The sequence below is a fragment of the Castor canadensis genome, chromosome 3 (assembly GCF_047511655.1).
Source record: "Castor canadensis chromosome 3, mCasCan1.hap1v2, whole genome shotgun sequence".
Classification (NCBI taxonomy): Eukaryota; Metazoa; Chordata; class Mammalia; order Rodentia; family Castoridae; genus Castor; species Castor canadensis.
Window position 1 is genome coordinate 120,983,837 of NC_133388.1, and position 423,343 is coordinate 121,407,179.

At 36.9% G+C, this 423,343-nt stretch overlaps 6 protein-coding genes, 2 long non-coding RNA genes, 1 other non-coding gene and 7 pseudogenes across 24 annotated transcripts; 12 read left to right on the plus strand and 4 right to left on the minus strand.

Moving 5' to 3' along the window:
- The first annotated feature begins 2,359 nt into the window (after positions 1-2,359).
- Positions 2,360-138,632, plus strand: Arfgef1 (ARF guanine nucleotide exchange factor 1). Of its 3 annotated transcripts, none has more exons than XM_020183903.2 (39): positions 2,360-2,673; positions 45,397-45,427; positions 46,167-46,323; positions 47,736-47,882; positions 49,260-49,439; positions 55,680-55,983; positions 59,364-59,474; positions 68,273-68,448; positions 69,384-69,517; positions 72,338-72,572; positions 77,025-77,124; positions 77,233-77,372; positions 77,474-77,582; positions 78,866-79,067; positions 84,173-84,284; positions 84,656-84,861; positions 85,107-85,191; positions 88,678-88,849; positions 91,664-91,815; positions 95,369-95,497; positions 96,388-96,546; positions 96,779-96,929; positions 102,237-102,327; positions 108,071-108,111; positions 108,207-108,376; positions 108,843-108,994; positions 109,101-109,273; positions 110,164-110,324; positions 111,196-111,326; positions 114,712-114,841; positions 116,293-116,428; positions 116,512-116,650; positions 117,902-117,974; positions 129,078-129,210; positions 130,517-130,656; positions 132,014-132,182; positions 133,513-133,651; positions 134,724-134,841; positions 137,216-138,632. In XM_020183903.2, exons 1-39 carry the CDS (start codon positions 2,550-2,552, stop codon positions 137,378-137,380), a joined length of 5,577 nt encoding a protein of 1,858 aa, XP_020039492.1. In that variant the 5' UTR covers positions 2,360-2,549; the 3' UTR covers positions 137,381-138,632. The 3 variants fall into 3 exon arrangements, with proteins under 3 accessions (XP_020039492.1, XP_020039493.1, XP_073924664.1); XM_020183904.2 differs by having other exon boundaries at positions 55,680-55,956; XM_074068563.1 differs by lacking the exons at positions 129,078-129,210; positions 130,517-130,656; positions 132,014-132,182; ... (1 more) ...; positions 134,724-134,841; positions 137,216-138,632 and adding an exon at positions 125,155-125,493.
- Positions 138,633-139,913: 1,281 nt separating this feature from the next.
- On the minus strand, positions 139,914-276,777 carry Cspp1 (centrosome and spindle pole associated protein 1). Of its 12 annotated transcripts, none has more exons than XM_074068570.1 (33): positions 275,041-275,175; positions 272,360-272,426; positions 259,688-259,796; positions 257,764-257,863; positions 229,148-229,251; positions 227,954-227,977; positions 223,842-223,922; positions 223,090-223,188; positions 221,706-222,145; positions 214,418-214,516; positions 213,002-213,072; positions 209,675-209,768; positions 208,701-208,758; positions 208,159-208,200; positions 206,683-206,891; positions 203,804-203,925; positions 202,893-202,971; positions 187,473-187,602; positions 185,534-185,681; positions 177,124-177,276; positions 172,931-173,043; positions 170,727-170,876; positions 170,105-170,251; positions 168,321-168,425; positions 166,982-167,048; positions 166,293-166,410; positions 163,829-163,968; positions 160,207-160,347; positions 155,690-155,736; positions 154,264-154,327; positions 146,150-146,259; positions 142,554-142,692; positions 139,914-140,757 (listed from the first exon to the last, which is right to left on the minus strand). In XM_074068570.1, exons 3-33 carry the CDS (start codon positions 259,784-259,786, stop codon positions 140,546-140,548), a joined length of 3,705 nt encoding a protein of 1,234 aa, XP_073924671.1. In that variant the 5' UTR covers positions 259,787-259,796; positions 272,360-272,426; positions 275,041-275,175; the 3' UTR covers positions 139,914-140,545. The 12 variants fall into 12 exon arrangements, with proteins under 12 accessions (XP_073924671.1, XP_073924670.1, XP_073924668.1 ...); XM_074068569.1 differs by lacking the exon at positions 272,360-272,426 and adding an exon at positions 274,355-274,592; XM_074068567.1 differs by lacking the exons at positions 272,360-272,426; positions 275,041-275,175 and adding an exon at positions 276,694-276,777.
- Positions 252,534-253,532, plus strand: LOC141421253 (RNA-binding protein 39 pseudogene; annotated as a pseudogene).
- LOC141421656 (nonsense-mediated mRNA decay factor SMG5-like) lies at positions 265,119-266,797 on the plus strand (annotated as a pseudogene).
- Positions 266,222-267,721, plus strand: LOC141421254 (nonsense-mediated mRNA decay factor SMG5-like; annotated as a pseudogene).
- LOC141421929 (5S ribosomal RNA) lies at positions 272,317-272,435 on the plus strand (annotated as a pseudogene).
- Positions 276,778-277,041: 264 nt separating the features above from the next.
- Positions 277,042-295,631, plus strand: Cops5 (COP9 signalosome subunit 5). Of its 3 annotated transcripts, XM_074068577.1 has the most exons (9): positions 277,042-277,358; positions 279,693-279,927; positions 280,846-280,974; positions 281,619-281,702; positions 282,134-282,199; positions 282,929-283,014; positions 289,568-289,679; positions 293,831-293,979; positions 295,389-295,631. In XM_074068577.1, the coding sequence occupies exons 1-9, from the start codon at positions 277,216-277,218 to the stop codon at positions 295,471-295,473; spliced, it is 1,089 nt and encodes a 362-aa protein (XP_073924678.1). In that variant the 5' UTR covers positions 277,042-277,215; the 3' UTR covers positions 295,474-295,631. The 3 variants fall into 3 exon arrangements, with proteins under 3 accessions (XP_073924678.1, XP_073924680.1, XP_073924679.1); XM_074068578.1 differs by lacking the exon at positions 281,619-281,702 and having other exon boundaries at positions 277,050-277,358; XM_074068579.1 differs by lacking the exons at positions 280,846-280,974; positions 281,619-281,702 and having other exon boundaries at positions 277,045-277,358.
- A 12,535-nt stretch (positions 295,632-308,166) lies between these two features.
- On the plus strand, positions 308,167-355,091 carry Ppp1r42 (protein phosphatase 1 regulatory subunit 42). Its single transcript, XM_074068580.1, has 10 exons — positions 308,167-308,468; positions 313,396-313,610; positions 317,107-317,273; positions 318,643-318,781; positions 321,229-321,345; positions 341,805-341,922; positions 345,867-345,998; positions 347,844-347,991; positions 354,050-354,204; positions 354,295-355,091. Exons 2-9 carry the CDS (start codon positions 313,482-313,484, stop codon positions 354,159-354,161), a joined length of 1,062 nt encoding a protein of 353 aa, XP_073924681.1. The 5' UTR covers positions 308,167-308,468; positions 313,396-313,481; the 3' UTR covers positions 354,162-354,204; positions 354,295-355,091.
- LOC141421657 (uncharacterized) lies at positions 340,554-355,184 on the minus strand. The gene is made up of 3 exons (XR_012446318.1): positions 355,045-355,184; positions 348,614-348,746; positions 340,554-341,061 (listed from the first exon to the last, which is right to left on the minus strand). It is a non-coding gene; the product is annotated as an uncharacterized lncRNA (long non-coding RNA).
- LOC141421933 (U1 spliceosomal RNA) lies at positions 348,606-348,749 on the plus strand (annotated as a pseudogene).
- A 904-nt stretch (positions 355,185-356,088) lies between the features above and the next one.
- On the plus strand, positions 356,089-366,074 carry Tcf24 (transcription factor 24). Its single transcript, XM_020158790.2, has 2 exons — positions 356,089-356,463; positions 362,293-366,074. Exons 1-2 carry the CDS (start codon positions 356,089-356,091, stop codon positions 362,404-362,406), a joined length of 489 nt encoding a protein of 162 aa, XP_020014379.1. The 3' UTR covers positions 362,407-366,074.
- LOC141422080 (U6 spliceosomal RNA) lies at positions 361,537-361,612 on the minus strand (annotated as a pseudogene).
- Positions 366,075-375,228: 9,154 nt separating the features above from the next.
- LOC109683114 (metallothionein-1 pseudogene) lies at positions 375,229-375,410 on the plus strand (annotated as a pseudogene).
- A 4,428-nt stretch (positions 375,411-379,838) lies between these two features.
- On the plus strand, positions 379,839-379,923 carry LOC141421802 (small nucleolar RNA SNORD87). Its single transcript, XR_012446496.1, has one exon. It is a non-coding gene; the product is annotated as a small nucleolar RNA SNORD87 (small nucleolar RNA).
- Positions 379,924-381,251: 1,328 nt separating this feature from the next.
- Positions 381,252-413,220, minus strand: Mcmdc2 (minichromosome maintenance domain containing 2). Its single transcript, XM_020158788.2, has 14 exons — positions 413,124-413,220; positions 412,895-413,025; positions 412,766-412,825; positions 409,312-409,507; positions 408,470-408,592; positions 408,247-408,351; positions 404,596-404,721; positions 402,340-402,577; positions 395,525-395,730; positions 391,401-391,567; positions 390,146-390,325; positions 387,545-387,687; positions 383,717-383,826; positions 381,252-382,417 (listed from the first exon to the last, which is right to left on the minus strand). Exons 1-14 carry the CDS (start codon positions 413,215-413,217, stop codon positions 382,251-382,253), a joined length of 2,046 nt encoding a protein of 681 aa, XP_020014377.1. The 5' UTR covers positions 413,218-413,220; the 3' UTR covers positions 381,252-382,250.
- Positions 405,924-409,317, plus strand: LOC141421658 (uncharacterized). Its single transcript, XR_012446319.1, has 3 exons — positions 405,924-406,023; positions 408,551-408,608; positions 408,766-409,317. It is a non-coding gene; the product is annotated as an uncharacterized lncRNA (long non-coding RNA).
- Positions 413,221-423,343: the final 10,123 nt, after the last annotated feature.

A 423,343-nucleotide genomic window follows, 5' to 3' on the forward strand; every position in this document is an offset into this window, starting at 1 on the left:
GCCAAGCTTTTCCATCCCAAGACTTTGTCTGGGAAGGTCGTCACTGACTTTTGAGTTTGGCTAATTTCTCCTCTTCAGGTTTCAGTTTAAATATGACTTCTGAGAAGCCACCCCTGAATCCATAATCTAAAGTAGACTGTACTCAATACTTTTATACATTTGCAATCAGATATTCACTAGTGATATTCTTGCTTAATATCTTTCCCTACTACATACCGTAAGCTCCAGGAGGGCAGCTATTGTGCCTGACTTTGCCTAGTGTGTTTCATTTATCCAAGTTTCTAGTTAACAAGTTTCTATCAAAGGCCTTCCCTATGCCAGCAATATAGTAGATGCCAGGCATATAAGACTGCAGACAAGTGAAGTCCCTGCTCTTATGAGAGAAACAGCCAACCAATAAACAAGCAAGCAAGACAACAACCTGACAACAGATTGCAATGAGTAAACTGTGAGTTCCTCAAGGGCAAGGATCTCTGTACTGTGATCCCCAAGTATGTTGTTAGGACAAAGCCAGCTGCTACACATAGCTGAAGAATTTTTTTTGTTCATGTAAAGTTCAAAACAGGTATTCCTAATGTTCTGTTCCAAGGGTAAGTCAGAGATCCAGACTCTAAATTGTGGTTCTGTCACCTTTAAGATGTGGCCACTGAGAATGAAAAATAGCTTGGGAAAGTTTTTGTTTTGTTTGGACACACCTAACTGCAGGGGAGGCCGGTCAACATAAAGCACCTTTCTACTGAGGCAGAACAACAAATGGATTTGGCGACCAGGCAGTACTTTGAACAGTACCTGGTTCAACAATGGCATTATGAAGAAACAAAGACAACTTAGAAATGGAGTCTAATCTATGACTGTACATAGAAATCAATATTATGTTTGATACAGGAGTACAAAGAACCTCTAATTTCCCAAGAACCTAGTTTTTAAAATGAAATTAATGAATTTATGGATTTGTTTCTCAGAACCATTAAGCTTTAAAAATTAATCTATTCACTTTAATTCTGGGTCTCCTTCAAATTTTCCATTTTTATTTCCTATGGCGTTTTGCGTGTTTCAATTCTTCACCAGTTTACATCCTTGGGCTTGGATAGCTACATTAGGATAAGCCTATACTGGAAAAGAATAGTGAAAGGCATATCTTAACAATTAAGAACCTGTGTTAACGGAGCCTTACAGTAGCTTGGAACTTGGAGATGTGCCTCTAAATCACCACGTAAATTGTCTGTATATATTTCGAGATATCCTTCGTAATTTATTGCTCAGGAGGAAACACTGCAGAAATCTGAATCCTTTGGTACTAAGGCTGACACACGATGACGTGTGTTAATCTGTTTGTACTTAGAGCAGCTCCATTCTGAAACTGGATTTCACGACCTGAGCTGAATGCTAGTCCTATAGGCCCGGGGCTCTCTAAGAGACCTCAGTCCGGGGCACTCACATTAACTTCAGGTGCAATTCAGCAGAGACCTGAAATCTGGAGTTCACTGACTTACCCTACAGAGAGATGAAAAACGGAAACGAAACACTTCTGAGTCCTTGTCAATTGATTTTTAGCTTACTTTCCCCCAAAGAGAATCCTCCGTGAGGGTGTCAGTCGGTGGGCTCGGCCCTGCACAGCAGTTTTTTGTGCACCTGGGAAGGCAATTTAAACCCGGGCGCGGCAGGTGGAAACCCAGTGCAGCCGCGAGGGAGCGATGCGGAACTCCCCGTGACCGTGCCAGGAACGGATTCGCCAGAAAGTTGGAGAAGCTCCAGGAGTCCTGTCCCTCCCGCGGGAGTTAGGCGCCAGGGGTCCCCAAGGGCCGCAGCGCAGCGGCGGGAAGAAACCCCCGCCCCGTGCCGGGCTCGGCGCCGCCGGACGCCGCCCGCCACGCCCCACGCCGCGCGGCAGGCGAACGCGGACCACGGCGAGACCCCGCCGGGCCGCCGTAGCGCTGCGGCTCGGGCCGCTCCTTCCGCGCCGCCCTCCTCCCCTCGCCTCCCGGCGCCGCGGCAGCTCTGGGCAGACAGCACCGCCGCCACCGCCGCCGCCGCCACCACCACCGCCGCTTCCTCCTCTGCAGCCGTTCGGACGCTGCGTGACGCGTCGTTTCCTCCCAACATGGCGGCCGGGGCAGGTCGGCGGTGATGGAGGCCAGTCCGCGGCCGCGGCGGGTGCTAATCCCCACAGTAGCCAGGGCAGCCTTGCTCTCGCCGGGCCTCTGAGCTGCCGCCGCCGCCTCGGCCCCTGGACCGCCGGAAGACGGCCGCCCGGGTCGGAGGGGCGAGTGAAGGGGGGCGGCCGGGAAGCGACCCCCGGGCCGAGAGAAGCGGAGGCCCTACTGGTGCGGCGGCCCTGAGGGGCGGTGTTTCGGGGACAGCGGGGATCCCGACGCCCCTCGCCGGCCCCGCCCGCTCGCCCCTTCCTGCTCCTGCCGCTGCCCTCCACGCCTGCTCTCCCCACCTCCGCCGCCTCTCCTTTCTCTGCGCTCGGCCTCCCCCTCTTTCTCCTCCCCTTGAGCCTCCGGGAGCCGCGGGTCGGACGCGCCGCCGCCTCCTCCTCCGCGTACATGTATGAGGGGAAGAAGACCAAGAACATGTTCCTAACCCGGGCCCTGGAGAAGATTCTGGCCGACAAGGAAGTGAAGAAGGCGCATCACTCCCAGCTGCGCAAAGCTTGCGAGGTGGCCTTAGGTGAGCGGGAGGCGGCGCGGGATGGGGGCTGGGCGCTGAACCCCGGTTGTCCCCTGGAGTTGACCGCAAGTCACTTTCCGGGCGCAGGGGAAGGAGAAGGGCCGCCAGTTGGGTGTGGGGTGCGGGAGGCTCGCTCGGGGGGCGCTCGCTGGAGAGAGGGGATTGATTGTGTGAGCACTGCGGTGCGGACCGGGTACCCGCCTTTGTGATGAAGCAGACGAGGTGTGTGTGAGTGTGTGTGTGTGTGTGTGTTGCGGGGGGACTGGAGAGCCCCAATGTGTGTGTGTGTGTGTTGGGGGGGACGGGAGAGCCCCAACGTGTGTGTGTGTGTTGGGGGGACGGGAGAGTCCCCCAACGTGGGGGCCCGGGTGTCAGGATCGCGCGTGGGAAGGGCGCTACGGCGTAATGACAATAACTTTGTCGTTTGGCGTGGTACTTTGGGAAGACAGGTTGAAGTTGTTCCCTAGTTGACAGTCTCGAGAAGGGGCTGGCAAGAGGCGAAGCCAGCCGGTTCTGACATCTCTCCGCCCCCGCCACCGGGAAAACCAGAGTTAGGTTGTAGCTGGCTGGGCTGACCTGGAAGAACAAGACCAGAGGTTAAGGGGTGGGGGCCGCGTGAAAACGGGGAAGGAAAGAATCTTCAGATAAACCGGCTTTAGGTAACACGGGAAGGGAGGGGTTGAGATGGGGGAAATGAAAAAGACAATGACACCCACCGGCCACATGTCTGGACAGTGCAGCTGCTCTCAAGCTGCAATTGTGATTTATAGTTGAGATGGAGGAGATGTAATGTAAAGAAGACAGTAGTAGGGAAAATCCAAACAATACTTAATAGCCAGGGAAGGCGGATCAGAAATTGCTGATGGTGTGGAGAGGCATACTGGTAAATCTATTTTATCCATCAAAGATGAAACCATTAGGGAGAGACCAGGACATTTAACACACGGATAAATTCCTGATGCTTACATTTTATTTTATAGTACAGGTGCTACTGTAGGTCAAATTAGCAAGAAATGAAGCTTGTTAAATGGGTTTTGGGGGGAAAAAAGCGTTCTTGAAAGGGTAGTACCCATAAAAACTTAAATGTACGCTGAAGTTAGGGCTCAAGACAGCTGAAAAGCAACTTTGCCTTTTAATTTTTAAAGTAGATTTTCATATAACTTGCTATAATATGCTATACATTAAAAAAAAATTTCTGGATGCCTAAGATTGGCGACGTGAAAAACATTGAGGAGATTTCACTTATTTTTTTAAAAAGAAAGCCAGATGTGGTGCATTTGGGAGGCTGAGGTAGGAGGATTATGAGTTCAAGGCCAGCCTGGACTGTATAGCAACACCTTGCCTCAAAAACAAAAAAATTCAACTTGTAGTATAGTGAGCTTAAGTTCAGAGGTTTTGGTTTTGTTTTTTTTTTTTTAACTTCCTCGTAGGTCATAAGTTCCCATTTTGTTATTCTTGGTTCTAAAAAAAAATGTTTTAGGTGTTTAAGAAGACAGTTTTATAGGGGCAAATACTGAATTTATATCTGGGCCCTGAAAAGAATAATTATTAAATAGGAGTAACATAAGGAAGGGAGTGATTTTTAAAAGAATTGTTATGAGTAAGTTTATGAATAATTTGGCAGGGTAAAGAACATAAGAATTTCAAATTAAAGTTTTAGTGTTTGAGAACTCAGATTTTCCATTTTAGAATATATATTTAATATAATATCTTACTAATGAAATGGACTCTGTTGTGTATCTCTTTTTTTTTTTTTTCTTTCTCTCCAAAATGCTGACATAAGCATGTTTCAGTTGAATGCTCACAGGAGTTTGGGCTCAAGTCCCAATTCTATTATATGTTAGTATTCTTAGGCAAGTCCCTAGGTCTTAACCTCCTTCTCTGTAAAATTAGAGTATTGAAATTAATGATTGTATGGTCACATCTCCTCTAATGTGCCAGGAATGTGAATGCACTCTTCCTTTAACTTGAGCACTTAGTATTCCTTCAGCTCTTTTTTTTTTTCTTCTTCTTTTGTGGCACTGAGGTTTGAACTCCGGGTCTTGTGCTTGCTAGGCAGGCACTGTACCAGCCCCAGTATTCCTGCAACTCTTGATTGAAGTCTGTAGAGGGTCCTGCAGGTCTCTAAGTGGGTCTTTGCCATTTCTAGACTTAAAACTTACTTGGTCCTGTGTGTGCCAGCTGTACCAGGGTTGTCTTTCCAGATTTTGCCAGTTTGCTGACACCAGGGTACTTTCTTTACTTGAAATGTATAATGCATTTTTCTCATATTTCCTAAAAGTAACATTTAGCCTGCTACAAAATAAAATTTCAGCAGGCAGTCTCATGGTAGCTAATCCCTGATGAATTTTGTTTCTTCTTTTCCAGTTATCCATCTACATTATCATTCAAACATAAATTGGTAGGGATAACCCATTTCATCGTTGGAGAAAGTATAGTGTCTTGCAATGAGATGGCATCCACAGATGTGTATTGTCCCCGAACACTGTTACAGACTTCTCTTTGCTGTTAGCGCCTGGCCCAGGCCCATTTTGGTCTCTTAATAATCTGTGTGACCCTGAAGCAGGATGGGAAAGCAAACTGGAGTGGCCGACTGTGTTTATCCCTGAACTATAGATTGTCATTGGGCTGGGATGATGGAGGTATAGAGGTGGTCATTTTGTGGGGGTTATAACACTTCTAAATATTCTTGCCTGTATTCATTCTCCCTTCAGATATTAATCAGCACTTACCTGGAGCTGAAGGGACAATAAACAGGAAAATATATGATATTTTAACTCATTTTTGGTTTTTGTTTGAAAATCATCTTATTGGTATGTGAATAGATTTCAGATCACTGGTATTTAAAATTAATTCAGCTACCTTTTAACATAATGAATAATTAAAATGGGTTTTCTGTAAATAATATGAAATTACATGATATTAAGAATAATTATCATTATTAATGAATGCTGTATTTTTTGGCTAAAAAGTATAACTTTTAGAAACATGTAGAATAGAGGAAAGTTTTCTTCAAAATCCATTCTCAAAGGCACTACGTAAAGGAACTTTTATTTTCAAACACAAAAAAAAACCTTTAAAGGATTTGTAGAGTTATTTAAAACTTATTTCAAATTTTCTTGTCAGATTTTATTTTGAAGAATGGTTAAAGAAAGAATTCCCCTTCTCCCCCCTTTAGTATTACAATTTATATGAAGTCCACAGGCCTAGGAACAGCTCCAGGTTGCCCTCTCTTGGTACCTGCCCTATTACAGTTCTCTGCAGTGAACATTGAGCTCTGCAGAGTCGGGGCATCTAGGTTGCTCTAGCTTAGTCTGATCCACTCCTGCTCTTGAGAATCCTGAATTAAAAATAGTCTGGCCATCTGCTGGCAGATGAGACAACAGCTGAGCTATTATTAGTTTCAAAGAATTTAGGATTGTTTCGGGATTGGACTTGAAGGTAAGCATTGTTTATCTCTTGGGGAGGGTGCATGTTCCAATTAGGCTTCTTAAGTTTCAGGAGTTTCTTTGACGTTAGGGCTGTGACTAGTTCTGTCTTCTGACTTTGAATATCTATAAGAAAGAGTTCACGGTTGGAAACTGGCACTGATGGGAGAAAAAGAGGTGATGAGAAGAAGGTTTTAAAGGAGAGCATGTAGAAGCAGTGACTGGAGGCCAGGCCGATTCTTACAAGCATGGGAGAGACTGCTGTAGAAAGGGAAGAATCCTTAGAGAAGTGATTTTTGCCTCAGAGAGGTATGAACTTACGTTGTTTGCCATATTGTCAAGTGATCCTTCTGACTTAACTTTCCTATAGTGCGGCTCTATTACCTATCGTTACAGTTTCCCCAGAAATATAAATTTAATATGGAGACTCAGACGTTACAGAATTTCCTTCTTCCTCACTAATCCCACTCTTTTTTTAGTGATTTTAAAAAAAAGGAATATATGAGTGGAGAGGAAATTACTTGAGTGCTTTGACTGTGGTTTTAAACTACTCTTGGAAACCTTATTAACTCTGTACTTCTTCAGTATTTACAAAAAAATGACATTTCCAAACAATATCCTGTAGACAGTGAACACTTTAATTATAATTTAAATCAATTAGCAAGCCTCCTTTTAAGTCTTCCTTGATCTGAAGTAAAAGACGTTTTGAGTAAGCCAGGCCGCCTGAATTCTTGAGATGGCTAGGAAAGAAGAATATAATGAATGAAATGACTAAAAGAAAGATCCTGTTTACATTTGTTCTTTCCTTTTGCATTTCAGTAAGGACCCTTGCTTCAGAATAGCATTGAGTAATGTCGTAGAGATTAAGTTCTTAGAAAAACTCTTTGAAAAAAGTAACGTCGGGTTGAAAAGATATGTTCAGGTTGCAATGTATAATGTTTTCAGTTTGGAAATTGAAAATGTACATAAACAATGTTAAGATTCTGAAAGTCCTCCAAAGGAGAAACCTCAATTTTCTTTAGTTTTTTTTCCCTAAATTTATTTGGCCCTTTTTCAGTCTGTTAACACAGCTAATGCCTAAGGACACATTGTTCCTTGAAAATTACTTTGGAACATTCTTTAAAAGGAAAAAAAAAGTAGGTAATGCTGTAATTGTAACTACCTATGAGACCATCCTTAAGAGCAGTCATAGGTTTTGGGAGAGCAGTAGTCCTGTTCACAGTTTGGGAAGGAGGAAAGTTGGAAAGAAATAAGGAGCAGCTGGGATGATCAAGATCAGAAGGTTGGTTTTCTGACTAGCTCTTTTTTCTTTACTCCATCTAGTGGCAGGTAACTAGTTTGTCTCTCTTGGTAAGGTTTAATTTACAGAGAAAATTACGAATGGGAAATAATTTGGGGAACTATTTGTTATAATATTCCTCATATAATGGAGGAGGGTTATTTGGAAAGGAAAAATACTTGAGTAAATTATAATTGCCATTTTAAACAAGGTATATATTTGTCTGGTGTGGTCTATAGTCCCAGGTATTTGGGAGGCTGAGGCAGGAGGCAGCTTAAGGAGATGTGGTTCAAAAACAAAAGGGCTGAGGGCATGGCTCAAGTGGTAGAGCACTTGCCTAGTAAGTGTGAGGCCCCCAGTTCAAACCACAGTATCACAAAACCAAACCAAATAAACAATACAAGCTAGGTATAACTAGCTCACTCAGATATGTGGAATTCCTCATGTGTTTCAGGTGCTGCCCCAGTGTTGTTTGTTTTATTAAGATAGGGTCTCCTATGTAGCCCAGGCTAGCCTCAAATTGATTATTCTCCTGCTTCAGCCTCCTGAAAACTGGGATTACATGCATGTACAACCACACCCAGCAGTGAACCAAACATGCTTTCATGGTGGGGTGAGGATAGTAGAAACTACGAATTAATATATATTATCAGATTGTTATCTGAAGAAGTAGTTTAGAAGGGTAAAGGAAAAAAGGTCAGGAGTGCTGCTTTAGATGGGGTTGTCAGCAAAGGCCTTTCACTAACAGTGAGGGATTCAATCTTAAAGATGCCTGTATGAAACAGAGGGAGCAGTAAGCTGAATGGGTGTATGCTTGGTGTGTTTCAGGATGCAAGGAGCTTGTGTGACTGAGGGAGGGCCAGAAGGGGGAAAGAAGAATAGATTTGGGGTTTTATTATAACAAAACTTAAGAGTTTTGAACAGGAGAGTGACAATGCAGTTACTTTTTTTTTTTTTTTTGCCAGTACTGGAATTTGAACTCAGGGCCTACACCTTGAGCCACTTCACTGGCCCTTTTTTGTGATTTTTTTTTTTTTTTTTTCTTTTTTGAGATAGGCTCTCACTAACTGTTTGCGCATGCTGGCTATGAACTTTGATCCTCCGGATCTCTGCCTCCTGGGTAGCTAGTATTATAGGCATTTACATTTTTAAAGGTTCACTCTGGCCAGAAATGGAAAGGGAGAGAATTTTTTATATTTGGAATATATTTTGAAAGGTCCCATGCAATTTACTGATGGCCTAGTGATAGGGTGATACCCAGTTTGTTGCCAGAGCTCCAGGGTGGTTGGAGATGGTATACCTTAACACGTTCTTTATTCTTTTAAACAGGCCTGGGCTGGCCTAAAACTCAAGATCCCCCTGCCTCAGCCTCCTTAATGCTAAGATTATAGCTATATGTCACCATACCTGGCAGAAATAGGTTCTCATATAGTAGGTCATTTTCATCCTGCCTTTTTTGTAGAATTTTTTGTTTGTTTTATTAAGGTAGGGTCTCCTGTGTAGTGCAGGCTGCCCTCAAATTGATCTTTCTCCTACCTCAGCCTCCTGAAAGCTGGGATTACATGCATGTACAACCACATCCAGCATTAGAATTTTTTTTGTTTGTGTGTGATGATGGTATTGAACCTAGGACCTTGCACATGCTAGGCAAGTGCTCTACCACTGAGCTACATCCTAGCTTTAGAATTTTTAAATGATAGAGTTTGCCGATGGCTATATCCTGATAGGATATTTTTTACTAAAAATGTGACACAACTTTAAAACAAGGTATTTTCTGCTGAGAATGATAGAAAACAACTTCAAATTTGAGTTGTCACTTTTTTTTCAGTGAGAGCTTTTTTCTTTTTTTTTCTCTTTCTGAAGAGAATGAACCTTTCACTCATCTGATTCCTTTTTGGAACTTTGAAGATGCATCTTAATATGAAATCATCTTGGATTTAGGATAGGCCCTAAAAATCTTACGACTTTTGTCCTTATACAATTAGGAGGGGACACAAGTACACAAAGTAAGAAGACTGTGAAAATGGAGGGGGGGATTGGAGTTATGCTGCCATAAGCTACGGAATGCTAGAAGCTAGGAAGAGGCAAGGGATGGTTGTTGCTTAAAGTCTTCAGAATTGACATGGATCACTTTTGGTCACCAGAACTGAGAATAAATTTCTGTTACTTTAAACCATCTTTTGTTCATCTTTGATTGTTTCATGAAGTCTAGAAAGCAGTGAGTCTGAGGCTTTATACTATGTATCCTGGACCCAAGTATTTAAAAGTTTTGGGCACTGCATTTTTTTTTTTTTAATATATGCTGCTTTTGATTTTTTTGTTTTGCTTAGATTTAGACTTGATATAACTAAATTGGTCTAAATAGCCTATGTTATCTTTTCAGAAAAGGCCATGAAAAACAATTTAAAAAATATTTCATAGCACAATATTACCCCTAGCAGTATCTTTAGGAAACTATGTGAGTACATTAATTTTTCTCTCCATTTTGAGTCTAAACTTCATTTAATCAGCTTTTTAATAGCCCTTGTTTATCCAGAGCTTTTTTAGAAATGAGATAATACAAGCAGTCTAATATGAAGCCCAAACACTTCTTCTGTTTATTTTGTTGCTGGAGATTGAACCCAGGTCCATATGATTGTTAATCAGTCTATTTACTTTTATAATTCCAGTAAAATTTATCATTTTGTTTATTTTTCATAAAAAATATTTTTCTTAAAACTGTTTTCAAAAGTATTGGTGTCTCTCTTTTTTTTTTTTTGTCAGTACTGGGATTTGAACTCAAGGCCTCATGCTTGCTAGGCAGATGCTGTAGCACTTGAGCTACTCTGCTAGCTCCATTTCCAAAAGTAAAACTAGGAAAATATCACCATGAGAATCCTAACTCCCCCCGCCCCGCCGCCAGGGGCTAGGGATTCAAACCTGGGCCTCTTGCAGAGTAAACAAGTGTTCTACCACTGAACTATACCCCAGCCACTGCTAACTTTTTCAAAAACATTTTTATTGGAAAATAATTTCTGTGCTATAAAACTGACCTATTTAAATGTAATGTTTTTTAGTACATTTACTGAGTTTGCAGTCCTCACCAGAATCTAGTTATAGAATATTTTCATCACTCCAGTAAGATCGCTAGTGGCCGTTTATAGTTAATCCTTGTTTCCTTGTTGCCACTTCCAGCTTCAGGCAGCTTTATGCCTCTAGATGTGCCTTTACTGGACACTACATACAAATGCAGTCTACACAGATGGTGTTTGTGTGTCTTTTTTTCACTCACTGTGTTTTTGAGACTCATTCATGTTGTAGCATGTATCATACTTCATTTCTTCATATTAATGAATAATGTTTCATTGTTTGGGCATACCAGTTGCTTGTCCCTTACCTGAAATACTTGGGATCAAAAATGTTTCAGGTTTCAGAGTTTTTCAGATTTTAGAATATTTGTACAGATTGAACTTTTATATCCCTAATCCAAACATCTGAAATTTGAAATGCTTCCAAGTCCAAAACTTTGTTAGGCAGGTGCTCTATCATTTGAGCCATGCCTCCAGCCCTTTTCTCTGGTTATTTTTGAGAAATGGTCTCACTTTTTGCCTAGGCTGGCCTGGACCACGTTCCTTCTTTTTATGCTTCCCTCAGAAGCTGGGGTGACAGGTGTGTATTACCAGGCCCAGCTTTTTCTGTTGAGATGGGGGGGTCTCATGAATTTTTGTGCCTATGCTGGCCTTTAACCACAACCTTCCTGATCTCAGCCTCCTGTGTATCTGGGATGGGATGACAGGCATGTGCCACTGCCCCCAGCTATTCGTTGAGATGGGGTCTCATGAACTTTTTGTTTAGGCTGGCCTCAAATTGCTGTCCTCCTAATCTCAGCCTCCCAACTATCTAGGATTATAGGCATGAGCTGCTGGTGCCTGACATGACACTCAAGAAGTTCTGGATTTTGGATCATTTTGGATTTTCAGATTATGGATGCTCAGTTTGTGCCATATTTTGCCTACCTGTTCACCAGTGATATACATTTGGATTAAAATAAAGGTGCTCCCATGATTACTTGTGTGTAAGTCTTTGTGTAGACATAAATTTTTATTTTCCTTGGGAAGTTAACCTAGGAGTGGAATTGCTGGGTTGTGTGGTTAAATTTTTCTGTGAAGTGTTGCTTCATTAAAACACTTAAAACCAGGTGTGGTGCGATAAGTCTGTAATCCCCTACTCAGAGACAGAAACAGGAGGATCTTGAGTTCCAGGTCAGCAAGAGCAGTTCAGTCCCCAGTACTGGATGGTAAAAAACAACCTATTTAACATTTTGAGGTATTTTTTCCAGACCTTATTCTACATCCTCATATAATGTAGTGTGGGCACACATGCACAAATGTTTTGTTCAAAAACTTGTGCTATTTAATTTCTAAGGAAATTGTAGAAGAAAAAACAGCTGACATTTATTGTTTACTGTATGCCTGGTTCCATTCTGGTTGAATACTTTGGTTTTGTCTTTATTGATCCTCAAAACAACAGAGTGCTTAAGCATTAGTGTTACCTACATTTTGCAAAAGAAAAACCTGAGTTTGGAGTTCGTGTTTGGTATAGTTGAAATATGATCCTGTACAGAGCCTATAAAGAGCTATTTTAGGACTTGTGAAGTGCCTTTTTGTCTTAATATGACAGGCTTGACCTGCACCCTTAACCACCACCACAGTTTGTTTAAAAGTTACAGCCTAATAAATACATGAAGAAGTGCTCAACTTCCCTGGCCATAAGAGAAATGCAAATCAAAACTACACTAAGATTTCATCTCACCCAGTTAGAATGGTCATCATCAAGAACATAACAAATGTTGGCGAGGATGCCATGAAACAGGAACCTTTATACACTGTTAGTGGGAATGTTAATTAATACAACCATTATGGAAAGCATATGGAGATTCCTTAAAAAACTGAAACTAGAACCACCATATGATCCAGTGATACCACTCCTGGGCATATACCTTAGAATGTAAGTCTGGATACAGTAGAGACAGTTGCACACTAATGTTTATCGCAGCACTGTTCACAATAGCTAAGCTATGGAAACAGTCAAGATGCCCCACAACTGATGAATGGATTAAGAAAAGCTGAAACCTGTTGAACAATGGGGGGTGGGAGGGAAGGAATATGGAAGAGTAACAAAGGGGTTGAACTGACCAAAGTACAGTATATTCCCAGGTGGGATACATCGAGAACCATTTGAACATTGACTTTGGAATTAAAAATGAAAGATAGGACTGTAAAGTAGGTACAGTGTGTGTGGGGGAGGTACTTGTGGAAGGGGGAAGGGCAAATGGAGATGAAGGTAAAGGAATATGATTGATAGGTTTTTTACATACATGAAATAGAACTATGAAACTTCTTGCAATTGCTTTAAGTGGGGCGGAGAGGAGTGGAAAGGGGGTTACAGGGAGTGAGAGATGGAGAGGGTGATCTAGCCAAGGTACAATGTAAGGCTGTTCAGAATTGGCACAATGAATCCTCCCTGTACAATGAATATATGCTAATAAAAATGAAAATAATTAAATGAAATTTAAAAAAGTAACAGGCTATGAAAGAGAATAGAATGGCTGCTGTTGAAAGAGGGTCTGTCAATAAAAGAAAAGGACAAAACATGTAACAGGCAAAGAAACAATTGCAACACAGGAAAAGTATTGCTGTATACATTTCAGTGAATCTCCAGGTTATTTGTGTTCAGTGTGTTCATTACAGCATCTGCTTAGGAAGTTAGGCAAATTCATATGCATTTCCATGTATGTGTGAAAATTTTAAACAAAATGTAAAGTTTTGGTAATTTAAGCCATTTGGAAATTAGAACAGTGTTGAAACTTCCCAAGTATTTCGGATAGGCTAGTTTTTATTTTACTGCTGTTCCTTACTCTTAAAAAAATATTTTTACTTGCTTTTTATCTAAATACCTTGTATCACTTAAAATTATTTTAAGAACTGAAGTAAAAACACAATCTTATTAAAATGTCATCTTATATGAAGTTAAAAATAAGACTTTATACCTAAAAATAATATATATTGCATATCTCAGTGATTCTATCAGTATATAAATGTAATTATTGTGTAATTGTCATGATTTTCTGTTTTCTGTTCTCTTATCAATATTTCATAAGTATTTTCCATATGTCTGTGTTGTGCTCCTACCTTGAATTTTAATACTGTGTCATTTAAATTTTTTTTAGTACTGGGGACATTTACATATATATTCTGCACTGATTCTTTTTTTTTTTTTTAACATGCCAAAGACATTTATATGTATAGATTTTAAATTAATTAAATTTATACATGACTTTTTAAAAAGGGTTAGGTACCTTGGGAAATATTCTCATGTAATCAGCTCTAACTGTAGCCCTTCACAGCTGTATTATAACTTTATTTAACAACTTAGTAAAAGCTAAAATTGATGGTTCTTAACATAGAATGTACAGAACAAATTAAAGAATACAAAGTGCCCCCTAAAAGCATTCTCCTTAATTCTGACTCCTTCATTGCCACCAAGCTTCTATAAAAGAAACCTTGTAATTAACTGCAACATGGAAGATGATTGGGAAAAAAAAAGCTTTATTTACCAATTTTGACAATCTAGAAAAAAAGGTATGATTATAACACCTAATTACAGATATCATGTTTTGTAGAAACCACAAGAATTTAAAAAGGAATTACCACTGAAAATACTGCACAGCTTCAGCTGTTTCCTCCAACTTTGCTTTATATAATAAGGTGGATATAAGTTAATGTGGTTAAAATTAGGTATGTTTCATGTAACAATTTGACAGAAGTTGATAATCTAATTTCTTTGAATTTTTCTCAAATTCATTTTTAAGTCTATGAGCTCAAGGAAATGAGTCAACATATAGATATCACAATTGAGTGTCAGATTAAGTAATCACAATTGAGTGTCAGATTAAGTACTTATGACATACTAAATTCAATAATGCGAACCTTCAAGAAACTTGTGTTTTGTATGTAGAAAACTGTTAAGAGTCAAATATTCAGCTCAGTATAAAATAATAAGAAATATTTCTTACTTCTTTGTTGGGTGGAGATTGCTCCTTTTGCTAATAATGAATGACTTTTTGCTGTATATCACCGAGCTGAACAAATAAGTCACCTTTGAAAACATAAGGAAAAATAAACATTTATTAAATGGATAAAACACTGTTTCATCTTTAGTAGGCCATACCTACCTCTAACACTGAAGAAACTTAAGAGATTTAGAGTATTTTTACATTCCAAGAAAAAATTCAAGAAGTTTATTTTTTGAGATCACGGCTATGAAATCATGTGGTTATATAGTCTGCATAGATTTTTTAAAAAAAGCAATTCCTGCAGAATTAATTTTGAGTGTTAGGTATGCAGAACTATTTAAAATAGACTCTTAAGGCTGCGGCCATTGGGTTAGAACACGGTCACTTGTGGCTTTTATTATTTATGGCCAAGTTGTCATAAACATAATGCCTGTGCTAGGTACAGATTTACAGCGAAATACTAAGAGAAGAGATGATATTTTCTCTCTTCAGATTTAATGTGTTTTTTTTTTTAATCTTTTCATCTTTGCTTTCCCTTGCACCCCACTCCTGCTTCTAAAAGTTAAAAAGAAAAGAAAAAAACGGGCTGGTGGTGGGGGCGGCATGTGACTCAGGTGGTAGAGTGGCTAAAGTCTAGCATCCAGCATTAGGCCCTGAGTTCAAACTCCAGTACCACCAATAAGTAAAAGTAAAATAGACAAAAAAAAAAAGCTCAAAAAACAAAACTTCCTCTTTGTATTTATGATGGTTGTATTTTTACTTTCCATAAATTTTGTTTTTCATCATTTTTTCCTTCAGATTTATTAGGATGTGTCTTAATCTGTTCAGGCAGCTATAACAAAATTCCATAAACTGAATGACTTAGAAACAACAAATACTTACTTGGCTGAGAAGTCAAAGATCCCTGGCTCATGACATAGGTAACACCTTCTACTTGTGTTCTTACATGGTAAAAGTAGCAGACAAGTTAACTGAGGCCTCTTTTATAAGGGTCCTTAATCCCATTTGTGAAGACTCCACTCACAACCTAGACACTTTCCAGAGGTCCTGCCTCTTAATACCATTACATTGAGGAGTAGGTTTCAATATATGAATTTTGGGAGTCCATATTCACAGCATAGCAGGGTATAATATGAGGTATGTATTTAATAAATTCGTTTTTTTCCTCTGAATTTATAGGTCTATTAACAGCAATCATTAAATTTTGTCACATCTTATTCCATTAGTTACTATTTTCAACTTACTTAGGCATAGTACCTAACATGATACCTAGTAGCACTGATGAGTCTTCATTGTCCCTTATTTTTTAAATACTGCTTGCTGTTTTGTCTAAATAATTTTAGGATTAAAAAAAATTCTCTAATGCTCACACTTCACATTCTATTAGCATGTTAATCAGTGTTTTTTGACTTTTGTTTTTATATATTAGATTACAAGTATTATAATTGAGTTGGTTATTTCGTTTCACTTATTTTAGTGGGTCCTCATGCTTCCTGTCCCTAAGTTTTAATACCTACCTGATAATTGAGAATGTATCATTGCAGTGACAAGCAGAAGCTTATGTGTAATATCTAATGTGAATTCTTGAAGTAAGAATGAAATGGTGTGCGTCTTCTGGTAATGTGAAGAATAGAAATAAGGTATAGATTAATATTAGAAGTTAATTAAGTTTTTAAAATACACACCAGTGTCCAAAAATAAGTTTTACAGTTACCAGATAGTGAATACTAACTCTGTAGAACTCTACTTCTAGAGCTGTGTTCCTAGCAGGTATAAGGACAGAAATTAGAGTTGTAGTATCAGTCCCTTTTTTCTTTTTTTGCAGCACTGGGGTTTGAACTCAGGGCCTACATTTGAGCCACTCCACCAGCCCTTTTTTCTTTTTTTTTTTGAGATAGGGTCTTGTGGAACTATTTGCCTGGGCTGGCATCAAACCATGATCATCTTGATCTCTGTTTCCTGAGTAACTAGGGTTATAGGAATGAGCCACCAGCTCCAGGCTCTTTTCTTTTTTTAACTATTTTCTTTTATGTTCATTTCCTCCTGAGTGTGCTTATCTCTCTTCTTCCTTTGTAAACTCTCAGAATCTGTGTCAGTTTTGATAAATGAAACTGTTCTTGGTTCATAAAGACAAATTTTAAAGTAATTGAGACAACTTAAAAATAGAGGGTAACTTGAAATACAAGTTAACATGTAGTTAGCTCTTGATGTGACCTCCCCAATAACCATTAAGTTGTAGAATGGGAGAAAATTTAATATCGTAGAATAAACTGCTGACAAGCTATTGCTAGTCCCCAGGAGGGATGCAAGGAACTAAAAGAATAAGAGAAGAGTTAGGTATAGAGGAGAGAGGGGACATAAAGCTATGTAACATCTATAGAAAACCCAATAGTGTTTACCAGTGTAGATTTATTCATGCAAATTCTTGGATCTGCATCCTTTCTAGAGTTAGATATCAAATTCTTTTCAATTATATAGAACCTGTGAATTACTAGGTATTTTCCTATATATCTCATTTAAATCACAATACTGAGTTGTAAATATTCTTATTCTCATATTTCATATTGATAAATGCTTTCTTGAAATCAGTGAGCCAAACTTTATGTTTATTTTGTTATAACTTGATTATAACTTGTTTATTCTTGAGAGGATAAACTTATGTCTTCCTCTTCCTTTGGGAAATTTCTCAAAAATCTCTCATATTACATTAATCCAGTATTTATTTGCATTTATTGCTACTTTTAAAATGCAGATAATCTTTGGCAGTATTATTTTAATATTTAATATTTGGGAATAATATTTAATATTCAGGAATATTTGGGAATAATATCTTTAAAATGGAGATAATCTTTGGGGATACTAAACTTTGGGTATATTAGTTATGCATATGTTGATGCTATCCTTAGATTTCTGGAGAGTGCTTTCTTAACTTCAACATCTGAGGTTTGCCCCAATGAGAGAATGAGAAATTTGATTGAATGAAATGATTAGAGAGGATGGAGTAATTTTGAAACATGGGACATTATAGGACATGGCAGGACTGGGGCAGGTCTGAGAGAAACTCCTTTATTTAATGTTGGGTAGGGTGAGGTTGTAGGTAAGAAAGAATAGGTTAAAAAGCACTGAATGATGAGATGAGAAAGTATTAAAATAACTCTTTTTTAACTTTTCACTTAAGAACAATGCATTGTTTAAAAGTTGTAAGCACTCATCATAACTTGATGATAGTTTATTTTGTATATGTGGAAGATTATAACCATTAATTAGCTGTTTTCTATTTAGAAAGCAGTAGATTTTGCTCCTAGGTGGCTATTTGAAACAGCATAGTGCTTTTATTTTAAATTTTGTTACTGTAAGCTCTAGGTTTACCATAGGGTTGTAAATTGATACAAAGACCTAATTAGCCTTCAGTATTTTATCTAGCATTTATTGAATGCCTAACTGTGTCTTACAGTTTTATTAGATACTAGGGAAACTAGGAAACATAACACTGTTCCTGTCTTTAAGGTTTCCTGCTTATAGTTTCCTAGGTTGAGGAGATAGATTTACAATAAATTGAAGTTACAGGTAATAAGTAGGTGATCAGGTAGACATGAAATTTATGGAAACCCAAAAGAAGTAGTGATTGGTTCTTTCCAGGAGTGGTAGTGGGGTGGAGTCATTGATGAGGAGCAGCTTTGTAAAGGAATAACCCTAGACCTAAGTCTTGGAAGATTACCAACAGCATGCTGTAAAACATTACAGGCAGAACTACTTAGCTTGAGCACAGAAGTATGAGAGATCATGGCTGCATTTTGGGAACTGCATGAAGTTCAGTATGACTTGATATAGACTGGGGAACAAGCAGGAGCCAGATCATTAAAGATCTTTTATGCATGCTAAGGAGTTTTGACACTTTTTCTTATAGATAGTGTGCTAAGCAAAGGAGCAAAATTAATAACTGTTGCATTATGAAAGATAGATTGCTAGGATTCAGAACTATAAGCAGAAATGTAGTACATTGTTGCCATGGCTCAAGTTGGAAGAAGCAAGGTTGTGAGTTTGAGGCATTGAATATGCAAAGCTTAGATCTCAACAAATCAACAGGACTTCATAACTCTTTAAGTGTGAGAAATGAGGGAAAGGAAGACATTTAGGATGATTCTGAGACTTCTAATGAAGTGATTTGGGGCTCTTGAATCTGTTCACTAAAAATAGCAATACAAGGCTAGGTGAGGTGATGGAGCTCCCAGCATTTGGGAGGCTGAGGTAGGAGGATTTTGAGTTCAAGGCCAGCCTAGAGTACATAGTTCCAGGCCAGTCTGGGTTACAAAGCAAGATCCTGTCTCAAAAACAAACAAAACAAAAATAGCAGTACAAGAAAAGAAAGTAAAGCACATTTGAGATAAAAGAGTTGAGAAAGAAAAGGGATTGTAAATTTAAGTTGAGTTTGAGATTCATGGCGGACATACAATTGAAGATGTGGACATGTAAGTAAAGATGGTTAGTTAACAGTAGTTTATAGCATGAAAAGGCTTACGAAAGTGAACTGAACTATATAGCTCAGGTAGGGGTTTAGGTGTTGTCTACATAAAAAATGGGCATAATACTTAATGTCCTAGATATTAAGTTACTGTTAAGTTTACTGTCTCATTTATTGCTTTTTTTAAGAAACATATGTACCCACTTGTTCCAGACTTTATGCTAAGTGAGGAATATAAAATATGGTCTTTGCTGTAAAGGAGCAGACTGAAGGGGATGAACACATACATTCAATATAATAAAGTAAGTATTGTGATTATAATAACCAGAGGAAGCTGTGGGTAGGAAAGTCTAATTACATTGGTTTGTAAGTGCAGGAGAAAAACTTTTTCAACAACTATTTATTCCAGAAGGATGCATGAGTTTTATCCAGGAAAATAAGGGTGGAAAAAGTATTCAGGGGAATAGGCTGTATCATTAATTAAGGCATGAATAGTTGAAAAACATTGAAAACATAGGAAAGAGTTACCTAGGTCAGCATTTTAAGAGTTTTAAGAGTATAGCAGAAATGGTAAGAGATGAGGCTTATGTGAGATGTTACAGGTATTAGAAAACCACTGCAAGATTTGTAGTTGGGGCCAGCAACCCTGGCTCACGCCTGTAATCCTACCTACTCAGGAAGCAGAGATCTGGAGGATTGCAGTTCGACACCAGCCCTGGGCAAATAATTTGTGAGTCCCTATCTTGAAAAAACCCATCACAACAACAAGGGCTGGCTTTCAAGGCTAGTAAGGGTGCTTGCCCAGCAAGCATGAGGTTCTGAGTTCAAACCCCAGTGCTGCAAAAAGTTTTTTTTTTTTATTTTTTTTTTAGTTCAGGAGTGACATAGAAAATATGGCAGGAGGAGTCTTGAGAGGTACTTGGTAGGCAAATTGATGGTGAGGTGGCATACCTCTATAGGACACAGTTTGAGCAAAAGCCTAGAGTATGAAATAGCAGATCTTTTTAGGGGCTATGCAATGTTCCTTTATTATTGGAGTGAGGCATACAGCAAAGGTGAGGATGATAGACCAGCCAAATAATGGAGGGTCTTGAGTATCATGCTGAAGAGTTTGAACTTTATGCTGTCAAAGATCACTCTTAATGCTAAGTATAAGGTGAATTAGAGCCAATAGGCCTGATAAGGGTGAGGGCCTGATCTAAAGAAGCAGCAGAAAGGATATAGAAATCAGTTTTAAGGAGTTAAAACAGAAGTACTCATCCTTGACTATACATCAAGATCACCCATGGAGCTTCTTAAAAAATGTAACCGACTGCATTGCAGTATTGGAGATCCTGGTTCACTTAGTCTGGGCGTGGCCTGGGCATCTTGTTTCTGCTTTTTAGTTTTTTTTAATACGAACACGCTATAAAATTGACTTTGTTTTTGGTGCATAGTTTCATGAATTTTAATACACACAAAGGTTTACCATAATCAGGATACACTACAGAAGATTACTTTGTGCTAACTCTTTGTAGTTATAGCCCTCATACAACTAATTAAACACTGGAAACCACTGTTATGTTCTCTGTCAATATTGTTGTTAATTTGAGAATGTTGTATGGGTAAAATTATATTGTATGTAAAGTTTTGAGACTGGCTTCTTTTACTCAGCATGCCTTTGAGAATCATCCAAGTTGTTCCATGCATTAGTAGTCTGTTTCCTTCTTTATAACTGAGTAATATTCCATTATATGAATGTCCTACAGTTTGCTTATCCTTCCCTCATGGAAGGACATTTAAATTGTTTTCAGTTTGGGGGAGTATGACTAGAGGTGCTGTAAACATTGATGTGCATATTTTTATGTGAACTTAAGTTTTTATTTCACTAGGATAGGGCACCCTGAAGTGGGATTGCTAGGTGATGTGGTAAATATAATGTTTAATTTTTAAGAAAACTCCAAACCATTTTCTAAAGAGATGGTACCATTTTACATTCCAACCAGCAATGTATGTGAGTTCCAGTTGCTGCACCTCTTCAGCAGCTTTTGATGGTATCAGTATTTTTAGATTCTGACTATTTTAATAGACAGATAGTAATGGTACCTCATTGTGGTTTTTGTTGCCTTTCCTTGGTTAATGATGTTGAGCATCTTTTCTTAGGTCTGTTAGCTACCACCTGTATATTTTCTTTGGGGAACGTCTAAATCTTTTGCCCGTTTTTAAATTTGGTTGTTTTCTTACTGTTAAGTTTTTAGAGTTTTTAAAAAACGTAATCTAGATATAAACCTTTTGTCAGATACATGATTTACAAACATTTTCTGTAGTTTACCTTTTTATTCTAACCGTCCCTTTCACAGAGCAAAAGGTTTAAATCTTGATAAAGTCAGACTTGTTTAAAACCTCTCTGCCCACTCTAACTCACAGAATTTCTCCTGTTTTCTTCTGAAAGTTTTACAGTTTTGCATCTTACATTTAGATCTGTGATCCATTTGGGTTAATTTTTTGTAAAGTGTTTTAGGTCAAGAAATTTTTTTTTCCCTGCATAGCGATGTCTACTTCTGGCACTGTTTATTTAAAAGATTATCCCTTCTCCATTCAGTTGCCGTTGCACCTTTGTAAAAATCAGTCAGCTTAAAAAAAAATCTATCAGCTATACTTCTGTGGGTCAAAATCTGGTCTCTGTTCTCTTGGTCTTTGTGTTTAGTCTTTCATACCACATTGCTTTGAATATTGTAACTAAAACCTTAAAATTAGATGTAACAATTTTTCCCAAGTTGTCATTTTTCATTAGAATTATTTTGACTATTCTAGTTATTTTGCCTTTTCCTATACATTCTAAAATCTGTTCATCTATATGCAGAAAATCTTGCTGGAATTTTTAGTTTATTTTTTAATTTTATTTAGAGAGGATCTCACTAAGTTGGTCTGAAACTAGCAATCCTCTTGCCTCTACCTCCCAAGTGCTGAGATTATAGGTGTGCACCACCACACCCGGCAGGAATTTGATTTTAAATCTGTAGATTGTTTTGGGAAGAATTGATAGCTTTACTGTTTTGAGTTTTCCAATCCACGAACATGGTATGTTTCTCCTTTAGTTTTTTCTTTGATTTCTTTCATTAGCATTTCTTTCAGTATTATATTCTGTACTGGTTACATTTTTCTTAAGAACTTCATTTTGGGAGGAGCTATTATAAATAGTATTTTTTAACTTTTGGCTGCTAATTATTCATTGCTATTATATAGACATGTGATTGATTTTTGTGTTGCGACTTTGACAAACTCACTTGTCAGTTCTAAGGGATTTTTTTTTTTTTTTGATGGTACTGGGGTTTGAACTCAGGGCCTCACGCTTGCTAGGCAGCTGGGTGCTGTACCACTTGATCCACTCCACCAGCCCTTTTTTATGGTGGGCATTTTCTGAGACAGCATCTGTAGAACCGTTTCTGGGCTGGCCTTGAACTGTTATCCTCCTGATTTCTGTCTGCCGAGATCTCCTAGACTGAAGAAGCTATGATTACTGGTGTGAGCTTGTGCCTAGTGTATAAGTTGTAAGAGATTTTTTTGTTCTTCAAGATTGTTTTTACTTAGACGACCATCTCATCTTTGAATAAGAAGAGTTTTATTTTTCCTTTCCAAGCTGCATGCCTTTGTTTCCCTTCTTCCTTCTTTCCCTCCCTTCCTCCTTCCTCCCTCTCTGGGATATTCAGTACAAAGTTGAATAGATGCCTTATTCCAGATCTTCAGAGAAAGCATTAAGCTTTTCATCAAGTTGGTATTGGCTGTTGGTTTTTCATACCTACTCTTTATCAAATTAAAGAAAGTGCCAACCAATGTAGCAGTTTGGTTTTATGGGCTCATAAAAAGAGTTGAGAAGTTTTCTGTCGTCTATAGGATTGATGTTAATTTTTTAAAATAAATATTTGATTTCGCTAATGAAATTATCTGGTGTAGGAGATTTCATTTTTGATATTTCTTCAGCTATGAATTTGATGTCTTTAATAGTTATAGAACTATTCAAATTATTTATTTTATATAGGGGTGGTAGTTTGTCCTTTTAGGGGCATTGGTCTCTTCATCTCAGTTGACAAATTGATGTATATGGAGTTGTTTAAACACCTTATCTTTTTGTGTCCACATTGTATGCAGTGATACAGCCTGTTTCATTCCTAATTCTTTTTCATTTGTCAACCTGATTAGAATTAATCAACTTTATTGATCTTTTTAAAAGAACTTTTGTTTTCATTGTTTTTTTCTTTCTTAAAAAAGTTTTTCATATCATTGGGTTTTGCTCTTTATTCTTTCTTTCTTTGTGCTTATTTGATGTTTATTCTGCACTTCCTCCCCTGCTGCCCCAGTTTCTTAAGGCGGGAAGCTTTAGATTTGAGACCCTCCTGCTTTCCTAATGAAGCATATAGTGCTATAAGTCTCTCCCTCAGCATGCTTTAGTTGTATCACACAAAATTTGTTAAATTTCATGTTTATTTGGTTCCATGTATTTTTTAAAAATTTCCCTTGGGACTTCTAAATAGTCCATGGATTGTTGGTTTAATTTCCAAGTGTTCTACAATGTTACTGTTATTCCCCTTGATTCCTATTTCTAATGATCAGAGAACACTCTTCGTGATCTCTTTTAAATTTGTGGTTTGTTTTGTTTTTTAATGGCCTAGAGTATGGGCTGTCTTAGTGAATGCTTCATAGTATTGGAAAAGAATATGTACTCCATGTTGCCGAGTGATGTGTTTTATAAATTTAAATCCTGTTGACTGATGGTGTTGTTCAGTTCAGTATCCTTGGTGACTTTTTTTTTTTTTTGGGTCTAATAGTTCTATTAATTGTAAAGGGGGATGTTGATATCTTCAGCTATAACTGCAGATTTGTCTGTTTCTTCTTTCTGTTCTATATTTTTCAGTGTCATGTATTTTGAAGCTTTTTGTTTATTGCATGCGTATTTAGGATTGCTATGTGTTGGTGTATTGACTTTTTAAACAAAAGATATGATATCTTTTGTGCAGTCATTTTACTGTGTTCAATTTGTCTTTTCAGATGTTAGTATAGCCACTTCTGTCTTTGGTTATCTTTTCCCATCGACTTTCAACCTCCCTGGTAGAGGAATTGGAAAATTTTATCTTCTTTTTTTTTTTTTAGAATTTTTCACTGAAAAAATATATACATGTATATGACTGTGGGTAGCAGTTCTTTTTTTCAGCTTTTAGAAATGTTGTGCCTTTACCCACAAATGCATGCTCTGTAATAGTTTATGAGAAATCCACTGTCATTCTATTAATTTCCCTATACCTAATGTGTCATTTCTTTGTATCTGCTTTCGAGATTTTTTTCATTGTCTTTAGTTTCCTGAAGTTTAGTTCTGATATGTCTTAGCATGTATTTCCTTAGATTTCTGTCTTATTATGGTTTGTTCAGCTTCTTGAATCTATAGGTTTGTGTATAGTACTAGCATATTTTGTATTAATAGTTATGAAGCCACTGTTAGTTATAAAGTCAGTTTTGTGGCCAATGGCTAGTATTGTTGTTATTAACAGGAAGTGAGAGTATGTCCCAAGCAATAATCATGTTTTTTTTCTTGTGATACTGGGTTTTGAACTCATGGCCTTTTTGCTTGCTAGGCAGGTGCTCTCCCACTTGAACCACACCTTTTTTGATTGGTTATTTTTCAGGTAGGGTCTGGTGTTTTTGCCCAGGCTAGCATCGGGCCTCCCATGTAGCTGTGCTGTTACCGTAGCACAGCTGTGGACCTGTGGGGCACCACTCCTGGCTAACTGATTGAGATGAGGTCTTACAACACCCCCTCCCTGCTGCTGGCCTTGAAAACCATCCTCTGGATATCCACCTCTTGACTAGCTAGGGTTACAGGTGTTAGCCACTGTGCCTGGCCCCCACAATAAAAAAATCTTGAAAAATGTTGATTGAAACCATTCACATTTTGTTTTATTTGAAGAGAAGAATGAGTTAGCATCCCTGAATTTGAGACACTGATGATGATCAAAAATAGCTTTTTCCCCCAAATCACCTAGGTTCCACATGTTTCTTCTAACCCATTAAATTACTTAAAATCTCATGAGTCTTAGCAGCTAAGCACTGAATAAATTAAAAACAGGGCTTTAGTAATACTCAGCATCACATTCTGCAATGGAAGAGCCATAAGTAGGGAGGGTATGAAGAAAAGGAGAAAGAAATATTAAAGAAAACCAAGAAAATTTTTATTTTTTCACCTGTCATAGCTCTCCATAATATGGTAACATTTATTGAATGTCTACTTACCCTGCTTGGTCCTAGGAGTGCAAAAAAAAAAAATTCCTATTTTGTGCAATAGATCACTAAAGCTTATTCCTTTTGTCTAACTGAAATTTTATATCCTTTGTTCAGCATCTTTCTCTGTCAGACTCTGGTATCCATCATTTATACCCTTATTTCTTTGGGTTCTACTTTTTAAAATGACTTATATAAATAAGATTCTATGGTATTTGTCTTTCTGTGTTTATCTTATTTTAATTCACCCATGTTGTCACTAATGACAAGATTTCCCTCATTTTTAAGGCTGAACACTGTTCTCTTGTGTATATATACCACATTTTCTTCATTCATTCATTGAGTTATGAATACCTAGGTTGTTCCCAAATATTAGCTATTGTGAATATAATAAATAATCATTGTCTACTTCATGATTACTATTTAGATTTTAAATGTTTTCATTACAAAAATAACTATGTGAGATGATAGATTTGGTAGTTTGATTTAATCATTCCGCAGTGTCAACACATATAAAATATTGCCTTGTACCACATAAATAATGGGTATAATTAATATTTACAAAAACTAAAAATTTTAAATTAGATGTTTAAAAAGAAAGAAGAAAGAAAAACAATATTCATGCTTTCAAGTAACTCAGAATTAAGGGTAAGCAAATAATCACAGTGCTTTTATAAGTAAATGCTTTATACAGATATGTCCTTAGTTCTATAGTAGCAGGAAGGGTGAGTGAGAATGGAGGGGAGGCTGAGGCTGGTTGTGGAATATTTCACCTGGGAGGTGAAGATTAAGAGTTGTCTTGATGGGAGGAGTTAGAGTTTGCCTGGTCAGTTCTAGATTATCCAGATTCTAGGAAGCTGATATAGGAGTATATTGTAAGGAGGTTAGTCTAGAGAACAAAGCAGTAGGTTCGCTATATTTATTAACCATCTGATTTCCTTATCCAAATCCTTAGAAACATTAAAAGAACTTCCCACGTTCCTGCCAGTCCTTCTGTGCTTATCAGTTACTTCTCTTATTTGTGAAGAAGTTATTTGAAATCCCAGTCTCCTTAAGACTTTATTTTTCAGTACTGGCGTTTGAACTCAGGGCATTGTAATTGCTAGGCAAGTGTTTTACCGCTTGGGCCATATCCCCAGCTTTTTTTGCTTTAACTATGTTTCCAAATAGGGTCTTACTTTTATGCCTGGGCTGTTCTGGACCGTGACCCTCCTATTTATGCTTCCTGTACCGCTGGGATGACAGGCATACACCAGCATGCCCAGCTTTTATTGATTGAGATGGGGCCTTGCAAACTCTCTGCCCTCCCCCTGTGGTTGGGCTCAAACTACAGTCCTCCTACCCTCCATGAGCCGCAGACTGCTGAATAATAAGGCATCTCAAAACTTCGTAGTGTAACACAGTGACTGCATGTTAGGAATTAAGATGGGACGTGTTATTCTTTGGTGTCTGGGACCTCAGCTGGGAAGACTTAAATGACTGGGGGAGATAGGAACAGCAGGAAACTAGAATCCTCCAGAATCTTTTTCATTCACCTGTTTGACCCCAGGGCTGTGATGACAAAGAGCTGGGCTCTGCTTTTATGTGACTTGGGCCTCTAGGTCTGAGGGAGAGTGTCTGGAGAGCCAGTATTCCAAGATAATAAGGCAAAAACTGTTTGGCCTTTTCTAACCTAACCTTGGCAGTTGTCCACTGTCAGTTGCACTGCATTCTGTTGGTTATTAAATGACTCTAAGTCTAGCCCAGATTCAAGGGGAAGGGAATTGGACTGTCTTGTTGTGATTATGTCAAGAATACTTTGTGGAAGAGTATATATGCAGAGTTAGGTGATTTTTTTGTTTGTTTTGTTTTTGGTGGTATTGGGATTTGAATTCAGGGCCTTGTGCTTGCTAAGCAAGTGCTCTGTCACTTCAACAATGCCTCTAGCCCATACTCTTTTCTTAGACTAGTGCTGCTTCACGAACATTTTAAGATGGATCGAAAGTAAAGAACTTTTGTTTCATACTTACATTCTCTCTCTCTCTCTCTCTCTCTCTCCCTCTCTCTGTCAGCACTGGAGTTTGATCTCTGCCTCATGTTTGCTAGGCAGGTGCTCTTACAGTTTGAGGCACTCTGCCAGGCCTGCCCTTCCGCCCACCCCCCCACCCCCCGGCCTTTTAGTGATGGGCTTTCTCAAGGTAGGGTCTTGAGAACTATTTGCCCTGGGCTGGCTTTGAACCATGATCCTCCTGATCTTTGCCTCCTCCGTAACTAGGATTACAGGTGTGAGCCACCAGTGCCCAGCTACATATCATTCTTTGGATTTGGTCTAAGCCACTTGTGATTAATTGATGGTTAATGTGATTCCCTTTCTAGACACTTTCTCCTGTAAGGTTATTTAAAAGGAGGCAGGCAGGAAAGAACTACAAATGATAAGTTCTACAAATATTTTGAAATACTAGTAGCATTATGATAATTAATGCATAGACTCTCAGTTAATTGTTTGAAAGAAACAGCATTTTGGATATGTAAGTTCTGATATCTTTAAGAAGCCATCATTTGTCTTTGAGGTCTTTCCTTAGATTAGTTGGCATTGAGTAGCTGCTGCTGTTCTGTAAACTACTCTGTATAGAAGACAAAATTATGTCATAAGAGGTAGATACAAATCACAGTGTTTTTGTAAAATCCATGAAAGTATTGTGTTGAAGATCATATTTGCATTGTCAATGGGGGAAGAAGAGCCGCTAAGGAAGTTAATAATAAAAATAATATGAGAGGTAGCATTTAGTGTATTTAGCTATAGCTTACTCAGTTATTTTTTAAAAACAGATCATTCTTTCCAGTTCATTGACTTGTGTCTTATCAACAGTGTTGACTTGGTTTCAATTATTGAATGTACTTGAAAGGAATAAAACTCCATTTCTTTCAAAAAACACTTTAAAACCTATTATTTTTAAGCTAATTCACAATGACCCATTTCTTCCAGTTTTAGTCTTTCCTTCTGTTATATAATGTAATACTTGTGTTTCTCAGAGGTTATTTAAAAATCCTATAAAAGTATTTTTTTTTTTAAGGTATAGGAGAGTTAAGCACTAAAATTTTGAGGGTTTTTTTTCTTTTTTGCTTTTAAGGACTGTGGTTCTACAGCTAACAGCAACAAACCTGATTTTTATCTTATTTCTCCTCAAAAAGTGATAACTTTTTGGTTTTTGAGGCAGAATTTCACTGTATATACCCTTGGCTAACCTTGAACTCACAGTGTAGCCCAGGCTGGCCTTGAACTTGGATATTCCTGCCTAAGCCTCATGAGTTCTGGGATTACAGACATGCTCCCCATACCTGGCTTAAAGTGATAACTTGCCATATCTAATACCACGTATTTGCATTGTGTATTGTTTTTAAAGCATAATTAGAAGTATTTAACAGGTTGTTATAATTGTGTTAGTAATCTTTACATTACTGTAACACAGTACCTGAGAGAGTTAACTTATAAAAAGAAAAGGTGTTCTTTTGGTTCACAGTTTTGGAGGTTCTAGTTCATGACTGATTGGTCCAATTGTTTTAGGCCTTTGGCAAAGCACCACATCATGGCAGGAGCTCATAGTAGAACAAAACCATTCACCTGTTGGCGAGAACATAATGAAGAGTGAGAAGGGGTCTGAGGTCCCCCTGTCTCTTTCAAGGACATGTACACATGTCCGCTTAACAGGCCCAGCTTTTTAAATTCCATTACCTCTCAATAATGCCACCCTGGAAACCAAACCTTTAACATATTGACCTTTAGGGGACATTCAGTATCCAAACTATAGCAGAAGTTAACCTTGTTTCTGATTTTATGGGGAAATTGTTCTAAGTTAAACATCTTATGGTTCAATTGGTAGTGAGTTTATTTCTTCATTCTGCTTTTGAAAGCTAAGGAAGTAAACTGTTTCCAAGCTCTAGTTCATTAAAATACAGACTTAGTGTCCCCCCTGTAGGGATTGAAGGTAGAGCCTAGCACTTGCTAGGCAAGTAAGCACTCTACCACTTAAGCCACACCCCCTGGCCCTAGACATTTTTCTTTTCTTTTTTCTCTTGTGCTAGAGATCAAACCCAGGTCCTTGCATGCTAGACAGTTGTTCTCCCACTGAGCTACATTCCCAGGTCCAAATACTGTGTTTCCTCAAAGACTGACTTTGGACATTCAATATAAGAAAACAAAGGGCTGGGATGTAGCTCAATGGTAGAATGCTTGTTTAGTATGCATGATCTGGGTTTGATCCCCAGCTCCCTACTCCCCCAGCCCCCCAAAAAAAAGTAAAAGAAAGGAAAGAAAATGAAAAGGAATTGCTTTTTAGCATAGACTCAAAGGCTCTAGTCTTAGAAATCTCACAGGTACAATAAATGGATGTGATAGTGGATGAAATCCAACTGTCTTCTACTTGTTTCTTTCAACCATTTTATAGCAATAATTGTTAAAGTTGTTTATTAGAATCCCCTTGAGATTGTGGGACTTTATCTTCAGAGTTTCTGAATCAGTAGGCTTGGTGTGGGGTCTAAGGTTTTACTTTTTTTTTTTTCCAGTACAGGCTGGGGTGTTGAACTCAGGGCCTTGCATTCCCTAGGCAACCATTCCACCAATGAGCCATGTCTCCAGCCCTTTATTTTTATTCTTTATTTTTTGGATAAGGTCTAACATTTTTGCTGTGGCTTGGCCTTGAACTGTGATCCTCCTCCTTAAGGCTTCTTGTTTTGCTGAGATTACAGATGTGTATCACCATGTCCAAAACCACTTGTTTTTGAGATGGGGATGTCTAACTTTTTTTGCCTGGGCTAGTCTTGAAGCAGAATTCTTCCACCATCTTCCTCTCAAACACTTGGGAATGCAAGTGTGAACCACTGCACCACACCAAGATTTGCATTTCTGACAAACTTTCAATTGATGTTGCTGGTCCTGGGACCTACTTTGAGATCCATTGCTTTATAATAAGTTTACCCTGGTAGTTATAGAATGACTTTTTCAATTAGTTGTACTAGTTTATAAGAGTTTGCTTAAATATAGCACAGTATAGTAGGTACTGCATTTTTTTAGAGAAACTACCTACCTGCTCTCTGACCATAGCCATTTTTAATCCCACTCTTGGTTTCCTCATGTTATAAAATGAGGACTTGTCCTGTGAGAATAAAATTAGGTAATATATGAAAAAGTGTTTTAAGCTGTACGTTGCTGTACAAATATAAGTTATTCTGTATTCTTTAAATTTTTCAGCTTATTTAAAATATTGTGCGTTATAATAATTGCTACTTTCAGTATTTTGATAAATTTTATTCTCCCTTTTTTGCCCTGTCCTTTTAATCTTGTTTCCTTTTTTAATGATAATGTCTTTCAGTTCAAGTGGCCTTGAGTGTCTTTTAAAGGAAATTTATCAAGATGAATACAGGCAGTGTTTGTGGGACTGAAAAGGCATAGCTATTTTGCAAGACCATAAAGATTACCATGCACTGGCTGGTGGAGTGGCTCAAGTGTTGGAGCACCTGCCTAGCAAGCGCAAGGGCTGAATTCAAACTCCAGTACTGCCAAAAAAAGATAACCATGCGAGATCAAAACACTCAAGCTGTCTTAATAGTCAGTAGGAATAATTGTGATTGCTCTGTGACCTAAATTTTTTTTTGTCAAAACATGAGAAACTCTTACTGTGAGTTATAGATGCATGGGGAAATGAAGAAAAGTAGTAAAACTAATACGTAGAACACTGTAATTTAAAACACTAGAAACATTGACAGTTAAAGCATTTTGTTTCTTTTTAAAAATCTTACCAAATTGGGTACCAGTGGTTCATGCCTGTAATCCTAGCTACTCAGGAGGCAGAGAACAGGAGGATCATGATCTGAGGCCAACACCAGCAAATAGTTCATGAGATCCTGTCTCAAAAATAACCAGAGCAAAATGGGCTGGAGGTGTGGCTCAAACGGTAGATGGAGTGCCTGCTTTGCAAGTACAAAGCCCCATGTTCAAATCCCAGTCCCACTAAAACAAACAAAAATCACTTTAGCAGAGAAAAATGTGACTCTCTGCAAAGGGCTTTTCAGGCCAACAGGAAAGATCCAAGGATATTATGAAGATACTTAGATAAGAGAAAACACATTCACACATTTTATGGATGAGATTTAAAGTGAGTAATTAAAATGACCTTTATAATCCTAGTCTTCTAATAAGAATGGAATTCTTATATGGCAGATAACTCTTCTCTTCATTGGGGTTCATTTTCCTGCAATCAAGACAATGATAAATGTTCAACGGTAAAAGCCGTTAATATCATGGGCATACCAAACAGTTGGAGAACTGTTATCCACTCGTGTTTAGAATATGAAGGATCTTTGCAGTCATCTAAGTACTTAAGTCAGCATTGTGCTTATGGCCACACAGTTACTTAATGGCATGCTGTGAAGGAGTGTCTGGTATATGTAAAGTAGTCATTAAATGGTGCTCTACCACTTGAACCACTCTGCAAAACAGTTCTCTTCATGTAAAATTTATTTAACCAGAATACCCTATTCCCTATTTGTTTTGTAAATTAAAAGTCACCTTATAAGAAAAGTGACACCACTTTTCCTTGCTTCACATCTTTTTTCTGCCATACCTAGAGTTTAGTTATATCTCGATTCTTGAATAATATTTTAAATGAGAAGTGCTGTTTTAAAATTATTTTATAAAGATTTACTTACAGCAGGGCTGGGTAAATCTAGGTATGGTGGTGCATACCTATAATCTCACCCTCTCAGGAGATGACATTGGGAAGGTTGTAGCTGGAGCCCAGCCCATGCAAAAATTTAGTGACACTCCATTGCAACAAATAAGCCAAGTGTGGTGGTGTTCTTCTGTAATTCCAGCACGATTATCATTGTCCCAGGTCAGCTCCAGACAAAAAATGTGAGACCCTATTTGAAAAGTAAACAAAGCAAAAAAGGATGAGGTATGTGTCTCAAGTGGTAGAGTGCCTGCCTAGCAAGCTCTAGGCCCTGAGTTCAAACTCCAATATTATAAAAAAAAAAGATTTAGGTGTGCATTTTTCCCCTTAGTCATACTTTTTTTGGCTATAGGGGATTGAACTACAGGGCCTTGAGCATCCTGGGCAAGCACTCTACTACTTTAAGCCACACCTCATCTCTACATATTTTTTAAGATACTGAATTGTGTATACGGGTGATATGTGCAGTTTTAGTAACTGATATACAGATCTTAAATTGTGAACCTTCGTTTTGTCCAGTGTCACTGTCTCTGTGTCCTTAGTGGCTGTCCAGCCTTGAGCAGATAAAGGTCTCCCTTTGGGTCAGCGTCACAGAGTACAGATGTACCTGTCCCCTCACTGTTCATCTCTTAGTTCAGAGGCAGTGTTCTTATGTGGCCCCCTGGAAGCTTCAGCCCAAAAGATAGGCTGCAATCACTCTGTTGGTCCCAAGTCCTGGACTTGGGAAGAGATGTCCCTTCCTGATTTTTTTCCTCCAGTCCTACCTGTTGTGAACCATTATCAGGATTTGGGCTCACTAGAGTGTTTTCACTTACTAGAGGATAAAATGGCTTCTTCACAGGTCTATTGGACTGTGATCTAGAAGGCATCACACAAAGCTTTCTGGCACGAATCACATTTTGTGAAAGTGACTACTCAGGTTTGTATGTTAGTCTCAATAAAGAAATTGCACAGGGTTGAATAAGAAAAATGTATTCTATAGATTTACAGTTTGAATTTAGGTATATTTCAGTATAAATAGTTTTTATTCACTTTATGTGAATCATAGTTTAATCAGTCATGGTGATTTAAGATAGCTATCAAGTTTATGTTCTTGGAAATCATTTGTCATATCTGTGACAGGAAACAGTTTTGCAGTATTAAATTTATTATGGATTTAGAAGTGAATTACACTGGATTCTTCCTGTTTAGCATTCTGTATTTTATTTTAGCTGAGATGTCACCAAAGTTAGGATCCATGTTTAAACTTTTGAATATACCACAAAGAAAGAATAAACTAAGGAAAACGTCCTGAAATTATAGGTCTTTGTAAAGAGTAGCATATTTCGAAGCATGCTTTTGGGGTAGTAGAAAAGTCTCCATAAAATACTAATTTGCCCAAGTTCCTTATAAATGTAACTGTGGGCATGGTCAGTAGGACATTTTCTGTCCAGTTCCAGCATCCTTAACAAATGTTGAACTGGTAACTACAGCATGGTGGTGCACCACTGTAATCCCAGAACATGGGAGGCTGAGGCAGGAGTGAGTTGGAGGCCATCTTTAAAAAAAAACTAAACCAACAAATATGGCACTGTTGTGTTTAGTCTGTTAAATGTCCAATCAGAGGGGAAGGAAACAGATTGGAAATATCCAGGTTATAGAAAAGGATCCCAAAACACAAGTTCTCCCATATATTGGAAACTCGTACCAGGAATTAAATACTTACTAACCTGGTGGTGTTGCCAAGGACCCAGGCAGAGTTAAGAGGGCAGGGAACATAGGGTCTTCCTATGGTGCATAAAAACATAAGAGTTTTCTCCAGTAGTCTTTCATTTTAAATTTGGTATGTTTGCACACCAGTAGAGTCATGAGACTGAGTCCTCATTTGATCCTAAATCTTGTCAGAAACTTATCACTGGCATAGTGTGGTTTAGAAGGATAGCGGGTCTGCTCTTTAGCTAGTGTGCACTAACATTGTGGTTGGAGGAGGAAGCAGCTGGTTAGATCTGGTTTCGGCTCAAGGCATTCTACCCCAGATAGTGAGAGATCTCCTAACTTTTTCCCTCTCCCATGGTGCTAATCTGTAAAGATTGCATGCACACTGCTCACTCTGGCTCCCCCCCACCACCTACCTTTTGCTACAGAGATGCTGTGAACAGTATAGGGCAAAATCATTAATCTCCTTTTTTTTTTTTTTTTTTTTTTGGTATATAGGCAAATGAGAAAACATTAACGAAAAGCAATAGGAAATTGAACTACTACTACTGTATTAAGTTTTAACACTGTGAGCAAGAGCAATAGCAAAATGGTCAGCCTTGTAGCATACTTTGTGGGAATTTGGTCATACATTACAGGGCCTAGTGCTTCATCCCCCAGCTGGTCTTTGAAATACAGATCTGCTAAAAACTGCCTGGAGCTGCCAGAATGCAGGTCCACACATGACCTTGAACTGCTGTGAACCCCTCATCCATTCACTCCTAAGCAGGATCTTTCGTTCTCACCTGTGTTCCTCCTCTAGCACTTCTCTTTCCAAGTGTCTTAAGCAGATGCAAATGCATTTGCCACCTTATCCAGTAGGGAAATGATGGTTATGAGATATGTAATAATTAGAAAGTAGTATATAAAGATGTCTTCAGAGGTTTGCTTTCAGGCTAGAAGGGAAGGCTACTTCATCCTGTAGGTCACTGTCATTTTGCCAGCATACTGGCTGTCAGTGGTCTCCAGGACAATATAGCTAATATTGAAATAATTGGAAGCACCCTCCTTGCTATTTGATTTAACATTCAAATCTTACCTTTATTAGGCTTGTTAATAACTTAAAAAATTTCTCCAAGGCCCTAAGAGAAATAAAAATCCAGAAAGAAAAGTAGAACCTTTTAGGAGGTTTCTGAGTTTGTTTGTTTGTTTCCCCCCTTCCTCTTAAGTCTGTTCATTATAAAAGTAGCAACCAGACACTGGCTCATGCCTGAAATCCTAGCTACTTGGGAGGCTGAGGTGGGAAGAATTGTGGTTCAAGGCAGCCCTGGCAGATGGTTCAAGAGACCCCATCTCTAAAATAACCAGAGCAAAATAGTCTGGAGGTGTGGCTCAAGGACAGAATACACAGGATTCTTATTAATTTGACTTTTTCTATTACTATTATTATTCTTAAAACTAAAGCTGCTTTATTCTGGTAGTGCACATGAGCTTATTTATCAGGACTTGTATTCTAACCTCGTCCAGCCCAGGCTGCTCTCAAAAGGCAAACTCTCATACTCATGCTCATCCTTATTAAACTGTGGAAAACCTTAAGGCCTTTGATTTGGTCTCTGCCCCTCAGTTCAGTCAAACTTGGCTTTTAAAGTAGCCTTCCCTATGAAAGTGCTTATCTGGACTAACAGTATGGTGTCCTTGTCCTGGGGTATTTATCTGATGTATGGTTATTATTTAAGCTGATTCCTACCAGCATCGAAGGGTGTGCTAAATGCTAGCCCCAGCGCACAATCCCAGTGTCCCATCACCACAGTTGCTACAAACAAGCCTTCAAGTCATACCATTCAGATGGACTTTTTCTTTTCTAATGGAAGTTAAAATCTACAAATAATGTACTGCTTTTAAGACATAATTTGAGATTTCATAGGAAGGCTTGTCCCAAGGCAAGGACATGCTCTGGACAACTTCAGTTGGTTTTCCAGCATTTACCTGGCTCTGTCAGTTCACCCTAGCCAGGTTCTTCATGGACGTCAGTTGTGGAATGGGCCTCATACATCAGTGAATCACATGGTGTTAGATGTGGCATCTCTGCAGGTGGCTCCTTTTGCATCACAACTTCAGCTTTGGCAGGCATTTGGTTAGAGCGTGCAGAGGTGTTCATTCCTGGGCTCATTTCACTGTCTTGGAGCTAGGAATGATGGGGACTTTAGGGTGAGAAGACTCTGAGGTCCTTTTTCTGATGGGTTGGGCCCTACCATGCAGCTTTAGGCCCAGACTTGAGCCTTGCTTTCTTCCCTTAGGAAGGTAGAGTTGGGTTGAGCTTTGTTGCATCCCAGCTCTCACAAGCTTTGTCTCAGGGCTAAGTACCCAACCCTCTGTTCTAACTAGACACGTGTACAGGAGCTGTCCCAGGTGTGGGTCAAACTTTTTACCTAGACTCTCAGTGTCTCTCTTGGTCATTCTGACTTAACTCTAAGGTAGAAATGCCTGGTAACCAGGTGATTGTCCTGCATGTGGTTCTGGAAAGGTTGGGTGAGGTGGGATAACAAGAGTGTGAATATTGATTAAAGTAATTGAAATGCTGGCCCCTGGTTTATAATCTCTGTGGCCCCTTTTCCAGGGAGGGGGGTACCTCACTCACCTGCCTTATATATAGCTCTTGGGAGCCCCCGCCAGGCTCCGTCCGGCTGCACACACACAGCATGTGGCACTTGGCCCCTGCTGCAAAAGCCCTGTGAACTTTCCTGGCCAGTAATGGAAAGGGGAATGCTATTTGTTTTTACATTGTGTATATTTTGTCTTGGTCTGCTGATTCCCTGTTTCACCGAAAGCGACACTTACCTCAATAGTTAGTTCAATATTGAAAAAAAAAAAAAGTGTGAACCTTTATTAAGTAGTATTTTATTTATTTATTTATTTATTTATTTATTTATTCATATGTGCATACAAGGCTTGGGTCATTTCTCCCCCCTGCCCCCACCCCCTCCCTTACCACCCACTCCGCCCCCTCCCTCTCCCCCCCACCCCATCAATACCCAGCAGAAACTATTTTGCCCTTATTTCTAATTTTGTTGTAGAGAGAGTATAAGCCATAATAGGAAGGAACAAGGGTTTTTGCTGGTTGAGATAAGGATAGCTATACAGGGAGTTGACTCACATTAATTTCCTGTGTGTGTGTGTTACCTTCTAGGTTAATTCTTTTTGATCTCACCTTTTCTCTAGTTCCTGGTACCCTTTTCCTATTGGCCTCAGTTGCTTTTAAGGTGTCTGCTTTAGTTTCTCTGCGTTAAGGGCAACAAATGCTAGCTAATTTTTTAGGTGTCTTACCTATCCTCACACCCTCCTTGTGTGCTCTGGCTTTTATCATGTGCTCAAAGTCCAATCCCCTTGTTGTGTTTGCCCTTGATCTAATGTCCACATATGAGGGAGAACATATGATTTTTGGTCTTTTGGGCCAGGCTAATCTCACTCAGAATGATGTTCTCCAATTCCATCCATTTACCAGCGAATGATAACATTTCGTTCTTCTTCATGGCTGCATAAAATTGCATTGTGTATAGATACCACATTTTCTTAATCCATTCGTCAGTGGTGGGGCATCTTGGCTGTTTCCATAACTTGGCTATTGTGAATAGTGCCGCAATAAATATGGGTGTGCAGGTGCCTCTGGAGTAACCTGTGTCACAGTCTTTTGGGTATATCCCCAAGAGCAGTATTGCTGGATCAAATGGTAGATCAATGTGTAGCTTTTTAAGTAGCCTCCAAATTTTTTTCCAGAGTGGTTGTACTAGTTTACATTCCCACCAACAGTGTTAAGAGGGTTCCTTTTTCCCCAAATCTTCGCCAACACCTGTTGTTGGTGGTGTTGCTAATGATGGCTATTCTAACGGGTGAGGTGGAATCTTAGTGTGGTTTTAATTTGCATTTCCTTTATTGCTAGAGATGGTGAGCATTTTTTCATGTGCTTTTTGGCCATTTGAATTTCTTCTTTTGAAAAGAAGAAATTTTTGGTTCATTAGTTTTGGGAGAATTTAGTTTTTTAAATTCCCTATATATTCTGGTTATTAGTCCTTTGTCTGATGTATAGCTGGCAAATAATTTCTCCCACTCTATGGGTGTTCTCTTCAGTTTAGAGACCATTTCTTTTGATGAACATAGCCTTTTAGTTTTATGAGGTCCCATTTATCTATGCTATTTCTTAGTTGCTGTGCTGCTGGGGTTTCGTTGAGAAAGTTCTTAACTATATCTACTAACTCCAGAGTATTTCCTACTCTTTCCTGTATCAGCTTTAGAGTTTGTGGTCGATATTAAGATCCTTGATCCATTTTGAGTTAATCTTCGTATAGGGTGATATACATGGATCTAGTTTCAGTTTTTTGCAGACTGCTAACCTGTTTTCCCAGCAGTTTTTGTTGAAGAGGCTGCTATTTCTCCATCATATATTTTTAGCTCCTTTGTCAAAGACAAGTTGGTTATAGTTGTGTGGCTTCATATCTGGGTCCTCTGTTCTGTTCCACTGGTCTTCATGTCTGTTTTTGTGCCAGTACCATGCTGTTTTTATTGTTATTGCTTTGTAATATAGTTTGAAGTCAGGTATCGTGATACCTCCTGCATTGTTCTTTTGACTGAGTATTGCCTTGGCTATTCGTGGCTTCCTGTGTTTCCATATAAATTTCATGGTAGATTTTTCGATCTCTTTAATGAATGTCATTGGAATTTTGATGGGAATTGCATTAAACATGTAGATTACTTTGGGGAGTATCGACATTTTTACTATGTTGATTCTACCAATCCATGAGCATGGGAGTTCTCTCCACTTTCTATAGTCTTCCTCAGTATCTTTCTTCAGAAGTATATAGTTTTCCTTGTAGAGGTCTTTCACATCTTTTGTTAGGTTTACACCTAGGTACTTGATTATTTTTGAGGCTATTGTAAATGGAGTTGTTTTCATACATTCTTTTTCTGTTTGCTCATTGTTAGTGTATAGAAATGCTAGTGATTTTTCTATATTGATTTTATATCCTGCTACCTTGCTATAGCTGTTGATGATGTCTAGAAGCTGATATTTTGACAGTTTCTTTACCTATTTGTATGCCTTTTCTTCCTTCTTCTTGCCTAATTGCTCTGGCTAGGAATTCCAGTACTATGTTGAATAGGAGTGGAGATAGTGGGCATCCTTTTCTGGTTCCTGATTTTAGAGGGAATGGTTTCAGTTTTTCTCTGTTAAGTATAATGTTGGCTGTAGGTTTGTCATATATAGCTTTTATAATGTTGAGGTACTTTCCTTCTATTCCTAGTTTTCTTAGAGCTTTTATCAAGAAATGGTGTTGGATCTTATCAAAGGCTTTTTCTGCATCTATTGAGATGATCAAGTAGTTTTTCTCTTTGTTTCTGTTAATGTGGTTTATTACGTTTATTGATTTTCATATGTTGAACCACCCCTGCATCCCTGGGATGAAGCCTACTTGGTCGTGGTGAATAATCTTTTTGATGTGTTGTTGAATTTGGTTTGCCATTATTTTGTTCAGGATTTTTGTGTCAATGTTCATTAAGGAGATTGGTCTATAGTTCTCCTTTTTGGAGGTGTCTTTGCCTGGTTTTGGGATAAGTGTAATACTGGCTTCATAAAATGTGTTTGGCAGTTTTCCTTCCCTTTCTATTTCGTGGAACAGTTTAAGGAGGGTTGGTATCAGTTCTTCTTTAAAGGTCTGATAGAATTCAGCAGAGAATCCATCAGGTCCTGGACTTTTCCTTTTGGGGAGACTCTTGATTGCTGCTTCAATTTCATTTTGTGTTATAGATCTATTCAGGTGATTAATTTTCTCTTAGTTCAGTTTTGGATGGTCATATGTATCTAGAAATCTGTCCATTTCTTTAAGATTTTCAAATTTCTTTGAATATAGGTTCTCAAAGTAGTCTCTGATGATTTCCTGGACTTCCATGGTGTTTGTTGTTATCTCCCCTTTTGCATTCCTGATTCTACTAATTTGGGTTTTTTCTCTCCTCATTTTAGTCAGGTTTGCCAGGGGTCTATCTATCTTGTTTATTTTTTCAAAGAACCAACTTTTTGTTTCATTAATTCTTTGTATGGTTTTTTTGGTTTCTATTTCATTGATTTCAGCTCTTATTTTTATTATTTCTCTCCTTCTATTTGTTTTGGGATTTGCTTGTTCTTGTTTTTCTAGGAGTTTGAGATGTATCATTAGGTCATTGATTTGGGATCTTTCAGTCTTATTAATATTTGCAGTCATGGCTATAAACTTTCCTCTCAGGACTGCCTTAGCTGTGTCCCATAGGTTCCGGTAGGTTGTGTTTTCATTTTCATTGACTTCCAGGAACTTTTTAATTTCCCCTTTTATTTCATCGATGATCCATTCTTCATTAAGTAATGAGTTATTTAGTTTCCAGCTGTTTGCATGTTTTTTGTCTTTACTTTTGTTGAGTTCTACTTTTACTGCATTGTGATCAGATAGTATGCATGGTATAATTTCTGTTTTCTTATATTTGCTGAGGCTTGCTTTGTGCCCTAGGATATGATCTATTTTGGAGAAGGTTCCATGGGCTGCTGAGAAGAATGTATATTGTGTAGAAGTTGGATGAAATGTTCTGTAGACATCAACTAGGTCCATTTGATCTATTGTATATTTTAGATCTTGGATTTCTTTATTGAGTTTTTTGTTTGGATGACCTATCTATTGATGATAATGGGGTGTTAAAGTCTCCCACAACCACTGTGTTGGTGGTCTTTCAGGGTATGTTTGATGAAATTGGGTGCGTTGACATTGGGTGCATACAGGTTGATAATTATTATTTCCTTTTGGTCTATTTCCCCTTTTAGTAGTATGGAATGTCCTTTTTTACCTTGTTTGATCAATGTAGGTTTGAAGTCTGCTTTGTCAGAGATAAGTATTGCTACTCCTGCCTGTTTTCAGGGGCCATTGGCTTGGTAAATCTTCTTCCAGCCTTTCATCCTTAGCCTATGCTTATTTCTGTCGGTGAGATGGGTCTCCTGTAAACAACAAATTGTTGGATCTTCCTTTTTAATCCATTTCATCAAGTGGTGCCTTTTGATGGGTGAATTAAGTCCGTTAACATTAAGCGTTAGTACTGATAGGTATGTGGTGATTCCTGTCATTTAGTTGTCTTAGTTGTTTGAAGGTTTGATTGTGTGTACCTAAGTTGAGGTTACTCTCTACTGTCTTGCTTTTTCTTTTCCTGTGGTTTGGTGCTGCCTGTCTTTTCATGGTTAAGTTGGGTTTCACTTTCTGTGTGCAGAATCCCTTGAAGAATCCTTTGTAGTGGTGGCTTTGTGGTCGCATATTGTTTTAGTTTCCGCTTATCATGGAAGACTTTTATTGCTCCATCTATTTTGAATGATAGCTTTGCTGGGTAGAGTATCCTGGGGTTGAAGTTATTTTCATTCAGTGCCCGGAAGATCTCACCCCATGCTCTTCTTGCTTTTAATGTTTCTGTTGAGAAGTCTGCTGTGATTTTGATGGGTTTACCTTTGTATGTTACTTGTTTTTTCTCTCTTACAGCCTTCAATATTCTTTCCTTAGTTTCTGAACTTGTTGTTTTAATGATATGTCGTGGGGTAGTTCTATTTTCATCTGATCTGTTTGGTGTCCTGGAGGCCTCTTGCATCTGTATGGGAATATCTTTCTCTAGATTTGGGAAATTTTCTGTTATTATTTTGTTAAATATATTACGCATTCCCTTCGCTTGCACCTCTTCTCCTTCTTCGATGTCCATGATTCTCAAGTTTGGTCTTTTGATGGAGTCAGTGAGTTCTTGAATTTTCCTTTCACAGGTCTTGAGTTGTTTAATTAATAGATCTTCAGTTTTTCCTTTAATTACCATTTCATCTTCAAGTTCTGAGATTCTGTCTTCTGTTTGTTCTATTCTGCTGGATTGGCCTTCCGTTTTGTTTTGCAGTTCTGTTTCGTTCTTTTTTCTGAGGTTTTCCATATCCTGGCTGGTTACCTCTTTAATGTTGTCTATTTTTGTCCTGAGTTCATTTATCTGTTTATTCATCGTATTCTCTGTTTCACTTTGGTGTTTATACAGTGCTTCTATGGTTTCCTTTATTTCTTCTTTTGCTTTTTCAAATTCTCTATTTTTGTTGTCTTGGAATTTCTTGAGTGTCTCCTGTACATTTTGGTTGACGCTATCCAGTATCATCTCTATAAAATTCTCATGAGTACCTGTAGTATGTCTTCTTTTAAATTATTCTTGTGGGCTTCATTGGGTCCTTTGGCATAGTTTATCTTCATTTTGTTGGAGTCTGGATCTTAGTACAGTTTTCTTCATTCCCCTCTGGTTCCTGTACTAATGTTTTGCTGTGGGGAAACTGGTTTCTCCGTTTTTTCTGTCTTCCCATCATTGTCTTTGGTGTTGTTACTGTCCCTGTACTGTGTGCAATTAAGTATTTTCTAGCTTGTAATAATAACAATGGTAATATTTAGAATGGAAGCTGAGATGGAAAGGAAGAAGTTAAAGAAATGGGAAAATCAAATGCACAGACTGGAAGGAGAGAACAGAACAATGTATCAGACAAGAAGGTTTCAAAGGTTTAAACGGAGCTTTAGTGTACTAATCGACAGTAAGCTGAACAGGCATTAGAGAGACAGAGGATTGAAAATCAAAAATAAAAAGATAAAGATAAGAATAAAAATAAGTAAATGAAAGAAAAATCTATATATAAAAATGTATTAAAATAAAATGAAAAAATAGAAAATTTAAAAAAACCAAAAAACCTCCAAGTTCAAATGCAATGAAGTTTCAGTGTTAATAATTTGGGTGTCCGTCTCAATCTCTAATCCTGGAGATGGTGCCTCAGATGTTGTTCTGTAGTGGTCTCATCAAAGGGGACGCATAAAGTAGAACAAAACTACACACACACACGCACAAAAAAAAACCCCACCAAATGTCCCAAGTTCAAATGCAATGCAGTTTCAGTAAGTTTTTCAGCTTGCAAGTGTAATTCGGTTGTTCTCTCATCAAAGGTAGGGAGACAAAGAAAAAAAAAAAGAGTCTGGAGACAGTTCTGAGGATGGTATCTGCAGGTGTGGCTTGCCTGTCTGCTGCTGTCAGCCTGCTGTTGCTGGCGGCATTATTTATGCAGATCTCTGGGGTGAGCTTAGCACTCACCTGGCCCCCCAGGCTTTGTTTGCTCAGAGTTCTCCTGTGTGGGAGCCTCTGCTACAAGCTTTCCCCTTTCCAAGCACACTGGGAAAGGTGACACTGCACCCACGTTGTCAGGCCTGCGTGTTTATATACAGTTTATTTTGGAGTTGGGTCTTCCCCCCTCTCCTGTGCAGTTCTCCCACCACCACTTTCACAAGCTTTCCTGCTCCTGATTACTGGGTGGTGCTGCTGCTCCTGCCAGCCGCCATGTTTGTTTACAGTTCACGTGGGAAGTGGGTCTTCCCTCCTCTCCTGTGGAGTTTTCCTCCCTCTGCCACTCTCACCAGCTTTCCGGCTCCTGGTTGCTGGGCATGCCCCTGCTCCTGCCAGAGGCTCTCCGGCCAGGCCAGCTTGTTTATTTACAGTCCTGGGAAGGACTCAGTGTGCCCCACCCTCTTTCCCGTATGTCTTTATTGCCCTTACTGCTTATTACTCAGTTTGTCTTTTTTCCCTGGGTGGTGTTCGGTCTGTGCAGGGGGCTCTGCTGCTTGGGCCCAGGCTTGTTTGTTAGAGTCCCGCGGTACCGAGAAGCTCACCTGGTCCGTGTTTTCCCAAGCCTTCTGGGCGTCGGCAACTGGCGGCCCAGGTGCCCTCCTGGTTTCTCCGTTTAACGTGAAGTGGAGATTCTCTGCGCTGGCTGGATGTGTGGAGGGGTCAAAGTTATGCCTCTTCTCAATGATTATGCCTGCAAAGTGTGTCTCCAGTGTCTCTCCCAAGATTTCACTATAGGAGGGTAGCTTTCTGCTTCCTACCTCTAGCCGCCATCTTGGAATGCTCCTTAAGTAGTATTTTAAATAGCTGCAAATACTTTTCCATTGTCTCTCCTTCACTCCTACCACTGATAAGTGGAAACTGCTTTGGTTCACAGAGAATCAGACTGAAAAACTGAACATCAGATGCCTGGCACACAGTAGGTAATAAGTTGTATTTTATAAATATATAGCAAGGTGATTTGGAAGAGTTGCTTTATAGTACTCATTTTATATATATATATATATGCTCCTGGTGTTTGAACTCAGGATCTTGCTCTTGCTAGGTAGGCACTCTACCACTTGAGCCACTCCACAATTCCCTTTTGGTGTTGGGTATTTTCGAGATAGGGTCTTGTGAAGTATTTGCCCGGGCTAGCCTTGTACTGCGATCCTCCTGATCTCTGCCTCCTGTGTAGCTAGATTTATAGGAGTGAACCACTGGCACCTGGCTTAAATGGTATTTTTTAATTCAATAATTGTTAAATTTATAGATCAGTGGTTGTTTATAATGCACATGGTTTGCTCAATATTCTGTTTAATAGGGTAGCTAATAAGCCAGGATCTCCAATTTGATTACCTAGTATTGAAGTCTGGTGAAACTTCATTAGCCGTATACCCAAACCCATGTAGCTTTTGGACAGTAATTCAACCTTTGTACTTTCATATCCTAATCTGTAAAATGATCTGTATATGGGAGCACATACCTAATAGGATTGTTATAAGACTTAAATATCTTCATGCATGTGAAATGTAATGGTTCCTGTAAAGTTAGTGCATGTCTAATATAGCATGCTATATTTGGATGCTTTTCTTCTAAATTCTAAGTGGGTTTAAAAGCTAGAGCACACAAGGGAGATATGAGGATAGGTAAGACACCTAAAAAACTAGATAACATTTGTTGCCCTCAACACAGAGAATCTAAAGCAGATACCTTAAAAGCAACTGAGGCCAATAGGAGAAGGGGACCAGGAGCTAGAGAAAAGGTTAGATCAAAAAGAATTAACCTAGAAGGTAACACACATGCACAGGAAATCAATGTGAGTCAACTCCCTGTATGGCTATCCTTATCTCAACTAGCAAAAACCCTTGTTCCTTCCTATTATTGCTTATACTCTCTCTTCAACAAAATTAGAGATAAGGGGAAAATAGTTTCTGCAGGGTATCGAGGGGAAGGGAGGGATGGGGGTGGGTGAGTGGGAAGGCAGGGGGTGTGGGAAGGGGGGAGAAATGACCCAAACGTATGCACATCTGAATTAAAAACAAATAAATAAATAAAATTTAAGTGGGTTTAGTCAGTTAACCAGAGTGCCCCTCCACATGCTGTATTAATTGAATTTAAGGGTCTGTTATTACAAGTATGAGTTACCTAATTCAGCTTATCCCTTAGAACACATATAGCAAAGGGGAAATTCTCCATTTAATTGGTCTGGGTATGCATATGTTTTAGTACCTTGTATAGTCATAAATAGAAAAATTGGTTAAATATCAAGTATAAACATACCTAAGAAGTTATTGTTCTAGCCTAATAATATCTCTGAGATGCACAGGAGTGGTGCATTAAGGGTTCCCCCCCAATTTAGCATGTGCCTTATTTTTTGTGACTTCAGTATAACATATATAATAATGTGTTACTAATACTTTGGCTAATGTGGTTACTTGGCAAAAAGGAAATGCTCTAAGAAAAGGAAATGATTTGGAAATTGGAAATCTATAGTTGTTAATATCCAGTCTTTGAATAGCCTTATATTATTTGTACAAATTAATACATTTAGGTGAAACAGAATTTTAACATCTCATTTTCCTTTGAATTTTCATTCTTTCCAACTTTTTTGTAGAAGTTCCAAATGAGGTTATAAAGATTATAATCAAATTACTTAATGATCTTTCTGCTATGAAGTTTTCTAATGTATGCTTCTTTCCCCTCCTCCCCACCAGATGAAATAAAAGCTGAAACTGAAAAACAGAGGTTTGTGAGATTTCTTTTCTTTAGTAAAAATAATTTATAAACCTGTCAGGTTTGACCAAAGTAATAATACAGTCATCTGTATCGAGTGATAAATCTTTTGCATGTGATCTTTATAGTAAAGTCATTTGAAAAAAAAATTAAAATACTGTCAGTCACACTTACACATAAAAATAGTCACATAAGTAAGTATAGAAAGGTATTTCTGAAATATTGTGAGTTCTACTTTCATGTTTTTTCTTAAAGACTTTGATTTATAGTTAAGAAAATTACTAGGTTTCTTTGATCATGTTAGTCTCTTTAAAACAGAGTGAAAGTAACTCCAAAGTGCACTTTTAACTTCTTAAAGGAATTTAGAAAGCCCATTGCTTTTTAAGGTATTATGCCCCATTTAGGTGGCAATGAAATATTTATAAACAATAGATCTTGGGATCTTTGGGAAAATATTAAACAAGAATCCTGTCTTGTGTTTAGTTACAGCTCTGGTAACCTTTTGACATTGTGGCAGATCATTTGACTTCTCTAGGCTTTGGTTTCTTGATGAAATGTGGGAAAGCTAGAAGACTGATTTAGCACGGTTCCTTTTAGAACTAAAATTCTGTTTCTATATGAGTTTATCATCAATAAGATAAATGTGATATTCTAATCAGACTCTTTCATTTATGAACCTTGCTAAATTCTGTTTTATGTTTATCATTGAAAAATAAATGTCGTGTTTTAATCCGACTTGTTTTTCATTTAGTCCTCCCCATGGAGAAACAAAAGTTGGATCAAGCACCCTTCCACCAGTGAAATCAAAGACCAATTTTATTGAAGCAGACAAGTACTTCTTACCCTTTGAGTTGGCATGCCAGTCCAAATGTCCCCGCATAGTCAGCACATCTTTAGACTGTTTGCAGGTGTGTATAAAAAGGTATCTCAAAACTGTTTTTAGCTGGTGGAGTGGCTCAAGTGATAAGAGTACCTGCCTAGCAAGCATGAGGCCCTGGGTTCAAACCCCAGTGCTGCAAAAAAAAAAAAAATGTCAAAAATTTTTTTAATGTTTTAAGAACACTGCTAACAGTTAATGATTCAGACATTTCCATGAAAGCCTTGTATATTCTTTTTTGAGGTAAGAAACCAAATACTTGCTTATATTCAAGATACACAATAATCGTTAAAAGATGTTTTTAGTTTAATAAGAACAAAAACCATTAGGTTAGCAAAACCCAAGGTCTTTACTAATGTTATCAATAATGAAAATATTGATTTGGTCTCTTTCCATTAGTGAAATGCAAAAAACATAATAGTTCATGGGGTTTTTTGTTTGTTTGTTTGTTTTTGAGATGGGGTCTTAGTATATTGCCGAGGCTAGTTTTGATCTCCTGGGTTCAGTGTCCTGAGTAGCTGGAACTATAGGCTTACACCACTGCATCCAGCTACATACTACCTTAAGCCACTGTCAACTTTACATATATTATTTGGAAATAATTTTACTGACTCCCTGCTGTTTTATGTAAGGCAACAGGTTAATATCAACATTACTATTTAATTGCTAGACCTCAGCTTTGATGCTCATTTGTGTCAGAAAATTTGTTCAGTGCTTTCATCCTGTTTTGTGAGTTGGCACACACAGACACACATGATCCTCTTAGATATTTTGTAACAAAAACTTCCAGATGATGGAGTTCTTTTATGTTCAGGTGTTGTCACTGTTTGGAGATTACATACCTCCAACTAACAACTGAGTGACTAGGAAGAGATCATATGATTTGTCTTTATGACAGTTTAAAGATAAGTTCATCTGATTTCTGATCTTGTTTTCCCTGGAAAACTAATACATTCTTTCCAGGCTTTAAGATGATGATGAATGAACAAATCTGTGATTTATTGCAGCAATGAGTGGAAACTGTGTTTTCTGCAAATTGATCTAATTTGGAAAGGATTGGATTGTCATTTAAAAGTGTTCAGATATAAGTTTCCATGAAAGCAATACCAATAAAACCTTGTTTAGCTAGAAAGCAGTAAACAGTTCTAGCTGAATCAGCTACAAGTTCTGCTTTCTCACAGCATTGCCTGATGGATGGTCTTGTTTGGGTCATTGTTCTGTTTTTGTAGTTTGTTACAAATGTAAGTAATTTCCTATGCTTATAGTTAGTAAATTCTACAGAAAAAGTTGATACAGCCTTTGTTTTCATTATACCTTGATTTGTGTAAAACTTTTAATGTATGTTCCGTCCTATATTTTAATTTGTATTCCCTTAGTATATTAATGTTATATTAGTAACCTAATTGGTTAGTTTAATTAGGAGCTTTCTTTTGTCTATTTCAGAAACTTATTGCTTATGGGCATTTGACTGGCAATGCTCCAGATAGCACAACACCAGGTAAAAAACTAATTGATAGGATTATTGAAACAATATGTGGCTGCTTCCAAGGTCCTCAAACAGATGAAGGAGTTCAGTTACAGATAATAAAGGTAATTAAGTGTATAAATTAAGTTTCTTATTTATAGTCTAAATCTTTTTAAAATCAGAAACATTTCAACTTTAGAATGTTAGGAAAGATGATTTTTACATGCATTCCAACTATATAATAGAGGCCTGTGAGTGCTTTGTGGACTCTGTATCAAAAGATTTTGTTGTTCAATGCCAAGAGTTGATTAGAAGAAAGCCTCATTCCTCTATCTCTTTTGAGTGTTCCTCTTAAGACTTAGGCCCCTACAGCCTTGTAGATTTTCTATTTCTGGCATGTTTTTCGTATATCCTCCATTCTTTGAGCTTTAGGGTGATCATTAAAGATCTGACACTTTATTCTTCTCGCTAATTTCTTCTGTACTGTTAAGACCCATCACTTGCCCTCTCAACCATAGATCAACATGTGTGCTAATTTTCTATCGGCTTTCAGGATTCCCTTGCATCTTTCCATCTACTGAACCTGCTTAGCAGACCCTGTTCCAGATTTGTGCTATAATGAACCTGGATGGTTGAACTCTTTTAGAGAAAAACTAGTTATGTTTTCAGTCTGTTACAAATATATTTCTTAATGTTACTGCTATAGTAGGAGTGGTATGTTTATATATTAGTAATTTTCATGTGCTGAAAATCTGAAATTATTCACATGTGTAAAATGTTCCTTCAAGTGTGAATATGGCCTCTTCTGAGCCTTTTGATTTCATAGATGTATTTACTTCATGTCATATTTATTCTAAGAAAACTGTCCAAGCATTTATACTTTCAGGTATTTAGGATTTAATCAGGACATACATTGTTTTCTCTGCATAGCAAATTTTACATTATAAAGAGGACAACAGATAGGAGTGTTTGCACTTCAGAAATTCCAACTAATCTTAATTTCACATAAATTAAAGTTCACTTTATTGGAAGTTTTACCTCAGATTATTTTAAATGCTTTATTCTAAAAATTTATAAATGTCTTTGACAATAACAACAACAGCACATTTTTTGAGTTCTGTCAGTAAAAAAGATCTCAGAAACATTTGGAGGTAAATAAAACACAGTAGTTATCCTCCAAAGTTGAAATCTAATTGAATAGATACAACATATGAGACACATCTGTGCTCAGCTGTGACAAAGTGTAAATGCTATGCATTTTAAACAAATAATATTCATAATGAAACATAGGCTGGGACATACTAGCTAAATAGTGTTCTGGGCTTGAGAGCATTGTATTGAAATTACTGCCAAAATGAGGAAAACATTAAATATTTTCACAGTTGGTGATTTTCAAGGCAAGTAAAAATTATGTGCACGCTACTTGAAAGTGATGATTGTTTTTGAAAATTTTAATTCTCATGAAAAATTCATATATTTTTGTGCTGATACTTTTTTTTAAGGCTTTACTTACTGCAGTAACATCACAACACATAGAAATTCATGAAGGAACTGTACTGCAAGCTGTGAGAACATGTTACAATATCTATCTAGCAAGCAAAAATCTCATCAATCAGACAACAGCCAAAGCTACTCTTACTCAGATGCTAAATGTTATCTTTGCACGCATGGAAAACCAAGCAGTAAGTATTGGGGAAAAAAGAGATTGTATGCCACAGGCATTAACAATAGAAAGGAATTTACGGTTATTACAGTGAAATCTTTGTTCTTGTAGAGAGAACATCTTTTTGTTTACAACTCGTCTTACTGGAGATTTTGTTGTATTATGTTTTGTTTTAGCATTTACTGACTTGTTTGACTTTGGAAAAAATGTGTTTTAGTTGTTCACAAATAGAATGTGAAGATACTAGTTGTCATCTTCCTCATTGAAGTGTTTTTGAATTGTTATTTTAAATTAACTTAAGCTTAGGTGAGCGTAATGTAGATATAAAACTAATTTGATCTATTCTGGTATAAAATTATTCATTGAATGAAAAACTACATTTCTGTATTGATGAAATATATTTTTTCTTCCATATGTTATAGGGCTATCATATTTTCTTGTACTTAAAACTGCTTCAGGTTGGTTGGAGATCAACAACTATGAAATTTACTTGGGCTTTTTTATTTGTATTTTATTGCTTAGGTCTTCATAACTAAAAACTAATTTCTAACTTTACATTTTGAACTGTGATAAAAGAGAAAAGTTGCAAAAATATTTCATTGAGATTGCCTTTATCTTTCACCCCACTTTCCTTAATGCTAGCACTTTACCTTACTTTAGCATCATGATCAAACGCCATATTAACACTGGTACAGTACAGATAAACTACCAGCCTTATTTGAATTTCATCAATTTTCCCACTAATGTGCTTTTTCTGTTTCTAGATCTAACCTAGAATTCCACATTGCATTTTGTTGTTTTGTGTTAGTCTTTTTCCAGTCCATGACTGTGCCTCATCCTTTCCTTACTTTTTTGAAGAGTATTAAGTAGTTATTTTGTTTCCTGTTTTCTCACAGTTACAATGAGGTTGCACAGTTTTGCTAGAATACCTCTGAAATAATGTACTCTTTTTCAGTGTATCATGTCAGAAATTCATGGTGTTGATATGCCTTTTTGCTAACAAGGTTGACCTTAATCACCTTGTATCTGGGAAGTTACTAGTTCCTTCCTCCCTCCCTCCCTCCCTCCCTCTGTTTTTTTCCTTCCCTCTCTTCTTTCCTTCCTCCCTCCCTCCTCACTCTCTCTCCTTTTCTTTTTTTCTTCCTTTCTCTTTCTTTCCCTCTCTCTTTCTCTCACTCCTTCCTTCCCTTCCTCCCTACCCCCTTTTCTTTTTTCTTGCTAGGTAGGTGCTTTACTACTTGAGCCATATCCCCTGCCCACTCATTTTTCTGTAGCACTTACTACATAATGTGTGGGAGATATTTTAAGATTATGTAAATATCTTGCTGCTTCTCAAATCCCCTTACTCCGCAATTTTAGCACTGGCAATAGTTATTACTTTGGTGTTTCCATATTGGTGATTTTTTTGTGCATTTCTTTGTATATTTAAATGAAATTCTTCTTCCTTCCCAGTTTGCTTATTCAGTTGCTTACTTAGGTCAGTGTGTATTTATGGATATTTATTCTGTGGGTTGTAGTCTGGTACTGTGACTGTTTTATTGCCCCAGTATTTTAACTTTTCCTTGTCCTTTTCATATGGTCCCATCCTGTTCTGAATACCTCTATACTTTTCTGGGATCCCACGATGTTCTGTGCTCATTTTCCCTGCTTTAGTCTTGGAATCAATCATTTCAGTAAGGAACCATGGTCCTTCAACTGGAGAATGGTATGCTCATTGCCTCTCAGGTGTTACTGCTTTTGTCCTGTCAGCAGATATACAAAATATATGTCTATATGTTAAACTCTCCCTCATCCCATCTCCACGCCTATATGTGACTTTCTTTCTGAATATATTAAAAACTAAGTGTTTATTTATACTGAGAGCTGGTGCATGGTAGTACATACTTGTAATGCTGGCACTTGGGAGGCAGAAGAATTGTGATTTCAAGGCCAGTTGGATACATAGTAAGACTCTGTCTCCAAAAAAAAAAAAAAACCAAAAATGTACCTATACTCATATTTCTGATTTCATTGCAGCATCATAAGATTCATTTCAGTCTTCTCCCTTATTTATAACTCCTTTTTCTAAACAATAAGAAAATTGGCTTTAATTTCTATGCTATATTGTTCAATTTTGTTACATATATTAGTTTTAGAGATGCCAGTCCTTACCACTATGAAAAACAAATTTACTAAGTAGACTAGCATTACTCAGTTCCTTTTGTCTTCAGCCTTATATTATCCCTTCAAAATACTGTTTGCCAAAGTTACCTAGGAGTCATATTAAAATACGACCTTTAAAATATATTTTGGATCCTTTAAAATATGTTTAGGTTCATTTGTTACTTTTTCACTTTCAGTAGGGCTCTCATCCTACATGGTTTTAACTATGTATTTTTTTTTTTTTGGAGCAGTATGTAAAACATTACTATGATTTAAGAACGTATATGAAGGGTACAGTCAGAGAAGCACCATTCTGTTCTAATTCCTACCACCCCATTCTCCTCTTCCCGTCTTTCTACCCATTAAATGTAGATAATCTCTTTAGTTTCTAGTTTATCCTTCCTATATATCTTTAGTATAAATGAGCAGATACATCTATAGCTTTATATGTCACTTACTTTCTTATGTGAAAGGTAGAATATTCTTACTAATTATCTATCATTGCATAGCAAATCACTCCAAATTTTAGCAGCTTGAAACATTTATATCTCTCATAATTTCTGAGGGTCAATTCATGAGTGTAACTGGGTGATTCTAGCTTGGTTTTCACATGCAGTTACTGTTGGCCACATGGATCAGGGTATCATTTAAGACAGTAGCCATTTAAAGACCTCATTAGGCAAGAGATTATGCTTCCAGGTGTACTCATATGCCTGTTCACAGAGGTCTCAGTTCTTCACTGTGCTGCTTCTGACATTGCATCTGACTTCTCCCAGAGTGAATGATGAGAGAGAGAGAAAGACAGATAAGCAGACACAGGGGAAGAAGGGAGGGAGGAGAGGGGAAAGAAGAGAGAAGGAAAGGGAGTAAAGGAAACACTTCTGTTTCACAGAGCAGACAGAACATCTGATGTGCATAATGAGCTTCAGAGCTGGAAGATCAAGCTCTGATTTCACCTTCATTTCTTCTTTTCTCTGAGAGTACAAGTTCTATAAATCCTTTCCTTTTGTGTCAGTAAGACTAATCTGTCCCCTCACAGGATTGGAAAGATAAGTTAAAAATGCTGGAGAAAAAAATATGCCTGGTACACAATACAACACAAAGTGTGTTACTCTCCTTTCATTTGAAGGCCCTTTGTTAAAGACTTTCTCATCAGCTCAGCACTGTCCATGCACACTCCAGGATTGCAGATGTGTGAGTCAAGAGGAGTGACAGCTCACTCTCACCTGTCCCACCTGCATATTCCCAAATCTTTCTGCTTTTTATACCATAGTAGAAACTCTTTTGTACTTTGCTTTTTCACCTGGCAATGTGTCCATGTCAGTCCTTAGAAATTTTTCCTCATTCTTTTTTATAGATGGGCAGTTCTCCAGAGTGTACCATAATCTACTCAGTTACTCTCCTATGTATTGGCATTAGGTAGTTCTAATATTTGCAACCACAATGAATGATTTTGCTGCTTTTTTGAGGCTATGAATGCAAATAATTTCATCTTTTTTTAATTGTTTTTGTTTTTGAGACAGGGTCTCCCTGTCTCAAACTTGAACTGAGATGTTTCTTGCCTTAGCCTCACGGGGGCTGTGATTATAGGCATGTGCTGTCATGCCTGGCTAACTTTTATCATTTTTTTTTAACAACAGAAGTGTAAATTTGATTTATTCAACTTTTTACTGAATTTCTTTTATTCCCAGCACTATGTTAGTAATGAGTAAAACTAACTTGACTCCAACTACAAAAATCTTGCAAACTGGAACAAAGTGGGAAAAGATAAACCTTAAGCAGATAATCATACAAATGTATAAGTGAATTGTGATTAAGATGTATATTTCATGTCATGAATGATATTCTGTGCTATGGATAAGTACTTTAAAAAGTGGAGAAAGGAGGTAGAGACAAAATACGGGGAAAGGGGACAGATGATTTAAATTCCAATTCGCTAAAATCTTCTAAGCTAGAAATCTTACTCATTGTTATATACCATTGGTAAACTTACTTTTCACTCTTCCCCCTTGATGAAACAAATCTTTCCAGACTTTATTATAAAAAGTTCATCCCTAAAATTATTTCAAAGGAGAAAAGTACTAACTTCCTTGTAGAAAAGTGGCTGTCAGTGGGAGGATTTTACCTGCAAGGCATGTCTAAGACAGTTTGGATAACCATGATGCTGCTGGCATGTTGTACGTAAGGCTCCAGAGATGCTGCTGAGCACTTTGCAGTGGACAGAAGCCATAGTCAGTCCAGACTGTCGGCAGTGCTGGTGCTGAGAAGTGTCTAGACAACGTTACTTTCATACAGTGACATTTTCCTCTTCTTTTCAAGAATACTGCTAGAATTTCTGCAACTTTGGAATAGATGGAAAAAGACAGGATTCTTGTCTGTGATTTCAAAGCATATGTTTTCTCCCACTTAATCTTGGTTTGAATAGGTCAAAGATAAGCCGAGGGTGAAGTTTGATTGCAAGTCATAAATTTCTCACTGATAGTCTGAAAATTAACTTTTCCATCCATGCACTAACGTGTTGGTCTGAGGATTCTGTTTTCATTCTAGGCAGGCACTCTACCACTTGAGCCAGTCCGCCAGCCCTAGGTTTTCATTCTTACTGCACAACTAGTCATGCCCATCAGTTTCCTTATCTGTCAAATAAGAAATTTGAACCGTGAAGATTATAAGACTCTTACACCTTTTTGAGGCATTAGAAATCTTTAGTTCAGAATTATTTTTATAAATTCTTATAATTCCATGTAATTCAGGATATTACTGGAGAATATGAAATGTTCATATTTAATACTTAAAATATTTATCTTTGTGAAAATTAATTCTGTGAGAATCATTTTTATGTCACGAGGACTGAAAGAGATGTGTGAAAAGCAGTAAAGTGCTAAAACATGAAACCTTATGATCCTGATTGATGATGTTTTTTGCATCGTGTAAGTGAGCCAGTTTTACAGATAGTATTATATGCATAATAATGACAGGTCTTCTAAAATAAAATTCAGACATTTATAGACATATAATTTTTCAGATTTATTAGATGACTGGGCAAATGATTTAAGCCCTCATTGTAACTTTACTTACTGAATATAAATTAATATTTTAAATTAAGATGTTTTGGCATGGTACTGTAAGAAGATTCTACAAAGAGATATATACTGAAAAGCTCCACCTATATTTTGCTTCTCATTTGGTCATTTTCTAGCCACCAACCTGTATAAATAATACCATTTTGATGCAATACTGTTTTTATTTACTATTTTGTCCAGAAGGTCACTTTCAGAGGCTTCTACATTGGCTTTCCCTGTATGCTAGCTCTTACCTACAGACCAGGGGTCCAATGTGAGGATTATGCCAAATACCAAGTATAGGTGTCCCTGGGACCTGTGCACAGAAAGCCAGATTTGCCGTGGGGACATTTTGGGTTTCTGAGTGACAGTGTCAACTCAGACACTGCATCTAATACTTCTTGAAATATCTTGCTAATTCTCTTTCCCAATATATAGTCACCCAAGTAAATGGCCATAAGAAGAACTTGAGGTACTTACTTAGTAAATATTTGCTATAGTGATGCTATTAACTAGTTTCTTGTATATCTTTCTAGACTTTATTTCTATATGTATAAGCAAAAGTGAATGTGTGTATACATGTTTCCTTCCTTAGTAGAATTTTAATTTGATTTTAGGTAAATCTATTGTTGGCAACAATCCAGTTATTACATTGAGGTTTTAAAAAAAATTGTTTTAGCCAGACTTGGTGGTACACATGTGTAATCCTAGCCCATGGGAGGCTGAGGCAGGAGGATTATGAGTTTGAGGCCAGCTTAGACTACATAGTGAGAACTTGTCTCAAAAACAAACAACTGTTTAAAAAATAGAAAAGAACTAGTTTTGTTTAGATAACACATTTCATGACATTAAACACCAGTTTCCAGCCACTTATGGAGTGACTTTGTTCTTTGATTTTAGCGTATTTTAAACTTTCTGTTTCTGATGGATTATAATTTCCAAGCCTAGAGACAAGATGATACCTTATATATTGGATTTATAACTGGATGAAATCTCATTCTTCTAGATTTTAAGCTACTTATTTTGCTAATATTGGAAATTATTTTGTTTCTTTACAGTTGCAGGAGGCCAAACAAATGGAGAAAGAAAGGCATCGGCAGCATCATCATCTGTTACAGTCTCCAGTAAGCCATCATGAGCCTGAATCACCTCAGCTTAGATATTTGCCACCTCAGGCTGGTGACCACATATCCCAAGAACATGATGGGGACCTTGACCCCCATACAAATGATGCAGATAAAAGTCTCCAGGATGATACAGAGCCTGAAAATGGATCTGATATTTCCAGTGCAGAAAATGAACAAACTGAAGCTGATCAGGCCACTGCAGCTGAAAGTAATCTTCTTGAGAAGGGGATGCTGGGTGTGTGTGTGCACTAAGGGAAATGGGGAGGAATGAGTTTTTTATGAAAAAATGAGGAGAACATAAGATGATATAATAAATATCAGATTCAGTATGGTAATTGTGGCCATTTTCCATCCTTGAAGGTAAAGTTAGTTTGACATCAACCACAAAACATCTATTGAGTATACTCTGCATAATAGTAGCATCTCACAGATAGTATGATTTACAGATTTTTTTTGGTCTAGAAGATATGTCTTTCTAAAGGATTGTAAATATCTGTTAGTATAGTCTTAAGGTCACTTTTATAGCAAACTAGTGATCTACTTAGTAAGATTTTCTGGAAAATTTTCAAAATCACTATTGGTTTAAAAAATACCATGTTCAAAAAAGTACTGAAGCTGGGTATAATGGCATATGCTTATAATCTCAGCACTCTGAAAGCTTAGGCAGGAGAATTGAGAGTTTGAGGCCAGTCTGGGCTATATAGTGAAACCCTGTCTGAAACAATAAAGCAGCCAGACTTAGTGGCTCACTATGTAATCCTAGCTACTTGGGAGGATCATTATTCAGGGTCAGCCTAGGCAAAAAGTTAGTAAGACTCCCATCTTAACCAACAGGGTAGGTGTGGTGTTGTGTGTCTGTAATCCAGTTATGTTACAGAGATAGGTAGGAGGTTTATGGTCTGAATCTGGCCTGGGGCAAAAACACAAGACCCTATCTGAAAAATAATGTAATAGCTGACTGGGAGCATGTGATCACTCTCAAGTGATCGAGTGCCTGAATTCGAACCCTAGTACCACCAAAACAACAACAGAAAGCACTAAAATTAAATATGAAAGCTAATTGAGTAACATACTGACATGCATAAAATAACATTTTTATAAACTGTTGTATGGTAATCACTAAAACTGACATGTTCTCTTACAGTTTTTTTTCTAAACAAATGTATGAATAAGAAAAAATTGCAAAAAGTTGCATGATTGCCAAACTTCATTTATTTCCCAGATTTGTTTTGTCATAAAAATAATCACATGAAGCTATTTTCTCCCCAAGCATTATTTTTAACTTTAACCGTTCTATGAATCTACTGGGGAGTTTGAGTTTTTCCTTTGACCCCTTAACTTGATGTCAAAAAAAAGATTGAAATTGTGTGTTGCTGTTGATTGTGGTTGTGAAGAACTAGCTAAGATAGTTAGGGCTTAGTTACAGTTAACCTGAAATCTGTTTTTACTTCACTTTTGAGGAAAGAATTCTATAATACATTCTTAGCTCTTATTTTTTAAATCATATTTTCTGTAATGACACAAGTGGGTGATTTTTTTGTCTTTTAAATAGTACTCTACTAACTTATTTTGAAATGAATTTTGATGAAGTAACCATTCACAGTAGTGAAACTACTAGTAAACCCATCTGCTTATGATTTACATTTGTCTAGCTGTTTTTGTCAAAATTGTTCCAACTTTTCACTGCACAGTTAAACTGATACAAAGAGCTAATCTCTGATAAAGCTGGGATTTCATTTATCTAAACATTCAGTAAACATTTGTTGAGCACTCTGTGTTTTAGGTACTGTGTAATAGGACTCAGTGAAGATGATATTTTTAGTGTGTTTCTAGCCTGGCTGGAGGATCGGGTGAGCATAATAAGGTGTATGTGATAAGTTTCCTGAAAGTGCCATGCACAAAGTAATTGTGCTGAGGAGAGTTAGGAAAATACCTGCATAATGAAAGGATAATGTTTTAGTTGAATTGTAGGACTAAGAATTGGTTAGCTAGAAAATTTGAGAAGTTTTTCAACAGAGGAAATAAATGAGTGAGTTAAAACAAAGAAGTAGGAGAAACACTATTGTAGGTGTTTACAGAACTCAGTTATAAAAACATGTAATTTCCTGTGACATGATTGTGATTATTTTGACAGTTAAGGGTGTTTTCTCCCAAAGCTGATAGAAATGAAAACTCTGCATGAGAGCTATCAGTTCAGAGTACATGATCTAAAGTATATGCCTGTCACTGACTAACTGTATGACTTTGGATAAAATAGGTAGTTTTTCTAAATATGTATACTGTCTCTGTCTCTGTCTGTCTATTTCTCTCTCTCTCTCTCTCTCTCTCTCTCTCTCTCTCTCTCTCTCTCTCTGTGTATGTATATATATAAAACTAAGATTTGTTATTGCTTATAGTTACTGTATCTGTCAGCTAATGTATGTGAGAATTATAATTCACCTGTTATTTTATATGCACTTTTAGGTAGTCCTCTATATATTTAGTTGCATTGGAACTCTTAATTTTCAGACTCAAGGTAATTTTAGCCAACTAGAGCACAGAAATAAAAAGCTTAAAAATACTGGAGAAATTACCTTTCAAGACATTTCATGTTTGTTCCCCAGAAGAATCTCAATGCTCTTTTTACTTAGTTATAAAATAACTTGGTTATTTTATAAAATAAGTTTAGTAATGTGACATGCTTATTTATCAGGTCTCCTCTTATGTTGTTCATTATTTTGTAGTATGTGACAGATGGAGATTAGGAAAGTGCAGTTACAGGGACCACAGATTTGAGGAAACAAGCATTATAAGTAGTGGGGAAGAAAAGCAGTGGGAACAGAATTACTACCCACTTATGTACACTCCAGTGTCATTTGGCTCTCAGGACAGGAACCTAGATCCAAAAGCACTCTAAAGTACTAGTTGAACTACCTTGAGATATTGTCAGCATTTCAAAACACAGATACTTACTGTGATTTACTACAGATAAATCAGGATTTATACAAACTATCTGAAATACCAGGTTTCATCAGTTTCTCTCAGACTGTTCAGAAATTCAGATATGTGTTCTGTTATTCATTAAATTGAAAATAAATTCTCTTTTACTTCTTAAATTTAGTTTTACATTTGAAATGTAGATTCTGTGGGGAGAAATAGTTAGGAAAGCACTTGGTAGACCAAAATGACTACCTTTGCCTCTTCAAGGACCTCACTGCAGAGGTCCTCGTACAGTGTTGATCTTTTAATAATCAAACATTAATAACATTTAATGTTATTTGATAAGGTATAGTATAGAAGGGTGCATACTAAAGTATAAATAAATGTGTACACAACACAAAATTTTTTCTTTTAAAAATTTGGTTCTTAAAGGAATAATCTCGAAAATCCAATTATGTTGAATAATCATTTAATAGCCTGGCAAATGGATCATTGTTTAAATTGGCTTGAATTTGAAAAATACCTAAGTTTTGGCCTGTCTATAAATTTCGAATGTTTAGTATGTAGTTGCTTCGAGTTTAATATATTTATTTGATTTTTTTCTTCATTTTCAAAAAGCATTTTTCCTATACATGCTTAGTAAAAGTTTCTAAAAAAAAATGAAATAATGTTCTCTTGAATTTTTCTCTTCTAAAGCATTAACTAAAAATGATGTGTTATGTGATGGAGAAAACCACGACTGTGAGGAAAAGCCCCAAGACATTGTGCAGAGCATTGTAGAAGAAATGGTGAACATCGTTGTTGGAGGTAGCACACTTCGTTTGAAATCAGTTTATTCTGTTGTGGGACTCCATCTGACCATGGAAACCATGTAATAAGTGGACCCAAAAAGACAAAATTACAAGCTCTTTCTCAAATTACAGTATATGTGCATGTCTGCAAAAATGTAGGAGATACCTTCAAAGACCCCACCAGTGGGTGCCTAAAATCACCAGATAGTTCCAAACCCTACATATACTATGTTTTTCCTGTCCATATATACACAAATTTAATGCCTTTTCCATCTTAACTGATCACTTACCATGTACTGTGGCCATAACTTTTGATTTCGATAGATAACAGCAAAACTAGTATGCATTTCTCTTTTCTTCTTCACAGTTTTAGGACTGGAAGATTCATTCTTACCACAGATCTTAACAACCTTAGCATATGATTTTTTTTTTTTCCCTCGCTTCATTAAGTCTGGCGCATTTACCCTTTTACAGCATATCCAAACTGCCAGCATCTTCACTGTTGTATTTTTGGGCCATTATTAAGTAAGAGAAGGGTCACTTGAACACAAACTGTATGAGTTGCTAGAGTGGATCTGTGATGACTGAGACAGCTATTAAGTGATTAATAGGTTGGTGGCATATGTACTGTAGATACACTGGACAAAGGGATGGTTCTCATCCCAGGTGGGGTGGAGTAGAATGGCAAGAAATTTTCATCATGCTACTCAGACAGCATACAATTTACAATTCATGAAATGTTCTGGAATTTTCTACTTAATATTTTCAGACTGCAGTTGGCTGTGGGTAACTAAAATACGGAAAGCAAAGTCACACATGAAGGGAGACTACTGTATTTAAGTATTTTTGATAATAGAAGAGCACTCCTGTCTTTCTCTAGCTTCAGTTTTAATCTTTTATAATTATCCACCCTTCTCCATCCCACTAAAAAAAGTTTAATTTTTTTTTTTTTTTGGTGGTAGAGAGGCCAGGGGTATATTTTCCATCATCTTAAGAGTGCAAAGTTTATAAAAATATGTAAGTTGTTTTGTTTTGAATATATCTATTGAAGAAAAACATAATTTCTTACAACTTTATTATCCCATACCAACTTACAGTTAATATAAGGTCAGTACCTCCCAAAATGATTGTATTATAAAAATGTGCTGGTGGCTCATGCCTATAATCCTCCAGAGGCGGGGATTGAATGGATCATGATTTGAGGCCAGCTCAGGCAAACTGTCTGCAAAGATGCCATCTCAACCAGTAAAAAAATCTAGGCATGGTTACTTATATCTGTCAACCCAGCTATGTAGGAATGGGAGGATTGTGGTATAGTCAGTCCAAACATAAAAGCAAGACCCTATTCAAAACATAAGGAAAGCAAAAAGGGTTGGGGATGTAGCACTTGCCTAGCAAACATGAGACCCTGAGTTCAAACCCCAGTCTTCCCTTCTCCCTCCAGAAAAGTTGTAAAGTTTGTTAGTAATTTCACTTATGTTTTTTATAAATATTATTATTGTAGCAAGGGTTAACCAGTCACTGAAGTTTCTCCAATTCATGATACCTTGCATAGGAATAAGCATAGTACCTTACACATATGTATAGTATGGATCTTGCAATAAGAATATTACTATTTCAGCTATACTTAATTCCCATTTAAAATATTTCTAAGAGTTTATTTCTTCCCTGCATACACCAACAGAAGCAGGCATGCATCTGATTGCCTTCTCATTTTTTTCATTCAGATTTTTATCTAGCAAATTAATCCAGGATAGGTATGCTCTGGAGGAGAGGGATTATGGAATATGTGTATATAAGACTAGTAAAAAAAAGTGGTAAGTTCCATTAACAATAGTTAAGATCCTTTTAAAAATTCAGGACAAAAGTGATTTTTTTCTAGCTAAAATGATCTGGGAGGGCTTTATATAGGAGGTGACAGAGGAGATGTATCCATCCATGCAGGGATAGGGGAGTAGTATTTCATGTATTGCTAACTATATAGCAGGAGTCTAGAGGGATAGTGGTTAGTTTTGGGAGCTGGCAAGTAGTAATTTGGCTGAGGTACAGTGTATGTGATGTGATATAATAGAAAAGATTGTATAAGTAGTTTGAAGCCAACCAACAGAGAGTTGTAAATTTCAGGTTTAGGATCTTGGGCTTTTCTAAGGCTGAATTGGAGATTTTAGAACTGAGAAATGAAATGATCAGAACGGTTCATTAAGAAACTTAAGTCTTAAAAAAGAAAAGAAATTCCATAGGAGACCAGCACAGTAATCTTAAATTTGAATACGACATTAACAGTAGAAGTGGGGAAAACATGAATGGTAAGTGAGATAATGGGTACTGAATCAAGAAGACATTGTAACTGTTTGAATAGGTAAAGCAGTGAAAACAAGTGTGTCAGAGGTCCCCAACATTACCTCAAGATTTAGTGATAAACTGAGAGGGCCCACAGGAATCAACATGTAGTGTACTCACTTCTATTATTTATTACAGCAAAAAAGCAAAATCATCAACAGGAGGAGGTATGCAAGGACAAGATCTGGAGGAAATCAGTTGCACACTCTCAGGAACCCTTTCTCATTGCTGTCATGCAGGATGGTCCTAATCCCTCCAGCATTATATTGTGAAATATCAAAAAAATTGTTTTATATCTGTACTAGAAAAGCTTAGTAGAGACTTCAGGACCAGTAATTTTTTTGGGGGCTGTCATGTTTGAACCCTCTGCGTAGCATGTACTTTCAGAAGGAAAGCTGGGTAAGCATAATTCACATTATTTGTATAAACATTTTAGGTACAGTGAGCCACTTTAATCAGTTCTGGTTTGGAATCCTCCCAAAATGTAAGATCCTGTATGTCAGCTAGATGCAACCATTTAAAGTACGCTTTCTAGAACAGGCCTGCTGTGTTATCTCTTGTCTTTATAGATGTTCTCCCTGTTTTTGAGCCTAAATGGATTAGGTGATTGGTGATAGTATTGGTAGAATTAAGCAATGTTGGAGAAGTTTCTTGGAAAAAAACAGCACTAACATTTAGTTTTGACCTATTGAATTTGATCTTCAAGTTGTCCATTCATATGGAAATGTTTACAGTATTTCAATATGTAATGGGAAACAGAACACTGGCCTAAGATATTAAGGCAGGTGCTACAGATAGGAGTTGTGTTAGATTTTTGTTGCTGTGGCAAATACTTGAAAACAGTTTAATGAGAGGAATGATTTATTTCGGCTCATGATTTTGGAGATTCCAGTTCATAGTCACTTGGCCTGGTTTGCTTCAGGGTTGCGTTGAGGCAGAACATCCTAGTGGGAAGCATGTGATAGAGCAGAGGTGCTCACTTCATGGTGAATTGGAAGCACAGGACAGACAGGAATAGATCAAGAACAAGGGGCATAGCCTTCAGGACGTACCCAAGTGGTCTTCCTCTAAACAGGTCCCACCAACCGAAATTTCTGTCACTTTTCCAAATAGTCCCACAACCTGGGTACCAGGCCTTCAGCACATGAGCCTGTGGAGAGCATTTTATATTCAAACAATAACATTCTGCCCCTGGTCACCTAAGGCTCATGCCTATCTCATAGTGCGAAGTGCATTTAGTCCATCTCCAAAAATCACCTCAAAGTCTTAACATTTCCAACATTGTTCAAAAGTCCAAGTCAATAGGAATTAATAATGAAAGACAGGACTGTAAAATAGGTACGGTACGGGTGTGTGTGTGGGCTACTTGTGGGAGAGAGGAAGGTGAAGGAAGGAGACGAAGGTGAAAGAATATGATTGATAGACTTTACATAATGTATGAAATAGAACTACGAAACCTCTGCAATTCTTTAAGTAGGGCGGGGAGGGGTCAAGGGGGAGAGATAGTGGGGGCGATCTAACCAATGTACAATATAAACCTATTCAGAATTGTCACAATGAATCCCTCCTGTACAATGAATATATTCTAATAATAATAATATAATAATAATAATAATAATAATAAAGCCTAAGCCCAAAGTCTTTTCTGAATCTCAATGGAAACTCTTAGCTGTGAGTCCCTATAAAATTCAAAAAGCAAGTCAGATACTTTCAATATGCAATGACACAGAGTAAACATTCCCATTTCAAAAGTCAGAAGTGGGGACAACAGAGAGGAGGAATAAGACCAAAGCAAGACAGAAACCTAGCAAAATAAACATTAAATCCTTGTAGTGCCATGTTTGGCATCTGCGGCACACTGTGGTGTGATGTGAGTCGCTTCTGTTCCTTGCCTATGGCCTTCCTCAATACATGTCCTACATTCTTGGCATCTCTCACTTCCTGGGATTTTGATTGCAGCTTTGATTTGACGCTTTATCTTCTCAGGGACTGCCTACAGGGAATCAAACACCACTGCACTTTGCCTAGTCTCCCAGGTTTTTCTTTGAAATCTCAGTGGAAGTTTCCATGATCCCAAAATTCTCGCATTCTTCATGACTGCAAAACCAGCATCACATGGACAACACCAAGTCTGCTTCCAACTCTAGCAGTAGATGGGCCCTTGTGGACCATGGCTCCAGTGACTTCTAAGTACCTGGAGGGCTGAACATGGTCAAACACTTTTCTCTGCAACCTCTGCCAGGGGGGCTCCCCCAAACCCTTCTTAAAGCACAGTTTTTCAAATGAATTTACTCATTTACAACTTGAGCCTGTAATCAGTAAAGCTAGGCTAACTCCTGAGATGCCCACAAGGCACCCATCCTACAGTCCTAGTGCAAACTATATGGCTTCTTTTTATTTGAACTACCCTCTTAAGCTATAGTAACTTCTTTGGCCTCAACTTTACAAGTGTTTCTTTTCTGCCAAGCTCTGAGTTTTTAAACCCTTATACTCTTGCTTTTTTTTTTTTTTTGCTCCCAATTCCCACTATAAATCTGACTAAAAGGAGCCAGTAGTATCCATGTGACAGCCTGAGCACGAGGCTGCCTTGAAATTTCTTTTACCAGATTAATTCCTTTGTCACCTTTAATTCAGCCTCTGACAAAGTCTCAGGGCCAGGACAAAAGTTCTTTGCCACAGTGTAACGTGAATGGGCCTCTAGTCCTCTGAAGTTCTTGTTTTCTTCTGATACTTTAGCATAGTCTTTACTGTCTGCATTCTTACTGGCATTCTCCCATCTCCTGAGTTCCCTGCAGAATCAAGCATAAGCTGTGCTTACAGCATTCTAAGCTTTCTCTAGCTACTTCTCCAAACCTTTCCATACTCCTCCCAAAAACTAGTTCAGTGGTTTCTGAACCATACTCTCCCAAAGGCCCTATGTCCACTAGCCAAGTTAACCAACTAAAGATTCTAGCACCTCCCCAAAATAGTGCCACTAAGTGAGGTCCAAGCCTTTAGTACATGCATGAGTTTGTGGGGATATTTCATCTTCAAATCATGACAGGTATCATTTTGTTAAAATTAATAGTTTGAAGCAGTAAGATTATCAAGTGGGAAAATGTAGGGACTAAAGAAACCATGATCTTGGTGGTATGAATTGAAATACAAAAAAATTAAAAACTTTACAATCATGGAAGAAAAAGAGATGTTACATTCCATGCATTCTTTAAAAACATAGATAAGGGGGTGGCAAATTGAGGTCTGTTTGCCTATTTTGTTTCTTCGTGGTGTTGTAGATTGAACCTAGGACCTCGAGCATGTTAGGCAAATACTCTGTTATCTGAGCTACATTGCTAGCCCCACCTGTTTTTGTAAATAAAGTACTTTTGTAACACAGGCATGTTCATTTGTTTCCATATTGCCTGTGGTAGCTATAGTTATACCTCAAACAAAGGTAGAGTTGAATAGTTGGTGAGACATACGACTTATAAAACCTGAGATGTTTGCTATCTGGCTATTTACCAAAAAAAATATTTGCCAGTACCTAATACAGATGAATATAGACTACGAAGTGATTCTTTCAGGGCCTCATGCTTGCTAGGGAGGCACTCTACCACTTTAGCCATTCCACCAACCCAGTTCTTTCATATTCTGCAACATTTGACTTAGAAAAAATTCAAACCTAGAGAAAGAACAAGGAACAACATAATGAATATCTTTGTATTCTTTAGTTTCACTGTTCGGCTACTTTTGCTTTTTTGTGACATTTATTTATTTTTACTTTTTGGTTTTCTCCAGATAGGGTCTCAGCTAAGGCTAACCTAGAACTCACTGTGTAGTCCAGGCTGATCTCAAATTCATGATCCTTCTGCCTCAGCCTCCTGAGAGCTGCTATCACTGGCATAGACCACCATGCCCGACTACTTTTTATGTTTTTAAATGTGGGTATAAGGACAAGGTGTGGTAGCTTATGACTATAATTGCAGCTATTTGAAAGGTGTAGAATGGGAAGATCTCTGTTCTTGGCTAGCCTGGGCAAAGAGTTAGCGAAACCCTCATCTCAACCAGAATCTAAGTGTGTTGGTACATACCTGTCATCCCAGCTATGCCGGAGGTATAAGTAGAAAGATCACAGTTCAGGCCAGCCCAGGCAAAGAGTGAAAGACCCTACCTGAAAAATAAGTAAAGCCAAAAAGGCTGGGGACATGGCTAGGCATGCCTGCTAGCAAATGTGAGGCTCTTGAGTTCAGACCCCAGTACTACCAAATAAACACACATACACCAAAAATGTGTATGTGTTTTTGTTGAACCATTTGAAAATTCATTGTGTACTGACACAACATTTCACCCTTAGTTCAGCATATATTTTCTACAAAATGGTAATATCATATATAACCACAATTTCATTTTCACACCTAAACACACTATTTCAAAATTACCTAGTATACATATTAAAAAATTTTCTAAATTGGCCCGAAATGTGTTTCTTACATTATGTTTTTCCTTTTCTTTTTAAAGTCCAGAACCCAATCTAGATACACTGTCATTTGCTTAAGTCTTTTTGATCTCTTCAGCTTAGAACAAGTCTTCTCATGTTTATCAAGAATAATTTTTTTGAGTATTCCATTGAGAAATTTCATGAAAAGAGAAGGGACATGGGTAATAGTTGGGGTATAATAAGAGTTGAAGAAAGATTTTTTTAGAATGAGAAAATTTGAATATTTTTATTGATTAACGTGGAAGATCTAATTTTGGATCTAATGTTCATTTCTAATGTTAAGATATTCAGTGAAGGAAGATACTTGAGAAATCAAAATGAGGTAGATTTAAGGCTAATGAATGGTTCACCTTAGAAAGGCAAAGAACTATTTCCCTTAAATGAGAGGGAAGGAAAAGATTTTTGGAACTGTGAAGGAACTTTGTGGTGATACAAAATAGAATGAAAGAACCTGTGTTAAATTACCTAATTCTTTGCTAAGTAGATGGTGGAAGTCATTTTTAAGAGGAGGTGAGGAGAAGGCTGTAGGAAGAGATTAATTGGATGCAGAGAGAAAAGGCTTTAGAATAAGTACTTTGGGGAATGAGATAGGAATTTAGCTTCCAATAATTTTGAATTTTTGTGATTCCTGTCACAATTCTTTGTATATATAAGCATTCTGTATATGAGTGATATACACATAATCTTATAAAACCTATAATTATATTTAGCATGTTAAACAGGATAATAAAGCTCTACAAGGTCCTCTGAGAATGCAACTGTTTCATTTTATGTCTGATGCTGTTTCTCACATGTATTTTATTTGTTGAATATCTCCTGCCTAATACTTGTTAATTGCAAAATATGCTTTGGAATTATCCATGTTTATCAAGTTCATGACTTGTAATTTGAAGGACAGAAAGCAGCTTGGGGATAGGGAAACCGAAGCTGCTGCTGTTCCTTTCATATTACTTGAATCACTCAAAAGTTGATGACATGTTGTCAGTTAATAACAATTAGTAATAACCACCATTTATTTAGCACCATTTGGTATGCGTGTTTATGCATCATGTGTGTGTGTTTTGGTGATTCCTCATAGACTTTATTTTCTTCGTTACTGATAAATAAACTAAGGAAAAGAAAGATAGATGATGTAAGATGTGGTAGAAACACAAGTCTTTGGTATTCCAGAATCTTTGCTCCTTACAGTTCCTTACAGTTCAGCATGTTTTTCTCATGCTATTTTACAGTTTTTTTTTTTTTTTCAGGTAATAGCATGAAATAGTCCTGCCAGGTAGCTATCTGTGGTCATAAGCATATATATATAATTTTTTTTCCTTTGGAAAATTAATTTACATTATATAGAGAGTAGTTCTAGAACTTGGTATTATTTTCATTATCTATGTTTGTTTTACTAGAAGTTATTTGTTTCTGTTTATATTAATTACAAATGTAGTTACTTGGAGTGACATAATGAAAAACAATTCTGTGGTATAGGCCATCTTTACCCTAGGTGTATTCCAGAGTCTAGGTATTCTAAAAATGGTAGGGTGCACATGATAAAATAAATTTTGGGAACACTACATATTATAGATCCCCTTTGGAGAGCTCAGTGCATATTAGCATATTAGGCTATAATAAAGAAATCTATTTCCCAGCATTTCCTAAACTTATTCCCAAACACTGGTATATTTTTTCAGGGAATTTTTTTTTAACATCTTAAGGTATTCATCAGAACCCTGTTTATTAAGCATTAATATAAATTAAAAAGCAAATTTCTGCTTTGGCATATCCTGGCCTTTCATTAGCTGAGTGTGTTTATTGCCAGAACAAAAGAAAGATGATTGAAAGTGTGCCAAATGCATATTTCTTAAATATGCTAACCTTTAAGTGGTGCCAGTATATATTTTAATTCACTTTGCTTTTCTGCCACTATTTCATTTAACTACTCTATGCTTTTTAAATACACTTTGGTTAAGTTAGATATATTTGCATGTTTTTTGTTCTTATCATTTTAGATATGGGAGAAAGGACTACTATAAATACAATTGCAGATGGCAACACTGGAACTATAGAGGATGGTAGTGACAGTGAAAATATTCAAGCAAATGGAATACCAGGAACTCCAATTTCTGTTGCATATACACCATCCTTACCTGATGACAGATTGTCTGTCTCTTCCAATGATACTCAGGTATAAGTGGGATGAGAGGAAGGGAGATGAGTTTATAGTTTACTGATACTTTGTAGTAAATCATCCCAGTTTATGATGCTGGCTGGTTTCAGTTTTGGGAAAAAGAAAGCATGGGTTATTTTTTTTTCCTCATTGATATTAATAGAGCAGTTTACTCCCTTCACATATTAATAGATACATTTCCAACTCCAAGGTGTGTCTCATCTATGTTCACTTCTCCCACACCAACTGAAATTACATTTTAAAAGAACATTCTTTGTACATATTCACAGGGTAACTACAGTATCATAGGGCAAGAAAGAACTTTTAGAAATCTGGGGAACTTCATCTTAACCTTTGTTCAGGAATTCAGAGAAATTAATACCATGTTAGTGACAGGGCTTTCTCATCCTTCCTCTATACTTTGTGTATTTTTATCTTTATCTGTTTAGATAAAGGGAATCTGCCCTGAATCAGTGCACTATACTCAGGAGTAGATTTTCTTGACCTGTTGACCTTCATCATTTAAAGAGTTTTACACATTGCCCTAACCCCCTCTACTGCCTTATGTCTACAGAGAAACAAAACATAGAACAGGGAAAAAGCATAAAGCACTCAGTGACAGATTGTAGAAAGCATAATTTAGGCTTTTGGGTAGGTATTTTGTCAGGGCATGACATGCTATTTATTTGTCAGTAATAGTATGGACTGGGTAGATTTTAAGAGTTACTTGGTGCCAGAGAAGGAATATCTTAAAATACTGTGTTTTTAAAGGTATTTATTGTTAGGTATTAGAATAGCATAGCAAAGGAAAGCAGTGTGTCAAATTCCTCATCTGGTTCCCCTTCTAATAGGTAGGAATCCTACCTGATAGTGAATTGAATAAAACATTCTAGAAGGCTGAATGATTTCATCCTGTTAAATGTCTTTACTTTCATGTATATTAACTTGTTTAGGAATCTGGAAATTCTTCAGGACCTTCACCTGGTGCTAAGTTTTCCCACATTTTACAAAAGGATGCCTTTCTAGTATTCAGGTCATTGTGTAAACTGTCAATGAAACCACTGTCAGATGGACCACCAGATCCAAAGTAAGTCATTAGCTATTTTGCTTGACAAATAGAAGTTTTTAAGGTTGAAATTTACTGTTAAGGTAGTGTTTGGATATTCTTTTGTCCTTGTCCTATGGAACCTTAGAAATTTTGGGTAGGGGATATTTACTTTTAAAAAATATACTGAAAAAAACCCCAAAAAACAGTAAGTTCCAAAACCACTAGAGCAGATAGCTTACACTGTTTCACAAAGGGTAAAGAAACAATAGATTTGTAGCATATGCTTAATAAATATTATCAAGTGAATTCTTATTGTCACAATTTAACTTCCGAGCCAGTGTAGCTCTTTCCTAGCTTCATGCCAGTCTTCTGGAAACTGCAAGTCAAAATGCAACAAACAAAAGAAATTAATCTTATAAGTCCTAATGGAAGACATTAGGACTGACATTGAGGTCTGACAAATGTGTAGGATGATTCCTTTCTCAAGAGGGAGGAAGTACTTTGATACAGGATTCATTTGTCTAGTGTCCATCAAATACATTAGTCTAAACCCTAGGCAAGTGCCATTTTCGTTTCATATGATTCAAATGCAACTAGTTGAGGTTAGAAGTGCACATGACAATTTTAGGAAAGCTTTCTGGAAAAAGAATTCTTGGAGAAGGGTCAGGCATGGTGGTGCATGCTTATAATCCTAGCTACTTGGGAGGCAGAGATAGGAGGATCATGGTTCCAGGCCAGTTCAAGCAAAAGTTAGTGAGATCCTATCTCAGAAAACAAGCTGGGTGGGTGTGTGTGTAACCCTAGCTGCTTGGGAGGTGAATCACAGTCCAAGGCTGGGAAGGCAAAAGCTTCAGGCCCCACATGAAAAACAAACTAAAATAAGAAGACTGGGGGCATGATTCAAGTGGTAGAGCACTTACCTAATATGTGCAAGGTCCTGAGTTCAATCTCTGGTACTGCAGAAAACAAACAACAACAACAACAAAACCGTTGGGGAAGCAAAGGATAAAGGGTTAAAGGATATCCTATATAAGAAAGAGGTACTGAAATAGGGAGAAATGTCAGCAATGCTATTTCAATTAAAAAAATAAAAACACAGTCTGGAGTATTTGAATTTTTAAGTTTTAAAGAAAGTATAAAAACTTTACATTTGTTATATTTTCTATAGCTTTATTTTGTCACATTGTTCTGCTTTAGAGAAAACGTCTTTTAGGTCTAAATGCATAAAATCCTGAAATCTTTTTAGGTTCAAATCAGAGTCAGAAACATAAGTTACTGATTCTTCTCTATTTTTAAAATATAAGTTTTACAGAAAAAGAATTAGGGTTATTAATTACACCCTTATATACGTGATAAGAACATAATATATATAACACTTATTTAATATATGTTAATATATTAATTATAATTATATATATATACTCTTATTTAAAAATAAGAGTATATTTTAAAATTTTTAGTTTCTTATTAGGGAAAAAACTTTCTCATTCAAAAATTGATAATTTTAGCCTGGTATGGTGGCACATGCTTATAATTCCAGCCCTCAGGAGATGGAGGCAGGTGGATCATGAGTTCTATACCAGCCTGGACTGCATAGTGAGACTCTGTCTCCAAAAAAAAAGACAATTTTTGACATTTCATTCTGAATTGATGAAGATCTTCTTAAGGAAATGACTTAATTTGGTATTATTGCCAAAGGTTATTTCTGTCATGGTTTTAAAAAGTGTTATTTACCTTAAACACCTTAGATATTTAGTTTTCAGAAGTCAAATATAAAAATACTAGAACAGAAAAAAGAATGGAGAAAATGACAAGAATACAAAAGAAAACATACGAATTCTGAAAAGTGCTATGATAGTCCTGAAAATATGATAGTCTAGTTTTGGAAAGTTGCAGTGTTTATATTACAAAGGATTTTTATGAGTAATAATGTAGATTAATCCTCATACTTGGTGGGTTTAATGTAAATATTAACAAATTTGTTTGAACATCAGGGTCCGTAAACATTGCAGTGGAGTACTGAAAGAGGTCAAACTTCTACGACAATAGGAACTGTTTTTACCTCCTAAAGAGAATATATAGTTTTTTGTCTTGAATGATTTTTTTGACCAAAATTCAGTGAGCTCTTATAGTTACCTAGTTTTTATTTTATCTGATTCTCTTTATGCTTTCTGGCTTTGCTAAGATTATGATATAAGAAGTGTTCTTTAAGTTTGAATCATAATTTGAAACTATCCCATGAAAAATGTGAGACATGAAAATTCCATCCTTGTTTGCTTATGAGAAGTACAAATTTTCATGTCACAAGACAATCCATTTGTTAATGCCTCATACATAGCAGGGACTTGATAAGTGGATGAACACAAGAATAAATCCATTTTTTTCAGCAAATACTGTATAGATGCTAGAGATAAAGCTGTTACAAGAGAGTTTTAAAAGCCTCTGTTTACTTTAAAAGAGAAAATACCTTTAAATTGTTACCGAAAAAAAGTAAGTTTGAAATAATCCTATAACTTGTTAATGCAATGAAAAAATTTTTTATCAGTGTTTAGGAGTTTTGAGTGGCATAACTAGGAAATATACATTGGAACTATTATATCCTTGGCATGGCACTCAGTCCAGGAAAGTTTATGGTGATTTCTAAGAAGTGTGGTTGAAAAAGAAAAGAACAGGCATAAATCTTAAATTAGTTTTTCTTTCCCAGGGGAACAGTAGGGTGATATTAAGTATTTGTGAGTGATTTTATTTTTCATTTGAAAAGTCTGAAATTATGTGGTACCAGGAAATGTATTTGGATCAATCTAATCTGTTATTACCATAATGCTGCTAAACTTGTGTGTCTTTTTTCTTATATTTCAGATCTCATGAGTTACGATCCAAGATTCTTTCATTGCAGTTACTTCTATCCATTCTGCAAAATGCAGGGCCTGTTTTCAGAACAAATGAGATGTTTATTAATGCTATTAAGCAATACCTTTGTGTTGCACTCTCAAAAAATGGAGTCTCATCTGTTCCAGAAGTTTTTGAGCTTTCTCTTTCCATATTTCTTACTTTGTTGTCAAACTTCAAGACACATCTGAAGATGCAAATTGAGGTATGTTCCTTCTGCATTTAGAGATTAAAGTTTAAGATTATTGCTGCATATTTCATTTGTTTCATGTTAAATTAACAAGCTATTGGAAAGTTTTCCAGAATGTGAAATAATATTTGCGTGTTGTTACATGCTTCTTTTTGTCCATTCACCCATTCAGTTGATGTGCTTATGAAGTAGTAGGCACTGGGTAAGTACTAAGAATGCCACATGAAGTAAGATACAGCCTTTGCCTTCAAGGGATAATTGAAGAAATGGTTCTGGTGCTCTTAAATTAATTTAGTCTTCACAATAGCTTTGCCATTTTATATATGCTCTGTAATAATGAATTTGACTATCTTAAAAGTAAGTCCCAAATCTACTCTGAGTTTTAAAGTTATTTAAGTTATTAGGTCTTCAAAAGAGGTGATCAAGGGGTATCATATTTTTTCCAGTTATGTTTTAGGACATTTGAAAAAGTAATTTTTACTTTGTACTTTTTTTCTAATATATATTTGTGCATATTATATTCCTAAATTTCCTCCCAAGATCCTTGAAAATAGAACAACATTCATGTGGTTTTAAAATATTTTCAGAGGTTTAACAAAGCTGAATTAGAGAATCTTCCAGCCATGTCTCTACATGTTATGCAGGCACATTAAATTTCTAGTGTCTTTTGTTTTCATCTTCAAATTCAGCCTTTGAAAGTAGTACTTTACTTTTTCAGAATTAATGAATCTTTTCCAAAGTTGTTGTTTCTTAAAATACTCTTTTGATTGAGAAATTATATATTTTAGAAATAATTCTTTTGTGTGTGTGTGTGTGTGTGGTACTGGGTTTAAACTCAGAGCCTCACACTTCCTACACAGGTGCTCTACCACTTGAGCCAGTCCACCAGCCCTGAACTGTTGGCCTGGGCTGGCTTTGAACCGAGATCCTCCTGATCTCTGCCTCCTGAGTAGTTAGGATTATAGGCCTGAGCCACCACGGTCTGGCAAAATATTCATTTTTATTCGTCAGTTTTCACTTTCATATTTATTAAGTTTGATATGATACACTGATTATATTTTAATTTTGTTAATTTTATATTTAATAATTCATTAGCTCAGTAGAAAAGATCATTATTTTCTCAGAATTTTGAGATGATTAAAATAATATTAGCTGTTAAAAATGGATGTTCAATAATATCTATGAAAATTCATTTAGAACATTGTTAGGACTATAAAAAATAATGACTTCATATTTTAAGAAATAAATTCTAAATTTGTGCCGTGGTTTTAGACAGGAAATAAATTCTAGTATCTATATGTTGTCAAGATTTGAACTTTACCATATGTCTATGAAAATAATACAAAACATTTAGGAACAGCTGTTAATTTTCAGTAGTTTTTTACCATTATGTTCAGGAACTATAAATGAAAGACTTTACAGTGCAGTTGTAGGACTTTTACTTCTGTAATAAGCGAGAAATCTTTTATTTGATGAGGCATTCAAATTGACATTAGAGAAATTTGGAGGCCTTTGTGCTGCCACTTACTTACAGGTATTTGAACACTGATACTCCCATAGGTATTACTCCGTAGGCTGTGTGAAATATAAATTCTTATAGAACTAGATGTAAAAATAATTTGTGATTACTACTTTTCTTAAAAAGGAATTTAAAAGGAAATACTCTTAAATATTTCCTGATGATAGATTCTCATGAAATTATTATAATATTTTAATTTTTTTAAGAGATCACAGATACATTTCACTCTCCGTTATCCTTCAAAGGGAAGTTATGAAAACACATGATATATGCAAATATACTTTAAAAAAATCTTAAACATACTCAAATTAGGATAAGTTGTGTTCCACTTGGAGAAAATCCAACAGATGAAAACTAAAATTTGCAAAACAAAATTAAGATTGTGTTACATGAAGATTTATTTTAGGAGACTATTCACTTCACAGTTTCTGTAACGGGATTTTTCCATAGACACTAAGAAAATAGTTCATATACAAACTTTCAGAAAACATCTACTATATGAAGACAGTGTGCTTATGGTAGAGCTGTAATTCCTCAAACATATATTCTAGGTGCTCAAGAAATCATTAAAAGTTTGATTTTTTTAAGAGGCCCTATTTTAGGGATGATATATTAAATTGATAGACTTTTGCTTATTAGTGCAATTTGATAAGCCATAGATAGTAGCTACACAGTACACCCTTGGTGTCCTCAGGTATATGGTTCCAAAGAGACCGCCATGTGGGAAAAATTACTCCTGAATGCTCAGGAGGCATGGAGTTCCAAACTGTACTTCAGATGCTTGATTCATTTTTCCCATAATGCTAACTTCTGCTAAAGATATGCCACCTTTCAACAAGTCTAAAATTTTCACTTTATCACTTAAATTAAGCACAATCATTCTAACCTTTTTGGGTACCATTTGCTTTGGGAGGGCATATTTTCAAAAAATTAAGGGCAGGGGAACATTTAACAGATGTAAACACACTGAGTAGGACGTGGGACTGAGAGCTTCCTCGTAGCAGCTGAGCTATGTAACACACGTGAGAACTGACAATTTTTTTTTTGAAACTGCTTTTGTTTTTTTTATTATTTTTGACTGTAGTTTCTCAAAACTGCATGTAATAAATTTGTGAATGAGGTAGTTTATTGTAGTTCCCTGCTACCCCACCTCTCTAGATCTGTTACTTATTTATTCTCTAGACCAGAAAGTTCAAGATTTCTTGTTTCACAGAATCGTTAGTCTCTCTAGTTTTTTCATGGTGTACTTAGAAAGAAATACCTAACAGTTTTCTTTTATTAAGTAGTTTAGCTAAATAATAAATATTTGTTTTAACCTAATGTCCATTTCAAAAAAAATAGCTCTCATAAATTGAAAGAAAATAGTGTTTTCATTTCATTTTTAACCATAATTCTTTTGTAGTGGGATGTGCGTGTCTACTGGACACTGCACAACTTCTTAGACCTTTGAATTTGATTGAAAAAGGCCACCTGCATTCTGTTTTTCATGTGGTACTTGCTTTCTATCATAGCAGCTACTAAAACCAAGGTTTGCAAAGATAATGATGTCATTGAGAGGATGTAGTAGGAGCTAATTGATACTGAACAATCTGCTAGGCATGGTGGCTTATGCCTGTAATCCTGGCTACTTAGGAGGTGGAAATCTGGATTCAAGGTCAATATGGGGAAGAAGTTCTCAAGACCCCCATCTCAACCAATAGCTGGGTGTGGTGGCATAACCTGTCATCTCAGCAATTCCAGTGGCATAAATAGGAGGATCATAGTCCAGGTCGGCCTGGGCAAAATGGGGTCCTAGCCTCAAAATAACTAATGCCAAAAGGGCAGGGTACATGATTCAAGTGGTAGAGTGTTTGCCTGGCAAGCACACGTTCCTGAGTTCAACCCCTGGTACAATAAAAAAAAAGAAAGAAAAAGAAAAGAACTAGGTATCCAACAGGGTCTTTCCCTCTGAGTTTTTCATGGCATTCCTATGGGTTTGCTATAGTATTCTGGGTGACTTGATGCAGTGTTTGTTGGGAATTGTGGCTATGTGGTGGCAATATATGTAAATATTTATTGAATATCTATTTGTGTGACATGCAGTGGGAACACAATGCTTAGCAAGAAAGACCTGGTTTTCCCTATCCTTGTAGAGCCTACAGTTCATAGGACGTACTTACATAAAGCAAGTAAATAGAAATGTTTTGAATTCTGTGAAAGAAAAACAGATTATAGGGACACCTGACCTTTAGGGGAGAAGATGTCAGGCATGTTATAAATGTGAGTATTATGAGACTTATATAATTTCTAGAAATGCTAATATTTGTTTGTTTTTTAGTTATCACTTTTTAAGTTATTTTTCAAAATAATTTGAATGTGAAAATTCCTAGCTGTTAAATTGAAATCTACTTCATTAGGTTAATTGTTTTGTGCTTGATAGTTGGTATAAAGAATAGTCAGAAATAGTTTGTATATAAATTTCAGGTAGTAGAAATTTCACTTTTGAGAGTAATTAGTAAAGTAAAATAGTATATATAAATTAGATCCTTTTTTAGTGTATCAATTACATTTAAATCCAGAAGCTGTTATGCCTACACAATACCGAAAAATATAACTGATGAACAGAGTATAAATTAAACTCTTTGAGGAAGTTAAAAAATGAACCATGAGTTACATTAGTTTTGTAATTATGTACCCAGGGAAACTTCATATCTTTGCATATTTCATCTGTAGCAGCTGTGTGATGGCAAAGCAAAGCACAGTGAGTACAGTGCTAGTATTAGAAGGGCAAGTTTAACTCACCCACCCAAGTAATTTTAGTCCTGAGAGTTAAGTGATAGAACTTCAGTAGAGTTGAGAACCAGAGGATCCTAGGTCCTATCTACTCTACAGCTTTGGGGCATTTAAAAAGTGATCGTGTATCTGAATTCTAAGTAGTATTTTAAACAGAAGTTTCCTCCTAATCACAGGTGTTCTTTAAAGAAATTTTCCTATACATTTTGGAAACTTCTACCAGCTCATTTGATCACAAATGGATGGTTATTCAGACACTGACACGGATTTGTGCAGGTATTTGAAATTAAACTTCATTATCTCTTTCTTACAATGAGATATTTAAAAGGCCAAAATGTACTCAGGTTCTAGATTCGTATTGTTAAAATCAATGTATTGTTACAGATGCTCAGAGTGTAGTGGACATTTATGTTAACTATGACTGTGACTTAAATGCAGCAAATATATTTGAAAGACTAGTAAATGATCTATCAAAAATTGCCCAAGGAAGGGGCAGTCAAGAACTTGGTATGAGTAATATTCAGGTAAGAACTTTAAAAATATTTTCAAATTTAAACTTTGCCAAGGAAGAGACATGCCTTTTCCTTAAAAGATCTTTTTATTTTATTTATGAATTATTTTACAGGAATTGAGCCTGAGGAAAAAAGGTTTAGAATGTTTAGTGTCAATCTTGAAATGTATGGTTGAATGGAGTAAGGATCAGTATGTGAACCCCAACTCTCAGACAACTCTTGGTAAGGTGAAATTGTGAGTTCTAATCCTCATCATTTCTAAGTAAATGATCCTTTGGAGGATAGTTGCAGATGCCGTTAATTAGTTTATGACTTACTTAACTGAAGAAGAACATTCTTTATGATTCAAATAACAATTTAGTTATCCTAGCAGTGTTCTGAATATTATATAAAGTGAAGTGTACTTATATACCTTTAATATAACTATAGAAGAACCATAAAAGCCAGTCTATTTTAAGAAGGTTGAGCTGTTTCTCTATGCTTGATGTTTACTGTCACTCAGAAAAACTCAAAGCTGCAGGACTTCAGTAGGGTTATTTTAGTTACGAGTCCTGTAAGGGAAAACTATTGGTCATGAGGCATGAGCTGAGAGCAGAAATCCAGTGGATTCAAAGCACTGCAACTGCAAAAGGACCCTCTCCTAGTGGTACAAACTGTACAGGTACCAATTATCCTGTGTTTTATTATCAAAGTATATCATTTATTACAACACCAGTCCTTTATTTGTATTAGATGTCTAAGTAACACTGAAATACCTTGCCTTATTCAAGAATTTGTTTTCCCTTTCACATTTCTTTCTTTGATAGACTGCAATAGTGTCCTCCCTTATCCATGGTTTCATTTTGCCTAATTTCCGTTACCTGTGGTTAACCATGACCTGAAAATATTAAATAAAAATCCCAGAAATCAACAATTCATGAATTTTAAATTGTTTGCCAGTTTGAGTGGTGTGATGAAATCTCACACCATCCTTCTGTATCCCACCTGGAAAATGAATAATCCCTTTGTCCACCATATCCAGATGTGTATATGCTACCTGCCCATTAGTCACTTAGTAGCTTTCTCAATTATCAGATCAAATATCATGATATTAAAATGCTTGTGTTAAAGCATTCCTTGTTTTATTTAATAATGGCCCCAAAGTCCAAGAGTAGTAATGCTGGCAGTAGTGATATTCCAAAGAGCAGCCTGAAGTGCTTCCTTTAAGTGAAAAAGCCAAAGTTGCTGAAGTCTGTAGTACCATAAGATATTTTGAGAATGGGAGACCACAGCCTCATAAATAATTACTGTATTTTTATTAATTGTTGTTAATCTCTTAGTGCACCTAATTTATATAAGTTAAGTTTTATCATAGGCATGTATGTATAGGAACAAATATGGTAAATATAGAATTAAGTACTGTTTGTGGTCTTAGGCACCCACTGGAGGTTTAAGAATGTAACCCCTCTCCTCACACAGATAAGGAGGGGACTACTGTCGTATACTATCAGTTTTTCTTCTTACAGGTCAGGAAAAACCCTCAGAGCAAGAGATGAATGAAATGAAACACCCTGAGACAATAAACAGATACGGAAGTTTAAACTCCTTGGAGTCCACATCATCATCAGGAATTGGCAGCTATAGTACACAGATGTCTGGCACTGATAATCCAGAACAATTTGAAGTCTTGAAGCAACAAAAAGAAATAATAGAACAAGGGATAGATTTGTAAGTGTAAAATTTTAAGGAAAAATGTTACTGATGATCCCTCTGCTAGAAATGTGCTACCTCTCCCCTGGATTTCTTTACATCTTCTCATTATTTTTATTCCTTTCTCATTTCTATTTTTTCAGTGTATAAAATGGGGGTGGGGATATATCTAACAATTCTAATGGTTTCTTATTCAGCTCCCCTTATTCATTGTACTCTAGCCCAAACAGGCTTTTACAGTGTCTAGTCCCTATTGTCATATAGATTGATTTTGCTCCATATAGTATGTGCAGCTGAACATCATCTGTACAGTTTTGCATTGTTTATTTAGCTCAGTTATGAAATCTCCCATTTTATTTCATAGCCAGGTGACAGCTCAAAAGTAAAAGTATGAAACTTTCTAGTAGTTAACATTTGCTCCTTTATAGGTTTTATATTTCCTCCAGTTGGGTTACAAGTGTATTACTTGCTAGTGATATACTCTTGTTATAGATTTTATTTTTATATGTTAATAAGATGACCCTCTCCTTTCTCAATCTTTACTATACCAGATCCTGATCTGGTATAGTAAATTGTGAAGTCAATTTTCCTTCTAAGTTTTGCTGTATCAGGCTGCTCCTGGACTATTTCCTTTGTCAGTAACACTGTTTTGCCTTCCTCTTATTGCCCTCTTTTCTTTCAAAAGATGCAATAAAGAAAAATGAAAATTTCTGGCCTTTTATCATGAATCTGGCTACTGTAAACTGTTTAAATATCTCCTTCTAAATTAACTTGTTTTGAAAGCATTTCTTCCTGATACTTAAGCATTGCCTTTTGGTGAATGTTCAAGTATCTTTTCAGTGTTAATATGAAAAAAAATTGACAAAAATATGCACATATTCTGTGTTATAAAATTATAAAGACTTGCAAAATTGCCTCAGGAAGTAGCCATCAATACTTCATTCATTCTGATTGTTTAGTCTGTATTTGTCCAAGTTCCATCTGTCCCAGATATTATGTAAGGTCCTAGGTAAGATAGATGAATGAGTTAACCCTTCTTTGTAAGGGATTTGCTGTCTAGTATGTGTAAACAGTTACACATTTTGAAATCATGCTGGTCACTCAGCAAACACCTATTTGGTACTTGGGACTATGTGCCAAGCACTGTGAAGGCACTAGTCCCTATATTTAATACTGTAGTCTAAATAAAATAGTACTGAGTAAGGTCTAGAGTATAGTGTTGTACAAAGTGCTGCCCAAGTATGATAGCTCCATTTGAAGTACTAGAGGAGTGGCTTCAAAGTGGAGTCTCTCCCTAGCTTCCAGTACTTCTTTCTGCCACAGTATTTGCTTTCTACTTCATACAGCCATTAATGAAAATGCTTTCATGGAGCTAGCTGCATTACTGGTATACTCTGCCATGACTGTTCCTTTCATGACACCATTATATCTACCTTCATACTTGCCTTTCTGACCATGTCATTTCAGTCTTCTTATGGGCTTAATTTCCTCCTGATATATTTTTAGCATTTCCAGGGTTCTGTCCATCTGGTCCTTTTTCTATTTTGCATCTTTTGTTAAATGATCATGTTCTTTTTATGACTTTAGCTATCATCTGTCTGCTAATATCGCACAACCTCCCAAGTGTTATTTTTAATGTAACCACCGACCCTCAGCATACTGATAACTAGTTTCTCACCCTCAGCATGTTCATAACTAAATTTATCAGTCTCTGTTCTCACCATAATCAACCCCTCAGTACTTTTACCAAAAACAGTAGACTAACAAAAAATCCTATTGTTTCTATATTTGTTATGTAGGCAGTGAGTGACCCCAGCAAATTTATAGACTAGAATATTGGGAGTTAATTTAGGATTTTCCCCCCTCACTCTGGGATCTAATCTCTCACTGTGTCAAACTTCCTTTACTTTGGTCTTCCTCATTCTCCAGGTTTTTTTTTTTTTTTTATACTTAACTAGAATATTTCTGTGTATTTATCTATTATTGGTGGCAATGCAGTTTGAACTTGGGGCCTTCCATTAACTATCAGGTGCTCTACCATTTGAGGCAGGCTCCCCAGGCATTTTTTGCTTCAGTTATTTTTCAGATTGGGTCTCATACTTTTTTGCCTGTGTTGACCTCAGTCCTGCTATTTATACCTCCTGTATACATCTGCCACCATGCCTGGCTTATTTGTTTTTTTTTTTTTTTTTAATTTTATTATTCATATGTGCATACAAGGCTTGGGTCATTTCTCCCCCCTGCCCCCACCCCCTCCCTTACCACCCACTCCGCCCCCTCCCTCTCCCCCCCACCCCATCAATACCCAGCAGAAACTATTTTGCCCTTATTTCTAATTTTGTTGTAGAGAGAGTATAAGCAATAATAGGAAGGAACAAGGGTTTTTGCTGGTTGAGATAAGGATAGCTATACAGGGCATTGACTCACATTGATTTCCTGTGCGTGGGTGTTACCTTCTAGGTTAATTCTTTTTGATCTAACCTTTTCTCTAGTCCTGGTACCCTTTTCGCATTGGCCTCAGTTGCTTTTAAGGTATCTGCTTTAGTTTCTCTGTGTTAAGGGCAACAAATGCTAGCTAGTTTTTTAGGTGTCTTACCTATCCTCACCCCTTCCTTGTGTGCTCTCGCTTTTATCATGTGCTCAAAGTCCAATCCCCTTGTTGTGTTTGCCCTTGATCTAATGTCCACATATGAGGGAGAACATACGATTTTTGGTCTTTTGGGCCAGGCTAACCTCACTCAGAATGATGTTCTCCAATTCCATCCATTTACCAGCGAATGATAACATTTCGTTCTTCTTCATGGCTGCATAAAATTCCATTTTGTATAGATACATTTTCTTAATCCATTCGTCAGTGGTGGGGCATCTTGGCTGTTTCCATAACTTGGCTATTGTGAATAGTGCCTGGCTTATTTGTTGAGAGGGGATCTTGCTAACTTTTTTTCTGAGCTGTCCTTAAACTGTGATCCTCCCAATCTCTGCTTCCTGAGTAACTAGGATTATAGGTACTCACTACCACACCCTGTCTACTAAGGGAATAGTTCTTGAATGAAAATCTGCTTCTAGGGCTGGAGGTGTAGTTCAGTGATAAGAGTGCTTGCCGAGCTGTGTGAGGCCCTGTGTTTGATCCCCAGCACCATGTTTAAAAAAAAAAAGAAAGTCTGTTTCTAGTTTTCTCTTCTCTTCCTCTTAGAGAATAAAACTAAAGCTTCTTGCAGTAGCACATAGTACCTTCGGAATTTGGATCTCCTGGAGTAATTGCTCCACCAATGCAGAGCTCTTTATTGTCACTTGTTTTATGGTTTTGTGTGTCTTCTTTCTCTCTGTCTGGGGTCTTTTTTCTTATTCCTTATAAAACATATAATTATTCTTCAAAACTCAGTTCCAGAATCACCTTCCTCAGGAAATGTATTTTGACCATGTCAGTTTTTAGTCTCATCCTATGTTGTGTTGTTCTTATTTTGTGAATACATCTTTTTGTTGCATTTTAAAATTGTGCTTGTAGCTAGACATGATGATGCACACGTAGTTCTCAGGTACTCAGAAGACTGTGGTGGGAGGATCATTTGAGCCCAGGAGTTTCAGACCAACTATGGCAACATAGTGAGATAGCATACCAATCAATCAATCAATCAATAATAAAAAGAAAGAAGAAAGAAGGGGTGGGGGGAAGTGGTATATAAACAGGAATAAGTACTTTGAAACAGTTTTTCTTAAAAAATAAAATTTTTTTTTCTTCCATTAGAGTGAGAGTGTCTAGAGAGTGGAGATGTTGTTTAACTTGGTGAAAAGTGTTTGATTTTAATTAATTTATGTGGCTGTGGTTGAATTAGAATTTAACAGGGGACCCATTAGGACAGAATAGGAAACAACATTCTAAACAAAGAGAATGGCATGTGCTGTAGCGCAAGAGAAGAGGGAGGACATTTGAGGACACTCTTAATTTTCCATGGCAAGGCAAAGTGGAGTAAGAGAAGTAGGAGGAGGTGAGATGAAAGCATTGAGTTGGATTTGTATGTTGAAGGCCTCATTCTCCATGTAAAGGAATTTTTGACTTGTTCCTCTTGGCACTGGCAGTGCTGTTGAAGGTTTTTAAGCAGAGGAATGGCACCATTGATTCCTGTTTTGGAAAAATGACTTGTCAGCAGCCTGATGGGTAGGTTAGAATATGGGCAAAATGAGATAGGGAGACTGTTATTAAGAACTCTTGCAATAGCTCAGGTGATAGGTGATAAGGCATCAAAGTAATAAAAGTAGGATGTGACATTTGACTTGGCTCTTTAATAATAAGGGAGAGTTCCCCTGTGAATGGAGCCTGTAAAGGGCATGCAGAGGAATAGTCTTCAAACTCGTTGTTTAGAGAGTTCAGTAAGGATTAAGGAGAATATATATTCAAAGTATGAGATATTTAATGCTCACATACTTAGCACTCATAGTTCACGTACTATGTGGCATTGTCTCCAGTCATCCAATTAACCACTGTTGATAAGGATCAGAAAATATTTCATACTATATTCCTAAACAGTTTTTTCTGAGACTTGGAACTTATGAAAAACTTTTAAGTGGCTAGAGCTCATGACAGAATTGTCTTTTAGATATTATGCAATAAAAAAATGAGGGCATTCTTCAGTCTCTTTTCTCCAGCCTCCCACTCTTTGTTAGGTTTATTTTCACATTTTCCAGGTAGAATACTAATGTTTAGTTAAAAGACCACAAGTCACACTGTTCCGTGTTGCTTGTGGGAAATTGTGAAGCCAGCCTGCCTTTTCCAATTCATTATTTGCCTATTCTTCGTGTATAACTTAATGCTTTTTTATGCTTACAATGTAATATATTAAACCAAGACAGAGTTCTTGTGTTGAAAAAAAAAAGAAAAGAAAATATTCTGTACTATAGCAAAAAGTCTAAAATGATCCATATCAGCGATAACAGTGACCCTTCATTTGCTGCTCTCCTAAGAAGAAAACAAGAATGAAAACTTTGTACCATATTTTTGTATACTCATGTATTGGTTATATTAAATCAGCTCTTGTTTTTAACTTACTGTAGTTTGAGATCTTCTTTTGAAGGAATACAAATGGTATTCTGTTTTTAATGTTTGCATTAACTTTAACATCATCTAGATTTAATAAGAAACCAAAGCGAGGAATACAGTATCTCCAAGAACAAGGGATGCTTGGCACTACACCTGAAGATATTGCTCAATTCTTACATCAGGAGGAAAGATTAGACTCTGTAAGTGTACCATTTCATTTCATTCTAACCTGTTCTATGAAATTCCTTTTTAAATTAATAATACATACTATTTACGTTCTTTAAAATGGTTTGTTGATGATGTAGATGAGTAAAACCTAAAAAATAACTTAGGTTATATGTAATATGTATTTGTATATGTATAAAGTTTGGTCTTTAAGCATCCTAAAGTCATATCTTGATTTTTAAAAAATAAACACATTTATATATTTAACTTTTAGTTTCATGTTTGAAATTGTTTTACCCTGTTCTCTAAAACCTGTGGATCTTAAATTTTTCCACTTTTTAAATGCTGTGTGGCAAATGTAACCTGCCATTAGAATATTGATTTCTATCTTTCCTTTATACTTTAGACTCAAGTGGGTGAGTTCCTAGGAGATAATGACAAATTTAACAAAGAAGTCATGTATGCATATGTAGACCAACATGACTTTTCAGGAAAGGACTTCGTTTCAGCCCTTCGCTTGTTCCTGGAAGGATTCCGTCTTCCAGGAGAAGCTCAAAAAATTGATCGATTAATGGAAAAATTTGCTGCAAGATACCTAGAATGCAACCAAGGGTAAGTAGGATTCAGATGCTTCTTGGTTGTCAACTGTGTCCATGACACTGCACTAGGGAATCTCAGGGTATCAGAGATAATAGGACATAATCCCCTTCAGAGGATTTACATTGTATACTATCTGGAAATAATAAATCCATCAAAAATTGGATTACAAGACAGAACATAAATCTCAAGAGAAATTTAAAACAAATGAAACTGTAAAACAATAGATGTTTGTAACATGATATATTTATTTTTTCCAGACAAACTCTTTTTGCTAGTGCAGATACTGCTTATGTTTTGGCTTACTCAATTATCATGTTAACCACAGATCTTCACAGTCCACAGGTATGTTTTCTTCTATGTCAGTTTTACAATAAATAGTAAAAATTAAATACATTCTTTTGAATCCAGTAAGTGCTACTTGAAATTTTAATCTTGTATAAGCTAAGCCAGTTACCAAATTGATATATTTAATTAAGAGTTGAGATATGGGAGGAGGATTCAAGTATGATATATGGTAAGGACTTTTGTAAATGTACCCCTACCTACCACTACAATATAAAAAAACTATCAGTGCTAAAAAAAAAAAAAAAAGATGAGATACATTTTATAAAAGTAACTTTTGATAGTAATTCTAATAAGAATTTTATTATTTTTTTGGTGGTGATGGGGATTGAATCCAATGTAACTTATAGCCCTAGTTAATTAGACTTCTAAGCCTTTGTAAAATAATGTCTGTATTTGTCAGCCTCATGATTGACAGTTGTGTAAAGCAAAATATAAATTTTAATCTAAAAAGATGCTTTAAACCATCCTTTAAAAAAAAAATTTCAGCCTTAAACAGTAGATTTACTGTTTAAGATTTACTGGGTGATTTGTACCAATCACCCAGCTCCCACAGTTACCAATTTATGGCCAATTTGTTCTGTTTACATCCTTTCAAATCTCCCTTAGGTAATTTTGAAGCAAATCCCAGATATCATTTATTATTTCATCTGTATTTATCTCAGTGTACATCTCTAAAAGAGATCACAATACCATCACACTTAAAACATTAACAAAATTTTAAAAATACCAGGTATGTAGGAATTGTCAAATTTCATTCACCTTATAAAATTCATAATTCCTTCTCAAATGTTAAAGAACTGTTGCTCAATATCTGATGTCTACTTCACAGAGGTTGTTTTTAAAGTCTTAGATATTTTTTGCTTAGTTTCTAAAAACATACTTAGATAACGTTAACTAAAACTTTTATAAATGATTTGCAAGAATATCTTAGTACTTCTAGAGGTAGGCATCTAATGATATTTGCTATTCTTAGACTATAAATTAAGTAATATACATGTTAATCTGTGATGTATTGGAACAATTAAAATTTATTTGCAGTTTGAGATTAAACTGCAATATAGGGATTTTTGTTTGTTTCTTTTGAGATGGTTAAGGTGGAGTTAATATAGAAATTATATAAAAGGTAGATGCATTATATTTGAAGTTACTCATATATTTCAAACACCAGAATTAAACAACTGTAAATGTACTGCAGGTTTACTTGATTTTATATGGGCCTTTTTTTTCAAAATTAATATTTTTAGTCATTTAGTTTTGTCTTTGACAGATTATTAGCATTATACTCAAAGCAGCTCATCTTCAGGGTTTTCATTATCCAGCATGATCACTTTTTTCCATGGTTTTGTAAGGCATTGCACAGATAATTTATTTAGATATCTTTACATCAGAGTTTTCAGTCTGATTTTTTCAGTCTCAACTGTAGAGTTTATAACCTGGACTTTCATATCTTTGTTTTTAGAAGGTTATACTTTTGATGACATTTGGTTTTATAAACAAATAAGCAACATCCTATGCAGCTGTGCCATATCTTCTTATACATATGTGGGTATACTTGTGTTATTTTGAAAAAAAATGTTAAAAGCTCCTTTTTTATATTTTCATTAATATGTGAGATTGTTAAAAGTTTCTGAACACATGCATTTAAGGGAGTATTATCTTGAGAACAGTGTTTTGTCTTCAGGACAGGCGTTCCTGTCCATGAAACATGTACTTGGGTGGTTAAAATTTTGAGGTCTATTTAAAACACATTTTTGTGTGTATGTACATTAATCTTCATTAGTAGTAGCAACCAGATTGACATGATTAAAAAATCACACCGAGGCACAGCTTAATTTAAGCATATGCCAATCAAACTCAAGAGTGGGGTATTCCATAAAAGATACCAGGAAAAGAAAAGTATAATTGTTTTATACTGGTTCTAGAATCCACCTTTTGAGAATTCATGCCTAGATGCACAGGTGCTTAACTGCTACTGCAGATTTTCTCTGAGGACTTGGCTCTGCCTCTGATTTGCATGATGTGAAAACATTAAGCCATCTTTAAAATTTCCAGGTGATTTTAATCTTCTTTTACTTCTTACTAGCAGCACTTCTGTAGGATTTTTTCCCCCTAGGTTCTAACCTCCCCCCCCACATAAGCATCTGTCAAAGCTTTAGGTAAAAAGGTCCACTTTCATATTTTTATTATGCTCTGTACCACTTGAGTCACTCCCCCCCAGTCCTTTTTGTGTTGGTATTTTTGAGAGTCTCTTCAACTGTTTTTTTTGTTTTTTTGCCCAAGCTGGCTTCAAACCTTGATCCTCCTGATCTCTGCCTTCTGAGTGGGTAGGATTACAGGCGTGAGCCATTGGTGCCCAGAACTTTCATACTTTTTAGAGCCATGACTCAAAAGATAAAAATTTAAAGTTATAAGGTAGCCCTTGATTGTCTTAAATAGTAAATTCCATTTGAAAAGTGTCATGATAATATTTTTATATTTTTTGTAGGAAAAGCACTTCTACTACCTTTTCTAAGACTTTAAAAAGATTGTGATTGCAAAGTAATGTGAACTTAAAGAAGTATTTGTGTCCTAATTGTATTGTCAAAGCATTACAAAGCATCTCCATAATTACTTTTACAAGCTTCTGATGACTTCCTTGATTTTTGCTCTGTGTACTTTCATGCACATTTACAAGCTTCTTCTCTTTAGTGGTATTTTAAAGTCTTTATGAATAAGAATATTTTTTAAATTAGTTAAGTATCTCTTCAGAGACATTGTAAGATTTTTGTCTATCTGAATTTCTGGAAATAGAGAATATTTTGAAGATACGGCAGTGGATGGAACATTTTTCTGTGCTAATTGTGAAATTTGGTAATGGGGTTGCCATCTTACAAATGACAGATTTGTTGCCCATGGCTTTATTAAGTAGAACATTCCTGTTGATACTCTTAAAGAAGACAAAACATTCTGATGATACTTGGCCCAGATCACCTAATATCATTCAGTTGCCATGATAACACACTCAGAAAGATTGTTACCTGGTTTTAAATAAATTTCAACTATTATTATTTTCATATCCACTGTTCTAGGAAATTTGCTTTTAATTCATTAGCAACATGTTTATGTTTTTCTGAATTATATTTGAATCTTTTTGATTTTATGTTTCCAATCATTGTTGTGGCCCTTTTTAAGAGACTATGAGTACTCTTAAACCTTGGGAAAAAACAACTTCCTTACCAACCTTTCTCCTTTCTTATTGCAAATTACTCATTTCCATTTCAGTGCAAGGTGAATTAGTGTAGTGAATTAGAATATGCCAAAATGGGTGTTTTCTATATTGCTTTCATTTTCCATCACTTCCTTTTTCATCTTTGTGTATGTTTTGTTAAACATTTTCCACTTCTAGTCTGCAAACTGCTTATAAAATTTCTTAAGTATTAAGTCTTTAAATGAGTGAAAATTTTGTATTAATTTTTAGAAATTATAATGGTTTTTCATATTTAGGTTAAAAACAAAATGACAAAGGAACAGTACATTAAAATGAACAGAGGTATTAATGATAGTAAAGACCTTCCTGAAGAGTATCTGTCAGCCATCTATAATGAAATAGCTGGGAAGAAGATATCCATGAAGGAAACAAAAGAACTAACAATTCCTACAAAATCAAGTAAACAAAGTGAGTATCCAAATGAGTCAAAACCTGATTGTTCAAGGGGAAAAGCACAGGGTTTTTTGTTTGTTTAGTTTCAGTTTTGGGGAGTTGGGGGGACATTTTGTGTCCATTGTTTGTTTCTGAGACACGGTCTTGCTATGTAGCCCATGCTTGCTTGGAACCTTGCAATCCTCCTGCCTTAGCCTCCTGAGTACTTGGATTATAGGTCTGTGCCACCATCTCTGGTTTAAAACATAGGTTCTTGAAAGAGTGTTTTTTTAACCTTGATTTAAAATAAAGTAACCCTATATATGTATGGCTTTAGAACCATGTTTTAATGAGAATTATTATAATATACAATTTAGTGATATAATTGTATTTTTTTCCCACATCTTGAAGAAAGGTAGCACTGACCAGATTAGTGGAAAATGCTGAATAATTTGCATGTGTTAGTGTATGTTTAAATATGTACTTGTCTGTGTATCAGTTCATCTCACCAAAGGTCAAAAGACTGGTTATAGATACCTCCATCAGTGAGACTTCAACTCTTTTTTTTTTTTCCTCCCTACCTCCTCCTCATCTACAACCAACATAATTCGATCTTTTTTACCTGGAAAAAGGAGGCTGGAAGCAGAGGTGACTGCAAGAGCTGGGGAAGGTTAGGATCATTGGAGTTGGGAATGACTATTCCAGACAGACTATAAATTCTAACATTATTGAGTCCCTAAATCTAAGCAGCACTAGAAGTCTACTGTGGATCCAGCTCCATTCTAGACACTGCAAATGTGTAGACAATGGAGATTAAATCAGAGCTAAAAATCTGACTCCAGGACATTTCTGGTCCTGTGAGGGTAATGTCTCAAGAATGTAACTGGTGCTCATGCCTGTAATCCTAATTACAAGGGAGGCAGAGATAAGAAGGATTGTGGTTCAGAGCCAGCCTGGGCAAGTAGTTAACGAGATTCTACCTCAAAGAAACCCAACACAAAATAGGGCTGATGGAGTGGCTCAAGTGGTAGAGTATCTGCCCAGTAAGTGTGAGGTTCTGAGTTCAAACCCCAATACCACCAAACAAATAAAAAAGAATGTAATTAATATAAAAGAGAACTCCCTTCTTTCTGAGCACTTCTACTTGGAGGTGAGATTTCAAGCTTGAACAGATTGCAGCAGCAAAACACCTTTTTTTGGGGGCAGACAGGGGATTGGTTCTGGGATTTGAACTGAGGACCTCACACTTGCTAGGCAGGTGTTCTACCACTTGAGCCACACCCCTAGCCCCACCTTTATTATTTTTGCTATCGTCATTTTTCAGAAAGGATCTCACATTTTTGCTTGGGGCCAGCCTCACACCACAATCCTCACTATGCTTCCCCTCAGAGCTGGATTATAAATATGAACCATCATGCTTGGTTCGATGGTTGAGATGGGTCTCTGTAACTTTTTTGCCTGGACTGGTCTCTCTAACCATGATTCTCTTAATCTCTGCCTTCTGAGTAGCTGGAATTACAGCATGTACCACTATGCCCAGCAAAAAAAATTTTTGGTAGGAGAGCACAGTAGTCTGTGTGAGATACCTGTTTCTAAAAGTTGAAGAATTATGAGTCAGAAAGGTAGGGAGGTAATGTCAGAAAGAATAATAGTGAATAGCTGACCTTAGGCCTTGTCTTTTGGAATACTGTAGAGAATTATATTCTAGAAAATTTTAGCAAATTCTCCCTCACTTTATATATGAGGAAATTCAAGACAGATGAGGAAAGAGAATCAGAGCCTTTGAGTTGACTATAGTGTAAAACCTTTTATTCAGTCCCCTACTGCCCCTAAACCCCAGAGGAATTAAGTATTAAAACCAAGTTTTAAATAAGCATCCTTGGCTCTTGTTCTAGTTTATTTGCTCCAGTTTATTTAGTTTATTTTGGAGTGCAATTTTAGCTCTGCTTATAATATTAAGTGTATTAATCAAGCCTTCATTTTTACATCTAAGTAAATGCTTATTCTCAATTTAATTGTCTTCCTCTTGCCTATATTATAATGTCCTTATATCTCTTTTTCTCTAGGCTCTTTTAGTATAGGGTATTAGGAAATCAATGAGAACTTGGAGATGGGAAGATGATGGAGTGCTGGGATCACTACATTTACCTGGGAGTGTTAGGGCCAGTACTTTGCTAATTCAGGAGAAGTTGTTTAAGCATGTGTTCATTTAAGCATTGTTTTTAACCTATCTTTTACTATTCTGTCCTATGTTTAGATGGTTTGTCTAACTTTCACTGTGATAGTTACACCTACTGTCTTCCTTTTTTCATGAATTTTCACTTACTCCTGACTCCTAGTCCAGTTTTTTTTTTTTTTTTTTTTTTTTGAGGTTAAAGTCACCATTTTAAAGTAAATAATCCAGCTAGGGATGTAGCTCGGTGGTAGAGTACTTGCCAAGCATGTGCAGTGCCCAAGTTTGACCTCCAGCACCACAAATAAATATGTAAAGAAATGAACAAACTGAACAGTCCTGTTGGCATCTAGTATATTCTTAGTGTCATGTAACCACCACATGTCTGGTCCAAAAGGTTTTGTTACCCCAAAATAAAACCCTGAACCATTAAGCAATTACTTCCCCATTCCCTCTCCCTCTAAACCCTGACAAACACTAGTCTACTTTATATTTCTATGGATTCACCTATTCTGGACACTTCACATAAGTGGAATTGTACAGTAAGTCACCTTTTCTGTCTGACTTCTTAAGACTTTTAATTAGTGTTAATTACTGGTGTTTTTTCGATAGTAAAACATGAAAGTAACATTTTTAAGTGCTTTATATTTTAAATTCTAATAATTTTGTTATTTCAGATGTAGCCAGTGAAAAACAAAGAAGACTTCTTTATAACTTAGAAATGGAACAGATGGCCAAGACAGCTAAAGCACTCATGGAGGCTGTGAGCCACGTGCAGGCGCCTTTTACAAGTGCAACACATCTGGAGCATGTGAGGCCTATGTTTAAGGTAGAATTACTAATGACTTTTGCTGCATATATATTTATATATCATTTTGATCAGTGTATATTTAAGTTAAGGAAGTATAATGATACAGCACATTTAGGGTAGAAGATCTAGCCATATTGATTCATTGCTTAGTTGATACAAATTTTCTCTTCATTAAAGAAAATGAGAAGGAGGTATACACTGTATTTAAGTAATAGCAGTGTAATCTTAGGAATTAAAATGGAAAGGTCTTGGAGAATGATCATTAGTCCTTGGTTTGTTTTCCTTCTTTATCAATTAGTTATACCTAAATCTTTGGAGTAAACTCAGATTTCAAAGTGATCCTGAGTCTTGGGCACTTTCAGAGCTTCTAGCTCAGAAACTGCTATGGGGTTCTGAGTGTGCCTGGAACCCAGAAAGCACAGTAAGGAACAAATGGGAACATTATTTGTATTTGTGGGCTGATTTAGTAAACATGATACTTAACTGGTTCTTTGAAATTTGTTTACCATTACTTCCTCAGTGTGTTCCTTTTTTTTCTGTCCTTTCTCCAAATTCCAAAATGAGTAAGGAGAGCATCATCAGAGTTATAGAGAAGTATAGGGGAGTCTAGTCAAAGTTGAGAATGGAAAGTAGGTGAAGTATATTCATACATGAACAGTAGTATGCTCATGAGACAGTGTAGTAAGATGAGCTGTGGAAGCTAAAGATTGAAACTCAAGATCACTCCCATATGTGTGGGGAGGGAGGAATGACTACAAGACTTCTGTGCTTCCTTTCAGCTCTAAAATTTTATAATTTATCCCTCTTTCAAGGTCTGTGTGTTTCAGTATTTCTAAAAAGTTAATGAAGAATTGTGGAATAAAGCAAGAGAGCTAGGGAGCAATGTTAAAAGGAATAGTAGACTGTAGCTGGCTTTATCATTTGGAATGATTAAATGATGTTAAAATAGAAGAAACGTATCTTCATTATAGAATTAAATTTTATGAAGCAACTTTATTTTTGTTTTAATTTTGTCTTGTACCTTTATTTTGCTTTTCATATAAGTTTTGTTTGGGGGAATTGTTGTTTTGTTAGAAAAATAAGAAATAAGAAACCAACCATAATTCTGCTCAGAAAAAAATTCTGTTATTCTGTGCACGTGCTCCTTTTCTATCTTCAATAGTTGTGAACATTCCAAGTATACAATTTGGTATATTACTATTTCTCACATAAGTATTTCCCCATTCACTAAAAATTCTTCATAGATAGCTTTTATGATCTAGATTTCCATTTGATGCCATTTCTACTGGCTATACCCTACTTTAGACACCCTTATTACCTCTGACTACGGTAGCCTCCTCGTAACTGCCATCCTCTGATCTGCTTTTACGCTCCTCTTATCCATTCACGGAGGCTAGGGTGATCTTTTTAAAATTCAAAATGAAATGCCACCTTCTTTCTTAAAGCTCTTCATTGACTTTGAGTGTGCTCTGAAACCCACTATACCACAGAGGCTATAGAACTTCTGTAGTTTGGCTCTACCTGCCTTCCTAAGTGTCATTGCTGGACCTCTTCTGTCTCTTACTATGCTGCAGTCACACTGGCATTCTTCCAGTTTCTACAATGTCTTACATTCTTTTTCTCTTCAGGGCATTCATACAAGGTATGTCCTTTGTCTAGAAGGCCCTTTTCCTTCTTTGCCTGTTTCCAGTTTAAATGTGAATTCAGAGTTATGCCCCTCACTCCTGAGTCTAATTAGGTTCATTTTCATAACACGCTGTGCTTTTCCTTCATTCAAATATTTGTACTAGTTTATTTATATATATATATACACAATTTTTCTCTTTTTTAATACAGATGTATATATTTATGAGGCAAGGGTATATGTTCACTTTTCCCAAAATGTAACATAGTTTCTGGCTTGTACTTTCTCAATAAATAAGAATTGGTTGGGGCAAAGACTGATAAATTCCTAGAATGTGGCTCATAATATTAAAGAATATAAGCTTTTTTTTTTTTTGTGGTGGTACTGGTGTTTGAGCTCAGGGCCGCACTTGCTGAATAGATGGCTCTGCCACTTGAGCCACACCTCCAGCCTGATATAAACATTTCAAAGAACTGTTGCCAAATTTCACAAAGGCTTATATAGTTAGGAGTGGACAGTTTTATTCTCCCCGAATATTGTTTAGGTATAATTTGATAAGAGAAATTTTGTTGATTCCTAATTAAGATAAACCTTTTTTTTCTCATTGATACAACCATTTGTATTTCTTTTGGTTAAAGTATAACACAGGTTCCGAAATTGAAGTGCTGTTTAATTTATTGCTTTCCTGTACAGTAATAAGGACTGTACTGTGTATGTTTCTCACAGCCTCTCTCTAAATTGGCATTTTAAAGTATTATAGGTAAAGAAAAATGAGTTTCAGAGAGATGAAATAAGTGGTAGACCAAAGAGTAGGAAGAATGTAGGTACTGTGGATTACATTCCTTTGTAAAGTGAGTGTAGGCTTTCTGAAGTTTAAAGGTAAAGCTCTTGAGTAATTCTGTTTCCCTTAGAAATGCTAAAAGCTTTATAGACCTTTAAAATATTAGGTTGTTATTTCTATACTACACTAGTAAAAACACTTTTCATCATATGGCTATATGGATACACAGTTCACTTCTTGATGACTTACTAAAAGCATTGAATACTCTGACATCAGACATTTCAAAGTTATGTATTTTAATATTAGGATTTTTAATAGTCACAACTTAAAAGTTACAACTTCTTTAGGTATTCAGAGTTTTGAGAGTAAAAAAAGGTTTTGTTTTGATTTTTTGTTTGTTTGATTTTTGGGGCAGGGTCTTTCTATATATATCTGAGGCTATACTTAAACTTGCCATCTTCCTGCCTCAGCCTCCTGAGTATTGGGATTACTGGTGTGCACTACCCCTCCCCCAGCTGAGAGTAAAATTTTAATAAGTATTTGTTGTCTTCCATAATTTGTAATGCAGAAAGATAAAACTTTTTTTAATGTTCAAGTAGGAACCAGATATCACTGTCTCAATGTAAATATTTATTTTAAAAAACCAATCATGTCATGATATTTAGGGAGCAGCTTTAAAAAGAGGATAATGTAGTTTGTTGTAAGTAGGAAAATGATTAAAATGATTCTGTTGTAAATAAAGAGACTGTGAATTATTACAAGGGTCAAAGCTTGCAAAGAGATGAATTCTGAAGTCGGGTAAAACTAATCATTTTTTTGAATGCTTTCTATTCACATATCTTTATTGATGTAAATAATTTTTATGTTTTGTCTAATTTTTACGATGAACATAATTTTTATGTTTTTACAATATGCATAGGGTCACCTACTGAATTTATGATCTTGCTTTCCAACTTATGTAAGCCCAGACAGCATTATACAGTTTCCACTCTGTTTCTTGAAGAAAGTGTTCCAGATAACTATGCCAACACCTCATTTCTTTTTTTTTCAGAACTTTCTCAATCTTGTATTGTCAGAAATCTTTGAGAAATACTAATGTAGTTTTATCATAACATTTAATTATCACTTGATACCCATGATATATTTTAAATTTCATATTTCTCTAGTTGGCTTGGACACCTTTTCTGGCTGCATTCAGTGTGGGTCTACAAGATTGTGATGATACTGAAGTAGCATCTCTTTGCCTGGAAGGGATAAGATGTGCAATCAGAATTGCATGTATTTTCAGCATCCAGGTAACAAAGCTTTTTACCTTTTAGCCAGTCTGGAAAACATTATTTATGCCATTTACAATACATTTTACATCTGACTTACTGAAGACAAATTTGAAATATATGATGGAATTTAAATATTAATGTTTAAGTTGTAGAGAAGCTGTGATGGAAAGGGTACCTCTGTACTGGTATTTTCAAATTCATATCTTTGGTTATGGTTTCTTTTCCTCTATAGAATATTAGCTATATAAAAAGTTCTCAGACTTTAAATTTCTATATGTTAATTTTGCATACCTTATTGAGCAGATTGTTCATCCATACTTATTGAATCATATTTTGTACAAACCTGTATTTATTTTATATGATTTTATAACCTAAGCCTAAGACTAGTTCTTGAACTGGGCTCCCTCTTCAAGAGAACCAGGTATCTAGTACATACTTTTCATGATAACAGTCTTTTCTAGGGTTTGCATACTTTGAGGATAAATTTTAATCAAATTTTTTTTCTTTTTAAAACCTGTTTCACATTTAATTATGAATATTATGGCTTAGTATGTAGCAAAGTACAGCCTAGCTGTAGGAAAAAAATGGGCAAATTTATAAATCAGCTTTTTGCTATATGTCATGGTAATTGAAATAAATGTAAGTGAAATTTTTTTACCTTATATATTTGTCTGTTACTACAAAAATCTTAGCTTGAATTGATACCTCTGTTGCTTTGGGATTTTAAAATTTTATAACTTTTTTGCTTTTATCATTTTAAAATTAAAAATGTGTTTTGTGGTTTTGCATGTATTCCATAATATGTCAGTTGAAAATTTACTGAACAAGTAAATAGAATTTGTCAGTAAGGGATAGAGATCAACCTCTTGTATTTAAACTATGTAAATTCAATTTTCTTTTCTTTATAGCTGGAAAGAGATGCTTATGTGCAAGCACTAGCAAGATTTACCTTACTTACAGTGAGTTCTGGTATTACTGAAATGAAACAGAAGAATATTGACACAATAAAAACACTTATTACGGTGGCTCATACAGATGGAAATTATTTAGGAAATTCATGGCATGAGGTATAATGTTTTTAACTGAAATTTGGTTTATAAAATGAACTAAGGCTGAATATTCTGTCACTGGCATGCATAAGTGGGAAGAAAATAAAATACATTTAAAATAAGTGTTTTTGGCTTTCTTATAATGATTTATAATGCAATCTATGTTTAAATCCTAGCCTCATAGTATTTAAGCACTTTTGAGGATATTTTTAACATGGAATTAACTTTTTTTTCCCTTTTCATAATTAAGATTCTGAAGTGCATCAGTCAGTTGGAGCTGGCACAACTTATAGGAACTGGAGTGAAACCTCGATACATTTCAGGAACAGTGAGAGGCAGAGAGGGATCTCTTACTGGAACAAAAGATCAGGCTCCTGATGAATTTGTGGGTCTGGGGCTAGGTAAGAAATTTTTAATTCTTTTTGGAAAATATCAAAAATTGTTTTTAGTTTCTTCATTATAAGTCACTGTCATATAGAAATGAAATACAATTAGAGAAATTAGATTAAATGTCTTTCAGATAAGGCTTAGATAACCATATAAAGAAAAGCAGAATCGCTAAGTAGGGAACTAAGTCTTTTTTGCCTGGTCTGGTGTGCAATATTAAATGACTTAATTTCAATCTCCTTATTGGAACTGGGAAAACAGTACAGGTAAGTCACTTGCTTTAAAAACTGACCAGGTAACTTAAATATGTTAAGGCTGGTATAAAATACTAGATAGGCAGGCAACTGGTGAAAGCATTCACATTCCAAAATTTTTAAAGACCCTCTACAGACCTCACCAAACTCTTCTGCCAGTATGGAACCTGTGCGCATGGAGTCTGCATGTAGAGTGCTTCGATTGACCAGGGACATCCAGATTTAACCCATAGAACAATGGAACACGTAGCAAAAAATGGATAAAAAAAAATCAAAGGTGATACATTTTTAGTTATAAATAGAGGGAGTTCCACAAAGGAAGAAGCAAAGTTTAGACTTTGATTTTTAATGATGAATTTCTAGTTTTGAATTTCTCTGTCTTTCTTACTTACTATATGCAAGTTACTTTAACTCCCTGAGATTTGAGAGATACTTCTACTTGAAGTATTGTTAGGGTTAAATAAGAGATGTATGAATGGACTTCACACAATGCATGGTATATTAGAGATTTGGAAACATTCTATGTCCATCCACTCAACCCACCTTCAAACAAGAAATCTGGAGGCATGACTTAAAAGAGCAGGAAGGGATACACCTGAGACCCAGTAATAATTTACCTTTTAAGGCTTGTACTGTAACATTTCATTTCTGGCTAGTTTCTGTCTTTTTATCTTTAGTGATTTTTCTATTGTTGCTAATAATAAAAGTTCATAGGAAATCCAAAAAGCTTTTAGACCTGGAAAAGGTTCCATGGAGAAAGTTCAAGATCAAGTTAGATTAAGGAAAATTTAGTACCTGGTGGCAATCCAACTAAAGCAGCTAGCAACATAGTCTTTCAGTGATATCATAGATGCTAAGGTAATGTGAGGTCTGGATAATGCAGGTGCAGACCTGATACCTTGATGATCCAGCAGCAGGATTTAGAATGGCCAGAGCCGCCTGTATGTGTTGATCTATGTAATCTGAAAGTCCAGTTCTAAACATCAGAACTATAATTACTGGATGAAGTACCACAAGATAAGATGAAAACCATTTACAAATGAGTGAAGTGAAAGTTCACTGATGGATTGAATAGCTCTGAAAAGACATAGAGTATGTGGGAACTCCAAAATAATGATAGATGTTAATTGTTGGGGTCCATTTTTTTGGCAAGTAGGACTACAGAATTAAGTTATACTAAAAGTAGAACACCAGTGGAATATTTTAATCTTTAAAAGCTTTAGTCAAACTAGAGACTTGTTTAGTCAAACAAGTATACTTGTTATAGTGTACTTGAAAATGAATTAAAATTAATTTGTTCATTGTGCTATTGTGCTACTTAAATTTGAAGGATATGAGATAACATTTTTTTACTTCAAGAAAACAAAGGAATTTACAAAGATACACACATTTCAAAACTCTGAATGAAAACAGTTCAGGCTTCCAGGCTTCTACAAAGACTAGTAACTTTCTCTAACTCTTCATACTCTCTTTTACCTTTATATAGTTCCCTTTTGGCCTGCTCCAGTCTCCACACACCTCTGATTTATCAGACTATTATTTCTGAGTCTGCATGATGACATGGGCCTTTTTGTGAAGAGCCCACCTTTTGGGCTGTCGCATTGTTTTCCAGCCATCCCAAGTGGTAGATGTCCATCCCTGTTTCTTTGGGCCCACCTACTCAACAGATGCTTTGTCGAACAGGATGCTTAAGTCAGAATTTAAGCTAGAAGAAGCTATGGTACAGACAATTGAGCCAGTTTCAACTCATATTCTTTTGTATTAATTCCATCCAAGCACCAACTATTCAACAGACTTGAATATAGTTGTTATTCAATATCTGTGGGGTATTGGTACCAAGGGCCCTGAGGATACCAAAATTCATGGACACCCAAGTCTTTTATAAAATAGTGTAGTGTTTGCTTATAACCAGTGCATATCCTCCTGTATACTTTTAAATCATCTCTAGATTATAATACCCAATACAATGTAAAAAAGTATGCAAATTGTTGTTACACCATACTATTTAGGAAACAATGACAAGAAAAATGTCTACATATTTAGCAATTTTTCCTCAAGTAATTTTGATCCTCAGTTGACTAAATCCAGGGATGCAAAACCCAGGAATATGGGGGGATTGACTCATACATTTATTGATGTTAAAAGTCTCTACTTTGACTTTTTGAAAACATGAGCCTTTTAATTATTAAGAATACCTACGTATCTAGAATTGTGGTTCCACTGCTAGAGTACCTGCTTACCATGTGTGAGGCCCTGATTCAATCCCTAGCACCACCACAAAAAAAAAAAGGTTTAGCCAGGTGTGGTGGTGTAGTGCTAGTAATCCCAGCACTCAGGGAAACTGAGGCAAGAAGATCCCAAGATTGAGGCCAGCCTGGGCTATATAGTAAGACTGTCTAGAACAAAGAGGAATGAAAATAATACATATATAATTTTAAAATTTGAATTATATGCATTGAATTCTTTTAAGATGCATATTAGTATTTGATAATTCACTGAGTTATTCACACAAATGTTTAAAGAATACATACAACACATCTTTGCTAACCTAAATATATTGGCTTTTGAGTAGTTTAGCAAAACTGGAACTGTTAAACTATTGTGTTATGCTGTCATGGTGTTCTTTGAAAGTTTTCATTTATTTATGAAATGGGCTCTTTGAATTCCTAGACATTTTATATATTCTTTTGATTCTTTTAGGTATTTTATTAATGATAATAAATTGTATTAAGAATAAAAGATACAAGCTCTGTAGAAAGAAAATTTCTGTTAATACACATAGCAAATTGTGTGATGACTGGCATTATTTTCTCATAGATTTTCTCTTCATTAAATTCCTATAACGTGCTGTCCACTTCAACTGTTCCTTAACACTATTTGCCTATGACCCCAATACTGTTATTAATGCTTTCACCCTTGCTCTCCTATATTCTAGAAATAGACTCTTAAATTTCCTCCATAATTGCACTATCTCTTCTTTTTTCAAAATGTTCCCAGAATTGTATTTTGGGAGATAGATTGTAGCGTTTCAGTGTTCTAAAAGGTCTAATGATTCTCTGTTTTCAAAAGTAATACAGTGAACTGGCATGTGGCTCAGTAGCAGAGCACTTGCCTCTAGCATGCATGAGGCCCTCTGTTTGATCTTCAGCACCAAAAAGGAAAAGACAAAAAAAAAAAAGTACTACATTGCCAGTTGTGGTGTATGTCTGTGATCCAAGTACTGAGGAGGCTGAGGCATGAGGATCATGAGCTTGAGGTTGAGGCTGACCTAGACTACATGGGGAGACCTTGTCTCAAAAACCAACAAACAAATAAATAAATAAATAAGAAAGAAGAAGAAAAGGTAGTACATTAAATGTTATAATTATTTGAGGCTGTAGCTCAGTGGTAGATTGCTTGGATAGCATTTATGAGGACATGGGTTTGATCCCCAGCACTATAAACAAATGTGACAATGAAGGCTCTTCACATTCTATATCTAGTTTATTTTTATACTTTTCATCTCCTACTTTTCTCTCCCTTCTCTGTCTCCCACCGAATCTTCCACTATGGCTACACCCAAGTATGTTAAAACATAACATGGACTTGTATGTTTCCATTACTTTATGTAGTAGCTCCCCTTGTCTGATTGTTTTTCCTTCTGCTTCCTTTTCTATATAGTCATCATTCTAGGTCTAGCTTGAATTAGTATTTCATTGTATGTGAAAACTTTCCATAAATCAACACTTCTGTTTTCCCTTTCACTGTCAAAATTTAACAAACTTACATGTAATTAATTCATTTAAACCATGAAGTTTAAACTTCATGGTTTAAACAATGAATTAACCGTTGTATTGTATTAAAGTTTGTTATAAACATGTCTGACTCTCATAGTAAATTAACTTAGTGAGGAGAAGAGTCACATCTTTTTCACATTGTTCCTAGAGTAGAATTTGAGTTCACTGGTTTAAATAACATCTCATCTGTTATGTTTACATTCAGAAGAGCATTTATTGTTTAATCAATAAATGAAATGTTTAATCAAGGTAAATGAATGTGTTTGTTGAGCACCTGCTGTGGACTTAGTATTGAGTAAAGTAGAATAGAACAGTACAAAAATTGTGCATGACTTAATTCCTTAATTTGGATGAGAAGGCAACATTAACCTAAAATAATTTGTATGAAACTGTATGGAAATAATTATGACTTGTGTAGTATGTTGGTTGTTAAGTTTTAAGTAGTTGACATGAATAGAGAATGACACATTGGTTAAAATTTTGAAGAGAATCACTTTAAATGGTAGGCTAAAGAGTTTATACCTTATCCTATAAGTAACAGTAAGTTCAGTAAAGGTGGTGATTTAGGAGTATTAATCTGGTAGGAGATTAAAGAGAGGAACAACAGGGAAATAAATCTGGTAACTGTTTCAGTAATCCAGAACTGGAGTTATGAGGACCTAAACTAAGTAGGAATGGAAATGAATAGATGATATGAAAACCAGATCAAGGGAAAGGTTTAGTGACTAGTTGAATATGGATGGTGGAGGAGAAGAAAGATAACTGAAATTAAGAGTTTGAAAACTGGGGATATTGTTCCACTGTCTAACATACAGAACCAGGGAAAATGTAAGTGATCCTTTTGAATAAGAGGATGTTAGAACATATGGGTAGTGTTTGTGAGAAGAATTTATAATAAAGGAGTGAAGATTAAATGACAGGGGAATTCTAATTGTATGGAATTGGAATCATCCACAGAGGGTATCATTGAAACTGGGGGTAGTGCTGCATTTCTTAAAGATTAAGGGTAATTTTGTCTGATATCAGTAATTTTGTGATCTGATTTTGCAGTGCTCCTAGTTTTTGTGATCTTTGCAAATACACCTTATAACCATGTCTTGTATACTACTTAGTCTTGATCAATAAGCACATTTGTCCTTGTTACATCACAGATAACAAAAAAATTGATCACCCAAAGCCTTGCTTTTATCAGGAAAATAGATGATTTTAGAAATGTATCCTAGAACTCTTATTAAGTGCATGCATGCTTCCATTATTTCAAACTAAAATGACTCTCTCTTATGTGTGATAGTTGGAGGAAATGTGGACTGGAAGCAGATAGCGAGTATTCAGGAATCCATTGGAGAAACGAGTTCTCAAAGTGTTGTTGTTGCTGTAGATAGGTAAGGTGTTCATTTTCTTCCCTTTTCAATTCTGTAGCATTTAGCTGTATTTTTCTTAAAGAAAAAAGTTATTGCCAAAATAATGTTCCTAAAGTAATGTAAGACTATATTGTTATATACTCTGATTTAGATGATGAAGTACCTGTAATCGTTTCTCAATCATAGAATAGGAATGAAGTAAATGATATGAAAATTTAAGTTAAAACAGATACTAGTTACTATTGGAGAAATGGTAATCTTGATGAAGAGCAACACAAATCTTTTATTCCTTTATAGAAACTTATTATCAGTCCTTGAAATACATTGTGATTTATCTTTCTGTAAAACTGCATTATGAAAAAAATGAAAGGATTTTGCTGGAAATTCTCATTATAAGCTTCTTTTGAAGGATCCAGTGGCTCACATCTGTAATCCTAGCTACTTGGGAGGCTGAGATTGCAGTCCAAGGCCAGCATGGGCAAATGGTTTGTAAGACCCCCATCTCCACAATAACCAGAGGAAAAAAACAGACTGAAGGCATGGCTAAAGCAGTAGAGTGCCTACTTTGCAAGTGTGAAGTCCTGAGTTCCAAGCCTAGTCCCGTCAAAATTTATGTATTATACATGTATTTAACTATTCCCCACTTGTTTTCTAAAAGAAACCACACACTGTGATTTATTTTTACTATGTAATCTTTCAGATTTCAAAAAACCTGGCATGTAGAATTGTGTCTGTTATTAGCTTTTTCCAGGTAAATGCCCACCCCCCCAAAATTGAAACTACCATTTTATAACACTGAAATTTAAAAAAATTATTCATTTATTCGCATGTGCATACATTTCTTCCCCCTGTCCCCCTCTCCTATCTTTTCCCCCCTCCCCCCCTCAGTTCCAGGCAGGTCCCATTCTGCACTTATCACTAATTTTGTTGAAGAAAAAACGCAAGCATAGTAATGAAGACAAAGCATTTTTGCTAGTTGAGTTAAGGATAGCTATACAGAAATATTCCTAGCATTGCTTTCATGTACACATGTGTTATGACCCATGTTGATTCATCTCTAACTGATCTTTACACTGGTTCCTGATCCTCTTCTCATGTTGACCTCTGTCACTTTAAGTTTCTGTATTAGTTCTCTGGAGTGGGGACATCAAACGCTTTCATGTTTTGGGTTTTCTACCTATTCCTATATCTCCCGTATGTGCTGTCCCCTTGTCATGTGATCCAAGTCCAACCACATTGCTGCATTTGCCCTAGAACTAAAGTCTGAATCTGAGGGAGAACATACGATTTTTGGTCTTCTGAGCCTGGCTGACCTTACTCAGAATGATGTTCTCCAGTTCCATCCATTTGCCTGCAAATGATAAGATTTCAGTCTTCTTCATGGCTGAGTAAAATTCCATTGTGTACAAGTACAACATTTTCTTGATCCATTCATCAATAGTGGGGCATCTTGGTTGTTTCCATAACTTGGCTATTGTGAATAGTGCTGCAATAAACATGGGTGTGCAGGTGCCTTTAGAGTAACCTGTGTTGCATTCCTTTGGGTATATCCCCAGGAGTGGGATTGCTGGATCATATGGTAGATCTGTGTTTAGATTTTTAAGAAGCCTCCAAATTTTTTTCCAGAGTGGTTGCACTAGTTTGCATTCCCACCAGCAGTGTACATGGGTTCCTTTTTCCCCACATCTTCACCATCACCTGTTGTTGGTGGTGTTTTTGATGATGGCTATTCTAATGGGTGAGGTGGAATCTTAGTATAACACTGAAATTTAATTATTTTTTTAACCACTTGTGGTGGAAACTTTAAAAAATACATAATCTTTTCTTAATGGCCTGAAGACCCATGCTGATTCATTATTTACCTTGCTTCCAATAAAACTTTGCACTAAGTCAAGATAGAACTAGAATTTTCAGTAGCTGTGAACCCTGAAAGTATACCCTAGAATGTTTTCCTTGAAATAATTCTTAATGTTCACTCGCTTTCCTTTTTTTATTTTAAGGGGAGGGATCAATTATGTTTTTCTTGTGAAGACTGAAGAAAAATTTTATATCATCACATACCTGCTATGTAACATGAAGACTTGCAACATATGGGGCCCTTTACTTGTATTACTTCATTTAATCCTTTCAGTAGCCTTATGACATAAGTGTTATTGATATCTTCAGTTCACAAATGAGGAAACTGGGGCAGAGGGGTTTTAATAACTTTCTCATTCCCACAATCAGATTTGCTTTATCTTGGTTATTGTGATAACAGTTTCATTTTTTCATTCATAGAGAATTTTGAGGGGCTAACTAGCCTTTCTTTACCTATCAGGCAGCCTGTCTCTGTGTGGGCACTCTTAGTTCTCTGCCTTTTTGCCTATGTACATGTACAGCTCCAGAGCTATGTACTAACTGCTGTTTTTTGCTACCAGCATAGCTTTCCTCCAAAAAAAGATGCTATTTATTCCATTCTGGCATAATGAGTATGTATTTAGGCATTATGAAAATCTGTTCAGTCAAGGTTCAACATTGTACCTTCTTCTGTTTGCATTATATACTTTATATAACTAGTTCTAATTTGGCCTCCTATGCACTGTTTGTTACAGGGGAACCTGTCACTAATTTGAACAAATTACATGCCTTGCTGTTTTAAGAATTTATGCTCTTTCAAGGAAGACTTGGCACAAATTCTGTTAGTATATTGTCACCTCTAGATATTTCTATAAACATAAATCTCATGTCCAATATTATACAGAACATCAGTGTTTAAGTTGTAGCTGATAGTGAAAAAAGCAAATGTTACATCTTTGATTTAATATAAGATTATTTTTGTGTGGTGTATTTTACTTTCCCATTACGTTTCTTTTGAAATTTCTTTCTGAATACATCATTTGGTGTTTTGTTTTTTTTTTTTTACTATTGTTATATTCTAACTCTGCACTATCACTAACTCTGAATAACAGTGGTCAAGACAGCATATTGTCAGGCATCATCCTGGTGAGTTCTGTACTTTCCAGCAAACAATTTTTTTCCTATCCTTAGACTTCTGGTCCTAAATACTATAGTCAGTTACTACAAATATGGGAGCTGAACAAGAATTACAATAATTCTTCTATGTTTAATTACTTAACAGCTTTTTTATTAACCAGCAAAAAGTAATGATTCCGCTAAAAACTTTAGATGATAAAATTTTCTAATTATCTCCACTTTTGTGTTAGAAATCTTGTGCCATGAGAATTTAGGAGAATATTAGATACTTTAATTAGATACCCAGCATTTGCTAGGGTAGAATTTCCTAAGCATTGTTAAACTAGACCTATTTCATAATTATTGCTAAACTATGTAGGGAACAGATTTTATCCAGGTTGTAGCTCTTTCTAAAAGCTACAAAAATTATTTAGCATCATCATTTTTGTTTTTATTGTTTTAAAATATACCAGATCTAGCTTTATTCTGGCCCATCTCACACTTTGGATCATCCTGTTATCTATCTGAAAATATGTACAGCTCATCCCAACTATGTTTGCTCATAAGTGTGTTTCAGTTAAGTTTAAGAAATAAATGTTACCTCTGATAACATTTTATAGATACAGGAATTTAGACTGCTTTATGTGTTACATGCAATTTAAGTTTATTTCTGCACAAATTTACCAAACCTTTTCTTTGTTTTCTTTTGGTACGATATGAATGAAGTAGTGTTTCAATCCATTTTACCTCCACTTTTTTAGAGTATGTCTTTTAATATTAGCAAATGATTCTTACCTATTGCTCTTACAGTGTCCACTGCTTTTCATATAGGGAATGTAGAATACATTTTGTGAAACCCAGTTCTTTTCTCCTCACTTAGTATATTAAGACTTAACTTGTCTCCACAGACTGTATCTTTAGTGGAGCATTACTAGAAGTGGAGTGACTGCCAGGTTACCAAATGAGTGGGAGTTTGAATGCCCCTATCCAAGATGCAGTTCACTGTCTTCTATCAACTTGAGTCTACAGAATCTGTCTGATTGCTAAGTCTTGTTCTCCACCATTTCACCTCCTTCAGAGTTTGTTGCTTTCTTTTCCTGTGGTTGCCTATATTCTCTATCTCTGCTTCTGTTTGTTAGTTATCTATACTTTGCCATTTGCTTTCTTAGTTAAAAACAAATCCTTCCTTATTTCTTTTTCTGTTGTTTCTCCTGTACTATTTAACTTTATTTATGCTGTAGTTTGTTTATAGCTTTGCTTTCTTGAGAATGTCTCCAGTTTGAGAACTTTGAGAACTCATCACAATTTTAAAGTACAGTCTAACAATTTTCACTTATGTTCATATGAGAGCGTTTAAGCTTTGTATATTTTTAATAGCTAGGTCAAGTCAAACCATTGAATTACACAGGACCTAATTACTCTTGACTTTTTTCCCCACATTGTGTATACTGCCAGTTTTAAATTATTGTGTCATTCTACCCATAAGAACAATCTTCATTCTACCCACAAGAATAATCTTAAGACACTTCTTTAGCAAAAGCTCAGATTTTGAATTTCTTGTCTTGTTTTTGTTACTTATTGCCAGGATACATTAACAGACATTCAGGAGCATTAAGGTTAAAAGAAATCATGATATATGAGAACATTAAGATTGTGATAATAGGAAAATACTTCTTATTTAAAATGTTTAATGCGTGTTTTGTTCAGGTAAGTATTAGGCAGTGTAGGAAAGCATTTAAAAAGGTAGACTCTGGAGCCAGCCTGATTTGGTTTGATTCTTGGCTCTGGCACTTAACAGTTCTGTAGCTTTGAGGAAGTTATTAAATATCTTTGTCTCTGTTTCTGTATTTACAAAATTGGGTTAGTACATACTGAAGGGTATTTTGGATTGTTAACTAAGTGAATATATGTAAAGCACTAGAATAGTACCCACCTTGTGATTGGTAACTGTTACTGATATTACTATTGCTTTTAAGTTTAACATAGTTAAATTTTTATTTTTAAGTTTTACCTGCTCTTGGTTTTGAGACTTCCTTTTTTATTATGTAAATCCTATTGCATGCATTTGAAATTGAGGAATATCATCCGATCTGTGAAAGTTTATTCATATACTCTTGCTTACAAGCCCAGAACGTGAGTAAAAATGCGGCTTTAAAAAGAGAAAATGAATATATTTAGGCTGAAATCTTTTATGAAACTGGAACACAGAAAATATGGTCAGTAAAGAAGATCAGACAAAACTAAGTGGCATAGCTTAGCCCTAAGCATTTGAGTACACTAAGGAAAGTAATTTAGCCACTTTTTGGTTAAACTGATACCATTTGTAAGTTTATATGCAACCATTTTTAATTTACCATAAATGAATTTTTTAGCAAATGTACATTACTTATAAAAATGAAGTATAACTTTTATATCTTGCTTAATGCTAGTAGATAATCAGGAGACACTGAAGTCTTTCATTTCATAGTGTACCAATTCATTGGTTTTACAAAAATCAATCTTTTTCTTATTCTTAGAATCCCATAGATATATATCGGGCATTTGTAAGTTTAGTAACAAAGTTACAACAATATTCACTATCTGTAGTAATACTGACTATACAATGATATGTAGGAGGGAGAAACATTCAAACTATAATTTTTACTGAACTGTGTGAAGAAAATATACCCACTTAACTCCCTGATTTTTTTTTGTTGTTGTTGTTCCCTTAAGACAGATAAAGGTGGCTAATAGCCCAAGCCACTTAATTTTAAATTGACCTAAGAGAAGTAAGACTTCATAAGTTTTCACAACATGTTTTTATTTTTCCCAGAATATTCACAGGATCTACAAGACTAGATGGAAATGCTATTGGTAAGTATATGTATTTATTCTACTTACAAACTGACCTTTTGGCTAAAAAAAAACATTCTAACTTGAACTAAAAAAAAAAAATGTACTTGTTACAGTGGATTTTGTTCGTTGGCTCTGTGCTGTGTCTATGGATGAATTACTTTCCACTACACACCCAAGAATGTTTAGTCTACAAAAAATAGTAGAAATATCATACTACAATATGGGAAGAATAAGATTGCAGTGGTCTCGGATTTGGGAAGTTATTGGAGATCATTTTAATAAGGTATTTGAATAATTATAATACTTTGTTTACATTAGTAATATTTTTCTTCATTTTAAGATTTCCTAATCATAACTAATTCAGGCTTTTTTCCTTCCAAGCAGTTGTTTATTACTTTTTAGGTTTTAAAAACCTTCTGGGAATGTTGGCTCATGCCCATAATCCCAGCACTCAGGAGGCTGAGGCAGGAGAATCTGGAATTCAATAAGGCCAGAGGGGCTACACATCAGGACCCTGTTTCAAAAAAACAAAAAACCCTTTGAGTCCTGTTCTTCTTTTGGAAATGATTACTCAAGGTTTTAACAATTACATTAAAAGACCTGGTTTTCTTTTGGGGTAATATTTTGGCCAGAATCTTGGGATTTACCTTTCTATGCTACTCATTTTATATTTTTTTATAAGGCAAAAATAAAGAGTAGCAGATATCCACTATTGACATTGGCATCTCATTTTGTTATTCTCATTATAGGTTGGCTGTAATCCTAATGAAGATGTAGCTATTTTTGCAGTAGACTCTTTGAGGCAATTGTCAATGAAATTTTTAGAGAAAGGGGAGCTTGCAAATTTCCGATTCCAAAAGGATTTCTTAAGACCTTTTGAACATATAATGAAACGGAACAGGTATTATGTTTGTTGACTTGAATAATATCAGAAAAACCTTATTTTCAACAAAAAAAATAGAAGGGGGAAAACTATGCATATCTAAACGATTATATTAATATTTTAGGTCTCCAACAATTCGAGATATGGTTGTACGGTGTATAGCACAAATGGTTAATTCTCAAGCTGCTAACATCCGGTCTGGGTGGAAGAATATTTTCTCTGTGTTTCATTTAGCTGCATCTGATCAAGATGAAAGCATAGTGGAACTTGCATTTCAAACAACAGGGCACATTGTCAGTGAGTATTCTTTTAACTGTATTCAAGTTTAAAAAAAAAAAAAGAAAAATTCAGTAAGATTATGTGTCTATTACAGGGTTTAAGTTTATCAAATTTACAGGACCAGAATAAAAAGTGATAGTTATATTATTACAGTTAACATTTTTGTGAGTTTACTGTGTGACATGCACTATGATTACTTTTCATGTGCTTCTATAATCTCCACTTTGTAAGTATTTCTTCTCCCCCTCCCCCTCTGTTTTTTGTTGGGTTTTTTTTTTTTAAGAGATTAGGGAATTCAGCCATGGCGAGGGTAAGTAATCTGTTTAAGGTCACAGAACTAGTAAGTGATGAAGCTGATATTCCAAGTCATGAAGTCTTAAGGCAAAGCCTTTGTTTTTGACCACTACATTGTTCAGCCTCCTTTGACTTAGAGAGAAACTAAAATTCTAAGGATATAAATTAAGCCTGTTACAGAAGTTAATCATGACAATTGTCAGTATCAACAATCATGATCTCATCCTAGCTACTATCTATTGAGTGTTTGCTTGAGCACTTAATATTTTATGTAGTGCTTACAACTCACCTGTGGGTATTATTATCCCCATTTCATAAATCAACACACAAAGAGGGCTTAAATAATTTTATATATTTACTCAACAAAAATATTGTGTGCCACTTTGTTAGGTACTGGGTTTATAATGTAGATAAGTTAGATATGTTTCGCTTGCCTCACTATCCAGGACAGACAAGAAGAGAGACAGAATTGTTGGTCATCTTTGTTGGATGTCAAAGCCCTTAACATATAAGAAGTAGAAGTATATATTACATCAAAAGGTTGACATATTTTGGGTACAATTGAGAATAATTTAAAAATTGTAGTTACTTTGATTTATCTTTCTCTGTTTTAGCCCTTGTTTTTGAAAAACACTTTCCAGCAACCATTGATTCTTTCCAGGATGCAGTGAAGTGTTTGTCTGAATTTGCTTGCAATGCGGCTTTCCCAGACACAAGTATGGAAGCAATTCGACTTATTCGCCATTGTGCAAAATATGTGTCTGATAGACCTCAGGTATAGCATCATTTAGTAAACAAAATTTTGCTAAGCACTTATTTCCAATCTGAAATCTAAATGTGTTTGAGAATTGAAGCATTTATTATTTAGTGAATCCAAAAATAGTCTGAGCTTGATTCTGAGCCAAAATGGTTAGTGATTATAGCTAATCATTAATGAAGGAGTCAGGTATTTTTCTGAGGATTTCACATGTACTCATGGTTAAATCCCCATAACACTTTCCTTATGTAGATAAGGAAACTGAGGCACAGAGAAGTTTTACTAGCTTATAGTTGGGGAGCTAGCAAGAGAGCTAGCTAGGGTTTGTGTTTTTAATCATTCCCTATAGTGCTGCTTGTCTGTTCTGTAGCATTAAAGTTGACAGACTGGATGAGTGTGTATGTTTATGCTCTGAAGTAAATTGAGTTGACAACCTGTCTTCTAATTTTAAAATGCATATCAGAATATATCTTTGTAAGTACCATAAAAAAGGTGATGCATCATAGATTTGGGGGTAAAATTTTATCATATACTAGCATTGACCTATGAAGTGCTCAGTACTTTTTGCATACATTGCTTTCACTTGACCCTCATGCCTTCCTTCTGTGGTTAATACAGCTGTGTGGTATCCTATTGAATGATGAAAATGGGGACCTGAATTACCATAGCTAATAGTGCAGAGAACTGGTGACTATTAAAGGTAACGCCAGTTTTTAGGTTCTAGTCCAGTAGTCTTTGTAGCCAGTTAACGGTCTTCACTTTTTGGTAAATTATTTATTAAATTGCCCACTTTTGATCGGTAAAACATTTAAATTTTTTCTTGAAAATAGCACACTGAATATACAAGTATTTTGTTCTGCCTTTCATAATCTAACTTTTCTTCTTGAAGGCTTTCAAAGAATACACAAGTGATGATATGAATGTGGCACCTGAAGATCGGGTGTGGGTGAGAGGATGGTTCCCGATTCTCTTTGAGTTATCCTGTATCATCAACAGATGCAAATTAGATGTAAGAACCAGGTAACAATCAGTATTTGAATTCAAGTTTTGAAGAGTGTGTTTTGACTTTAATTAAAAGTTTTTTTAATATGCACAGAAGTACACAGTTAAAGGCTATAAAATCTTTTTTTACCAAAATATAGTAATTAGCTATCCAGATTTTAAAATATATTAATATGATTTTAAAATATGCTAAATAGAGCAAAAATAAAAAGGAAGTACGTTACTTTCCTTAAATTTTGATTGTAGTATACTTTTAATTTTGGCTTCTAAGTTAGTTTAATGCTCTGAACATTTCTATCTTTTCATAATTTGTTTTCAGAAATTGAGGTTAGTAGCAAAATTTATTTCCTGGTACATGAGGGAAGAATTTTTAAATGCACACACTTCAGTATTTTATTTAAAGCACCATTTCTAATTAGCACATATTAAACGTACACGGGTTTTATTGTGATGTTTCCATACGTGCATATACTTTAATCATATTCATCCCCCTATTACTTTTTTTTTTCTATTACTCTTTCTTATCCCTACTCATACTCATACTTGGTGCATTTTAAAAAACCATTTAAGTCAGGCCAGTAACGTAATTTTGATTAATACAGAGCTGTTCAAGTAGAACTCTTTCAAAAATATATTCCCAGCCAGAGATCTGTATATAAACATGAGTAGTTTGTGAAGGAACTATTGTGGATATTATGTAACTGCTCAGTATATTCTTCACATCATGCAACTAGTTTTTCTTACACTATACTTTTTTTTTGACTGCCAAATTTAGATGGTTGACTTGCGTGTCCTAATATCTGTCAACAAACATTTAAGGAAGGCATTTAATTTTATATTACGTAAAATACCATACAGGTATCTCACCATTTTAGAAGAATCATTAGTTATTTGGATGTGTAAGTTTTTCAGTTTTTTTAAATTATAAAGGTAACACAGAATTGTACAAAACCAATGATAGAAATTTAGTGAAAGGATGAATCTCTCCTTCAGAATCATACCCACCAAGCTTAAATTCAAGTTATAGGCTCAGTTTTACAGTATTATAGGTAAGTAATCCAAAAATAGGACTCAGACTTTATAGAGGTTTGTCTTAAGACTTAGCATATCACAAGAACATTATAAAACATTTTATTTTGTATTTAGACACGGTGGATTGTTTAGCAGTGGACCTGTTGTTAGCAGCTTGATAAAATTCAAGATAGCGCCCAATTCAGATGTCCAGCCACCTCAGTGGAGGAACTAACAGATTATAATAATAAAAAGTCATGAAAGTCAGTACTCCCATGGTGGCATACGCTGTTATTCTGAGGCAGGAAGACGGCAAGTTCAAGACCCGCCTGGGCTGTACACTGAGTTTTTTCTCAAAAAAAACAAAACTAAAAACCCTCAGTACTCTCTTCTGACCATTTATTTAGCAATGTATTCAATAGGGACATACCTGCTTCCCTAGCTTTTCCTTGCCTGGGACCATGATACCTTGCTTCTCATCCTATTGCTTGTTTAGATTATGGTTGGGTTTCTAGTTCTTAAAGAAGCAGAAATATCAGTAATGGAGAGGGAAATCATCCATGAACTTTCTGCAGTGATGGCCTTTAATTTTCCTTTAATGTAAATCCTAGGATTTGTATAGACTGTTATTTAAGATTGTATTTAAAACTGCATCACTGGGCTAGGTACGGTGGTTCAAGCCTATAATCCTGTCTACTTAGGAGGCAGAGATCAGGAGGATCATGGTTCAAGGCCAGCCTGGGCAAAATGTTCTCGAGGCCCTATCTCAACCAATGTTTGGATGTTGGTGATGTGCACCTGTTTTTCCACCTACATGTACAAGCACAAATAGGATTATTATCCAGACTGGTCTGGGCATAAAGCTGAACCTTACCTCAAAATTACCAAGGGCAAAAGGACTGGTGGAGTTGCTTATGCTTTAAAAAAAAAAAAAAAAAAAAAAAAGCAGTGCTGTGATGTGTATAACTACAGAAAAATCTTTTACATGTATTCTTACTTGATTCTCCATAAATTCTGCAGATTTAGGGTTAAATAATTAACCTGGAGTCTCATATTTTTTTTCCTATACTAGCTTATTTATTTTTGAAAAGTAACTCTTACTCTTAAGTATTACTTTTTTTGGGAAAAAAAGACACCTTCAGTAGTACAATCCTTGGAAACTATTGATTTCTATGTTTGCTTTGGAGCTCCGGGGTGGGGGAAAAAGGATTACCCACATCTCCTTACCTACCTTCAGTCATGAGACTGGGATTGGGAGAGGATGAACTTCAAAGTCAGCAGATGGAGAAGAGAGAGCCTTGTTGAGTGTAATAAAAGAACTGTGAGTCTAGCATCCTGTGGCAGAACTCTGATGGGTTCTCAAATGTCTTTACTTCAGTGTGTACCACTGCCCATATCAGATACTAGGGGTTATAGGATCAAGGGGACTGTTGTAAATTTGCTGTAGGAATAAACACACTGTAATGTTATTTTCCATGTTCATATAACAAATATTTGTTGAGAGCGTACTATATACCGGGCATACCTAGGGTTAACAGCACAGCAGCAAGTAAGGGTAGGCTATTTACCAATCCTTGTAAAGTCTTTCAGAAAAATTTTTGTTCTGAACTTTTGTTCAGACTTCAGTAAATAAAAACTTTTTCTAAATTGAAGAAATCCTATATCTTACCAGAAAAAAATGACATAGAGAAAAGATCAAACTTTTTAATGGTTGCATGAAAATATTTCAAGAAAGAATCAGGGAAGTGATTTTAATTTTCGGTTTTCATACCTAAAATGTAGTTATTGTGATTCTAAACAATTTACTTTTTCAACAAATACTGACTGCTTTCCTCCTAGATTATGAACAATACCCTTAGGCTTAGAATATAACAGGAAACAAAACAGATGAAGACCCCTGCCTTCATGGGTCTTACTTATACTTAGAGTGGATAGATTTATACATCTTTTTGCGTTTTAGGTATTGTGTGAACAAGCTTTACAGTGGTAACTAAAACAATCTCCACAGCTATTTTTAAAAGATTTTTAAAAATCTTGATTTTTTTTTACACTGCTTATGTATATACCCTTTCCTTCTTGGCTGTAGTTGAAATTAATATTTACTCATAATCTTTTTCAATCTGTAACTCCATTTATAGCGTTTAAAATGCTACAGTGGTGGTGGGGGGGAAGTAAAATAAATAAACTTAACACCAGGGCCTTTGAAGTTTTTTTCCTGAATGATGAGTCCTAAGGAAACCTCTTGTTTTACAACTTAAATTTCTTAAAACTCATTATATTAAAGACTGGTTTTAAACTTTGTTTTTAGTAGCTTTGTGAGCAATAAAAGCTATCTTAGGAAGGGGTTGCTTTTTTATATTACAGCTTTCCTAATTATATTTTGTCATTTTAGGGGTTTAACAGTGATGTTTGAAATAATGAAAACATACGGCCACACTTACGAAAAACACTGGTGGCAGGATTTATTTAGAATTGTTTTCAGAATTTTTGACAATATGAAATTGCCAGAACAGCAGACAGAGGTAAGAACACGAAATTTCACTTAACATAGCCAAATTAGAAGGTTAATATTTTTATTCAGTACATTTTAGTCTTTCAAATTAAACACACTGAGCAGAAAAGACTTCTTAGAAAATTTTTCTTTAATGTATAAGAAAAAATAGGGTTTTTTTTTTTTTCTTTTTTTTATAAACGAACACTATTTGGAAATACAAGTGAGTTTGGGTTTTTTTTTTGTTTGTTTTCGTTGCTTTTGTTTAACATTTAGCTGCTTTTCCACAGTTGATGTTGTTGCAACTCTAATACACCACTAACTTTACTTAAGATTTCATAGTGAATTCTTATTTTGAATTGAATAAAGAATGCAAAGTAAAATTTGTCTTATTCAGTGCATTTTACAAACCAGTTATAGTATGTAAGTTTAGGCACTGTGGGTTTTCCCATTTTGTCCTATAAATCAGTATTAAATGTATACTTCTGCAATTATTTTGTAAGTGTTCAAAAAAAACACTAAATTACTCATACTTATTTTGTATAACTCTTCTTCCTTATATGTGTGTTTGAGGTAACTATACTAAAGGAAAGTTAATTTTATTTTAAATCTGTGCTAATCCCACTTGGATACATTCTTCTTTTTTCCCCTGCTCTGTCATACTCTAGAGCAAGTAGAGCAAAGCCAGCTGTTACTATTCATGCACATTGATTTAGAAGCCATAGTCTTAATATCAAAGTGCTGCATTGAGCCTTGCACAGTAGTTCACGCCTGTAATACTAGCTACTCAGGAGGCAAAGACTGAGGAATTGCAGTCTAGATTTACCCAGGCAAAAACTTGAGATCCTATTCAAAAAATAACTAAAACAAAAAGGATTGGCAATATGGCTCAGTAGTTGAAGTGCTTACCTAGCAAACATAAGGCCCTGAGTTCAAACCCCAGTATTGTCAAAAAGAAAAAGAAAAAGTAGCCAAGCCCAGTGGTTTATCTCTTTAATTCCAGATTCTCAGGAGGATCCCTGTTTGAGGCCAGCCTGGGCAAAAAAGTGACTGAGATCCCATAGTGTTCAGTTAGCCACAAGTGACTATGCCGGAGACCATAGGTAGGAGACTGGCCTGGGCAAAAATGTGAGATCCTGCATGAAAAATAACTTAAAAAAGCAGAAGCCTGGAGGCACGGCTCAAGCCGCAGAGTGCTTACCCAGTAAGCGCAAGGCCTGGAGTAAAACCCAAGCACCACCCCCACCCTCTAAAAATATCTGGTGATGGTTTTCTTTTAATAGTTAAAACAGTGCAGAAAATAGCTAAATTATTTTCATGTCTAGTTTAAATTGAGGTAATGAGTACAATGTTCTAGAGGAAATTTGGTAGTCTGAAAGCAGCATTAAACAGCTGAAATGTTTTAAATATGTAAACATATTTGCTTTTAATTCTAGTAGTTGATGATTGGTGTGACCTTACTTAATGATTTTTTTTCCCCAGAAAGCCGAATGGATGACAACTACTTGCAATCATGCACTTTACGCAATCTGTGATGTATTCACCCAGTATTTAGAAGTACTCAGTGATGTACTGTTGGATGATATTTTTGCCCAGCTCTACTGGTGTGTGCAGCAAGGTAGGTCTGTACCAGCTATGTGACACAAAATGTTGCATGTAGTCTTGGTAATGTGTAAAATGAGTTGCTCTTTCCTCTTTTAGACAATGAGCAGTTAGCACGATCTGGTACAAACTGCTTAGAGAATGTTGTTATCCTGAACGGTGAAAAATTTACCCTAGAAATCTGGGATAAAACTTGTAACTGCACACTGGATATCTTCAAAACCACAATCCCACATGCGTAAGATTTTATACAACTTTACACTTATGTTTATATATTAAATGAGCTTAATAGTAACAAGTCATTAAAAGTTTGATAGTGACTACTGATTTCTGATAATGGAAATTTTATAAAGCATGCTCAGTGTTACAGGGATTCAGATTGATTACAAATCAAAATCTTGTAAACCAATGCAAAGACATGAATTAAATTCTTTGTAAATCTAAATCTTTAATCTGATTGTCCATAATGTGAGTCATAATGGAATGACTACTGACTTAAGATTTTATTGGTATCAGAAAATTATCAGTTCACATTTTAAATAAAGACAACTTTTTTCTTGACACAAATTAAATGTTTCTGCTCTTGTATTTCCCTTTTAAATATCATAATAGTAAATAGGAATCAAAAAGAAGTAGTGGACCCCTGGAGAAGCAGTCTGTAGGTAGGACTGCACTAAAATGGCCCACAGTGATCTCTTTGGCTTATTTCCAACTATTGGATAATTTTTAAAATTTTTCTGATGCACTTTTTGTTGAAGCAATGTGAGTAACTGACAAATGAAACATATCTGTCAGTTTATCTGTGACCCTCATGTCAAAGATGGTGCAAATTTTTGCCTAGCAGCTATCCTAGATCTTTACAAAAATTAACTAGTTGTACCTATTAAAAAAAAAAACTGCATCTGTTTTAATTTATTGAGTTACATACTCATGATAATGTATATGACTGTAAATATCATCTAATAAGCATCTCTTAATAAAAAAAAAATCTGTGCTACAACACACTTCATATTGAATTGGAATTAAGCTACTGCTTCTCTGAAACAAAAATTTGTCCTTAATCATCTTTTTGTCCTGAGTACCTAATTTACGGGTAGCAAGTTTCTCTTTGGGACCAAAATTTATTTTTACACATTTTTTAGAAAGTAGACTATAAAGAGTTCTATAAATATTGATTTTTAGTTTAATTCTGTGACTTTTTTAAAAGCCTTAAACTTTTTTTAAAAACTTACTTTGGATAATACTTGAAGGCACTCAGAAAATGTAGTTTTCTTAAAGTTTTTGAAACTTTCCAGAAAGTGTATTTTATTGTAAAACTGATGAACAGATTATGCTTTTACTGGATGTTTTTCACTAAGTTGCTTTTAGCACCAAAGGCAGTGTATGTTTTCAATGCAGTTTTTTTACCTTTTTGTGCTTACTTCAAAATATGTTGACTATGGCATGTGGCATACACTGAAGTGACTAGTGTGACTTTGGTGTCTTAAAGGCTCCTGACTTGGCGTCCTACTTCTGGAGAAGCTGCTCCCCCACCTCCATCTCCTGTGAGTGAAAAACAGTTGGTAAGTAAATAAAGCATATTTTAAATTACTTATGGCTAGTAATATTACCGTGTGATCAGATTCTTACACATGAATGCTCTAGCCTATTCCCACTGTTATAACAAAATACCTGAGCCTGGGTAACTTAGAAATAATAGAAATTATTTTCTCATAGTCTAGAGGATGGAAAGGTGCCCAGCAGGTCTGGTGTCTGGTGAGGGCTGCTCTCTGCTTCCAAGATGGCACTTTGTTGCTACATATTTACATGGTAGAAGGCAATGGGCAGAGCAGGGCCTAGTTAGTTCATCTACCCTTTTAATAAGGCACTAATCCTATTAATGAGGGCACTGCCTTCATGGCCAAATCACCTCCTGAAGGCCCTGCCCATCTCTTAATGGAATTCATTGGGGATTAAGTTTCAGCATGGATTTTGACAGGAACATAAACTATAGCACTGCACCCAACTCTCTTACAAAGATTATATAAATTTTGCTGTTTGGAATTCTCAGGTTAAATATCCTGCTGATAAATTTCACAGATAACCACAATTTAACTCAGTGTGTGCCATGGAGGGGCTATTTAAAATCATTTTCAACATAGAACGTGAAGTAAAATGATCTCACTATCAATGGCAGATACCAGAGTACAGAGGGATTTTTGCCAATCTGAAGATATTATTGGATCTTCCTTTATTCAAACTTTATGTTTTTATATAATTTCACCCTGTAGAAAAGTTGTCAAAACAGAACCAGGAATCCCAATAACCTTTCACCCAATGTAGTTGTGCTGCTACATCAAACTATCACAGACTTGTTGAGTTAAATATAAAGGTCACAGGTCTAAAATTAAGGAGTCAGCAGGGCTATCATGTTCCTTCTGAGGGCTCTAAGGAAATAGCCTTCCCTGCATCTTTCAGTCCTGGTGGCTGCTGGCAACCTTTGGCATTCCTTGGCTTGTACACACATCACTCCAATCTCTGTCTCTAAACATGGTTCCCCTGTCACTCACTTCTATGAGAACATTAGTTATTTAGTTGTTAGTTCTTTAGGACAACCCTTAAATAAATGATTCTTGAGATCCTTTATCTTCTTTTTTGGTGGCACTGGGTTTTCATCACTAGGAGATGCTTTACCACTTGAGCTGTTCCACCAACCTCAAGATCCTTGACTTAACTACATCTGTTAAGACCTGATTTCCAAGTCAGGTCACATTCACAGGGACCAGGAGTTAGGACTTACTTTTTAGGGGCCACTGTTAGACTCTGGCACCCAAAAATTCATGTTTATTGTATGGACAAAAGACATTTGCCCCAGTCTAAGCTCCCCAAAAGTCTCAACTTATTATACCATTGACATTATGTCCACATTTCATCTAAATATCATAATTCCCAAAATCTCATTATTTTAGTCATCTAGATTAAGGAACATGGGTCACTGATTTGGGGACAAAATACATCTCCATCTGTGGATCTGTGAACCTAGGGGGAAAAAAAGTACCCTGATTCCAAAGTATAATGGAGGTATAGGTACAGGATACAGGCACTCATTCCAAAAGAGAGAATTTGGAATAAAAGGGTGACCAGACTTCAGCAAGTTCAAAATCCAGCAGGGAAAATACATTAAGTTTTAAGGTCTGAGAAATGCTCTGTGACTTGATGCTCCTCCCTCAGACTGCAGCTCTGCCCTCTGGGTAAGTAGTTCTATTAGCCCATTTTCTACCTGTAAAAATCCTAGAAATCTGTCAACTTTCCTTTATTTCATCCCATTCCTATCCCTTTTAGTCCAGGCTGGGTTTTTGTGTGTTTCTTCCTGCTGATTTATCTTTCTCAGTCCTTGTAGAGGTCTTTGTGTCAAGAGAATCCATACTTCCTGATATGGTCAATTGGACCATCAGGACCATTAGTCACAGTTTTCCAGCCCTATCACTGGCCCAGCCTTCTGTCCAAAGTATGCTTTCCTAACTTTGAATTTCCTAATTTTAATTTATAATCTGCATAGGCTGAGGACTTCCCACACAATAAGTACTAGCTCCTTCTTGAATAACAATTCTTTCTTCAACTTATCTCTTGTTGCATTTTACCATAAATAGCAAGGAGAAATTAGGCCACACCTTTAACATTGCTTGGAAATCTCAGCTAAATATCCACAGTTACCTAACTTATTTATAAATTATGTCTTCCACTCCACAGTACAACACAGTTCAGCCAGGTTTTCTATTTTTTTTTTTTTCTTTTATTATTCATATGTGCATACAAGGCTTGGTTCATTTCTCCCCCCTGCCCCCACCCCCTCCCTTACCACCCACTCCACCCCCTCCTGCTCCCCCCCCTCAATACCCAGCAGAAACTATTTTCCCCTTATCTCTAATTTTGTTGTAGAGACAGTATAAGCATTAATAGGAAGGAACAAGGGGTTTTGCTGGTTGAGATAAGGATAGCTATACAGGGCATTGACTCACATTGATTTCCTGTGCGTGGGTGTTACCTTCTAGGTTAATTCTTTTTGATCTAACCTTTTCTCTAGTTCCTGGTCCCCTTTTCCTATTGGCCTCAGTTGCTTTTAAGGTATCTGCTTTAGTTTCTCTGCATTAAGGGCAACAAATGCTAGCTAGTTTTTTAGGTGTCTTACCTATCCTCACCCCTCCCTTGTGTGCTCTCGCGTTTATCATGTGCTCATAGTCCAATTCCCTTGTTGTGTTTGCCCTTGATCTAATGTCCACATATGAGGGAGAACATACGATTTTTGGTCTTTTGGGCCAGGCTAACCTCACTCAGAATGATGTTCTCCAATTCCATCCATTTACCAGCGAATGATAACATTTCGTTCTTCTTCATGGCTGCATAGAATTCCATTGTGTATAGATACCACATTTTCTTAATCCATTCGTCTGTGCTGGGGCATCTTGGCTGTTTCCATAACTTGGCTATTGTGAATAGTGCCGCAATAAACATGGATGTGCAGGTGCCTCTGGAGTAACAGTCTTTTGGGTATATCCCCAAGAGTGGTATTGCTGGATCAAATGGTAGATCGATGTCCAGCTTTTTAAGTAGCCTCCAAATTTTTTTCCAGAGTGGTTGTACTAGTTTACATTCCCACCAACAGTGTAAGAGGGTTCCTTTTTCCCCGTGTTGGCGGTGTTGCTGATGATGGCTATTCTAACAGGGGTGAGGTGGAATCTTAGTGTGGTTTTAATTTGCATTTCCTTTATTGCTAGAGATGGTGAGCATTTTTTCATGTGTTTTCTGGCCATTTGAATTTCTTCTTTTGAGAAAGTTCTGTTTAGTTCACATGCCCATTTCTTTATTGGTTCATTAGTTTTGGGAGAATTTAGTTTTTTAAGTTCCCTGTATATTCTGGTTATCAGTCCTTTGTCTGATGTATAATTGGCAAATATTTTCTCCCACTCTGTGGGTGTTCTCTTCAGTTTAGAGACCATTTCTTTTGATGAACAGAAGCTTTTTAGTTTTATGAGGTCCCATTTATCTATGCTATCTCTTAGTTGCTGTGCTGCTGGGGTTTCATTGAGAAAGTTCTTACCTATACCTACTAACTCCAGAGTATTTCCTATTCTTTCTTGTATCAACTTAAGAGTTTGGGGTCTGATATTAAGATCCTTGATCCATTTTGAGTTAATCTTGGTATAGGGTGATATACATGGATCTAGTTTCAGTTTTTTGCAGACTGCTAACCAGTTTTCCCAGCAGTTTTTGTTGAAGAGGCTGCTATTTCTCCATCGTATATTTTTAGCTCCTTTGTCAAAGATAAGTTGCTCATAGTTGTGTGGCTTCATATCTGGATCCTCTATTCTGTTCCACTGGTCTTCATGTCTGTTTTTGTGCCAGTACCATGCTGTTTTTATTGTTATTGCTTTGTAATATAGTTTGAAGTCAGGTATTGTGATACCTCCTGCATTGTTCTTTTGACTGAGTATTGCCTTGGCTATTCGTGGCCTCTTGTGTTTCCATATAAATTTCACAGTAGATTTTTCAATCTCTTTAATGAATGTCATTGGAATTTTGATGGGAATTGCATTAAACATGTAGATTACTTTGGGGAGTATCGACATTTTTACTATGTTGATTCTACCAATCCATGAGCATGGGAGATCTCTCCACTTTCTATAGTCTTCCTCAATCTCTTTCTTCAGAAGTGTATAGTTTTCCTTGTAGAGGTCTTTCACATCTTTTGTTAGGTTTACACCTAGGTATTTGATTTTGTTTGAGGCTATTGTAAATGGAATTGTTTTCATACATTCTTTTTCCGTTTGCTCATTGTTAGTGTATAGAAATGCTAATGATTTTTCTATGTTGATTTTATATCCTGCTACCTTGCTATAGCTATTGATGATGTCCAGAAGCTTCTGAGTAGAGTTTTTTGGGTCTTTAAGGTATAGGATCATGTCGTCTGCAAATAGGGATATTTTGACAGTTTCTTTACCTATTTGTATTCCTTTTATTCCTTCTTCTTGCCTAATTGCTCTGGCTAGGAATTCCAGTACTATGTTGAATAGGAGTGGAGATAGTGGGCATCCTTGTCTGGTTCCTGATTTTAGAGGGAATGGTTTTAATTTTTCTCCGTTAAGTATAATGCTGGCTGTAGGTTTGTCATATATAGCTTTTATAATGTTGAGGAACTTTCCTTCTATTCCTAGTTTTCTTAGAGCTTTTATCATGAAATGATGTTGGATCTTATCAAAGGCTTTTTCTGCATCTGTTGAGATGATCAAGTGGTTTTTGTCTTTGCTTCTGTTAATGTGGTTTATTACGTTTATTGATTTTCGTATGTTGAACCACCCCTGCATCCCTGGGATGAAGCCTACCTGGTCGTGGTGAATAATCTTTTTGATGTGTTGCTGAATTCGATTTGCCATTATTTTGTTGAGGATTTTTGCATCAATGTTCATTAGGGAGATTGGCCTATAGTTCTCCTTTTTGGAGGTGTCTTTGCCTGGTTTTGGGATAAGTGTAATACTGGCTTCATAAAATGTGTTTGGCAGTTTTCCTTCCCTTTCTATTTCATGGAACAGTTTAAGGAGTGTTGGTATCAGTTCTTCTTTAAAGGTCTGATAGAATTCAGCAGAGAATCCATCAGGTCCTGGACTTTTCTTTTTGGGGAGACTCTTGATTGCTACTTCAATTTCATTTTGTGTTACAGGTCTATTCAGGTGATTAATTTCCTCTTGGTTCAGTTTTGGATGATCATATGTATCTAGAAATCTGTCCATTTCTTTAAGATTTTCAAATTTATTTGAATATAGGTTCTCAAAGTAGTCTCTGATGATTTCCTGGACTTCCATGGTGTTTGTTGTTATCTCCCCTTTTGCATTCCTGATTCTACTAATTTGGGTTTTTTCTCTCCTCATTTTAGTCAGGTTTGCCAGGGGTCTATCGATCTTGTTTATTTTTTCAAAGAACCAACTTTTTGTTTCATTAATTCTTTGTATGGTTTTTTTGGTTTCTATTTCGTTGATTTCAGCTCTTATTTTTATTATTTCTCTCCTTCTATTTGTTTTGGGATTTGCTTGTTCTTGTTTTTCTAGGAGTTTGAGATGTATCATTAGGTCATTGATTTGGGATCTTTCAATCTTTTTAATATATGCACTCATGGCTATAAACTTTCCTCTCAAGACTGCCTTAGCTGTGTCCCATAGGTTCCGGTAGGTTGTGTTTTCATTTTCATTGACTTCCAGGAACATTTTAATTTCCTCTTTTATTGCATCGATGATCCATTCTTCATTAAGTAATGAGTTATTTAGTTTCCAGCTGTTTGCATGTTTTTTGTCTTTACTTTTGTTGTTGAGTTCTACTTTTACTGCATTGTGCTCAGATAGTATGCATGGTATTATTTCTATTTTCTTATATTTGCTGAGGCTTGCTTTGTGCCCTAGGATATGATCTATTTTGGAGAAGGTTCCATGGGCTGCTGAGAAGAATGTATATTGTGTAGAGGTTGGATGAAATGTTCTGTAGACATCTACTAGGTCCACTTGATCTATTGCATATTTTAGATCTTGGATTTCTTTATTGAGTTTTTGTTTGGATGACCTATCTATTGATGATAATGGAGTGTTAAAGTCTCCCACAACCACTGTGTTGGCGTTTATATATGCTTTTAGGTCTTTCAGGGTATGTTTGATGAAATTGGGTGCGTTGACATTGGGTGCATACAGATTGATGATTGTTATTTCCTTTTGGTCTATTTCCCCTTTTATTAGTATGGAATGTCCTTCTTTATCTCGTTTGATCAATGTAGGTTTGAAGTCTACTTTGTCAGAGATAAGTATTGCTACTCCTGCTTGTTTTCGGGGGCCATTTCAGCCAGGTTTTCTAAAAGCAACTTTATGAGAAGGATCAGCTTTCCTTCAGTATCCAATAACATGTTTCTGATTTCCTTGATTCTTACCAGAAGTACCTATCGACATATTTCTTTCAACATCCTATTCTTAACATGCATTCTCTGAGTAAAAGCTTTCTCTACCATGTATTCTATCTTCTTTCTGAATCCTCACCAGAATTTCCTTTAATGCCCATATTTCTGCCAACAGTCTCTTTAAGGCAGTCTCTGGTTTTTCTGTTATATTCCTCAAAAACTCTTCCAGCCTTTACCATTACCCATTGCAAAGCCACTTCTGCATTTATTACATATTTGTTGTATAGCGACAAAGTGTATATCTTACCTCATGGTAACAATATATACACAATATACACACAAAATACATATACAGTAATCCCACCTTATTCATGGATTTAATATAACACATGGTTTTTGACTAAGTAAGCACAGTCCAAAAGGAAAAATTTCAAAACCCAAAATTTTAAATTGTCATGCATGCGTTTTGCAGCTCAGTTGTTACAAAGAAGCTCTCATTCAGTCCTGTGTTATGGTCAGTGGTGTTTAAATGGTTGTATGATCTGCTGAATGTTTCCTTACCCATAATTTTGTGAAAATATGCCTCCCAAAAAAGTAAATGGTGCCCAAAAATGAAAGTAAAAGTTATGGTAAGCCTCCCAAGCCAAAAAAAAAGCATGTACTGTGTTTAATTTAAGTGATACAGTAAAAATTTTAGATTTATTGAAAGGTGGCATGTCCTTAGTGAAAGTTGGGTGGTGGTGGGAAAAAATGAATCATCACATACAGTGCAGCACTGAGCTCTATGCATCCTGAATATTTGTGGTTTTTCTTCACTGGCACTGTCCTTACAGACGCAGAGGTGTGTTCAAGGATTGGGGGACTGTGGGACTGGCAACTTTGAGATTTGTACAGCAGGCTGCAATTTGTTAACTTGCGCAGAAGCTAAAGCTGCAGTGCACAAGCAAGATTTCTTCTTCAGGAAAAATGAGGTCCTGCCAAATTATAGAGAACATCTCCTTAATTTAAATCAACTGACTGCATGTTAATCACATCTGTAAAACACTTTTACAGCAATACCTGGACTAGTGTTTAATTGAGTTAATTGTTAGTCTTTGGCTTAAGTACATAAGACATTGGTACTATATCCTAGTCAAGTTGACAAATAAATCTGACCACTATAACCATGTTTTACCTATGTTATCATTTTATTTTCTCCCTTTTCCTCCCACTGTCCTGCCCCTTGCCATGGTTTTCTGAATTCTTTAGCTTTTTTTTTTTTTTACAGCTGTCTTTTTTTTTCTCTTTATTCATGTATTCATGTATGCATACATTGTTTGGGCCATTTTTCCCCCCTCCCTCCTGCCCCTTCTTTCTCCCCCCCACGTCCTCACTTTTAGGCAGAACCTGTTCTGCCCTTTTCTCCAATTTTGTTGATTTCTGAATTCTTTGAAAGAAATTTGCAAATACCATGCCTTTTGTTCCTTAAAAATTTTTAGTGTGTGTTTCCTTGAGGAAAACGAAAAGATATATAATCATAATCTAATTAGCAATCAGGAAGTTCTCATTGAAACAATACTGTTATCTAATCCATAAACCTTACTCAGATTTCTACTGCTTTCTCCATGGAGCCTTTGAATTTTAAACCCAGGAGGCCATACACAGCATAGTAGTGTCCCTTGACCTGACCATCTCCCACAACTTTTAAATTTCTTTTTTTTATTTTACCATTTTTACATTTATTCACACTTTTAAATTTCTTAACTTGTTAACAGTTAAAACCTAGATTTCACAGAAATACAACATTTGAATTCCTCTTGAGAACTGTAACTTCTGGGATAGGGGGCCCACACTGCTCTATGACTGATCTGAAGGTACCCAGTCACCACAGACCCTACCACTTACAGGGCATTCTTTTCACAAGCCCAGGATGAGCTGGTTGCATTCTGGTTTGTTCCTGCTACTATATAGTATAGAGAGGGCTTGCAGCCCTCATGAAATTCTGGCTGTGCATCCAGCTCTTTCTTACCTCTTCAGCGTGTCACTTAACCCTCCGTGTGAAGTGAGGCTCATGACTAGGATTAAATCAGGCAGTGTAGGGTAAAGTATACCATGACGGCACCTAGTCCTGGATCTAGAGTACCGAACGCAGAGAGCCCAGAGTCCTGCTCAGAGAGTCTTCAGTGCTGCAGCTCCATCTTGCTTTCTGCTCTCCTAAACTCCTCCTGTTGCTGCTGCCACCATTTTTCATGTCCACCTGTTCTTCCCGCACTCTGCTTTCTTTCTCTCTCTGCACTACTCAGATTTTGCCAATAAACTGTGGTATTTTTTAACTGCCATTCTCAGCTGAATTATCTCTTGGTATGCACTTAAGAACTACTTTTTAAAAAAAATACAAAAAGCACCTAAGACTGTAAACACACACATATAAGCATAAATAAATATTTGAACACTGTGAAAGAATATGGGATAAAAAAATGCCAGTCTCCTTTTACACTACCCTGCACCCTGAGTCCAGTATTGAATACTGTGTATAGATCCTTCCATCTGTTCTCTATGCAGTTACATATATTTAGTATTATATGTAGTTTTAAAAATATTATTTTTGAATTACCATACATTAATAAAAGGGATTTCATTGTCCTAATTCCATACATGAGTACAGTATGCCTGAACAAGTTTACCCCCTCCATTGTATTTCCATCCTTCCGCTCCCTCTTCCCCCCTTTTTCAAACAGTCTTCATATGTATGTATGTAGTATACTATACGTAGTTTTAAAAAAAACTTGAAAATTTTTTAGAGACTCTTGTAGTCAGGTTATATAGGAAATGTCTCCATATCAGCATGTAGAGATTTCAGGAACATATTAGTCCTGATGCAGAACTGTTCTTTGAAAGCCAAAGATTACCAAAAAACTTGTTCTTACTTACATTTGATAACCAGAAAAATGGAAAAAGCAGTATATCTAACAGAAATTTCTCAAATACAGAGAACAGTTTTTAAGCTGTTACTATGATGACCTAGTTTTTGTGCATGTTGAATTTTCTGGGGAGAAGCTTTTTTTTTTTTTTTATAAATTTTTTTATTAGGGTATATTCATTTTACAAGTGGGAGATTCACAGTAACAATTGTGATTAGACTTATAGTGCACATTATTTACATTGTCCCCATCGTCTCTCCCCCTCAACCCCCTCCCCACCCCACCTAAAGCAATTGCAAAGAGGTTTTTTAGTCTGTTTCATATAGGTATATGAAGTCCATCTACCCTATACTGTCACCTTAGTCTCTTTAATTCACTCTCCCCCTTCTACTAGAAACACGCCCTGCCCCCCCTGCACAAATGTGCCTATTTTATAGTCCTGGTTTTCATTGTTAATATTTGAGCTGATATACTACCCTGAACGCACCCGATCTCATCTGATCTTGGAAGCTAATAAGCAGGGTAGAGCCTGGTTAGTACTTGGATGGGATTAGCTTTTTAGAAATCATCAGAATGTTCAAGAAGGCCAAGTGAACAAAAAGGTTTAAAAACCAATCCTTTTATTTATCTCCAGTAAGATAATAATATGTTTAGTTCTAACATCTGATTAATTTCTCCCTTAAAATATCTTTAATTAAAATTATGTTACAGAGGGACATTTCTTTTTATAGTTATTTTGAAGCAATAAACATTCCCTTAAGGGACTGTAATTTTTAAGTGTTTCTATAAGTATATTTACATGTGAATTTTTCTTTTAAGATATATTTTAAACTACCTAAGACAAATACTCTGATGGGTCCATGTAATTTTTACTCAAAGTGTGTTAAATGCTTAGAAAGATGGGTAAGAACTGTAGTAATAATAATACGGCTTTAGAATTTGTGTAGTGCTTTACTGTTTAAAATGTTTTCACATTTGACAGTTTGAGGATCGGGTTTGGTATGTGTTAACCCCATTTTATCCAGAACTGGAAATCACAGATCATAAGCTATGATATTTTAATCTCCAGTTAAAATACTGTTTTAACACTATTTCTGGGAACACAGTCCACCTTCCTTTCATAAACCCAGGTAAGGCTGGTTCAGGCTGGACTCTTTAAAAAATAGGAGTTAGGTGATTCTCCTGAAACCAAGTTTTCTTCTGAGTATGCTATACTGTTGTCACTAAACAAAGACTGAAGAAGAGTTCAGCTACCATTTACTTTCTGACATTGTACTAGTGCTGTGTATCTGTTCTCTCTAATTTGATGTAACTGGCAGAGAGAGTCACCTGTTTGCAGATCAGAAAACCTTAGGTTGAAGATTCATCATTTTTTGTGTGGTTCTGTTAATAATGCTGGAGCCAAATTCTTACTTAGGTCTATTGAATTCCATTGTCCAGTGTCTTGTCATAACACCATACTCAAGTTGGTCATCCTCAAACTCATCTTTCTGGTCCCTGTTTTTTGGGTGACAAATGATCATTCCCCAATCTACACAAATATGTGTTCTCTCTAAAGTTTGTGAATACTTGTGGGCATTGCTGACTAGTTTTTCCATGTATTGTTGCTGAGCATTTTTGCCTGTTGATCTTGGGTGGTTATCAGGCTTGAGGCCACTGAGGATCAGAAAGAAAGCTTTTCTCCTAAAGACAGCTTTTATCCATGTATAGATAACTTAAAATAATGTTTTATTTTGTATAATCACATTATTTAGGACTTCATTTTTCAAAAGGGAAGTAATATAATTTTAAATAGTGTAATAGAAAATATTTTCATCCTTTCAGTGTGCTTAACAGTGTATTTTTTATTTTATTAGGATACAATATCACAGAAATCTGTAGATATACATGATTCTATTCAACCAAGATCTGCAGATAATAGACAGCAAGCACCATTGGTTTCTGTCTCAGCTATGAATGAAGAAGTTAGCAAAATTAAGTCTACAGCAAGTGAGTTATTTCTCTAAATAAAAATAAATTGTATATTTTATATAGACAAGGAGTAACACTTCTGGTTTTACCTTTATTATTAATAGTATATGCTATAATTGAATGTGTAGTCACTTCTTCACTATGTCTACCCCAACTTGGACATGACTGACAGATGCTATCTTCCAAGAACTCCTCTGGCACCTGCAATATCTTGTTTTTTCCACAGAGCATTTGGCTAATGTTTGTATTGAGTGCATGGGTCTTCCATCTCTATCCATTCTGTGTGTTGGCCCCACTTTCTGTCTGCAAAGTTGGGGCCCAACATGCCTTTCTCCTCTCATCTGCAAGAGGACTTAGGAAGGGACCACTTGCCCTCTAGTCAGGAGCTTCCAGGTCAAAGGATCAAGCCTTACCACACTGCTTTATATCCACGGAGGGATATAAAGTCCTCCACTCATCTTTACCCAAAAAAGGGGAAACCCTTAAATTTTTTTTACTAAATTGGTGCAGTTTCATTTGCTGAAGGAAGACAACACCTAGAAAAGACTACTACCTCCTTAAAGAGAACAGGATGGCTTTAAATACTTTAAATACTTTTTTAAATTGGGGTTAAATTTACATGGCACTAGTAACTGTTTGGAAATGAACAGTTCAGTGGCATTAGTACATTCAGAATGTTGTGCAGCCACCACCTCAATCTAGTTCTACAACACTCCCACAAGAAATCCCTATAACTATTGCGCAGTATTCCCCATTCTCTCGCTCCCCAACCCTTGGCAACTGCCCCTATGCTTTCTGTGTCTGTAGATAGCCTATTCTGTGCATTTCATATAAATGGAATCAAAATGCATGACCTTTTGTATCTGGCTTCTTTCATTTGCATGTTTTTAAGACTGATTTCATGGATCAGTAATTTATACCTTTTTATGTTTTTTGACTCAAATGAAGGACTGAGTGAGTGCACCATGTTGGCTGTGACTATAGTAAAGGACTGTGGAGATGACACTTGAAGAAAAAACCATGGGTCCTATGGGTTCCTTTGTTTTGTTTTGAGATCTAGAAGTAAGAACCAAATAGTAAATAGAATAGCATTATTGGAAAATATCTGAATATATTCAATAAGAATAAATTTAACTTCCACAAATTGGTACCAAAGAAGAGAATTTGTAATAAAATGCTTTCTATACTAAAAAGAAACTCAATGTGATACGTGCAGATTGCCTGCAAACATATTAGTGTTTCCTTAGCATTGTAATGTCATAGAAATTACAAAGGATTCAAAATAATGTTTTGTTTGCATGTGCATTGGGGGGTTTCCTCACAGAATTTCCAGAACAAAAATTGTTTGCTGCCCTGTTGATTAAATGTGTTGTGCAGCTGGAACTCATCCAGACCATCGACAACATTGTGTTCTTCCCAGCCACAAGTAAGAAGGAAGATGCAGAAAATCTAGCTGCAGCCCAGGTAAGGAGCTGTGAAGACAGTTGCATTTCTGTGGGAGTAGTAAGTCATCTGCAATGTCTGGGCCTCAGATACAAGGGCAGACTAGGTTTCATTTTGCGATCCTTCAACCACATAGCTGCCATTTTAGATCCTGAAACTGGATAATGTCACAGAGTAGTGGGTATTACAGTCATAGTAAAGATGAGGGTTAGAGACTGAGTACTGGGGCCTCTATAGCTCCTAGAGATGAGGCACCTGGTAGAGACTGAGACTAAGAATCAGGCCAGGGAAGAAGCAAGGGTTGGTGCATCCTGGAAGTCAATAAAGAAAATGTCTCAAGAAGAATGTGGTCAAATTCTCTGAATAGGCCATGTAACATTGCACCTGTAAATTGCCCTCTAGCAATTTGGAGGACTTGGCAAGCTTTGACAGTATCAGATTTTAACATCGAGGGGAAAAAAACCATAGTTGTAATGGGTACAAGAGAAGAGAGGAATAAGAGGCAGGAACTAGTGTTAACTCTTGTCAAGATGTTTTGCTATAAAGGAGTTCAGAGAAATAGGATGATAGCTGGAAGAGCACGAGGGATCATAAGAGGGTCTTGATGTGTTCTAATTCTGCTGTTTTAAGTCAGCAGTATGGCAGCACATTCACTGCTAAGAGCATTCTTGGTTCAGTAGAGAGGAACTGAGTGTGTTTGGGGGCGGGGGGAGGGGAGTTGCTAGAGCAGTGTTTCTGAGTGACTGAGAATGGTACCTCATGCAGAGTGGGGACCCATGCAATTGTGTAGGGTCACCACCAGACAGTGCACTCATGGTAAAGGGGGAGGACAAAGGGTGGGGCATTTGGGAAGGTTGGTGCCCTTGGGGATAGGAGTTTGTGGGAGATCTCTTCCAACAGCTTCTGGCTTCTCAGTAAGATGGAAAAAAAAGCCATCTACCATGTGAGGTTGAGAAGAATGTTTTAGATACTTGAGAAGTGAACAGTGAGCTGGCCATTGAGAAACAGGGACCGAGAATCATGGAAGGATGCTGGGAGTGCCCACAGCTGTTGAGTTTAAAGAGAAGCCAGTCTGTTTGTCTCAGTCCTATTGGTTCTCAGTTTTGGAGTGGGCTGTTTTGCCAGGTACTAAGAGGTGAAGAATTATGCAAGGGAATAATTAAAATCACAGTTCAAGCAGCCTTGAGTGGCCGGAGAGCACAGAAGCCCTGGGGTCTTGAGTTTGGTGCTTGGTGACCAGGAGGCAGACATTCCCTCCTTTGTTAAGAAAGAACAGATCAGTTCTGTGGCTTGTTTGTAAAAGTGGTCTTTGGGGAGTATTGAGTTCTGAATTTACAACAGTTATGGTGACTGTGCTGTGGTGGTTTGTCTTCCAAAGAGAGATTCAGTGGACTTCGATGTTCGAGTTGATTCTCAAGACCAAGGGATGTACCGCTTTTTAACATCACAACAGCTTTTTAAGCTACTGGACTGCTTGTTGGAGTCACATAGATTTGCAAAAGCATTTAATTCTAACAATGAACAAAGAACTGCTCTGTGGAAAGCAGGTAAGCTGCTTGGGTCTCACATATGTCATGTAGTTATTGTGAATGGATGCACCACAGATAAGAGCATTTGTCAGAATTCATTGTACACTCAGGTTTAGTAATAGTGTATTCTTAGAGCCAGGTCCTTTTCTGGTCAACAATAAGCCAAATAACTACATGGGTGGATTTGTTTAATTTGTTTAGTTCATCTGATGATGATCATTTATCTTGTTTACGGAGGCTGGGCCTTCCTATTAACACTCATTTGCATAATAGAAACTGTCCTTTTATGAGGGAAAAAAATGAACTGCATGTGAATACTGGTATAAAACTTCTGTTTGCTTGGGAATGGCCATACCTTTGAATAATAGTGGGGAGGTACATTTGTTTTAGAATAAGTTAGCAAGTTTAAATAAAAAGTAAGCTTTCTAGGGGCCAGGTGTGGTGGCCCCAGCTACTCAGGAGGCATTAGAGGCCAGCTCAGGCCAAAAAAAGTAAACAAGACCTCATCTCAACAAAAAAGCCAGACATGGTGATTGGTGCCTGTAATCTTAGCCACTCAGAGGCACAAGTACAAGGATCATGTTCTGAGGACAGCCTTAGGGGGAGGGGAGTAAAAACACGAGCCCCTAATTAAAAAAATAACTAAAGCAAAAGGGCTGAGGGTTCAAGTGGTAGAGCACCTGCGTAGCAAGCACGAGACCCTGAGTTTAAATCCCAGTAGTGGAAAAAAAAGAAAAAGAAAGAAAACTTGTATACATTACCCTAAATTGTTAGTTTTTCTTTTATTTAAGAAATAGTTGTTCAGTACCTATTACCTGCAGAACAGTGCTGGGAGAGTGAGAGGCAGCAGAGTGTGGCAGGAAAAATAACGAAGGGGAGCTAATATTTACTTGACATCAGTCTTTACCCTTTATAACCTATCTTCAGCAAAGAACAGAAGTAGTTACTGTTTTCCTCTTTCTTCAGCTTGTTGTCACCATTTGACTGGACTGCTTCTGAGGCAGTGACCAGGCCACTTATTTCCACATGCAGTGTACCCTTCACATCTCTGCATTGAAGCAGCTTCTCCTCCCTCCCCCACTGCTCCTTCATCCGGGATCCCTGCCGGGAGCACAGCTCACCACACCTACAGCTTTGTCTGCCAGGCTTCAGGTGTGATGCATATGAAGGGTTCTGCTTTTCCAGAAAGGTCTTACATAAGGGTACAGCCTACTGTGGCTTAGGGCAGCTCTGCTTTGTAGGCAGCTGATGCCAATGGCTGAACGCACTTGTGTGCCTCCCACCAGCTGGTGTTCCTTTATGTAAGATTCCTCCCCAGACTCATCCCAGAAACTTCCCCTTTCTGCAGGCTTCAAAGGCAAGTCCAAGCCCAACCTTCTGAAGCAGGAGACGAGCAGCCTTGCCTGTGGCCTTCGCATTCTCTTCCGGATGTACATGGACGAGAGCCGGGTCAGTGCCTGGGAAGAGGTCCAGCAGAGGCTTTTAAAGTAAGACTCTTGATTCATTTCTGCCTTTGACCCATGTGGCTGTGTAGTGCAGAGCAGGAAAGGGACAATGGCAGGATCAAGGTGAGCTTTTGGACCCTGGAAGCCCTTATCTCATAGATCAGTTATGAAAATGTAATAATTGAAGGCAGTCTTACAGATGGATGTGCTTTTTTTGTTTGTTTCCTTTTCAAATGAGATGGGGGTCTCACTGTGTTTCCCAGGGCTGGCCTTGAAATCCTAGAATCAAGCAGTCATCCTGCCTCAGCCTCCTGAGTAGCTGGGAATACAGAAGTCCGCCACCTGTGGTCCTTTGTACACGTGGTAACATCCAACCAGATTATGTGTACAATACAGGACAAAGGAGAAGACTTTATCTCTAACATTCAGAAACCTTAAGATAGTGGAGGTTTTAAGATACGGGTTTTAGGTCTTTCTGATGCCATAAGGTAGCCCATTTTTACAGAGCAGTCATTCATAAAAATGAGAGCTTGTCTGACTGCCTTTAATTAAAAAAAAATTTGGATATGTATTAGTATTACTTTTTTCATTTTGTTTTTGCTTAATGACAACTAAAATTAAATTCATGCTAAGAATGAAACATGCTATTTAGAAAGGCATCTGTATTGTAATTCATTTTTGTACTTGGGAATAGATGTTCTCAGAGACCAGCTAAATACATTTTAGAATTTTAAATCACTTGGTCTCCAGTCCCCTATTTTTATGGGCAAGACTATTGAGGTGCAGGGAAGAGCCACCCTGTATTTCAACCCAGGTGTCTTGACATCAGACTTGTGTGTGTGCTCTCCTCCCACTGTAGCTTTAAATTCAGCGAGACTTAGAAAATTAAGGAAGTGTCGTTTCCTGATAAGTTGCAATGGATTCTTTCAATGTTTGGTTTTCTTTCTGATTTGAAAAACATAAATGTAAATATTGACACTGCAATTTTCACATTTAAACAGACAGGATCTAGCACTTTCATTCATAGTTAATATTTACTACCTTCTGTTAATTGTTCTTTCTCAGTGCACACACACACTGGCAGGTGTGTAAGAGTAAACCTTCTCTTTTCCAGTGTCTGCAGTGAAGCACTAAGTTACTTTCTCACTCTGACGTCAGAAAGTCATCGAGAAGCCTGGACTAATTTACTGTTATTGTTCCTAACTAAAGTTCTGAAGATCAGTGATAATCGGGTAAGTAGGAGGCTCTCCAAGCTCACATTTGTAGCCTACTCTGTAATCCAGAGCCCTGTGGCCTAACTGGCTCCTGCTTATTTGTTCTTAGTGTGTTCCATCTTCACTCAACTTTGATACCTAATCTAAACAGCAGTGCTATAGAAGATTCTGGATTTTTTGGGGGGGATGGGGTTTGAACTCAGGGCTTCACACTTGCTAGGCAGGTGCTCTACTTCTTGAGCCATACCTCCAACCCACAGGAGAGGAATCAGAATCTCACAGGACACCAGGACAAGCTCCTGGGTCCCCCAGCATTGAAATTCTTATTCTTATCCCTGTAGGCATTGAAATTCTCTGTTTTGAAACAGCTGTCCAGCCTGCCTCATGGCATTGTACTCCACCCCTACCCAAGGCCACATCTGGTCCCTGAGCCTGTGCAACCAGCCTGTGACATATTTAGTGACAACACCTGACCAGAATCTCTAGTGAACAGTCTATGAACTCATTTAACATCATTCTGAGTGAGGTTAGCCTGGCCCAAAAGACCAAAAGTCGTATGTTCTCCCTCATATGTGGACATTAGATCAAGGGCAAACACAACAAGGGGATTGGACTTTGAGCACATGATAAAAGCGAGAGCACACAAGGGAGGGGTGAGGATAGGTAAGACACCTAAAAAACTAGCTAGCATTTGTTGCCCTTAACGCAGAGAAACTAAAGCAGATACCTTAAAGCAACTGAGGCCAATAGGAAAAGGGGACCAGGAACTAAAGAAAAGGTGAGATCAAAAAGAATTAACCTAGAAGGTAACACACACGCACAGGAAATCAATGCGAGTCAACACCCTGTATAGCTATCCTTATCTCAACCAGCAAAAACCCTTGTTCCTTCCTATTATTGCTTATACTCTCTCTACAACAAAATTAGAAATAAGGGCAAAATAGTTTCTGCTGGGTATTGAGGGGGGGAGCGGGAGGGGGTGGAGTGGGTGGTAAGGGAGGGGGTGGGGGCAGGGGGGAGAAATGAACCAAGCCTTGTATGCACATATGAATAATAAAAGAAAAATGAAAAAAAATAAAATAAAATGAACAAAGATCAAGAGGACAATCTAAAAAATATTTTGAAAATGCAAATGTTTAAACCTGATACCACTTAAAATGGCATCACAAAAATAAAACACAAGGGAAAAGAGATGTTACATTTAACAGAAGTGGCCCACCAGCATTGGCCCAGAATTGAAACCAAAAATTAACTTGCAACATAGTTCCAAATTCTTTCAGCTGCTGCATCAGGACAACCATATGCATAAAAGAACCTAGGGGTACTGACTCACCTGCAAAAAAAAAAACTTCAAATAAAGATAAAACACACCTGTAAAACAATTGGAAATACAAATGTATAGTTAAGATTTTCAAAAATATACATTTCACTAAAAAAAAAAGTAGCAACTGTCAACAGCTTACATACAAGGAAATGAGTAGGTGTGACCCCTGATTATATTTAATTACGTCTAGTCAGATGGCCTGATGCCTGACACTTTACATCCTAGCAGCCCATGGAACTGTGGAGGCAGGGTGGTACCATGGGGTGCTATTGGTTTTCATCCCAAGCCAAGCCCTGTGTCCAGGTGCATTTCCACCTGTTCTGGGTAAGGCTTGGAAGACTCCAAACCCCAGTGTCTTCCCTCACCACTTGCTTTCTTGCCACAGTGTGTCCTACTGCTTCCCTATCTGGTGGGATGCAGAGAACCAGAAAATGAAAGAAAAGAGACCAAACTTGTGGTCTGAGTGAGGGAACTGCAGTGAAGCTGGAGTCCAAGTCTATAAGTTGAACTGTATAGATAGAATGTATAAAGCTTTTTGCCTAGAGGATGTTTTTATATTTTATATTTCAATGTTAGGTCAGATTTTTCCTAAAACTTAGAAATTGTATTTAGCACTCAAAAGATAGAATTTTTAGTAACCTGTGCTAGAAATACTCATCTTTCTTCCTACTCAGCTTCATTTTATTATCTAGGAAACACAATGCTAATTTATTAAAAGATGATCAGAGGTATGTAATAGAAACTTTTTAAAAAACAATGATAAATTAATTGTGTTTGAGTCTTTTGAATTCTTCACAATCTTTCCTTTTCTTTTTGGTGGTGCTGGGGTTTGAACTCAGGGCCTGGCACTTGCTAGGCAGGCACTCTACCACTTGAGCCACAACCCCAGCCCTCAGTCTCTCAGTCTTCCATTTCCACAATCCAGGGGCAGTCACTACTTGATGAGACTCAGTCTTTCATCTCCTGTGATCGTTGCATGTCCCAAAGTGCTCAGGTTCTAAGTGCAGTTTTAGGCTCAGTGGTTTATAATGCAAGCACTACTAATGGAGAAATTCATTCTTCCCTCAGTTTAAAGCTCATGCATCATTCTACTACCCACTCTTATGTGAAATCATGCAGTTTGACTTGATTCCTGAACTTCGTGCTGTTCTTAGAAGATTTTTTCTGCGAATTGGAATAGTTTTTCAGATATCACAACCACCTGAACAGGAACTTGGAATAAACAAGCAATGATGGGAACTTAATGTTTTTCTGTTGGTGTTTACATCTCTCCGCTCTGTAAAAGGACCCTGGAGCTGAGGTTTCCTACAAATTGCAGTGTCTTGAGTTCTGATAGAGATGCTTACAAGTATAACTCAAACCTGGATCACTCTATCTGGTCCCCTTAGTAATGTGGTGGATTCTGTGTCATGTTGGGCTCATGGTGAACAGAAAGCTTTTTTAAAGTGTCAGCTGTGCTTAGGGGTCCTTTCCTGTCCTCAGAGGCAGACAATGCCTACACATTTTTGGCAGGTGTAGAAGTGAAATTTACCCAAAGAACTATAGATGTAAAGATTGAACTTCTGCAAGAAGTACAACTCAGGAGAGCTGTATTTTGAAGGATAAAATGTTTATAATTGGGGGATGGGGGAGAAAAATTATTGCTCATGGTAAAAGAATTTAACAACTATGGTATTCTTATTCTGAAGATATTTGCACACTCAAGCTATCCAAGATACTGGTAATAATCCTTCTGTGAAAAATGTACAGAGATGCAGGTCTGTAATATAAAAATCTTAACATTATAAAGTTCTTCCTGCACTGTTTTATTTTATTTCTTTATTTTCTTATCCACTTGCTAAAATACCCATAATATTTTGTCAAATGCACTAAACATTTGGGTTGAACTTTGTCTTTATTTTGTGGGGATTTTAGTTTTGCCCTGTTTTAGGGGGTGGTGATTTTGAGGGGTTGTTTGCCCAGAAGATGTTGTGGCTGACACTCGTCAAGAACAACAATGGGGGGTGGGGGCAAAGGTAGACAATACCCCTATTGACAGTAACTACCTGTAATATACTTCTCTTGGGGCTTTTAAAGATGATCCATTAAAATAGAATCATCCTTCATGGACTGAAACTTGAATCACTGCAAAATGAATCTTGCTGTCACTTTCTTTTCTTTTGGGTGGCGGGGCTTGATGTAGATTTTACTCTTATGTACAGAATTTAATGTTGAATATATTAAAATAAATCTGGCATGGTTTGGAGAGGTTAATTTACTGGAAATGTATTCATACTGTGAATTGTGCGCTGATGGTTAAAAGACAAGATTGTCAAGCATTCCGTATTAACAGTGGATGTAGAAAATTTTTTCAGATGGGTAAAATGTATATGGTACAGATGTAAAGTTTTCTATGTAAAAAATTCTGTACAACTTTCTGTACAATGATTCTCATCCGGCATATTCTAATCAGGTTATATAGATCAATAAAGTTTTTGAATTATTTCATCAGTGCAAGCAAAACCTGTGTAACCAGCAGCCCCATGTTTCATTGATTCTTTTCTTTTAGTTTTTTTGGTTGTTGTTTTTTAATTAAAAGCTAAACTGCAGACAGAGTACTTCCAGCCAGAATAACTTACTTTCCACCTTCTGGCATTAGCTTCTCCCCCTCACCCACCCTCTGCTTTCTTAACCATAGAGTATTCATAATTTTTTTTGTGTATTAATAACCCAGAGTAAGACTATGTATTACTTGAATACTGAGAGAAAAAGCTAAATTTCTCTTTGGGGCAGTTTGAGGTGCGGTATGGTGGTGGTATGTGGGCTAGGAGTCAAGTTACGTGGTACACAGCATTAAAAAAGAAAATGGAGGGATGTGAGGGCAATCTGGCTGCAACATCTGTCATCCCAATGACCACCAGGGTTGGTGTGGCTGATCTGACTAGCTAGGCAGGTATCTCCCTCCCTCAACATTCCATGTGCGTCCCTCCGGAAGCTGTGTGCTCAGAGAGGACACCATCCCCAATAAAGGAGGGCAGTTCTTCAGTCAAGGATATACGAGTAGCTGTGCTTTCCTGCTACAACCTCCAAACAAGCTCTCAAGAAAGAAAATGGAGTTTGTCAGTTAATTTAAGAGGATTGTGTTTAAAAACCAGGATGTGTATTCAGTTTTTGCTTCCACTCCTTAGATAATAGTTACTGAACAGTAACTGGTAAGACGGCTCTGATCAAACCCATCTGGATGTTAGAGCTAAAGGTCACCCAGCCTCAATGGCTAGAAAGCACCAGGACCTTCCACTCTGAGGGATAAGTGCTTGGCACAGCCTGGCCCATCTGTAGTCTCAGGATACTCCTCAGGGCAGACAAAAGCTTTCTTCTTTAAGATACTAGCAGCAGAAGAAAAGCCTTTAATAATAATAAATAGTAAGGTAGAAAATTGAATACAAAACTTACATGTTGCCAAAACTTGAAATACAGAGAAATTTCTCAGAAGTGACAAACCCTTCTAATCTTCCATTGATTTTGTCCCTGGAAACACTGGAGAAGCAGTGCCTAGGGGTTGGTATTGGCTGTCACGGTGCATGCTGAAGGCTCTAATCCAAGTAAGAATTAGTTTCTAAAGTTTGAATGTATCTTCTTTCAGCAGTACCACTTAGTGATTAGAAAAACTGACTCACTTATCCATGAGTCTGCGGTGGTGGAGTAAAGATTCCAGTGTCCTTTACCTCGGCGTGTTCCTCAGCCTCTAGAAACTTCAGTTCCAGTTAAAATAAGAAACAGACACTGATGATAATAAAAATACAACAATTTATTTCTAATAGAAGTAGTTAAATCATATAAATTAGTAACTGAGGCTGTGCCCTTTCATTGCCATAAAAATAAAATGGAGGCAAAAAGATGTAACATTTAGTGCATGGCTCACAGGAATGAAATAATTAACAGGTCCCTTAATTTCTACTGAATCAATAGCTACAAAATTACATGAAAATAACTAGCTCATTTGAGTCCCTCATCACACAGCAACTGAATAGTCACAGCTACGGGAGATTTACTAAATTCTTTTGAACAGAGATAACAATGGCAAATGTGCAAAGAATATTCTGGTTTTACAGTACTGTTAAAGACACTTCATTCATCTTGACAGTAGAATTTAAGATAATGCACATATGGTAGTTTGAATACAAGAGTTATTATTCACCCTTAATGTACAGCAAAATTGTGCAAAAACAATTCTATACAGTTCTATATAAACCAGTCATGGCCATATATACATCATCATGGAAAAATACTTACATGTACAGATGGAACATAAGTAACTAACTTTCTAGTAGGGGCCCAAAGTAGGACCTGTTAGTAAAGATACAGATTTAACATTCCTTTCACTAGAAAAGGCACTGCTGGGTCCAGTGGAGATTTATTTTAACCATGTGCAGTAGACAGGCCCTGCCAAGTGAAAGTGCCTGGTTTTCCAGGAACCTGTTGCTGCTCCTGGTTCAGCTGCTCTGCCATGAAGCGTTTCAGCGTTTCCGAGGTACCAGGGCGGAGCCAGGGCTCAGTTGCTACAGAGTTTGACCCATCATCACCCATGTGTTTCAAGATTTCATCGGGGTCAACCAGTGAACTCTCGTCATCTACCAGAGGCAAGAGACAGAAGTCAAGTAACATAGGTGGCAGGTGACGAACATGTCTGTAGTCCAGCCCATTACAGCTCTGCATTTCCCCGCAATATTATGTTCTGGATTGTACTGTTCAGATGGTCTCTTGTCCCCACCCCTTTAGAGGTAGGAGAGGAGGCCCAGGAAGGGGCCAGATTTGTGAGGGGGGAACAAATGATCAACTAAGTTGACTCCATGGCAATAGCACCCAGAGGGACTCTAAACATATCAGAGGAGAGTCTACCAAACATTGCCTAGAAGTATTAACCTTTAGGAAAAAAACAACAGATATATGAAACAAAATTTTTATCTAATTTCATGAGGTTTCAGGAATACTCATCTAATGACACTGCTATATGCAAATTAAGTCATTTGGGGAAAGGTCTAGTTGGGATAAAATTACTTACAAATTCCTAATCTAAAAAGGTAACTTGGGCTAGGGGCACAGCTCAAGTGGTAGAGAGCCTGCCTAGCAAGTGCAAGGTATAGAGTCCAAACCCTAGTACCATCAAAAAGGGGGGGGGGGAACCCATAAAAAAGATAGCTCTTAATTTGTCTCATCAATTGTATTTGGCTGTACTCAACTTTATATTTGTATTTGACTTATTAGGTATAGTAATAGAAAAATCTGTCTTCCTACCCTGTGATGTCAATTTCTTTAAAAAAAAAAAAAAATTACATCTCCTGGTCTGTGAAGGATTAGCCCAGAAAAGGGATATGTGCAATCAGTGAATGAGCAATCAATCCATATCGTACCAAAAAGCTCCTGTTTGAAAGGACAGTGTTAACAGTTTAGACATCAAAAACCTTGTGAAAGTGGAGAATCTTAAAATGCTCTATCTTTGCTCAAATATTTATATTAAGTATTGGTTCAGTTTATTCTAAAGGAAACTAAAGAAAAAGAGTTCTCAGTACACATTGAAAGAAAAATGGCTTTTAGCTAAAATATTCCACATTCTTCCAGATATGATATGAAATGAAAAATACTATTAACTCAATTTGCCACATCTGTTAGTATTCTGTGTGAAATTATCACGATCAGAATACATAACCTCACCTTTGACTTACAGAGAATATATGAATACAGTAGGATCTAAAAATACTTTATTGCTACTAGGAAAATACTACAATCAGTTCAACAGACCACAGTGTTCAAATATACCACTTAACTACTTGCTAAAGTTAATAATACTAATATAAAATTGTCCCATTATCCCAGTGACTAATAGCATCACATATAAAAAGAGTACGGTACAGGCTGGCCAGAGGGGTTTAGTACCTGTCATGCCTTACATACTCCATGACCAAGGTTCAACCTGCAAGTCACTGAAGGCCACTCATAAGGAGAAGACCAGCTGTGACTTACAAAAGTAAGTATCAACATGCTATTTTGCTTTGTCCATGGTGCAGGAAGCCAAACAGGTAAAAATTTTCTTTTTAACACTAAATTACAATTGATTTATTTTAAAAAGACAAGTCTTAAAGTTAATTTCATTTCAGTAGGTAATTACTATGCCATACTAATCAGCATTTGCCCTGCTGAAAACAAAGCCTGAATATATTTCATACGCAAAAATGAGTTTACGTGCTTAGAATCCACTCTAAATGGGTACCCTCTCTGTTGAAAGAATCTGGTTTTGCAGAACTGTTACAGTGTCTTAAACCATACAACTCTAAGGACTTAAGAAATCTCATTCCCTAGTGAAACTTCATGTGAGCCAGTTTAAAAGTTCTAGAAAATTTGCTACAAGCCAGTAAGTTTTGCCATTTACCTGTATTAATAGGTTTATTCTGGAGCTCATTTAGTTTTCGCATTCGTTCCTCATTTCTCATTCTAAGATGAGCAACATTTACACTGGAGACAGATTTTAAAGAGAGACCATCTGGTGGTACATTAGGATGACTGTTGTCCTGTAGTTAAAAGGAAGAACTTTAGAAATACTAACACAAAGAATGAATCAGTGAATCAAAGATATGTTCTTGGCCTTGATAAATGTACATTGTGAAGAACAAAATAAAATGAAAATACTCATGTATATTCTGACTCCCAGGAGTATCAGTGCAGGCTCAGATAACTTTCAATCAAGAATAAAGTACAGCATTTGTGATGACACAAATGCTGCCAGACTAGATATGGCTTGGGAATTACAAGACACACAAGGAAAAAAACTGAAAGAGCAGGGCCTAAGTGATCAGATCATGTGGTACTGGAAAAGGATAGACACTGAACAACAGAAGAGAAGAATCCAGAAATGAATCCTTGTATTTTTCAGTGAGGTGCCAACAAAATGCAATGGGGGGTGGATAGGAGGGAGTCTTTTACACAAATGGTATCAGAACAACTGGATGTCCACATGCAAAGAATGATCTTTGGTCCCTACACCTCCCGTCACATGCAAAATTAACAAAGTATATCACAAGTCTAACATGAACAAAAACTGTAAGGGAAAACAAGTGAATCTTCACGATTTTGGGTTAGGCAATGGTTTCTTAGGCAAAACATCAAAAGTCTAAGTGATAAAAAAGATTGATACGTTGCACCTCATCAAACTTTTAGAACTATGCTTCAGAGGATACCATTAAGAAGGTTTAAAAAAAAGATAACTCATCAAATGGAAGAAAACATTTGTAAATCATACATTTAATTTATAGCCAGAATGCATCAAAGAATTTTCCTGCTGGGTGCCAGTGGCTCACATCTGTAATCCTAGCTACTCAGGAGGCAGAGATCAGGAGGATCACCGTTCAAGGCCAACCCAGGCAAAAAGCAAGGTTCTATCTCAAAAATACCCAACACAAAAAAAAGGACTTGTCTCAAGTGATAGAGCACCTGCCTAGTAAGCATGAAGCCCTGACCCTGAGTTCAAATGCCAAAAAAAAGGGACAACATTAAGAACATAACACCCAATTTGAAAATGAACCGGGCAGAATCCCAGACATAGAGTCACTGCCTGGCCTGCTGAATTTAAGAGTGCCCTGCCCACGCGATTCAGATCTGAATCCTTTCCCTACACACTCATCAGGATGAGCATCCGGGCCCCACCCACACTCGGGGAGCTGACAAGGCAGAGCCTAGTGAAGGATGAGGCCATGAGGCCTAATGACCCCCACAGAGGTCCTCTGTGCTTGCAATCAGACCTGAACCACTTGTCTCATTGCCCAAGCATCCATCGCCTGAAACATCTGTACCTTAGTGGCATCAGAATGACCCATTTAAGGCCTAAGCCTCTATGAGTTCTGCTGGTGAAAGCTGCAGACACTCCAGATCCTGGACTTCAAACATTGTGGGATCAGGGACTCTCAGCTCACCACATTCACTGCTATGGAAAAGGCATCTCCACATCTACCTTGGAAAACCTGCTGCACCACACTGCTAGGATAAGCCAGTTAAGCATGGAGCTACCCTGCTTCTCTGGCAAGCAGGTTTACTCTGTATGAGGGAAGGTTTGCCCTGGTAGAGATCCTGTAGTCCTGAAGACCCCCTAAGAAAATCTGGAGCTTTACCTTCACCTGCATTTACTGTGGTAAGCAAGCATCCTATAACCTGGAGCCCAGTTGCTATGGGGCAATCTATAACCCAGATGGTTATCAGAGCAGAATTCTGCCGCTATTGTGTACTTGCCTAGTTGAACCTGTATGTCATGTGCTTTCCTCTGGACCCTTGGAAATGAAACCAGAAACCATGGTTTCAGTGTGGATGCAAAAAGAAATGGAGCAGAGATGCCCCATGGGACAGCTGTGGAGAGGAAATATGACCTGGGGAGTTGAACTTAGGGGACATGTGTCCTATGGACTCACAAATAGGAATCAGTTTCTATACCAGCATTCAGCCTTGGCACTTAAATGAGGGAACCAGCCTGTATGGATGGTTGTAAAGAAATGAAAATAACCCTCTGGTTTCCTGCACAATCATCAACATGGTTTCTAGTTTTACTCTCAGAAATTCCCACTGACCAGTTAAGGCACTTCAGGCATCTGTGGCCAATAAGGAACTCAAGTATCAAAATAAAACAGTACAGTTTTAAAAGCTGGCAAAGAATTTGAATGGACATATTTCTAAAGAAGATCTACAACTGGCTAAAAAGGATATCATCAGAGAAAAGCAATTCAAAACCACACTCATTAGATGGCTATAGTCAACCACAGCCATCAATAAGTGCTGGCCAGGATGTGGAGAAACTAGAAATGGAACCTTCTTACACTGCTAGAAATGTAAAATGTTTGTGAAAAGGGATATATAGTATAAGGTAAAATGATGCAGCTATTTTGGAAAAGTCTGGTAATTCCTCAAAATGCTAAATACACAGTGACCACTTAACAATTCTAGGTATATATTCAGATGAGAAGAAAAAAAAATTTATACATGAATATTAATGGCAGTATTAATCATTAATACACCCCAAGTGTCTACCACATGTTGAATGGGTAAATGAAATGTGGACTATACATAAAGTGTATGCAATATTATATTTATATTTAACAATATTATTATATTTATATTTAACAGTAAAGAGAAATCAGCATGCTACACGACACATGCCGTAACATGACCAGTCACTAATGATCACATATCATATGATCTCATTTATATGAACTGTCCAGAAAAGCAAATCTATAGACAAATTAAACCAAAGCAGATGAGTGGTTGAGTCAGGCAACGAGTTTCTGCCACCTGGTAAAACAGTACTTGCAATAATACTAATTAACAGCGGCCTCTTTATTTGTTGGGAACTTCCTGCAGACTTTGCTCAGTGCTACATGCTTCACACACATAATCTAACTATATGTCATCTAGAAAGATATACAGAGTTTAAGGAACCGCCCAAAGTTGTTTGCCCAATGAGGAAGTGACACTGGTGCTGAATGCCCCAATGCCTGTACTTTGCATTGGCTATACTATAAACCTGTGGAGTGAAGAGAACATGGGCTTGAATCTCAGTCTTGCCTATTTGGCTGTGGGTGAGTCACTTGGCCAAAATGGAGTGGATGTCATATATCATAGGTTGTTATGAGTATGTAACAGTTGCTTCTTGTACCTTCTCTGAAACCCACCTATTTCGTAGGGGAAGCACGAAGATGAGGCTGATGAATTAACATTTATAGGGCAGAGACTTCTATGCCAGTTACAGGGCTTCTACATCCACCCCAAGAGGTAAGAGAACAGTAACTTGAAGACAAGGCAGCAAAGTTCAATGAGCTACAAGGTGATCAAGATAACTGGTGGTAGAATGCAGACTGAGCTCATGTTCACTTCATTTTCAAATCAAGTGCTCTTTCTTTATCGGATCATGTAAGTTTAGCATGGGTTGGAACCCAGACCCCTCAACTCTTCCAAACCAGAAAGGGAAAAAAGACACCTCATACATACAATGTCCAGTCCTTTCAATTTGTTCCTCCTGCGCTCCCTTGCAGAGGGCAGCTGTGATGACAGAGGGAGGACATCATCTTCAATGGCAGGATACGTCTCACCATAAGCACCTAAACAGGCCACACAAGAAAGAAGTCTTACACCATTTCAAATACCGACCAGAGCTAAAAAGAGCCTATTTTTAAATCATTTTATGATGATGTTATTTACATATCATAAAGTATCCCACTACACACATACACAATTCAATGATTTTTTAGCAAATTTACAGAGTTGTATAATCACTAATTCAATCTAGAACACTCCCATCACTGCGAACAGCTCCCTCATGCCTAATGGTAACTACTTCCCAGCAGCAGGCCAGTCCTCCCTATTCGCAAGATTTACCTTACCTAACATTTCATATAAATGGTATTCTACAGCATAATCCTGTGTCTTTCACTGAGCAGTATGTGTTTGAGATTCATCTACCCTGTACAATGAATTAGCAATTCCATTTTGTTGCTGAATAGCACTTTCTCGTATGGCGACATCACATTCCAGCTACGCATTTACCAGTTGATGGACATTGTAAATGTTGGTGCTTATGAATAAAACCCCCAACAGCATCAAGAACAAGTCTTTGTGGACATATGGTTTCATGGGGACTATATCTAGGAATGAAATTGCTGGATAGGAATAGTAACTTTGTTCAGCATTTTGAGTAACTAACCAAATCACTTTTAAAAATGGCTGTACCACCAGCCGCCAGTCGCTCACGCCTATAACCCTATCTACTCAGGAGGCAGAGATCAGGGGGATCACAGTTCAAAGCCAGCCCAAGTGAACAGCTCAAGAGCCCCTATCTTGAAAATTCCCAACACATACACACACACATGGCTGGCAGAGTGGCTCAAATAATAGAATGCCTGCTTAGCAAGATTTAGGCCCTGAGTTCAACTTCAGTACCACCACCAAAAAAAAAATACTATTGTAGATTGTAAAAATGTCCCAGTTCCCTCCAACCCACCAACACTTGGTATTTAGTGGGGTTTTTTAAAAACTTATTATGACCATTCAATTGGGTTAAATAACTTATTTGACTATAATTTGACTTAGAATTTCCCCCTTAATTCTTCTGTTTGAAAAAAATTAAACCTAGAGCAAAGTTGCAATAATAAAATGAATACCTAGAATCACGACTTGTTATTCTATCAACCTCTTTGGATATTTGGGAGATGGTGTTGCTTCTTTCCTTCTGTTAAGCTACTTTGCTAAACCAGAATGGCGCAAACAGCATGGCGCTTCCTCCCTGAATACTGTAGCCTGCACCTGAAGAGTGGGGACTGACTCCTACGTTACCATCGACTGTACGTTCTTCAAAATTTGTACTGTATAGCTCACAACAACAACACCACCCAGGAATAACTACATTTTATTTACTGAGACATGGGGCTTTCTACAATTCCAAAATAAGTTTTGTGAGTTCTTTACATGTGCCATCACTGATTCATTTTTAAAGTAGCATTTATCCATGTAGAGTAGTTTTAAGTTCACAGCAAAACTAAGTACAAGGTACAGTGTTCCCTGCCCCTGGGCTAGCACAGCCTCCTCAGTACCAACATCCCTCACCAGAATGGCACATCTCTGTAATCCATGGACCTACACTGACACATCACTATCATCCGAAGTCCACAGTCTACGTTAGGGCTTCAATGAATGTAGAATGGCATGTATTTACCACTCTTGTATTACACAAAATAGTTCTCATTGCCCTGAAACTCCTCTGAGCTCATCCCTCCCTCTCTCCGAACACTTGGCAACCACTAACCCTTTTACTCTCTTCAGTTTTGCCTCTTCCAGAATATAAAATAGTTGGATTTGTACACTATACAGCCATTTCAGATTGACTTCTTCCACTTATAAGCATTTAAAGTTCTTCCATGTTATAACTTAATACCTCATTTCCTTTTAGCACTGGATAATATTCCAGCATCTGGGTCTTCCATGGTTTATCCAGTTACCTATTGAAGGGCATTATGGTTGCTTCCGAGTCTTGGCAATTATGAATAAGGCTGCTATAAACATCCATGTACAGGTTTCTGATGGATGTAAGTTTTCAACTCCCTTCAGTAAATACCAAGAACACAATCCTGAACAGAAGGGTAAAAATGTCTATTTTTATAACAAACTGTCTTCCAAAGTGTCTGTACCATTCTGCATTCCCACCAGTAATTAGAGTTCCTGCTGCTTCCTCTCCTCATCAGCATGTGGTATTGTCAGTGCCCTGAATGCTGCCTATGCAAGTAGGTGTACAGCAGTATCTCATTTTAATTTACAAATCATAGTGACATACAATGATAAGCACCTTTTCATATGCTTATTTGTCAGTTGTGTATCTTCCTTGTTTTTACTGATTTCCTCTATGTATGTGGAGATGATGTTATTTACTTCCTTTTGTTGAGCCAGTATGGCGTACATTTCATGGCACTTCCTCCCTAAATACTTTAGCACGTACCTTCTAAGAACAAGGACTGGCTTTGCCTTATCGCCTTTGGTGTGTGAATCTTTTACCAATCTTTAATTAGGTTGCTTTCTTCTTATTGCTGAGTTCTTTGTATAGTCTCTATAGCAGCTTTTTATTAGACATGTCTTTTGCAAATATTTCCTTACTCTGTGTCCTGTCTTCTCATTCCCTTGAAAGTACCTTGCAGAGCACAAGTTTTTAATTTAACCTAATTTTTTACATGGTGCAGGGGACTGAACCCAAGGCTTATGCGTGGTAAGAAAATACTCTACTATCAAGCCACATCCCCAGAAATGCTTTTCATTCACATATAATCCTAGCTTATTGATTATTTCTTTCAATGACAGTGCCTTTGGTGACATACCTGGATAAGTTATCAACAAACTTAAGGTCATACAGATTTTCTCTTGTGTTATGTTCGAGGAGTTTTATAGTTTTGCATTTTACATTTAGATCTATTCTGTCTGGATTTATGGGTTTTTTTACATGTTGCTGTCCAGTTGTTCTAGCACTGTTTGTTGGAAAAGAAAATCTTGTCTCCATTGTATTGCCTCTGATCATTTGTCAAAGATCAGCTGACTATATATACACACACATATATATCATATACATATATAAACATACATACATATAGATAGATACAATATAGGGGTGTGTGTACTTTTTGTGTGTGGCACTGGGGATTAAACTAACATGGCCTAATCCTTGCTAAACAGGCGCTCTACCACTTGACCACTTGGACCATGGTCCCCAATCCATTTGCTTTGTTTTTCAGGTAAGGTCTTGTGGTAATTTTGCCCAGGTTGGCCTTGAACTTTGATCCTTCTACCTTTGCCTCCCAAGTAACTGGGATTATAGGTGTTAAACACCATGCCTGGCTTGTTTTTGAGATAGGGCTTCTAACTTTTGCCCAGGTTGGCTTCAAACTGCAATATTCTGGTCTCTGCCTCCCAAATAGCTGGGAATATAGATGTGAACAACCATGTCCAGCCAGCTGAGTATATTTATGTAGGTGTCTGGGCTGTCTATGCTGTTACAATGATCTATATGTCTATTTTTTCACCAATATCATGCTTATCTTCTCTTTTGCATTTCAGTCATGATGTGCTGCCTCCACCCCAAACGCCTAAAAGCAATGTGGCCACCTGATCATGAACTGGAACCTCCAAAACTGTGAGCCAAAATAAACTTTTTTACATAGATTTACTTCCAGCATTTGTTACAGTGCCAGAAAGCTGCCCAACACAGTTGGACAGTATACCAACTTTGCTCTCTTTCAACACTATATATTTGACTTTTATGGCTCTTTGCCTCTTCATATTAACTTTAGAATCAGTTCATCAATATCCACACAATATTTTTGATTAGAATTTACTTTTAATATAGAGATTAAATTGGCAAGAAGTGATAACAACACTGGGTGTTTTCCTATCCATGAACAAGACTGCCTCTCTTTTTATTCAGTTCTTCAGTTTCTTTCATCAGAATTCTTTAGTTTTCCTTATATAAATCTTGCTTGTTAGCTTTATAGCCCAGTGATCTTTTGGGGGGTAATGTAAATAATACTGCATTATTAATATCAAATTCACTTTGTTCATTGATGGCACATATAAAAATGACTATGTATACTATCCTTCCTCTAACTGTGTTTTCCAGGAGTTTTTTATGTTGATTCCTTTAGATTTTCTACAGAAAATTACATCGTCAATGAACAGAAAGGACAATTATATTTCTTGCTTCTCAATCTTAGCAGGAAAGCTTATCAAGTTGATAAGAGACATCTGCAAAACTAAAAAAAAGACTAAAGCTAACATCATACTTAACGATGAGAAAACAAAAGCTTTCCTGCTAAGATCAGGAACAAGGCAAGAATGTCCTTCACTTTATGACATTGTATTAGAAATCCTAGCTAGTACAATATAGCAAGAAGGAAAGAAAATTAAAGGTATACTGACTGATTAAGAAAGAAGAACTATAACTATCTTCTCTGTTTACGGACAGCATTCTTTCAATATCCAGAGGAGCTATACTGTCTTTTACTTCTGATATTAGTAACTCATATCTTTTTTACTTAATTGTATCTTCTCTCTTTTTCTAGGTTGGGTAAAGGCTTGTCGATTTTACTGTTTCTCTCACAGAAAGAGCTCTTGGATTCATTGATTTTTCTATATTGATTTCCTGTTTTAAAATTCATTGATTTCTGCTCTTTTATTATTTCCTCTGTTCTGCTTACTTTGCATTTAACTTGCTCTTCTTTCTCTGAGGTTTCCTGATATGGATGGTCAGATTATAGATTTTAGATCTTTATATTTTTCTAAAATATGCTTCAGTGTTAAAATTTCCCTTTAAGCATTACTTCCTCTGCATCTCACAAATTTTGGTTAAGTTGTATTTTCATTTTCATTCAGCTCAAAATATTTTTTAATTCATCATGAGATTTTTGTTTTGCTTTGATTCATGTATTATTTAGAAGTACTGTATGCAAGTATTTGGGGGTTTTCCAGCTATCTTTCTGTTAACTGATTTCTCAGTTTTTTCCATGGTGGCCTGAGAATGGACACTGGATTATTTCTGTCCTTTTAAATGTGTTAAGGCATGATTTATGGCTCAGAATGTAGTCACATGTTGGTGAGTATTCAATGTGTGCCTGAGAAGAGTGCATGTTTTGCTGATGACTGAAGTAGTCTACAGATGTCCATTATATCCAGATGATTGATGAGATCCTCAAGTTTATATTCTTACTAACTTTCTATCAGCTTGGGCGTGTTTAGGCCTCCAAACATAATGGGTGGACTCATCTGTTTCTCCCTGTATTTCCATCAGTTTCTGCCTCATGTATTTTTATACTCAGATGTTAGGGACCTAAAAGTAAAAGGCTTAAAACCATAAAACTCTTAGAAGAAAACATAATAGGAAAGCTTTATGACTTTGGATTTGGCAATGACTTCTTAAAAAATGATAACAAAAGCATAGGAAAAGGAAGACATTAATTGGACTGTGTTATATAATTAAGGACTTCCATTCATCAAAGTACACAATCTATAGAATAAAAGGGCAATCCACTATGGAAAAAATATTTCCAAATAATGTGTCTAATAGAAGGTTAATACCCAGAATATATTATAAAGAATTCCTATAGGTCAATAACAAAACAAAATGATTAAAAATTGGCCAAAGACTTGAATAGCTATTTCTCCAAAGACGATGTGTAAATTTTCAACAAACACATGAGAAGACATTCAACATCACTAATACAGAAGTGCACAAAACATGATGGATACCACCTCACACCTATAAGGATCATTAGTATAAAAAAGAAGAAGAAGAAGAAGAAGGGTGGGGGGAATGGAGAACTGAGAAGGAGAAAGGAACAAGTGTTGGTGAAGATGTGAAGAAATCAGAACTCTTTTTTGTGGGGGGAGGTGTAGGTTGTGGGATTAGGGTTTGAACTCAGGGCCTCATGCTCACTAGTCAGGCTCTCTACCACTTGCGCCACTCCACCAGCCCAAGTTAGAACTCTTGTGCAGCACTTTGGCAGGAATGTAAAATGTTACAACTACTACAGAAAACAATATACTTGCCGGGCACCGGTGGCAAATACCTGTAATCCTAGCTACTCAGGAGACCAACAACAGGAGGATTACAGTTTCGAAGTCAGCCTAGGCAAATAGTTCACAAGACCCTATCTTGAAAATACTTAAGTCAAAAAGGGCTGGTGGAGTGGCTCAAGATGCAGGCTCTGAGTTCAAGCCCATAAGAATTGAAAGCAATGATTCAAATAGATACCTATACACCCATGTTCATAGTAGCATTATTCACAACAGCTAAAGAGTAGAAGCATTTCAAGTGTCTCTTAATAGATGAGTGGATAACTAAAATGTGGTACATATGTACAGTCTTTAAAAAGAGGGAGAGAAGGAATCTGACACATGCTACACATGATTGAACCTTCAACATTATGCTAAGTGGAATAAACCAGATGCAAAAGGACAAAGACTGATTCTACTTAAATGAGGTCCTAGAGTTGTCAAATGCATGAAGATGGAAAGTAGAATGGTAGGTGCCAGGGCCAGGGGGACAGAGGAATGGGGAATTATTGTTTCATATGAAGAGCCCCAATTTTGAGGATGAAGAGTTATGGAGATGGATGGCAGAAATGACTGCATGACAATGTGGATGTACTCAATGCTACTGAACTGATACTTTAATTGAAAAATATGTTTCATGTATATTTTATCACAATGTAAAAAATTATTTTAAAAAAGTAGTTACCAGAGCAATGATAACACAGCCAAGAGTATGGGACATTTAGTGACCATCAACCAAAAAGACCGACTGCTGTACTTTGGTCTCTAGTATAAGGTCCAGTGTGATGAAATATTCCAACACGCCATTCTGAGTGACCTAGGCTATGTTCATTGTTAGGAAGAACAGGTCCCATTTCCCTGTTGCCTCCATAGATGAGCTATCTTCCCATCTCTCTCCTCTTGTTTTATCTTTATATACGCTCTTCAATTTAACTTCCTTAGAAAGGAAAATCTCATTTAAAGTAGTAAAACACTAAGACAGAAATAGAACCTAATCTGGCATTTCTGTGACATGAAAATTTAATTGGAATGAAATTAACTTATATATATTAGAGATGATTTCCTAATGGTTCTAGGATGGCAATAATGCGTGTGATCAGAGTTCACAAATTATAAGAGTACTTAAGAAAAAGAATCCCCAGGTACCTTCGTATTGTCTACTATATATCTATCTAAATATTCCTATGACTTTTTTAAACTGAAATATTAAGATAATTATAGATGCATAGGCATAATAGCCCTTATACACTTGGCCTAATTTCCCCCAATGGTAACATTTTATAAAAACTACAGTACAATCTTACAACCAGGACATTGACACTAATACAATCCACTGATATTATTCAAGTGTCTCTAGTTTTACTTGCACTTATTTGTGTGTCTGTAAGCTCTACATAATTGTATCATCTGTTTTACATTTGTTATTAATTCCCATAATCAAGGTATTAAACAGTTCCAAAACCACAGGAATCCCTCACACTGCCCTTTTTAACTATACACTCCTCACCCTAACACATGGCAACCTCTAGAATGTTCTCAATTTCTGAATGTTATCTTTTACAAAATAAAGTGGACTCATACAGCGTATAATTTATTAGAGTAGGCTTTTTTGCTCAGCCTAAAGAGTCATCCAAGTTACTGAGTATTTCAATAGGTGGTTCCTTATTATTGCTGAGCAGTATTTCATGGTATGTACATATCAGAGTTTCTTTAGCCATTTTACCTGTGGAAGGACATCTGGGCTGATTCTAGTTTCTGGCTGTTACAAATAAAGCTGTTATGAACATTCATATACAGGTTTTTATGTGGACTATTCCTATGACTTTTAAAATTCACTTTTGTAATTCTTATTTTGAAAAGTTTATTAGCTATATTTGATGATTACTCATTAAGATAATAAAGCAGTATTTTTATCATCTTTCACAATATAGTACAAATTTTGTAAATATAAAGGCACTTAAATATAAATATTGTTTAATAATTAATAATGTAACTAGTAACTTAAAATAAACAGTACTTACCAATAAAAGCACTATCAGATTCCAATAATGAATTTTTGAAGAAATCATTAGTGTCATCTCTGGGCTAAAAGAAACATCATACATTAATGGCTATTTTTATTAGTTCTGTATAGAAAAACAAAGTTACACTAAGAGACAGTATAAGTTTCTATAATTGGTCCCCAAAAAAGCAAAAGAAGATGGGGAGAGATAAAACTGTTTCCTCCTAACACTACATTCCAGTACCCAGAAAAATTGGAAAGCCTTGCTATGTACAACCCTCACCAAGATACTGAAGGCAACAGAACAACTTGAGCTCTCTAGGCTTGAAATTATGGTAAGCAGAAATTTACTCAACTCCACTCTTTACTGCCCTCTTACAGTTAAGTCAAACAAAAGGATCTCATTATTGCTGATGAAATATAAATATGAGGCAATGAATTTAAACATTAAGTCTTTAAAGCATTGCTGAAATTCACTCATCTTTTCAGTAAATTTGTGTATTACATTTACTAATTGCTCTGTGCCAGAAACTGAGGATAGATACAAAAGTGAATTATATCCCATGGGGAAGGGAAGCCATGCCTTAGATAATGATAGCCCTATGCACAGTAATTGCCAAGATGACACAGAACAGATATGGTGAGACATATAGTAGTGAAAAAATAATGCCAGCATTTGCCTTATTATACTGCATTTCCAAATGAGAGGCAACTCATATTTCCCATGGCCACCCCACCCTCCTTATTTAAAGGTTACCTCTTTGATGAGGATCCACTGTATTTCAAACTTTAAGCCCTCCCACCCCAGTACTTTCCAATCCACAGGAAGTATTCGACAAATATTTATTGAATGAATATGGCTCACTGCTTCCCTTTATGCTCAAATATCCTCTCCTAGGGATAAGAGTGATAGTTATTAGTCTCTATCCCCTTATTTTCTTTCACCATACTTACATTAGACTCCTACTACTGCTAATAGTAATAACAGAAAACCCTCTACTCAATATGGGCCAGGCCCTACTTTAAAGACTTTTTAAATGCAAGTACAATACAAATGTTAACTTAATCTTTGTAGCGATCCTCAGAGATACGTACTATCATTTTCATTTTACAGATATTAGGAACTGTGGCAAAGAGATTAAATAACATGCCCCTCCCCGCCAAAAAAAAAATCACACAGCTAAAAAGAGACTAACTCAAACAGCCTAGCACTGGAGCCTTATTCTTACAATGTTTTCTCTTACCGCTTGAGCTACTCCATCAGTGCCTTACAATGTTTTCTCTACATATCATACTAATACTTTTCTAGATACTCACAGCACTGATGAGACAAAACTTAAATTTTCTTAACAGTAATCCTGGAGAATTCAAATTTTAGAATACTCATTTATCAATTTCTACAAATTTTTGTTCCCCAAAATCTAAAATTAGAACTGGCTGCTTACCTTTCTGTACTCTCGTATTTTAGCACTTGGGATGGCGTCTAAGTAAACTGTAGTAAAATGGAGAACAAAAGCAAGGTTAAAAGTTTAGGAAATGTTTAATAATTAAAAATAAATTCTAGAACTGGAGGTATGGCTCAAGTGGTGAAGCAACCTGCATTAAAAGCATGAAGACCTGAGTTCAAACCCCAGTTCCACCAAAAAAAACAAAACAAAACAAAAATAAATTCCAGAATATCTTTTATGACTAGCTCTCTACTGGAAATTACTTTTCATCTACTGTACTTCACAGTATTCTTAGAATACTACTTGCTTATTAAAATATAACCCTGAATATATTCTAGTTGGATAAAAATTTTCCATTCACATTAATAAATATATAAATAAAATTCATCATGAAATTTAAAATGACAAAGAAAGAAAAACTTGTCAATGCAGGATTCTTTACTATCTTCTGCCATACTTCTGTAGCACGTGTAGAAAGCTACTGAGTGGAGTTAAACAGGGAACTGAAGTGAGTTAAATTCTAGGCACCTAGAATTTCTTTGCCTGGTACCAGGGGCAATGATTATGGGTCAGGTATCCCATGGCCTCTCCAATTTGACCAGGCTTCCTATGTGTTCATCCAAAGAGTACATTTTTTCCTTTTTAGATACTGAATAAAGACGCTGCCAATGATGCCCATATTCTTTCTCAAAACATTTTACAGTTATCTTTATGACTATTTATATAGATATTTTTATAAATTACATCATCATAGTGTTACTGAAAGTTGGGGGGTTTTATGGGGGATTGATACCCTCAGTGTTAAAATGTACCTGTATCCACCTGGGAACTACTTTTGTCCTTATCAGCCTAAATTGCCACGGTCTTACAAGATCAGATCATCATTTGAGACTTCTTAAAAAAATGCCACCACACTATGTATAAAAGTTAAAAATGCTTGTATCTCTTTGCCCTCCAGATGATATGCTGTTTAATTATATCATTTGGATAATTCTGCAATCACAGGGTGATATATAGAGCTGTTACTAAAAATTCTGTACCAGGGCTGGGATGTAGCTCAGTGGTACAGCGCTTGCCTAGCATGCGTGAGGACCTGGGTTCGATCCCAGCACCAAAAAAGAAAAGACAAAAAAACCAAAACCTCTTCTCAAACCCCAGTACCCCCAAAATAAATAAAAAGCAATCCAATTTACAAAAAAAACTTCAAAAATAATGGACTGGAGGAATAGCTGAACTGGTAGAGCGCCTGCTTTGCAAGCATGAAGCTCTGAGTTCAAACCCCTGACCCACCAAAATAAATAAGTAAATAAATTTAAAAGTAGGTGTATAAAAGGAACAGACATATTTTGAAAATTCTGTACCGGATGGAGAGAAGATGTACACTATAAAAATGTTTATCCAAATCTTGATCCGTGATCTGGGCCTACAGTGTTATACCATTTACTCATGTAATACTGCCTTATGAGGTCAAAAAAAAAATTGCTCAAATTCTATAAGCCAGAATGGCTTGCAAAGGTGTGGTCTTAAACTTTCATAAAAGTAACTAGCAGGACCATCTCTCCTGTTCTTATCTGATTGTTATGTGCCTATGACTCATTTTCTTTGGTCACCCTCAATGGCCAGAAGGCTGACAAAATGGGTGAGATATACGTGTGGGGTCATGCATACATGGATGTGACCACAGTTGTCCTCTGACTAACTCCATTATTCTAGATACCTACCCACCCCAATGCCTATCCCAGCTACACATTCCAGGGAACCCTACATTTAGATTTCCCTTTTTCAGCATTCATCATACTTATACTTATTTGGCATCTAAGTTCTCCAACAGAGTAAAAGCTCCTTGAGAACAGTCGCCATTTTGGTTCATCACCATATCCTGCAGATAAAGGTCAGCATATTTACTCCATAAGTATATGTTCACTGGATGATTATGTAAAAATATTTAGCCCAGTCTGATGATTTACAGAATTTATGTCATATCAAAACTTAAACAAAAACAAAAAAAAAAGAGGGGCAAGATCATGGCCAGGAAGCTTTCTCCAACTGACTCCATGAATGAGAAGAGTGGGAGAAACAAAGGAAAGATTATATTCAGAAGAGACAGGGAAAGAGTGCACTGGGAACCACAGAAAGGGACAGGACAGCTGAAAAGTACAGAGAAACACAAAGGTAACAGAAAAAATTAGGAAATAAATGTCAGCTCCAGGCCCCCAGATCCCCCAGCAGGAGGGGAAGCCAAAACCTCCACCAAAGGTAAGTGAGGTGGCCTTGGTGGCAGACTGGCAGAACTAGTGGTGGGACAATCCCATACCTCCTGCAAACTTTAAACCTAAATGCAGGGAATTTGGTGGGACAGTGACTCCCCTGGCATGACATGTTAGTGTTGGAAAAGAAAGCATTCTTTCACTCCCCAAATCTCTGAGAGCTGTGGTGAGGTGTCATCTTGAGAGAGGATCCACTGTCCAAAACTGAGTTTCTTGGAAACCTGAAAACCAGCAATAGCAGCTCAGGGAGTCTTGGGACACCAGATTGCCATGTCTGGAACAGAGATGGTCAGGTCACAAGAAGACGGTGGTAGCTGAGAAGTTCAATCAACCAAGAGCTCAGGAAGTGAACGGTACAGTGGTCAGTGGCATTGCACTCCCTGGTGAGACCAAGTTTCATTGCCTGAGGATCATTTTTGGAAACAGCATAGAACCTATGGCTGGCTGACAGAGTGCTCAGGTTCCAGGAGCTGCCTATTGGCAGGAAGTTTCTGAGGCCAGGTGTCTGAGACTGAGCAATTCAGTCTCAAAACAATGAGCAATCACAGCTCAAGCAGTCTTGGAACACCAGGCTCTGATGTCAGAAAAGAGATGGCTACAAGAGGTAGTTGTGGAGAGGGAGATGGGCGGATGAAGATTAAGCATCCAGGAGCTTGGGGAGTGAAGAACACAATGGTTGGTGGCTCTGCCCTCCCTGCCCAGAGCAAACCCCATTGCCTACGGATTCACCACAGAAACAGAACACAGAGGCCCATGGTTGGCAAGATGCTCAGGTTCCAGGAGCTATCAGGTGGCTTTGGGAGTTTGCTGCCAAGTGGAGTTAGAGACTGAGCTACTCTGATGACTTAAAAACCAAGGAACAACTGTACCACAGGAAGTCTTGAGACACCAGCCCACAGTGTCTGGCTAATAGATGGCCAGAGGAGGTGGTCATAGAGAAGGAGAGGGTCTGACATGTGCCCACTGAAAAGTTTAAGCAGCTGGTAGCTTGGGCAGTGAAGGATATAGCCACTGGTGGCCCTGTCCTCCCTGGAGAGAACAAGTAAGTCCCACTGACTGAGGATCACCTGCAAAAACAGCACCAAGCCTGGGGATGGTGGAATGCTCACTTCTAGGCAAGACCAAAATCTCTAAGCATAGGACTGGGGATCATTCAGTATCCCTAGCCTCCACCCTCCCACAGGGTAATGAACTTCTGGGGAAAGGTCTGAAAGCACTGAGTCCTGCAGGCAGATACCTAAGTTCCTAAGTTCTCCACCACCAGGACAGAAACCCAGTGTTCTGTTTGTTTCCCCCATTATCGGACACATTTGGGGGACACCCCTAGGCTTGCACACATGCTGCCCTGCCCCTAGGGGCACAAACTAGGGGCCCATGCAGGAAATGGGAAACTGCCTGACCCACAGACTACAAAGTTCCATGTGGCCAGCAATGGCTTCCAGTACACAAAGAAGGAAAGCTTCTAAGAAGTGACTGAATCCACATGTAATACCAACACAAGAACTACAAGAGACTCCAGTAGCTTTCCTCTATCTGAGTGGTGCTGGGGATTAGCCCTGGTGCCCTGAGCAAGCACACAAGTTTGTCTACTGAACTATCCGAACTATCCCCCCAGTCCAGTGGTGAAAATCTATACCACAGTCCTGCCATCACATAGTCCTGCCTTAACAATGAGAACTAAAACTTACATGGGCAAATCCCAATGCAGAAACAAAAGAAAAAAAACAAGGCAACATGATACTGCCAAAAGTCAACAACCTGACAATAACAAACACTAAGGATAGTGAGGAGGATGAATGTTCAAAGACCTCAAAAGAATGATTGCAAAAATGATGAACAAAACTAAAGAGAACATGTATAAACACCTGAATGAATTCAAAGAAAGAAACTTAAATACACCTCCCACACAAAGAAAAATGCCCCACAGGACACTAACACATTTGCTCAGCATTCCTTTGGTTCCTAGTTCTTGGTATAGATGTCATCTGGCCTGATCAAAGTACTCAATCTTCCTGGCTACAATGAATGGCTGAGCCCCTCTCATACAAGGATATACCCCTACAATCAGAACATTCTCTAGGACTTGTTCTTTTCTGGGACTATTTGACAAAAGAGCCACAAGAGCATGAAGCTGCCAGTGGACAGGAACTGACTGGGATTGAAATCAATACAAGAGACTGAGACAGAAAGCTTACAAAAGAAAACCCCAATGATAACTATTTGAAACGGCAGTGATTAATTCCTTACCTTCAGTACCTTCCTGCATTTTTATTCTATTCAGTCTCTTCTGCTGCTCTCTTAGCAGGGCCTGCTGCTGGATCTCTAAGGTGTGATGATCTCTTGGAGAATCAGGGTACATAAACTTCAGATCAACTCGTGTTTCTGAATCTGGTGCAAAAAACACATTACATTACATCACATCACTAAGTTAAATCTTGTTTTCAATTGAGATTTTAGCTACAAAGACCTGCACAAAAATGTTTATATAGCTTTATTCATAATAGTCAAAACATGGAGGCAACCAAGATGTCTGTCAGGAGACAAATGGATAAACTGTGATGTATTATTAAGCAATGGAATATTATTCAGTACTAAAAAATAATGCTACCAAGCCATGAAAAAGCACAGAGGAATACATATTGAATGCATATTACTAAGTGAAAGAAGCCAATCTGCAAATCCTAAATATAGTATGATTCTGGAAAAAGCCAACTATGGAAACAGCAAAGATATTAATGATTGCCAGGGATTAAGGGGAAGGAGGAATGAATAGGTAGAGTATAGAGGACTTTTAGGGCTGTGAAATTATTCTGCGTGACACTACAGTAGTAGAGATATGTTATTATACATTTGTCTAAAGTGACAGAATGCACATTAAGAATGAACCTTAATATAAACTAGGCATTGTGAATAATAATACACCAATGCAGGTTCACTGCTTATAATAAAATGTACCACTGTAATGCAGGATGTCCATAATGGAGGAAACTGTGCATGTGCAGGGGCAGAAAATATATGGAAACTCTGTTCAATGTTGCTGTGAACCTAAAACTGCTTTTAAAAACAAAGTTTATGTATTTTTAAAGTTTATACAAAGCTTTTCTTTAAAAAAACTTAATATATTTTACTATAGGTAACAACATAAGTACTGGGGCATTGCCAAAGTTGGAAGATGTTAAAATAGCCATAAAACTAAAGAATATGAAATTAATATTCTTCAATAAATGCCTTTTCACAAATATTATAAGAAAGCCCACAGAACAAGCAGCAGCTTATGATGTATTCCCTATCTGCCCCTCTTTCCCAAGATGCTACCCAGAACTGCAGCAGGGCAACCATGTGCAGGCATATCCAAGGGATTAGTCACATGGCAGGAAGCCATGAGATACTATAATTATACTGATCCTTAAAATCTACTGAAAAAAATTGTTATTGGCCAACTAATATTTTATCCCTTGCAAATATCATGTAGAAAAAGCAAGATAATAAATGCAGATTGCCTAGACCTTTCGAAACAATATCATTACTGAAAGAAATGATGGTCTACAAACTCAATTCTGCCAAAACTGTAAGAATTATCAATTGATCAGAATTAAAATTATAAATATTAAGCCTTAAATCTTGAGAATAAAAACATAGTTCATATACGTAAAACGCCTTGAAGATACTATTTGGTCAACTAATTATACTGTTGGGATAAAATTAAAAGAAATCACCCCAAAATACATAAAAAGTTTATAACTGGAAACTATCAAAAAATATAGTATTGAAAATGAGAAACACCTTGAATGTCTAAGAATTAGAAAATAGTTAAGAGCCGAATTAACAGAGGTGGTGCTGGACACAAACTTGGATGAAACCCTGGCTTCACCACTTCCAGACAGTCTCCTCTCTACAGAAAAAAAAAAAAAAGCAAACAAACAACCAAGTCACAGGCTGAATGAGGACCAAATACAGCAACATAAGGAAATGAATGAGTCAATTCTCTGGTTTAAACCTTTTCAGTCTCAAGTCCTTTTTTATGCTCTTAAAAATTACGGACTGCAAAGAGCTCTAATTTATGTATATATTACATGCACCTACACTTATATATCTGCCATACTTGAAATTAAAACTGGTAAGTTTTTATAACATGAGAATACACAAGCACACATTTTACTAACTTCAGAGAGAGATAGAGTCATCATATGTCATGTATTCTCTGGAAAACCCGTATAATACTACACAGGAGGGAAAAAATTTTTTAAAATAATGTCTTAGAGTTTGTAGTAAAAATAGTTTTGACCTTATGGGTCCCAGGTTTAATACAATGCCTAGCAGATAGTAAGTAATCAATCATAAAATAATTACTATAGCATATGTAAATGATGATATATGTAAATCTAAGTGAGAAGAAAATTATATAAATAGCATATCTTTTTATACTTTTTTTGTTTTAAATATGCTCAGAAAGAAGACTAGAAAACATCCAAAATGTTAAGGGTGCTTGCATATAGGTGACTTGACAAACATGATTTTCCTCTCTTTCTGTACTTAAACAATTGGCTTTAATATTAGATATTACTTAAAAATGAAAAAGAAGTTTAAATTCTAGTTTATCTGCCTTGTTGGATGACCACATATCAACAATATGCCTTCCCTGCTCCAGCAACTGCTCTGTTGAATGCGCCTCAAAAAAAAAAAAAAAAAAATCACACATAACACACATCTTGCTTCCTCACACACTTTCAGTCTCCACTGACTCCCGTACTCTCCTTTCCCCTAGGAGGTTCTATCAAATCTGTCAGTTCTTGTGCATACTATCTGGGAGATTTTTTCCTGCCTCTTCAGGAATGTTGCTCTTTTCCACAGTCATTCCTTCCCTTTCCTGTATCCTAAGGCTTTTCTTCCTAAAAGCTCTTCACACTACATCCTATCAAGTTCCTGGCTCATGGAGTTTCTGCTCTGCTTCCCAGTCACATACTTCCCAGGCAATCTTAGTCCTACTCCCTCCTAGTAGGCACTCACTGGAAGTTAACTGGCTTCTGATACCATCATTCCTTTAAAAAAGATCTAGCTGAGGTCACCTCTGACTCAACTGACACTTTCTGATACTCATCTCACAGGATTTCTTCTTCCTTTTTATTTTCCCCTGTAGAACTCAGGGCCTTGTGCTTGCTAGGCAGGTGCTTTGCCACTTGAGCCACACCCCTATCCCTCTTTGCTTTATTTTTAAAATAGGGTCTTGCATTTAAGCCCAGGCTGCCTGGACTTCGATCTTCCTGTTTATGCTTTCCACGTGTTATGCTTCTCACACGGCTGGAATGACAGATGCATGCTAACAAGCCCAACTTTTACTGTTAGATGGGCTCTCATGAATTTTTGTGCCCAGGCTGGCCTCAAACCATGATCTCCTAATCTCTGCCCCCTGAGTAGCTAGGATTATAGCTACTCAGGTATGATCCACCTACCATGTCCACCTACTTAATCCCTTCTTGATGCTCTCATTCTTTCCCTTACCTTTCAGGATCCCACATTCCCCTGATTTTCTTCCAATTTCTTTGGGTCTTCTCCTCAATCTTTCTCATAAGCTCATCTTCCTCTACTATCCTCCATTAAACACCAACTTCCAATTCTTCACACTAGTCTATGCAATCTTGTCCATACCAAGGCTTGAACAGCTATCTGCTCTCCAAAAGAAAATTTTTAGCCAAACTAAACTGTCATCTGACAGACTGGTAAATTGATGTAGAGTGCATGTAATGTTTTAGTCAAAATTTAAAACATTATAAATGAAATTACATTAGAAAAAGACTATAAACATCTTTAAAGATTCTTGCATATGGTAGAGCACTCTGACTATACCTTTTAAGTAATACTATGTACTCACCTCTACCTTTCAGCTCATTAAAATCATGAATATTCTGAAAAGTGGTAGCATCTAAGCCCTTAGGTGACTGTCTTCTGACAGGGGCTTGTACCCGATGTCTGGCCATGTCAAATATATCCAAAGGATTTCTTTCTCTTTTCCTATAGATAAATGAAAAATAATGATAAGTGTGCTTTATTGGGAAGAAAATCTGAGTTCACATTTAATTCACTGTAAAAGATATTTGGCATCTTTCAACACAGTATATTTACTAAAAAAATCATTCTAACAGCTATTAAGTCCCTTTTATTAAAAAAATAAGTTATTTATAGTGCTCAGATACAAGGTAGAATTAGAAGAGTAGAATGATTCAGCTTTACCATAAAATGTTCATGTGGTAGAAAGATTACAGTATTTGAGGTCAGAGAAACTGAGAGTCACAGACCAGCTTTGTTACTTATTAACAGCTTGACCTTGTTTCATAACCTGCAAAAATGCAGGTAATGTCTATCCATTATAGTCATTTGTGAGCAAGAAAATTAAGAGAAATCGTGTAAAGTACCTAGCACAGCACATGACATGAATGAGGTAATCAGTAAATGTTACCTTCCCCTCAGCCTGAAGTAGAAATTACACAGAGAACTATGGTAGTAATGTGTTCCTTGATATTAAAGGGTATTGTGCATAGTCTCCAGCAGTGATTTCTTACAAAAAGCTTCCAGGGAACTTGATAGCTAAATAGTTAATTGTGCTATATTCATGTGGTGCCTAGGAAATTAACATCATTGGCAGGCAGCTTAGAAAGTGAGTTTTCTGCTAGAACTTTTAAGGAGTGATATAAAATAGGGATAGGCAATGGGAATGCTTATTCTGAAAATAAAAGAAAACCAAGTATCTCTTGTTGCTTCCCTTAGCACTAGGTAGGTCCACTTCTTTTTGAAAATGCAGCTCTAAGCTATGGTCAGGTAAGGTTTGGTCAGATTGCTTCCTTCATTTCTTTATAATTAAATGTTTCCTAAGCTTCTACACAGGAATGACTGGGGTCTCCACTGTTCTCCTACAGTTTCCTTGCTGGTAGGAAACATTAACAAGGGCAGTTTTGATAGGGTTGTTCCTATCAAAGTTCTGTAGGTTGTTCCTACAGACTTCTAAGAATTGGCTCAGAGTAACAGCAACTCTAGGGAGATCCATTAAAACAAATACCAGAAAACCTTCCAGGAGTCTTTTAAACTGGACTCCTGTCTAGTTTCTGCAGCGCAATTAAACAAGCTGAAAAATGTGGATTTGGTTATTTGATCTTATTTGCTTGTGAGCTGCATCATATTTGTCTTGTGCCTATCACATAAGAAGTTGGTAACATGATAAATTAAAGATTCTTTTGTGAAGATATTTATGAAATTAGAATAAAGCCCCAACCTTGAGATGTCTCTAATCATGATATATATTAAAAGCTATACCAAAGTAAAGTATTTAATCAATTCTTGTTTAAATTATGGCAATTCTAACATATTAAGTTAGAAATTATAGTTCACAAAGTACTTAATTTCCAGCCTCTCCTTGCTCTTGCAAGAGACCATGCTAGACTTAGTGATTTGTAATGAAACAACAACAGCTTTTCTTGGAGAAACCTGGCAGACAGGTGATGAAGGTTAGCATCACCAGAGATGTTAAGTGACACTGTGTACCCTGATAGGGTATGATGGGAGAATTAGTACCCTGAGCTCTTCTTTTCAAATACACTTCACACAGTCTAATCATCAGAGAATACCAAACAAATCCAGACAGGAAGACACTTTACAGGATCTCTGGACAGTACTCCTGTAGACTTTAATAGTCATGAAAAACAAACACAACTAAATACAATGTGGTACCCTGTACTGAACACTGGAACAGAAGCAGAACATTAATGGGGAAACTGGAGAAATGCAAAAAGTGGAATTTGATTAACAGTAATGTTTCAGGTGTTACCTTGTTAGTTGTGACAAACATACCCTGGTAATGTTAAGAGGTTAACAACAGGGAAAACTAGATGAAGGGTATATAGAAACTCTTTGTACTATATTTGCACCTTTTCTATAATTTATTATTATCCTAAAAGAGCTACCCACAATGCTGATTTTACAGTATTTTACAAGATTGTAACCTACAGTTTGAAGAACACCCATTCAGAAAATGAGTCCTGACAAAAATTATCACAGCTGTTTGATAACCTGTATGTAATTTTGCTAGAAAATAAGTATTCCACAAAGCATTAAATACATTACTGAAGGAAAATGCAATTGTCTGTGATTATTCCAATCCTGAAATGTTCTGTTTCTGAATCAATTATTTTCTTCAAGAACTAAATTTCTTTATCTAATTTTATAAAAGACTGAGAGAAGGAATGTGAGAAGATTATAAGATGAATTAATTATGTTCCAAAATTATAGAATTACTAGATAGGTGACAAGAAAAAAACTCAAGAAAAAACACAATTCAAACTTACTTTATATGAATTTCCTCATCACTGTCCATGTGTAGCAACCGCCCTTGTAAACGCCTCTCTTCACTTCGAAGCTGTTTTCTCATTTCTGATAATTCCATAATTACATTTTTTTTCTCTTCTGCACATTCACATTGATAAGTAAAAAACAAAATAAGCATAAGAACAAAAGATTAAACATTAAGACCTGACCTGTCATAAAACTAAAATGCTCAAAGAGAAATTTTATGATTCTTTTATTTTTAGCAAAGATATTTTTATGTGTGATTGATATGTACACACATATATACAGATCATATTAATGAACATCATTAAGATCTGCAAACATAATTTTGATAACAGTTATGTCAAAAGCTAGGAGATATTTTTGGAGGTGGGCAGTGCAACTATCAAGGGGCAACACAAGCGAGTTCGACTGTGGTACTGGAACAGTTCTGCCACCTGAATGCTAGCCCACAAATACAAAAAGACTGGTGAACTCTCTTGAAGATCTGCCTGCAGAGAATATCAACATCAGCTTCCTAGCTGTGATACTGTAGTACCTAAGATGTCACCACTGGGGGAATCTAGAGGAAGGATATGTAGCACTTCTCTCTATGCTTTTTACAACTTCCTGCAACTCTATAATTATTTCAAAATAAAAAGTGAAAAGATGAAATACTCTAAATTGTAAGGTTGATAATTAACTCTACCTTCTGCACGAAGCTGATTTTTCCTTGCAGGTACTGGAGGAGATTGAGCTCTGGACATCAAACTTTCCTGTGTAACAATAATGACAAAGATATGCTCAATACTCACAACCTTGAAAGGAATAATTTTACCTATATGTAAAGGAAACCAAACTTTACACTATCTTGCCTATAAAACTTGTCCACATCTGTATCTAATCTTCCTTCCTAGCACAATGAAAGCATCATTGCCTCTAACCAAAGATAATCCCTTCACCTTACTCTATATCTGACAAGTGACTATTGCCTACTCCAGTTATACTTTTCTCCAACATTCACTTGGCACATCATGACCTATGCTGTTGTTCAGAGAAACATGTAACTCCTATTACAAACCCAACCCTATATAACCCTCACTAGAAACTTCAAAGTTATCCTTGACTCTTATTTACCACACACTCAAGTCGACAAATACCACAACTATGTCCCGTAATTATTTCATGAAATTGTCACCCCTTCCAGCTCTTAGTCACTGTCTCTTTTTTTTTTTTTTAAGTTCTCAAAGTCTAACATCTAGACTTCTGCAAAAGCATCTTAAATTACCTCAATGTTTCGTCTTTATGGCCTAAGAGAACACTACAAAAAAATGTAAGTGGCCATGTCTTAAATGGTACTTACTGAAATGCTACAGTGAATTTCCATGCATTTACTACCACAGAACAACTGAATCAAACTCTCAGAGGGTGGGTTCAAACAAAGCTTTTCTAACACATCTTTTTGTCAATTACAGTAATTAGCTTGCTTGGAATCCACAAGCCTATGGAATAAAGTCAAAGATGCCCTTCAAGACCCTACACATGTTGTTCACCTCTGCTGCCAGATCAAACCACAGGGGATTTTCAATGTGTCTTATCCTGCCCTCCACGATTTTGCACATGCTGAAAGTCGTTCACCCGCCTTCTCCTTGTATCAAATTCCTACTGACTCTTCAAGCATCAACTCAGGAATCAGCTTTTCTGGAACATTTTCCTGCCTATCTTTTATTGTAACTCAGACTAAAATATAAGGGACTTCATAAACAGTAACAATAGCTAGATGTAAGACAGATTTTCAAAGGACTTTCTTGAAGAGCCTGGACAAGAACCACTTGCTAGATTATAATTTGTCAAGAATTAAATCTTAGGGGACTCCAAGTAATATTAGTTACAACTGCACCAACAGGCATATTAATGTAGGTATTACCTATATTTCAAATCTAAAAAAAATTTAACATCCAAATATGAAGAATACGAAAATCTCAGTTAGTACCCCAAATCCAAAACAACTAAACAAAGACTAACAAAACAAAATGAAAAGTATATACATTAATAAAGGAACTTATGATGCTGTCAACTGATGGAGGTCTTTGGAGTTTGCTTGCAATTTTGTTCTGAAGAGCAGGAACTACAGGAGAAGGCTGTCTTAAACGCTGAAAAATTAAAAAATACATACATGTATATACACATAAACACATATATACATAAATATAAACTATATATATTAGTTATATACAAGATGACTTTAAAAAAATTTTTTTTTTTCTCTTCTGAGGCTTGAACTCAGGGCCTACACCTTGAGCCACTCTACTAGCCCCTTTTTTGTGGTGGGTTTTTTGAGATAGGGTTTCCTGAACTATTTGCATGGGCTGGCTTCAAACTCCTGATCTCTGCAATCCTCCTGATCTCTGCCTCCTGAGTAGCTAGGATTACAGGCATGAGACACTGGTGTCCAGCTAGAGATTTTGTGTTTTTATATCGTACTGTCTCTTTTTTATTATTATGATGATATTTTTATTTGGTTAGGTCTTTTCATTTTGGTTGTTTTCCTAGTATTTGAAATGCTGTTGGTTTCTTTAAGTTTGTTGATTTTTTTTAAAATCCTAATCTAAGGGTCATATTCTTTTAATTAGGATATCTAAATCCATTTATGTTTATCATAAATGCTATATTTAATATAAGATTGATTCAATTTCTCATTTTTGTAAAAAATATTTTATTAAAAATAATAACAATAGCCAGGATCTGGTGGCCCATACCTGTAATCCTAGCTAATCAGGTGGCAGAGATCAGGAGGATCATGGTTCAAAACCAGCCAGGGCAAACAGTTTGCAAGACCCTATCTTGAAAAAACCCATCATAAAAAAGGGCTGGTGCAGTGGCTCAAGGTTGTAGGCCTTGAGTTCAAACCCCAGTATCACACATAAATAAATAAATAAATAAGAAAGAAAAAGAAAAACTCAAACTATAACATATAAGTAGCTGATAAAGTCTTCATTTTGCATGGTAGAAAAACCATGTTAGTTCCACTGCTGACTTTGATAAAATTAGAACTATATGTGAAAGCTGGGAACAATAGTACATGCCTGCAATTCCAGCTACTTAGAATGCAGAAGCTGGGGGATGGCCAGTTTGAGGCTAGCATGGGCAACAAAACAAGACTCTGCCGGGAAAAAAAAAAAAAAAATATATATATATATATATATATATACATACACACATATACATGTATACACACACACACACACACACTATGGGTGAGAGAGAGAATGTGTTTAAAACCTGTAGGTAAGCATAAGCCAAATTAAAAATTCAGCTTATTAGAGATAAGGGCAAAATAGTTTCTGTCTGGTAGCAAGGGGGTAGGAAGGGAGAGGGAGGATATGGGGGAAAGGGAGGGGGTGGGGGGAAGCGGGGAGAAATGACCCAAAGATTGTATACACAGATGAATAAAAGAAATAAAAAAAAAAAAAACACTGTGGGAAAAATGCAGCTTATATATTTATATATTCAAGTTCTTGGCATGAACCAGAACAAAGAGTTCACAGGGTGCTGGTGTACAGACCACCCTCTCAGGCTGCTCCACTGAAGACCACAGTAACAAGACCAGAGATGGCTAAGGCAAGGAAAGTCATTATATTCACAGGGTAGAATGTACCAACACAGTACAGGGAGAGACTTCACACAGGAAGTTCAGTACACTGTCCCCAGACTTAGTAGTAAAACAGAACACAGGAACACACAGCAGCTCCTCCTCTTCCCCTTTTTTCTAACAACGCCACAATTCTCTCAGTGAATATGAGTTTGACTGACATTTTTGTCTGAAATTTACCTTTGTCTCATCCCCAATCATATTTTCTCTTTCATAGTAGTGCTGAAGTTGCAAGTTATGTTTTTCTTCCTCTTCTTTCTTCTTTCTTTCTGCTTCTTTTCGTCTTTCCTCAGCTAATCTAATGAGCTCTTCATTTTTTAGCCTTTGCTTTAAAATTAAGAAAAAATATGCACTTCATACATACATACATTCTGGAGTACATTTTAAAAAAAAATTGCAAGGCTGAAGGTGTAGCTCAGTGGTAGAGCACATGCCTAGCCTAAGACCTGGGTTTGAGCCCCAGAACTAAAATAAAAAAACCTCCCTTATTTGTCTAAAATAAAGAGGTAAAACTGAAGGTATAGATGATATAGTGTTCTTTCAAATAAACAAGCTGTCTGCTTAACAAAATAATGGATATCTTTTATAATATCTTCAGTCAGCTTATCACTGTTTTTTGACTAAAAAAAACATTTTTCTGTTCCTAAATTAGTTTTCACCTCAATGAAATAATATCCAATGAATGGATATCAATCTGTTATTTTCTGAATGTACTTCAAGACTGTTCTCCCTAATATCTTTTCAAGTCAAAATAAAGATTTCACTTTCAGACAAAGCAGTAAACTAGAGTAGGAAAATGCACCTCCTCTTCCTTCTCCCTCTTTTTCTCCTGTTCCTCTTCATACTCTTGCTGAATTCGTGCTCTCTGTTCTGCAAGCCGTTTTTCTTCTTTTTCTTCTGCAATTCTCAGTCTCTCTCGCTCTGCTTCCTCTCTTTGTTTCTTTTCCTCAATCTAAAGAATTAAGTGTAGTTATTATTTAGTAAAGCTAATAAAAGGAAAAAACTAATAAAAATGAATACCACTTCCTTTTTCCAGGTATCCTACAAATTGAACATTTATACCCACTGTTTGATATTTCCTAAAAATATGTTCCTATTTTTTTCAGTTTCCTGTATTTTATTAGGGAGGCACTAAAAAAAAGGCATTATTAAAAGCTTTCAGTTACAGCTAGGTGCAGGCGGCTCATGCCTATAATCCTAGCTACTCAGGAGGCAGAGATCAGGAGGACTGCAGTTTGAAGCCAGCCCAGGCAAACAGTTTGCCAGGCCCTAAGTAGAAAATACTCAAATGCCAAAAAAAGGGCTGATGGAATAGCTCAAGTAGTACAATGTCTGCCTAGCAAACATGAGGCTGTGAGTTCAAACCCCAGTAGTGCCAAAAAAAAAGCTGTGGATTAAATAAATTCCACCTCCACCAAATACATACTGATTGCATGACATTAAGAAACTTTGCCCTCAGTTTTCTTGTTTGATAAAAAGTTATTGATGTCTACATCTCAAAGGAGGACTCGAAGAATTAAAGTGAAGCAATGTCTTTAAAGAACATAAAAGTTCCTCCTATACTGAAAATACTCAGTAAATATTCATGATTATAATACTCAATAATAAAATACATATAACATATCACAGCTTAATGCCAACAGGTTGATACTCTACCATTATGAAAAGTCTGTTAGTCTGTGTTTTTATTGCATGTTATAAAATAGAAGTAATAAAACCTTCTCTGGAGAGTTTTGAAGTTTAATATAAGGATATTGTATAAACAATAAATAGGTATACAAATATATATGGACTAAATTGTACCTTAGACCATAGTGAGACTTGAACTTGACTTGCTAATAACATGGCAGTATTAACCACAGGGCACTTTAAGTTCAACAGAGAATTCTGTATCCTCCTCAACCTGCTGCTACTGACTTCAGTGGCCAGTGTCCCTGGGATCTCTCATGTCACTCTCTCACATTTGATACCCATAGAAAGGAATTTCTATGTTTGACAGTCAATACTTTAGGAAAATACCTCTGCTTCTAGTCTTTTCAACCCTCAAGTAACATATTCTAAACATGACTGGGCATGCTAATCTCAGCTACATGGAAAGCAGGGATGAAAGGACCATGGTTTGAGGCTAGCCTGGGCAAAAAAGTTATAGAGATCCCATTAAAACAAATAACCCAGATATGGTAGAGCACACCAGTAATACCAGCTATGTGGGAGTTCGAGTTGGTATGATCACAGTATGAGAATGGCCCTAAGAAAAGTAAGGCCGTATCTGAAAAATAAACTGAAGCAAAAACAGCTGGCTTAAGTGGTAATGTACCTGCCTATTAAGTGTGAGGCCCTAAGTTCAAACTATAGTGTCAAAAAAAATATATTGTACCAAAGGAAGATCAACCAAGCTTCAAGACTAATATGATGCTGGGATGCAAATGTAGGTGTGTGGAGGTAGGTAAGAAAAAACAAACTACCTTCTGGGCAGGTATCTCATTCATCTCAGGCTCCATTCCTAGTGCTGAACAGCACAAGAGTGGATGCAGTGTGAAGTTCAGTGAGTCTACTTGCTTAATAAACACTGGATGCTTAACTTTCTTCCTCTGGTAATCACCTATGAGCATTTCTACCATTTTAAGTGCTATTGGCATATATATATAAAATGGGGCATACAATTACAAAATGTAATTTTTGTTTTATTTGTTTTTTGAGGCAGGGTCTTTTGATATAGTCCAGACTGGCCTTGAACTCATTATCCTCCCACCTCAGCCTCCCAAATGCTGGGATTACAGGACTGTACCACCATGTAATTTTATGTATTTACAATCTGCACTAATGAGTCAAGAATATCAGAGCACTGGGGAAAAAACTACCGATTTTCTACTAACTTAGAAATATACAGAAAATTTCACTCCATGCATTTTAGAACTTAATATGTATGCTATGGATAAAATATGCATGTCTAGTTTATTAGAATTCTTATAGGAGAATGAAACTATGATCAAATAAGCCTTATACCTGAAAACGAAGAAAATTCTTGTATAATTCTTGTTGTTTTATCTGAAGTTCAGTTGGAGGCTCACTGAATATATTTCCCCGAGCAAAAGGAGAACTCTGTGTTTGTATATGACCTTGTAAAAGACATTTTATAAAAACATACCATTAGACAATATAATGGTTAAAGAATGAAGAATTTGCTAATAAACCTGTATGTTGAAAAAAATGTGCTAATTACAGAAACCCAGAGGTTAAAATCAGAAAAGATAGGCTGAGATAAGAATCTGAAGATCTCATAAAAATTAGCAAGAGAAAGAAAAATGGTAGGACTAAAATAAAATTGTTAAAAATCACACTATAATAGCTAAAAAAAAACACTAAGGGAACATAAGTTCTAATAGCCTAAAGAACTTTCATCACAGCAAAGGCTGTAAAAGTACATTTTAAGTTCTTATATATATATGAATATCATCCACTTAAGAATAGTTCTAGTTGGTATGGTAGGTAGCTCATTTGGGAGGTAGAGGCAAAAGATTGAGTTACAGCCCAGACTGAGCTTTACAGCAAAACCTTCTCATAAAACAGAAAGTTCTGAATAACACATTAAAATATATTACATATATCAAAAAAAGATTATTTTTTAAAGTCAGTAATTCTAAAATACTTCCCATGCATAGTTTAAATTTAGGTTAGAGAGGTAGCTATAAAAAGTTTTCACAAGACAGGCATGGATGGCTCACACCTGTAATCCTAACTACTTGTGAGGTTGAGAGGATCATGGTTTGAAGCCATCCATGACAAAAAGTTAGCAAAACCCCATCTCAACCAATAGCTTGTTGGCTTGGTGGTGCACATCTGTCATCCTATGTACACAAGAGGCTGGGATTCAGAGGATCATAGTTTCAGGCCAGCGATGGCCCAAAAAAAAAAATTGTGAGATCCCCATCTCAAAGGCAAAAAAGAAAATGCTGGATGGGGTGGCATGTGCCTGTCATCCCAACTATGGTGGGAAGCATAAAACCAGAGGGCCTAGGTGAAAATTGAGACCGTATCTCCAGAATAACCACAGCAAAAAGGGCTGGAGGAGCTAATGCCTAGCAAATGTAAAACCCTGAGTTCAAACCCTAGTACCGTGGAGAAAAAAAAAAAATGCTATCAAATTATGCACAATTAAATATTGTATCATGTTACCTACAAATTGTACTCTTTATTGTTGAATGAAAAATTATTTCAGAAAAGCACTTTGACAAGCAATTATTCCCTAGGAGATTCATTGAATGCAGAAAGAAAAAAAATAGCATTTAAGTTTAAGCCTCATAAAACTTTTTATATTACATTTAAGTTACTGACTCATTCTTAATACTATCAATCCAAAGCATGTACTTCTCATACTTGTGTTATTTGTGTTGATAAATAGCTTTCCAGTATGGTTGCTTTTCTATTTAACTTTATTAATGCTTACTTAAATAGTTTGGCAGAAAACCAAATCAAGGCTTAAAATATCAAGAATACTTTTTTCCAGTAGAACACTCTCTTAATGAAAACAAACTAAACATAAATATTGAAGGTTCTTTTAAATCTTATACAATGGCAAAACACTGATTAGAAAAACAAAATTGGATGCTAGCTTTCACCTTGATCACTCACATTCTAAACCTTTGGGGAAATTAAAGAAGAAATATTAGAAACAGACAAAATAAGTCCTTTTAGAAATAAACTTTAAAAATAAAACCACAGGGAAACATTAGCTCCATTATAAATAAAAACAAAATGTAAGCCAAAAAATAAACTTAAGCCAAATTAGTATTCAATTTTATAAGTAGCATCTCATCAAAAAATTACAAAATAAAATAAAAAAATAAACATTGTGAGCCAGGCAGGGTAGTGCACAGCTGTAGTACCAGCACTCAGGAGGCTAAGGCAGGATGATAGTGAGTTCAAGGGTACCCTGGGCTACACAGTGAGACCCTGTCTCAACACCACCCCCAAAAAAGAACATTATGAAGGACCTCTAAAATAGGCCTAATAGAGATGAGACATCAGAGGACAATGAACCTTAACAGCACACTTTAGAACACACAACTTTCAGATATATTTGCATTCCCTAATGCCTTTAAAAATGTTAAATGGTACGTATGTACGTGTATGTGTACATATACATACATATATACATGAACACTCATACACACATATATATGGCATAGAACAAATTAAGTGGCTTCAGTTATTCCCTTGCATTTAGAAAGTTTATTTTAGGTTATTCCCAGGGAAAGAAAGTCTAATTTAGGGAATTTAAACACACAAAAAGGGAAATTTTAAATATTTTGTGAGTTTTAAAAGTAATTTCTTAAAATAGAGCATTCTAGCAACACCACCAGCACACAAAGCTGGTGGTAATACAGAGGGCTACAGACAACAAATTAGCTGTGCATATCCAATCATCAGGCTGCTGCTCTTGGGAAGCAGTCATGGAAATTGCTTATTTCCCATTGTTTTTGCTTGGTAAGCAGAGCCAGATGCTTAAAAGTGTTCATCCTAAGAAAGAGTAAGTTCTAAGTTAAGTTAGAGTTATAAGCAATACTGGGTATGAAAGGAAAGGGCAGAGTAGAGGTCCTTAGGCATTCAGATCTCAATACAGATTAATAGGAAAAGGCAGAAAATGAAGAGAAAAAGAACCAGTAAAAGCCAAAATTCTCACTTAGCAATATGAAAAAGTGGACCACATGTGGTAGTGCACACCTGTAGTCTCAGCTACTCAAGAGGTGGAGATTGAGAGGATCGTGGTTTGAGGCCAACTTGGGCAAAAAATTTGCAAGACCCCTTCTCAATCAATGAGCTGGGCATGAAGGCACACACTGCAAGCACCTACATGAGTCTGTATGTAAGAAGACCGAAATCTTGGCAAAAACATGAGATTCTACCTGAAAAGTAACTAAAGCAAAAATGGATTGGAAGTGTGGCTCAAGTCGTAAAGAACACCCCCAGCAAATCCTAGTACTGCCAACAAAAAGAGGAAAGTATGTTGGTTTTCCATCTATCTACACACTGAATTATGCAAACTAAGAATAAAATTAATAATTTCATCAAAACTAAAAGTTCCAATTTTAGTGTTCCACAAATCAAAACTGGACCCAAACTATAAAAGTCTATTATGAATCAAAGTAAGAATATATTTTCTCATAATTAGAGATTAAACAATGGAACAAGCAAAAATAGTCAACAACCCATCTTCTTTGTTTTTCTTTTTTTTGTTTTTATTTTGTAATTTTTTTCTATATTCTTCTTATTACAACTCATCTTCTGACGTACTCTAAAAGGCTGCAGAGATTGGTGCTACCATCGAGGGCTTAAAAGATGCAGAACTAGTAACTCTAATCACAGTTCCCCGTCTAACCTGTATAGTTAGCCAGTAAGTCATATGGGTTTAAAGAAAAAAAAAAAGACTACATGAACAGTCAGGAGAATTTTGGAAGAACTTCCTAATGTAAAGTTCTTTTCTGATCTATAACCAAAACTTCTGTGAAAGTACAAAAGCAGAATTTTGTAGTAATATGTTTACTTTTATAGGTATCAAAATATAGCACAAAGTGGTTTATTCTTTAAATTTCCTTTCATTTTTAAATATGTAATATACTTTCACAGATGATGACACTTTTCCTGGTAAGTCATAAAAAAAGATACTGAATCATTTTGACTTATAGAATCTTTGATTAAGGGATGTTAATACCAAACCAGATACTCAACATTTAATGACTTCATTGCTTTGTATACTATGATTTTACAAGGGAGGGTAAATCATCACTAAAACAAGCAAAAAATTGAATTTTCTTATACAATTTATCACAGCACATCAAATACATACTATTTCCATCATAGGTGTAAAAACCAAATGGGTATGTGTAAAAAGAATGTTTAATTTTAAGAAATGTGCCCCAACTAGCAAAATAAAAATGTTAGCAGCAGCTAAAGTATACAGAGCAAGTTACAAAGCTGAAAGGTACATAATACTATGAAGCAGCCTTTCCCTATTCAACTATTTTTCAAAATAACTATGAAGAAAATATATTATAAATAGCATAAATAATGTGCTATGCTTCCCAGCTCAGAGTAACCAAATTTTCAAAATAACAGTAAGAACTTTGCCAAAGAAGAAAACAGAAATGTTATTGAAGTTTAGAAATGTTTAAAAAAAAACATAGAATGTGATTATAAACCTGAATTTTTATTTGCAGAGTCTTCTAGGTTCTCAGCATTTGAAGTGGCTAAATTTTGGTCTAGAGCTACAACAGCCCTTTTATCTTCATATGTTCTTGCATCTGGGTTATGGTAGGCATCTATGTTTTGTCTGTGCATCCTATTCAAATCAGCTGAGAGGGAAAAATAAGCCATTTATTTCAATAAACACATTTTTGTAACTTACTGGTAAGCTTAATACATTTTCTTAAAATAGGGAATCAAAACAGAACAACAATAGGACAAAGTTGGGAATAATTCAATAGTATGTTGGTGCCCTGAAACAGAAACAAAATTATCAGTAATTTAGCTTTTTCAAAAAACAACTCTGTAAAATAACTCAAAAGTAGTTGGGAAATTAAAGATACATAAACCTTTGATACTCCATAAAAGCTATATTAATAGTACCTGTATTATTCTAGAACCTAAGAATTTCTTTAATATGAAGAGCAGCAATTCAATACAAGTTATAGTGAAATTTACCCCAAATCATCAGCTCTCCTACAGAAAACATACATTCATGTGGAGAAGAGTTTTAAAATATATTCCAAATTTCTTTGACAATCCTCCCTCAAATAGTGGAGCTCAACTGTCATCCCCTTCAGTGTGGTCCAGTTAGTAACACATATTTAATGATAGAATATTGGAGAAACTACTTTGTAAAAGACATGGTTTCCACCTAGCTTGAACTATAGACCACTCACTCCAAAGAAAGCCAACTGTCACATCATAATGAGACTGAAGGAGCCCTAGGGAAAGAGAGGCCTTCTGAGCCATGCAAGAGAGCGACATGGGAAATGGATACTCCAGTGCCCATCAGCCGTCAGCTGCCTGCAGCCCTGGCCAGCATCTTCAACTACAACCTCAGGTGAGACCCTGACACAAAACCAACCAACAAAACCCCTCACAAATTATGGACCCACAGCACTGCAAGTCAATGTTTTTTATCTTTAAACCTATGTTTTGAGGTAGTTTAGTACTTAACAAAAGTCTGGGAACCCAGAGCTGAGCCAACCACCGACAATTTGAGAAACAGAACTGAATGCAGAACTCAAAAGCCTTACACAAGTAAAAAGTAACTCTTCCCTCCCCCAATAGAAAGGTCAGAGAGTGTAGTAGCCATGAAAGTGAACTTAAACCTGGATATAAGAAGTATTCATGGGAGAAAACCTTTGCCAGCTATATACCAGACAAGGGACTGATAACCAGAATATACAAGAAACTCAAACAAACCAAACTCCCAAAAAATCAATGACCCAACAGAGAAATGGGCAAATGAACTGAATAGAGCCTTTTCAAAGGAAGAATTCCAAATGGTTAAAAAACACTGAAAAAATGCTCACCATCCCTGGCCATAAAATAAATACAAATCAAAACCACATTAAGATTCCGCCTCGCTGGTGCAGTGGCTCAAGAAGTAGCGCTCCTGCCTTGCAAGCATGAGGACCTGAGTTTAAACCCCAGTGCCACCAAAAAAAAAAAAAAAAAAAATTCTACCTCATTCCTGTTAGAATAGCTACTATCAAGAACACAAACAACAAATGGTGAGGATGTGGGAAAAAGGAACCCTCATACACTGCTATAGGGAATGTAAGCTAGTACAACCAGTACGGAAAACAGTATGAAGGCCCCTTAAAAAAACTAAAAATACACCTGGCATACAATCCAGCAGTACAACTCCTAGGCATATACCCGAAGGCTTGTGAATCAGCTTACAACAATGGAACCTGAACACCCATGTTTATTGCGGCACTAATCACAATAGCTAAGCTATGGAACAGCCAAGATGCCCCACTACTGATGAATGGATTAAAGTGTGGTATTTACATATAATGGAATTTTACTCAGCCACAAAGAAGAATGAAATTCTGTCACTTCCAGGTAAATGGATGGAACTGCAGAACATCATCTTCTTAAATGAAGTTAACCAGGCTCAAAAGCCAAAAGCCACATGTTCTCTCTCATGTGGAATACAGACCTAGTACAAATGTAGCAAATAATGAAAGACTGGCCACACTAAGGGGAGGTCATGCACGGGAGCCATAGGAAAACTAAGAATTTAAATATGGTTGATATACTCTCTATACAAGAATGAATATAGAACTATTAAACCAACTGCAACTACCATAAGAAAGGGACTGAGGTAGAATGAAGAAAATTAGAGGAGATAAACTAATCGTGGTTACAATACATACATACATGGAAATATCATAAGGAAACTCCCTGTGTAGCTACCTTTATCTCAAACAAGCTAAAATGTCATTTTTTTTGTTTTATCTTTCCTCTTTTTTGTTCTACAAAATCAGAGAACAGGAGAACAGAACAAGTCCTTCCTTGGCGGGGAAGCTGGCACCAACAAGAGAGAGGAGGTGATGGGGAAAGAGGGTAGAAGGGGGAATACGATGCAAAACCTGTGTACACAGTAAATGCAAAAAAGACAACTTGCCAGGCACTGGTGGCTCACGTTTATAACCCTAGCTACTCAGGAGACAGAGGTCAGGAGGATCACGGTTCAAAGCCAGCCTGAGCAAATAGTTAGAGAGACCCTATCTTGAAAAACACCCATCAGAAAAAAAGGACTGGTGGACTGGTTCAAGGTGTAGGCCCTGAGTTCAAACTCCAGTACCACAAAAAAAAAAAAAAAAAACCTGCTCAAACTACTCCAGGAATGGGAACAAAATAAAGGACAACAGTAGAGGGGGTAAATTCATGTAAGATATATTTGAAACATTGTTAAGAGCTTATATAAATGCACAATGTACCCCCACCCAGCACAACAATAAAGATAAAACATAAAAAAAAGAAGTATTCACAAAGCGCATTAAGTTTAAAGATGGATTTTGAACTTGAGTAACAATTAGAATACCAGACATAGCAAATAGCATGAATGTTACAAAAGAGAGTGGGAGTTCAGAACCATGAAAGTTCACATCCTGCTACAACATTTAGGCCAACTTGACTTAGAAAATGAATAGAAGCTTCAAAGGTAAAGATGAGTAGAAAAGAATAAAGAAATAGAACAATGGCAACATTAAAGTAGCTCAGCTTAAGTAGAGTACAAAGTACATGTAACAGAAGCCGGGCACTGGTGGCTCACTCCTGTAACACTAGCTACTATGGAGGCAGCGATCAGGAGGATGATGGTTTGAAGCCAGCCCGGCAAATACTTCACAAGACCCTATCTTGAAAAAACTCATCACAAAAAAGGGCTGGTGGAGTGGCTCAAGGTGTAGGATCTGAGTGCAAGCCCTAGTACTGCAAAAAAGAAAAAAAAAAAAACAACTACATTTAACAGAGCAATGAGAGGTAAGATAGGAATCTGTACATTAGATGCCTATTCTAGAATCTCCTAAAATGTTTGTTGATGGTTCTCAGTTTTGTTGTATAGGTGCTAATGGACACAGTTTTGATCATTAATTGAAGTAGAATTAAATACTAATTATAACAAACAACATAATGTTCACTATTTTTATATAAGAAAAAAATAACTGGCTATTTTCAGTCTAGTAATTATATAATTCAACTAAATGAATTGCCTCATAGATCATAAAGCAAGTAAACAATAGATGAAGAATGTAAACGTGGGCAACATGAGTACAGAATAAACATAATTGGTCAGATTTTTGATGGCTTGGATGTGAAGCTAAAGGAAGACAATGAAGAAATAACATAGAGATGGTAACAGCCCAAATAAATATGTGAGGTCATGCACTAACAGCTATAGTAGCTGAGAAGTCACAAAGTAAAAACAATGTAACTTATACTCAAGTGAGAAATCAATTTCATTGTTATCCAGTTCACTGTAACAGCCTAAAATTGGTCTATGTAAATGAGACGTTAGCTATAGCTATAAATAATATCATACACAGTGTTCTATTTTTTGTATTACTAGACTACAATATCACAAGTTCACTCCTTGCAGGATGACACCCAAAGCTATGCTGCCAAACTAGTGAGTGCTTAGGAAATGAAATCTTATTTTGGTAATTACCTACATAAACCATACATTAAGAAGTAGCCTAAAGTAAACACTGCAATAAACTTCAAAATCAATCATATGTTTAAATTTACTGTTGTGATTACAAATGGATCTCTCAGAATAACACTCAAAGTACATATAAAAAGAAAACTTCATTAGATATAGCATTATTTGAAATTGAAAACAGTAAGATTTAGCAGTCAAGTCAAATTTATATTGTTTTATTAGAAAAAAAGTTTTGTCAGTGAATCCATCTTTCTGTGCAGTGGTAAAATTAACAGTGGGAAATTAGGTGAAAATTAAAACAGGATGAGTGGTTTAAGCAATAGAACACCTGCTTTGTAAGCAAAAAAGCACTGACTTCAAGCCCCAATCCTCACCTCAAAAAAAAGAAAAAGAAAACAAAACAAAAAGGTACTTTGGTCAAGAGTACAATTTGGCTATTGTAAAGATGGGATCTTATGTTAAATATCATGTAATAAAAAATATCATGTAATGCAAAATTTCTAGCATTACAAGAATAATTTTAAAACAAACAAAAACAATAACAACAAAAGATTGGATTCACAAGTGGGAAAAAATTTTCCACATTGGGGCTCACTTGTATGACACAGGTAAACAACACATAAACAATATTTAATTTTTTCATTCCTTATTTTATTTTATAGTATTTTTCTATGAACCTAAATGAATACTGCAAAATGAAAATTAACTTCGCAAGTTAGGTGCTCTTCTTTGTACCTTGGAGGAAAATACAAACTAAAACATTTAAAGATAATAGCCAACAATATCCAACCACCTATAACTGACATCCAAACACCTTCATAAAGTGTTAATTCAAAGGGTTAAGCAAAAATTTAAGCCCTGACACTATTAGCAATACATAACTAACCTAATTTACAGTATATATATTTACAGAAAAAAATATATATATATTTATAGAGATCAGTCTCTAAGATGAAGAGGGAGGTGAATGGCATTGATGCCACTTCATCCATCTTATAGTGGAAGGGCTAAAAAGGGCTAAAGATAAACCTCTAAACTATTCCCAGGTGATTGTAGTACAACAAGGCCCTGATGAAAGCCCCCTGAGCTTTCTACAACCGTCTTAAGGACGCTATCCGAAAGCATACCACAGTGGACCCAGAGTCACAGGTGGGAGAGATTCTCTGTATAGGTAATTTCTAACACATTCAGCCCCAGATATCTGTAGTAAACTCCAAAAGTCTGTGGCTGACGGGAAAAAGTCACTGAGCCAACTAATGCAAATAGCCATGTCTGCATACTGTAACTGGGACCTCACTAAAAAGAGAGAAAAGGATAAAAAAAATCATGACCTAATTGCAGCTCTCAGGAAATGCCCCACACGATGGGGGCCTACATCCAAAGCTTGCTACCATTGTGGAGAGCAGGGGCACTTCCACAGGGAATTCCCAAAATGGAGACAGCCCAGCCCCACTGGGACTTTGCCTCTTCTGCAAAGATAACCCATAGAGGTCTAAGTGCCCCTATCTCCAGGCAGAAGGCAGGGTGCCACCTCCTATGGATTGATGGGTCCTGGGGCCTCCTGTCTAGGCTCCACTTCTTAACTTCAATGTTGAAGACCCTTAGGAAGCCATAATAGTAGAGAAGCAAAAGATCACTAGACAGTGGAGCCCATTTCTCTGTCTTACCATTCTCTCCTCGTCCCCAGTCCAATAACAAGGTTATCGTTCAGGGCATATCTGGCCAGCCCCAAGACTGCTATTTTACGCAGCCTCTAGCCTGCTCTTGGGAAGACCTCCACTTCTGTCACTCTTTTCTCACAGCCTCTGAGACTGCAGAACCCCTGCTGGGTTGGGATTTACAATCTCAACTAAAGGCTCAAATTCTACTTTCACCTCCCCACCAGGGGACTGTTTCTGTTGCCCCCTTCTTCAGGAACAAGTAGATCCCACAGTGTGGACTGATGAAATGACTGTAGGGCAAACAAAAATGGCCCTCCCAATTCAAATAAGACTTAAAGATCCCTCACAGTTTCCACAGCAAAAGCAGTATCCCTAAAACCTGAGGGATAATGAGGCCTCTTACACCTATCAGAAATTACTTAAAAAAAAAAAAAATTCTACTAATCAGTTGTTCCAGCCCCTACAATTCTATTCTTGCTGTCTAAAAAGGACCAGATAAATAAAAACTCGTTCAAAATCTCCAGCTCATTAGTAAAAGAATCATTCCCCTCCACCCAATTGTTCCCAATTCCTATACTCTATTGGCTCAAATACCCTCAAAAGCCCAACATTACTCTGCACTAGACTCAAAGGATACTTACTTTTACATTTCTGTACATCCTCACAGTCAGCCTCTGTTTGCTTTTGAAGACCCCACTAGCCCCTCAGAACAGCGAGCTACCCAATTCGTGGTCCATCTGGAACAACATATGGAGCTGGGCTCCATGGACACTGCCTCTGGCTGGCCCCCTTTTTATGCTCCTACTAATATTCTGATTTGGGCCTTGTATAATTAATAAATGCCCTCTCCAGATTCCTATCTCAACAGGTCCAATGGATCAAACTCCACCTCTTAGTCAAGGAATACTCACCTCTGCCTACACATGGGCCCTCCATCCAGTTCTATTGGGGGCCTCTGGAGACTACACAGGTCAACCCCTAAGACAAGTACCACCACACTTACCCCCCTAACCGCCCCCTTCTGCCCCATTGTCAGCAAGAAGCAGCTAGACAAGTCATTGCCCCTCTCCCCAACAGCAGCTGGGTACCTGTCTCGGAGGGGGGACTTGTTGGGTCTGGGAACCTAAAGGGATAGATAAGTGAGTTGATACCATTCCCCATGGAGAGCACTATGAGCCCTGCACTCTGAGAAGGAGATACATGGCTTCATAAATCTGCCATGGGCAGATAAACAGATAAACAGATAAACATTCAGATAAACAGAATGCTCTCAAGGTTGTTTACACCCTCCCCCGATAAGGGGCAAACAGACCAGCTCATTGAAGAGAGCCCACGCAAGTAAATCCACAATGAAGGGAAAGAACCCACCTAACCCTTACCCTAACCCAGAGTTAAAGCATCAATAAAAAGCCCCAGCCTTCACCTCAGTGGCTGTGAATAAAAGTTACAGAACTTTTTATGAACTGTCTTTGATTACTATCTTTAAGTAATACCTTTACATTAAAAGAAAATTTTATAGCACTACCCATAAATTTTCTTACATATACTCAAATAAACATTCAACTATCGAAAAGAAATGTTCATCTATGCATCACCTAAAATCATCTCATACATAAAATATGCATATATATACACATATTATAAAACAAATACAGTAGATACATAAAACCAAGAAAGTTCTAGTCTTCTAAAACTATAAGGAAAAGCATTCACGAAGTGAAGATAAAAAGAGATATCTTATTAATTTAACTGTGCCTCAAATATATCTTTAAAAGCATATTTTACAAAGAGTAAAGGTATAAGAACTCTAATAACTCAATATCAATTAATCTTTTGATTTCATCACTCACCTTTCCCTACAAAAACATATAACACATGATAAAAAACATGAAACCTTCATTTTTAATAGTTTAAAAAATGCTTTTCTATTATCCTTTATTGTTAATTAAACAATTTTCAAAAACACATTATCTTTATCCCCCTTTTACGCAGCTACAAGCTAGTCAGAAACTATGTAACTAGTTGAATAAAGGACCTTTTTCAAGTGTTTATTATGTGATTACTAGATGAAAAAAACTTTGAGAATGCATAACTAAAAGATAAGTAAGCATATCTGCAACTTGCAGAAAGTTTTTGAGATCAAGCCTTTTTTCTCAAGATCTTGCATTGAGCAGGTACACTCTGTATATAAATTAAACATAAGATCCTTTCTCACAACTGTCCCAAATGTTTACTTTTAAGATGTGTTATTAATATAAAATAAGTAACATGAGTTTTATTACTTTTACTAAAAAATAAAGATATTTATTCTAAGTACTAGTTTGGGTAAATACCAACTAACACGAACTCTTCTCTGCAGTTGGGTTACTATCATCAGAAGATGGGAAACTTGTAGTAACAAATGAATAGTACTCTGCAGAAAAAAGGCTTTCTAACTTCTATTATATTTATAATCAAAACACCTCTTTTGCATTAAGCAAAAGAAACCTTGCAGACTGGAGTCATGGCTCAAGTCATGGTAGAAGGCCCACCTTGCAAGCAGAAAGCCCTGAGTTCAAACCCCAGAATCACCAAAAAAAAAGTTTATAGATGTGCAAGTCATTAAAAAAACTAAAAAAAGAATTAAGAAACCTTGCTTTACTGCTTTACAGGCTAAGAGTCCCACCTCTTTCTACCTTTCAGTCTTTTAAAAAGTTAAAGAACAATTGTGTTTGTTTTAAAAGCCAGCCCATAGAAACAGCATACTTATCAGGTTTCCTTTTGCATCCCTGAGAGGAGCGCCACCTCCACCTTTCCCCCAAGGGTTGTAAATTCTCATTTCAGTTTCCAATTTAGCTTCATATTCTTCTTTTTCTTCACGTTCTCTCTTCCTTCTTTCTTCTCTTTCCCGAATCTTGACAACATAAGATATATTTACAGTAAGTACTGACACATATACTGATGTAAGAGGGTAGCAATAATAGATGCTTTTATTTTTCTGGTTAGAAAAAAAATCTCTGCAGATGTTTTGTTTCAGTACACTTCACTATAAAGTTTAAAATCACAAAGAACACTCAACTTAAAAACATACTTTAATGGCTGGAATAACCAGCTGCTGTTTCCCCCAGATCCCGCCAGCAGAAACCTCTCCATCCACTAGAGACACCTGAGACTCAACCAACTCCTCCCTCACTCCCCCAACTTCTAACCAAGCCATTCCCTCCCTAACTTCTCCAATTCCATGGGACCATTAGGGTACATCTATCCTTTCACTAGAACTGCCCAGACGCAAAGTCTACCCTACCTCACCAGACCTTCTCTCCTTGGGCAAAGTTTGTTGCCAGAATTCACAGAGATTGAAGGTTCAAAGCTTTGAGGGAAATGCTAGGCTACTTTAAGTACAATTGATGAAAGAATGCAAAATAAACACATTCTTATCACCAAGTATAAGCACAGGATTGTTCTCTAGAGATATATGGATAGGGAATGAAAAGAATCTACATTTTATAAAGTCATTTCTAAATTCAAAACTACATGCATGGAAAATTTAGGCACCCTATCACTCTAATATAGCCAAAGAAACACACACATATCAAATAAGACTTCCAGGGCTAAGGATATGCTCAGTGACACAGTGCATGGCTAGCATGGACAAGGTTCTGAGTTTAATTCCCAGCACCTTAAAAAATAAAATAAAAGTTCTAGAATTAGAAAATCTAGTGTGTCAGTGGTGTTTTTAATGTTCTCATTCAAAAACAGATCCTAAATTTCAAAAATCAGTCTTTTATTTGTCAAGTTCTCACAAACAAAAGACAATGGTGGTAATTCTGTATTTTTAAAATGTCTTCCTAGAAGGTTTCCCCATGTAAAATTTGAATAAAAGTACTTTATGAAGAAATACAAGAGGAACATTAAAGAAACCATACTTCAATTTAGATGTGTATTTCTACCAAGAGTCCCAAGATTTTTCTCCCAGAAGAAACTCATATTTTTGCTAAGTTACTCTGAAAAAACAAAAAAAAAACCCTCTCTTCAAACATTACAAACTACAACAGAACCCATGTTCTTCTACACATGTTCTACTATGTGTACTCCCTATTGATTTGCAGCCTTATTACGCTCTTGGACTAGAACACTTCAAACCCTCTGTTCTTTCTCATTCCCTTTATCTAAGTCCTGTCAGTGTTACCTCAGAAATGTCTTTTGGATGAACTCCCTGCTTCTACATCTGGTTCAGGGCCTCATTACTTCCTGGCTAGACTATTTCAGTAGTTCGTGTCAAGATTTCTCTGCCATATTCTCTTTCACACTTGTCAAAACACAGCCAGATATCTTCCTAAAAGCCATAACTACTCGCACTGACTATCTTTTCACTTTTCTTGGCTTACAAGTTTCTTCCCTTGGCTATCTATAATAGGATGTAATTGAAAGCCCCCTATTAGCCAATCCTTCTCTTCTCCTACACCAATTCCATTCCCTGAATATATCAGAAATATCTAACCTAATCATTACCCAACATGTTGGAGCTCCAATACCAACTACCATGTGAAGCCCTTCCAATTACCATAGGCAATTACTCTTCCTGTTCTATTCTTCCAATGCGTCCACCTCAATTTTTATTTTTTTCCTTTCCTGCCACACTGAGTTCTAAGGGACCACTGTGCTATAAATAAGATGTTTGATATTAAAGGAATGAGTAAAATACCTGCTGCTGCAAAGCCTCTTGATAAGACTGAAGGGACTGTTTGGAAGGTTTTGGTTTGTCTTCAAAAATCAGTCCTGGATTCATCACTCGATCACTGGTACTTTTCAGTTCACTCTGTCCAACTGCATTCCTAATATCAAATAATTAAATTGAATCTATCTATTATTCAAGAATAATAAAACTCAACAAGAAAATCCAACAGATTTTTCTAAGGAAAAAGCATGACATATAAAAACATCTTAAAATAGAGAAGTATATTTCTTTATAGCTCAAAGAAGAATCTTTAAGCAAGTGTCCTCTTTGTAAAGCTGTCCCTCTGGACTGATTGTCAGCTTTGACAATCCATGGAACTTTCAAATTTACTGGATCTATTTCTTGACCCAGCTGGCAGTTACATAGAGTGAAAACACCTTGTAATACGTCATCAAGCAGTACACAGGATTTAGGTAATTTCCTGAATATACAGAAATATTAACACATTAGAAGTACCTCAAGCACTACCATAATAAATGATTTACTTAATAAAATTACTTTTTTGGCCATCTCAAAAATAAAATATAGAGTAAAAGGTATAACTATCTCAAATAAGTTAAAATTTAAAAGGTTACCAAATACAGCACCATCATTCTAAATAATTAACTTCCTTTGTGTATTTAGTGTACCAACATATTTATAATCTTTCATTAGGCTAAACAAGTATATTTGTGTTTACTGCCACACTGAATTTTGAGTAAGTAAGTGGGAAGATGAGGGAAGCCAGAGCAAATAGTTCCCAACTGACATTATGCTTTTCAGAGTTAGGGAACTCTGTTTGTAAATGAACAAAGATTAAAAAGTTTTATCTGAGTAAACTCAATGTTTCCAAATGCAGTCACTGTAAATTGCAGTGTACAGATTTTCACAGTGCCTATTTCACCCATTATCTTTCCTACCTCCAACCCCTCGCTATGGGCTCTATTTTTCTTATTAAGATTGAGAGTAGCATATGATTTCATCAGTATTTTCAGCCAGCCTTCAGATATATTTATCTCTGATATTGGTTTTTTCATCATTAAATTTTCATTACTTAGTATTCTGTTTTACATATTTAAAACTTAAGTGTTTTTTCTCTTTGCCTTCTGTCTAAACATACATAATAAAATCTCTTATTTTTACTCCATCAGTGTTCAGAAAATAGCACTGATTTATTTCTCTTCTCCCCTGTTGTCCAGTTGGACCCAAACTTTTTACCTTATGTATCAACTCATCCCTGGCACAAAGAAAAAAGAATTGAAGGATGTATATAATCAAATCAGGATGGAAAGAAGGGAGGAAATGATAGGGGTATTAAGTACTTTTAATACAAGAGTTTTTAGCATATTTACAATAGTTGTGCAACAATTACCACAATCTAGTTTTAGAACATTTCCACAACCAAAAAAATTACTTAGACCCATTCCAAACCAATCTTTACTCCCATACCTAGCCCCAGACAATCAAAAAGTAATTAGCATGATTTCTGTCTCCATAGATTTGCTCTTTCTGGACATTTTATATAAATGGAATCAAGCACTATGAATGAATTCCTTCACTGAGCATATTTTTGAGGTTGATTTATGTTGTATCAGCAGTTCATTCCTTTTTACTGCTAAATAGTACTGTATTGCATAGATATAAAACATTTTGTCTATCCATTCACAAGCTGATGGACATTTGAATTCTTTTCACTTTTGGCTATTATGAATAATGCTATGAATAATTACAAACAAGGCTTTGTATGTAGATATATTTTTATATTTTGTGGGTGTGTGAGAGGGTCTCACTGTGTAGCCCCGGCTAGCTTGAACACATGATCCTCCTGTCTCAGCCTCCCAAGTGCTGGAATTACAGGCATGACCACCATACTCACTATTTTTATTTATCTGGACTATATGCTTAGAAGTGGAATTGCAGTGTTATATGGTAAGTTTATGTTCAGTTTTTTAAAGAAACTCCCATTTCCTGCAACTATTTTTATATTGATTTTTGTATTCACTAATTAGACTACAACTCTTATTAATTCTAATATTTTTATTTTCTTTTACAAATAATATTAGTGCTATCGCTTTGCTCCTTTCTTTCATTTATGGCCTTGCTGAAATTATCAGGCCCTAAAAAGAAGTGGTGGGCAGTAAGAACAATCTCAAAAACAATGTTTTAAAAGTATCACCATTAAAACAGTTTTTCGTGTTCTCCAACCTACGTTAAGTTTGTAATCATTAATGGATACTGAACTTTATTAATGGTTTTTCTGTATCAATTGAAATGATCATATAGCTTTCGTGTTTACTGTTAATATATTACTATAATTAACTTTAGAATAACATTGACTATATCTAACACCAATTAGTATATACCAGACACTATTCTAGACAATTTAGATATTTTAGTTCATTCAATTCTCATAATGCTCCTATGAGTTGATACCATTTTTATGACAACTGATTGATAAGGAACAGAAGTAAAGAAATACACTTCAAGTAAATGAGTACTAAAACCAGGATACAAATCAAGGCAATCTGAGATGGGTGGTGGTGTATGACTATAATCCCAACTACTCATAGGGATGGGAGGATCATAGTTCAAGTCCAGACCAAACAAAAAAGTTACTGAGCCCTATCTCAACAAGTCAGATAAGTAATGGTGCCTCCATAATCCCTGCAACTGTGAGGCAGAGATAGTAGGAGGATCAAGGTCTGAGGCCAACTCCAGACAAAAGCCAGACTCTACCTGAAAACTAAATTAAACTAAACTAAAAGGGGAAAAAAAAAAGGACTAACAGTATTAACAGTATTGCTTAGCACAAGATCCTACAATCAAACCCCAGTACCATCAAACAAAAAAAAACCCAAAAAACAAAACTAGGCAATCTGGCTTCAAGGTCCATACTCTTGATATGCTCTACTATATTAATCATCCTACATTCCAAAGTAATTCCATTTTGAATAGTTTAATCCCTTCTTATATTAAAAGGTATAGTTTTATGATTCTGTTTTTCAAGTGATACTGACTTGTAATTTCCCATTTCACACAGCTTTGTCAAGGTTCGAGTATCAAAATTATGACAATCTCTTAATAGTTCTGTATTTGTTTGTGTAATACTTGATTTAATTTTTCCTTAAATGAGTGATAGAATTCATCAGTCGTATAGACCTGATATTCATTTTGTGGCAAGATCTGAAACTTCTGACTCAATTTTTTTAAGTTTGGTTATTATTTAGGTTTTCTATATCTCTTTGAATCAGTATTGTTAAGTTACATTTTTCAGAGAAATTTTTCTTCTACATTTTCAAATTCTTTGGCATAAAATTGTCATAATATATCTCTATTATCTTGTTAAGGTTTACTACATCTATAGTGATGGTTCCTTTTTCATTCCTAATATTTCTTATTTATACCTTTTTCTCATTTTTTTTCTAGATCAACCTCAGTAGAGAACTATTTATTAGCCTTTCAATGAACACATTTTAGACCTTCTGATCTTTTAATTATATATCTAAATTTATATTTAATTAATTTCTATCTTTTACCTTGCTTCTCTGGGTTTCACTGGTTTTTTTCTCACCCTTTAGCTTCATGATCATTACTTAATCTTCAGCTCATGTACGCATTTTCTAATTTCTTCTGTTTTCTAATTTCTAACATATGAAAAAAATTATTTTTTAAATAGCTTTCTAGTTTAAATGGTTCATAGTGGAGCCAACTACTGAAATTTATTGACTTACTTGAAAAACTATAGTGTGTTTAATTTTAGAAATATCCCTATGAGGCTTAAAAAACAGATATTCTGAAGTTTGCAGTATCTTTCTGTACATTTCCACTGGAATAATCTTGTTAATTATGTTAAATGAATTTTCTATTACCTTACTTTTTGTCTGTTTCATCTATCACCTATAGAAGAAGTGATAACACTTTACATTACAATTTTGTACTTGTCTACAAACTCCCTATAGTCCTTTTAAATTTTGCTGTATATATTTTGAGATCATGTGACTACATTTTTGTAGTTCATCCTGCTAAAAAAATGAGCCTCTGCTCTTTAAAAAGGACACTTTTTAACTTCAAACAAAGCTGTATGCCTAAAAAATAATTTCATTTGATCACATACTAAAAACAAACTTCATTTGAACTCCTATGTTCCTAGTATGTCTCCACCCCTTCACTTTCAACTTTTCTATATCATTTAAATATGTCTTACAAGTAACATGTAGTTGCACTGTGTTTTTCTACTGAGCATAACAAACTTTCTCTTTGAACCAGACACTTAAGCATTTACTGACGTCAAATATAAATTTGTCATTTTAGTTTGGATAGTCAGGTTAAGTAGGTACCTTAGACCTCTCTATGTTTCTCTTTTCCTCTCCTTTTTTAGTTAAGCAAGTTCTTTAGCCATTCCATCTCCAAAACTGAAAAAGATCAGACAGTTACTAAAAGAAACAATTTCTCAATTTTGCTATAGTTCCTTCTTCCTTTCTGAAATTTTTTCCTCAATTACTTTGGTAATTTATACTTTCCATTCTTCTACTATTAGTGGTTACTCTAAAAATATATTATACCCATACTTATCAAAGACTAAAATATAATCAAAATCTTTACCATCCTTCCAAATAATAAAGATTAAATTATGCTAAAATACTAAAGCATATATAAAGAAGATATTTTGAGAACAAAAGTACCTAACAGGATTCCAGGTTCCTTCTACCACTAACTAGGCTAAAATGTTCAGAAACAAATAGGCTCATTTAAAAGTAACTGGTTAATAACAAAATTTAGCTGGTTACTCAGTTATTTGACTTATAAATTCAGACTTCTAGCATTCCAAGGAATTTAATTAAAAAGTACTTAAACAATGATGCTGGCAATGGGATTCAAGATTAACTGCAAACAGGCATGAAGGGAATGAAAACATTCTAAAACTCACTTACAGAAAGCACCTTGTGTGCAAGAACCTTGAAAGGAAAGCTAGAACCTTGAAATTTTGTTACTCCATTAAAGCAAAGAGAGTATCATTTAAAAAAGTCAAAATACTTATAGTTTTCAAATTCTGATGCTGTGGGTCTAAACTGTGTCCCCTTAACAATCCACACATTAAAGTTATAATCACCAATGTGATAGTATTTGGAGATGGACTTCTGGTACGTAATGAGCTTTAAATGGGATTACTGCATGCGTAAGAAGAGACCAGAAAGCTCACTGTCTTTATGTGCCTGCTTACAGCAGGAAGACAGAGCTGTCTGCAAGTCAGACAGAGGATCGCCTCAAGAACCAAACCTGAACCACCTAGATCTTGGACTTATAAGACTACAAAACTGTAAGAAATAAATTTCTGTTGTTCAAGCCACCTACACTATGATATTTTGTTATATCAGCCCAAACTGATTAAAACATCTGGAAATTAATGAAAGACCTGCAATAATTCCTTTTTAATTCTTTAGAAAGGGGTATGGGGAGCTGATTTTCAGTAATAGCAGTAAACTTTTTTGTATATGAACTTGCCTTTCCCTCTTCAACTTCTCCCAAGCTCTACTGTAGCACTAAATTCCAACAGTGCCAAAGATGGTTGCTGTGAAAACTAATACCTTAGCATCCACAGAGGTACAATAGGTTTGGAGCATCCCATAAAGCCCAAACGCTAGAAAAATGTCACTGTTTGACCCACCTGGAAGCTCCCTGGAAATGCCTGACTTTATTCATCCATACTTAAAACTCACTATCCCAAGGAGTTTCTAGAAAGCAATCAGCAACAAGTGTTTAACATCACAGCTGTCCAGGGCAATGTTATACTTCAAACAACCAAAAAGCTGACTGGTTAAATTAAAAGAAAAATCTGGGAGGTGGAGTCTCTATAGGAGTTTAAAAAGCTTTAGCATATTTCTGGGAAACTAGAAAGCCACATGAAAGTGCTCTTATGCAATGCTCAGGAGAGCTCTAAGAATACTCTAACCTCTCCTCTGGCTGGAACTGAGGCTCTGTGCAGATAGAAAATGAAGACTCAAGCAAAGATGTAAACTGCTTGAATACTGAAAGCATGCGCCAACACACACACCCAGATCCCCTTGACAAAGACTGACAATTTTTTTGGCTGAGACCTTTAAAAAAGTCTCAGTCCACCTAACAGAGACTTAAAGACCACATATGATACAGACTTTATAGAATTAGTCACAGAAGGACTTAAAAAACACCACCACCAACAACAACAACAAAAAACCCAGCAATAACAATAGGTCAAGGGGAGGGAAAAGAATGTGATTTTCTTAGTTGCCATGCTGTGCTTTCTAAGTGTCCAGTTTTCCATAAGAAAATCATGAGGCTTGCAAAAAAACAAGGAAGAATGGGCCATACATAGGGGAAAAAGCAGTCAATTCCTGAAAAATTCCAGGCATTGGGCTCACTCAACAAAGATGTTTAAATAGCTATTAGAAATCTGTTGAAAGAACTAAAGAAAATGATGTATAAAGAATTAAATTATGAGAACAATATTCATGAAATAAAAAATATCAAGGAGAATTTTTTTGAGACAAGACTTGGCTATGTAGACCAGACTAACCTTGAACTCACAGTCCTACTTCAGTTGAGATTACAGGCGTGTGCCACCACATCTAGTTGACTTTTGTTTTTTTTTTAAAGAACCAAACAGGAGGAGGGTAAGGGGGAGAAATGGCCCAATCAATGTATGCACATATGAATAACCGAATTTAAAAAAAAAAAAAGAACTAAACAGGAATGATAAGAGTTTAAAATAATCCTAGCTACATGGGAGACTAGGATCGGAAAGATTGTGGTTTGAAGCCATCCAAAGCAAAAATACCCAAAATAACAAAAGCAAATGGACTGGAGGTGTGGCTCAAGCAATAAATAGAGCACCTGCTTTGCAAGTGCTAAGTCCTAAGTTCAAACCTCAATTCCACCAAAAAAAAAAAATGTGTAACAGAAAAGAAAAATTCTCTGGAGGGGCTCAATAGCAGATTTGAGCAGGCAGAAGACTCAATCAGTAAACCTGAAGACAGGTCAATTGAGCCAGTGCCAGTGGCTCACAGCTGTAATCCTAGCTATTCAGGAGACAGAGATCAGAAGGATCATGGTTCAAAGCCAGCCCCGGGCAAATAGCTCATGTGACCCTATCCTGAAAATACCCACACAAAACAGGGCTGGCAGAGTAGATCAAGTGATAGAGCTTGCTGCCTAGCAAGCGTAAGGCCCTGAGTTCAAACTCCAGTACCAAAAAAAAAAAAAAAAAACACAGGTCAACTGAGACTACCCACTCTAAAACAGAAAGAAAAAGACTGAAGAAAAATGAACAGAGCCTCAGATACCTTGTGGGACGCCATCTAATGTACTAATATATAGTCTCAGAAAGAAAGAAAACATAAAAAGTAACATAAAGAATAATGATGGACAAAAATTTCCCAAATTTAACAAAAAATATTAATCTGCATCTCTGATAAACTCATCAAAATCCAAGCAAGAAAACTTGGAGATCCACATTTCACAATCAAACTTATAAACAATAAAAACAAGCAAAAATTTTGGAAACAGCAAATAAAAGGAATCATCAGTAAGATCAACAGTTTATCAGAAACCATGAAGGCCAGAAGACAGAAGGATGACATGTTCACAGTGCTGTGGCCACCAAAACTACCCTTCAAAAATGACAGAGAAAAAGAACCAAAAAAATTTAAAAATAAAATGACAGAGAAATTGAGACATGGTTAAATCAAAGCATAGAGAAGTCCTCAACCTGTTCTAAAACAAATATCATAAAGAGCCCTTCAGATTGAAATAACGAAGAAATAAAAAAGCAGTAAAGGTAACTATATAGGTAAATATAAAATATATTATAAATATATTCATGTTTGTAACTCCATCAGTTTTTACTTTTTGATGCTGGGATCAAACTCAGGGCCTCACACATCTTGGCAACCAATGAGCTACAACCCCAGCCCCTCTATTCTTCTTTATTTGATTTAAAAGACAACATATAAGGCAAAAATTATAAAACTATCTTGATAAGGATTAAATACATGAAGATATAATTTGTAAGACAATAATAGTATCAATGAAAGGAAAAGGAATGGCATACTGGAGAAAAAGACTACACATTAATTTGTTACTAATCTAAACAAATATTTTAAATTAAGATATTAATTTTAATCTTCAGGAATCCACAAAAAAACTGTAAATTATACCGAAAGAAACAAGAGCATTATAGCTTAATGCTATTAAATATTTAACATGAAACAATGGGAAGATTAGGAAAACAAAAATGAGTTGGGTGTGGTGATGTGCACCTGTTAACGCCAGCACTTAGGAGGCTAAGGCAGGAGGACTATTGTGATGTTGAGGCCAGCCTGAATTGCACAGGGACACCCTATCCTATACAGAAAAAATAATGGCAAGCATAAACCCTGCCTTAACAGGAATTACAAAAGACTGGTAGAATGGGAAAAAAAATTAAGCAAAAATAAAAACCAGAATGCAATTATATATAGTTTATAAAGAGACACCCTTTAGATTCAAAGACACAGACAAATGAAGGAAAAATTATATGCCATACAAGCAATAAATAAAAAAGAGCCAGAGGAGCAATATTTACAGAAGAAAAAAAATACATTTTAAGGTAAAAATTATTACTAGAGACAAAAAAAAGAATATTTTATATTGACAAAAGGGTCATCATCAGGAAGACATAATACTTATAAATACTTACATGTACGACAATAGAATCCAAAAATAGAGGAAGCAAAAACTAGCAGAACTGAAGAGAGAAACAGATATTTCAAAAATAATAGTCTCTGTTGCTGTTTTGTTGCAACTAGGGTCTGAACTCAGAGCTTACACTGCTACTTGAGCCACAACCCAGTCTAAAAATAATAGTTCCAGAGTGTTTGCCTAGCATGTGCAAGTCCAAGATTTGATCCCCAACACCGCAAATAAACAAACAAATGGTGGAGATTTCATTAGCTCACTTCTAATAGACATATCAACAACACAGAAGATCAGCAAGGAAATAACCAACAGTATACACCAACTAGGTCTGAGAGGTACTGACAGAACAATTTACTCAACAAGAGGAAAATACTCAGTCTTCTCAAGTGCATACCAAACATTCTGCAAAACAGATCGTGTTAGGTCACAAAATAAGCCTCAATAAATCAAAAAGGACTGTTTGAAAACATACAAAGCATGGTCTCCAACTGCAATGGAATTTTATTAGACATGAGTAACATAAGGAAATATGGGGAATTCATAATTATGTGGCAATTAAACAGCATATTCCAAAATAATCAATAAGTCAATGAAGAAATTAAAGAAACTGGGCATGGTGCCTTATGTCTGTAATCCCAGATACTTGGGAGGTGGAGATGGGGAGATTAAGGTTCAAAGCTAACCCAGGAAAAATATTACCAAGATCCCATCTCAACCAAAATCTGGGTGTGGTGGCATGTGCCTGTCATCCTAAATTACACATGATACTGAGATCAGGAGGATTGTGGTTCCAGCCCAGTCCAGGCAAAAAAGTTTGTGAGACCCCCATCTCAAAGGAAAAAAAAACCCGGGTGTAGTGGCATGTGCCTGTCACTATGCCAAGAAGCTATGGCAAGAAGCATAAAATAGGAGGATCATGGTTCAGGCAGCCTGGGCAAAAATCAAGACCCTATCTCCAAAATATCCAGAGCAAAAAGGGCTAGCAGCATGGCTCAAGTGATACAGTTTCTGCCTAGCAAGCACGAAGCCCTGAGTTTAAACCCCAGTATCACAAAATAAAGTCAATCACCTGCCTAATAAACATGAACCCTGATTTGAAACCCCTGTACTGCGAAGAAAAGAAGAAAAGAAAGAAAGAAAGAAGCAAACAAATTTAATTTAATTTAATTAAGCAAACAAAAATTTTTTTTTTTAATTTAAAAAGGAAAGGAAAAGAAAAACAAGCTGGACCTGCTGGCTCATACCTATAATCCCATCTACGCAGGAGGCAGAGATGGGAGGACTGAGGTCCAAGCCTGGTCTGTGGCAAAAGTTAGAAACCCTATCTGAAAAAACTAAACCAAAAGGGCTAGAAGCATGGCTCAAGGGGAAAGAGTAATTGCCTAGCAACAATGCGGCTTTGAATTCAAACCCCAGTACCACCATAAAAAATAAAGAAAAAAAAAAAAAAAAACTAGGAAGTACTTTCAGATGAATTAAAAATGAAAAGACACCATACCAAAATTTAAAGGATGGTGCAAAAGTACTCCTGATAGGAAAATGTATAGTTGTAAAAGCATACATTTAAAAAAGAAAGAAAGAAAATGAAACAATAATCTATTTCTCTACCTCCAGAAATTAGAAAAATAAAAGCAAACTGAACCTAGCAGAAAGTAGAGGGATAAAAGATAGGCAGAAATCAATGAAATGAAAACTAGAAAAACAACAGAGAAGATCATTGAAACTAATAGTCTGATCTTTACAAAGATCTACAAGGTTGACAAATGATTAATTAGATGGACCAGATGCTAAGGTTGCAGCTCAGTGGTAAAGCATTTACTAACATGTAGGAAGTCCTGGGTTTGATTTCCAGCATAAAGAAAGAAACAAATAAACAGACTAATCTGAGCCTCTGTGGCACAATCAGTTAGCACTTTTGGCTGTTAACCGAAAGGTTGGTGGTTCAAGCCCATCCAGGGACACATGGTGTAACTTTCAATCCTTCCTGCTCACATTGTGAAAAATGTCTTCTAGCTCATAAACAGACTGATCAAAGAGAGACTCTCAGTCTTCTTCTATTAAAATAAAAAATAAAAGAAAGGGTACAACTACTAATGTTATAAAAGTAGAAAGGATTGAAAGGTAATACCATGGATAATCAAATGACATAAATTGAACACTGCATGAACTACATAAAATGGACAAATTACTAGAAACACAAAACCTGCACAAACTAAACCACAAAGAAAAAGAAAATCTGAATAGACCTGCAACTACATAGTAAACTGAATTAGAAATCAAGTCTCTGGACAGCAGTAGTAGCAAATGACTATATTCCCTGCACTCTGGAGGCTAAAGAAAGATTCCAAGTTTGAGGCACCTGGGCTACAGTAGCAAAATACTTTTTTACTAGGGGCAAAACACATAGATAGACAGATAGATAGATAGATAGACAGATAGACAGAAAGACAGACAGATAGATAAGACAGACAAACACAGAAATATAGCTATATAGATATGAACAGGGTTGGGGATGAAGCTCAGTGGCAGACAGAATGTTTAGCATGTACAATCACTGGCAACAAGAAAAAACTGAACAAAAAAAAAACCTCAGAGGTGTGTTTTGGGGGGGGGCTGGTGTCTGACGTTAATTTCTCAGGTTGAAGGCTTCTAGCCTATGTAGGCAGGGTTTAAATTCAAACACAAAATGGAGACCCAGCACTAGGGGCTTCACATTATCAGTGGAAACTTTTTTTATGCAAGGAGTATAAATGAACTTCCCTGCCATCCTCTATTGATAGATGATCTTTTTTTTTTTTTGTGGTACTGAGGTTTGAACTCAGGGCCTACACCTTGTTTGTGATGGGCTTTGAACAGCAATCCTCCTGATCTCTGCCTCCTGAGTAGCTAGGATTACAGGCATCAGCCACCAGTGCCTGGCTGGATGACCATTCTAATCCATCCTTTCACTGAGGACCAATCCTCAAAATACTGGGTTTAAATAGATCAACCTAAAATATTTAAAGAACTAACATCAATCCTCCTCAAACTTTCCAAAAAATTGAAAGGAGGAAACATTCAATGAGGACAGCATTACCCTGACACCAAAGCCAGACAAAGACACCAAGAAAAGAGAAACATACAACAATAACCCTTATTTAAAAAATGACATAAAATTCTTCCACAAAATACTGGGAAATCAAATTCAGCAGCATATTAAAATGATTATACATCACAACCAAGAGAGATTTATTCCTAGGACACAAAAACTGATGATATAAAAGTAAATCAGTGTATGTATCACATTAACAGAATGAAGGAAAAACACTATTATGACCATTTCGATTGATGCAGAGAAATTGCCTGACAAAATTTAACAAACTGGAAATAGAAACTACCTCAACATAATTATAGCCATATATGAAAGAAACCATAGCAAATATAACATTCAATGATGAAAAACTGTCCTCTAAGCAAACAAGGCCAAGAATGCCTGCTTTTGCCACTTCTGTTCAAAACAATACTAGAATTTCAAGTCAAAGTAATTCAACAAGAAAAATAAAAGCATCCAAACTGGAAAGGAAGAAGTCAAATCATCTCTGTTCATAGATGAATGATCTTATATGTAGACAACCCTAAGATCTATCCCCTCGACCCCATACACACAAAAATGAATTCAGCAAAAGCAGCAGGTACAAGTCAATACACAAAAGTCAGCTGCACGTCTATACACTAACAATGGATGATTTAAAAATAATTCCATTTACAAATCATCAAAAAGAACAAAACCATTTAAAAATTAGCCAAAGAAGTTAAAGACCAGTACAATGAAAACTACAAAACACTGCATAAAGAAATTAGGGAAGATATAAAATATTGCAGAAAGAAATTAAAGACATGAAAAACTGGAGCCTCAGCTCATGTTAATGGATCAGAAGGCAGTAATCATTAAACTGTCAATACTATTCAAAGCAATCTACAGATTCAATACAAGTCCCTATCAAGATCCCAATGACCTTTTTCACAGAAATAGAAAAACGCATCCTAAAATTCATATGGAGTCTCAAGGGATGCCAAATAGCCAAATTTGGAGTCCCAAATTTTACAATATTGTAAAAGAAAACCAAAGCTGGAAGACACATAGTTCCTGATTTCAAAACTGTGAAAGCTACAGTAATGAAAAACAAATGTACTGGAATGAAAACAGACATATAGACCAAGAGAAAAGAATAGAGAGCCCAGAAATAAACCTTCATATACATAGTCAAATAATTTTCACAAGGGGGCTATAACCACTCAACAGGGCAAAGAATGGTCTCGTCAACAAATGCTACTGTGAAAACTAGATAGCTACATATAAAAGAATGAACTTGAACACTTACTAAAGATAAGATACAATATTTCTAAACTTGGATTTCAGAAGTAGAAATAATTAATGACTGAACAGAAACCCTTCTTTCCCTAACTTCATTCAATGTTAGTAAGCTTGGCAGCAAAGAGCAAAACAGTAAAGGAGAAGCAGCTGAGCCAGGCATGTACAATCAGCACTGATGTCTCCCTTAAGAGCCAGCAGTTCTTCCGGACCATTCACAAAACCATTAAAGACTGCAAATGGCAAGAAAAATTTAAAAATATTATAGTCATGGAAGAAGTTGTTATTATACCCCTGTAAAGGCAAAGAGGGGAGTGTACTGAGCCATGTTTGCAAAACAGCTGAAAAACATTTTAGAGATATTCCACATAAACAATCCCAACAATCACAAAATGAGGCTGTCCTGTCATGCTGAGTCTGTACACACAGAGGATTCTTCTAGCATCCAGTCAGGAAGGTGGTGGAGGTAGCTTCAGTGGAGGCAGGCCAGGGAAGGAAAGGATCCTGTATTTCCTGTTGACTCTTATTAACAAAGGGTCAACATTTCCAAATTAGACTTAACAACCCCCCCACCCACCCATACCCCTAAAAAAGAATAAGAGAATAACTTAAAAATTGAATCATTACTTGACAAAAAGATTTCAGTCCACCATATCCTTTTCACAGTCCCTTTCTGGAACAGTAATATTGTTAATTTTAGTTGTGAAGTCATTTCCCTCTCAGCCTTTTCATCTCTTTCCTTCCCTACTCTATTCCTGCCATTCTGTTGTTATAAGTGGCTACACTTGCCTTTTGAAGGTTGAAAGAAACGTTTACATCTTTTCTTCCAAAATAAAAGTTATAATAAGCTGACTGTGATTCTAGAGACCAGAACAGAAGTGGTCTCACTTTAAATTCTTCCTTTTTCTTCTTTTGCCCGAACATGGCTTGAATTAATTTTTAATTTTAAATATATATCTGAAAATATATATTAAAATGTTCTCTAAATAATATAAAAACCATATACAAAAAACTCAAAATTAGTAAAAGAATATAAAGTAAGAACTAAAATAAAAACATGTAGAAGAAAACACAGGGAAAATCTTCCCAACATTGGATTTGGCAATGATTTCTTAGATATGACACCAACAACAGGCACAGACAAAAGCAATAAAAAAAGGACAAACTGAACTTCAAAATTTTTTTTTAATTTTGTGCATTATAATATCTTGAAAGGGATGGTGGAATGTCTCAAGTGGTAGAGCACCTGCCTAGCAAGTGTGAGGCCCTGAGTCAAACCCCAGTACCAGAAAAAAAAAAAAAGCACATTCAAAAGACAAAACATCAACATAGTAAAACAAAGTGATCCACAAAGTATAAGAAAATATTTGCAAATCATATACCTAAGAAAGTCTTAATATCCAGAGTATAAAATAAAGAACTACAATTTAACAACAAAAAAACCCACAAATACTCTGATTAAAAATTAGCAAAGGATGTGAATAAACATTTCTTCAAAGAAGATACATAAATAGCCAATAAGCATGAAAAGATGTTCAATATCATTAATCATAACACAAATGCAAATCAAACTAAAATGAGAGCTGGAGCTGTGCTTGCTTAGCATTTGAGAGGACCTAGATCCAATCCCAAAATAACAGAAAAATATCAAGTGCTGGCAAGGCTGTGAAGACAATGGAATCCCTGTGGCCTGTCAGCAGAATGCAAAATGGTACAGCCACTGTAGAAAACAGAATAGCAGTTCCTCAAAAAATGTTTTTAAAAAAATTACCAAATGAACCTAGCAATTTCATTTGTGGATATACACAAAGTACTGAAAACAGCACCTTAGAGAGATATCTGCACACTCATGCTAATACAGCATTATTCATAACAGCTAAAATGTTGAAGCAACTCAAGTGTCTATCAGTGGATGAATGAATAAGCATAATTTATAGTATTTACATAAAATACATATATAATTCATTTTTAAAGAAATCCTGAAGCATGTTATAACACAGTTGAAAAATTAAGATACTATGCTAAGTAAAGTAAGCCAGTCACAGAAAGACAAAAACTGTCTGCTTACTCTGTAAGGTATTTATAGAATAGTCAAAATCACAGAGACAGAACATGAGGGAAGGGAAATGGGGGAGTTATACCACTAGAGCTTAATAAGAAGAGTTTCAGATTACAAGATGAAAAGAGTTTGGGAAATGGCTATATAACATTATGAATGCATTAAATACCCCTAGAACAGTACACTTAAAAATTATTATGGTAGAAAATTTTGTTACACATATTTTAACACAATTTAAAAAGTAGGTTATAAAACTTTTTAAAAATCTTTTTAACTAATGACTTACACACTAGGTTGTGCTGGATGGTGGCTGAGAGGGGCACTAACATAAGCTGCAGGCTGTACTCCCATCATTCCTGAACCATCTTAAAAGGAAAAAAAAACTTATTTCAGCATACCCATTTAATGACACTTTATTCTAAAGAAAAACAGCACAGGATGAAAATGTTTCCTCAAGAAAAGCATCAATATAAACTTCTAGGATAACAGTTAGCAAAGAACATCACAAGAATATACAAAATAGTTGTTTCTTAACTCTAAATGAAAAGGAAATACAATGAAATATAACCTCTGTGATTTTGTTTCATTTTAGCAGGGTCTCTTTATGTAGTCCAGGCTGGCCAAGAACTTGCTATGTAGCCCATGTTGACCTCAAATTCGTGATCCTTCTGCCTCACCCTATAGCTGGGTTTTGCTATGGTTTAAATATGGTTTGTTCCCCAGAACTTACACAGGAGTTAAACACACAAAGTCTTACATTAACAGATTTAAGAGAACAAACTTATTCTGACTACAGAATTTAGAGATGGAGCCTTTAAGAAGTGATTACAGTAAATTATGTTTATTAAGATTCAAGCCCAATGATTACATTCTGATGGCTTTATAAGGAGAGTGACAGAGATTACACAGAGGTACACACAGGCTCTAGCCATGATGTCATGCAGCCCAGAGCCTATATATGTTAGTTGGGCTGTAGGCTTCCAAAACTGTGACCTAAGAAAATTCTGCATTCTTTATAGAATAGGTATTGTTATTGTAACAAAAACACACTGATACCGTACTGAGTTTATTAAATCATTAAGTATATAATACTTAAATAAAACTTTTTAAATATATTGAAAACATATTTTTGCTAGTATGAAACCAAGTGTTCATATTAAACCACTAGAAAAAGGTGATTACCCTACAGATACTTACAATAAGCAAGACTGGGATCCAAAGTGTTTCTGGTACCATAAAAGTAGTATGCATCATCATAAGGAGTTCGATAGTTAGTAGCCAAAGGTGGTAGTAGGGGAGGTGGAGGCAGAGGTGCAACCCTATATCAAAGGAAAAATAGAAAATTCTTGTAGTATTTCATTATAAACTGTTTAATCAAGATATTCTGAAAAAATATTACTAAAACTCTAATTGCTAGTTTAGAAAAAGCCACAATCTTATTCTAATTGTTGTTCAAAAATTATAAATCAAAAAGCAAATACAGCATAAAACTTCACAGTTTGGGGTATAACACATACAAAATAAGTAAACATTCAATCAATTAATATTCAATAGTTATCGTGTGCCAGTATCAAACAAAAATAGATGTGGTCCCTCTCCCTAAGGAATAGATCAGAAATAAGCAATTACAACCAAGAATAGTAAATGAAATAAAACAAGAACATGCAGAGTACTATAGGAATACAGGGCAGCCAACATTTAAATCTCATAAGAGAAAGGATGAAAGCTTGAAGACTTTCCAGAGGAAGAAATACTTGAGCCAAATTATTAGTGTGAACTAGTAACAGACAAAGGAAGGACAGTCCAGGAAGAAAAGCAAAAACCTATAAAACTGCATGATTATAAATGATTCACTGTGGGGAAAAGGTTGTATTTTTTAATCTGTAAAATGTATTGCTCTTTCACAGGAAATTAACCATAATGGGAAATAAAAATTACTTAAAGTCAACAGTACCCAGATGCCTGTGGCTGTAATCCTGGCTACTGAAGAGGTAGAGAATATGAGGATTGTAGTTTGAGGCCAGCCAGGGCAAAAAGTTTTTAATAGCTGGGTGCAATGCTATGTGCCTGTCATCCTAGCTACTTCAAGAAGCATAAATAGGAGGATGGTGGTCCAGGCCAGCTAGGGCAAAAAGTGAGACCCTATCTCAAAAATAACTAAAGCAAAAAAGGGCTGGGCATGGCTCAAGTGGTAGGGTGCCTGCCTACCAAGCACAAAGCCCTAAGTTCAAACCCGAATATCACCAAAAAAAAAAAAAAAAACAGTATAGTCTTCACGTTTAATATTTTTTAAATTTTGAAACTTATAAAAACTCCTACTTCAGCATTTCATTACTGATTAGAACATAGCTCTGCATTTCCACCAATACAGTATTTTCCAATAACAAAACTGGCAAACTACTTTAAATAAACAAAAGGAGACAAGAGCATTCTAGGATATTTTCACGTTTGACTGTGTCTTAACAGATACTCACTCCCTTATTGTAAACTCTAAATTAGATTCTGAAAAGCTAAGAAGGCAATAGAGTTCCCTTCAGTAGTGAATATTTTTTCACATTTATGAGTCACTTAGTATGCATATTCTTACTATCCTCACTTCAAAGATACACCAAGAAAAACAACAAGAAGTAGAGCACAGTGGCTCATGTCTGTAATCCTAGCTACTTGGGAGGCAGAAATCAGGAGGATCACGGTTCAAAACAGCCCAGGCAAATAGTTCATGAGACCTATCTCAAAAAAACCCACCACAAAAAAAGGGCCGGTGGAGTGGCTTAGGTGTAGGCCCTGAGTTCAAGCCCCAAAACCACAAAAAAAAGAACAACAAAAACCCAACTAGAAGAATGTAAAGTTTCCATTTATATGCAATGATAAATGTTTGGGGGAAATTAAAATTACCCTGATCAGTACACATTGTGTGTATATCCTAAACTGCCATACTCTTCACTACATCGAATATACAAATATTGTATCAATTAAAAATTTTGAAGAAAAAAACGATGTATCAACAAAGAAGTTGAAAAGCAGTCATCCTTAAATCCTAAATTTTATAGATTTGTATAATATTTAAACTTCAAAACAACCCTGTAATTACAAACAAGAAAAATATTACTATTCCATTGTGAAGTTCAACAAAGGCACAGAGAACCCAAATTCCAGACAGCAAAACCAACCATTTCAATCCCTAATCTAATATTACAATTACAATAAATCCCATGTAATTCCAGTCCCTCCCAATCTTTTGAGTAGGGAAGCCATTACAGAAATCAAACAAAGCACCTGAGAAATACAATAAACAACACTACAATATGTTAATAGTAAATAAAGGACCAAGTCCTATTGAAAGAAAGGCAGCCCAGAAATATCAATGTTTTTAAAAGTTAAGTAAAACATTTATAGATTAAAATACATTCTTATAATGAATACATTAATAATAAGCAAAAAATAAGTTCAAGTCCTACAAAAACAAAGTATAGATTGAGAAAATATCAGTGTTAACAGGATTTTCTTTATGTATAGTCTAGTATAACAGGTTGCCTTTTACCTATAGAAATCATATCTTTAATATCTAAGTTACAGGTTTTATAATCTCAATGCTTCTTATTCCAGGCTTTTGAGTTGCTTAGTCCCTGTGTAATCAGAGAAAAAGAATAAACAGAAACAGAAGCTGAAATAAAATCATATGAAAATATAATATTAGTAACTTTTTATGCATAAGTTGAAGGAAGAATTCAATGTTTGCCAAGTGGAAATAACAAAATTGGAAACAATGCATAACTTTTATGTTAAAAGATATTGAAATTTTGATCTAAAAATAAATACTGAAATTTACTTAGTAATTTATTCAAAAAACATAAATTATATTTAAACAGTAAAAGAATGTTAAAAGAATTTCTCTTGCTTTTATAACAGCAATGAAAAGACTAACAATGAAAATAAATTTCAAGAGAAATTATTTGTTAAAGCTATTATGCAAAATCTCTGAAGGACAGTAGCTTCTGCTTCAGGATACCTTTCTAAACATAAAATATAATAATACTTTACCTAATTCCCAAACACAAAACATTTTAAACATGCACCTGGGAAGCACCATTTCACCAAGCGTGCTGTTGAGTCCACTGTGCAAATCTTCATTTTGAGAAGGGGCGGAGTGAACTGATGGGATGGGTGGGACAGATGGGGCAGATAAAGGAGGGAGAGGTGTCTGGAAAGCTACTCTGGGTCTTTCAGGTGGTATCATCTCTTCACAGTGTCTTGGTGCCATACTAAACTGCTTTAGTCTATCAGGCTAAAATAAAGAAAAAAAAATCTGTTTGTTACATAAAATAAGCTTAAAGGTGGAAGGGCCCTTAAAAGACCTTTTATCCCATCAGGTATTTAACATAAAGGCATAGAAAAATAGAATTTTATAGCTATAAAGGGTTTGAAAGCTCTAATTTTTATTTTATAAATGTATAGCTGAGGCTCCTGGAGAAGTACATAAGCCACCTAAAGTTTTACCATTAACAAATAATCAAGCAACAACTAGGGCCAGGTATTAATTTTAAATATAGTACTCTTTCTACTCTAGTACAACACTATACTACTCTTCTACTCAATTATCATTTCTAATATCAAAATATTCTGTTGAACAGAGTAAGCAAACATTTTCTGTAAAGAGATAGTAAATATAGTAGCCTTTGAAGGCCATATAGCCTCTTTCCAACTACGACTCAGTCATAGTGCTAAAGCAGCCATAAACAATATATAAAGAATGAGGATAGCTATATTGCAACAAAAATCTATTTACAAAAACAAGTAGCAGGTGGATTTGGCCACAGGCCAGTTTGCTTATCCTTACTCTAAAACATAATTTATATATCCTTTACTAAGATTCAAACATCAAAAGTAAGCTTAAAAATAATGTTTATTGTTTTTACCGATTTATTTTCATAAATGAGCTTGACACTTTTTTAGGAATTTCAACTCAAAGATAAATAAAAAGCTCTGTGACACTTTACAAAATTTAACATGCCAAAATACTACATTAAAAAGCTCGAGTTTATAAAAGGAAGTTTCTGATTGTGAAAGCTACTTCAAAGGTATTTCACTGATAGAAGAAAAAATATTTAGCTTTGGAATTTATCTTTTTTCTGCCTAAAGTATTTTATCAAGAATTATCCTAAAGTTCATCTAAAAGTTTTATTCTATGAACAGTCAGAAGCAAATAGGGAGCGATACTAATGCACCACTTAACTTTTTTTTGGAGGTGGGGTGGTACTAGAGATTGAACCCAGGACCTCGTACATGTTAAGCACACATTCCATCACTGAGCTAAAACCCCAGTCCTAGTATTAAACTTTTTAAGACAGATAACCCAAAAGTTACTAACAGGTGAATAATAAAGTTAAAAATAAGTGTAATTTTAAGAATTTTCTGTATCCTTTTTTAAAGACTGAACTTTTTAATGAAATTCAAGATAATAACCATCATTGAAAATGAAACAAAAACTTAATAAATACTACAGAGCCAACTACCAAAAAATGTATACTATGGTAAGAGCAATAAATTGTTACCTCCTCCTTACTTAACTGCAATGATGTGAGTAATTCATTCCACTTAATGATGAGAATTGCAAAATTAAAGTAAAAACAAGATAATTATCTCTCCAGTTGTACATTAAATGACAATTACTAAAATACAAGACTAGAATCAAAGTTTTCAGTTTCTGTGGAAATCATTCTCATGTAAGAAAAATTATTAAGACATAATGAAGAAATATATTAACATCAATTGTAAATTAAAGTGAGATAACTTTCCTAAGGCAAAGTACATGTGATCAAAGTAAAGGACAAATTTAAAACAAACTAAAAAGTTACATACAAATGAAAAAGGAAAAATTTATCTTAGGAAAATAAACAATAGGTAACAGCTAAAATTTGTACATGATGAAAATTGAATTTAGTTCATTTTATTATTTCAAACTAATTATTATTTTATTATTTTATTATTATTATTATTATTATTATTATTATTATTTCAAAGTAGATTTATAGTTCCACATTTGAGGCTTATTTGAATGAAAGCTTAAATATTAAAAGATGCCAGAAACCCTTACCGATTTCTCAGGGTCTTGTACTCCAGAAGCGGCAACTGTGAGTTCCAAGTCTTTTTCTCTAAACAAAATTAAAGTTTAAGGTATTAAACAGTTATAGGAAACTCTATCAAAAGTATAACTCTTGTTGGAAAAACCTGCACAAGTCTATGCAATTCATCTCCAAATATAAACAGTTCCTTAAACTGACAATGAAGCCTTAAACAATATTAAATACCAAATTTTCTGACAGTGCACAGCAAACTAAAACTTCATATAGGTGAGCTAGAATAAGTATCTCAAAACCACTATGAAGGGTACTTCAAAGACCACACAGAATAAAATATAAAACTAAAATCTTTTATGAAACAACTTCGTTTAGGATACATATATTTTTTTAGTTCACAAAAAGGTTAAAATTTTTAAATATAACTACCATACTTTTAATAAGAATTTTTAAGAAAAATGATAGCTAATATCAAATAGGAAATAGTAGGTTCTTCTTAGGTGTGGAAAAGTAAAACAAAAAGATACGTATCAAATTCCCTACAATCAAGATCTCTATACTTAATTTCAAACTGTAACATTTCACAGATATTTCTGTAAGAAAGATCATAAACACTGCGAGGTATAGACAATGTGATACCATGTGATTCTATCATACCACACATACATGTGTATGCCTATCACTTCAGCTTGAGGAAGATAAAGATGTTCTTAGACTTGTTATAAGGAATAGTCTAATGGGCATTTGGGCAACTTTGCTACTCTAAACCAAAACCCAAGCAAGTTAATGAAGGAACTAGAAAACCTAGTGTAGAACGTATACATTATTGATTTCCTTGCTGATTGACAACTTGCTGATTAGCAACTGAAATATGATTTACAAATCAAAAATATCTTATTAGGAAAAGCATCCTTATATTTCCTCATCATGTCACTTTATATAAGTGTATTTCAAATCAAAACATTTGTGTTAAATGCAAACCTTTCATTACCGTCTCTTGTTTTTCTGCTGCTCAGCCATTTGTTCCAATAGCTCTAGTCTGTATTTCTCTTTCCTTTTCTGAATAAGTTCTCGATCTTCACCTCCTGGAGAACAGTAAGAAACAAATGCAGTCTTAAACTCTTATGCAGCACATACAACTAATACTCAAGTTTTAAAACTTCACTTTAATTATATCAGAATAATTATTGAACATGCAAGAAATATAGAAGGTTCCTATCATGTGTCGAAAGTAATACACATTAGTAATTCCGCAGTCTACCTTTAATCAAAAGCTTTCCTAAATCACAGAATGTTCTAATCCCCATCCCCATTTTTCCAAGAATCTGGTTAATATTTTCACTTAATACGTTCTATAAACTTCTTAAATTTAATAAGTGTCCATCCAAAATGGACCTCTCGAAACCAACCACCTCTTTGTTTTCTTCCAATGGCCCCCATAATGGAGTCTCAACACCTCACTATAACTGCTTATTTATCTGCCATTGTTCACTTATATGAGGACCCACCTATCTGAGAATCAGTAACCTTGAATACATCATTTCTGCATTTCACTTGGATTGTAGCAATAACATCCTAACTACTCTCCCCAATTCCCTTCACCCTATTTCAGTACACCCAAGCACACTTAAGATTAACTGTCTTAAAATACAACACAAATCACACTGGCAGCCTATGAAAAATATGTCAATAGCTACCTCAATAATGCAGAAAAAATATATATATAAACCTCTCACCCTGGTATCACTTATGTCAAAATCCAATTGAGTAAAGCTTTTGGATCCAGGCAAGATTATTATTATTGCATAAGTTAGTGCCAAAAATAAGCTCTAAATCTAGAAATGCACAATCTAAACAGTACATAAATCATAGGATATCAAAATGCAACTGAACCAGTAATTTGTCCTTTGTCTTAATTATTGGTCTCCCAACTGTTAGTTGGGTACAAAGCATCTCAGTTTTCTCAGTAAGCATAAATGTCACTAACAATGAAGCCCCCAGAGGAGGAACATGAATTATATTATAGCTAATAGCAATGTTTATAACCAACATAGACTTCCATTCTACTTCTGACCATGATGGAAAAACAAAAATAGGACTTAACTCCCACTGAGCAAGATACTTAAAATAACTAGACTCCAGACAACAGGTAGCCCAAGATTGTAATGCCTGAAAGAAGACAAATAAATTAGGTAAGCACTATAATCATCCCAGTTTCTGCCCAAACTGGGATTTCTAGAATATGTGCACAGGGAAAGAAACCCCAAACAGAGCCAGGAAACTGAGTAAAGCCAGGAGGTAAGTAAAGAGGGGCTACATGTGTAGCTCAGTGCTAAATCGCTTGCTTAGCATTTGCAAGGCGCTGTCAATTCCCAGCAACACACACACACACACACACACTAAAGTAAGGAAAGATCAAAACTTTAGAAGGCTAAAATTGAATTGCTCAAAGCTGTGGAACAAAGATCCAAAAGTAAGCATATACTTTCAACTTTGCTGTGTCCTAGTATGTACACTCACAAACTGAAATTCCATTCAGTTGTGGATACATAAAAAGGATACATAAACTGAACAGACCTGAAACAAAGAAGAGAAATTCAAGTTCTGGCCAGCCAGTATAGTTTTTGGTGATCTGCAGGGTTTTCAGGGAAAACCATCCCCAGAAAGGTCACTGTACAATATTAAGGCTAAACTATCCCCAGTAATTAAGACTTTACATGTTCCTAGCTAAGCTTTAAAAACAGGCCTAAAGCCGGGCATGGTGTTACACTTACTTCCAGCACTCAGGAGGCTGAGGCAGGAGGATCACAAGTTCAAGGCCATTCTGGGCTAAAGGGCAAGTTTGAGGCCAGTCTAGGCTACACGGCAAGATCCTGTCTCAAAAAAAGAGACCCCAAGTTCTTATGCTATCTGCCCCTTGTGTTGACTCCTTGCATAATTCCCTACCCTTGAATGTGGTGGGTGGCACCTGTGACTTGCTTCTATACAGTATACTATGGAAATAAATTTGCAGATATAATTAAGATGCCAAATCACTGAAGTTTGGAATAATCAAAGAGGAGATTATCTTGGGTGGGTCTGCTATAGCCAGGTGGAAGCTCTTAAAGGAGGAAATGGGCCTTCCTTGAGTTGAGAAATTATCCTTGCTAGCATTATAAGGGAAGCAGCCATGGTGAGGGAACAGCAGATGACCTAACTGTGGGCAGCCTTCAGTGGGCATCCAGTGGGGGGAGGGGAAGTGAGGACTTCAGAGTCAAAAGAAACAAATTCTGCTACAAACCTGAATGAGCTATGGAAGCAGATTCTTCCCCACTGAACACTTCAAATGAAAAACAGGCTGACACCTGAATTATGGCTCTTTGAAGCTATGAGCTAATTAAGCCATGCCCAGTCTCCTGACGCAAAGAAACTGAAATGATTGTTTTGAGTCACCCACTTTCAAAACAAAACTAACACAGCAACTAACCCATAACCAGTAGAAAGTTAATCAATAGGGCTGAAAAAAGCACATAAATAACAGAAGATGGAACAGACAAGGATGTTAACACAGCTATTATATATATACCTAAGTACTTAACTGAAAATAGGAATGTAATGAGGAAGAAAATGGAAGTCATTTTGAAGAACCAAAAGAAAATTTTGCTTCTGCTTAGAAGATAGAAAGCCACAAAAGAACACTGTCTGACCACATAATGAGAAAAGGCTCAATCACCTACAAAATCACAACTTCTTAAAAGCTCATCAAAGAGCCAGAATTGTAAGTACCCGGATGAACTGAACACCAAAGGGTAAAAAAATAATCCATGCAGAGTTGGAACAATATGAGTATTCTGAGATTAGCAGAGTATGGAGAAAGAGGCAGTCACCCTAAAATCAGGTAAGAAGAAAATGGCTGAAACTTCACTGAATTTTTAAAGGCCATGTGTGGACTAAAGTAAGATATAGAGTTTCTACAAGTCCCAAACTAAAATGCAAGGCAATTTTGCGATAGAAGAAACGAGAATGTACGAAATAAAACATGACATATAAAATACAATAAAAACAATCATCCACATTATACCAAGTGCTAATAAAATAAATTAAAATCCTACTACTAAAACTAATATTTCATTTATCGTCTGTAAAGAGCACGTCACTAAGCTAATTAGCTTTAAAATTGAACTATACAATGCTTGTCAAATGCTTAGCAGTTACCAATCATAAAGCACTCAATAAATGTTTTCTATTATTAGTAAATACAGTAGTAGTATTTATAACAATGAGTTCTCTCTATACAACACTCTGCAGAAATCTAATCAATTGCAAATCTTATACACACCAAAGATCATCCCTGCAAAAGGACTACAGGTATCTCGATTAGTAGATTTGGATGCCTCATTGCCTCGAACACTAAAAGAGAAAGAGAATATTAAAATGCAGATAGTTTTCGGAAGCAAAAATTCAGAGGAAAATGTAGATATGAGTTATTGGCCCTTCAAAGTGCTACGTCACTATAAAATTTATATATTTCTAAAGTTAAGGTGAAATCATGGCATTTCATTTTTTTGTATAGTAGGACTCTAATATATTCAGGCTATATAAAATATAACTTTTCTCTTTAGCTTGCTTCACTGGTTCCACAGGTTCAATAAATTTATCTTTTTTATAAGATACCCAGGAAGGAAAATGACAATAAGGGCACACAAATCCTAAAGAGAGAAAGAGAGAGAAAGTATAACCCATATATACACTTGGAAAAAAAATAAGATTAACCCTAAAACCTTTCCTTGAAAGATAGGAACAAGATAAAAAAAAGAAAACTTAATTAGAATCCAACAGCAAACTCATTATAAGCATTGTTTATACATTATATTTCTTTACATAGATACTGTTTTTGACCTATGACCATATTATGTTCATTATAAACTATAGGACTATTTATTCTTTTTAGTGTATGTTAATTGTACAAAATGAGTTTCACTATGAAATTTTCATACATATAACATATAACACACTTTAATCATATTCAACCCCATAAGCTCTTCCTCTTCCCTAATAGTTCATTTCTACTTTCATGTCCTTTTTTTAGAACCATTTATTCTTATATATGACACAAGGAAAGACACCAAAACAATGAAAACTATAAACAGTTATTTCCTGTCTATTCTATAGACAGAAACATATGCACACTAATTATACAAAGTAAGCACATAATCTAACTACTAGATAAGGTTAAATTCAAAGTAATGTTTTGAAAGAAAAATTTACACTGCAGGAACATTCTCTATGCAGCTTAACTCCAAGATATTTTAAATTGATTATCAGTCCATTAAATAATGTGTTATTTCTGCTATCATTATTTCAAACAACCTGATGTACTTTATAATGGTAGAGACTTATTCAGAATACCTTGGCAAGGTTTATAACCAAAAACTTGTTCTTCAAAAGAATAATGTAAGGCTGGAGGTGTAAGCAAGTGATAGAGTACTTGTTGTCTAGCATGTGCAAGGCCCTGGCTTCTATCCCCAACACCAAGAAAAATAAAAAATTTTTAAAAAGAATTCTGTAAAGGACTATAAATTTTCATTTACTACTATCTCCTCACCTCTTTTTTCCCCCTTTTAATTCATTTCTTCCTAGGCAAGGGAGGCTATTAATACACTATACCTTTCTACTTTTTCAGTAAGCCAATTTTAGGTATGTGCTATTTCACAGTGCAGTGACTCAAGGGCAGAATTTACATCACATACTATACCTTTTATTTGTAGCAGATGAAATTCGTATGTTTGACTGTTCTGTGACATCACCATCATTCTCCATAGGAGGCACGTACCCTCGTCTGTTTCCATGCATCCTTAAAAACACATTAGCTTACAAAGCATGTTCCACATAGTGGACCTTCTTATTGCTCTTTGGGTTTTAACATTTGGTGTTGGAAACATTGAAGAGAACAAAGTGTTACAATGACATCTGACTGTAAACACATTCTAAAATTAATTCAAATGAGGTATTTTTAAGTATGATCTGCTGGTTGATAATAGATACTGAAAGTTTAGATTTAATATTTTCCAGCGTTAGGGAAAAAATCCAAGGCCTTACACATACTTGCCCCAGCCCCCTCCCAGTCTTATGTTTTTTAAAGGAGGTTATTGTAAGTTATTTCAATATAACTTTTTTAAATTTCTCATTTCAAAAATACAAAGTTTAAATATATTTTTAAGAATGGGCATGGTGATGTATGCCTGCAATCCCAGAACTCAGGAGACTAAGGGAAGAAGGACCTTGAGTTCAAGGCCAGCCTGGACTGCATAACAAGACCCTGTCTTAAAACAAAAACAAAACCAAAAGAAAACAAATATACATATTCATTACATTATGCATTATTCATGTACACTAAAATTAAGTTAATATACTAAGACATTTTACTATTCACTTAATAAGTCAATAGTAGAGCATGCCAAGTATTATTCTAAGCACCGGATATGTATAGCTCCTGCACTTATGAAGATTATCATCACAATTCAAAATTGGATTGCTTTTTAGGTCAAAATTCATAGATTCTGGGAAGTATTTCACTGCATACAAAGCATTTTAACATAAATATGTAACAGCAGTCTTTACCATTAAACATTGAAGCCATGACATTTGCTAACACTATAAATCACGTGAAAGAATAAATGTTACTAAAAGCTCAATGGAAAACATAATAGGCTGATACATGGGTAGAAAACAATGAACTCATTTTATTTACAAGGTCATAAGAAAAAATAAGAAAGATGAAAAGGGTCTTTTTCTTCCTTTAGAAAATAATGAAAAATGTTTTTGATTAAATTTTTTTCCATTTGGCAAACACTGATTTTTTGGGGGGTGAGGGGTGGAAGATCTCTATTTTATTTTATTTTTGTTGTTGTTCACTTATTCACATGTGCATACATTGTTTGGTTCATTTCTCCACCCTGCTCCCCTCTCCCACCCTTCCCCAACGGATAAAGGAGAATGATGGAGAAGGTTAATTCAACTATACTGTATTATAAGAACTTTGGTAAATGTCACAATATACCCCCAGTACAACAATTAGAAAAAAGAGATAAATAAAATTTTAAAAATTTCTCACACCAGAGAAACCAACATGAATTTTTACATAATTTGTCAGCATCCATGAAGTCATATTTCAATGTAACTGCTAAAAATATATTGTCTTTTTCAAGAGGACTAATAGAAAAAAATGTGGTTGTTAAAGTATTACTAAATATTTAAGATGAATTTCATTATCAGATTAATAAGACTGGTAATTTTTAGTTTGAAAAGAAAGGAACTTCTCATTCTCCATAAAACCAGCATTAAGATTCTTTCTTCACTTGTTTTCATCACACAAGCTATGGCCAATAATCTGTAGAGAAAAAAACCTGTTTGAATTTCAATCTTAAGAACTATGACTTGGTATGATTTGTTGATGGCTTCCATTTTTTATCCGTATCTAACACAGAACCTTCCACAGGCCCTTTTAAATTTTACTTCAATTTATCAAAAAAAAAAAAAAAAAAAAGAAGAAAGAAAAAAACTGATTTACCTAACCTAAAGCCTAGATGCTCAAACCTCTTTTAAACTGACAAATCAATTTAGAGTTATTTTCTATTTCTACCATTTAAATGCTTACATTCAAATGTGTAGTTGACAATACCAGGCAACCAAATTTGGTTACGCTGGATCTATACAAATCTACCTATGCCGAATATTTAACAGGGTAGGCCTAAGAATGCCTATCCTTACAAAGGGATGCTCATACAAGCAGCCCTGGCTGGCACTTTCAAGAACACAGGTTTTAGGAAGGTTCCCACCCTTCCCAGAACTAGTAACTCCAGACTCACTGTTCCTAAACTATTTGCACAAATAATATAGTCCATACTGAAATACCTGCTTTATTTTAGGGATTCTGGAATTTTCGTACAAGCTAGGAAAGGGGTGTCTACATTATCAGCCCTCAATAAAAACCTTGGGACTCAGTAATGAGCTTTCTGGTAGACATTTCCCCATTTTGTCACAATTAAATGCTAGAGAAATTAAGCATCTCCTGTACATCTTTACTGGACTCTTGAAAACTAGTGTCTGGCTTCCTTCTGACTATGTCCCATCCAGCTTTTCCCTTCACTGACTTTCCTTTGTATCTTTTTGCTGCAATACATCACAGCTATACATAAAGTCCTGTGAGTCTTCCTAGATAATTACCAAACATGGGAGTCACCTTGAGAACCCATGACACAACACACAAAAGTAAATTAACTGATGTAGTAAAGAGGTATCTTTACCAGGGAAAATTTTTAAACACTGAGAAAAAATTTAGTTGCAAGTTATTTAAAGCATAACTGGGATCCCAGAATTAAAGGCCATTAAGACATATAAAAATTTGTTCTAAAACTTATCCAAGAACATGTGGCTTCCTGTTTCAGTTGAGTTGTCTAAAGGCAACATTTAGGTTTACAATTCTAGCTTTCTCTATTCAGCTATTTCCAAAGTATACACAGTAAAATGTTTCACAGGTTCTTGAGCATATATAGATACCTTGAAAAAGCAAGCACCATATGCTCAAGTGATCATTTTCAAAGTTCATACTAAACTCAAAAAATCTAACAAATCACATTCCAATTGGATGCCTTTTCAATAATAAAACTATTCTCTTTCTCTTTAAAAAGAATTTAACAAATAATTTTATTTATGTACCAGATTAAGGTCTCTGCTAAAATCTATAGTAAAACTACAAAGATTTCCCAGTGAACAGTCCATATGAAAGATGGTGTAAGGTGTGCCTTCCAGTGAACTCAAGAAACTCATTAACAAGATTTTAATTCAATTCTATCATTGATAATTATAATAAAACCAATAATGAGAAAATGTTTTCAGAGGCCAAGAAAAAAAGAACAGAAATATGTATTTTACTAAAAAAAAAATCTTAAGGCATTCTATTCAATTTTATGAAACACTAACATGATTGTGTTTTCTTTTTTAAATTAAGGAAGAAATACTATTTACAAATAGATTCCAAAATTTTTTAAAGTTACTAATAAGACCTTTTCAAAAAAATACTACAAGAGACTTTAAGCTGTAAAACCAAATAATAGTTTGGAAAGTTAGTCACCTTTTCTTTTTTTAAATGAACATAGGGTTAGGCTAGTTAGACCTTACTAGTTATGTTGAATTTATATACATACATACATACAAACACTTATGTATGTATGTATGTACAGTGGTACTGGGATGAAACCCAGGGCCTCATTCATGCGAGGTAAGCACTGTTGCACTGAAATTCACCTCTAGCCCTAGCCACCTAATTCTCTATAAAAAATAATCCATACAAGTTTACGTATGGAGTTTGCTCCATTTACTAAATAAACTTTAATAAACAAACTTTCCCCAAGCTTCCATCTAATAAATTTAGAATTTAGTCACTCTTAATTATCCCTGTTAGTTTACATTAATAACTTCCATGGTGGCTTTACAACTTATTTTAGAAACCTTTTCTGAGGCAAATATAAAGCTCTCTGAAAAAAGGAATCAATGAGATTTAGCAGTGGTTTTACCATTGCTATTTCTCTGGTCAATCCTCTCAACCCAAAGGGTCAGTCCTTAATGATAACGTCCAAGAGTAATGCATTTACGAAACGTCTAAGAACAACCAGATTCTAATCAAAGTTCAGGATCTTGGCATGGGTTCTGTTTGTCCCTGAGCTATAGCTTTAGAGCTAGTATCAAATTAAGACTATCCAGACGTCACCTGTAACCTAAATATTCTAGGGTTTTAAATGCATAAATTCACTTATCACACCTCAACCTACTGGGGTTTGTCAGAAAGGGAGACAAACCCCAATAAATATAAATATCTTTTTATAAAAGATATTTGCTTGCTTTTATATGCAAATCGGAATATGATTTAAGAAATGAGATAACTGCAAAATGGTTTTACCATCCTACTAACACACACACACACACACACACACACACACACACACACACACTTTCTTCCTCTCTAATGTTTCCTTTAAGATATGGATCAACAACTCTAGTAAATGAGGTAAAAATCTTAATGCCCAAAGAATCCTGGCATAAACTAGAAACCAAATTTAAGATAATAAAAATTAACTACTAAAGAAAAATCCAAACTAAGTAATATTGTAATAAGGCATTTCTCCCCATTTATCTTACAACACATTAAGCTCAGAAGAGTGTTCTACACTAAGTAAGCACTAAATCTCTGTGGCTAACACAAATTCCAATTTCAGATGAAGTGTTATTTCAGAATTTTATTAAATGACTACTAAACTACCAAGTAGCAACATATAAACTGAAATGCTAACCACATTAATACAGTAGAAACTAAAAAAAATTTTAATGCTACAATCTTCTTTTACTCATTAACATTAAAGTAAAACATAATAAGGTAATATATTAACTTCTACAGATCAAGATAATAAAGACCAGGATGACAACAGTCTGTAAATTTCAAAGTATCATAAGATACACTACTGCATTTGACTTTAGAAAGCTCCTAAAACAGCATAAATTTTACCCAAATTAGTAAATATGTATAAGTGATACACATACACACACAGAATACAATTGTCAATCACAGTGCTAACCACCAAGTTAATTATTTAAGAACACTGCCAGTGATTTTTATGTGAGCTTGGAAAGTAACATTTCTTGAAATTTTTTCATTTTCTCGTCTTTCAAATGGGAAAAATATTTCATTCATAATACATTATGGTGTACATAAAGTTTATAGAGTAGAGAGAAACTGAGAACAAAACTATAAAAATAAAACATCAGTATAAAAGTAAAATTTGTATCACAGACTGACTTTAGGAAGAGGAAAAAAAGAACAAGGAAAACTTAATTTTGTACTTTAGTCTCAAAATTTCCTACCTATTCTGCCTATTAAATATAAACTACTGAATGACTGGTGTAAAATCTTTTTTTATAAAAGGAGCCTAGAAATAACCTCAATTACCATCAAGACACTTGTAAAATGCCTTAGCATTTGGCGAAATAAGAGTTGATACATTAACAAAATGGAAGCAACATGATTTAAATTTCAAAGAAATACTCTAAAGTGGTTATACGTAAGTTCTCGAGTAAACCTCATGTTTACTCTAGTCTCAAAATACTATTTGTGGAAGTTGACATAAGTTCCCTTAATTTCTTGGATACATGAAAAATAAGATGGTTCTAAAATTATTAGGCTGGAATTCATTTGTTAGATCATATATAAAATTATCACAGGGTATAATTATTTAAAAAATTAAAACATACAAAAAATAGCCATGATCATGTTTCTTAAAATCCCAGACTTAAAAACGCATGTTTACATTATACTCTAAAGGTAAGCAGTGTCATGTACAAATAAGGGAAAAAGTTATCATATACAGAGAAGACATCACCAAGATTCCAAGATTACCTGCAGTTCCTCAATTGAGAGTTCTTTTAGTTAAGACTGGGTTTGACTACCTTTACACATAAGTATTTTCAATGTAAAACATTATAGGCTTTGAAGCATTTCCTTAAGTGCAAACAATTAGATTCAGATCAAAGAAACTACGAGGATTCCAAATTTCTAATCTGTCACTCAAATTACCTAAATTAGGATGAATATTAAAAATATTGTGTGAGCAGGAAGTAACAGCTGCAAAGTAAAGAGTAGAAGAAAAAAACTGTAAAAGCTTTGTATTGGTATAAGTAATAATAATAATACTGAATATGCAGTATTACCCCTGAGAAAATTTTCTAAAATACGAAAAAAGTAAACTATTTGGGTTTGCTGTTCAAAATTTAGATTTAACCCTTTCAAGTCAGCCAAATAATGACAAATAGGGGACCCTGTGATATTTCTATCTCTAAAGCAAAAGTTAAGTAAACATATGGCAAGCTTACAGATAAATGACAGTAAGACCTTTTGTAGTAGTTAAGAAATTACAAATAGTGTCACAAAAGTAATCATTCGAAAGAACTGAAACGCATCTGAAAATCTTCTAAAAAAAAAAAAAAAAGAAGTAATGTCAGCTTGGTGGCCTTGGCTCACACCTGTAAATCCTACCTACTTGGGAGTCTGAGATCTGGAGGATCACGGTTTCAGATCAGCCTGGGCAAAAAGTTCGCAAGACTTCATTTCAATGGGAAAATGTTAGGTATGGTGGAATGTACCTTTTAACCCTGCTATGACAGGAAGGATAAAATAGGATTGCTGTCCAGGCCCATCTGGGCAAAAAGTGAGTGAGACCCTATGTCCAAAATAACCATAGTAAAAAAGGGCTGGAGGCATGGTTCAAGCAGCAGAGCACCGACCTAGCAAACATGAAGCCCTAAGTTCAAACTCCAGTACTACCAAAAAAAAAAAAGTAATGCCATTTCACTTAAATAAATATTCAATAAGTAAGTTTAAAACAAATATATTGCTAAAGATACTGAAGAGTATATGAACATTAGAGGATAAACTGTAGTTTTATCTATGTTAAGGTGTTCTTTTTCCCTGTCTTAACATCTGTGAGATGGCCATTGACCTGGTTTTAAGTCAAGTTACTGCAGAGTGGAGTTATTTTATCCCAGCCAGTCATATTGGGATACTATGAATCAAGACAACTCTGAGTTCTTGTCTTGGGAGTTTTATGGACACTACTTACTGGCAGCATAAATTCAAAATGAATATGAATCAATACTGCTTTACACTTCAAATTCCCGGAGAATATTTTGGGTTTTCTACTCAATGCCAAGGTTAAGACATGGAATTTTTCTTTCTGTGTAATGTTTATTTCCCATTTACTTTTACATTAACAGTATTGGCTTCAGTTTTCCAGCTTTACAGTGGGGTCTCCCTCTTGTATGTTTTCTTTTTTCCCCTCAGTGGCACATAAAATGGTGCTTCAGAAAACTAATAGTAACTTAAAATTAACCAAACAGGGTAAACCAAATGAAACTGCTTCCTCCTAATACAATCATGAAAAGTAACAACAGCAATATTAAGTAAATAAAGAAAATAAAAATGAAGTTGTAAATACCTGTCATTTGTATATACTCTCAAAAGTCTTCTATCAAAATCACTTTCATATCTAAACCTCTCGTCCATTTCTTCACTTACTTCAGGATCTTGGTCTGTTCTACAATGCTGTCTGTCAAAAACAGGATCCTCATCAAACCTGCGAAATCTTCTTTCTGGAACACCAGCCTTGTTGGCAAACCTTTGGTGTTTTGTATTGGATAGTCCTACTTCTTCATTCGTTTTATTAGCAATTCTTCTGTTCCTTAATTCAATTTCATCATCTAGTTGTCGGTATCTGTCCTCCTCCAGCCGTCTTTGGTTTAAAAGCTCTTCATATGCCTCTGAAGGAGTTAGAACATCTCTCCTATGGCCCTCTGACTTTGCGCAAGATGTTTGTATTTGTGAAGATAAGTCAGGTTTAGCTTGACTAACAGGATTCTTATTTCTTTGACTCCTAGGCTGTTCAATGAAAAAGGAAACAAATCTTAATAAGATACTATCACTTAAAAGGTAATTAAAGCCTGAACTCATACTTAGTCTATTTATCTCAACTCTGACATTTAACCACCCATAAGAAATATGTTTTCTTTAGAAAAAAAAAATCAAGAAAACTTTGGCTTGAGATAAAACTTATTAAATATAGTAGACAGGCAACAGTAAAATGGGTAAAGAGTCTATAAAAACAGAAAATAGATTAAATGCATATTCCTTTCCCAGGACATATCAGATACATTTTAGCACTCACACAATCAAAATATTTCAAATTACATTGTTCCTTAACACAAAGATTGAAGACAGTGGTAAACTTCTGACCCTAGTAACATCAATAATATATCTATATATATACACACACATATATATATATACACATATATGTGATATATATGCATTATATATATCACATATATGTGATATATATGCATATTATATATATCACATACACATATATAAATTGTTAATATTAAAAATATACAAAAATCACTTAAATTGTTAATATTAAAAATATACAAAAATCACTTGATCTCTAAAATTAAATCTCCCAAGTGAGGTTAAATTTTAAAAGGTAGGACAAGTTCTTCAATATGAGATAAAACAATTTTCAAAACTAAGTATTTAACTGTCCTATGGTTGGTTTAACTTGGCTTACTTTTTCAAATGTTTACATAAAAACCAAGTAGAATGCCTGGCATGGTGGTGCAGGCCTTCAGTCCTGGCACTATGGAGACTGAGGTAGTGAGTTTTAGGCCAGTCTGAACCACAGTCTCAAAAAAATAAATAAATAAATAGAGTAAAATAAAACAAAAAACAAACCAAAAAATAGTGAAACACATAAATATAAAAAGCTTCGTAAGTACAAAATATTCAGCCTGTGGTATTAAAATTGCTTTAAAAGTGAAACCTACCTCAGTACTCTTTTCTACCTGCCTGACTTTTTCAGTGGATTCTTCCTTACCCTTGAGAAACTGATTGTATTCTTTGTTGCGTTCAAGTTTTAACCTTTCCTTAAAATAGAAATCAAAAAGCAATGTTAACTTCAGTTTACATTAAAGTACCTTAATGTCAAATCAGAAGAATCTAAATCAAAGCTCTTACTCAGATTCAAGCTTCACTAATAGTTTCAAGGATAGAAGTCACGGCAATGAACAGGAAAAGATCTGACAACCAATGCAGTTCCCCAGGTTTCTCTTGCCACATGAGAACGTGCATGGTTGTGTGCTTTGGCCCATTAACACATGAGGTCTCTAACAGAAGGGAGCTGCTCCAGCAATGAAACAGCTCCACTTTATATTTCAGTGAAGATGGTATTTTCCAAAAAGCTATGCCCCATAAACCCATAGATTCCAGATTTGTTTACAAACACCAATCCAAAACAAACCAGTTGAATTTGGCCAAAAGCATTCATAGATAAATCTCTCTAGCTAGTAAACACGATAAATGTGTTTGCCAGGGGTCTATCATTAGCATGATTCCAAGGAAGTATGATCCAGCTGCCTCCCTTTATTCCTTTTCAGGGATATCTCCCTGCCCTAATCCCCCAACTCACTCCACCTGCTTCTGACCATTTCCTTCCCCAGGTTAAAGAAGGGAATCCCAGACTCCAGACTGATTTTGATGCCTCAGGAAACTGATATAATAACTAATACTATTCACATACCTTGGCAGATAACCTCTCACCAATAGGAAGAGAAACTCCCAGAGTAGATGGGTCAATTTCACCCGTGGATAGAAAATTTTTCTGTATATATACACATTTTAAAAAATTAGCTAAATGCCTTTATAAAATATTTCAGAAAAGTTTTCACATTCTATATTTAAAACCATTACACTTTACAGAACAAAAAATGAAACAGAGAAGAAGACAGAAATTGCAAGCCTAGAGAACATGACAAAAGTTACTAGAAAAAAAAAGAGCGAGAGAAAGAGAATTTTCTTCCAATTCACAATTCCCTGAAAGGGAAACTCAGGCATTAATTTTCATTTTTTAAAACATTATATATCTACTGATTTGTGATGGTTAAAAAAGCAAACTTTTCCAATTTATATTCCTCTTCTAAACATACATCCTTCATTCTCAGTACTCCAGTGTTCTTTATACTTAAAGCAAAATTTTAGCTACACAAATAACATTATGCCCACAATGGTTTTCTTCTGTTTTTCCTACAATTATATACGCAAATATCTACTCAAATGCCAAAAGACATAAACAACAAATGCTGTTTCTTTATATGTCACTCCATTCACATTCATTAAGCATTTAAGTGAGGTAATATAGTACAGCATTAGACTGGGAGTCAAAAGAGTTAGGCTCTACAGCTAACCCCTTCTCTGATACACTTTCTATCATAAAATGAGAACGATACCTGCTTTGCCTACCTACCAAAGCTGGCATAAGAATCAAGAGAATAAAAATGTAAAATCTCTTTGAGCACTATAAAGTAAATACAATGGATAGTAAAAACTATATGCATTCCCAAGTACTTTCTGGTACTTCTACCTAGTAGTTAAAACAGCTGAAACAAGTTGCTTGACTTCTCTGCCTCAGCATCTTCATCTGTAAAATTGGAACACTATCATTGGTATCACTAAATTATGAAGATCAAATTAATCAATACTTCACTTGTCTAGATCCCTGCTTTTATTCATTAACCAATGAATTATCAACCATCTAATACCTTCCAGATACTTTTTAAAGTGATAGGGAGACAATAAGCCTCTGTTCCGTCTATTCAAGAGATTTATAATCCAGTTAGCAAAACAGATATATAAACAAGTAACTACATACAATGTACTATCTGCTACGATAACACTATATTCAAAACATCAAATATATGAGAACAGAGTGATTAATAAAACAAAGTTTCATTAAATCCAAATTTCCAAATTAGTTGTGCTATACAAAAGCTAATTTGAAAGTTGGTTGTATAAAACTTTAGTAAGCTTGTTTGCCAAAGGAAACAAGATACACAACTAGATCCTTAAGGCTGTTTACCCCCTATATATCAAAGCACACTAAAAATCTAATCACTTTATAGAATTATAAATGAAACAGAAAGATTGTTCAGAATTCCAACTCTCAGAAGATAACTATAAATCCTTATTTGTCATTGAGCAATTCCTCACTTCCAAAACAGGTCTAGGATACTTTGAAATTTTCAAAAATGAAAAAATAAACAATAAGGACAACATAGCCTTATTAAAACTTGAATTTTAGTTAATTCCCTTATTCATTCAGTAAATATTGAGTACCTATCATATGCCCAATCCATTTGGGACTCAATATGTTAGCAGGCCATAATTGCAGTGATCAAAAAATAATAAAAAGAACAAGCTACAGACAGGTCAGGCTTCTTAGAGATGAGAGTGGGAAGAATGGAAATCAGAAGTTCCCTTTTGGACATGTTATAAGATTTCTTAACATGTAAAATACTAGTAAGATTTCTAAGTGAAAACATCAAGCAGGGAGCCAGACAGAAAAGTCTGAGGTTTCAGACAGAAATTCTGGGCTAGTGATATTAATTTAATGATTCAATTTAAAAAAAAAAAACACTCCTCTGAGAATATGCTCTTTCTACACTGTTAGACAGTCAAGAATCCTTTATTCTAGAACACAGAAAGAAGACAGAATTTGTCCTAGTGACTTTTCTTGGCAAACTTAAAAGATTCAATCTTTTAAATTTTAAGTATTCATGTCATCTAAAAGTTAAAATGCCACAAATGATTCAGGAATGGACTGGGAAACTACATATACTCCAGGGGTCCAGGAAGCTATAGCTTCATATTCTATATAATTTTCTTGTTTGCCTTTCAATTCCCACTTCTCAGCTACCATCCAAAGAATGTCTATTTCACTTTAAGGAAATACCACTCCTCTACCATAACCATATTGTCAATAATTCATCACACACACACACACACACACATACAAACTCCTTCACTTTCCTTTAAATGTAAAGACTTGTGCTCCAGTGACCTCTTTCACGTTAATAAAGGCATATCTTTTTATGCCTACTGTAGGGAGCCAGCTTGACATGACTGCAGCCATCTTGGTTTTAACCGCCATTTTGCCCATCAGGTGACCCTAACATACATCCCAAGCTGAACAGAACAAAGTTATTAAAGTAGCAAGCCAAATGTGCTATGCTGGCCACCAATGCCACACTGTATATCTGACATTGGACATTTTAATCATTTTTAAGAAAGGTTAGGTACACTTTGGTTGGTCATAATCCACCTGTGTCTAGCTTAGCATATAAACTCTCCTCTTGCCCTAGAGTACAGTGGTCCTATCTTGCTACTGCCCAAGACACATTTCTATGTTTAATACATTTGCACTTTGTGCAATTCTAGATCTAAATCAATTAGAGACAGGATCATTCTTTAAGGTGGCATGAAAAATAAACTGAGAATTAGTGCAATGAGATTAGTTAAGAAGGTATAGCAGTAATTTAAGACAGTAAGATGAGAGCACTGTTCTAAAACAGTTATCAGGCTCTTCACAAGCTACTTAAGGAAGTATACTGTTCCACCACTGCCTATCACACATAAATTAAAAATTGACTGTCTTCTAATCTGATCCGATCTATCTACATCATAATTTCCCAGTACTCTCAGAAGAATCATATTTGATCAGCTGGTAAACCTAAAATATATTATCTCCCCAACTAGATTCTAAACCTCTTGAAGCCAAGATCCATAACTGATTTATCTCCCTGATGTTTTCCAATATAAACTTACAAATGTAATTGGGATGAACAGACACCTAAACAACGAAGAACAAGAATGAAAAACAGATCACACTAAAGAGAAGGGTACTCATGGGAAGGGCAGGGTAAAAGAACGAAGTAAAGAAAGTGAATATGGTTGATGTACTTTCTATACAAGAATAAATACAGAATTTTTAAACCTGTTGAAATCACTGTAAGAAAAGGACTAAGAAAGGAGAAAATTAGAGAAGAACCAATATATGTATGGAAATCTCATAATGAAACTCTATATAGATATCTTAAACAACAATGTCTTTTTTCAAAAATGGAGGTCAGGAAGATAAAAGAGGTCCTGTCTGGGAGTTGGTACCAGTAGGAGAGAGGAGGATACAAGGAAAGGGTATAGGAAGACGAATAGGGTGGAAATTTTATGTACTCATTTATGAAAATGGAAAAATGAGACCTGTTGAAACTATTCTAAGAATGGGGGAAAGAGAATGATGGGGGAGTGAATTTAACTAAGATACATTGTAAGCACTTTTTTAAATGCTACAATGTATCCCCAGCACAACAATAATAACAAAAAATAAAATGAAAAAGAAAACAAAGCAAACAAACAAAACCAAATGCAATTGGGAGATGTGGGTGCAAACTATCAAGTAATCCTAACCATATATAGTGCAAAACATTTTCAAATATCTTGACTATTCTAATTATTCCATTAATCTGATTATGATTTGCATAATTTAGGGAACAAAAATAAGCATGCTGAATGAAAACAGATGGACTTACAACAGTTGCAGAATATTTATAAAGGAGGCATAAGAAAGCAACAAATACAAAGCAGGAATCATAAGCAATGACTGGATTAATAGAAAATTATAATGCATAGATTATCATCTTGCTAAAGGCAAGGATACAAAATGATACTACTCAAAAGTCTCAAAAACACAAATGAACTTACTTTTCTAATTGGTTTGAATCACATAAATGCAAAAGATAGCAGGCTACAGTAGCTTTTAAAAAGTACAATTAAAAGAGAACATTATGAAGGCAATCCTACCTTTCTTTTTGCTTGTGTAATGCCCTAAAGTCAAAAAAAAACAAACAACATCAATAAAGTGTATCAAAGTCCATTCTCTCCATGTGTAAATTATAATAAATAAGAGATCATTTGTACATTTAGAACAAACGTGATAAAGCAGTGAGAAAACTAAAGAATGTCTTGGATGACTAGAAACATCATGATAGTTTAAAATACTTTTTTATAATCTAAAAAATAAACTGCATTCTAAAATTTACAATGAATATTTAGCTTCAATATTATACAATTTAACAAAATGACCTAAAATAAGTGTTCTGCTAGATAAAACATTAAAGCAAAGACTTATAAAGTTGCTACAGTTTGAATATGAGACATTTCCTATAGACTCATGCATGGAAGCCTTGGGTCCCATAGTTGCAACCATTGGGGGAGGTGCTGAAAATTTAGTTGGTGGAGCCTTGCTACAGTAGGTCACTAGGGGAGTATCCTTGGTGAATATACCTTGTTCTCTGCTCCCTTTCTGTCTACCTCTGCTTCCTGGCTGCCATGAAATAAGCAACTTTGAATTGCTACACTGTTTGGCTATGATGTTTCACCCTCACCACATGCCCAGGACAATGGAGCCAGCTGACCATTGACTGAAACTGTGAGCCAAAATAAATCTTTCCCCCCTTAAACTGTTTCTTTCAGGTATCTATCACAGCAACAAAAAGCTGACTAAGACAGTAGCCAATAAACATATTAGATGAAATTTTTAAGCTTTATTCATAAGAAAATAATTAGCAACTAGAATTCCACATAACCAAGTAGAAGACTGGGAAATCATAAGTAGGCTCCTTTAAACCATGGTAACTCTATGGAAAACATGAACAATCAGAATTTAACAATCTTATTTAAAATTAGAACTTACTTCCCTAGTCCAAACATCAAGAATTTCCCACCCCTCCCCCCCATGTTGGGGATCAAACCCAAGCTTTACACACTCTATCACTCATTCCATCACTGAGCTATATCCCCAGGAAAAGTCTGTGTATTTCATGACACAAGTTCTCAGTACCACTTTTTTCTATCAATGTTATATATGACACATACTTTGACATATTATTTTGTTAGATATCAGAGAAAATTAACATATGACTAACACTTTACAAACCCAAATTTAGGAGATAAATTCTGAAGCATAAGACACAGGTCATTAATAGAACTTCCTACCTGAGTAAGATAACGTCTATAATCTTGCCGTAATTCCTCTTTTAATTTATGTTTCTTCCTCTCATAGTCTTCCCCAAGTGGTAAACTCAATCCATAATCAATTCCTAGAAAGAAAATAAACTCTTAAGAAATATAGTTCACTTTCAAATCAATTTCAAAGCAAAGCAAAGTAGAAAGAAGCATAGTTAGACTGATTCTGAGACTGGGATCAGGAAAAGTTTCTTATTTACAATGTTTTAATTGGTAATACATAGACAAAGTGGCAAATATCATTCCCACCCATGAACCCAAGCCAAACTTTACTATGCTTCTTATATCTCCTCTTGGAGATTTTTCGATGCATCTATAAGCAACTTTATATTACTAATATGCATTGATATGTGTGTATTATATTTATTTTTCCTATTTAGACAAGTGGTTCTGCAGTGTTTAGCATCTTGTTTTTTCCAAGAGGACAGCAAAATTAAAGGAAAAAACCTGACTGCTTTCACTTTTCACTTAAGTTTACTTTAATTTCTACAAAAATTAATATATGCAATAATTTTCATGTTCATTTTTCAGGCTGAAAAGATTAATGACTTTTAGCAAACAAGATTATCTTTCCTATACCATTTTTCAGAGAAAAAAATTATAATTATGTGTGCTTCAGATGAAATTTCCAAAAAAAATTGAAAGTTCAGCCACCAATTCTGATTTCACACAATGGTTGTTAATTTTTTTATTGTGGCAAAATATATTTAATATGAAATTTCAATTTTAATCATCTTTAAAGGATGCAATTCAGTGTCACTTAAATACTTAATATTCACAATTCAATGCCAGAATTTTTTTCATCCCCAACAGAAACTCTGTAAATGGATGTTAGTTTTTTAAGAAAAAAAAACTTCAATTTTGAGTATTGTTTCCTTACAAAGAAGTAAAAAATTAATTACATTTTGGGATGATGATGATGATGATGATGTAAATATATTAAAATGTACTGAACTATACACTTTGTGGTAAAGTTTATTATATGTAATTATAACTCAATAGTTGATACAAATCAAATTACATACCTTTCAAACAGTTAATAGTAAAACATTATCTCAAGAACCACAGATATAAATATGTATTCTTGTTGCTAAAGTCCCTCTCCCTTTCTTAGTCTTACTATGTATATACTACTATAGTTATTAAAAAATTATTATTTCTATACACAATAAAAATTCTATAGTTACTATATGCACTATAGATGAGGTAATTTATTAGTTTATAAACTGCCCTGAAAATCACCATTTTTTTGCCTAATAATGCAACAAATCATGGGATCTTAACATACATGTATCACACCACTGCTTTATTGCATCACTGAAATACTTCAGGGGGAAAGGGCCAAAGTAGTATAAACAAAAATGGATGCCTACTGATTTACAGAACACTAAATTCTACTTTTCACAATAAATACTGTGGAATTCTCTTGATAAATACTTCTGGCCTATTTAACTCCTTGGTGACAAATGGTGTAACACATAGGGACACCTTTCACCCGTTTCCAATTCACTTCAAAAGACTCAAAACCATTCATATGCTTAGAATTTTATATCATCCTAGAAAGGAACTCTTCCCTCACAAAGGAATCTAAGCCTTACTTCTAAAAACATAGAATTTAAACCTCAGGAGAGAAACAGTTTTGTTGTTTTTGTTGTTGTTTTGTGGGACTGAGGTTTGAATTCAAGGCTTTGCACTTGCAAAGCAGGCGCTCTGTCATGTGAACCATGCCTCCAGTCTGGGAAATAGTTTTGACTTTCACTTTCAAAGTGAACTACCACATATGCAATTAAAGTGTAAGATCCATGGAAGCAAGACCCATGTTTTATTCAAATTTATAGTTTGGCATACAACTTGTACACAAGAAATGCTTATTAAATAAATGTGCAAATGAATATCTGTATCTAGCTAGCTAGCTGAATGCCTGAGCAAGAGAAAGGAATGAGAAAGGGCAAAGAAAGACCACACAATTGGCATTTCATTTCTGCTTATAGAGAATATGAAATTTCTGATTGCATAGAGAAACATATTATCTAGTAACCAGAGTTACATATCTAGTCACATAATGTCACAATGGGTATTCTATTGTGTCAAGGAGAAAAAGACATGGATGCAAGGATGACACCTCCCAATGGGCTCAGCTTTCTTAGGCTGAAAAGTAGCAATTTACAGTTTTATGAAAAGTCATGTGTTTAAGGTGGTTTTTATTACTGATCTTCAGTTCTACTTTGTGGGTTTATGTGGAAGAATGGGAAGAAAATCGTGATTCCTTTTCATTTACAAGTTACTGGTCATATTAAATTCAATTTTAGTGATTAAAAGTATTAATTTAAGTAGTATCTGTAATAATTGTCTTAGATAAGACACAGACGTATGCGCATATATGAATATACAAAAATTCTTCCTAAATTATTCGTAATCCTATAAATTTAAGGTTTATCCACATAAAATACCTTTTATTTCTTATTTTTGTCAGCTGACATCAAAATTTTATAGCATTAGAGGTAAGTCAAAAAAAATAAAATTAAGACTTATGGGGGACAATTTAAACATTCTACTCATTTTTTACTATGTATTAACAATGATATTTTAATTGACTTACTGAGCTAAGAAAGGTTAAACTTACTCAGCTGTTTTCTTATGATGGTCCTAGCAGCAAGTAAACCATTAGTGTCATTTTAGGGTCATTTGAAGTGATGTCACTTCATCAAGTAAACATCAGTGAAGCAAAGATAGTTAACATTATGATTCAGGACTGTAACAATTAGAAGTATTTGATATCTATAAAAGTTCTGAGTTAAGTAAAATATTTAAAGCATAAAAATCTTTAAAATTAATTTACCTTCTAACAAAGCTCACATAGGAAACTCCTTAAGATAAATTACCATAGAACATTTACTTGCTCCTTTTCATATATTACCAGGAGAAAGCATTATGTAAAAACAATCAAAAGAGAAATTACAGAAATATTATAGTAGGCCCTTATATAAATAATGATTTATGACTACTTGAAGGAGAACATTATATATTCCTAAACTTTAGCTGTAAAGGTATTACTACAAGGATCCACTTGACTCAAACTGAACAAAAAAACAATGAGAAAAATAAAAATAAACCAGAAGAATATCAAGGATATTATTTGTAATAAGATAAAGCTAATAAGACCAAATATGCTAAAAGGAATGATAAAAGTGCAACGAAAAATTAGTGAAAACATCAATAACTTATATGTATTTTCTAAAATCTTTCACTGCAATTTTTGCCTTAATTGAAACTTAAGGACTGGAGCATGGCTCAACTGGTAGAACACCTGCCTAGCAAGCACACAGCCCTGGGTTCAAAGTCCACTACCAAAAATCTCTATATTTAAGAGCTCTGTAATATAAAATTCTAGTGCTCCTTCCTTTCTGATATTATTTTTAAATTATGACAACGTAATTTTTTCTTCCTGATAATTATTTTCCAAATTTCCATGAGTTAATTATGTTAAAAATAAGCTTTCTGGGTTTTTCAGGGTTGGGGGTTGTTTGTTTCATTTTGACAGTACTGGCCTTTTGAACTCAGCACCTCACACTTGCTAGGTAAGCACTCTACCACTTGAGTCACACCTCCAGCTCTTTTTGCTTTAGTTATTTTTCAGATAGGGTCTCACTTTTAGCTGAGGCTGGCCTAAGCCTGTGATCCTCCTATCTGTGCCTCCCACATAACTGGGATTACAGACATGCACCTCCACATACTACTTTTTTGTTGAGATGGGTTCTCAATAACTTTTTGCCTGGGCTGTCTTTGAACCATAATCCTTCCAATCTCCATCTCCCAAGTAGCTGGGATTATAGGCATAAGCCACCATACATCCAGCCCTAAAATGAGTTCTTAAAATCAACTAGCCATGATAGTGCACAACTGTAATCCCAAGAGGCTGAGGGAAGATGGTGGCAAATTTGAAGCCACCCAGGACTACATAGTAAGACCTTGTCACGAAAAAAAAAAAAAAAATCCGAAGGGCTGGAGGTGTGGCTCAAGTGGTAGAGCACCTCCTTTGTAAGCGTGAAGCCCTGAGTTCAAATCCCAGTTCCACCAAAAACAAAAGAAAAAGCTAGTAGAATGGGTGTATGAGTGAGGAAAAGTGAAGGACAATGTGACAGGAGGTCAAACAACTGAGAAAGTACTAAAACTGTTAAGGAATTAACGATCCTTAAACAATTTGGTAAATGGGCAAAAGAGTTGGATGGGCATTTTAGAAAAGAAGAAAGGGGAAATGGCTTTGTAAACTTGAATAACTGCAACAAAAATAAGTGAAGTTATGAACTTCTAAATTGTTGGATTATGAGGAAAGGCACTAAAATCTAGAAATCACAAAGAGGAATAGATCCATCCCTAGATTAAGTGCGAATATAGCACAGCATCTGGCACATAGTAAGCACTTAATATGTTAGTTGATTGTAACAGCAAGAAAAAGAGTAGCAACAGAAATAATATAATGGAACAGTGAGCATTTTATTGACTTGTCAAATATTAGAATTCTTAATTTAAAGTATCCTGATGGTTTCTCTTGTCATGAACATAAGGCATCAGTAAATTAAGTTTTCAGGCCATTTTGAGTAGTTTCCATGGTGAAAAGAAAAAAAAGGGGTACCTCACAATTTCAATTTTTTTTCAACTGATCAACACACACAAAGAGCATAATTTCACACATGGTGTTCAATGAAGTTAACTACAATCGAGATGGAGGTTTTTACCACCCCAGAAGGTACATTTATGCCTCTTCTCATAGCATCTCCTCCCATGGTTAGAAAGTACTCAGACTTCTATCAATGTGAATATGCTGTACTTCCTCTTGAACCTCAAAAAAAAATCAAAGGTGGTACTGTTTCACACCTTGCATCTTTCACTTACTATGTCTGTGAGTCAGCCGTGTGGTATATTCAACAGGGTTTCACTCTTTTTAATTTCTGCACAGTATTCCAGGAGTGTGAATATACAATTTTTCTCTGTTCTACAGCTGTCAAATACAGGAGTTGTTCCGTTCTGCTGAGGGGGTACTGTCATAAACAAAGCTCTAGTGACACTTTAATACATGTCTTTTGGTGGGCGTGTGCATGTATATATACACCTAGGAGTAAAGATTTATACCATTGGGGCTAGGGGTGTGGCTCAAGCAGTAAAGCTCCTGCCTAGCAAGTGTGAAGCCCTGGGTGTAAACCCAGTACCACAAAAAAAAAAAAAAAAAAAAAAAAAAGGCCATACCATTAGAGACTCCCACCAGCAATGAACAAGTTTCAGTTAATTCAAAAACTTTCTGCGGTTGGCATCATTAAGTTCTTCAAATCTCAGCATTCTACTAGTGGCAGTGGTGTCTCTCTATAGTTTTAATCAGCATTTCTCTAATGACTATCGATGATGAACACCTTTTCAAATTAATTGGATCTTCTCATTTGTAAAATGCCTATCCAAGTCTTTTGCCCAATTTTTAAACTGAACTTTTTTTTATTGATTCACAGAATATACACACACACATCCTTCAAACATACTAACTACATATATATTTTCCTGTCCGATGGTTGCCTTTTTCACCCTCGTCTTTTAGGTAAGTTTTTAATTAAAGGAAGTCTATTTAATCAAACCTCTTTATACTTAGACTTTTCAAGTCCTGTTTATGCAAAGTTCAGGGGTTTTTTGTTTGTTTGTGGTGCTGGGGACTGAACCCAGGAACTCCACTCTACCACTTGTGCAATGCCCCCAACCCTCTTGTTTATATTGTTTGTGAGACAGGGTCTTGATAACCTTGCCTGGGCTGTCCTCAAACTTGAAATCCTTCTGCCTCTGCCTATAGAATAGCTGCAACAGGTTACCATGCCCCTACATACTACAAGGCCTTGAAGACATTCATCTAGGTTTTCTCTAAAAACTTTGTAATTGGGCCAGAGGCATGGCTCAAGCAGTAGAGTGTCTGCCTCACAGCATGTGTCCCTGGGTTCAAACCCCAGTATGGCCCCAAGCCCAAAAAAGACACATAAAAACGTTATACTATTAGGTTTACATTTAGGTCAATGATTCCACTTGAATTAATTCTTACATGAGGCCCAAGTTAAGATATCTCTCTTTTTTACAAGTAATGTTTAAGAAATGTAAACTATTGAACACTTGCCACCAAATATTGTCAAATACATTACCTTGCAGGATATCACTTTCAATTAAAATGTCATTCTTTTAGGGAATGTTATATTAGGGCACTAAATTAAGGTGTAAGTTCTCTCAACTCTGATTGCTCAATCATACACTCTTTTATACCATTAGCTGCCATACAAAGAAGGGACTCTAGGAAGTTAAATTCTATACTATTTTCTCTAAAATATTCATAATGTCTTATGTGAGACCTGGATTTTCTTTTACAGCCTTACTGAAAACAGCTCTCACTGTCTGAGCTGCAGACAGATTTACTCATTCTGGCTCACTAAACACATGACTGCATAGAGGGGCACAAAAACCATAAAAGTGGTCTCAGCTTCATTCTTCCATTTTCATCCTCATTCAAAGGCCAATTACAGTAGAAAAGGTAGTGATAAACAGAGGAATCTTCATTCGCTGCAATATTTTTTGTGTGTGTACGGTAAGGAATGATGCACAAAACATACACTGGCCAGCAACTAAGGCACTGACTTCACTTCCCACCTTTGGAGCCTTCTTTAACTCCTGCATCAATTCACCCTGCCAACCCAAAGGGACCAGGCATTGTCTGGAATCTTCAAGATTTCTTTTTCCATTTTGGTATAATGGCTATCTAATCCAGCACTAATTGAAAAGACCGTCCATTTCCCACCGAACTGCACAGTGACCGATATCAAATGCAGATGTATAAGCGGGTTTCTTTCTGTGCCTGCTAAGCTATTCCTATAGTCTATATATCTAACCTTTTGCCCAAACTATCTTGCTACTACTACTACTATGTAAATGCTGACACCTAACATTGTAAATCCTCGAAATTCTTCATTTTCTCCAAGTGTCATGGCTATACAAGTTCTTTTTAGCCCCTTAAAAATCAGCCAATCAAGAAGCTTGCTGGGCCATGCACAGTGGCTCACCTGTAATCCCAGCTACTCGGGAAGCAGATAGCTGGAGGATCATAGTTTGAGGACAGAAAAATTATTGGGACCCCCATCTCAACAAGCCCAGTGTGATGGTTCATTTTTATAATCCCAGCTATGAAGGAGGCCACAGGTAGGAGAATCACAGACCAGGCTTGGACAAAAATACTAGACCTTTCCTGAAAAGTAACCAAAGCAGAAAAAGGGCTGGTGGGGATGACTGAAATGCACGCCTACAAAGTGCAAGATCTTGAGGTAAAAACCCCATACTGGGTTAAAGTCTAACAATCATCCCAAGATGGCAATTAGAGGGAGGAAGCAGAAAGCATGCCTTCTAATGTAAAATCTTTGAGAGACGCTGGAGATACAGTGAGATACCAGTGAGAAGAGACAAAACTTTGACTACTCCACACCTCCAGCCTGCGCATCGCATCTCCACTTCACGTTAAAGGGAGAACCAACAGGAGGACTCCCGCACTGCCACCAGACAGCAGTGCCCAGACGGCTTGGGAACACACAGACCACAAGGTGAGCTAAGCGGCACTCGGTACTCCCACAGACAATCCTGGGCCAGATCAGGATAGCCCCCCGGACAGACCGACTCCCACCCAGGGAAAAAAAGAGAAAAAAAAAACTGAATAATAAGCAATAACAAAAAAGATATGCAGCAAAGAGGGCGGGGCGCCCCAAGAGCTGATAAGCAGGGGAGGGGAAATCCCTCAAAACAAGCCACCTGGAGAGGGCAGGAGCGGAGGCACGTGCCCACCAACCAGAAGTGGAAAAGCTTGTAAAAGTGGAGATGCGAGGAAAACTCCCCAGGAGAGGGGTAAATCTCTTACGCAGGCCTGAGAAAGCAAGTGCAGTGTCACCTCCCCCAGTGTGCTTGGAAAGGGGAAAGCTTGTAGCAGAGGCTGGTGCACAGGAGAACTCTGAGTAAACAAAGCCTGCAGGGCCAAGTGAGTGTTAAGCTCACTCCTGAGATCTGCATAAATAAAGCCTCCAAAAACAGCAGGCTGACAGCAGTGGGCAGGCGAGCCACAGCCGCAGATAGCCACTCACAGAACTGTCTCCAGACTCTTTTTTTTGTTACTCTCTCTTCCTTTGATGAGACAACAAACAAACTACACCTGCATGCTGACAAACTTACTGAAACTGTATTGCATTTGAACTTGGGACACTTTGTGATCTTTTTTGTTTTGTGTTGTTTTGTTTTGTTTGGCTTGCTTTTTTTCCCCTTTGAAGAGACAACGACAGAACTACTTTTGAGAAACCACCTCCAGGACAGGAGGCTGAGGGACGAACACCAAAATTATTAAGACTGAAACTTTACTGCATTTGTACTTGGAGATTTTTCTTTTTTGTTTGTTTTATTATTTTTTATTCATTTTTTATTTTTATTTATTTTTTTTGAATTCTCTTTCTGTCTCTCTAATGACTGTTCAGCTTACTGTTGATTAGTACACTATCTCTCCCTGTTTATATCTTTGAAACTTTTTTGTTTGTTTCTTTGGTTTTTCTCTACTTGTTTACTTGTTTTTCCCTTTTTCTTTAACTTCTTTGCTTTCCATCTCCTCTCACAATTCCATTCTCAATATCACCAGTGTTATTATTACAAGCTAGAAAATACTTAATTTCACACATTACACGGACAATAACAACAGCAAGGGCAATGACGGGAAGACAGAAAAAACAGGGAAACCAGTTTCCCCACAGCAAAAAATTAGTACAGGAGCCAGAAGGAAATGAAGAAAACAGATACTAAGACCCAGACTCCAGCAAAATGAAGATAAACTATGCCAAAGAACCCAATGAAGCCCTCAAGAATAATCTAAAAGAAGAAATACTACAGGTACTCAATGAGAATTTTATAGAGATGATACTGGATATGGTCAACCAAAATGTACAGAAAACACTCAAGTAATTCCAAGACAACAAAAATAGATAATTTGAAAAAGCAAGAGAAGAAATAAAAGAAACCATAAAAGCACTGTATAAACACCAAAGTGAAACAAAGAATAGGATTAATAAAGAGATGAATGAACTCAGAACAAAAATAGACAACATTAAAAAGGAAACAACTCAGGATATGGAAAACCTCAGAAAAAAGAATGAAACAGAACTGCAAAACAAAATGGAAGGCCAATCGAGCAGAACAGAACAAACAGAAGACAGAATTTCAGAACTCGGAGATGAAATGGTAATTAAAGGAAAAACTGAAGAACTATTAATTACACAACTCAGGAGTAGCAACACTTATCTCTGACAAAGTAGACTTCAAACCTACATTGATCAAATGAGATAAAGAAGGACATTCCATACTAATAAAAGGGGAAACAGACCAAATGGATATAACAATTATCAACCTATATGCAACCCAATGTCAACACACCCAATTTCATCAAACATACACTGAAAGACCTAAAAGCATATAACTACAACACAGTGATTGTGGGAGACTTTAACACCCTATTATCATCAATAGATAGGTCATCCAAACAAAAAAATCAATAGAGAAATCCTAGATCTAAAATATACAATAGAGCAAATGGACCTACTTGATGTCTACAGAACATTTCATCCAACTTCTACACAATACACATTCTTCTCAGCAGCCCATGGAACCTTCTCCAAAATAGATCATATCCTAGGGCACAAAGTAAGCCTCAGCAAATATAAGAAAACAGAAATTATACCATGCATTCTATCTGATAACAATGCAATAAAACTAGAACTCAACAACAAAAGTGAAGGCAAAAAACATGCAAACAGCTAGAAACTGAATAACTCATTGCTTAATGAACAATGGGTCATTGATGAAATAAAAGATGAAAGTAAAAAGTTCCCAGAAGTCAATGAAAATGAAAGCACAACCTACCGGAACCTATGGGACACAGCAAAGGCAGTCCTGAGAGGAAAGTTTATAGCCATGAGTGCATATATTAAAAAGATTGAAAGATCCCAAATCAATGACCTAATGATACATCTCAAACTCCTAGAAAAACAAGAACAAGCAAATCCCAAAACAAATAGAAGGAGAGAAATAATAAAAATAAGAGCTGAAATCAACGAAATAGAAACCAAAAAAACCATACAAAGAATTAAACAAAAAGTTGGTTCTTTGAAAAAATAAACAAGATCGACAGACCCCTGGCAAACCTGACTAAAATGAGGAGAGAAAAACCCCAAATTAGTAGAATCAGGAATGCAAAAGGGGAGATAACAACAAACACCATGGAACTCCAGGAAATCATCAGCGACTACTTCGAGAATCTATATTCAAATAAATTCGAAAATCTTAAAAGAAATGGACAGATTTCTAGATTCATACGATCATTCAAAACTGAACCAAGAGGAAATTAATCACCTGAATAGATCTATAACACAAAATGAAATTGAAGCAGCAATCAAGAGTCTCCCCAAAAAGAAAAGTCCAACACCTGATGGATTCTCAGCTGAATTTTATCAGACCTTTAAAGAACTGATACCAACCCTCCTTAAACTGTTCCACGAAATAGAAAGGGAAGAAAAACTGCCTAACACATTTTATGAAACCAGTATTACACTTATCCCAAAACCAGACAAAGACACCTCCAAAAAGGAGAACTATAGGCAATCTCCTTAATGAACATTGGTGCAAAAATCCTCAACAAAATAATGGCAAACCGAATTCAACAACACATCAAAAAGTTCATTCACCATGACCAAGTAGGCTTCATCCCAGGAATACAGGGGTGGTTCAACATACGAAAATCAATAAACGTAATAAACTACATTAACAGAAGCAAAGACAAAAAACACTTGATCATCTCAATAGATGCAGAAAAAGCCTCTGATAAGATCCAACACCATTTCATGATAAAAGCTCTAAGAAAACTAGGAATAGAAGGAAAGTACCTCAACATTATAAAAGCTATATATGACAAACCTACAGCCAACATTATACTTAACAAAGAAAAACTGAAACCATTCCCTCTAAAATCAGGAATGAGACAAGGATGCCCACTATCTCCACTCCTATTCAATATAGTACTGGAATTCCTAGCCAGAGCAATTAGGCAAGAAGAAGGAATAAAAGGAATACAAATAGGTAAAGAAACTGTCAAAATATCCCTATTTGCAGATGACATGATCCTATACCTTAAAGACCCAAAAAACTCTACTCAAAAGCTCCTAGACACCATCAATAGCTATAGCAAGGTAGCAGGATATAAAATCAACATAGAAAAATCATTAGCATTTCTGTACACTAATAATGAACAAACTGAAAAAGAATTAAACAATTCCATTTACAACAGCCTCAAAAAAAAATCAAATACCTAGGTATAAACCTAACAAAGGATGTGAATGACCTCTAACAAGGAAAACTATAAATTTCTGAAAAAAGAGATTGAGAAAGACTATAGAAAGTGGAGAGATCTCCCATGCTCATGGATTGGTAGAATCAACATAGTAAAAATGTCTATACTCCCTAAAGTAATCTACATGTTTAATGCAATTCCCATCAAAATTCCAAAGACATTCATTAAAGAGATTGAAAAATCTACCCTTAAATGTATATGGTAACAGAAGAGGCCACGAATAGCCAAGGCAATACTCAGACAAAACAACAATGCTGGAGGTATCACGATACCTGACTTCAAACTATATTACAAAGCAATAACAATAAAAACAGCATGGTACTGGCACAAAAACAGACATGAAGACCAGTGGAACAGAATAGAGGACCCAGAGATGAAGCCACACAACTATAACCATCTTGTCTTTGAAAAAGGCGTTAAAAATATACGATGGAGAAAAGACAGCCTCTTCAACAAAAACTGCTGGGAAAACTGGTTAGCAGTCTGCAAAAAACTGAAACTAGATCCATGTATATCACCCTATACCAATATTAACTCAAAATGGATCAAGGATCTTAATATCAGACCACAAACTCTAAAGTTGATACAGAAAAGAGTAGGAAATACTCTGGAGTTAATAGGTATAGGCAAGAACTTTCTCAATGGAACCCCAGCAGCACAGCATCTAAGAGATAGCATAGATAAATGGGACTTCATAAAACTAAAAAGCTTCTGCTCAACAAAAGCAGAAGAGAACACCCACAGAGTGGGAGAAAATATTTGCCAGCTACACATCAGACAAAGGACTGATAATCAGAATATATAGGGAACTTAAAAAACTAAATTCTCCCAAAACTAATGAACCAGTAAAGAAATGGGCAAGTGAACTAAACAGAACTTTCTCAAAAGAAGAAATTCAAATGGCCAAAAGACACATGAAAAAATGCTCACGATCTCTAGCAATAAAGGAAATGCAAAATAAAACCACATTAAGATTCCACCTCACCCCTGTTAGAATAGCCATCATTAGCAACACCACCAGCAACAGGTGTTGGTGAGGATGCAGGGGAAAAAGGAACCCTCTTACACTGCTGGTGGGAATGTAAACTAGTACAACCACTCTGGAAAAAAATTTGGAGGCTACTTAAAGAGCTAAACATTGATCTACCATATGATCCAGCAATACCACTCTTGGTGATATACCCAAAAGACTGTGACACAGGTTACTCCAGAGGCACCTGCACACCCACGTTTATTGCGGCACTATTCACAATAGCCATGTTATGGAAACACCCAAGATGCCCCACTACTGACGACTGGATCAAGAAAACGTGGTATCTATACACAATGGAATTTTATGCAGCCATGAAGAAGAACGAAATGTTATCATTCGCTGGTAAATGGATGGAATTGGAGAACATCATTCTGAGTGAGGTTAGCCTGGCCCAAAAGACCAAAAATCGTATGTTCTCCCTCATATGCGGACATTAGATCAAGGGCAAACACAACAAGGGGATTGGACTTTGAACACATGATATAGTGAGAACACACAAGGGAGGTATGAGGATAGGTAAGACACCTAAAAAACTAGATAGCATTTGTTGCCCTCAACGTAGAGAAACTAAAGCAGATACTTTAAAGCAACTGAGGCCAATAGGAGAAGGGGACCAGGAACTAGAGAAAAGGTGAGATCAAGAAGAATTGACCTAGAAGGTAACACAGATTCCCAGGAAATCAATGCGAGTCAACTCCCTGTATAGCTATCCTTATCTCAACTAGCAAAAACCCTTGTTCCTTCCTATTATTGCTTATATTCTCTCTTCAACAAGATTAGAGATAACGGCCAAAATAGTTTCTGCCGGGTAGTGAGGGGGTGGAGAGGAGAGGGAGGGGGCCAAGGGGGGGGGTAAGGCAGGGGCTGGGGGAAGGGGGGAGAAATGACCCAAACATTGTATGCATATATGAATAAAAAACTATAAATAAAAAAAGTAACCCATACTGCAAAAAATAAAAAAAAATAAAGTCTACTGGTACTGCACTGTACACATATGTATTTGAGAAAAACTGGCATCACAATGATATTCTTATTTGTTAAGGCTTCTTTAAATGTTCTCAGGAGAGTTTTGTACATGGATAAATTTTTACTTCATCTTTCAAATTTTCAAACTGAAGAATTTTTTAAATTTTTGTTCCTACATTCTGGTGCTTCCAATACAGCTAAATTTTTTAGCAGGGTGTTTGGTTTGGTTTTTTGGCAGCACAGGGGTTTGAACTCAGGGGCTCACACTTGCTAGGCAGGTGCTCTACCACTTGAGCCACTCCACCAGGCCTAAATTTTTTCATTTCATTTTCTGTGTTTATTGCTGGTATACAGAAATGAAATTGAGCTGGTGGATTGGCTCAAGTAATAGAGTGCTTAGCAGCAAACATGAGGTCCTGAGTTCAAGCCCCAGTACTGCCAAAAAAACCAATTTGTGCATTCTTGTATCTTGCAAACTTGTGAAACTACTAATTCTAGTATTTTGTAGACTGATTCCCAACAATCATGTAATTTGTAAATGATAATCTTACTCCTCCTCTCCAAATTTTTCCTTAATGTACTGATTAGACTTTCCTGTATTAAAAAAAAAAGTGGCAAAAAATAGCCTTGCATTGTTCCTAAACTCAGTGAAAAGTCATCGCTATCTTACTACTATGTATATTAAAATATAGGGCTTTGTAGCTATACTTTATCAGTTTAAGGAGTCTGCCTTCTATTCCTAGATTGCTGAGAATTTTCATAATATTGCTAAATTATATCAAAAGCATCTTCTACATTTTAATAATTATAAAATTTTTGCCTTTATTTTGTTAAGATGTTAATCTACACTGATTTTCATATAGTAGATGAATATTGCACTAATGGACTAAAGCCCATTTGAACATGATGCACATTACTTCTTACTTTGCATGGTACTACAGGACCATAAAAATGATCATGCAAGCTGAAATCACGTACAATATTAAAAAATCAATGGGAAAGCTACTACTGATCTGTCCCCTTCACAAGTTATCAAAACACTTAAAACTCTTACTGTCGATTATATGTAATTTTAAAACAGTAAAACTAATAATTACTTAGTACTTTGAAACTGACATTAGAAACACCAAGAATTAAATATTTTAAACACAAAAACATGGTGTAGAAGTATGCCACGTGGGCTGTGTGGAGCGGGTTGAGACCTGTGCAGCGCTGCTGGCCCATGTGTACTTCTGCATGGTCGGCTCTGGGGATGGAGACCGACTTCCTGAGCCTGGCAGCTGCTGTGGGGTCAGCACTGTGTTGGGCCCACTAGGGCAGGTACTCAGTGCCACCCAGCCATGGTGCAGACCTCTTGCTGGCATCCACAACTGCTCGGGGTGGTGGGTGGCAGGGGGTGTGGGGTCCAGCATCGCCCCATGCTGCTCCTTCGGACACAAGGACTGGACATCCTCAGAACCTGCCCTACTTTTGCCAGCACCAAGGGCTGCAGGGTTTCCACCATGGCCCCAAGTGGCTCAGCAGCCCCATAGTTATTTGCCTAAACAAGTAGTAGATAGTCCTCCAGCTAATGTGTACACCGGCAGGTGTTGGAAGAACAGGCTCAAAAGACGGTGGTAAGCACAGGATGGAACCCACACTACAAGAACACGAAAAGTCCCTGGAAACAACTCATGTTTAATTTCATAGAGTACTTGACAGGGAAATCCTCAGGATAGCCACTGGTGGCTACCTCAGACCAGAAAAAGAACTTTGATTCTTTAGAGTAACTTATTTCAGCAGGTCAATGTGATACTGAAGAAATTACAAAAGGACTAGAGCTGCCAGAACATTTGAAATTCAAAGCGGACAATTTCTTCCAGGTTTCTGAGTAGTTACTGATGAAATTTACCTTATTTATTCATTTGCTGTTCATAGCTATTCAGTCTCATCTCAGTTGTATTTTAAAAGTCAAACATTCTGCTATATCTGTGAATGAGTTTAAACAGTGCAATGTAGTTACCCTATTATTCCTCAACTATTAAACTCATCATGCTATAGTACTAAAGATTCATTTAAAAATCAAGATCCTCTTTTATGTAATATATTGATTTAAATGAACCACTAGACAAATATAAAGTGTCTTATAATGGAAATAGAATGCATCTAAGTATGGGTAAAAAAGCAAGTCATGAATTTGAAATGAGGATAATTCTCACAGTAAAGTGCTGTACCACATGAGCTACACCCCCAGATGTCTTTCTTTTTTAAGAGCAGGAATTCTTGCTAATCTTTTTCTTGGCTTTGATTCTTTTTTCCTTTAAACTATTGTCTTCATTAGTTCTTCCCATTTGGAGTACCTTACAACCAGCTATACACATAAGAGATTGTATCTGTTTATACACCCTTCCATTCCATCATTATACGAACAGTGATTAAGTGCATATCTGTACTGCATTTTCAGCAAAACCAAACTTTTTTATCTTTATTTTTGTGGTGGGGTGGTACTAGGGTTTGAACTCTGGCTCTTGTGCTTGCTAGGCAGGTACTCTATCAAATGAGCCATGACCCCCCAGACCTTTTTGCTGTGTTTACTTTTGAGACAGGATCACTCTTTATGCTGGGGCAACCTGGACCACAATCATCCTCCTCTTTATGTTTGCCATGTAACTGAGATGACCAGCACTTGCCACCACCACACACAGTTTATTGACTGAAATGGGGGTCTTTCAAACTTTTTCCCTGGGGTTGGCTGTGAACTGAGATCCTCCCAATCTCCACCTCCCAAGTATCTAGGATTACCTTGCTAAGCCAACAAACTTCATCTTTAGGCTCCCTCTGATTTAAAGGAATACCCAGTTTCAGTTGTATGCGCCAGTTTCTTAACACAAAATGCTTGTTTTCCTCCCTGAAGAAACTATTTAATAACCAAATGAAGTATGGAATAGTTAGGTTATTTTTATGATTATATGTTCTAGAGCAAATCTAATCTGTTGTAGCTGCGTATACACAATATTATTAAGGTAATCTAAAGAATACCTTTAGCTTGAAGGAAAGGTATAAAGCTAAATAATATTTGTATCTTGCATTTTTCCTCTTATAATTTCTGGCCACTTGAGTCCTTTTATTTATATTGGCAGAAGTTTGAAATTTTGGTATTTGGGAAATTACATCGTGAATTGCTCTGTGCCCCAACAGATAGTACTCTGTATCATTATTCCATTATTCAATTTCTCAGCAGATTTGTCGAGGGGAGGCAGGTGAGAAGGTTGAGGCTGAAGTATGTAGAAGATAATTTTAAAGGAACTCATTACAATCATTTTTCCTAATTAGCATAAATGAATTATAATAAACATTTATAAGTAAACAGAAAAAAATTAAAGCTTTTATAGAAAAAGTGAAAAAAAAAAACTTATCAAGAGTAATCTAAGGGTTGGAGATGTGGCTCAAGTGACAAGAACAAAGCCCTGAGTTCAAACCCCAATTGTGCCAAAAAAAAAAAAAAGCAATTTGAATGGTGTATGTGGTGACTCAAGCCTATAATCATAGCTACTTGGGAGGCAGAGAACGGGAGGATGGAGGTTCCGATGGGCTGGGGGAGCTCTCAAGACCCCATGTCAACCAATGTAATCGCCGGGCACACTGGTGTATTACCTGTGTCATTCCAGCTACACAGGGAAGTACAAATAGGATTGCAGTCCACTCTGGCCTGAGCATAATGTGAGATGCTATCTCAAAAAGGGTTGGCAGAGTGGCTCAAGTAGTAGAACACCTGCATAGAAGTGTGAGGCCCTGAGTTCAAGCCCCAGTACCGCAAAAAAATAACAATAATAATAACTTGAACATACATGGCTTCCAATATGGTATGCACATCTTTTCTAAGCTTTAGCAATCCCAATGCTGAGAATTCTACTCCATGAACACAGAATGTCTCTACATTTACTTAGACATCCTTTAATTTCTCTCAGCCATGTTTTAGTTTTCTATGTGTATGTAAAGTCTTGCACATTTTTATTAAAGTCTTAGCATTTTATTCTATTTGATGCTGTTATTAATGGGATTGTTTGATATTTTCAGAATATTCATTCATATAATAGAAATATAATGAGCAAGTAGGCTAGGCAATTAGCTAAAATTAATACAGCTTAGACAAAAGGGCCCCTGGAAAGCTCCATTGTATCTTAAAGGGCAAAACAGAAAAGCAGGATGGACCAGAATGAGGACCAGTAGGAATTTCAAACCCCCATGGTTTAAAGGGCACAATCAATCAGAACGTTGAGGGCACAGCAAACCAGAATGCTGCTTTCTGCACAACTAGTTAGCATACAGATTGAGCAACACTCTGGGATAAAGGGATAAAAACCTTAGACCATGTCACTTCTCTAGCAGCCCTCTCTTGGGACACCCTGCCAGCTCTGGTAGCTCTACTCTTTGCTATTTTCCTATCTCAATAAACTCTCTTGATTTACTTACTCTTATTGTCCATGATTGTCATTCTTCAGAATTGCAAGACAAAGACCCTGGGCTCAGACAGAGCACATCGGTAACAATAACATATAGACATACAATTCATTCTTGTACATTGATCTCATATCCCATGAATTTGGTGAATTCTTTTATTATTCCAGTAAATTCTTTGTGAATTCCTTAAGATTTTCTACAAGCAGAATCATGACTTCTTTCTAGCATTAATGACTTTTCTTTTTCTTCCCTCATTATGCTAGATAAAACTGTCAATACAATGGGGAACAGAAGTGGTGAAAGCAGACATTCTTGTCTTGTTCCTGCTTAGGAAGAAAGCACACAGTCATAAACAATTAGGCACAATGCTGGCTGGCAGTATATTACAGAAGTCCTTTCAGGGGGAATAAAAAATGTCTTCTAGGGCTGTGAATATAATTCAGTGGTAGAGTACTTGCCTGGTATGCACAAGGCTCTGAGTTCAATCCCCAGAATTGGAAAAGAAAAATGCTTCTATTCCTACTTTATCGATAGTTTTTATCCAGAATGAGTACTGGATTTTGTCAAATGCTATTTTCTGGACCTATAGAGATGACTATGCCCTTAACTCTATTAATTTGGCACATCAAATTTTATATGTTGCTAGATTCAATTTGCTAATATTTTGTTGAAGATTCTAGCATCTATATTCATGACGAACATTTGTCTGTGGTATCAGTGTTACTCATGTTGGGTCCCTCAGGGCACACCTAATAGTTTATATAAGGTAAGTCATAGTAAGCCCCTAGAGAATATACAATAAAGATTTGATGTCTGGGAGCATGGCTCACATGGTAGAGCACCTACCTAGCAAGGGTGAAGTCATGAATTTAAACCCCAGCACCACAAAAAATTACAGAAAAAGAAAAACAGAGTTGACACAGATGGAGGAGCTTGTCAACCATGGGCCTTTGAGCCAATGGGCAAAGATTCAATTATGCCTATGCAATGAGACCCCAATATGGACTGGACTGGAAGCACGGCTCAACCAGTAGAGTGCCTGCTTTGCAAGTGTGAAGCCTTGAGTTCAAACACCAGTCCCACAAAAAAAAAAAAAAAAAAAAAAAAAAACTTCTGGACACAGAAGCTCAGGTTAGCCTGGTTGACAACAGTCAATAAACATTGTCACATACTGATGTGCAAGGAGGGTGATGTATCCCTAAGGCCAACATAAAATTCCCATTTGGACCCTCCCACATCTTGCCTTATGTGTGTCTCTCTGGCTGGTTCTAATCTGTACTATTTTATGAGAATAAACCTTTGATCCTAAGTACAGTGATTTCCTGACTTCTGTGAGTGAGGAAACTGCGGCAAAGAATTACTGAACCCAAGGGGGTAACAGGTACCCCCAAATTTATACCTACCTGGCAAGAACTGAGGAGGCCTATGAATCTCTGAACTTGTACCTGGTGTCTGAAGGAAGGACAATCTTGTGGAGGATTGCATCCTTAAACTGTGAAGTTTAGTGCAACTCTAGGCAGCTGGTATCAAAAGAATTGTATAATCCTACCTCAAATCCTTGGAAGGGAGGTAAAACAGTGGAAGAATGAACCACACAAATGGCATTAGCCATGTATATTATTAATATCTAGCAGAAATTACTTATAAGCTCATAAAAACATAATGTTGTTGTACTGTAAGCTATATTGTTTTCATTGGCCAAAATGGTATTTCTGGTATATATTACTGACTAATACTATGTTTTAATACTCACTGAACTATGGAGTCACAAAGCTTTAAGTCAATACATAATATCCAAATTGACTTATATGAGTTTTTCATGATCCCTAGATGAAACCACTTAAGATAATTCTTAGTCACTAAATTACATTTTTTCCAAAAAACCCTACATATTTGGCCTAATTTTAAGGACATATCAGCTTGTAAGTTAAAAGTTAGTTAATATGTATATTATTCTTCAATAATATTCAGTGAACATAAGAAATAACAAATCAATGTTTCAGTTGGCAATTAGAAAAAAAGATTCCATGAAAATTAAACTCCCAAGAGAAGTGATTTCATTTTTGCAATGAGAACATTAATTATTCAGAACAACTTTTCCAAGCACCTAAATGCCAGGCTCTGTGCCAGGTGGTTAAATATAATGGCAGGCAAGCTGGCCTGACACTGTACAACAGAAAACTTAACAAATTCAAATCTATTCTTCAAGAGGAAGACCAAGCACAAGCAGGAATAGCCAACCTAATCTAGGGGAAATAATAGGTTAAAATTATAGGTTAAAACAAGGAGCACTGAAGGATCTGAAACAGACTAACATGATCAGTTCACTTTATTGAAAAGATCAAAAATAATGCAGAAGAAACTGAAACTAGATCCATGTCTATCACCCTGTACTAGTATCAACTCAAAATGGATCAAAGACCTTAACATCAGAACCGAAACTCTGAAGTTAGTAAAGAGCAGGGAATACTCTGGAAGCAATAGGTATAGGCAAGGACTTTCTCAATAGAACCCTATCAGCTCAGCAACTAAGAAAAAGGATAGACAAATAGGACTGCTCAACAAAAGAAATGGTCTCTAAACTGAAGAGACCACTCACAGAGTGGGAGAAAATATTTGCCAGCTATACATCAGATAAAGGACTGATAGCCGGAATATACAGGGAACTTAAGAAACTAAACTCTCCCAAAATCAATGAACTTTCTCAAAAGAAGAAATGCAAATGGCCAAAAAACACATGAAAAAATGCTCACCATTTCTAGTCATAAAGGAAATGCAAATCAAAACCACACTAAGATTCTACCTCACCCCTGTTAGAATAGCCATCATCAAAAACACCACCAACAACAGGTGTTGGCGAGGATGTGGGGAAAAAGGAACCCTCATACACTGCTGGTGGGAATGCAAGGTGGCGCAACCACTCTGGAAAAAAATTTGGAGGCTTGTTAAAAATCTAAACATAGATCTGCTATATGATCCAGCAATCCCACTCTTGGGGATATACTCAAAGGAATGCAACACAGGTTACTCCAGAGGCACCTGCACACCCACATTTATTGCATCGCTATTCATAATAGCCAAGTTATGGAAACAACCAAGATGTCCCACTACTGACGAATGGATCAAGAAAATGTGGTATTCATACACAATGGAATTTTACTCAGTCATGAAGAAGAATGAAATCTTATCATTCACAAGTAAATGTATGGAACTGGAGAACATCATCCTGAGCAAGGTTAGCCAGGCTCAGAAGACCAAAAATCATGTTATCCTTCACCTGCGGACTTTAGATCTAGGGCAAATACAGCAATGTGGTTGGACTTGGGTCACATGACAAGGGGAGCACACATACGGGAAGTATGGGGATAGGTAGAAAACCCAAAACATGAAAGTGTTTGATGTCCCCACTCCAGAGAAACTAATACAGAAACCTTAAAGCAACCGAGGTCAACATGAGAAGGGGATCAGAAACCAGTGTAAAGATCAGTTAGAAATGAATCAACTTGGGTTATAACACATTTGTACGTGGAAGCAATGCTAGGAATCTCCCTCTATAGCTATCCTTAACTCAACTAGCAAAATCGCTTTGTCTTTCTTACTATGCTTATGTCTTCTCTTCAACAAAATTAGGGATAAGGGCAGAACAGGTTCTACCTAGAAGTGAGGGGCGTTGGGGGGAGAGGGTGAGGTCAGGGGGGAGAAATGACCCAAACAATGTATGCATATGTGAATAAATGAATTTAAAAAAATAATGCAGAGATCTAGCAGAAGGGGTTAAACTATAAAACAAAAGAATAATAGGAGTCTACCACAAAAATCTAAATGAAAGACAATGGAATCTTGCATAAAAATGTCAGTGGGGTTAGAGAAAAGTGAACTGATTTGAGATTTAGACACTAGAATAGATTTAGAACTATTTAGACTTGTCTAAATAGTTAATGTGAAGGCAGAAGAAGGGAGGGGAATCAAATATGACTAGCAGAGCTAGAGGTGTGGCTCAAGTGGTAGAGCACCTGTCTAGCAAGTGGGAAGTCCTGAGTTCAAACCCCAGTAGAGAAAGAAAACAAACACAAAACAAAACAAAAGAAATGACTACCAGCTAGCTTACTAAGGTGGGGAGCAGCAGAAAGTTGGAGGACTGTGAGTTAATTTTACATATGTTGTTTGTAAGAGCACAACATCACAGGAGAGACATCTGCTAGGAAATTTGACATTTCTATCTAAAGTTCATAAAAGAAACTGGGGCCTAGATGGGCACTGGCAGCTCATGCCTGTAATTCTAGCTACTTTAAAGGGTAAGAAGGTAGGACTGCAGTTTGAGGCCAGCCTGGGAAAATAGTTTAAGAGAACCCATCTCCAAAATAACCAGAGCAAAAATGGGCTAGAGATGTGGTTCAAGCAGCAGAGTGACTGCCTTGCAAGTGCAAAGCCCAAGTCAAACCGATTCCCACCAAAAAAAAAAAGGTTAAAGAAATTGAGGACCTTAAAGATGAAGGAAACTATACCAAAAATATAATGTTTTTTAAAATTAAAGCTACGTATGACTTGATAATTTGTAAGAAAATCAAAACTGAGTTATCTATATATCTGATACTGATCTCACTTTAAGGTATTTTTCTAATAAAGAGACAAAAAGCCCATTAACTAGTCAAGCACCATCCTAGCTACTCCTAGGTTGGAAGCCATCCTAGACAAGTAGTTTGCCAGACCCTATCTCAAAAATATGCAACACAGAAAAGGGCTAGTGGAGTGGCTCAAGCGGTAGAGCACCTGCCTAGCAAGTGTGAGACCCTGAGTTTAAAAAAAAAAAAAAAGCTCATTAACTATTTAGTCTCTTAGACAACATCCCTTTTCATCCAGTAACAAACAAAAGCAAAGTGGTGAACAATTTAGGAATATACCTCTTGCCATTAAAATAGTACATTTGAGGGTGAATTCCTGAGTGTGGGGAAGCAGCAGCCACCATTTATTTCAGGGCACAGTGGTGGATATCCTGAGAAACTATGCATGGTCCAGGAGCACCAGCTCCTCTACTCCCATTGTTTCTTTTAGATTTGCTGAGCCTAGCTGCCCTAGGAGCCCAACAGTCGGGTGGAGCTATACTGTGGCCTAGGCCTACCGGCTTAACAACAGCAACATCTGTGGAGGCAGCCTTGGCAGAAGCAGATTTTTTCCAAATCTAGGATGGGTGATTTAGAGAAAATGGCAGACAGTATTGATATTGAAGGAATTCTTGAGGCTCCTTATAAGCCTTGCCTAACAATATCTCACTTCTACTCCCATGAATTCACCTTTGATTCTACTGAGAACTGTCAATCATAGGGATAAAAATAAGTTAACCATACTAACTAACAGCCTTGAAGAACATAGCAAAAATAGGAAAAAAGCAAGAGCAGAAGTGTAGTAATGAGCTAAAGAGAAGCAAAAGTAAGGAACAGAAGCAAAGTGGAGACAGAAAAGGAAAAAGAAGAAAAGCCATGAACAGAGGCAAAGTAGAAGCAAAGAAAGGAGACAGAGGCGCTCACCAAGTCAAGACTGCAGATCCTGAGTTCACTGCAAAAGTCCCAGCTCCAGGCCAAAATGGAACAGTGCCATCCAAGGAAAGACTGGGTTACCTCATACCATCAAATTAAACAAAGGACATTCCCAAAGCAAAAGTACAGATTCAGACAAGAGCCCTGTGAGGGAACCTACTGAGGAAAGTGATGTAAAGGCATTTCAAAAATACCCAACACAGCCGGGTGCCAGTGGCTCACACCTATAATCCTAGCTACTCTGAAGGCAGAGATCAGGAGGATCAAAGTTCAAACAGTTCTCAAGACCCTTTCTCAAAAAAAAAACTATCACAAAAAAAGTGCTGGTAGAGTGGCTCAAGGGAAGAAAGGGAGGGAGGGGAGAAGGGAGGGAGGAAGGGAAGAAGGAAAGAAATGAAGGAGGAAGGGAGGGAGGGAAGAAGGAAGGAAATGAATTGGGAAGGACTGGAATTGACTTGGGAATAACTGGTCATCTCCAACTAATGGTGAGACTCGCAAGGTTACAGGTTTGCAGATTCCACCAGAAGCACAACAAGCTTTACAAATGAGTGGCTCTTTGGCTGTGGGATAATTCTTTTGTTATAGATTTGCAAGTGCAACTTTCCCAACAGACTGAAGCTTCTGCTTTAGCTGCAATTGCCTCTGTTCAACCACCTGCAACACAGTGTTTCCAACTGTCTAACATGTTTAGCTCTCAAACAGAAGTTGGAAGGTATACAGAGATGAAGGATGATATGACTAAAGCATGTAATAAACATGGAGGAGTTTACAACTTGGGGCAATGTGTACGTGAAGTGCCTGCCAATTGCTGCAGGTACTGCTGCTCTCAATGCATTGCACGGCAGGTGGTTTGCAGGTGAAATGATATCTCTTCTAACTTACCACAACCTGTTTCCTGATTCTATGACAGCAACACAACTACTGGTTCCAAGTACACGATGAAAGATCTTATGTACATACCTTTTTTTTTTCCTTTAAAATTCACCTTTAGTTATCTTTTATTTAGATAAAAATAAAGAATCAGGGTCTGTCATTTGTATACAATTCCTGTTACTTTGAAAAACTAAAAATGTTAACAGGAAAGAAAAATAGTCCAGATTAGAACAATGCTTGAACCAACTGAATATTTAACTTACTTTTTGTGAAAAAGTTTCAGTCACCATCAAGGATTCACAAAATTTATATTAAAACATTCATACATTTTCCTTAAAAAAAAAAATATATCTACCAACAAGCCAAAAGTAAAACGTTTCCAAGACCAACCTCATAATAAACCATAATCAAAAAATCAGTATGATTGTACTTTTTTTTTTTTTTTTTGGATGTATTGGGTTTGAACTCAGGGCCTCTACCACTTCAACCATATCCCCAGCCCCTTTTTGCTTTAGTTATTTTTCAGATAGGGTCTTTCAATTTTTTGCCCAGGCCAATCTGGATTGAGAAAGGAGTAAATGTAAAACTATCATTTTTACAAAAAAAAACTGTCTTAAAAAAACGTTTTTGTTTTGTTAAGATAACTGTCAGGGATTTTTGGTGCTACAGGTTAATCCAAAGATTTATCAAGACAACAAGAGTTTATTAAAACACAGAAAGGCAATTGGCAGCTGAGCACAGGATGTGCTGCTGTACTAAAATGAAGGTTGGGGCAGATTTACTTATGTAAAGCAAAGTTTTAAAAAAAAATGCTAAAGTGCACACTCCAAGTATGATAAAGGGAAAACTCCAAAAGGCGCACTACATTGGAGGTCTTGAATCCTTCAGTTTTTATTGTAATCAACAGAAGAGGTATTAGTCCTACTCCTTCCACATGTCGGGCAAAGGGAATTTTATCAAGACAACAAGAGTTTGACAAGTACTGACTTTGGTGAAAAATAAAGCACTTTAGGCAAAATGCAAGAAACCTCCAGTACGTGGTGGGGGAGGGGAGCCCTGATCTTTTCCTGGGGAAATAGACACAATCAAGGTTAAGGGATGGCCAGATTGGGCCTGTTATTTTAGGGGGGGGCTCCACTGACTAAAGATTGGTGGGATGTTGCTGTATGTCATGAGCCATCTGTTAATGTTAACTATCTATGTTATCCCTTAACATCTGAGCCATGACTCTTGGCCATTAGGTTTCCTAACTCCATACTTAGTCTCCATAAATATTTACTTGCTCACTGTTAGTTTTTGTCAAGGTTTTGACTACTGAGGTAACTGAGTCATACCTAAATAAAAGTTCATTTAAGAGTTGGTTTATGTAAAATATTCTAGATGACCTCATAATTATAATTAAACAACTATTGTCTTAGATGATTCTAATGTAGTCAGTACCCTGTATGTGTCTGTGACTGGGCTGTTTGGGGTCACTGACACTGTAACCCAGCCCAAATTGATGGGAAAATCTAAGGTTTCACTTTAAGAGTAACAACTAAACTAATATGTATACATAATCTCTATAGAGCTGCGATGCTGTTGCTGGCTCCTATATATTTATTTGGGTTTTCCAAGTATATCAAGCCTTCTAAAATAGTAAGTTTATATAAACACTGTAACAAGAAGTTAATGGTACTGATATACCGTTCTGTTAGTTACTAAATTATCCATCAAAATTTTGCTGGGCACCAGTGGCTCATGCCTATAATCCTAGCTACTCAGGAGACAGAGGTCAGGAGGACTGCAGTTCAAAGCCAGCCCAGGCAAATAGTTTCCAAGACCCTATCTTGAAAACTCCTTCACAAAAATAGGATTGGTGGAATGGTTCAAGGTGAAGGCCCTGAGTTCAAGCCCCAATAGTGCAAAAAAAGAAAAAAAAATTAACCATGGCACTTTTAAGTTTTTGTCATTACAGTTCTAATCCCTCTGAGGCATTTATAATCGAGTCCATGGAAAATGACTCTAATAAGTACTTATGTGTCAACCAGGTGAGCTTTTTGGATGTCTGCTTTTATTGGATTTCATTTTGTACTGTCCTTGTGAAGAAGTCCATTGCCTAAGAGCCACTCCTTCTAAACCTCTTTGTAGCTTAAATTTGGCTAAAAGGGTCTAGTTGGCACTGACTTCCACCTGATTTGCTTGTTACCCCCCCACCCCTTCACACACAAGACTCAAAAAAAAAAAATCCTCACGAAGAGGGTGGGAGAAAGATCTTCAGAGGAGACTGCTCAGAGACAAGCAGTTTGGAGACAAGGGAGGAATGCCATCAAAGTTCAAATGGAGTCACTGGTGCCAGACCTCTCAAAAATAACCAAAGCCAAGAAGACTGAAGAAATGGTTCTTATGCATGTGTGGCTATCTGGCATTAAAGCCCTTCCAGGCACAAACTCCTATTTTTAGCCCGGGTCTTCTACTTAAACAGAGACAAAATATTTTTACTGGCTCTAGACATGTCCTTTGACACGTAAAGATGGTATTTTTAGCTTTTTTTTTTTTAAACAATGGGTTTTTCTTGGACATATACTCTGATAATATGTTGTTGCCACGGTAATTCTGTAGACAAGAAAAACCGCAGGTTCAAATATTTTTTTACAAATGTATTATAGCCAACACCTCCTGCTAGAAGTACAAAAACAAAAAAAATTAAATCTTGACTACCATCTCTAACCTAGTTCTTCCCTCTACTTGGCCTCTGGTCTCTTAATCTGCTTGTCAAGTTTGTTTCATCAAGGTTGGACACAAGTTCCAGATGGTGATAGAGACAAAGCCACACATGCTGGAGACCTCCTTCGGATACCATGGACTCCTTGACAGACCTCCTTCAACATCCTGGAAGACACTGACTGACTGTTCAGGGACCCCTTGAGTCAATACCCCCTTTCCTGACAGAATTCAGGGTTACCTCTGGAGATGGGGGGAATATAAGGAGACAAATGTAAAAAAAAATGAACGACAAAAATGTCCCTGGGGATGTAAATGTAGCAGGAAAAAGAACAAAAGTTAACTTTGTTTTAGATAAAGGAGACAAAAAAGACATACTTAAAAGCAAAACATTTAAAAAGGACATGAAAAACCAGCTTCGCACACAGGTGCTGAGGCACAACAAACTCTCCCAAAATAAAAGAAAATTGGCCTCACCAAAATAATAAGCAGTAGTCAAAAATACAGATAACAAGCCTGAAGGACAGGATGGACTAATGAGGCCCTCTTAAAATGTCCACTATGATAAGAATAGGGACAACTAGATGGTTGAGCTTAATCAAAAGTCAATTAATACTAAGTCTGAAGAAAAGAACTGTAAATTTTAAAAGGGGGGAGGGAGAATTATGAGAATCAACTGAAAATAAGGTCTTTTTTCCTGTCAAAGGAGTTAATGTAAAACTATCACTGTGTGGATGCCAGCTAACCTCCCCAAATTGCTGCCAACATGTTTTGTAAAACATTGCTTGAGTTTGCAAGGTTCTTGCAGTTAAAGAGCTGTTTATCGCCAGATAGCCTAATCTCAAGCTGTTCACTTAAAGATGAATATTACCCAAAAGAATTTTCTTGTTCTCCCTACTTCAAGGTCCCCCTTACTCCATGTGCCCCCTTTTTTAAGTAACCAATCACAAAGATTATGAACCGAAACCAGTCCATCAAGGTGAGGGGCAGAGATGTAAAAACTGAGCTGACTCCACACTCAGTATGTTCTGCCTATCAGACTCTGGTGTGTGGCTGCACCCTTCTGCAGAAGTAAAACTTTTCTTTTTGCCTTGCTGAGCAAATCCTGAGTATTTCTTTGATCATCAATTGAGAACAGCATTTCCAACACTACCTAAGCCTCCCATATAGCTGAATTACAGGCATTTGCACCATGCCAGCTTCTTTCTTGAGATGCGATCTTTGCTAACATTTTTTTTTTTTTGGCCAAGCTGGCCTCAAATCACAATCCTACCATTTTTATTCAACAAGCACCTCAACTTCTCTCTCACACACACATACATACAAACATACACACAAATTCCATTGTGTTTTTTCCAATTAATTTTTAGGTATGTTATACATACTTACTACTATGATTTCCATACATCAATAAAATAGGTACAAGGTTATCAGTATAGGTTATATTTCATATGCAACCTATATTGTCAAATGTAAGATTCCAGAAAGTAAAGTCACTAGAATTTCAAAGAAACCTTTTCTTCTGACAAGACAAACTTCATTCACAACGGCCTGCTAAAGATATCTTAATAGCAGTTTAGTACATCTAATAACATACCTAAAGAACCCTTGGTCTGTTGACTGTTTGGTGGTATGTTTTCCTTAGCCATGGAAATTAGTATTTTACTATTTTCAGAAAGCTTCCCTGATGCTTCTCCCTGAAAGAGACATAATATTTACAAACTGGGAGAGGAAAAAAAAAAAACCTCACAAAATATGCAACTCATCTCAAAACTTTTACTAAACAGCCTGACAAAATTACATATAATAGAAGAGATTTAAATGTAAGGTTTGAGAAAGTAACCAAAGATACTTAAATATTGTATTATGTATTCCAATATTTAACTCACTCACTTATCAGCAAGTGAGTTCCTATAAAATGCAAGTAAAAAAGTACTTAAATTTCTGTCATCATAGGGTTTATGAACCGCTGGAGAGACACATAATAAACAATATTACTTAGATTATATAATATGTAAAGAGTGACAGGGAGGGGCTACACAAAGAAAAAAAATAGAGCAAGATTAGGGAGCCCAGAAATGCTGGATGAAAGACTGTAAAGCCTCAATGAGCAAGTTATTATTGAACTGACATTTAAGATATTATTTATACACTATTTAACATGAGAGATTATAACAAATCAGTATTTAAAGCTATTACGTATTTTAACTATGAACTCCAAAGACTATATACTACCCCTCAGTACTAGAAAGTAAGAGCATAGTCTTTGGAACTACATAAAGGTTCCAATACTTAATCCACCTGTGTCTACCTGGACAAATTATTTAACCCATTTGAGCCTTACTTTCCTGATCTGTAAAACAAACAAAAAGCCCTCTACTTCACATGGATATTATGACTAAATGAAACAATACACATAAAGTTCTTGGCATAACTCCTTGTACCTGGCAGATTACTACAAAAGGAAGACAACCTAGTGTGATGGCCTAAGAGAACAAGCACTGGAGTCAGGATGAGAAGGATCAAAGCCTAGTTCTACCAGCTCTATCACCTTCATCTCAGTATTTAGCCTCCCTATCTCTCACCTTACTCATCTGGAAAAATCACAGTAACAGTACTTATAGATTACAGTGAAATATACCCTTTTAAGACTGTCCATAATTACTCAACAAACATTAATTATGGAAGTAAAATTACTTTATAATTAGTGTCCAAATTATCATCTCAACTTAGACGTCTTTGCCCCGGAGAAATGCTAAGCCAGATAAGACACTGAAATAACAGGTAAGCCAGAAATGACTTAAGCAAACCAATATATATGATTATTTCATATAGACTGAACATTGAACATATGGTACAGTTGTTCGGTACAGACCAATCTACATGCTATATCTTATTACATGCAATGAGCCCATGAGATGATGACACATCTGTTAGACTGGTGCAGTATTCTCAGAGCCTAGCACAATCTCAGTATTTGCTAAATGGATCACTCTTTTACCAAAATGAAAAAAACTTTAAGAAAACTTTCTAGACACTGCTTTCAGAAACAATTGTTTTAACAAATCTATGTTCTAAAAAGCAAGTAGTATAAAATAAACTACCCTAATTAATTTACTAATGTAGATATCAAAAAAGTTTGATCCATTTATAATCTAACTTTACACATGGAATAGGAGAACCTGCTTTTATATGTGTTCAGTTTATATTCTGGAAGTTGTTTATGTAAGAACTGCTTCCTAATCATCTTATGAAGCACATAATTGATTATTCATTGAAACTCCAACAAGAGAGAAGAGTATTGTGAGATACACATCACCACAAAAGAAAAACTGTGCTGAAAAAATCACTAACATCTTATCTGGAATCAGACTCCTTCAAGAGTCAGAATGACAGCATAACCAAACTAAAGTGTATGAAACAGAAGATGCTCACTCGTAGAAGATGTTTTACATTTACACAGGTGGAATCCTCAGAAACACTTTTAATTAAACATGTTGGAAGGAAATTATTAACTTGACCTTCATTTCCATGTAAGGTGGATCACTTTCCAATTCTGCTTTGTCTTTGGCCAGTTTGGCTTTTTGCTCTTTGATAAATTCATCCAAATTATCTCCCATTTTGTAGATCCTGAAAAAAAGAAACAAATCCTTCAATGAGCAAAACTACATCATTGTATTTTTATTATAATTATTAAGATGAAGGCTTATTCCACTTTTAGTATTCAGTCTCATCAAACTGAGAACCTCAAACTTAAACCTGACCATAAATATGCATGCATGCCTCTCCTCTCTCAACTTGGTGAAAAGCTTACATCATTTCAAAAAATCTGAAAAAAACATATGCATGAATGAAAATGTCACAATGAAACTCATTATGTTGTACAGGTAATATCTGCTAATAAAAAAGAAAAAAAGTAACTGAAAACCAAAATGAATAACCATCATCATTAGCCACATACAAACTAGAAAATAAAAACAGAAAACTTTAATCCTTAAGATGAGCACTTATTTTCCCAAAGAAATTGTTAACTATTTGGAGATAATTTCTAACTTACCAAAAAGTTACAAAAATAATACCAAGCACACTCTATAGTATTTACCTGTTCCCTATTGTTTGGATTTTGCCCTACTGGCTTTATCCTTTTCTTGTGTACAGAGGGCCATTTTCTCTATACATATGAATATAAATTCTTCTAAAATTAAAGGATGAATTATATATATCATAGCTCTTTGTCCCTAAACTCTCCAATGTGTATTTCTTTTTCTTTTCTTTCTTTTGACAGTACTAGTTTGAACTCAGGACTCTGTGCTTGCTAGGAAAGTGCTTTACTGCTTGAACCATGTCTCCAGCCCTTTTTGTCCTGTTTTTTTCAAATAGGGTATCACTTTTTGCCTAGGCGAAACTGGACCCCATCCCCCTATTTTACACTACCTCACAGTCTATGAAATGACAGACATGTGCCATTATAACCAGCTTCTTTCTGTTAAAATAGGGTCTTACTAACTTTTTGGACCAGGCTGGCCTCGAACCTTAATCCTTCCAATCTCAGCCTCCAAAGTACCTAGGATTACAGGGATGAGCCAACAGCACCTGCCTCTAGTATATATTTCTTAAGAATTGGGCTAGCTCAGAGCCAGTGGCTCATACCTATAATCCTAGCTTCTCAGGAAGATCACAGATCGAAGCCAGCCCTGGGCAAATAGTTCCCAAGACTCTATCTTGAAAAAACCCATCACAAAAAAAAGGGCTGGAGGAGTGTCTCAAGCAGCAAGAGTGCCTGCCTTGCAAGCGTGAGGCCCTGAGTTCAAACTCCAGTGCCACAAAAAAAAAAAAAAAGTTTGAGGCTGGGAATGTAGCTCAGTGGTAAAACACTTGCCTAGCATGTGTGAGGCTCTGGGTTCAATCCCCAATACTAAGAATTGGGTTTGGGCAGGGGTCTAGTTGCTCATGCCTATAATCCTAGCTACTCAAAAGGCAATGTACAGGGGTATCACAGTTCAAAGCCAGCCCGGGCAAATACTTTGTAAGACCCTATCTCAAAAAATATCCAACACAAAACAGGGCTGGTGATGTGGTTCAAGTGGTAGCTGTCTAGCAAGTATGAAGTCCTGAGTTCAAACCTTGGTACCACCAAAAAAAATTGTTTTGTTTTGTTGTTTTGGTTTGGGTTTTTATGGGGAGGTGTTTTGGGAGGTTTTTTGGTGGTACTGGGGTTTGAACTCAGAGCCTTGTGCTTGGTAGACAGGTACTCTACCACTTGAGCTATACCCCCAGTCCTTTGAGTTATTTTCTTACATAAGTTTAACTATAAACTTTGAAATTTTTTTTAATCTATTGTACTCATTCCAGTTTTGTCAAGTGACCAATAGTGGCCTTTACAGCTTATTTTTCTCTCTCTTCAGTTCAGGATCCAGACTAGGTTAGGTATATTTCGATGTTCTGTCTCTTTGGAACATCTCTACAACTCTTGTCTCTTATTATATTAATATTTTTAATACAACCATCTACTATCTACCTTTTTTATCACCTAGATTTTGACTGATGTTTTTTCATGGCTTAATTAGGTTATACAGGTATCTTTCTCAAGATGAAGTGCCACCAGTAGAGACACATGATATCCACTCAACCCTCATTAGTGAGGTTTTTTTCATCACCTGATCAAGAAGATGTCTGATTTCTCTACTATTGCTCCTTGTAACAGCAAGCATTCTGTGCAGGAATACTTTTAGACTATGTAAATATCCTACTCCGGATCAAAATTTCTATCTAGATTTAACATCAATTAGTGATTCTTGATTCATCCAACCTTTGAGTCTAGATGGCTACAAAATGCTAATTTTCTAATTCCACCAACCCTTATACAGTTATTTCCTTATCATTCTATCATAAGAAAGAACCCATGTAATTTTTAGATTATCATGTAGAATCACGAATTTTTTTAATAAGCTCTGGAATTATTTTTAAATTCCTAAGTTATAGTTTTAAATGAAAAATAACATATATATCATAAAATTCACTCATTTTAGTGAACTGTCCCGATAAGCCTTAGTAAATTCATACAGTTGTTCAAAGTATTACCACAATCACATTTTATAATGCTTCCTTCGCCGCCAATCCCAATGAGACTGCTAGAATAGCCATCTGGGCTCTGGGAGTCAAAAAACTGCCACAAAGGATGGGTAGAAAGAGAATCAGTTCAATTGTCAAAGATTATGTGGTCTTTTTTCAGAATACTGAAAAACCAAAAGCTGAGAAAAACCAAGGTCATTAAGTAAACTATTACTCAACCTTCCTTTGGCACCCTAAAACTAACTACAAATCATACACAAACTTAAATAGCTTAGCTTGCCTTAAAATATTAGTGGCATTCACCATATGGTAAGGGCACATGCATGCTAAAATGGCTACTAGAATATCCTATAGTAACCTTTGCCTAATTAGCATAGTAAAAATCACACCCTCAGGTGGAGACTTAACTTAATAAAACACTGTTCCACAAAGACCCATGATGAAGGTGAGCAAGAGTGCAACTGAGACTCCATCTCTACATTCAGTAACATCAAGACTAGGTCCATGCTTACCACACAGAAGCCATAAAGCTGTGGACCTTTTTCCTTTGAGTCAGCTTGGAAATTTCTCTCTCCACACATGCCTTCCTTATGTTTAGGCATAAGAATAAAAAGCCTTGTTCCCAAGATGCTGTGCCTGATTCTTCTGCTAAGAACCCACAGGGCTGGCAACACCAAGAAGTCTGTAGATGTCATTTCCACCCTCAACTCAGCAAACTGTTTTTCTCCTCTCTCTATATATAGTTTTGCCTAACCTGGAAATTTCCCATAAGTGGATCACATATAATATATAGTGTTTTGTGTGTGACTTCTTCCACTTAGCATTTCTGAGGTTCATCTATATAGTTGTATCTTTCAGCAGGTAATCATTTTCTCTTTTTACTGCTAAGCCACAGTCCTGTGTATGGAAATACATTTTGTTTACCTATTCACCTGCTGGTGGACACTTAGGTTGTTTCCATTTTTCTGATATTTGTGAATAATGCAGCTATAAACACTCATATACAGGTTTTTGTGTAGACATACGTTTTATATTCTATGTCTATTTAGCTCTAACAATTTAACAGTTCTTCAAAGTGTAGTGCTTATAATCATTTTACGTTCCAATCAGCAATACATGAGGGCTGCAATTGTTTTGGTTTTTTTATTGTGTCCACAATATTTTATTGCACTCCAGGGAAAGAACTAGTTTGTCTTACTCATAGCTATTCCTAATAGCGTCAGTCCAGTCAATCACTAAGTCTAGTTGGCTCAAAAACTATCTCATGTACTTGATACATACCTGTGGAGTGAATGACTAGATGCTCTCACTAAAGCAGCACGTCCGAAAATAACTTGGGGAGGATTAGGGTTCAATGGCCAGTGAAATATCAAACCAACATTTCTCCCCTTAAGAGGGAAGGATATCAAAATGAGGACTACTGGGCCTCATCAAGTAAGCTGAGGGAAAGGCACAAAGAAGGAAAGCTTGAGATTAGCTTTTCTTAAAGAGAGCACTTCAGATGATTAATTCTGGGTAAAGTTTGTAGAATACTATTCTCAAGAAATCTGGCAGAAAGAGTATACTTAATCTCACCAGCAAAGTTAGAAAACCCTTTAATAAACTTTTCCCATGAGAGTCTTTTAAATATCTATCTCCTGGTGCTTTAGCACAGTACTTGGCGTAGAGTAGGTACTCAAATTTTACTTTTTGAATATACACATAACACAAAAGATACCTTTTAAGTAATATTCCTGTAGACATACACTGTTGCAACATGGAGCATAAGGAGTAATGTAAGAAGATGCCTGAACAAAAAAAAGGATGGAAGCCCAGGGAACTAAAGATCAAAACAAGATTCCACTTCTGGGTAAGGCAGAACCCCAAGACGGAAATGGGGGTTGTGATTTCTACCCATCTTCATCAGGGTTTGAAATGTTCAGTCTTTTTGATCTTAGTCATTCTGTTGGGTATGTATCGCTATGTGGTTCTAATTTGCACTCCTCTAATGAACATGTTATTGAGGATATTTTCATGTTCTTATTTGCCATTCACATATTCAAACATAGTACCACTGGCAAAGTACCACTATTCAAATCTTCTACCCATTTTTATAATTGGATGTTTTTATATACTGTACACAAGTACACTACTGAACATGTCTGTAAATATTTTCTGCCAGTAGTTTGTAAGTTTTCCTAATAGTGTCTTCTTAATAGTAAAAGTGTTTAATTTTTGTCAAGTCCAATTTATGAATTTTCTCATCAATTTTAATCTACTTGTGTTTCTGTGTCATATCTAAGAAATTTTTGCCTATCTCAAGATCACAAATGTTTTTCTACATTTTCTTTTAGAACTTTTCTTACAATTTTCTCTCTTACATTGAATCTATGAGCCATTTAATTTTTGCAAATCGTAAGGCAAAAGTCAAGGTTCAATTTTTTACATATGAATACAGATTATCCCAGTATCATTTTTTGAAAAGACTACTTTCTTCATTAAAACTAGATTTTTTTTAAAATGTTTTCCAAAAACACATCTAGTTTAGTGACTAACTTAATACAAGACAAGAAAGAAAGTGCTACTAATGACTAAAATATTAAGACCTGGAAAGGAAATGTGAATGGAACCCTGAAACAAAAACAAATCAGAACAAGCTGGCTGGTTTGAAAAGATTTGGCTTACATATGTTAAGTTGAAGCTAATAAGACATATGGAAATTAGCAACAGATAGTTAGAAATACAAGACTCAAATTCAAGGAAATGAACCACATTTGAGATGCTTAGTTAAGAGTTAACTATTTTAGGAGGCTAGTGAAACTCAAGGCTGGGAGTCAGAAGGCTGAGAAGGAGTAAACTCTCTAGGGGCTCTGGCTTACTGGTTCAAGCTGATCTGTTTTCTACTTTATATGGACATGTTGAATAAAGGTAATTTCTAAAATTAAATGATCCGTAAGAAAAGACACAACAGAAACATCACTGGAAAATAGTTCAGCCCCATGAAGAGAAGCCAAGCAGAAGACCTGAAGGTCAAACTCTTCTACCAGATTTGTTTGGCAGCTTAGCATCACGACCTTTTCTTTCCAGAAAGGAAACACACACAAATAGGTGTTCAAACCACACATCCTAGCCCTCAAATATATGGTTCAGCAAGCCAGCATTAAACTCATGTTCCTATACCCATGAGTGACTTATGGAAAAAAGCAGAAAAGCCTATGACATTGTCATTCTGCTCATGAAGACCAAGAGAAAACACATGGAAACTTTCAAGCCCTGGAAAGACCCCTTGTGGGCTCACATGAAGAGTGGCCTCAAATTCTATGAAAATCTCTTCCTTCAGGATCACTATGAGTTGATGTTACAGAACCACACTGATGGCCTCAGTGTGCACTCTACTTGACTGGCTATAAGTAAGGACTCACATCAAAGAAAGAAACTGGGCTCATAGTGCTTGTCATCACTGCCTGCTCTATCTGGGAGATGTGTCCCACTTTGAGTTCCTAGACCTGGCCACCAAGAACCTGGCCAAGAGATGCTATTACAGAGCCCTGTCAGTGGCCCCAACGTGGGAATGCCCTTCATCAAGTTGGGAGCTTTCACAGGGAGCAAATTGAAACCACATACTTCTATCCACTAAGTGCCTTTTAAAGGGGTAACTTGAAAACTCAAATGGTACTATGATCACACAAGGAAAAGATACCAGGGAAAGAAACTGTCTTGCAGCCAAAGGCAGTGTTGGGTTTACAAGACTTCTGGTTAGCTTCCACTACCTTCAGAAGGCCTCCTGAAGCCTCTTAGAGGAAATTCAAAGCAGACGACTGTCTTTCTTATCAACCATGTCCATCTGACTTTTGCCAGGCTTCCACAGAAGGGAAGCCCCCCAATATGCTATTTGGTTCTCCCATACTGCTCATCTTCCACATGGTGGTTCTTTGCTTCATAAGTAAGTGTAAAAACACAACCCAGCAGTCATCTTCTCATTTTTCTCCCACCTAATTCAACATATGAAAGCACAAGACCCTGAGTATATACCCCAGTACTGCCAAAAAAACAAAAAAGAAAAAAAAACCACCAAACACAATAGTTAACAAAGAAATAAATGAACAAATAAATAATAATTCAGCATGTGAATACATGAATCCAGACTAGACTCCAGAAAGGGAAGATGACTCCATGGGTGGCAGCCTCCAGCAATGGAAGCCAGGAGAAAGAGACTGGAGGGGGACAATAAGACTTTCTAGTCCCCAGGCCCCATCATAACAAATCCCAGAAAAGCCACAGCTGGTGCTGTGTTTGTAGTGAGAGTTGCAACTGAGAGGCCATTTTCATTCCTGCTGTGATTCATATGTGACATGGAAAAGGAAAACATATCCTTAAGTTCACAGGCCCAGTCAGAAACAAGGAGTCAAACTTCAATTCAGAGACAACTGATGAAAAAGGGAATGGCTTGCTGGAATCAGAAGCAATGCAGAAAAATGGCACCACATCCAAATTTAAAGCTGTCCATCCCAGGAATAAACCGAAAGCTCAAACCTCTCAATTGTCTCTTAGATCTCTTGAGAACAACTAACTGTTAACCAGCCAGCTCCACTGAGCCAAAAGTTCCAAGGAAAACATGACTTGCACTTGATTCCTGTCTTCAGCCACCGTATTCTGATCTGAGCCCTGCCTCCAGCCATACCCTGGCACTGAAGGCAACAGAAGCAGCTTTTCTGAGTTAGAGTTTCACACTGGTACCTGGTTGGGGCAGAAAGCCTCCATTAGCTTATTGTGAGACAATCTCCAAGCCATTCAAAAGAAATTGAAGATCCTCTCTGCAGAGGGGCTACTGCCCACCATCAAGGCGATCCTGGGCTGGCTCAACACCAACTATAGTCTCCTCTCCTCATTCTGGCAGAGTTCATTTAGCCTATGGAGTCACCTTGTGTGTGCTGCTGAACCTGCTGCCCTCAGAGGGAGACCTTTAGCCAACCAGGCCTGCCCATCCCACCATTTCCATGACCAGTTACAGAGATGAAAAGCACACATGCACACAGGTGCCTGCAGCTACCTGAGGACTTGTCCTGCTCTAGCATTCTCCACAACAGGTTTGAGAAGAGGTGGGCTTAGAGCAGGACCAACCTCCATTCAGCCCCAGGATGAAGCTGCCTTGTGCATCTGTTTCCTCAGAAGTTTTGGCCATTTTGTAACTGGACTCCCTGGACAGTTTGAGGCTCAACTCTAAGGTGGGTGACTTTTATAAGCAGTACACTTGAGAGACTAGAAGCCAGGCATAATGGTGCATGTCTGTAATCCCAGCTACTTGAGAGGTAAAGATAGGAGCAACTTGATTTGAGGCCATCCCAGGCAAAAAATTAGACATCCTAACTCAACAAATGAGCCAGGAGCAGTGGTTCATACCTGTAATCCCAGCAACTCAGGGGGCAACTCAGAGGCCACCTGGGCAAAAGCAAACTAAAGTACAAAAGGGATTGGGACATCACTCAAGTGTTAAAGTGCTTATGTAGCAAGTGTGAGGCCCTGAGTTCAAACCCCAGTACTGCTGGAAGGAAGGAGGGAAGAACAAAGGGAGGGAAGGAATGGAGAAAATCCATCTCAGCAGCTTCCAACAGGAACTTCAAGGATCAGGTTTTTCTCTGACTTCAGAATGAAGTAGCACTGTGAGAGATGATCTTTAGGGGCCCCAAATTTGATCATCCTTGATTCTTAACCTGTTCCCTGTCTCCAGGGCACTCTATATCTTCTAGTCCTCCACCAACTCACCATCCGGGTAGGTTTGACACAATGTATACATCTCCTGATGGTAATGTGGCAGTAGCAGCCACATTACCTTGCTATCAGATGAGCTGAGGAGAGGCAAGTAAAACATTCTCTGCCAGAACTTTGTGTCCAAAAGGTTGGTGAGACCCAGGATGACCAAGCCAGACTCTGATGCCTGAGACCTCTGTTCTATCCTTCACTTCTGCAAAGGTCTTCCAGACTCATCCATGCCAAGAACACCAGATCCCAGCATGTTAACTGTCTGCTGGATGACCCTAAGGATTTCTAACAGATGGTGCTAGAGATTGCAGCTGAGGCTGGTATGGAAACCAAGAACATCCTGAGTTTCCACAAAGAGTGGAGGGAGATCAGCTGACATCATCACATCTCTACCAACCAAACTCAGAACGTTCCTCTCTTTTACAAGCACACAACACAACGCTAAGGCAGGCACTGTAAATGAGGATTTGTGTCTACCTACAGACAGAGCTTTAGTGTGACCGCTTCCAGCCTTCTTGTTTCCTTTTCTGCCATCTTGGCATGAAACCATGCTCTCCCTCTGAAAAATCTTAAGACTGACTCAGTGCTTAGTGTTCTTATAGTAAAGCAGCAACTTCAAGAAACACTATCATGGGCAAGTCTAGCTATGTGGCTATTTGCTTAACTCTGTTTTTGACATGAAACTTTTACTTATTTTGCTTTATTATGAGGGAGCCATGCTTACTATAGAAGGTGGGTCTCTGCCATCTGTGAAACTCAATAAATACAAAGCTTAAAAAAAATGAGCCAACTATTTTAAAGATAATAGTGAAAATCCTAGTAAATTAGAACAGGCAGGGAAAATGGGAGATAATCTAGAACTAAATGCTGGGCATTGTTCATCTGAACGACAAAAGAATTGAAGAACTGAATTGTATTTTGATTTAAAAACTACAGAGGAAATAATTAAAAGGCTGAGGCAGAAATATGGCAAATTTGAAGCCAGCTACATAGTGAGACTGTTAAAAAATAAAATAATTGAAAGAGGGAAATAAAGTAAACCCTGTTAACATAATTAGTGGAGGAAAAGAGGCCAGAATTGTTAAGCAATATCAAATGCACAAGAATTTAAAATAAAAATAAAAAAAAAACAGGGCCAGGCACAGTGTCTCACATCTGTAATCCCTGCTACTCAGTAAGTGGAGATCAGGAGGATCACAATGAGAGGTCAGTTTAGGCAAAAAAAAAAAAAAAAAAAAAGTAGTGAAACCCCATCTCAATCAATAAGTCAGGCATGAAGGCATACACCAGTAATCACAGTTAAGCAGGAAGCTGGAAGTAAGAGAATCTTAGTCTGAGGTCAAATGCAGGCAAAATCCAAACACTCTACCCGAACAATAACTAAAACCAGAAAAGGGCTGGGAGTGTGGCTCAAGAGATACAGCACCTACTTAGCAAGTGCCAGGCCCTTAATTCAAACCTCAGTACCACCAAAAAAGATTTTCTTTTTAAAGCAACCAATTAATTGAATGTTTGGGAGAAATTATAATTTGGAAAAATATTTAAAAAGGAAGCTTTATGTAAAAAAAAAAAAAAAGTTGAAACTTTTACCAATAAAGCAGTGTTTACTTTCAAAAAGAAAAAGAGCACTAATTTTAAAATACAGCTTTACTAAAATATATTCCAAGTCAATAAAAGTTAACATATCTCAGTCACTATTAACTTGCTGTCACAAAAGATTTTTATTCCTAGTAAATATTCAGAATACCTCAACAGCAAAAGTTTTCATGTCAAAAACTCACTTTTCTGTTGTTGGGGGGGGTTGTTTTGTTTGAGACCGGGTTTTACTATGTAGCCCAAACTGGCCTCAAACTTGCTATCTTCCTGCCTCGGCCTCCTGAGTGCTGGGATAGTAACCAGATGCCACTACACCCAGCTAAAAAAAAAATTACTTCTTAAAATCCTAATTGTCTTCAGTATTTGATGTCTGAAAGAAATAAGAGATAATGCATATAGTTTGCTACAGGATTTTATACAAAAGTTAAGCAAAAAATGATATTGAGCTAAAAAAAAAAAAAAAAGAAAGTAACAAGCCTCTTTTATAATGAATTAAGTTTTTCCATACAATCCTACCAGGGATTATTAATTAGCATGTTCATTTAAGTGTTGCTTAACCAGAATTTGAAAGGGTTCCCTCTTGAATTTATACTTACATTTCCCTTTACTATGAAACTTAGCAAATTACTACAAATTCTAAAACAAATTTTAAGTACCAGTAACTATGGTAATAGACCACATTTTTAACCAATGGTAGTGAATACAGGATAATCCAAACTAAAACACAGGACTTATCAGAGATATAAGTATACATTTAGTCATTTCTAGTTTTGTTTTACTGTCTATCTGAATAGATTATAACATTTTTAATATAAAATGGAAAAAATCAAAGAGTGGAGCATAGTGATGTATGGCTATAATCTCAGATAATCGGCAGGCAGAGATGGGAGGACTACAGTTCCAGGTCAGCCCAGGCAAAAAAAGTTAGCAGGACCCTATCTCAGAAAATATGCTGGGAGCTGGTGGCTCACACTTCTAATCTTAGCTACTGGGGAGGCTGAGCTCAGGAGCACTGAGATTCAAGACCAGCCCAGGTAAAAATAAAGTTCAAGAGACCCCCATCTCATTGGGCGTGGTGGGCAAGCCTGTCATCCCAAGCTACTTGGGAGGCTGAGATCAAGAAGATTGGTTCCAAGGAAGTCAAAAAAGTTTGCAGAGACCCCATTTCAATGAAAAAAAAAGCTGGACATGGTTGCACACACTTATCATCCCAGTTATGGTAGGAAACATAAATAACAGGATCACAGTCTAGTCTAGTCTAGGCAAAAAGCAAGACCCTATCTCCAAAATAACCAGAACAAAAAGGACTGGAGGTGTGGCTCAAGCAGTAGAATGCCAGCCTAGCAAGCATGAAGCCCTGAGTTTAAACTCCAAAAATAAGTTGTACATGGTGGCACAAACCTGTACTTCCAGCTACACAGGAGTTGGAGGCCAGAGGATCTCAGTCCTAGGCCAGCCCTGGACAAAATAAACCTGAAAAATAAACTAAAGCAAAAAAGGATGGGGGTGTGGCTGAAGTGGTAGAGCTAGCAGGTATGAGGCCCTGAGTTCAAATACAAGTACCACCAAAAAAGTCAAAGATACTAATAAGCTTTGTCCAGGTGGTAACCTCCAGCCAAAGACCACCAAGAATACTACAATAGTTGAACAAATTAGATTACTCATTGCATTCAGGGATGCATCAAGAACATACACTACGGGCAACCACTGGATGTCTTAGTGGAAAACCACTAGAAGAAACATGATTGGAGCTTGTGTTGGGCAACGTGCAGGAAGGTTTAAGGAAGCAGAGTTTTGCTGTCATAAGTGGACTGGACATTGTTATAAATCTTATCTGTAGTGTAAGACTAAAGCTATTAGCTGGTAAAGAAGCAATAGTCATTCCTGTAAGCAGGGACTATTTGTTTTTGTCTTGATCCATCAGAGTGGTCTTATCTGATGTTGGTGTTCTATACAATTGTTTATCTTCAACAGGACACAGCGAGGAGTGCCAGGCCAGTTCTTAGCAGCACAAGGCAATAAAACTTTCCAGTTTCTAGCTTAGCCACTTTTCTCTTTCTCACCCCTAAAAGCATGTGACATATTACATAAAGCTATTTTGACTACAAAATTATTCACAAATTACTTGGTAATTTGTGATTTGTAATTGACTGGGTTGAAGGGCACAGCCTACATACAAAATACAATCAGAATGTGTATAACTTAAGGATTAAATTGCCAAAAAAAAAAAAAAAATCAGCTGAAAAACACCTAAATGGAATTTTGTATGTTCTTGACACTTTACAATGCAATTACAACTTCTTTTGGGATACTATTACTGAGTATTTTTTCCGTTAGCTGTGTACATAGTATACAAATAAGAAAGTTTTCAGGAAAACAGTTTTACTAGAAATGAAACCCACTTTCCATCACTTATTGACTCCATGTGATTGATATAAAAAGTATGTTCCTTAAGCTAGTTCTCAGATTCCTCATCTATAAAATGGAAATACTACCTACTCCAGAGTTACAAAGAAAAAAAACAATAACACATTAAAATGTATGACAGAAGGCAGGACACGTGGCTAAAATAAGAGTGCTTTTCTAGCAAGCAGGAGACCCTGAGTTCAAACACAGTACCATAAAAAAAAAAATATAACAGAGAATCTAATGCTTAGAAATCAATGAGTTATTTTATTAAATATTGCTGTATTTTCAAAGTCTTTGCATATATAAACATTCACCTTTTAAAAAGAAAGCATCTGTCTACAGCCATACCACCCTGAACATGCCCAATCTTGTCTGACCTTGGAATCTAAGCAGGGTCAGGCTTGGTTGGTACTTGGATGGGAGGCCACCTGGGAATATCGGGTGCTGTATGAGTTAAAAGAAAAAAAAAATTCAGGCTGGAGGTGTAACTCAGTGGTAGAGCATGTACTTAACAGGCATGAGGCTCTCAGTTCAATCCCCAGCACAAAAAAAAAGGGGAGGGGCATACTCCTTTGAAGTGTGCTGAGATTTAAATCACTAATAATTGATCATTGATTATCAAAATCCAAACCAATACTTCTAAATCTTAAATTTATAAGCAGATCCATACTTACCCATTCTGCTAAGCCTAGCACAATCCAAAATACAGAAGCATACATTCTCATTGTGATTCATTAATCACAATGAGAAAGGAAGATGTTATTTCTATTCTTTTCCCTCTCAACAAGGGTAAATTTTTCCCAATTATGGAAGCATGAGAAATAGAAAATGACCCCCCCCCTTCTAAATCAAGACATTGTGCTAGATGCAGGGGGGTGGATATAAGAACAAAAGAAGATCCTTGCCCTCAAATTTAGATAAACTAATATTCCCTGTCACAGTCATTCACAGTCTTGCCAGACTGGGATTTAGGGATTACTGTGAGATACCCCTAAAAGATCAAGAAAATAATTTGAATGTATCTGGAACTCATAATAGAACACAGGCTGAGTATAAAGATTTAGCAATGTTTAAAGTAATTACTGATGATGGGGATGTAACTTGCCTGGCATGAGGCCCTGGCTTTGATACTTACCATTGGGGAAAAAATTTTGCTGATTCTTTGTCAGTGTGGTAGTACACACCTGCAACCTCACCACTTAGGAGGCTGAAGCAGGAAGATCTCAAGTTCCAAGCCAGGCTTAGGCTACCCTGCCTCAAAACAAACAAACAAAAAACTGTGCAAGAAGAGATTTCCTGACATTAAAGACCCTAGGGTAGAAGAAAAGAACCAAGGGCAGAGTCTCAAGGAGTGATAACATGTAAGTATGGTGTGGGAAGTATGTAGGTATGTGGGATGGTGCCTGTGAAAGAGTCCTAGAGGACAGAAAGGTGAGGTGATCAGGAGAGGGTTTCCCACTTATTCACTCAGCTGTCTTTTCACCAAATGAAAGGGTCTCAGTCTTTCTCCTGTCAGATAGTTTCCACATGAGCAGCATACTCCTATAGGTGTATACTATATTACACCTATACTATACTATGTTGCCTGGGGTGGGAGCAACTGGAAGGGTGGAGGACAGGACACAAAGAGAGTGAATAAATAAAACCACTTTGAAGTCTTTTAGCAGATATTAGTAGACCAGTAACGGTAACTTAGGGCAGTAGCATACATTAGACAGCCTTTGGGATACAGATTGCTAAAACACTTGCTCAAACAATTTTGTCTATCACTCAGGAAAGCACATCACAGTAAGTCAGAATGACAATAAAAAGATGTTAAATTTGCTTAATTTTCTAAAAGTTAAATAATATTTGGGTGAAAACTGCCTTGAATGCATCTGGTTTCAATTTATCTAGTCTGAACCTACCTGCTCCCTACCGGAAGATCATCCACATTACAGGAAGTCCAAAACAGCCTCCCTGTGGAGCACTTCAGCATTTCACCAGAAACTCAAGAGAACGATGTGGAGAAAAGAAAGCATCTTACTGGTTTCCTTCTTGCTTTTCAATATGACAAGCCATTCTTCCCAATACAATAAACCTCTCAGGATAATCCGCTTAAAACTCATAATAGTTGCTTTTAGGTCCTTACATTTTATAGTGTTTTTCATCTCTCAAAAGATGAGCCGCACTGTTAACATTTCATGAAAACTAGATTCAAATTCCAAACGAGAAACCTAAACATCAAGGCCGTCCGTTAGTTGGGCTCCACACAACTTCAGAGAGAAAAAGGATAGCAGCAATGACCTCAAAGGGATACGAAGAACAGTAAGTAAACTTCATTTGCAAAGCAAAACGCCCGGGCACACAGCGCTCAAACATCAAACATTAACCTCCAGTGGCGGAGAGCAGGCGCCCGGAGGCCCGAGGCGCGGCAGTCTCCAGACACTCCAGCGGCGGACTCTTCAGAAAGCGTCAGCGCGTTGTCTGGCAACCGGCTCTCGACACCCGAGGCGACGGCCACAGCGCTGCCCGCGAGTCCGAACCGCGTAACCGGGGCAGCTGGGGAGCTACACCCACAGGAAGCCCCACTCCTGTAACCTCGGCATCTCCTCCGGACCGACTGACCGGCTGCAGAGACACAGACCCGGACCCCATAACTCGGACACCGGCCCCGCGGCAGAGCCGGGAGACACCCCCACACACACTGGCAGTGAACCCCCACCCCCCGTAACCAGGGAGTCGTCGCCCGACCCGCAGCAACGAGACCCCACGGTCAAGGAACTCCCGCTTCCAACCCTATAACCCCATCACTGCCGCCCGATGACGGCCTCGAGACCCTAAACCTCCCCCTCCGTAACTCAGGCCCTCCCCGCCTCGCCTGGCCCAGCAGGTACAAAACGTACGTCTCGCCAGGACCCCAACCCCCAGCCTCTACCTCGCGCTCCGCCGCCGGCCGGACGCCGCGCGCGACCTCCTCCCCAGGCGCTGGGAACCCCGCCCTGGAACGCCCTCACCCCGCCCCCCTCAGGCCACATCCCGGGGCTCTGCTCCCCACCCGCGGCCGGCCGACTCTTACCCAGGAGAGCGGGCTCGGGTCCGAGGAGACGCACAGCGCTCCAGCAAGGATCTTTGCCGTTAGAGGGCGTGACGGCGGCCGCCCGGCGCGGAAACAGCGTGACAGACCGCCGGTAGGCGCTCCGCCTCTCAGGCCCAGCCCTCCGTGCGCCCAGCGCCAACGGCCGGGGGCGGCCCCGCCCCTCTGGGGGAGGCCGCGCGGCGGAGGGCGCCCCCTGCCGTTCCGGAGGCCGCCCCCGCTGCTAGCAAAGCGATCCCACATCTAGGCTGCGGACTGGCCACCTATCTCCCCTGCAGCACCCAAGGGCCGTTAAGCCATGGGAGCCATATCCCAGGTCAAATCGACTCCAGCCCTTCCAGCCCTCTCCGCGCGCCGGCGGATCTGGGAACAGTGTCAGAGCCTGGAAAGAAAACGAGGGTGGTGACAGAGAGGGGAACTCTTGGCCTGTGTCTCTGAGGCATTATTCCCAGCCCAGGAATCTGGGCAACGTCCTACGCTTTTTCATTACCATTTCAACAAGTTATCAATTCCCTCAATCCTGAGCGGCCACATGCTAGCGCTAGAAAGAGATCACCAACTTCCCAGGAGAATGTAACTGACGATACTAATGTATCCCAAGGGCCCTAATTTATCTGAACTTATATTCTAAGATGGTTTTAAAGGCAAGTTTTCGCCATTTGAAGTCAATGTCAAAACCGCAGCTGTGGTGTAGAGCGAACAGTTTTGTTTTTACCTACTTAACTATCTGCCAAGTACCTTACACTAGGAGTGGAGGCTACAACGCAAAGCCTACAGTGAAAAGAAAAACTTCCACAGAAACAAATACATTCTTACCGAGCAGTTAACTCTTGTAGAAGCAGCTACAGATCCTTAGAGACACCATGAAGGAATGGTTATTGGACAGAGTCAAGAAAGAGCTCACGGTAGAGATCTCTGACCTGTGTTTTTAGAGATTCATGTGAGCTCCGAGGCAGAAAAGTCAGGGAAGATCACTTCAAGCAATGCTGAACACATGTATTGCTAAGCCAAAGTAAAAGCAAAGGCATTGCTAGAATGTAAAGCTTCAGGGAGGACTAAAAACCGGGGAAGTGCATAGGAAACAGGTTGTGAAGAGCTGTGATGCTTTTTTCCTAGCAAAAAGAAATTATTGACTACTTATTCTAGGTGTTTGGGATACAATATGGCACACACCTGGTCCATGTTTTGAAATTAAGGACCTAATGCGAGTGTTGGGATGGGACGGAGAGGGAGAAATACCTAAAACAAGCAAACAAATTAAACAAATATAGTAGTAACTGTTGGAAGAAACCAAAAAGTTGCCGACATTAGTTCTGCCCCGGGCCAAAAGCAGTTCATAGCAGTGCTAAAGACAAAACTTAACCTATTATAAAAAGTGAGGGCTAAACATTTTCAGAACACTAACAATTCCTAATACATATATAGATGTTAACTTTTGCAAACACATCAAAACGTCTGGCCGCAGCAATCCGTTTTCATTATCTCCTCCGAGCATTAGCGAAAGTCCAACCAAAAGCGAAGTGTCAAGCAACCACGAACCTTTGGGGTTTTACTCAAGTGCACTGAATTATCTTAAAGTAAAATAGGATTCCGTGTTTATCTTCCTCTCCAGAACCAGTATCCAGAGCTACTTACATCTCGGTTTTTCCAAGGACATTATTTTCTAGTCTTCCAAGGAACTTCCCTAAGGTACCTACACACCCATGCCTACTTAAGGCTCCACCTACAGCTAACATGGCGGAGGCGGAGCCTGCGCAGAACTAACAGAGAAGGCCAACCCGTTTCTGGCATAACGTTAACATGCCCTTCTTCCGGTGCGGAAGGCTATACCATTCCCACTCCGAGTCTTTATGTTTGTCCTACTTTATGCATACAATTTTCCAAGACAGTATGTCCTCATTTCACACACAAGACGATTAATGTCTCCCTAACTGTTAAATTAATTGCTTTTTATATCGCCGCCTCCCTGAAGAGCTCCTGCTTTCCCCGAATGGTCTCTACCAACTTCACGTCCGGTTCTAGGTGTCATGGCGGCCTCGCGAGTCTAGTGAGAGTTTGCACCTGTGGTGGGGAAGGTCGGAAGCTCACACCCGAAGTCCTAGCGAGGGAAAGTTGCATCCTGGTCTTGGAGGCGACAGCTTCCCCGATTCCTCGGCGATGGCGGCGTCCGGGAGCGGTATGGCTCAGAAAACCTGGGAATTGGCCAACAACATGCAGGAAGCCCAAAGTATCGATGAAATCTACAAATACGACAAAAAACAGCAGCAAGAAATCCTGGCGGCGAAGCCCTGGACTAAGGAGTGAGGAGGTCCCTGGCGACACGAAGGGGAGGGGAGGGATGGCGGGAATTTAACAAACCCGGGGGGACTGGGCGTCAAAGGAGGTGAAGGGAGAGAATATGCGCCTGAGAAATTTTGCTCTGCTTTTGTCCTGGTCCGTGGAGCTTAAGCCCTTCCACTGGGGAAAGCTTTGACTTCCCGTTCCATGTCTTCAACCCATTTGTTTCCGGAGGTTGTAAAAGGAGAACAAGCGGTGGCTTAGAGTTGTCATTTCTCAGCATCATTATTGTCATATGTGTCACACATCTGCCTTGAACTCGGTGCCGACGTGCACCTTGTTGGGGGCCTTCAGCTGATCCCAAACTGGGAATTGCAGCTGTTTTCAGAAATCGAGTCCGCAGACCAAGGGTCTTGAAAATAGCCTTGATATGTCTCTCAAAGATATCTAATAGCCTTTTTGATTGATGGTAATTATTTCAGAGGTACACAGAGGCTCTGTCCAGACTCAGATGTTATTCCACCAGTTCACATAAGCCGGAAGTTGTAAAAATAAAACTTAAGACTTAGGAAAATCTGTGTATCCCTGAAAGTGATGACAGGTTCTTCACCCATAACATTTATCCATTCCTGCAAGCAGATTTTATTAGGGAGAGCGTAAAAAGAGCATAAAGGACACTGTCTGGTGAAAGACAGAAAGCAGAGCAAGCTGTCTAGTAGAATGCCTGCCTAGCAAGCACAAGACCCTGAGTTCAACCCCCAGTACCACCAGAGAGAGAGAGAGAGAGAGAGAGAGAGTGAGTGTATGTGTGGGTGGGTGTGAGGGAGGGAGGGGGGACAGCTATGTCAACAAAAGAACATTCATCTGCCTCACTTTTTTTTCCCAAGGCTATCTTAACTGTCAGTATTTAGTTTCAGCAATATTTATTTGAGTACTTAAGATAAGTCAGGCACTGAGCTATGAATTTTCATGTCATAATCTTCATCACAACTCAGTACTGTATTTTCATTACTTTTTTAGCAAATAAGAAAATAAGCAAATTTCATTAAGAAACTTACCTCATGACCATAGTGAAGCAGTGAACTCTTAAATGAGCAACAGATTTAAGATCATATGTCTGTCATAAGTGTCACTTAACTAAGTTGATTGACCTTAGGAAACTCATTAATATCTTCATTTTATCTGTAAAATAGAAATAAACCTATCTATTGGTGTTGTCATGAAGATTAGATATCTATTAAAAATATGTAGAAAGTATATAATAGGAGCACAATAACTGTGGTTATTGTTTTTCTTTTTCCCAGTTAAACTGGGAGCCAAGATTTTAATTCGTGTCTTGACTTCCAAGACAAAGTCTCTTTATCTTTCAGGTTGTGGTTCAATTCGGGTAAAAACTGGATATTAAACCTGGTTGCTTTCTGTGGGCAGACATCTAAAAATCTTTCTCAGACATTGACTGACCACTCTACACAGCTTGATTGTCTACTTCTGTAGCAGGCTGTACATTTTATGTTGATGTAGTTTATTAAATACTTGGAAACTTAACTATTTGCCTCACTGTCTGTGGCTCTAATTATATTCATTCTAGCTGTCTTAGGTTGCATCAGTGATACCAAATGTAATTTTATTCAAGAGTTTAGTCACATCCAATGACAACTCTGGAATAGTGGTCAGAGAAAAAGTAGGGATATTAGGACTACTTTTTAATTTTGAGGCTCTCACAGAGGGAAGTCACACCCTTCCAACACACTGTTCCTTTGAGAGAGCCATAAGAGACAAATTAATAATGCTAATAACAGTACTTATTAAAGTTTTGGTATATGGCAGTGACAAAGTTAAGTACCTCTTTATGTGCTTTATTTCACCCTAACAACTAGGAAATATTATCTTTACCATTGAGAAAACTGAAGCACAGACATTAAATGGTCCACCTGCCACAGCTAGATAGTGTCAGTGACAAGATTCAAACCTAGGCAGATGGATTTAGAAGCACATTCACAAAAATTAGGCCAGAAGGTTAGGTCTAAGAAGGGTTAGGTACAACCATTCAACTAGAGTCAGAGATAATCTGATTCCAAATTGGTGGAGAAAAAGCCTATTGAACTCATCATGTTGTTCCCTCATTTGAATAGTGTATTTAAAAACTATTTCATACTTTTCCCCTTCCCCAACAGAAATACTGAAAAGGACTAGAAAATATTTATTATTTCCATCACCTTTTTCTTCCCATATTCTGTACTCCCCCTTCCATTGCTGTAAATCCCTTCAGCACTTACTCATTATCTTTACAAACACCAGTTTTTGGGAATTGTACATTTATATGAGAAATTTAATCACACCATGGTTTTGTTTTGTAGTCACCATTACTTTAAGTACTGCAAAATTTCAGCATTGGCGCTGCTGAAAATGGTGATGCACGCCAGATCAGGAGGCAACTTGGAAGTGATGGGCCTGATGCTGGGGAAGGTGGACGGTGAGACCATGATCATTATGGACAGCTTCGCTTTGCCTGTGGAGGGCACTGAAACCCGAGTGAACGCGCAGGCTGCTGCTTACGAGTACATGGCCGCATACATAGAGAACGCCAAGCAGGTAAAAAGTGTCATTTCTTAAAGGTCAGTAACTGCACCTGGGAGCCTTAGGTGACTTGAGTTTCTGAACTTAAAATTATCCTCTTTACATTAAATTTTATATTTCAGGTTACCAATTTCTATGTAAAATGTATATGACATTAAAAGCCTGATAAGATGTACAGCATAGATTATATTCATTATCAGAAATGTGTTTAGGAGCTCAACCAGGAGAGCACCTGCTTTGCAAGCACTAAGCCCCGAGTTGAAACCCCAGTCCCAACAAAAAAAAAAAAAAGAAATGTGTTTAAAAGAAAAAGTTTGTGCTTAGCATGTGGGAGGCCCTAGGTTCAAGATCCCGAGCAAAAAAAAAAAAAAATGAAATGAAATACAATAAAATAAAAAGGTTGGGAACAACCTGCATATTCCTGAGTATAAACCAGTTATATAAGTTATAGTGCATCCATTAATGGACCACTTACTCGGGCTTCAAAAAAAAAAAAAAAATAACTATCTCTATTTACTAATATGGACCAAACTCCAAAATTGTTTGTTGAGTGAAAAAGCAAAGTGTAAAATACTGTGTGTGGTACGCTATGGGACATGAGTGTGTCTGTTAATCTATATATACTCAAAGAATATCTGTGTGAGAGTATGTAAGCAGTTGACTACAGGAGTAACATCTGGGCTGAGAAACCAAATAGTTGAAGGAAAAGCTGAAAGAGTTACTAGTTACCCTTGTTGTTCTTGTACCTTATTAACTTTGTGCTTTGTACATATATTATCTATTCAAAACAATCCTTTTAACTTGAAAGCTGCATATACTATGAAGTATCCTGCACACTGTAATTCTACCACTAATGCTATATAAAACATGCAGATGGCAGTATCTCTGAGATTAAACAAGAATCTCAAGCTCTTTGTCCTCTTCATTTGTTAGGTTGGCCGCCTTGAAAATGCAATTGGCTGGTATCATAGCCACCCTGGCTATGGATGCTGGCTTTCTGGGATTGATGTTAGTACACAGATGCTTAACCAGCAGTTCCAGGAACCATTCGTAGCAGTGGTAGTAAGTATTTTTAAAACCAGTTTTAATTAAGTTCTTTTTGAAGACTTATTAAAACAAATACACTTAGAAATCAAAACAGTATGGTAAAGAACAAGGCTCTGGTATCAGTCTGCCCAGGTTTGGATTTGAATTTCACCTCTTAGAAACTAGAACTTTGAGCAAGTTACTTAACCTCTCTGCATCTCACTCCCCACCCAGCTCCAACACATGAGGTTAATTGTAGCACCTATAACTTACACCCAGCTTATCATAGGCATTCAGTCTATGATTGAATTGTGTAGGCAGGAATTTCAGGAGCCATTGTTGTTGTATTTTAGATGCAATCCAGATTTCTTGGAGGAAAGTTGAAATTGCTCATCTATTGAAAGCAAAAAGAAGCTGGACTCATGCCTATAATCCTAGCTGCTTGAGAGGCTGAGATCTAGAGGCCAGCCCTGGGAAATAGTTTGAGAGACCCTCATCTCCAAAACAGCCAGAGCAAAATGAACTGGAGGTGTATCTCAAGTGGTAGAGTGCCTGCTTTACAAGCATGAAGCCCTGAGTTCAAACCCCAATCCCACCAAAAAAAAAAAAAAATATATATATATATATATATATATATATTTTTTTTATATATAGTTTGTTTTGTTTGTTTTTGTTTCAAGACAGGATCTCACAATGTATGTAGCCCAGTGCAGCCTCAAACTCGCGATCCTCCTGCCTCCGACTCTGGAGCGCTGGAATTACAGGTGTGTGCCACCATGCTTGGCTTAATAGTTTTGTTTATTTGGGCAGTACTGGGGTTTGAACTCAAGGCTTTGTGCTTGCTAGGCAGGCACTGTAACCACTTGAGCCACACCTCTACTTTATTGTGTGTGTGTGTGTGTGTGTGTGTGTGTGTGTGTGTGTGGTGCTCAGGATGGAACCAAGGGCTTACCACTCTTTCACTGTGCTTCCGCAGCCCATATTCTTAAATGATAAAATAACTAAGTCTAATCTCTAAATTAACTGTGAGGCTCTTTTATATATTTTCCCATTTCATTGAACTTTTATGGTGTTTTTGATTTGGTTATTTTTCATGTTGTAATTTATTGTATATAGAGAGTGTTATATGTACATTTGTATTTTTAGGTTTGTAATGATTGAATATTGTCAAATATTAAGTATATATTTCTTGTAGATTGACCCAACAAGAACCATATCCGCAGGAAAAGTGAATCTTGGAGCCTTTAGGACATACCCAAAGGTAACTTTTCGTTTTTAAATTACAAGTCTTTCTAAGTTTTTAAACTCCTAATACTCAACTTTTTTAAAAAAGATATTATTAGCATCTCTCTCTTTTTTTTTGGGTGGGGGGGTGGTGGAGATCAAACTCAGGGCCTCACTGATGCTAGGCAAGTGCTCTGCCACAGGGCTAGGGAAGTAGCTCAAGTGGCAAAGTAGGAGGCTCTGAGTTTAGTCCCTAGTATCACAAAAAAAAAAAAAAAAGTGCTCTGTGACTGAACTACATCCCCAGCCTGATTTGTATCTCTTTTTATCCTAAAACAGTTTAGTGATATTTACAAAACAGCACTCATGACTGTCTGTAGCAAAACTAACTCATTTATGTTATATATTTTTAATCTCACTAGAGATTATATTACTAATATAATAAGCATTTGGTGCCGATGGCATTCTGGCAGGTTCTAGAGATCTGTTTCCTTCCCGGGAGGGTGCTTGCAGTTTACAACAGATGTTAGCATTTTCCTAACGATAAGAGCAATGAATCTGTAAGTCAAGTGCAGCGTAGAGCCACTGAATGGGATTGGAAAGGATAGAAGAAGTATTCTTTTTTATTAGATTATTTATGTTGAATATTTGGCTCCCCAAAATTAATGTTCCCGTAAATTAAAAGGTGCATAGGAAATATATATTTGTCTTGCTTTTCTGTTGTGACTGTCATTTTTAATCTTCTGTTTTCTTTGTCTTTGCTTAGGGCTACAAACCTCCTGATGAAGGACCTTCTGAGTACCAGACAATCCCACTTAATAAAATAGAAGACTTTGGTGTACATTGCAAACAGTAAGTAATTCAAAATCATACATAGATTAGGGATGTCGTTCAGTGGTAGAGCACTTACTTAGCATTCCCAAGGCCCTGATTTTTTTTTTTCATTTTTCTTTTATTATTCATATGTGCATACAAGGCTTGGTTCATTTCTCCCCCCTGCCCCCACCCCCTCCCTTACCACCCACTCCGCCCCCTCCCTCTCCCCTCCGCCAATACCCAGCAGAAACTATTTTGCCCTTATTTCTAATTTTGTTGTAGAGAGAGTATAAGCAATAATAGGAAGGTACAAGAGTTTTTGCTGGTTGAGATAAGGATAGCTATACAGGGCATTGACTCACATTGATTTCCTGTGCGTGGGTGTTACCTTCTAGATTAATTCTTTTTGATCTAACCTTTTCTCTAGTACCTGTTCCCCTTTTCCTATTGGCCTCAGTTGCTTTTAAGGTATCTACTTTAGTTTCTCTGCGTTAAGGGCAACAAATGCTAGCTAATTTTTTAGGTGTCTTACCTATCCTCACCCCTCCCTTGTGTGCTCTCGCTTTTATCATGTGCTCATAGTCCAATCCCCTTGTTGTGTTTGCCCTTGATCTAATGTCCACATATGAGGGAGAATATACGATTTTTGGTTTTTTGAGCCAGGCTAACCTCACTCAGAATGATGTTCTCCAATTCCATCCATTTACCAGCGAATGATAACATTTCGTTCTTCTTCATGGCTGCATAAAATTCCGTTGTGTATAGATACCACATTTTCTTAATCCATTCGTCATTGCTGGGGCATCTTGGCTGTTTCCATAACTTGGCTATTGTGAATAGTGCCGCAATAAACATGGATGTGCAGGTGCCTCTGGAGTAACAGTCTTTTGGGTATATCCCCAAGAGTGGTATTGCTGGATCAAATGGTAGATCGATGTCCAGCTTTTTAAGTAGCCTCCAAATTTTTTTCCAGAGTGGTTGTACTAGTCTACATTCCCACCCACAGTGTAAGAGGGTTCCTTTTTCCCCGCATCCTCGCCAACACCTGTTGGTGGTGGTGTTGCTGATGATGGCTATTCTAACAGGGGTGAGGTGGAATCTTAGCGTGGTTTTAATTTGCATTTCCTTTATTGCTAGAGATGGTGAGCATTTTTTCATGTGTTTTCTGGCCATTTGAATTTCTTCTTTTGAGAAAGTTCTGTTTAGTTCACATGCCCATTTCTTTATTGGTTCATTAGTTTTGGGAGAATTTAGTTTTTTAAGTTCCCTGTATATTCTGGTTATCAGTCCTTTGTCTGATGTATAGTTGGCAAATATTTTCTCCCACTCTGTGGGTGTTCTCTTCAGTTTAGAGACCATTTCTTTTGATGAACAGAAGCTTTTTAGTTTTATGAGGTCCCATTTATCTATGCTGTCTCTTAGTTGCTGTGCTGCTGGGGTTTCATTGAGAAAGTTCTTACCTATACCTACTAATTCCAGAGTATTTCCTACTCTTTCTTGTATCAACTTAAGAGTTTGGGGTCTGATATTAAGATCCTTGATCCATTTTGAGTTAATCTTGGTATAGGGTGATATACATGAATCTAGTTTCAGTTTTTTGCAGACTGCTAACCAGTTTTCCCAGCAGTTTTTGTTGAAGAGGCTGCTATTTCTCCATCGTATATTTTTAGCTCCTTTGTCAACGATAAGTTGCTCATAGTTGTGTGGCTTCATATCTGGATCCTCTATTCTGTTCCACTGGTCTTCATGTCTGTTTTTGTGCCAGTACCATGCTGTTTTTATTGTTATTGCTTTGTAATATAGTTTGAAGTCAGGTATTGTGATACCTCCTGCATTGTTCTTTTGACTGAGTATTGCCAAGGCCCTGATTTTGATGCCCAGCTCCACAGAGAGAGAGAGAGAGAGAGAGAGAGAGAGAGAGAGAGAGAGAGAGAGAAATAACTGACACCAACTTCATAAGAAACCTTAGGTCATCCAATCCAAGCCCCTCATTTTACAAATGAGAATAAGACTCAGGTAAAATGCATTTCATAATATAGTACCCTTTGAAATAATAATAAAAATATATGAATTTAGGATAAAGTTCAAAATTTTGAATTTAGCATGTTATTTGCCATTCACATAACTGTAAACATTTATTTCAATTTTTTGCTTTTTAATTGAAATAAATATTCAACAAAGTTTAGAAAATGTTTAGCAATAATTAAAAGGATAATTTGGGTTAAAGTGGGCTGGAGGTGTGGCTTAAGAGGTAGAGCACATGCCTAGCAAGGAGGAAGCCCTGAGTTCAAACCCCAGTGCCACCGAAAAACAAAAACAAAACAATGTGGGTTAAATTATTGTAAAATGTTATTATAATTTGATTCAGATTTGTTACTAGGATGACCCCAGATATTTCAGCTGCTAAATAGTTTGCTAACTATTAATAAAAGAAATTCTCCCAAATTGTCTATGATTAATATTCTCTATCCAACAAGATATATCGCACTCTACCTTATTGTGTCTTTATACAGAAAAAGAAAATTCTTCCTTTCTTACACATTCAGTTCATCTACATTTCAAGGAGATATTATTTCAGTGACAGGAAGAGGAAATTATGGTATCTTTGGTATAAGCAAAGTTGTTTTAGACAGCCACACTCAGCAAAAGTACTAGTGACATTTATAGAAACACTGCCAACTCAAACTAATTCCTTTAAAAATAGAACAGTTGGAAGCTGGGCATCAGGCTCACGCCTGTAAGCCTAGCTACTCAGGAGGTAGAGATCAGGAGGACTGCAGTTCAAAGCCAGCCCCAGACAAATAGTTCCTGAGACCCTACACAGAACAGGGCTGGCAGAGTGGCTCAAGCAGTAGACAGCCTGCCTAGCAAGAACAAGGCCCTGAATTCAAACCTCAGTACCACCAAAATAAGAGGACAACTGGATTCAAACGTTTTAGTAAAAATGGGTAAAAATTGGCTGGTGGAGTGACTCAAGTGGTAGAGCACCTGCCTAGCAAGTGTGAGGCCCTGAGTTCAAACCCCAGTACTGGCCAAAAAAAAGGGTAACAAATTGTATTAAACAGCTAAATGTTTTTATTAGTATATATTAATTGTATATATGGTATTGATTGTACTTTGATCAATTAACCCCTTCTAATGTGTCTCTTTTCCCTGTTCTCCCTCCTCCCCCATTTTTCAACATCATGTTATAAATAGATAATATATATTATTCACACACACATTTCAGGTCTAGATTCTGAAACATTTCCTGTATGTACAAGATTCTTGCACATAACAAAATTAATAATTGAAAATGCTATGTTCGGGGCCAGGCTGATACCACGGTGTTTGTAGTCTGTAAATTACCCAATTTCTACTTAGCAACGACTCTTTCTATACATTTTTACTCCAAAGGCTAAAAAAGCCATATGAAAAAACCAATGGATTATATACTTTTTAAAAATGATGAAGTTTTAGGGTATATGAATTGCATTTCTCCCCTTTTTTTTTTTTTTTTTTTATGTTAAAGAAACCAATGAATTCTGGATGTGGTGGCTCATGCCAATAATCACACCTATAAGAAAGCAGAGATCTGGAGGATGGTGGTTCAAGGCCAACCCAAACAAAAAGTTAATGAGATCCCAATCTCAACAAATAAGCTGAGCATGGTGGTACCACTACTAAGGAGGCGTAAGTAGGAGGCTCATGGTCCCAGAGTGAGACCCTATCTGAAAAATAAGTAAAGTTAAAGTGGGCTAGGAGCATCGCTCAGTCAAACCCCAGAATGATCCTCCCCCTCCCAAAAAAAGAAGTCAATAAGAATAGCTTTCTTAACCTCCTGCACATAGCTCACCACCTTTCTTACTACCACCTTCACCCAAGCCCATGCCATTTGGAGCCTGAGCCATAGTTCTGACTGCCTAACTAGTCTTCCTACAAATACTCTTCACCCCCAAAATGTATTTTCTCAGCCCAGACTAATTCTGTTAAAATTTAAGTCAGATCATATTCCTCCTTCTCAGAATGACTTCCCATCAGCTTTGCAATAGACTACACAACCATATATGGTCGGCCCCTACAACTGTTCTGAGCTCATCTTTCATCACACAGCCTTAGCTCTCTCCAGTAAAGCCATACTGCTCCTTCCTCAGGACCTTTTTGGTACTTTCTGTTTCCTCTGCCTAGAACATTTTTCCTTATTTCCATGTGGCTCATTAACTACTTTAATTGCAGAGTTTCTTTTTTAGTGTGACCTTAAGAGAAAAGGTTCTTTGGTCACCCTATGTCAAATAGCACCTTCCTGTTACTCTTTACCCTTTCCCTGCTTTCTTTTTCTTCGCACTTGTTATTATTGCTAGGTTTTTGCTTCCATGCTATTGACCCCTTTTAGAATGTGAATTTCATGGAAACAGAATTATTTGCTGCTGAATTTGCAGATAAAACAGGGCATGGTACCTATAAGAGTGGACCCTTTAAAAGAAATGTTGCTTAAATGAATAAATGATAATGTAATGAGTATCTACTGTCTCTTTTTCTCCACACCTCTTATCCCAACTTCAAGGAATATATTAATTACTTATAAGCTACTACTGCTCTTATTTTTCCATTTAGAAATTCTTAAAAAATTCCGTTTTCTAGAGTGAGCTTTTAAATATATGTGGTTTTTAACCACCTCCACTATATTTCTATAAAAACTACTTATCTCTATCCTAAATAATTACGATTAATCATTTAATTTGCCTCATTGAAAAGAGTATTAGCCATTCCTGTTTAAGAAGTGTGTTTTGCTTGACTCATTTTCTAAGTAACGCATAGGAGCCTGTCAAAGAGAAAGGAGTGGCAAACCTAGAATTGCTACAATATTCAAAGATGTTCTCTTACTTTCAATTAATTCCTAAATAATAAGTAAAAATTTTAATAGGACAAATAAATTATTTTATTTATGTATTTGCAAGTATTTAATGAAACATAGTACAAAGTTGAAAGAACAAGGGTTTTTTATAGGCTGGTTATACATCCATTTCCTAACTTATTAATTGCTAATCTGTTATTTGCAGCTTATATTGGCTTTTCTTTTTTCTTCCTACCTTAAATTCCATATCATAATACAAACCCAAAATTTGAGGTTTTGTTCCCTTTTTTTTGTTTTTGTTGTTGTTGTTTGTGGTACTGGATCAAACTCAGGGCTTTATACATACTAGGCAAGCACTTACAAATGAGCTACACTCCCAGCTGCCAAACTCCATTTTAAACATAGAATCTGATGGGTTCAATATTTTAACTTACATAAACCTTAGTGGAGAATGCTGTTCACCTCATGGTGGCTAGAAAGCAAAGAGGGAGAAAGAGGAGAGCCAGGTCTAATAGCTCCATTAAGGGCACACCCTTAATGACTTTCCTTCCACTGGGCCCCACTTCCAATGGCACCACAGGCTTGGGATCAAGTCTTCAACACATGTGCCTTTAGGTAAAATTCTAGATCCAATCTGTAGCAGTCTTTAATCTCTAAATCTGTTTCCTTATCTGTTAAGTGAAGATAATATAAATCCTCTCTCCTACAGGTGTAGGGAAGATTAAATCAGAACATAGGTAAAGCATCTAAGACACAGTAGATGCTTAAGAAATACACTTCTCCTTCCACGTTTCACTCGCTACTGCTTTTCTATCTTCAGATATGCATAGTGTCTTAATCTTGAAAAGGCCTTCACTTAATTCCAACGTCTTCAACTTCTTTCTTTCTTTTTTTTTTTTTTTTTGCAGTATTGGGGCTTGAACTCAGGGCCTACACTTTGAGCCACTCTACCAGGCCCATTTTTGTGATGGTTTTTTTTTTTTGAGATAGGGTCTCTCAAACTATTTGTCCCGACTGGCTTTGAACCATGATATCCTCCTGAGTAGCTCGGATTACAGGCATGAGCCACTAGCACCTGACTTCAAGTTAATTTTTATTTTTTCACTGCTAAGCTTTAATCAGCAGGCTTCTTCTTGTTGTGTCCATGTGCCTTTATCTTTTGTACCACTAATCCACTGAGAAATCTAAATATTTGTTACTTTGAAAAACATGTATGTTTCTTAGGCATTTAACCAAATTTGCCTCCTATGCCTTTTTTTTTTTTTTTTTTTTTTTGCCTCCTATGCCTTGAGTATAAATTAACCATCTTTGGAAACAGTAACAATTCTTGTAGGCAGTTAGGACCTACTTTAAGGTTGCTTTTGAAAAAAGCACCAGATGCTAACTACAGAATTAGAAAGGAAGAAATGGGGAATCCACATAATCATTTTTAGTATTTTTTTAAAAGTCCAACAAAAATTATAGGTTACCCTAGATAAGTAGCTCGTGGCTCATTAAGCTTATGTGTTATTAGCTGGAATCTATAAGCTCAATAACATGAATAAATATGTCACTGAGAAATTCTGATTATTAATAACTTCTTGGAAATTTCTGGACTCTAAAAGAAAATACATAACAAGGGAGTTTTGTTCTGTTGGACTAAAAACTATGACTATTTGAATATAAAATAAAATTTGTTTAAGTTTTGCCATAACTTCTATGTGATGTAACTGAATAATTTTTTCATTTACCTGAATTTGTGCTTTCATTTCATAGATATTATGCCTTAGAAGTCTCATATTTCAAATCCTCTTTGGATCGCAAATTACTTGAACTTTTATGGAATAAATACTGGGTGAATACGCTGAGTTCCTCTAGCTTGCTTACTGTAAGTACTGTACTAGTGAGGGATTTATTTGAAATTTTTAGGGGGCTGGGGGTTGAGATAGGGTCTTCCTCTGTAGCCCAAGTTGGCCTCAAACTTGTGCTCCTCATTCCTTATCTTCCCAAGTGCTGGGATAACAAGCATGGGCCACCATGCCAGGCAAATTGAAATTTCATCTAAGCTACAGAAGCTGTTTAATACCTGAAACTCTTATTTCACAGAAAGACAGTACCTGACTTGGTCAAGACACCAGGTCTAGGGTAGGATTCTGCACCACCAAGCTGGATCAGAATGAGCCAATTCAAGGTCTATGTCATGTGCCAGAGATACCAAGTCTAAATGGTATCAGATCTGCACATGCCTTAAAGAGACTTATAGAGAACAAAATACAAAGACAGTTTTTGTTGCATCATGTAACAGATATCTAAGGTAGGTCTCTAACAAGTAACAAGATACTCAATGAAATAAGAAAGGGAATTGTGTAAGCTATTAAGTTAAGGAATAGAGCTTATCTCAGGCAAATTTTTTCATTCATGCAATATTACGAAGTCTTAGTTTTTCCACTCTCAGCTTTATCAGTTAAATTCATTTTCAGGCTTCATATTAATGCAAGATGGAAGCTTTACCTTCAGATCTCCTAGCCTCTCAGTTTTACATTCAAAAGAGAAAACTCAAGATATATACACTGGCATATTCTCAGGCAAGGCCTCATCGTATCTGACTAACTTCACTTGCCCATCATTAGACCTGCTGTGGGCCAGAGAAATGAACTTTAGTGGCTGAGTCACAGCCAGTGCTTCACTGCTGGGCAGAGTTGGAGACAACTCCTTCAAGAGCACAGGGACTAGCATGGAGAAGGACAGGTACCCAGAAAGAAATCTGAAGATCATTACCTTAAAGCAACAAATGCTAGACAGAGAAAAAAATTAAAATTAATATTCTCTGGTATATCATTAAAATCTATTTAGAAAGATATTTATTTAATAACTCTTTCTGTATTTAGAACTGAGGAGCAGTTTTACTCTTTGAAAAAAGTAGGCTGTTTCATATAGTATCAATACATGGAGGTTAGAACCATGGGAGTTGGAATAAAATAAACAGAGTTTTGAAAACAACCTTACAAATTTAGTAGTTCTGGGTAATTTCAGAATGTTATTTAAATATTACTGAGCCTTTTATTTTGTTTTGTTTTTGTTGGTACTGGGGTTTGAACTTGGCTTGTGCTTGCTAGGCAGATACTTTACCACATGAGCCACATTTCCAGCCCTTTTTTACTTCTTTAGATCTTTTTTAGGTGCATTTTTTTATTTTGGTTTGGTTTTTGTTTTTAGGAGTACTGGTGTTTGAGCTCAGGGCATCATGGTTGCTAGGCAGGCCCTCTACCAATTGAGCCACTCCACCAGCCCTCAAGGTCTTGTGTTTTTGCCTTTGGCAGGCATCAGACCATGATCCTTCATACCTAAGGCCTCCCATGTGGCTGGAGGTGCACAGTGGGATCTTGATAACTTTTTGCCTGAATTGAAACCTCAGTCTTTCTAGTCTCTGCCTCCTGCATAACTGCAATTATAGGCCACCTGTGACTAAGCCTATCTTGGTATACAATGGTGATGATAATATATCACTAAGCACATTGAGAGAATGAGGTACTGGTTTTTTTGTTTGGTTTGGTTTTTGGTGGTGGTACTGGAGTTTGAAATCAGGGCCTTGAGCTTGGTAGGCAAGTGTTATACCACTTGAGCTACACCCTCAGCCCATTAGGTACTTTATATAAAGCACTTAGCAAAGTATATGGCATATAATAACACCCTAATAAATGATTATTAATGATTATTATTACTTTGGTGCATTGTGTTCATGGAAAAAGACCACTTGTGAATCTACTTACTAAGATTTTAAGCACAATTCTGACAAGGTTTTTAGTATTTTCTAGGTGCCAGACACAAGGTTTTAATATGTTGTTTCCTTAGAGACACGTGTACTAATAGCAGCCAGAAGTGACACCTGATAGCAAGGGAAGAAAGCACCGGATCAGGGCTGGAGGTGTGGCTCAAGCAGTAGAGCACCTGCCCAGCAAGTGCAAAGCCCAGACCAAAACAAAACAGAAAACAGAAAAACACCAGAGCAGTCTGAGTAGACAGGGACATGGCTGTCTGTATATCTCAGCACTATATATATGAGGACACTGATAATCAGGAAAAGATTGAGTTAGGTTTCCTCCCTTTTGTGATTTTTTTTTAATGTGGTCCATTACAACATTTTAAGAAAAAAATATGTAAATATATGTTCAACTTCTCTTCTTCCCCAGCCTAAATCACTTAATATCAGCATGTAAACTAAAAGCTACAGAAAGTTATTTTCTATTTTTCTATTAGTTGCCTAAATTTATTCTATATGCATTTGAAGTGGAATTGGATGTTTTATTGACATTTTAATAGTATAACTGTTTCTGGTAGCTTATGTTTTCATGGCTTGAGTAACTAAATCTTATGATTATGATGAGGTCTATAAACCTTAGGGTTTTTCTAAGTTTATGAAAGAAAAATGTGTTAATTTTCTAAACTACTTGCATCCACACAGAATAGATATATCTTTTTAAAATATCTAAGTTTGTAAAATCATCGGCAGAACCAGTAGCATTTTAAAGGGCCTGCTGTGTAGCAGTAAGACAGCAAAGACAACTTTGGTGTTTGGTGGAACTATGTTTCCTGGATGCAATCTTACAAACTGAGCAAATAAAGTAACATACTAATTTTTGCCAACTTGTTCACTAATACTTCACAACTTATTTTTGCAGAAAAAAAATTACATTTTAATTACCACTAAAAGATAATACTTTATGAAAATCTTTTAAAAAATATCACACTTAACAGCTAGGTATGGTGTCTCACACCTATAATCCCAGCACTCAAGAGGCTGAAGCAGGAAAATCACAAATTGGAGGCTAGCCTGAGCTATATATGGAATTCCAGGACACCCTAGGCAAGATCCTGTCTCAAATAAATAAATAAAATATCACAGCTAAGTGCATACATGAAGCTATTGATTTTTTCCTTTTTAAAAAGTGTATAATATTAAAGAAAAAATAGTATACATAATATTCTAGTGTCTCAAATCTAGGTATGCATGTGAGCATGTAACAGCACTCTAAATAATATAACTGGTTATAGTGAGGTGGTGGGATTATTGGGTGTTATTTTCTGCTTTACATTGTTCTACATTTTCTGTATTTTCTATAACTAATTTTATGACTAGAAATGCTAAAATATTATTTTTTAAATATTGTTATAAATACTAATTCTCAAAGTTCAATAACAAAATGAGCTAATAATTACTTACCCTTACTAGGTGTCATGGACAGTCCTGAGACCTTTATATACATTTTAACTTTGAAAAATGCCTTAAGGTAGAAATTATTGCTACCCTCTACACTCAAATCCATTGTACTTCAAAACCTCCTGTCATAGCAAATGCTAGATTTAAACAGTTAAGACTGGGGTATGGCTCCAAGAGAATGCTTGCCTAGCAAGCCTAGCAAGTTCAAGGTCCTGAGTTCAATCCCTAGTACTGCCAGAAAATAAACAACTAGATTTAAGCAGTCAAAGAGACAAATTCCAAATTTAATCTTGAAATTTTAAAAGGGAAAACATCTAAATTTTACTGCTGGAATTCAGAAGCAGTTTTTGTAGCTAGAATTTAACTTCCTACTTCACTGACTATCCACTCAGATTTTATAGTGGAAACATGAAATGTTTTATGTAGAATAAAATTAATTTACCTAGAAATATATAGGTGTTTAATGGGAAGGTGGTGCACACCTGTAATCCCAGCTATTCGAGAAGCCAAGGTAGGAAGATCAGAAGTTTAAGACCAGCCTGAACAACTAGCAAGACCCTGTCTCAAAATGAAAAGGGTTGAGAATGTAGCTCAGTGTTCTACCACTGAGCTACATCCAAGACTCTGGGTTCAACCCTGTGTGCAAAAAATAAAAAAATAGAAGTAAAATGTTTTTTTCCTTTGCCATACTAGGGTTTAAACTCAGAGCTTCATGCTTACTAGGCAGGCACTCTACCACTTAAGATACGCCACCAGTCCAACATATATTTTTTTAAGAGTAGACTTATATTATACACTGATCAATACTGTTTTCTCCACAGAATGCAGACTATACCACTGGTCAGGTGTTCGATTTGTCTGAAAAGTTAGAGCAGTCAGAAGCCCAGCTGGGACGAGGGAGTTTCATGTTGGGTTTAGAAACACATGACCGAAAGTCAGAAGATAAACTTGCCAAAGCTACAAGAGACAGGTAAGAATTAATCTGTAAGATTCCTGCCCCTAACTCTTCTTTCAAATTTGCAAATAATAGTAGGAGTCAAGTTTCTTATGATTCAATTCAGTTATAACTGAATTAAAATGATACCTGAATATTATCTGAATACTACCTTCTTAGGATCTGCAAAACTTATCATACATAGATTTTTAATTTGAAAATTGAGGAGACAATAGGGAAAAACATTTAGGCTTAAATCAAAGACCTAGGTGATGTTACAGAAAACTGCAGTCACATTTTCTAGGTTTAGCTAGAAAAAAGTGTAATGAAGAAAAGCAGTCCATCACTGAATTTTTTTTTTTTTGAGGAGAAAAAAATTTTTGCAAAAGATGTCCTAACCTACGCTGACCTAATCATTTTTAATCATTATATCTATGTAAGTTTATATAAATACAAGCTGATACATTTGGTATCTATTTTAAGAAAAACTGGATTAGTCTATAGGAAAAAGAAAGGAGAAGATAAGATGAAGTTTACCATGACAGAAGGAATCATGTTGGGTTAGAAATGTCTTATTCTCTTCTTCATGGGTTTTTAGGAGGTAGAGCGAATAGCCTGAATAAAAGTTATATTTTCCTTTGGCAGTAGGTCTTATATTTGGTACTTGCTTTTAGTATGTGTTTTGGTTTGACTGTCTTTTTGTCTGTTATTTGTAATTTTATCTACATTTGCATCTCAATGTCTTTAAAAAATAGCAAAAATTTCTGTAGAAGAATTTCTTGAATTATGAAACAAGAAAAAGTAAGAAGAATAAAAGTAGAAAATTTTCTTTTTTGTGATAGCTTTATAAGAGTTGCATCTCCTCTAAATAATGGTAGAATTTTGCCATTTTTTTCCTTTTTATTTTTTATCGCTTCTGAAATCTGAGTCCTTCACTCACTAACCTAACTTTCACCTTAATTGTTTGAAGGATATTTGTGATTATTTCAGGAAAAAGGAAAAAAAAAAAAAAAAAAGCATAGAATTCTTTAACATTTTTTAAATTTTTCTAGGAAATAGTAATAACAAATGCTACTGTAATACGACAATCAATCTGTAGTTACAGATTGATATGTAATATTGATATAAAATTAATGTTTGGCTTTAGTTACCTTCTAAAACAGAACTTTTCCCAAAGCTGCTGCTAAGTAACAGTAATTGATTTTTATGAATTTTTTTACATCAAATTTTATACTGTCACTCTTTCATGAAAGTTCAAGTAACTAATAAAAGGTCAAATGATACTCAGAAGGCTAAGAATCACAAGGGTAAACTTCAAATTGGTGTGGTTTTAGGAGTATGAATAAAACTGAAAACCATTATTGGGGTGCAAGGATAGACATGAGGGGAACTTGCATGTTTGAAACAGTTTTCAATTTGTGACATTATGTGTTTCTTCTTTCTAGCTGTAAAACTACCATAGAAGCCATCCATGGATTGATGTCTCAGGTTATTAAGGATAAACTGTTTAATCAAATTAACATCTCTTAAATAATCACTGAGTAGTACATTTGCCTGAAAGTTGATATGTAAAAAGTACTCAAGTAACACTTTATAAACCAGTTACCAAAAAAATCTGATTAGAAGTATAAGGTGCTCCGAAGTGTCCTAAATATTAACATCCTATAATAAAACTCTATAAAGTGAAATTGTCCTTTCATTGTTTTGTGGATGGAGTTATTTTTTTCTAGTAGCCTGTATGCTCGTTAGACCCTTTATATGTTTCCTGTTGAAAGTAATCAAAGAATTTCTTGCCATACAGTGTTCAGAACTCTTTTCTATTTTGTTTGTACCTTCTTTTGGTGGTCTATTAGTAAAAATGTAGTTTAACTTAACATCTTTATGTTCCTTGAAACACGAGCTAAGTCACCATAAATTATTTTCCTAAAAAATTAAATAACTTATTAGAGAACCTAGCATGGGTTATCCAGTCATTCAGATAGTCACCAAGTGCCTTTCCTGCACCCGGCCCAATGTTACTCTGGAGAAATGTTGAATAAGCTAGAGATGGCCACTGTGCTCAGAGAACTCACCATGGAAGCTAAGGCTAAGTTAACAAGAATTTAAGTATTCTGCTATGAAGATAAAGTATGCTGAAGGATTCTCAGGAGGAACATTTATTCTAGAAAAGGGTTAGGTTAGTAAGGTAGCCCTCCTGGAGGAAGTGATCTGACCATTATGGTAAAACTTGAAAGAAAGGAGGCCTAGCCAGAAAAGGGGTAATGTGAGGTTGTTACTATTACAGACTGGGAGTACAACCATGTGCAGAAGGTAGGGGCAGAAAGCAAGGAAATGACAATTCATTTAAACTTGAGATTGCCCAATAGGATGTGGGAAGTGATAAGAGATGATTCAAGAGGTAGGACGAGGTTAGATCCTATAGGTGCCTTTGAAGTGGATCCTAACAGCATTCAGGAGCTAGAGTTTTAAAAAGAACAGAAATGTACTGGGGTTTTTTGGATTGTTTGGTTTGGTTTTTGTTTTTTGTTTTTAAGAGGTTTTACTGGCTTTGGGATTTGTTTTTTTGTTATTTGTTTGTTTTGTGGTATAGGGTTTGGACTCAGGGCCTTGCACTTGCTAGGCAGGCACTCCACCACTTGAACCACATCTCCAGCCCTTTTTTTTGCTTTAGTTATTTTTCAGGTAGGGTTTCTTGTTTTGTTTCTTTTTTCTCCTTGCTGGCCTTGGACCACAATTCTCCTACCTCTACCTCCCCATAGCTAATAATCATAGGCATGCACTACCATTCATTCCTAGCTTGTTTGTTGGGATGGGCTCTTGCTAACTTTTTGCCCAAGCTGGCCTCAAACTGCGATCCTCCTGATCTCTGCCTGCCAACTAATTGAGATTATAGATGTGCACCACCACCCCTGGCTCTGGATTAGTTTTTATGTGAATGTTCTGTAGAGATTTGATAGTAAAAGCTAGATGAGTTAACTGTTGGGAACAAGGAATGAGGAGAGGGCCTAAGACTGGCTTGTGGAAACATCAAATTTTTTTAAATGGACAGAGGAAGAGGAGATCACAGGAGGAGAAGAGTGGAAAACCTTTAAAAAGGAACTTTACCAGTAACTTCACATGGGACCAAAAGGGCAGGGAAAACAAAGCCTAAAAGTTTCCTGGTAACTTTTACAGTGAGGTAGTCTGGTTATGATAAGAAAACTAGTTAGTAATCGAACACATTCTTAAACAGACTATAAATACATTAACATTTTCGTTTTGTTTTGCAATACCTTTAAGTAGAAGCATGTACCCCCAGTTTCATGGTTCAACCTCACCTCCACATGACTGCCCCCAAAGAAGAATCTATATTTGCTTCCACAGTTTCGATCATGCCATCACATATTGTGTCATCCTGCTAGGAACTCTGACAAGCCGTCAGGTTTCCCTAACAGACATGATTGAGTGGTAAGGTTATGATTTTGACACAAGAGATTAAGGAGACATTGAAGTTAACCATGAAAACATAGTTTCCATTCCAAGACTTGAATATAGTTATCCACATTTAAGATTGTTAACCTAATCAATTACGATATCCCAGAAAAACAGAAAATACTTGTGCTTATGACAGAATTACCAAGAAAGGAGAGCTTTTCAGTCCTAATTTCACTGGACTCGCTTCCAAAGTCTCAATGTAGCAATAACAGTACCTTCATTGTTAGTAACTAAAAAAAGTTGCTTAAATAAGAATTTGTTTGGCTCACCTAACTCCAAAGTGGAGAATCATATTTGGCATAGGCACAGTTGGATTAGACTTCCTGTTAGGATTCTCACCTGAGCCCTCTACATGTTAACCTAAACCTCAAGCTAGTTTCCCCCAAACTGGCTGCCCACCACACCACTAGGAGGAAAAGCTGCTCAGCGACGTCAAAATGAGGTTCTGACTTCATGCTGATGTATCTAAAAGCAGTGAGTCCATGCCTGGTATCACACACAATTGGTTAAGACCACTTTTTAAGGGTTACCTCTAAACCTGGAAGCAGGGTCATTAACACGAACTGTGTGACTACTACACAGTGGGTTAAGTGGATGCCGCAGAAATAACCAATAGTGTCCTCTCAATCAGCCATCCATCCCAGGCAAAAATAGTCCCAGAAAGGAGCATTTGCACTTTTTTGAAAATGTAGTTACTGTATTTAGAAAGATCCTGTACAGATATTTTTGAAGTATATATTCGAGTTTTAATATCTATTCATGGTCACTTTTCTTATATAAATGCTTTATAACATTGGGCTTTTAGGAAATCGGTTCAATCTACAGGCATTCATAAACTAAGTCATGAAATGGGGCTTTTTTTGCCTTTTTCTGCAAAGTATTATCTTACATCCTTGAGCTAAGGCCATTTTTCCTAAGTATAGTCTGTTTTTTGCTAAGTCTCAAATTTTTCAGAGATAATTTCTCATACTCTTTGATGATAATATACAGGAAGTATCATAAATGTAATCCTAATGTCCAAGTAATAAAACTGGATCCAAAGCAGGACTAAAAGTTTAGGTTGGAGCACAGATGGGGAGAGAAGTCAGTGACTATAGAGTGAGGATTGAGGCCACTTAAGAGGTCCACTGAGATTCCAGAATCAAGGGTCCTTCAAATTTTCCAGGTTGTTTTAATCTCAAGCTAACTCCCAAACAATTTGATGCATATACATGTGTGTGTTATGTATATACACATACTGCATATAGTACAATATATACATATATGTGAATTTAGGCATTTAGTGTTATTTTTATGTTATATTATACAATTATGAGTACTTCAATCTTGATGTTGTATTACCAGTGCCATACCATACAAGTTATTTTGAAATCAGTAATACTGCCGAGAACAAAACCAGGAGAGAAGAGAAGCTGTTTGTGCTCTGTTGTTTCTGAATTTGGAAAGTAAACTCTGAAACCAAACATCACTTGCTCCTTTGGAGAGATCAAGTCTGAAGATTGTTGGCACAAATTAGTATGACTACCTGTATTCAGAACTTTGAAAAATCACTGCATTGTACAATAGAATAATAAACTGCCCAATAATACAGACAGTTAAAAATAAACACAGAAGAGGAGTGTAAGTAACTTAGTGAATCACAGAAACTGAAAGTTGGAGTGCTGCATGCTGCGGAGGTTCAGAGTTTGCTGAGCTGTTCTGTGAGTGATAAGGTACAGATGTATAAGTCAGACATGCAGAGAAGAGTTCATTTATATTACAAAGTCTGCACTGGATCCACATGAAGCTGAATAAACAATACAGGATGTTGAGTTTCCAAGTTTTCTTTATATTTTTGGATTGTTTTAATTAGGATGTAAGACATATTGGTGAGCAATATGGTTTCTTGCCTTTGTTTTTTTGAAGACAGGAAAATAAACCATGCAGAATGACAACTCTTATTTTTGCTTATCCTTATGATATAAAATAAGTAAAGATAATTGTGTTCAAGTTATCATTAGATAAAAGTTACCCATTTGCTTAATAATTGCTGTATAAGTCATTGTGTTTGCAAAATATTAGTTAAGAAATTGGAAATTCAGTTATTTGTTCTCTCATTTTGGCCTGTTTTCATGACAAGTTCCAACAGCAAGTTGCTAGTATTTTGGCCCCAAGAAGGTAAGTTGCTTCTTAGGGCCAAAATACTAGCTTAAGGACTTCAAGTAACTTCTTCTGAGGTAATCAGTCCATAAGTTTCTTATGATTTCTAAACCTTTTATCCAAATATTAGCAGCAGAAATATCATTCACCTTTGTAAGCATAAAGTTAAAAGCTTATTTTATAAAACATATTTCTGAAAGTCAGGTCAACTGTGACCAGATTGGCAAACTTGAACTTTTCATCCAGAAGTCAGAATAATATGAAAATAAAATCAGGAACTCTGTCATTTTGGGTCAGATTTGGGAGGAAACAGCTAAAATCACAGCTTAATATCTAACAACTATGATTAATTGCTTTCTCAACATGTGGATTATCTTGGTGCCAAAAATTATGGAACAATTGCCTAACAAATTTGGAGAGTCCCAGATGTCAGTACTCATATTTTCTTTGGACTACACTAAGCAATTGTGCTAAACTTCCTAATGACAGAGTAAAATGGTATTGTGCCTTGGGGCATATTTTGATGAACTACAGTTGTACTTTTCAAAAATCTAAAAGTTATGTGCGTAAAGAAGTATATTGTCTGGAATAATGTTTGACCTTTTTATTGGATCTTAGAAGGTTATAAGTATCTATCTTGAAATTATGAACATGTTTCCAACTGATGATCATGACTTTAAGCAACTTGCCTTCCTGAAAAATTAGTTGGCATAAACTCATCTTCAAATGTTTAACATATGATTCAGTTTTGTTCCTAAAACTTGCTACTTCATACCTCATCATATTCAGTTCAGTTTACTCTTTTTATTAGTGGTAATGCTAAATAAGTCATTTATAAATATGTTCAGCTTTAATTTTTTACTTCAATCCCTATGTAATCTAGCTATTATTTCTTACATGACTTTTCAGCATAATGAGGCTATTACCTTAATCTGGACTGAAAAGTAAATTAACACAAAATAGACTAAATAGATTAATTTGGGACTCACTATGTTGAATAACTATAACCATCTGAGATGTTTTATAGCTTCAGGAAAGTTAATTTGATGTGCCACTGAGTCAGAATACACACGAACACCACTTTTTAGGAGAGATAATTTTCAAGCTTTCTAACCTTAATTTTTAAGGTAAATACTGTATCACTTAAAAATAGGAAACTGTGACGGGGTGACCATGACAGAAGTACCATATATACATATATGTGTGTGTGTGTGTGTGTGTGTGAAAATATCATAATGAAATCCACTTAACTGTTTAAAAAAGGAGGGGGTGTGTTAAGAAAAGGTAATATAGCACTTGGGATAGGTGGCTCAAGCCTGTAATTGTAGCTACTTGGGAGGCTGTGATTGGGAGAATCACAACTCAAGGTCAACAGCGACAGAAGGTTAGCAAGCCCCCATCTCGGTTCCTGGGGGCAGGGGGGAGGATGGCACATCTATCATCCCCATCTATACAGGGAAGCACAAATAGGATCAAGGCCCAGGCCAGCCTGGATATAAAGCAAGAACCTATTTCAAAATTCACTAGAGCAAAAAGCACAGGGCATGGCTCAAGTGGCAGAGCACCTACCTAGCCAAGTGCGAGGCCCTGAGTTCAACCCCTAGCCCCCCATACCACTAAATAACCCAGTAATACAGATAGGGTGAACTCGATCAAAATACATTATATGCATGTATGTAAATATCACAATGAAACCTTGTATAATTATGCTAATAATTTAAGAAACTAAGGAACTGAAAGGGATGTAGCTCAGTGGTAGAGTACTTGCCTAGAATGCACAAGATTCTCGGTACCACAAAAAAGAAAAAAAAAGGAGGTATGAACTATTGAAATGTCAATTCGTTTAGATGAACCTCAAACACTATGAACTTCTAGCTATCCCCAAAGATAAAAGTAACTAATTAACATGTGGCTTATCCATTTCACTAAAGAACAAAACTAAAGGGCTGGGGGCATGATCAAGAGGTAGAGCACCTGCATAACAAGTACAAGGTCCTCAGTTCAAAACCCAGTACCACCAAAAAAAAAAAAGCAAAACTAAAACAAAAGCTACATTGAACATAAGAATTTGGAACATGAGTTCAAGTGATACATCATTCTCAGGATCATCCTCACATTTCGAAGGGCATCCTCAATAGCACTAATTCATTACATTAATATCACAGTACAAGAGTACTGTATTCCATAATAAAGTGGCAACTGTTCTATCACTCAAACTCTAAATGAAACAAAGTTTATTTTCCTGTTAACGAAAGGAAACTTTACATTCTGCCTCATGTAAATGCTGCTGTATATCAGAATCCAAATTTCTCACAGTGACCTAAGCGCCCTTCAAGATCTGGTTCCTACTTTCTTCTCTCCATTACTCCTCCCTCACTATCCTCCACCCACATAGTCCTCTGCATTCTTATACCTAGCTCTCCCTCCAAACCTCACACTGGCTGCTTCCTGGGCCTGGAACATTTCCTCAAAGTCTCATAGTCTTGGGTTCTCGTTCTTCAAGTCTTTGCTCAGATGGCTGTTCCTCCCCCCCCACCAAATCCCCACTTCTACACTCCAGTAACATAGGCATTTCACCCTATTAGTTTCCTTCACAGAATTTCCTGCAACCTGATATTGTCTTGGTGGTTGGTGACTGACTCATTTGCTTTTTCACTGTCTCCCTTAGAATGTTAAGGTCCGTTGGGGCAAGAATTTGATCTAACTCATTTGTATTCTCACCACCTACAACAGTAGGTACTTGATAAATATTTTTTGATGAAGAAGTAAATTCGCTGGGCATTTTCATTGTGGTTTAAGAAACGCCAACAGTGTGTTTCTAAAAGGACTAAATTAAATGTGTTCATGCTTTTTTTATGGCAATGTGACTTTTGTCATACTTTAAGGACATTATAAAATTAGTAACATTTCCCAAAACTTCTTAACAGACTTAGAACATGAGTAAAAAGACCTCTTTTTCAATGAAGGATTACTATTGCAGAAATATGCAAAAGGCCACACACTAATAAAAAAGCACTAGTAATTTTAAAAATAAGCATGGTGTAGTGGGACTCTTTTCAAACAAACTGACCGACAATGGCAGAAAGGAGTCACTGATGAAGCAATTAAATAGAGGCACACAGATATATAAGACGTTTTCACCTATTTAAACAAATTATTTTGAAAGAGATGAGGATAGAGTATATTACATTGCTAAGTTTCACTCAGCCTCATTAATCCATCACCAACTAATTAAACTTTTGCTGAACTTATTATTGGCCTGATTAACTTAAGGAAAATCTTGGATCTCTAACTAGAAGACAGAGGTTCCCCACCTCTGGTACAAAAGACATTTTTTAAATTTCTTTTTAATTCCTAAAACTTAAGCAAGAAACGGTTCCTGAAATTCAACCTAGATTTTTTTTAACCTAAAGTCCTACAGTTATAAGTTCCTTTCTTGTAAATTCTTCCTGGAAAACTCATACTAAACTGGTAGACTCTTTTGACAATAAATATTTCAGAAATAAGGATGAACCACCACTTAAGTTAGAATATCAGTGACAATGTTTACAAAATATTTTTCAGAAAACATGCTTTTATTATAATTGTATGATGTAAATAGACACATTTAAGGTAATGAAAATTATTTTCAGCTGAGATACTTTATTTTACAGCTATATCTCATGTTATAAAAATAAACATGTACTTACTAGTTTGGCCCTCCAGTGTGGAGTTAGAAGGGAACCATTTTAGAACAGAACCATTAAACATAACAGAACTTGAGAAAAATCTTCATGTATCCAATAATAGAACTTTAAAAGTAGTAGAACTTGACCAAGATGGCAATGAAGAAACAGGTGGATTTGAAAATCACTTCTGAGATTAAGTGGACTTGATTTGGTTACTGAATGTGGGGGTACCAGTAAATGAAAGAGTGTTGGAGATGGCTATCAGGCTCTGCTTTGTATAGCAGTATGGACTGTGGGCAAGGCAGGAGCTACAGGAAGGATGTCAGATTTGTGTGGGATAGAGGAGGGCTGGCACTGGTGGAAGGGGGGAGAGGGTTGAGAAGGGGGTAGGAGGATGAACATGATGTAAACAGTGTATACACAAGTATGCAAATGCAAAAATGATACCTGTTAAAACTGTTCCAGGGATCAGGGGAGGAGGAATGGGAAAGAGAGATGGAGGGAGTAATTCAAGTATGATATATTTGATACACTGTGAGAACCTTGCAAATGCTACAGTGTACCCACACCCAGCACAACAATAAGAAAAAAAAGATTTTTATAGGATAGAAAAGAGTTCAGTTTTTATCAGGTTGGGTTTTCACTGCCTCTGAGACATGCAAATCCAGTTGGATTGAATGTCTAGAAGGCAGGTAGATGCATAGGTCTGAAACTCAGAAGAAATACCATGGATTGTTTTATGTATAACCTATGTCATCACTTACATTTACAGAATACATGATAAATGACATCAGTTACTAAGTTACTTAAAAATCATTTATTATGTCCCATCTGGTATACATTATGGCATTAAAAGGCTCCTATTCTTCTACAGAAGCTCTCAGATATATGACCATCTACAGGTTACAGATGTCAGGAATGGAAACTCATCATAACCAAAAGGGCTTCATTTGTATTGTTTCTACAGATTCTAGCTTCTATATCAGAAATGTTTGTTCCAGGTAAGTTACCACTTCCTGTAGTCACTCGAATTTCTCTCCTCTGAGCATCCATAATAATGTCCTATGAAAATGAAAATCAACCCAAATCTCTGAATAAACCTCTCCTTAAGGAAATTTTCCAGTGTTTCCTGTATTATTACTGCATAACAAATCACCCCAAAAGTTAGTGAATTAAAGCAACACAAATTTATTACTGCAGAGATTTCACAGGCCAGGAACCTGGGTCCTCTGCTTCAAAGTCTCTTACAAGGTTACAATCATTAGCCAGGAATGAGGTCTTATCTGAAAGTTCAACTGGGGAAGGATCAACTTTACAGCTCTAAAGTTTTCACTGGAACAAGTGCCTTAGTTTCTCACTAGCTGTTGACTAGAGACTAGAGACTACCCTAAAAGCCTTGCCATGTATGATTTCCTAAATTGCAGCTCACCTTATCAAAAAGTGTAAGCCACAAATCTGTTAGCAAGACAGAAGTCACAGTCTTTTGTAACTTAATCATAGGAATAATATAAGTTTTACCTTATGCTATTGTTTATACCAAGTCACCGGGTCCAAACCACACTCCAGAGGAGAGGATCACTCAAGAGCATGGCTTCCGGGAAGCAAGATCATCCAGGCACTCTTAGAATTGTGCCTACCAAATCACTAATATTTACCAATCTTATAAGATGAAGACAAAAGGAAGCATTAAGTCCAAAAGATGCTGGTTTGTCTATATAGAGTTAGGTAATGATATACCAAGTCTGGGCCCTTTGATTTCTTGGTTTCTCAATGAAAGATAACTAATCATCAAAGTGTTTATTTAGTGCTTTACAGTGCTGTACCAAATATACTTAGGAAATAACTGAATGACAAAGATAGACAAGACAACATATGAAATATACAGCATGTTTGTCTGAAGTTACTTGGAAACTCTAGTTGAGACTTTCCAAAATGTGTTTTGTAGCATCACTCTTCCAAAAGTGCCTTTTAAAATGATTCTCAAGACTTCACGTGTTTTTTTGCAAATGCAAATTCTCCAATATTTGTTAAAGTGAAAATTTTGAGTATTATGCTGAACTTATAAATATGGTGCTGAAGACAAGTATTTCTTGTAGTCTGACAAATTTCTGCCACGTGGGAAAATACACAGATGACTATGTAACCTCATGTGCCACTAGACAGGAGTTATATTTCATGCTTATTTCTGAGACAGGGTCTTGCTATGTTGTACCCCAGGCTGGCCTTGAACTCACTATGTAGCCTAAATTGGCCGTGAACTTGAACTTGATATCCTCCTGTCTCAGCCTCCTGAGTGCTGGGATTATAGGCATTTACCACCACAACCCAGATTATATTTAACATCTTAATAAGAGGACACTTTCTCTTAAATCTATTATATTAAAAATGAATTTATAATTCAAACCATTTAAATACCACCAGTCACAAAGTGATTTTCAACTCTGAAGAGCAGGATCCAAAATGAACTTCTAAATGTAATTTCATAAATTTTATTAGTGTAAATTAATTGTACAAATGGGTTTTACTGTGATATTTACATATATGCATATCAAATTCTGTACCTCTATTACTCTTTCTTAACCTCTATAATTTTATAATTTTCCATAAATCTATAAATTACTAGAAAAAGAAAAAAAACAGTCACAATCCCACCACCAAGAAATAACCACCGTTAAATCTTTTGGTGTATATCCACCTATATCTTTACAGACATTTAAAAATATATATAGCCAGGTGTGGTGGACACAATTGTTGTCTCAGCTATTCAGGAGGCACAGCCAGGAAGACAATTTGAGCCCATTAGGTTGGGACCAGCCTGAGCAACATGGTGAAACACTATGTTAACAAAAAATAAGCCAGCTGTGTTGGCAAACACGTATAATCCTAGTACTGGGGAGGCTGAGGCAGGAGAACTGAAAGTTTAAGGCCAGCCTGGGCTACATAATGAGAGCCTGTCTCTAAATAAATAATATTTTAATGAAAGAATAATATTTTAATTAAAGAATAAACAAAAGTGTAAAATAACTACCACAGATAGGATCATACTCCCTTTTGTAATGATACATGAAACTCTTCCAAAGTGAATCTTTCCAGAGCAGTTGATTTTCAGTGAGGCATTGCTGAACAAGGTTTCTAGCAGTATTAGCAGATTAACTAAGTGTTGCACAGAGCAATTGGCCAGTTCTGCATACATGGTTAACAGCTGTTGTCCCCAAAGGAACAAGAAATCTATAAAACAGCTGAGCGGGACATCTGATAGATGCCCTAGTGTTTAACTACATTATTCTAATTTTTCTTTTACTTCTTATTCTTCTGCAGCTTTTTATCCTGTTAGGTGCCCCTCCCTAAACACTCTCCAGTGTCTGAATCAGAATTTAGGTTTTGAATCAGTGCATTTTTTTTCTTAGAAAAAATTTCACCTCTCATGAATCTTTCTCTGCCTTCTTCACCCTCTTTCCTCCTCCATACAAGCTAGTTATCATAGCTCTTCACCCACTATTTCTCTTCCCTAACATTTTCCCTCTCCACCACTAGTTTCAATAATTAATTTTGAAAGAGAGCGATGGAGAGACAGAGAGAATATCCCACCACCCAAAAAATAACCACTGGAGACTATAAAAACACCTATCTCACTTCACATTTAAAATATAGAAGCCAAACTTACCAGGTCCCTTCAAATTACTTGACACCTCTTCTCTCTCTCCAGTATTATACCTTTATCCTGGTTAATACCTGGGGAATAATCTTCAACTTCTCCCCTCCCTTTATCTTAACCAGTCTCTATTAAACCATGCTTCAGGTTATTTCCTACATTTTTTCATTCCTTTCCACTTGTCTCCATCCCAAATTGACTAAAATTGCCTTACAACAACATTTTGAACTAAAGTTTGGGCTCCTCTGCCCCCATTCCCCACCCCTTCCTAGGCTACTGTTACTGCAATGGTCAGTGAAATATAATGAAAGGAGAACTGAACTTGAAATCAGGAACCCAAGGACAAGTTCCCTTTCTGCCTTTCCAAATGTGACCTTGACCATGTTTCTTTCCTTTCTAGGCCTTATCTGCAGATGACAGTTGGTCTAGGCTCTAAGCTATCCTACAACTCCATCTTCTTTGACACTTACTTGCTAAAGGGAAGGCAATGGCAATCCTTCACCCCCATCACAGCTAATACTTGCCATTTTCCAGCTTCCACTATTCTTCACGTCCAGACCATTTACTACACATATCTCTAACGAACCCATGTTTTCACTGTAAACATCTGTTCTTTGTACTACTATTACTCTTCCTTTCCGTCATTTAAAAATTACTCATTTTACAAACATTTATGAGATAGCTATTAATGTACAAGGCACTTCCCTAGCTCCTGAGATAAAAGATATAATCATTGTCCTCAAAGAATTTGTCATGTTTTTGGAGACAATACAGTGTTAAGTGCCAAGCTAAAAAATTTAATACATCCTAAATGTTTGGGGAGGTGGGGCGAAAAGGCGCATCACTTGACAAGGTAGGGCGTAGGAAGGCTTCAAGAGAGGATGCACTTATTCAAAGCTGCGTCCTCTTAAAAGGGAAATGAAAATGAAAGACCGAAGAAAATGTATGCTATTGCTACCCTGAGGATTGGAGAGGGGAAGGGAATTTTTTTTTTTTTTTTTTTTTTTAAGGACGGGGCCATACTGTAGTGTAGCAGGCCAAGTGGCAAAAGGCAAGGCGGGTCATGATGAATGGCCTTGAACGTCACCCTGTTTGGATTTTATCTGAGGAAAGGGTGAACTACGGGCTGAATCTTGATTAAGAGATTTCCATTTCTGGTCTGTACCGGGACAAGGTGGTTATTGGGCAATAAAATGGTAAAGCTAGCGGCAGGATAACTCAGTAGGGGGAAATGGTGACCTGCAAAAACTTGTTCTGTCTACAACCTCGCAGCCTCTTCAAGCTAAGTGACCTCCAGTCGGGACTACCTGGTATCTACCACCGACCTTGCGGCCCTCAGGTCACAGACAACAGGCCCGCGCTGGGCCACATGGGAGGTGCTTTCCAGAAACCTCGCGAGATTTCCCGCGAGCCGTGGACAGCCAGCATCCGGTCGCCAGGCAACCGCCCTAGGCCGCAGAGGAACCGGGTCGGCGAAAGTTTCCCAACCGGAGTGACGGAGTGACGGAGGTCCTGGGAGTACTAAAGCGCTCCGGGGAAGAAGCGTCGGGACGGGGAAAATCCTGGAGCCCTGTTTCTCAAGCTCGCCTCCGGTAATACTTTCCCGGAACGCCTGTGAAAATGCAGTGAGATCCCGGCCCCTGTCTTTAGACGTCCAGCACTTGCAGAAAAGCAGTCTGGAAGTATTTTCAACAAGCAGCTCCAGAGGGAGGTGGCAGCCGGGCCGGGGAGCGGGGTCGGAGGGCGCGACTCAGAGTTGGAAAGGGCTCGGAAAAGCTTAGGGCGAAGCTGGTGATGCAGAGCGTCGGAAAGCCACTGAGCGCGTCCGTCTCATCCGGCCTGTGCGAGCCGGGAGAAAAGCCTGGGGTCCGCTGAAATGGGTTCCCAGCTCTAAGCTGCCCCGCAGGGGTCCTGGACACGACCTAGCAAGCAGAGCCCATCGCAGATAAACGGACATGATGGAATTCCGTTTCTCACTTTAGAATGCTAAGGACACCCCACAAGCGTTGACATCATTTTTTAAATTATATTTACTAAAATGTGTCCAAATTCACTCTACTAAGTTGAGTTTAAACTCCAGGGACTTATAACTTCTCTAAAGCAATGGAACTACAGTATCAGTAAAGTCTAAATAAGATGAACAGTCCTCTCTTGTGGACTGCTACAGTGCAGGTTCTTTTGACTTAACAATATTATTTATATAGTGGGTTGATTCATTTCTCTCCCTGGAAAGTTTTCCTATAGTTTACTGATTAGGTTCATTGGCCTAACCTTGGTTTAAAAATATGCTCGCCTCTTTTAATTATTTGAAATAATTTTTTACACAAATATCAATTTGTAGGCAGAATTCATTTATAGTGAAGGACTTAAGAATATGCCACCCTAAAATATGCTGCTCTGATATATTAACGATTTTGAGTTAAAGTCAGCTGAAAAATAGCAGATGCAAGATCACTCTGACCTTTGTTTTGTGAAAGCATGCCATGAATTTCCCATATGAAAAGGTAAAAAATTCCCTATGTGAGAAGGTGAAGTATCATTCTTATCACAGGAACAGGAAATTGAGGTCCAGGGAAGTTCGCACAAATAGTTTTAGACTAACCCTTATTTGCCGAACCACTTCTCCATCAATAAGCTACACTTGCCCAATCCCCTTTGATTTGTCAAATTTGCATAATTTCCAAGTCTTTGTCTAATCCAACATACGTGTTCAACTCTGTGTCTTTTGAGTTTCCACTTTCTTGACTCCCATGCCACATAAAACTTGTATTAAATAAATTCATATTCTTTTCTCCTGTCTGTTGCTCTGTATTAGGTAGATTTAATTCTCAGGTACAGCCAGAAAAAAAGAAAAAACAAACTCCAAGAGGATAGAGGTAAAATTTTGCATCCCTTGCAAGAACATAGTCATTCATGGGGATTCAGATTATCCAAAATTTCTGGTTTCGCAGCCTAAAGCAAAAACTTGTGATAACACTTTTTGGGGGTTGTAGTCCCAGGAAAGTAGAAGTGGAGGAAAGAAAGGAACCAGAGAGATGGAAGAAGAGCAAACATAAAAGAGAGTTTATAACCCATGTCTTAGAGTTATCTTTTGAAATTAATGTTTCTCCCAACAATCCATGAGGGAAAGATAATAAATCACTTGTGGATCCACTGTCCCCTTGATCAAAGTTATCCCCTCCTTCACAGGCCAGGTATGCTTCTGCATAGACACCAATACAATAGATTCCCTCAGCTGCAAGGAGGAGGTCCTGAGGTGGATAACCTCTTTTAAACATGCATTTTCACCTCAGTTAGTGTAAAATTTTCCAGAAAGAGTTACAAAATTTTAAAATAATGGGCTAAAGAAATCACAGATGAATATTAAAAATTAAAAATTTATCGCTAATGAAAATATCACATCTTGTGGAATCAGGGTAGAATATTCTAACCTTTAATTATGCATCTATTTGTATGTTAGAAGAAAAGAATGAAAATTAAGTAAGCAAGCATCTATATTGAGACCTAGGCAAAAGAACAAATAAACCTGAAAATAGGACAAAAGAAATTTTAAAAAAGATAAAAGCAGAGCCGGATGACAGATGATGATGAGTTTTTGTTTTTATCTGCCTACTAAGTTCTACTTTGCCTTTCACCCACTCCTGGAAGATAAACCACTCCTTACACACACAGATATAGAAGGAGGTTTCAAAGTTTCTCAATGTCTTCACAGTATTCAAACTACATTTAAATTTTCTTAAAAGAAGAAAGAAGCCTACTTTTTTTCAACAAGGAAATGTTAAAACCCTGACAGAAGCTTTCAGGCTTTCCCAACTCCATTCTTCTTCTATCAAGGCTCCCACACAGTTTCCCATCCGCTGTGGCACGTTATTAACTCCTGCCTGCCCTAGAAGTTGCCACAGAAAGAGTTGTTTCACCATTCAACTAGTTCTAAAAAAGCAAGAGCCTTAGTTGAAATCAGATAAATTCAGTCTCTAAAGGTGAAGCTACTTGTGTTGTTCCATTCTGCTCAGTTACATGCATGTGACAAAAGCAAATCACTCATTTGCCCTCAACAAAACTAGACATTGTGTTTGTGACAATTGCAAGGAAGGTTGGCTAATGCATTCCTGGCAGCACAGAGAAACTACAGCAAACTCTGAGCTGAAATGGAGTTCTAAAGTAAGTCTTCCACGATAAAGGTTAGAGGGGTCTTAATAGGATCGGTGTGTTAAAAATTATCAATGTAGAAGGCCACCTCTCTGTGCTCCTCCACAGTCTCCCCTAAAACCATCTTTCTCCTCAGAAGTTGGATCGTTTCTTTCTCCCCCCACAGCCATCAGAAGTTCCACCTCTCCAACTCCTGGAGCTCCACCACCCACCCCAGTCACACTTTAGAGTTGGTAACTGGTTGAAGTCTCTCAATTTCCTCTGTACATCCAGTCCAGTCAGAAATATGGGCACTGAATTAGAATGCATATGTTTCTGCATTGCAGTTGCTATTTGTAAGTGTTGGTCCAAACGTAAGCTGGCCTGGCCTAATTGTACTTTCTCTTACAAATAGATGAAGACGTCCTCTACCAAGACAAAAATTATGTGAAAAATTTCCACAGGTTTTTCTATATTGCAATTTCAGGTTCTGTGATAATTAAGTCAATGTCAACATTAGCATGAATGAAATCCCATCTGTGCTTAACTTCATAGTGCTTTGATCCCCATAAGACAGTGTTCCTTTGTTCTCTGGAAAACAGTCTTTGGACTAGAGTCTTCCTCTTTGATTTTGTTCATTTTAATCCAACAAATATCTTCACATCTTCTATAACGCCATTTGACAACTTCCATATTTTTGTTGTAGGTCATTTGTAATAACATAGCCTAGGAAATAATATGTCTGTGGAGGGTGCATACTTATCATCTACTGAGTTCATCTTCCTTCCTAAATATAGGTTTTACATCCAGAATATTATATAAATTGAGGTATTTAGCTGGTAAAATTCCAGATACACTGGAATAATAATACACAATTTTAAATTGTATGTTGGATTACATTTTTAGTTAAAAAAAAAAATGAAGTACAGTTAGGGAAACTATGATATTTGTCACTTAAATAGCTATATTTTCTGGGTGATAGGATAAAAGGGCTTTCCTCAAACTCATGAACAACATATGGATAACTTACATAAAGTAGTATTTTATTTGATATCATGGTCCTGATACTGTAGAGGTAAAACAGTGAAGATGACTTTGTGAACAAAACAGTAACAGAATAATGGTGATGATGACAGCAAACATTTATTGACTCATGTACAGGAGGCACTCTGCAAAACACTGTTTTGATTATCTCACAAATCCTCACACTGCCCCTTGGAAGCAGACACCATTATCCTTATTGAATTTATTTGTTTGAGACGGGTTCTTGAACACATTGACCTGTCTGTCCTCAAACTCCTGAAGTCAAGCAGTCTCCTGCTTCAGCCTCCTGTGCAGCTGGGACTATAGGCAGCATCCCTCCCAATGGGCCTTTATTTTGTTTCTGATTTTTTTTTTTTTTTTTTTTGCGGTTTTGTGGATCAATTCCAGGGCCTCTTACATGTTAGGCAAGAGCTCTACCACTCTACCACTCTACCACTGGCCCTATCTTTGTTTTTATAAAAAACTGAGGTAATTTGATCAAGATTGCCTGGTTAGGCAATCTTGAGCAATGAGGCCAAACCTTGTACAAGGCAGTCTGGATTGAAAACCACTGAGTTCTCTGACTCTTCTGGATTATAGCTGTAGTAAGATAACAAATTTCTAGGCCAGATCCATTTTCAAGTGTTTTGCACCATTGGTGAATGTATAACTCAAGGTTTTCACATCATGTGTTCTGATTTATGAGTTTTTAGAAATACAGTCACTATTGGATACTGGCAGGAAAAGGATACAGAAGACCTGGCCCCATTTTCAGTTGACAATAGCTTGAGAATCTTGCGATTACTCTCTGGGTCTTAGTTTCTTCATCTTCGAAATAAGAACTTTGGACAATATTCCTTCAGGTGCTTTTAGACTCCACGAGGGAATAATTAATCCTTTAAAAGATTACCACAATAGGGCTAGGGATCTAGTTCACTGGAAGAGTGCTTGCCTAGTGAGGCCCTGGGTTCAATCCCAGCACTGCAAAGAGAAAGAAAAAGCTGAAAATAACAATTCAGTACTACTCAGGGAGAGGAGAACATTTTGAAGTAAAAGCAAAAGCCTGTTACTTCACTGGGCATGGTGGTGCACACCTGTAATCTCTACTCAGAAGCTGAGGCAGAAGGATATGAGACTGAGGCCAGCCTGGGCTACATAACAAGACCCTGTCTTAAAGAAAAAAAGAAAGAAAAGAAAAAGGAAAAAAGGACTGAGAATGTACTCAATGCAGAGCACTTGCCTAGCATATAAAAGGCCCTGGGTTTGAGTCTATGGACTAGGTTCTCAAATAGATTTTTATATAAGAGAATAAAATTGATATGTTGCCATATGATATCATAACACTCCTCTTTTTTGTTTAATTTTTAGAACGTTGGAAATAATCGCTAAACCCACTTTTGGATATGGTATCAAAACACAGCTTTATTGCCTAGAGGTTGATTTATAGAGCAATTATGGTTCGACTGACATTGGATTTAATTGCCAAAAGCAGCAATCTTAAACCACGAAAAGAAGAAACTATTGCACAATGTCTGAAGAAAATAACTCATATAAATTTTTCAGAAAGAAATATAGATGCAATTGTAAGATCTCTGAAATTATTTCCTATTTTGCATAATTAACAATGTAACACTTAGAAACTGGTTTGAGGCCTACTAATATATTAATTTTATTTGACTTTACTCACTAACTATAGTTTTACCAGGAAGTTTTATATTTTCATTTCCTTTTATTTCTTGTGAGATCAATCATATTAAATCTATACCATACACAAGGCCCTGGGTTCAATCTCTAGTACAACAAAAAAATTAAATCTATAAAATATAGCATCGTGTTGTGACTTCTGCAAATATATGTTAAATATATATGTTACTGTTTCCTTAAAATACTCTACAGTAGGGCAAACTAGATTTGGAAAATAACTTCAAAGATAATTGCTTTTGTATAATTCTATACCATTGGAATCTAATTTTTTACATCTGAAAATGTAAAGAAAGGACTGTTTAAGTGCCATAATTAAAAAGCTCAACAGTAAGGCTGGAGATGCAGCTCAGTGTGGTACACCTAACATGCCCAAGGCACTGTGCTTGGTGCCCAGCACTGCCCCAACATTCAATGTGAACTCTTTTTTGTACATAATTTAACTGATGTGTAAACATATGTTAGATGCTGGGTCAGTTGTAGCAGACAAGAATACTTTTACTTGGATATACTCTGCAACTACTTATTCTCAGTGCTAATGTAATACTTGGCTTTAATTTGGGAGACTCTAAAGGCTGAAGTAACTCTTTTGGGTCATTTGTATTGGTATCTATTATCTACAATAAATGCTAAAGACTATGGATGAGCTGGGCATGGTAGTGCACATCTGTGATCCCAGCTACTCAAGAGGTGAAGATCGCGAGGATCAGGTTTGAGGCCAGCCTGGCAAAAAGTTAGATCCCATCTCAACCAACAAGCCAGACAGTGGTGTGTGCACGTAATCCCAGCTATAGGGAGGTGTATGTAGGTAGAGGGATCCTGGTCAGAGGCCCTCCTTGGGCAAAAATGGGAGACCCTATCTGAAAAATAACTAAAGCTAAAAAAGGGCTAAGAGAGTGGTTCAGGTGGTAGAGCACCTGCCTAGCAATCACAGGGTCCTGAGTCAAACTCCAGAATGGCCAAAAAAAAAAAAGACTATAGATGAGAGGAAATTTCTTGGAAACACAGAAGCTATGTGAGTACAAGGGTGATTTCCATTCTGTTCACAGCATCCTAAATCCCCCATGTAATATATGCCTGACTCATATCAAGTGATTAACAAATACTTATTAAATGAATGAACACAAAATCCTCAGGCAAAACTGTCCATTAAGGAACGTTTTGGACCCTAGTTCAATCCCCCGTACTGCAAAACAAACAAAAGGTTTGGGAGGGCTGGGGCCTGAGCTCAGTGGTAAAAGGTTTACTAGCCTATCATGAAGCCCTGGAGGCCCAATCCCTTGTGTGACAAAATTTTTAAAAAGAAATGAGGATGTAGCTCATGGTAAAGAGCACTTCTCTAGCATGCATTAAGCCCTGTGTTCAATACCCAGTAGCTTAAAAAAAAGAAAGAAAGGAAGGAGGGAGGGAGGAAGAAAGAAAGGAATCCTACCACTCAGAGCACTCAGAGATAACCACTTTTAATATTTAGGTATTTCCCAGTCTATTTCCTAAACATGTATATATATTATTTTACAATAGTGGGCCATAGGAATGTACTGTTTTCACTTAATTATGCATTATGAAATCTACAAGATATTGCTAAATTAACTAAAGGATATTTAATGGTTTCACTCAGAGTATCATAGTTTTTAATTAATCCACACATTTTGAATTATCAGATGATTTCTAATTTTCAGTATTTTTTTTTCATTTTTCTTTTATTATTCATATGTGCATACAAGGCTTGGTTCATTTCTCCCCCCTGCCCCCACCCCCTCCCTTACCACCCACTCCACCCCCTCCCGCTCCCCCCCTCAATACCCAGCAGAAACTATTTTGCCCTTATCTCTAATTTTGTTGTAGAGAGAGTATAAGCAATAATAGGAAGGAACAAGGGGTTTTGCTGGTTGAGATAAGGATAGCTATACAGGGCATTGACTCACATTGATTTCCTGTGCGTGGGTGTTACCTTCTAGGTTAATTCTTTTTGATCTAACCTTTCCTCTAGTTCCTGGTCCCCTTTTCCTATTGGCCTCAGTTGCTTTAAGGTATCTGCTTTAGTTTCTCTGCATTAAGGGCAACAAATGCTAGCTAGTTTTTTAGGTGTCTTACCTATCCTCACCCCTCCCTTGTGTGCTCTCGCTTTTATCATGTGCTCATAGTCCAATCCCCTTGTTGTGTTTGCCCTTGATCTAATGTCCACATATGAGGGAGAACATACGATTTTTGGTCTTTTGGGCCAGGCTAACCTCACTCAGAATGATGTTCTCCAATTCCATCCATTTACCAGCGAATGATAACATTTCGTTCTTCTTCATGGCTGCATAAAATTCCATTGTGTATAGATACCACATTTTCTTAATCCATTCGTCTGTGCTGGGGCATCTTGGCTGTTTCCATAACTTGGCTATTGTGAATAGTGCCGCAATAAACATGGATGTGCAGGTGCCTCTGGAGTAACAGTCTTTTGGGTATATCCCCAAGAGTGGTATTGCTGGATCAAATGGTAGATCGATGTCCAGCTTTTTAAGTAGCCTCCAAATTTTTTTCCAGAGTGGTTGTACTAGTCTACATTCCCACCCACAGTGTAAGAGGGTTCCTTTTTCCCCGCATCCTCGCCAACACCTGTTGTTGGTGGTGTTGCTGATGATGGCTATTCTAACAGGGGTGAGGTGGAATCTTAGTGTGGTTTTAATTTGCATTTCCTTTATTGCTAGAGATGGTGAGCATTTTTTCATGTGTTTTCTGGCCATTTGAATTTCTTCTTTTGAGAAAGTTCTGTTTAGTTCACATGCCCATTTCTTTATTGGTTCATTAGTTTTGGGAGAATTTAGTTTTTTAAGTTCCCTGTATATTCTGGTTATCAGTCCTTTGTCTGATGTATAATTGGCATAATTTTCAGTATTTTAAACCATTAACAGCATTAACAGTGTACTTACAAATCTACAGAAAGATAAGTATAAAGCTCTGCTTTACAATACTGGGACAATAATTTGTTCAACGTTTTAGACTTCAAAGGAGCCTAATTGCTTCCAAGGAAAATTGTTTGCACTGGGAAAATCTTTTTCTTTCTTTCTTTTTTTTTTTTTTTGGTGGGGAGAGCTTGAACTCAGGGCCTCGTGCTTGCTAGGCAGGCACTCTACCACTTGAGCCACTCCACCAGTTCTGAAAAGCTTAACAAACACAATTTTACTGCTATAATTACAGGATGCTAAAGTCTAGAACTTATTTTGTAATTACTGTAATCTTATTTTGACTGCCCTTAGAACAGAAAAATGTTATTTTATATTAACCATTAAGAAAATTGTAGAAAGCTCAAGTGAAAAACTTTCTTAAAAACAACTTTCTAAGTTTTCAGAAGAAATTAAATATGACTTGTTTCTGTTTTCCTTTTAGGATGACCTCTCCCTTTGCAAAAACCTTAGTGTTTTATATTTATATGACAACCATATTAGTCAAGTGGGTAACCTGAATTATTCCACAAATCTGACCCACTTGTACCTACAAAACAATTGTATTTCATGCATAGAGAACCTCAGGTCATTAAAGAAACTGGAAAAATTGTAAGTGCTTTTCTTTCTGAGTAAATTAACTGCTTGCCGTTGTCACAGTACATATTTTATGGAGGGAGGCAATTCCAATTTCTGCATTAGGTTTCAAAAGTAAAGTGAAAATGTATTGGAATCTGATTCTCACAGATGTTTTGTGGAACAGGCCTCAATTTTTATTTTTATACTATTATTCATATGAAATAAAGTGTTTCCCATGTAATACTAAGAAATCTATATTTTATTAAGCCTGATACACTATTCTATTGGGGAGGGAGGTAAGTTGTGCTATAAGCTTTTATGGACACTTAAGAATCCTCATATAGGCTCAATTGGTCAAAAAGTTTCCACTGAATCCAGGTTAAGTTCTGTGCCTTTGAGAGTTACACGTCTCAAAAGGTCAGGTGATTTCAATCAGACATGGTAGCTCACACTTGTAATCCCAGCACTCAGAAAGTGAAGGAGGATTGAGAGTTTGAGGCCAACCTGGGCTACATAGTGAGACCTTGTCCCCCCCAAAAAAAAGTCAAGGTCACAGAACTGATAATACTTATGCAATTTAATTGTAAAAAGGCATTTACTGCCGTAATAATTACAGTTAGGTAATGAAGACTGGAAGATCCAAGTTTTCCAGAATGGAATAGCTATCATGTTTCTCAAACAGTTGACCAGTGCCTCAGAATGGGGATACAAGAGTGGGGTGGCAAATACTTGTTCAAATGCAGATGGCTGGGTTCCAACCTAGACATCCAAATCAGAATGTCTGAGAATTAGACCTAGAAATCTTCATTTTTAAGCCTATGATCCAGGTGATTCTTCTGAATCCTAACATAGGAGCCCTGGTAGTGTAGTAAAGACTATTTCAATTCCATCACCTTAAAAAATTTAAAATATATTTTTGGAGCTGGGCCAGCTCAGGCCTGTAATCCCAGGTACCCCAGAAGTAGAGACAGAGATGATTACAGTTTGAGGCCATCCTAAGCAAAAAGTTAGTGAGACCCCATCTCAATCAATAAGGTGGGCTTCATACCTGTAATCCCAGCTACAAGAGAGACATAGGTAGGGAGATAGAGATCTCAAGCCAGGCAAAAACATAAGACCCAATCCAAAAATAAGGAAAAAATAAAAAAGGGCTGAGGGCACTGCTCAAGTGGTAGAGCACCTGCCTAGCGAACTCCAGGACACAAGTTCAAACCCCATTACTACAAAAATAATAAAATAAAATAAAAGTTATATTTTGGATTAAGTGTAAGAATATAAATTGTTGTCATTTAGATAAACTTTTCATAGAATCAATATAAACACGATATTCTTCACTCTTATCATGCTTAAAGACCGTGGCATTCTCGGAAAGTCTATTCAGAACTGTGTCTATGTTTTGCAGGTATCTGGGAGGCAATTACATTGCTGTTATAGAAGGTTTGGAAGGATTAAAAGAACTAAGAGAGCTTCACGTTGAGAGTCAGAGGCTTCCCCTTGGAGAAAAGCTTCTGTTTGACCCAAGAACTCTTCGTTCCTTGGCAGTAAGGTCGCATTTGAATATTTGACCACGGGTATAGTGAGTAGCAAGTTAGAATGGGAACAGGAAGGTGGTGAAGGTATATTTGACACAGACATTATCTACTTGCTTAAAAGGCCAGCTGAGAGTTTATTCAGGGACTGGATCTCATGTTCTCACGTCTTAAGAGTACGACAGTACTACAAAGTAGGACAGTATAGCTCACCTCTTAGACTAACTGGAATGTTCAAAAGAAGGATGTGAAAGGCTTAATGTAAATTATTTTCTAATACAGATGTCCATTCATAATTTGGATCTCACTAATTATCATGGCTTACAATTAAAAATTGTAGGAATGTTTAAAGAAAAAGGAGTGTATATTTATTTGACAACATTTTTTGAGGCAGGGTCTTGTTATATTACCCAGGCTGGCATCACACTCATGATCTTTCTGTCTCAGTCCCCAAGTGCTGGGATTACCAGGCATGTGCCACAATAGCCAGCTACTTGGCAATTTTTAGTACCCAAGTCATTGCAATAGGTCATTTTCTCCCTGGACTCTGATTTGATTTTAAGCTCTATAGCACATGGCTCTGCCTCATCAGAACTATGCATCCCTAGGAGTACCAGGTTTGAGGCTCCAGCTGTGTTACTTGACAACTGGTCACTGGCATGAAGGTGCACAATAATTTGAGAAGCCAGAAGGCACCAGAGGCTCTTGCTGCTCCTCAAAACAGGGGAAAGGATTTGTTGGACAGGCTACTTTCTATTCTGGGGTAGGAGATATAAGTGACACATGGTTGCTGTTTACAGATTTCATCAGTTCTATTTTAAGGGCATGAAATAGAGGGCAGTATGGGGTCTGTTGAATCAAGTTTATAATTGATTCAACATTGAGAGGTGGATATATAATTAAGAGGTAGATATTTAAGGTGGAAAGAAAGATGTGATCTGGTTTCTATCCTACACTCACCACAGCATCAGCTATTACCAACCATAGCTCAACCTCAGTGATTCCAATTAGACCAAAGCATCACTGAAAACATTTTTGCTGGTTCAATTTTTGCATAGATTCAAGCAGATTCTGAAATTCGAAATATAAAGCACCATTTGTTTTTCAGTTTTATTTCAAGTCTTAAAAAGTATCAGGAAGGGGGCTGGGCATGTGGCTTAAGTGGTAGACCATCTGCCTCACAAGTGCAAAGCCCTGAGTTCAAACCCCCAGACCACCAAGTAACTAATAAGCAAAACAAACACTGAATGAAAAAGTATCAGGACTGGCTGGTGGAGTGGCTCAAGTGATAAGAGTGCCTGCCAAGCAAGTGTGAAGCCCTGAGTTCAAATCCCAATACTGCCAAAAAATGAAAAAAAAGTATCAGGAAATATTTTTCTAAAGGTCTGCTGCATATGGGTGCATTGGTGAGTATACTCAATCTTGGTAGAGATCCCTGGGCCTCAGATTTTTAAGATAATTTTGATTTAGTGTTCTCATATTATATATATTTATATCCTCATTAATGGTCAACATTGAAATCTTTACTAAATACTTTCTTTCAAGTGGCTTCTGAACATGTGGATTGTCAAGAGCAAATGAGAGGTCACAGCAAAAATAAAAAATAGATATTCAGAGGCTGGTGGAGTGGCTCAAGTGGTAGAGTACCTGCCTAGCAGACCCTTTCAAACCGCAGTGCTGCCAAAAAAATAAAAATTAAAAAAAAAAAAACCCAGAAATTCTTTCATGCTTGGTCATGTTTCCTCTTTAGAAAAACAAAGATAAAAAATATATCTTCCCTATTAATACAAATCTCAGTGATATGTAGCACAAAATGGTAATTTGTTTAAACTGCAATAAACATTTTTTTTTCTACATTGTGCTATCATTTGTTTATCGGAGCATCTTTTCTCTTTCTTTATTTTTGATTCTTGGCTTCTTTACTCTAAATTTATCTTGTATCCTGGAAGAGGAAAATAGGACTTATGGAAGAACTAGAGGCAAAAAAAGAGAGCAAGATATATATACTACAGTTATAAAAGTTCCATCTGAAAAAAATAGAGCATTGAAGCAGAATCTTTATGGGTTCTTGTTTTTTGTTTTTTGTTTTTGTTTTTTGGCAGCACTGGGGTTTGAACTCAGGGCCTTGTGCTTGCTAGGCAGACTCTCTTACCACTTGAACCACTCTTGCCAGCCCTTTTTTGTGATGTGTTTTTTTCATAATAAGGTCTCATATACTATTTGCCCAGGGCTGGTCTCGAACTGCAATCCTTCTGATCTCTGCCTCCTGAGTAGCTAGGATTACAGGTGTGAACCGCCGACTTGCAGCTTTCCATGGCTTTTGATTTTCTTGCATAAAGAGCAAAATAATTTGAACTGATAAATCTTAAACTGTTCGAGGATTAGGATTCCTGTATATAGGTTCCTATATACAGTAATTAAACTTTTTATTAATGGTAATTTAGTTATTTTTCTTACAGAAATCTCTCTCTATATTGAATATCAGCAACAATAATATTGATGACATAAAAGACTTAGAAATACTGGAGAATCTTAATCACCTCATAGCAGTGGACAACCAACTCCTCCATGTGAAGGTAGTGTAAAAAAAAATTCCAAAATATTCACAGGAAATTGTGGTTGAAAAATATGTTTTCAAATATCTGGAAAATATCACTTTAAAAAATACTTCTGGATTTGTTCTAAAACTATGTTATGAATCTCTACTGCTTAATATGTTTATTCATTATTTTTAGTTGTCATTTATTTTCATATATTTATTTATTACTCCATAATTTTCTCTCTTATCTGGGCACTGGGATATCTTCTCCATAACCAGTGCTTCAATCCCTCACCAATACAGTAAAAGTTTCTGAGAAGGAACTACATGCTCTTTCTGCCTACATTATTTATTCATCAACTTTTCCTTCTAGAGACTAGCTGTCTTCCCCCTTAACTATAACCTCCCTGTGAATGAGTTTCTAAAACCTCTGATGATACCTGAACACTCTGCTGGCTGCTCCTACATGGATAACTACCCTGGGTAGTTATTCTAGTTTATTTTAGCTATATTCATGTCCTGTTGTATCATGCACATTCATTCAATTACTCATTTGTTCAAATAGGTATTGGGCACCTACATATTTTTTAGGCACTGTCTCACAGAAGGAAGGAAGGATTCAGTTCCAGGTCTCAAGAACCATACAGTGGCCAGGCACCAGTGGCTCACCTATAATCATTGCTACTCAGGAGGCAGAGATAAGGAGGATCAAGATTTGAGGACAGCCTGGCCAAACAGTTCCATAACCTTGAAATAAAAACAGAATTCTGTTTTTAAAGGAATATTAAGTGAATAAGAGAGAACACGTAGAACTTAAAATAGGATAGGAGAAATTGAATATTTAATATAAAATTTAAATAATAAAATTAAAGCCAGGCATTGGTGGGTCACACCTGTAACCCTAGCTACTTGGAAGCTGAGATCAGGAGGATCAAGATTCAAGGCCAGCCTGGGCAAAAGGTTCACAAAACCCCATCTGAACTAATAGCTGGGTGTACTAATGTCCACCTGTCATACCAACCTCCATGGCAGGCTGAAAATGTAAGGGTCGCAGTTCCAGGCCACCCTGGGCAAAAAAAAAAAATCATGAGACCCAATCTCAACAGAGAAAAGCTGAGTGTGGTGGCATATGCCTTCCATCCCAGCTACTGCAGAAAATGTAAAGTAGGAGGATGGCTTTCCAGGCTGGCCCGGGCAAAAGCTAAAACCGTATCTCCAAAATAACAGAGCAAAAGGGCTGGAGGCATGGCTCAAGTGATAGAGTGCCTACCTAGCAAGCAAAGCCCTCACTCAAATCCAGTACCACCAAAAAAAAAAAAAAAAAAAAAAACTGAGAAAGACATGACACAAATGGGGAAAAAATTTTGTGAATGTCATATCCAATAGTCTTGTATCTAGAATATATAAGGAACTATTACAAGACAACAACAAAAAGGCAATCCAATTTTTAAATGGGGCAGACTTGAATAAATAAAATATGCAGTACTCATGTTAAGAAATACTCAACATTATTAGTCGTTAGAAGATGCGAAGCAGAAGCACAATGAGAGCTACAACAGAGCTGAACCTTCAGGACATTATTTTAAAAGAAATAAACCAGTCACAGAAGACAAATATACTGTTCAATTGCAAAACCACAGACGCAGGGCTGGCAGCGTGGCTCAAGTGGTAGAGCACCTGCCTAAATCACAGACACAGAAAGTAGAGTGGTCAGGCCTGGTGGCGCGCCCCTCACCTGCAGACCCAGCTACTCAAGAGGCTGAGGCAGGAGGACTGCTTAAGGCCAGGAGATCAAGACCATGAAAACAACACAGTAAGGCCCATCTCAGAAAAAGAAGGAAGGCAGGAAGAGGGAAGAGGGGAGGGAAGGAAGGAAGGTTGGTTGGTTGGTTGTGACTAATAGTTGGGGGAGAGGAGAGTGCACAGTTGTGTAATGAGTTTCAAATTTACAAAATTAGCTGTACATTGAAACATAGTTAGATGACAAATTTTACATGTATTTTCCCACAATTAAAAAAACTGGGGAAAATCCCACAATGGATAATTCCTCACACCCACTGAAGTGGCTGTAAATACTATTACTACTACTACAATAATAATAATAGAAAATAACAAGTGTTGGCAATTATATGGAGAAACTAGAACCCTCATATATTTCTGGGAGAATGTTCTAGAAAACAGTCTGGAAGTTCCTCAAAATGGTAAACATAATTTTCATATGTCACAAAATTCTGCTTTGTATACCTAAGAGAAAAATGAAAACATGTCTTAACACAAAGCTTGTACATGAATGTTGATAGCAAAATTATTCTTAATAGTCAAAAAGTAGAAACAAATGTCTACTGACTAATAAATGGATAAAAGAATGTGTGTTTATGAAAGAGAGTATTTGGGAATGAAATAATGGTTCACACTACAGCATGATTGAGCTTTGCACAACATTATGACAGAGGCCAGTTACAAAAGCCCACAAATGGTAAGGTTCCATTACGCAATGGCCACAACAGACAGCTACAGAAGCAGGGCTGGAGCTCTGGGGAACACAGGAAGTGATATTAATTATTGGAGCAGTTAAAATGTTCTGAAAACTGATGTGCTGATTGTTGCACAGCTCTGAGAATATACTCAAGTCACAGAATTACGCACTTTCCCCATGGCCTGGGGATCGGCCGCAGGACCTTGTGCTTTCTAGGCAAGAGCTATCCCACTTGAGCTGCCTCCCGGTCAAATCATGCACTTTCAATGTGTGAATCTTATGGAGCATCAATTATATCTCAATAAAACACCTTAAAAAACTGAAGAACAGTATCAAAAAACAAGAAAGAAACAGTGGCCCAAAATTCTCAAATTTGATGAAACTTTAAACTCTTAGATTCATGAAGCTAAACATAACCCAAATAGGAAAATCCCAAAGAAAAATTACAGCAAAGGCTCATCACAATAAAATTGCTAAAAGCCTTTTACAATGCAAATATCATAAAAGCAAATGGAGGAAAAGACATTTTATGTACAAGAAAAGATATGAATTATTCTAGAGTTCTAATCAAAAGCCATGCAAGCCAAAGGACAATATAATTACATTTAAAATATTAAAAGAAAAAAACCTGTCAACTTAAAATTTGTACATCCAGTATATATCCAGTGAAACTATTTTTGAGGAAAAAATGAAGACAAAATAAACATTGTTTTAAGATAAGAGAGGGTAGAATTCCAAGATGGCAGCTAGAGGGAGGAAGCAGAAAGCTTGCCTCCTAAAGTAAAATCTTGGAGAGACGCTGGAGATACACCTTACAGGAAAAACCACCGAGAAGAGGCAAAACTTTGACTCCTCCACACCTCCAGCCTGATCACAATGCAGTAAAAGTAGAACTCAACAACAAAAGTAAAGACAAAAAACATGCAAACAGCTGGAAACTAAATAACTCATTACTTAATGAACAAAGGGTCATCGATGAAATAAAAGAGGAAATTAAAAAGTTCCTGGAAGTCAATGAAAATGAAAACACAACCTACTGGAACCTATGGGACACAGCTAAGGCAGTCCTGAGAGGAAAGTTTATAGCCATGAGTGCATATATTAAAAAGACTGAAATATCCCAAATCAATGACATAATGATACATCTCAAACTCCTAGAAAAACAAGAACAAGCAAATCCCAAAACAAATAGAAGGAGAGAAATAATAAAAATAAGAGCTGAAATCAACGAAATAGAAACCAAAAAAGCCATACAAAGAATTAAACAAAAAGTTGGTTCTTTGAAAAAATAAACAAGATCGACAGACCCCTGGCAAACCTGACTAAAATGAGGAGAGAAAAAACCCAAATTAGTAGAATCAGGAATGCAAAAGGGGAGATAACAACAAATACCATGGAACTTTAGGAAATCATCAGAGACTACTTTGAGAACCTATATTCAAATAAATTTGAAAATCTTAAAGAAATGGACAGATTTCTAGATACATACGATCATCCAAAACTGAACCAAGAGGAAATTAATCACCTGAATAGATCTATAACACAAAATGAAATTGAAGCAGCAATCAAGAGTCTCCCTAAAAAGAAAAGTCCAGGACCTGATGGATTCTCTGCTGAATTCTATCAGACCTTTAAAGAAGAACTGATACCAACCCTCCTTAAACTGTTCCACGAAATAGAAAGGGAAGGAAAACTGCCAAACACATTTTATGAAGCCAGTATTACACTTATCCCAAAACCAGGCAAAGACACCTCCAAAAAGGAGAACTATAGGCCAATCTCCTTAATGAACATTGATGCAAAAATCCTCAATAAAATAATGGCAAACCGAATTCAACAACACATCAAAAAGATCATTCACCATGACCAAGTAGGCTTCATCCCAGGAATACAGGAGTGGTTCAACATACAAAAATCAATAAACGTAATAAACCACATTAACAAAAGCAAAGACAAAAAACACTTGATCATCTCAATAGATGCAGAAAAAGCCTTTGATAAGATCCAACACCATTTCATGATAAAAGCTCTAAGAAAACTGGGAATAGAAGGAAAGTACCCAACATTATAAAAGCTATATATGACAAACCTACAGCCAGCATTATACTTAACGGAGAAAAATTAAAACCATTCCCTCTAAAATCAGGAATGAGACAAGGATGCCCACTATCTCCACTCCTATTCAACATAGTACTGGAATTCCTAGCCAGAGCAATTAGGCAAGAAGAAGGAATAAAAGGAATACAAATAGGTAAAGAAACTGTCAAAATATCCCTATTTGCAGACGACATGATCCTATACCTTAAAGACCCAAAAAACTCTACTCAGGAGCTTCTAGACATCATCAATAGCTATAGCAAGGTAGCAGGATATAAAATCAACATAGAAAAATCATTAGCATTTCTATACACTAACAATGAGCAAACTGAAAAAGAATGTATGAAAACAATTCCATTTACAATAGCCTCAAAAAAAATCAAATACCTAGGTGTAAACCTAACAAAAGATGTGAAAGACCTCTACAAGGAAAACTATACACTTCTGAAGAAAGAGATTGAGGAAGACTATACAAAGTGGAGAGATCTCCCATGCTCATGGATTGGTAGAATCAACATAGTAAAAATGTCGATACTCCCCAAAGTAATCTACATGTTTAATGCAATTCCCATCAAAATTCCAATGACATTCATTAAAGAGATTGAAAAATCTACTGTGAAATTTATATGGGAACACAAGAGGCCACGAATAGCCAAGGCAATACTCAGTCAAAAGAACAATGCAGGAGGTATCATAATACCTGACTTCAAACTATATTACAAAGCAATAACAATAAAAACAGCATGGTACTGGCACAAAAACAGACATGAAGACCAGTGGAACAGAATAGAGGATCCAGATATGAAGCCACACAACTATGAGCAACTTATCTTTGACAAAGGAGCTAAAAATATACGATGGAGAAATAGCAGCCTCTTCAACAAAAACTGCTGGGAAAACTGGTTAGCAGTCTGCAAAAAACTGAAACTAGATCCATGTATATCACCCTATACCAAGATTAACTCAAAATGGATCAAGGATCTTAATATCAGACCCCAAACTCTTAAGTTGATACAAGAAAGAGTAGGAAATACTCTGGAGTTAGTAGGTATAGGTAAGAACTTTCTCAATGAAACCCCAGCAGCACAGCAACTAAGAGACAGCATAGATAAATGGGACCTCATAAAACTAAAAAGCTTCTGTTCATTAAAAGAAATGGTCTCTAAACTGAAGAGAACACCCACAGAGTGGGAGAAAATATTTGCCAACTATACATCAGACAAAGGACTGATAACCAGAATATACAGGGAACTTAAAAAACTAAATTCTCCCAAAACTAATGAACCAATAAAGAAATGGGCATGTGAACTAAACAGAACTTTCTCAAAAGAAGAAATTCAAATGGCCAGAAAACACATGAAAAAATGCTCACCATCTCTAGCAATAAAGGAAATGCAAATTAAAACCACACTAAGATTCCACCTCACCCCTGTTAGAATAGCCATCATCAGCAACACCACCAACAACAGGTGTTGGCGAGGATGCGGGGAAAAAGGAACCCTCTTACACTGTGGGTGGGAATGTAGACTAGTACAACCACTCTGGAAAAAAATTTGGAGGCTACTTAAAAAGCTGGACATCGATCTACCATTTGATCCAGCAATACCACTCTTGGGGATATACCCAAAAGACTGTTACTCCAGAGGCACCTGCACATCCATGTTTATTGCGGCACTATTCACAATAGCCAAGTTATGGAAACAGCCAAGATGCCCCAGCACAGACGAATGGATTAAGAAAATGTGGTATCTATACACAATGGAATTTTATGCAGCCATGAAGAAGAACGAAATGTTATCATTCGCTGGTAAATGGATGGAATTGGAGAACATCATTCTGAGTGAGGTTAGCCTGGCCCAAAAGACCAAAAATCGTATGTTCTCCCTCATATGTGGACATTAGATCAAGGGCAAACACAACAAGGGGATTGGACTATGAGCACATGATAAAAGCGAGAGCACACAAGGGAGGGGTGAGGATAGGTAAGACACCTAAAAAACTAGCTAGCATTTGTTGCCCTTAATGCAGAGAAACTAAAGCAGATACCTTAAAGCAACTGAGGCCAATAGGAAAAGGGGACCAGGAACTAGAGAAAAGGTTAGATCAAAAAGAATTAACCTAGAAGGTAACACCCACGCACAGGAAATCAATGTGAGTCAATGCCCTGTATAGCTATCCTTATCTCAACCAGCAAAACCCCTTGTTCCTTCCTATTATTGCTTATACTCTCTCTACAACAAAATTAGAGATAAGGGCAAAATAGTTTCTGCTGGGTATTGAGGGGGGGAGCGGGAGGGGGTGGAGTGGGTGGTAAGGGAGGGGGTGGGGGCAGGGGGGAGAAATGAACCAAGCCTTGTATGCACATATGAATAATAAAAGAAAAATGGAAAAAAAAAAAAAAAGAAACTGTCAAAATATTCCTATTTGCAGACGACATGATCCTATACCTTAAAGACCCAAAAAACTCTACTCAAAAGCTCCTAGACACCATCAATAGCTATAGCAAGGTAGCAGGATATAAAATCAACATAGAAAAATCATTAGCATTTCTATACACTAACAATGAACAAACTGAGAAAGAATATATGAAAACAATTCCAATTACAATAGCCTCAAAAAAAATCAAATACCTAGGTGTAAACCTAACAAAGGATGTGAATGACCTCTACAAGGAAAACTATACACTTCTGAAGAAAGAGATTGAGGAAGACTATAGAAAGTGGAGAGATCTCCCATGCTCATGGATTGGTAGAATCAACAGTAAAAATGTCTATACTCCCAAAAGTAATCTACATGTTTAATGCAATTCCCATAAAAATTCCAAAGACATTCATTAAAGAGATTGAAAAATCTACCCTTAAATGTATATGGAAACACAAGAGGCCACAAATAGCCAAGGCAATACTCAGTCAAAAGAACAATGCTGGAGGTATCACAATACCCGACTTCAAACTATATTACAAAGCAATAACAATAAAAACAGCATGGTACTGGCACAAAAACAGACATGAAGACCAGTGGAACAGAATAGAGGACCCAGAGATGAAGCCACACAACTATAACCATCTTGTCTTTGAAAAAGGCGCTAAAAATATACGATGGAGAAAAGACAGCCTCTTCAACAAAAACTGCTGCGAAAACTGGTTAGCAGTCTGCAAAAAACTGAAACTAGATCCATGTATATCACCCTATACCAAGATTAACTCAAAATGGATCAAGGATCTTAATATCAGACCACAAACTCTAAAGTTGATACAGGAAAGAGTAGGAAATATTCTGGAGTTAGTAGGTATAGGTAAGAACTTTCTCAATGGAACCCCAGCAGCACAGCAACTAAGGGATAGCATTGATAAATGGGACTTCATAAAACTAAAAAGCTTCTGCTCATCAAAAGAAATGGTCTCTAAACTGAAGAGAACACCCACAGAGTGGAGAAAATATTTGCCAGCTACACATCAGACAAAGGACTGATAGCCATAATATATAAAGAACTTAAAAAACTAAATTCTCCCAAAATTAATGAACCAATAAAGAAATGGGCAAGTGAACTAAACAGAACCTTCTCAAAAGAAGAAATTCAAATGGCCAAAAAACACATGAAAAAATGCTTACCATCGCTAGCAATAAAGGAAATGCAAAATAAAACCACACTAAGATTCTACCTCACCCCTGTTAGAATAGCCATCATTAGCAACACTACTACCAACAGGTATTGGCAAGGATGTGGGGGGAAAAGGAACCCTCTTACACTGCTGGTGGGAATGTGAACTAGTACAACCATTCTGGAAAAAAAATTGGAGGCTCCTTAAAAAGTTAAACATTGATCTACCATATGATCCAGCAATACCACTCTTGGGGATATACCCAAAAGACTGTGACACAGGTTACTCCAGAGGCACCTGCACACCCATGTTTATTGCAGCACTATTCACAATAGCCAAGTTATGGAAACAGCCAAGATGTCCCACTACTGACGAATGGATCAAGAAAATGTAGTATTTATACACAATGGAATCTTATGCAGCCATGAAGAAGAATGAAATGTTATCATTCGCTGGTAAATGGATGGAATTGGAGAACATCATTCTGAGTGAGGTTAGCCTTGCCCAAAAGACCAAAAATCGTATGTTCTCCCTCATATGTGGACATTAGATCAAGGGCAAACACAACAAGGGGATTGGACTTTGATCACAAGATAAAAAGCGAGAGCACACAAGGGAGATACGAGGATAGGTAAGACACCTAAAAAAGTAGATAGCATTTGTTGCCCTCAACGCAGAGAAACTAAAGCAGATACCTTAAAAGCAACTGAGGCCAATAGGAGAAGGGGACCAGGAACTAGAGAAAAGATTAGATCAAGAAGAATTAACCTAGAAGGTAACACACATGCACAGGAAATCAATGTGAGTCAATGCCCTGTATAGCTATCCTTATCTCAACCAGCAAAAACCCTTGGTCCTTCCTATTATTGCTTATACTCTCTCTACAACAAAATTAGAGATAAGGGCAAAATAGTTTCTGCCAGGTATCTAGGGGGTGGGGGGGAGAGGGAGGGGGCGGGATGTGGGGTAAGGGAGGGGGTGGAGTGAGGGGGGAGAAATGACCCAAACATTGTATGCACATATGAATAAAAAATAAATAAATAAAATAAAATAAAAGATAAGAGAGAATTTTCCCCCAGAAGACCTACACCATAAAATTAAAGGAAGCTCCTTAAGCTGAAGTAGAAATGATGACACCCAGAGTTTTCATCTACACAAAGAAATGGAATGTTGAAAATGGTTAAATATAGGGTAAATATAAAAGGCTTTATGTTTTCCTAACAGGAAATTAACTGCTTAAACCAAAATAATTCTGGAGTTTATGATATATAGAAGTACTATACAGTAACAATAGCACAAATGATGGGTGAAAAATGATGACATGCTGTTCTATGGTTCTTATATGTAAAGTGGCATCATATTACTTGAAGGCACAATGTGCTTATTTTAGGGGCCAGCATGGTGGCCTACACCTGTAGTCTGCTACTTAGGAGGCAGAGATCATGGTTTGAGAACAGCCCAGGCAAAAAGTTAGTAAGACCCCCATCTCAGCTAACAATCCAGATGTGATGGTATGTAGCTGTAAACTCAGCCTTGCAGTAGGTATAGGTAGGAAGACTGTAGTCCAAGGCAAAAAAGCATGAAACCCAACCCAAAAGATAATTCAAGCAAAAAAGGACTGAGGGGTTGCTTAAATAGAGTCCCTGCCTGACAAGCCCAAGTCTGTGAATTCAAATACCAGTACTATCACCACCATCCCCCAAAAAATGATGGTTTAAAGTCCTAAAGCAACCACTAAAAAGTATAAAAAAGATATTTATAACTAATAACTAATTTAGAAGAAAAAAGGAATAAAGAGCAGATGAAATTGGTTGTGGTGGCACATATCTGTAATCTTAGCCATCTGAGAGGTGGAGACAGGAGGATAGTGGCTCAAGGTCAGGCTGGGCAAAAGTTAGCAAGACCCCATCTCAAAAACAAGCAGGCGTGGTGGGTCATGCCCATAATCCCAGCTACTTTGGATGCAGAGTTGGGGTGTGGCTCAAACGGTACCACACTTTACCTAGCAAGCACCAAGACCCTGAGTTCAATCCCCTGTACCACCAAATCAAAACAAAACAGATGAGACAACAGCAAGATAGTAGTTTTATTTTATTTTATTTATTTATTTATTTATTTATTTATTTATTTATTTTGGTGGTACTGGAGATTGTTCCTAGGCCCTCATGATTGCTGGACAGATGCTCTACCACTTGGGCCACTCCCAACTGTTTTGTTTTGTTTTCTGGCAGTACTGGGGTTTGAACTCAAGTCTTTGCACTTACTAGGCAGGTGTTCTACTGCTTAAGCCATACCTCCAGCCCAAGCTAGTAGTTTTAATTTCCAATAATCATCTCAATGTAAATAACCTAAATATTCCAATTAAAAGATGTGCCAGTCTTAGTTGTGTGCAGGGGCCTCTTGCGTGCTAGATAAACACTCTGCTACTGAGCCCTAAAAAATGTGTCTTTTTAAAAACATAGGCAGAAGCTGGGCATGGTGGTACATGCCTATAATCCCAGCATGGAGGGAAGTTCTAGGCCAGCCTGAGCTACATAGCAAGACTCTGTCTCAAAAATTCCAATCATATCTTCTCTATAAGAAACAAATATATGAATTATTAAAGGTAAAATTATGGAAAATGCATGTAATATAAATACAAATAAGAAAGTTATAGTGTTTATATTAATATAAGTCAAAATAGACTTTAGGAGAAGAAATATTAGATAGATGAAGAAAATCTGTAGTGATAAAAGTACCAATTCATTGAGAAGACATGACGAGCTTATGTTCCTAATATGAGCTTCAAACTGAATGTAGCAAAAGTTGACAGACAGGAAAGGAAGACTAGACAAATCCATAATTAGTAGAAATTTCAACACTCCTCTCTTAGTTGATAGAACATACAGATGATAAAACAAAGAATCTCAAAGATTGGTACAGCACAACCGACCAACTTGATCTAATTTACCCTCATAGAACATTACATTAACAACAGGATTTATATAAAGGAGAGTAAAAGAAGACATATGATCATCTCAATGGATGCACGAAATGCACCATAAAATTTCAGACTCACTTATGGCATTAGAGCCATCCTCACGCACTGTGGATGGGAGGGAGCTCACCCTGATGACTGGCGTCTGTGTAAAACCTACAGACCACACCATGTGTAACGAAGGACTGAGCGCTTCCCCAAAGGTTGGAGGTGAAGCATGATGTGTGCTACCACACTTATTCAACTTTACACTGCAGCTTTACCCACTGGTAACAAGGTAAAGAGACAGGTGGCATTCATCTTGCAAAGGAAGAAGTAAAACTGCATCCAGTCTACATGAGTGGGTATGTATGAAATCACAAGACATATACAAAAAACTATTATAACTTATGGCATGAATTTAGCAATGTCATAGGATACATTAACCGTACTCCCATACTCTAGCAATGAACAACTGGAAATCAGATTTTTTAAATACCATTTGAATTCCACCCGTGAACATAAAATTCTTAAGAATACAATTAAGAAAAAATTTAAAAATTAAGAAAATATGTGTAAAAGCTGCACAATAAAAACATAAAACATTGGGAAAGATTAAAGATCTTAATAATTGGAGAGAGAGAGCATTTTTCTTTGACTGAAGACTATATTCTTAAGGTGCTAATTCCTTCCAGGTTGATCTATACATTCAATCAATATAATCCCAATTAAAATCATCTGTGTTTCTTTAATAAATTAACAAATTGATTCTAAAGTTTATAAGCAAGGGATCTAGAATACTAAAACATCATTGCTAAAAAGAATAAAGTTGGAAAACTACCTGATTTCTCAGCTTTAAGATGGTAAAATCAAGACAATGACGTATTGGCTTAAAATAACATAGGGATCAAAGAAACAAAAGAGTGCTTATAAAGAAGCCCACACATATCATCAAATGACTTTTGAAAGGACAATCCTTTCACCAATGCTGGTGAAAGAACTGGATAAACATAGGAAAAGTAAAACTTACCCTTTGCATTGTACATAAAAGCTTATTCAAAATGGGTCAGACGTCAATCTAACTTCTAAAAACTTCTGAAAAAATAAGTTAGAGGAAAATTTCCTTTTAAAATATTTTAAAAAATCTTGATCCATAAAATTGATAAACTAGACTTCATGAAAATTTAAAACATTTGCTCTTGAAAAGACATCACTAATGAAATAGCAACCATACAATAGGGGAAGTATTAGCAATACTTGTATCTGCCTAATAATCTATATCTAGGATATATAAAGAAGAAAACAGAATGTTTTAAAGATATGCTAAAGATTTTCAACAGTGACTTATAAAAGGAGATACACCAGTGGTCAAAAACCACAAGAAAAGATGCTCAATATCATTGTTCATCAGCACAATACAAATTAACATCAGAGTGTGAAACCACTACACATCCGCTAAAATGGTTAACATTAGAGACAATGATGGGGCTGGAGCTGTCACAGGCTAAAGGGGTGAAGCACCTGCCTAGCAAGCCATGAAGCCCTGAATTCAAAAGGACCATACCAATTGTTGATGAGGATGGAGAGCAAGAGACAAGTGGAGCTTGCATCCATTCCTAAGGAAAATACAAAGTAGTACAACCTTTTTGGAAAACACAACCATTTGACCTCCTAATCCCACTCCTTAGGTATTGACCCAGGTGTAATGAAACCCATATTTACATACATACCCATATGCAAATCTTTATAGTAACTGTATTTGTAATATTGGAAGCAACCAAGTTTCTGTAAAATGGGGAGTAGATAAATTGTATTCTACACAATGGAATATTTCTCAACAAAAAGGAATGAACTAGTAACGTACTACAACATGGACAAATTCCAACACAACATGCAAAGTAAAAGAAGCCAGACACAAAGCACTGCATACTGTATGACTCCATTTATATTACACTCTTAAAAAAAAAAGTATACAGTAACAGTATACATTTCAATGGTTGCCTTATCCAGGAGATGGGAAGCAGTGGACCAGAAAAGGCCATTAGAGAATCTTTTGGGATGATAAAAATGTTTCACATCTTGATTATGGTGGTTGTTACATGGATGTATATGTTTGGTCATTTAAATGGATGCATTTTATTGTATGTAAATGATAATTCAATAAAGTTGATTTAAAATATTAGAGCTGGGCTCTGGTGAGTCAAGCCTGTAATCCTAGCTACTTGGGATTAAGATCAGGAGGATCATGGTATGTCCAAAATAACCACAGCAAAAATGGACTGGAGGTGTGGCTCAAGCAGTAGAACGCCTGCTTTGCAAGCACAAAGCCCTGAGTTCAAATTTAGAAAACATGTCCAAGTCAAATGACAAGAATTCCCAGCCTAGAACTGACTCCCAAATGCCCAGCACACTGAGTGAAACTGAAGTTCACAAAAGTCTATTCTTAAAAATTTTTAGGACAAAGGGAGGAAAGAAAAAAATATTCTAATAGACTTAATTCTTTTTAACTGTTTTTTTTGGGGGGGGGGCGTGGGGACTGGGGTTTGAACTCAAGGCTTGGCACTAGCAAAGCAGGCGCTCTAATGCTTGAGCTGCGCCTCCAGCCCATTTTGCTGTAGTTACTTTGGAACGGGATCTTGCAAACTATTTGCCCAGGCTGGCCTCAAACTGCCATCCTCCCCCATCTCAGCCTCCCAAGTAGCTAGGATTACAGATGTAAGCCATCAGTGCCTGGCTTGCTTCTTTAATTTTTTAAAAATCTAATTTAAAAAGTGAATGAGGCTAATGGAGTGGCTCAAGTGGTAGAGAGCTTGCCTAGTGTATGAGGCCCTGAGTTTAAACCCCAGCACCAGCAAAAGAAAACAACAAAAGAGTGAGTGATTGGCAAGGAAACCTGGTTAACATGGCACTGTTACTGTATATTACTTTTCCCCCCACTAGATTGTCTTTGAAAGCAAGACGTTTTAATTTATTGACTTCTGGACGACCTGGAGCTCAGTCCAGCATTGGCTTATAGTAAGCACCTAATGCTTACTTATAGAATAAATGAATGGGGGTGCAAAAAAGATTCAACTATATGGGGACAAAATGCAAACCATACAGTAAGTTCCAGTGCTTGAAATATGCCAAAAGTAGTTTTTCCCTCCCATAGAAAGAAGATACCCAGGGAGTAAGGGGGAAATTCAAGTTCTTTTCCTTTCAGCATAAGGTTACAAACAATTAAAAATGCCTAAACACAACTGATTGTGTATTTGAATACAGACACTGCCCAAGACACATTTGAAATGTACTTTTGTGATTTAAGTTATCCTCTGAAAATTTAGTTCAAGAACACGTTGAAGCCTAGCATCAGAATATTAATCTTCTTTTTGTTTTGTATGTATTCTGGGGCCAATGTCTCTATTTTTTAAACTTAATTTTCAATTCTTTTTGCCCACATAAATTGCCCAAAACCTGGCATTACATCCTGTGCTGTGGGGGAGAACTATCTCTCAAGCCATACATAAGGTCGCTGACACCTATCCTAAAAGATGTCAGCAATAGACAGCTTTATGCCATGGGGAGAAAGAAGTGGCCATCATTAGAGCAGCCTAACAGAACCACGATAATTCCGTGAGGTTTTCAGCACTTAGAGAGCAGCTGCTTTTATATGGACATCAAGTAGGTTCCTCAAATGCAACTACAGAAAATACATGAAATAGCTGAGTGCATTCTTACACTGAAAGTATCGCATTACTGTTTCTAAAAATTTAAGTTATTTAAGCTATTGTCTCTAAAAATGAAGTCATTTAAATGTATCTTAAAAACAGATTTTAGTCACTCTCATTTTATTAGATATTATCAATGTTGTAAAACATTATATGGTATTATGAAAAGTCCTGTATATGGATTTTTGTGAAGTGCCATAAACTAAAAGATGTTAGTGATTTATCTTTACAAATGTCTTTTGTCATGGGAAACTCATTTTTATTAGCATATGATAGCTGTACAGGGGGATATATTGTGACATTTGTATATGTGCACAGAATGTATCTTAGTTAGATTTACCCCTCCATCATTCTCCCTCTTCCCATCTCCCCTTCTTAGAACAATTTCAACAAGTTTCATTATTCTGTTTTCATACACAACACAAAATACATCTACCATATTCACCATCCTTCACCCTCTTCTTTTGCTTCCCCCCTCCAACTAATCCCCACCTGGACAGGATCTATTTTACCTTCCGGTCTTCATGTTTTTAAGTGTATATTGATTGTTCAAGGGGGGGTTGTTGCCTTGGCATTTCACACATGCAGACATTGTATTTTAACCAGATTACCTCCCCCATTACATACTCTTTCTCTAATGCCCTGCTCCCCTATTATACAACAGCATACAGTGCATTTTGTTAGGTTATCCTCATACACTGATAGTGTTTCAGTATTACTCACTCTCTTAACATTCCCTGTCTCTCTCCCACCTCCCCATAGTTTCCCAGACAGGCTGATATTATCATGTTCTCTCTCTTTATATGCATATACTATATATGTGACAAAATGTACACAAATACAGAGAAAGTCCATTTTTAAGTGCCTGCTTTAAGAAAAACGAAAAACAAAAAAGAACGGCCTTGTAGAATGGTTAGGTAGGTTTGAATCTTACAATGGACATTCTGACTTGAGCAGTGAGATGGATATTTAAGAAAAAATTTAAAGAATACATGTCACAGGCTAGAGGCTTGCTCAAGCAGTAGAGCGCCTACCTAGCAAGCATGAAACCCTGAATTCAAACCCCAGTGCTGCTAAAAAAAAAAAAAAAAAAGAAGCCTGAGGCACGGGATACAGACCTGAACAAAGCAACTGGTCAAAGGCTTCTGCCCATCCTCCTACCTGGGATTTCATTCCTTTACCCTCCACACGCTCCAGACCTCCAGCTGCCAGGCGCTCATTATTCCATGCTGCTCTAGGCCCAACTTCGAATTTGCCCAGAACAGGGGCAGGGCTTCTAGGCAGGAGTATATAGAAGGGGAGGAGGGGGGTTGCAGGGGAAGAAGTGCAAGAGAAGATAAACCCTGTCTTTCCATCTCTTTCCATTTCTGCAGCCCCTATAATAACAACTTCTTCAAAAAAAGTTTATTTCTCTCTTATAGTTCCTGTCCTGCTTCTAACATCGGACTCTCTGCATCTCTCCTACTCATACATTTCTTCTTAGCCATTCACTGAAAGCATTTACTTTGTCGCAGCACTAGCTAGACAATGGGGGAGACAAGAATAAGCAGATTTGATCCCTGGACTTGAAGAACTCTCAGCATTAGGGAAGGGACACACTAAGCACGTGATCACATAAATAAATAAAATAAATAAATAAATAAATAAATAAATAAATAAAATTGCACACGTTCCACAAGGAGAAATAGGTAGCTCTGAAAGTTCATCAGGGGGTTATTCAGATGTCATCAAAGGCTTCCTTGAGAAAGGGATGCTGGGCTGAGTTCTAAGAAAAGGACAGGCAAAGGAAACAGCGTGTGCAAAGGCCCTGAAGGAGGTCTAACCGTGGCAAATGTGAAGATGAAAAGCTGACAGAGTGAAGACAGGACATAACACAAAGGCTGGTGGGCAGATAGGCTGCCTAAGTTATGATAGAGCTTTGCGTTATTCTAAGAGCAGTGGGGAGCCACAGAAGGTGTTACTTCACTCTAGGGGTGAAGTAATTACAGACTGGCCTTTTAAAAGATCTGCATGGCTACAGTGTAAAGAGCAGTTTGGAAGAGCCCAGGCTAGTTAGGCAGTGAGAGATGGTGGAGCCGTAACAGGATTGGGGTGGAGATGGAGCAGACAGATTACAGAGCTGTTTAGAGTGGACAATGTTAGACTGAAAGAGGCAGAGAGAGGCAGGGAGACAGCTCAAACACCAGCATAGGGTTTACTACTCGGGAAGAAGTACTGCGGACTTCCAGCCAAAGCCAGAACCAGAACCCCACTTACAGACCCCCATCCTTGGAGTAGTTATCGGGAGGGATCTGGAGAGGAAATTTTTCCAGAGGAGTGAAAGCTTGCTAAAGGAAGTTAAAGGAGGTAAATGGTAATCAGATAAGTTGCTCAGCTCTGGATCCCCTGGCAAGGTGGCAGCTTGTCATTACCTTGAGGCTAGGTATGGTTCTTACAGTGGGTGTTGGGATGTTTCCAGTAAGCTGCCTTCCAGTAAGTTGGTGGTGAGGGGTACGAGTCTAACATGGCTTCCTTTTGTTCACCCTAACAGACAAGACTTGGTTGTGAGTTGGAGATAGGAGTGTGCGGAAGACTTGGTCAAGGATGATTCCTGGGCTTCTGCCTTGCACAATGGAAAAATGGAGAACTCAAGAGTCAGGGTTAGAAGATAAGGAGTAGATCATTACTTTTGGTGATGTAGTGTTTAGGGTGCCTTTGAAACATTCTGGAGGAAATATCAAGTAGACAATTGAATATATAAGGCCAGACCTCAGAGAATAGATGAATGTGGGGGTCTTCAGCATAGTGGTTAAGTAGTCACTGAAAATGCCCTCAAGAATGTGATGTGGGGGGACAACAGAACTGGACATTCTTTTCTCTAAAGGGTTTAAGTATAAATGGAGAAGGTAGTGGGTTAATGAAGGAAAACTTTTTCTAACTTAGAATGAAAACAAACATTGCTTGAAAGAAATAAATGTGAATTATAGAAAAGGAAGAAGTGAATTGGTTCCTGAGGGTCTACCACAGGAGACACCTGCTCCTGCTCCTGGTGGGAGTAATGGGGCTCTGGAAAACACAGATGCATTATGGGGATATTTTATAGCACTGCACAAATGGATTTTGTGTATGTTTGTTTGTTTTAGTATTACTGGGGTTTTACCTCAGGGCCTTGCACTTGATAGGCAATCTCCCCACCACTTGAGTCACTCCTCCAGCACTGCACAAATGTTCTCCATGCTTTTTCTCAAATAGGTTGTTTTCATGGACTTATCTAGACCAATTATCTACTAGGTATAACACTGTTTTGTTTTATTTTATGCGATGTAGTCTCAGTTCTCAAAAGCAACTTTTAGAACATAGTCTGTTCATAGATTAGGGATGTCTGTGGTCAGAGATTTGTTATTTGGGGGGGTCAGAAATTCATAAAGGATCCATGAAGCCTGAAGAAATGCAGAATCACAGAGCCATGAATGGTACAGCCACAGGTTAAGATGTTCCACAGAACTGAGGCTTTTATAAAGTCTATGATTGGTAATGTTTGGCTCAGTGATAGGTTACCAGTGCCTTCTCAAATAGTGGCAAGCTGCAGGAGTGCTCAGAGGTTGAGAAAGTGAAGGCAGGAGTCTAGACCATTATCCAAATGGATCCTGAGAACAAGTAGGAACAACAGCATCAGAAATACAGACTCTCAACTTCTTCCTCAGAACTAACAAATCAGAACCTGCATTTAAACAAGATCCTTTAGTGATTCTTAAACACATGAAAACTTGAGAAGCACTGGTCAAGAAGTCTGGCAATGGTAGGTAAGAGGACAACAACCAGAGGAGAAGGAAGACTGGAAATGGAAATGCAAGAGAAAGAAGATCCCAAGAGGAGGCCAAGATCAAGAAAACTGATTAACATGGGAAAAGAAGTAATACTCTTCTTTTGTTGAGAAAAATGGGAAAGAGGGATGGGAAAGGAGGAAGAGTGAGATCAGAGGCAGATAACTGAGAAAACTTCATGGAAATATTACCCATTTCTCCCCAAATAAAACTGGTGCCAACATGAACCATTGAGTAAGAGAAAGAGAAGTTTTAGGCCAGACAATACATAGTTTAGAGACTACTTTCTTTAACTTGCAGGATTCTAGTTTAAATGACATTTACTTTTTGGTTAACATTTCTTTGCATTTTTTTCCATGTAACTTGTTTAAACAGGTATACTTCCATATATAAAAATATCAAATACTTTAAGATGATTTATAGCAAGACTTTTGCATTTCTGCAAGTTGCTTGTGAGTACACTAGGCCAACATTATATATGCTGCTAATGCTGTAAAGTCAAATAAATATCTGGTTGTGAAAATATACAAAACTTAAAAGAGCAAAAAAATTTTTAAATCTTTATGTATTTTTATGTCTTCAAAGTTTGCTTAATCAATAAAATGACCTGAAAAGTTCATCTCACAGTCAGATCCATAAGTGAGTTACTTCATTGGTTTTCTGATGACTATTTATCATAAAGTATAGAATCTTCAGAATGAATGGGGGAAATAAAAAATTTGACATGCTTGCATCTTATATAAATGAAATATTTGATTTGTAAGACACAAATGAGCAAACTCCGATGGCCTGTCATGTTTTCTTAGTTTCTAATTTATTCAACCTCTGCTCAATATTGATCCTGACAAGCAGAGTGGCCCAAAGATAAATTTATTCATTCCACAGTTTAGTCAGGAACAAGCCAAAAATTATAGATTTTCCCAAGAAGATGATGACAGGCAGTCAGGGGGATGACAAATGGCTGTCTTTAGATTTAGGAAGAACAGTTGGGCCAGACATTTCCGATAAAGATTGGAGCATGCTGGTCAAATGCAGGCTCATCAGCGGTCGTCATTAATTGTGGAGAGAGCATGGCCTGCTGCCGACGTCCTTATGGAGCTGAGGCACCAGTCCTGCAGGGGAAGCAGAACTGGCTCTAAGCGATAGCATGACATGATCATTTATCAAACAGAGACTGTCCAGAAAAGTGTCTGCTTCCTTTAGTAACTTATTGAAGGGCAGGAAAGTGAAAGCATTTTATTAAAGACAGGAAGGCAATGAACAACCAGAGCATATCCAAAGGGTAATCATATTTCAGCACAGGATTAGTTTAGTCTTAAGTCAACATACACTGGAGGGAGGATGTCGAGGGTCATTTATCAAGTGAGGAATAATTAACAAAACTCCAAGCATTCTTTTTTTATCTTTATCAATTTAAACTTCTCATACTGTTATTACGGGCATCATATTCAACACTAATAAAAGTGCAATGCACAATCCCTTGCAATGCTAATGGACTCTATACTACTTCTTAATTGCCTTAACCTATAAACGTCTGTGAATTCCACTAAGAATAGGGCAACTCTCTGCAGCAAGAAGTGTTTCTGAGCTATAGATCAGGTCCATTTAAAGGTGACATGACCAAGAGGAGTTCTGTGATCCCCAACTTAGGGCTCCACTTTTTGCCTCATCTTTACCCCTTCAACTACCAATACAGACCATTTTCTTCAAAAGTTATTATGCATCTTGTAAGTACCTGGCACTGAGATAGAACTCCATGAAAAGCAGTAATTGCTTTAAAAACAACGAGCTGAAATGCTAGAAGTACTGGTAATTATGAAATAACTATGTCTTGCTTTTTCTTCTCTAATTATAGGATTTGGAGTTTTTACTGAACAAGTTGATGAAGCTATGGAAAATGGATCTAAATGGAAATCCTGTTTGCCTCAAACCAAAATACAGGGACAGACTGATACTGGTGTCCAAATCACTAGGTACACATTTTATATTAATATAATTTTCCTCCAAGAAAGGCACCTCTTTATCAGCAAGTTTTCAGAGATATAAATATGATATCTTGATCTAGAAAATGATCAACTTTAAATTTGATATTTTGGGTAAGAGCAAAAGATAAAATTGAGAATAACACATGGAAAATATTTACTGTTCAGAAATTCTTAAAGCATCTGGGGGCTAGCAGCTCATGCCTATAATCCTAACTAATCAGGAGACAGAGATCAGGAGGATCATGGTTTGAAGCCAGCCCTGGCAAATAGTTCTCCAGACCCTGTCTTGAAAAACCCCTCACAAAACACAAAAGGGGTCTGGTGGAGTGGCTTAAGGTGTAGGTCCTGAGTTCAAGCTCCAGTATCATGAAAAGGAAAGAAAAGAAAAGAAAAGAAAAAAGAGAAAGAATTAAAGCAGATGTTCCTTTAAGGGAAAAAAAAATGTGGCTGTTACCAACAAAAATGGTTAGTCATAAATGCATAGAACTTGCTGACCTTTTGCTAAACTTTCATTGGCATAAATCCTCTGATAATCCCAAGAGACTCCTTAACTCTTAGTTCTATAAATAAGATTGATCAAGATTATCACTGCTGTCTGACATTTGCCAAATGGTACCCTAAGAACATGTAGGAGTCCCTTTCATTTGAAAAGGGAGCATCATAGGGAGACCCTTTATAAAATTCTTACAAATAATAACATTCCTGAACATGCACTAAGTTGGGAGAAGGGGACCAAAACACATGGAGAGTAGTAAACAAGTTACACAGCAATCCTGTCTCTAAAGGAGCTTCATGAGAGAGTTTCCTGAATCAGAACTTCTGGGGCATGCTGAACGTGGAATAAAGTATGTATGACAAAACCACTTCAAAGCTCAGAGCAGTAGTAAACCTTGGTTGGTCATAATGCTAGTGAAGTCGTTCTTAATTAATTTTGGGGGTGGGGATAAAGACAGATCAGAAAAATGCAAGACATTTTTTCAAAATATGTATGCAAGGGCCCCATTTAGCCCACAAAAGAAGGGAAGAGAGAATACACAGGGAAAGCAGTCGTGTATGTCTTTTAAACGCCCTACAAATAATTCTGCTATGCAGTCTCTTACCCTGTCCTCTTACCCTCTCCCCTCTCTGCCCATCACACTCATTTGTATTAGTCCACTTTCCTTAGCAAGCAGAGGAAAGTACATACAAGTGATGCTTGAAGATTAACAGGGATGGGGAATCTGTAGCTCAGTGGCAGAGTGTACAGCTAGCATGCACAGGCCCTGGGTTTGATCCCTATTGCCACAAAAAGTAAAAAGAACTTTCCAGTGCTCATGAAGCCATTTCTAGAAACATTTCTCATTGTGTAAAACTGTAGGTGAGACTATAAAAGATGTGGAGATAAGAATATTGATTTCTAAATAAAGAATTATCCAGAATGTGTTTTGAATAAGTTTTCTATGAAATATTTTATTGATTAAAAAATTAACACTGTTCTTTTAAAATACGAAAATATCACTCATAATTCCACCACAACTGTTTTAACACTTTAGTATATGTCTTTCCAGTCTTTTTTTCTATGCACATATAACAAATTCTCTTTGATTTTAGCTTTTCTTTTTTTTATTTTAGCTTTTCTTATTCACATTCCTTTCTTTTTACTAAATGTAAACCGTAAACAATATAAAACTGATTCATTTTGTCTTAGTAAGGACTATGAGGAACCGTTCTCAGTTTTGCAGGTTACCCAGTGCTCACCAAATGAAAAGCCATGCATTGGGTTTACTTGACATGAATGGGAGCAAATTTCATGTTGGGAGCAACTCATTAAAATGAAAGAAATCTCCTAAAACTTTGTGTTCACTAACTGCCTTCCCTTATAAACCACTTCCACACATCATAACTTCAAATAGGACCATATGCTTAAAATGACATGGAATCAGGTTAACTGAGATACAGTCTCCTGGTCATTCCTAGCTCTGAGACCTTAACATGAGGAAGAAGGAACTGTGATAAAAGACTTGGATTTGTCATTCCTTACCTTCATAACAGATGCTTTAAAAACATGTATTGGTGATGTACATACCATCGAAAAATACATCAGCAAATTATATAACTTATTAACAAAAAATAAATCTGGAACGGCATCAATAAATCCAAGTAGTTGAGAAAACCGAGAACAAATAAATGACCTTCAATGTCAAGTTATAAGTACTAAGAAGCATAATGATAAAACATTTAGTTAATTCCTTACATTATAGTTTGGAAAGTTCTATCATTCAGTTAAGAAATGTACATAGAAAGTGAAGACAGTTATACTTGTAGAACTCATGATTCTTATATAGCAATCCTCCTCCCTTATCTGTGGTTTTGCTTGACATAGTTTCAGTTGTCAAAAACCAACATACTCAGAAAATACAGTATAATACAATAAGATATTTTGAGAGACAGACATATTTACATAATTTACAGTATATTATTATAATTATTTTATTTGGCTAATCTTGCTGCATAATTTATAAATATTTTCATAGGTATATATAGGAATAAACATGGTATATTTGAGGTTTAATATTGATTTCAGTATCTACTGGGAGGTCTTGAAATGTGTCCCCCATGGATAGTGAGGGGTCAACTGTATTCTAGTTTCACAACTTTATTTTTGTACTTATGGCATAACACAATATTATGGATCATATTTAACTGGCAGTTTTAATACTTTCAACAGTACAATTAATATTTTATCAAAGTATTTTCATGTTCCCTAAAAGAATATGATCTAAAGAAAATTTACTACATCCTTACTACATTCTGAAATCCAGTAGAAGACATTACACAGATAGTAAAAGAAAACATTTAACTTAAAAATTATACAGAGACATTGTTAGGAAAAATAGTTTCTACTAAATCAAGGCCACATAAATTGCCTTATTTATGTGATTAAAATATAATATAGATAATATAATTGTCTTATAAGAAGGGGATTGTTCAATATTTTATAGAATATCCATATATAACAAAATACTACCACCGTTTAAAGAAAGACATGGTACAATGCCCACAATATAGTATTTTTAAAGCAGCATATAAAACTATATAGCAGATTTCATTTTATATAATATACACATATATAAATACTAGAAAACAAAAATACTCTAATATTGCCTGTGAGTTTTTGGGTTTGTTTGTCATACTGGAGTTTGAACTCCATCAGACCTTGCCACTGCTTCCTAATGATTACTTCTCATTATGTGCTAAGGCAATTTTAATTTTTTTGTTATTTCCAAATATCAAATACAAAAATTACTTGTATAATTTAAGAACCTCAATTTTTAAAACTTTTTAAAAGGAACAAAATGCAAAATAGCTGAACCATAGACCTCACAGAACTAAGAGGCCAATTCCATAGGTCATTCCTATTACATCCTCTGTCCTAAGATATAAGAAGCATTACTAATGTTGTATGTCTTTCAAAATGCCATTTTAGTTATAAAACTTGCCATTAATTTTAAATATATACTATTTTCCCCAATAATAATAATATTGTCAGTAAAAAATATGGTGTAAATGTTACTGTGTATAACAACATTTGTTTTAAAAAATACCAAAGTAATAACAATATAGTTACATTTGACCTTATAAGGAGGATCATAAACCCAAATGTCTGTAGTGGGAATCTCTGACAGTGATAGGAAAGAGGGGGATGGGTAATTATAGAGCCTTTTCATGTTTTTTTAATCATGTTTCAGTTTATAAAATTATTTTTGAAATCAGACTACTAAAAATAAATACTCGACAAAAATATAGAAGTTGTACAAGTAGAGTATTTTAAAAATAAATTTATTTCAGCCTTTATATAACTTGTTTGTATGCCTTAAGCTAGATGTATACATTTTCATTTATATATTCATTTGTATATACTGTACTTTTTTAACACATGTATTTTTCGCCAGAATTTCTTGATGGAAAAGAAATTAAAAACATGGAAAGACAATTCCTAATTAATTGGAAAGCATCCAAAGATGCTAAGAAAACCAGCAAGAAGAAGGACAGTAAAAGCAAGGATGCAAGCAACCCTTACATAAGTAAGCATGCTGTCATGTATTAACTGACCACTTCTAACATGGGATGTAGTGTAGTCTAACAATCAAGAAACAAGGGTTCTTTTGTTGTTGTTGTTAGGAGTTTTATTGTTTGTTTTGAGGGGGTGTTTTACTTTGGTTTTGGTTTTTGGGCAGTATTAGGGCTTGAACTTGGGGTCTTGCTCTAGCTATGCAAGCACTCTACCACTTGAGCCCCAGCTCCAGTCCTCTTTGCTTTAATTATTTTTCAGACAGGGTCTTACATTTTCGCCGGGGGCAGTTTCAGACTGAATCCTTCTACCTATACCTCCCATGCAGCTAGGATTACAGAAGTGTACCACCAAATGCAGCCTGTTTATTGAAATGGGGTCTCATTAACTTTTTGCTCAGGCTGGCCTTGAACTGGGATCACAGGTGTCATCCACAGCATCTGTCTTAGGTTGTTTTTTTGTTGTTGTTGTTTATTTACTTAGTTGTCAATAAAAATAAACACAGTCATTAGGACATTTTGCCTATTATGAAAATGGTAGCCACTGTGAACAAACAGAACCCGTGTTTGGCTCATGACTGCGTCAGCCACGTAACACACTCCCAAGAGAGGGGATGTGTGGTCTTACCCCAGCAAAAGTGTAAGTGTCAGGGCTGGAGGCAGGGCTCGGGTGGTAGAGCATCAGCCTAGCAAGCAGGAACCCCCAAGTTCAAATACCAGCATCACCAAAACAAAACAAAACAACAACAAAACCAAATCCTTCACTTCCTAATTAAGTTTATTCCTGAGTATTCTTTTTGGTGCTATTGTAAATAGGGTATTTTCCTAATTTCCTTTTCAGATACTCTGTTGTTAATGTATGCACATACTTTAAAGATTGTTAATGAGCTGGGAGTCACAGGAAATCTTTGGAAGATACCTTTTTGTTTTGTTTGTTTTTTGCAGTGCTGGAGGATCCAGCTCAGGGCCTCATGTATTCTAGACACATGGTCTCCTACTGAGCTAAACCTCTTATCCTGAAAGATAGTGATATTTGTAGATATTAATATTTTACACTTAAAGTATTTTTCATAGTTTTGATAGCCTTGTAAATTTGGAGCTCTATACTAGAGATTGTAGTAAAATTATAGGGAATGTAACCTTTGACATCAAGGATTTTATAATTTAAAAAAATCTTACCCTAAATATAGCCATATAACTCAAAATTGGTAATAAATTATTTAATAAAATTCAAAATATATGCTTACCTTTTTATTTGCTTTCCTTTTATGGAAAAATTCACATATTCATTTAACAGACACTAATTAAGGCAGCTCAGAATGAGTCCTGAGTTTAATCCCCAACACTGAAAAAAAAAAATTGTTAAACACCTTGGATGTGCCTAGGACTATTTAAGGCACTAGGGATTGGCGGTAAATAAGATAGTTCTCACTCAAAATGACATCGCCGTTGGAAAGGAGCCAATCTGAGAACAGGTAAATGGTGTGGAGTGTTAATTGCCAGAATAAAGATATGAAGATAGTCCCAAAACTATACATGACTAATCTACTCCCAAAAGGTTAAACACTTTTGAAAAAACTCAGAATAGCAAAATTTAAGACAGTTAATATTTATATTAATGCTTGCATGCCCATTTTCTCTGTAAGAATTAACCACAAATCTTCTTGTACAATTTTTATGTATGTCTATTATATTTTATCTTGGATATTAATCTTATTACTTATTGTGGATCTATTTATCTTTTTAAATTCCAATTTTATAAAATACAATTTTAGATAATCTAATACTATTATATGTCATTTTTACAATTTAGTTATTAGTTTCAAAGCAAGATCCTTTTAATTCTTTGTATGCTACAGGTAACTTTGAAACAATGCATCATATAGTTCCTGTTTATTACCCACAGTTGGGTAAGCCAAAATTAGTCCTTTTCTCTGACATACAGAGACACCTTGTAAATGCATCTCCTGGAAGTTCTGAAGATGATAAAATTATTGAAGAGATGGGGTAGGTTCTTTCAAATATTTGTATGATTTGTCTTTTTTAGGGGGATGGGACACCCTGTCAGCAACACAGGTGAAGAGAGGTCTTCCATCCATTTCCATCAGTTTTTTGTTTGCACTCCTTTTCAAACACCCTGGCAAACGCACAAAATTCATTGTTGGTCAGTCCAAAGGCATAAAGTTGCAGTTGGTTCAAGAAGAGTAGGGAGTTATAGACTAAATATACTCACTGAGGTAGGGCAGATGACTCAGGAAAGTCTCAGAAGAAAAGATGCTGAATGATTAGCAATCACAAAAGTGAGTGTGGGGAGGTTACAGCAGTAAGAGCATGTGGTTGCAAAAAAAAGAGGGGAACCAGAGAGGATTGTGTAGGTTACTTTCACCATGTCTCCAGGCCAAAGGTTCTTAACCTGTTGTTTATAAAGGAGACATTAGAAGTTTCATTAGATTTCAAAAGAGCTTATGATAAAAAAGAAAAAAATGGTTTTAGAATCACTAGTCTAAACCTTGGGTCTCTTATAATTTAGCTTCATATGAATCGCCTCTAAGGAGATTCATATGAAGTATGATCTCCTGATAAGGAGAAAATTTCTTTGGTTTAACAAAGATATTGCTGTTGTACTTACCTGGCTGGGGTGGTTTTCCCAGGGCGAGGCTCATCCACTGTGCTCCAGATGTGCTGACCCCTGTGATTTCAACAAATGTGGGAAACTCAACTGCATAATTTGTGGTAGTGGGAGACTGTGTTCACACTCTTCCCTGTAAATAAATAAATAAATAAATAAAAATAAAAAAGATAGCTTCCATATACCATACTGAAAATAACTTAATCTAAAACAGAAACCTCCCATATGTCAGTCAGTACAATATAAAAATTCAAATGAGAGGATCCTAAACTCAAATATCTTGCAACAAGCTATGCAGGGAGTCAACTGTGATTCAATCAGTATATAGTGTAATAAATACTATGTGCATTATAAACCAGATGCTAATAACACACTATAAAATTTCATTCAACTGTTTTTCATTTATAGTCTATATAGTGATTGCTCTGTTGATCTTTCCAATCGTATCATACTATTCACTAAATATAATGAAGGGCAATAGCATATTTTATTGAAAAAGTCAGCAGAGCCCGTGGACAAACTTTGGAATAGTTTTAGTTTTCCCAGAACTGTCAAGGTCAGGTGGGTCTGTCGGAGGGTCTAATGGAGAGACAGTGACTGAGCATCCCTATCTCAGCCCACCTAAAGAAGTCTTGTGAACAGCACTATTGCACTACCCTCCCTACTCCATTCAGAACAGCTCTGGATTGGCAGGATGCAGACTTAGTGCCTATGAGTCTGGAAAACACCTTCATTTGTGAAGAGAAGAAAGGTTATTCTGGGACTCCTAGTTTTGGTCTTCTTTCTCCAGTCACAATAAAATGGGAGCTATGTGAGAATCTGCTTTCCTGTATACATACAAACATACATGTCAATACCATTCAAACCATAGCCAGTTTGTCCACAGCACCCTGATAGTTTCTTGTTTGGTTTTTGTCGTTGCTATTTTGTTCGGTTTGGTTTGGGTTTGGATTTTTTGGGGGGTAAGCAGGGCAGAACTGGGGACTAAACTCAAGGCCTTGTGACTGCTAGGCAAGCACCCTACCACTTGAGCCATGCCTCCTGCCCTAGTTTCTTAAGATTTACACAATTGGTAGCAGTTTCACAATACTGTTCTTGAGATTTCTTTTCTTTGCCAAGTACTTTGGACAAGTATTGCTAGCATATCATATGGTGGAAAATAAAATTAAAACACAAAAGTCAGGCACCAGTGCCTCATGCCTGTAATCCTAGCTACTTTCTGGAGGATTGTGGTTTGAGGGCAGCCTGGGCAAATAGTTCACAAGACCCCATCTCCAAAATAACCAAAGAAGAATGGACTGGAGGTGTGGCTCAAATGGTAGAGCACCTGCTTTGCATTTGACTGGTATCTGGGTTCAATCCCCAGGTACAGGGGCGGGGGCGGGGTGGGGGGGAGGAAAAGGAAAAAAAAAGCAAAGAAACAAAAATACCAACTCAAACACAAAGAATAGCTTTGTAGTTTCTAGAAAATTGATTAAAATAACCACTCCCTTTAACTACTTTGAGAGAATGCACTGGTGTCAACAGAAGCATCCGCTTCAGACTGTATATAACATTCAAGGTGAGAAGTCTACGCAAAGGTGGAAAAGACCTTAGACTGCAGATCCAAAGCTAAAAGCATGTGCTCCACGCTCCTAGACTGTTCCATATCCAGAGCACTGTGCCTGTATCCTAAGCAGAACACAGTAAAGCAACATCTGCCCAAAGACGGGAATGTTTTCCTCTTCTTTTATAAATGCATGCAGTCTGTGCTCATGTATATTTATACAAGCCTGCTTTCCCTACAGGGAGAAAAAGTCAGACTCATTGACGTTGTTTTTGACCCTCAAACTGAACTTGATACTATCAATGTACACTTTAACTGAAGATTAGGTCAAAACTATTTTTTATTTAAAGCCTGATTCTGAACAAATGCTTTCACTGTTCAATTAAAAATAATATATGATATTAAACAAACAAAAAAGGTATACATTATTGCTTCTGTGTTTGTCACAGTAAATACTTCTGACAGATGTTTCCTCTTTTCAAACATGCTAGGAGATGCCTGAGCCATAGTAATTTAAAAATAGACATTAAATACATTCTTATATTACATATAAGATCCACTGAGAATACTGTACAGCACTGTACAATGAAAAAAAGCAAACTGTTACCTGATTGCTTAACTATCTTTCAAGGTCAAGCAATGTTGATAGAGTCAGTCTATCTCTTTTGTTAATGTAAAAATAACTTTCTAGCTGGATCTGAATGCTATGAGTTTAGATACTTTAACGAATGTGAGCCTCTAGGAGTCAAAATTTACAGGAAATGTTCACTGTATGTTATTTAACTATTTCTGAAATACCTAGTATCTTTTGTTCCTTTGAATTAAAAAGTGAATTATAATAGTTAAAATAACATGCTTTCACCAGTAAACAGTGGTCATGTTTAAACAGTTATAACAGATCTATGTGCTTCAAAAAGAATTTTTAAAACTCAGATAATTTTTACTCACAAATTCTAGAATGTTCTGAAATAAATTCACTTGGAAAGCAAAAAAATGCCTTTATTTTTGTTTTGTTAAATCTTACCTCAGTGTGTTAAATTTTACATGCAAATAAACTTAAATGTGTACTGATCATGCATATATAATGTCAACATCTTGATTAGCGTTCTTAAAGAACTCTTTTGAAATTAGGATACAGCCCTAAGCGACATATCGTTTTTTAAAGTTAGAACATATAAAGCTAGTTTTTGTGATTTTTGGGGGGAGGGGTACTGAGGTTTGAACTCAGGGCCTCATGCTTGCTAGGCAAGCACTCTACCATTTGAGCCATATCCCCCGGCCCTTTTTGTGGTGAATATTTTTGAGATGTGGTCTCGCTTTATGCCCTGGCCAGTTTGGACTAGGATTCTCCTATTTGTGCTTCCCCATGTGGCTGGGATGACAAATACAGAAAATACAGGATACCATGTGCAGACACTGGTATGAGATGGGGAGTCTTAAGAACTTTTTGCTCAGGCTGGCCTTGAACCATGATCTTCCCCATCTCTGCCTCCCAAGTAGCTAGGATTACAGACAGGCTTCAGCCACCTCACCCAGCAACTTTTTATGATTTCTATTCTCAAATCTATCAACAGCTTACTCATGAAACAAGAGTCATTCCAAAAAACTGTATTAGCTATTTTCTATTTTAAAATGCCCATACTTTGAGAGCTAAGTCATTATCCACGTAAAAATTTTTTAAATATTAGAACCTTTTGATAAAAGAATGTTAAGAACAACATTTTACATATGGGAAAATGAGGTATGATGAAGTTCAGTAAGAGGAAGCCAGGTCGTTGACTTGAATAACCAAGCTATTACTCCACTAGGGAGTTTCAGGCATGATTAGGTACAGTAAGCAAGGGAAGCCAGTCAGGTTGACTAGGGTGAAATGGAAAGAACATGTCCAGCTGCAGCCATCTGCCTCCAGAATAGTGTGAGCACGTGCACATAAACTTGAGAAATCAGACTAGCTGGGAAATAAGATATCTAGGTTGTAAAATCATTTGATTTAAATAAATATTGGTTTTTTTCTTAAAAGAACAGATTAAAATGGATACAAAAACTTAGTAATTATTGGCTATGATATGGAGCAACTAGAACTCTCATGCACTACTGAGAATGAAAAAATGAGCCACCACTTAGGACAATGGTTTATTAAGTTAAAATACATGTACCACATATAGCAGTCCCACTCAATTGAAATGAAAACCTATGCTCATGAAAACCTGTCCCTGGATGTTAATAATCACTGAAAACTGAAACAAAAGTGTCTCAGCTGGAGGAGGGATAAACAATCTGTAGTACAACAAAAAGGAATGAACAACTGATACACGCAGTAATATGGATGGGTCTCAAAAGCATTATGCTAAGTTAAAGAAGCCAGACTAAAAAGGCTACATATTGTAAGCTTCTATTTGTATGATATTCTGGCAAAGACAAGTACAAAGAGACAGAAAATAGATTAGCTGCCAGGAACTGAGGATGGGAGAAAGGGTTGACTACAAAGAACCAGCACAGGGAATTTGGAGGGTGATGGAAAATGTGTTTAGTGTGGTAGTGGTGACAATGTTGCATGTGTTTATCAAAACTTGCTGAACTATACACTCAAAAAGGTCAATTTAACCATGTGTATATTACACCTTAAAACAGTGAGAGAAATAGTTGAAAGGTGAAGAAAAGCACCAATTAATGTTTTGCTTTACATAAAACAATTTATATAAAATATGTACATATATAAAAGTTTATATATACATATATATGCATGCATTATACATTTTTATATAAAACATTTTTATTCACCAACACATGATGTTTTCATTATATTATGCATTATAAAGACAATCTTAACAAATCAACATTACAACTTGATATATTCAGGAAAAAAGATGGAAGAATAATTCTAAGACCAATACCACACTCAATTAAATAAAATCTACACCATTCTAAAGCCACACTTTTTGAAGCCACACTTCAAAGAAAGATACACTATGTAAACAGTAATTGAATTGTTAATAAGAAGTCAAATTATTTAAATGATGCACTTTATTAAGATAATAAGATACAAAATGTCTTGCAAATTAAGAGCACAAGAGTTACAGTCAGTCTGCTTTGTTTAAACCCTGCCTCACCCATTTACTACGTACCTTGGGCAAAACTGCCTAATTCCTTTGAGCTTTATTTTCTCACCTGGAAATTGTTTAATCCTCAGTGTTTGTAAAAACGAAGTAAGCAAACACCTTCTAAAGCAGTTAGTACATATAAAGTACTAAACAAGTGGCACCTGTTACTAATTATTTACAAAACAATGGAAATTTCAGGATTTCCATATTTGAATTTAACTGCAAATACTGATTTGTTTCAGGAATCAGGACTACTTAGAATCATCATGGCTTCAGAGAGGCTGCTGCTTAAAGTGGCAGAAGACAGGATAAAAGGGAGTGGCCTACAGTGGGTGGTCTTGTTAATACCAGTTTTCTTTCTCACACAGCCCACTACTGCCCAACCACTGCTGGCATTAAAGAGCCTGGGTCATCTCTCCACCCCACAATCACAGGAAACTCCAGCAGGCTAGGCTAGTAGGCTAGGATACTGCACATAGCATGCGAAGAGTGAAAAGTTTAAAGAACCCCAGGCATCTCGATCACCTCCCCCTAGTCACAGTCCACCTTCACACCAACATTCTCATTTCCACACATCTCCCAACTCAGATATTCTTCACATTTTTCCGAAACAGAAAAAAACTTTATTTCTGCTTCATAAAAGCCTGAGGAGATTCACAGTGTGGTGACTAATCATTCACTTTTTCTGTTGCTATTGTGTCCTGGATTCTACGTGTTTGCTACTTTTTTTTTTATATTTTCATTTTAAAAATAATTAAACGTGTGGTTTATTTGTCCTTATAAATACAGGAGTCTCTCTTTGAGAGAATCTGAAAACTTGGTGACAAAAAATGATGTGCATGAACCTCACCTTCTCAAAAGCCCACAAGTAAAAGAAAATTTGTTTGTGGAAAAAGAGTAAATTCAGCCTCAAGCGATCTCATTTCTTAACTTCATAGATCTAGGTAACAAACACTTTCGAGGGTTTGTAATTTAATGGTATCTTCATATATAAGAGTTCTTTGTAAGTTCTTGTTTGATTTGCTTCTTTATAGAATCTGAGACATTGGTTTCCACGTGTAAATTCAAGGACCTACTTGCTTTACTACTTTTCACATACCATTTGCTGGGAAAAATAAAAACATACTCTTATTCAAGTCCTTTTTGAATCAAGGGAATTTGGATGTATTTCTCTGTAAAGTACAAGTCTAATTACAGTTATTGGAAGAGAACTGAGATTGTTCCGATTCACCAATACACTTAATACATCGTGTGGGCGGGTCCATTCAAGTATAGCAAGTGTCATCATTGCTATCTATTGCTTGGTAATTCCAATTTGGAAAGTTACAAAGCTATTGGAACGTACGTAAGAACCGTTTCTTCAATGACATTTTAAATTTGGTAGTTCCGTTTTGACCCCAAAGAGAGAGAATGTGCTGATTACACTGCTACACAGTGTGGCGCGGCCACCGCGACTTTGCGCTGCGAAAGTGACCGGTCCCGGACGGGCTCAGTTGCGTGGGGCCGGGGGCGTCGGGGCCGCGCACCGGGCTCCTCCCGCAAAACCACGCTCCCTGTGGGGCCGCAGGTGCAAATCCAGCACAGCAATGCATGCCTGAACAGTGAAAAGGGTGGCCCTGCGGGGGCAACGCGAGCCGGTGGCCAGCGTCCGCGTTCCCGGGAGTTTGCTCTGCTCGGGGACTTCAAGTGCGACGAAGGAGACGTTGGAGGTACGTGCAACCTGTCGGAATACTACGGAGGAGGAACTACAACCGTGAGTAATTGGGACCTACAGAAACATTTACCTCGTGGTAGAATAAAAGGCCAGCGTTCCGACGAGGCGTCCTCGGCGTTTCCTCCTAGTTAAAATCCAGCTCGAGCACCGCAGCGTTCCCGCTCGGCTGATTCAGGAGGGCCCAGGTCGCGGGACGGCGGCCAGGGGAGGGACTCCAAGGCCTAGACAGAGGCCTGGCGCGCAGACCCACCGGGACCCGGCCCCAGCCCATGGCCGCTCTCGGCTCGGCCCGTCGCCCTCCGCGTCGCGCCTCGGGAGAAACAAGTGCAGCTAGGGGGCGTGGCCGGGGAGGGGGTCCCCGCGGCCACGCCCCCGCCCCCACCACTCCCGCCAGGCGGCTTGATTAATGACTTTGGCTCCGCGGCGGGGCGACTCCACGCCGAGGGGCCCGGGTGCTGACCTCCGCCCGACGTGCCATCGCTGTCCGAGGCACGCTCGCTGAGCCTCAGGGGCTCCAGCATAAAAGGCTCATCCTGCTGAGGCCGGACTGACCCGCGCAGGCCCCGGCCACGCACGCTCGGCTCGACGCCCCTTGCTGTCTTGCACGGCCGCTCCAGGAAAGGTGAGGGTCCGGGTCCCACACAGAGCGGTAGCAGGTACCTGACTCCTACGGCTGAGGCCAGGGTTCCCTACCCACGCCGCAGGCAGGAACCCTCCAGGGCGCGAACGACCTGAGGGCGCCTGGCGTGGCACCTCGGGCGGTTGCGAGGCCAGGGCTTCCCACCTGGTGAGCGGGATTGACCCGCAGCTCTTTGCAAAATGAAGCATGAACAAGTGACCAGCCGCGGCTGCGCTTCCGACAGCTCCTTTCCCTATTGGAGTCGTAGTGGTCCTTGCGCTCCATTTGTCCCTGCAGAGTAAAGCCGGGACCGGCTCCCCATCCTTTAAAAGGCCCAGGAGGTCCTCCCCTTCCGCGTCCTCAGTCATTTCGGGGTCGGCTCGGAGAACGCTCCGAGCCACGTCGGGCGGCGGGACCTTCGCGGGGCGAGCGCGAGCTCTGCGCCCCGGCCTCACCGTGCTTTCTGTCCTTTACAGCGCGCGGCTGGAAGCCGCCATGGAGCGCGGCTGCCGGGCCAACAGCCCCCCGAGTGCCAGTGGCGACCCCGCGCCCTCGGCCGCCGCCGCCCGCGACTCGAGCCCCGGGCGCACCGGGCCCGCGGTCGGAGCGCGTTCAGGGGGCGGGCGGCCGGCGGCGGCGAATGCTGCGCGGGAGCGCAGCCGCGTGCAGACCTTGCGGCACGCCTTCCTGGAGCTGCAGCGTACGCTGCCGTCTGTGCCACCCGACACCAAGCTGTCCAAGCTGGACGTGCTGCTGCTCGCCACCACCTACATCGCCCACCTGACCCGTAGCCTGCAGGATGAGGCCGAGGCGCAAGCAGATCCTGGTCTGGGCACCTTGCGCGGCGATGGCTACCTGCACCCGGTCAAGGTAGGCAGGCCAGGCGCACTGCGGGGCTGGATGGGAAGCAGAGCAGGGCACCTTGAACCGACCTCCTGCGTACATGCCACCTGTGAGCAAGGCGGCGAACAGATGCAGAACGCGATCCGGGCCCGTGGGCACTGGTGTCAAGAAACTGCTGCTTAACAGTTCGCAAATAGTGGGCAGGGCCTTTGAACCTGGGGTGGCTTGGATAGGAGTCTCTCATGCCCCTTGCAGGGTGGCATTCTAAGCATTTTCGGCCTTTCAAGGTGAGAAATGGAAGACTTGGCTGTACGTCCTAATATTAATAATATCTAAGTTACATTTATGACCCGCTGAGAGTTTTTAAGTGTTTTAAACTTACATATCTGTTGTATTTTTTATGGGACAGTTTCACGACTTAAATGGAGTCGTGGAATTATCTGCCCCTAAGCAATCCTAGAAAAACACTGTTAAGAAATGTTTGGGTAAAATTAGTAAAAACCACTGAGACCATTCCACATCCCCATGGAATATAATTTCATTTTGTTTAAATAAAGGTTAAATTTAATGAACTAAAAAAATACAGTTATCATGGTCTAGACAGAACGTTAGGAAAGACTATAACGGTTTATGTAATTGTCAGATTGGCAAGTTTGCTGAGTGAGATTGGTCAAATACTGTATTCAAATTTTGTAGTGTACCGAATTAGTCAAGAAAACCCATTTCACATAATTTCTTTACATATCGGTAAAATGGTCACAGTTTCACCTAATGTGCTGTGTATGTGTATGATTTATTACCTGTATAAACACATCACCTATACTTTACATATATTGTTATATATGACTTTGATTTATTACTTTTCCTCCTAGATTTATTTTGAAACCTTGCATTTGATCTTTCTATTCAAAATGCATAATATCTGTATTTGCTAAACCTAAATTTTCGAAGTTTTGGTCACACCATTCTAAGTATTTTAACACAAACACACAAATACAAAATTAGGACTTAGATTCAAGTTTCTCAGTGTTCAATAAATTATTGAATAATTACTGCTGAGATGTGGTAAAGCACATCCTCTAATATTAACTGTACTTAAAATTTGGGGGTGAGTTTTAACAGAATTTACTTTGCAAATACAATCAATGTGATGAAAGACTTAAACCATTTCAAGTATTAATTATAAAAATGAAATAGTGTTATTTATAATTATGATAGAACCATCCTCTTCATGAGTTTTATAGCAATCTCAGCTGAGAAGTCACTCTAATTAAGGGGTTTTGTCTTACAGTGTGCATTAGATTTGTTCAAATCTCTACCACTAATGTTGATTTCTTTTGACTTGACATTTGCCACATATTCTAAGAAAGTTTATTTTAACTTTAAGTAGATTTTAGTAAATCTGTTAAATGTCTCCTTCATGGGATATAAAATTCAGAATGAGATCACAAGTTTTTCACCTTAGTTTCATGCAATGATTTTTTTTTATGTTAGAAGAATCAATGTTAGAATGTTAACAAATAAGCATAGACAGCTTTTTTAGTACTTGGTTCATATACCAAATGTTTTATACATGTAACTATTATAGAAAAATCTTACCTGTCATTTGAGCCAATTATCTTTGAATGTAAAAAACAACTCTAGAGATGATAGAAGGCCAAAGATTATCTCTTAAAAATGAAATCGATGTTTAGCTAGTGACTGATTGATTTGTTTTAAAATCAAACATTTGAGTTCTTCCTATATAGAAAGCACTGTTTTAGGACAGTGAATACAATGAAAAGACTTGGTCCCTCCCCTTAATAACGCATTTAGAGACAAAACCAAAAACACAAGTAATAGTATAGGACTGTAAGGGAAAATATTGTGCTGTGAAAGCACTATTGCTATGTGCTGTGGAGGTTCAGAGGGAAGAGATTTTACATACATAATTGAAACTGCCTGTTAACACATTTTACAGACACTAAACATTTACATACTAAATATCTTTAATGCAAAAAGTGTAAAATTATTCTGATCATTTCTGTTTTTCTGATGAACTGAAAGTTCATTATTGTAGCCCTTAATAAGTGTGTTAAAACGGCCTTATTTTTCTACCTTACAACAATACTTTTACTAAGTCCTGCTCTGATGACCAAAGATACTTTATTAGTGTATATTAACTGTACTTTGTGATGTTGCCACACATGCATGTAATGTACTTTGATCAAGTTTACCTCCTCTTTTACTCTCTTATCCTCTTCTCCCCCACCTTTTTTTTTTTTAACAATTTCCTGTATTTGTTTATTTGCAGTATTGGGACTTGAACTCAAGGCCTTCACCTTGAGCCACAACACCAGACCTATTTTTGTGAAGATTTTTTTTCTAGCTAGGGTCTCACAAACTGTTTGCCTGGGCTGACTTTGAACAGAGATGCTGACAGAGATCAATCCTCCTGATCTCTGCCTGCTGAGTAGTTAGGATTATAGGCGTGAGCCACCGGCTCCTGGCTTTTTTCTACTACATACATATTTTCATACGTTATGTTATTTAAAGCACTTCAGTCATATTCACACATACCCCAGTATTTCATTTCCATGATTTTTAATCATCAGTTCTTATTACCAATATTATGAACATGTTGGAAGTGTTACAGGAATACATTAAGATTATCTCACAAGAGAGACGGGGGGTGTAGTTCAGTGGTAGCAAGACCCTGGGTTCCATTCCTGGCACCAAAAAGTAAAGTGTCTCATATTAAACTGGAAGGCTTAATCACCTGGGCTCCTGGGGCATAGCCTAAACCCATTTTTATCCCCTTGGAACACAAGCTGGTAGAGTCAGCATCAGTGCTCCATAAGGGGCAGTTATGCTCCAAGAGACCAGGAATGTATTTCAGACTTTAACATTAGGAGAAAAGCACAGATGACTTTATTAATTGCTGCACCACTTAAAAATCATTTTCCATAATACAAATAAATAACAATTAAAAAAATATAAACACAGGATTTGTTACTTTGAGGTCATTTAATTAGACTAAGTGAATTTTTAAGGTCTTCCGTTTCAAGTCCAGTTCTGATTAATTATGAGCTTGCTAGATTTTTCTAAGTTTAAAGAAAATGACATGGTTTTTAAATATATCTTAGTCAGGAACGTAGAGTTCAGAATTATATTAATTCACACAGTGCTAAAAAAAAAACCATGAAAAGTGGAGTGTAGATAAGTCAACTGGATTTTGGTTTTGTTTTGGCATCGCAGTTACATGTCATCTACCCAGTATTTTACTTAAATTATAATTTCTGACTCTTAAAAACTACTTACGTGTCTACATTAAATTAAATTGAATAATCCAGGAGTGGTGGTGCACGTCTGTAATCCCAGCTACTTGGAAGGCTGAGGCAGGAGGATACCGAGTTCAAAGCTACCCCAGGCAGTTATCCCAGAAAGAAAATAGAAAACAAAAGGACTGGAGATGCAGCTCAAGTGGCAGAGTACACATGCCACAAGTCCCTGAGTTCAATCCTCAGTACTAAAAAAAAAAAAAAAACCCTAAAAAACTGAATAAGATCATTAAAAGCCTTTGAAGATCAGGGATGAAAGCTCTTTCAGGGAGTCTCATCAGTAAGCCCAGGGAGTAAGGCAGAAGCCACACACACTTTCGGCTTGCTTTACTAACGTGCAAGGAAGTAAGGAACAGGTGCCTTCGTTTGTCTCTGCATTCAGCTGAATGATTCAGAGCATTTCTCAACACACGAGGCTGCAGCATCACATATGAGAACCTCCAAGGGAGCATTCGGTAATGTTCCAATTTTGTTTTTAGATGGATTTAGTTCACATAATTTTCAAATTACATTTGAGATTTGCGCATGAAACTTTTATGCTTGTGAAAATGGGGTGGTGATATAAAATACCGAGAAGCACTGGTTTATAATATTGCCAAAAATCTTGAAATTGGTGATTTCTGCCCTCCACTATTTATTACATGTGTTAGTCTGCTTAGGCCACCATAACAAAATACCACAAACCCAATGTTTTAGACAACAGAAATTTACATTCTTATAGTCTGGAGGCTGGCAAGTCCAAGATCAAGCCAGTAGGGTTTAGTTCCTGGTGAGGGCTGTTTTGGTGGCTTGAAATGGCCCACTTTTCTCTGTGTTGTCACTTTGTCTTTCCTTGCTGGTGCATGCACACCAAGGAAGGAGGGTAAGGGAAGAAGCAGAGATTTATCCATCTTTCTCTTCAAAGGCCACCTTTCTGTTATGACCTATTCTACTTCTAATTACCTCCCAATTAATCACGTTGGGGGTTAGGGCTTCAAGTATGTATTTTGAGGTAAACACAAACATTCAGTCCCTAACACTGCAGCACTAGGCTCTATCACGCAGGACTTAAATCTACCTAACATTGCCAGTCCCTGCCATTCAGGTAAGCCTCATGCCAGTTTCTGAAACACTTCAGTTTCACAGCCTGTAGCAAGAATTCCAAGGCCAGAACCATTAACAGTGATGCACCCAGAAGATTAAAAAAATGCATAGATGGTGGGGGGGTGGCTCATGCAGGAAGACACCTGCCTGGCAAGCCCAAAGCCCCAGGTTCAAACCCCAGTACCTCAAGAAGAGGTGTGTGATTCTGTTCATTTCTGAAATGAATTTGCAAAAATAAGTAGCATAGTGGTAATATTTATAGGAAGACTAAATACAAGTAGACTATTTTGAATTCTAGGTAACACAAATTTTATATTTATCTGTTTAAAATACGATTTCACAGCTAGAATCTTAAATGATCTCAGCTACCTGGGAACAAAGTTACCTATCACATCTGGAGACACTGAGATAGGATTTTTGTTGGATGCTACAGAACAGACTTTCTACTTTTCCACTTTTATTTTAAAATTTTTAATTGATACATAAGAGTTGTATATATTTATGGGATCCAATGTGATGTTTCAGTGCATGTGTATATTATATAGTGTTCAAATTAGGGTAAGCATATCTCTTCAAACATTTCTCATTTCTGTGTGGTGGAACTATTCAAGATATTTTCTTCAGGATTTTTGACATATAAAGTATTATCATCATTATAAGTAATCACTCCACTCTTGTGCAGTAAAACACAAGAAACTCATCCTTGTTCAGTGGCCATGCTAATCATTCTCTGTATCATTCCAGTTTTATTATATGTATAATTGAGCACTTACTTTTCAGAACTACATTTTACATTTAATTTCAAGTTTTGTTTGAAATTAAGTGAGTAGATTTTTCTACACTCATCTATATTCATTCCTATGACTTTTTGCAATTCTTGTCCACATATACATGTTATTTTTCAGTTATTAAAATCTCTTGATTTTTATGGCTTGCATTAATGAACATTTTTCATGTTGTCCCTTAGACTTCATAATTATAATTGTTACTAACTGCATATTTAAATATATTTAATATATTTAAAGCCAGGTGTGGTAGCTCACTTCTGTAACCCTCTCAGGAGACAGAGATCAGAATTTTGTTTCAAAGCCAGCTAAAGCAAAAAAGTTCCCAAGACCCTATCTCAACCAATTAAAAAAAAAAAAAGAAAGAAAGAAAAGCTGAGCATGGTGGCATGCACCTTTTATCCCAGCTACAAGGGAAGCACAGGCGGATCACAGTCCAGGCCAGCCCAGCTAGAGCATAAAGGGCTGGGCACTCAAGTGGTAGAGCACCTGCCTAACAAGCGCAAAGCCCTGAGTTCAAAGCCCAGTCCCACCACCACCAAGATTAATAACAATGATTATGATAATATTGCATTTGCATTGGAGTATTCAGAATTTTTAATATTACAGACATGTTATATATGTTTTAGATAATAACTCTGGTATTCTTTTTAAATTTTTTTTTTCAGAAATGGCCTATGCGATCAAGATTATACATCGGTGCTACTGGTCAGTTTCTGAAGCATTCCGTCTCTGGAGAAGAAGCAAGTCATAGCAACACTCCAGCAGATTCACAGCCTTAGGGCCTCTCCTGGTGGGGTCTGGTAGAAGTGGTGGCTGTTCTTTTTAAATACAGTGAAATAGTTCTGTATTTAGTACATCAGTCATAAAAGGCATAATTTCTGAAGAATTACATTGGAGCCCATAGTTTAAATGTCAAAATTTATCTGTCTAAATAAACATAAAATTAAATAATCAGTCTTACATGAACCACACAGCTTATCTTGCTGTGTGGTGCAAGAGAAGCTATTAGAAAAAATAAAGACACACAAAAGCAAACAGTTGTGTATATATATCCAGTGAATGAATACCTTTTCTAAAGAGAATTTTTTTTCTTTTATTTCTGGCACTATGGTTTGAACTCAAGGCCTTGTGCTTGCTAGGCAGGCACCCTACCACTTGAGCCATTCCATCAGCCCTGAATACATTTTCTGTAGTGTATGTATTACAAACTTAAAAGCTGACACCATCATTCTAGTTTTAAAAAATCTGCGTTTGTAATATACTAGTATCCCATTTTTGTGAAAACCAGTGTGTGCTTTTTATTGGCCAAAGAAGCCATTTCAGTTGGAAGATGTGAGATCATTTATTCAGTTTGGCTATATATTATGTATAAAAATTGTTGCAGTAACTTCTATTACTAGTTATTTTTCCCTCTTAGAAAGTTGTTTGGAGAATTAAAAATCTGGGCTGGGGCACCAGTCAAGTGGTAGAGCTCCTGCCTAGCAAGCATGACTAAGTTCAATTCCCAGTGCACAAAAAGGGAAAAAAACTTTTCTCTAAAGAACAGGGCATGGCCACTTTTCAAGAGTTTTAGTCAGTGTTAAGGTGTGACATCCACGTTCCCAAATTGTGGAAGGCTCTGAATACATGTAGCCAGTATGAACACATACCAAGTTGTTACTGGGCAGCAGGGTTCATTGCTCTCCCCACTGGCCACACCTTATCCACCCTGTCCTCTTCTTTGGTCCTGAGCTAGGTGAGCAGGCTCAGCTGTAGCAGCCCTAGTTTGGTGAGGGCCTTGAGTGAATCCCCACCATCTCCCTCAGCCATTGGTGTCCAGCTTTCTTCCCTTGTCAATTGGTCACAATCCACCTACTTGGCCATTGTGAAATGAGGGAAATCCTGTCCAGTTTTGGAATTCTGGCACTGATCTATACCTTGAAAGAGTCTTAAGGACACAGAATGACTGTCCTGAGATAAATTTAGGCTGCAGCAGACCTCCAGTATGAAATTCCACCAGCAGGCCTCTCCCACTGCAATGCACACCATTAAATGCCCAGGAAGTAGCTGGTATGATAGATTAAACCAGTTGTTTCAGTTTTTAACAGGAGCCTGCTGAAAGTCATCCTATTAAATAGAGCTTTGCCTTTGATGATACTGTGTTTTATTTCTTATCCAGTTATAAATGTTTTAGTGCCAACGAAGTATTATTTATATAATAGATTATTGTAATATTTTATGGTTAAATATGCTGACAGCTTTTAGTAAAGTGGCAACTGTCAGAGGAGAAGTTGTGTGTTATCAGTCAGTATAGATGTTTGTCAGGGAATACACACTAAGCCCCCCAAAAAAACGGAGTACAATAGAGATAAAAATTCAGTATCATCTCTTTGCTAATTTAGATTCCTTTTTATCACTTCTTGCTATTCTTCTCACTCAGTCTTTACTATTCCCCTTTCCAACTGTGAAGTTCATTGATTTCTCAATAAACCTAGCTTTAAAGTTGCTGAATTTGATCCAAGATCAGCAAATAGAATGGATTTGGTTGAATTATTACAGCAGTTGAAACACCATTTTATTTTCACCTCAGTTTTCTTCCAGCTTTTGGCAGTGAAATGTAGTGAAGGATAATTTGGAGGCAAGAACTTTTTTTTTTTTTCTGGTGGTACTGGGGCTTGAACTTGGACCTTTTGCTTGCTAGGCAGGAACTCTAACCACTTGAGCAGTGTCTTAGTCCCTGAGGCAAGATCTATCCTTGAGTTCATTCAGGAGAACCTGATCATGTTTTGACTTCTATCCAATAATTTGTAAGTTTTATTATTTTAATGTGAATATCCTTCTTAAAGTATGATCAGTAATAAAATATTTCTACCTATTAATATGTAACACAAAAATTGTGATTTCAATATTTGTAAATACATTTACCTGCTCATCTGATGTTGGATTCAGCAGTTAAGTCATTGGCATAGGTGGCACAGGAGGTGCTCATACAGTTTTTATCTTAAGGAATGAAATAAAAACTTGTTTAAAGTTATCTCATCAGTTTGGTAGTAAAAATTTCAGCAATTTTTTTTTTTGCTTGCAATACTAATCTATTACTGTGGCTACAATTTTTACAGCCATTTAATTGGGAAAAAAACTCTGACTTCTGTTGAAGTATTGGACTTTCCTAAATCATCCTGTTAAATATTTAGTAGAACTTTGCCTTTGATGGAATAACTTTTTATTTCTGCTTGTGCAGTTACAAATGTTTTAATTCCAAAGAAGTGTATTTATGTCATAGACCTCCATATTATCTTATTAAATTGCTAAATGTGCTAACAGCTTTTAGCAGGATGGAAAATCTGAGAAGTTGGATATTTTCACCCAAAGATTCAAAGTAGTATGCTTTTTGATTAATGATGCATGAGCAGGATATGGCCTATTATTAAAAAATAAAAGAAAGTGCTAATTTGAAAATTAGCCTGTTAAATTTGCATCTGTCGCTTTGAATATTTAACAAACATGGTACATTTGAAAATCTTCCTAGAGGATAGACACCTACTTCCGAACTATATTCGGATGGGGAGGGTATGTTTGCATCGCAGTATTAGCTAATTGCATGGGACAATGTAACCCTCAGTTACGTTTTTTTCAGTCACTCAGCTTTCCCAATAGAATTTTCTATTTAAAATTCCTGTAAAATGATAACTTGGAGGATTAGGCAAATGTCTTTTTAGAGACATAACCAGTTCTAACTTCTAACAGACTTTAAAGTATTTTTTTCTGATTATATTATATGTCAACTATACATCAGTGAAACTATACATCAATGAAACTTGTTTTTTAAAATAAAGTGAACAAAAAAGCATGAAGTGGAAAGTAAAACAGTTGTGAATGGAAGTGTTTGAGAAAAAGGGGGCTTGTCTTTCCATATTACTTAGTAGTGAAGAATGATTTTGCATTTTTTATAAGGTGCTTTTTTTAACCAAAATATCCCAGTCTTACAGTTACAAATAACTAAACAGTGGCTTTCTTATCTATTCATGGAGACTTTATTTAAACTTAAAAGAAGCTGTGCAAAAAGAAAATGTTGATCGACACTACTGAAATGCACAGTAATTATTTTGGTTGAAATTACTTCTTAGTTTAAATTATTGAGTAATTTCTCTTTTTTCTCAGAGGGCTTCATTTTAAATTCATCAAAACATTTATTTTCAATTAAATAGAAAGTATTCAGGCACTAGTAAGTTCTTCTTTTAGAGTAGGGGGGAAGGTAATTCTGTATGTATTTTCTGGCACATTTCTTAAACTTTTTTCTTTAGGCCTCAGTGCCTCTCTGAGGAAATAATGCAATACAGACAAAACATCTCTGCAGCTGGGCACCGGTGGCTCACACCTGTAATCCTAGCTACTCAGGAGGCAGAGATCAGGAGGATAGAGGTTCGAAGCCCACCCAGGCAAATAGTTCACAAGAATCTATCTCAAAAAACTCAACACATAAAAAGGGCTGGTGAAGTGGCTCAAGGTGTAGACTCAAAAAACAAAAACAAAAACAAAAAAATCTCTGCAGTAGGCACAGGCACACAGGATCACAGAGAGATCAGTGCGTAAATTATATTTGTGATCGTGATGGGACAAGTTGCTTACTGACTATGTAAAATTGTATTGTCCTTAGCTGGGAGGGAAAAGAAATTATAAATCAAACAGATTGCTTCTGATCCAAATTTATATATTAGATTTCCTTCCTTTTTTTTTTTTTTTTTTTGTGGTACTGGAGTTTGAACTCAAGGCCAACACCTTGAGTCACTCCACCAGACTCTTCTACCACTGACAGATTCTCCTTTAATCTGGTAAGAAATACATGTTTTTTTTGTTTTGTTTCTTAAAATCATTGCTGGAAAATTTCCATCAGTTTCCCAGATGATTTACAATTAGTAATTCACTATTGCTGTCTTTCTCCAAGGTGCACACTTTTGATTTTTTTTAGTTACTTTTGTTCTAATAACTTAAAAAGTATCCAAAAACCAAGATTCCAGATTTTAAAAGGAGAACTCAAGGGAAGTATTGTAAAATTGTATATCTCAAAGAAATTACTATGTACTTTTGTTAGATAATGGTAGTTAGTGGTCTTATATGAGACTGTTGTACTGAAAAATAAATGCCTCTGAAATCCTATAGAATTGCTTCCTGGAGACTATGAACACCACACAGATGGAACTGCAGCACAGTTGAGAATGAGGGACATTAATATTCTTGCCTAACTACTTAAGCCCAGGAGAGTTTCCCTTCCTATGTTTACACAAGTCTTAGTTTCAACTCATAAGAGAAACCAATTGAGTGAAATATACATCAGTCACTCAAATGCCTTCATTATACACTATACTGTAGCATTTAGCTGTCAGAAGCTTTTAAATTATAAACCAGAGAATAATCTTAACTATTAGGCTTAAAGATTATGTCAATAGTCATTTCCTGTGCACATAGATGTTACTGAAGAAACACATGCATTCCAGCCCTCTCAGGACCAAGAAGTATGTCCTGGGGATGAACTTTTACCACTCTTCATTTTTATAGCCATTGAAAACGTGCAGCCATTCCAAACAATGAGAATTCTAAATAAAAATTGATGTTAAATATTTTTATTTTCACCAGGTGCTGGTGGCTTATGCCTGTAATCCTAACTACTCAGGAGGCAGAGATCAGGAGGATCGCTGTTCGAAGTCAACCTAGGCAAATAGTTTGTGAGACCCTATCTCAAAAAATAACACAAAAAAGGGCTTAGTGGAGTGGCTCAAGTGGTGGCATGCCTGCCTAGCAAGTTATAAGCTATTTTAATAATTTTCTATGTAGACAGGCTTATCAAATGGAAAAAAATTTTTTAAGTTTTATTTTAAAAAAATTAAAAACAGGCCAGGTGTGGTGGTGCAAGCCTGTAATACCATCTTCTCAGGAGACAGGAGGATCATGGTTCAAATCCAGCCTGGGCAAAAGTTAGCCAGAGACCTAATCTAAAAAGCCAAAAGCATGAGGCCCAAATTTCAATCCCCAGTATCACAAAAACATTAAAAAAAAAAAAGGCCTATGCAAGATTATTCTTACTATGCACACAGCACATCTGCCCCCTTGCTACTGTTACGTCCCTGAACAAAAGTCATCTTGAAATTTGACTGCAGCCAAGTAAAACCAGGTATCCAATGGCAGAGACAGGAAGGGCAAGAGAAGAGAAAATATGGAATGCTATTTTCAGTCCTGTTAGAGAAAGGAGGCCATCCACTCAAGTCCAACCAGGCTATACCTGTGATTATATTCTAGGGACACACAGGAGAGACTGAAGAGAAAGACCTGAAGGCTGGGCATGTGGCTCAAGTGGTAGGAGTGCCTGCCTAGCAAGCAAGGCCCTTAGTTCAATCCCTGGTACCACCAAGTTTAATAAATAAGACCTGACCTCCAGACCAGACAAAACAAGAATCTGAAGTTGATAATGCTGGGGCATGCTCAGCCTGATTCAGCTAGACAACCTACGTCTAGGGTGGTTGTGGCAATGGAAGCGGCTTAACCCAACACAGATGACTTGTCACCTTAAGCAATGACTGTCAATCTCTCCCTTTCCCCAGTGTATGCAAGCCCCATCCAGACCTATGGCCTCTCAGAGGATGTACACTTGCTTAATTAGTGCCCCCTCTTCCCTTACTGAGAGGAAGCAGAACTTCCTACTGGAATGGGTAGTACCATTCAGTGGCTGGAGCTTATTTCTCAAAATCCAGGTTTAGTCAACCTGTGGAAGGGAACGGGGGAGGGGAGATAAGACAGGTAGGAAAAAAGCTGATTCTATAAAGAGCCACAGATCCCACTTACTAGGGAGTGAGGTGGGAACACCTATGTGAATATTCTTAGGGCAGGCAGCAGTTTACTAAGGAAGAGGGATATTGTATATTTTTTAATTACCAAAGGTGGCCTTCAGTGTCCTTTATTCCTGGAGTTGAGGGCCTCTGGTTAAGGGCAAATTCTTCCTAGAATGAAATCTTTCTTACCTTGAGTGAACATTGCTCAGAAACAGATGCAGGTTACCCTGAATGAAACAGAAACAGTTGATAAAAATATAACAGGTCTGGGGGTGTTGCTCAAGCAGGTAAGAGCACCTGTCTATCAAGGCAGGGGCTCTCATGTCCTAGTACCATCACACACCACAAAATCAAACAGCTAATCTCCTTATGAAAAAATACAAAAGCACTTAATATGAATAAATATAAATTTAAAAGGCAACGAAAACACATTTCACCTATCAGAATGATACAAACAGAAAATACTGATTATTGGTAAGGGTGAGGGAATGAGGGCTGTTGTGCTGTTTGAGAGTAAGCTGTCTTACACACAGTTTGGAACTATCCATCAATATGCACTCTAATTAGCAATTCCATATTAAAGAATTTCCCTACAGAAATACCTATATCTACAAATTTATGTAAGAATAATTATTGCAGTAATCTTTCACTTTATAACTTGTAGTCTTAACAGTTTTTCCAAACTTCAGTATTAACAGCATCCCAGTAACCCATGAAAAATACAAACCTGAAGATGGAACAGACTTGCTTAAATCCCTTTAGTGGTACTAGTGATCTAAGGGTGAAGTGTAGCCCCTTACCTTGACTTAAGAGCCTCCTATAACTGCCCTTACTCTCCACAAATTCCTGTGTCACACTTTGAGTTACATATAGTTCAGAGACATGCACACACAGAGCCATTTCATGCTTCAGTGCTTTGTTCAGCAATCATCAGTTGGTCTAATTTTTACAAATTTTTTTATTTGGATACATTCATTTTGGGGAGGGGGATGGAATTCATAGTGACAATTCCAATCAGACTCATCTGAATTTTTTTTAACACTATGGCAGGCATTGTTCATTGCTTACTATATCAGTTATAGAGCTGCATTTAGTTGCTAATATGAATTGGCTTCAGTAAATTAGGGTTTTATTCCCTCGTAAAAGAAATCCATAGGTAGGAAGTTCCAGCACTGATAAAATGGCTTCATAGAAGTATCAGGATATTTCTTATTGGCTAGGACTTCATCACAAGGTCACTCATAGGTGTATGGCAGGTATACAGTCTGGGTTTGGTTATGGTATCTGCTCCAGCTAGTATTAAAAGAAAGGAACTTATTATAGGTTACTATTGACTTAGAGAATCATGAGATGTATAAGTCAGCTTTCCATTACTGTAACAAAATGCCTGAAGTAGTTAACTTAAAAAGAAGAAAGGTTTAGTTTGGGCTCACATTTTTGGAGCCCAAAATTTGGTCCATGGTCAGCTAGCCTATTACTTTTGGTCTTGTACCAAGGCAGGACATAGAAAAAGGGCATGGTGGAGGAGGCTGATCACCTTGTGGCAACCAGAAAGTGAAAGAGAAGGGGCAGGATCCCAATATCTCCTTCAAAGACACATCTCTTACAATCAGAAGACTTTCAACAAGACCCCATCTCTTAAAGGTTTCCACTCCCTTCCCAAAAGTACCATGCATGGACTGGGGACTAAGCCATTAATACATAGGCCTGGAGGAATACATAGGCCTATCCAGAGAATAGTAGGGATGAAATCAAATCAGGATGGATTTATAGGAACAATTTCCAAAGTCATTCCATGGAAGTGGCTGAAAAGGCAGCTGACATTCTGCTCTAATCTAGACTCTACCTGCCCAGTGGGAAGCTACCCTACTGTGGCTAATTCGAGAAGCATGCTGCCTTTGCTACATGTATGTGATGATTAATTCTTTTGTATCAACTTCACTAGCCAAGAGATGCCCAGATAGCTAAGCATTATGTCTGGATGTTACAGACTGAATGTGTACCCCAAAATTCATATATCGAAATCCTAACTTCCAGTATGTTGGTATTAGAAGGTGGGGCCTTTCAGAGGTACAGTAATCCTCCTTCACCTACAGGGGTTACAATCTGAGATCCCAGTGGATGCCTAAAACCACGGACAGTACCAAACCCTATGGACACTGGCTTTTCCCTACATACCCATATACACATAATTGTGATGAAGTTTCATTTATAATTAGGAACATCAAGATTCACAATAGTAGCTACTAATAAAATACAACAATTATGACAATATAATTGTATAACCACATCCACAACCCCATCTCAAGACAGTCTGGAAATATGTAATACTTACCTTTTCAGCCTCTGAGGTTCACAAAAGCTGGTAAAAGGAGGCTGGGGTAGCTGTTGAGTGACCAGTCCTCCAAATCTACCACAAGAGGCAGGGGCAGCAAATAAACAGAAATAACTGGCTTGACCCTCGGACTGGACACATATCACAAACAGGGTTCGTTGATCAGGGCAGAAGGCGGGGGTGGCTACTAGGTGAGCAATGGGAGCATCTTCCATGTGTCTTAAAAGATTGGGGAAGGCCAAGAGGGATGAGAAAGATACTCTAGGCATAGGAAAAAGCAGAGAAGAAGAACATGCACTTTGAAAGAAAGTGCAGGGGAGAAGGGCAGATTCTTCACATATATTATCTAATGCTCACAGAAGTCCTAAGAATAAGTACTGTATTATTCCAAGTTTTCAAATTAAAGAGTGCCTTGAAAGAGACTTTAAAAGGATTTGAATTGAAGGGTTGCCAGAAATCTTTCACAGAATGCAGAGGAGTGAGTTGCTGGACAGGAGCACATGAGAATCAGGAAGAAGAACATAGATTTCCAAACAATAGAAGACTCTATAAATTTGAGGAAAAATAAAACAGACTGGGAGAAGTTATTTGCATGCTAATAAATGTTCATTGACAAAGGATTACTATATCCAAAGTGAATATACAGAAACCTCAGAAGCTAATTTTTACAAATACAAATACTCCAATGTAAAATTGGGCAAAGGCCAGAAAGGTTGTGATTTATAGAAATCTCAAGTAATTAAAAACATAAGGGAAAAAATGCAAATTAAAATAACAACACATACCATTTCACAGCTATCCACCTTCCTGGCCATGCATTCAGGAGGGAACAAGTAAGGAGCTAGGATGGATCGTTCTGAAAAGGTTGTTGGTGCTGTTACTTGTATCTTATTTATTTATTTTAATTTTTATGGTGCTGGGGATCAAGCCCAGGGCCTTGCACATACTAGGCATGTCCTATACCACTGAATGACACGAAGCTGTTGTTATTTTAGCAGTAAATTCCATACCAAAGATATTTTAGGAAGATTGATCAGTGTGCCAAATGTTCTAGAACTGGAAAAAAGAGAGGCAGGATCCAGTCAATTCGAATGCCTATTGGTCTCATGAAAATGACTTCTACCAGGACCTCAGCTTTAATAATTTATTTCATTCAGTTGTCCCAACATTCTACTACAGGGAGAGAAGGAATCAACTTAGAGAGTCAGTTACTTATCATTCTTTTTCTTTTTTTTCATTTTACTTTCTGTTTATTTTAATTTCCTATGGTCACTTGTCATTCTAATAATTCTACAGCTCTATAAGAGGAGAACTAGCAGGATTTGGTGGCCAGGTTGGGTCTTGAAAGCTAATTAGGAGTCAACAAAGAGGAATAGATAAGGTACCCCAGCCAGAGAAAAAGCAAAAGCTCCACACATGGGAACATGCTATTTATTTGGAGAACTGTGACATTTACCTGGATGCCTCTTACAAAATAGAAGACAGTTACTTGCTTTCTTCTGAAGGGACCTTGCTATTGTATTTGTGTCCTGTGTGGTTAACAAATATGTATTAGGGAGTGCATATCCGTGTATTACACTCACCAGTGAACCAAGGTTTCCAGGTTCCCAGGAGAAGACTCCTACACACATAGCATGACACCCTCTGAAAGGCAGGGCCCAGGGGTCTCTGACACACATATACATAACACACAAGAGTAAGTAAGTGTGTCAGTATCCATACACCAATGATATTAAAATTAGTTTTCTACACAGCTGTAATTGCAATGTTATGCCCTCTAGTTAACTGTTCCTTCGAGTTCATACATTCCTTGTCAATCATTATATTTTCCCTTAGAGACGTTTGAGAACAGCATACTTATTGTCCCTTAAAAGTGAAGCTGGTAAAATTTGAGAGAAGAGTTAATTCCTCATTGTAACTCATTGGAAGGTTTAATGGGATGTTAATTGCAGGATATAATTTATATTAGACCATGACTGAGGTATGAATAACACCATAACTTAACCTTAGTTGGAATTTTTCAATTACACATTCTTGACTATGTAATCATTCTTGAATAATCTTTTTAAATAGTAAGAAAAATGTATTATTTCAATAAGAAGCCTAAGCTGGAGTGGCTCCCTGGCTTATAAATTCTAGTTAATGTGGTGATTTATCAATGTCTGTTAGTTGCTTTGCCATCTCAGGAGAGCTCCCTCAGCAATGCCAGGCCTTCTTCCACAGATGAGAATGTTGAGAGAAAGAAGAGCCATTTTTTCTCATATGTGATTCCCCAACAAAAAGGAAAACTTCCCCTCAGTCCCCTAGCAGACTTCCCCTCAAGTCCCATTGGCCAGTTTGAACAATTCTAAAACTCCATGACATTCAGAGTTTGTCACAATAGGACTTAAGTAGTTATTTTCAAAGTTTATTTTTAACATAAAAGTTAAATTACTAAACAAAAAAAAAAAAAAAAAGGAAAACCCTACTGTCTCACATTGATAATTAAAGCCATTATGGCAAACTATTTTAGATCTAGACAGAAATCATAAGTAATTTAAGTAATTTTCACCAAAATTATCTCAGTAAAGTTCATGTACTTCAAGTGTTTAAGAATCGAATTTCATTCAGATCAGTGCCCTATTTCCTGACAATTTAATGTATTTTTTCCACATTTCTGGAACTTTAAACTGGATGAGCTGTATAAATGCTATGATTATCTCAATGTCAATATTATGTTTAAAAATAATCTTGCCTGAGGTAAAAGGGTCTTATATAGCAAAGTCATGCATTTGTGATGAGGATCATTTACATTTCTCTGTTTTGACATACTTGCTATCAAGCAAGGGAAAGCACGAGGATGTGGTTATTACAGCAGATTCCAACCTCATTTTCTGCTACAAACATCTAGAAGACTTAGGAGGTTCTCCAAATCACTCACTAATATGAAAAAGGACTGAGTGCCAAATGTATCAATTTACTAATGAGAGTTACATGTGTAAATGCAGACTGTAGATTCTGACAGATTAAAAGAAAACAATATCCTATGTGCCTTTGTGCCCACAGGTACATCTACAAAAAGTAAACTTTCCAAGCTAATCTTGGTTATGTTATCAAAGGATGGCTTTTTAAAAAAAAGTTAATTTTGATAAATGCTGCATCAGATTTAAATCACGAAACTTTTCCCTTGAAGTGCTTTTGGTTGTATTTGCAACTGCCAGTGTTAGTTCAGCAATTTAGGGACCAGCCACACCCATGGATTGCTCATTTCTGGAGAAGGCTAGTTTCTTCTAATGCCAGTCAGGTGAAGAAGTGTGGGCTTGGAGGCAGGAATCATAAAAATGGTTTATTTTTGCAGCCTGCAATTATAAAATCAATGCATACGTATAGCAGAATTCTAAGTGGTAAAGAAAAGTAGAAAATAAAAAAATCACCCTCCCCCAAGAAATCCCATATTTTCAGTGCCTAGAGGGATATATTGAAAACAGGTTCTTTTGTAAGCACTCAGAAAATATTCTTCACATTAAAAAATCATATAAGGTATGTGGTGACTCACCACCTCCTTAAGAAATGGACATAGGAGGACTGCAGATTGAGACCAATGTGGGCAAAAAAAAGTTAGTGACACTCTCACTCAAAGAACAATCCAGGCATGGTGGTGCACATCTATAATCCCAGCTATGCAGGAGGTATAGGCAGAAGGTCCCTAGAAGGCTAGCCTGTGCAAAAAGCACAAGATCTTATCTGAAAAATAACTAAAGCAAAAAAAAAAAAAAGGGTGGGGGTGGTGGCTAGAGGCACATTCAAGTAGAATAGTACTTGCCTAGCAAGTGCAAGGCCCTGAGTTCAAACTCCAGCACCACCACCCCAAAAAATATCTTGAAGTTTTTCCAAATCACTGTGTGTCTATATGTGTGTGTATGTGTATTTCAGTTGTTTACCAATGCAGCAATTATTTTTTAAGTGCTAGGGACTATATTAGCTGCTAGATAAAAAGGCGAATAAAACAGCGTCTTCAATCTCACAGAACTTACAGCGATGGTACAAATTTAAAAAAAAAGAGTTTTGGTCCATTTTGAGTCAATTTTTGTACATGTACCTATCTCTTTGCATGTGGATATTGTTTTCCCCACACCATTTGCTGGAAAGTCTGTCCTCTTCCCCATTGAATGGTATTGGCACTGTTGTCAAAATTCAATTGTCCATACATATACACAAGAGGATATTTTAAAGTTATAATGGCAAGCTACTGGCATTAGTAATCAAGGCTATTAGACAATTCTGAGTCTCTGCATTGGCTTTCTTAAGTCTTCTTGAAAATAATAGACTGAAAGTGAGAGATTCTAAATTCCAAAAATCCCATTACTACCCAGAACAAAGCTTAGAAGAATATTCAGTTTCACATAAGAAGAGGAAACATAAGAACTGAATGTACTATGTCTTGCAGCAGCCACACAGCTTCTTTCTTTCTCCCTGAGCTTGAAATGGACCCCAACTACTCCTGCACCACTGGTGATTCCCGCATCTGCGCTGGCTCCTGCAAGTGCAAAGAGTGCAAACGCACCTCCTGCAAGAGCTGCTGTTCTGCTGCCCCATGGGCTATGCCAAGTGTGCCCAGAACTGTGTCTATAAAGAGGTATCCGACAAGTGCAGCTGCTGTGCCTGACGTGGGGACTGCCCTCCTCCCACCTGTAGAGTGATTGTACAAATCTGAGTTATATTTTCATACAACTCTGACCTAATACATGTAACTCTGCTGCAATCCTGTGAAGTATGTGAATGATAATAAAGGTTGTTGACGTGAAAAAAAAAACTGATTTACTGAAGACAAGAATTCAAAGCAGCCCCCTGTAGAGAGGAAGAACTATAAGGGCTTCAATAGAAGATGAAAGAGAGAAGAAAACAAAAGGGCAAAAGTCAGGTCTGTGTTTATTATCTACCCTAGGGGCAGATAATGAACATAGACCTGGCTTTGTATTTCTGTATTTTTAGAGTTTTCTTTTTTTTTCCTAACAGGTAATCTCTTGTCATAGTAATTCTTTATTTTAAACTTTTCCTGTTTAAGTTACTGTGTAGTTCCGTATGTCAAAACTTATCAGATTTTTCATTTTAAATATGTGCAGGTTTTTGAATGTCAGTCAATCTGTGTGAAAGAAAAGTTATTTTTGCTTTTGTTGCAATGTTTGTTTTGTTTTGTTTTGAGACAGGGTCTCTCTATGTAGCCCAGGCTTGCCTGGAACTCACCATGTAACCCAGGCTGGTCTCAAATGTTTGATCCTCCGGTCTCATCCTCCTGAATTCTGGGATTACAGATATGCACCAACACACCAGGCCTTTGTAGCAACTTTTTTTTTTTTTAACCACCACACACCAGAGTTATATAGCAATGTTTAATGTAGAAATTGAACTGAAAATCTGTACCCAATCTTTGTCAGAATTCCTGTATCTTTCATTATTCCCCTGTAATCTTCTGCTTTCGGTATAATGATAAAAAGAGAGTTCATGAGATTCATGGCAACATCCCCAACTACTTTAAAGTTAAGAATTCCCCCCAGTGTGGCAGGCACTGATAGCCTCCCTAACAGCTGTTTCTCTTTCTCTCTCTCTCTCTCTCTCTCTCTGTCTCATCCCACATTACAGTGTGATAATGGTTTGTCTTTTGACCCAAACACAGCCAAAAGCATATGGATGGAAGTCTATTTGCAAGCACTCTGGAAAAGGTTTTCCACCCTAGCTAAAAGAGAGACACATGACAAGAAATGTCTTGCCTTCCTGCCTGTGGATGTTGTTATATGAAGATGTTATGTTTGCACCTATGGAAGCCTTTTTACAACTCTGAAGAGAAAACTGACTCTCAGAGAATTTAACTAGAAATCTGTTGAATCAACAAACCTTAGAGTTAGTTAATATCTCTAGACTTCTTGTAATGTGGAATAACAGTCTTCATTTTTAAAAATGAAGCTAAGTATTTTGTTACTCGCAGTTGAAAACACTGTGACATTATTAGTCAATTAAAATTACTGACCTAAAATGATAATCTGAAAACAGGCAGCTGTGCAGCTTTAGGAACACCTAAAGTTTAGTCATGATATTTAATTGCATCGTGCAAAGAAAGAAAAGTCATCAAGGCAGTGGCCCTTCCATATCCATGCACCCGGCTCAGCTATCTCCTGGCATAGTAGCCGATGGAAGCACTGTGCGCAGTGCAGGAGGAGGCGCCAGAACCTGGGAGCAACACAGGCGCTGCCCCACAGGGAGCTGTGGCCGAGGACCAATGTGTCCACATTTGTCTTCAGTTCTTTCTCACATGCCCAGGACTCAGTGGTCCTGAGTTTAGAACTTGTCTAAACTGCTGCCTTAGCATTGATGGGCTCAGCATCCAATCTCACGCTCTCCTACGCCCTGCCACAGCTGTCCACAGAGTTGCAGGTAAACACCTGTTGAAGGTGTTTGCAGGTTCTCGAAGCAATACCCAGCTAGGAATCCAGATCTCTGAGGTAGGCCGAGGCCCACCTCGGTACTTAACAGAAGAAACAGCTTGCATCTGGGGCCCAAAACCAAGATTCTTAAACTCTATGCACTAGCTCTTGAATGTTTCCTAAACTCCTGTTTTTAAAGGAGAGAGAACCCGCCTTTACCGATGTAACTGTTCAATTTTATACAAGTGTGTTCTTTCAGGCAACAAGTTCCTGAACCTGTCTTTTCCAGCACAAAGCCTGGTGCTTTGTAGTCAGGACTCAGTATGTAATGACCGAGAGAAGTAAGAGCAATGCGACATGAAATCAACAGCAAATTAGAACATGCTCATAAACAAGGTCGGTAACAGATTTAGGAGTACTTTTTAAAGAAACTCTTGCTACTATCAATAAAAACGGTAGCAAAAACTAATGGTAGCTACTATCATAATACAGAGAAAATACACCGGCAAGTCCCTTCTGCGATAACCAGTTCTTTTGTGTGCGTAAAAGGACGGACTCCAGAACGCTTACTCAAAATGGAGTCGTCCAGTACCACCGGTTTTTTAATCACTGACACGTGCGAGGGTGTAGAAGTCCCAGCAAACAGAAGCACTAGAAAGGGGGACCGTCGCATTTCAGAGCGTTACCACCGACCCGCGGCTTCACCGTGGCGTAGTCAAAGACCGGCTCCGGCGGCGCGGACCTTGGGCCCAGGCTCGGGCGCCAACCTTCTGACCCCGCCCCAGAAGCTCTGCGAGCGGCGCACCGCCCCGAGGGAGGACCCGGGAGGGGGCGGGGCTCCAGGCAGAGTCCCGCCCTCGGGGCGTGGCCATGGGCCGGAAGGGCGGGGCGTAGCACCCGAGAGCCTAAAGGCCGCTCGCGAGCCCCGCGCTTCCTTTTCCGTGCCGCTGCCGAAGGTCTTGCTGTGCGGCGCCAGCCATGCGGTCAGTGCGGCAGCGCCTGCGGCCCGGTGGCCGGGCCCATGGAGGTGAGGCTTTTCGCGGTCTCAGCCCTCCTCTCCTCCGCCCGGGGGCTGCCTATTCCCGCGGCCTCCGGGTGTGGGCGGCGCGGGTCTGCGAAGCCGCGCTCCCGCACCCAGTGATTGCGGCCGGGAGCTCTTCCCGCTCCATGGGCGCAGTCGCTTCGGGGAGGTTGGCGGACTGCTCCAGCGCCGCTTTTGACGGTCCCCAGCCCAGAAATTAGTAGAAGGCTTCGGTTACCCTGGAGGAACGGACGGTGGCTTCCCCAGCTGCACGATCTTGATTCCCCTAAACCGACAGTTTACTTCTTAGGGGGCGTTTTATAAAAGGGGAAATGGCTGTCGTAGACGGTAAGGTACTGAAGTTAGCGCCGTTTTCTGACACCCAGCAGTGATTTCAGTTTAAGTACTATCTAAAGGAGAGGCTCTGAACTTGCAGAGCAGGATGTGCCAGGTATAGGAGGCCCTTAGTGCGAGCACCTGCTGCACCCAGACGCTCTGAGAGTTCTGAAATAAGAATACAAAAGCACGCACCAATTATTACTCGGGTGGTGTTTTTTTTTTTTTTGGGGGGTAGAACTGGAGTTTGAACTGAGGACTTACAGACACTCTACCACTTGAGCCACACCTCCACTCTTTGCACCAGTTCTTTTCAGAACTGTTGTAGCACCAGAATTAGTCTGTTTGCTGCCTGTCTCATTCCCTTGCCTCTGGAGTTGCTAGCCAGTAGTCACAAGGGTAATTTGTATCCATCAATCTTGGTTTTTGAAGGTGAGTAGGGTAGATAACATAGAGTTTCTAGACGTTTTCTTAAGCTTTAAAAATGTTAATGGGTGTAGTTGTCTGGTTTAATTGAAAAATCTCAAGTTACAATTATTCACTACCAGTAGTTGGTACTATATTCTGAGTATTCGCTGAAACATTTCATTATGTCAGGATGTGAAAGTGATAGATTGTTTAGCAAAGTCCAACTTTAAACGTCTTCATAAATCATTTCCAGTAGCAGTCTGGTTCAATGATTTTATCCTCTTGGGGTGCTGGAGGACATGAGTTGTGACACTGGCTATGTCCTTTGTAGTACTTAGTAATTAGTGTGCTTCCAGTCAATTTGGCCACATAAGGTATACTTGCTCTAAAATTACATTTGCTATTGTAATGTTTGTAGGTGAAAGTGTGTACACTTGTATTTATGCATCTAACCTTTAACCTGGCTCATAGTTTATCCGTCATGGCTGGGGACCCCGGTGACCAGGGTGTCATAAATCAATAAATCAATACTGCCCCTAGTGAAGGCTATGTTTCAGCTGTTTTTCTTCCTTTGCTAATGATCCCTGAATTGTGAGTTGAAGGTAAGGTTCCATGTATGATTTTTATGGCTCCTAATGAGAATGAAATTACTGGATATTCCCACATGTAAGGTGCCAAACAAATAGAAGTACTTATGAGAATTGACTGACCCTCTCAATTTCTAGGTACAACAAAATCTGTGTTGTGAAGATGTTGAAACAGTGCTGTCTAAAAATTTGTTAAAGAAGATGATTGAAGAAAACTACAAAGACCACAAAGAAGGTACCAAGAAATGCAGGTGTGTGGTTTTTTTTCTCCCGATAAATTAGCCAAAACCTGGTAATGTCTTGACATATATATACGTATCAGAGCTGGCACAATGATGACTTAAATTTTTGCCGTTTACCCAGCTGAGCGTTTCTCTGAAGAAAGAATTTTAAGACTGAGATGCCAGTAATCTCTTGGTTCTTGGTTGTGTGAATTACTGAAATGTAACACAAATTATTGTTAAAACAGGTGAAATATTTTTTCTTAGCATGCAGGTAACTGCAGATGAGTGTCTCAACCAAGTCCATTAGCTGTGATGTTTTTCAAAGTCCTTTGTCGCCTCAAGTAATTAGAACTTCTCGAGAAATCACATCTGTTGCTCACTCAGAAGCAGTGTTATTGGATAATAACTCCAAAGGGTTGGGTCCAGTTCAAGTTGCCTTTATCTCTTAAGGTATGTTTCCTTCTTGCTTTTTTTTTTTTTTTTGATGAATATTGAGGCTACTGAGAACTGCTGAGTTTGAGTAAAGATGACTTTCACTGCTTGCTGATTCTGATTTTTTTTTTTAGGGGTGTGATATGCAACATTTGGAAGGAAAAAACGAATTGGTCAAGAAAACAGGAGCAGAAGCAAATGATGAAATTTAATATTTCATGTTGATAAACTAAATAAATTATGCTAACAGTACATGCATGGCTGGTTAATTGCTCTGAGCAAAAAATTATGTTTTCTTTGAATACTCTTTAAACAGCTCCATTCTCATAGCCACTAGTCAAGCCTGTTTTAACCTCTTTAAGTAGGTTAAAACAATAACTAACCAATAACTTGCTCATTTGGGGAGATTCTCATTGAGGTGGGCATCTGGGGAGACGTTTCTATTTTCCCATTCTGGAAGGGTATGTGCTACCTATTATACCTGAAAAAAACGGCTGTTTGGAATTTCCTTAATTCCTTAAATGCTAGAAAGCAATTAATTACATTGCCTTTTACAAATAAAGATTTCACACATGAACTGCAGTAATAATAGTAATACACTATAACAGCATGCCAGTCTAGTACTTCTAAGTATTTATAAAGAATTCTAAAAATTCCTGCCTACTTGAAGGCATACATTTAGCTAAGTCTTTTACTCAGTTCCTACTTTTGCAACAAACAGTATGAAATTTGCACAGCAATTAAAACTATCTTAAGGGCTATGATATATCCATATGGTAGAAGGCTTGCCTGGCATGCTAGAGGCCCTGGGTTAGACTCCCCAGCATGCAAAAGCTATTCTCCCAGTGTTCCACTTATAAAATTAAGGCTATTGTAGGTGACCAGTTTTTATAAAATGGTACTGTTTTACCTTCACCTACAGGCTGGAAAAGTATGGTTCTTAACTGGCAAAGTTGTAGTGTGTAAATGTTTAAAAGCTAGCTTTAAAAAAGGGCTGAGAAAGGCTAAAGTGGTAGGGTGCTTTCCTAGCAAGTTTCAAGTCCAGAGTTCAAACAGGAGCCAGGAAAGATTTTATATGCTTTATTGTCCATTTAGGCAGCAACCAGTCAGCCCCCAGCAGCAGCAGTAGGTTCAGGCACCCCAGCCTGCTCAGTACAGTATGTTTACATCAATATAGAGAAAAGGTGGCATCTAGCCAAGTTACTACATTAGTTATAACTAGTCTTTGAGTGGCTACTTAATGCTCCTATCTCTAAAATGTGCCTGTGTACAAGTGATGAGCTTGATCACTTCTTTACACAGTTCTATGGCCTCTGGCACTAGTAGGTATTCAGTAATAATGGTTTTATGAGATAGGTATGCTGTGAAGCCAGGTGAGGGTGCATGTGCCTATAGTCCAGCTACTTGGGAGACTTGAGGATCTCGACCCCAGGAGTTCTGGGTAAGTTAGCAAGACCCCACCTAAGAGAAAAATGACTGGGTTTGCAAATTGGTCTCTGCCTACTGGAACCTTAAAACCATGTGGAGTCACAGCCAATTTTTAAATTACTCCATTTTTTCAAATTTGGTTTGCCATATATAAATATCTAGTTACAGAAAATTTATAAGGCTTTCCCTGGTTCTACATTTTGAGCTTCCAAATACATAAATTTACACAATGCACATGTCAATAAAGCATGAAAAGGCCTTAACTTTGAAGCTTCAGGCATTACAGATTTAAGAAAAAAAGGTTAACAGGTAAATTACTGTCATCTGTGACAAGTAGCATGCACTAAATTACCTTTTTTCATATTGCAACATTTACATTTTTTTATCTTTCCCACTGGTGTACTGGGGTAATCAGAAGTTGTTTAAAATAGGATTCTCTTGAGCAACTTCAAATCACATTTTAAAATTCTCAGTTTTTAAACATTTGGATTAGTGTTTATTCCATTAGTTAATTTTTGTGACCACATTTTATATTTTTAATGCAATTCTAGTGTACACTAGATACATTCAGATAATATTGTAATACTGGTAAGTAAAGCATTACTTCAAAATCACTCAATACACTTGATCAAAATTCTTTTCTCAAATTGCCTATTCATCGCTGGAGAAAACAGCTGTCCCAGGTCCACATGTAGCAATAAACTGTTGGAGTTGTTGCTGGCACTGAGTTAGATAGAGATCCCTTTGCTCTAAATACTCTTCATTATACAGTTCAAATGGAAATACCGCATTTGGAGCAACACAAAACACAGTGGCTCCTAAATGAAGAATGAGATATAGTGTAAATGACAAATACTCCTTAAAATACAGAAATGAAATCACATTTTCAACCAAAATAATTAAGGTTTAAAAGTTAAGTTCTGACCTACTCAATACAGTATTCCACTAATCATTAAGTCTTTTCAAACCCAAAATGATGACCTTTGAGTAAAGTATAAGACCACATCTACAAGCCTACCTGGTTCTATATTCATTCCTATAAAATTAGGAAGTGACCCTTTTATGAGAGGCCAATCCCTTCTCGCCGTTTTTTACTCCTTTGATTCCTTCCTCCCATCCCTTTTTATGACTGGCCTAACTATGTTGTCCAGACACCACCACGCCCAGCACTGCCCTTCTGTAGTATCACACGTTTATTGTGCATTATGATTTAGTACTTCATGTCTTTAAATAAAAAAAAACCCTTCCTGGATCACATGTCCACCATTTCTTCCCTCATCTCCATAGTCAACATCTAAAAGTTGTCTGTGTGCTGTCTTCATAGCTGTATTTTACCCCCTAGTCCCCATTCCCCCTCTCAGCTCTCCAAATAGCTCTTATCATAGGCTACCTTCATACAACCTCTAGGTTACCAAAATGTAATCTTAAACTCTCAGTAGCATGTGATATAATTGGCCAGTTTCTCTGTGCAAACTTGGCGTGTGTAACACCATGCTTTATTTTCTTCCTACATTCTAGCTCCTGCTTGTCAGTCTCTATTTTTAGTTCCTCCTCAACCCCACTTCTAAATACCAGAATTCAAGGGCAGTCCTGTAGTTCTCTCTAGGCTCTCTCCAGATGATTCCATTCACTTCTTGGCTTTAAATACTGTACACTGGAGATTCCTAATTTCTAGGTTAGAACTTCCCTCTTTTATCCAGTTTCAGTTAAAAGAAACTTATATCTCTGCAGGATATCACAAACATAAGCAATTTGGTTTTTTCCCAAACCTTTTCCTCTGTTTCTCCCAGTCTTAATAAGTGGCACTATAACCTGATTTGTGGGGGTTTTCCTTAATTCCTCTCCTTTTACCCCTGCACCTAAGTCGTAGCCTATTTTATAAACAAAACCTATTGATTTTTATATCTCTAATTCACTAATTTCTATTTGTACTACCTCCACACAAAGTTTCCATTATCACTGCACTATGACAACAATTAGTAAATGTTCAAAATCAAGTAAGTCTTACCTGATGGAGATTATTAAAATAATTTTAAAATATATATAACAATTTGATAATCTAAGAATATTTAAGTTTAAAATTATTTGTAGGGATCACTAATAGTTTAATTCATTACCATATTTCAATGTAAGAGATGTTTCAAATAATAAGACAGCAATTAGTACATCTTCTTTTAGCACTTTATTCCTTAAGTTCAGTCGAGCATGGGCTTCAGATAAGGAAACTCTAAAAAAATTATGTCAATAAAATATTGATATTACAAAAATAATATGTATTTTGGTCGGAACAAACCAAGACATGTGAACATTAGCCACACATTAAAGATCGGCATGTCCTTACTTTTATAAAAATACTGTTTTTCAATATATATACTGTAGGTATAAGTTTCTTCCCACCAACTTAAATAGATTGTTCCTTAACAAGCCAGTATCCTGACTTAAAGGTTTCTATACTGGCTTCTATTTAGCATTCCACCCCTACCCTTCAAGCTTTGTTCAGATAAATACACCTAACTAAATATCTCTTATAATCACATCTTCAATGTCTTTATCCAGTTCTACATCTATCTGCAGTCCTTATACAATCTTATAATTTCAGTGTTGTAAGGGATTTTAGAGTTCAAAGTCCCATCAGATAAGTGAATCTCCTCCACAATATCCTGGGCTACTCATTTTCCAGTCTCTTTCGAACCTCTTCCAGTATTCACTGCTTCATGAGGCAATCTATTCCTTTATTTATTTTTTTGGCCGTACTGGAGTTCGAACTCAAGACTTCACATTTGCTAGGAAGGCACTCAACCACTTGAGCCACAACTTCAACTTCCTTTATTTTTTTCTTTTATTATTCATATGTGCATACAAGGCTTGGGTCATTTCTCCCCTCTGCCCCCACCCCCTCCCTTACCACCCACTCCGCCCCCTCCCTCTGCCCTCCACCCCCTCAATACCCAGCAGAAACTATTTTGCCCTTATTTCTAATTTTGTTGTAGAGACAGTATAAGCAATAATAGGAAGGAACAAGGGTTTTTGCTGGTTGAGATAACGATAGCTATACAGGGCATTGACTCACATTGATTTCCTGTGCATGTGTGTTATATTTTTTTCTTACTTGATTACTGAAATATCTCCCTTAAGCTTTCATTAGATAGATGTAGTATACTTGAGTGACTGCTGGACTTGAGATTCAGAAAACTGAAGCTGAGTCTCCTGAATTTACTAGCTGTATGATTTTATATAAATAACTTGATTTCTGAGGGTTTTTTTTTTTTTTTGAGAATTCAGGTATAAAACAGGGATACTAAGTAAAGGCATTCAAAAATTTTACAACCAACCTACAAGGCTTACATAAATCTAAGTTGAAATTAGTTTCACTGCAAATTTCCACCCACTTATCTCATGTTCTATCTGCTGAGACTACAGAAAATGCTTCATACCTCTCAAATGTGACAGTTCTTCAAATAGTGTAACTTTTGTGGTTGCTCCATGTTTTCTTTCCTCCAAGTTAAATATTCCTAATATCTTTAATATGTTGAGGGTTGGGGGTATAACTCAATGGTAGTGTGTTTGCCTAACACATGACAGGCCCTGGATTCCATCCCTAGCACCACATACATACACAAAGTAATACTGCATGATATATAATTTTCAGCCCCTTACAATCCTACCTACCTACTACTGTTATTGTGACAGATATGGTGAATCCTCCTTTTCAGTACAGTACTGTAGATGTGATTTGATCATCAGAGTGAAAGTAAGGAAGAACTAGCTTTTTGGCGGAGGGAGAGAAGCTCTGATGGTTGAACTCAGGAACTCATGCTTGCTAGGCTGGTGCTTTACCACTTAAGTCACTCCACCAGCCCTTATTTGCATAGGGTCTCACTTTTTGCCCAGGCTGGCTTCAATCCAAGATCCTCCTGACTCCCAAGTAGCTAGGATTACAGGCGTGAACTACTAGCACCCAGCCATTTTCTTGCTCTTGATACATATTCTGTTAATACAACCCCAAATCTCAATACTACATCAGTCATATTACATTATTTACTCATATTAAACATAAACAAGGCAGATGCTTGTGGCTCACACCTGTAATCCCAGCCCTTGGGAATCAGGTCAGGAGGACTGCGGTTCAATGCCAGCCAGGGCAAATGGAGACCCCCATCTCCAAAATAACCAGAGCAAAATGGATGGGGGTGTATGGCTCAAGCAATAGAATGCCTAGTCTGCAAGTGCAAAGCCCTGAGTTCAAATCCTAGTCTACCAAAAAAGAAGAAAATAAACAGAACAAAAATCTCAATTCCTTTTCATATCTTTGTATATTAAGCCGCATCCCACACATTCACAATTGTACTAGAGTTTGGGAACCTAAATGAAGAGTTTACATTTAACCTATTAACTTTCTTATTGCTAGATTAAGATCATAATTCAAATCTATGAAGTTCTCTCAGTGTTGCTTATTTTCAAGTTTAAATATCATGTCCCTTATAGTCTCATCCAAGCTCCTTCCAAAAATGACCAGGAATAGAATATGTATATAGCCTTTCACAGAAAGAGATGAGAGTGTGCAATGTTCAGCTCCACTTTTCCAGAAAAGCAAATATGGTGTTACAAGGTACCTTTTTATAGAAGGAGAGAAAAATTTAAGATTTATGATTTTGCTGGATAGTGGTTCCTTTACTATGCTACTTGATAAACCCTATCTCCACCCTCAGTATTTATTTATACAATGTGAAAAAGTAACTTGGCTTCATTTTTGGATCAACATAGTCATATGTAAACTGAGGCTATACAAATTTAAATACAATATATTTTTTACTAAAGACAGAAAAGCTATGAGAAAACAAGATTTTTGAATCTTGGAAACAATGTAATTTGATCTAAGCATTTTATGTATTACTTCAGAAAATGGGAACCATTATGTAATTCTGTTTATCATTTTAAAACACTTATTGAGACTTGCTTTCTACCTTGGATTATCTTTTGTATTTTTTAAAGCTCTATGAAGGTATATATACATATATACACTTGCCATATCCCTCCACAGAAGACCTGCAGCTGATGCAGGGACCTCTGTAGCCACCTTGAGCCTACCCTGCCAGCCACCACCATCTGTTCCACAGCCACATAATGTACCCCACCCCTTTTGTTTTTGTAATAGCAGTCTCTCATCCTGGGACACCAGGACGCTCGTCACTTCTCACACTGTCTCCACTGTCTCTCTTCACCTTGGAGAAGGCACGCACAGTTTACCTAAAATAAAGAAGCCAGCTAAAGGACTGGAAGAGAGAAAAGTCAAGTAATTTGGAAAAAACCTTCTTTCCCTTTCCAGTTGGAAAATCCAACTTGAAAGCCAAGCCCGGGGCCTCTCAACCTAGGTGAGGCCATGCCACTCTCTGGCTTATTGTGGTTTTTTTGTTTTATTTTTTGTTTGTTTTGGGTGTTTTGAGATAGGGTTTAACCATGTACAAATTTGCAGTGTTCCTACCTCTGCCTCCCAAATGCTGGATTACAGGTGTGGCCACTATGCCCAGCTTTGAACAACTTTATTGTGGTACAATTGATGCATTAAATCACACATATTTAAAGTTCAAAGAACAATATTCCTAAAGAAGAATTTTCTCTAAGTTCAACTACAAAATACTTGGAAAATAAACAGTCACACTTATAAAAACAATCATTTGCATCTGAAATCTGTGTACTCTTCTCAGTCACATTTTATACAGGGGATCCAATAAAAATTAATTTAGTAAAAAAGAATTATTAGAGGTGCAAATGATGTTAAACTATAACAAAAGAAATTGTTGTCATCTTAAATTCTTTTGGAACAAGGTAAATTACAAACCAATCAACTAGCAATCAAATAAACAGAGAAGCAAGGGAAGTAGATAAGTTAATTAACCACATCTAAAAGTCAATTCTGGCCTTAAAATATTGAACTGAATACCTACAAATATTTTAATGCTGATGCTGATAGTTTTGATCCATATATAGAATCTGTTCTGATTCTGCGACTTGCTAGATAGTAGCCATGAATCATTCTCTCTGCCTCCAAGCTGAATTCTACATTCAAATTCTTTGCAAATGCCAGTAGCTAAATTTAAAATGTGAGAAATTTAAGAGATTTAAGTTTTAATATGAAGTTTATATAACATAAATCCAAAGTATATTCATATCTTACTTTTAAAAGCTCACATATTTTATTTACATAAAAATTGAATAAATGTCTGGGGCCATCTCCACGGCACTGAGAACTTTAAATCATAGTCTGTGCTTGTAAAGGACTCAGCATGTGCCTAAGACTTAGAGGATTTGCTTAGCATGCTTGAGGCCCTGGGTTTTGTCCCTAGCACTATGAAACAAATATTAAGGTTTTCCCAGAATAGTATCCCTCACAGAGCAGAAATGTTCTCTGCATTGTATTTTATTAATTAATTAATTTATTTAACTTTTTGTGATACTGGGGTTTGTGGTGATTCTTTTTTTTTTTTTTGGTGGCAGTACTGGGGTTTGAACTCAGGGCCTTACACTTTCTAGGAAGAAACTTGAGCCACTCCACTAGCCCCAGTACTGGGATTTGACCTCAGCCTTCGCACTTGCAAGGCAGGCACTCTACTGCTAGAGACATGCCTTCAGCCCTATGCAATGTATTTGAATGACTAGACAGTGTTTGTCCTTCCTTGGGAAAAAACGCTTACATTCCTCAAAATCTCATTTGTCTTTTGAATATCTTTAATTCTTTGACAGTTTATTTCTTCATAAGTTTCTCTCATTGGTCCTAGAGCTATTTACCCTGCTTACTTTTCTTCTTTCCTTTTAAAGGACACTTACATGAATGGAAACAGGGTCTCACTTTATCTAGCCTCAGACCCACAGTCCTCCTGCATCTGCCTCCCAAATGCTAGGATTACAGGCATGAACCACTATGCCTGGCATTAGCCTTTAAAAAAAGTGTGGTGGGGGGGCCTGTGTGGTGGTGCACATTTGTGGTCCCAGCTATGCAGAAGGTGTAGGTAGGAGGATCTCAGTCCCAGGTCTACCCTGGGCAAGGACGCTGGACAATGCCCAAAAATAACTGAAAGCAAAAAAAAAAAAAGAAAAAAAGAAAGAAAAAGTGTGTGTGTGTGTGTGGTTCAGTGGTAGAGGCCCTGAGCTCAAACCTCAGTACCACTATTAAAAAAAAAAAAGTACATGGATATATCCTGAATTGAACACACTCTTCCTGGATTGGATATGTACTGTCTTTATTCTCTGTATACTCCATAATTCTCTCCAGGCTAAGTTTTACCCTATACAGGCATGATGATGTGCCACCTACATCACCCTTCAGGAAATGACTTGTTGTCCCAGGAGTGCTGTCAGCAATGACTTCTAGCTGTCAGCCCCTTCAGGGCTTGCCTAAGGACAGTCTACATCATATGAGGGATTGAGGCAGAAGTATAGGAGGGTTTTATGAAGTTCCTTCATTTTGACCAAATCTGGACAACACTACAGTGCCAGCAGAGGCTAATACTTGGCCTGTGTTACAGCTTGACTCCTTCTTCTGCCCAATCCTGCTTTCTCATTTCTAAAACACTCCCTAATACACACTGACACACTAAACTCTTCCTTCTTGACAGCCCAGTCTACAAAAAAGCCCATCCTCTTTGATTTGTGTGATGGGGAGATTCATCTTCCAAAGAAACCATTTTTACCATTTCACTTGCCTACTTTGTCTACCACTCTTCTCTACAGCCTGACAAATCAACTTGACTCTTCTGTCTGAGCTTCAAGGCTTATTGCAAACTGCCAAAGCCCTGAGACTCCGTAATACAATTTTTGCTTCAGCAAGTCTGTCTTCTCATAGTTTTCCACATTTACTAATCTTTACTTTCATGACTTTGCTTCTATTATTATTTCTGCTTAGAATAACACATTCTTCCTGCCATCTAAATTTTACCTCTTCTTAAGGACCAACTAAAGTCCCCTATCCTCCTCAAAGTCTTCCCAACTCTTGCATTCTACATTGCTATCTTCTTTTCTTTTCTTTCTTTTTTTTTTTAGGGGGAAGTAGTACTGAGACTTGAACTTAGGGCTTGTAAAGCAAGTGCTCGATGCTTTAAGCCACACCTCCAGCCTGACATCTTTGTTTCTAAATTCCTAAATTACTTATAGATATTCCTGAAAATCAGAACTCTGAAGTCATTCATGTAAGAGAAATTCTTTTGGATAGTCATAAAATGTAAATAGCTGCATATTCATATTGCCTGTCATAATTTTCTACAGAAATATTCTACTTTGGTTTTCTTTTCATTGAGCTTATTTAAACTATGGTGATTTGGACCATGGTACAAAGAATAAATGCAACATTTCAATATCCATTTCCTTACACAGTTATTTGATTAATTATAATCCTAAGTAATTTATATACAATATCCCTAAAATGTTCAAAATGTGAAAGCAAGTTGGAATAAAAGAATTCTAAATGAAGAAAACTGAAAACTCAAAGATTTCTATGTAAACAGAGAAACAATAACACAGGCATTATAAGGAAACATTTTATTTACATTTACCTTTTCAAAATCTTCAGTTGTGAACTGTTTAGAAGCTAAGTAAAACAGCCCTTCGGGATCAATGGCTTTCTTTAAAGTATGCTGAACAGAAGGAAGAAGTGGATGGCAAGGAGATGATTCATTGCAGTTAATCAATAATCCAAATGCTTCCACAAGATTACTTGGAATCAAACTGCAATCCTACATCAAAACAAAACAGTAAGCTCTGGAATTTTTATAATTTGGAAATAACTACTTACAAGTTAGTCATTACATATAAGTCATTACTTATATTATTAATAATTATAATTTAAAGCAATTTTTGAATAGCCTGGGAACTTGTTGCAAGCAACTTTTTAACAAGTCTTTTCATTGAGTAGTTTATTACATATTGTTTATTAAAGATTCTTCATCTCCCTATTCAAATAGGAATTCCTACGTAATAGACACCTGATTCACATGATTAAAATTTCAAGGGTGAGGATGTTGCTGAATGGTAGAGTGCTTGCCTAACACGTATGAAGCTGAAGGCTTGATCCCTAGCATTGCAAAAAAAAATTTTTTTTAAGTTTTTTTGGTGGTACTGAGTTTTGAACTCTGGGCCTCATGCTTGCTTGGCAGGCAATCTACCACTTGAGCCACTCCACCAGTCCTAAAAATTATAAAAGTTTGAACAGAGTTATTGTTTAGTTCTGGTGCCTGATAAAGTATAGAAATGGGTTAATGATAAAAACATGGGCTAGAGGTGTGGCTCAAACAAGTGCAAAGCCCTCAGTTCAAACTCCACTACCACCAAAAACAACAACAACCTCCCCCCCAACACACACACACAAAAAAAAACCCCAAAAGAAAGAAAAACAAAAACATTAAGAAGACAATTAAAAAAGAAAAAAGAAGACAATAAAGCCAAGCATAGTGGCTCACTTGGTAAGGACAAATAGAGAGGCTAAAGGTTCAAGGCCAGCCTTGGCAAAAAGATAGCTAGACCCCCCCACCTCAATCAGTAAGACAGTCATGGTGGTGCTAGCCTGTCATTCCAGCTACTCTAGAGGCCATATGTAGGAGAACTGCCATCTGAGTGAGGCCAGCCTCAAGCAAAAACTCAAGACTCCAACTGAAAAAATAACTAAAAAAGAAGAAAGGGCTGTGAGTTGTGGTTCAAGTGGTAGAGTATCAAGGCCCTGAGTTCGAACCCAAATATCATAAAAAAAAGACATTAAAATCTGTGACTAAATTCCCTGAACAAGTTTAACAATAAAATAAACATATGCCTTACCATCTGACCAATTATAGTGCTGGCTTTCTGTGCATTTCTCTTTGAAGATGAATCCATATCAACAAAAGACCAAAAACTGCACTGAACTGGAAAAGTCATTTGTTGATCGATATCATCCCCCAACTTTCTTCCTGGGATGTAAACTGTCATACTCCTGCTCTCCAGAACTAGAGAGAAGACATTATCCATTTGTTATTTAAGATCATTTTAGTCTATGTGTCTGAAATTAATAACAAATGTTGTCACACATAAAATTTTACTTTCTACACTTCAGAGAGTGAAGACTCAAATAAATTTGTTTTGTAAGATAATGCTAAATTTGACCTCCTGCCATAAAACAACAGGACAAGAAAAATATTTGAATGTTTATGTGTTCCTTGACTTGATGAGAAGCACCAGTCCAAAGCGTATGCTGGAACTGTGGTTGGGCATCTGAGTGAAACAGGCAGAGAGCAAGGAGATGGGTCATATCATGTAGGCTTACAAAAGAGGCTGAAAATAAGTAATATCCTTTACTTGAAAAAAATGATAGGAAGTAGGCCAAACTATGTGGGACTGTGAGAAGAGATAGAGAATGTGAGCTACAATGACTGGGGGAAATATATTTCAAATTCAAGATGTTCATAATCAAAGTCCCCTCCCCAAAGCTGTGTGGTCATCACTCACAATTGGTAGCATACCACCCATTCACTTAAAAACCCAAACAAAAAATATGGAAACATCCTATTCTTCTTTTTAGCCTTCCTTCACTCTTTATAACCATTCAAGTTATGGATTTAACTGTAGTTTTAGAATTCTATATCTCAATAATTTTCAAATTAATCTTTTCATTCATAATAATAGTCTTTCATGTCCATGTGTCTTAGTCAGACTTTCATCACTGAGACAAAATACCTGACATAAACAACTTAAAGAGAGGAAGAATTTATTTTGGCTCACAGTTTCAGAGATTTCCACCCATCCTGGTAAGGTGGGTGTGGCCGAGCAGAGCAGTTTATACCATGGCTGCCAGGAAGCAGACAGAGAGAATGCCTACACTAAAGGGCTTTCTCCTTTTCCCTTTTTATTCTGTCTGGGCTCCCAGCCTATGGGATGGTGCCATCCATATTTAGGGCAGGTCTTTTCCTCTTAGTTAATTCTCTCTGAAAACACACTCACAGACACACCCAAAAGTATGTTCTACTAATCTAGGCACTTCTTTTTTTTTTTTTTTTTTTGTGGTACTGAGGTTTGAACTCAGGGCTTACATCTTGAGCCACTCCACCTGCCCTTTTTTGTGATGAGTTTTTTTGAGATAGGGTCTCATGAACTATTTGCCTGGGGCTGGCTTCAAACCACGATCCTCCTGATCTGCCTCCTGAGTAGCTAGGATTGCAGGCACCTGGCTTAATCTAGGCATGTCTTAATCTAATCAAGTTGTTAATCAAGATTAAATTTCAAACAACCAGGTGTAGTGGCTCAGGTTTATAATCCCAGCCTCTTGGGAGGCAGAGGAAGGAGGATCAAGAGTTTGAGGCCAGCTCAGGCAAAGTTAGTAAGACCCTATCTATAAAACAAAATAAAAACAAAAGGTCTGGAGGCATGGCTCAAGGGGTACAGCTCTTGCGTAGTAAGTGTGAGGCTATGGGTTCAATGTCCAATATCACAAATAAAAACAAGATTAAAACTTTGTAGAAATTTCCAGAGCAATTTTCAAAATGGCTATACTATCTGATACTCCCACAACCAACAGTATATGCTCTAAATCCTCAACAACAGTTTTTGTTGTTAATCTTTTTAGTTTTTGCCATTCTAATAGGACCAATTACATAATTTGAGAGGCCCAATAAAAAACAAAAATCTGCTCCTCTTGTTGAAAAAGCAGGGAAAAAAAGACTAATGTGGACCAGGCATGGTGTTCAGGTATAAAATCCCAGCAACTTGGGAGATGGAGATCAGGAGGATCTCTTGGGCAAAAAAAAAGTTAATGTAACTCCATCTCAATTCATCAGCCAGGTATAATCCCAGCTACTTAGGAGGCATAGGTAGAAGGATCTTGGTCCGAAGCCAATCCCTGGCAAAAACTTGAGACTCTGTCTAAAAAATAACTAAAGAAAAAAAAGGGCTGAGGGCATGGATTAAGTGGTATAGCAAGTGTGAGGCTTTGAGCTCAAACCCCAGTAGCCACACACACACACACATCACACAGTTTTAATATACAAAGCTTTTTCCTTTAAACATATTTACATATAAAGTGCAATGGAGTAAAGTGGAGAAACTGTATCCCTCATGCATTACTGGTGGGAATATACAATGGTGTGATTCCTCTTGAAAATAGCTTGGAGGTTCCTTAAATTATTCTATCAAAGTATCATATGACCCACCAATTCTACTGTTGTATATACCCAAACAAGTTGAAATCAGTGACTCAAACAAATACTTATAAACCAATGTCCCTAGAAGCATTGCTATTCATAATAGTCAAAAGGCTGGAAACAAAGTACCCATCAAAAGTGAATGGGGGTTTTAAAAGAAGTGGTATATATAAAATGGAATATTATTTAGCCATAAAAATTAAATTTGATTAATAAGCAAGTTCATAGAGACAGAAAGTAAAATAAAGGTTACTAAGGGATGGGGGAGGGAAGAATAGAGAATTAGTGTTTAATAAGTATAGAGACTGTAGTTGGGATGATGAAAACTTTTTAGAAATAGACAGTGGTGACAGTTATGCAACATTGTAAATACACTTAATGTCACTAAATTGCATGCTTAAGAATGATAACTTTTATCTAATGTGAACTATGTTAGCCCAGTCTGGCCTCAAACTCACAATCTTCCTGCCTTGCATTCCTGAGTGCTGGGATTACAGATAAGCACCACCACTCCTGGCTTACTCTTTTTTTTTTTCTTGGTGGTACTGGGGTTTGAACTCGGGGCCTCCCACTTGCTAAGCAGGTGCTCTACCACTGAGCCACCCCGCCAGCCCCACTACTGGCTTATGTAATGTGTGTGTTTTTTACTACAATAATAAAAGGAATGAAACACTAATACATGTTATAACATGGATGAAACAAACTCAAAAACATTATGCTGAATGAAGTAAGCCAGTTACAGATGACCAAATATTGTACAAAATGTCCAGAATAGGCAAATCCACAGAAAGAGAAGGCAAATGTGGCTTGAAGAGAAAGCATGGCCTTTGGAAGTTGATAGCATCCCTTCTTACTCAGCTGAAGACATGTTGATAAGGAATGCGAGCCCTGAATTGTAGTACACCAACAGTGCATGGGGGGTCAGTGAAAAAGTAAGAACAAACAAGTACACGAGGGACGCTGCACAGTGACAGTAGATGCTATGAGAAATAGGCACTGTTGACCCTGTTTCCTCCGCTCATGCTTAGGCTCCCCTATCTCATTGCACTTCCTTGTTAAACACAAGTTCAAAGTTATTTTTAGAAGTGTGTGTGTGTATGCGTGCACGCGTGCCAGTATATCTCATGAATATAGACGCAAAAGTCATCAACCAAATAATAACAAACCAGACACCCAATGTATAAAAAGAATTATGCACCCCAATTAATTAGATTTATCCCAGGTATGCAATGCTGGTGCAATATTCAAGATCAATTAATGTAAGCTATCTCATCAATAGATTAAATGAGAAAAATCACATAATTAGATTAATAGATGCAAAAAAAGCATTTGACAGTGGCCAGCACTCATTCATTACAAAAGCTCTCAGCAAATTATGAATAAAGGGAAACTTCTTCAGCTTGATAAAAAGAAATCTAAGGCTAACATCATCATACTTAATGGTGACAAATTTGAAGTTTCCCCACTAAGATTAGGAACAATGCAAGGATTGTTCCCCCTCGTTACTGCTAATGCAATAAGAAACAAGGAGAAAACAACTTGGCCTAATACAAAGTCGTGCATGAGCACAACTCAGAGCAAAGGCTAAAACAGTACCTTTACAGATTAAATTCTTATTTCTATTTATAAAACTGAAAAGAGAAATAACATTTGCCATGAGTCTTCACCTCCTGAAATATGTACAATATTATCTTAAGTGTTAAGTAACTCCTTGACATTGATATGGCTAGGTTAAACAGGTGAAAATTAATTTGAAAAAAAGTTGTTTACCTGATTGAAGTTGTTCAAGTTTATCTTTTTTGTATGAAGTTAAGTCTCCTATAAAGCAGATACCACCCTTAGCTAGCAAGGCACTGCCAGCTTGAATGCTAACTGCTCCTGTTCCATATTTATTTCTGGATAGAGTAGGGAAAATTTCGGTAGAGACAGGATGATGTATACCACGAGGAACAAGGTTTATGCTAAAATTCAAAAGTCTAGGGGGAAAATAAATTATTCATTATTACTTTCTAGTATTTTAAGTTCAGAAGTCATAATGTGTTAACAGCCACACAAATTAAATTTGTCCCTATGCTATTGAGCATTATTAGCTATGTCCTAGGGATAAGAACATAAATGAAACTTGGACAATTTCACTGGACAATTCACAGCCTAGAAATAAAAAAAACCTAACATACGTTATAAGTACTAGAATAACATATTAAGAATACACATAAAGAGGTATTATTTCTACCTGAAAAGAAGTCAGAGGAAGCAAAAGAGAGATGACATTTGAACTGAGCTTTATCAGGTATATCCCTAGCATTTTTTGCTGTTGAGGCTATTGTGAATTATTTTTTCCTGATTTAGTTCTCAGCCTGTTCATTATTGGAATATAGAACAGCTACTGATTTTTTATATTAGTTTTGTATCTTGTTACTTTGCTGAAAGTAATATCAGGTCTAAGAGTTTCTGGTGAGAGTTTAGGGTTTTTTAAGTATAGGATCATATTATCTGAAAATAGGGATAATTTGACTTTTTCTTTTCCTATTTGTGGTTTTTTTTCAGTACTGGGGTTTGAACTCATGGCCTCGTACTTGCTAGGTGGGCTCTCTACCACTTGAGCCACTCTGCCTGCCAGCCCTTCTTTTCCTATTTGTATCCCTTTTATTTCTTTCTCTTGCCTTATTTCTCTGGTTAAGAACTTAAGCACTATACTGAAAAGGAGTGGAGAAATGGACACCCTTGTAGCATTCAAGAATGTTTTAGAGGAAATGTTTCAGTTTGTCCCAATTTAGTACAATATTGGCTATAGGTTTGTCATGTATAACCTTATTATGTTGAGGTGTGTTCTTTCTATTCCTAATTTGTTCAGTACTTTTATCATGAAGGAATATTGAAAATTGCCAAAGGCTTTTTCTGCATCTATTGAGGTGATCAAGTGATTTTTGTACTTGATTCTATTTATGTGACATATTATTTATTGATTTGTGTTCATTCAACCATACTTGCATCCCTGGAATGAAACCAATTTCCATCATTGTGTAGGATCTTTTTAATGTGTTGCTGAATTCAGTTTGCAAGTATTTTATTGAGAATTTTTGCATCCATGTTCATCAAGGAAATTGGTTTGCAGTTTTCTTTTTTTTTGTGATATTCTATCCGGTTTTGTTATCAGGGTAAGACTGGCTTTAAGGAATCCCCACACTGGGTTTAAGGCTTGCAGGAAGTGTGAGATTATCTTGCAGCTAGAATTGCCAGGACAATTTGGTTTACCTGTGACTGTGTCTTTGGCTTCTCTTCACCCTAAGGAACATGAATGGGACTTGCTCTTTGTCTGCTGTCTCAGTTCCTCTATGCTTTTCTGCTATCTTGCCACGTCTTTCATGATTTCTAGTGCTCCTCCTCTCTTCAGAATATAGTCTCTCCTGTGTTACCTCACTCTTCTCATTCATGGAGTCAAAGTGATGGATGGTTCTAATCCACCATCTTGTTCCCTCCGTGAAGTTTCTCAGCATTTCTAATCATGGAAACTCTTGATATACCCTTTTGCCTTCTAACATCTGTGCTAATTGCCTTAATCTCTTCATTTCTCAAATTCAAATTATGAAAAATGGATATGATTTTTTTTAGCTTAGTGTTGTGGTTTGAGTCTGAGAAATTCCCTATAGGCTCATGAGTTGGGGGCTTGGTTGCCAGCTGATGGACTTTTTGGGAAGCAGTTGGATTCTGAGAACTAATCAATGGATTAGTGCCTTGATGGAGTCATAATATGATGGCATTATTAGGAAGTGGGGCTTACTTGTGGGAAGAGGGTCACTGTGGGCAAGCCCTGAAAAAAGGTATCTTTCCTTAGCCCCTTCTTGTCACTCTCTGGCTCTAGGCTGCTACAAAGTGAGATGCTTTCCAGTGGAGCAAATCAACCATGGGCTAAAATCTCTGAAACTATGAGCCAAAATAAATCTTTCTGACTCTAATTGTTTCTTTCAGGTACTAGTCACAGTGATGAAAAGTCTAACACACTTAGCTTTAAACTCCTTGCCACAGGGCCAGGCCTGGTGGCACACATCTGTAATTCTGGTTACTGGGCCAGCCTAGGTAAAAAGCTAACAAGAACCTGTATCCCCATCTCAACAAATAAGCCAGGATGGTATGACATGCCTGTAATCCCACCAAGGTGGGAGGTGGAAGTAGAAGGCCCAAGGACAGCCTGGGGAAAAAGTGCAAGACCCTATCTGAAAAAGGGCTGGAGGCATGGCTCAAGTGGTAGAGCAAGTGGCCTAGCAAGTGTGAGGCCCTGAGTTCAAACACCAGTACTGCCAAAATAATCCTTGCCATAGAAATCATAGTAGCTGATGCAATCAACTATAAAAGAGCAGATGTAGACATGCAATGAAAAAAGAGGCTGAAGAAGTATCCCTTAGATGTGGATGCACACATGCTATAAAACACAGCAAAATGAGTGCAGATACAGGGTATACCATTCAGGGAATTCGAGCACTAGTTCGAAGATACATAAAACAGGGAAGTGATACTTAGAAAAAAACTGTGCCCCGGCTGGGCACCAGTGGCTCACATCTGTAATCCTAGCAACTCAAGAGGCAGAGACAAGCAGGATTGCACCAGCCCGGGCAAATAGTCCACCAGACCCTTTCTTGAAAAAACCCATCACAAAAAATGGCTGGTGGAATGCCTCAAAGTGTAGGCCCTGAGTTCAAGCCCCAGTCCACAAAAAAAAAAGAAAAAAGACTTGTCAAGCCTGTACTGCAGTGGTTCTCAGCCTTAGACCATTAAAATCACCTGAGGAGTTTTTTTTTTTAAACAAATTCCAGTGTTAAGCTCTACCCCAAAACACTTAAATTAGAATCTCTGGAGGTGGTACACAGTTATAGATGGTTTTTTATTTTTTATTTATTTGTTTTGGAGATCAGGTCTCATTATGTTGCCTAGGCTAGTCTTGAACTTGTAAGCACAAGTGATTCTCCTACCTCATCCTCCAGAGTAGCTAGAGGCATGTGCCAACACACACGCACAGCTATAAATGTTTTTTTTAAAAACAAACTTTCCCAAGTGATTTTAATATGCAGCCAGGCTGACAACTTAGTCACACGGAACAATGGCATTCAATCATGGAATCAGCTAAGGAATTTTTAAAACTATTGATGCGAGGCCAAAATAGAAAAAACCATGTTAGTTTCTATATATTCATAGCAAATAGTTGAAAATGAAATATAGAAAACACTACCACTTTAACAGCATCAAAATATCAGATATTTAGCATCAATTTAATAAAATATATGTGAGACTTTTAAAAAATATTGCTAAGAGAAATTAGGGACCTAAATAAACAAAGAGCTATACAATATTCATGGACTGGAATAATTAATACTGTTAAGATGAAAAGTCTCCCCAAAATTTATTTGTAAGTTGAATGCAGTAGCAATCAGAATCGTTAAAAGGTTTCTTTTTTTTTTTTTTTTGGCATTAACATACATTTATAAGAAAATACAAAAGTACTTAAAATAGTTTTTCTTTAAATCTTGAAAATGAGGAATAAAATTGCATCACCTGATTTTTTTGGGGGGTTGTTAATTGGGGATTGAACTCAGGGCCTTGCTTGCTAGATAGGTGCTCTACCACTTGAGCCACTCCACCAGTGCATCACCTGAGTTTGAATGAGTTTACAGTTACACTAATTAAGACAGTACAGTACTGGCATGAGTACAGACAAATAAAGCAACAGAAAACAGAGTCCAAATAGATTTACATTCAGTTCAACTTTATACTCAGTTTTTACCTACTTCAATTACTTTCAACAATGGTGTCAAAACAATTAAATGGGGGGAAAAAGTCATATCAACAAATCATGAGGGAAAACTGAAATGGAAAACATTAACCTTAACTCTTACCTCACACTATATACAAAAGTTAACTTGAGATAGAAAAAAAGACCTAAAACAAAATCTGAAAGTACTTCTCAAAGAAAACATTAAAAAATCTTCATGACCTTGAAGTTGGCAAAAATTTCTCAGACAAAATTCAGCAAAACATGAAGCAAAAGAAAATAATAAATTAAACTTAATAAAAATGAAAGTCTGTTCATCAAAGACATCTTTAAGAAAATCCTTTAAAATCAAGCATTCATACTATATATGTGTGACAAAAGACATGCATCTAGAACAAATCCAACTAAAAAGTGAGCAAAGACTTGGATAGATACTTCAGAAAATGAAGATATATGAGTGTCCAATTAGCACACAAAATGTTCCTAAATCAGTAGTCATTAGAGAAATGAAATTTGGAAGCATAAAATACAATTTCACAACTAGTAGAATGGCTAAAATGAAAAAGATTGACAACACCAAATGTTGGTGAGGATGGGGACAAATAGAGCTCTTACATTGTTGTGAGGAATGTAAAATAGTACAACCTTGGAAAACTGTTTGGCAGTTTCTCATAAAATTTTATGTATCTATCTTATGACCAAGCAATTCCACTATCTAAGATAATGAAAATGCATGTCCACAAAATGACTTATATAAGAATAGTTACTGCAGAGCTGTGGCTGCAGAGCTCTTTTCTAGTATGCTCAAGATCCCCTAGGAATGATCTCCAGCACTGCAAAACTATAGAAAATGATGTTTGCAAGAGCTTTATTCATAATAGTCAATACATACCAAACTCAAATGTCCATCACTGGAAAAATGAATAAATTGTAGTATATTCATACAATGGAATACCAGTCATCAATAAAAACAATGAACTACTGATGACTACAACTGGATCAATCTCAAAAACATATGATCAAGAAAAAATATATCCAAAGAGTATGCACAATATGCTTCCATTTATATGAAGTTCAAGAATAGGAAAATTAATTTATGGTAACAGAAATCAGGAACTAATGCTAAAAGAGAATAAGACAGATTTCTAGAGTGATGAAAATATTTTGTCTTATCATGAGTGTGGTTATAGGAGTGTTTGGCAAAACGCATTGTTTTTAATAATAATGATGCGCTCTAACTACTTCACTATATATAAATTTTACCTAAAAACAAACAAAAAACAAAGCTTCTCATATAGCCTCAAATGCTATAAAAAAAAGGCAAAAGGTTTATGAGAAACAGGAAAAGAGACAAAGGCCTTAATTTGCAACACGCATCACAAATCAATAAGAAACAAGTTAATAGAAAAATGGATAATGAATAAGTGCAGGAAGTTCATAACAATACAAGTGTTTAATAAACTCTAAATTATGATGGTTATTTCCAATTAAAGAAATGCAAAAAAAAAAGCCATTTTCACCCATCAGATGGAAAAATTTTAAAGTCTGATAACACTCAGAGTTAGTGAGACTGAGGAAGAAAACACTTTCATGCTGTTAGTAGAAGAATAAACTGTGCAATCTGTAACATTTAGTATATTTAAATTGCCGGTGATGACTTAATTTTAACAAAACATCATCTGCTCAATTAAGTTAATATTAATTTAAAATTAAAAATTCAGCCTATAAATTTATTTTTCCTTCAGAGTTACATGAAAGATATTAACAAAGAGCTTATTCCTAGCTTTATTTATTTATTTTTAACTTTATCAGCTGGGGTTATACGCATGCACCACCACACATGGCTCTAGCTTTATAAACAGTTATGCAACTTTTTTTTTTTTTTGGCAAAACTGGGGCTTGAACTCAGGGCCTCACACTTGCTAGGCAGGTGCCCTACCACTTGAGCCACTCTGTCAGCCCTTTTTGTGTTGACTATTTTTAAGATAGGGTTTCATGAGCTATTTGCCCTGATTGGCTTCAAACCATGATTCTCCTGTTCTCTGCCTCCTGAGTAACCTAGATGATAGATGTGACCACCAATGCCCTGAGATACATAACTTTTATTTTTTTTAAAGGGTACTTGCCTCAAGTGGTAGAGTGCCTGCCTAGCAAGCATGAGGCCCTGAATTCAAGCCCTAGTACCACCAAAAACCAAACAAACAAAAAACAAAACTAAAAAGGGTGGAGGTAAGGCACAAGTGGTAGAGTGCCTGTCTAGCAAGTACAAGGTCCTGAGTTCAACTCCCAGTACTACGAAAAAAAAATTACAATAAAAAGGGAACTTGCTAGTGGGAAGTAAATTCTTATTCCAAGGTTAGTTAGGAAGATATCCCCTACAAAACAGTAATTTTGGCACTTTCTCAATCTTATTTGGGTGTAGTGAATCAATATTAGTGAGTGGAATCTATAAGAAAATTAAGAAAGCACCTGTTGGCTCTTCAGGGGAAGATCATTTAAAAGTAGAAACAAGAGACAAAAGCAGAATAGTGAGCTAGGGAATGTTGGAAAAGGAAGCTGAGAAAGACACATTTATTTGCAAAGGTCTGAGTGGAGAAATAGATTGAAACTTTCAGTGGTTAGATTCTCAAAATATTGAAAGCAAATATTCTAGTTCACAACTCATGTTTAAAAAGTTTTGAACTTCATTTACAAAAATTGGTTTAAATACTGTAGCATTCACATGAATTCTAAATATTCATCTTGTATTAATACTTATGGAAGGGATTCATGCACTTCTGTGGCCAATTTATAATTTGAAAATCCACAGCACATATTTTACCTGCCTATAAGTAGGGTATCACTTGTTATAATTAAAATATCCAAGCAGTCTTCTAGCTCCTTGTTCCGGTCACTTGTCTGTACTAGACTCATCAACAAACAGAGCTTAAGCAAATTGTAAGTCCCAGGTGGAACAATTTGTGATGCAAAGATATTGGCAAGTATTGCTGAAAACTTCCAGCATGAGCTAGAAGTCAAGGAGAGGAGATACCTGAAGTTGTCACTAATACCTGTAGGAACTGAAAAAAAAAAGTAACAAAAAAAATAGCATTATAGACATTTGATTCCATTTATCCAAAAAATTATCAAATTGTTATTTGACTAATGATGTCATATTCAAATTTTTATAATGATGTTAAATTATGATTGGTGGCACACTTGTCTATCATTTCCATCTCAGGGAATGTGATAAAAGCAAGCAGTCACCTCATGTATTCACATAGATTAGCTGTGAGTTGAAGCCAAGCCTCTCATTCTCTTTTGAAGAGTTGTGTGAGTAAAGCAGATTATGGGGCTCCTTCCTATGCTGCTGAATTTGTCCTGTATTTCTATGTTTGGCACCTTCAGTGAGGGCTCATGAAATTGTGGTTTAAAGGAAAGATTTATCTTCTACTTCGACAGTACTGGGGATTTGAACTGAGGGCCTCCTGCTTTTGAGACAGGCACTCTACTACTTGAGCCACACCTCTGAACCATCTTCTAGTACTTTGAAAGTACCTACTGTACTATACTATAACATTCTAAATCTCCACCTGCTTCCCTCCCACTCCTTCTAACTCCTGCAAAGGGTGGGATTTATCCAGTTGGTCAGTTTGGGAGGAACAGCTGTGCATGAATAATCCAGACCCTTTCTCCTTCCTCTTGGGCTGCCATCACAGAGCAATGATTTTCTCTATTCATACCTGCCCACAGACCTTAGTCCAGGTCTTCCCACATTTGGGCGCTTAAATATGCCCAATTTCATAAGAAAACACACTTTCCCACCTACATGTAAGTTATGTTCTGCCAGAAAAATCAATAAATCTTGAACAGTTCATAGTAAAAAAATATAAAAAGATTACTAAACTGTCTATGGTCCATCTCTGCTTGCTTTCTTCAGCACTTTTGTTCTGTAAGAAGTTTTCTCTTCAAGATAAGTCAAAGTATCTGGAATCCACTTGACTTTAAATTTAACTTGGGCCTATATTACTGCAGATGGCCACCTATGGATTTTAAAATTCCCTCTATTCAAGACTTAACCAGCCTGTTCTACATTTAGATATTTGTGAACCAAGTGAAAAAAAGTAGGTCTGCTCTCTACTTTTGTTTATGTAATACTAAATTGTGTTAAGAGTTTTGAAAGGAAATATTAATAATGAAGATATTTTGGTCCCTAAATGCTTTTATCTTTTTTCTTATTTCAGAACTTAGATAAGGAAAAAAAGGAGTTTTTACTGAGCTCTTCATCAGACCACAACAGCCACTTTGAATTCCCTTAGCTGGAAAAGAAAACGTAGTATGGAAAAGCTCTTTTACCGATTCTGAAACATTTCCTTCTTCCCTTCCTTCCTTCCTTCCTCCCTTCCTGTCTCCCCTGTCTGTCCTTCCCTTCCTTCCTTCTCTTCTTCCCTCCCTTCCTTTGCTAGGTAGCCAAAGCTGTCCTGGAATCCGCCACGTAGTACAGCTTAGCCTCCAACTCATGATCTTCCTTCCTCAGCCTCCCAAGTGCTGAAATTTCAGATATGCACCACCATACCCAGCTCCTGAAACATTTTTCTTATTGCTAATTATAAAAACTGAAAATAAGGAGGTTTGGCATGGTGGTACATCCCTGTAACCCCAGATAGTCAAGATGGCCAGTTAGGAAGATTGCAGTCTATTGTTGGCCCTCAGCAAAAAGTGTCAGCCCTATCTGAAAAATAAACTAAAGCAAAAAGGGCTGGAGGCATGGCTCAAGTGGTAGCATACTTGCCTAGCAGGTACAAAGCCCAGAACCCAAACCCTAAACTTAAAGAAAGGGGTCCTGCCTGCTAGCAAGGTTGTACAACACTGCCCAGTTTTACTTCCTCTGTAGCACATAATATCAAAAATTGTTCCATTGATTATATTATATTTTTATTGACCACCTTCTATAAGATTTAAGAGTAGGAACTTGACTGTCCTATTCATAACTATATCCCTATACTTAGAATGCCCAGCACATAGGTAAATAATAGCTATTTGTTGAACAAATGGGCTTAAATTTAAATATTTGTTAATATATGATTTTTTTTTTTACCTTTTGAATTGCAAAGCATGATGCTATTTGCCTCTATACAGAGAGAAGTTTGTGAGGTTTTGACACAGGCTGGAATTCCAATAATTTTATATTCATTTCCTATTTTCATTTTATTCACTAATTCATCTAAAATTATTAAGCAAAGAAAATAGAATTCACTAAATGAAACTTGTACATGATCATATGGTTCAAAGTTCCTCAACCAGTAACAATTCAGTAGTTGAGATATTAATGAAGTATTTAGCTTTGCTTAGTATAATATCCATATACAATGGTACTAATAATGTAAACGGAGACAATTTTATTGCTAAGAAATATTTATATTTAAATGCAATAGGATTATCTTGAAGAAGCTTATAGATACTGTTATAATTTGGTCAAAAGGAAAAAGATCATTCTATACAAGATGCAATATTTTTGCATTAAATGACAGAAATGTTTATAAAATGATCTTACAAATAATAATATTAATTAGGAACAAAGTAATATTGAAAGTCATCACTCACTGTTCACAATACTTGTAATACTTATACATGTATTATGTAATTATAAACTGTGAAATAGGTATTCTTATCTCCACTTTATATATGAAGACAATGGGCAAGTGACTTGTAGAAAGCTAAATTACTATACTAGTAAGTGGCAGAACTGAAATCCACATCTAGTTCAGCTTGCCTCCAGGGTCCATCCTTTTTCAGGTGGCTAGAATCTTCCCTCACACCTACAGATTGAGCAAAACTTTTGTATGAGTCCAAAGTTTATTTTATTTTCTTGGAAGCACTGGGATTTGAACTCAGGACCTCACACTTGCTAGGCAGGTGCTCTACTGAGCCACTCTACTAGCCCTTTTTTTTCAATGGGCTTTTTCAAGATAGGGACTCCCCTAGGCTGGCTTCAAACCACAATCCTCCTGATCTCTGCCTTCTGAGTAGCAAGGATTACAGGCATGTACCACTGGCGCCTGGCTCAAAGTTCATTTAAAAACACACTAAAAATCTTGATCCTCCATTTCACAGCCAGAAGTTGGTTGGTTTTAAAAGCTATAAAAGAAAGCTTTACAAGAAGTAGCAGGGTTAGCTTTTCTCTGTGCAGATCAGTGACCTCTCCCTCTTTCTCTCTCTCCCTCACTTCTCCCTCCCTTTCTTAGCTCCAGAAAGTATACTGTATACTTGAAAGGGAAGAACCCTGCTCAACAGTTGAGAAAATATAAAAACAAACACAAACATTAAACCCCCATCAACCAACCAAAATAAACAAACTAAAGGATGCAGAATTTATTATAAGGGGAAATAAAAATAGAGACTATAATCTCTCTAAATTCTGTTTTCCAGAATCTTAGAATTTGGTGCATGTGTTCTAAGGCCACTGAAACTTCAAGAGGAAGACGAGTCCAGAAAGTCTGGAGATATCTTCTGAGTCAACTCAAAGGTCCGCTTTTATTCATTTAGTTTTTAAATGTTTATTTGAGTTCCTTTTTTGAGATGGGTTCCTTCTGTACTGCGTAGCATGGCTTCAAATTTGTAATCCTCCTGCTTCAGCCTCCAAGTAGTTAGGATTATGGGCGTGTGCCACCATGCCTGGATATTTGCATTCCTTGGAAGAGTTGGTTTGGAGAAAAACTTTTCTACTAAAATGCAAGCAGGATAACCACTTACAGTCTATATTGCAATGTAACGCTAATATACATATAGTATATAATAAAATGCAGTAATAAAAGCACAGATTTTGAGGCTGTTTGAATCTTGCCTGTGCAATTTACTGTGTGGCTTTGGACATGTTACCTCTCTGTTCCTTAGTTTTTGATTGTAAAATGAGAGATACAATTTGATAGAATGTACTAATAGATGCTACCTTACAAGATTACTGTGACTAAATAAGTTAATGTATATAGAATTTCTGGCATAGGAATTGCTATATAAAAATTACTTTTTTTTTCTATTTTTTCTTCCTTCCCTTCCTTTCCTATTTTCCTTCCTACCCTACCTCCCTTCTTCCTTCATTCCCTTCCTCCTTCCTTCCTTCCTTTTTTTTTTTTTTTTTCCTAGAGGTGCTGGGGATAGCAGGCCTCGGGCATGCTAAGCACACACTCTACCACTGATTTATCATCAGCTAGGGAAAGTGTTTTCTGCGTTGCAATTTGTCCATGTATCTCTGGAACAAAACCAGTTCCCACATTGGTGGTGCAGGTGAAGCAGAGCCAAAAGCTGGAAGACTCACGCCCAGAGGAAAACCAGCTAGCTCCATCCAGTCCCCAAGAGAGGTTGTCAATACCCCCTCCTCCTCCCTCTCTTTCCCTCCCCCTCCCTCCGTTTCACCACTTTTTCCTTCCACTGCAGCCTTCCTCCGGGTGTGACCTGCAGCTGTGATCTAGGGGCAGCTTTATTATCTTACTAATAACAGCTAAAAGCTAGCGCACGTAAAGCATTTCACAGGCGCCCACAACCTGTCCATAATAACTGCTAGCCTCCTCTGCTTCCCTTAATTACCAGCACGTGCAACACCGCAGTGGCTGGGCCCTTTCCTAATAGAGTCACTGAGGTTAGATTGGCTTTTGCCCCACCGTGTGTGATTACGTTAGTTAAACAATATAAGATGTGTCACATCGCAGGTGCAAAGGGTCAGAAAGTCCTGCCCTCTCCCAGCCGGAGCCACAGCCCAAGAGCTCATGTCTCAGAAAAGCAGAGACTCTCCTAAAAATTACTTATTATTTCTGAGTTTTAAATACCTGCTTCATCTTTGTCAGACTAAGGGTAAGAGTTCTTATTCAAGTCTTGACTTTCCTAACTCTTGTGTTTCCTGTACATGGTTTTCATACATGATCTTCTTTTTGAAGTTTCAATTTCTTCATTTTAACCAAAAGAAAAATGTGGAGCCCTATCACATTCAGTTCTGACTCTTCAATGAAGACTCACTTCTTCCCTGAGTGGTTGTTACTGTTAGTGATTTCCTCCTTCATGCAGACTGTCTAGTCAGATGTACTTACCCATGCAGTTACCAATAGTTAATCATGTGAGGATGCTAATTCATTTATTTAACACATACCAACTTTTTACTTTGTGCAATAAAAACCAAAGTCTACTTTTATCATGCTTATATTCTAAAGCAATAACTCCAATACCAACTGGGCCTGGTGGTGCACATCTGTAATCCCAGCTACTTGGGAGGCAGAGATCCAGAGGATCATGGTTTAAGGTAGGCCAGGCAAAAAAGTTAGTGAGACCCATCTCAATCAAAATCCTAGGCATGTGGGGGCACTTCTGTAATCCCAGATATGAAGGCAGTTTAGGTAGAATGATCACAACCTGAGGCTAGTCTGGGCAAAAACTTGAGACCCTATCTGAAAACCAAGGCAAAAAAGGGCTGGGGGCATGACTTAAGTGGTAGAGCACCTGCCTAGCAAGAACATTCAAGGCTCTGAGTTCAAAAAAAAAAAAAAAAGATAAATAACTCCAGTATTGACGTAGGTCATATACACATAGAATAATATGAACTAATTATCATAACATGGCTATGACCCTGGGACTTAGCAACTCAACAATAAAATGATTTGTAATCCTTAAACTATAGAAATATATTTATAATATATAAGCATGAGCAAGTCAATTCCATATTTATAGCAATTTGTTTTGAGTTCAAACAAAACTTACATACCTCTTAGGAAAATTGTAAGAGATTGAAACCTAAATGGCTGGTTTTTAAAATATCCTTGAAAAGCATGAAGTGATTTTGTGGTAATTATTTCAACTATCTGTTTATCTTCAGGCAAAGAACAAAACAATTTAATTATTAGATTATACATTCAATTTAATTTTCATATTAAAATGCCAGAAACTATTTTATAAGTTACAATTACAAAATGTAGATGCATTTTTACCACCAAGTACTCTAAATTTTCTGTCTTCTTGAAGTGGAGATGAACATAGATTACACAAAAAGTCATTTCTTACTGTTGCAGATTCTGTAGCACCAGGAACATGCACTCTTATGTACCGAAACCCTAAAAGAAAACAGTGGTAAGCTAAATTTGCTTTCAGATTTGGCTATTTTCAATTATTTAACGCTATCTAATTCAAAGCATAATTAATTCAATTATGCATTTGAATTCAGAGTAGTTCAATTAATGTTTTTTGCATGGTTAATTTTTATTTACTTATTTATTTTTTGAAACAGAGTTTCTCTATGTAGCCCAGCCCAAACTGGAACTTTCCTGCTTCAGTCTCCAAAGAGCAAGGAACACAGCTGTTTCTTCCTAGATACTATGCTAAGGGACTGGTAAAATGTATGCTCAAACACACTTTACATGCAGCAATAAGAAACATAATTTCAATATGTGGCAACATTTTGCAGAATGTTCAGAGAGAAGAGAGGATGGGCATCCAACTCAATGAGGGGTGGAATAAGTGGAAGAAATGTCCTAGAGAGTGGCTGACCAGGCTAAGTCTAGGGCTGATAAAGTACCTTAACGGAGAGGGAACAGCAGGAGCAGTCATGAAATAATGCACAAGAACAACAGTACTTCGGCAATATAAGAACACTTGTAAAATTGTTGGTGTAGAGAGAAAGAATGCATTTCAAGATTATGCAAGTAAACTTACATTAGAAGATAACCAAATTTCCATTCATTTTACTTTGAGAGTGACTAGTAACTAATCGTAGCCATCATTTGGGGTTAAACAATACATTCCTTGAGATTTTGGTTTTGCCCTTGAATATTACCTTTTGAAAGCGGGCATGCTTCATCTGAACAGAGGAACCTTGCCCCTTGTGTGTACTTGGTTATGGTTGCCAGTGCAATCACAATTCCTCGCATCATATAAAATCTCTGAGATGTATAATCACGTGGAAACTCAGAAATATCGAGACCATAACATGGCAGAGGAGGTAAATGTGTTAATTTCAGCACTATATTAATCTGACAAGAACATAAAAATGATATTAATAAAAGTTGTAGATCCAATTGAACTTGCATTATGATAGAAGCAATACACTGCAGAGTAAATCAAGTGCATGTTTAGTGTTGTTAAGCATAAAAGAGATTCAACTTTTAAGAAATAAAAATCTGAGTCTTTGCTTCCATTTCCTGAGTGGGGAATAGGAAATGTTTCTCACTCTTCCCCTCGCCCCTCTCTATACTTTACCCTGTTATACTAAAATAAATCCTTGTGGTGGAGTGGCTCAAGGAGCACCTGCCTAGCAAGCACGAGGCCCTAAGTTCAAACCCCAGTACAGAAAAATTAAAATTAAAATGAAATAAAATAAATTTTATAATCTATCGTTCTAATTGAAAATGTGATGATGGGCTCATTTTTCCTTAAAATACACATTTCCTGGCTACATTCACTAAAGAAAAATAATGCCAATCCAATAGCATAGAATACTTCTAGTACCCAATTTATGATCTCTAAATATAATTTCTTATTAAAAGGAGCCTGGGATATTTTGGAGAGATGACTAATCCAGGACTGGAACAGAAAACACATCAAATGGAGGCTGGGCATGGTAGCTCATGCCTGTAATCCTAGCTACTCAGGAAGGAGAGAACAGGAAGAATGTGGTTTGAAGCCAGCACCAGCAGAGTTAGCAAGACCCCATCTCAACCAATAAACTGAATATGGTGGCACATGACTGTGATCCCAGCTGTATGGGAGGCATAGTTAGGAGAATCTTGGTCTGAGTTGGCTCTGGGCAAATACTCAAGACCCTTTCTGAAAAATACCTAAAGCAAAAAAGGGCTGAGGGCATGGCTCAAATGGCAGAGCACCTGCCTAGCAAGTGTGAGTCCCTGAATTCTAACCCTAGTACTACCTCCCTCCCCCAAATCAGATAGCTGGGAGTGGTAGTGCTTACCTGTAATCTCAGCACTCTGGAGGCTGAGGTAGGAGCATCTCTGTGAGTTTCAGGCCAGCTTGTGCTCCATAGCAAAATCCTATCTCATAAAACTTGAAAAAGTGGGCTGGCAGAATGGTTGAGATGATTAGAGCACCTGCCAGCAAGTGTGAGGCCCTGAGTTCAAACACTAGTACTGCTTGAAAATAAGCTTGAAAAAACATATCAAACATATTTAAATGTTCACGAGTTCCTCATATTTTAAAAAAAGGAAAAATAAACCCCCCCAAATTGCTCATTGTAGGCTTCTGAATTTCAACTCACTCTCTGAAACATTTAAAAAGAGAATCAAACATTTATCTTGTATCCTGTACAATTTCCCAAATTGTATTTCAGAGTAACCAAATAGTTGAGAAGTTTTTATTTTGATTTTTGTGGGTTTTAAGGAAAAATTATGAGTTGACTGTGATATTTTGAATTAAGTGTTAGATGATAAGATTTTTATTTCTTGCATGTGCTCTACCATTGAGCTAGAGACTCTCAGCCCAGAACATTTCTTTCATACAATAATTTTAACTAATAAATTCAAAAAGGTTGGTAACATCAGAAAAATCACAATTTTGCAACTCCTAATGAGATGGATTCTGTGTGAAAGTCAGATGAAAGGTGATGGGAAACTGTATAATGTAGGGGATCAGCATATCACCAGAACCCACTGATCAATTGTGACAAGGTTAAAAATGGAATAACCTTGTATCCTCCTCATGTCATGAGGTATGGAGTACATGACACCATCATATTAAATTGAGTCAAATGAATCTAAGTCTCTATAGCCAACTCCTATTTTAGATATCAGAGGTACAGGAGAATAACTGAAATAGTACCACAAGGAAGCAATCAGAAAAATTAAGATTATGTAGCATTTAATAGGACAATTCACTCATTTTTTTAAAAAGTCAAGGTATAAAAGAGGGGGGGAGCAGGGGTGGTTCTAGATTGAAAATGATTTAGGGAGATATAAGAACCAATAATGCCAGGCACAGTGGCTCACATCTATAATCCTAGCTACTTGGGAGGCAGAGATGAGGGTATGAGGTTAGGCCAAGTCAAAAAAAGAAATGAGGCCTTTGTGTTGATACTCATTTGAACAAACCAATTGAAAGAGTCTTTTTTCTTTTGTATGGGACTAGGGTTTGAATTCAGGGCCTCCCACTTGCTAGCCAAGCACTATGTCCCAGTCCTTTATTTCCTTTATTTCTCAGATACAGTATTGCACTTTTTATCTTGTGTGTATGTGTGTGTGTGTGTTTGTGTCTGACTGCAATCCTCCTACTCAAGCCTTCTCATAGCTAGGATTACAGATGTGAACTCCCACATCCAGCTTGTTTGTTGAGAGGGGGTCTCAATAACTTTTTGCCCAGGCTGGCCTCCAACTTTGATCCTCCCAATCTCCACTTTCAAAGTAGCTGGGATAACAGATGTGTTCTACCATTCCTGGCCCCAAGACATTCTTGAAACAAAATTGAGCAAGTTTAAACGTGGACAGGATATTAGGTAATAGCAAGGAATTATTGTTACTTGTAGGGGGTGATGAAGGCATTGTGGTTATGTAAGAAAAATATCTACAATTCTTAGAAGTTTATACCAAAGTATGTAACAGTAAAATAATAGAACATCTTGGATTTGCTTTAAAATATTTCAGATAAAAACAGATGATGCACATACAGCAAAATACTGAATTTGAGCACAGGTATATGGAGGGTCAGTGAATTAATCTCTTTACTTTGGGGTGTATCTGAAATTTGTTATTATAAAACTTTTTAATCTTATAAGTAAAAACATGGGAAATAAAGATATTTTTGATGGTTAACTTAATTATCAACTTGATTGACTAGGAGCTAAGTGAAGACACCTTTGGAAATGTTGTGAAGATGTTTTCAGAAAAGATTAACTAAGGGGAGAAGACCTTCCCTGAATGTGAGGGGCATAATCCCATAGGCTGGGAGCCCAGAGAGAATAAGACAGTGAAGGGAGAGCTCAGGACGCCAGCATTCTCTACTCCCACCCGCTCTCTGTGTACTGGCCACCATGATGTGTGCTGCTTTGCTCTGCCACACCCTCACCACCAGGATGAACTAGAATCTCTAAAACTGTAAACCAAAATAAATAATTCCTTTCTTTAAGTTGTTTTTGTCAAATATTTTGTCACATTGATGAAAATCTAACATAAAATATTCCACTGAACTTTGAAGAATATATTTTCAACAAACAAAATCTGTAAATGGAAAATATTAATTTACAAATCATCTTTAGAGCTTTCCTCTGAGTTTTCTTTAAAACTTACCTGAGTCTCAGTTTGTAATTGTCCAATTAATGAGAGAGTCTTAACAGCAATAAAGCAGACCTGTGATTTCAAACACACAAATTACCAAAAATTCCACATGCTATAAAATTCTTTCTTTCTTTAACTTACTGATTGAAAAACTTGTGCAGCTTTTAAAGGATGGTGTAAGATGTGATTTCCAAGTTCAGCATCTAATTCAACAACATCAGAAGGATTTACTAAAATATTGAAACGATAGACAGCGTAACTTTGTTTTGAATCTATAAAAATACACAAATGTAAACGTCAGGATAGTTACATGTAGGAATTTATTTGAGAGGTTTTTTTTTAAACATAAATTCACCTTTACTGAACCTACCATTGTAGTACTTGCAATCATCTATAAACTTCTGGAGGCCTTTACTTCTGTCAAGATAGATAAGAGCTGCCTCTTTCATTTTTAGGTTTGACATTTTTCCTAGTTAATGATCCGTCCCTATTACTAACAAGTTAGGCCACAGCTGCTGTAAACATTACAAGTAGCAAAAACACTTGAAATGATGCGGAAACCTAGAAGTAAAATAAAATAAGTTTTACTTTTGAAGACCTCTAATCAAACTTAAAATTGAGAATAAAACAAAACTAGGTAAACTTTCCAACTCTAAAAAAATCACTATGAAAAGGGAAACAAACCCTTGTTTTACTTTGCCAAAAAACCTTTTTGAAGAGGTGTTTGGGATTGAACCCAGGGTCTCATGCATGCTTATCAGCCCTCAAATAACATTTTAATCAGTTATGAGACCTACACAAGATCACAAACTTATTCTTTCTCTTTTTTTGGCACTACTGGAGTTTGAACTTAGGGCCTCACACTTGCTAAGCAAGCGTTCTACCACTTGAGCCATTCCAACAGCCTAAGATCACAAACTTAAGAACAGGATCCTCATTTGTCTTTGATGAGTAGGTATTTTAAAAAAAATGCTTGTTGAAGCCAGGCGCCGGTGGGGTGGCTCACATGTGTAATCTTAGCTACTCAGGAGACAGAGATCAGGAGGACTGAAGTTCAAAGCCAGCCTGGGCAAATAGTTCAAGAGACCTTATCTTGAAAAAAACACATCACAAAAAAGGCTGGTGGAGTGAATTAAGGTATAGGCCCTGAGTTCAAGCCCCCACACTGCAAAAATAAATAAATAAGAAAAGAAAAATATGATTGTTGAAATAAACAATATTGGATGATGAGGCTCCCTTGTGTGCACTGTTTAAAAAATGAAAGTGGTGAAAGCTGTTTGTTTTAACCTGGGAAATCTGAGAAACTGGTTCTTGACTTAGTGTTGTTTGTTACGGGGAAATCACCTGACCTCTCTTGGCTCAGTATCTTTATTATCTGAAGGAAATGAATGGAATTATATTAGGTGTTTAAGTCTGCTTTCAGTTTAAAGTCTTATGTCAGTGACCAAAAAAACCATAGTAGAGAGTTAAATATGAAAAATTCATTTAAAGACAGAAAGCAAAATACTAATTAGAAACAATATATGCCAGTAAAGTAACTATAATATATATTAGAATTAAGATGATTAAGATTGGATCCTGCCTTCAAGGAGTTGCCAATTTAGAAAAGTCAGAAATAATTCATTATCAATTTATTTGACATCTACTACTTATTGGACAACCTGATCTAGTCAGTAGGGAAACAAAGATGGGAAAAATATAGTCCCCATTCTTCAGAAAGAGTTCAGAAACAGATATGGAAACAATTAAATGATAACTTAAGCGCTCTAATAGAAATCTGAATATACTATGAAGCATGGAAGGGACATCAGATATGAAATAGTTCACAAATTTTGGGGTCTGTGTATTGTTTTAGGACCTTTTAACTGAAGACAATGGGGTCCTAAGAAGCTATGAATTCTACTTTAAAGGTGGCCTTTGGTAGATGAACTCCTAGCCATCAAAACAAGTCTTACACTATTGGAACCACACTGCTACTCCCTGGAGTTCAGGCTGCTTTCCAAAGAACAGTAATTCAATGAGTCTATCCTTTTTGCCATTACATGGGGTGAAACTTTGGAGTTTCTCTGTGGCCATATGTATGATAATCTTAACACTTGTGTCATGTTCAGGACATCATCTCTCTGCTTCATTAAAACATTAGGCTTACCTACTCTTGGATTTCATCCTTTTCTTTCCTTCCCAGCTGACTAAACACAGTTGTTTCCGGTGTCTGTGGAATTATGCTTAGAGAAACAGATCACTGAAGAATAACCAGAACTATGTTTTTCCTTTCCCATTCCAAAGCTACTTGTAAAAATATTTGACTGGCAGGCTGGGAATGCAGCTCAGTGGTTGAGTGTTTGGCTAGCATGCACAGGGCCCTGGGTTCGATCCCCAGTATCAAAAAAAAAAAAAAAAAAAAAGAAAGAAAGAAAAGAAAAAAATTCAACTGAAGTCATTACACCCATTTCCTGCAAGAAGAGCAGGAAATATTTCTCCCCCTTTCCCCCACTTTATCCTGTCCTACTAATATAAATCCTTGCCCCCCCCCACAAAATATTAGCTTGTAACTCCATAGAGGGGGAAAAAGAAACCCAAAATCAACGAAACAAACAATAACATTAGGCTTTTAGGTCTTTTCCAGGGGTGGATGAGCACAAGGAAAGAGGGAATAGGGGTGAATATGGTGGATACATTTTTATCCATATATGAAAATAGAAGAATGAAACCTGTTGACATTTTTCTAAGAAGGGGGGAGGGAGAACGAAGGAGGGGTAAATCCAAGATATATTGTAAGCACATATGTAAACATCACAATGTATCCCCCTGTAGAACTATTATACGCTAATACAATTTAATAAAAGAACATTAGGTTTCTGAAGCTGAACAAAGGCTATTGATAATGAAATAGTGGGATTTCACTATTGAAGTCCATTTTGATTAGGTGAAAAGAAGTCTACAAAGTTTTTGAAAACAGGGAAGCCATTTTCAGAGCAGTCCTATTTTTATTTTGGAAATCAGCTCCTTTCCTGCTGCCAGTGTGGAAAATGAGTTGAAACGGGAAAAGTTATTATCAATTTTTACCTATGGCAATATTCCTAAGAGATGGATGGATTAGACTAGAGCATTAGGAAGAAAATGGAAGGGATACATTCTAGAATTTAAAGAGTCCATGCTGGACTTGCTGACCAGTCTCTACAACACAGAAGAGTGCCAAAAGGTAAATGGGAGCCTGGTGCCGTGGTGTGTGCCGCACTTGAGATGCTGCGCAGGAGGATCAGGAATTCCAGGCCAGCCTGAGCTACATAGCAAGACCCTGACTCCACTTGAGCCGTGGGGGGGCGGTGTGTGTGTGTGTGTGTGTGTGTGTGTGTGGGCGGTGTGTGTGTGTGTGTGTGTGTGTGTGCGGTGTGTGTGTGTGTGGGCGGTGTGTGTGCGGTGTGTGTGCGGGGTGTGTGTGTGTGTGTGTGTGTGTGGTGTGTGCGGTGTGTGTGCGGTGTGTGTGCGGTGTGTGTGCGGGGGTGTGTGTGTGTGTGTGTGTGTGTGTGTGTGTGTGTGTGTGTGTGTGTGTGTGTGTGTGTGTGTGTGTGTGTGTGTGTGTGTGTGTGTGTGTGTGTGTGTGTGTGTGTGTGTCTCTCTCTCTCTCTCTCTTAGGTCTTCCCAGCGTCTTCTCTCCTGGCCGCTGCAGCGCCAGGGAGGGACTGAGGAGCCGGACGCCAGGGAAACGCCTCTACCACGCAAATACAAGGGAACGCGGCTTCGCGAGCTCGTTCTGGGCACCAAGACCCCGCCTACCCACAGCCGCTACCTTTCTCACAGTCGGCACCCACGCGGCGCCGCAGGTCCCGCGCCTCCTAGAGCGCCTGAGGACCTGAGCCTGGTGCGCATGCGCGCGCCGACCGTTAGCGGCGCGGGGGCTGCTGGGATGTAAGCCCCTCCCCCCCCCCCCCCCCCCCGCGCCTGCGCTCTTACCCCTCCCTGCAGGCAGCGAGACAGGGCTGTCTGGTTTTTGCTGTTACCACACTCCAAAGATAGGGTGTTTTTGTTTGTTTGTTTGTTTGTCTGTTGGGACGAGTTTGAACTTAGGACTTTATACTTCCGAAGTAGATGCTGGTGGGGATGCAAAATGGCATACACACTTTGGAAAACATCCCTGTAAGCTCTGAAAGGACTCAACAGAGCTAAAGTATGACCTGGAAATTTCAAGAGCATTGAAAGCTTATATCCAAGGAAAAATTTAGACATAATTTAACACTGTCTGTTATATATTATGCAATATTCATAATAGCCCTAAAGTGAATGCCTAAATATCCATTCATGATCAATGGGTAGGTGTGGTAACAGCAATAAAATGGAATATTATACATAAGAGGGAATGAAGTTCTCAGACAACCTACAACATGGATGGCTCTTAAGAAAACCATGAAAGAAGGAAGACATAGAAGACCACATATTGTACGATTCCATTTACGTGAAATACCCAGAACAAGCAAAGCTAGGTAAATTAGAGGTTGCCTAGGGCTGGTGGAGGTGGTAGTAGAGTGCTTACAGATAGGGGATTTTTCTTTATAAATTATGGTAAAGTATACATAACTAAATTTAGAATTTTAACTATTCTTTACAAAAAAAGTTTCAGTTAAAATATTTTAATATTTTGCCGGGCATCAGTGGCTCATGCCCACAATGCTGGCTACCCAGGTGCAGAGATAAGCCAGCCCCAGGCAAATAGTTCACAAGACCCAATCTCCAAAAAACTTCACAAAAAAGGGCTGGTGGAGTGGCTCAAGGTGTAGACCTTTGTTCAAGTCCCAGTACCACAAATAAATAAATACTTAAATAAAATTATATCTTAAAATCGTTTTCATATAAAAATTCAAACACAAAAGTAGAATCTAATAATCTCATACTTGTTTGTTCAGTTGCAGTTTTTTTTTTTTTCATTTTTCTTTTATTATTCATATGTGCATACAAGGCTTAGTTCATTTCTCCCCCCTGCCCCCACCCCCTCCCTTACCACCCACTCCCCCCCTCCCTCTCCCACCCTCAATACCCAGCAGAAACTATTTTGCCCTTATCTCTAATTTTGTTGTAGAGAGAGTATAAGCAATAATAGGAAGGAACAAGGGGTTTTGCTGGTTGGGATAAGGATAGCTATACAGGGCACTGACTCACATTAATTTCCTGTGCGTGGGTGTTACCTTCTAGGTTAATTCTTTTTGATCTAACCTTTTCTCTAGTTCCTGGTCCCCTTTTCCTATTGGCTTCAGTTGCTTTAAGGTATCTGCTTTAGTTTCTCTGCATTAAGGGCAACAAATGCTAGCTAGTTTTTTAGGTGTCTTACCTATCCTCACCCCTCCCTTGTGTGCTCTCGCTTTTATCATGTGCTCATAGTCCAATTCCCTTGTTGTGTTTGCCCTTGATCTAATGTCCACATATGAGGGAGAACATACGATTTTTGGTCTTTTGAGCCAGGCTAACCTCACTCAGAATGATGTTCTCCAATTCCATCCATTTACCAGCGAATGATAACATTTCGTTCTTCTTCATGGCTGCATAAAATTCCATTGTGTATAGATACCACATTTTCTTAATCCATTCGTCAGTGCTGGGGCATCTTGGCTGTTTCCATAACTTGGCTATTGTGAATAGTGCCGCAATAAACATGGATGTGCAGGTGCCTCTGGAGTAACAGTCTTTTGGGTATATCCCCAAGAGTGGTATTGCTGGATCAAATGGTAGATCGATGTCCAGCTTTTTAAGTAGCCTCCAAATTTTTTTCCAGAGTGGTTGTACTAGTCTACATTCCCACCCACAGTGTAAGAGGGTTCCTTTTTCCCCGCATCCTCACCAACACCTGTTGTTGGTGGTGTTGCTGATGATGGCTATTCTAACAGGGGTGAGGTGGAATCTTAGCGTGGTTTTAATTTGCATTTCCTTTATTGCTAGAGATGGTGAGCATTTTTTCATGTGTTTTCTGGCCATTTGAATTTCTTCTTTTGAGACAGTTCTGTTTAGTTCACATGCCCATTTCTTTATTGGTTCATTAGTTTTGGGAGAATTTAGTTTTTTAAGTTCCCTGTATATTCTGGTTATCAGTCCTTTGTCTGATGTATAGCTGGCAAATATTTTCTCCCACTCTGTGGGTGTTCTCTTCAGTTTAGAGACCATTTCTTTTGATGAACAGAAGCTTTTTAGTTTTATGAGGTCCCATTTATCTATGCTATCTCTTAGTTGCTGTGCTGCTGGGGTTTCATTGAGAAAGTTCTTACCTATACCTACTAACTCCAGAGTATTTCCTACTCTTTCTTGTATCAACTTAAGAGTTTGGGGTCTGATATTAAGATCCTTGATCCATTTTGAGTTAATCTTGGTATAGGGTGATATACATGGATCTAGTTTCAGTTTTTTGCAGACTGCTAACCAGTTTTCCCAGCAGTTTTTGTTGAAGAGGCTGCTATTTCTCCATCGTATCTTTTTAGCTCCTTTGTCAAAGATAAGTTGCTCATAGTTGTGTGGCTTCATATCTGGATCCTCTATTCTGTTCCACTGATCTTCATGTCTGTTTTTGTGCCAGTACCATGCTGTTTTTATTGTTATTGCTTTGTAATATAGTTTGAAGTCAGGTATTGTGATACCTCCTGCATTGTTCTTTTGACTGAGTATTGCCTTGGCTATTCGTGGCCTCTTGTGTTTCCATATAAATTTCACAGTAGATTTTTCAATCTCTTTAATGAATGTCATTGGAATTTTGATGGGAATTGCATTAAACATGTAGATTACTTTGGGGAGTATCGACATTTTTACTATGTTGATTCTACCAATCCATGAGCATGGGAGATCTCTCCACTTTCTATAGTCTTCCTCAATCTCTTTCTTCAGAAGTGTATAGTTTTCCTTGTAGAGGTCTTTCACATCTTTTGTTAGGTTTACACCTAGGTATTTGATTTTGTTTGAGGCTATTGTAAATGGAATTGTTTTCATACATTCTTTTTCCGTTTGCTCATTGTTAGTGTATAGAAATGCTAATGATTTTTCTATATTGATTTTATATCCTGCTACTTTGCTATAGCTATTGATGATGTCTAGAAGCTTCTGAGTAGAGTTTTTTGGGTCTTTAAGGTATAGGATCATGTCATCTGCAAATAGGGATATTTTGACAGTTTCTTTACCTATTTGTATTCCTTTTATTCCTTCTTCTTGCCTAATTGCTCTGGCTAGGAATTCCAGTACTATGTTGAATAGGAGTGGAGATAGTGGGCATCCTTGTCTGGTTCCTGATTTTAGAGGGAATGGTTTTAATTTTTCTCCGTTAAGTATAATGCTGGCTGTAGGTTTGTCATATATAGCTTTTATAATGTTGAGGAACTTTCCTTCTATTCCTAGTTTTCTTAGAGCTTTTATCATGAAATGATGTTGGATCTTATCAAAGGCTTTTTCTGCATCTATTGAGATGATCAAGTGGTTTTTGTCTTTGCTTCTGTTAATGTGGTTTATTACGTTTATTGATTTTCGTATGTTGAACCATCCCTGCATCCCTGGGATGAAGCCTACCTCGTCGTGGTGAATAATCTTTTTGATGTGTTGCTGAATTCGATTTGCCATTATTTTGTTGAGGATTTTTGCATCAATGTTCATTAAGGAGATTGGCCTATAGTTCTCCTTTTTGGAGGTGTCTTTGCCTGGTTTTGGGGTAAGTGTAATACTGGCTTCATAAAATGTGTTTGGCAGTTTTCCTTCCCTTTCTATTTCGTGGAACAGTTTAAGGAGGGTTGGTATCAGTTCTTCTTTAAAGGTCTGATAGAATTCAGCAGAGAATCCATCAGGTCCTGGACTTTTCTTTTTGGGGAGACTCTTGATTGCTGCTTCAATTTCATTTTGTGTTATAGGTCTATTCAGGTGATTAATTTCCTCTTGGTTCAGTTTTGGATGATCATATGTATCTAGAAATCTGTCCATTTCTTTTAGATTTTCAAATTTATTTGAATATAGGTTCTCAAAGTAGTCTCTGATGATTTCCTGGACTTCCATGGTGTTTGTTGTTATCTCCCCTTTTGCAATCCTGATTCTACTAATTTGGGTTTTTTCTCTCCTCATTTTAGTCAGGTTTGCCAGGGGTCTATCGATCTTGTTTATTTTTTCAAAGAACCAACTTTTTGTTTCATTAATTCTTTGTATGGTTTTTTTGGTTTCTATTTCGTTGATTTCAGCTCTTATTTTTATTATTTCTCTCCTTCTATTTGTTTTGGGATTTGCTTGTTCTTGTTTTTCTAGGAGTTTGAGATGTATCATTAGGCCATTGATTTGGGATCTTTCAATCTTTTTAATATATGCACTCATGGCTATAAACTTTCCTCTCAAGACTGCCTTAGCTGTGTCCCATAGGTTCTGGTAGGTTGTGTTTTCATTTTCATTGACTTCCAGGAACTTTTTAATTTCCTCTTTTATTTCATCAATGACCCATTGTTCATTAAGTAATGAGTTATTTAGTTTCCAGCTGTTTGCATGTTTTTTGTCTTTACTTTTGTTGTTGAGTTCTACTTTTACTTCATTGTGATCAGATAGTATGCACGGTATAATTTCTATTTTCTTGTATTTGCTGAGATTTGCTTTGTGCCCTAGTATATGATCTATTTTGGAGAAGGTTCCATGGGCTGCTGAGAAGAATGTATATTGTGTAGAAGTTGGATGAAATGTTCTGTAGACATCTACTAGGTCCATTTGATCTATTGCATATTTTAGGTCTTGGATTTCTTTATTGATTTTTTGTTTGGATGACCTATCTATTGATGATAATGGGGTGTTAAAGTCTCCCACAACCACTGTGTTGGCGTTTATATATGCTTTTAGGTCTTTCAGGGTATGTTTGATGAAATTGGGTGCATTGACATTGGGTGCATACAAGTTGATAATTATTTCCTTTTGGTCTATTTCCCCTTTTATTAGTATGGAATGTCCTTCTTTATCTCGTTTTATCAATGTAGGTTTGAATATGCTGAGCATTTCTTCATGTACTTATTAGCCATTTGTATTTCTTTTGAGAACTGTCTGTTCAACTCATTTGCCTATAAACTATTTCTTCTTTTGGTGTTTGAGTTCTTTATATATTCTGAATATTAACCCCTTGTCCAGTGAATAGCTGGCAAAGATTTTCTCCCATTCTGTAGGCTGCCTCTTCACTTTGGTAATTGTTTCCTTTGTGTGCAGAAGTTTTCTAATTTGATGCAATGTCCCAATGGTCAAGTCTTGCTCTTTATTTTCTGAGTTATTAGTACAATTCAGAAAATCATTGCTTATGCCTATATCTTAAGTGTTTCCCTGTGTTTTCTATAGTAGTTTCAAAGTTTCAGGCCTTATATTAAAGTCTTTCATCCATTTTTAATTGACTTTTGTACAGGGTGAGGTAGGGATCTAGATTTCATTCCCTACATGTCAATATCAAGTTTTCCTAACAGCATTTTTGTTGCTTTTCTCCAGCATGCTTTTGTTGATAAAACAGCTGGCTGCAGCAGCGTGGGCTTATTTGTGGATCTTCTATTCTATTCTGTTGGCCTGTTTCTGTTTTTGAACCATACCAGGCTGTTTGTCATTATGGCTCAGTAGTAAAATTCAAAGTAAGGCATTGTGACACCTCTAGCATTGTTCTTTTTACTTAGGATTGCTTTGGTAATTCATTTTTTTTTCTTTGTGAATTTTAGGATTGCTTCCTAGGTCTGTGAAGAAGGACATTGGAATTTTGATGGGGCTGCATTGAACGTATTAGATTGCTTTTCATGATATTAATTCTGTCGATTCATGAACATAGGAGGTCTTTCCATCTTCTGTCCTCTTCATCTTTTTCTTCAGTGTTTTATAGTTTTCATTGCAGTCTTTTACCAGATAAGTTTATTTCTAGCAGATTTTGAGGCTATTAAGAATGCAATTGTTTCCTGATTTCTCAATCTGTTCACTATTGATACATTGAAAAGCTACTGATTTTTCCATACTGATTTTATGTTCTGCTACTTTGCTGAAGGTGTTTTTTTGGTGGACTCTTTAAGGTCCTTTAAGTAGAGAATCACAGCAACTGCAAATAGGGTGATTTGACTTCTTCCTTTCCTATTTGGATCCGTTTTGTTTCTGTTATTTCTCTGGCTAAGAATTCAAGCAGTATACTCGTTCCTGACTTCAGTTTTCCCCATTCAGTACTTTGTTGGCTATAGGTTTGTCACATGTAGTCTTTATGTTGAGGTATGTTCCTTTTATTCTAGTTTCTTCGGGGCTTTTATCATGAAAGGATGTTGAATTTTGTCAAAGGTTATTTGTGCTTCTGTTGGAATGATCATGTGATTTTTGTCCTTTATTCTATTTACATGCTGTATTGTTTATTGATTTGTGTATGTTGAACCATCCTGTATCCTTTTGTTTTTGAGACAGGATCTATGTAGCCTGTGATGGCTTTGAACTCACAATCCTGCCTGGCTCTTCCAGGTGCTGGGACTATAATCATGCACCACTATGCGCAACTAATTGTACAATTTAAATGGATGAACTGTATAGTATGTGAATTAAATCTCTATACAGATTTTATCCAAAATCCACAAAACCCTTAAAAGTTGCGCTGGCTCTTCC

What these genes read in the sequence shown, in the direction of transcription:
- Cspp1 (XM_074068564.1), bottom strand. Translation starts at nt 273,960, where the DNA reads ATGCTGAAGTGCTCCACAGGGAGGCTGTTTTGGACTTCCTGTAATGTG. An exon ending in TTACACAAGCAAAAAGAAAG is followed by an intron (nt 223,923 to 227,953) that starts GTAGGATTGCCT and finishes GTATATATACAG; the next exon opens with AAAAATTTTCTATCCACGGG. An exon ending in CATCCAGCACAACCTAGTGT is followed by an intron (nt 187,603 to 202,892) that starts GTAAGTCATTAG and finishes ATTTGATATTAG; the next exon opens with GAATGCAGTTGGACAGAGTG.
- Cops5 (XM_074068577.1), top strand. Translation starts at nt 277,216, where the DNA reads ATGGCGGCGTCCGGGAGCGGTATGGCTCAGAAAACCTGGGAATTGGCC. An exon ending in ACATAGAGAACGCCAAGCAG is followed by an intron (nt 279,928 to 280,845) that starts GTAAAAAGTGTC and finishes TTCATTTGTTAG; the next exon opens with GTTGGCCGCCTTGAAAATGC. An exon ending in GCCAAAGCTACAAGAGACAG is followed by an intron (nt 293,980 to 295,388) that starts GTAAGAATTAAT and finishes TCTTCTTTCTAG; the next exon opens with CTGTAAAACTACCATAGAAG.
- Mcmdc2 (XM_020158788.2), bottom strand. Translation starts at nt 413,217, where the DNA reads ATGTCAAACCTAAAAATGAAAGAGGCAGCTCTTATCTATCTTGACAGA. An exon ending in AATTACAAACTGAGACTCAG is followed by an intron (nt 409,508 to 412,765) that starts GTAAGTTTTAAA and finishes TGTTCTTGTCAG; the next exon opens with ATTAATATAGTGCTGAAATT. An exon ending in AGCATGCCCGCTTTCAAAAG is followed by an intron (nt 408,593 to 409,311) that starts GTAATATTCAAG and finishes GTTTTCTTTTAG; the next exon opens with GGTTTCGGTACATAAGAGTG.
- Tcf24 (XM_020158790.2), top strand. Translation starts at nt 356,089, where the DNA reads ATGGAGCGCGGCTGCCGGGCCAACAGCCCCCCGAGTGCCAGTGGCGAC. An exon ending in GCTACCTGCACCCGGTCAAG is followed by an intron (nt 356,464 to 362,292) that starts GTAGGCAGGCCA and finishes TTTTTTTTTCAG; the next exon opens with AAATGGCCTATGCGATCAAG.
- Ppp1r42 (XM_074068580.1), top strand. Translation starts at nt 313,482, where the DNA reads ATGGTTCGACTGACATTGGATTTAATTGCCAAAAGCAGCAATCTTAAA. An exon ending in AAAGAAATATAGATGCAATT is followed by an intron (nt 313,611 to 317,106) that starts GTAAGATCTCTG and finishes TTTTCCTTTTAG; the next exon opens with GATGACCTCTCCCTTTGCAA. An exon ending in AAAATTATTGAAGAGATGGG is followed by an intron (nt 347,992 to 354,049) that starts GTAGGTTCTTTC and finishes TTATAAATACAG; the next exon opens with GAGTCTCTCTTTGAGAGAAT.
- Arfgef1 (XM_020183903.2), top strand. Translation starts at nt 2,550, where the DNA reads ATGTATGAGGGGAAGAAGACCAAGAACATGTTCCTAACCCGGGCCCTG. An exon ending in CAACTCTCAGACAACTCTTG is followed by an intron (nt 77,583 to 78,865) that starts GTAAGGTGAAAT and finishes TTCTTCTTACAG; the next exon opens with GTCAGGAAAAACCCTCAGAG. An exon ending in ATTTGTGGGTCTGGGGCTAG is followed by an intron (nt 96,930 to 102,236) that starts GTAAGAAATTTT and finishes TATGTGTGATAG; the next exon opens with TTGGAGGAAATGTGGACTGG.